Source organism: Bos javanicus, chromosome 8 (genome assembly GCF_032452875.1).
Source record: "Bos javanicus breed banteng chromosome 8, ARS-OSU_banteng_1.0, whole genome shotgun sequence".
Classification (NCBI taxonomy): domain Eukaryota; kingdom Metazoa; phylum Chordata; class Mammalia; order Artiodactyla; family Bovidae; genus Bos; species Bos javanicus.
Genome location: NC_083875.1, coordinates 30,167,799 through 30,739,912, shown reverse-complemented (window position 1 = coordinate 30,739,912; position 572,114 = coordinate 30,167,799). Strand labels below are relative to the sequence as shown.

The 572,114-nt window shown below is 39.8% G+C and overlaps 1 protein-coding gene, 2 long non-coding RNA genes, 2 other non-coding genes and 1 pseudogene across 14 annotated transcripts; 3 read left to right on the top strand and 3 right to left on the bottom strand.

The window, feature by feature from the left end:
• Positions 1-105,565: 105,565 nt before the first annotated feature.
• NFIB (nuclear factor I B) lies at positions 105,566-363,086 on the bottom strand. Of its 10 annotated transcripts, none has more exons than XM_061425270.1 (12): positions 361,987-363,086; positions 355,417-355,948; positions 220,083-220,136; positions 178,682-178,750; positions 172,291-172,411; positions 169,364-169,482; positions 146,329-146,463; positions 143,321-143,505; positions 138,958-139,096; positions 135,827-135,909; positions 125,542-125,630; positions 105,566-112,165 (listed from the first exon to the last, which is right to left on the bottom strand). In XM_061425270.1, exons 1-12 carry the CDS (start codon positions 362,014-362,016, stop codon positions 112,036-112,038), a joined length of 1,686 nt encoding a protein of 561 aa, XP_061281254.1. In that variant the 5' UTR covers positions 362,017-363,086; the 3' UTR covers positions 105,566-112,035. The 10 variants fall into 10 exon arrangements, with proteins under 10 accessions (XP_061281254.1, XP_061281253.1, XP_061281255.1 ...); XM_061425269.1 differs by having other exon boundaries at positions 138,931-139,096; positions 361,987-363,085; XM_061425271.1 differs by lacking the exon at positions 361,987-363,086 and adding an exon at positions 356,342-356,444 and having other exon boundaries at positions 138,931-139,096.
• On the bottom strand, positions 316,751-316,823 carry TRNAE-UUC (transfer RNA glutamic acid (anticodon UUC)). Its single transcript has one exon. It is a non-coding gene; the product is annotated as a tRNA-Glu (tRNA).
• A 38,804-nt stretch (positions 363,087-401,890) lies between the features above and the next one.
• LOC133252588 (alpha-2-macroglobulin receptor-associated protein-like) lies at positions 401,891-428,831 on the top strand (annotated as a pseudogene).
• A 56,471-nt stretch (positions 428,832-485,302) lies between these two features.
• On the bottom strand, positions 485,303-485,374 carry TRNAH-GUG (transfer RNA histidin (anticodon GUG)). The gene has a single exon. It is a non-coding gene; the product is annotated as a tRNA-His (tRNA).
• A 13,676-nt stretch (positions 485,375-499,050) lies between these two features.
• Positions 499,051-510,848, top strand: LOC133252585 (uncharacterized). Its single transcript, XR_009737987.1, has 2 exons — positions 499,051-499,329; positions 509,595-510,848. It is a non-coding gene; the product is annotated as an uncharacterized LOC133252585 (long non-coding RNA).
• Positions 510,849-523,265: 12,417 nt separating this feature from the next.
• LOC133252584 (uncharacterized) lies at positions 523,266-527,995 on the top strand. The gene is made up of 4 exons (XR_009737986.1): positions 523,266-523,554; positions 523,747-523,930; positions 524,205-524,337; positions 526,730-527,995. It is a non-coding gene; the product is annotated as an uncharacterized LOC133252584 (long non-coding RNA).
• The last annotated feature ends 44,119 nt before the right edge of the window (positions 527,996-572,114 follow it).

The following is a 572,114-nucleotide window of genomic DNA, read 5'->3' as shown; positions in this document are numbered from 1 at the left end:
ACTTTTCCACTTACACAGATCAAACAGACCACCCAAAAATTCAATAAAACCTTAGGCTAGCAAAGGAACAGAGAAAGAACTGGCAACCCACTCCAGTGTTCTTGCCTGGAGAATCCCAGGGACGGGGAGCCTGGTGGGCTGCCGTCTATGGGGTCGCACAGAGTCGGACATGATTGAGGCGACAGCAGCAGTAGCAGCAGCAAAGGAACAACTTTTTAAAAAGGGATCAATAAGTTAGTAGAACTTTTGTCATACTCCAGTTTAATATTAAAAATAGAAGCAGCCCCTCTGTTCCTTCTGTTACATGTTTCTGTGAACATAAAACTGTTGTAAAATATAGTTTTTAAAGAAATAGGAAAAAGAACCAGATGAGTCTAGACATATTTCACAAGGAAACTGTAACTTCAAATTTGCCTTAAATAGTTTTTAATTTTGCAACAAGTTCAAACATGATATAAATGCACTTAACAATAAATAGTATCCTTGAAAATACTATGCATATTGGAAAAGCACTTGCACACTTACTGTTTAACTTTATCCTCATGACAATCTTGTAAAACAAATGAGGAGAGCTTATCATGCCCCAATCTTCACACAGCTGGGAGTCGGGAAGGTTAATAATAAGACCCAGGTAACAGCAAATTATTAGAAGTTTCAAAATTCTCATCCAAATCTTCTTACTCCAGCAATATCACTTGTTGCCTTTCACACAAAAGGAATACAACACAAGAATTCCATGTTGGAAGGGTTGGAGAAGCAATATCGGCGAGAAGCAACACGAGTAGATGGTGATGACTATTCTTGTGGTTAGCGTTATTGGAAAGAGAAAAGAAGAATGGGGCTGGAAGAGAGGACGAGACGTTCTTAGAGTCTGGTGTGAGGTCTTGGTGCCAATTCACCATCCAAATACATGGTTTCTAAAGGAAACCCAATATTCATGCCTCGTGACATGTAACCCAGACTCTTTATTGATTTTTGCCTTAGAATAAAAATACAGAAAAAGAAAAAAAATATTTTAAAACACAGTAACAGAGCAACAGAGGATATACAAGATTTAAAGGCGTTCCTGAGGGGAAAAAATCATCCATGGCTCTCTCCCCTCCCTGGTACTGCAATCCTATTTGCTCCCCCGAGGGGTTGGTGGCAGACCCCCATTCAGGAGGAGGACTAGTGCCCACCAAAGCACTTTGGGAAGATGGGGCTCTCTGGATGTACCACATTTCAGGATCTCCCTGACCTAGGAATAATGCAGTATGGGAGGCCTGAATGAACTTGCTGCTGCTGCTGCTGCTAAGTCGCTTCAGTCGTGTCTGACTCTGTGTGACCTCATAGACGGCAGCCCACGAGGCTCCCCCGTCCCTGGGATTCTCCAGGCAAGAACACTGGAGTGGGTTGCCATTTCCTTCTCCAATGCATGAAAGGAAAAGTGAAAGTGAAGTCGCTCAGTCATGTCTGACTCTTAGCGGCCCCATGGACTACAGCCTACCAGGCTCCTTTGTCCATGGGATTTCCCAGGCGAGAGTACTGGAATGGGTTGCCATGAATGATCTTAGTGAACCATATAACTCAAATACAAACATTCCTGGCATGTTAACCATATTTTCAAGCACAACCTGAAATTTTGAAAAATGTAGCCATAATGTTGAATAACTGGGGTTTTGAACAATTATAATTGACATTTACTGAGCTTGTGAAAGTCACTCAGTCATGCCTGACTTTTTGCAACCCCATGGAATTCTCTAGGCCAAAATACTGGAATGGATAGCCTTTCCCTTCTCCAGCGGATCTTCCCAACCCAGGGATCAAACCCAGGTCTTCCACATTGCAGGCAGATTCTTTACCTGCTGAACCACAAGGGAAGCCCAAGAATACTGGAGTGGGTAGCCTATCCCTTCGACAGCAGATCTTCTCAACCCAGGAATCGAACCGAGGTCTCCTGCATTGCAGGCAGATTCTTTCCCAACTGAGCTATCAGGGAAGTCCTTATTAAGCTTACTATTTGTCAAACACTTTACTACGTGATTTTCTGGATCATTTCACTGAGTTCTCACCAAAGCTATAGTTACTTTTCCTGTTTTAAAGATGAGGAAATTGAGGCTAAGAAGTTAAATGTCTTACCCAAGGTCACACAACAAACGCATGGAGCTGTGATATGAACCCAGGCTGTTTAATTCTAGAAACACATTTATAATCAATGCTGATTTTTTCTATGCCACTGAGAGCCTGACATTTTTCTTCACTTTCTGTTCTAAATCCCTCAGTTCTCCTGGACATATGAAAGACCTGCTATTGTTTGGTCAAGGGTATAAAAAGTCAGAAAGGATATAAGCCACAATTTGCTTCCTGATTATATTATGCTCATAGACATCCTGTCAATTATAATTCTTTACACCAAACAGCAAGTAGCGCTTTTTTGGCACACAGTATAGTTTTTCCCAAAAGTACATGGTATACAGCTGATGTGATTGGCTTGTATAGCAACTACCATTTCATATATTTTGTCTTGTTTTGCTGTTGGTTTTTATTTCTCCTGGAAGAACCCAGTCCAAAACCATCATTACACTGCTGGCCTAGAAGTCTGAGTTAGGGAATTATGAATACCAATTACAAAGGTGCCTGGTGCCAACTCAGGACTTTACAAAAAGGCAATAATAAAAAACTAGAAAAAAGTAAGATAAGATATGATGATGAAATTCCAAGGTTTGATTGACTTCAACCAGCTTTACATGGGTTTGTTTTGTTTTTGCTTTCCTCTCTCAATGTATGTTTGTTTCTATGGTATACTTAAAAAGAAAATCCATTTCCTATTCTTCTGTTATTACAAAAGGATTCTTCACACCAACCCAAGGTCACTACCATGCAATTAATACTGTATTCTGCCAGTAAATTTGTTAATTATAATTTATTATATTCTCCAGGCATAGATGATGGGCATAAATTTGGAGACAGTCTCTCAGGAAATAAAAGATAAATGTAGTAATGGGAACATGCCATCCTCCATTGGATAAAGGACATTTGCCAAAACAAGATAAATAAGCTAACCAGAATTTCAACATCTTCTTGGTGTCAGGGATTTTCACCTTTATTACTCATGTGCAAGTCCCGCTCTCACTTCCTAAACACTTGCCGGCACTGAGACCTACGCTGCAGCAACTGGGAAGCTACCATCCTGTTCTCAAAAGATAATCACCCTCCACACAGTTAAGTGTTTGGCACAGCCATGGATTCAGGAGTACAAAAATGGCTTTGAAAACATAATATTTTAATCATTGCTTTTTTAAACATATGCTTAAACTGCATTTTCCAGCTAAGGAGTGGTCTCAGCTATCATGCACATCTCCCTCACAAAGGAAAAGTTCTCAGGCCAACTTGGCAGCTTCGAGCAATTCGGTTGATCTGGAACTCTTTCAGCTCCCCAGTTAGTGTTCTTCATGTCCAAATCCAGGTGCCAAAACTTTTACTGAGCAATAGAACTACTGCTTAACTGCCTCTCTCACCTGCTACTGTCATTGAGAGAGAACTACTACTATGTTTAGAGCTGCTTCAAGAGAAAACTGTTGCAACGTGACTTCTTCAGTTTCCTTAGCTCTTTCAGTTAGTCCCACTGTGCAATTTCTCACCCGGCAGCAACTTTAAGCCCATTACAGGGCTCAGTTGAACCAGGAACTGAGCTCAAGAGGAACAGCACATTGGGGTAATTTATACACCTAGAGTGATCACACATTTAATTTGAGACGGTCCTGCTTTTTACTGACTGTCAACATACCATTCTCAACAGAGTCCATTTCCACTCAGAACTGTACCAGTTTGGACAACTATATGGTTGCCCTGATTACACCTGTAAAAGACCAAAGGCTGTCAACAGATACAGATATAAAGGATGTTATCTTAAGCCGGGACATCCATACTGGTAAGTTTCATCATTCCCCTCCCCTCCCTCTTGGCAGTTGCCAGCAATTTCACCATTAAAGCTTCAGACCATAACCTCTTATATTTCTAGCATTTATCCCAGAGTCTGACACAAAAGGGAGTAACCTTATGATTCTGTGATTTATCCCAGAGTCTGTCAAATCACAGGGCATATTGTTCATTCATACCATCCAAACTTATTTATTATATCACTACTATTTGTATGAACTATGCTAGGCAATAGGGGTCTACAATGAAGCAGGTAAACAGTTGTCCTCAGGGGGATTGGAATCTCATGGAAAAGATGGAACTAAGATAATTTTAGTGATATAAATGGTAAAAATATCATGTACAATAGAAGGGTGCAGAAGGGCTAACTGACCCGGTCTTGAGAAATGTAGGGAGACTTCTTAAAAATTGTGACAGATAGAGGTACCATTTCACGCCAGTCAGAATGGCTGCTATCTAAAAGTCTACAAGCAATAAATGCTGGAGAGGGTGTGGAGGAAAGGGAACCCTCTTACAGTGTTGGTGGGAATGCAAACTAGTATAGCCACTATGAAGAACAGTGTGGAGATTCCTTAAAAAACTGGAAATAGAACTGCCTTATGATCCAGCAATCCCACTGCTGGGCATACACACTGAGGAAATCAGAAGAGACACATGTACCCCAGTGTTCATCACAGCACTGTTTATAATAGCCAGGACATGGAAGCAACCTAGATGTCCATCAGCAGATGAATGGATAAAGAAAGCAGTGGTACATATACACAATGGAGTATTACTCAGCCATTAAAAAGAGTACATTTGAATCAGTTCTAATGAGGTGGATGAAACTGGAGCCTATTATACAAAGTGAAGTAAGCCAGAAAGAAAAACACCAATACAGTATACTAATGCATATATACGGAATTTAGAAAGGTGGTAAAAATAACCCTGTGTATGAGACAGCAAAAGAGACACAGATGTATAGAACAGTCTTTTGGACTCTGTGGGAGAGGGAGAGGGTGGGACAATTTGGGGGAATGGCACTGAAACATGTATAATATCATATAAGAAATGAACCGCCAGTTCACGTTCAATGCATGATACAGGATGCTTGGGGTTGGTGCACTGGGATGGCCTGGAGGGATGGTACGGGGAGGGAGGTGGGAGGGGGTTCAGGATGGGGCACATGCGTACGCCTGTGGCAAATTCATGTTGATATGTAGCAGAACCAATACAATACTGTAAAGTAAAAAAAAAATTGTTTAATTGTGACAGATAATAAAAGGAAAGGAAAGGAAAGGAGATGGGAGAAGATTCTTTTCTACATATTACAGAAAGAGGCACATTACAAGAACTGAAAGTTGGCCCCATGACCAAAGTAAAGATGGGAAGATGAGTAAACAGGCTGGCAGTAGGGGTGTAGAAGGACAATGAAGGCCATGTATGTCGTTAAGAAGACTGGATTTTATACCAGGGTGATGGAGAATAAGAACCAGCCTTTTACAGAAGAGTGACTTGATCAGACTCAATTTTAGATTGACCATTCTGGTTACAATATTATGACTATGAAATCATGAAATGTTTTTTTGTTCTTAGGGAGAGGAGGGGACATTATTTGTGTGTGTGTGTGTGTGTGTACACGTGTGTGCATGTGTGTGTGTGTGTGTTTTGAATGTATTGAATCAAATCATCGATGAAGAACAGTCTCCTTGATAAAGTCAACCGTGACTCAACACTGAGGCACGCTGGGTTTAGTTGCTCATTCCAGAGCATAACTTTCTGGTGTCCTTGGCCAAACTACACTGTACTTACTTGGACCTCAATTTCCTTGTCTATAATATACGAACTGCTGTATTCACCTTTTACACAGGGTGATGTGAGGAACTGCTAATGAAATGCAGCCAATTTAGGGGGGAAAAGTGTTACAGAAATGCTTAATAAGTCCAAATAATAGCCAAGAAAGATTAAATGTGTGTGTCAACTGTTTAAGAGTGCAGTGGAAGGGTTTCAGTTATAAGATTTAATGATCTGGAGGCTCCTTCTCACTAGCGCTCTGTCCTGGATAGATTTAAGACTAGGGTAGCAGTCCTGCTCATCAATTAAGAGATGATTATCTCAAATCACCTCGGCTCAAAGGCATGTCTTTGTACCTGGACTGGGGCTGACTTTCTCAAGAAGCCTTCCCTGAATCTGCTGAGTCCAAGTCACAACTTGGGAAATCATATTCTGAGACTTAGGTGTGGAGGAGCATCATTTGCTACTTAAATGATATTTAAAAATAAAATAATTGGGTGTGAAATAGTAAGGTCAATGAACCTCTCCAATACATTTCAGGTATTGCAAAAGACAAAATTATTAGATTCAAATGGAAGAGTTATTGATACAAATAATTATCATTCAATGACAGCTACCTATATGCCAGGTGTTATTCTAAGTATTTGGGCAAACATTAGATCATTAGTTCCTCTCACTGGACAGTTATACCCTATTATATCTTATTTCTCAACACTTGAGTCTGGAGAAGTTACATCCTGCCCATCTGTAAAATGACCGAGCTTGAATCACAACCCAGACTGGCACAAATATCAGTTCATACTCAATGTGTTGGCAGTGCTCTGCAAAAAAAAAAAAAAATTAAAAGGTCTGTCATAGCTATCCCATTGCTGGGCTATGACTTTCTCATCCTGACCCAACCCTGCTGCTCATACCATCAAAGGCATGTGAAGTTTCTCTTTCCAAAATGTGAGTCAGTTGAGATAGGAAGGTTAATTTATTTTTGTGGATACATGTCAGTGACACTATTTTTAAAAAGTACATTATGATAACTTGCACATCACACAAAATCCCTTCATGGGGTCATGCCAATATGACCCTAAACAGGAGGAGGGATCTGTCCCATTGGAAATGTTCCATCAAGAGCTTTGATGGTTCACATCAACATATTCAACAACGTGAGAAAAACCTGGGTACTTTTCTGAGAAATAGATTCTAAGAACAGAGAATAGAAATATTGAGATAAGACCCTCTGGAGTATAGATCCATAAGCCCTGTAGTACCCCTACAACACACACCAAAAAATTGATTATGATGGTTGTACCAAGTAGTACCTTTTTATATCCACAAGAGACTGAGTTTTAAAACAAAGCTTCAAGTTTTGTTGAATTGCACACCACGCAACTGCAGCAATTGTCCTTGAGAAATTCTGCAAAAAAATAACTTAAATTCATTAAAAATATATACTTCTTAAATTAAAAGATAGTTTTAAATCATAGGCAGATATTCATTTATATTCATACGCACATGTGTACACACACACATCTAGGCTGAACTCCAGACTTAGGTACCCAACTGCCTGTGCATGCTTGTGTGCGTGCATGCTCGGTCACTCAGTTGTGCCCAACTCTTATGACCCCATGGACTACAGCCAACCAGTCTCCTCCATCCATGCGATTTCCCAGGCAAGAATATTGGAGTGCATTGCCAATCCTTTCTCCATGGGATCTTCCCTTGAATCCAACTGCGCATTTGACATCAAACTTTACTATAATGTGTACAAAATCAAACTCCTGATCTTTCCCATCCTGCACTTAAACTTGTTCCGTCTGCAGTCTTCTTGGCATTCATCAGGGGCAAACTATTCTTCCAGTGGTTTATCATCTTTTCTGACTCATCCCTTTGCTCACATCTCACATCCAAATCCACCATCACATGACCACTATCCTTCACCTCTACCACTTTTGTCCTGTACAAGTTCTCGGCATCTCTCACTTGGTCTTACAATAGCTTCCTAATTGGTCCTCTTCAACTATCTTTCTCTGTTATAGTCTATTCTCAGCCCAGTAGCAGGCAGAGTAATCCTTTTAAAAGGATCCTTTTATTTGGAGAAAAGCCCACATCCCTTCAATGACTGGCTTCCCTGGTGGCTCAAATAGTAAAGAATCTGCCTGAAATGTGGGAGACATGGTTTCAATCCCTGGGTCAAGAAGACCCCTGGAGAAGGAAATGGCAATCCACTCCAGTATGCTTGCCTGGAGAATTTTATGGACAGATAAGCCTGGCAGGCTACAGTCCATGGGATGGCAAAGAGTCAGACGTGACCAAGCTTCTAACAGTTTGATGACCTGCAGGAGTTTACCTACTCCCACCCCCTAAACTTGCTGAATTCATCTTCCACGACTCTCCCCACTCGTCACTCTACTCCAGTCACACAGATCTCCTTGCTTTTGTTCTAACACTTATGGCAGCCTGCTGTCTCAGGGTCTTTGCACTTTGGTTTTCTCTATTTGTTTTTCTGCAGAGACCAGGTCTCTCTCTCACTGGATTTAGGTCATTGCTCAGTAAGGACTTCCCTAGCCACACCCATTTAAAATTACACACTCTCACCTCAGTCCTAGAATTCTGCATTTTTGTTTTCTGTATTCTTCTCCACATCATTTATCTCTACCTGATAAACTGTATATCTAGTATCTACCTGTTCATTGTCTATCTCCTTAACCAGAATGCAAGCTCCATGAGACAGGGGCACATGGAGCCCTTCTCTTGTTCTACTGGACTAATCCCTGGGATAGTATGTGATACATACCAAGATTTAACCTGCCTGCCAATACAGGAGATATAAGAGACGTGGGTTCAATTCGTGGATTGGGAAAATGTCCTGGAGGAGGGCATAACAACCTACTCCAGTATTCTTGCCTGGAGATCCCCATGGATAGAGGAGCCTGGCAGGCTGCTGTCCATAGGATCACATAGAGTCAGACAGAACTGAACCAACTTAGCATGCATAGCATTTAATAAACATTTGTGGAAGGAAGGTATGAATGAAAACAGAATGAAGAGGTAGTGCAACAGCAGCAGGAACCTGACCATGTGACTATTGCCGTGGGGTGGTCAGAAAAGATTCTTTGAGGAAACAGCCCTTGAACCTGAATGCTGAAAAGAGTCCATCTATACAATGATCAGGAAACAAAACTTTCCATGAGTATAGACTTTAAATAAGACTTTTAAGTTTGACAAATTTAAAAAGTAAAAAGGACTATGTAGGTGGATTTATGGCACACACACACACACAAAAAGTAGATCAAGCCTGAACAATTACTGTCAATTGCTAAGGTTTCCACTACGGATGCTAGGAAAAAGTGTCCTCATATTTTCTGTCTGCCTGATTGTGGCAGTCAAGACTGAATAGAGTAATCGAAGAGAAAACCATAGTTCAGCTCAGTGGCTCACTGGGGTCCGACTCTGCGACGCCATGAACTGCAGTAGGCCAGGCCTCCCTGTCCATCACCAACTCCCAGACTCCACCCAAACCCATGTCCATCGAGTCAGTGATGCCATCCAGCCATCTCATCCTCTGCTGTCCCCTTCTCCTCCTGCCTTCAATCCTTCCCAGCATCAGGGTCTTTTCAAATGAGTCAGCTCCTAGCATCAGGTGGCCAAAGTATTAGAGTTTCAGCTTCAACATCAGTCCTTCCAATGAACACCCAGGACTGATCTCCTTTAGGATGGACTGGTTGGATCCCCTTGCAGTACAAGGCACTCTCAAGAGTCTTCTCCAATACCACAGTTCAAAAGCATCAATTCTTCAGCACTCAGCTTTCTTTATAGTCTAGCTCTCACATCCATAAATGACTACTAGATAAACCATAGCCTTGACTACATGGACCTTTGTTGGCAAAGTAATGTCTCTGCTTTTGAACATGCTGTCTAGGTTGGTCATAACTTTCCTTCCAAGGAGTAAGTGTCTTTTAATTTCATGGCTGCAGCCACCATCTGCAGTGATTTGGGAGCCCAGAAAAATAAAGTCAGCCACTGTTTCCACTGTTTCCCCATCTATTTGCATTGAAGTGATGGGACCGGATGCCATGATCTTTGTTTTCTGAATGTTGAACTTTAAGCCAACTTTTTCACTCTCCTCTTTCACTTTCATCAAGAGGCTCTTTAGTTCTTCCTCACTTTCTGCCATAAGGGTGGTGTCATCTGCATATCTGAGGTTATTGATACTTCTCCTGGCAGTCTTGATTCCAGCTTGTGCTTCTTCCAGCCCAGCATTTCTCATGATGTACTCTGCATATAAGTCAAATAAGCAGGGTGACAATATACAGCCTTGATGTTCTCCTTTTCTGATTTGGAACCAGTCTGTTGTTCCATGTCCAGTTCTAACTGTTGCTTCCTGACCTGCATACAGGTTTCTCAAGAGGCAGTTCAGGTGGTCTGGTATGCCCATCTCTTGAAGAATTTTCTGGTTTATTGTGATCCACACAGTCAAAGGCTTTGGCATAGTCAATAAAGCAGAAATAGATGTTTTTCTGCAACTCCCTTGCTTTCTCGATGATCCAGCAGATGTTGGCAATTTGATCTCTGGTTCCTCTGCCTTTCCTAAAACCAGCTTGAACATCTGGAATTTTACGGTTCATGTATTGCTGAAGCCTGGCTTGGAGAATTTTGAGCATTACTTTACTAGCGTGTGAGATGAGTGCAATTGTGTGGTAGTTTGAGCATTCTTTGGCATTGCCTTTCTTTGGAATTGGAATGAAAACTGACCTTTTCCAGTCCTGTGGCCACTGCTGAGCTTTCCAAATGTGCTGGCATATTGAGTGCAGCACTTTCATAGTATCGTCTTTCAGGATTTGAAATAGCTCAACTGGAATTCCTTCACCTCCACTAGCTTTGTTCATATTGATGCTTGACTTCACATCCCAGGATGCCTGGCTCTAAGTGAGTGATCACACCATCATGATTATCTGGGTCATGAAGATCTTTTCTGTACAGTTCTTCTGTGTATTCTTGCCACCTCTTCTTAATATCTTCTTCTGTCAGGTCCCTCCCATTTCTGTGCATTATTGAGCCCATCTTTGCATGAAATATTCCCTTGGTATCTCTAATTTTCTTCAAGAGATCTCTAGTCTTTCCCATTCTATTGTTTTCTTCTATGTCTTTGCACTGATCACTGAGGAAGGCTTTCTTATCTCTCCTTGCTTTTCTTTGGAACTCTGCATTCAAATGGGTATATCTTTCCTTTTTCCTTTGCTTTTCGCTTCCCTTCTTTTCACATCTATTTATAAGGCCTTCTCAGACAGCCATTTTGCTTTTTTGCATTTCTTTTTCTTGGGGATGGTCTTGATTCCTGTCTCCTGTACAATGTCATGAACCTCCATCCATAGTTCATCAGACACTGTATCAGATCTAGTCCCTTAAATCTATTTCTCACTTCCACTGTATAATTATAAGGGATTTGATTTAGGTTATATCTGAATGGTCTAGTAGTTTTCTCCACTTTCTTCAATTTCAGTCTGAATTTGGCAATAAGGAGTTCATGATCTGAGCCACAGCCAGCTCCCAGTCTTGTTTTTGCTGACTGTATAGAGCTTTTCCATCTTTGGCTGCAAAGAATATACATTGTATTCTATGTATATTACATAATATACATAATACATAATACAAGAATACATAATATTCATAGTATATTCATGCAAAAAACCCGTAGTAATACAGGTAAAACATGGAGACAGAATTTTACATCTCATATATAAACTTGTTAATACTAAAGATCTTTTATGCCAAAAACCAATAATCTAAAAAAGTCAATCACTTTCATATGTACCAGTAATGAACAAGTGGAATTTGAATTTAAAAGTGCAATTATTATTTTCACTAGCACCAAATATATATGAATATGCATGTAAAAATATAACCAAAAATGTATGAAATTTGTATCAGGAAAACTTAAAATCTTTGATAAAACTCTGATCTAAACTCTGAACAAAATCAAACAGGAAGAAATTACAGGGAGAGATGCTATGTGTTCATGGATTGGCAGACTCGATATTGTCAATAAGTCAGTTCTTTCCAACTTCATCTATAGATTCAATGTAATCCCAATCAAAATCCCAGCATTATTTTGTGGATTTCAACAAAATAATTCCAAAGTTCATATGGAAAGGCAAAAGACACAGAGAGTCAGCTAATACTGAAGAATGAAGTTGGAGGACTGACATTACCCAACCTAAAGATTTGCTCTAAAGCTACAGTAATCAGCACACTGTGGGACTGGTAACAGAACAGACTCATAGATCAATAGAAAGAATAGAAAACCCAGAAATGTACACACATAATTACAGTCAACTGATCTTTGACAAAGGATCAAGGGCCATACAATGGACCTAAGATAGTCTTTTCAACAAATGGTGCTGGACACCACTGGAAATCCTCATGTTAAAAAAAAGAAGAAGAAGAAATGATCTAGACATAGATCTTATACTGTTTACAAACATTAACCCAAATGGATCATAGACATAAATATAAAACACAAAACTATAAAACTCCTAGAAGATAACACAGGAGAAACTCTAGATGACCTTGGATTTAGCAGTGATTTTAAATACAACACCAAAAGCACATTCCAAGAAACAAAAAAATTGAGGTTAGACTTCATTGAAATTTAAAATGTCTGCCTTGCTTCACTGTCAAGAGGATAAGAAGACAAATCATAGACTAGGAGACAATATTTGTGAAAGACAAATCCAATAAAAGACTATTACATAAAAAAACACAACTCTTCAGCTCAGTTCAGTCGCTCAGTCGTGTCCAACTCTTTGTGACCCCATGAACTGCAGCACACCAGGCCTCCCTGTTCATTACCAACTCCTGGAGTTCACTCAGACTCATGTCCATCGAGTCAGTGATGCCATCCAGCCATCTCAACCTCTGTTGTCCCCTTCGCCTCCTGCCCCCAGCCCTCCCAACATCAGGGTCTTTTCCAATGAGTCAACTCTTCGCATGAGGTGGCCAAAGTACTGGAATTTCAGCTTTAGCATCATTCCTTCCAAAGAACACGCAGGACTGATCTCCTTTAGAATGGACTTGTTGGCTCTCCTTGCAGTCCAAGGAACTCTCAAGAGTCTTCTCCAACACCATAGTTCAAAAGCATCAATTCTTTGGTGCTCAGCTTTCTTCAAAGAACTCTTAGATAACAACAATAAGAAAATTGAAAAACCAAAATACTTTACAATATTGTATTGGTTTTGCCGTACATCAACATGAATCCACCATGGGTGTACACGTGTTCCACATCCTGAACCCCCCACCCTCCTCCCTCCCCATACCATCCCTCTGGGTGGTCCCAGTGCACCAGCCCCAAGCATCCTGTATCATGCATCAAACCTGGACTGGCGATTCATTTCATATATGATATTATACATGTTTCAATGCCATTCTCCCAAATCATCCCACCCTCTTCCTCTCCCACAGAGTCCAAAAGACTGTTCTATACATCTGTGTCTCTTTTGCTGTCTCACACACAGGGTTATTGTTACCGTCTTTCTAAATTCCATATATATGCGTTAGTATACTGTATTGGTGTTTTTCTTTCTGGCTTACTTCACTCTGTATAATAGGCTCCAGTTTCATTCACCTCATTAGAACTGATTCAAATGTATTCTTTTTAATGGCTGAGTAATACTCCATTATTGTAAAGTAATTAACCTTCAATTAAAATAAATTTATATTAAAAAATAAATAAATAAAAAATGGGCCAAATACCTTAATGAATACATCATCAAAGAAGATACACATATGACAAATAAACTTATGAAAAGATGCTCCACATCAGCATCACCAGGGAAATACAAATTAAAATACTGAGATATCACTACTATTAGGTATCACTACTATTAGATATCACACCTATTAGGAAGGCCAAAATCCAGAACACTGACAATAGCAAATGCTAATGAGACTATAGAACCGTGGGAGCTCTCATTCATTTCTGATGGGAATGCAAAATGGTACAGTCACTTTGTAAGACAGCTTGGAGGGTTCTTACAAATCTAAGTATATTTTTACCATAAAATCCAATAATGTTCCTCTTTGGTATACCCAAAGAAGCTGAAACTTATATCCACACAAAAAACCTGCACACAAATACTTGTGGTAGCTTTATTCATTATTGCAAAAACTTAGACTCAGCCAAGGCATCCCTCAGTAGTGGTAACTGAACTGTGGTATATGCAAACAGCAGAGTATTATTCAGTACTAAAAAGAAATGATCTATCAAGTCATGAAAAGACATGGAAGAACCATAAATGCATATTTCTAAGGGAAAGAAGCCAATCTGAAAAGACTACATACTCTTTGATTCCAACTATATGAAATTTTAGAAAAGGCAAAGCTGCAGAGACAATAAAAAGATAAGTGGTTGTCTGGGATTAGTAGAGATGACGAGATGAACAGTGAGAGCAAGGAGGAATTTTAGGGAAACAAAACTACTCTGTATGATTACATTATGGTGGAATCGTGTTATGGTAGATATATGTGTTAGTTGCTAGCTGCTGCTACTGCTGCTAAGTTGCTTCAGTCATGTCCAACTCTGTGTGACCCCATGACGGCAGCCCATCAGGCTCCACCGTCCCTGGGATTCTCCAGGCAAGAACACTGGAGTGGGTTGCCATTTCCTTCTCCAATGCATGAAAGTGGAAAGTGAAAGTGAAGTCGCTCAGTCGTGTCTGACTCTTAGCGACCCCATGGACTGGAGCCCACCAGGCTCCTCTGTCCGTGGGATTTTCCAGGCAAGAGTACTGGAATGGGGTGCCATTGCCTTCTCCATATGGTGGATATATGTCATTCTAAATTTATCAAACACCATAGAATGTACACAGTTCAATGAACCCTAATGGAATCTATGGGCTCTGGTTGGTAATGATGCATCAATGCAAGTTTATCAATGGTAATAAATGTACCACTCTATGGAGGACACAGGGCTTCCCAGGCGGTGCTATTGGTAAAGAATTTGCCTGCCAAAGCAGGAGATGCAAGAGATGTGACTTTGAAATCGGGGTTTGGAAGATCCCTTGGAGTAGGAAATGGCAACCCACTCTTACCCACCCAAGTATTCTTGCTTGGAAAATTCCATGGACACAGGAGCATCACAGGCTATAGTCTGTGGGGCCACAAAGACTTGGACATGACTGAGTAACTGAGCACATGGAAAGCACAGGGCATATATGGAAGCATTTGCAACTTCTGCCCAATTCTCCTATGAACCTAAAACTTTTACAAAAAATGAAGTCTATCCTTTAAAATGAGGGACAAAGAGAAAGTAAGGATGATGCAGATTTTTGGCCGAAGCAACTGGGACAATGGTGGTGACGGTACTGTGCTGGGGACACTGGAGGAGAGGAGGGTATTTGTGGCTCAGGCAAGAGTTCCACTTTGTAAATTACTCTACAAATACCAACCCTTTAAAGACCAAGAACCCATGTCATAAACATGTGATACCAAATTTACTACTTTCATGTGTCCAGACTTGTAAATAATATTTCTCCTTCTATTTCTGTGCATATACTTGAGCTGCTTTAAACTTTTCTATATATCTACTCACACAGATAAATTTGGATAGAGATTGCTTAACTGCCCAAGGTGGGCTCACATTAAGAAAGAAACCCAGAAAGAAAAAAAGTCAGACAGAAGTGAGGTTTTGAGTTTCATGCTAGTGAGGGTGGCCATGATCCCTGCACCAAACCTCAGGCTAAATCTTGAAAGATGATATGCCCATAGAAGTTTCCAGATAGATAAAAGGGCCTAAAAGCAGAGGACACTTGCTCTCCCTTTTCTGATTGGGACCCAGAGAGTTGAAGGTCTCAGTTGTCTCAAGTACCCAGCAGGGGCAGAACCAGGAAAGTAAGCCACAAATAACCTAGCAGAAGGGCATGGAAGCGTCCCCATCATTTATCATCATCCTGAAGCGGTTGGTTGAACAAAATGTTTCCCATGTGCCAGAGAAGGGCAAAGGGGGAGGGGGGCAGGGAGAAAGGAGAGAGAAGGGAATGAGAACTGAGTCTGGAGAGACCAGTCAGGACTAGAAGCAGGTGACCTGGGAGAGAAACTAGCCATGGGTCAGATAAGGATGCTCAGATCTCAGAGGAAATCAGCATGAATGAGTGACAATGGAGGACTCGAGGTCCCTCTCCCTACCCTGCTGCTGCTAAGTCGCTTCAGTCGTGTCCGACTCTGTGCGACCCCATAGACGGCAGCCCACCAGGCTCCCCGTCCCTGGGATTCTCCAGGCAAGAACACTGGAGTGGGTTGCCATTTCCTTCTCCAATGCATGAAAGTGAAAAGCGAAAGTGAAGTCACTCAGTCGTGTCTGACTCCTAGAGACCCCATGGACTGCAGCCTACCAGGCTCCTCCGTCCATGGGATTTTCCAGGCAAGAGTACTGGGGTGGGGTGCCATTGCCTTCTACCCTGCTTGGGCACTATATAAATACCCAGGAGATAGAGCTACAATTTCATGAAGGGGAGATAAGACCCTGAATTACCTGCAACTTATACCAAGCCTCCTGGACTAATAGGAGGTGTGAAATAACAAAGTCCAGTTAGAGAAAAACAAAGTTACATTTTAACACCCCTGATTATAGGGAAGGCCTCAGATATGTTATATATAAACACTAGCATCGCTGACTCAATGGACATGAATTTGAGCAAACTACAGGAGACAGTGAAGGATGGGGAAATTTGGTGTGCTACAGTCCATGGGGGTTGCAAAGAGTCGGACATGAAAACTTAGTGACTGAACAACAACAACAAACATTTTCAGTGTTCATCAGAAGACTTGGGTCTATTTGACTAACAAGGGGTGTGAGCAGTTCCTCTGGTCAAATTATTCAAGATTCAAATTCAAAGCAAAATGTTTCTATTGCTCTTTTTCAGGCTTTTACCTCAGTTTATTTAAGGCATATCTTGAGAATTGTAAGGTAAATTTTTTTTTAAGTTATAATCTGAACCAAGTATGTTCTTGTGTGAATTAAGATTTCCTTGATACACTGCAATCAAAATAAAATGTAGCTATTAGCTGGATGCCAAAGTGTGTATAAGACTGGCACTGTCATCTAACTGCAGCTGAAGTATTTACGTTCATTAAAGCAAGTTCATACTTTTCATCAACTGACTTTCTAATAATCCATATGTACTTCAGCTTTAAAGTGCTTTTAATATTATTTATGTATTTTATAAATTTGAATGGTTTGAAAATGTCATTTCCAAAAAAGCACTATTGCTGAAAATATTTACAGGCTACTATTCTATATCATGGCCTTCCCAGGTGGCTCAGTGGTAAAGAATCAGCCTGCCGATGCAGGAGATGCAAGAGACTCGGGTTCAACCCCTGGGTTGGGAAGATCCCCTGGAGGAGGAACCAGTACCCAACTCTTGCCTAGAGAATCCCAAGGACAGAACAACTTGGCGGGCACCAGTCCATAGGATTACAAAGATTTAGACATGAATGAGCAAGTGAGTGATTCTATATGATAAAAAATTGTTCATTTTAAGCATAATAATTTGGCAATATAAACTGTGTGTGTATATATATGTATCTTATCATCAATATATACTAGCTTAATACTAATAATAATAACTATTTCCTTTTATATTCTGAAAGAACTCTTAACATGACATCTACCCTCCTAGTAATTTTTTTTAATTTTTAATTATTTTATTTTATTTTTTAACTTTACAATATAGGTATGATGTTATAAAGTAGATCTCTAGAATTTATTCATCTTACATAACTAAAACCTATGCCTACTGATGAATAATCCACTATTTCCCCCTTCCCCTAGGCCTTGGCAACCACCATCTCAGTCTATTATTTTTTTAATTTGACTTTTAGGTATCTCATTACAGTAGAATTATCAGTACTTGTCTTTCTTTGTCTTGTTTCTTTTACTTGCAATTATGTCCTCAAGGTCCACCCATGTTCTCAGATGGTAAAGAATTTGCTTCATTTCAAAGGCTGAGCAATATTCCATTGTGTGTATACCACATTGTCCTTTTCCATTCATCAGTAATGGACATTTAGGTTGTCTCCACATCTTTGGTATTGCAATGAGCATGTAATTACCAATATCTCTTTGAGATCCTGAATTTAATTCTTTTCGATAAATACCCAGAAGTGGAATTGATGGATCACATTGTACTTCTATTTTTAATTTTTTTGTGGGACCTCCATAATGAATAACCATTTTTTTGATTGCTGCTCTGTGTGACAAAGTGTTAAGAATTTACATTTATTATATCTTTTGATCTTTCAACTCTTTGAAGCAGATGCCATTGTTACCTCCATTATAACTTTGGAGAAACTGAGACTAAAGTAACATGCCCCAAGTCAGACAGGTAAGAATTGGTGGAGATACCTGATTTCAAAGCCTGAAACTTTAACCACTAGTGAGATTTTTTCATTGGTTTCTAAAAACCCAGTAAGTCAACAACATAGAAATCTAAATCCCTTGTGATATTGAGCCACTTTAGAAAATACTGGAACTTTATTGACAGCTGTGAGTTACATTTTAAGAACACAGTTTCTTGCTCTCTAGTCTCCTGGCAGCAGTGATCTGACAGAGCTTGCCGTAGGACAAAATATTCCCACACCTGGACGTCAGGCAGAATTAACTTTTTCTTTCTTTTTTTTTGTATTTTTTTTCTTTTTTAGTTTTTTTTTTTATTTATTTTTAAATTTTATTTTATTTTTTAACTTTACAATATTGTATTGGTTTTGTCATATATCAAAATGAATCCGCCACAGGTATACACGTGTTCCCCATCCTGAATCCTCCACCCTCCTCCCTCCCCATACCATCCCTCTGGGTCGTCCCAGTGCACCAGCCCCAAGCATCCAGTATCGTGCATCGAACCTGGATTGGCGACTCGTTTCATATATGATATTATACATGTTTCAATGCCATTCTCCCAAATCATCCCACCCTCTCCCTCTCCCACAGAGTCCAAAAGACTGTTCTATACATCAGTGTCTCTTTTGCTGTCTCGTACACAGGGTTATTGTTACCATCTTTCTAAATTCCATATATATGCATTAGTATACTGTATTCGGAGAAGGCAATGGCAATCTACTTCAGTACTCTTGCCTGGAAAATCCCATGGACGGAGGGGCCTGGTGGGCTGCAGTCCATGGGGTCTCTAGGAGTCGGATACGACTGAGCGACTTCACTTTCACTTTTCACTTTCATGCATTGGAGAAGGAAATGGCAACCCACTCCAGTGTTCTTGCCTGGAGAATCCCAGGGACGGGGGAGCCTGGTGGGCTGCTGTCTATGGGGTTGCACAGAGTCGGATACGACTGAAGTGACTTAGCAGCAGCAGCAGCAGCATACTGTATTGGTGTTTTTCTTTCTGGCTTACTTCACTCTGTATAATAGGCTCCAGTTTCATCCACCTCATTAGAACTGATTCAAATGTATTCTTTTTAATGGCTGAGTAATACTCCATTGTGTATATGTACGAATGAAAATCGTTTTCATTCTATGGAATGAAAATTCTTTATCACTCACTGGCATGCTAAGGGATTTTGAGATATCAGAAATAAACTGAGACTCCACCTTTATGTGGAGAAGGCAATGGCACCCCACTCCAGTACTCTTGCCTGGAAAATCCCATGGACGGAGGAGCCTGGTAGGCTGCAGTCCATGGGGTCGCTAAGAGTAGGGCACAACTGAGCGACTTCACTTTCACTTTTCACTTTCATGCATTGGCGAAGGAAATGGCAACCCACTCCAGTGTTCTTGTCTGGAGAATCCCAGGGACAGAGGAGCCTAGTGGGCTGCTGTCTATGGGGTCCCACAGAGTCGGACACGACTGAAGCAACTTAGCAGCAGCAGCCACCTTTATGACACTAAGGAGGTCAATAGAGCACAGTTGGAAGAGAAAAACAGGATGTTACCAGAAACAGGCCAGCTCAGGGGAATCACTTGTGTGTCAAATTCCACATTCCTCATGTGGAGCCATCGACCTAGTAGGGCCTACAGACCTTGGAGGCCTCAAATCCATGGTATGGCTCTGTCAGTACCCTCGTCCACAACTGTGTGTCTCCAAGTATAACCCACGGGTCTCAGATTCCTTATGACAAGCAGCCTTGAACAAATCCTGGCACATGGAGGCTGTGTGGCAAGTAAAGGAATACCAGGTAATGCTATGGGCAATGGTGGGCTTTGGATTCAGATAATTCAGAGCAAGTTACTCTGAGCTCTTCTTTCATCTAATAGCTGAACATAGCATCGCCTATTACTGTCAATACAATTCTATTCTTAGACTGCATGCGTAAGTCCAATTTGTTTGTAATTCCAGGAAAGTTAGTCTAGGTAACCAATCAACACAATTGGCTATATACCACTGCTTTCATGCTTACTTCTAGATATCCTGGGCTTGAAATCAAGATACTGTATTTCTGTACTCTAAACAGTACTGTACAGAAAGTACATAAAACAACCACTTGTTGAGGATCCACATGCATGATAATGTACCCCAGAAACATGAACTAACTTACGTGATTGGACATGTGAATGCATGTTCACATGTCTGAAAGTTCACTACTCAAAGATTCATATGTAGGAGACTTACTGTATTAAATAGGATGTAATATGCAATTTCGGAGCAGGCAATGGCACCCCAATCCAGTACTCTTGCCTGGAAAATCCCATGGACAGAGGAGCCTGGTGCGCTGCAGTACGGGGTCGCGAAGAGTCGGACACGACTGAGCGACTTCTTTTTCAGTTTTCACTTTCATGCATTGGAGAAGGAAATGGCAACCCACTCCAGTGTTCTTGCCTGGAGAATCCCAGGGATGGGGGAGCCTGGTGGGCTGCCATCTGTGGGGTCACACAGAGTCGGACACAACTGAAGTGACCTAGCAGCAGTAGCAGCAGCAATATGCAATTTGCTTTTCCTTGAGTCTCTCTCCCTCCCTCTGTTTCCCTCACACTCTTCCTCTCAATACCAGATTCATATATCTATCTTCCTACTTGATAAACCACTTAGCTAAGAGACATCACAAGGGCAACATGATTATAAGAGAACTTCTAGTCTTCTCCCCAAATTACACAGTCTTCATGAACTTCACGGTATATCCATCAATGGTAACCCATAGCAAAAATCCTGGAATAGTCCCTACCTCTTCTTTACTCTGACAGTCAATGCCATAACCCCCAAGAAAATTCTGTCCACTTCATGAGCAAACTCTATCCAGAATATGCCCACTGCTACCTGCAGGCCACCATCACCTCTCTCCTAGGTATACTAAAGACAACAGCCTGCTAATAGGTTTCCCTGCTCTGCCCTTTCCAACTTCAGTCTATTTCAACACAGTGTTCATAGAGTCACACTCTGAAAACCTAGGTCAGAGCACATCCGTCCTTTACTAAAACCTTGCAATGCTTCCCACCTGATGCTCTGAAGGACCTGCAAGGCCCTATGGTATCTGCATTGCCCTCCCTGCTCATTTGCTCCACTCCAGGCAGACCGGAGGTCCCCAGGCACACCCCACCCTAGGGCCTCTGCTCTACCTACAGACCCTATCTTGAAATTTCTTCCCAAGCTATCACTAGGCCAACTTCCATCACCTGTAAGTCTTCAAATCACCTTCTCCGTGGGCCCCACCCTCAACCATCCTACCTCATCTGCTAATTCTACCCCTGGACTCCTAGTATATTACTTTGTCTACATTTTGTTTTCCGCACTTGCCACCCTTTAATGATGCATTTATCCTATTTTCCTTATTGGCTTATGCTGCTGCTAGAATTGAGAGAGTCAATTCTTAGGTAGGCTGATAAGAATTCTGGGGTTCCCCAGGAGGAGAGAGGGGTCTGGAGTTCTCAAGGAGGAGAAAAGAGGCTCTCTGCTGGATTTTGTCTCAACTCCCTAGACATTCCTTTTGTGGAATCTGTGGAAATGAACTGGAAGGATTGGCCCTAATAGCTTGAGGACAAAAATCACTTTTTCCTCACTGGTCGACCCTCCACCACCTCTTTTGCTATCATGTATACTGGCGTGGTGACACTCAGAAGGGACAGCTTGGTTGTTGGTCACCTCTTTATAACTCACCAAGTCTATTTTAGTCAGATCAGTACTCAGAAATGTGCACAGGCTCATGGACAATGGATGCTTCCCCTAATAGTCCTAGCCTGGGAAACACTCCAGAAAACTACTCTGCTCCACCCCAGGTGGCATCAGAGGAAAAGGACAAGTCAAACAAAGGTGGTGGTATGGAACCAGAAGTCAACTTGGGATGCCATCAGGTCTACCCTGGTGCATCTCCACCCCACCTCGGGGTAGAACCAGGAGGGATGAGTAAGGTGCCTGCACTGGTAAGGGATAAACTAAGTCCAACCAGGGAAGGAAAGCTTGGGTGGAAAGTCTGTCTACATCCCTATCTAGAGCAGGGAGGGACACCTCTAGCAGAAAGAAGCCATGGCTGTGGATGCCGCTTTTTCCTCTCTTACAGATGGGAACTAGCAGTTCCAGAACCACTCCTTTAAAATGTATTTTAAAAACTGGGGCAAGTGTGATCCCCCGAGTTTAAAAAAAGACACACCTGATCTTCTTCTGTGATACTGAATGGCCATGCTATCCTTTGGAAGATGGCAGACAATGGCTGGTTGAAGGGTCTCTTAATTTACTGTTTTACAACTAGACCGGTTCTGTAGAAAACAAGGGAAATGGGTAGAAGTGCCATATGTGTTGCTCTTTAGCTCTCTGTGAGACATGCCAGACTTGTGTCCTAAGGGTACAGATTTGGGTGTGAAACCTTCAGCTCCCTCCGATCCTCTTACTTTGCCCCTGTATCTGGGGCTCCCAACTGAACAGGCTGAGAATCAGAGCACCTTTCCAGAAGAGGCTGCCTCTGTCTCAGCAGAATTTCAAACAGTTCCAATTGTGGCCGAGACTATCTAGAGGATTCAGAAAAGTACCTAGAAGCTTTTATGTGACTAACTTTATTTTATGACCTTACTTAGAGAGATGTAATAATGTATATCTTGGGATGGATGCTGACCCCTGACTCAGAAACTTGAGTTTTAGAGAAGCTCCTTCTTTTGGAGATGAATACTTTGAACATGAGACAAAGGGAAAGAGGGAACATGAAATAGCTCTCCTTCCTCCTGGGAGCCAAGCTGCTGCTGCTGCTAAGTCGCTTCAGTCGTGTCCGACTCTGTGCGACCCCATAGACGGCAGCCCACCAGGCTCCCCCATCCCTGGGATTCTCCAGGCAAGAATACTGGAGTGGGTTGCCATTTCCTTCTCCAATGCATGAAAGTGAAAAGTGAAAGTGAAGTAGTGTCCAACTCTTCACGACCCCATGGACTGCAGCCTACCAGGCTCCTCTGCCCAAGGGATTTTCCAGGCAAGAGTACTGGAGTGGGTTGCCATTGCCTTCTCCATGGGAGCCAAGCAATTCTCATAACAAAGCCACTTTGCCAGATGTATTCTTGAAGGACTCAAGCGAGCGCATGCTAAGACTTTAGTCTATGCTAAGTTGGCTGACATAGAACAGATATAAAAGGAAACTCCTAGAAAGACTATGAGAGACTCTGCAAAATTTAATGATGTTGATCCCAAAAGTGCAGAGGGAGAAATGACCTTAAAAGATAGATTTCTCACTCAATCAGCTCCAGATACCTGCCGTAAGTTACGAAAACAGGCATTTGGACCTAATCAGTCTTTAAAAAACTGTTACAGCTGGCACAAATGGTATATTATGGTAGAGAACATGAGGAGGAAAAGAAGAGGCAAAAAAAAAAAAAAAAAAAGAGCCATGGTGGGTTTCTCTGCTTCAAAGAAAGATCTTTCTTCAACTCTGCAAATACCGTCAGCAACCACAATCATATGCGATGCCGCTTCTTGATCTGATGACATCTAACAATCCTAAGATGGCCTGATGTAACTATGTATATAATATGACTTTCAATTTTGATTATGTCTTGACTTGGTTTAGTGACTACTTTGCCTTATATCTGTAACTGTAAAATGGGGTTTGTTTCTAACCATCTGAAAGCTTTTAGGTTACAAATGGTTGTTCAAGCTCCTACCAGTGCCACAACCTCCTCCAACTATTACTTGGGGCCCCAGGATCAGAGACCTTCAATATGAGGGTTAGGAGAATATGCTGCCTCAACAATTTAGGGATGATGCCCCTCAAGAGTAGGATGTAGTTACGGAATAAAAATGATGACCCTTTCCCTTGGCAGCCATATTCTCCTAAAAGAAAAGGGGAAATGAATGAGTCAATTCTTAGGTAGCTGATAAGAAGTCCAGAGTCCCCGAGGAAGAGAAGGGGTCTGGAGTTCTCAAGAAGAAGAAATGCACAAACTTATTTTTTTCTTTAAGCCCACAGCTGATGATTACACAACAAAACAACTCAGCTTAAATTCTGTACTAAGGATTATATCACAATAATGTATCCTACTTGAGGACATGGTTCTCCTTCTGAGAACCTTCTGACTAATCCTGTTATCTTAAAATGTATATTGTAGGAGTGGGTCTGGTAAGACCTTTACAATATTGAGACATTCTTTTGATTTACTGTAATAACCAACTGAAAAATTATATAGCTCCCTTGCTAAGACTAGTGAATAGAGTGCTTTCCATCCCTCTTCTGATGTCTATGTCAGAAGCTTTCTCTGTTTCTTTTTCACTTTAATAAAAGTCTGCTACATAAAAGCTCTTGAGTGATCAAGCCTGGTCCCTAGTCCAAAAGCTAAATCTTCCTTGGAGATCACAAATCTGACAGTGTTCATCATAAGCTATCAGAATCGCAGCTCCTAGTGGTCAGGAGTCGAGGTCTACATTGTTTCTGATGCAGTGCAAGCCTCCAGACAGAGCACAGGGTAGGCATTCAGTAAATATAGTTGAATGAATATGATGACACAATTCTGTGATTGTGTCCTTAGTTTCTTCGGTTGTGTACAACTCTGTGCGACCCTTTGGACTGTAGCCTGCCAGGTTCCTCTGTCCATGGGATTTTTCAGGCAAGAATACTGGAGTTGGTTGCTATTTTCTCCTCCAGGGGATCTTCCCAACCCAGGGATCAAACCTGCATCTCCTGCGTCTCCTGCATCCCAGACACTTTCCTGCTGAGCCATCTGGGAATCCTGATGACAGCTTAACACTCATTAAATCTTAACTCCCTTCTCCCTTCAATGTGTCATGAAGACTGGGTCGTTTGCCAAAAAGAGCACTGAATAATTCTTAAATCTCTTGGAATGGCTGAGAGAGGATAATCTGGAAGTCTCTGGACTCCTGAACAAGCAAAACCTTGAGACAAATCAGAGAGCGCCAATATCTTTAAAAAACATTCCATAGTTTCTGGTCTTAGGTTGAGATCTTTAATCCATTTTGAGTTTATTTTTGTGTATGGTGTTAGAAAGTGTTCTAGTTTCATTCTTTTACAAGTGGTTGACCAGATTTCCCAGCACCACTTGTTAAAGAGATTGTCTTTAATCCATTGTATATTCTTGCCTCCTTTGTCAAAGATAAGGTGTCCATATGTGTGTGGATTTATCTCTGGGCTTTCTATTTTGTTCCATTGATCTATATTTCTGTCTTTGTGCCAGTACCATACTGTCTTAACTATAAAACTCCTAGAGGAGAACATAGGCAAAACACTCTCTGACATACATCACAGCAGGATCCTCTATGACCCACCTCCCAGAATATTGGAAATAAAAGCAAAAATAAACAAATGGGACCTAATTAACCTTAAAAGCTTCTGCACATCAAAGGAAACTATTAGCAAGGTGAAAAGACAGCCTTCAGAATGGGAGAAAATAATAGCAAATGAAGCAACTGACAAACAACTAATCTCAAAAATATACAAGCAACTCCTACAGCTCAACTCCAGAAAAATAAATGACCCAATCAAAAAATGGGCCAAAGAACTAAATAGACATTTCTCCAAAGAAGACATACACACATGGCTAACAAACACATGAAAAGATGCTCAACATCACTCATTATCAGAGAAATGCAAATCAAAACCACTATGAGGTACTATTTCACGCCAGTCAGAATGGCTGCGATCCAAAAGTCTACAAGCAATAAATGCTGGAGAGGGTGTGGAGAAAAGGGAACCCTCTTACACTGTTGGTGGGAATGCAAACTAGTACAGCCACTATGGAGAACAGTGTGGAGATTCCTTAAGAAACTGGAAATAGAACTGCCTTATGATCCAGCAATCCCACTGCTGGGCATACACACTGAGGAAACCAGAAGGGAAAGAGACACGTGTACCCCATTGTTCATCGCAGCACTGTTTATAATAGCCAGAACATGGAAGCAACCTAGATGTCCACCAGCAGATGAATGGATAAGAAAGCTGTGGTACATATACACAATGGAGTATTACTCAGCCATTAAAAAGAATACATTTGAATCAGTTCTAAAGAGGTGGATGAAATTGGAGCCTATTATACAGAGTGAAGTAAGCCAGAAGGAAAAACACCAATACAGTATACTAATGCATATATATGGAATTTAGAAAGATGGTAACAATAATCCTGTGTACGAGACAGCAAAAGAGACATTGATGTATAGATCAGTCTTATGGACTCTGTGGGAGAGGGAGAGGGTGGGAAGATTTGGGAGAATGGCATTGAAACATGTAAAATATCATGTATGAAACGAGATGCCAGTCCAGGTTCGATGCACGATACTGGATGCTTGGGGGTAGAGCACTGGGATGACCCAGAGGGAGGTTATGGGGAGGGAGGAGGGAGGAGGGTTCAGGATGGGGAACACATGTATACCTGTGGCAGATTCATTTTGATATTTGGCAAAACTAATACAATTATGTAAAGTTTAAAAATAAAATAAAATTGAAAAAAAAAGGGAAAAAATTAAAAAATAAAAATGCAAAAAAAATAAAAAAATAAAAAACATTTCATGTTTTAATGAACAATATATTTTACAAGTGGTTGGGGGAACCAAGTACTCTCATACATTTTTTGCTAGCCCATAATAATTAGTTCAGTGTCTTTAGATGGCTATTTCTAATGCCTATTAAAAGGCTGTTAATATATATATATATACATATATACCCTTTGACCTAGCTATTATATATTCAGATATATCTCCTGCAGATATTTGCATATATGTATAAAGAAGCTTGTATGAGAATATTCTCTTCAACACTTTTTTAACAGCCAAAGATTAGATTGGTAGGAGACTATTCAATAAGTTATGGGGTGCTTGCAATGGAATATTCTGCAGCCAAAGAGAATAAGACAGATCGATATGAACAGACGTGGGACTATATCCCAGTTGAAAAAAAATGGAGCACAAAACACTGCACTACAAGCTACCATTTGTATATAAAAGACAGATACAAAGAAATTTGTGAAGAAATAAATTAAAATACTGATAACAACTGTTACCCTAGAGGAGGAAACTGGGCTCTGGGAGGAAGTACGCTGTGGAGATCTTTGCTCTTTGTACTTTCCTATACTGCTTGCATCTTTTATCAAAGGGAAGTGCTACTTCTTTGAATTAATAACTTTAAAAAACCATATCCCTCTTGAATACAAATTATTTTGGAGAGTCACTAATCCCTGAAAGAGTCTTTAGCTCAATATTTGTTTTTTCAAATTTCCCCTTTCAGTTTCTGTAAAACTAGTCCTTTTATAGTTCATTTCTATTACCATGAATGACATGTTATTAGAATGGAAGTAATTTGCTGTTTTCACCTTCACTATTTTTAGGGTGCAAATGTGATGACTGTCCCAAATGTTTCTGATACTATTAATAAATCTGATGCTCACGGTCTAGTCTACAACAGGCTGGACAGGTCAGGAGTCCCTAAGGGGCAGCAACGCCAACTCCTTTTCTACCTATTCTTCCTAGCTTTGTGGGTGAAAAAAACACACACACAAAAATCAAAACACAAGCATGTCAAGACAGCATGCTTCAGAGGCCTGGAAACTGCTTTGGGAGTTGTCGTGTCATGGATTCTAATCTTTATATCCGGGCCTCTGATGATCTCACCTCAAACTCTCCTGACTCTGCCTGGGCCTCTGCTTTCCTGTTTGCAAAGTAAAAAAAAAAGTTTACACCTCCTAAACTCACACAAACCCTGTAAGGTAATGAGCATAAATGCCAAATATAATACACACTACTGTTTCCCAATCTCAACAATAAATGTGCCAAAACAGTGGCAGGAAACCACATGTCTTAGAAAACAAAACTAAAAAAATACCCTTAAAGGTCAAGAATTACAGTATTGATTCCCACTCACTTTAGCCTTTGCTTTCCCAGTGAATGATGTCAGTGAAACACTGTGGACTTTGGAATCTGACAAGTCCAAGCTCGGACTGCCAAGCCAAGAGTCCCTTTAAACCAGGAATCGGGCATCATCTTCAGTTTGTGCTCAGGGCCTCCAGCAGCACCCACATTACTCAGGCAGTTCTCCTCCGGCCACTTTATCCATGCCAGGGGCTTTCATAACCACCTCTGCCTAGAGCCTCATAATTTTATTTCTGCAGACAGACCTCTCATTTACCTCCAGGCATATTTATCCAAATTAGCATTTCATTTTAGATGTCTAAAATATATCTGTGGTCATGCTCAAACTCTCAGTCATGTCTGATTCTTTGCAACCTCATGGACTGTAGCCTGCCAGGCTCCTCTGTCCATGAAATTCTCCAGGCAAGAATACTGGAGTGGGTTGCCATTTCTTTCTCTAGGTGATCTTTCCCACCCAGGGATCAAACCTGGGTCTTCTACATTGCAGGCAGATTCTTTACCAACTGAGCCACCAGGGGAGCCAAAATACATCTTAAAATACATCCAAATCCAATGATAAATGTCTACTTAAATCTGATCATCTTTCACAGTTCCCAGTATAATAATGGCCCTCCTATCAAGCAAGTTTTATGGGCAAAACTTCTAGAGTTATCTGTGTCACCTTCCTCTTCGTCACCCCAACATCCAATCCATCAAGTTCTTTCAGTTGAACCACCTAAATAGTTTTCTAGCCTAGCCTCTTTACTCCATCCTATGCCCACCACCATTTCTGCCCTAGGCCAGCTGCTATCTCTGTGGCCAGGACTTTTACAACAGTCTGTGGCCTGCCTTACTCTCACCTAGTCTTGTCCCTCTCCTGTCTGCTCTCCACAATGAGACCACAGTGATCTTGTCTTTCACATGCTGAAAAGTCTCCATTAAATTCAGTGTGTTTAGGACAAACATAAAAATAAACAAAGGGGAGTTCCCTGGAGGCCCAGTGGTAAAGACTTTGCCTTACAACGCAGGGGGTGCAGGTTTGATTCCTGGGCAGCGAGCTAAGATCCCACATGTCTCATGGACAAAAAAAAAAAAAACAAACTAAAACATGAAAAGAAAAAAATACAGAAACAATATTGTTATAAATTCAATAAAGACTTCAAAAAAACTTAAAAAAATAGAAAGGCTTATATCTCCAGCTACACACACACACACACACACACACACACACACACACACCCACACATTCCAGCCACTCTGAAATCCTCCAGTCTTCCTGACTTGCCATGCTCCTTTCATGTCACACACTGGGTATGTTTCTTCTTGGTTAACTCTTACCCTATACCTCCAGTTCAAGTATTTCAACAAGAATGTATTTTTCCTTCCTTCCCAGAGAAGAATAAACATTGTATGATATACTCTTTTAATAACATGGATATCTCCATCTTGGCATTTAAGATAACTGCAGTTTTACATTTATTTAGGACATTGTGTTTTCCACATGAAGCTTTCCATTCAGGGATGTTCCATGAAAATAAAGGTTGGGTAGATTTTTAGTCATCTTTGCATCTCTGCTGCTTAAATCATGAAGGTACTTAATGAACATCTGTTTCATGAGTGTTTCAATGAATACATTTTTGTGGGGAAGAAAAAGATAACCAAGTTTTGATACATTCTCTGCATGATCCTAAGCAAACAACTCAAAATTTCTAAGTGAAATGTCTTTATCTGTAAATGTATGTAATTGATTCACCAGGTTTGGGGGAAGATTAAATAGAGTTGTATCCTGAAACTTTAGCCATGTACCTAATAGAATCTTTTTTTTTTAATTCAAATCTAATTTATGGGTTTTCTAATTGAAGTATAGCTGATCTACAGTATTGTGTTAGTTTCAGGTGTAGAGCAAAGTGATCAAGTTTATATATATATATATATATATATATATATATACATATATAAATATATATGTATATTCTCTTAAATTCTTTTCTATTACAGTTTATTACAAGGTATTGGGTTTAGTTCTCTGTGGTACACAGTAATCCTAGTGGTTTATCCATTTTGTATATAGTAGTGTGCATCTGTTAATCCCATATTCCCAACTTATCCTGCTCCCATCTCTTCCCCTTTGGTAACCATAAGTTTTTTTCTATGTCTGTAAGTCTGTTTCTTTTTTGTAAATAAGTTCATTTGTAAAATTTTTTAGAGTTCACATATAAGTGACATCATATTTTTGTCATTGTCTTATTATGATAATCTCTAGCTCCATCCATGTTGCTACAAATGGCATTATTTCATTTTTATGGTTTAGTAATATTCCATTGTGTGTGTGTGTGTGTGTGTAACATCTTTATCTGTTAATGGACACTTAGGTTGCTTCCACGTCTTAGCTATTTTATATAGTGCAGTTATGAACATTGGGGTGTATGTTTCTTTTTGAGTTATAACTTACATCTTTTCCAGCTGGATCATATAGTAACTCTATTTTTTTTAAGGAACTTTCATACTGTTTTCCATAATGGCTGTAACAATTTACACTCCCACATACAGTATAGGAATTCCCTTTTCTCCATATCTTCTCCAGCATTCTAATAAATGATATTTTAATACAGTTCAGTTCTTTCCTCCTTGACACCACATCTGATACTTTAAACAATGAAAGTGATCTCTTACTAAATAAACAAGTGATTTAATAAAGACATATGATTTGCTCAGAAAAATTCAGTGTTTCAAATAGCTGGAGGGACAAAAATAGGAAAGACAAGTTCCAGGGCTCTAGGTCGTAAGTTCCAGATTAGAAGGCAGTAGAAAACACAAAGTAGAGACAAAACAATAATCTACAACAATCTCATCCAACAAAACAAGTTTTTTTCACAGACCCACACAGGAGTCACTGTCAACGGAGCTAGAAGTGCTGTGAGTTAAGCAAAGAGGAAGATTTTCAAGTTGGAGGCAGGTAAGACTCAGGTGGGGCCTTTTAGGGTGGGTAAAAGAGGGCTCTTCTGGTGGCTCAGTGGTAAAGAATCCACCTGCCAGTATAGGACAAGTGGCAAGTGAAGAGTTGGGAATGTGTGTGAGTGGATGTGAGGTGGTCAGCGCTGGAAAGATGTAAGAAAGAAACAAAGGGAGCATGATTGTTCCAAGAACAATGAGGAGATCAGTTGCCTGGACCAGGGGAGTCAGAGTAGATAAGGCTGGGTGCCTGGTTAATAACCAGGTGTATAAAGTTTTGAATGCTAAGGTAGGGAATTTGGACAGTTCTCTGAACAAAATTATTGAAACTCTAAACTCTTACAAATGTAGATGTATCCCAACCACTTCAAATCCTAATAAACTACAACACAGCTTCCTTAACTTGGTTTCTAAATTTCTCCAAGATCACACTTCAGAGGAAGAAAGGAGGGGAGGAAGCAAAGAAGGAAGGGAGTGAGGAAGGGAGGAAGGAAGGAAAGGAAGCGGACAAATTGACATCTGGCAAACAGCTTATGCCTCATAAAGCTTCACATTGCATATAAATACGTGGTTGAAGCCTCCGTGACTCCCCAAAGCATGTAGGTAAAGAGCGTGTTGGCTTTTAGTTTGTTGGAGAGATGTCATCTCTGCTCCAGTGTATGCCTTTGACACTTTATCCACAGGCCCCCCCATATCAAAAGTTATTGGCCAGGCCCACACACAGAGCAAAGGAGCATGGAACCCCAGCTGGGTGTTCATGTGCTTGACTACAGGCCATGAAAGCTTTTGTGAATTACCCTAAGGATTTTGATTCATGGGATGGTTCTGGGTGGCCTGTTCTGCCACCTCTGCTACTTTCCTCCATCATCCTCACCACCCTCCATTTCCCCTATTTCTCAGAAATCCTAGGAATATATGAAACAAAGGCCAATTAGTCTTCTACAAGGTAAAAGGGAGAAGTTCAATACAAAGCAAATGATATATATGTGTGTGTGCATGTATGTACATATTTATACAGATGTACGTGTATCACAAAAGCAGACTTCTTCATATAGACATGAGGAACTTTAATGCACCTGGAAAATGAAATCTATGAGTTTCAGCAGCAGCCTTCAATGCTCTATTGCTTTTCTGACTTAGCAGGCAAGAATACCAGCTATACCCCTTTCTAAATTCAGTCACTTGGCTTTTCTGAGATTCTACCACACGAGCAAAACTGAGTACTGTCTCATGATGAAACCAAGCTCCGCCATTCCTCTTCTCCCTGGTGGAAGGGGAGTTCCCTTCACCCTTTACCTTCTGTGAACAACAGGAATACCTATGGGTGTCTAGTAGCCGCCTGACTACACGAATGCTTTCAGATTGATCTAAATCCTTCCCTGCAAGTCCATGTCAAACTGCCAAGCACCACCCACTAATCCCAGACTAGCTCAGGCCCACCTGAACTATATTTACAAAGCCAGATTTTTTTCCCATAGTGTTCATCACAGTTCTCAACTGCATATTTTGAGTGTTGTATTTATAACATTTACCTCCTCAATGGACTATAGCTCCATAGGGGCAGAAGAAGAGTGGGTTCTGCTCCTACTTATATTCTCAGTGTCTAATGCAGTACCAAAAATATAAGTGATAACCTGTGAATATTTAAGGAAGGAAGCAAAAAGGGAAAGAAGGAAGGAAGGAAACAAAGAGGGAGGAAGGGAAGGATGGAGGAAAGGGTTGGCAGGGGACTTTCTTCCCATCTAAGTCTTTTAATGTCTCTGCCCACTTTTTCTTCTTAATTTATGAAATCCCATAAGGACAACTACTGACTATAAAGAGACGATAGACTCTCAGGAACTCTCAGACATAAAGGGAGAGACAGAGGAAAGGAAAGGAGGATTAAAGCCTAATATTTACCTAAATGGGACATTGTAAAACTATCAAAAGACTACATTTTAAGGTTTTCTTTTGTGGGTTGCTCATGGATTAGTAAGAACCAGGAACAGTTAGACTCAAAATAACATATGATAATTATAAAAGAAGTAGACACAAATTGCTGTGAGATTATGGTATTGAAAAGGTAGTGATCCCACCTCAGGGAGTAAGGTAAAGTGTGCTACACGAGCTCTTTATAGAAGTGACATTTGACCTGGACTCTCAGGAGTGAGCTGATGATTGTGACATAGAGAAAGAAGCAAAGTCACTGCAGCAAAGGGAAGAACACAGTGAAGTCCCAGAAAGATGAACGGGCCTGATAATTCAGATGTTGAGGAAAGGTTTGGGAAAGTTAGGAAAAAACATATAAATTGAAAGCTGTGGGAGCCCGAGCTAGAGAAATTTTCTTCTACATATTTCCCTTTAGAACTGAAGCAGAGAAGGAAGGGGGCAGAACCTGGACAAATTTAGGGAGGAAATGTGATAGAGGAAAATGCAACAGAGAGTTTTGGGGCCCAAAGGACAGAACTGAAACACCAACTGTTCCATAGTCTAAATTTGCCCCATTGAACAACCCTTATTTAAACTCACTAAGCCTCACTTTCATCACTTGGAAAAATTAATATAATACCTGCCTCAAAGTCCCAGCACAGAGCTGGGCTTTTAAAAATGTGCATTTCCTCTCCTTTCTCCCAAAGTGCCTTGTGTGGGGTAGGGGAGTGGGGAGGAAGGTGGGAAAATAAAATGTTTAATATTTGCTTTCTTTTCTTTCTGGAGAAGGAAATGGCAATCCACTCCAGAACTATTGCCTGGAAAATCCCATGGACAGAGGAGCCTGGTCAGCTACAGTCGATGGGTCCTAAAGAGTCGGACACGAGTGAGCAACTTCACTTTCACTTCTTTTCTTTATGAGTTTCATTTCACTTCCTTTAACCATCCTTGATCTCTCTTTATCACTACCTCCCTCAAGCCTACCTCCCCCAAGCTATGAGTATTGGCTTTGATAGATCATAATTTCTTCAGATGGCTCCTTTTTATTCATTGTTTGGTTCCACTGTCATGCCAGATCTTGGCGTCCCTATATGTTCCTATCCCTCAAACAGAAGCATTATCAGAAGGTTCCGGTTTTCTGTTTGTAATTGCTAGGTTGAATACCAGGGGTCTTTTCACCTCCTGCCCAACCCACATCCTCCCTAACTCCCACCAGGGCTAACCATTCACGCTTCCACAGGCAGATGGAAAAGGAGTGCTGAGGCTCCTGGGAAGCCTAGCTATTGTTCGGGAGAACCGGAAGCCACCGTGCTCAGAGTCCGTCCTCCCTTCTCACCGCACACCCTGTTTCCTGTCAATCATCCTGGAACACCAAGTGCTGGGCCGACAGTTTTGTCCACAGGATGTTTGTTTGCAGGCACTGCCTTCCAAGTCTCAAAGCTCAAGACTTCCGCTGACAATCCAAACACTAAAATGAAAAAAGGGGGGAAAACCCTTGGGCAGTTCTTTTAAAGCCTAATAAAGTCTATTTATATTTGAAAATAGCAACAGGTTATCTCAGCTTGCAGAGGTTGAAGAGGCTAGGAAGCCTGATCTTTAAAATCCTGAGCTCCTGGGAAGTGGAAATACAGGTTTCCTAGAGGAGACACTAAAAACATGTCCTTAAAACACCTTCGGCGTATTTCCATGGCCAATTTCCATAATGATCAACTCCTGTTTTTATGGGTACACTGGACTGCTCCAAGGGTAAATACCTTGCAATTAAGCCACGAAGTAAGAGAATTTGCTAAATATACGTGAATAGAAATTTAAGATTCTCAACCAAGTCTGTAGGATAAATTCAAGAACTTGAGGTCACTGGGAATTTCTACAATACAAATGTTTGAAAGACTAATGGTTACATGTGAATCTCATTGATTGTTTGAAAAACGATTTTAAAACAATATATGTTCTTCAGAGAGCAGGTAACAGAGTTTTCCTATATGTTAATAGTTAAACAATCCCCTGGTTGGCTTCCTGAGTCACTCAATAGTTTACTCGAGATCCCTTGGCCTGTCTATTCCTATAGATTCTATATAATTAATACATAGGACTTTTGAACGTTTTTGTATTCTACTGCTTTAATCTTTATATCTCTGGGGAATTGATGTAAGCTTTCTGAGATTATTTTGCCTGTGAAAATGGATCATTATATAAACTTCATTCGATGGTATTGAAACTTAAATGAGATCAAGTGTGAAAAGTGCCTGGCATGCAATATGTGCTCAATAGATAGTACCTTAGAAAATAAAAAAGGAAAATTTCCCTTGAGAGGCATCCCAAGACTGGATTTAAAGTTACTGCGACTACAACTTTCACTCTCACAACCAAATATTAATGACATCCCAACAATAATTCTTGTACATTAAAGAAAGTCACAGAGATCTTCAATAAGAACAGTTTTGAGATAAGACATGGAAAGATGACCCCAAATACATTATCTAAAGCAGCTGAAGTCCAAGAACTTGTCAAACGGGATACAAGTTCATAGTAGAATCAAGAAAAAAAAGAAAGCCGTTATGCTCCAGTTCATTTTTGGAAGATTAACACACATCTATCAAGGAATGCTACCACCAAAGCAGGGCTTTCAGAGTTCTTGCAGAAGACCAGTTCTCACTGGATATACCTGGGATAGATCCGTTAGTTACACTGACTTAGGAGCTTTAGGAAACACTTATTCAAGTTCTGGCCAGGCTTCCTTACAGTACTCAACTGCTCTAAGAGAAAACTAATTCTCAGGTTATTATTATATGTATAGTCTGAGAGTTTTCAGAAAAATCTCTGATATACCAAATGTGGATTTGGGGAAAGCTTACTAAACCAAGTCACTAAAAGCTTGAAATTTGTGGACTATATACAAGAGAAAATTAAATGTTGTTTTAATAATTAAAGTAATGCTGATTAAAATTAATTGCATCATTTGGTATGCATTGAACTGGCAAAGATGTAAGGAAACAACCATTAAGAGGCAGGATCAAGATGCAAAAGTAGGAAGATTCTCAACTCACCTTCTACTATGGACACAACAAACCAACTAAATGTAGAAAAATCCTCTCTGAAAATGACCTGAAGATTAACTGAACAGCATGTCTAAAACTAATGGTAATTTTTTAAAAAAACACTGAGACAGGTAGTTAGGGGCAAGAAAGTCCAGTCAGGATCTACAACTCAATGCAGTGACCCTCAAGTGGGAGGGGATATCACAAACACATAAGTCCTCCCTAAGGAGTGAGGGGTTTGAATCTCTCACTGAGCACCCTAGTCCTAGGTAACTGCACCAAGAAGCTATGCCCCTACAGCCTTGATGTTTGGCTTTGAATACCAGTGGGGGCTTACATCCAAGAGAGCCAAAGGGCTGTGGGAAACCAAAATTCCTCTCTTAAAGAGCAGGTGCACAAACCCACTCACTCTGAGTCTCAGTTCAGAGGCAGCAATTTGAAAAGCTCCTGGGCCATATGTGAAGAAGATCCACTGCCTAGTTTTATGGTGAGCGCTGAGGGGCAGGGATTTGTGGGAACTGTCTCTAGAAACTTACATTTTGATAAGTTCCTTTAAAAAAATTTTTTTCCCCTTTCCTGGGTGGTCTGATACTGCTAGACATCTCCCTTGCTAGCACCACTCACTCTGTCTAAGCAATCCCCTAAGGATCCATTCCACCCACCATGTCTTCCCCTGCCAGCACCCCTCCCAAAGAGATTGCACCCACCACAGCCAGCAGCAGCCTCAGCTAGTATCAGTGGCTCCTCAAAGCAACTTCAGTCCTGGAGCGCCTACCCTGCCCACCATTGCACCCAGAATTGTTGGCCTGGGCACCACAGGCAGTTGATGGGTCTAGCCCACCCACTATCACACCCACAGCAACTACAGTATCCCCACAATAGGAGGGTACATGAAACCCACACAGGAGACACCCCTGAAGCATCTGACTCTGGGAATCTGGAGGATTGTTCTTCTGAACCCCATAGGAAACCATCTTCACAAAATCACTTCTTCACGAAGGGGAGAGGCAAAGCTGATCTACCTGGTACATAGAAACAAAGAGTTATATAGAAAGAGGAGACAAAGGAATATGTTCCAAACAAAGGAACAGGACTAAGCTTCAGAAAACATCTAAGTGAAATGGAGATAAGAAATCTACTTGATGAAGAGTTCAAAGTAACAGTAATAAAGATGCTCAGTGAACTCAGGAGAAGAACAGATGAACATAGTGAGAACTTTAATAAAGAGAAAATAGAAAAAGAACCAATCAGAGATGAAGAATACAGTAACTGAAATGAAAAATATATAGGTGGAATCAACAAAAGATTAGATGATGCAGAAAAATCGGTCAGAAATTTGGAAGACAGCATAATGGAAATCACAAAAAATTTAAAAAAAAAATTAATGAATATATGGGAACTCCCTGGCAGTCAAGTGGCTAGGACTCAGTGCTTTTCATTGCCCAGTTTCAATCCCTGGTCAAGGAACCAAGACCCCCACAAGATAAGTGGCCCCCACAAGATAAGTGGCGTGGACAAAAAAAAGGGGGGGGGCTAGTTTATGGTATGTCTGGGACAATATCAAGCATATTAACATTTACATTAAAGAGATCTCAGAAGGTGAAGATAGAGAAAAAGTGTCAGAAAACTTATTTGAAGAAATTATGGCTGAAAATTTTCTTAAGCTGGCAAAAGATACAGACTTTCAATGAAAGCCCATAGAGTTTCAGACAAAATGAAACAAAGAGAGAACCACACTACAGTATAGTATAATTAAAGTGTCAAAAGTTGATAAGGAGAGCACTTCCTTGGTGGTACAGTGGATGAGAACCCACGTGCCAATACAGGGAACATGAGTTCAATCCCGGATCTGGGAAGACCCACATGGGCCCAATAACTAAGCCTGTGTGAGACAACTAATGCACCCTTGCTCTAGGGCCAGTGGGCCACGCCTGCTGAGCCTGTGTGCTGCAACTACGGAAGCCTGCACACCTAGAGCCCGTTCTCCGCAAGAGAAGCCACCACAGTGAGAAGCCCCAACACTGCAGTGAAGAGTAGACCCCACTCTCTGCAGCAAGGGAAAGCCCACACACAGCAACAAAGACCCAGTGCAGTCACAAATAAATAAAATAAAATAATAACAATAAGATAAAGAGAGAATCTTAAAGGTAACAAGAGAAAAAACTGGTTATGTATAAGAGAATATACATAGACTATCAGTTGATTTTTCAGCAGAAAACGGAGTGACATGATATATTAAAAGTTTTGAAAGAAACAAACTTACACGCAAGAAAACTCTACCTGGCAAGTTTATCAATCAGAACTGAAAGAGAGATTGTGAGTTTCCAAGACAAGCAAAATTAGAGGAGGTCACCACTGCCAGCCATACAAAAAATGTTAAAGGGACTTCTTTAAATGGAAAAGGCCATAACTAGAAATAGGAAATTATATTAGAGAAATATCACTGGTAAAAGCAAACATATATTAAAGGTAGTGGATCAATAACTTAAAAAGCTAGTATGGAAAGTAGTAAAATCAACTATCAGTTCAGTTCAGTTGCTCAGTTGTATCCGATTCTTTGGTACCCAAGAATCGCAGCACGCCAGGCCTCCCTGTCCATCACCAACTCCCAGAATTCACCCAAACTCATGTCCATCGAGTCGGTGATGCCATCCAGCCATCTCATCCTCTGTCGTCCCCTTCTCTGCCGGCCCCTAATCCCTCCCAGCATCAGAGTCTTTTCCAATGAGTCAACTCTTCGCATGAGGTTGCCAAAGTATTGGAGTTTCAGCTTTAGCATCATTACTTCCAATGAACACCCAGGACTGATCTCCTTTAGAATGCACTAGTTGGATCTTCTTGCAGTACAAGGGACTCTCAAGAGTCTTCTCCAACACCACAGTTCAAAAGCATCAATTCTTCTGCACTCAGCTTTCTTCACAGTCCAACTCTCACATCCATACATGACCACTGGAAAAACCATAGCCTTGACTAGACGGACCTTTGTTGGCAAACTAATGTCTCTGCTTTTCAATATGCTATCTAGGTTGGTCATAACTTTCCTTCAAAGGAGTAAGCATCTTTTAATTTCATGGCTGCAGTCACCATCTGCAGTGATTTTGGAGCCCAGAAAAATAAAGTCTGACACTGTTTCCACTGTTTCCCCATCTATTTCCCATGAAGTGATGGGACCAGATGCCATGATCTTCGTTTTCTGAATGTTGAGCTTTAAGCCAACTTTTTCACTCTCCACTTTCACTTTCATCAAGAGGCTTTTGAGTTCCTCTTCACTTTCTGCCATCAGGGTGGTGTCATCTGCATATCTGAGGTTACTGATATTTCTCCAGGCAATCTTGATTGCAGGTTGTGCTTCTTCCAGCCCAATGTTTCTCATGATGTACTCTACATATGAGTTAAATAAGCAAGGTGACAATATACAGCCTTGGTGTACTCCTTTTCCTATTTGGAACCAGTCTGTTGTTCCATGTCCAGTTCTAACTGTTGCTTCCTGACCTGCATACAGGTTTCTCAAGAGGCAGGTCAGGTGGTCTGGTATTCCCATCTCTTTCAGAATTTTCCACAGTTTATTGTGATCCACACAGTCAAAGGCTTTGGCATAGTCAATAAAGCAGAAATAGATGTTTTTCTGGAACTCTCTTGCTTTTTCAATGATCCAGCAGATGTTGGCAATTTGATCTATGGTTCCTCTGCATTTTCTAAAACCAGCTTGAACATGTGGAAGTTCATGGTTCACGTATTGCTGAAGCCTGGCTTGGAGAATTTTGAGCATTACTTTACTAGCGTGTTAGATGAGTGGAATTGTGCAACAGTTTGAGCATTCTTTGGCATTTCCTTTCTTTGGGATTGGAATGAAAACTGACCTTTCCCAGTCCTGTGGCCACTGCTGAGTTTTCCAAATTTGCTGGCATATTGAGTGTAGCACTTTCACGGCATCATCTTTTGGGATTTGAAATAACTATAGTAATTAAGGGATATACAAAAAAAAATGTAAAACGTGATGTCAAAAAAGTAAAACGGGTGAGTGGAGAGAGTTAAAATGTAGTATTTTAGGATGTATTCAAACTCAAGAGATCATAAACTGAAAACAGACTGCTATATACATTGGTTGTCACACATGAACCTCATGGTAACCACATATCAAAAAACTATAATAGAAACCCAATAACTTAAGAGAAAGGAGCCCAAACATAACACTAAAGAAACTCATCAAATCACCAAGGAGGAAAGCAGAGAGAGCAAGAGAAGAAAGGAACACAGAAGAACACAAAGAAAAATGGAAAAAGAAAACAGTTAGCGAAATAAGTATACACCTCTCAATAATTACTTTAAATGTAAATGAACTAAATGCTCCAATCAAAAGATAGAGTAGCTGAAAGATTTAAAAAAAAACAAAAACACACAAGACCTATATGTATGCTGTCTACAGCAAACTCACTTCAGATCTAAGGACACACACAGACTGAAAGCGGAGGGATGGAAAATGATATTCTATCCACATAGAAGCAAAAACAAAGTTGGAGTAGAAGTATTTGTACCACAAAAAGTAATTCAAACCAAAGGCTGCAAAAAGAGACAAAGATGGGAATGTCATGATAAAGGTGTCAATTCAATAAGAGGGTATAACACTTGTAAATATTTTGCATCCAACATAATAGCACCTAAATATATAAAGCAAATATTGACAGACGTAAAAATACAAATTGACGGTAATACAATGGGAGTAAGGGACTGTAATATCCCACTTACAGCAATGGATAGATTGTCTAGAGAGAAATACAGCTTAAACACACACACACACACACAATGGCCTTAAACGACATATCAGATTAGATGGACTTAAACATGTATACATAACATTCTATCCAAAAACACAGAATATACATTCTAGGTATCAGCAAACTGAAATGGACTGGAATGGGTGAATTTAACTCAGATGACCATTATATCTACTACTGCGGGCAGGAATCCCTCAGAAGAAATGGAGTAGCCATCATGGTCAACAAAAGAGTCCGAAATGCAGTACTTGGATGCAATCTCAAAAATGACAGAATGATCTCTGCTCGTTTCCAAGGCAAACCATTCAATATCACAGTAATCCAAGTCTATGCCCCAACCAGTAATGCTGAAGAAGCTGAACGGTTCGATGAAGACCTACAAGACCTTTTAGAACTAAAACCCAAAAAAGATGTCCTTTTCATTATAGGGGACTGGAATGCAAAAGTAGGAAGTCAAGAAATACCTGGAGTAACAGGCAAATTTGGCCTTGGAATACGGAATGAAGCAGGGCAAAGACTAATAGAGTTTTGCCAAGAAAATGCACTGGTCATAATAAACACCCTCTTCCAAAAACACAAGAGGAGACTCTATACATGGACATCACCAGATGGTCAACACCGAAATCAGATTGATTATATTCTTTGCAGCCAAAGATGGAGAAGCCCTATACAGTCAGCAAAAACAAGACCAGGAGCTGACTGTGGCTCAGATCATGAACTCCTTATTGCCAAATACAGACTTAAATTGAAGAAAGTAGGGAAAACCACTAGACCATTCAGGTATGACCTAAATCAAATCCCTTATGATTATACAGTGGAAGTGAGAAATAGATTTAAGGGCCTAGATCTGATAGATAGAGTGCCTGATGAGCTATGGAATGAGGTTCATGACATAGTACAGGAGACAGGGATCAAGACCATCCCCATGGAAAAGAAATGCAAAAAAGCAAAATGGATGTCTGGGGAGGCCTTACAAATAGCTGTGAAAAGAAGAGAAGTGAAAAGCAAAGGAGAAAAGGAAAGATATAAGCATCTGAATGCAGAGTTCCAAAGAATAGCAAGAAGAGATAAGAAAGCCTTCCTCAGCGATCAATGCAAAGAAATAGAGGAAAACAACAGAATGGGAAAGACTAGAGATCTCTTCAAGAAAATCAGAGATTCCAAAGGAACATTTCATGCAAAGATGGGCTCGATAAAGGACAGAAATGGTATGGACCTAACAGAAGCAGAAGATATTAAGAAGACATGGCAAGAATACACAGAAGAACTTTACAAAAAAGATCTTCACGACCCTGATAATCATGATGGAGTGATCACTGACCTAGAGCCAGACATCCTGGAATGTGAAGTCAAGTAGGCCTTAGAAAGCATCACTATGAACAAAGCTAGTGGAGGTGATAGAATTCCAGTTGAGCCATTCCAAATCCTGAAAGATGATGCTGTGAAAGTGCTGCACTCACTATGCCAGCACATTTGGAAAACTCAGCAGTGGCCACAGGACTGGAAAAGGTCAGTTTTCAATCCAATCCCAAAGAAAGGCAATGCCAAAGAATGCTCAAACTACCGCACAATTGCACTCATCTCACATGCTAGTAAAGTTATGCTCAAAATTCTCCAAGCCAGGCTTCAGCAATATGTGAACCGTGAACTTCCTGATGTTCAAGCTGGTTTTAGAAAACGCAGAGGCACTAGAGATCAAATTGCCAACATCCGCTGGATCATGGAAAAAGCAAGAAATTTCCAGAAAAACATCTATTTCTGCTTTATTGACTATGTCAAAGCCTTTGACTGTGTGGGTCACAATAAACTGTGGAAAATTCTGAAAGAGATGGGAATACCAGACCACCTGATCTGCCTCTTGAGAAATTTGTATGCAGGTCAGGAAACAACAGTTAGAACTGGACATTGAACAACAGACTGGTTCCAAATAGGAAAAGGAGTACATCAAGGCTGTATATTGTCACCCTGCTTATATAACTTCTATGCAGAGTACATCATGAGAAACGCTGAACTGGAAGAAACACAAGCTGCAATCAAGATTGCCGGGAGAAATATCAATAACCTCAGATATGCAGATGACACCACCCTGATGGCAGAAAGTGAAGAGGAACTCAAAAGCCTCTTGATGAAAGTGAAAGTGGAGAGTGAAAAAGTTGGCTTAAAGCTCAACATTCAGAAAACGAAGATCATGGCATCTGGTCCCATCACATCATGGGAAATAGATGGGCAAACAGTGGAAACAGTGTCAGACTTTATTTTTCTGGGCTCCAAAATCACTGCAGATGGTGACTGCAGCCATGAAATTAAAAGAGGCTTACTCCTTTGAAGGAAAGTTATGACCAACCTAGATAGCATGTTGAAAAGCAGAGACATTACTTTGCCAACAAAGGTCCATCTAGTCAAGGCTATGGTTTTTCCAGTGGTCATGTATGGATGTGAGAATTGGACTGTGAAGAAGGCTGAGCGCCAAAGAATTGATGCTTTTGAACTGTGGTGTTGGAGAAGACTCTTGAGAGTCCCTTGGACTGCAAGGAGACCCATCTAGTCCATTCTAAAGGAGATCAGCCCTGGGATTTCTTTGGAGGGAATGATGCTAAAGCTGAAACTCCAATACTGTGGCCACCTCATGCGAAGAGTTGACTCATTGGAAAAGACTCTGATGCTGGGAGGGATTGGGGCCAAGAGGAGAAGGGGACGACAGAGGATGAGATGGCTGGATGGCAACATCGACTCGATGGACATGAGTCTGAGTGAACTCCGGGAGTTGGTGATGGACAGGGAGTTCTGGCATGCTGCGATTCACGGGGTTGTAAAGAGTCAGACATGACTGAGCGACTGATCTGATCTGATCTGATCTAATACATTCTTTTTGAGTGCACATAGAACATTCTCCCGGAGAAGGCAATGGCACCCCATTCCAGTACTCTTGTCTGGAAAATCCCATGGACGGAGGAGCCTGGTAGGCTACAGTCCATGAGGTTGCTACAAGTTGGGCACAACTGAGTGACTTCACTTTCACTTTTCACTTTCATGCATTGGAAAAGGAACTGGTAACCCACTCCAGTACTCCTGCCTGGAGAATCCCAGGGACGAGGGAGCCTAGTGGGCTGCCATCTCTGGGGTCACACAGAGTCAGACACGACTGATGCGACTTAGCAGCAGCAGCAGCAGAACATTCTCCAGGAGAGGTCTTTAAGCCACAAAACAAGTTTCAATAAAGTTAATAAGATTATAATCATATCAAGCATCTTTTTTATATCAAAGGTATAAAACTAGAATGAAGTACAAGAAGAAAATTGAAAAAAAAAACACAAATACAAAAAGATTAAATAACATGCTACTAAACAATGGGTCAAAAAAGAAGTCAAAGATGAAATTTAAAAATTTCTAAGAAAAATGAAAATGGAAGTATAACCTTCCAAAATCTATGAAACACAGCAAAAGCAGTTTTAAGAGGGAAGTTGATAGCAAAACAGGCCTACCTCAAAAATCCAGAAAACTCTCAAATAAACAATACAATTATACACCTAACAGAACTAAAAAGAGAAAAACAAACAAAGCCCAAAGTTAGTAGAGGGAAGGAAATAATAAAGATCAAGTGAAAATAAGTAACAGAGACAAAAAAGAAAATAGAAAACATCATGAGACTAAAAGCTGGTTCTTTGAAAAGTAAACAAAATTGATAAAGCTTTAGCTAGACTCATCAAAAAAAAAAAAAAAAGGCCCAAATAAAATCATAAATGAAAAAGGAGAAATTACAATTGATTCCCTAGAAATGCAAAGGATCATAAAAACAACTGTGAACAATTATATGCCAACAAATTGGAAAACCTAGAAGAAATGGCTAAATTCCTAGAAATGTATAATCTTCCAAAACTAAATCAGAAAGAAATAAAATATCTAAATGCATCAATTACTGGCAACAATTTAATTAATAATCAAAAACTCTCAACAAAGAAAAGGCCAGCACCAGACAGCTTCGTAAGTGAATTCTACCAAATATTTTAAAAATAAATAAGTAATATTTAATACTTAGACTTTTGGAACTATTCCAAGAAATTGAAAAGGAAGGAAAGCTTCTAAACTCATTGTATGTGGCTAGCATTATCTTGATACCAAAGCCAGACAAGGACACTACAGAAAGAAAATTACAGCCAAATATCCCTGTTGAATATAGATGTAAAAATCAACACAATGGTAGCAAGCCAAATTCAACACAACATTAGAAGAATCATATATAGCGATCAAGTGGGATCTATTCCAGGGATGCATAGATGATTTAACATTCACAAACCAATACACTACCCTAACAAAATACAGAGTGAAAATCATTTGATCACCTCAATGACTGCAGAAAATGCATTTAACAAAATTAAATGCACACTTACGATAAAAACTCTGAACGAAGAGGCCACAGAGAGAATGTATCTCAACATAATGAAGTTCATATATGAGAAGCCTACAACTAATATCATACTCAATGGTGAAAGCTGAAAGCTTTCCAAGATCTCAAACAAGACAAAGATACCTGCTCTTCCACTTTTATTCAACATGGTATTGGAAGTCTTAACCATAGCAATTAAACAAGAAAAAGAAATAAAAGTCATCCAAACTGTAAAGGAAGAAGTAAAACTGTTACTATTTGCAAATGATATGATATTATATAAACAAAACCCTGAAGATTTCACTGAAAAACCTATTAGAGCTAACAAATGAATTCAGTAATGTTGCAGGATACAAAATTAGCATAGAGAAATCTGTGTTACAATACACCAATCAGGAACTGTCAGAAGGAGAAATTAAGAAAACAGTCCCATTTACAACTGCTTCAAAGAGAATAAAATATCTAGAAATAAATTTAGCCTAGTAAACAAAACACCTGTACTCTGAAAACTATAAGATACTAATAAAAAAAAAAATAAAGATGCCACAAATAAATGAAAAGATATACATACTCTTAGATTGGAGGAAACAATATTGTTAAAATGCCAATATTATTCAAAGTAATACATATATAGTCAATGCAGTTCCTATCAACTGCATTTTTATTTGCATTTCCTTCATGATTTTTTCTCAGAACCAGAACATATAATTTCAAAATTTGTATGAAACAAAAAAAGATTCTGAATAGCCAAAACAACACTAAGAAAAACAAAACTGGAGGTATCAAGGTTCCTGATTTCAAACTATACTACAAAGCTTTGCCAATCAAAACAATATGGTACTGGCATAAAAATAGACACATAAATAATGGAATGAAATAGAGAATCCAGAAATAAACCCACTCACATATGATCAGTTAATCTACAATAAAGGAAGTAAGAACAGACAGTGGGAAAACATCTCTTCAATAAATGATGTTAGGATAACTGGATCAGATCAGATCAGTTGCTCAGTCGTGTCTGACTCTTTGTGACCCCATAAATCACAGCACGCCAGGCCTCCCTGTCCATCACCAACTCCCGGAGTTCACTGAGACTCACATCCATCGAGTCAGTGATGCCATCCAAGCCATCTCATCCTCTGTCGTCCCCTTCTCCGCCTGCCCCCAATCTCTCCCAGCATCAGAGACTTTTCCAATGAGTCAACTCTTCGCATGAGGTAGCCAAAGTACTGGAGTTTCAGCTTTAGCATCATTCCTTCCAAAGAAATCCCAGGGCTGATCTCCTTCAGAATGGACTGGTTGGATCTCCTTGCAGTCCAAGGGATTCTCAAGAGTCTTCTCCAACAGCACACTTCAAAAGCATCAATTCTTTGGTGCTCAGCCTTCTTCACAGTCCAACTCTCACATCCATACATGACCACAGGAAATACCATAGCCTTGACTAGACGAAACTTTGTTGGCAAAGTAATGTCTCTGCTTTTGAATATGCTATCTAGGTTGGTCATAACTTTCCTTCCAAGGAGTAAGCGTCTTTTAATTTCATGGCTGCAGTCACCATCTGCAGTGATTTTGGAGCCCAAAAAAATAAAGTCTGACACTGATTCCACTGTTTGCCCATCTATTTCCCATGAAGTAGTGGGACCGGATGCCATGATCTTTGTTTTCTGAATGTTGAGCTTTAAGCCAACTTTTTCACTCTCCACTTTCACTTTCATCAAGAGGCTTTTGAGGTCCTCTTCACTTTCTGCCATAAGGGTGGTGTCATCTGCGTATCTGAGGTTATTGATATTTCTCCCGGCAATCTTGATTGCAGCTTGTGTTTCTTCCAGTTCAGCATTTCTCATGATGTACTCTGCATAGAAGTTAAATAAGGAGGGTGACAATATACAGCCTTGATGTACTCCTTTTCCTATTTGGAACCAGTCTGTTGTTCAATGTCCAGTTCTAACTGTTGCTTCCTGACCTGCATACAAATTTCTCAAGAGGCAGGTCAGGTGGTCTGGCATTCCCATCTCTTTCAGAATTTTCCACAGTTTATTGTGATCCACACAGTCAAAGGCTTTGGCATAGTCAATAAAGCAGAAATAGATGTTTTTCTGGAACTCTCTTGCTTTTTCTATGATCCAGCAGATGTTGGCAATTTGATCTCTGTAATCATATGTAAAAGAATAAACCTGGACAACTATCTTATACCAAATATAAAATTAAATTCAAATGGATTAAAGACTTGACTGTAACACCTGAAACCACAAAACTCCTAGAAGGAACCATAGACTGTCAGCTCTTTGACATTATTCTTAGCAACATTTTTTTGGATCTATCTCCTTAGGCAAGGGCATGAAAAGCATAACAAATAAGGGGACTACATCAAATTAAAAGGTTTTGAACAGTGAAGAACACAAGCAACAGCACAAAAAGGGAGAAGATAATTGCAAATTATATATTTGATAGAATTAATATTCAGTATATATAGAACTCAGACATCTTAATATTTTTAACGTCTAAAATAGACATTTTTTTTCAAAGACATACAGATGGCTAACAGATACATGAAACAATGCTAACCATTACTAATCGTGAAGGATATGCAAATCAAAACCACAATGATACACTACTTTACTCCTGTAAAAATGGCTATTATCAAAAAAGGCAACAAATAACTTGTAAAGACAAGAATGCGGAAGAAAAAGAATACTTGTTCACTTTGAGAGGAAATATAGATTGGTACAGCCACTGTGGAAAATAGTATGGAAGTTCTTTAAAATTAAAAATAGAACTACCATTGGATCTAAAAATTCTACTTCTGGGTATTTTCTTAAAGAAAATGCTAAATTAAGAACATATAAGCACCCTGCACTCCTATGTTCACTGCAGCATTGTTTATAACAGTCAAGACATGGAAACAATCCAAATGCCCATGGCTAGGTAAATGGATAAAGAAGATGTGATATACATATACATATATATATATATACACACACATATATACACATACACACAGAATATATAGGTATATAAAAAATATATATACATAAAAATGTGTGTAATATATATATATATAGGAATATTGTACAACCATAAAAAGAGTGAAATTTTGCCACTTTAACAACATAGGTGGACCTAGAAGGCATTCTTAGTAAAATTAGAGAAAGACAAATACCAAATGATTTTACTTAGATATGGAATATAAAAGAAAAGTCAAATAGAACAAAAATAGTTTCATAGATACAGAGGAGGATCATAGGGAGATGAGCAAAACAGCCGAAGGGGATTAAGAAGCACAAATTTCCAATTGCAAAAATAGAAATGTCATGAGGATATAATATACAGAATAGAGAACAGAGTCAATAATATGATCATTTTAAACCATGAAAGATGGTAAACAGACTTATGGTGATCATCTTGTAGTAAATATAAATGTCTATCACTATATAGTACACCTGAAACCAATAGAACATCATGTCAATTATACTTCAGTTAAAAAAATAGCCATCAGAGTACTGAAGAATGTAAGGATGAGGCTGACACAAACTCACCTTCATATGATGTCAGTAAAGCACAGTGTATGAAACCAATATGAAAATATGTAACAAGGTTATAAAATACATTAATAATTTTTGATCTGTAACGCCAGTTGTGTAATACCTACCCTAAATGGAAATATGGTCAAAGCTCCATGTGCAGATTTATTTATGACATTGTTATTTAAAATAACATTTTCATTAAAAATGGAGATACTCTAAATGTCCCATAACAAGGAAAGAGCTAAGTATGTCATGATAATATAAAAAATTATGAAGCCTTTAGGAATTGTGCTTTCAAAGAATGTATAATGATACTGAAGAGTAATAATGATGTAAGGTAACTTAGGAAACCAAGTGAGGGGTTGCACAGTGTCTTAAATGCACCCTCTGTATTGTTTAAATTTTCTCCAGTGACCATAGCTTTCTTTTATGGTCAGAAAATAAGCAATGCATATTTCACCAACAAAAAAGTCTCCAGCATTCATAAATGGGCTATTTAAAAAACCTGCAGCAATACCCCAATTAACAGTATTTTAGAAAGCCAATCATACTGTGCTTTACATTGCTGTTAATTCAAATATCCACTTAGAAACCCAAAAGATTTTGATCTGAAGGAAAAACGGTTGCTATTTCATTTTTCTTGGTCCATATTGCTTTATCTAAGCAAACTGCAAAGTGTCCTAAAAGCCATATGGGAGATGTACTTCCTCACAGCTGCAAAGGAAACATTTGCAGAACAGAAAACACCAGAACTCACAATATATTCTTAGTTAGAGTAGAATGGAAAGCACATGAAATATTTAAAACATGGAGCTGAGATCTCATTTTAAAATACTTTAATTGCCAGTACAGAGCTCTTCCTTTTTTATTTCAGGACTTAGTACATTAGCGACAACAGACGAGGGGAGGAGCAGGGTGGAAGAATAAAGGAGCAAAGAGCAACAGTCACTTGGAGTGAAAACAATCCCTAACAAACCACAAAGAGAAACTAAGGGTTTTGTTTTGTTTTGTTTTTTCCCTAACAGAATCGTGTTTTGTTTCTTCCACAAGTTTTGGTGCTGTAAAATGTGGCACGTTTTATTCTGGTCATTCCCTCAGAACAGCCAAACAGAAACCAGCCCTCATGGTTTCGAGAGCAAACCTCCCCTCTCTCATGTTTCAACGACAGTCTCCACTTGGGCCGGGGAGCGTATCATATATCATAAATCACTCTCTGATAGATATTTGGCAGGCACTCAGCACCCCAGGCTATGCAACCACGTACAGTATGGAAAAATTTTAAGGTGGAATCTTGATTTTGTAACTTAAAGACTTAATAGCACCTCAAAACATTTTACTACTTCCTGGTACACACACACACACAAAGCCAAGAAAGCAGAATTCTCCATATGGTTTTCGACTTTATAGGATATATACACAATAAGCCATACAACTGTAAACCTGGAGGCATTCTCTTGCTGTTGTTAATTCAACTCCAGTGAAAATGGAAAAAAAAGCAAACAAAAAAAACCAAACTTGGAGAGTTTGCTCACAGCCTACCCCTGAAAGAGTCAAGTCCCTAGGAAATTCTAGAATCTGCTTTTTAACTCTCCAATCCCCCACATTAACTATTATACACTTTCTTAGAAACTGGGGGAGCAGAAGGACTAGGGGGTGAGGGGCAGATTTTATGGTAAGATAATAACTTGCTGTCAAAGGTACTGTCAAAGATTTCAACAGGAAGGCTTAGGCAGTTAACGAGAGTCATAGAAACCCCAGCAGAGTCTGTCTCCTGATTCTGGGCCCAAATCTGACATTTCGAGGGCCTCTGAGTGTGCACTCCCACCTTCTCAGATGTTGCAAACTGTTTCAGACTTACATATTCTTCCTCATGAGGCTCTTTCAACAAATCAAGTGGTTTTGGAAATTGCAAACTGCTTTTAACCCCTATATCACATCCCCTCAGCCGGCACCGGGGATCTCTGGGAGACTTTGCTCCCAGCAAAGCCACTGCTGTGAACTCAAGAGAACCTTCCTGTGCACAAAGGGGTTAACTCCATGGTATTCAGACTTGCCCGAATGTTCTCAGTGTTCTGGGGCTGAGTAATTCTTAGAGGGCTAAATAGAAACGGGAAATGCAGTCTGGGCAATAGGGCATTGAGCTCTTCACAAAAACATAATGCATGGAAAGAGGCAATAAATTCAAATTTTCAAGCTTAAAAAATCAACATTTCTTTTCTGCTGTTGTTGATTTTCAAAACTTAGCCATAGTTGGGATAGGCTAAATAGAAAACCTTCAGTGCAGTTGAATTAGAGTTTTTCTGTCCAGTTTGAGAAGAAAGTTGAAGTGAAATAGAAACAAAATGGGGGCAGGTGGGGGGTGTTAAGTGGTTATATGTGTGTGCTAATTCACTTAAACTATGGCTTACAAGTGAATGTGTGCTAAGTCGCTTCAGTCACGTCCCACTCTTTGATACCCCATGAACTGTAGCCAGCCAGGCTCCTCTGTCCATGGGGATTCTCCAGGCAAGAATATGGAGTGGGTTTCCATGCCCTCCTCCAGGGGATCATAAGTAATTCACAAAATAACTTATACTCTAATCAAATTACCTCATTTCCACTCCCCAACCCTGTTGTCACCAATTTATCTTGAGATGCTGCTACTTCCCATCAGTGAACATCTCAGGCTTGGTATTGATAAACTCCAAGGCTCACTGCTCCCCTCACAGTCATTTGAGAACCCACTTATAGTTGCCCTTCAAGTATAAGACTAACCTCCTAACCACTTTTAGAAGAAAAAATATAAGGTTTTTTTCAGGAAGCCCTGAGCAATGTCCTGTCCAAGCTGGACACATCTAACAGCCTTTCGGTCCTCTCCAATCCTCTGCCTCTTAAATCTGTGGTTCTCAGCCTAGGATGCAAGTCATGATCCCTTGGGTAGCTTTTAAAAATTTCCAAAGCCCAGGCTACATCCCAGATGAATTATATCAGAGTCTCTGTGGGTGGAACTGAGTTATCAGTATTTTTCAGCCCCCAGGCAATTCTATGTGCAACCAGGGTAGAAAGCACCATCCTGACTGTTGTTTCTGTATCTAGTCTTGCTCTCCTTCAATTCCATTAACATTAGGAATGAGGTTTCAAAAGTAATACATAGGGTCATGTTTTCTCCCCATTTCACAGTTAAAAGGGCTCCTTAATGCCTGCAAGAAAATATTCAAATATATTAGCATGACAATCACATATTCCTGCACTCCAGTTCCTTCTCCAGCTGTACGTCCTGCTAATCTCTGCCTCCACACTAGCAACCCAGCCTGCAGAGAACTACCCAAACCCCCATGTACACACATCCTAGTCTTGGAACAACTTTCTGGCCAGAAAATTCTCTCTCCCCCCTGCCTAATACCGTCTCATATCTATCTTTCCTTCATTCACCTTTGGATTCAAGTCTACTGTTTCTCCTTGGGAAGTCCTTCCTGTCCAACAGTCCCAGGCTGGGGTAGCGTTTATCACCACTAGTGTAGCCCCTAAACCCTAGACATATCTGAAACCCAGGCAGAGAAGATGCCCATCAGCACCAGCATTATCCCGGTATCCTGGCATTCCCTCTAGTATAACTGGAAAGACTGTCCACTTATTTGTTTTCTCTCCAGCTAGACTGAGCCACTGGGAACAAAGATCTTGTCTGCCATTACCCTTGGAGCCCAGTTCAGCATCTGGCCCATGGTGGAGACACAGAATGAATGACAGGGCTGAGTAATCCAAGCTCTACCTAGGAAACTTCACTTTCAAATTCAGTCTTACATTGTTCCTGGTGGGGAATACCTCTCACATTCTCTGAATCCTCTCAGTGAAATCCACCCCACTTTTCCTATGGTACCTACAAATGGTCAGCATTCTAGAGCTTCCATGAGATGCTACTGAGAGGTACCTGTGAGGAGACAGCAGTTAGATTTCATGTTAAGGGTCGAAAGGCCTTGAGGGTTATGTTCTCAGAAGGGAACAACCTCTGCTATATGTCAAGAATCAAATAATTTTTGTGGCTTCCAAGACATTGACTAACATCCCAGTTGATTCTCATTGAGAAAAAGACAGGAAACACCACCAGACATAGGTCAGCATGGGAAGAGATTTAGACCACCAAGCTGTACTTTGCAGTTGTGATAGCCTGGGCTTCAGCACCAATGGGATGAGGGTAAAGAGAAAGACCTTGATATCATTGCTTCTAGAAATCCTTCTGGCCACAGCCATGCTGCCTGCCCCAGGAGCTGAGGAGCAAGGGTTAGTCAAGAAGACAGAATGTCCCATGGTGACCTCCTGAAAGCATAAATCTAAGCTAGTGGAGATGGCAGTGTATGGCAGGAAGAAACGGAGAGGCAGAGAAGGGGAAAAAGAAAGAACAAGGAAAAAGACAAGGGAAGGAGAGAGATTTTAAAGGTAAGATGAAGAAAGCACAGGAGAGGGTTGAGGAGGTAGCCAGCAGGTATAGAATCTTCTGCCTGTGTGCTGTGCTAAGTCGCTTCAGTCATGTGCGACCCTATGGAGTGTAACCCACCAGGCACCTCTGTCCATGGGATTCTCCAGGCAAGAATACTGGAGTGAGTAGTCATGCCTTCCTCCAGGGGGTCTTCCTGACGTCTTTTAGGTCTTTTACATGAACCCACGTCTTTTACGTCTCCCGCATTGGCAGATGGGTGGTTCTTTACTACTAGCACCACCAACCCTCTACAAAGTGAAGAGTCTATTTTCATTTCACAGATGAGGACAATGCAACAGAAAGCAGTTAACTGAGTCAACGTTAGGCCTCTACTAAATAACAGAAATAAAAAGAGGAAAGAAAAGGAGTAAGACTCTGAACAGCATATATGTGTAAGAAAAGGAACATGTGGGAAGCAGGAAAAGGAAGAAGAACAGGGAGAAACGGCTAAGAATGTAATTTAGAAGCAAAGAAGGCAGTGTTTATGTGTCCCAGACATGCAGCATGAAGCCCACGTTGCCTGGGACCACACCAGTCTCGCCCTGCTCTGAGTATATGGACCTTACTTGGGCCCAGGCCCAGGCCCTGCTGCCTGACCAGGTTGTATTCTGACTCTGGAATTTCAGAAACAACTTCAGGGAAAAAGTCTGCTTCAAGCGTTTCTGGCTAAGCCTTTGGTAGACTGTGGAGAGTGTGGAAGAAGACAGAACATGTACCAGACCTAAGAATCTGTGTTTCTGCTTGTGCCTGGGACCCCAACCTGGTTGGGCTAACATCTCCAGGCCCATTGACTGCAACAAGAGGCCTCTCCAGCCCCACACTCACACCCCAGATACATCCTGCTTGGAAATTGCATCCTGGGTCTCTGGAAATCACAGGCCAACTGAAATGAGCTTTGTTCTTATTATTGCTTTGCATTTTTTAGGGGAATGTTTGTCAATTTTAGATGTTAACTGGAGTTTCTAAGTTGGAGGAACCCTCTTTCTTTCCTTCTTTTCTTATGTGTTGACACATAAGAGTCACAGCTTCAGAGTCTCACCAGCTGGGTGGGAATCATAAATCCAGGATGGAGGTGAGCAGCCCCCAAATTGCTTGCATTCCTTTTTTCAGTTATCAGCCATCGTTTTTCAACAGGTTCATATAACATGCCAGCCTGAACCCACAGAGCTCCAAAACTATAGCTATTTGCTATGGGAATGTTACTAAAACAACAAAAACAAGTTGTAACCAAGTACCCAGTTGTATCAGGCACTATGAGGCTAATAATATCACCATAACATAATAACACATTTTATAGAGCACTCAACATTTCACAGATGGTTTTCACACATATTATTTCATTTCATTGACATTAGCAATCCTAAGTAGTAGGTGGGGCAAATATTTTGCCCTCTGCCTGGATAAACAACATGAGGTTCAGACAGGTTAAGACATTAGTGCAAGTTCATATGCTTCCTAAGAGGATGTGAAATTGAAACTTCTCACCCTGATTTTGGCGCCCTCTCCACTGTATCATAGATTTTGATATGTTTATCTTCTAAGAAAAAAATCTCACTATAATTCACACTGGTGGTATTATTTCTGATCTGGAGAATCTTAAAAGAAAGTTTCATGTTTGTTTGCTTTTGTTTTGCTTTTTAAGAAGAACTGGAATGGGCTATTATCTTACTTAAAAGCCATCTCTTCTTCAAGGTAAATAACACCATTTCCTTCAAGCCGGAAGATCTGAAGAGATGAAGAAACAGAGGTGTGGAGAAAAAGCCCGAAGACATTCCCTTCCTGGGAGGGCTCAGCACAGAGTGCTTCTGACTTTCTGGGGAGCAAGCCCATCCAGGGGTATCTGAACTAAAGGTCTGGATTTTTTTTTAAGAACTTAAGCACATTATCTGAGGCATGAATGCTGAAAGGAAAATATCATCATGCACTAAGTATGCTTCCAAATTATTAAAATGAACTGACCTTTTTAAACAACCCTAAGATTACTTATTAGCCCTGGTCCTTTCAAACCATGGAGGAAGATGAGTCGAGTTTTTTTTTTTAAACTTTTTTTGTTGTTCTTACTCTCATCGTTGAATATTTGGTGACCACATGTGCTTGGCTTATTTTTTTAAATTGTGTTTATAATTCTTGAAAAAGCCCATCTCCCAGGAATGCATTGCCTGCTACAGCATGCGGTTTTCATGCATGCACGTTTTGTTCATGCATAACGTATTTTCACTGTAATCATTGCGGTTGAGGTCCCGCTTAAGTATAGCATTTCTTTGTTGTGAAGAACTAGCTGACTTTCCTCCTCAAAACTAGAAAAGGGTGAATAGGCAAGGGACCAAAGTACACGTGCTCATGAATTACGATTAGCACACAAACTTCCAGGGTGTGGCACCATTGTGTTGATTCCTTGTGGGCAAGAACTGTGCTTTATCCATGTCAAGGAGGTTCCCTGCCTCCAAGCCTGCCTGTCACTTACTCAGTTTGATCTTGGTGATGCTACTGGGCCTCTCTGCACCTCAGTTTGCTCATCTGCAATACCACCTTTGAAGAGGGACTGTGAAGGTTGAGTAAAATAATGAATATTAAAAATCTGGCACAAAGTACTCAAGAAATATTAGCTCCCTGCCACATTATTCACCTTAGTATCCCCACAAGGAAAGCACTTGATTATTTGTTTGCTAATGCTTTAAGTATGCCAAATTCTTGCTTTAATTCTTTTTTTCTCTAAATTAATAATCAAAGAAGATATAAAAATAAGGCCAGAGGATGCCAGATACAATAAAAGCATGTAGGAGGGTGAACTGGAGGAGTAGCACAGAGTGCAAGCCTGCTCAACTTCAAGCTCATCTTAAAGTTCTAGGTGTAAGGAGTGGATCATAAAACATTAAGTGAATGACGTCAGCTGACTTCAAGACTTACAGCTCTTCACAGCCTGACAGTATTCTCTTTCAGACAGATTCATTATATAATTAGCAGCAAATATTCAAGATAGAGTGTTTCAAATTGTTTTTGTCACAGCTTGTTTAAAGTAGTGAAAAATTAAAAACAATATAAATGTATAATAATAGGGGCATGACTAAATTGTAATGACTCATACAACAGAATACCATGTGGCCAATGTAAGACAGATCTGTATTTACTGATGTGGAAAACTGTTTACAATGGTAAGTGAAAAATGCAGGTTACATATACCCATCCATATCTATAAAATGGACAATTTTTTCTGGTATATTTGTGGGCAAATCTGAAAAAAATTTCTGGCAGATTATACAGCAAATCATTTTCCTCTGGGTGATGGATTTGGAGTACATTAACTTATTATCTTGTTTTGCACCTCTTAGTATTTTCTACTTTGCCACTACTATCCATTGCTTCTGTGAATAAAAAACAGGAAGGATGAGCATGAAATTATTTTCAAGTAATTAAATATTTGTCTATAGCTTCTCATTCCTGATAGTCACTGCTTTGAGATAAGGCAGCTTAAAGTGGGTGATCTGAAAGCCCTGATTTTGGTCAGCAACATTTCAGTCTCTGTCTTAAACATACATTGTAAAATATATGTATTAGGTATTATAAGAGGAAAAATAAAGAGTTCCTGCCAAACATAAAATGTAATCAAAAGTCTGAGTTTTGAATTGTACTTTTTTGCAGTGAATCTGCTTTTTGTGACATGACTGATGGGGGAAGTGCCAAGGTCATCGTGTGCTATTTGCCAAGATATGCTAACTAGTGAAGCAATGAAAGCAACAAATCTTAAGAAGCGTTTACATACAAAACATAAAAAAGCTTAAAACCAAGCAAATATCTTTAAATAAAGCAGCTAAAAATGTAACCATAAACACTGAAGAAATAAAAACTGTCTTTAAAATTACAGTTAGCTCAGGCAAAGTAATGGGTAAGGTCTATCTAACTTTCAAAGGACAGATAATTCTTATATATGATAAATGTTCTCAGATCATAGAAGAAGATGGAAAGCTTCTCAGCTCAATACAAAAAGCTAGTACAAATATTATATTAAATGTGTGAGGACATTTAGGGAAACGTATAAAGACTTGAGAGGGTACACTTCAACTAGAGGTCAATCTCACTCAGGTACATAGAGGAAAAAAATCTTAAAGAATAAGAAAATTTAATCCATTATTGTATGAAAACAAAATGAAATAGAATTTTCTCAGAAATGCAAGGATAGTTCAACATCAGGAAATCCATTATATATTCACAAAATTGATAGATTACAGTAAAATTTTTTAAATTACCTAAGTAAATAGATAAAATATTTAATTTAGAAAAATATTTTTCCAAGTATCAAGAGAAAAAGACACATAATTAAAATGGCATTATAATGCAAGACTGTACAATTAGATCAGTGAAATAGAATAGAGAGTTCTGCTGATGGATCCAGGTCTATTTCCATGTATCAGTGTAAATTAATATTAACAATGCTATATTCCAAAATGATAGAAAAAAACTAAGTCATTAAAGAAAATCATGCTGAAATAATTTTGTATTTATTGGCCATTTATGGGGAAATTAATGAATACTCCTAATTCCTATTGTTATTGTTTAGTCGCTAAGTTGTGTCTGACTCTTTGCAACCCCATGGACTGTAGCCCACCAAACACCGCTGTCCATGGGGTTTTCCAGGCAAGAATACTGGAATGGGTTGCAATTTCCTTTTCCAAATTCCTATTGTACCCCCAAATAAATTCCAGATTGTCAAAAAAGCTTAATACAAAATTAAAAGCATTAGAAAAGCACATGAGAGAAGATTTTCTAGATATTTTAAAAAACAAAAATAATGAATAATTAAAGCTTGTAATGGAAAGTAATATCTTTAATAAATTAAAATATTGTAGCAGATTGGAAAAATATCTGTAGCATATATAAAGGACAAGGGATGAAGATCCAGAACATATAGATGATACAAATCCATGAGACAAATAAACCAATAGAAAATGGATGAAGGCTATAAGGAGACAATTCACAGAAGAAATGCAAGGATATATTCAAGGCATATATAAAAATATACTCCACCTCATTACTAACCAATGGGTTATTTTCCCACCTATCAGTTCAGTCGCTCAGTCATATCCAATTCTTTGCAACCCCATGAACTGTAGCATTCCAGGCCCCCGGGTCCATCACCAACTCCCAGAGTCTACCCAAACTCATGTCCATGGAGTCGGTGATACCATCCAACCATCTCATCCTCTGTCTTCCCCTTCTTCTCCTGCCCTCAATCTTTCCCAGCATCACAGTCTTTTCAAATGAGTCAGCTCTTCACATCACGTGGCCAAAGTATTGGAGTTTCAGCTTCAACATCAGTCCTTCCAATGAACACCCAGGACTGATCTCCTTTAGGATGGACTGGTTGGATCTCCTTGCAGTCCAAGGGACTCTCAAGAGTCTTCTCCAACACCACAGTTCAAAAGCATCAATTCTTCTGTGCTCTGCTTTCTTTAGAGTCCACCTCTCATGTCCATACATGATCATTGGAAAAACCAGTGGTTTTTGACCACTTGACCAGACGGACCTTTGTTGACAAAGTAATGCTTCTGCTTTTCAATATGCTTGTCTAGGTTGGTCATAACCTTCCTTCACTCCGTGGTCCATGGGATTTTCCAGGCAAGAATACTGGAGTGGGCTGCATTTCCTTCTCCAGGGGATCTTCCCAACCCAGGGATTGAACTCCGGTCTCCTGCTTTGCAGACAGACACTTTACCATCTGAACCACTAGGGAAGCCCTCCAAGGAGTAAGCGTCTTTTAATTTCATGGCTGCAATCACCATCTGCAGTGATTTTGGAGCCCCCAAAAGCCAAAATTTAAATATTGATAATATGCAATGCTGATGAGGGTGTGACGGCAGGAGGGGGGAAGCATTTCATGTTTTGTTGATGGGAGTGCAATCTGTAAAACTTAAACTCCGCCTTTGAAAGGTAATTTGGCAAATATTTACCAAATTACCTGTAGTAATACTTGCTTGAGCAGTTGCATTCTTAGAAATCTCTCCTACACAAATGCTCCCACTTAATTATGCAGAACCTAAAGCAATTTAACTGTCAATTAATTGAAGTATCTTTAATAATATTAATGGCATTTTTATTCTACAGAATATACAATTGAAAATAATAAAGTAAGCTTTTATTTTCTGCTCTTTAATGATCTGCAAGACATGTGGCTTTTGAAAAAAAAAAAAAAGCAAATTGTGGAGCACCAAGAGCAATATAATATTGGAGGGGAGCCCCAAATGCTTGAGGAGGAAAATGAACAAATATTTGCTCTAAACTCTTTTCAAAGATGACGATATTGGAGGCAAAAGAGTAAAGGCACCTTTAACCATCATCTTGACTTGTCATATCTCATTGTCAGAATCAAGATACTGAAACAGTCATTGATGAACAAAAATCATTATTTGTTCTTGCCTCTAGTTAACTGTTATTTGCTCAAATCACATTTGTAGACTTGATTAGAGTTTACTTACAAAAAACTTCAATTATAATAATACTTTTTGTCCATAAAATGCTTTACAGTTTATATCAGATCAGATCAGATCAGATCAGTCACTCAGTCATGTCCGACTCTTTGTGACCTCATGAATCGCAGCATGCCAGGCCTCCCTGTCCAACACCAACTCCCGGAGTTCACTCAGACTCACGTCCATCGAGTCAGTGATGCCATCCAGCCATCTCATCCTCTGTCGTCCCCTTCTCCTCCTGCCCCCAATCCCTCCCAGCATCAGAGTCTTTTCCAATGAGTCAACTCTTCGCATGAGGTGGCCAAAGTACATAGTACTTTCTAATTCACTATCATTCTTGGTCTGGAAAGCAAATATTATTACCCCCACTTTCCAGGTGAGGCAAAATCAAATGAATTGTCTAAAATTACAGAGCTAGGAGAGTATTAAATCTGTGCTTTCCTATCCTATTTCCATTGCTTACGATATGACATCAGAGTCAAGGTCACTGAATGAAAATATTGCTATTAATAGACTTTTAGATACTAAAAGATGACTCAATCGGAGACCAACTAAAGGAACTTAGTTACTGAAGAACAAAATTCTCCATTGAGCATTTCTACATGTAACATTGTGTCAAAGCATGAAGACAGCAGTAGCGTCCACTCCAGTTTTACATAACAGCCTAAGAACTTATGTGACTTTCCTGAACACGTGGCTAATTAACAGCAGAGTCAGGTCTAGAACCTCCTTCCTCTGAGTCTAATCCACTGATCTCTTCACCACTGCACTTTAATATTTGTATCATATTCCTCCCACACAGTTCATCTTGGTATTGAAGATGCAAAATAAATGATCAGAGTGGAATATGTACAAATTAAGGTTTCCTGGTCCTTCTTACTAACTACATTCATACTGCTTTGAAAATATGAGAGACTGTGATAAACCTTAGCCCCATGTTATAGGTACAGAGTCAATTTAAAAGACCCTAGTACTAAAAAAGTCTAGAAGAAAATTGATTTCAGCAGATTTCTTTTCAGATGAAGGAATGAATGGAAGTCTAACGAGGTAAAGTGACTTTTTCCATGTGAGTTCAGCAAGTGTCATAGACAGCTGCAAATGCTGTTCTCCTCTCATTTCCCTGTCCTGTCTCACAGATTAGAAGATTTCACCTAGCATAGGAAATCCCAGAGAGACCAAAGAGATGAGAAGGTATTCTCTTGAAAATTAGAAACAAAAGGAAATTCAAGTTTGAAAACCTACATTAAAAAGAATTAAAAAAGCAGAACCAATGACATGAAATTGGTGTTTTTATATGTAGTCTCACAATTTTATTTTTAGAATTGAGTCCATTCATTTAGGGTTTGAATCTGTCATCTAACTTCTTTATTTTTTTTCTTACCTATTGTATTCTTCTTCATTCCTTCTTGCCTTCATTTGGATTAATTAAATATTTTATTATTCCATTTCCCTCTTTCTTAACTTTCTGGTTAAATATTCTTTTATCCTTTTAAAAAATGATTTTCTGACAGATTTCATTCTGTGCCCTAGATGTATGGCAATCTAGAATTAGTAATCTTATTCCATTCTAAGCAATGGGTCTTTAGATACTTTAATCATATTTACCCATTCTTTTCTGTATATTCAAGTATTTTTATTCTTCTCATATTTTAAATCCCAAAGATATTTTTATTTATTTTAAATGTTACATATTTTTAAAAAGTCTGCTCAACTATTTATTCTTTCTGTTGCTCTCCTTTATTTTCTGTATTCCACTTTCTATATGTCTTCTCTCTTAAGGTGTTTATTTCAGCATGGGACTACCAGCAAGAGTTTTTGAACATTTCTGTCAGTTTGTCTTTACTTTCCCTTCTCTCTTAAAGGAAACTTTTGCTAGATGTAGAATTCTAGGTAGAGGGTTTTCTTCCTTCAGCTTAAGATTTATTACATTTTGGCTTCCATCTTTGCTGTTGAAATGTCACACTTATTGCTGTTGCTTCTAGGCAGATAATTTATCTTTTTATTGGTTGACATCAAGATTTTTCCCTTTGGTTTTCATCAGTTTTTCTAGATTGTATCTAATGCATTTTTCTTTGCATTGATCCTGCTTAAGGCATAAAATGCTTCTTGAATCTAAGGTTTGCTATCTTTCCATCAGTTTGGAAAAATTCTCAGACATTATCTCTTCAGATGTCTTATATATGTCTGTATCCATCATTATTTTTCTTCCTAGTGCTTAAGTTTTTGTACATTTTAATAAAGAGAAGCTGTGTCCAACCTCTTGTTAATATCTTCTGACTTTTCATGTGTCTGAGGTTTCGCTTCTGGAACTTCCACTTGATTTCCTTTATAAATTTCACTGTTTAAATGATACACACTGTCTTCTATTTTTCTGAATATATTAGTCATAGTTATTTTAAACTCTGTCTGCTTGCTCGAAAATTAGGCTCATCTGTGGGCCCATTTTTATTGGCTGTTTTTACTCTTAGCTTCATTTGGTTTTGTTTTATGGCATATCTGTTTATTTTTGTTCAAATGTCAAACATTAAATATTAAAAGTTGTAAAGAATCTGGATGCATCTGTAACTTCTGTCAAGCAGGCAGAATAGGGCACATTACCTTTGTCTGATCAAAAGAGTTAATTCAAGACTGGATTTCAGTGTTTCAGTCTTGGCTTATTTCCAATTTGACCTTTCTGCTAAAGGAACAGTATCCTGACTGAAAGCTCAGGATATTCAACAGTGACCTCTCTCCCTTGGCAGAACCTGAAGTCAAATTTTGTCTCTACATCACCTTGAGACTAGTAAAAACTCCATTTGCTTCCTTGGTACTTCTGTTTTCTGAATGGCTTGAAACCTTAATTGCTGGCTACCTTCATAACTTTGAATGTCCAATTTTGTCTTCCAGATTCTGCGAGAAGACTGAATACTTCAATCAACATCTCTGACTCTTAAGAGATGTTCTGTATTTAGCTTCTTTGGCTCTCAACTCGTTATTTTATGTCAACGAGGAAAATTTGCCTAAAATACCAACCCTATTTCAATCTCTTTTCCTTGCCTACTTCAGTTATATTTAAGAAGGAAGTAGACAAAGCCTGAGGCTGGGGCATGCTCAGTTGTGTCTGACTGTTTGCAACTCTATGGACTGCAGCCTGTCATGCTCCTGTGTCCATGGGATTTTCAAGGCAATAACATTTCCTCTTCTAGGGGATCTTCCCCCACTGAGGGATTGAACCTACATCTCCTGCATCCTCTCCATTGATAGGTGGATTATTTACCACTTGCACCATCAGGGGAGTCCTGTACAGGATCATGGACCTTTAAATCCTGGCTGTTTTGGTAGGATTTTTTTTTTTTTTTATGTTTAAAAAGTATGTATTTTAAATTTCACATAACTTCTCCAGTTGTTCTCACTTGAAAGTTAGAACTGGTATGAGATATTTAATTATTGGAAATAGAACTCTTATAGAAGATGTGATGTGAGGGAAATAATATATTCGTTTTTGCATAAGCCTCAATTAAAAATTTGGTTAATTTTTTGATTAAAAAATACAGCCACTATGGAAGACAGTATGGAGATTCCTTAAAAACATAGGGATAAAACCCCATATGACCCAGCAATCCCACTGGTATGCATATACCCTGAGGAAACCAAAATGGAAAAAGATACATGTACCCCAACATTCATTGCAGCACTATTAACAGTAGCTAGAATGCGGAAGCAACCTAGATGTCCATCTACAGATGAATGGATAAAGAAGCTGTGGTTCATATATACAGTGGAATATTACTCAGCCATAAAAGGAATGCATTTGAGTCAGTTCTAATGATGTGGATGAACCTAGAGCCTATTATACAGAGTGAAGTAAGTTAGAAAGAGAAAAACAAATATTGTATACCAACACATATAAATGGAATCTAGAAAGATGGTACTGATGAAATTATTTGCAGGGCAGCAATGGAGACAGAGACATAGAGAACGGACTTATGGAAAAGGGGCGGGGGAGAAGCGGGAGGAAGGACAGGGCGGGATATATGCAGAGAGAAACATGGACACTTGAATTCCCATATGTAAAACAAACAGCCGATGGGAATGTTCTATATGACTCAGGGAACTGAACTGGGGCTCTGTAACAACCTAGAGGGGTGGAATGGGGAGGAAGATGGGAGGGAGATTCAAGAGGAAGGGAACATATGTATTAGTTCAGTTCAGGTCAGTTCAGTCGCTCAGTCATGTCCAACTCTTTGCGACCCCATGAATCACAGCACGCCAGGCCTCCCTGTCCATCACCAACGCCCAGAGTTCACTCAGATTCATGTCCATTGAATCGGTAATGCCATCCAGCCATCTCATCCTCTGTCGTCCCCTTCTCCTCTCGCCCCCAATCCCTCCCAGCATCAGAGTCTTTTCCAATGAGTCAACTCTTCGCTTGAGGTGGCCAGAGTACTGGAGTTTCAGCTTTGCCATCAGTCCTTCCAAAGAACACCCAGGACTGGTCTCCTTTAGGATGGACTGGTTGGATCTTTGCAGTCCAAGGGACTCTCAAGAGTCTTCTCCAACACCACAGTTCAAAAGGATCAATTCTTCGGCACTCAGCTTTCTTCACAGTCCAACACTCACATCCATACATGACCACTGGAAAAACCATAGCCTTGACTAGATGGACTTTTGTTGGCAAAGTAATGTCTCTGCTTTTGAATACGCTATCTCGGTTGGTTATAACTTTCCTTCCAAGGAGTAAACGTCTTTTAATTTCATGGCTGCAATCACCATCTGTGTTGATTTTGGAGCCCCCCAAAAATAAAATCTGACACTGTTTCCACTGTTTGCCCATCTATTTCCCATGAAGTGATGGGACCAGATGCCATGATCTTCGTTTTCTGAATGTTGAGCTTTAAGCCAACTTTTTCACTCTCCACTTTCACTTTCATCAAGAGGCTTTTTATTCCTCTTCACTTTCTGCCATAAGGGTGGTGTCATCTGCATATCTGAGGTTATTGATATTTCTTCCGGCAATCTTGATTCCAGCTTGTGCTTTTTCCAGCCCAGCGTTTCTCATGATGTACTCTGCATAGAGGTTACATAAGCAGGGTGACAATATACAGCCTTGACGTACTCCTTTTCCTATTTGGAACCAGTCTGTTGTTCCATGTCCAGTTCTAACTGTTGCTTCCTGACCTGCATACAGGTTTCTCAAGAGGCAGGTCAGGTGGTCTGGTATTCCCATCTCTTTCAGAATTTTCCACAGTTTATTGTGATCCACACAGTCAAAGGCTTTGGCATAGTCAATAAAACAGATATTTTTCTGGAACTCTCTTGCTTTTTCAATGATCCAGCAGATGTTGGCAATTTGATATCTGTTTCCTCTGCGTTTTCTAAAACCAGCTTGAACATCAGGAAGTTCACGGTTCACGTATTGCTGAAACCTGGCTTGGAGAATTTGAGCATTTCTTTACTAGCGTAAGAGATGAGTGCAATTGTGCAGTAGTTTGAGCATTCTTTGGCATTGCCTTTCTTGGGGATTAGAATAAAAACTGACCTTTTCTTGTCCTGTGGCCACTGCTGAGTTTTCCAAATATGCTGGCATAGTGAGTGCAGCAACAGCATCATCTTTTAGGGTTTGAAATAGCTCAACTGGAATTCCATCACCTCCACTAGCTTTGTTCGTAGTGATGCTTTCTAAGGCCCACTTGACTTTACATTCCAGGATGTCTGGCTCTAGGTCAGTGATCACACCAGCGTCATTATCTTGGGCATGAAGATCTTTTTTGTACAGTTCTTCTGTGTATTCTTGCCACCTCTTCTTAATATCTTCTGCTTCTGTTAGGTCCATACCATTTCTGCCCTTTATCGAGCCCATCTTTGCATGAAATGTTCCCTTGGTATCTCTAATTTTCTTGAAGAGATCTCTAGTCTTTACCATTCTGTTGTTTTCCTCTATTTCTTTGCATTGATCGCTGAGGAAGGCTTTCTTATCTCTTCTTGCTATTCTTTGGAACTCTGCATTCAGATGCTTATATCTTTCCTTTTCTCCTTTGCTTTTTGCTTCTCTTCTTGTCACAGCTATTTGTAAGGCCTCCCCAGACAGCCATTTTGCTTTTTGCATTTCTTTTCCATGAGGATGGTCTTGATCCTTGTCTCCTGTACAATGTCATGAACCTCCGTCCATAGTTCATCAGGCACTCCTCTATCTATCAGATCTAGTCTCTTAAATCTATTTCTCACTCCCAATGTATAATCATAAGGAATTTGATTTAGGTCATAAATGAATGGTCTAGTGGTTTTCCCTACTTTCTTCAATTTAAGTCTGAATTTGGCAATAAGGAGTTCATGATCTGAGCCACAGTGAGCGCCTGGTCTTGTTTTTGCTGACTGTATAGAGCTTCTCCATCTTTGGCTGCAAAGAATATAATCAATCTGATTTTGGTGTTGACCATCTGGTGATGTCCATGTGTAGAGTCTTCTCTTGTGTTGTTGGAAGAGGGTGTTTGCTATGACCAGTGAGTTTCTTGGCAAAACTCTATTAGCCTTTGCCCTGCTTCATATACCTATGGCTTATTCATGTTGATGTTTGGCAGAAACCAACACAATTCTGTAAAGCAATTATCCTTCAATTTAAAAAACTAATTAATTAAAAAAATACATTTTCATGACACTACACATATACTTACCTCAAACACAAATAAATCCATATATAGCTAGTGAAGTCCACATATGGTCTGTAGATTGGACTAATATCAGTCTTCTGGTTTTGACATTGTATTGTAGTTATACAAGACGCCAACTTTGTGGAAGGCAGGGTGAAGTGTCATTCACCCAAGTTACAAAGCTAGTAAAGCAAAAAATTTAGTAGAGAATTCTTTTTAGTAAAGAATTATTTTTTTGATAATAAGAGCAATATTTGCTTTTCATAATAAAATTAGAGTAATGCAAAAATGTGTAATATAGGATGTTAAATTCACTCTAGTACCATCACAGAGGAAACTACTGTTTACCGTATGATGCTTCTTTATTAAACTTTATGTGAACAGGCATTGTGATTTATTGGATAATTTTAAAGTGTCTTCCTGTGCTCAGTCATGTCCAACTCTTTGTGACTCCATGGACTGTAGCCCGGGCTTCCCTGGTAGCTCAGTCGGTAAAAAACCTGCTGCAATGCAAGAGGCACTGGTTCAATTCCTGGGTCAGAAAGTTCCCCTGAAGAAGGGATAGGCTACCCACTCCAATATTCCCAGTCTTCCCTGGTGGCTCAGATGGTAAAGAATCTGCCTGCCATGCAGGAGACCTGGGTAAAATCCCTGGGTTGGGAAGATCCCCTGGAGGAGGACATGGCAACCCACTCTAGAATTCTTGTCTGGAGAATCCGCATGGACAGAGGAGCCTGGCAGGCTACAGTCCATGGGGTTGCAAAGAGTCAGACATGACTGAGCAACTAAGCACAGCACAGGACTGTAGCATGCCAGATTCCTCTGTTCATGGGATTTCCCAGACAAGAATACTGCAGTGGGTTGCCATTTCCTACTGCAGGGGATATGTCCAACCCAGGAATGGAACCCTATCTCTTGAGTCTCCTGCATTGACAGGCAGATTTTTACCACTATCACCACCCTGGAAAGCCCAATTTTAAAGTAACAGTTCCTAATTATTCTTATAACTTTTAAATGATAGCTTTTTCCTCCATTTCTTCATAATAGACTCAAGATGTATTTTAAATTCTCAGGGACATAACTCTGTTTTACACATTTTCTTTCTGACATTTTTAAATTCCCAAGTACTCACATTATTCCTTATTGATTTTATTAATTTTCCTTTATTCTTTTTTTATATTTTAAAATTCATTACCTGTGTATACTCATTATTACAAGAAAAGTGAAATTTGCTGTATTCTTAAGGTACAGTAAAATTTTGCTATCAAATTAGATATCAAAGCATGATTTTGGACTAACAGGCATGGAAAACAAACCTGTGGTTGCAAGGGAGGGGGTGGTGCAGGGGAAGGATGGAGTGGAAGTTTGGGGTTAACAGATGCAACCTATTATATACGGAATGGATTAACAACAAAGTCCTACTGTATAGCACAGAGAACTGTATTCAATAGCCTGGGGTAAAGCATAAGGAAAAAGAACATTAAAATAATATATAACTGCATCACTCTGATATACTGCAGAAACAAACACAGTGTAAACTAACTATACTTAAATAAAAATATATTTTCAAAATGCATGGTTTTATTATGCAAGGACACGCACTGTGCTGAAAGAATCCAATGCATGTTGATATTCTTAGACAAGCACTCATCACGGAAAAGCACTGGTCAGAAAATTTTTTAATTAAAATGGAGTATCTTCTGTGGCAAAATTTTTTTACAAAAATAAAAAATGAAAACAAGTCTGTAACCCAACTAAGTTTTCAAGGAGTTCATTTGTTATCCAAGCAAGGAAAACTGTTGACCAATGGTGAGTTACTCAAATAGTATTTGATCAAGAATTTGTTCTTAAGATAGTTTTCAGTTATTGGGTGTAGTGTTTTGATACTATCACTTGTATTTTTCATTTAACACAATCAAATGCATATCACTGTTGCATTTTTATGCTCCCTATTCTTGTGTGTATGTATGCCTTCTCTTTTGTTAGGTTCACTATAAACATGCCAGACAATCTATGGGAAACTCATGTGACAAATTTGTGTTTCCCTGAACAATTCTCAGCAACTTTCAGTAAACAGACACTTATTTTAAAATTTAAAAATACATTTTCTAAAAATTATTGAAACTTTATCTTTGAGAACTGCCACAGTTTTGGCCAAAATATACCCTTTGTCACATTACAGGATAAACTTTTAAACAACTCACCTAAAAGACATTCACTTTATGACATTTAAGTTACTCTCCATCTCAACTTCAGGAAGAAGTAATTTTCTTTTGCCACATAAACATGTGAAGTTATGCCAATGGGGAAAGTACACTCTGGGCTCTTTAAACTATATTTTTAAAAGAAATTAGACTATGTGAAGTCCACTGATTTCACAGATTGGTTGTTTGCAAGCATGCCAATTCAATTGGAGCAATTTCCTTTAGCCCATTAGAGAAAAGTTATAGAGAAGCCCAGTGTAATCTTCTGAATTTATGGTATCATCTGAGAAGGGATATTCTGTGACTATGAAAAGTTATAGTAGTTTGAGGCTAAAAGGAGTGGGGGCAAATGGTATGATTACGCTTTCCTTCATGAATCAATTCCAGATGTTGCCATTAGATTCTCTGAGTGTTGAAGGATAAAAAATATTGGTGCTGGAGAGACCTTAGAGATAATCTAGTGGAAACTTCTCCTTTTACAGAGGAGGAAACTGAGGCCTGGAAAGACTGTGTGTGCAAGTCATCCAGTCAGGTAGGAACAGAGATGAGTTTAGAACCCAGATCTCTTGTCTAACTCAGTAATAGTCCAGTGATTTGGTTCCCATAGATAAGAGTAATTAGAAAGTACCCAGACAGCTTTGAGATAAATATCTCTTTTTATCCCTCTACAACCAGCACATAATATTAATCTTTCTTTTTTTAAGCCTGTATTATATAGATGCATGAATAACAGAAAGTGTGGGAGGCACATTAGTACGATAACTGGAAAAGATCTAAAGTCTTTGATGAGTACATAACCAGAAATATACTGCTGAATTATACTATAATTTGTTTCTTCTTAAATATAAGATACCCTCCAAATTTTCACTTGTAATGAATGTCTCTAATCAAAGAAAGAGTATCAAGTACATGTGACATAGACCTGCTACTCACTGAAATTGTTTCAAAAATATCACCTAAACCACTGTACCATTCTTAATATTTCAGATTAAATGATTTTTCCTTCTCTCTTCTAGAATTGTTGCTGTTGTTTAGTCACTCAGTCGTGTCCAACTCTTTGTGATGCCACGGACTTGCAGTACACCAGGCTCCCTTGTCCTTCACCATCTCCTGGAGTTTGCTCAAACTCATGTCCATGGAGTCGGTGATGCCGTGCAACTGACTCTTCTAGAATACTAATATGATATCTTGATTCAATGTTTATTTGGGGAATTTGCACTGGCTCTCCATTCCGGTAGGAGGAACACACGTGAGGGCTGGGGACCATGGAGGAGAGAAGAGACGAGGCAAAAATCTCAACACACAGAGCTGCAATTCATTTCCATTCAGTTACTAATTACCAGTGGATCCTAATAGAGAAGTTCTAAACTGCATGTTCAATTTGAAAAATTCTATTCTCAAGTTCTTTCTTACATCCAAAGAAGTAACTTATTAAAGTATTAATTCAAAAGGCAAATATAGGGACAGCTCAATCTAAAGGCATATTTTATGATCTAGTTTGCCAAAGGGAAAGTGTTTCTAAACTCCAAGCTTCAATTTCCTTATCTATTAAGTGCTGAAAGTAATAATCTAGATCGTTTTAGCTCGCACTCAGTCAAAATAATGTATGTAAAAAAGCTATTGGACAACAAGTGAATTGTTATGGGTCTGTCATGTTGTTGTTAACGGTAGTCTCTCACATGTAATCACAAAGTACCTGCTTCAAAACAACGGTGCTCAGAAGCATTTCCTTAGTAATGTTGATAGTTAGACTCTTCATTTCTGAACATAACACAGCAGAGACACAACATAAGGCAAGTGCCATAAGCATTTAATATAACAAGTGATACACATACACATATTTTTAAGTGTTCAGAATGCCCAAGAAGAAATCTATGAATATTTGAATATCGGTCTTTTAAAAAGTGCAGGAAACTAATAGTTCATAAATTAGTATTAATCTAGAATGATCCTATTACTTCAAAGAAACCAAATCTTTGAAGCTGACGTGACATCAAGCACAAGGGGGTTTAGTAATAATACGTAAGTGCATGTACCTCTAAGGAATGTTGAATGGTATTACACAGGAAGTACCATGGGGATTAACTGAATGAAAATGCGTGTTTACAGCAGGATTTCTAAAACAGGACTGCCTCATTTTGAACAAGTTTCTTATTAATCTGTCCCACACCCATGTACCTGAATTGAAAGTAAATATGACTGAAAGAAAACAGTATCCCTAGATAGAGCCCAGACAAAGAACTCTTAGATCAGAGAGATAATTTTAGTGAACAAGTAAAATGGTCACCATTTTGCAGAGTGTGTTAGAGAGAAGCTGTATCAGTCAGGACAAGCAAGGTTGTTCTGTGGTAACAAACAGCCCACAAAAATTTCAATGTCTTGAGTCAAAGGTTTATTTCTTATTTTTTGCAGAGTTTTCTACAGATCTGGAGGTCTCTCCTGGTCAGCCAAGCTCCATTTGTTAGCTCAGGATCCCACTCCACTTCAATCTTTTGGCTCCCCCAATCAACACATGCCCTCATGGTTGCTGTAACAAAACAGCAAGCTGACAGATGTACAGACACAATCCAGGTGGTGCAGTAGTAAAACAATCTGCCTGCTAATGCAGGAGACATGAGAGACATGGGTTTGATTCCTGAGTCAGGAAGATCCCCTGAAGAAGGAAACGACAACCCACTTCACTATTCTTACCTGGAAAATTCCATGGACAGAGGACCCTGGCAGGCTACAGTCCATGGGGTCGCAAAGAGTTGAACACAACTGAACACACAGTCCTTGGTCCTTGGCATTTCATTAACACATGGGTTTTCCACTGACTCCTAACTGGCTAGAATTAGTCACATTGCCCCATGTAAATACAAGGGGTGAGCAGGGAAGCACACTTTCCCCATGTACTACTGCATATCACTAAGTCTTTGGCAAAGAGGCTCGCTTTCTGTAGAAAATTATTGAAAATGACTATACATAAAATGTATACCTAAAATGTAAGTCTTGAGCAAATACAGAAATTAAAATTACAACTTTTTAATAAGGGCCAGAACATTCCAACACGGACAATATGGACAGGACATCAAGGGACGCACAGATGTTAAAGTAATCATTCAAACTAGAGACAGTACTGGAGACGATCTGTAGAATCAGCTGTATATCTTGTTTATTTGGTGGTACTAGAACATACTCAACAACTTTTACCTGAGGGACATTGCAGAGCACAGATTCTATCTTCTCTAAATGTATCCTTTTATTGGCTTAATAAACTGCAAATTTAAAAGACTATCTAGATGGCTGGACTGTTGTAATAACCAAGGTGTTAGTATCAAGAAACAGCAAGATAGAATACAGACAGCCCTTACAGCATAGTACCTATTTCATGCCATCAAATTCAGCCCTTAAAATTTCAAAATGAATCATACCTGAGTGGGAAACGTGTCACCAGATACATTTGTAAGCAATGGCCAAGGGGAAGTTTTGTCTGATAAATTTTCTTTCCTTTAGGATGCCCTCTGAAATAGGCGGCACTGTCATCTGTATCCTGAATACTATGGAGACTTTCCCTTCCTGAGTCTCTATCCCGAGGCCACACACCAGCAAAAGCTTAAGGCAGGTCAAGTCTATGACGCATCTTCCGAATGAATAAAGCACCAATGGGTCTTTTTTATTTTTTATTTTATTTTTAAACTTTACAATATTGTATTAGTTTTGCCAAATATCAAAATGAATCCGCCACAGGTATACCTGTGTTCCCCATCCTGAACCCTTCTCCCTCCTCCCTCCCCATAAGAAGGCAATGGCAGCCCATGATTGAAGCGACTTAGCAGCAGCAGCAGCAACTTAGCAGGGTCTTTAGCTGTTAGGAAGAAGTGGTGCCAAGTTGTACAATAGTCAAAGGCCACCTAGATCTCATGCCCATATGCAGTCATTTTAGGACCTAGTAATGCCACTGTCATTTACTCTTGCTACTTTTTTCTGATAATCAAAAACGGTTTTACTCAAACTAAGTTAATCAGGACTCAAACAGTATAGTTTTGGGAAACATGGTACCAGGATCTCTAATCTAGGGAAAGAAACTACCAAAGCCCCTTTGAATAAAGGGCCTCTGGAGGGAGAGTTTACTGGGAAAGCATGTCTTTCCTTTCCTTTTTTTATACATAGTACAAATTTATGAGAATACCCAAAATCAGACTCGAACAAATTAAATCAAACAGGAATGTATGCTTCAGGTAGAGTGGAGGGATGGTGCACGGAAACATGCTATGTTCTGCTGGAAAGATCTCAGAAAGGGAAGCACAGACTCAGCAATTTTTTTTTTCTACAGAAAGAGCATTGTCTTTATTGTCCAAATTTTAAAACTTCCCTTGCATTCTGCTGCTAAGTCGCTTCAGTCGTGTCCGACTCTGTGCAACCCCATAGATGACAGCCCACCAGGCTCCCCCGTCCCTGGGATTCTCTAGGCAAGAACACTGGAGTGGGTTGCCATTTCCTTCTCCAATGCATGAAAGTGAAAAGTGAAAGTGAAGTGACTCAGTCCTGTCTGACTCTTTGCAACCCCATGGACTGCAGCCTACCAGGCTCCTCCATCCATGGGGTTTTCCAGGCAAGAGTACTGGAGTAGGATGCCATCGCCTTGTCTGTGCATTCTAGAGTAATGTATTTATGTAAATATGTGCCCTTTTGCACTCAGCTTTGTTACTTCTAAGAAAAATGTAACATTAACATTATTTTGGGAAAAGGCATTAAGGTATTTTCAGAGGTCTCACAGACAGTTGGTGAAATGTGCTCAGTGACTTATGTAAAAAGGATCAGCAGCACAATTTATAGATTAAATTCCTCTTTGTATCCTAGGATTATACTGGACTTCATTAGTTATTGTTTAAGGGCCTCCCTAGTGGTTCAGATGGTAAAGAACCCACCTGTAGTTCAGGAGACCTGGGTTTGATCCCTGGGTTGGGAAGATGCCCTGGAGAAGAGAATGGCAACCCACTCCAGTATTCTTGCCTGGAGAATCCCCATGGGCAGAGGAGCCTGGCAGGCTACAGTCCATGGGGTTGCAAAGAGTCGGACATGACTGAGTGACTAAGCACAGCATAGCACAAAAAAGAATTGTCCAGAAATCAGCAGGCAGGATGTAGTTGAGCATTTGCTGATTCTTCTGTAACTAAATGTTTGTTTGAGGTAGTTGACCGATGTGAATTGGAGTTGGATTAATCTCTGACCTGAATGTTCCTCTCAGCAGACAGGGGCCTGGAGTATTCTTAAATGTCCTCATGCACGAAATAGTGGTTCTCAATAGGAGTGTGATTGGACCATCTGCTAACATTATTCCAAATACACAGAGCAAAATAAAAATCAAAGGAACTGCAGACCACCAGATTAAATATTTCTTCACCACAAAAGATATTAATTGCTAAGAGTCCTCTAAGATAAACAGGAGAGATCATTGAAACCATTAAGAAGTTGGGACCTTTTTATACAGCAATGTATCCACATTTTGCCTGCATGCATTTGCTAAGTCACTTCAGTGGTGTCCAATTCTTTGCAACCCCACAGACTATAGCCTGCCAGTCTCCTCTGTCCATGGGATTCTCTGGCCAAGAATACTGGAGTGGGTTGCCATGCCCTCCTCCAGAGGATTTTCTCAATCCAGGGGTTGAACCAGCATTTCTTACGTATCCTGCATTGGCCAGCAGGTTCTTTACCACTGGCGTCACCTTTAGGCAATATCAATTAATTCTGCTTTAAAACCTGAAGTGATTTTCATCATTTTTTACTTCCTCTCATTTCCCATACTTCTACTGTCCAATTTCTGTTGCTTTTCTTCATTTTCTAGGTTACTGTTTATGACTTTCTTATTCCTTTTTGCAACTGCTGTTCTCTTGGTTGTCTCATCTTAGTTTCATATTTAAATGAATGCAGTGTTTATCACCAGTTTTTACTACAGTCTGTCTATTCCTAAATTCTTTATTTTGACTCAACTTGTTTGGAGTAATTTCTCATCAGTTTCTTTTTTCAGGGAAGACTTATGGGTGCCATGTCTGTTGCGTTTGTTCCTATTTCAGGATGTCTGGATTAATCTTTATATCTGAACAACAGTGTCTAGTTTGTTAAGATTCTTTCCCTTTGAATTTGATGGACATCTATCCATTGTTTTTAAAGTACCTTTTACATATAACATCAAATTTCTCTTGATGAACGTTATGCTCTTTTGAGGAAATTTTCTTTTATTACATTTATAAATACTTTTCCTTTTCCATTTCTCAACTTTAGAAATAGAGAGAGTCCTTTTGCTGAATCATTTAAGATATCTTTATATCTTCATCTTTGCTTTGTCTTAATCTCCATATCTTTTTCCTCTTTGAATTCTCTGAAAATACCTCAAGCCTTCTTCTAGAAGCAGTCAATTTAATTTCTTGTTCGGATGCTTCTTAACAACACACGATGGATTATTTTAACTTATTATTTCATAAAAGCAATAGAAAGGATTAATTGATAAGGGTTGATGCTTAAGTATAAACCATATCTGGTTAATTAATATAAATGAAAGTCTCATTATATAAGGTTAATTTACAGTACAAAATTCACTTAAAGTGAATATATTTAAAACAAGGACTTGACTGAAATTTAAAACTATGAAGGCAAGTTTGTCTCAGTTTAGGTTATAATCTGTTAATTTTTAAAACAAAGAAAAGGATCAAGTGTTAGAATTTAAGGCCATCATTTTTTTGACACAATTGTATCACTGGTCATTATAATATCTCCTTCCCTTCACACGTGTCTTTAATGAAATGATCATAAAGAGAGTCATTTCTCAGAGCTTCCTTAACCTTTTGACACGTAAGTCATTGTCTTCCAACATACCTGGCATATGACCTTCCTTGGTGATTTTCTATTCTTCAAATGTTAACTGATCTAAAACGACAAGATGTGCAAATGCTGTGCTTAAAGTGATTTTCCAACAGCATTTCTATGAAATCTCATACCATTTACAAAGTTTTAAATTTAACCTTGTAATCAGGTTATATTGTATTTTGCATTTTACTGCTGGATGCTGTAAGAGACTGACCAATTCAGACATCAACATGAAGTATTCTATCGTCAAATAGCATTTGGATGGAGGCAATTTTTACATGTGTTGAGTTCTGTTAATGTTTCCATTTCCATTTTCCTGCCTACTTTACAATTCCAAATACTTGTAATTAATAAATTTGTGTATTAATAAGTAATAAATGTATTACTCAGACCCTAATAGTAATGAAGACTATTCAAAAGGTACTACTTCAATCGGGGTTTTACAGTAGAGAGACATGGAGCTTAATGCACAACAAGGACAAATGGAGATTTATAGCCAAGGATCAGGGTGGGGTCAATGGATGACAGATTATTAAGAGGCTAAGGGGGTTATTGCAAGACCAGCTCAGAAGGATACTTGCTGAAGGCAGGTCAGGATGATCAGATAACAAGTGTGGAAGATTTTTGAACAACTGGCTCAGTAGGAGTCTTACTAAATAAAACTGGACTAAGCAGATCAAGGACAGAGCCCCAGGTCAAGTCAAAAGAAGACTCAGAGGAACCTGACTCAAGTTTGGTCAAGAACGGTTTGTCCCAGTACTGTTTGAGCCTCTCTCCTCCTTTTCATCTTATTAGATGGGCTTTGCCCTTGAGTGCCTTTGTCTGTGTCAGTGTCTCATACTGGATTCATCCTTTCGTAAAATAAGGGCTATTAACCAATTTCAAATTTCTCAGCCTCTTCAATGATAACTTCTGTGGCTTCCTCTATTTGCTAGCTTACAAATCTACATGGCTCTGGATCCTCCAAAGATATCACTTCTTCCAGGGTAAAGGCATTCTTAGTTCTCTCCGCAAAAAGATCTCTTTCCTCATTCTGCTGTGGACTTTGGAGTTTTACAAGCCTCTCTGGATTTAGGTGGGAAAAGATAACTTTCAGGCTGATGGCAACCAGGAAGACACCCCAGTTCCTGAGAATTCTTTTCCCTGTAGTTGTTTCCTGACTGCCTCCCTCTATCAGATATCCCCCGGAAGCAGCTGGACTCAACTCTCCTCTGCTTACCGCCTCAAGCAGGATTTCCTTTTTAACTCTTTCTTGTCTAAATATGTGTGGTTGGCTCCAGACTACCTGTAATGGGCTAAAATTGTGAGAGCGCATAAATCTAACTTACAAATAATTCCACTATCTGCAAATGGAAGCAAAATAGGCCTATTATAAATGACTTCTCTATACAGAAAGTGTATATATCATGGCCAGGATACTGTAGCACAAGTTGCTCTTTCAATCTATTATTTCCACGTTCAGAGCATATTCAGTTGTTGTATGTGTATGATTGAGATAGACAGATATATAAATCCCAAGGAATAAGATGATAATAGATAGATGAAGTCTTTATATACATTAACACATGGATTCAAACTTGAGTTTTCTCACTTGCTACCTTTGTGAATATGTGAAAAGGTTATTTGACTTGTTTGTGCCTCAATTACCATATCTCCCCATTAGGGTGATAATGCCTCCTTTACAACACCTCTGGGAGGATCAGGGAGCATAGATATAAAGGGCTTAGCATGGACCTTGGCAATGAGTAGACTCCTGATAACTGGTAATTATTCTGAAGATTAACTTATAATGTTACCAAACAAAAACCATTTCCTATAAAGGTAAAAGCCTTAAAAATATGACTTGAATTCCTGTAATCCAAGAGTACAAAGGGATCCTCAGCCTCTGTTCCAGGTTGGGCTGTTTTGAAGACAGGCTGCAGAGCACTGTAGTAACATCTCACCTAACCTCTACCCAATGGTGACAAAGTCCAACAACCTGAAGCAACGATGGCTCCCTGAACCTTGGATCTTTGGGGACTTCAGGTTTCCCCCCCCAATCTACTCCTTCCCTTTGGCCTATAAGCAAATACTTAAAAGAGATGAACATCTCACCTTAAGAGCCTTATGACAACCAGCTAACAAATAACCCAATGAATCTTCAATCAGCACCCAGCACCCCCTCCGACTTGAAAAATGTGCGAACAGAAAACAGAAAAAGGATTTTCCCCCCAAGAATTTCTGTTTGATATACTACCTTGACCTGCACCCAGCAGTTCAAATCACGAAAATAAGAATCTTTTATGGTTACTGGGAAAACTCATAGTTTATCATATTTTGTCGGCTGGAGAGGAAGAAAAGACTTGGCCAGGTTCCTGAGGGAGAGACAGCCTGTCATATTTGCTGAGATTTATTTATGAAAAAGCACTCAGGATGATCCTTTGAGCAACATGCCCCCTCCCGCTTGGAGCACCATTCGTGCAAGGCGAGGAGGAGAGCCTTCCAAACCGTCCGGAGCTGAAGGTAAAGAAAGGAGAGGACCAAAATAAACAGGGGAACACTCTCAACTGCCATCATTTAATCCTCTTGATTATTTAAACTTCTGCAGAATAGTGATTGCATATTTGAAAGTAATACATCTGTTCCTTTCCCTCCCCACCCCCATGAGGTTTTCTAATCCCGAGGTAATTACGTTTTGACAAAAATTTATTGGGACATCTGTTTTTTCCCTTAGATCTGCAGGTCACTGTGCGACTCTAACAGCAGCCCAGCAGAGAGCTGTGCTGGGGAAACTGAACACAATGGCTGGGGGGATCCAGGGCGCGTGCTGGGCACCGCGTTTCAGTTACAGACAGAAAGGGCAGCCTCCTGGTGTCACCAGCCCATGCTTTGCTGCGTGCCCCCTTGCCTGGTACTCAGCACAGGATTCTGGCCTGGGAGGTTGAGGCTATCAATGGGGAGGGAAAGGAGGAGGGCTGGCTGGTAGCAGGCTGGCAGTGTGCATGAAGATTCATGCATTTGCTAGGTTGGCATCCAATATAAAAATAATTCATGGAGGGAAGAGGATGGGATGCAATGCACAGGCCATATGTTTGGAACCCCTGCCCATAATGGCTGGCTGTGGTAACCAGCGTCTGGTGCCACCAACTAGATTAAATTATGGTACCCTGTGGAGGCACAGAAATCAGAAAGATTTCACAAACTTTCGGCGTTTGCTAAAACATGGAGTATCCTAGGAACTTTACCCATACATAAAACTTTTTATAATTTTTTAACAACTTCACTTTGGTTTACTCTTTTCAGTGGATAAACCACCAAAATATGCTAACTCCTATTTTTTTCACAAATCTCAGCTCCTAAAGGAAATCCTTATATCAGAGTTCCACGGGGAACGCCTTTTCTCTGTGTTTTTATGCCTTGGAGCCTTCATAAGGAAGTTTATTTTCCTGGTGTCCAACCCAATATCTTGACCTAATGTTTGAAAAAGAGTCTGAGTGCCTCAGTGCCAAATGAAACCATGGAACATTCTGAGGTGTTTCTGCCATTAAGAACTTAATTAGGAATTTTAATAACTAAAGTCCCATTTCCCTTTCCTCTGGTCTATTGATAAAAAAATGGATTTATAACCAAGATATTTCTCTTTCAGATAGACTCCAAACTACAATCCACACCTTTCTTTTCCCTGAAAAGTATCAAACTAGCTTTATGATTCCATATAAATATCCACTTTCCCAAACCAAATTTTAAAAAACTAAAATGCCTCTGGGTACAATAGAGCATCTCTTTCATGAATGGATGAAAGGCATGCTATTTCCTAAATTTTTGTATGAAGGAAAAGGGGGAACAAATCCCCAGTTTTTGGATGAAAATATTGAGAGGTAGAGACAAGGGACTAAAGGTCATTCAAAAATATTTTGATACCAAGCTAGATGTGGAGTTCCAAGTTCTGGACCTCAGTTTTAGGCTCCATTCTTTGGATTATCAAAGTACCCAAAGATAAAAAAAAACCATCTAGTGGCTTCATCAGAATCCTGGTATCCCATGAGATACATCTGTGGGGAGAAAAAAAAAATGTTTCTCTAGAATGAGTTTAGAAGTACCAGCTTAAAGAAGTTTAAGCCGGCCATTTAAGGCTGGGAGTCTTCAATTTTTTATGGAATTATGGAGCTACTCTTGCCTGGAGAATCCTATGGACGGAGGAGCCTGGTATGCTGCAGTCCATCGGGTCGAGAAGAGTCAGACACGACTGAGTGACTTCACTTTCACTTTTCACTTTCATGAATTGGAGAAGGAAATGGCAACCCACTCCAGTGTTCTTGCCTGGAGAAACCCAGGGACGGGGGAGCCTGGTGGGCTGCCATCTATGTGGTCACACGGAGTCAGACATGACTGAAGTGACTTAGCAGCAGCAGCAGCAAGAGAATGAAAAACCATGGAGTATATCTTAACTCAGACTGCTGTAACAAAATACTATAGAATGAGTGGTTTAAACAACAGAAATTTCCTTTTCCTAGCTCTGGATACTGCAAGTCTGAGATCAGGGTATCAGACTAGTTAGGTTCAGAGGAGGGCTCTCTTTCTGGCTTGAAGATGGTTGCCGTGTCCTCACATGGGGAAGGGAAGGCTCTGGTGTCTATTTCAATTCTTGTAAAAGTACTAATCCCATCATGGGGGTGAGGTTTCAGGGGGTACCTCCTTATGACCTCATTTCATTGTACTTCATTACCTCCTAATAACATCTCACCAGGTTTAGGGCTTCAACAAATGGATTTTGGGGGGCCAAAAACCTTCAGCCCACAACACGTTGCTGTTCAAACATTTTGGCTGCAAAATTATGAGTTTTACTTGGACTGACCTTCAGTTTTAAACTTGATGCAGTAGGAATGTCGTAATTGTCCCATGGCACACAACACACAGAAAGTACTCAGTTATTTTAGAGAGGAATTCATTCACTCACTTTTTTCATACTCTGTTTTTGTGCCAGTATCTAGAACATGAATATTGGTGGCAATATAAACCACAGTTGAAAATTTATGGAGGACAAGTGTGTGTATGCATGGGGGTGGAGAGAAGTGATGGTGAGTGTGTTCACTATAGTTAAGGGAAAGGCAATCGACATACTGAGGGCTGTTGAGAAACAAACCTTGAAGCACACCAGTGAGCTGCTGCTGCTGCTAAGTCACTTCAGTCGTGTCCGACTGTGCGACCCCATAGACAGCAGCCCACCAGACTCCCCCATCCCTGGGATTCTCCAGGCAAGAACACTGGAGTGGGTTGCCATTTCCTTCTCCAATGCATGAGGGTGAAAAGTGAAAGTGAAGTCGCTCAGTTGTGTTCGACTCTTTGTTACCCCATGGACGGCAGCCTACCAGGGTCCTCCGTCCATGGGATTTTCCAGGCAAGAGTGCTGGAGTGGGGTGCCATTGCCTTCTCCGACACCAGTGAGCACACACTCTAATTCGGGAACTAGGACTGTTACATGTAGTTCATTCAGGTGCTACTGTGGGTTGTGTATGCGTGTGGGACACAGGTGAGATTGCAGAAGGGGACACAATTTTCTGTTCTTTATTTGAACAAAAGCCGTTAAGATTTCAGGATTAAACTCCCTAGAAACCACTGTTCTACTTTCTTCTTATTTCACTGCCCCCATCTCATCTGATTTTTTTAAATGTACTTTCTTTCCCTCATCCTAATTTTCTCCCTTATTTGTAATTGTTTTCTTGTGTTACTGCATTGGAATTGCATAGTTTGTCCATCAGTATGCACACGAAGCCTATTTTGCTGTAACTTCGTGTTTGTTCTGCGGTTTTCTTGCTTTGTTTCTCCTCCAAAGCCTAGAAATGAAGTTCAATATACAGAACAAGAAGAAATTTCCAGGATAACAAATCTCCACTTCTTTGGGCTAGAGTTTATAGAAATACTTAAGAAAGAGAATGGACTAGGACTTCTGGTAAGATGACAAACGTCTATTAATGCTGGTCTCCAGAACCCATGATATTCCTCATGCTCCCAGCGTGAAATGCTCCCCACTCTCTGGCTCTTCCCATCAGAATCCTAACCATTCTCTAAGAAACAACTTCAGTACCTCTCCACTAAGTCCTCCCCAGGACCTCATTGGGAACCAGCCTCTCCCTCTTTAGCTCTCACACAAATTTTATCTACCTCTCTGTGCCTCAGCTTCAGCTTCCATAAGATGAGAAGAAGAAGAGGACCACTGCATGTGATACAACTTTTACATGACAAGCCCATGCTGGAGCTGTACTTCCTGGGTCCTCAAAACACAGAATGTTATCAGGAGTGTGGTAGGTATTTCATAAATGACCATTGAACCGACTTAATAGAACCTAACCAGAGGATTTCAGTGACCAGACAGGCCTCCTGTTGGAAGCGACAAGGAGGGCTGTTTTATCTGCGTCTCAGAAGCAGCATGGAGGCCAGCAGAGCATCTGGCTAGGAATTAGGGAAACAAGTTCTATCCCCAGCTCGAGCTAGCTACTCGACACTGGGAAACTCACTCTGCCTCTCTGGACCTCAAAGGCCTCCTTCTGGAGATGAAGCAGTTGGGCTGAGTGAGCTCCATGCTTGGTGCGCCAGGACACTACAGAACAGCCCAATGACCCAAACACACCAATGGTTCCTTCATGGGTGACAGTCAGTCCTGCATCAGAAAACAGCCAGCAGCCTGTCTGGCTGCAAGGGAGGGAGTATTTGGGGTACAGGTCCCACATTCAGAGTTAGGTAAATTACACATGAAACTCTCTCGCTCCCAGATGAAGATAATTTGGTACTTCTTGAGCCTATTTTCCCTTCACCGATGTATTTACAATTGCTGTCTCAGTTTTCCTCTCTTGGACATCATGGGGGCACTTTTTTAACAAATAAGATCTGCACCCAAACCCACCAGTCTGCTTGGTAGGACACAGATGTGCTCATTAGAGTGCCGGGTATGTGTGCGTGTGCGTGTGTGTGTGTGTGTGAGAGAGAGAGAGAGAGAGTTCCCCCTGCACACAAAGAGTGGCAGCTGGATGGATGGCCTGCTGAGGGGTGAGCAGAGGGCCCTCTGCCAAATGCTGTTCCTTTAATTCACCTAAATGCTGACCTTGAAAAATTGCCCTTTATGGGATGTGATGAGGTGTGAATTCAATCTCCATCTTCACTTGGGTCCTGTCATTTTCTGCGCCGTGATTGCCAGTTGTGCCAGACAACATCAACTGGCCTGGCAGAGGGTGGGTGAGATTGACAAGGTCCTCTGGGGAAGACTGACATCAAAAGACCCTGCACACTCATTTCAGTCCTGCGCCTCCCTCTCACCATCCTTTTTCTTTTTCTGGCTGCAATCAAACCCACAAAACTTGGTACTGGTTCAGTGACATCACCCATATGGTTTAACTGCACCCTCCTTGATTCTTGGTAAACAAGGTGGGCTCACCTGAGATGAGGTCTTGGAAAGTGCTTTCTTCATTCTCTTTGCTTCTTAAATGTTTTGGGATCCTAACCCAGAGCAACTCACTGCACACTTATTCTGTAATTTTTCTTGTGCTCAAGGAATCAAATGCAGTCCATTTAACTTCATCAAATCACTGACAACAGGCGCTGATACAGAGGGTGGAAAATATGCAAGGCCAGAGAACAGCCAAAATCCGACAGCTTCTATCAGTATTAAAGCCAGATGTTCCACTGACTGTTCAAATTTGATAAAAACCCTCCAATGACAAAGGCTTCTCCATGGGATAAGTGGGTCCCAGGGTCCACTCATCAGTATGGGGTTTGTGTGGCTGTGTTCTAGGCCACTGGGTGGCATTAACTGCGGCACCAGGGCCTCTGTGAAGGCGAAACCGGTCCTCCTTTGTCTGCGGGCTTCTATAGGTTGTTGTGGCTTGAACAAATCTGTTTACGCTACATTTGCTATGGCAACGTTTATCTGATAGGGACAAAAGACATTTTGATTCTTGAATTAATAACACTTGAGTCAAGCCGATGATTCAACAAGATGTATTCAAACAGTTTAAGTGAAGGCAATGTTTTCGCAGAAGCTAATTAATACAGGCACAGACCTTTGGCTGAAGTGATCTAAATGTGCAACAAGCCAGTGTTACCGTGTTCTGTAAGCCATCACACTAGCCCTGCCATGAGTGAATGGAGAGGAAAAAGAGTAAATGCACATCCTGTTCGCATGAGCCTCAGATCAGAGCCTAGGCAATTGCACATTTTAAGGAGGACCTGCAGAAGTGGCTTTTGCTCAGCCTGACAATGCTTTTGATTGCACTGTGAAGGATGAGAGGGCCCTGAACACAGGACAGACTGTGACTTCACCTTCCAAACTTCCTCTTTGGCTCCGTGATGACTGTAGGCTATAGCTGGCCCAGTCCTCCTCCTACCTGCCCCTGAGCTGTCACCCTCACAAGGCTCAAAGGACTCGATTTCACGGCAGACCTTTTCTGGAAAACAGATGGAGCCCCAGGGGCTCAGGTAAATGGCTTTCCCTCCTTCCCCCACTACAACTCCCCAAAAGAGGTTTCCTTTTCTTCCCTCCATTGAAAAATTGCCAAAACCCATTCTGTACAGTACAGCTAACCCCTCAACAGGCAATGGAGAATGATGTTAATTTAAACTTCTGCCTTATTAAGTAACAAAACCCAGAAATAATGTGATCAAAGCCAAAAGACACAAACTTCTGCCATCTTTCTTGAGATAAAAGGAGTAAAACACCCATTAAATGAAGGAGGCTTGGACACTTAATAAAAATAGCTAATTAAGTGTTGGAGTAATTTAGCATTTTGCCTCACGAGCCCTGCAATACTCAAGACTAGCCTGTATCCCCTCCAATCTCACTCTTTCCTGCTGTGACTCAGGACATCACATAATTCTTTCTTCATTCCCTTCATTGTGTGCCAAGGACCGTTGTGTGCACTGGGAGTATGGAAGTGAGCAGCAGAGCAGATTCTGATTCTCAAGTAACTAGCACTAGTGGTAGTAGGGGTGGAGAGCAGGACAGGACACGCAGGTGTTAAGTGTTTGGATGAAAATAAATCAGCAGAAGAGGAATGAATGGAGGTGGGACAGGACAGGGGCTGCTAGTTGGCCAGCTAATCTGAATCCTGAAGTGCTCATGAGAATTTGTCCCATGGAACAGAACCCTTCTCTTCTTACTTGTGCTGGTAGACAGACTGTTCTTCACCAGTGGGAGTGAATTCTGTGCTTAACTCCAGATAAATTTCCTCTTCTCTTTTTTTCTTACTGTTAATCTGCAAATCCAACCAGTCCATTCTGAAGGAGATCAGCCCTGGGATTTCTTTGGAAGGAATGATGCTGAAGCTGAAACTCCAGCACTTTGGCCACCTCATGGGAAGAGTTGACTCATTGGAAAATACTCTGATGCTGGGAGGGATTGGGGGCAGGAGGAGAAGGGGATGACAGAGGATGAGATGGCTGGATGGCATCACTGACTTGATGGACGTGAGTCTGAGTGAACTCTGGGAGTTGGTGATGGACAGGGAGGCCTGGCGTGCTGTGATTCATGGGGTCGCAAAGAGTCGGACACGACTGAGTGACTGAACTGAACTGAATCTGCAAATACTTTTTAACCCCTACCACAGACCAAATAAACAAACAAACAACAACAACAACAGAAATGAAAAAGGCTCAGTGCCCATTCCACTAGGGCCTACCATCTAGTTAGGAAGATAGGCCATGAATGTCCCTACCTCCAGTAGGTCTAATGCTGTGGTTCTCTACCATTCCTGGGCCACAAGAGTAATCTGAGCAGAGAATTAAAATGCATACACCTGGGATCCACCCCAGATCTGCCAAGTGAAGATCTCTGGAGCAGGAAGGAGACCAGAGCATTTGCATTTTAATCACCCCCTCCCATAGATTAATGTAAAGCAAAGAGTGAGTGCAACTATTATCAAGGAAACAACACTGAAGAAATGAACACTAGTCACTAAAGCTCCTTGGGGCACATCCAAGGCCTTACCTAGTTTGAGATTTTGACCTTTTAATATAGGATTAGCTGGGACTCCATCAGTGAAAATGTTAAGGACAGAAGGTAAGAGTTCAAATCCAGTACAAGTTTGGTCCAGTTTCCTGGATGAAGGAGGAAATAATATCTCTTATGATAAATGTCATGTAATTTAAATGAAAGAAAATATGGAAGAACAATGATTGCTGTTCTTTTCAGGGAATAGATACTTTGAAATGGTCAGTTTCACGGGTGTTGGTTTCCTTCTATAGAACTCAATGAGATAAATGTTTGAATGTGATTTAAAGTCCACCACGACATTCCTTCAGCTATTTCCCTATGAGCAGGAAAATATTTAAGAGAAAAGCATTCTTACTTCCAGGTTTTCTTTCTAGTCCATATTAATGATTTGATTGCTTTAACAACCAACCATTTTGGTGAGAAAAGAACAGATCAGACTTGATACTAGAAGCTGGCCCATTGGTCACCAGGAAATTATAGGAACATGCAGCTAGGAGGGCTCTTTAAGATCAGCTAATCCAACCTCCCTGTCTTTTATTTCAAAAACGAAGGACCCAGAGAAGGAAAGGAATTGGCCCAAGGTCACAGACCCAGCCAATAGCAGAATGGAGACAAGACTCTAGAGAAACAGAGGTTTTTAAAAAAATTTTTCTCTGGAGACCTTGTTATTCCATGCCAAGAGCCCTAGGGTCAAGAAGGAGAGAGAAATAGTGGGGATACTTGACTCATGCTTCAACTAGAGGAAGACTGCTTTTTATCTTTTTTAATAAAGCTAAACAACAAGACTGCTGGGAGAAATAGCAACAACCTCAGATATGCAGATGATACCACCCTAATGGCAGAAAGTGAGAGGAACTAGAGTCTCTAGACTATGGTAAAAGAGGAGATTGAAAAAGCTGGCTTAAATTAACTCAGCATTCAAAAAACTAAGATCATTGCATCCAGTCCCATCAGTTCAGTTCAGTTCAGTTGCTCAGTCATATTCGACTCTTTGCGACCCCATGAATCGCAGCACGCCAGGCCTCCCTGTCTATCACCAACTCCTGGAGTTCACTCAGACTCACATCCATCGAGTCAGTGATGCCATCCAGCCATCTCATCCTCTGTCGTCCCCTTCTCCTCCTGCCCCCAATCCCTCCCAGCATCACAGTCTTTTCCAATGAGTCAACTCTTCGCATGAGGTGACCAAAGTACTGGAGTTTCAGCTTTAGCATCATTCATTCCAAAGAACACCCAGGACTGATCTCCTTTAGAATGGACTGGTTGGATCTCCTTGCAGTCCAAGGGACTCTCAAGAGTCTTCTCCAACACCACAGTTCAAAAGCATCAATTCTTCGACGCTCAGGTTTCTTCACAGTCCAACTTTCACATCCATACATGACCACTGGAAAAACCATAGCCTTGACTAGATGGACCTGTGTTGGCAAAGTAATGTCTCTGCTTTTGAATATGCTACCTAGGTTGGTCATAACTTTCCTTTCAAGGAGTAAGTGTCTTTTAATTTCATGGCAAATAGATAGGGAAAGAATGGAAACAGAGACAGACTATTTTCTTGGGCTTCAAAGTCATGTGGATGGTGACTGCAGCCATGAAATTAAAAGATGCTTGCTCTTAGGAAGAAAAGCTATGACCAACCTAGACAGCATATTAAAAAGCAGAGACATTACTTTTCTGACAAAGGTCTGTATAGTCAAAACTACGGTTTTTCCAGTAGTCATATATGGATATGAGAGTTGGACCATAAAGAAGGCTGAGTGCCAAAGAATTAATGCTTTCAAAATGTGGTTTGGAGAAGACTCTTGAGAGTCCCTTGGACTGTAAGGAGATCAAACCAGTCAATCCTAAAGGAAATCAACCCTGAATATTCACTGGAAGGATTGATGCTGAAGCTGAAGCTCCAATATTCTGGCCACCTGATGCAAGGAGCCAACTCACCGGAAAAGACTCTGACGCTGGGTAAGATTGAGGGTAGGAGGAGAAGGGAGTGACAGAAGATGGCATCACCAACTCAATGGATATGATTTCCAGCAAACTCTGGGTGATAGTAAAGGAGAGGGAAGCCTGGCACGCTGCAGTCCATGGGGTTGCAAAGAGTTGAACATGACTTAGCGACTGAACAACAGGACATTTTCAGTTTGCTTTTGAAAGAAGTGAAAGTGTTAGTTGCTCAGTCGTCTCATGGACTGTAGCCAGGCTCCTCTGTCCATGGAATACTCCAGGCAAGAGGACTGGAGTGGGTTGCCATACTCTTATCCAGGGGATCTTCCCAACCCAGGTAATGAACCCAGGTCTCCCTCTTTGCAGGCAGATTCTTTACCGACTGAGCCACCATGGTTTTATATGAAGAAATAATCTCACTATTAAAGATAACAAAGCTACTGCTGGGCATATATCTGAAGAAAATCATAATTCAAAAAGATACACGCCCCTCAACGTTCATTGCAGCACTGTTCACAATAGAAAGGACATGGAAGAAACCTAGATGTCCATCAACAAAGGAATAAAGAAGATGTGATACATATATACAATGGAATATTATTCACCCATTAAAAAGAATGTAGTAATGCCATTTATAGCAAAATGGATGGACCTGGAGGTTATCATGCTAAGTGAAGTCAAACAGAGAAAAAGAAACAGCATATGATATCACTTACATGTGGAATCTTTTAATAAATGATACAAAGAACTTATTTACAGAACAAATAGACTCACAGACTTCGAAAGCAAACTTGTTACCAAAGTGGAAGCATGGTGGGGGGGATAAATTAGGAGTTGTGGATTAAAAAATATACACTCTTATATATAACACAGATAATTAACAAATACCTACTGTATAGCACATACTCAATATTCTGTAACAACCAATATGAGAAAAGAATCTGAAAAATAATTGATATACGTATAACTGAACCACTTCGCTTTATACCTGAAACTAAATGTAACATTGTAAATCAATTATACTCTAATATAAAACAAAATTTAAAAAGAGTAAGTGGACTACAAGGATATATCATAAAATATTAAAAATAAAAAATAAAGATAATAGAAAAGCACTGTATTATACTTTTCTGTAGTTCTCAAAAGTGTTCTTATTTACTTCCTTCCTACCAGCTAATTTAGTGCCATCATCACCAGAAAACAAGAAACCGATCTTAGAAAATGTCCTTGGAACTAGGTGTTTACATAATGTCTTCTCACCCAAATGTCCTTCTTCATTATAACAAGATAAATGTATCACGAAACTTCCACTGAACAATTGCAAGAGAACAGTGAATACAAGGAGACCCCTTAAGTTTAAGATTACAAGTAGAAACCAAAGAAAGTCCAATACAAGTCTTCTCAAATGTACTGTTATAGGCTGGAGTATTTAATTAGCTCTTCACTATAAAAACCACTTATATCTCTTTGTAGTTAGAAAATTAACTTTTCCATTTTTCCCTTATGATTTTCAACCAAGAATAAGTAAAAATTCTAGTTATGATTGAAGGTAGATGTATCAGAGACTGTTACTTGCCTGCCAAATAACCATTCTCTCCTTATGAACAAACACTAGTTGTATTAAAGGAGGAAATAGGCCCATTTGAATATGTAATCAAACTCTCTTGCAGCCTAAGAATGTCAGGTGAAAGAATTATGACTGTTGGGATGTGAGTGCAAGTGACAGGGAGGGACTTCCAGAAAACTCTCTTCAGGCATGACTTCACATACTTATTTTGCCCTTTTCTCATTCAGTTTTCCCTATATGAGCATCGGCACGATGGCTGGCATTCCAGCAGTCATCCTGACAGTATGAAGTTAAGAGGTGCCCCTGTGGCTACTGGAGCACAAACCTAGAAGGGCCCTCAGTCTTTGACAGCAGCAGGGAGCTGCCATATCACCCCAGTACCAATCCCCCAATATATTTTATGTGAGAGAAAAATAAAACCCTAAACGTCCTCAAGTCACTTTTGTTGTTGTTGTCTCATTTTTTCATTTCTGTTACTAGGAACCAAAGAGAATTCACAGCTTAAATAGCAGGCCAGCCAAAGTACTATAAATGAAGCTAAGTTTAAGAGTATTTCCTATGTAACAGGAAGCATTATTTGCCAGAAAGCTGCCCAAGAAAGCTTGTTCAAGTGAGATTTCCTGACTTTTTTATGTTTTTCCAGATCTGAAACTTTTGGAAAGCGTATATGAACAGTAAAGTACATGGGCAGTTATCCAAAGAGAATTGCTTTATGTTTGCCCAGTGCGGAACAATGAAGAGTGTTGGATATGAGTTGTCAACGATTCTATGTTTCTAAGAGTCAACTCAATAAAAGAAAGTTAAATTTCAAGCCATTTTCGAGGAGCTTATTTTATATGAACAGGCCATTTAGGGCACACTGCTAACTCTGAAATCATTTTCAGACTTGCCATATGACTGTAACATTAAATGACATCCATACCTACCACCTCTTTGTTTGGCCTTTGTATCGATTCTTTCAGGCAATAGAGACTAAAAAGCATGAAACCACTGAGCCTCCATTAGGGCTCCCCAAAGCCATGCCCAAGCATAGGAAATGTGCACTGAACACATTTGTGTATGTGTCAGGTATAGAAAACAGCAAACTGAAACAGAGTGCGGCGTTTGAAGTCTTGAAGTTGACTGATGAGCTGGGTGGGAAATGGCACTGAGAGTGTTTCTCTCCAGCTTTTGCAAGACAGAGGCAAGCAGTCAGGCTCAGGAAATCCTCTCAGCCAGACACTGGGCAAAAAGGAGGGGATCAATGCGGGTCTTGAAGGCATTCAGACAAAGCCATCAGCAGATACAGGGGCAAGCTGGAGTCCAGAGTGTGACCATCAAACCCTGGCAGCAGATGATCCTCAATGAGGACCCCAAATAGGAACAATTTTGCCCAGTGATGTTGATGGACACACAAAAGGTGGTAATTTACCTGGCAGCATTCATCATTTCCACAGGCAGGCCATACTCTCTACTTACATAATGAGATTAAGATGTAAAGTCTATCCTAGTAGTTAACCAAGGAGAGTGAGGCTTCAAAAGATGAATAAGTTGGCACCCATCACATAGACCAGAAGAAGTCACAGAGCCAATGCTCACAATCAAAACTATCTGCTTCTAAAACCTATGTTTGAAATTCCTGAACCATGTAAGCTCTCTGAAAGGAAAACCTTCCCAAAGTTGGTGGCCAAATGTCTTTACTGCAGAGTCATAACTGAAGCAAAGGTCCTGCAGCTTTGATGAGAAGGTTGGTTTTAACCCTGTAAGGCAGTGTTTAATTTCCTTGAGCTTTTTGGAAAATTGAAAATAGTTCATGGATTCTCCCCTCACCTGCCACCATCAATCTTCATGAAATTACAAAGAATCAGATCAGATCAGATCAGTCGCTCAGTCGTGTCAGACTCTTCGCGACCCCATGAATCACAGCACGCCAGGCCTCCCTGTCCATCACCAACTCCTGGAGTTCACTGAGACTCACGTCCATCGAGTCAGTGATGCCATCCAGCCATCTCATCCTCTGTCGTCCCCTTCTCCTCTTATATTAAGATTCTAATCTGGAAAACAATGAACCTGGAGAAATTCACAAGGGATATGGGGGTGGGGGGTGGCAAGGGGGCAGAGTAGGGCAGGGGGAGCCACTGTCACAGGGACAGTCACGCGCTGGTGATACACTGTACCAAATCACACCTCTGCTCTCCTAATTACGGCTTCCATTATTCTCCAAAATCTGTGCTTTTCCCAATATCCTAAGGCATAAAGTCCAAATTTTAGTGTATAGCCACAACCGCCCTAAGAAAGCAATAAAATATATTTAATACAATGCTTGGAGTCTAAAACTCACAGGACATCTTCCAGCCATGTCCACACATATCCACTGAAGAAGTCACCTGAAAATGCAGTCTTCCCAAAATACAAGGACACTGCTACACTTCACTGCTCTGCATCACCTCCTACTACTACCTAAAATGCCCTTCCCCTGTTCCCCCACACAGCATAATATAACCTGTCCTTTAAGTCCAACTCAAATATCAACTCCTTCAAGATGTTTTCGTTGGGCCATATGCCTTTACTTTACCACTTCATTGCTCACATTGAATTGGCCTAAGAGAATCGATTGCCATCTGCACATTAACTAGGTCTCTGTTAGGCCCCATGGTGTTGTTTATTCATTTTGTTTAAGTGTGTCTGTGAGCCAGATACTATAACATTTATATATGAATCTCCAGAATTTTACAAGTACCTGATATATATTGGGGCTTCCCATATGGTGCTAGTGGTAAAGAACCCTCCTGCCAAAGCCATGGGTTCGATCCCTGGGTCAGGACGGCATGGCAACCCACTCCAGCCTTCCTTTGGCAGCCACTCCACTCCCATTCTTGCTGGGAGAATCCCATGGACAGAAGAGCCTAGTGGGCTGCAGTCAATGGGGTCACAGAGTCAGACACAACTTAGCGTGTGTGATACATAGTGGACAGTCAATCGAGGCAAAGAGCATGGACAGATGGTTGTGATGATTTCCATTAAGTAAATAAAGCAGATCTTAGCTTATTATTATTTGAATGTTTTCCTGGATTTACAAAATAAAATATTTTGCAAAAATTCAATGACAGAATACTAACATAAGTCAAAAGGCCATACTACATGCTAACAAAAGTTGCATTCACTTTCTTCAGTAGTTTCATTCTTTCTTTAGTAGCTCTCTCTAAATGTCTACCAAACCTGTGAAGTTTAGGGTCTTGGTTTATGAGAAACCTTCATTAGCCATCATGAATCATCAGTTCATTACGTCTAAGACAGGAAAGTTCCTAAGCAAAAATCTGAACAAATTTTTCAATTCTGGTCACACTCTAACCCCTCTAATAATTAACAATTACTGAACAAATATATTGTGTTGACATTTTTCTAAGAACTTTCCACGTATTGATTTACTTCAACATCTAAGAGCTTGGATCTTCCGAGGTCCAAGTAAGCATTACACACAGTGAAGAGAAAGTCTACCAGGTAGACTTAGCCACGATTTTCAGCTCCAAGGCCCTCAAAGATTTATCTATAATAGTAAGATTATCTGAACCATTTACTTATTATATTTGTCACTTATAAATAGATCTATAAATACTGAAATATTTACTGATCATAATATGATAGCTAATATTTCTGACAAAATAATCCAGTTGCCAGAGGATATAGAAATAGAGAATACCATCAAACATGAGCAGTCATTAATGGAAACTGTTTACAGCTGAGTTTAATTTTGCATATATTTGAAAATTACATTATAGTCTTTTTTTTAAAACAAGAACTCACTTGAACCATAATCTTAGCAACAATCCAATTAATAGCAACTGGCGGCTCTTAGGTTGGTGCCTCACACTGACCATCTGTCTCTGCACCTTCTATTTCTCTTACAGCACTCTTCACAAGGTGTAGTTAGCTTTTGTACTTGATTTTAGTCTGTCTCTCACTGAGTTTTAAGTTCAGAAAGAAACAGGTCTGATTTATTGCTGAAACTTCAGCAGCTAGTACAGGGCCTGTGCTGAATGGGAACTAAGTTAGTATTTCAGAAGGAAGGCAAGAAGAAAGAAAACTATATTAGCACCACAGAAGACATTTAACAACTCATTTAGCATCTTGTTGTTTAGTCACCAACTCTTTAGAAACCCATGGACTGCAGCCCACCAGGCTCCTCTGTCCATGTGATTTCCCAGACAAGAATACTGGACTGGGTTGCCATTTCCTCTTCCAGGGGATCTCCCTGACCCACGGATCGAACCCACATCTCTTGTATCTCCCACATTGGCGGGCAGATTCTTTACCACTGAGCCACCAGGGAAGCCCTAACATATTATTTCATTTAATTACAACCACCCATGAGAAAAAGGCCATGAGAAAACATACATACATGCCTTGCTCTAGGTCATCAGCTGAGAGGCAGGAGGGCCAGAATTTGGAGGTGACCTGGATCTGCTAGGCAGGACTGAGAACCCAGGTATGCACTACCCCCAGCACCCCAACATACCTGGTTAGTGCAGAGACAATTTCTGCTCACAGAGGGTAAGAATGGAACCTCGACTCAACAGCTAATATAAAGCAGACCTGACATACTGAAATCAGACCTATGTTAGTCTTCCTATTATTGAGTCTCTCATTTAATGAACTCACTTGGAAAATACATCTCATGGATGGCCCCTGCATGGTATACCATATCTCCTGTTGCTGCTACTGCTAAGTTGCTTCAGTCGTGTCCGACTCTGTGCAACCCCACAGATGGCAGCCCACCAGGCTCCCCCATTCCTGGGATTCTCCAGGCAAGAATACTGGAGTGGGTTGCCATTTCCTTCTCCAATGCATATCTACTAGCACATCTAAAAAATCTGCCTGCCATCCAGACCAAATACTGGGTAGATCACTGCCCCAAATATATACTGAATATAGATTTGAATTTATGCTGATGAGTTTTTGAAGATACTATACAAATGTTACATAAAGAACAAATATAAAAAAAAAAAATAGGAGCAAAGCAGAAACACTACAATTAGGATAGGGTTATAGTAAATTAGGGTCAGGTAGACCTCGATTTAAATGTTGCTGTGAAGCTCTGGGACAAAGATTTACCTTCCTTGAGTCTGTTTCCTGAGCGTATTGATATGGATAACAGTGGCTTAAACACCTTACAATGAAAGCTCCTTCCTCTAAAATTCTCATAAGCGTGTAAAAAACTTTGAGAAGCAGATTGAATTTATCCTCTTACCTTCTTCCTCCTGCGTTGGTTTCAGCGTATGGAGCCCTTCTGTCTGGCCAGCTGAAAGTCTTTGGTGTAACTAATAACCCAGCTACTCAGCCATGCACCAGCCTGGGCTACAAGGACCTGTCCTGTCTCAGCTTGGCTGGCCTGGAACCCAGCCGGCACCCAGGTGGTGATTCCACAGCCCAAGCTTGGGAGGCCAGCCCATCTCTGGCCTGAGATTTGGACTCCAGAAGGTGTGGGCAGCTGAGAGGTGGCCTCCCCCTGCCAGAGGAGCCTCCAGAGCCAAGTTTGAAGCGCCTTCCCAAATGTATTCCCCACTGGACCTTCATTAGATCTGTTAAATTAAAAAAAAAAAAAAAAAGTACTCACCACACTGACCTTCAGGTGTTTGAACAAGACACTCTGGTGCGCGGCTCAGTCAACATGGAGGACAAAAGTGTCTCCATCATACTTAGTACTTATGTGTCTCTTTCAAACTTCTCACCCTCAGTCCTAATTATGCTCATCTGAACCTAACATGAGTGGTCACATCACTCTTCCACAAAACCAAACATCAATATTTGACAGTGGGGAGACCCAGAGCTTCCCAGTAATCCTTCCAGATAAAACAGCAGTGCCATCAGCCTCAGTTTTCCCTGACACTTACTACGCCAACACTAAGTTTCATAGTGGCTCTTTAGAATAAAATATATTTTCCTAGAAGTCTAGGGATGTAACAGCTACATCTTGGCAATGAGAGTAGAAACCTGGTCAACCGCTAGTATGCTGGTTTCCCATCACATGTGTGTTAATTGCAGAGTTTGCCTTTTCAAAAAAAAAGTTTGGATGATGGAGGAGGACTCCTAGGAGATGAGGTATCCATCAATACATGTGAGGCTTCCTGTTTAATCAACCAGTTTAGAGAAAAGAAGGAGTCACCCTAGAAGGTTCCCTCGACTCACCCTTAAGCTTAATGACCCCTAAGTGACTCAATGTTACTCCAGAAATAAGCCGCAGTAATGATTCTCCCTTCCTTCCTTGCATTTTTTTCTTTTTAATTGGAAGGCTGGGATCTATTTGCTTAAGCAAGATAACTATACCAAATTAGATGGTGCTTGTTGGAATAAGGAATGTATAAAGTTTAAAGTAAATAAATGATTTTAAAGCATGACACAAATTAAGCAACATGAATAATTACCATCAACCTTTTCTGATCATTTGGGATCCATCTGGGGAGAATACTCTACCAAAAGAAATTCCCTCCACAGAAGAACACTTGACAGGCTCAGCCTGGGTCTGAAACAGTGATTCTCAGCTCTGATAACAGTGGATTCACCTGAGGTACTTTTAAAGCTAGTCAGGCCCACTCCCACACGAGGTTCGAACAGGCAGCTAGGCTGGAAAATCACTGGCCTCAAAAGAAAATGGTGGCCTGTGAAAGCTGAGGTCACCAGGGCACTTAGGAACCCCTCAGAGACAGGGTAACCAGTCTCAGCAGAGTGTACCTAATACTGCCTATTATCCAAGAGGCTTGGTTCCCCGAGCTTCTTGTCTCCTCGGGTGAACGAAACCCTGGCGACTTTGGTGACCAAGCTTGTCACCACTTGTCATGTACTCCAGGCAGGGCAACATCGTTATATCTGCTTGTTTCTCTCTCATCCTTCTTTGGCTTCTCAATTTCCTCAGAGTCAGCCGTGGGACACAACACTAACAGGAAGATAGAGGTAATCATGCCTCCCCACCATAATAGACCTCTTTCACAGTCATCCCTCATCTAGGATTCAGCTCAGGTGTAGATGGTGCAGCCTGATAACCACAATCACCCTGAAGATTTATGAAGTATCTGCGAGGTGGCATAGAGCTAGAAACTTTCCACTAGTCATTTCTGAAAAAAAGATTCTGTCTTCTGTTGTTGGGAATACTGACGCTCAGAATGATTAGGCAACTTGATCAAAACATGCATGGCTGAGGCCCAAATCTACCTGGCTCTGTAAAAATCTACATGGCTCTCTACCCAAATCTAACCCTGTCTTTAAATCTTGACCCTTACAGAGTTTCTGATCCCCATCCTGAAATTCCATGAAGTCTGATCCATGAGAAAACGCAAACGTATTGGAAAAGCGGGGAGCGTGGGGCAGTCAGTCATTCCTGCCTTCGTACCTGTGGGTTTGCTAACTGGCCAACTCCTGACAGTGAGAAGGGAAGGAGGAAGGGACAGGACCAGGGCAGAGGGAGGGATGAGCTGACACACGTGAGAGAATCAGAAGCTGCGGAGCACAAACCGCCCTGGAAGGAAGGAGACAGAAAGAGAGAGGGCAAGCCCCAGGAGGCCAGATGAGGCCAAGGTATGGTCACATGCACAAACTTCACTTTGTTCTCTCCCCTTAGGACCTGCTCCTTCTTTGGCTGCCGCCAAACAAAACTCATTTGACTCTTATCAGATTTAACCCAACCTTGGGAAGGCCAGTAAGTCAAAAGCAGTGAAATGATTTCTGCTTTCAGAATGTCCATGTCAGAAACCTGGTCAGGACATGGTGAGAGAAATGGATAGGGAGGAGTGGGGGAGTGTGTTTTGGGGCCAATAGTGTTATAAGTAAAGGGAGAAAAATAAACAGAAGTTAAATTTTACTCAGTGCTGACCTAGAGTCCACTCTTCAATGACCCCAGCTGGAGAAAACCCTTTGTCCCATGGCAGCCAAGTGTAGGGTCAGTGCTACCGTTCAAATTAAGCCAAACAGTGAAAATGAAATTTTTGGTTTCTGCACGTGACATTGGCTTCTGAGACTGCATTGATCCTTCCCTGCTCTCCACTTCTCTCCTCCAGGAAAGGGGAGGTGTGTGTCCATACTGACTCAGACCTCCCTGGAGACCCAGGCTGCATGCTGGTTCTCAGGCCCCTCCATTGGCTTAATCAAAAGCCACCTGCGGGAAGCTGCTGGTCAGATGGACTTTCCCACAATCCCCAGTTAGCACAACATCAAGTCAGAAGGCTGCTCTGGAAGCCAATACAAACAGAGCCAGACATGTTTTCCCCAGGGGGCCCTGATGTCCAGATGGGTTTCTCAGCTTGGCTGCTGCCCACACATCCATGCTGGTGAGCCAAGGCTGGGGGTTGGTTTTCTAATCTTCCCACAGGTAGACAAGCTGGTTCCCTCAGCAGAGACTCAGAGCGAGGGTAACTTTGGGAATCAGGAAAGGGGAAACCCCTTCCTTGCCACCCTCCTTGTCCCTGTTAGACAAAAAGAAGGAAAAGAATACATTGTAAGGTGAAAATGGGGCTGAGAACGGAGCACTGGGGAAATAAATGTTAGAATATGGTGCTAATCAGGCAAGAATATGAGATTTTTAAGTAACCGAAGTCTACTTCATGTCCTTTGAAATACCACCTGACAAGCCTTCTGGGGCACTGAATATGGCCTCATTCGACAAGGTCATCCATAAATGTAGCTGTAGAAAGACTGAGAGAAACAAGATATCCAAAACTGATAACAACAATGGCTAGCACCCTTTCTGGTCCATCTTATTTAATCCCCACAACAATCATTTAAATCTCTCCTGGTGGCTCAGACAGTAAAGAATCTGCCTGCAAAGGAGGAGACCCAGGTTCCATCCCTGGGTCGGGAAGATGCGCTGGAAAAGAGAATGGCAACCCACTCCAGTATTCTTGTCTGGAGAATCTCGTGGACAGAGAAGCCCAGTGGGCGACAGTCCATGGGGTCACAAAGAGTCAGACATGACTGAGCGACTAATACTACTAATTCCTACTGTTCCCATTTTACAGATGAGGATACTGAGGCTTCAAGAGTTTTATCCGCCCACAAAGTTTGTCTCTTTGCCAGGTACTTGTCATACCTTACCGTGTTTATTTCTATCACACTGGAGTTGCTCTTATATTCTAGTTGAAGGGTAACAGACGTCCTGCTCTACCCAAGCAGAGAAAGTATAGGAAGGAATAAGCCAGTTCTGCTTCCTCTTGTGTCCCTAGTGCAAATCACGGTGCTGGCACCTGGTTATTACCAGTAAAGTTTTTTGAGACAATGAAAATAGTCATATTGGCCTCAGCTTAATGGTGAATTTTATTCCACAACTTGGAAACCAAGAAACCCGCAAAACTAATGCCCAAGGATCAAAAACATATGTATAGTGCCAGGTTATATGAGATTAATAAGTGTTTCATAATTTAAAAGATGAATAAATGAATGATTGCTCTCTTATGAGTGTTACAGGGCAAGACTGGGCTATATTCCTATGCCTCTTCCTACCTGATTTTCCATGTCTGTATTTTTCCACGTATGTATTTCCATGTCTGTGTGCCCCTTTGCTTAGAAGCTTTTGGCTTAGAAAAATCAGGCCTGAAGCACAGCTTAGCTGTGTGAAATTAAGCCTCTTAATAATTCCTTATTGAAAATCACAATAATGAGTTTCTTTAAAACTCCCATGACATATTTTATCCTCTTATCTGTGTTTATTTCTTCCAGTAAACAAGAAAATTTAAACAAATCCAAGAAATATTCTAAGTTCTTTTTCCCCTTTTGCAGGAAAGACAGTTCTTTAGACATAATTTCTTTAAAAATAAAGTGCATATAATTTTCCACATTCAAGACTTCTCTATTTGTGGAAGATTCTGAAAATAGAAGCATCTGCCATAATATCAGGGGCTTTGGAGCTGAAGCGTCTGTCCAAACTCACAGACGGGTATTTCAAAATATTGAGGTAGTCTCCGGCATAGCCGTGATGAATTTTGTCAGGAGAAGGGGGCCATTTTCAATCTTGGACCCCCACCTGGTTTTGCCTCACTGTTGACTCACATACCTGCCTACAGCAATACACACTGGTTTTGGCCTGTGCTGGGCCACGCACCATCAATGGAGTCCATTGTTTTCCAGCAAGGCACCTGCACAACAGGCTCAAACAATGAGGCCATACCTCAAGCCCCTCCTTTCTCCTCAGGGCACCCAAGGTGAAAGAAAACTTGTTGAGGCCCGGAAGCCCACTTGCATCATAATTAGACTGCCTGGCCAAATGAAAACCACCACCGTCTCTAGGAACAATTTCCAAGTTTGGGGTACTCGCAAAGCTCTGGGCCAAGGCAGCGTTAGCAGGACCTGCGCTCTCTTCTTGCCTCTGAATGAATTTAAGGAGTGAAGACTGAGAACTGCCAGGTGCTGCAACTCTGCCCCTGACTTTGGTTTGGTTTTTACAAGCAAACACGCACACATAGGCTATCCTCAGACCTGTGAGCTCATCATGAGTGGAGCTCCATAACCTACCTGCACCAGGGCTGAGCCAGAGCCACCGAACACTGAATTCCACACTATGGAATGTCTTGTCTCAGGAAGTGACAGTGCTACTACAATAACAAAGATGGCTCAATTTAAAAATGCTTATTTATGACAATAAAAATTATTCAATTTATTACAGTCTATGGGGTCGCTCGATGGACATTGAGTTTGGGTGAACTCCGGGAGTTGGTGATGGACAGGGAGGCCTGGCGTGCCGTGATTCGTGGGGTCGCAAAGAGTCAGACACGACTGAGCGACTGAACTGAACTGATGGGGTCACAAGAGTCAGACATGACCGAGCGACTAAGCGCGCATGCGCACACACACACACACACACACACACACACACACACACACACACATATATAAAATAGATAACCATGGGAATTTGCTGTATGACTCAGGGAACTCAAACTGGGGCTCTGTAACAACCGAGAGGGGTGGGAACATATGTATACCTGTGGCTGATTCATGCTAATATATGGCAGAGGCCAGCACAGTATTGTGAAGCAAGTTTTCTTCAATTAAATAATTTGGGGAAAAATTATCAATTTGTAAAGGTTTTACTCTTTCACTATCTTATCTATCTGTTGGTTCATTTGAATGTAAAAGACACAACATAAAGGTAATGATTATGGCTTTTGCAGTCAGGCATACATGGGTTCTACGCTTGGGCCCACCACATCAAGGATGCATGACTCTGGAGTAAATTGCTTAATCTCTGAATTCCTCTTTTTTTCATCTGAAAAATGGGGATATTGACAGCTAGAATATTACTGAGAATTAAATTAAATTATTGTATGTAAAATATTTAGTACAGACCCTGAACCACAGTTACAGATTCTTAATAAATGATCACTATTACTCTATTGTTTTTTTTATAAGCTCAGTGATACATTAATAAAGACTATGGTGGTAGAATAACATCTTGAATGAAATATTGAGTTTCAAATGTCCACCTTCACCAAAACTTAAAGAGGCTTACAATTTTGAAATTAAAATTGATTAATTAATTAATTAACCAAACCATTCTCACATAAATCCTGGAAAACAGAGATGGGCAATTTTAATCCAATTAAAGTTGTTTTAGTTTTGATTTGAGGTTAAGAGAATTCTACAACCTTCAAGTTCTATACCATTTAAAAGAAGATAACTAAATGATTTCATTGGACCAAATTGTAAGACACATGTTAAGCAATTAAAGTCTGCTCATTGAATGATATTTAAATCTATCATTTCCACTATTTATTCGAATAAGTCACCTCACCTCTGGGCCTCAGTTTATTCATCAGTAAAATAGGAATATGATTAGTACTTACCTTTCATGAGCCTTAAAAGGATTAAATAAGATAATAGAAGCAAAATCCTTAGCCCAGGGCCTGACTCAATTATCATTCAATGAATGTTAACTGTGCCCACTCTTGTGTTAATGCCAACAAAACTGTTCCCCTCTTAAGTTCCCTGCCCTCTGTAATCCTCTGTTATGTACCTTTGTCACTGGGGGAAATCTTGATATTGGTGGCTCCGTGGTCATTTCTAACATGTGCTATTGATTTATTTCTCCACACAAAACTCCTTTAAACTGGATGGAGAATGCGCCCTGAGAGTTCTCACTGGAGGGGTAGCCAGTGGGAACAGAGCTCCAGAACCAGGAAATCGGAAGTGGAAACCACTGAACCTGGAGCAACCCATGTGGATTTCATTAGCACCAGGTAACACACTCACAGTTTAGTAAGTGCTCCCAGTAAGAACACATAAGCTGGAGCAGAACCCAGTTTTGATTTCAAGCTATCTAGGAAAGAGGCCAAGGAGAAAAATTAATAGTCTCTACCAAATCCAATGTGTTTCTGTTCTCATGAAGGGAAGATCACGCCAGTGTTACACCTTTTGTCCCAAGCCTGACAATAAGTCTGGGTCTTTCCTGCTTCAGGAATTTATTTATATGCAAAGCTTTTCAAGGAGATAAAAGTTAAATGTAGCTATATGTTATAGCTGATTAATCAAAATAGGAGTAGATAAACAAATCAGAGTACGAATAGATAAAATCAAAGTAAAAAAATAAAAAGAATAGATAAAATCAGAACTTCTCTAAAAACTGAAAGTACATATATGTTGTATTTGTGAGGAACTTACAAATGTATCAGAAAAACTGGAGAACATTTAAGAATGCTTACTTTATCTTTACTATATGCCACTGCTCTAGTTAATTAGTTAAAGGCTAGCTATAACCAGGACTATCATGAAGCTAGATCTAAAATGGAATATGTATAAGAAAATTTTCTGTGATCCTCTTTTATGACCTATAAGGATATTTACATCTATTTTTCTGGTTTATGGTTTTACTTTTTCCTTAATCTGATTCTTGCTTTTCCTAGGATGTGCCTCATACATTAAAATGTTTGTATTCATTGAAAGTCATTAATTATACTCTAGTTTGGGTATGGACTTTCTTCCAAATGAAGGATGCAAAGCAGACCATAATTTTCTTTCCTCTGCCTATGTCAGCTATAAGGTGAAGAAAAATTAATTAGGCTCAACCCTTGACTTAGTATGTTTTTTTTAATTTTTGCAATGGAAAAGAATGTTTATGTGTACAAACAGGCAGGATTATCTATGTTATTATCATCTAATTTGAACATTACTTTGGAACTGATTATTTTGCTAGATTATGACACAACTCCAACGTTTCACAAAAGTCCGCAGTTAAATTAATATGGAAGTTACATGTATGCTCATACACTCTCACTTCTGCACATCCCTCAAATTCCAGGTTACATTTAGCTTTGTATGGAATATTCTTTAATAGGAATCAACTCTTTCTGGTACAGAACAACTAATTATTCATGATTCAACCAGTGTTGCTGATTTAATAAGTCAAGTGAGAATGATAAGGCAATGAAGAAATGGGGATATTTAAGTATTCTGGATAATTTGGTTTAGTATGGCAAACACTAGGTTATTCATGTATTTGTGTTTTTACAAATTAGCCAAGGAACTGTAGTAAAAATGGATTTGGGGCTGAAACTTATATTACAATATCTCAATTTGAATTTGTAATCATGATAAAATTCCATCAGTGTCACTTCTCTTTTATGTTCCTCGGATAAGTGTAAAAACCACTTACTTTTTGTACTAACAAAGAGAATTTGGATTCTGGAGGAGTAAAAATGTGAGAAAGAGTAATTGGAAGAAACAGATATGATCAGGGCAGGGTGGATCTGACTCACCTTCTAAGTCTCTCTTTCTGAGAAAAGTCTCTTTTCACTCTGTACCTTGAAGGGTACTGGGCTGCTGGTGGAGGTGACAGGCATGGATCCAGTGTAGCCCTGGGCTCGTTTACTTCTGTGGTCACCCTATTTGGGGTGGGGAAGACGGTGAAGGTGGTTTTAGGGGACAGAACAATCCCCAGCTGTTCTTATTAAATGTGGGCAACCCCCTTCAGGTCATCAATCCCACCATCCCCATTTGTTATCTCTGCCTCTTGACACAGTTATGCTACCTGCCCTGCCCTCCCCCAACCACCCCACCCCCCGCCGTCAAGAACTGTGACCATCTGCACTTTTGACCCTCACAGCAAAATACTGCATACTGCAAAGACTTCTTCAGACAACCCAACCAAAGAGAATAATCTGTTAAAAATAACAGTGGTGAAAACTTGGAAAATGCAAGTTTCCACCTCTATTTTGCCCTCAATCTCTCCTTTAGGCCCTTAACATGGACTACTTTGGTCCCATTAAAATCCAACACCCCATGGTACTCCAGAGAGGGGCATTTTGTTGACATGGAGGAAAAGACCATTTTGGTGTAAGAGACACCATGAGCATCACCAGTTTCCAACCTTGGACAGAAAGAGCAATTTTGGACCACCTGAGGATGATATGGGGATATTTGGGATTGGGTGAACAGGGAGTGAGGGGAAAACCAAGAAGGGGGAATTCTACAGTGGGGAGTGGAAGGAAAGACAGAACATTTGCTTCCTGTCTCATGGGAGCAGCTACTGTGTCCTGTAAAGACTTTGAGGGATCCTCCGTATGAAGTCTGGAAAGCTGCATATCTCAGGCTTATGCAGTTTCTCCCAGTCCACTGCAGATCTCACCACCTTATCCAGTCCCCACCTTGAGAGGAAAGAATGGAGTGTCATGTGGTGGAGCACAGATGCCAGCTGTCAGCTTGTCCGAGGCGGGAGGAGAGTCAGACGCTGCACTCTCGCCTGGGGTTTCCTCTGCTCTCAACGTCTCTCCGTTCAGTTCTCACGACTTTTCTCTATTTGAGAAAACTTCTATTTCTTGCAAATTCTTGTGTGTCCTATAAAATAAAGCTATTTAGAAAATTAACAGACTTAAGAAATCAATGCTTTTCTTCGTTCACAAAGAAAGCAAATTGGCATCACCTGAAGGGAACTTCTAGAAACTAAGATTGGGTCATGTACAGGTATGCAGTTTCCATTCAAGCAATGGTCTCTTGGAAGGACTCTGTTGAATAATCTCAGTACAGACTTACTGGCTGCCACAGAATTAAAACTAAAAGGGAAAGGAAGTGATGCTCTCCAACCAGTAGCGATTCAATTATTTTCAAGTCACAACACACACACACACCAAAAGCCAGTGAAAATAATTAATGGCCTTACATCTTCAACTCTAAAAGAAACAAACTAATCCATTTACTTCTGACTAATGGGTCATAAAGCCTTATGGTGATAACAATAATAATAATAATAGTAATAAGAACTTACGTACTGTAAGAACTGTATATGCACAATCTCATTTATCCTCTCAATAGCTTAATGAGACAGGTACTCTTACTAGTATCTAATTTTACAGATAATGGAACTGAGGTGAAGAAAGTTTATATAACTTGCTATACAGCTGACCATTTCTAGCATTTGAAACAGGCAGTATAACTCTAGAGCAGGGTCTTGAAATAATTGTGTATTCTTCCTCACAGTTCACTGAAGAATTGATGCTTTCTAATTGTGGTGCTGGAGAAGATTATTGAGAGTCCCTTGGACAGCAGCGAGATCAAACCAGTCAGTCCTAAAGGAAATCAAACCTGAATATTCACTGGAAGGAACAATGCCAAAGCTGAAGCTCCAATACTTTGGTCACCTGAGTGCAAATGGCCAACTCATTGGAAAAGACTCTGATGTTGTGAAAGACTGATGGCAGGGGGAGAAGCAGGCAACAGAGGATGAGATGGTTGGGTAACACCATTGACTCAATGGACATGAGTTTGAGCAAACTCTGGGAGACAGTGAAGGACAGGGAAGCCTGGCATTCTGCAGTTCAGAGGGTCGCAAAGTCAGTCATGACTGAGCAACTGAACAACTTCCTCACTACCATCTCTCTTCTATCCCCAAATCTTGATTGATGCCAACAAAGTCAAACATGTTCATAAGAGTAAAAAGTCTCTCAACAGGTAAAAATTTTACTTCAAGTATAATATTCTTAAACTATTTCCTAAGACATTTCTTAATCTTCTAAAATATGTAATCACCATCTCATGATGGAGCCTTCCAGAATTCTCCTTTTGTTTTTTCAATAGATTGTGGTCAACTGATTTCCCTGCAACTCCACCCACAGCAGTATAAACCACTATATCAGGGTGATTTGGGGAGATTAAAGAGACCTGAGCCATAAATTAGAGGTGGTGGGATCAGGCCACTGGATTTGTCTCAACAAGTCTTCAATTGGGAGGGTCAAATTCCAGGCATTTTTATTTCTTTTCAATCAAGCTTGCATTAGTTTTGATTCATTCGTGCACATTACTCAGATGGATCCCAAAACCATTTAAGCTGGTTCCTTTTCAATTAGCTGTTACTGAACTGCAGCTGACTCCATTCAGAAATGTTGTATTCAAGGAGCTTGGATCTGGGATACCGTCCTCAATTTCAGCTCGTGTCCCACCTCCCTGTGAATAAGGAACATTAACCCCCCCTTACAATGAAAAGTAGCTCTGCTCCTTGGAAATCTTAGATGCTGCTCCTTTTCAGGCACGGGGAGAAAGGAATTCTTCTTCTCCAGTAGTCACAAAACCACCAAACCCACAGCCACAGGGTGGCCCCAGGACTTACCTCCTCCTGTTGAATGTGTGTGTTTGCGGCCCTGTGGTTTTTCAGTGGAGCAGACCACAGTCCAGTCATCCTGAGCACACATTACATCTTCACCTCACTGCTGAAAGGCCTTTCCTGGTGAGTAGGGGCTGAAATTCTAGAACTGCACTTGCATTTTTACTGCCATTGTTTAGAGAGCTTGTGAAGAGTATACGTATTAGGAATTGCAAGAAGGGTTTACACAGATACACCCATGCCCAGTGCAAAACTGCAAGTACCGAACTGGAAGAGTCACCATCCCAGACGCTAAGAAATTAAACCCATGCTACAAAATTCCCAAATGGAAGGACCAAGATGCACTTCTAAAATACTACTGACCCCAAGACTGGTGCAGGAATAGTGGTGGGACAAGACGGAGGAGGAAAATAAAACATGAGGCCAGAGTCTGTAGCATAGCTCATTTTATTGTTTAAACAGTTTTTGCATAGGAAATATATCTGCTTCCAGTAATTGACTGCAGTATGAGCAGCTGCTAGCAGTATAGGCTGGATATAACAGTAACAATCACATTAAGTCAAGCTTGATTTACACCAGTTTAAAACTTGTGGCAATTGAGTTCATTTGCAACCCACAAAAAGTACCCAAAGAACGTTATCCTCCAACCGGGCATAATAAAACCTTCGCTAACATTCTGGCCCCTTCTGAGGCTGATCCCAGCGGTCTGAATGCCAGAAATTAAGTAACTGTCATATAATACATCCTACTGCTAAAGGTTTGTTACACGGAGATTGTGCATGTGCCTCTTTTTTGAAAAATTTAATTAAAACACAAGGTTCTGTAATTATGGCCCATGAGGACAAAATGCCAAAAGTTTTAAAATGGATCAACCCTGGTGTGTAGCTAGCAAGCAATAACTGACTACTCGTCACCTACAGTTGTACTAAATGTATCTAAAGAAACACACAGTCCTACAAAAGTTGTTCTCAGAGAAATATCATTGAGGTGGGGGCACCTCTTCCCAGGATGCTAAAAGTTCTATATGATATAAGCACAAATTAACAGCTTGATGAAGACATAATCTACTGCAGCTTTGAGAAGCCTATTCCTGGGATGGAGTTACCCCTCACATTCTACAATGTTGTAGAGATATTTTTTTTTTCCAAGAAAATGTCATTTGAAACATATTTACAACTGAACTCAACAGAGACTGTGAAACTGAACAGGCACTGCTCATTTGTTTGAGTTTTTTGGTAAACATTTTGCTGGTTTTTTTTTTGTTTTGTTTTGTTTGTTTCTTTCTCGTTTTGCATCAACTTTTTTCAGTCCATGCAACTTCAATGCCCTCGATGAAGAATGCATAATAAGCCATACTTCTTGAAAAAAAAAAAAAAAGACTTCCTTCTGCATAAAAAGATATATTTGCCACATCAGTCCCTGTAGCACAGTTTTCAAAACCATTCTGTCAAAAATACAGTAATACAAGACCGGCTTTAGTGTCACCAGCTCACACTGTCTTCTGTGTACATAGGCCACCATTTATTACCGGTACTGATCATGCAATAAAAGTTATCAGAGGCTGGGGCTGGCGTGCTGGTAGGCTAGTGCCACTGAAGCCTTTTCACAATCTCAACATACATTTGAATTGCAACACACAGATATTTCTAAAGAGTCTTAACTAGTGAACCCTTTTATTATTTAAAAAAAAAAAAACAAACTACTTACAACCATTGAAGAAAGAATTGCAACAACAACAACAACAAAAAGTAAAAATTGACCGTCTCCAACTTGTCCCCTTTGACTATATGAACAATGTCACCAACAGATCTGTGGCACGGACACAGTACAAAGAGTTGTCATGGCAATGAGTTTGGCTGATGCAAAGGTCATTGTGCAGGGTCAAAGGGCAAAAATCAGTGGTCCATGTTACCCCCCAACTGCAGTGCTCCACCCCACCCACACAATTTCATAAGGAATTAGAAAAAAATAGGGGAACTACCAGAAAGTGCAAAAAATGAAGAAGGCAGCTTTCAGCTCCTTCAGCATGGAGTAGAACATTCAATTTTAAGCTTTTACTATTGAACTTGAATAGCCTGCACATTAAAAAAAAAAAAAAAAGTTTTCTATAGAAACCCAATTTTTTAAAGTCCAGGAAGCATGCAGCTGGTTAATGTTAACCAAAGACCTTGACAGGAACATGTAAACTATATTGAATGTCATGCTTGGGGCCTATCTGCCAGCAATATTGTAGTTGTTTCGTTAAAAATGAATACTGTACACTGAATATGGGATAACTTTCTGCAGCCTTCATCGTTTCACACGATACATAGAGTTTGAATCTAGGTAAAGAACATATGTCCTGGTGTCACTCTGCTGAAATGTCCCTGTGCAATCTCTTTTGTTGAGTCCTTATGAAGCTACAAGTCACAAATCCAAGATTCTGCTCCCTGAGGACACGTTATGTGAGACATAGCACTGTTTTGTCATTTTCTGCCTATCCTGAATGCTCTGTGAAACAACCTTAAATACCATCACGTAACAATCACAAAAACTTTTGCTAAAGGCCGTTTATACTAATAAAAAGACAGTGGTGCTTCCGACATTCTGAAATGCTCTGAAAACCAACTTTTCCAATACTAAATACAACAAAATAACCTTCATAAAATATAACTTTTCTCCATTTACACTTTTTAAAGGATTAGTATCCTATGCTTTTCAAGCACAGGAATCTGTGAAATAACTCCTAACATGGACAGATTTTTTTTCTTTTTTAATACATAACTTAAGAGCCTGGAGAGTTTTAACTCAAGTCCAGTCTCCAAACAAGGAATATTCTTGTTTACTTTAAAAATGGAAACAACATATAGTTCCATTATAATTGTTAAAAAGTTAGCTTTACAAACATGGGAATTTTAATTTAAAAAAAAATTCTTAACAAAACTATACAGTGTACAAATTACTGTCTACAAGGTAGGCGGTTTGTGAAGAAGACCTTTCGCTCTTCTTGCTACTCGCAGCTTCACAGATTCATTCACATATTTTTTTTTAAATGGAGCTGCCCACCCGAACATTACCCCATAACTATATTGCTATAATTACGATTTTTGCCATGTCTTTATGTACAGTCTCCTTCACTGCCTTATTCTTTTCTTCTCCTTAGACAAGCCCTCAAACGCTCATGTTACTCCAGAGGAAACACTTCAGAGGCACTGTGAGGGGTGGGCTGCAAAGCAACGCAAGGAAAGTTGAACAGTGCCATGGAGCCAGGGGCTGGAGACGCCACCCCCTACTGATGCCCTTGGGTGACCTTCACCATCCTGTAGCTCTGCAATTCTGGGGAGGGGAGGGGCGTGCAAGACCTGCAAGAGGGGGGCCCTTAGTCACAAGATACTTCCTGGTAAAAAGAGAAGGAGGCCAAAATGGATTTGAGATTATATAGAGAGTAGGATCTTTTTAAAGAGTTTTATCTCAAAGGGAAGGGAGAAAAAAAATGATTTTAAAAAAAGCAACACTTGAACTAGGCTTTTGTATTCAAGAGGCAGGCAGGAATACCCACAGTGTGTAACTTATGCAGCTAGAGCTGCTCATTCACTGGCAAAAATTTTAAAAAAGAGAGCAAGTCTGCTCTTAAAAAAATACTGTGTGTCCTGTGAGGTGAATTTGTTCACCTATTAGGTTGGAGACCTGAAGAGCTTGGCTGAGATGATCTGTTTTCTACCAGGGCAAGTCATCACAAAAATGACTGAACTTACTTTTGAACTTGCACTGCCATGATCCTGCTGTGCTTTTCAGCATTGGGGCTATCAAACTGAATGGGCTAATCAAATACAATTCTCAGGCCCGTAAGCATTGTTCTAAAGTCTTCATCATTAAATGATATGCTGTGAGAACAATAGACAGTTTATTTTATTAGGCCATGGCCTGGGGGAAGGGGGTCAGGGGGCTCCTCATGGCAGCCCACCATGTGTCACTAATTCTAAAAGAGTTTCCTTCTAGTAATGAATTCCCTCAATGGAACTGGGGGGCAGTTGGGAGAAGTAAAGTAGAACCAGCCTCCATTCACCCTCTAGCCCTCCCGGGAAATCAAATCCAATATATATTTGAGGTACCATCCCTTAAAAAAAAAAAATCCCATCAGCCTCTAATGGGCTTAATTCATCCACAGGAAAATTCATTTCTTAAAATTCACTATTTCCCTTCTGCTCGGGTTCTCAGTTTAAAAGGGCAGGTAAAATGAAAACATAACAAGATTTATTTATTTATTTTTGTTGTTCTTTAAAAATTGAACTTTGATTTTAATCAAAGTTAGAAGTCCGAATACATTTAATAATAGCAACCCTCTGTTCAATCTTCTGGATATTTAAATAATATATCTTTTTTTCCAAGCGTACTACCATCCACTTGAAGTAGTGAGACACAGGTAAATCACAGACTACTGTTCACAAAATGAAATGGGGAAGAGAAGTGGTGGGGAAAGGATATGGGAGCACCCCCTCCAGCAGGATGGCAGATTTTAGAGGAGAAAGTAGACTCAGGTGTTACACCCCTAAAGTCGAAACATCTGCTAAATGTACTTCTCAACAACTATCTTTGCCAAATATGAGACAGGCTCATTCTCCACTGTGGATCCGAAACTTTCAAGAAAAACGACCACCCCCAACAACAACAACAGAAAGATAAGACCATTTGTTTTAAGCCAAGTCTGCCTCCAGGAGAACTGGTTGTGTTCACTTGTTCTTACTCGTTTGTTGTTATGAAAACCAGAAATGAGTTCAGCTTGCACCCCAGGTGGGGAGTTCGAGAGGGGGAAACCTGTGTTTAAGTTGAAGTTTGTCACAGTAGGCAGAACAGTCGCTTTGCAGCCCAGGCCCATCTCAGGGTGCACTGCTTCACAGCTACACTGTAAAGTGTTAAAAATCCTCCCACCCACCCCAGAATATATATATATGTATATTAAAAAAAATCCCCTGTCCATCTCTCAGTACACAAAAGGACCTCATCACACTGCAAAAATAGCAGTACCCACTTTGGTCAATTAAAACAAACAAACAAACAAAAAAAGCATACATTATTTTTTTTTTTAAATCTGTGTACTTACCTATATAACCAATACAGCTAAAAGCACTACCTACATAGGCAAAACTTGGTATTGCATAATTCGTATAAATTTGAAACCCCTCCCCCCAAATATTAATTGGAAGATGAAAAACATGAAAGGTTAATAGAAAAAACACCAAAATACTGAAAATATTGCTGGTCGATTACAATTTTTAAGCGGCAACTATACACAGCCATGATATGCTTTATAAATGTGAGATAAAGGTATAACTGTCTAAAAAATCCATGATGTCACACATTTTTCTTCGTCTGGAGTACAAAATATTTTGTCATAAAAATGGTAAAGATTTAAAATGATAATAAATGCAGCAAAACAAGTGTAGTGATGTCACTTTTTTGTGTTTTTTTTGTAGTTTTTTTTTTTTGTTTTTTGTTTTTTAGATTTCAAGGCAAGGCACGTAATGTGGACATTATATCTTCGTGCAAATTAGGATTACTGGAAAGAGTATTTTTAATTAAAATTTTAAGAGACATAGAGGCAAAAATGTGTCTGCCCATGCACACTACAGATCTGTCAATACAAGAAGTTTGTTGAACAAGGCTAATGTCTGAAAGCACCATGCAAGTATTCAGCACCCTGATTACATCTGTTTTCTCAAGAGTGCGTTTTTACATCCTACACCCTGGCATTCCCAGTTTGTAAACCGTAAGCTTTACCCTTGTGACATGGATTTGCCTGCCTCTTTGTCTCTAGAATGCAGATTTTACAGAACCTTTTGTACACCCTATGGGTTCTTGATGCAACCAGTAATTTTAAATAAATAAATTCTACCTCCAAGGAGGCTGCAGCTAAACCAACATAAGTGCTGTGTTTTCATTAAATTTTTTTTTTCCCTCAAGCACATGATTTGTCTTGATTTAATGCCTTTTTACTGCCCTCAAAAACTGAGGGGAAAATAAATTCGTTCAAAATTCTCTTAAATTCTTTTTAATCCCCTCAATTTAGAGTCCAAGGGCTGAAGGACTTATAATCATGATTCCCCTTTAGATATAAATTTATAAATTGCACTTGCCTCTGTTAAGTGTTTCTTTTGTGGGGAAAATATTATATTAATTTTTACTGTTGCATGCAGAGATAACACTTCACCTACAAAGAGGCATTTCTTCCATAGAGCCTTTTGTGTTCAAACTGTTTTTTTTTTTTCTTTTTTCTTTTTTCCTTTTTTTTTTCTTTTTTTCCTCTTTTTTTCTTTTTTTTTTTTTTAAGATTTCAAACTGGGTTACACACTGGAAAAGGCTGGGTTAAGGGCCAAAATTTAATAAATCTGTACTGATAACTAAAGGCTACAGAGATTTCATATATATTTCTTTTAACTTTTAGAAATCAGAGTGCTTATAAAATGGCTGGCTCATGGCTCTGTCACGCCCAGCACCTCTGATGCCGCCTCCTAGCCTTCGTTGGTGAGATAACCAGGAATAGTGATTCCATGCGTAAACAACAAGATACTAAACCAATAAAACTAGCTTATCATGCAAATATTAAGGCATCTAGAAAGTCAGTTAAAATATATTGTCATAGAGACAGAACATCTATTTCCCAGCGGACTTCATGTAACAAAGGCTACTTTGCAGGGGCTGCGAACTACCATCAGTGAAATACCATCGACCCTTTTTATGTCATTACAGTTTCAACCTTAAGGGAATTAGTGATTGTAAGTGCTGCGATTGCTGGTCTATTATCTTCTTTCTTCAGTTTCCTTCCTTTCTCCCTTTTTGTTTTGTTTGTTTTGTCCAGTCTTCCTCTTTTCCTTTTTTTAAAAAAAAATTCTTAAACTAGTGTTGTATTTCATTTTTTCCCCTCAGTTGCTTGTTTCTGCTTGAAGGAAAGGTTCTCCGATTATGTTCAAACCGTAATTTTGGACATTTGCCGGTAGGATGGGTGTCCTATTTGATACTTGGAAAGGAACCAAGCTAGCCCAGGTACCAGGACTGTCGGCAGGAAGGGGGCAGAAGAGGGGCAGGAGGGAGGGAAGAGAAAAAGAAAAAAATACGTTAAAATCTATAACAATATTAGAGACATAAATTCCATAGGCATCAAATTACTACTATAACTTTTCCAAATTAGAGTCTAATATGAGATACATGTGCTTATAAATTATACATATTATGCATATATAAACTACATGGTCTATTTCTCTTACAGATGCTAAGACTATTGTGAGGCAGAAAATATCTCAAGTAAGACTCATCCACAGGTAAACTCTAATTGACTGAGAGAGCATATTCTTCCTAAAATATTTGGTCCGTTTTGATGTAAATATAGTATGATTTTCTGTCAAGAAGAAAAGAGCAAATCTACAACAGTATCGATATACTTTGCAAGTTATATTCTGATCTTGTTTTAATTCACAACAGTTGTGATGTATTTCAGTCTTTTTACCTGCCTATATTTACCAGCCATATTGAAAATGATTCCTTTTCCCTCAAAATAAGAGAAAGTATATTTTCCAGGAAGGCTGGTGCATAATACTTAGTTTGAAGCTGACACCAGAAACCTTTTCCTCCCCGTCAGTCATGTTTCCACACCCCAGCTGCTCTGAGTTTGGGAGTTGGGAGAGGGGTGTGGGTAGAGCTCCCCAGGGAGTAAGCAGAGCAGAGTCCTGCCCGTCTCCAACTGACTCTAATTTCACCTATGCTGTATTTGGGGTTATTTAAAACAAAAAAATTTGAAAAACAGTTGTCTAATTGCTACTGGCATTAGTTCAGTTCAGTTCAGTTGCTCAATCGTGTCTGACTCTTTGCGACCCCATGACTGCAACACACCAGGCTTCCCTGTCCATCACCAGTTCCCGGAGTGTGCTACTGGCATAATCCCTCATTAAACAAATATCACATAGAGGAAAATAACACAAGACCTACATATCATAGACAACCCCATACCATACATTTCGAGTATACCTAACCAGACGCATTGTTAGTTTCAATATTCAACTTGGAGTGAATGTCAGTTAAGTAACAGCTGCACAAATAATCATGAACCAAGAAAACACCCAACTGACAATTCCATACCCAGTTTTATCATGATCTGGCATGGAAACACAACTTCAGTGTTTTAAATTTAATTGATCCTCTAAATTTAATTTACATTCTTTTCTTTATTTTTGGAAGCAAGAAGTGAGATGGATTCTACTACTGTAGCTATCAAGCTAGACATCCTCATTTTTTTCATGTTTGAATTCCAAAGGTACAAAAACCTTTATGGAATATTAACTTGAAGAAACAATTTCCCTACCCACCCACCCCCACAAAGAAAAAGCTTGGATTAAAACAAAAGAACTTGGTATGTAACTTTTTTTAATCTCATGATACTTTTAAAGAAATAATTAGGCTTATTATTACATGTCTAGGTACATACTTCTGAGTTAATATTTTAATAGGAAAAACTTCACAGTAACCTTTTATGCTCAAAGGATTTTGTGATTAGACTATGAGCTCCATAAAAACAAAGTTCATTTCTCTTTTTGTTCTCCATCTAACACAGTACTTAGTACATTATAGGTGCTCAATACTTTTTGGATAAACAAGCAAATCAATTAAATATTCCAAATCACACCCAACTATTTATTTTCTAAAAGTGTTGCTCATAATCACATAGTTTCATGAGTACATTGCAATTTGGCCCCCTATGATAAGAAAACTGGCATCTCTGGACTTAGAATGAGAGATGTTGCATATTAACAAAAATTAACTATGCAGGAGTAACCAAATAATACTTGAAACCAAAAACTGACACTAAAAAGATATGTCATCATCAGATGAAAAATCATAATTCTACAGAATAAAAAGTTGTTATTGAAACTTTTTCTAAGAGACTTAATTGTTTTCACATATTTCTTTCTTCCCACACACATCTTCAACAAGTATTTCTGCACTTTGCATCACTGATTGGGAAGAGTGTTACATGACACATTATTAAATATTTTTCCTCTACTGTCCTTCTACTGTACTTAGTTATATAGTACTACAATAGCTCTACCTCGTATCATAATTATCTGTACCTATGATTATCTTACTGACTGAAAGGTAAGATCTGTAAAGAAAATGACCTTATCAATCCTCATTACTGGCCATAGCTGATGCTAATCATTTCTTAACAAATAAATGACAAAAATGGATCTCCTTATTTTTTAACCTAAAGCATGAAGCATGTATGAAAAACAAAAAGACTAGCTCAAATGGATAATCCTTGACAGTAAAAGACAATGTCAACAACAAGTGAATCACTTTGCAAAATTAATGAGTCCCAAATTAAATGGGCTCTAGGAAGTCATTTAGAAACTACATACTTTAGGAAAATAAAGTGTATTTTAATGCTTGAAAATAGATGTGGCTCTTAAATGGAGAAGTTTACCAATTAATGGCCGAAAAGATAAAAATTCAGGGTTTAATTTGCAATAGCTTTCTTACTCAGTTCTTTAGAAAAGACATGTATTGTTACCTTTGGAAAATCCTCAATAAAAATAAATAGATGCTAGTGACTAAAAGGACTCTTGCTGCAGAGTATCTAACAAATTCAATTTAGATGTTTATTTAAACCTTTCAAACCTCCCATCCTACGTTATGACCATGTCAAAATTGCAGTGTGTGATATATTTGTCAATACTGTTTATGAGTCTTTGGGGAGAAATAAATCTCAGACATTAACACTGTGCAGACCCCATATATGAGTTTATAAGTCTCTTATTGCCAATTTGGAGGTTAAACTCAAAATTATAAGCACAGATATTTTTAGAACTTTTTGGTAGTACCATTGAAAAAAATCTGGTAAAACTAATTCAAAGATTATAATAAAGGAAAATGTTTAATCAAACAAAATAACCTAGATCATTTAATTTCAAAAAACAATGCCTCAAATTGTACAGTATTTTGGGTAAAAAGGTAACAGTGCTTTTTAAATATCAACTCTCTCTACATAAGTCAATGCCGATAATCACCAGAATGTATAAAATAAACACACTTTCATATTTATGTACATATACCAACTAGTTATATGTAAAATGCTTACTGATTTTAATTCCTAATAGAATGAAAATTATATGGAATTTAATTTTCAATCCAATAATCTGTGTCTCTATTAAGAGATAAGAATATAATTGAAAGATTTCAAAATATTCAAAGTCAAATTAAGCCTTTCAGCAGTATATCTTCAAGCACGCACATACTTGGACTTCATTAAATTTTCCATTGCCAAATCACCTTTTTTTTTAAAAGGCAAACAGAAGATGAGCATGACTGAAAGCACATCTTTAAAATATATATATACCTGCCATATTAGTAAAAGAAAAAAAAAATAATACAAGCACTTCGTGCAAAAATCAGGCACCAAAAAAAAAAAGGCCCCAAAGATTTTGACAATACCATAACACACAGCAGAATTCATGCTAATGACTCCTACTCTATATATGCTCTCAGTATGTATTGAGATATTTCGTTAAAAATGAATTAAAAGTTAAATAAAAATTCTTAAAAACAATTCAATACATCTGACCTCACGGGTAATATTTTCATATGCTTCTGGTTAAATATACGATGTGGTTGGTCCCCAGAGGGAAGAAGCAAACAAACAAATTACATTAATGGTAAGTGATGGTATGGCTTCATTTTATTCTGATCAGACTATCTCGGAAGCATTGTGTTTCTTCCCGGTATCACTCTTCAGGAGAAACAAACTGTACGGCATTACTTCGGTGAAAAAATACACCAAATTATATCATTTGAAAACAGGTAAAGGGAGACAGGCAAGACATGATAGTTGAGTTGAAAAGAAATATAGATATCTTCCACATGGTTCCAGTAGACAGAAGTAGCATAGAGGGAGAAACTTCCAGAAGATAATCATGCTGATGGCCTTCTATAAATAAGATATCATCATCTTGGGTGTTTCACACATCCTATGTCACTTAATCTTCTTAGTGAATTATCGACATTGCCATCATTATCCCCTTTTCACAGATGAGAAAGTTGAGGCTTAAACTCACCCAAAGTTACCCACCAACATCTCAGATGTGAATTAGTTCTATCTGATTCCCATGGCCGTTTAACTATTACATTGCTTCCCTGGGAAGTTAGACATTAACCAAACATTCAAAAGAACTTTTGAACACAGTTTTCTAAAGGCAAAACATATTCGCTTCAAGACACTGCTGGATTATAACCTGGCTAGTATTGCAGCGGACTTGTGCACAGAACATGTGGTTGGTCTAGGTGATCAAACAGCTCTGAAATTTGATATATCTATCTCCTTTGAAAACAAATCTAGTTGAAGTTCTATTAGAGTGAACTTATGGTGAGGATTAAGGAGGAAGAAGATACCCACTTCTTTTTAAAAATGATACACTTTTTATATATTTAAAATCCAGGACAAACTGGATAAAATTGTTAGTCTTTGCATCCAAAAGGAGTAAAGAGACAAAGAATTAAAGTGAGAACACTCCTTTGGGCAAGTCAAAAGTTGATGGTTGTGCTTTTTAAAAGTTATGCATTCTGTGACTGTGTATTCTAGGCCAAAAAGGATTAGGTTCTTAGCTTTTAACTTGGTAACAACCCAAGAACCATGGGTACAAAAAAAAAAAAAACATATATGGAATCTAAGTTGAGTAAAGAACCAAAGACACAGGCTTCCTTCAATTATTCAAATTGAAGAACGGCAAATTTCAATACGCATCTGATAATGGGCTAGGCAACCCACGTGTCAAACATGTTATAAAATACCAAAGTATCCAGTGTTCTAATACTTTTGAGGGGACTAATCATACCGCCCATTCAGATTTTGCATACTGATTTAATCCTAAAACTACCACATCTGCTTTAGAGATTGTACTCTTTCAAGAAGCTTAAAAAATATATTACAGGAATGAAGCACCGAGAACTGTATATACTCACACAGACCTAAACTGTACCAGTAGCCACATTACTTATAGATAGCAATAAAAATAAGCAATGGCCCAGAAAGCAGGAGATAATAAGTAAAATAAATACTTTCATTTAAAAGCAAGATTTGCCCTTAGTTCCACTGTTCCTGTTTTAAATACCCCCAAGAAGGAAAGTTTATTATTTCCTTGGCTAAACGTTCCTAATTTTGTTTCCATAACATCAACACATAAGTATTAGTATCTCTCCCCAAATGCACAATAAACACTTTTCCTATTAACAGCTAAAATCTGCTGGAAAAACCAATCAAGAGCAGTATAATTAAGTATCAAGTCAGAAACCATGCTGTCCTGGATGTGTGCATTTGGACTGGCAGTTTATTTCGATATAATAGAAATGCTACAGACTATGTCTTGTGAAAAAAACCCACTTAGGCCAGGGGAAGGAATATAGGAGTGGTATTTAAGTACCCATATACTTACAGATTATTAAATTATTACATAAAAATAATATATCTAAGAATTCATTCATGTATTAGAGCAAAGAAAGCAGTATTTATTAAATATACCAGTTACTAGCATTTACAGAGTGTGTCCTATTTGCCAGGCATTGATCTACGTGCTAGAGCTAATTTAAAAGTTTTCAAATCTCATTATACATCTATAAGAAAAGTATGATTATTATTCTAACTTTACAGATGAGGAAACTGAAGCTGGAAAATTGTGTCTTGCCCAACTCCTGCTGTTAGGTTGTAGAAGCCAGAATTTGAAAGCTAGCAGTGCCGTCCAACATTCTTCCCCATTACACTTCACCTCATCTCCCTCTTTTGTGAAACGTATTATTTATATTACTAAGCAAGAATTCATAATTTCCCTGAATTACACAAGAGATTTCTATTAATTAAGGTCCATATCATTTAGGCACAATGGAATTCCCTAAAAAGTATAACTTTTCAACACACAAAAAAGTGAATTTTATTTATCTAATTCAAGATGCTTTTCATCTGAGGACAACACTTGCATTTGTTGATGTATATACAGATGGTGCTGCATGTCTGTAAACTACTTGCTTGCATTCCACTTCTGATGCATAAAACCAGAAGTAAAACATACAAAGTGCTTTACACAGGTCTTGGGTTTCTTCGATTTATTTCCCCATTTTTTAAGGATCATTATTACCATTGGAATGATCCTATTTGCATGCAAGATGATTTCTAATGATTGTTACTATTTGTAATAATCTGTATTGGAAAGCTCCCTGGCTGGCTCTTACCTGAACTGCAAAGTACTCTTGTGGGCTCTCTGGGAAACACCAAATATCATAAACTGCAGGTGGCTCATGGAATTATTCTAACTGCAAGCAATAGCACTTCATAGTAATGAAAGAGAAATGTATTTGTTTCTTAACTAAGTAGGTAAATAGCTTGCTTTATTGCTACTCTTTGGGGACCAACGATTTTGGAACATAACATATCAAATCGGTAGGCCATCAAAGCTCATTAATTTATATTCAGTTGTTTCAGATGTGTTTTGTTATCACGGCATGCTGGATGACATGTTAAATTTACCATGTGTGAGTACTAGCATTTTCTAAGTGAAATAATGGTATATGCTAGTGAAATATGTTATTTAATGAACAGCACAGGGCACGAAGAGTCCTTATGTATGCAGCCACTGCAGCTAAAGGTCTAATGTGCTCATTCTAATGTCTGTACCGTTAGTAAACAGCTCTTACAAAATCCTAGACCTTTCAACAAGGTAATCAATATACTTGAGAGTAATAAAAACTTATTTCATTAAAATGTTTAGCCATAAGTAAGAAAAACACTCTTCCCCTAAACCGGCCAAATTTAAAAAACAAAACTATGTTAGATACTTTCCGTGTTTTAGAACTGAAAATGGTAGAGGATCATTATTGTAAATAAATTACAGTATACAGATGCACATGTATATAACAATTTATGTAGCTGTGGGAGGTTTCAGCCAATTAAAAATATAGAATTATCAGGCTCAAAGTAGTTATTTGATCTCCTCCCATAGAGAATCCTGTGTGTGGATTTCCCTCCTCTTTCTCTAGTCTGTATTCCTCTCTGTCCCCGGCTCCTTTTCAGGGCTATTGTTACCAGTGCTACAGCCCCCTTATTAGCATATGTGAGTCTTCAACAGCAGACAAAATTCTCTACAAAAATAGTGCCTCCAAACAGTGTCTTTCACTAGAGAAAATCACCCTAGGCATACTAAATTAAATAGAAATGTAAGTTTTACACAAAAGCAAAATGTGATCCTTTTCCAGATGCTTTTCCTTTAAAAGCAAAACTCAGTGTTATTTGCACCATTTCACCTCTAAAAGAGAATCATTTTTTTTTTGATATCAGAATTCTGAAGCATAAAATCACAAACAATTAAGGAATTGAACATGTTTTTATGTTATGCCTGCTGCTCTGTTCACATGTACAAAAAAACCTGTCATAAAACAAAAATTAACAAAGGAGAGAATAACTGTAAATTTCTACAATTTCTGAATATTCAAAATTTGTCTTCTTCAATGTCTTGAATTTTTGCCTTTTTCTCCTTTTGTAGTTTCTTATTACATTTATTACCCTGTTTACTCAATTCATACACTTTGTCATCTAAGTAAATATGACTAAAAACACACTGTATACCTCCTAATAACACTAGCAAACATGAGGATGAAAAAGGGAAGTTATTAAATGGTGCATTGGCCAGTGACAGAGCTTAATTTCTTGGGGAATTAATATATATGTAAATACGGCACTTTCCATTAAACATCTTCAAATAAAGTAGGTGTTTAATGTACTTCTTTCATCGCAAAGGGTTAATCAGCAAGGTTGACATTTGGGAATTTTCTGCATCATGCTCCTCCCTCTCCCCTAGTGCAGCCAAAAATCATCTGACAGGAAACGTAAGATTAAGTTTGTCCTACCTAAGCGAACAAAGAGTGCTCTGAACAGGCCACTCGTTTACTGCAGAGCGGGAACTTTTCTAATCCTGCTGGAATCTGCAGTGCTGCTCAGAAAATATCGTGGAAAAAGTTGTTTTCTTTCCTCTGACATCTTGTCTCTGGTCATCCCATTTCAGTCACACTGCAGATCCTGCTGCTTCTCCCATGAAGGTTAACGTAAAGCTCCAAACATAATCATGTGGAAAATGGACATTATTGATTCCTACGGTCCATTGTTCCCCTATCCTAAGTCCCTGAAGTTCAAGTTCAATCTGGAATTACATCATGTCTGGTTTCTCCTGGTTACCAGACGGCTTGAGACGTGACCACAGCTACAGAAAAAACAAACAGCCTTCTTCACGCTTCGGCTCCCCTATCGATTCAAACGTAAACTTTTTTTCTTTCTCTCAAGTATGCTTCAAGTATGGAGCATGGTTAATTTAGAGATTAAGTTCCAAATTAGATTATCTAATGGCATCTTAATGGATTGCTGACCCATTTCCTGTGGGATGGCAGCATGCAAGTCTGGCTGGAATACAATTAATTTCTTAGGAAGTCTTCTGAAGAGTTTCCTAGATAAAAAGGAAACGTTGTGTTGTGCAAATCTTTCTTTACAAATGGAGAAAGTTAGGCAAAACTGCAACAAATCCCCAATGTATTTTTCAACAGCCAGATTACAGATAACTGTGTGTGTATAAACACCAGATCAAGATTATTTTTAAGAATGCTCACACTTTAATTTTTGGGTTCCTAATAGGTGCAAATAATTTTCATGAAAACGTAGTAGTAATTCTTTTAAATAGAATATCCAAATACAAAGAGCAACAGTAGTTAGCAGCTCTAGCTCCCAAACAATGGTCATGTGCGATTTTGGCTTTTGCAAATTCCCCTCCTTGAACCGGATTCTCCCATTCAGCCACCTCCTTATCAGCATTTCTATCATAGTCCCAGAGTGGTGCTAGGGACCCAGAATGGTGTGTAAAAAGTTGAACATTTTGAATACACGTTAGAGCTGACAGCTGAAAAGGAAATTCAGCACTCTGAGAATAAAGCTCCCCCCCAGGAACTCCAGGAACAACCCAGCTGTTGTACTGTAGTTATGTGTCAAGATAACAAACTGAAAGCAGGAAATGCTAAGCTGGTGAATTTGTAGGGATGGTCTACAGCTAATGTGGAAATACAAGTTAACTCTTAACATTACCTAAAGCCAGGACAGGGGTTTGGGGGAGAATGGATACATGTATATGTATCCTTAAGTCCCCTCACTGTTTACCTGAAACTGTTCACAAGATTGTTAATCAGCTATATCCCAATACACTAAAATGTTTTTGGTGTTAAAGCCAGTACACACACCACCAGCATCACACACATGTCATATGTTTGTACATGACACATGTATACACACACACCCATGCATACATGTGCATGTACATGCACACCATTCATGCATACATGTTATATGCATATGTATATTTTACATACAAACATAATTTGCAACACAATAGTGAAAATTATTTTGTTTAAATATTCATTCTTGGGTCATTGAGGACATATTTTACAAAGAAATGTTTAAAGGATGAAGCAATGAAAATGGTACACGTTTGAGGAGAGGGTTTTGCAAATAGACTTAAATGTATGAAATGAATGCTATTATTCCTTCCTTTTTGCCCTCCTTCTCCTGACCAATCAGATCCAAATAATCTTTACTGGCTGCTAAATTTCTCCTGGGAAATCAAGCAACTCTCTAGAATTGCAGTAATAAACGACAATTTCTTACAAAAACATGTGTAAAGTCACCACAGAATGAAGTATTCAACTCATAGAAAGGAACTGCTAACACGTGTAACATGGAAAATAGCTGATAAAAGTCTCTTCGGTGCCATTCAATTATGGCATCAGCAGAAACACAAAAATCCCACCAATTATTTCAGTAAAATCTTCATTTATTCATTATTTCAGAGGCTGAGCAAATGGTTTGTGTAAACATATCCTTCAGTAACACGCACATGTTTATTTTAGCCATCTGAAGGCTGCTGCTATGTTTATAGAAGCCATCAGACACATACAGCCACTCACTTGTGGCTTTGCCTTTTCTTGAAAGAGGTGAAGGGGGAAAAGAGGGACTGAAACAATAAATCCAGTTTCTCTTTTGCATAAAGTACTCCCTCCAATGTTTTAAAATAACTTTTGTTTATATTATTCTTGGATTGTCCTGTGGCTTTCTTGTTCATTCAAATATATTGCTCTTTCATATTTGATAGTACAAGCTATGTTCTGGCTATAGCTTCAAGAAAGCAAGCCAGTTAGGGAGTTAACTGCTGTATTTGTTTATACCCACATAACTCACAGATGTAACAGTGTAATTTGTCCACATCAGAGGACAAAGCATAGACACAACAGTACTCTCATGAACAGCATAAGCAACTCATCACCTATTACCCTGCTAAGAGCTGAGCCCCTCCGGACTCATGCAGAAGTGAGCACTCTGCCAACGGATTTCACTCTGGGTTAACTGCAGTACCTGACCTTTGAGTTAGGGGGGAAAAAAATCACATTTTCAAGATGCAAGCAACACACACACACACACACACACACAGCTCTCAAAATTCTAATGTCAAAACAACAAAACACCTTCAGGGTTGCAACTTAATAAGTCTGTGAAAACTTTCCAAAGGCGTCAGCTTCAGTTCTGAAGGGAATGTTTATACACTGGGATTGGGGGATGCATGGAGAGAGAAGAGGATGGAGGAAATCTTCCAGCTTTGATTTATGCTCGCATAGCTCCCTGGGCACTTACATTTTCAGTCTCGAGGAAGAAATTGCCTTTGACATGGAAACACATCTACAGAAGGACGGGCACATGGACGGGCACAAGGAGGTGACCATGGACAGTGATTATACCAAGAAGATAATGGCAGCAAACAGCAATCAAAATAAAACCAAACACTTTCTTTGCCTCGTCCTCTGCTACTGCAAAGTCTCCAGGGATCCACAACAAAAATAACCTGATATTTTCTTTCTTCCATTAGGACAGAGGCAAATGATTTAATTTATTCAGATCCTTCGAAAGTTGTAGGAATGGCCTGAAGATTTTAGATGTCTGTTATCTACTTTAAAAGTAACAGCATTACAGACATTTCTGATTTTTTTTGATATCTTTTTTCAGAAAAAAAAAACTATTATGCTTCATAAATAACTGCAAGACGCATATTATAAACCATGCATAAATTATGCATATGCTGTGCCACAGACATGGCCTATGTGTATGATCAAATACAGACTCTACTTGTGCCTATTTTGGATAAGTATAATAAAGCAAAGCAAGCTGCTGTCTCCTTTGAGTTCATTTATTCTGAACTGTAGGGTACTTATTTTAAGAATGGCGAGGGTGTGTATCAGTCATGTAGTGTCTGGGACTGCCCACCACAGCATTTCAATAAATACCTGTTGAATGTATGAACGTTTCGCCTGCTATAATCAATTATGCATCCTCTGAATCATGATAAAAAGGGAAGAAACAAACCAACTACACTTGTCAAGCTTTTTGAAGCATTAAGGCCATTCTACATATCATTATCTACTAATCCCCAAAAATTATTTTGGAGAGAAAAAATAAAATCTTAAATGACTTGGTTTTTTTCCTGAGTGATTATGACCTGAAGCTGATGACCACACCAACTTTTCACCAAGAAGGTGATGTGTAAGATGAATAAAGCTCTCTTAAGAAATGAGTTTGGTCATCATACTAATTCACTCCAGTCCCTGTGTTCTGCGATGATTCATTGTCCACTCACCTTTTCTTTTTGGGAACATCAGTTTTTGAGTTGAAACATTACTAGGACCCAGGTGCAGTTACATTTTAAGTCTCCAGCAATTTATACCCTCATTTCACTTTAATGTACTTTAGCAATACTACCCAGTTTTAGATAAGTAAATGTCAGTCAGTAACCCACAGATTTGGAAACTCACACAGCTACATCCACATTAAAAAAACACAGGCACTTGCCATCTAACTTGCAACTTTTTCTAAATACAGTAAGGTTTATATGTAGAAATGGGCCATTTAGCCAACCAACAGAACATGGAATGTAAGGATAAATAAAATTATATCCAAACACTGTGTTACCAAGTCAAATCAACTTCTAAAATACTAACAAAGACTATTTAAATAAATAAATAGTTTATCTTCTTTCACTGAGTGTATCTTTTCTAAGTATACATTGTATTTTTCCCCAAATGGACGAATAATATAAGCTTCATGAAAAAAATATCAAAAAGGTAAAAATGTATACATTTTAAAGTGGATGTTAAGCTAGTTTCTAAAAAGAGGAAAAGTCATATGGCATTCATTTCAGACAGTGAATTAAAAAAAGTCAACAAGCTTTTAAAACAGAATCTAACTAATTTTCTTAATTTTTACCTGAGTAAAAAGTAGAAATTTTATTAATTTCATTCTTTGAAACTCTACTCTTTTTTTCCTATCAAGCATATGAAGATGCTTTTACAACCAATACTAGAGAATGTACTTTTAACATAGGGATGCTCAGTAAAGAGAAGATGACAATCAGAGAGGAGATGGAAAATTATGTTGGCTCTACTTTTGTTGAACTCCTTATGGGATTACCTCAGTCTTCTATAAATTTTTATCTCATTACATATGATTATATCATGAATTTTAATCATTTAATTTGTCAATTTAACACAATTTGTTCTTTACTGAAATAATTCATAAGAAGTTGAATTAGCACGACCTACTTTCTAAAACCAATGAATGAGACACTATCAAAACTACTTTCAAAAATGAAATTTTAGAGTGATCTTCTCAGCCAACCACATCAATTCTCAGTGATTCACATCAAGGTACAAACAGAAGTTAAATTTTTTTTAAACCAAATTCCTTCTCTAGCTGTTGATTCCAACAATCCCCACCTCCCCCCACACCCACACCGAAATTCATGAGTGTTGCTAATAAAGTTAAATTGACTAATCTGAACATTATTTTATCTTTCCTCCTTTGAGAAGGGAGTAAATGAGTCTAAAACGATTTAAAGTTAACAGTAAAGAAAAAGAGCTGAAATAAGAAAAATCTATAATGGGAAAAGCCAATATTTTACCCTCAGATAGCTGAAAAGTCTTCCCTAAAACTATGATTTCAATTTTCAGGTCCTAAATCTAAATGTCAAATAACCTCCTCCCCCTCCCCACCCCACCCTCACCAATATTATAAACTGTTGACAACATCTGACAGTGCTCAGAAATTCCAATCATTAATTACTATTTGCTCTAGTCTCCTATTAATTTGAAGTTATATCTCAATAAGAAATAAGGAGGAAGAGGGTAGGGAAAGAGGAATGGTATAGCTAAAACAACTAAAATTTTAATATATACTTTCCATAAAGCTAGTTAGAAACAAACACTGTAGCTCATGTAATTTTTAGGTGTAAGTGTAGGGTTGGAAATAATTAAAATGTTACCTTTGCCAAGTAATTCCCAATGTATCCTCACTGGTACTGGGGTATAAATGCCTGCCGTTTTGATTCATGGTCCAGTCACAAATCCTCAGCTGTCAATTGAAACCTAGCAGTCAGATATGGATCGAGCAGTACTACAGTTTTTAGTATTTAAATGAACACATGCAAACTAGTACTGTACATGGCATTAACCTTATTTTCCCAAGAGGCAACTTAAAAAAAAAAAAAAAAAAGGCAAAGAAAACCTTACTCTGAAAAGCAAAATTCCTAGAATATATTTCAGAAAAAGCTATTGCAATATGCTTCTCTATTAATTAAAGCATACAAGAGAAATAAGTGCTTAGAACATAACAATTAGACATTAATTAGATTACAAAATGAGCTGAAATAAAAGCAAATGTTAATGTTCAATAGAGAGAGATATATCTTAGAAAAAAATTTTTAAGCTTTTAAAAATATATAACATACCAAATCATCTGCACTGAGTAAAATAATCAATAACTTTAAGCATGCAGTTTGCAAAACACAGAAGACATGCAGTTTAGAGGAGAAAGGCCCCACTTTATAAACATTTCCCCTAAGTTATGTTTAGAAGCATCAAGGGATTCAGTTTTAGATATTTACTAATTTTACTCAAACTGGCAATTTTTTTTTTCCATAAAGAGTTGATACTTTATTTAGTTTCTACTTTATTTTAAACTCAGAGTAATGGCATTGGAAATCCTTTACCACATTTGAATAGAGTGAGGAATGCACTGAATACTAGCTGAAACAAATTCTTCCCAGCTCTCCAAATCATCAGCTCTGCCCTTCAGAGGTTGTTCCAGTAACCCTATCCAGCTCTGTTTGGTTAACAGCTGCCCTACAGTGCTAGCAGATTTATTGAAAAGATATATTGCTTATTTTTATGCTTAAGAAAGTAAACTTATCTGGCTTTGGGGGGAACAAAAACACTGGAAAATCATGGTTTTTAATCTGTAGATAGCTATGCTGTAAATTAACTGAATCTCGCACTGAAAAGAGGACTTATTCACAGCAATCCACTAAACCTGGCGTGCTGCTTTTCAGTAAGAATTTCTAGAAGATGATGATTGGAGCCAAAGTCCCTTTAAACTTATGATAAGTTACTTTAATCCTTTCTGATAACAGTATGGCAAAAAAAAAAAAAATGGCTATTAAGAACCTTTCCCTTTAAGACTAGTTTCTACATACTATAATAGTGATTCTACAGTTTGAGAATATTTGGTTTTGCTTATTTTTCTACAGCTCTCTGAGGCTCAAAAATACCATCTAAAATTCCCCAAACATGCATTTTAATTATATCGAGATTTCAGGTAAAAGTAATTATATACATTAAAGAACTTTAATTAATCACATAAATAATTAATTAGTTAAAAAGCTGAAATAGTTCACTTAATGTAGACAGTTAAAAGATATGTAAAATTTGCTTAGGATATACTTCATAATAAGCCATACATCAGGAAAGAAATTAAATTATAATGAAAAATATTCTTAAAATGGATCTTAATGCCTGCATAAAGGAGAAAATGTTTACTTGATTCATTTTAAATCAAACAGAACAAAATTTTATGATGTTTTAAAAGTTCTCAACATGGAGCATTTAATCAGAAATGCAATGTAATTAGGCAATTTGAAAAAAATTTTTTTTCAGTAAGAGTCACTTGCCTCCTTCAAAGTGCATTCTTTTCAAGCAATACTAGGAAAACAATCTAAAAACAGTTGAAGGTGTTTGGCTTTGTATAACAATTATCTTAAGGACCACTCATAGATTATTCTGCTGCTGCTAGGTCACTTCAGTCATGTCCGACTCTGTGTGACCCCATAGACGGCAGCCCACCAGGCTCCCCTGTCCCTGGGATTCTCCAGGCAAGAATACTGGAGTGGGTTGCCATTTTCTCCTCCAAGAAAAGTGAAAGCAAAGTTGCTCAGTCGTGTCCGACTCTTCACGACCCCATGGACTGCAGCCTACCAGGCTCCTCCGTCCATGGGATTTTCCAGGCAAGAGTACTGGAGTGGGGTGCCTTCTCCACTCATAGATTCTGCTCTAGTCCTAATTTTGAGTCGGTTAGATATTCTGAAGAACGGAGGGGTATATTTAGAATTACATAATCCTGCTAATAATTAATTTCAGGTTAGTTTCTATGAGCCTCTCAGATTACACTGGAAAAATTTTCAGAAAGAGAAGCTAGCTTCACCAAGCCAAGTGAACCTAAGCATCACTCACTGGTTGGCTTGTTCTCAGCCAACTGGGAACACTACTGTCTCCTTGGAAGAATGCACATGTAAATCAGTTTTTTTGATGTTCATGTTGCTAGTTTTTTGCTTGTTTCTGTTTATTATTCCTACAAAATGTCCACTAGGCTATCTTTGACCACCTGTTGAACACTTAAAATCAACATAGTGTATACCTGAAATTTAAAAATGTTAAAAATTATTAAAAAAAATAAAAATAAATATGAAAATATAAAACTTGAACAACAACAACAAAAAATCAACATAGTCTTAGGTGTTTCTTTCCCAGCAGTAGCCTCAAAAGGATTAAACCTCGCTACAGCTCGTCACTTTCAACCAGATTTAAGGTACATGAGAACAAAATATCTTCTTCCAAACAGACAATTATGCTTAAATAAACAAAAAACAACCACTGAACATATTTAATAATAACCTAAATGACAAAGAAATGTGTAGGATATTAATTAGTGTTGACTTCCCTTCAGTTACTGAAAATATAAAATACAACTTTAACTTATTTAGCTATTTAGATTGTGGGCTGGCATTATCAACATTTCCAAAAATTTCTGAGGAGAAATATTTATACCTGTTTATATGTTATAACCTACTTAAGCCAGGTAACTTAATGAAGAGCCTTTCTCTTCATTTTTTTCTTTTATTAACTTCCTTTTGCATAAAGCATCCTTCAATTAATACTTAATAAACTTCATGATTGAACAAAATAATTAAAATAGAAACTGCATATTCACTGAAAATTTCCATGATGCTAATTCCTAACAAAATCAGTTTCTAAGAATCTTGTTTGAATATGATAGTTCTGACTCAGCAAATTTTGAACAGATTCTCAGCTGATGAAAAGTTAATATTAAGTGTATTTAAGCTTCTTTTTGGAACAAGTTAAATATTGTTGGTGTTAGTATGATTCAGAATTCCTAACCAAAATGGATTTTATATTAGGCTTTAAATGTTTAAAATGATAGGTAATAATCTTATTTGAATTTAGGGTTCTGAATCCTCAATTTCTGTTCTGTGAGAGAGTTGGTGTTATGTAATTTAGCTATCAATTACCTTTTAATTAAAATTTTTAAGTGGTACTTAAATATATGCCTTTCATTAACATAAATTTTTTCTGCAAGGTTTCAATAATACCCTAGTGATTTTTCCAATAATTTTTCCTTAAAAAATAGGAGGATACTTCCCCCCACCCCCTGCCCCTGATAGTAACCAAATTTAAAACAGCAGGAGCAAAGTAGTTTAGAAATTTAGTTGAAGTTGTATGTTTGTAGCAACTCTTACATTTGTAACAATATAGACCCTTTGACAGATTTGATTGTATGCATATTCTTACATAAATACACAGATAAAATTTAAATTCTTCAATTTATATGTACCCACAAACATGAAATTAAATTGTTTAGAAAATTAAGGAAAATTTTATATTAAAATAATTATGCCCAGATTTCCAAAAGAAAACAGAAGGTAAGGTAAAGAAGTTAATATTCTCCTTTAAAAAAGCTATGGCTGAAGAGATGGGGCTGAAGAAGTCCAAACAACTTAAAAAGAAGGCAAGGTCAAGTTTTCACTGCAGATGTTCTTAGGATGACGTTCCCTAAAGGCTCTGGAATGAGAACCTCATTCTAAGTCTAACTCAAATGAGTTCCAGAAAAATAAGGATGGAGACCATCTAGCTTCCTTCAGAAAAATCTGCCTAAGGGGAAACACCTAAGATCTGGATCTTGTCCTAGCCTACAGAGCACTCAGATATTCACGTAGGTAGAATCAGCATTGCCTGTGATTTCAGAATAAGAGTCTGTTTATTCACATGAAGGCGCTCCATTGTTATTAACAGGAGCTTTTGTAAATGCCTGGCAATTAGCTTTGGGAACAAAAGAAAGAAGGTTAAGAAAACGTTCTACTTTGCTGGACTCAGCAAATAGGCCCATGTACTAACAGTCTCTTATGATGACAACAGCTCTCAGTTGAACCAGTAAACCATTAAACTGTAAACAGAATAATCAACACAGGCAAATTTATCTTTTCACTTTTTATTTTCCAACCTTACAGGGACCCTCAAGACAGAATCTTGAAAGGTGTATTTTATGTTTTTTTAGGTTTCTTCATTTTTCCGGATAGCCCCGGAAAAAGAAAAAGAAATAGATTTTTGGTGTGTGGAGGTGCTTTTGGGGTGGGGTGCTTAAAAATATTAATCCTTGAAAATTCATACTTTCCACTTTCCATACTTTCTAAACTCTTAGATTGATTTTTATTTTATTAATTATCTCCCAGAGAGTAGATAAAATGACTCTGAAGGAAAAGGGTATAGTCTCAGTGAACAAGCAAAATGGTCAAGATAAAATTATGATATAGGTGGAACTTATAAACATATAAAAATGAAAAAGATATTCCAGGTCATCCTGGTACCTTAAAGTCACATCTAATATTACTTCCTGAAGCTTGTGCTTCTTGAATATTTAATAAACATGGTAGAGTTAAGTTAAATGGGTATGCCTAGTTCATGAGCTAAATAAACACTACTGATAAATTGTAAGAACTAGAAAATGAAAGTTTTTTTTATGTTTAAGTGGAGGCTACTTTCACCTGCAAAATTTAAGGTTTCAAGGGAACTTGGAGATCCTATAGTTCAACCTCTTCATTTTCTCTTTCCAAGATAAGAACGCAGGACAGAAGGTTTCAAGGCTTGTCCAAGCCTAGACATGTCCTGCCATGTCAACACTAAAACCACACCTCCTGACTTCTAATCCCTTTCCCACCCACCATACCAGTTTGCTCGTCATTGTTCTTTTCCTACCCTATTTTTCATGTACAGCTCAAAAATTTTTAAGGCTAAAATGTCCATAATTATAAATTTTTATAATTTCCTATTTCCCCCTGATTCTACTTAAAGGTTCTAAAGTTAAAATTTTCAGAAAAGACAATTTTCCCTTTGTGATTGTGTTGACTGAAATTTAAGATTACAGTAAACATAATTTTATTTTTATGCTATCTAGAATAATTTATCTGGATATTAACATTTCATAACCAGTAAGTGAATGAATCAATGAATGATAAAAGCAGACTTTGGAAGGTTTCTTTTTTTTTTTTTTTTAAGAACTAGCCAAAAAGCTAAACATTTGCATAGTCATTATTTTGAGTGAAACTTCCTCTAAATGTGTTTCCTTTCCAGCTAGCATATGTGAAAAGTGACCTCTTATCCATTTACATACCTACCCAGAAGTCATGTGATAGGGTTTTACGTCAAGCTGTCAATTATGATAACAGACACAATAAGAACAGCCCAAGTGTTGATAGCCTGCTTCCTGACTTTATTGAAAAGTTTGTTGATAGTCCACTCATGGCCTTTCAATTGCTTGCCTTTAATAAAAGACTACCTTGCCAGAAGTTTTCATATACCTAGCTTTGGCTATGCCATTTGTCAGGACAAATATTATAAAGAGATTTCAATGAATATCTTAGATAAAAAAAAAAAAAATCCTATAGAGGCATTGTCTTAAAAAGGCCATAAGATAGAACAGAAATTTTCAGCGTAACAAGAAGTCCTTTCAAATTCTAGTTTCACAATTAGATCAAGAAAAGTGTTGAAAATATTTTCATAGAAACTAGCCCAGTGATTGAAACTGAAATAAGAGCATGATACAGCCATGCAAGAGATGTAACGTGCGGAAGCCAGGGCACCAAAAAAATCCATGCAACTGAGAAGTAATGGAAGGACTTGAGCTGATTAGGCCACTGACTCATTAATAAGTAGCATTATTAATAAGCTCTAATAATAAGCATATATAATGAGATTATAATTTTGAGATATGAAAATAAGCCTTGTATGCTATAAACTAGAGATCACTTGAGTTCGTTGTTTCAGGGAAGGTAAAAGTGACCTTCCATTTGCTCCATCTCAAATCTATATCAAAACTCTTAGTAGCTGGTTCCAACAGTAAACCTTTGTTTCCAAACAAGAAGCTTCTTAGCTACAAACTTTTATTTCTAACCTGCAATAAGGGTTTTTTAAATATGTTGTATTGATGTATGACAGTAAGGATTTAAACTTTTATAATTACCTCACACTCAAGTATAATAGTGACCACCAAATTAACTGATTCTTTTACATTACCAAACTTTCCAGGATAACAAAGAAAAAAGACCTGCAATATAGCAAGCTCATTATGAGGCTGATCAGATTAGAAAGCGGTGCTAATTCAAGGAAGCAGTCTCATACTCACTGTTTATACTAAAATTGTTAGTCTAGATTTATACAAAAATACAATAATTTCTGTATTTTCTAAGCAATACCCAACACTCTGCTATATAATTACCATTTTCCTAGGGAGATGAAACTTGGGAAATGTAGTTTCTTCATTGCCTATCATAATGAATGTGCACAGTGTATTTAGGAAGTATAAGGCAGAAAGGAAACACCACATTTTACTAAACTTCTATGAAGTTAAGCCAGAGAAGAGGTCCCTGACACTTCTGAAAAGGTAAAAAGATATTTTTCAGCAAAGACTAAAGAGTTCAATTTGCCAGAGACCCATGAGTTCTTCAAGCCATGACACCATCTTCCAACAGAAAAGTTAAAGAAAAATGAAGTTCCAATTGAAGTTCTGATTTTAAGATTTCCCCCATGCCAATAGTGAATGCATTAAATAAATCAATCATTCCAAAGAGAATCTGGTTCCAGACCTTGAACAACACTCAAGATTGAGTTAAGAGATAGAGGAAAATTTCAAAGTTCTGATCAGCCTGCATGAGCTAATGATTATAACTAACTAGAGGGCTGTTTTTAATTGAAAATACTCAATTGGTTTAAAGAAATATTTTTGAAATATTCTTTATGACTGTGTGATTTTATTTTTCAGATTCAAATGAGATAACACATTTATAACAGCAGTGAAATTCCTATGTCAGAAGAAACTACTATTTCAAGGCAGTTAGCAACCAGTATTGATCAGTAATAATCATTATAAAAAGGAGCACAGAGATGTATAATTACTAATAACAACTGCATGTTTACCAAGTTAATGGTTATAAAAGCATATGCTTTTAGTATTCAGATCTGCCAAAATGAACATATTACTCTTACCAGTGGAGTACAGGGTTAATTTTAATATTTTCATTCAATTTAAGAAGCCAGTGTCCTTGTACGTTAGAAATAACTACACTGAAAGCTCTGCTTTAGTGTCCTGTGTGGAAAGATTATTTAAAAGATAGTCAAAATTATTCAACAATTTTAAATTTATTGTTAACTCTAATTTATATAGGCTATATTAAAGTTCTTTTCTAAGAAAAAAATAGCACTCAACAATGCACATCAATACTTTTCATAACCTAAAAGGATAAATCTTTATAAAACAGTCGCCAATAAACTGAAGAATGTACCTGGTGACAATATTTATTCTTAAGGGGTCATGTATATTAAAAGCTAAGGGGTATGTTTAAAAGAACTCTCTCAGACTAAAACCATTGCCTTTCTAATTTTGAATTTCTCCTAGCTAATATAAAATGATTGATTACCTTTATTTCATGTACCCCTTGATTTTTCTTTTCATTCATCACTGAGTACTTTAAACCGAATGCATTTAAAACCTGCTGCTAGAAGAGTGGTCTCTTTTAAATCTTTGGAGAGTAATGAAAGGACACAGTAAATCAATCTCATTTCTGCTGTAGGAAAGAGTAACCTTTACTCTGCTGAAGTCATTCAAACCATTTCTGTCCCTCTGTTCCTATACAGTAAACATGAAATTTCATCTCTAGGATTCTTTTAAAATTTGAAAGGATTAAACTAAATGAAATCCTTTAACTAGAGCCTTAGTTTAGTAATATACATGTACAGTAAGATATGCATATATATTCATTTTCTGCTTGTCTTAAATTGTAGCTTATTATGAATTAGCATATCATGCTCTTTCAAATCAAAAAAGTAGCACCAATTCTTTCATTATACAAAGGACAAATTATCTGTTTGTATGGTATTTAAGTTGAACACTGTTTTTCATTATGAAACAAATAATTTTTCTTCTAAAGATCAACACACATTATATATTCTATAAATATATATTGCATTTGACCAATCAAATCATATTTATATTGTAAGAGGTCTTCACTTGACATTGTCTACTTAAATAACAAGTGGTGGCCTTTGATGAAAAAAGTTTGTAGTTCTGGAACTCATATATATATTTCAATCTATGTGCTCAGAACTCTATCTACATTCACTAATATTCTCCTGATGCTTATAAAATTTTCTTGATTTATCCTTGGACATGTGAAAGGAGAAGTAACTTTTATATAATCAATTGTTGTGATCATAATTACAAGAGGCTCTAATGATAGTCACAAGTGATAAATTAAAAAATTAAAGCTGCCTTAGGCTAGGACAGGAGGATGGGACGATTTCTTCTAAATACATGAAAGTGGTTATCATATTCTAAATGTGTTTGGGGCTAAAGGTTTAAATAATAGAGGCATGATTCTATGAATTAAAAGTTAACTGAAAACTAGAGATGTGTCATAAAGAATACAAATCCCATGATAAGAATATCTCTGAAAATATGTGGAATGATTTGTAAAAGAATAAGTTTCTAAACCTATAAATCCTGCATAGTTTTTTAAAAAACACAAGGAACATATACATTTTTCAAACAGAACCATATTCTAGTAATTATAGCACATTTCATATTATAGCAATTTTAGAGGTGAAAAAAAGCAACATTTCAGAAAATTATGTTGAAAAGCCAATAGCTGGCAAAACCACTAATTATTATTTGGTATTTTCATAACTGTGTACAGATGTTTTTAGTTAGTTCTCACTCTTTTGTTTTGTTTTGATTTTTTTAAACCTGGCAAAATGTAAAGTATCTTGAATAAGCTATCATCTTTATGATTTTCTCTGAACTCTGCATGTGGTGACCTTTAATATAAGCAGTCTGCCACCTTCGCCTGCAACTGGGCAGGATTTGAAAATTCCACGCGAGGCACAGATATGCATGATTAAACTAGGTGGACAGGTCTAGAACAAAAGAAGCTGACATGAGTACCTGTACAGGCTTGTTACATCTGTAAAAATTCAGATGCACATACAATGTATATTATAAATTAAGAGTAAACTCTTTCTGATTCATTATAGACTATTTTTCCATATGTAATATTTTGCACACTGTTAATTTCAAACTGCTCTGCTATCAAAACTTGAGAGCAGCAAACATATGCATCATAAAATACATTTAAATTTGGAAGTGTTTAGAATTATTTCCGTCATCCTATAACTGGAATCATGGGATGTTTTTATTTGTATGGTCCATGCTTTTGACTATGGCTAATTTGTTTATAAGCTACCATTAATCCTGGCTGTATATTTTCACAGTTTGGATAAACACTTCATTTGCATTAAATTTACAGCATTAATGAGATGTGAAATTTAAAATGCTACTTGAAACATAAATGATGTACGAAAGCAGAACCAAAAAAAGTGTTTTATCACATCTGAAATCAGTAAACTAATTTAAACCTATTAAAATAGGAATGATGCGTTGCCTGAGATTTCAGTTTCATAATTCATCTTCTTGAACCAAAAAAAAACAAAACGAGGAGTAGAACAACTAGAAACATGGAAGTGTTCAAAAACAGGAAAATAAAACACAAACTGTGCATTGTGTTGTATTTCTTCTACTCTAATGGCCTTTTAAATAGTTGGCAATTTTCATCTTGGAAAGCTATAGGCTGTTGGTAAGTTCTCAATAGCCAATAAGATTGAGAAAAATATTCTAGCTGAAACAACTGTTTTCATGGATGTTATGGATATATGCTACAGAGAGGGAAAAGGTCTTGAGCCAATTTGAGAAACCCTGCTTAGAGAGACAGGAAACAAAAGATAAATGAGAAAATAGTTTGGAAAATGAAATGATCAGTTTCTTTCTCAGAAGTCCTGTGAGCCCCATTCTGAGTCCAGATCTGAGAGACAGCATGGAGAAAGCACCAATGCGAAAGCGTGGCTACACCATCACACCTGGTGAAACTTGCCCACCTGTTGCTGATGTAGGAAGGATGGGTCTCTTGGGCTTAGTCCCACATATCGATTGGCTTGAGATGTGCCTGAGGCTGTGTAGGCTGATTAAGGAAGAACAAAAACAAAGATAAAAATTGTGAACTATCAAATGAACACCTTGTCCACGTAAAAGAAACCCAGAGAAGTGGGACTTGTAACCAAAAAAAAAAAAAAAAGTGTATCTCTATTTCTCTTCTCTTTTGTGTGAGTGAATACCAAGTGACAGATGATAGTTGACCTCAAGTCTGGTTTATCCTTCTCCACCAAATCTATCCAGGAACCATATCCTATCCTTTGCTGTGGGCATCTCATACAAACTCTAGTTACAGTCTTGCAGGAGTACCAAAGACTGGCTAAGCAGTAGAGTCTTTTCTAGATGTAACTTTTTACTAGATATTGGGTGTCTAGCAACAGAATAATCAATGATGGTCTGTGGTTCTAAATGTAAAATCAGACTGAAAGTCTGTTAGGAAAAAGTGAAAGCTTTAAATGATGGCATTTAAGCAGATGTACTTGATGATGCAGGATGAAAAATGTCTTACTAAAAAGAAAAGTTAATATTATTAACATGAAGGAGAACTTTTATTATATTTGATAGTACATGTTTCTGGGAAAAAAAAATGATTTCTTTTCCAGAAGTACAAAAAGTCAATCTTTTGTGATTGATCCAGGGAGGGAGTTGACAGCCCCTTTTAAACACTTGGCCACCAGGTAGTAAGTGGGTAAGGTGAATACTCCTTAAATTATTATGGTCTCACCTTGCACGTACTTTTCATTGAGGTACTTTTTGATGCAGAGTGAATTTTGCAAAGAAAATGTCTCCCTAGTCCTAAAGACTTGGGCTTCTTTTCACAAGGAAAGGACTGATGCATCTTTCAAGCACTAAGCAACCCCATTGTTCCACGTCAGAATAAACAGGAAAACTAAATTGTCATCATTTATGTTACATTTCTAGGTCTGAAGAAAGCTAAAATATTTGGTTCAAAACCTCCAGATTGATGAGGAATCCAGACAATAATTTTTAAAAGACTTTTTAAAAACCAATATGTTAATTCTGCCATGTTCATTTGATCCAGTGAAGCTTTTTTAAGTCAGCTTTTTAAAACAGTGAAGATGCTCACAATTCACCTTTTATTTATTCCTGAATGAAGTACTCACGCAATGGCAGCCATAAACAGCCAGTGGCCCCCATTCAATCTCCAGATCTCTGGAATTCAATGCACAGCACTAAAGAGCCTCACCTTCACAGAGTGGGCACCAAGTGTGTGTTATTCTTTCTTTTCAACCATGAAAAAGAGGTTTCCTTGGCCTCTGTATTTTCTTTAATTTTATTGACTTATGAATTCAACGGCTAATTTTTCATTATCAGTGGTGCCTGCGGAGTTGCAGCTACAATTTTGTTTATAGGAAAGAAAAACAGCTCACTATATCACTTTTATGAAGGATGGAAAATGGACTGATGAAGCTATCTTTATATAACCAAGATACTCCTTTTGACTATTTTATGATTTTGTAAATCAAATCCGATCCCTTTTTGATCAACCTGTATGTGAGTATAAGAAAGAGTTCATTAACAAACAGGCTGACAGTATTCCCATAAGTGAGCTGTGATCATTTCAGTTTGATTTTTCCTTGAATCTTATCTATGAATGGCAATATAAAAGTAGGTACCAGAAGTTTCTGGAAATTTTAGCTACTTAAATAAAAAATCTTTGTTTTCTACTTGCTTTTATTTAAACTTCTGACTTCGTTTGCTTAAAGATGCCAAGGCATCCACTTTTGAAATTTGGATGTAGTATTTTAGCGACTGTAATGTACATGGCTAACCTGTAGCACTAAAGGATCCTAATCTTCCTTGACTCTCATCCATTTCTGGGAAGTATTCACTAGTGTAGGTCCCTCTATCAACAAACCAGTTACTAAGCATTAATGATTATTAATGGGGATTACAAGCTTATCTGGTTTTTATTAGTCTATGGGGCCTCATGAATTTTGAGAAAGAAATGCTGAATTCACTGTACACACCAAGTATTGTCCACTTTTCTTGTAAGGTTCTTGCCAAGTCTTTCAGGGGCCACACACACAAAAAAAGAGCATCTTTCCAATGGCCAATAAAGAAAGAGCCAGTGGCTCTGAATCTCTATAATTTCACACAGAATTTTCAGAACATCGGGATTTTCCTGCTCTAACAATGCAAATAGAAGCTCTGGATTTAAGAAATAAGAATAATCAAAGAGAAGCAAGCTAATTCCTCCTGACTAGAACTTTATCCATTCCACTTTATTACCAGTCTGTGCACATCAACTCCAGTTTTAGAAAGCTGGCAGCTTGGATGATGAAGCCAATTAAAAAGCTTTGCAATAATTTCTTGTGTACTTCTGAGCACTCTGTACAAAGAAGCAAAGGAATTGCTTGGGTTACTGGTATGAGCTACTGCCAATTTAGCTACGGCTAAATCTCTGACATTTCAGATGTTCTGGCCATGCTAAAAAGCATAACGCCCGATGCACCATGATAGAGTAAATAATCAAAAAAAAAAAAAAACAGTTGCAGACAATGAAACTGCAGGTAGTTGACATGTGCCTAAAACTAAGCTTTGAAATGCTTTCTACACTGAATATCGTGTGACTGTTTCTCACAATGACATAACCTACAGTGATGTAAACATGCAATTACCTTACAGAGGCACTGATTCAGTCTGCCTTGTGAAGGGGCTTGATTTCTATAGGAACGCTCCAATAACTAACATTTATCAAATCTCTCTTTGGGTGATATAAAAACCTTGTACACTGTTATGTCATTTAGTGCATTTTCAATGTATATCTTGAACAAGCAGGCGTGACTTACTATTTTTGTTATAGCTATTTACTCAAACAAATAAGCTTCTCCCTTTTCAAATACGGAGTGAAATTTGATAAGAGAGAGCATATGAGAGCCAGGCTACATCATGCCTGCTAGTTCCACATAAATGAGAAATCTCCATCTGGTTGAGTAGCTGGAAAAGTTGCCGTGTTTTCCACCTTGGATCAGATATCCAGTGGTGCCTTCGATGGACATTTCTCATTTCCTACAGAAATACTTACTGGTCGCTGTAGGTGAAGCTGCCTCACCTTCAGTGGATGTAGTGATGGGTTTAGTATCTGTCATGGTCAGGGTCACAGGTCGCACTGCACTGGGATGGGGAGAGGGTGCCAAGACAGGAGTGAAATGGCCAGGCACTTTCCCTACCACTTGACCACTGCTGTTAGGCTACAAAACAAAAACAGAATGCCGGGTGAAGCAATCCAAAAGGCAGTTACCTCGTCCAACAACTCCACCCAGCACACTCGACTGAGTGGACCCTGCGCGCTGTGTGAAACCACCACACAAGCCCTCTCAGATCTGAGTTGAGAGGCTCATCAATGGTTAGTCCTAAGAAGTAGCAGCAGCATTTAAAAGAAAGTCTTCAGCTACAAGGCACTTTATATAGGTTTAGTCATTTCTACAACACCCTGAGAACCAGGCAGAACTGAGCCTTCCATAGAGTAGGACAGAAAACTCAAGTGGAGACTTTGATGCTGAGCCTGAGGCTAAAACAGAAGTCCTTAGTGATTTCCTGGAGGAGGAAATGGCAACCCACTTCAGTATTCTTGGCTGGAAAATTTCACTGACAGAGCAATCTGCCAGGACGCAGTCCATGGGGTCCTCAAGAGTCAGACATGACTTGGTGGCTACACCACCAAGCTATATGCTAGCTTGGGCTCATCACTGAGCTAGTAAGAATTAGAAGCAGCGTTTCTCCTTCTTTCCTGCTCTTCATGTGCTACAATGAGTCAATTTTGGCTCTCAGAACACAGTGTTTACCACCGTAATGATATCATTGAGACAACAAAGACAAGAATTTCTAGGAGACCAAACACACTGAACGTAACGATTATCATCATTTATAGTCAAGGCCCATTCTTCAGCACACAAAAATTTTAACCCTTGCTCACACACAGGTGCTCTCATCCACACACATCAAGCAACTTTGATTCTAGGGTCTCCACTCAACTTGGGATGGTTTACTTATATAAACAGGTAGAAAGATAGTTAAAACCTTTAAAATTTCAGGGTCTATATAATGATATAAAGAGCTGAACTAGGTCTGACCATACACGTATAAATAAAAGATTTCCAATGTAAATTAAAATGTGCTGAAGTGAAGCAGAGGGCAGTCAAATATACTCTGATCTTTGAATTCTTACTCTTCCATTGCCAGACCTAGAGAGTTGCATAAAACATTGATTGTTGACATTTGTGCGAGTTAACTGAGAAAATCCCTGGGCAATGATAGAAAAGATATTATTATCTGCGTTTTAGCCCCAGTACAAAAATAGTGTCCATTCTAAGGGCACACTGTTTGAAAGAAATACTGGAATGTATTTTTCTAGACAGAATGCTAGTCTTAATTGCATTCATGTTGGAATTCTCCTCTACATAATGTACATAACAACTTGCTATGAGGGTATTCTCCACAAATATTTAGTTTTCATAATCTGTACCACTTTTAAAGGCAAAGAAAGCAATAAAGCAGAATATTTATCTAAACGCCTGCATATAAATTACAAGTCAATGATTCTTTAAAGAAAAAGATGAACAGCTGAGAACACTTAACTATCAGAACTTAGAGATATGAACTAAATCTTGGTTGGGTGCCTCAGAGGCCACAGGACTTACTCTATAAAGAATGAACTTTTGAATATCCTGACTATTCCTCATGAATAAATTAAGTATTTAACTGAAGTCAGGAAAACTGACCCGATTTTCCCCTCTGTGAAAACCTAGGAAAGAATTATATATTTAGACTAATTTTATTTAAAATATTCCATTAAATAGCATGGCTGTCTCACTCTACCCAGTGCAGCAGCAATGCAATTAATCTCCAAATTGCCGCGGGGAGGACAAGGCTTCTGAGTTGCTCGACTTAACAAGCAAAATCAGGGCAGCCTTGGAGGATACTGGGAAGGAACAGTCAACTGGCAACTTGTTGACTACAGGTCAGCAAGTACTCATTTCCTGCCTGCCCCCCATTTTTAGAGCCAAAAGGGTGAATATCAAGAGTCCTATTTGGAAGTGCAAATGAACTGGTTTTGAGTTGGAGTTAAACATCAAAGCAAGTATAATGTTGCTGCAAAAACAACTCCACCATTTATAATAAAAGGCCTACTTTTTTTCCTTTCAAAGTGAAAAAGTAATTTGTTTCTAGAGCAGGTCATCAACTTCTGGTTATGTGATCATTGCCAAAAACTGCTTTGTATATCTCCCCCAAGAAAGAAGAGTGATCTTGCTGTATCATTGGTGGTACATTCGATGGTAAAAAGCCTTTCTCTATATTATCTTCACCAAAACAGTTTGACAGTACCTACCTGAGAGCACAGAACAGAAAAATGACAAAAATTGCTAAGAAAATGCTGCCACCATATATGATATTACTTTTCCCACCCTGCATGCTTCGTCTACTGGAATTGAACTGACATAAACCAACAAACAGATGTTTCTTTCATTTGAAAAAAAGTAAAAGTGACAAAGAAAGAATTTCCAAGCCAAAGCAGACAACTTTTCTGAAACTCAGGGTCAGAAGAATGGAAGGGTTATTTCTTTTTCAGTTTTCTACTGGTTCAAACAGATGAAGCCACATTATCAAGCTTCTCTTTTAAGGTTGTTAATAGATGAACTTTTATATTGTAGATATGAAAAGAGAGACAACTTATCTGCAGATGAACAGCATTAGGAAAGGATTATCCTACTTAGTACATTGCTCCTATTATACAAAATTCTGAGAGGGATTTTTTTTTTTCAATTGAGATGAGAGTAAGATGCTTCTCAGAAGCTGGGTCTTTACCTTGAAAATATGAAGAAAAACTGAGAACAATATAGGCCGATTATCACCTAATATGCCCCCTTAACTTATAAAGAAAGTGAAATATACGTAAAACAAGCAATGAATAATTAAAGAAATGCAGAACACTAAAGGCCTGATTTTAATTTGCATAATTTTTCCCCTAACAGTGCCTAATTAAGACATCAGTTAAAAAAAATCCAATGGAACTCTAAGATTTTCCACACTGAATTAACGTTAAGGACTTTTAATGGATGTCTTAATTAGACTTTGTTATTCATGGAAATTCTACACAAATTAAAATCAGACCTTGTGTGCACTGTTCCCAGCTGAATCTAGCAAAATGCGCTATGGAACTGAGACTTCTGCATCTATGCTCTGACAGCAAATTTTATTTCTAAATTGATATACCAAGATCCTGTTTTACTTAATAATAATTATTATAGCCATTAAAAGTGCTATACCATTTGAACATTTTCTTCTGAAACACAAATCATTTAACTTTAAATTCAAAATTCAAGAATGGTATACTTAGTATTACTAGTCAATGGAGGAACAAGTACAAGAAATTTAATTTTAACTAACCAAAACAGTGCTGAATATGCTATTAAAAAAAAATTCAGAAGGGACCATTTTGCTCCACTTTAACAATTAACACCAAAGGGATTTTTTTTTCAGATCTTTCTTTTTTAAGTCCCAATTAATATGCACATGCTATTTGCTGGCATTTTAGTAAATGAAAAGCATTAATGACAGAACACTTACGAAAATCCCTCAGAGCATTAAAAATGGTGGTTGGAAGTAGATAGGAGTCTTGGAGGTAAAATAGCAAAGCCAAATACCAAACCCTAAGATTGAAATTACATTACAGACTTTGGATATGATGATGATTGATAGGCCAGGTTTGGTACACTGTCTACTTGATAACGAAAAATCCTCTTGTACCAAATCCCCATGATGCGACCTCTCCATAGGAGAAATCATATATTGAGGAAGTGAAGAAGGCACAGAGCTATGCCATTTATACAAAGAATCCTTAAAGCCACTGCACACTGTTTACCATTAAAAAAAAATAAAAGACACTTCTGGTAATGTCACTCATTATGAAACACAGTCATGTCTGTGCAAAGAATATTCAGGTAGTCATCAAACACTGAAAATGTTTACATTACCAAAGCTTATTTTAATACCTAATAGTTGGTCTATAAATACAACTGTAAGGTCTTTTGCCTGTGTTTATTTTAGCTCATACTTCGCTCCTGCCTGAAATGAGCACTCTGTGTCAAACCAGGTATTTCAGAGGTGTGAACTCCAGCTCAGGACATTTTTGTCAATGGACTTACGGCCTTAATTTTCTCTTTATCCAATGGAAATCCTAAAACATCAGACCAAGAACATCTTCACAAATGTTCCCCTTTGGGGCAACAAACTTCCTACCTGTCATTCAGCCACCTTTCAATAAAAACCTAGTGAGTCACCAAGAAACTTTCTGACGATGGATTTCAAAAGCTTGCTGTTCTGCCAGACACACTGTCTGAGTAAGCTTCGTGGCCTAGGGTTAGACCTGTGCCATCGCCCTTAGGCTCTACTAATACGTTCTCTCTCATTTTTACCTGGCTGGTTTGCGGACTGGATGGATCATAAGAAGGTACATAGTTCTTCAGAGTATCCTGAGGATTCAGGTGGGGAGGATATCTGATTGTTGGATGAGAGAAGTAGCTCGATGGGGCTGGCGGAAGAATAGCTTGTGTTGGAAATGGCAGCGGTGAGGGCGGAGGTGGAGTCCGAGTTGAGATGACTGTAAGAGACAGAAAAGGTGAGAGTAACTCGTCAGCTATTGTCCTTACAGCTCCAACTCGACCTGCAGAACCCCAGGAAACTAAACAACCAACTGCTCCTCATTTTTTTTTTCTGATTTGACCAAACTCTCTTAAAATAAGCTAGTCTTTTATTTGTATTCTCCATGCCTGGACTGCTAAGTACACACAGACATAACGTCCAGTCTAGGAAATGAACAATCTCACTTTCTAGATCCATGAATGGTTTTAAAAAAAGAAGTTTCTCTTTTATGAAAGTGAAAGTGTTAGTCTCTCAGTCGCGTCTGACTCTTTCAGACCCCACTGACTGTAGCCTGCCAGGCTCCTCTGTCCATGGAATTCTCCAGGCAAGATTCTCTTTTATAGGTTAAACTAATACTTCATAAAACATTTCTCTAAGCAAAGTTATCTCCCACCAGAACACATTTTTTGATTAAAAAGTCTTTGCGTTCTAAGTCGAGATTAAGTCATAGCAGTAATTAGAGGTCATGAGACCCACACATTTTCTACCAAAATTTAAAACAGAAGTGTGCTTCAATTTTAAATAAATATTTTCCACCATTTAGAAAGGAAGCCAATAATTAGTAAATAATAATGTCCCAAACAGTTACCCGATCATTGTATAAATGCTTATGAATATTTGAATGGAAACCTGGAAACTCTTTTTTTTTTTTTTTATGAAAATGTTCCTTTTAAAACCAAAAGAGTTCTAGTTTCTTACTCTCAGAAATGCAAACTTTCATATAGGCATATTAACTTACCCATAAATCACATATTTTATGAAGAGAAATTATGTACAAAACATATGTAATGTGGATAATGTTTAATATTACTATAATTTTTCAACATTAGATCATAATTTATTATTCAGTTTTCGAAATATAATTGTTAAGTTTAAAAATGGGTAAAGAATGTAACTGCATAATCATTATCTCCTCAATGCTGAATTTGTACTTTATATATAAGTACATTTGAAGAGTATCAATCAGTATATGCACAGAGTTGGACACGTCTGAAGCAACTCGGCATGCATGCATGCACTGGAGATGGAAATGGCAACCCACTCCAGTATTCTTGCCTGGAGAATCTCAGGGACAGAGGAGCCTGGTGGGCTGCCATCTATGGGGTCGTGCAGAGCCAGACATGACTGGAGCGACTTAGCGGCAGCAGCAAGTGCTTTAAGACCTAGTTTGGTCCCACTTCCCTGGCCTCATCTCTCCCTGTGCAGAGCACATTTTGGTATTGTGTATTCCTCAATATACAGCAGTTCCTTGCTGCAATGACCTCCAATTTGTTGATACTCGCTGTCTGCTCTGCCTGAAATGTCCGTCTCCCTAGCTTGTTCCCTTTTGTTGTGAACCTACCTCTTCCAGGCATCTATCCTCCATGTATTCAATCCTGTTTGTGTTCAATGCCTAGCTCATGTTGTGGTCTCTCTCTCTCCCCACTATACCATTACTCGTTAAGGAGAGGAAATGTTGCTCCGGACAAGGGTGCTACATGTCCTAATACATTACATACTGAACATACCATACATAGGGTAAAAGACAAAGGTGGAGGGCTTGTCTGGATCTTCCAGGGTTTATTATGTAAAAATGTACTGTTGAATTTTTTCCAAATGTTAGAAATATAAATACTTTAATCAGACATCATAAGGGGTGATCTGACTTTGAAGTTCATTTTGCCCCACTCAACATTACAAATGTATGAAATAGTTACTGCTTTTTTCACTTATCTTAGCAGTCCAATAAATAAATGTAAAAAAAAATTATATACCAATTTGACTTGTATAGTCTTCTCTTAATTTTATAATTGTCTTAATGATAGCACTGAAGGCTATGCATTTAAGTACAGTGACAACACCTATCAATATATATTTATAGACCAAACTTAAGAATTTTATTATAAACAGTTGTTATATCCCTTGAATAAAGGTTTAAAACCTAGATTCATTTCTTTGAAGAATAAGGAGTTGCCACCCTGGTGGCTAAGACGGTAAAGCGTCTGTCTACAGTCTATCTACAGTACGAGAGACCCGGGTTCAAGCCCTGGGTTGGGAAGATCCCCTGGAGAAGGAAATGGCAATCCACACCAGGACTATTGCCTGGAAAATCCCATGGACAGAGGAGCCTGGCAGACTACAGTCCATGGGGTCACAAAGAGTCAGACACGCCTGAGAGACTTCACTTCACTATATATTTAAAGAAATAAGAGTATCACTATAAACATATTATTTTGTATATAAAAAAATTTTCTTCATCTTAAAGTCAGCCTACTCCTCTCTTGGGTTTAAGAGCAATAGGAAGAAAGTATGCAATATCGCTTATGAATTATATCTCATTTTTAATTTTGAAAGAGCATTTGATGTGAATCATTCTTCAAAGTATAAATGTGAAATACTGGATTCTTCTTCCTATTTAAATTATGATATTAAACATAATATCAAGTGTACTAGCCCACAGGAAGGATTTATATATATAAAGTAATCGTCAAAATGTTTCTTATTTTCTGATTAATTTTGCTCCCAAACAAGTAGTTAAAATATTGATTTCTATAGACAAAATAACATCTATGGAAATAGAATCTATACATCAATGCTGCTAGAAATATTTTAGACTCAGCTGTATCCTTGAAATTCCATCTTTCTCTTAGTAAAATATATAGAATTAGGACCAATGTGGAAGCTACTGTTAAGATAACTATATATTTGCTTATTTCTTATGATTATAGTCTTGATCCATCCCCAAGACTTTGGACTCTGCAAACAGGAGGGAGGTTTCTCGTCTACGCTTGAAACTCCTCACCACTGTGTGCAACTCCAGGTATTCCGGGATGGTGGTGCTGGGGGAAAGTGCTCAGTCTTGGGGAGGAATCTTGTGGAGATGTAGAGCTGAACAATGGCTTTTCGGGCTTCTTCATAGTAGTCGGAGAAGACATATCTGCAGAGAAAGAGAGGAAAGTCCAAGCTTTATGACATTCTCAAGCTACAAGTTTCATGCCAACCTAGTAAGAGATCTCATTTGCCAATGTCTTGTGATTTTTGTATGTCTGGCTCTTTTACAAAATACATTCTGAGTCAAAGACCCAGCTACGTTGGAGTTTTAAAATATCTGTCAGAAACAATCTCCACTGAAGCTAACACAAAGCTTCATTAAAAGTATCATCAGAATTATTCCAACTACTAAATGAATCTTGAACTTAGCATCCCCTGGTCCTTTGGTTCATATCTAGGTCTTTTCTAACCTCAGCATTTCATTTATAAGTGTATTCAATTCAGGGGTTTGTCTTTTGATTGACTGACTGTGTAGGGAAGAAAATAGAAGAAAACCTGGTGCAAAAGTGAAAAATAACCTTTGTGTATGCTGTTAAGTGTATCAGTAATTTAAAAATTTTTATGAAAAACTAAATCAACCCTGAATATTCACTGGAAGGACTGATGCTGGGGTAAGAGGAGAAGGGGGCGACAGAAGATGAGATGGTTAGATGTCATCACAATGAACATGAGTTTGAGCAAATTCAGGTAAGTAGTGAAGGACAGGGAGCCTGGCGTGCCGAAGTTCAGGAGGTTGCAAAGAGTTGAACACGACTTAGCAACTAAAGAACAATAACATTTTATTTGTTTAGCAAAAAAGACATTCCCTAATTTTCTCATTCTGGAGATATTTACAGAGTTCTTCTATGTGCTAGCTGAAGGGAAGATGTTACAAAAAATTAAAAAGCAATGGCTGCTGTAGGGATATTTACTCTTAGTGAAGAGAAAAATGATAAGAAGAAAATGCTTGCCAACATCAAGAAGGAGGAAGTACGCTGACAGCAGAGGTACTGTGGTGTCGGATGCTACTTCTCCAGCCTCACTATACAGAGGCATTGATCACCTCAGCTTCCTCAGGTTAAGGAAGTGGTGCCGTGTTTAAAACATGGATGCGGGCGACATTTCCAGAAGAGGAAATGTTCTAAAGATGGGAGGCATAACATATGTAAGTAGTACATGTAGTCTGTACTTCAACAAGTACAAAGATGAGGGAGAAAGCGGACAGCTGGCAGGACCTGCACAGTGAGTGGTCACGGACTTCACGTGTAAATGTCTAAACATTTACTCTGATAAGAAAACACTGCTGATGAGCAAAATAGGACCGCATTTGCTGTGTAGAGCAATCCCCCTAGGAACTCCAGGGAAGGTGAATTAGTCGAAATAAAAGGCAGCCATCCTGGATATTACTTGAGAGGGTTAATTAACATAGTCATTCCATAGATATTTACTGAAGGTCTAATACAGGCCAACACTGTGCTAGTTGCTGGGGACATGATGTGACCTAGACTTGGCTTCAGCCTCTGTAAAACTTGATACCTAGAGAGGGAATATAGACAAGTTAAGAAGGAATCATAAAACAATGTAAAAAGCGCTGTGACAGAAGTCAGGGCTTTATTCATTCATTCATCCCACAAACATTGTATACTGCCAAAATATTGAGACTTGGAAGAACAGTACAGACAGAGCTAATGTAATAAGAGATACTTCAACAGAACTGACCCAATTTAATGAATAACTAGTTTAGAAGGTCATTGTCTTGGGTGACTGTGAGGTTGTACCATGCAGCTAGTTTGAATGGGGGATTCAGGAGGAAACCCCAGTTGGCAAGGATATGTACCCCTTTTCTCAACATCTTAAGTAATGTTGATTTTTATAGAGGTTTATAAATGTAGAGTGAAATATTCCAAACATCATATGAGCTAGTAAGTTTAGATTTCCATTATCAAAAACTTTAAATATATATGAGGTAGACAGAATAGTAATTCTCTGGTACTCATCACCCAACTTCTTTGACTATTCAATTATTTCATTTTTATCCCATCTATACTCGCTCCCCCTGTCTTACTTTGAAGCAAATCTCAGGCATCATATAATTCCACCTATAAATATTTCAGTTTGTATCTCTAAAAAATGAGAAAATTTTGTTTTAAAAAACCCAAGACTTTATCACACATAAAATATATTTACATGTTGCATTTTTAATTAGTAACTTTTTGACATGAGAAAAAAATTCATGGTGCTACTGATACAAGAAACTAGTTATCATTGTTTCACCATTTAAAAAATTACCTAAATTCTGGGAAAGGCATCTGATAAAATTAAATATATGCTTTCAGTTCACTGGCATGTAAAGAATAGATATGCTACTGTAACCATAGCAGATATCACAGTCTATGAAAAAATGACAGGAGTATTTGTAGCCTTAAGCTACAATTTGTGACTAACTGGTTGTCACTAATCTATGAGAACTTTGATGAGTCAGTGTACCATTTCCTTACACTATCTCTCTCAAAAAGGAAAGACACATTTTACTAATGAAACCACAAAATTAATACTATTACCAAAAAGAGATAAATTTTAAAACTATTTAAAAAATAGACAAAGGAAGTTCATTTCAGCTAAGTTACCTTGAAAAATGCCAAAAATAATAGTAGATTTCACTTAAGAGTTATGTGATTTTGAAAGGCAACACCACAAATATACGTTTTGGCCTGCTGTAAGTTAATCACAAACATACAGATTATTATAGGTAGAAAGAACTGCTTTTTCCATCCCTCACTTGATAGGTGATGTAATAAGTTTCCATTCCAAATTTTTAATTTAAAATTAACTCTTAGAAAAAGAAACGTAAGTTTCTGTTGACAGTTTACATTGTGCTTCAATATAAATTTTGAATAAAATTAACCTGAGTAAATGAGTTTCTAAAGACTCCATACTACAAGCAATAAACCATGTACTGTACATCATTTAAAAGCAGTTAAATATGACCATAGTTTGGGAAGCAGAATAGAGTGTCATTCTGGTTATGTCATTTCCGGAGAAGATCAACCAAGGCTATTGCAACTACTGTAACTATTTCGGGATTTTCATTAAACACATGTGAATTTATGTGCGCCTCTTTTCATAAAGGGCCCATAAATCAGAGGTGTTTGTACAGAGAAGTTCAACAATATAGGTGATTATGTAATTTTTGAGAAATGAAGCCTTTGCAATTTCTTAGTCAAAATGATACACTTGCTTTACTGGGTAATTATTATAGATCCATTTATTTTACTAGTTTTCTTTAGGCATATACTGAATAATGATACCTTCATGTTCAAAACACACAGAGGAATTATAGAGGCCAGCACTACAGAAATAATAAAATTCGCTCTTCAAATTGTAAAAGGGACCACAAACTGCCATCTTTTTTAAACAACAAAATTACCTTAAGGAAAAACAAGAATGTGAAGGTCCACTGTCTCTACTGAAACAATTTTTTTTTAGAAACAGATAAAGACTGGTAGTATTAGAAAATAGCCTTAACTGCCTTTGTTTTGCCACTATGAGATCAATTGGGCTCATTAATCATCTCACACGCTAGTAAAGTAATGCTCAAAATTCTCTAAGCCAGGCTTCAGCAATACGTGAACCATGAACTTCCAGATGTTCAAGCTGGTTTTAGAAAAGGCAGAGGAACCAGAGATGAAACTGCCAACATCTGCTGGATCACTGAAAAAGCAAAAGAGTTTCAGAAAAACATCTATTTCTGCTTTATTGACTATGCCAAAGCCTCTGACTGTGTGGATCACAGTAAACTGTGGAAAATTCTGAAAGAGATGGGAATCCCAGACCACCTGACCTGCCTCTTGAGAAACCTATATGCAGATCAGGAAACAACAGTTAGAACTGGACATGGAACAATAGACTGGTTCCAAATAGGAAAAGGAGTACGCCAAGGCTGTATATTGTCACCCTGCTTGTTTAACTTATATGTAGAGTACATCATGAGAAATGCTGGGCTGGAAGAAGCACAAGATGGAATCAAGATTGCCAGGAGGAATATCAATAACCTCAGATGCAGATGACACCACCCTTATAGCAGAAAGTGAAGAGGAACTAAAAAGCCTCTTGATGAAAGTGAAAGTGGAGAGTGAAAAAGTTGGCTTAAAGCTCAACATTCAGAAAACTAAGATCATGGCATCTGGTCATGGCATCATCACTTCATGGGAAATAGATGGGGAAACAGTGGAAACAGTGTCAGACTTTATTTTTTGGGGGCTCCAAAGTCACTGCAGATGGTGACTGTAGCCATGAAATTAAAAGACGCTTACTCCTTGGAAGGAAAGTTATGACCAACCTAGATAGCATATGAAAAAGCAGAGACATTACTTTGCCAACAAAGGTCCGTCTAGTCAAGGCTATGGTTTTTCCAGGGGTCATGTATGGATGTGAGAGTTGGACTGTGAAGAAAGCTGAGCACCGAAGAATTGATGGTTTTGAACTCTGGTGTTGGAGAAGACTCTTGAGGGTCCCTTGGACTGCAAGGAGATCCAACCAGTCCATCCTAAAGGAGACCAGTCCTGGGTATTCATTGGAAGGACTGATGAAACTCCAGTACTTTGGCCACCTCATGCGAAGAGTTGACTCATTGGAAAAGACTCTGATGCTGGGAAGGATTGGGGGCAGGAGGAGAAGGGGACGACAGAGGATGAGATGGCTGGATGGCATCACCGACTTGATGGACATGAGTTTGAGTGAACTCCGGGAGTTGGTGATGGACAGCAAGGCCTGGTGTGCCACAATTTATGGGGTCACAAAGAGTCGGACACAACTGAGCGACTTAACTGAACTGAACTGAGTCAATAAAAATATATTGGTGTACAGCATGTAGAATGCACTATACTTAAGGTGACATAAAATGAGCCCCCCCTATTTTACAAAGGAGAAAAAAACCTCTCTGGCCTGAAGAGAGAATAAAAATAAAGGTCAATTATCTGGGAGAAGTAGAGTCACTAGCTATTACATTTTAAGCATGAATCAAACTCAGATTATTTTAATTTTATTTTAATGTCTGCAGTCCGACAGACCTCATGCCAAACTGAAAAATGCTATCATTTCCATGTTTAGTGCTCTCATATTCTACAGAAAAAAAAATGTTTGAGGAATAGATACATAGGAAAGATGTTCTTAAGTGACCTTTCTGTGGAGAAAAACAAATGTCAAGCTTTTCACAATCTAATGTCCCTCAAGCAGGAAGAATCATACATAAAAAGATTATGTTGAAAATAAACTGAATAATAATAAAACTGAATAATATGTAAATATGTAATAAGTTGAATAACAATACATACATATTAATGCATATGTTGAATAATACATGAAATAAAGAAGTTGAAGAGAGAGCAAGATGATAAAAAAGTTTATCGGTTTTTCTTCTGGTGAGAAGGAGGCTGGAGCTGCTGGTAGCAGATGCAAGGGAAGCAAAGGACTATGAAGGCTTGAAACCAGACAAAGAAATTTAAATGTGATCTGGAAAGCAGCACTATAGAAATGAATTGATTTCAGAAGGGAAATCTTTCCAAAACTCTTATTTTTTTCTCTTCCACAATTTGGCCCATTTGATTGGTATTGGGTTAAACAAGAATTTCCTTTCTATACTCATTCTTAAATATTCCTCATTGTGGTTCTTTATAAAAAGAGTAGTTGGAATCATCTTCTTCAAATGGTATCTTCTTCATTTTAAGATCTAGCATGGTACCACATTTTTACATAAATATTTCCTTATCATTCTATTAAACTTTAGCTAGGCTACTTTGTTTATGGTGTCTTGGAAGTGAAAAAGGCCACAGGGGATGTATTTCTAACTCAGCGCCTTTCCTAGCATATGATAGTCCCTCAGGCTAGGAAATTAGGTCGTTCTGTCTTCTTATGCCATTTACAGAACAATATTTTATCCACTGAACCAACTTGACTTATTTTCTTTTTAAGTAATCCCTCCTAAAGAACTTTGGAGGTCTAGATTTCCTAATGATCTTTTGATTGTTTCTTATATTACTTGATCATTATTTCATTATTATTTTGTTATTGTTATTATATTATTATTTTGTACTTGTTACATCCATAGCATGCATCTGTATGCATCTCTGTGTGTGTATATATATACACACACAAACACACACACACGTTCATTTTGTAAAAAGTTGACTAATGTCTTACTACCTATAGAAGATGATTTATCAAGGGCACAAAAAACGTGGAGGATAGATCATGCTACTCAAAAGAAGGAAGAAGAGATAGAGCAGACATTGTGTCTAGGCAGTTTATTTTACAATCTCTTGCATGTGAAAGAAGCTATCTGGTCAAATGATAACCAGTAGTGTAGGATGAGTGAAATAACCACAGTCGGTCTTAAAATGTATCATGAGGGGATAGACACCACCAGATGAGAAAGAACTGAATGTAAAGTGAACAGAAAGAACCAAATCAGTCACTGAGCTTCTAAGAAGTGTAAGAAAAGTGCAAGGCATAAAGTTCAAGATGTTAAGACCACTTGTTCCTTGTGCTGGTGACACAGTTCAGCACAGAAGACAGACATCAACTATAGAAATCTATTAAATAATTCCAAGTGTGATAATATTGGGCTATAGAAAGGATTCTTCTAAATGGCAAAAAGCTAGGAGTCTGTTGCTTTTTAAAGGAGGCTCACATTGACGGTGTTCATCTTCAGTGTCCACATCCACGTTTACATTTATAATTGGACAATTAGCTATGGCTTTAGAAACCAATTGTGTAGTTAAATGCATAATAAAAGGTTACCATGTAAGAAAAGGTTCATGGCGAATACTTCTGTAAGTTGGTTCATTTAGACTTAAGCATACCTTTAAATAAATATTTTGCAAAAGCATGTTATCACATAAATTTTACTAGCCATACTATAATATTGCTGGCACTCTGACATACATACATCCTAAACCCTGATGTGTCATTCATTTCACAGTATCACTTCAAAGAGATAAAGGTATAAGCAAATAAAGTGGCTAGATCAACTCATCTCACAAGGTAATTTCATCTACAAAGGAAGAGCGTTGCTGTGAAACACAGCGTATGTACTTGACTCGTCGGCAGCTTGCACAAATGGCGCCCCAGATGTATATCTGTTCAAGTCAGCCCAAGGCAACAATTTTGATCAATTCTAATGTGATAAAATGCTGCAGGGAAAGTGTGCAGAAACGTGTTTACGTCAGCCCTTAATTAAACTGTTGTTCACTTCCAAAGAACCTTAGGAAACACTAATGAGACATGAGTTTTGGCAATTTCTTCATCAAAGCAAAGACCCCTTCCTCAGTCTGTAGCAGCCTGTCATCCAAGTCGCTCCCAGGATAAATGTCACATGACACTCCAATCAGTTAGCCACCTGTTAGCAGAACTTCACTGAAGTCAACTAGTGATCTAGGGCAAGCTCAAACAGCCACCTTAACACACGCCTGTCTGGGACACCTGCTCCTTCTTCACATACAGGAGAGCAATATGTTATCTTTTCCCATATGCTTCAGTAGGTGAATGTTACAAATCTAATTTCTATCACCTACAAGAAACCGTGTCATTTTCTTTTTTAAAAAAAATCGTATTCTTCTTCTCTGTATGACACGGTTTACAGGTTTACAACTATTTGAAGTCAATTATGTAAGATCACACACGAATTCTTGAGTGCCTATGAAGCTGTTCTTTTCAAGCATAGCATAACACTAAATTAAAATATATTAACTGTGCCATTGCTATGATTTAGAAAAACATATTTTATTTAGTTAACAAAGAAGTAAATTGCCTCAAAATCTATTAAAATTCCAATCCTTTTATATCTTAGTAAGTTGTCTTTCTCATTTATCTGCTACACTTGTAAACAAGTCTAAAAGAATCCTCTAGATACAAATCACCTTTTGCTAACATCTGTTATTTTCCAGTATTTAATATTAAGGTATATTTTATTACTAGGTGCTTAAATAGCTATAATCATTGTTTAAAATGTCTCTATTTTACACATTATCAAGCTTCTGAGCAGATGTTACAGGATTCTTTTTTTTTTTTTTTTCTTTTGCAGAGGAAAGCTCAAGGTGCAATGAAACTTTGCCCCTTTGGAATAAGCATGACACAGATCAAAGAAGAAAAGTGCATTTGTGGGAAAACTTAGCTTAGGGAGTCCAGTGACTGGGATTTGATAAAATTGTATTATCTTGACAAGTCTTCCTAACTTAATACCTCTCATAGTTTCCCAGGTTCCTTTATTTTTTTTACAGGTTTTAGACTTTCTAGAGTTTTAAGAAGCTTTAAAAATTTACACAAACTCTAGATATAGAAAATCTCTTCAGAGACCAAACTCCTTGTTGGAAGAAGGCAGAGGTGGTCAACACGTTCAACACTGAGGGTCTGTCTAACAACACAAAATGGAGTGAAATACGAATGTGAGCTAAACTGGGGAATTCCTGCTTCCCATTAAAATGGTGGGGGGAAAGCTGGGTGACAACATGAAAAAGAAATGACCCATCTGTATAAAATAATAACGCTATTTATAATACATGAGATAATAAATGAGAGGCCACTAAGTCTGGTGTGTGGGACGGGTTCAGGAGCTGGAAATCTGATACTTTTACTTCAGGCCATAAATCTAGAGTCAGTCCCAAGACAAGGAAACAGCCTGGGCCCTGTGCCCAGAGGACGGGGAGAAGGTAGGAAAGATGCCTCTGCCAACTAAGCTCTAAAGAGACCAGGGTTTCTCTTTCTCCGTTTCTGCCTGGGGGTAAATCATGGGGAAGAGAGGAAAGCTTAGAGGAGAAGTTACTTATAACTGAAAAAGCGTTATGTAAAACACTGAAATTACCAAGCCCAGAGCTCTGATGTATTTATTTCTATTATTTCCCTGGGGGAAGCATACTGACCCTTACTTTCCTGTTTTACCTGTAGATCATGTAAAGATGTGGGGAAGTACCCAGAGGGAGCGTGTCTGGAGGACAAGGAGAGGGAATACGTAGGTGTCTTTACTCGAAGGTTGTGCACATTCCACTAGGTACCCTCTACATTTCCCTGTTTCCTCCACAAAGAAATGGGGTGGGGGCTCTCCTGGGTCCCAGGAAGCAAAGATATAATTGGATGCCCAATGGCTTAAAAGGAAGATAAATGAGAAAAAAAAAAAAGAGGTGCATGAGTAGACTCATAAGGCATTGATTCACTGTTCTTTAAATACATGTCAGAGGACATGCTCCAAAATTGCTCATAGAGCCCTGTGCTCTGTCTAAATAGTATGGATATGACAGTGGAGTTAAACAAACTACTCAGGCACTGCTAGTGAGAATGTAAATTGATAAGATCTTTCCAGACTCTGTGCCAGTATTTATCAAAAGCCTTAGAAATGGACATAATATTTAACTCAGGAATTCTACAGTAAGAGTACATTTCATTGAGCATCTATCTATTATATTTGGTGACTTAATGCCAGGGAGTGTACTAGGTACAGGGCCACTGAAGAGAGCCAGACAGAAACAAAATGATGAGACTTAAGTACAAAGATTTGTATGCAATGATTTTTACTGTATCTTTATTAATTATATAGAAAGTTGGAAACTCTCTAAATATTCATGAGCAAAATAGACCTTTAAAACTGAATAGTATAGCCAAAGGGTAACATACGCTGTGGTCATTATGCAGTGGAAACTGAATGACATGGCGTGAGTGCATGCTCAGTCGCTTCAGTCATGTTTGACTTTTTGTGACCCTATGGACTGTAGCCCTCCAGGCTCCTCAGTCCATGGGATTCTCCAGGCAAGAATACTGGAGTGGGTTGCCATGCCCTTCTCCAGGGGATCTTCCCAACCCGGACTGAACCAAGGTCTCCTGAGTCTCCTGCATTGCAACTGGATTCTTTAGTGCTGAGCCACTGGGGAAGCCTGAATGACATGGTAACAAGCTATTATATTACAAATAAAAGACCAAAAAAAAAAAAAAAAGAAAGAAAACAATTTATAAAACAGCATATACAAGCCTAATTTAGTGCAAAAAATTTACTTGAAATAGAATATATAGGATATCCATAAAAAATATATATATATAGAAAACAGACTGGCATATGTCCAAATATTTTTTTTTATGTCCAAATATTAACATGAGTTATCTATACATGATAGAATTATAGGTGATTTTTATTTTCTTTTTTATAATTGACAGTTTGTTTTTCAAATCTTCCACAAATAATTTTTACTTTTATAACAAAAATGGTAAAATACATATTTGGAGAAAAATACTGCCTGTAGCTCCATAGAATATTTTAAATAGTTCTCAAGGATGGGTGGACAATATCGGATATTGATAGTGTGCCAAACACTACACTGTAAGAAGGAAATGCCTCATTGGTCTTAGGTATTAGATGTTGCAAAAATGCAAAATGAAATGCTTCAATATAACATTTGTAATCTACTTGACTAAAGGTGAAATAATGAATTTTGAGAATGCAAGTGAAAAGAAATATCTGAATATCTGTTTCTAAGGACTCTTCTAAATGTAAAATTTTGTGATTTGGTGGCAAATATGAATAAGTCCTTCCCACACAATCCAAGTTAACAAAAGCTCTGAATGTTATGACAAAACCTAGGGACTTAATCTCCCTGCAGTAGTTTGATGATGATGCCAGATGATTCAAAAAACAATTAGCTGCCATGTTAATTATCTCATATATATATATATGTATATATTTGCCATACTCTAAAATAACTTTGGAAAATCAGCAAGCTACAGTAAGAGGAGATAAGATATCATCTTCAATTAGATTTGTCAATCCTTTTTTTTTTTAAGAAATAAGTTCTTTTTCAAAGGAGAAAACAGAAAATATGGTAATCTTCATGTTAAATATATGAAAATTCTTACTTTATAATATTTGAGTTATATAATCTTAACTACACTTGTGTATAATACTGTATCCTTGAGCAGTCTGAAAACTTTTGTGATAATTTAAGTCTCTCTATATAGTATATTCCAACCCAAGCCTGTAAGCAGCATGTTTCTACAAGTCTCTGTTTATCACAACTCTATTAAAAAAAAAAGTCTCCAAGCTTCACCAACACCCAATGCCAAGTTAAAGCTCAAACCCCTTTGAAGCTCACAAACACCTTCCTGATACATAAAGAAAAAAAAGTGTTGAATAATGAGGAACAATGCTACAAGAGTGCATACTGAATAAGTGAAAACTTCATTTTTAAAAGTACTTAAAAATACTTTTGTCCATTAAGCAATTTCATTTTAACAGACAGACAAGGATAAAGTGTCTTGAGTAATGCCAGAAAATCTAATTTTCAAGGAGGAAAAACACCAAACAATTATGCAAGATTTTGAGTATATTTTAGATGCTTATTAAATATTGGCATAGGTAAATAGCTGTTATTCGCCATGCCTCTGGGGAGAACTGCTTGGCTATAGAGGCTTATTAGTGTTAAGCATCTGAGAGCCATGGACTATAAAATAAAATCAATACCGTAACCTTAACTGTAAAAGTCAGAGAGATACTGGAAGAGTTCTAATTTAACAAGATTACAGATGACTTTTTAGCGAACATTTGGGGAAAAGCCATGCATTTAGAAACATTTATGCTGTAAGACATCTCAAGGTTGAGGTTGTTACTGATGGTGTTATTATACACGCTGGTAATAGTTAGGGTTGATTTTACTGATGTGTTACTTTAGTGGATTTACAGGAAAGTCCTAGAAATGATTTGGAACTTATTTCAAATAAAATCATTAACCTGAGGTAGTAAACTAATTGCTTAGGAACAACTGTGATTTGATGTGGTTTAGTATAGCAGACAAAAAAATATCATGAAAATTATAAAGTCGTCACTTTGGCAGTTCAATGTAAATATGATTACTCTGCAAAATATTCCATTTCTCTTAATGGAAAAGTAGTCAAAACTGTTATAAATTGTAGTGTTTAAGTTCAATCTAAATCTATATTTTTCCTTTAACAAATGTAAATGAAGAAAAAAAAGAACATCCTGTCAATGAAATTACTATGATGGCAAATTTATTATCCTAATGGTTTTAGAAAGCACGAGAAATTGATCAGTAACAAAACCTCTATTTAGTAATGGACCAATTACATTTGTGAGATAATGTCAATGAAACAGAATATTGTCACAGGATAATGGTCTCCTATTGCTACATCCCTAGTCATTTAGAGAAAATAAATGTTGCCGTCTGGCTGAGTCATTTATTTTCAAAGTAGGAGACACTGATCCCATAACAAGGTTCTGTTATAATAGCTCAGTCTCTCTCAATCATTTGTTGTACCAGAATGGTGCAGGACAAGGCATGTATTTGTAAGAACTGCACATTCCTCAGGTATAAGGCAAAACATATGATGCCTCCAAGCACCTACAGAGCCAATTATCATGTTATTCAATAAGAATATTTAAAACAAACATCTAAAAAATAATTTAGGAAATTGAAAACCTTCAGAGTTTTCAAAAAGATTCAGGATAATGAAAGCTTAAAGACTCAAATATTAAAGATCTATAAAATCTCTGACTTCAATTAATTTAAAATCCAGAACATTAGAACACAGTGTTACCTTAGTATCCAACTTTGGCATCTCATAGATGAAAAAACTCAGTTTACTGACATTCAGTGATTTGTCTAAGGCCATACCACTGTTTACAATTTCCTGGTCAATTAAATGTAATTCTTAAATTTTGATACACCTAGCTCATTTCAAACTGAATGCATATCACACACCTCTACTAAAGACATTCTAGACTTTAGGATTATTTATTAACAACATCTTATTATCAGAAGGAAAAGAGACGCTTAAGCTGAGTTCAGCCCAAGGACTGTATTCATGAATCCCTGAAGTTTGTACATTCTTCTGTCGTTATGTCTGTTTTGTAATGAAATCTCATTTGTGTAAGGAAAAGAAAAACTGTCACATAGGTTTGGTAACCAATCTGCAAAACCATGAACATTCCTGACTGACTTCTTTGGAAGGCAGTATATATAGTAATAATGAGTATGGATTCAGTAACTGAAGAGACAAGGGCTCCGTTCTACCTCTGCTATTTATGATCTGTGTTTCTATGTCAGATTTCTTAACCACTGTATTAGTGGGCTTAACAAGCTGTGGAAAAAAAATGTTTGTTTCTAAAGAGGGTTGAAAAGAAAAATATATCTAAAGCCTTAGCTCAATCCTGAAAGGGAGTAAATGCTCAATAAATGGTAGTCACAAATGGCAGAAGGGTCTGGTTTTCCTCATTTGTATGTGATTTTTGAACAGAAAAATTAAATTTATGTGGTTTCTTCAATAAATAAATGATATATAAAAGGGAATAAATACAAAAATAGTTAATACAACAATTATAGGTTAAAGACTGTTTGAAACTACAAGTATGGTACATGGACTGTTTTGGATCGTCATTTAAACAAACAGCCTATAAGATATTCTGGGGAATTCACACATGAGTAATACAGTACATATTAAGGAATTATTGTTGTATTTGTTAAGTTAATAATGATATGGGGGTTGTATTAAAAACAAAATTAATTGTCTATTAGAAACTTAAGTATTCACAAGTAAAATGACACAAAGTCTGGGATTGACTTTAAGATACTAAAAAAAAACCTGGGAGATACTAAATGAAACAAGATGGGCAAAATATTGATGACAGTTAAAGCTGAAAATGGTACATGGAAGCTCACTTTAAGATTCTTTCTGCTTTTGACATTCTCTATAACAAAACGTTTTTTTTTAACTTTAAATAGCACACTTAAGTATTCAAGCCAGCTCTCCTCCACATTTATCCATTGAAAGCACTCAAATCTCCTTTTTTTTCCCTAGTTCAGAAACTTTATCATGGCACAAAGTGTAAGGGTAAGAGGTTTTTTAAAAAAGAAGATATAAATTTTACCACCTCAAAATTGTTTTGACAATTCTTCTAGAATCTAAAAACTCATAAATTCACCTCTACTTTTATTCTAGTTCTATAAGGTTTAACAGAACCTTCCGTGAAGCTCCCTACGAGAACTGTCCAACTGCCAACACATGTTAAGCAGTGTTCAGATTCTCCTAGTCCATTTCTCCCTACATAGGTTAAGTTATATCGATTCCTTGGTGGGTGGCAGGATAACAGAAAAATTTTTTAAAAAATAGCCTTTGAAAAAGAAGACTAAGGCTCTGGTCTTAATATCTAGACACTCTAGAAGAGACAGCCTCTCATACTTAAATGGGGTGTGTGTGCTCAGTGACTACTGCTGCTGCTGCGTCACTTTAGTCGTGTCTGACTCTGTGTGACCCCAGAGACGGCAGCGCACCAGGCTTCTCTGTCCCTGGGACTCTCCAGGCAAGAACACTGGAGTAGGTTGCCATTTCCTTCTCCAATGCATGAGCTGTCTCTGATTCTTTGTGACCCCAGTAGCCCACCAGGCTCCTCTGTCCATGGGATTCCCCAGGTAAGAATACTGGTGTGGGTTACCATTTCCTTCTCTAAGGAATCTTCCTGATCCAGGGATCAAACCCGTGTCTCCTGCATTGGCAGGCGGATTGTTTACCACTGAGCCACCCAGGAAGCCTGGGTTGCTTACCTGTAAATAAGGAGTTTCAAGGTAAAGAAGCATCCTGCAATGTGGGAGATCTGGGTTCGATCCATGGGTTTGGAAGATCCCCTGGAGAAGGGAAAGCCTACCCACTCCAGTATTCTGGTCTGGAGAATTCCATAGACTATTTAGGAGAAAAGGAAAGATATACCCATTTGAATGCAGAGTTTCTAAGAACAGCAAGGAGAGACAAGAAAGCCTTCCTCAGTAATCAATGCAAAGAAATAGAGAAAAACAATAGAATTGAAAGACTAGAGACCTCTTCAAGAAAATCAGAGATACCAAGGGAACATTTCACACAAAGATGGGCTCAATAAAGGACAGAAATGATATGGACCTAATGGAAGTAGAAAATATTAAGAAGAGGTGGCAAGAATACACAGAAGAACTGTACAAAAAAGATCTTACTGCCCCAGATAACCACAATGGTGTGATCACTCACCTAGAGTCAGACATCTTGGAATGCAAAGTCAAGTGGGCCTTAGGAAGCATCACTATGAACAAAGCTAGTGGAAGTCATGGAATTCCAGTTGAGCTATTTCAAATCCTAAAAGATGATGCTATGAAACTGCTACACTCAATATGCCAGCAAATTTGGAAAACTCAGCAGTGGCCACAGGACTGGAAAAGGTCAGTTTTCATTCCAATCCCAAAGAAAGGCAATGCCAAAGAATGAGCCAACAGCTGCCCACTTGCACTCATCTCACACGCTAGCAAAGAAATGCTCAAAATTCTCCAAGCCAGGCTTCAACAATACATGAACCATGAACTTCCAGATGTTCAAGCAGGATTTACAAAAGGCAGAGGAATCAGAGATCAAATTGCCAACATTCATTGAATCATTGAAAAAGCAAGAGAGTTCCAGAAAAATATCTACTTCTGCTTTATTGACTATGCCAAAGCCTCTGACTGTGTGCATCACAACAAACTGTGGAAAATTCTGAAAGAGATGGGAATACAGGACCACCTGACTTGCCTCCTGAGAAATCTGTATGCAGGTCAGGAAGCAACAGTTAGAACTGGACATGGAACAACAGACTGGTTCCAAATCGGGAAAGGAGTACGTCAAGGCTGTATATTGTCACCCTGCTTATTTAACTTATGTGCAGAGCACATCATGAGAAATGCCGGGCTTGCTGAATCACAAGCTGGAATCAAGATTGCCAGGAGAAATATCAATAACCTCAGATATGCAGATGACACCACCCTTATGGCAGAAAGTGAAGAAGAACTAAAAAGCTTCTTGATGAAAGTGAAAGAGGAGAGTGAAAACGTTGGATTAAAGCTCAACATTCAGAAAACGAAGATCATGGCATCTGGTCCCATCACTTCATGGCAAATAGGTAGGCAAACAATAGAAACAGTGTCAGACTCTATTTTTGCTCCAAAATCACTGCAGATGGTGACTGAAGCCATGAAATTAAAAGACGCTTGCTCCTGGGAAGAAAATTATGACCAACCTAGACAGCATATTAAAAAGCAGAGACATTACTTTGCCAACAAAGGTCCATCTAGTCAAAGCTATGGTTTTTCCAGTAGTTACGTATGGATGTGAGAGTTGGACTATAAAGAAAGCTGAGCGACAAAGAATTGATGCTTTTGAACTGTGGTGCTGTAGAAGACTCTTGAGAGTCTCTTGGACTAAAGGAGATCAAACCAGTCAATCCTAAAGGAAATGAGTCCTGAATACTCATTGGAAGGACTGATGCTGAAGCTGGAACTCCGATACTTTGGCCATCTGATGCAAAGTACTGACTCATTTGAAAAGACCCTGATGCTGGGATTGAAGGCAGGAGGAGAAGGGGACGACAGAAGATGAGATGGTTGGATGGCATCACTGACTCAATGGATATGAGTTTGAGTAAGCTCCGGGAGTTGGTGATGGACAGAGAGGCCTAGAGTGCTGCAGTCCATGGGGTCGCAAATAGGTGGACACAACTGAGTGACTGAACTGAACTGAACTGATACAGTCTATGGAGTCACAAAGAGTTGGACAGGACTGAGTGACTTTCACTAAGGCTTCTAATAATCCATGTTCTTATGTCTGAAAAATCAACTTCCTATTGTATATGATATTGGTATCATAATAACAAAAGAAACGGGGTTTCCAAGCTACTTCAAAATAAACTTAAATAGGAAATCAGTGCATAATGGATTTGAAATAAAACCTTTTTCCATTTCAAGAAACTTTTTAGGGCACTCTATGAACATGAAGCACACTGTATCCCATGGGTTTTCCACACCCCTAATTTAGGCTGTGTTCCCCCAATCTAGAGGCGCAGCATCACACACAGCAAGTTATTTTTTTCAAACCAATTATCCATGGTGGCTTTTCTGCAAAATGCTGTATTTTCAAATTATTAAGGCTCCAGGGAACAGAAGTTGAGTATCACTTCCCACTTATAAGTAGTATTGTCTCTTCTAACATGTACACAGGTTGTGCTCCATCCAAAACACGTCAAAAGAGCACACACATCTGTCAAGTAGTAGTCAGTATAAGGATTCTGATGAAAGCCTCACCAACAACGTACTGTTTTCCTTTCTGTTTGAAAGATATTCATAATGAGATTTTTCTTTTTTCTTTTTTTACTTTAGTTCTCTAAAGAGGATCTTTATTATCAGTATATTAATCAATTGTGTAATTATATGACAATTTATAATTAGATTTCTTTTTTTATTTTTTTTTAGATTTTATTTTTAAACTTTACAATATTGTACTGGTTTTGTGGTTGAAGAAGATGAAAAAGACTGTGATGAAGGCATCGCCAGGGTTTGCCTTCTAATAACATGATGATATATGGAGATTCACTGCAAGTTCTATAAGAACTATAAGTTCTTGATTTTCAGTATTTTTTTTAATAATAAGCTGAACAACAACAATGAAAAAAACGCTTTAAAATTGTGCTTAAACAACATGTATCCCTCAAGATCACTTGTATCTTTGATTTTAATTCAAAATCTGATATTTGAACATTTCATATTTAATCCTTGTGATACAAACTCTAGGGATGTAAGGAATTGTTGCTGTTCTATCTGGCCCCCAAAGCAAACTTAAACATTCAGGAGACTATTAAGCTGTTTCCTTGCATTTTTCTAGGACATCACTAAATGTTAGTAGTTATTCAACTATTTGTGAAAGCTGCTCATTCACCTACTTCTACTGTTAGAAACTTGAGAGTTTATCATTTGTCAGACTGTAGTTTGGGCTAGAGCACTGTTTTTTAAAGTTTTGAATGTATGATGGATTCTCCCTATAGATTCTTAGATGGTGAGAAAAAGGGTTCTAAGGTCACAAACTTAATAAACATATTCTGTCAATATCCACTCAGAGATATTCATATTCACAGCAGACAGTAGCATATTAAATACTCTACAAAATGATTTATGAATAAGAAAGTTTAAAGTTTTGTATAAATAAAATTTTCCAATCTTAGTTGAATGTTCTTATATCTAGGAGATATATTAACATTCTTTAAACTTGAATTAAGAAAGGCTAGTCTCTGATTCTGGTTCTATCGGTGTCACCACATTCTACTGACTGTTATTTATTTCCTGTACTTGATTAAATGCATGATACTAAGCTGGCATTATTACTCTTTAGCCCTGAGTGTTCCCTTGAGGCCGTTGGCTTAATTCATTGGATATTTAATACATATCCTTATAGAACTCTATAAAATGCAAATTGAAATTGAGCACAACATATAAGACTCTATTACTAAACAGAACCTTTGCAAATTTATCACAAATAAATCTCTAGGGTTTGGAAACATATTACAACTTCAAAAAACCTAGCTGAAGAGACTTATTTGTATGACAGAACTGTAACTTTTTTAAGCAGTGTTTTTTTCTAGTACCTACAACAAGTAGACCACTACGCCTGAAGACTGACTGTTTGAGAGTCCAGTATAAATTTTTAAACTGCTCTTAAAATTGTGATTACATACCAATATACCTCTAAGTAGTGCTAGTTTTTGCCAATATACCAATTTATTGATTTTTGTGTAAGATTTATTTCTCATAATGCTCAAAAGTAAGATGGTCATGCAGACCGCTTCTTCATAATCTGATTTACATTATTCTCTGTGAAGCATATTTTTCATAAATAATAAAAATAAATAATTATAAATAATAAAAAATTATTTATCTGCTTCTGCAATTCTAATAAACCGCTGATTCATCTAAGCCTGAATATAAAACTCCTAAAACACTACTTAATAGACATTTAGTGATATAGTAAAAGTATTTGTAATATATAGCTGGGCTTTATAAATGGAAAATTTAACAGCTTCTCAGTCTGATAAGTATTTGAACAACTAGTAATCTTAGGTAAAATTTTTAGTCTGTTAAATTTCTGGCCTTGAAAATACTACAAGCTTGAGTCCCAAGAAAGCAACTTAAATTAGAGGAAAAACTCAGACCTGTCTCTATTTTTCCTATTACATCATAAGTTACAAAGGACTAGTTTAATGATTTCAAGGGAATTATATCAACAAGGAATTTAGTCTATGAGTTGGCTCAGGTGGAAGAAATTTCAGGTACACAAGTTCTCGGATGGAATATTTTGTGAGGTTAACTATTAGAATAATAAAAGAAACTTTCAACAAGCAAATTGATACACTGACCCAGTTCAATTAATTTAACTATTAAAATCTAAAATGATGAAAAGCAGTATTCAAGAAACTAACTTGTCAATAGCGGTAAAAGCAGTCACGCAGTTTAAGACTAGGAAATTCAAAACAGAAACCAAGCAAGAAAAAAATATTCTAGAATATAGGAAAACAGTGTAAGAGCAGCTGTACATCCCTTTGTTACTGCCCCAGTTTTCTTTTTTCTTCCTTTATATATAAAAGAATACAAAGCTAAAACATAAATATTCTCTAATATAGATGCTGCTGCTGCTGCTAAGTCGCTTCAGTCGTGTCTGACTCTTTGTGACCCCACAGACGGCAGCCCATCAGGCTCCCCGTCCCTGGGATTCTCCAGGCAAGAACACTGGAGTGGGTTGCCATTTCCTTCTCCAATGCATGAAAGGGAAAAGTGAAAGTGAAGTCACTCAGTTGTGTCCGACTCTTAGCGACCCCATGGACTGCAGCCTACCAGGCTCCTCCATTCATGGGATTTTCCAGGCAAGAGTACTGGAGTGGGTTGCCATTGCCTTCTCTGAATATAGATGCTAGCAAATTTAATTTCTGCACTGTTTATCAGAAGAAAATAAAGCAAATTATAAAGTTTCCTACAAAATGTTTAACACTATTAAGCACTGTTCAGTTTTAAAATGTTCTATATTCTACAAAACTAAAAATTACAATGATTTTATGAAATGTAACTTTTTTGCATTCTGGAAGACAAAAAATATAACTTTGTAATATGCTAAAATAAAAACACTTTTCATTAACTTGTTAAAATTACAAGACCATTTCTCATTGCATGAATTTAGATCTTATAAAGTTCTGCCTAATTCTGAAATGAGGATAATCATTTAGTTACACTATATCCTTTATTTTTATCTACCTGGAATAAATCTCAAAGGTTTAGGTTTGTGGTTCAGATTATAAGGAAAGGTGGAATGACACATACTGTCCATAATTTTACTATCTTTGATTCACATAGTTCACTCACTTTTGTTAAGGACTATGGCAAGTGTAGATTTTAGTGCAAAATTGAACAGAATGAGGCAGATGCAGGAAATAATTAACAGTAAATTTTAAACATTTCTGCCAATTATAAACACAAGTATATTTTAAGCGACCAGTAAGTAGTCACTGAATACTAATTAGTACAGGGTTTTTAGACATGTACTAAAGCCATTACAATTTCAAGTGGTACTCAATATGCCCTTTAGAATACTCCCTGCAAGACGACAGGCAAGTGTGACTAAAGAACATGTGAAGATGGACAAGAACAACCATGAGGCATTTTATTTTGCAAATCTGAAGAAAGCAATTTTCACCGAACAAAAGGACTGCATTTGGTTTAGGAAATTTATAAAGATAGTACTATCCTGCCCTCGTGTTTTCATTACAGTTGATGTCTTCTTCCCACAGTGGCTTATTGTGCACATTACAAAATCTTCAGGGTCTCAGAATTAAAGTGACACACATTTTTTTGAAGCATGTGTGAAAATGAATCATTCTTCCTTACTCTTAATATAATATGCCTTTACAGACTTCTCCAATAATTCTAGTCATCTTGACAAAAGAAAATCACCAAGACAATACAATGATTTTACAAAGAGAAAGAATGACAGTTTCCCTTTTACTTTTCAAAAATGTTTTACAATATGATTTGAAATTGGCTTTATTCAACAGGCTGAAAGAGGAAGCAACTCTTACAGAGTGACACTGTCTGTAATAAAGAACACCTACACTTCTGCACAACACATTCATTGCCACACATTCACAATGTTATTGTTATTACCATTAGAATCTTTTCCAGAACAATTTTCTGATGAGGAAAACATGGCTTTGTTTAGAAAAAGCTGACAATGTCAGCAAAACAAGTAATAAAATATAAAGGGTTGAGGGTTTTGCTTTTATTCTTACTTCTGCAAGTCTGATGAAGGCCCTGTTATTTCTGGCCTTTGCTAATGAGACTGGTGTTTCGCCTATCGGTGGTCCACGTAGCCAACAAACATCTATTTGCCTCTGCTGAGCCCCAAGTGTTGCACAGGGTTCCTAGGCTCTGAATACACAGTAGCCAAAACAGATAAAGTCTCTGTCCTCACAATGCAGACAGATTCAGACAATTAATCCCATAAGCAAATACGGAACAACATACTACGAGTACAGTGAGGGAACAATACTAGGTTTCAAACTGAAATTCCTCAATTTAGGCTGGGACATGAAAAATGACCAAGAATTTGCCAGATGAAGAGTCAGAAGAGGAGCGTTCCAGAGGGCATGGCTTATATGAAGGTCTTGGGTGTTACACTTCCAAATCTAAACAAAGCAGCAGGCTCGAGTGCGAGAAGGAAGCAGACAGCCCCCGCTGAGACTGGAGCAGTGGTCAGAGGCCAGAGGACCAAGAAGATCTGTGAATCGTGTGAGGGAATCCTGCTTCTCTCCTAAGAGAAGCAGGACGTAACTGCAGCAGGGGAGTGATATGACGTTATGTTTTAAAAGATGGTTCTGTCTACAGAATAGACTGGGGAGGTGGGGTAGGATCTCTGAGCCCAAACTCTTCAGCTGATTTTCAAATCCTTCCTTAAAATGACGGCCCATTATTTCCATTCACACAAACAGCCTCCAGCCACAGGGCACACACACGGCCATTCGGCAACTCACTTCCCCACCTCAGTGCTTGCCTGGGCTTTTGTCTTCATCCACCCTGCCCCCTGCTTTTTTAGTTAAAATCTCAGCATGCTAAAGGAGACCCACCCGGCTCCACCTGACTCAATGTCAATTCCTCTGTGAAGACTATTTCACCATTCTTTAAATCCTATGGCACTCAGTAGAAAAACATGGAGCAGCAGAAAGGGAATCCTGAATTTTGGCTTTAACTGCTAAGCTTCAGGGCTATTTGGTTTCCTGAGATTACTGGACATGCAACTCCTCAATCCTCAGATACACTCGCCCAAGTTATGGACTGAAAACCACTTTTTTTTTTTACATTTTTAATTAAATGGAGAATTTTAAAGACAATTTTCAAATACACTTTGTTCTGCTCTATAAGTCATTTTTGCACACATACCAACAAAGACTGTTACCTAATCTTTGTTTCCATGTTTAATAATCTCCCTCTAACCGTGGCAAAAAGGCATGAGTATACCTGATGAAATATATTTAACCCAGTAGACTTTAAGAAAGAAAAAGAGCAAAGTATGAATGTAGAGAGTCAAAGAATACCTATTTCTGATATTTATATTTTTTCCTAGAGCTGCCCTAGAGTTAGGTTATAGTTTCATCTAGAAGAAATAACTAGATTGACTCAGACACCAAGTGTCTAACATCACACTTATATTTATTGTTCACGTTGTACCTACTTCCAAAAGAAAGCATGGTTTCCTTTAAACGAGAACTTTCAGTAACTGGCACCTGAGAACCGCTTAAAGTTTGGCTCCACCTTAAAATACCCCATATTAAGAGGAACAAACTGATCTGACTGAATTAGAATTTATGTCTGCTATAATCCAACCAACTAATATGGCCACACCATCATCAGTCACACACATACTGAGGTTTCTAAAAGATTATTCTAAAAAAAAAAGAAAAAAGTTCAATTTCAAGAAACAAATAAATATATGGGAATTTTGTAACTTCAATAACATTTGATCAGTACATGACCTTAAAAATAATTGTACTGCAATCATTTCATGAAGAAATATAACCCATATTGATTCAATTATGAAATTTTGACTAAATGAAACTTATGGAAGGAGCTGACATTTTCCTCCACCGTCCCTAGAGGCAACTCCTTTTTACTCACCTTGATCTCTTTCGTGCCATGTTCGACTTCCAGCAGCTGGTGAATTCGGAGAGGGATAAAAGTCTCCTGTAGGACTTGGTTCCATATTTTCATCTATGGATATGGTTTTGGGTCTTTTGCTGTTAAAATATGACAACAGTTAATGGGAATTCTAGGAAGATGTGTAGCACCTGAAAGTTTATAATCTAAGAATATTCTTACTGGAGAAATTTCCACAAACACAAGTAATAATATCCCAGAAATAATGGTGAGTATTCAAGACATCAACAGGAGTAGCAAACATTTTCAGTTTTATGTATCATTTATTATAACAGAGTAGAACTGTATTTGTGTAATGAATAGGATGTTTCTTATATTTACCTTTTGAAATATATTTCCAGTAGTAAAATACTATTTTTGGTAGTTAAAAAGTGAATTCTTAATGTGATATGTTTACTAACTTAAAAACTGTTATTAAGATTGCACCTAACTCATAATTATTATCAATATTAATAACATTCATTTGTACGGCACTTGCCATTAACAATGTAATCCTTTCATATGAATTCACAGATAAGTAAGGTCCATAACCTTTCTAAGCTCAATTTAATTATCTGTAAAATGGAAACAATAAAACATTGCTCAAAGGGGAATTGTAGGGAGGATTAAATGAGTTATTAAATATAAAGCTCATACATTTAGTGGCTGGCACTTATTAAATAGTAATTATTAGTAGTAACCCTATAATTAATAATATTAAATATTTATAGTACTTGTCTGATTATAAACTGTTTCATATATTCTAATTTACCTTTTCCTTAAAAAATACAGTTGTTGATCCTTTACTCTTAAGGTCAACCATGAAAATCATCATCGCCAAATTCAAACCCAATGGTATACTTCCAAAATAATATATTTTAATAAACAAAACATGGTTTTATCACAATAACTAAGAAAAATGAATATTTAGAGCCATGATTAAAAATCTATTCTATGCCACATGCCATATTGCTTAATACATGCCTTCATATATCTCCACCAATATTGTATTAAACAATTAGTTATGAATATGAAAATGGATATTGTTTCCTTAAATTAAAAAAAAAAAATCCTTATTCACACCCATGCAGGTAAAAACTAAAAAAAGGAAATCTTCTGAATAAACTTGAGGTTGTGATAAAAAACCTAATGTCGTAGCATTTCAGAGTTGTACCTGACTTTAGAAGCCACATACATAATCCAATCCTCCATTTTATTACAAGTAGGGAGACAAATTTGAAGAGAATCAATTGTCCTGAGTATGTTAATTGTAGCAGCCTGACTTCCTAGACTGTACTCTTTCAAAATCCTGGAAACATGTGCATGTCTGGGTATACTCATAGATACATTTGTGATTAAGATTTGACTCACAACTCCCAAACTATTAACATTATGTAGAAGATGGCAATTTCTATTAGTGCTAAATCACAGTGAGAATAAATAGTAGATATTTAGTTTCTTTCTAGGGTATCTAAAATTAGAATGCATTTTTTAACCCCTCCTTCAATCTAATTCTTTCATCTGTGAATCAACAGTAAATACAGGAAAACTTGAAATGAGGGAGAAAAGATTTTCATAAGGAAATAAAAGATAAATGTTTTTTAAAACTTTTTTATTCTAAATGACATAGTATTGTATTTAATACTGAATAATCATGAGGAAAGAGCCAGGTGGATGATACCGATCCATCATATAAAATAAAAATATTACTATTCACATTTTAAATTTAGAAAAATCAAAGCATTCTAAACAAATTACCATATCACAGACAATTTTAATAATAAACCTAAATACTTGCTATGAAATCTTACTATAGGAAAACAGTTTGACCATAAACGACACACAATTAAATTAGCTAATAAATGTACAGATGTGCACAGCCCCATAATCAATCCAAATGCAATTAATTTTTGTTACTGAGACTAGCATAGGAAAATGGTTATCCAGATTTTTTTATTTTTTAAAAATTGATATTATAAAATACATGTTTTGCTCTGAAATTCATGTAGGATCTTTTATCTGATCATGGGTATTTTTAATGCTCTGAAAGTGAGATTGGTCTTTCTGTATTGAAGATTCAACCTCCAGAAAACCCAATAAAGCTACAATATCTGCTTATCTTGCCTTCTCGTTCACTCAGCCCTCTTCTATCATTCTATAGTAAAGGAACATATCATGAAATTCTAATGTACAATAACTTTCCAAGCTAATTTTCCCTCATTTAAATAGAAGATTTCCTTTTAAACTCCTGAAGGTTACAATTAGAAGGTCGAGAGAGAAAAATGAGAATGTCAGCAGAGAACCAAAAGACAAAGTCACCTCACTGTAGCTCTTTCCCAACTGGTTCAGCCAAATCTCAGAGCAGGTAATACTTTCACTGGTAACTAAAAGTTAACTAAATTATTCAAAGAGCATCAATTGAAGAACTTGGCAAACCTGTGGCCTAGAATAAGGCCTTTTAAAGTTAAATAAATGACACATTTTATTTTTCACTTCATTATCCCCAGTTTGGACATGGTATTAGGATAAAAGTTGGGTGGATCAGTCCTAAACCAGGGCAACATCATTTTTAAGGTCACCAAAATTTTAAGGTCACCAAGAATTACATGACTTGTGAAATTACAATACTTCATAGAAGATAAAAATCATATTAATACATTTTCATAGTTCCCTTGTCCCCCCACCCCCAAAATGATTGTTTAAAATGCTCTGAACAACAATTACACTTAACTTTCAAATTTCAAAATAAGTTCAACCAAGAAAGAGTAAAACTCTGTCAAAAATCAGCAAAGAATGTTGAGCTTTTTGTTTTATTTCCACACTGTTTACCGACAAACCTATGTGCACGTCTCCCTATCTACCTATTTGCATACCAGACTGAGAAGAAAAGCAGTTCCTCTTTGAGTTACCTGCTTGGTGGAGAAGACAAAGACCTCTGAAGATTGACCCCCGAGTTCATGTCATGATAGTATGGTTGGCTTGGGATTTCTCCAATTGGAAAGTTGACTCCAGTTCCCTGGGTTATGGGCGCTGAGGAATAAAACAACAAAAAGAGCATTGGGAGTGGCATTTACTATTGTCATCTCTATTCAGTTATAATAATCTCATATTTTCCATGCCTCTGGGCAAGGATGAGAGGAATTCTCTTTACCTTAAGACTCTAGTATCAACCGTCCATTGGTTAAGACTTGCAAACATCCTCACTATGCCAGTGTTCACGTGTGGAAACTCAAGGCACTAAGACGGCCATCACTGGTTACCCCTTCCTCTGCTCGCACTGCCCAAGCTTCTTCATTCAGTCCTTACTGTTAGCCGTCACTACATCTGCCATCCCACTGGTCTATGGATGCTCCACAGGGCACAACACATGCTGATTATTGCTCAGGACAAAGCAAGGCCCTTTGTACTAACTCAGCTCTTAAAAATCAAATTATTGTTAAATAAAAATTAAAATTAAATTAAATCAAATTAAAATAGTTCCATAAAAAGATTGTTTTATAATAATATTAACATTAATATTAAAGTACATTAGAGATCATATTTCTAATATTTGATATAAAAATAATTATTGTATTAGGACAAGTATATAAGTAAAATTGACAAATATGAAATAAAAGTCAAGATTTCTTTTTCCAAAATACATATTCGGTTTCATATATGAATAGGAAGTACAGTTTTACTTTATGTCTTGTTTTTTAAAAAGTTGATATGCTCAACTTCATAAGTCATTTAAAATATACTCATGGAGTTTTATACTTTAAGGTATAAATCAAAAAGTCTTTTTGAGTTTGCTGATATATTGTGAACTAAGATTTTTGATGTAAGTATTGGTTGTCATACCATGGGTTACAGCTTTCTAAATTTTTAAAATTGGTTTCTAAACTTCTTGAATAAATCTTTCAGGCAGCATGTTGTGTTAGAATGAGGAGAGTACTGGGAAATAGACAGACAACATTTTAACTCCTTCTGCCATTTATGTGCTATAAACCTCAGTTTCCTGAACTATAAAATGAGAATTATAATAAGCTATCACATATGACTATTTTGAGGATGAAATGAGGTAAGGAGTGATAAAAGTCTATCATGATGCCTAGTGGATAACAGATACTCAACAAGTATGAGTTCCCTTTTCTTGCTTTCTCCCCCAAAACTCTTCCCTGGCAACCTACAGTGGTTAGCAAAGATGAAACGGTCCAAAAACCTATGAAAAGCAGTAAATAGGTACAAATGAATGGTACAAACGAATCTATCCACTGAAGGTCTGTGCAATCAACAAGTTACTGTATCCATTACTGACAGGTGCTGAAAGGGACACAAACCAGTCTAAGATACAAGATAGTTCCTGTCCTTAATAAGACACATGGGGCAACAAGCTGGGTAAACAGAACACTCATGAAAAGCACAGAAATACAAGCATCATGCAGATTATAGTGAAACTTCCACAAGAACGACATGATCAACAAACGCTATAGGATTTCAAGGGAAGAAGAATCCGATATAAGCTTGAATGGTCCAAGAAATCTGCAGAAAGCCACAGCTGGCCCAGAGCTCTAGAGGATGAGGCGGGTACTCAAAGGAAGTTACTCTAAATAGCAGTTGCTAAAAGAGCAAGGTCATGGGCAGAGATGACATGCAAGGTGGAGACCAGCCAGGTTGGTGTCAAAGGACAATGATTAAGAATAAATTCTATTTCTTCACCTGTTTTCACCAGGCCTTCAAGATCATCAATGAGGGAAAGTGTATCCTAGCCCATGGCAACAAAACTCTAGAGCCTCTGAGATTCACACTACAACAGAGAGTCCACTTAATCTTCCCCTTTCTCCAAACTAACCTCATGTTGAGTATAAAATTCCAAAGGGACCGTTGATTTTCAAGGGATTTTCCTTACCTAGAATTTTCAATAGACATCTGAAATGTGTTCACTATCAGTTGAATTGTATTTCAGTATCAGGCAGGCCAAGACTAACAACGTATTTTTTAAGAAAATGTGATTAGAGGGTACACGCTTTATTGCAGAGAAATAATCAAGGAATATACAATGGATAGCTCTATTAAAAATTAAGTCAAAATAAATTAATACATACAAGATTAGTCTCAGCTCTAAAGATCTGCAGTTTCTGCCCGCTGTTAGGTTGTTCATATTACATAATATGATTTAGCCTCATTTTATATAAAAAATACTAGTTTTCAATGTATAACTATGCCTATTGGCTTCAGTTCTTTGGACAGTTAAAATGTAGTTGCTTGTTGTGGCTTGAGGTACACCAGAGGTTAAAAAAATGCAAGGTAAGAAATCCCACAATAACCACATGCTTTAAAGTTTATTATTAGAATCATGTTCTACGTGACATTGGAAAGCAGAGTAGTGCTGGAAGGAGGCATTTGAGGGGTTCAGTGAAAGTAAAACAATCTGTTTGGCTTTCGATGGTAATAATGGATACAATTCAAAGAACTGAGTTACCAACAGGAAACTTACATGTTATATCTTATATCAATTAGCTGCAATTTATTAAGCTCATGCAATATTTAGACAAAGATTTGTAGTTCCTATTTAATAAACATATGGCATGACAGTCAACACAGATTGCTTGACCATAAGCATACTAGGTATAATTTATAGGAAAATGACAATTACAGATCTTTGGAAATATTATTTTTTTTTCTAAATTTTGTACCAGAAGGATTATTTCAAAATATCAAGGAAGCAACACAAATAATTTATTTACAAATATTGTATGATCTCACTTATACATGGAATCTAAACAAACAAAAAACAAGCTCATAGAAAAGTTTACTAGAGGTGGGTATTAGTGGGGAGGGAGAATTGGAGGAAGTTAGCACAAAATGTACAAACTTCTAGTTATAAAATAAATAGATACTGGGGATGTAATGTACAAAACAATGACTATAGCTAATGTAGCATATATATATATATATATATATATATATATATATATAAAGCAGTTAAGAGAGTAGATCCTAAGAGTTCTCATCACAAGGAAATAACATTTTCTCTTTTTCTCTTTTTTAACAGCTGCATGACTGCATGAGATGATAGACATTAACTAAACTTACTACGGTATTTCACAGTATATGTCAGTCAAGCAATTATGCTATATACCTTAAAATTATACAGTGCTACATGTCAACTAAGTCTCATTAAAACTGGGGCAGGGGTGTGTGGACAAGATGGAAAGTAAAGCTTTAGTCATGGCTTAAGAAAAACAAAACAAAAGCATTTTGTCTACAGATTTACACACAAGCAATGTAAAATTTAGTGTAGATTTTGACACTAAACGGGAGATTACAGAAATTAAAGTAGATTAATAATGAACACGGCCAAATTCTAAAACAGCACATGCACAAAATTTATCTAATGACAAAGTGTGTAAGAACTGCAAGTCCCAGCAGATATGCCTATTTAAAAGCCTCGGGAAAAACTTATATCAGATGCAAAGATCATTGTTAGCACCTCTCCCAGAGAGCAGCAAGGGGCCTTAAGGCTGCAAATCATGTTTAAGAGGCTGCCAATACCCTCTTAGAAACCAAGCTCAGAAGAACCTCAGATTCTAAGGGTTAGAGGGCAACCCTTAATCTCTCTTATTGTTCTCCTCACTCCAAAAGCTGATCCTAAATCAACTTTTAAGATGGAGATAATATCGTTCACCAGAAAGATCACTATCCTAAAATTGAACAACTTCATTAGCTAAAGTCAACATTCACATTAGAGGGTCATACCAGAGTAAAACCCCAGAGGACAGAAACCATTAACATATCGTAAACCCTCAAGAAGTCAGAATTCGTGATGTACAGCAAAAGGGTTGTGCTGAAGTTGATGTTTACTTAGCAAAACCTATTTCATAAACAATGAAGTTCAATTGTATAAATAAGGTTATAATGTGGATATATTAAACACTTAGGAGAATAACTTCTCAAGCATTTCAGAGACACCTATTTACATATGGGATAGAAAATGTTTGCTGAATTAATTAGCTAATGAATGAATATAGATAATTAACATACTAATTACAAATCAGTAATGTTTGTTATAACAGATAACTTAAAAATCTCTAAGAGATGAGAGTGTGATTTAAGAAAGAATGAATGATGTATGTTAAATTTACCTCACTTCTGAACTGTTATAGAAATACATTTTTTAAGTTTCAAATTCAGATTTCTCACAGTATCAATCTTCTCACAGTATCAATCTGGGTTTTTATAAGTTCTCATATGGCTCTCCCATAGCGTCTAACATAATGTTACCTCTGCTGCTGCTGCTGTTAAGTCACTTCAGTCGTGTCCAACTCTGTGTGATCCCATAGACGGCAGCCCACCAGGCTCCCCCATCCCTGGGATTCTCCAGGCAAGAACACTGGAGTGGGTTGCCATTTCCTTCTCCAATGCTACCTCTGCTAAGTCGCCTCAGTCGTGTCCGACTCTGTGCGACCCCATAGACGGCAGCCCACCAGGTTCCCCCATCCCTGGGATTCTCCAGGCAAGAACACTGAAGTGGGTTGCCATTTCCTTCTCCAATGCATGAAAGTGAAAAGTGAAAGTGAAGTCGCTCAATCATGTCTGACTCCTAGGGACCCCACGGACTGCAGCCCACCAGGCTCCTCCATCCATGGGATTTGCCAGGCAAGAGTACTGGAGTGGGGTGTCATTGCCTTCTCCAATGTTACCTCTAATGAGGAACTAATAATATTTTCTGACAGATAACGCTATTATCCTTTTAAGAAGGATAGAAGTATAAAACTGAGAAAATTACAAATTTAAACAAATAATTTCATAAAGTCTCATAACTGTAGCAGCATAGCCTCTCTGCTAAAGAGCAACACACACACACACAAACACAACTACCCACCTTCAAATACTCCCTTCCTTACACAATGCCATTAAGTGGTAGTAAGTCACTCAGGCACGTTCCTTTCCAAATTAAAAATAAACATAAAAAGTTCAAATATTGCAGTCTTAGCACAACACGTATTGATCAGGAAAAACACAGACGTCTCATGGCCTTGGTCAATGAAGTAGACCACCAAAATCCTCTTGCCTAGCAAACATGAATCCAAAAGATACAGGGACACAGGATATGAAGTTTTGGTCACTTACACTACTCCTTAGTCAACAGATGAAGGCAGAAGTATTTGGGGCATAATATTTATCCACTGCAGAATTATGTCAGAAAGGATGCTACTAAAGTCTTAAATGTTTATTCACAGAACTCTCTGAAACACAGGCTAGGTGCACTAGTCTCTTCAGAAGTCTGTATTTGAGAAACTACAGTTCCAAAGACAAAGTCACCTATGGCACTGGAGACTACTTCACTGAATGCCAGGTGAAGTACTACCTACACTTAGCCTCAGTAACTCATTTTTTTTTATTCTTTTTGGATCATCATAATTCTTGTTCATGACCTCTGAATTTGACCCAAGTGAAAAACACAGCTTAAACAGGGACCAGAGTGGCCCTACATCATCTGAATAAACCATTTCAAACTGTGACACTCCCTATCAAAACGTCAGGTGAAAATACAGCCATCAAAGGTACATAAATAAGCTAAATCAAAGAAGAGAGCAAGTAGAAATGAGTCACTCCCTTCAGCATAATCAATGAGATAAGAACAGCCTCTTACATATATCTGCAGACACCGTAATAACAACTAAAAGAGGTGATCAAGAAAACTTCCTCCTTGCTTAGTTAGCTGACCAGGTACACTTACTTGAGAAAATTCTCCTCCAGGCTGCCAAGAATGGTGTCTCAGGTGAGGTGGCCAGTGAAAACAATTTGACATTGTTTTCGATAACAATGCTTTCTATCTATATCCAACTACAATCTGCAAAGTTAATTTCTGCATCCCTCTACACTCTGCCTGTTAGCGTGTATATCCTGTACATCTCCAAGCCCCCACCAAAATGTTAGCAAAATGAAAAAGCACTTATCTACAGGAAACTTATGTGGGTTATCATAACAACACTGAGTACATTTAATTAATCACACTTCCTTTGATATAAATGACCATCTATGGTCACAGAGTGAACAGTGAATTAAATGAATACCAACAACACAGCAAGCAGAACAAACCCCAAATTATTTTTGTACTACAAAAAGTACGGATTTAAATGCAAATATTTCAGAAAGCCAGACAAATTAACTTCATTTGTGAAATCAAAAAGTTAGAGATTTTAAAGCTCAAATTACCCTAATACACAGTTCTTTTCATACTGTATTTCATTTTCAAAATACAAAATATTTTAAGTCATACTGTATAATTAAATAATAAGCAAAGAGTTTACTTACTTCTAGATACCCTCACAAGTTCTGATACATTGAAGACTCCAGATTTTACAAAACTATCCTCAAGGTATCCTGAAAATAAACATCAAGAAGAAAGAGATCAACATAAGCAGGAAGCAAATAAATGATTTAACACTAGAATTCACTCAAGTGTTTCAAAACAAAGGTTAGACTAAAAACCAAGTATGCTTACAACAAAGACACATAAAAACAAAATGCTTATGAAATGCAAACTGAGTCTTTTAAAACAAAAGTTTACAGTTTAGAAGCTAAATAATCTCTCAGAAAGAAATTTTAACTTTCCAAGTGTACAAGGCAATTGGTATGGTTTTATTTGCCATGGCTCATGCATAGGGAATGAAGGTTTAGGGGCCCTTGGCCAGTAGCACCTGGTAGACTAAAGTCCAATCATTTAAAAAAAAAGAAAGAAAGAAAAAGGAAAACCACAACCACAATTAGCACCTTGTTGGAATTACTTCAAAGATCTCTGGAAACCACTGTTCTTTAACAAATCCTTCCCTGAGTAAAGAAAAGTGAGTTGCTGTTACCAGCCGTCCCACCTTTGTTCCTGTCCTGAATCACACAAAAGCAGAACTGGTACACAGAGCAAATACTTCACACGGACCTATTTCCGTGCACCTTTAATATACCTCACACAATTTCACTGCTTTCTCACCCTGCTGCCACTCCCTGGTACTCCATTTCAAAAACAGGATCCTTTTTTCTGGCAAACAGTGGTGAGGCCAGACCTCCAGGAATGCCTCCTGACCCTTCAGGGACCTCCACTGGTCAGGAGCCAGAGTCAAACGGATTCCTGGCTGGCCTAGCTCTGCCCAGGACTGGAAATGGAACTCTCAGCGACTGCCGTGTCCCCAGGTTCTAGCCAATGAGAAGGAAGTTTAATGGTGGTGAGGAGGGGATGAACAGCTCAGGTAGATGGAATACGGCTTCTCATTCCATCTACCTGCTGCCCCAGGGAGAGAATAAGTGTGAAAATCCTCAGTATTCAAATGCTTCCAGGAAAAAACTCTAAATTCCAAGAAATGGCAATTTGATCCAATGCTGCAGAACACTTTGGGGCTGACTGAGAGGTTGATTTAGTTTAGGAAAGACAGGCATGAGTGGTTTAGCAACATGGTCCACTCACGTCGAAGAACTGGGCTTTGACTCCTGACTACACTGTGCCACCATGGCATCCTGGAATAATTAATCATGATAATAATGAACTTATAGAAATTTATAATAATAATTGTCCTGGAACATTAGACTCTTTGTGCCTCAGAGTTTCCATTCATATATTAAAGATAATATCAATAAAATTAGCTACCTTACAGAGTTATGCATAAGTGAGATAAAACTATAAAATGCAGAGTAGGCACAGATTAAACATCACCAATAAATTAGGACTGGCTCATGGAGGCAACAATCATGCACACACTGAAATATTCACACTGAATTCCAGTCTCAAGATAACTATAAATAATCATTTAGAAACTTTACCAGAATGAGAGTCACCACCCTACTTTTTAACCATACATAGCATGAAAAGACAGAAAATCATTTACTTAGTACATATACATCACTGTTGGGAATAAACAGAGGAGCTGTGTATGTCTGAAGGCTGTTTGAACACTGTTTTATATCCATCCATTCACCTTCTTTAGAAAAAGAATAAAAGAATGAGAAGAAATTATGAGATCTCAGCTGGTGATAAAACTCAGGTCTCATATTAAATCATTACTTTAAAAAAGATATACATTTTTAAGAGGATATAAGAACTAAATGTCCCCACTTAATGCAGCTCTATTTTAAGAAACGCCTACTTCTTGAGCAATTAATTTTCTGTCAGGGTGAATTCATTTCAGTGATTATTGAGAAACTTTCAGATAGATACCATTGTACAAAGTGCTAAAAGCCATTGAGACACAAAAGGACATCAACTCCCGGTCTGTGGTTGGAGACAAAGACAGTTTTAATTTCTGACAGGTTATTATTATTGTTTTTGTTGCTCTAAAGTATAATAGCTTACACTGTACTTTATGTATAGTAAACATTTTACTTATGACAAGTACATTAAATATAGAGACTTTACTTATCATGATGACAGCCCATGTGCTTAACCAATCAGACAAGGTTATTCGCTCTGTAAAGGCCCACCCTCATGTCATTCTCACATAGCTGCCTCTGATCAGAAGGCCCTCTATCCACACTCAACTCTCAGCCTTCCGTGTCCAGCTCAGCCACTGCCTGCTCCATAAACTGCTTCTCCACCCTCCTCTCCCAACCCCTATGCCAACTAAAATTGATCTCTTTTTCTATATTCACATAGCACCTGGTTTGTACTTACTTTACATCACTTTGTACATTCAAGTTTTCCAAGATAACTGTTTTCAAGTCTTGTGTTTTTTCTTATTTGGGGGAGTGACTGGGTTTTGTCCATCTGCTTCTCCCCTAACAACTAAGTCAGAGCCCACATATAAGGCAATGGCACCCCACTCCAGTACTCTTGCCTGGAAAATCTCATGGGTGGAGAAGCCTGGTAGGCTGCAGTCCATGGGGTCGCTAAGAGTTGGACACGACTGAGCGACTTCACTTTGACTTTTCACTCTCATGCATTGGAGAAGGAAATGGCAACCCACTCCAGTGTTGTTGCCTGGAGAATCCCAGGGACGGGGGAGCCTGGTGGGCCGCTGTCTGTGGGGTTGCACAGAGTCGGACACGACTGAAGTGACTTAGCAGCAGCAGCATACACTAACCAGTAAACGCTTGCAGAAAAAAACTGTAAAATTCAACTTTTTGAAACATGGTCACAAATGCATACCTTAATAATTTTATAACAATGAAGATAAAGATAGCTTAAGACTGAAGGATAATTTTACTGATTCTTGTTATTCCCTGGAATTTGTTTGCCTAGGAGTTTATTTAAGTTATTGGGCAGGATGGGAAAGTGTAATGATTACAGGCAGATTATATCTCTAACTTTGTTGTGTAACTAATGTACAACTTTAGGCATTTAGTATAAAATAACTACCAAGGCACTAGGAGTGTTCAAACAGCTCACAGATATTTGCAAATTGACGAAAGAGTAAATAAATGGTAAATATTTCAATTTATATAAATTATTCCATGTGTACCTGAATGCTGGGAAAGATTGAGGGCAGGAGAAGAACAGAGTGACAGATTACGAGATGGTTGGATGGCATCACTGACTCAAGGGACATGAATCTAAGCAAACTCTGGGAGATAGTGAAGGACAGGGAAGCCCAGGGTGCTGCAATCTATGCGGTCACAAAGAGGCAGATACAACTTAGTGACTGAACAATACAGGCTAACATTTCAATATATAGATATTATCTGAAGTTCATTTCCTTATTACTCCAGAGTAGTCAGGACTCTATTTGCTTCTTAGTTATGCTCTGCTGCTGCTGCTAAGTCGCTTCAGTCGTGTCTGACTCTGTGCGACCCCAAAGACGGCAGCCCACCAGGCTCCGCCATCCCTGGGATTCTCCAGGCAAGAACACTGGAGTGGGTTGCCATTTCCTTCTCCAATGCATGAAAGTGAAAAGTGAAAGTGAAGCCGCTGCAGTCATATTCATTAAGATGGAGTGATGTGTGGTCCATTAGGAACCAAATCCTAAAGGCAGCAGATAGCCACCTCAAGGTAATCCTACCAGGAGGAAGACAGTAAGACAGTCATACACAGACAGACATGATGACTATCACATGGAAAAGGGAAGGCAAATCAGAATGTTGCAGGATGCTTCTCCACTCCCTACCCCCAATTCCCCGAGTTCCAAGGAATTTGGATCTACAAGGAAAACTGAAAGAGCTATTTTACTAAAACAGTGAAAGGCATTAGAAGTATGTCCAAACTGCTTTGGCACCCACAAGCAAAAATGCAACATCATAGGTCCCACTGGGCTCCACTCCTGCATGGAGCATAGCAAGATAACAATGACCTTATGTGGGGCAGGGAGGGGGGTTGGTGGGAATCAGCCAACTGGAAGCCTAGGAGAGACACCTGAAGCAGACAGCTGCCCCCTTCATGCATCTCTGCATGCAGCACAGCCTTGACAGTGGACAGGCATTACCCAAGATGAGGCAGCCTAAAGAAAAGAAACAGTGGATGATATGGTACTTGGACAGCTAATTGTGCTTGCTCACAAGCATATAAGAGATAGTACTTAAGGACTCTGGCAAAATAACTGGAGAGGATCACGCAGCGGGTCATGAGCCCTGCTATACAGTATAGAAGGTAAGACTCACCAAAACGCAGGTTCTTGCTGTTAACACAACCCCATCTGTAACCTCCAGGCTGTAGGGGCCTTCTAAAAACATGGTTTGCATGTGTAACATAGACCACTGTGAATCTAGAATAGCTGCCAGAAAGGCCAAAGATCTTAAAGCAATTTGGAGACATTCATTTAGCAAACTCCCTTTATCTACCAAAGGAAATATGAGCATCTCTGAGACAGAGCAGCTGCTTAATGGTTACAGAGCAATATTACACAACAGCTTATGCCAGGAAGCAAAGAACAACTTAGCATTTATGTGATGCTGTATTTACACTACATGTATGCTTTTTAAAAAATAAAATTGAGTAGGAAATAAAGACCTTTGCAAACTGAAAATTCTCAAAGGCAATATCAAATTATATTATTTTACACTTTTTATTTTTCTCTAACAAAAGCAACAATAAATCACTACTCAGAAGTTAATATAGTGTTTAACCTCCTTTACAAACAATAACAGACTGACACAATGGCATATCTAACTGCTAATATCTCAAATTATAATCAGCACCATTTAAATGTTAAACAACATTCACACAGAAAATCCAAAGGAAGACTGATAATGGCTCATTTTTATGGTCTACTGTGTTCTATTCTTGAAATTAAAAAAAAAAAAACACAGAAAGCAGTTATTAAATTCATGAAAGCTGTCTTCGAGTATTTGAAGGACTGTTAATGTAGATGGTGGATTAGACTTATTCTGCATAGTCCAGGAACTGTTTTTTTGGCTCAGTAAACAGATTTGTCACCCAATAAGAAAAGTCCTAGAAAGGAATGTGAAACCTTGCAAAGGTAATAATAACCAAGACACGCCAAGCTACAAAAATCTTAGAAAGCGTGAGTCCATGCCAAGTTCGCAGTTATCCTCAAGTTATTACCATTTTACAGATGAGGAAACTAGTACCTAAACATAGGGGGTTTCCCAGTGGCTATCAAGATCCCGCCCCTGCTACTGCATTTAAGAATTCTCATTATGGATAGGAAACTGGATAGGAGTGTCTCAAACCCACTGAAACACTTAGATTCCACTTTTTCTTACATGGCTGTTTTCCTGTTAGTTTCCTTGCGTTGTTCATTTGGAAAAAGAAGAGGACACTGGATATCTCACAGGCATGCTCCAGCTGTGGGATTCCAATTGTTCACTTCCTTCAACTGAGTGTAAAGATGCCTAAATCCTTTTGCTAATGGATGCAAAGGGCAAGAACACTAGATTATTTCTTACTAACTCTTTGCTGATCTTCCTAAAACTTCAGCTATGAAACCTAACAGACTGGTCATTTTCTAAGACAGGGCTCTCTTCAGTTTCCTAACTGGTCTGAACCGTCCGTGGTTAAGGATGGAAACTATGATTATAAAATAGATACACTAATTATTGCAAAGACAATGATTCTCTGCACAGAGACTGAACCTCAGCCTACAGCTAAGGATAACATTTTAGTACTAATTTAGAATGAAGTTTGTGCTTCAATATGAAATGTAAATCCCTGATGGTTATTTACATGATCTGGCAGAGAGCTTTACTGACTTTAACACACTCTGATAGTACTACATTAATATATTTTTTTATGTTTGTTTAGTTTTTCCTTCCAGTCCATTAAAATTTTCCTTCATATATAATATATAAACATGTATTTTTATAAAATTGATATCAAATTTAAATAAATGCATATTCTGACTTTTTCTAATTAACATTATATCTTTTCCTTTAGATTAAACAGCATGATTTCAATGCCTGTATCCTATTATACTGCATGGCTGTATCATACTTTATTTGACCACTCTCCCATTGTTTGGCATTTTAGGTTATTTCCCATTTAAAAAAATATTATAAACAGCACTGCCATTAACATCCTTGTACACAAATCTTTGTCAGCAATTCTTGTGATTTTCTTAGGCTGGAGTTCCCAGAAGTGGAATTACTGGGTCAAAGGACATAAACTCTTTTAAAGCTCTTGGTAAAAACTGTCAAGCTACTTTCCATAAAGGTTTTTGCCAATTTATATTCCCTCGGGCAGATCATGAGTGTTTCATGTCACCTCCCTGTTGCCAGAATTACATATTAGTCATATTAATGGGATTTGTTTTTAATTGTGGATAGTTGATAGAGAAATTAATCTATAATTTTCATTAATGCTATAATTTTCACTATTATAATAAGGTAGGATTTTTTCAGAGACATACTCATTTCTTTGAAGAGAACATTCAAATACATGTAAATAATAAGAGTGCTACCAGGAATATTTACTCATAATATTAACAAGAATACTTTTAGAGTTTGACAGTTAATAATAATTTGGCTATTCATTGATGATTGATTCCTTTCTCAGCATTTGACATATTCACTTATTTCTAGTTTTCTCAGAGTTTTTTAAACTTTTCTGATCAGAATAGTTATTATTATTAAATGCCTTTTTGGTCTTGTAGAGATTATCCTTTTTATCCCTTACAGCATTTCTTATTGTTACATATTACTGAATTCTTATATTATCTTTGTTGGTTCATGGTACATACCTCTTTTAATTTACTGTTGAACTGGTTTATTGACAGTTTCTTCCAAATTCCCTGTATTTTGGTGGGATACTTCTGTGGGAATTTTTGTATTTTATTTTCTAAGCTTTTATATCAGGGTTATATGTGTGCTTCATAAAACGGATTGGATGAGTCACTATCATTTATGAAAATAAAATACAAAAAGTTGAAAGTCTAGAAAATCTCACTGGTAAAAAATCACCTTCCCAGAATCTGTTTCAGCGAAGATTCTTAGACAACTATTAGTCTTTCAAGAAATTTATTCCTATTGTCTGGCCTTGAAACAGTATTATTACAAATTATTAAAGAAAATCAATTTTTGCAGGTTTTAAAATTTCTTAGCACATATACTTTATGGTTAACTAAGTGGACTATGTTTATTTTTACTGTATTGACATTATAGTAAAATAAATATTACATATTGTTATAATATACTATAATTAATATAATTATATTAAATTACATTAAACTATACTAATAAATTAACTCTGTCACTTACTATGTAAACTTAAGGAAAGCTAAGCAATTGTTCTATGCTCCCTGTTTCTCTTCTTTAAAATACAGAAGTACCACTACATAAGTCAATATGTATTATTTTAAGTCAGGCTGTATTATTATTTTCAAATAATAACAAAGGAGGTATTTAATTCTAAGAGTAGGGAAAGGGAAGGTAGAATTGTACAGTGAGGAAACAAAATGTAATAGGAGCTAATCAAGACAGCCAAAATAAGGATATAAGATGTGAAAATAAATGATTAGTATAAAGTAAAATAGGAAGAATAAAATCAGGTATATCAATCATTACAACAAGATTGAACTGAATTATCCAACAGAGAGCATTAGATTAACTAAAGCAAACAAAATCTAGCTATTTTTAAGGAACATACTTAAAATGAGAATAAGAACAAAACGTTGAAAATAAAATAGTAGGCAGAGAATTTTGCCAAATTAAAAAAAAAAAATCAGTGTCAATTAGCAATGGTTAAGATGCAATTTAAGGTGAATTACAATAAACAGGATAAATAACATTATTAATGAAGTACATAATTAATGAGTAAGATAAATCACATATCTCACATTCACCAAAAATATTCTGGAAAATGAATAAAATGAAAGCCAATAAAATACAAGAAACTTGATAAAAATATAGTGAGAATTCAGAATACATCTCTCTTAGATGTGAACACGACTGTTAGATAAAGACTCACTTTCTATCATTCAAATACAACTTATACTTTTTTGGTATATCCACAGACATTTTATAAAAATTGATCATGTCCTTTACCAAAAAGAAAACATTAACAAATTCTTAAAAGCAGAGAATTTTTTCTGGCCATCAGGCCATTATGTCTCATCTTTGGTAAATACAAGTAAAAGCGAAAAAAAAAGTGACCATATCTTCTAACCACATGAAAATTAAGAAAATAAGTAATGAATCAAACAGAAAATCAAAAGAAAAACTGTCAACTATCTAGGAAGCAATGAAGAAAGAAAGACAAAAAAAAAAAAAAGGAAAATTATTCACCATAGAAAAACAACAGAACAATCCAAGAAAAATTAAAAAGGGAATTAAAGACAAAAGCTGAAATTAATAATATGGAAAAAAGAGGAATATTTAAAGCAAAAAAGGAAATAAGATTCTCTAAAAAGTCAAGCAAAACAAAAAAATTATTTACAAGCTTCAAGTACAAGAATAGAAGGGAGACATAACCATAGAAACCAAATTCATTAAAAGAATTATGAGAGATTAAAATGTAACTTATTGACTTTGAAACTTAAATGGGCAATTATTTACGAAACTAGAAGTAACCAAAATTCAGCAAAGTGGAACCTGAACAAAACAATTTGTACAGTGGTTCCCAAAATTCGCTGATCATTTGAAGCCCATAGGGTTCTTGAAAAACAATTTATGCTGGTTTCCACTCCCAGCTATTCTGATTTAATTGGTATGGATGTGTCCCAGACATGCAGATGTTCTAAAAGTTCCCCAGGTGATTTCAATGTGCAACAAAATTTAGGGACCACCATGCTAGTCTCTTGTTATTCAAATTGTGATTCCAGAACCAAATGCATTGGCATAACCTGAGAGCTTATTAGAAATGCAGAAGCTCAGGTTCCACTGAGATGCTTAGAATCTTAATGAGCTCACGTGCACTCTAAAATGTGAAGATCCTAGGACAACATAAATAAGTATTTTAAAAACCACCTTTAAAAATGGCATCAGGTACAGACGGGTGCACAGCTAGATTTGAGCTATCCTTTACCTTGCCTTCAAATCTCAATGCTATTTACCCTCTCCCAGGCTGTAGAGACTGAGAAGGCAATGGCACCCCAGTCCAGTACTCTTGCCTGGAAAATCCCATGGACGGAGGAGCCTTGTGGGCTGCAGTCCATGGGGTTGCTAAGAGTCGGACACGACTGAGCGACTTCACTTTCACTTTTCACTTTCATGCATTGGAGAAGGAAATGGCAACCCACTCCAGTGTTCTTGCCTGGAGAATCCCAGGGATGGGGGAGCCTGGTGGGCTGCCAGCTATGGGGTCGCACAGAGCCGGACATGACTGAAGCGACTTAGCAGCAGCAGCAGGCTGTAGAGAATGATGACAAGCTACCTTATGAAGAAGGCTCTCTCATAACCCTTCATTAGGACAGCAAAGTTTAAATAACTAAACTTTCAATGTCCCTTATCAAAACAAAGCAAGCAAACAACCAACCAAAAATCATGCAAACATAAATGCCTGTTATGCATTTATGCAAACATAAGTTGCAGCTAAATGCAACTTTGAGAATCCTAGATAAAACTGAATGCATTCAATTCATATATTTAAATTGAATATAATACTGTTATCAAAAGAATGATACACTATATTATCATTAGAGTTTATTTCAGAAATGAGGGTAGTTCACTGTCAGGAAATTTATCCATATAATAGAGAAAAAAATTAAAAAACAAGCAAACAACAACAAAGAACAACACATGATTATGTCAATTGAGGCTGAGAATGTATTTGACTCCACGAAGAGAAGAAAGCTTCCCTGATAACAAATCTAAGCAGAAAAAGAGATGAAAGCAAACAATAGAGACTCTTCAGCAAAAGCCAAAATAAATTATCCTGAAAGGACAAAATCAGTCTGCCATTCTTAGTTATCCAACCTCTTCAAATTTCTTCCTCTTTTCAGTCCTTAAAAATGTAGTCTGTAATAAACCAGTAACAAAAAGGCAAATATTGTATGATTTCACTTAGGTGAGGTGTCTAGAGCAGAAAAACTCCTAGAAACAAAGAAGAATGGGGGAAGAGAGAAGAGAGAGTTGTTATTTAATGGGTACAGAGCTTCAGTTTTGCAAGATGAAGAAGTTCTAGGGACCGGCTGTCCAACAAAATGAATAAACTTTACACTACTGAAATTTACCTTTAAAATGGTAATTTTTATGTTATATGTATTTTATAACAATTAAAAAATAAACATGATCTGCAATTTGAGACCCAGATAATTGTTATTGTTATTGACATTCAAGAACTGCATTTTACATAGGAAATTATGTCTATAATCTTATTTACAATACTTGGCTTGCATGCTAAGTTGCTTCAGTCGTGTCCAACTCTTTGCAACCCTATAGACTGTAGCCTGCCAGGCTCCTCTGTCCATTACTTAGACATAAATTTCTATTTATTATTTTCATTATTAGTCTATTGGGCTTCCCTGGTGGCTCAGATGGTAAAGAATCCACCTGCGATTCTTGAGTTACAGGAGTTACAGGATATTTATAACTATCAGTATATATCTATGGATTTTCTCTTACTAATTCTTTTTTCTTTTTTGGTGCATCACTTTGTCAACTGCAACAAGTTTTCAAGCAAAATTTTTACAAAGAAAATGAGGGACTATTTTTTGAGACAACAAATAATAAAGACTATATTTATATCACCTTTGACTAGAAATAAAACTCCTCAAACATTAAAAGAAATTCAGGTAACTGTTTTTCTCTAATCTCTACAAGATTCTCCTTTTCACTTATGAAATACAAAAACTGCAACAGCATAATATTTAGATATTATTACTATTGGCTGGGAATATCAGCCCCCTTAATTGGCATATTTAGATCATTTTTAGCTCATAAAAGTTCTCTTCATTCGTCCTTGATTCTATTTCTTTCCTAAAATTTCTGATTTCTTAACAAGAAAGCCTAAATTAATGTTTGATTTTCTATTCTTTCATTATAAACCTTTTTTCCCAATTTTAACCTCTCTGCTCTTTTCCTTTGCTTTTGGAACAAACATCTCAAGTTTGTCCTCTGTATCAGTGATTATTTACACAATATCAGCTAGCTTTTTTATTTTTCCAATCCAGATTTTAACTGTATGAAACCAGTTTTAGTTTTCCTGCTAATTTTTCTTAACTCACATGATGTTCTGTTCATTGAAGCTCTTCTTTCATCTGTTTTTCTTTCCTCTTACATTTTATGTAAGCCCCTTTTCTAAGAAAATAAGATGTTTCTCTGAAATTTTCTTCTAGTTCTTCATTTTTAAAGATATGTTCTTCTGGATCTTAATGACAGACCCTTTCCCTTGTTCTTCAGTATTTGCTCCAAGGACATAGTTGTTTACTTTTTACTTACAGGGTACTCAAATTTAGGGTCGTGCTTCAAAAAAAGCATTCAGTTTTTAGATTGAGATGGAGGGCTGTAGCATTAACATAACTGGATGTGGATTCTTTTGTTATCATTTACTAGCTGGATAAATTTGATTAAATTACTTAATATAAATAAGGAATAATAATGATAATAATAATGATAATAATACAACAGTGGCTACCATTTATTGTTATTTGCCAGGCCCTGGCACTTTATTTTTATTTATTTATTTATTTTTTTGAGTACTTATGACCTTTATTTTTATTTTTATTTTTTTAAATTTTATTTTATTTTTAAACTTTACAATATTGTATTAGTTTTGCCAAATATCGAAATGAATCCGCCACAGGTATACCTGTGTTCCCCATCCTGAACCCTCCTCCCTCCTCCCTCCCCATACCCTCCCTCTGGGTCGTCCCAGTGCACCAGCCCCAAGCATCCAGTATCGTGCATCGAACCTGGACTGGCGACTCATTTCATACATGATATTATACATGTTTCAATGCCATTCTCTCAAATTTAAGTATTTATTTGGAGTCATTAATAAAAATAAAAAAAAAAAGTGCCAGGCCCTGGCACTTTAAACTCTATTTCAGTTCAATTTTCAGGCTTTTTTTTTTTTTTAATTAATGACTCTGAATAAATACTTAAATTCTCTACTCCCCACCCCCCCACCTCCAGTTCTCATTTGTGAAATGGGAATAATGATAGTAATGCTGAACTCAGAGATTTGAAGTGACTATTAAATAAGAAAGTATATATGAAGTGTTTAATGTTTAATACCGGAGAAGGCAATGGCAACCCACTCCCATACTCTTGCTTGGAAAATCCCATGGATGGAGGGGCCTAGTAGGCTGCAATCCATGGGGTCGCTAGGAGTCGGACACGACACGACTGAGCAACTTCACTTTCACGCATTGGAGAAGGAAATGGCAACCCACTCCAGTATTCTTTCCTAGAGAATCCCAGGAACGGGGAGCCTGGTGGGCTGCCGTCTAAGGGGTCGCACAGAGTCGGATACGACTGAAGCAACTTAGCAGCAGCAGCAGCAGGGTTTAATACACAATTATTTGTAATGGCAGTAGTAGTATGAGAAACCGTAGAATTTCCACATCTAATCAATTTCTAGTGACTGCTGGTCCTTCATCTAATGAACCTTTACTATAAAGCAGAGGGCCGTTCTCACCCCACTCTAGATATGGAAGATCCTACCCAGTAGTACATGAAAACCCTCACTTTCTCTAATGCATGGTTCTGGAAGGACAGATGGGAAGAAGTTTACAAAGGGCCTTCTCTGTTGTATTAAGGAGTTAGACTCTAGCACAGAGTGGATAATTTTTGAAGGATTCCTGTTAGGAAAAGTAATCAGACTGCGAGATGCTTCCTATACTCTTCACTCCCTTTCTATACCTCATTTCTTAACCCTGTTGTTCTCTGGGTTTATAGTCTTTTAAGTTGATATAGAAAAAATGCTCTGAACCTATGGGATGGTAATGCAATAGAATCAAACTTAAATGTCTGCAATTTCTCAAGGAATCAAACTTCTATCTTTCATGAATTAAAAGATATGAAAAACTTCACTTTTTAGGTTCACTCAAACTACGCTAGTCATGTAGTTATAGGATAAGCCTCTAACCTTCTGTCCTTCAGCCTCAGTTTTTGTGTGCTTAGAAAAAACTGTTCAAGGCTTTATATATCCTCATGGAAGTTTTAGTGAATTGTGGGATAATCTGAATGAGAAATTAAGCCAGAAAGGTAGACTTTATGTTGGATAGCTAATGATCATTATTTTGCTATATGCCTATAAAGACCTAGCGTGAAGTTTCACTGCTGCTGCTGCTAAGTCACTTCAGTCTTGTCCGACTCTGTGCGACCCCATAGATGGCAGCCCACCAGGCTCCCCCATCCCCAGGATTCTCCAGGCAAGAATACTGGAGTGGGTTGCCATTTCCTTCTCCAATGCATGAAAGTGAAAAGTGAAAGTGAAGTCGCTCAGTCGTCCGACCCCATGGACTGCAGCCCACCACTACTCTCAGTCAAAATTCTAGCAGGCTTTTTTTTTATTGTTTGAATTTGATAAGTTGATTCTGTTTACATGAAAATTTAGAGGCTGCTGCTGCTAAGTCGCTTCAGTCGTGTCCAACTCTGTGCAACCCCATAGGCAGAGGCCCACCAGGCTTCCCCGTCCCTGGGATTCTCCAGGCAAGAACACTGGAGTGGGTTGCCATTCCCTTCTCCAATGCATGAAAGTGAAAAGTGAAAGGGAAATCGCTCAGTTATGTCTGACTCTTAGCGACCCCATGGACTGCAGCCTACCAGGCTCCTCCATCCATGGGGTTTTCCAGGCAAAAGTACTGGAGTGTGGTGCCACTGCCTTCTCCGGAGGACATAAAGATAATTTTAAAATCTTATTATAAATTTACAGAAATCAAGAAAACATTTGGTATTGGCAAAAGATAGACAAACCAATGAGATAGAGCAGAAACACACACATAAATACATGGCTTTGTATATTTGATAAGTATTTATTCTCTTCATTTTTATATACATAGATATATATTTATATAATAGGTAGATATGCAATTTATTATATGTGAATTATACCTTCAGATCAGATCAGGTCAGTCACTTAGTCCTGTCTGACTCTTTGTGACCCCATGAATCGCAGCAAGCCAGGCCTCCCTGTCCATCACCAACTCCTGGAGTTCACTCAGACTCACATCCATCAAGTTGGTGATGCCATCCACCCATCTCACCCTCTGTCGTCCCCTTCTCCTCCTGCCCCCAATCCCTCCCAGCATCAGGGTCTTTTCCAATGAGTCAACTCTTTGCATCAGGTGGCCAAAGTACTGGAGTTTCAGCTTTAGCATCATTCCTTCCAAAGAAATCCCAGGGCTGATCTCCTTCAGAATGGACTGGTTGGATCTCCTTGCAGTCCAAGGGACTCTCAAGAGTTTTCTCCAACACCACACTTCAAAAGCATCAATTCTTCGGCGCTCAGACTTCTTCACAGTCCAACTCTCACATCTATACATGACCACAGGAAAAACCATAGCCTTGACTAGACGAACCTTTGTTGGCAAAATAATGTCTCTGCTTTTGAATATGCTATCTAGGTTGGTCATAACTTTCCTTCCAAGGAGTAAGCGTCTTTTAATTTCATGGCTGCAGTCACCATCTGCAGTGATTTTGGAGCCCAGAAAAATAAAGTCTGACACAGTTTCCACTGTTTCCCCATCTATTTCCCATGAAGTGGTGGGACCAGATGCCATGATCTTCGTTTTCTGAATGTTGAGCTTTAAGCCAACTTTTTCACTCTCCACTTTCACTTTCATCAAGAGGCTTTTTAGTTCCTCTTCACTTTCTGCCATAAGGATGGTGTCATCTGCATATCTGAGGTTATTGATATTTCTCCTGGCAAATAAATTACCTCTTTAATCTACAAACAATGGGGTTGAAATTTTTAGAAAGTAATATTTCCAAAAGAATCACAAATGAATAAGGAATAGTCAATGTAGTCAGGAAAATTTTTGAAGATAATGACTCCCATTAGTCCTGCAATTTTCACAATTTCTAGAAAGCTACCTTACCTGCTTACACATTCATGATCATATAAACTCTAGGAACATTTTGATATTTATACCAAACAAAAGCATGAAATAGCAAATAGACCTTCTCTACAGTTCATCAGTTTGGGAGAAGAGAAAAACTGGATCTGAGACTGGTATCCTGAATCAGTAATGATATTAGAGCACTACAATTCTCTGTCTGATACATCCCTACGAAATTTACCACCAGACATGCTACACAAGTTAGGAGTTCAGGACATCTGTCAGTCAGTCAGTCATATCTAGCACGTAGCTTACCTCCAGGGCAGAAGAAGCTCACCATGACTGTCTCTATGAAACACTCTGCTTTTCCTGACTTAGGTCAGATTCTGGGGAATGTAACCTCAAGAACAGGTTAAAATGCATTTAACCTATCGTGGGCCTAAGCCTCTATTGCATAAATCTTGAACACTGCTGAACACTGTCTCTGGCCAGGCACTGCCTTAGATGCTGGGTTGACAAATACAAATACAGTCTTCACTTGAAGGTGTTCAGAATCTACTAAGTGAAAAAGACAAGGACACTGTGATGAAGGTGTCATTACTGTACACTGTACTGCAGAGAGTGTCTGGAGAAGTTTCACTGTGAAGCACCAAGGGAGTACAGGCAGAAAAACACTACGAAGACAAAGGAGAGGCACATGGTGAATGCAAAGACTGGGCACAAGGTCGACGTGGGCAATGGAAGGGCGAGCAGAGGACGCACCATCATGGGCTGCATTCGATGCCGTGGAAAGATTAGGTTTAGCCTGGAGTGGGAACCTTTAACACAGACAGGGGAGGAGAAGGAAATAATCAGATGCTCACATTCTGCAGAACACCAGGGCTCATTACAGAATGTATCACAGGGACTAAGACCCAAGGCAAAAATACCAGTCACAGAGATTAAGAAAATTATTTTTAAAATCTAGGTGCTCTAGTTAAAAGGACAGAGTGTCAATATTTTCTAAAATAACACATTAAGATTCAGAACTTATAAAAATATTTTGCCTTCCGCATCTGTTATAAGAGTAACCCCATCAATGATCTTTCCTCGTCTCTCTGCTTCTCTTTCTACATGCTCTCTCAAAAATTGATGGATAGTCCACTGTTCACCAGTCAACATTAGGTAAAGCAATGGGTTATTTCCAGATGTCGACTAGGGACATATTAAATATAAAATAGCAGAATGCTATCTGCTAATATGTCAGCAAATTTGGAAAACTCAGCAGTGGCCACAGGACTGGTAAAGGTCAATCCTCACCTCAATTTCCAAGAAGGGCAATACTAAAGAATGTTCAAACCACCAGACGACTGCACTTGTCTCCCATGCTGGTAAGGATATGCTCAAAATCCTGCATGCTAGGCTTCAGCATTACATGAACTGAGAACTTACAGATGTCCAAGCTGGGTTTAGAAAAGGCAGAGGAACCAGAGATCAAATTACCAACATTTGCTGGATCACAGAGAAAGCAAGGGAATTCCAGAAAAACATCTACCGTTGTTTCACTATGCTAAAGCCTTTGACTATGCGGATCATAACAAACTGTGGAAAACTCTTAAAGAGATGGAAATACCAGGCCATCTTACCTGTTTCCTATGAAATTTGTATGCAGGTCAAGAAGCAACAGTTAGAAGTTTGTATGGAACCATTGACTGCTTCAGGATTGAGAAAGGAGCATGACAAGGCTGTTTATCATCACCCTGTTTATTTAACTTCCATGCCGAGTATATCATGAGAATTGCTGGGCTGGATGAATTACAAGCTGAAATCAAGACTGCCAGGAGAAACAGCAACAACCTCAGATATACAAATGATACTGCTCTAATGGCAGAAAGCAAAAAGGAAGTAAAGAACCTCTTGATGAGGGTGAAGGAGGGGAGTGAAAAAGTCGGCTCAAAACTCAATATTAAAAAAACTAACATCATGGCACCTGGCCCCATCACTTCATGGCAAATAGAAGGGGAAATGGTAGAAGCAGTGACAGATTTCCTCTTCTTGGGCTCTAAACTCACTGTGGATGGTGACTGCAGTCATGAAACCAGAAGACGTTGGCAGGAAAGCTATGACAAACTTAGTGTGTTTAAAAAAAACAAAGACATCACTTTGCCGACAAAGGTCCATGTAGTCAAGCCTATGATCTTTTTAGTATTCACATACAGTTGTGAGAGCTGGACCATAAAGAAGGCAGAGTGCTGAAGAATTGATGCTTTCGAACTATGGTGCTGGAGAAAACTCTTGAGAGTTCCTTTGACAGCAAGGAAATCAAACAAGTCAATCTTAAGGGAAATCAACCCTGAATACTCATTGGAAGGACTGATGCAGAAGCTGAAGCTCCAATACTTTGGTCACCTGATGCAAACAACTGACTCATTGGAAAAGACCCTGATGCTGGAAGAGATTGAAGGCTGAAGGAAAAGTAACAGAGGATGAGATGGTTCAATGGCATCACTGATGCAATGGACATGAACTTGGGCAAACTCCAGGAGACGGTGAGGGACAGGGAAGCCTAGCATGCTGCAGTCCTTGGGGTCGTAAAGAGCTAGACACAACTTGGCGAGTGACCAATAACGAGCAGCATACTTTATTATGTTCTAATAAAAAGGATCATTTATTCCTTGCTTATTTATTTAGCAAACATTGTTCAGTTTGAAAGAATTCAATTCAGAAAATGACTGCAATCCAAAACACTAAACTTTGAAACTAAAAATCTGCTATACCTACAAAAGTGCCACAAAATAAACAATGGAGCCAGTACATCATGTCACTCATCACTGGCACGTGCCCATGACCTCTGTACCTCACCAGAGTAAGGGCTCTACTGAGACAGAATGAAGCTCAGAGAAATGCACATCTCATACCATTTGCCATGTGACTTCCTTGTACCAGACTTCCCTGGGGCCTCTCTTCCTGGATTTCCTGAGATCCCTAACCCGCAGATTACAACACACCCCTCTACCCAAGTCTCTATCACAGCTTTGAGTTCCAGACCTTTTTCTCCTAATGGCTCATAAATACTTTAAAAAGACATAAAAATTGCAGCTTTACTGAGATATGATTCACATACCATTTTAAAGTATACAATTTAGTAGTTTGCAAGTATATTCAGAGTATATCTATCTAATTCCAAGTCATTTTCATCACCCTAAAAGGAAACACGATACCCATTATCAGTTATGTGACCTCTAAACCCCTGCCTTTATGGATTTGTCTATTCCAGACAGGTCATATCTGTGGAACCTATGATGTATATATTTTAAAATATATATCATATCATTGCTTATTTCATGTCATTAACAAGTGTATGTGATGATTTTAATGATGATAAAATCAAATTTGAAAGTCAAGTAGTTTTTCTGTGTTCTTCCTCCTGAATGCATTGGGGACATGCATGTGCTCAGGTAAGAAGTAGGGGTGAGGAAGGGCTGCATCTATTAGAATCAAGAGTTGGAAATATCTCAGTGCAAACAGGAATGTGTCCCTAATTCTACATAAAAGGAAATGAAAGAGTGCAAGGTCCCTGAAGACCAGCACACAAGTCAAAAGACCCCAAAAGATTAATAACAGCTTTGAAAAACAAAACCTAATTTTTTTGTTAAATTTGTCAACCACTAATGATATTATGTATTGGGTTGGCCAAAAAGTTTGCTCAAGTTTTTCTGTGACACTGTATGGAAAAGCCCGAATGAATTTTTTGGACAACCCAATAAAAGCCAATAAGAGTCAAATTACCACACAAAAGTATTTGCTTAAGTTACTTGATACCTTGATACTTTTTGATAGTCACAGAAAACGGAATGAGGTTTTAGTTGATTTGCCTAATAACTTGAAAACACATTCTTCAATCTTATGAGGTAGAAACATTAAAATCTAGGGGGGTGACTGTGTGTATATACATACATATATACGTATATACATATATACCTATACACATATACACTCACACACACTTAGTATTTTATTCTGCTTGCAATATACAGAACTGATCCCTTTTCTAAGCACGATGCTCTCATATGCAAGTTGGGGTCCCCTGGGTGCCTTTGTATAGGACGATCCATGCAGCGAGCTTAGCTTCTGCAGAGTTCAGTGATTTTCACTAGCCTGGAGCAAGTCCACTCTCTCTGTGATACTGAACAATTTCAACTTTCCAGCTGTGAGGAGGAAAATGCTTTGCATTATTAAATTGTAACCATATGCTGTAAAAGCCGACCTTGTAAATACAGAGAGGGAAAAGAATTTAAATTGAGAGGAAACTTCAGATGCAGGCAGTCACTGTATAATAAAAGCAACCTGAGATACCTGAGTGAAAGGTCCATCACCAAACTGCTAGGGGCAGAAGGCTGAGCCACAGCGTAACCTAGGTGAGTCATGAGGGAGACCGCTTTTCACACAGGGACTCTAGCCCTGCCTGTGGGGAACCTAGACACTGGGCAAAGAAAGTGAAACATGATTTCCAAAATTTGACAAACTGCAACTGATTTAGGTGCAAGGCCTCTTCAAAGTTTTCTGGAAACAGACGCAGTATAAAGTAAGTGCATGCACGCAAGCTAAGTCACTTTAGTCGTGCCCAACTCTTTGCAACCCTATGGACCATAGCCCACCAGGTTCCTCTGTCCATGGGATTCTCCAGGCAAGAATTCTACAGTGGGTTGCCATGTCCTCCTCCAACAGATCTTCCCAACCCAGGAACTGAACCTGCATCTCTTATGGTCTCCTGCACTGGCAGCCAGGTTCTTTACCACGAATGCCACTCAGGAAGTACATAAATGAAGTGCCTACATCAATATATTTTCACTTGGACTCTATGTCACCTTATGATGATATTGTTTCATATACCACAAGGTCATTCTATGCAATTATAACGTGAGGAGCTGGGAAAAAACAAAAGCTTGAATAATTAACCAAAGCCCAAGAACTAGTGCTTTCTGTCACAGTTTTGTGAAAGGAAAGTAGTTTTTAGGTTTAAATTACAGTTGTGACTGCGTACCAAGTGGGTCTCCGACCTATACAAACAAAGGTAAAGCACATGAACTTCAAAAGAGGGAAGGGAAAACACAACGGAGGCGCTGAGGTCCAGCAGCTGTACTAACCTGGCAATGAAGCCTCCTCCTTCACCAATGCTCTGATCCCACACCTCAGAAACTCAGCTGACATCTCTCCCCAAGCTCATCACTGAGGCACGGCTTACTCAAGAGTTCCCCCCATTATTTCCTTACCACCTGCCCACTGCCCTTTGGCATGGCAGCTACGGCTGTTGAAACTGCCACCAGGGACTCAAGTGTGGTTCTCTCTGTGAATGCCAGGGGACCCAGACTGTCCTGCCAAGTCATCTCAATACAAAGATTTTTCCTTTCTTTCTCTTCATGGCATACTCACCAATACTTTGACCAAGCCTAGTCAAGGCCAAACTGTTCTCATCATTCACAAAGCAATGGACCACAATAAACTGTATTATCCGTCGGGGGTAAGGAAAGAGAGGCAAGGACAAAGGTGCCAATAAGGCAGTGGAATTACTACTGATTTAAGCTCTTGACCCATGAAAAGAATGAGTTAATTTAATTTGCCAATAACTAACTGGGACCTTGGGCAAATCACTTAACCTCTCCACACTGTTTTTACACATAGAGAATTGGACTAGCCATGGATAAGCACCAACAACCTGTTTTTTGGAGTCATGTTTCCAAGCATGTGTTGAACAAATAAATATTCTGAATTATAGTACTAAATTACTCATTTTAAAATGTTAGCAGTTTTAGGGGGGTATAAACAAATTTAGATAAAACATAAAGCAACAATCATAATACAGGTAGAGCAGCCCCACTCTGCCTGGGACAATCCAAGAAGACATATGGAATGGTGCGGACATAAAGGATGAACAAGAATTCCTAGGGTGGATATGGCAGTCCTGGAAGAGAAAGGGCAAACCACGTGGATGAAAGGGAAAGGAAAGGAATCTGATATACTTGCATTTACAGCATTTAAAGTCATGACCTGGAATATGAGTATATAAGGAGCAAATGGATACAGAGAGGATGAGAAAGGATCCTGAGAGAGAACTTAGGGATGAGTCTAGCCAAGGGTGTCTGTGGAGATTCCAGTGGCTCTTGCGGAGATAAAATCTGGCAGAAAAGAAAAGGAATTGAACTTTGGAGCTGTTACCCAGGGGACACAGGGTCCAAAATGTGCAACAAGAAGTTGGGCACTTAAAACATTAGGAGAGAGACCTGTTCCAAAGGCATGTATCTAAGAATAATGAAAGGTGAGGGAACTTAAAAGTCACAGGGGGGATCGAAAACATAGAGAACTAAAGACAGAAATCTGTTAATCAGTAACTAAAAGAAAACATTATGGTTCCTGGATTACCAGGAAAAGGCCCTGTTTTCAAGAGCACAGGCAACAAAAGCAAAAATAAACAAACGAGACTGTATCAAACTAAAAGACTTCTGCACAGCAAAGGAAACAATAGCGAAAAGGCAGCCTACAGAATGAGAGAAAACAATTACAAACCATAGCTCTGACAAAGGGTTAATCTCCAAAATATATAAGGAACTCCTACAGTATAATAGCAAAACAGAACAAAGACTAGGGCTTCCCTGATGGCTCAGACAGTAAAGAATCTGTCTGCAATGAAGGAGACCTGGGCTCAATCCCTGGGTAGGGAAGATCCCCAGAAGGGAATGGCTATGAACTCCAGTATTCTTAACTGAAGAATCCCATCAACAGGTACGGCAGGTATAGTCCACAGCGTCGCAAAAGTGTCAGACACAACTGAGCAACTAACTCATACACAGCATAATAGCAAAACAAACAAAAAAAGACAACTAATAACCTGATTTAAAATGGGCTAAGGACTTGAATAGCCTTTTATTCAAAGAAGATATACAAATGCCCAACAGGCATATGAAAAAAGGCTCAATATCACTAACTGTTGTGAGTTCCAAATCCAAATCAAAATAAGATCTCACTTCACATTCATCAGGATGGTGGCTCAGATGGTAAAGAATCTGTCTGCAGTGCAGGAGACCTGGGTTCAATCCCTGGGTTGGGAAGATCCCCTGGAGGAAGGCATGACAACCCCCTTCCAGTATTCTTGCCTGGAGAATCCCATGGACAGAGGAGCCTGGCGGGCTACATTCCATGGGGTTGCAAAGAGTGGGACATGACTGAGCAACTAACCACACACATTGTCAAAAAATAAAAAAATAAAATGATGATAAGTGCAGTGAGAATGTGGAGAAACTGGAATCCTTGCACACTGGTGAATGCGAGTGTGAATGCAAAACGGTACAGCCATTATGAAACACAATATGAGTACTCCTCAAAAAATTCAAAGCAGAATTACCGTATAATCTAGCAATCTTCAAAGAGATACCCACACTCTCACGTTTATAATGGCCAGGATGTGGGAACAACTTAAATGCCCATCAACAGATGAATGGACAAAAATATATGGTATATGCATGGTTAGTCGCTCAGTCATGTCTGACTCTTGAGACCTCATAGACTGTAGACTGCCAGGCTCCTCTGTCCATGGGATTCTCCAGGCAAGAGTCCTGGAATGGGTTGCCATTTCCCTCTCCAAGGGATCTTCCCAATCCAGGAATCAAACCCAGGTCTCCTGCATTGCAGGCAGACTTTTTACCAACTTAGCTATAAGGGAAGTCCATAAGTTATATACATACAGCAAATACTGTTTAACCTTTTTTAAAAAAAGGAAATTTTGCAGTATGCAACAACATGAATGAACGTTGAAGACGTGATGCTAAGTAAAATAAACTAGTCATAGGAAAACACCTACGTGAGGAATCTACAATAGTCAGTGTCACAGAATCAGAGTGGAACGGCGGTTGCTAGGGGCTGGGGCAAAGAGGAAACAGGGAATTACTAATCAACAGGCAAAAAGTTTCAGCTAAGATGAACACACTCTAGAAATGTGTTTTACAATACTGTTTCTAGAACCACTTAAAAATTTCTTAAGAGGGCAGACCGCATGTTAAGTGTTCTTAGTGAACTAAAAGTTTTTAAAAAATTAAACCAAGGGAAAAATTTTTCAGTAGCACTAAGCTAAGTTGCTTCAGTCGTGTCCAACTCTGTGTGACCCCAGACACGGCAGCCCACTGGGCTCCTCTGTCCCTGGGATTCTCCAGGCAAGAACACTGGAATGGGTTGCCATTTCCTTCTCCAACGCATGAAAGTGAAAAGTGAAAGGGAAGTCACTCAGTCGTGTCCAACTCTTCGCAACCCCATGGACTGCAGCCTACCAGGCTCCTCTGTCCATGGGATTTTCCAGGCAAGAGTACTGGAGTGGGGTGCCATCGCCTTCTCTGTTCAGTAGCATATCATCAATTAAATCAAATGTTCAATAATACAGAAACAGGAATAGAATGGAAAGGAACCACACCGGATTCAGGTCATAAAAAGTGAATTTAATGAGAATCATTTCAAGTAGGGACAGAAGTCCAATTGTAGAAGGTAAGTAGAAATTTTAATCTTTTATATTATGTCATGAAAAAGAAGAGCAAGATGGGTCACTTGGTTGAAAGGGGTTGTCTGAATGAGGGCCAAAAGATCTAATTTTTTTTAAGTAAGAAATAAGTTTCCAGAAAGGAGTTAACAGAATAAGGGAGTTATCCTGAGAGGAGCAGGAAGAGTAAGGGATAGAGAAAATCTTCAATGGAGAGAGCTTGTAGCTTGTATGTAAAGCCAAGTAGGAAAATATTTATACAAGTGAATATAAGCTACAAAGTGTTGCCAGTGGGAGAGTAATCTCAAAAGATACATTTGTACCCTTTCTCACCTCACTATGAAGAACTATGTAACAAAATTTCATTCCACATTTCTTGTCATGCCAAAAGGCTTAAGGAAAAAACTGACTACCATAAAACCATACTTCTATTCTGCCTTGAGACTTGAAAATATGTTTCTCTTGTCTCTTTGATATAATCTCTAATATTCTATTATCTGAAGTCTTTAGGGGAGTACAGTGTAACAATTTAACACATTTTTATTGGGATTCACATCAAATGATACTTCCTGCAGAAAGTTCTTGATAAACCCAGCTGGAGAGAAAGTAGAATGAAAAAGTCCTCCCTTTTACCTTTCACCAAGCACCTGCTACTTGCCAGATAAGCTCTCCCATTTAATGCTTACAACTGGCATGAGTGTGATTGACTGTGCTGAGTTACAGAGAAGGGGGCTGATCTGGTCATGCTCCTCATGGCCCTTGTGATCACTGGAAAACTTGGAGCCTTGATCCAGGGGAAATTTGTAATTCCATTAATTGTTATTTCCACTTCAGAAAAGTGTCTGACTGCAACTGCATGGACTGTAGCCTGCCAAGCTCCTCTGTGACCCCATGGACTACAGTCTGCCAGGCTCCTTTGACCATGGAATTTGCCTTGAGACAAGAATACTTGAGGTAGCCATTCTGTTCTCCAGGGGATCTTTCCAACCCAGGGATCTGACACGGGTCTCCTGTATTACAGTTGGATTCTTTAACAGCTGACCCACCAGGGAATACACTCCTTACAATGGCTGGAAATAGTAACTCACAACTTCAAACTCCATAACACATGAGTTGTAGCACTAAGTAATACTAGGTTTTCACAATATGTGTAAAATATTGTATGTACTTATGGACAGAAACTTTTGAGACAGCAAGGTTCATATGTAAATCACTTCTGAATCTTCCACAGCATCTAGTCTAGTGCCTTGTAAAAAACAGATGTCCATTAACTACCTGAGGCTAAAAATCTACCTATAGACAGCTCTTTCAAGGCTGTTTATTGTTCTTGGTGTGGAATGGTGCAGCACAAATGGCTGTCTCTACTCATATAGAGCTTAATCCATCCACACCCTGTCTCCTGGAATGTAATAATTAAATCTTAAATCAGCAACCAGGTGGCACTCAAGTAGTAGTATCTGTAGCCTACCAGGGCAGATGATTGGGACGATACAGATAAATCTGATTTCATGTCCTCATAAAATATTTCTATATTGTCTTTTTCCTCCAAAATTAATATTACAAGTAATCAGACCGGACCTATTGCAGAGGCTAGGCATGGAGCCAACTGCTATGTGGATCAACTTTTGAGGAGTGGGTTATACAAGAGTACCCATAATGCTTGGCCTTCCCAGGTGGCCCCAGAGGTAAAGAACCCACCTGCCAATGTAGGAGACTTAAGAGACATGGGTTCGAACCCTGGGTGTGAAAGATCCCCTGGAGGAGGGCATGGCAACCCACCCCAGTATTCTTGCCTGGAGAATCCCATGGATAGCAGATCCTGGTAGGCTACATTCCATAGGGCTGCACAGAGTCAGACATGACTGAAGTGACTGAGCATGCACACACCCATAATGCAAACTGTCAAAATCAGTAGCTAAGGACTATGTGCCCTTCCAGACCTTTTAAAATTAATCTGTTAACAAAACACATTTCCCATCCACCCCTCCTCTGCTCTTGAGTTCTGTCCTAAGTTTGAACATTTAAGAAATTTACTGAATGTGAAGCCTTCAAAAAGTTAAAGGATAAAGAAGAAAAATTCCTTTGAAACAAAACCAGTTAGGAAAAAATCCTTTGATTTTTGCACTGACTCCCATATACCTCATTCTCAAATTACTTAAAAGCTGGTTTACCTATAATGTGAGGTCTTAACTACAGTTAACCAACCCTTTTACTGTCTTTCTACTTATACTTTTATGAATAGAAAGGCTGTTTATAGTCTACTGCATATTGTTAAGAGCTGAAGTTTGGAAGTACTTCTATGCTACCCCACGTCCAAGGTCAGGGGAGGTGGCTGAGAGGAGCTACCCCACACCCGAGGTCAGGGGAGGCAGCTGGGAGGAGCAACCCCAAATCCAAGGAGCGGCGGCTGCACCAGAGCAGGAGGGCCAAGAGGAGCTACTCCATGTTCAGGATCAGGAGGGGCGGCCATGACGGGATACCCGTCGTCCAAGGTAAGGAGCAGTGGCTGCGCTTTGCTGGAGCAGCCATGAAGAGCTACCTCACGTCCAAGGTAAGAGAAACCCAAGTAAGACGGTAGGTGTTGCAAGAGGGCATCAGAGGGCAGACACACTGAAACCATAATTACAGAAATCTACCCAATCTGATAACATGGACCACAGCCTTGTCTAACTCAATGAAACTAAGCCATGCTGTCCGGGGCCAACCAAGATGGACGGGTCATGGTGGAGAGGTCTGACAGGATGTAGTCCACTGGAGAAGGGATTGGCAAACCACTTCAGTATTCTTGCCTTGAGAACTCCATGAACAGTATGAACAGGCAAAATGATAGGATACTGAAAGAGGAACTACCAAGGTCGGTAGGTGCCCAGTATGCTACTGGAGATTAGTGGAGAAATAACTCCAGAAAGAATGAAGGGATGGATCCAAAGCAAAAACAAACCCAGTTGTGGATGTGACTGGTGATAGAAGAAAGGTCCGATGCTGTAAAGAGCAATATGGCATAGGAACCTGTAATGTTAGGTCCATGAATCAAGGCAAATTGGAAGTGGTCAAACAGGAGATGGCAAGAGTGAACGTCGACATTCTAGAAATCAGTGAACTAAAATGGACTGGAATGGGTGAATTTAACTCAGATGACCATTATATCTACTACTGTGGGCAGGAATCCCTTAGAAGAAATGGAGTAGCCATCATGGTCAACAAAAGAGTCCGAAATGCAGTACTTGGATGCAATCTCAAAAATGACAGAATGATCTCTGTTCATTTCCAAGGCAAACCATTCCATATCACACTAATCCAAGTCTATGCCCCAACCAGTAATGCTGAAGAAGTTGAAGCCAACCGATTCTATGACGACCTACAAGACGTTTTAGAACTAACACCCCAAAAAGATGTCCTTTTCATTTTAGGGGACTGGAATGCAAAAGAAGGAAGTTAGGAAACACCTGGAGTAACAGGCAAATTTGGACTTGGAGCACGGAATGAAGCAGGGCAAAGTCTAATAATAGAGTTTTACTAAACGAATGCACTGGTCATAGCAAACACCCTCTTCCAACAACACAAGAGAAGACTCTAGACATGGTCAACTCCGAAATCAGATTGATTATATCCTTTGCAGCCAAAGATGGAGAAGCTCTATACAGTCAGCAAAAACAAGACTGGGAGCTCACTGTGGCTCAGATCATGAACTCCTATTGCCAAATTCAGACTTAAATTGAAGAAAGTAGGGAAAACCACTAGACCATTCAGGTATGACCTAAATGAAATCCCTTGTGACTATAGAGTGGAAGTGAGAAATAGATTTAGGGACTAGATCTGATAGACAGAGTGCCTGATGAATATGGATGGAGGTTCATGACATTGTACAGAACACAGGGATCAAGACCATCCCCATGGAAAAGAAATGCAAACAAGCAAAATGGCTATTGGAGGGGGCCTTACAAATAGCTGTGAAAAGAAGAGACACGAAAGGCAAAGGAGAAAAGAAAGATATTCCCATTTGAATGCAGAGTTCCAAAGAATAGCAAGGAGAGATACGAAAGCCTTCCTCAGCAATCAATGCAAAGTAATAGAGGAAAACATACCAAGGGAATATTTCATACAAAGATGGGCTCAAAAAAGGACAGAAATGATATGGACCTAATGGAAGGAGAAGATATTAAGAAGAGGTGGCAAGAATACACAGAAGAACTGTACAAAAAAGATCTTCACGACCCAGATAATCACAATGGTGTGATCACTCACCTAGAGCCAGACATCCCGGAATGTGAAGTCAAGTAGGCCTTAGAAAGCATCACTACGAACAAAGCTAGTGGAGGTGATGGAATTCCAGTTGAGCTATTTCAAATCCTGAAAGATGACGCTGTGAAAGTGCTGCACTCAATATGCCAGCAAATTTGGAAAACTCAGCAGTGGCCACAGGACTGGAAAAGGTCCGTTATCATTCCAATCCCAAAGAAAGGCAATGCCAAAGAATGCTGAAACTATCGCACAATTGCACTCATCTCACACACCAGTAAAGTAATGTTCAAAATTCTCCAAGCCAGGCTTCAGCAGTACATGAAGTGTAAAATTCCAGATGTTCAAGGTGGTTTTAGAAAAGGCAGTATAACCAGAGTTCAAATTGCCAACATCCTCTGGATCATCAGAAAAGCAAGAAAATTCCAGAAAAACATCTATTTCTGCTTTATTGACTATGCCAAAGCCTTTGACTGTGTGGATCACAATAAACTGTGGAAAATTCTGAAAGAGATGGGAATACCAGACCATCTGACCTGCCTCTTGAGAAACCTGTATGCAGGTCAGGAAGCAACAGTTAGAACTGGACGTGGAACAAAGGACTGGTTCCAAATCTGGAAAGGAGTACATCAAGGCTGTATATTGTCACCCTGCTTATATAACTTATATGCAGAGTACATTATGAGAAATGCTGGGCTGGAAGAAGCACAAGCTGGAATCAAGATGGCTGGGAGAAATATCAGTAACCTCAGATATGCAGATGACACCACCCTTATGGCACGAACATAAAGAGGAACTAAAAAGCCTCTTGATGAATGTCAAAAAGGAGACTGAAAAAGTTGGCTTAAAGCTCAACATTCAGAAAACTAATATCATGGCATCTGGTCACATCACTTTATGGGAAATAGATGGGGAAACAGTGGAAACAGTGTCACACTTTATTTTGGGGGGCTCCAAAGTCACTGAGGATAGTGACTGCAGCCATAAAATTAAAAGACACTTACTCCTTGGAAGAAAAGTTATGACCAACCTAGATAGCATATTCAAAAGCAGAGACATTACTTTGCCAACAAAGGTCCATCTAGTCAAGGCTATGGTTTTTCCTGTGGTCATGTATGGATGTGAGAGTTGGACTGTGAAGAAAGCTGAGCGCTGAAGAATTGATGCTTCTGAACTGTGGTGTTGGGGAAGACTCTTGAGAGTTGACTGCAAGGAGGTCCAACCAGTCCATTCTAAAGGAGATCAATCCTGGGTGTTTATTGGAAGGACTGATGCTAAAGCTGAAACTCCAGTACTTTGGCCACCTCATGAGAAGAGTTGACTCACTGGAAAAGACCCTGATGCTGGGAGAGATTGGGGGCAGAAGGAAAAGGGGACGACAGAGGATGAGATGGCTGGATGGCATCACTGACTCGATGGACATGAGTTTGAGTAAACTCCGGGAGTTGTTGATGGGCAGGGAGGCCTGGTGTGCTGAGATTTATGGGGTCACAAAGAGTCAGACACAAGTGAGGGACTGAACTGAACTGAACTGAACTGATTCTTGCCTAGCAAATCCCATGGATGGAAGAGCCTGGTAGACTGCAGTCCATGGGGTCTCAAAGAGTCAGACACAACTGAGTGACTTCACTTTCACTTTTCACTTCCATGCACTGGAGAAGGAATGGCAACCCACTTCAGTGTTCTTGCCTGGAGAATCCCAGGGACAGGGGAGCCTGGTGGGCTGCCGTCTATGGGTCGCACAGAGTTGGACATGACTAAAGTGAATTAGCACCAGCAGCAGCTATGTATCATGAAATAGTTCATTTCCCATCCCCATTAAAAAAAAACAACAGCAACTTGATTCTGGTGGATATGATAAATGAGGATATAAGAATGAGTGGGTACGAACTTATAAACTGAGAAGTGAATGGACTATTATTAAAAAAATCAGAGTAAATATTTCCCTTTCTTTGATCTTAAACATGAATGATATTCTAAAATAAAACATGCTCTGAGGTTATTTAGGACCTATGGTCTGCCATCATACCTAAACAGCAAAGAAAAACGTGGCATTATTTCTGTAACTATTAAGAGAATATTGTTTGCTCCAAATGCTAAATTTTGACAAAAACATTGTGAGAAGTCAAATATAGGTTCTAGGGATCCCTGTAGATGATAACTACAACTGCAGATGCTAGTTTTCTTCACAATTATTTGGTTGGTTTCGTTAGTTTCATGACAACCCTTTGGCAACTTCAATCTCAATATCAATAAAGTCAAGTAGGGGAGAGATGAACCTCAAAAACTGTTTGATTTAAAAAATTTTTAATGCAAAGCTAGCATATTATTATAGTCAATAGATACTACTGTGGACCAAAGGAAAAACCACACAAGAAAAATACCTTGAGACAAATGAAACACACCAAACTTTATGGGCTGCAACAAAAGCCATTCTAAGAGGAAAGTTATTGTGACAAATGTCTAACTCAAGAAATAAGGAAAATCTAAAATAAACAACCTAAATACATACCTCAAGGAACTAGAAAAAACAAATGAAGCCCAAAGTTAGTAGAAGGAGAAAAAAAACAAAGACTAGAACAGGTATAAATGAAATAGAAAATAAAATGACAATAGAAAATACCAATGAAATTAAGAGCTAGTTCTTTAAAAGATCACCAAAATTGACAAACCTTTATCTAGAATCACCAAGAAAAAAAAGATACATGCCTTAAATAAATAAAGTCAGAAATGAAAGAAGAGATATTACAACTGATACCACACAAATGCAAAGTATCACAGGAGATTACAATGAACAATTATACTCTATGGAATGAATAACTTAGAAGAAATGGATAAATTCCTGGAAACATACAAGCTACCAAGAGTGAATCATGATGAAATAGAAATTCTGAGCAGACCAATTACTAGTAAGGATATTTAATCAGTAATCCAAAACCTCTCAAAAAATAAAAATTCAGGACTAGACCACTTCAGTGAAATTTTTTTGGATATGTATTTTATTGTTTAGAAATTTCCAACAGAGCAATCATTAAGTACCTTTGTCAGGAGATGTCTACAAGAATCTAGATTGGATAATAAGGACAGGCAGAACTGTCAGCTCCCCCTGCAAATCCACACTACATTGGAACAAATGGCCAGCGTTAAGGAACAAGGTGATGAGGTGCAAGACACAAGGTCCACCTAGCATTCGCCATGTGCGTGCAGACCTAGATGAACAGTAGAAAACTTTACAGATGTAGATTTCAAGCGCAACCCCAAATCACAAATGACTTTCTTTGGCAGTGCCCAACCAAGACACCAGAATAGAATCTGTAGAAAACCAAATCTATCATGATCAGCTATTCCCACCTGAATACACTTAACCTATCAAGAATTCAAAAAAGAATCAATACAATCCTTCTCCAACTCTACCCAAAAATCAAAAGTATGTACACACTCATGAGGTTAGTAATACCATGGTTCCAAAAGTATAAGAAGATGCCATTACAACAATAAAAATTCATACACCAATATCCCTAATGTACACAGATTTTAAAAATCCTCAACAAAATATTAGCAAAACAAACTCAGTACCACATTAAAATTATATACCATGATCAAGTAGGATTAATTCAGGTGATACAAGGATCACTCAATAACCACAAGTCAGTCCATGTGATACACCACATCACAAAAGGAAGGATAAAAATTATTCTGTCATCTCTATAGATGCAAAAAAAGTATCTGACAAAATTCAACATCGATTCATGATAAAAATTCTCAACAAAGTGTATACACAGAAAATGTACCTCAACATAATAAAGGCCATATATGATAATCCTGCAGCTAATATCACACTCAGTGGAAAAGCTGAAATTTTTTCCTCTAAGATTATGAACTAGACAAGGATCCCCACTGGCTCCAGTTTTATTCATCATAGTATGGGAAGTCCTTGCCAGAGCAATTAGAAAAAGAAGAAAAAGAAAAAAGAAATAAAAGGCAACTAAATTGGAAAGGAAGAAGCAAAACTGGTACTATTTACAGATAGCATAATATTTTATACTGAAAACCCTAAAACTCCATCAGAAAACTATTAGAATTAATAAATGGATTCAGTAAAGTTACAGTACATAAAATTAATACTCAAAAAATTGCTGCATTTATCTATATATTAATAATGACCAGAAAAAGAAACTAAGAAATAAGAAAACAATCACATTTATAAATACATCAAAAAGAATAAAATACCTAGGAATAGATTTAACAGAAGAATTGAAAGAACTCTATATTTAAAACTAAAAAACATTAATTAAACTGAAGAAGACACACATTAATGGCAAGATGCTCTGTGCTCAGAGATTATAATAATTAATGTAGTTAAAATGCCCACACCACCCAAAGCAATATATAGATTCAATGCCATCCCTATCAAAATTTCAATGGCATTTTTCACAAAAATAGAACCAGCAGTTATAAAATTTCAATGGAAGAAAAAGAAATCCCAAATACTCAAAGCAGTCTAGAGAAAGAAGAACAAACCAAGAGGCATCTTACCATGATTTCAAACTGTATTGCAAAGCTATAGTAATTAAAAGAGTGTGGTATTGGCATAATACAGACCTATAGATCAGTGGAACAGAATAAAGAGCCCAGAAATAGACCTAAACATATATGATCAATTAATTTTTAACAGTATGAAAGGCAAAAAGACAGGACACTGAAAGATGAATTCCCTAGGTTGCAAAATGCCCAATATGCTACTGGAGATCAGTGGAGAAATAACTCCAGAAAGAATGAAGAGACGGAGTCAAAGCAACAACAACACCCAGTTGTGGATGTGACTGATGATGGAAGTAAAGCCAAGGCTGTCAAGAACAATATTGCATAGGAACCTGGAACGATTGGAAGCAGTCAAACAGGAGATGGCAAGAGTGAACGTCGACATTCTAGGAATCAGCAAACTAAAATGGACTGGAATGGGTGAATTTAACTCAGATGACCATTATATCTACTTCTGTTGGCAAGAATCCCTTAGAAGAAATGGAGTAGCCATCATAGTCAACAAAAGTAGTCCAAAATCCAGTACTTGGATGCAATCTCAAAAACGACAGAATGATCTCTTTTCGTTTCTAAGGAAAACCATTCCGTATCACGGTAATCCAAGTCTATGCCCCAACCAGTAATGCTGAAGAAGCTGAAATTGAATGATTCTATGAAACTACAAGACCTTTTAGAACTAACACCCAAAAAAGATATCCTTTTCATTATAGGGGACTAGAATGCAAAAGTAGGAAGTCAAAAAATACCTGGAGTAACAGGAAAATTTGGCCTTGGAATACAGAATGAAGCAGGGCAAAGGCTAATAGAGTTTTGCCAAATGAATGCACTGGTCATAGCAAACACCCTCTTCCAACAACACAAGAGAAGACTCTACACATGGACATCACCAGATGGTCAACACCGAAATCAGACTGATTATATTCTTTACAGTAAAGATGGAGAAGCTCTATACAGTCAGCAAAAACAAGACCAGGAACTGATTGTGGCTCAGATCATGAACTCCTCAGTGACAAATTCAGACTGAAATGGAAGAAAGCAGGGAAAACCACTAGACCATTCACATATGACCTAAATCAAATCCCTTATGATTATAGAGTGGAAGTGACAAATAGATTCAAGGGATTAGATCTGGTAGACAGAGTGCCTGAAGAAATGTGGACAGAAGAGGTTCATGACAATGTACAGGAGGTACGGATCAAGACCACCCCCATGGAAAAGAAATGCAAACAAGCAAAATGGCTGTCTGGGGAGGCCTTGCAAATAGCTGTGAAAAGAAGAGAAGCAAAAAGCAAAGGAGAAAAGGAAAGATATAAGGATCTGAATGCAGAGTTCCAAAGAATAGCAAGGAGAGATAAGAAAGCCTTCCTCAGCGATCAATGCAAAGAAATAGAGGAAAACAACAGAATGGGAAAGAATAGAGATCTCTTCAAGAAAATTAGAGATACCAAGGGAACATTTCATACAAAGATGGGCTCGATAAAGAACAGAAATGGTATGGACCTAACTGAAGCAGAAGATATTAAGAAGCGGTGGCAAGAATACACAGAACTGTACAAAAAAGAGCTTCATGACCAAGATAACCACAATGGTGTGATCACTCACCTAGAGCCAGACATCCTGGGATGTGAAGTCAAGTGGGCCTTAGAAAGCATCACTACGAACAAAGCTAGTGGAGGTGATGGAATTCCAGCTGAGCTATTTCAAATCCTGAAAGATGATCCTGTGAAAGTGCTGCATTCAATATGCCAGCAAATTTGGAAAACTCAGCAGTGGCCACAGGACTGGAAAACGTCAGCTTTCATTCTAATCCCAAAGAAAGTCAATGTCAAAGAATGTTCATCTACCGTACAATTGCACTCATCTCACATGCTACCAAAGAAAGGCTCAAAATTCTCCAAGCCAGGCTTCAAGAGTACATGAACTGAGAACTTCCAGATGTTCAAGCTGGATTTAGAAAAGGCAGTAGAACCAGAGTTCAAACTGCCAACATTTATTAGATCATCGAAAATGCGAGAGAGATCCAGAAAAATAGCTACTTCTGCTTTATTGACTACGCCAAAGCCTTTGATTGTATGGATCACAACAAACTGTGGAAAATTCTGAAAGAGATGGGAATACCGGACCACCTGACTTGTCTCCTGAGAAATCTGTATGCAGATCAGGAAGCAACAGTTAGAACTGGACATGGAACAAAGGACTGGTTCCAAATAGGAAAAGGAGTACATCAAGGCTGTATATTGTCACCCTGCTTATTTAACTTATATGCAGAGTACATCATGAGAAATGCTGGGCTGGATGAAGCACAAGTTGGAATCAAGATTGCCAGGAGAAATATCAATAATCTCAGATAAGCAGATGACACCACCCTTATGGCAGAAAGGTAAAAAGAACTATAGAGCCTCTTGACGAAAGTGAAAGAGAGTGAAAAATTTGGATTAATACTCAACATTCAGAAAACCGTAAGATCATGGCATCCAGTCCCATCAGTTCAGTCCAGTTCAGTTGCTCAGTCGTGTCTGACTCCTTGCGACCACATGAATCACTGCAAGCCATGCCTCCCTGTCCATCACCAACTCCCAGAGTTTACTCTAACTCATTTCCATCAAGTCGGTGATGCCATCCAGCCATCTTATCGTCTGTCGTCCCCTTCTCCTCCTGCCCCCAATCCCTCCCAGCATCAGGGTCTTTTCCAATGAGTCAACTCTCGCATGAGGTGGCCAAAGTATTGGAGTTTCAGCTTCAGCATCAGTCCTTCCAATGAACACCCAGAACTGATCTCCTTTAGAATGGACTGGTTGGACCCCCTTGCAATCCAAGGGTCTCTCAAGAGTCTTCTCCGACACCAAAGTTCAAAAGCATCAATTCTTCGGTGCTCAGCTTTCTTCACAGTCCAACTCTCACATCCACACATGACTTCTGGGAAAACCATAGCCTTGACTAGACGGACCTTTGTTGGCAAAGTAACATTCTCTGCTTTTCAATATCCTATCTAGGTTGGTCATTACTTTCCTTCCAAGGAGTAAGCATCTGGTCCCATCACTTCATAGCAAATAGATGGGGAAGCAATGGAAACAGTGACAGATTTTATTTTGTGGGGCTCCAAAATCACTGCAGATGGTGACTGCAGCCATGAAATTAAAAGATGTTTGCTTCCTGGAAGAAAAGTTATGACCAACCTAGACAGCATATTAAAAAGCAGAGACATTACTTTGCCAACAAAGGTCCATCTAGTCAAAGCTATGGTTTCTCCAGTAGTCACGTATGGATATGAGAGTTGGACCATAAAGAAAGCTGAGCACTGAAGAACTGATGCTTTTGAACTGTGGTGTTGGAAAAGACTCTTGAGAGTCTTGGACTAAAGGAGATCAAACCAGTCAATCCTAAAGGAAATAAGTCTTGAATATTCATTGGAAGGACTGATGCTGAAGCTCAAACTCCAATACTTTGGCCATCTGATGCAAAGAACTGACTCATCTGAAAAGACTCTAATGCTCGGAAAGATTGAAGGCGGGAGAAGGGGATGAAAGAGGATGAGATGGTTAGATGGTATCACCAACTCAATGGACATGAGTTTGAGCAAACTCTGGGAGCTCATGATGGACAGAGAGGCCTGGCATCCTGCAGTCCATGGGGTCACAAAGAGTCGGACGACTGAGCTACTGAACTGAACTGAACTGAATTTTTAACAGATGAGCCAAGATATACAATGGGTAAAGGACAGTCTCTTTAATAAATAGTACTGGAAAATTTGGACAGCCAGATGCTAAAGAATGAAACTAGACCACTATCTGATTGTACTTAAAAACTTAAGTCAATGGATTAATGTTCTGAATGTAAAACCTGAAACCATAAGACTTCTAGAATAAACACAGTAAACTGCTTGATGTTGGCCCTGGTAGTGATTTTATTTTATCTTATTTTTTTTTTTTGGTAGTGATTTTAAAATCTGACACCAAGAGCAACAACAAAAGAAGAATAAACGAGTGGGACAACATCAAACTAAAAAGCTCTGCAAAACAAAGGAAACCATCAACAGAATGAAAAGCAACCTACTGAATGGGGAAACTATTTATAAATAATATATCAGATAAGGGTATAATATCCAAAATATATAAAGACATCACGCAACTCAATAGCAAAAGAATCAAAGAAGCTGATTTAAAAGTGGGCAAAAATCCTAAATAGATGTTTTCCAAAGGAGATATACACAGATACCTAAAAATATGCTCTATATCATTAGTCACCAGGGAAATGCAAATCAAAACCACAATGAGATATCACCTTGAACTTGTTAGAATGGCTATTATCAAAAAGAGAAGACAAGTGTTGGAGAGGCTATGGAGAAAAGGGTGGGAATGTAAATTGGGGCAGCCACTAAGGAAAAGAGAATGGAAATCACTTAAAAAATTATAAATAGAACTATGATATGATCCACTGATTCTATGCCTGAGAAAATGAAAACACAAATTCAAGAAATACACACTCCCAAGTTCATTGCAGCATTATTTACAGTAGCCAAGATACAAAAACAACCTAAGTGTCCATTGGTGGGTAAATGAATAAAGAAATTGTGATATGTATGTGGTACACATATAGAATAGCATATCATCCAGCCATAAAAAGAACAAAGTTCTGCCATTTGGGACAACATGGATGGACTTGAGGGCATTATGCTAAAATGAAATACGTTAGAGAAAGGCAAATACTGTATGATCTCTCAAAGATGGTATTTATATAAACATAAAATACTGTCTTAAATGAAAGATAAGCATATTGCTAGTTAATAGATACACTTTATTTAACTTATTCAATCATTTATTTAGTTCCATTTTTATTCCAGAAAGGATACAAAATGACAAACTATTTGACATTTACCCAATATATGATCTTAATAGTTGCCAGAGGTTTTGCCAAAGTACACACAAAAGCACCTCACAAAACAATACAAGCATCTGACAAATTTTGCAAAAAAGAAAAGTAGGATAAGTCCATGTCATTTCTAGGTAAGAAAGCTCTGGTTAGTGATACTTAGAATGCTTCATAAGCTCTCAGTATAGAATTTGCAAAAAGTGTCCTAGGATTCAATGTTTCCTTGTTATATTTCCAAGAGACAACTCCCCACAAACCTATACTCTTCCTGCACTCCAAAATGAGGCATCCACTTCTAGCTGACTGAGGGGCAAAGTCCAACTTTTAGATTGTCTTGTTTTCCTTGGAAAGCAACTACCCCAGGACTGGGCAAGAGACTGGGATTGGGAACTCTAAAAGTTCAGAGCCCAAGGAATATAGAGACACAAAGTAATATAGCACATCAAAGTTCATTTCAAAAGAATGTAATCCAATCACACACCTTCTAAAAGTGAAAGTGGAGGTTTTAATCATTCAAAATAAAATTAGGTCTGTGTCTAAGTTCCTTAATTAATGCTTTATTCTCTTTTGGCCCACAACAGTCGTTTGCTATAGTTGAGACCGGACTCTTGCAGTTCTATTGCTTAGAAGGGATTAATTTACTGTTCAAAAAGAAACATCTAGATATAAACATATAACTTTTGACTCCAAAATAAATAAGAAAAATGTGAATCATACAAAAAATGAAGTAGTTTACTGTTTCTTAACCAAAATGATCCTGTCATATCCTTGGATGAAGTCAGACTTTTGGGGCACCTTATCCCAGAAAAGATTATAGTGCCCACCCCCACTATGTAACAAAGAATAAACACAAAACATTAAATCACAAAATAGTAAGAGTATAAGGAAATACTACTAAGACTATTTAACTTATTCAAGTATTTCTTTAGTTCCATTTTTTTCCAGAAAGGATATAAGGTGACAAATTATTTGACATAAATAATGTTAAAAAATACATTATTTGTACTTTTAAATAATAAAAAATATTATTTTATTATTTAAAAAGAAACAGAAAGATAAAACATCTCTATTTTTTCTTGATAAAAAAACTATTTAAATGCATTTAAAAATAGTAAGTATCAAATATTCTTCCTCCCCCAAAATGTATAGCTTTTGTTCAAATACCTGTGACTAGTTTGCTTACTAAATACAAATCTCAAGAAGGCAACACTAAACACTAGTTTCAGTTTAAAAAACTAAAAGCCTATCTATAGACTCCATACTACAGTATGACGAGCTTCAAGGTCACGTTTCAGAAGTTCTTCTGAATCAGCAAGGAAGTGTCTCCATGTCAGACAGTCATGTCTGATGCTGGAGAAAATCCAAGCCAGAGGGATGGCACATTTGTGGGAGACCCATGCACCTGTACTTATAGGAGGATTGGACGTGGTCTCTACCTTCATGTCAACAGAGGGAAACAGATTTCAAAGAGACTTTGCCTTGAAAAGATCTTGAATGTTTGTCTCTTCCCAAGTTGTTATGCAATAAACACAGAAGAAGGTGGCAATGTCCAGAGGTTGCTCATCTCCCAGTGGAAAACTAGCAGCGACAAGACAGTGCTCCCACTCAAGGCAATCTTTTTCAAAAGTTTACTTTCTCTTTGCTACAACAATACAAACAGCAAAGCAATATGACTGTTTCATTGCATATGGTAGTAAATTGAATTTGTCCATAAAGATATGGACCCTTCTTCTTATACTAAATTTGAACTTCGGAGATTTCACACTTCAGCCAAAGCCAGAAAGCAGTTGAACAGAGGCTCCTAGAGATAAATTATGCTCTAAAAATACCAAACAGGCTTATATTTATGAAAAGAGCTTATAATAATAAGTATAATTTATCCCTATTGATTGCGAAACAAAAATCTTAATAAGTTATGATTTTTGCACATTTCCAATTAGAAACTATTTAATATTCCTAGCGACTTGATTTATTTCAAGGTATTACAGAACAAACTCTTACTTTTATCAAACAGAATTCCTTCATAATCTGTACTATTAGACAAAATATAATGATACACAAAGCAAGTTAAAATGACGGAATGCTTTTGAATCATCAAAGAAAATTCTCATTTTATTCCACTTAATTTTGATATTTTATATGTTTTATTATATTCTCTTTCTGAAAAAACTGGTAACCAATGTACAATTTACATGTACACAGTATTCAACTAATCATAGTATGCATTTACCTACAATATTCCAGTCTTAAGACATAGTTCTCAAAAGGTTGATTTCTAAGGAAAATTTAATAGGAAAAAAAAATAGAGATGTTTCATCTTGATTGTTTCTGTTAGTCACAGTCTATGGAAACAGATACATTAATAACTGCTACATTGACTGTAGTAAAGGAAAAATTTAAGCAAGCTTCTCAACAAATACTGAAAAATCAAATTCTGTCATTGCATAACTATTCTGAGATTATTCATTCAGCTCAAGCACAGAACATTTTTAAGTGAGCATGATTCTCTCTGTACATGTTCAGAAATGCATTTCAAACAATAACAGCTTTATTAATTTCAAACCAAGCTGTCATTCAAATGCAAAGAACATATCCTTTGTTTAGTCTGACTTACAATACTTATCAACTCTTTTTCTAGAAAAGGTTTCCCTCCTTCCCAGTTCTTTGTAAAATGAGTAACGAAGCTTTTAAAAAATGTTTGGATACAATTCACTTTTGGTTATCATGCTACACAGAGAAAATGTTAGTCAACTAAAAAGAAGAAATTTTAGTAAAGTTGATAAGTTTTCTCAACTTTAGAAAATTTCTAACAAAATTTAGTATATTCTAAATAATTCACCTTTGTGGTTTCATCCACACAAAAAATAAAATCATCAATTTAACTGGAAATTACGTTTAAATTCTTTCAGTTTTTGAATGTTTTGTTAGCAATTTGTAGTCATATTAAGTGATTTTGATGAAAGTAAAGAAAAATCAACTTAGTATACATTTTAATCTATAGAGATTTTTTTATCTTTGAAGGATATACTACTTTTGTCATATAATATGATCATGTACAATATAGAAGAAGTTAATATGTTGGTGAAAAAATTTTTCTTAAGATAAAAATAAAGAACAAAATGTAGGCAAGGAAGAATCCTGCCTTCAGTCTTTCAGGAAGAAAAACTGTATTGACTTTGCATCTTTACTTATGTATTTACTTGCTATATCTTTCTAATATCATTTTAAAGCAAGACTGTTCTGACGTATTTTCTTGTAGTTTTGAGGATTTTTCCGGTATTTCAATTTCAGATTAGCAAAGTATTATGATAGGAAGATCAAGAAATTAAGGACGTAAAAGTAGGTCGACCGGTGAAAACTTTTATCATTACCTTTTATAAACCTGGGGTTTATTTTCAATGAAAAGATACATGAGATCCTTTTGGGACGTGGAGGGTATATGTGATTGATTTGAATTTTTTTTTTTGTTTGTTTTCGTTACGTTATTCTTAGAGCATTCTTTTACTAAAGTCAGAGGTACAATTAAAAATCTTATCAGATTAAAATTTTAGAAATTCTTCTTTGCACTAGTTTTTACTGCATGAGAAAAGATACTACTCTTAAATCAACATCAAAATTCTATGTCTTCAAACTTAGGAAAAACAAAATCATAAAGACAGTATGATTTCTTATAAAAGTCATTTTTAGATCCGAAACAACTTCTGAAAACCAAGAGAGTATTGGGCATACATTACACGAAAGGAAAAGCCTGATTTTCATTATTTCCTGATTCTGAGAATTCTATTAAGAACCTTATGGAATAAAAACTCATTTGCAAAAACTCCTCATGAAGACACAGTCAACCACCACCAGAGCCCACCTTTTACAGTAATGAGATTTGATAAATTATAATGAACATGAAAATTTTTACTTTCTCTTGTGCATTTTTAAAGAAAGAAGGCTTTTTGGCTTTTCAAACAGCAGTGCCTTTTAGCACCTGAAGGATACACAACTATAAAATACATGCATATTCATTTTCAAAAAAACACCAACCAAAAGTAAAACATTAGTGATTAGGTACATAGTGATGACGGCAATGTGGAGGCATTTGCCACTGTGAAGGGTCTGAATAGAATCACATCTTGTCCCGATCATACCTGCCCTCCAGAACAAAATAGGCAGCTGACCAATTAAGGGGTGTTTATCTATACAGTGGTACCTTTGTTCTCCAACAATGTCAGATTGCAAACGTCCTGGAACACATATTTACCTGGAGGATTCTTGGCAGGATCATTGTGGCTTGGACTTCCTGATTGTCCAGAATCTGTAAAGAAATCACAGAAAATGTTTTCTTTTTAATTTGTTTTGAAAGAATTTCACAATCCGCAGAAGGACTTAAAAAAAATTTTTAAGGTAGAACAATGAAGTCAAGTGTTTAAATAAAGCATACTTTCCTAAGCCTTTCAGCAGCAATATTTTATTAAACTACATGAACATCTGTAGATACGTGTGTGTGTGTATATATATATTTCTTTGTCGAGAGAAAAAAAATGTAGAGATCTGTAATATTGATGGGGTAGGGAAAGGCTTTTTTAAAACAAAAGGTCTGGAGAAAATGCCACTGAAGGTGACTTGAAGGCTGGGCCTGTCAGGAGCAATATGAAACAAATCAGACATATTCCCTAAAAATGCAATTTGAGTGCAGTGAAACATGCTTTTTTAAAAAACCTGAAAGGGTTTTTATCCAATGAGTAAAAATACACAGAAACTAGAGTCCATTTTTCCAGGATTTCACGTGCATACATACATATCCACTCCAATAATCCCCCAACCTACTGGATCCAGGCCCAGATTTGACTGCATCCCATAATAGCAATCGATTTACAAACACCAAGAAAAGCATAAATTACTAGGTAGAAACCAACATGGCTTTGTGGAGAGTAAATTGTTGGATCAATTTAATTTCCATCTGTGATAGACAGACTCGGCAGATAAGGAGAAAGAGATCAATGCGGAACATCTGAATTTCCTATCCCACGTTACTCCTCATCAATGATACAGAAAGGGCCATAGAAGCTACAGTACTGTTAGGCAACATGCCTCCCTAACTAATCTGACACTGTTGTGTTTGGCTCACTCCTCTTTCCTCTATGTCCCCTCTGCATTTATCTGTGTCATTTGTGCCATATTATTATACACTTACTTGTAAGTTGCTTTGTAATCTTCTTTTATTGGTTCTAGTGTTTAGTTTTGTCTCCCCAACTAAATTGCATGCTCCTAAGCAGAGGCAGAGATTCTGTCTACTTCTTTTGTGTCTTCCTCAATGTGCTGTTCACGGCTGTGAATGCACTGGGCTGGATGGCTCAGATTCAGCAAGCTTTCTTTGCTTGCCTAGGAAAGGCAATTTTGAACTTGATAGTGAATTTCAACAAATGTGACAGGTGGCCACAGACAAAAGTCTCTTTCCCCAAACCTGGCCATTACACCTAAGACAGGGATCCAGTCTAATTTAAGCAGAAACATGCTGGTGTTTTTCAGCAGGGCTACTCTGCTCTTCCATTGAAGTTATTAACATACTGCAACTGCTGCTTCTAATATTAAATGCAAGGACACCCTTTTGACTTCCTTTTGTATAAAACTTGGTTATTTATTTCTGTCCTTCGCCTCATGCCTGCTAACTAGATTTAATGCTGAAATTAGAACTGTTTCCCTTCTTCCCATATCCTTACCTTTTTTCTTTTTCTTCTCCCTCCCCCCCGCTTTTTTTTTGGCCCTAGAACACTTTTCATAAAATCTTAGTAAATATATTTAATGATTCCCACATTATCCTCCAATTTATTTCTAATTTTCCCAAATGGAAAAGAAACCACTTAAAGACTACTCCTGCAGTCTGAGTTCTGGCTAGAGTCGACTCCAGATAGTCAAAGAGAATAAGATTCTCTTCAAAAGGTTTGTCTCATCTCCCATGAATTCTATTAGTTTTTCTGGTTTTGAGGCAAGACTCAGTGACTTCTAACTTAGGAGATCAATCTTTTTCTTTCTGCCCATAAAAGATGGTACAATATGGGCTACTTTCCAGGCATGGAGTATGATAGCTACATTAAAAAAAAAAAAGAAAGATAAATTACACGATTTTGGTATAGCCTCAGCTATTTCTGCCTCGAGTTCCTCTGACAAATGTCCCTCAGAATTGATACTACATTCCAGCTTAAATTCTCAAGTGACTCTAACATTTTGAGAAGTTTCCACTTACATGGTGTACCCACTGACCAGGGCATCCCCATGTTTTATGTTTAATAAAGCTACTTCACATTTATGGAAGTCTACTTCATAGAGTAGAACTCTTTACATTTATGAAAGTCTAGGTCTTCATCCCTCCAAGAGGTTAATGCCATCTTCATGACAACACAACAGGAGGCAGATTAAGGCTGTCCATCTGCAGGGCACAGGAGCTGTATGCTCCCGGTGAGCCTCAGCAGGTTTAGTTAAACCAGTTTCAGAACAGAACACAAAATTCTTTCCCAACATCTTGTTGCTGAAGTTTGGACCAGTAAAGAATTAAGGTCTCTTCCATTCCTAAGAAAGTATTTCGTTAGAACAATGACACACCCTGTTACCACAATAGCCCATTTGGAAAACTTTCTTTCTGCTGCAAATTACCCTTTTCCCCCATTTGCAACAACTGTAGACAACAGCTTCTTCAACTGAAAAAAAAAGAAATTTCTGGAAAAAAAAAAAAAAAAACCCACAAACATTTGAGGGAAAGCTGAAGGAGACCCTAAATTTGAATCGTATACTTGGCTTTTAACAATGCCACTTTCTAAAATAATCTGGCATTTACCGACACACAATGACAGGTTTTTCCCTCATAGTCCAATGTCTGTGCCTTCTCGTGAAGTAAAATAGCATAAGTGGGATCCCCAAAACACAGAAGAGGCCCCCTCAAGGAGTGAGCAGGAGAACACTTACTTCTCCAACAGTAAATTCTAACTCTAATCTATTCTTAACTCTTATGTCACCTCATATCGGTGGTCACTTAATTCCAACTGCTGGAAAAGGAAGTAACCAGGGAGTTGCAGTTGGCAGAGAAACCACAAATGAACTGTTATTGTGGTTAACTTCAGAGAAAGAATTACTCAGACCACATCTAAACCCTTCCAATCCACCACCTAGGTCAAATTACTCTATACCCAAAGGTTTTCTTTAACTGCTTCCACCGTTTGTTCAAGTTGTGTGTGCGAATGTGTGTGTACCCACACTTCACGTATTATAGTGAATCCCAGCTCTGTCCCTCAGTAGCAGTGTGATCTTATTACTTAACTCTTAGGGTCTTCATCTTTAACTATAATACTACCTAATTTACAGAATCACTGCAAAGCTTTTATTATGTAAGCATTAAGTACTGGTCAGATACCTCTTACACAATTAATTACATAAAAGATATTATTAAACATAAAAAGGACACATTCAAAAAATGACTAATATTTTTAATGGACTTTCAGGAAGAAAGGGAGAAAAGGGATATGACTAAGTCTGTCCATCCCAGTGTAAGCATCTAAAATTGTCTGTGTTGAGTTAACTGAAGATGGGCAAGTGTGTGCCTCTTGAATTTCTCTGTAAATACCTTGGTCCCACTCTCCCAAAAAGGGAGGAAGGCACTGCTGCCATTTCGAGGCTCTCAGGGAGCCGTCATGCTCAAAAGTCAGGAGTGAAAATTACCTTCTGGAAGACTGAAGTCTCTGAAGAAGGAGGGTGGTCAGAATGGGGACTGTGAACTGACCAGCACACTGAGTCTTGAGACACTGATGCCGCGAAGAAAAAGAGGGAAAAGGGCTCTTGAAGGCAGCAGACTCAAACCAGCCCTATCTCTCCTTTCACATTGTTTTCTCTTCCTTGATCTCAATCTGTATCTTTTACTCTTCTTTGTCTCTTTCCGACTTGACAGAACGTAGGACTGAAATATATTTTGTATTACATATAAAACTCCTACTATTCAATCTTTGTCTTAGAAGTGTAATTAAACACAATATATTTCTTCTAGGAAAAAGAACAGTTAATGAAGCCATTTCTAAATTAATGCTTTTTAAGCAATCAATTTCTCTTCCCCCAAATTGAAGATTTCAGGACTAAGAAAGGTTCTCATCTACACATGACACTTACAACTCTCCTTCAATCCTCGTATCCACTCCTTTTTAAAAAGCAGCCAATCTTTCATGTTCTTCTACTACCTAAGCCCCACCTAAGAAGTAACCAAGTTTCTCTAGTGATTCAATTTTGTGGAAAATCCTGGGATACTTAAGTGATCTAAGTGACTTGTCCAAAGTTACATGGCAACTATTAAAACATAAGTTCTCTACATGGGCCACCCATTAAGACACCCTGCCTCTTGAGTGGTTATGAAGCAATCTCATAATCAGGCAAAGCCAAATGACATTTCACTCAATTAAAGATTTCTGAGAACTTTACATTCCCCTAATCTCCCTCCTCCCCCATCATTTACCAATATATTCACAACCTTCTTCAGAAATTTAAAAGTCCTTAAAACCCCTACACATTTTTTCTAACTGAAATTGTAAATAATTATTACTCTCACTGATGTCCATACACTAACTGATGCTCTAGAAAGAGGCCAGCTTTAAATATATTTAGCTTGGATTCTCATTGCTAAACAAAGGAAATTCTAGTGTTCTACTGATAATCTGGTGGAAGTCCAATAAAATGTTTGTTAAATATACAAGATAAATAAATAATGACCTGTTAAATGTTTGTTACTGAGTACTAACTTTCTTGGGGGGGGGCAGTGGGCAGAGGTGGAAGGGGATGAACTCAGTTATCTGATGTGCTCAGATCATCTCAACTGTGAAAGATATTTTTGAAGGTCATTCACGTAAGCATCAATTAAATGAGAATCAATAAGGTTTATGGAGTACCTTCTGTATTCCAGTTACTAATGTTTGGAACATAATGAGTTCTCCATAATATGTATTAAATTTCCATTTAATTTTCATTACTGACCCTTAAAATATTGTTTCAAAAAGAAGATTATACAATCTACACATTCTAGAAGTTCAGAGGTTGCTAAGACAGAAATGCACAAGTTTTTTTTAATGCACACTATGATAAAGAGCTATGTGCTGTGCTGTGCTCAGCTGCTCAGTCGTGTCTGACTCTTTGTAACCCGACAGGCTCCTCTGTCCATGGGGATTCTCCAGGCAAGAACACTAGAGTGGGTTGCCATGCCCCCCTCCAGGATAGGAGCTATAAGTGAGTGTATATCAAGAGGAAATAATTGGTTCTTCCTATGACGGACAGGTAAGGACATGTCATAAAATATATCAAAGGCAGGTGACCTCAGGAACAGGGTCTTGAAAAATGAACAGATCTCACATCTTCCTAATACATACTCCTCTTTACTACCAAGGTAATCTCTTTAAAACCTAAAACTGCTTAAGCTTCTTCCCTGCTAAAATTTTACATGTATTCGCAATACATAAGAGAAAGAAACTTCAAAAACTTTGGGATGCCACTCAAGGCACTTTGATCCGGCCCCTATGGACGCCTGGGTCACACGTTAGCCTTCCAGTCCCACGAGTGTCACACCTCTGTCTGATGCCCCCGAGTCTCCGCACAGGGTGCCTGTCTTTTTCCCCCTAAGTACCTCCATGCTGAGGTCATTCCTTTCAGATTCTGAACTATATGAAGGCAGGGCTACTGCCCTGCTTAGCTTCATGGCCCTAAACTTTGCTACAGTGTCTCACAGATGTGTTTGTCAAATGAGCAGAAAATAATTTGTCTATAAACCACAGAGGTGCACAGAGAAGAAAGACTAGAATAAAAGAAAGACTAGGCCTGCGTCCTCAATGCAGAAACATCTAAAAATACATGTCATAAATGAAATTATTTACAAAACAGAAATAGACTCACAGACACAGAAAACAAACTTACAATTAAGGGATAAAGAGTAGGGGAGAGATACATTAGGAGTTGGAATTAACAAATATACACTTCTATATATAAAATACATAACCAACAAGGACCTACTATATACCACAGAGAACTATATTCAACATAGTATAATAATCTACAATGGAAAAGAATCTGAGAAGGAATACGTATATGTATAACTGAATCACTGTTCTGTATACCTGAAAGGTTGTAAATCAATTATACTTCAATTTAGAATAAATAAAGTCTTTAGAAATTATTCACAATAAAAAAAAAAAAGAGAAGAATCAAGCAGACAAACCTTTTGTAACAAGAAAAGGGGAGAGAGACACAATTCCCAGGGTGGGTCTCCCAGGCTATTGTAAGTCTCAGTTCTCCCTTTAATTTTTGAAGAAATATTTGGAAATGGGAGGAGATAGATAAGAGGAAGTATTTTGAGATAGAAATTCATGTTTGGCTTTCTCCTACAAAAAGGAGGAGATATCTGTGGGGGGTTCCAGGAAGCAAGAAGGAAGCCAAGAAGCTTTTGATGACCTTTCTATACAGGCTGTCTTTCTACCCCAAGGTGACGCTTGTTTTAGGAATTCATTTTATTCTCTGACACCATGACTTGAGTATCAACAGAAAACCACATTTGAGAAGCATTCATTTTATAAATAATCATTCTGGTGCAAAGAAGCGATTGTACAAGGTACCCTGTCAGGTCCCTTCTGGCTCTAAAATTCTGTGACTAACAATATAGCTTTTATATCAAGGGATATCAGAAGAGTAAATGAAATCCACACTGTAACCTGTTAACCTACAGATAGCCTCCTGCTAGAACTAAAATTAGTCATCATGTGATAAAGGGCCCCTTTGTCATATTCCTCTGCTTTAAGCAGGTAAAGAAACAGCTCATTGTCAACTAAAGAATACCACGAGAGTTTTCTAAAGGCTTAGTATAGTCCCCTTCTTTTTCTCCAAAACATTAACTACCAACATACTAAAATAGAATATTTTTATAAATTGCATATATAGTATGCCAGGAAGAACTTAAGAAAGAGAAAAGCCAATGTAAGAAACAAACAAAAACCTGAGGGGAAGGGATACAAATCCACGTACTTTATAACAAGAAAACACAAAGTAAGACAAAAACCATCCATCTTTTACAGGGACAGAGGAGAAAACTATTCTTCTCCTACAAACCTCCCTATCCCTTTGTAAACTGTCCTGCCTCCTCCTTGGGAGTTTACTTTCTATGAGCACTGATTTCCCTGGCATTTGTTGTTAGCTTGTGTAATCACAATTCTAAGTACATAATTTGCTGTATTTTTTTCACCAGCACAGTAAAAAAATCTATATAGCTTCAGTTTTCATGGAGGGCTCTTTCATCAACTGGGATGACACAAAACTAGAGTTTTGCAATATTTCCTTTTTCTGCTCTTAAATGGTTATTAGAATAACATAAAGAACCTGTGAAAACTAAGTGCTTCCTTATCTCTCAAAAGCACGGAAACATGCGGCAAAACGCTCATACTCTCCCTCGGTGCTTCAGTCTGTCCATTCTCAATAGGACATTCCATGATACGGCATCAAGTTCCCTGCAAAACCCGGGTAACCAGCCGTCCACGGGAAGTGGTCGTTAACTCCGTCACTTTCTTAATGGAGCCATCCACATATTTTTGCTGAGTCTGTATCCATTCCCCTAAACTCAGTACTGAGCAGGCAGAGAAACAAGATCTCTCCCAACACTTTTGGCAGATGCAATATAATTCTTGGAATACAAGGCTTTTTACATATTTTCAATTATGCATTTTCATCTATATTATTTTCCATCTGAGGTCCCATACCTTCAGATCTCATTTTGTATTGGTTAACATGGATTTTAAAATGTATCTTCAACGTAGCAAAACAGAGATTTAAAAAAGGTTGCTATTAAAAAAAATTGCTATGCTGAGGCTCCTTACAGGTAAAGTAACTTATTTAACCAAAGAAAAATATACAAGAGAGTAGATAGGTACTATCCCCTCTATTTCTTATCCTACACATTCCACTAGTTCTATTATTAAACTTTCTTTTAAAGAGTTACTTTCTCTTTCTGCTTAACAGGAGGATTAGGTTCAAAGCATCATATCTCAAGGATTAAAATAAGGATCTGTTTGAGCTCAAGACCAAAATTTGTTCACAAGTGATTAGCCAGGAAATATAGGGCACTGAAATTCAAGGTGGGAAAAAAATCACCTACCCATTTGAGAGGATATCTATTCATGCCAGGAGACTATTCACCAATGCAGATGGGACAACCCCTGCACAAGAAGTATGAGACCTGCCAACACGTCAGACCAGAGGTTTGCACTGCTTCATTAACCAGCACCAAAATCTCCCAAATGAAAGCAGGGATAATTGTATCTGACCTTTCTGGCCTAAGATTAAGTTCAGTGACTCTCTACTGATCCAGGGATTGAGTGAACCAAAGGTCACAACCAGGATCATCTAAACTTCTTGATTGCAAAGACTTTAGTTTATAGAAGGTAAAGATACTATACTGGTCATTGTCAAGATTACTAACTTTCTACAGTGTGTTTTCAATTAAGTAAATAAAATGCGGTAATTAAATCAAGATTGTGTAATATGTTTTTGATTTGTAATCTCATTTAAATTAATTAACTGACTCAATCCTTGTTTCGGTTTTAAACCATCCTAGTTAGGGAAAGAGTCCCTGGGAGAAATCCAGTTTTCTATCTTTAAAAACAAGGAAAAGCAATCTGGCATACTTTAAAACTGGAAAAAAAAAAATAGATGCACCAGCAAAATATAAATACAGAGGCAAGGGTGTTAGTGTAGAAGAAGGAGGAGTTTTATGGCATGGTTTTGACTAAAAAAAATAGATCTCACACTAGAGAGAAATAAACCAAAACATTATTTATTCAAAACATTTCTTTTCCAATTTTATGAAGATTGCATGTTTGTTGGAAGCAAAACATTTCCAGCTGTATTTTAAGTTTCTGAGGAGAGTTGTAAGATTTATAATCTTTCATAAATGCTGCCCATATCTTATAATATTAGAAGAACACGCCACTGCGTACTTTAGAAAACAATTTGCCAATGCACTCTGCCACATGAAAACAATGAAGCCCTTTCCAAAACCCCACCAGATCCAGGAGGAAAAGATGAGATGAATGTTCTGTCTTTCCCATCTGGGAAACATTGTGGATTTCAGCTATACTATGTAATATCCTTTTTTTTTTGGAAACCACGAAACCTGCATTTTATAGCAAGGTATGTAGTGCAAAGAGAATGCTGGTGAAATATGAATCTGAAAATGAAAACCAGAATGTCATCAGACTCAAGAGCATAATTGTGGAGGCAAATTGAAAAATCAATGCAGAATTTCAACATAAACCAAATGCAACATTTGTGATCCTATTGGTCTGATATGTTCTCTTAAAAGGAAACCAGGACGAAAAACAAATGCTCTTACCATCAATGTCCTGAACAGCACTGGTTACTCTGCCTGGCACAGTAATTCATTATATGCTTTATTTTTTCTGGGATCTTTATGCATTATTCTAAGTCCTACACATAGCACACTCTGGGTACATGTGGCCCATCCGTACTATATCATTTCCTGTTGTTCTTGTTGTCTAGTTGCTAAGTCGTGTCCGACTCTTTGCAACCCCATGGACTGTAGCCTGCCAGGCTCCTCTGTCTGTAGGATTTCCCAGGCAAGAACACTGTATTGGGTTGCCATTTCTTCCTCCGGGGGATCTTCCCCACCCAGGGATCAAATTCCCCTCTCCTGCGTCTCCTGCACTGGCAGGGGGATTCTCTACTACTGAGCCACCTGGGAAGCCCTATATCATTTCTTGTATTTCCCCCAAACTTAATACAGTATTGTTTATCTAGATTAAAACCAGACAGAAGACTTTCTAATATTTTGCTGGCAATCTTTCTTCTCAGGGAACAGGACATGTTTTCTCACAACTGTTTGGAGAGTCAGACTCCTGGGTTCTACTCAGTAACCACCAATACCTGTGCTTTGACCCTAAGCAAACCACTTCATGCCTGAATCACTTTGCATCTTGCCCAATCACTTAAAACTGAATTTAAAAAAGGTAAGAGCTTTTTAGCCTTAGTCATTTTCAACAGGAATGAGGGAAAAAATTAACTTTATACAACACTGACAATATGCATAAATATTTGTGCAGAAATGCCTTTTTTTTAATATACTTTAAAGTTTAATTTAAAATAGCACCTAGCTAGTTGTCCTCTGTTTTCACTCTATACTTCCCCTTGAAAACACTAACAACACAGGTAAAGTTCTGTGTTAGTGTTCAGGTCTCCTGCTGGAGTGTAAAATCATGGGGTCAAGATCCACATTAGCCTTATTCACTGCCTGGCATACAGTAGATGTCCAATCAGTATGTGATGAAAAAAGGACCACTCTTCACAGTGAACCAGACCTTGATGGCTGACAGCTCTTAAAATACTTTTCACCTTTCTCAAATTATAATTGGCAGTCGTCAGTCATAATTTTTACTTGTTTGGTTATTATCTACATATAGTGTATTTTTTAGTGTCTGCAAACTCTCCACAAATACAAGCAAATGATGTAATGACCAAAGAGTCATATTCTTATTTTTTCCCGTGCTCATTTTATCACTGGCATATGTTCTTAAAAAGAAATGTTTCACTTCAACAGATTTCTCCATCGTTGAAGGTAAAATATAATTTGCCCAATCATTAAAATGTTTATACTCATTACACAAGTTTAGAGAAAAGAAATTAGTGGGTTTTTTTAACATACCCTACTAGTTGTATGTCATCAATAAGTCATCCTTGCTTTATTATTAAATCATGGCTCTTAACTCTATGATGATGTAAAAATAAACTTATATGTTTAATCAAAGGTGCATAATAATTAGCAGAGTAATGGAGTAAGACAAAGATGATATACTTTCTACCAAGGTACAGTAGATTTGTACATCAGACGTTCATACTACTTTTGTTTATAAAATAACTTTATCATAATATTGGAGGAAGAAAAATCAGAGAAGTCACTTGATGAAACAGGAAGCTTGCTGATGTGGCAGATAATAGTATTAAATGTCCTAACAGTTCCTTGATAAGTGGTTCAAAGAACTTACTTTTCAGACAAAAGTTAATTTACCAGGAATAAAACTGCTGGAATAATACCATCATGTGAACTAACATTTTTCTTAAAGGATAAAATGAGGAAACAGATGAGGAGTACTTCCTCCTGCAAATGAAAACTGTGCATGAAAGGAAAGCAACTAAATTTTTTTGATAAAATAAAAGCCAAAAAATGCTCAATGAATATGATTTTCCTTCTTTTTTTCAAGACAAGGTCAGAACCATTCTAATAAGTGGAATAATATGTTTGAAAGAACTCTGAAAAGTTTATAACCCAACAGAAATATAATTTGTTATAATTTTATGGGGCAATATTACTTCAAATGATCTTTTTAAGAGGAAAGCTAAAAATGCAGGTAAATTTAAGCAAGAATAATAAAAAGTCTATTACAGCAGCCTACCATGGAATCCACTATTCATTATTACGGTTACTTAGAAAATGAGAAAAAATGATGAGCATGCCCCGTGCTTAATCAATTTAAAGAAGGGAATCGGGAGGATAAGGACACAGAGCTGTTGACCATGTGCTCAAAATTCCTTCCATTTGGTCATTTTACTCAGTTTATCTTTAATGGAGATTCAAATGGACTCCTTATGATTCAAAAATCTCTAAGCTAAAGAATATGGAAAAGAACAAGTTTCTGCATAATGTCCCCTCCATATGTCTTAGGCCTATATGGTATCAAACCTATGTAATTTTATACATCAAATGCCTTCCAGATGTGACAAAATTTTAGCACAGACCAACATCTAGTTTTTCACTGCAGCCTCATCTCCCATGCTCACAAAGATTACTTTCACTGCACATAACACATGGCTAATGTTCAATTTTCCAAATTGATTATTATGCTGCCATTTCAAAACTGACATTGCCATCCAATCAAAAAACAAATTACAAACTCTGCCACATACCCAAACCTCCAAGAAGCAAAAATCACAAAAGAACCAAGAAACCACATCATTATCTTCAAGTTGTAGACACTGCTTGATTCCAGGAAGAGTTGAACTTTTCCTAGTCCATCCTTAATATCTTTAAAAGATGGAAAGGGAGAAGGTGCCTATAATTTTTTGTGAGAGCTACTAACTGGCAGGGGAACAATTGAGCCTGTCACCTGTTGTTTTGGGTTTTAAAGACTGGCTCTAATTAGAAAAGATCAAATACTTCCTGACATTTACAGTATGTTAACATTTGAAAATTAACCAACAAGATCATTTGTAGAGAATTTTCAAAAGCATCTAACAATAACACTATGATGAAAAGATACAAGCTAAATTTTCCAGTAGGATAAAAAAAAATTTAGTTAACTCAATGCCAGTAAGAAAACCTAGTATGATAAGGCTTTGGATAATATCCTGCAAACTTAATCCCTCTCACAAGATCAATGCTTTGAACTCACCTCAATTCCATCCCCCGACCCCACCTCCAAAATCAGAATTGCCATGTAATGGTAATGCTTCCTTGGAGACATCCCTCCCTCTGTTCCTGCAAATTACATTTCCCAGCTCTGTTAGCAACTGGCTTCAAGTTAGAGGCACTGGTGGGAGCTGGGAAATGCAGAGTGGGAAGAAAGGAGAAGGGGAGGTATCTCTTTCCTTCTGTCTGTTTTAACAAGTAACTCCAAGCAATGGCTGTCTCATTTGTTTTCTAGCTTTCACAGTGTGGGTCGCTCTCTCTGTGGTCTCTAAGGACTCTGGCAATACCACATCTTCCCTTTATCCCTCCAGCCTTAGTTGCAGTAGGGGGCTCCTACAGATGCGAATGTCTGGGTTGCCTCTGCCATCTGGCTTTTCACCTATTCTAACATCATTATGGGAGAAGGCAATGGCACCCCACTCCAGTACTCTTGCCTGGAAAATCCCATGGATGGAGGATCCTGGTAGGCTTCAGTCCATGGGGTCACTAGGAGTCAGACGAGCGACTTCACTTTCACTTTTCACTTTCATGCATTGGAGAAGGAAACAGCAACCCACTCCAGTGTTCTTGCCTGGAGAATCCCAGGGACGGGGGAGCCTGGTGGGCTGCTGTCTATGGAGTCACACAGAGTCGGACACAACTGAAGTGACTTAGCAGTAACATCATTATAACTGGTCTCCCCTATCTTATTCTTTCTAGTGGACTCTAGTTGGAGCTGTATTATTCTGGATCCTGACAGATACATGTGTTTTTTGACATATTCATTACTTTAAAATAGATGTCAGGTAATGGAGTCATCAGTATTGGATTAAATATAATATCATTTAGAATATTAATACATTTCAGGTATTTGTTAGGATTCTCATTTTTAAAAGTGACAAAGTACCGTCACTTTTCAGCACTACGTCATTCAGTACTATGTACGAAATGCTACACTCCAGTCTTTGATAATGCACGATATTAACACATAAAGATAATCAACATTAAAAAAGATTAATTTAACTAATTAGACTTTCAATGCCAAGCTCTAAATCCATCTCTTCCAGGAGATCTGATATTCCCACCCACCTATCCAGGTTCCATCCAGGTATACCATCTCAGAGTTAGTCTTTCTCTTACCATCTCAGAGTTAGTCTTTCTAACTTTTAACAAATAACAAGATAACTGAGTTTTTCCTTGTGTATGTGACTTTCCTATAAACCTGACTGTCTGTTCCTTGACTAGATCATCTTATGAGCCTGATTATTTTTATAGAACATTGTACATTTATTTCTGTCTCATGACACAACTCTGACTTGCTTATCAATTATCTGAATAGCAAAGAGTATCAGGTGGAGATAATGAAAGAGTTGCCTTAACTACAGACTAACATATATTAACATAAGAAATATATACTTGAATGGTGGCTCAGAAGGTAAAGAATCCACCTGCAATGCAGGAGACCAAAGTTCGATCCCTGGGTTGGGAAGATCCCCTGGAGAAGGAAATGGCAACCCCCTCCAGTATTCTTGCCTGGAGAATTCCATGGGCAGAGGAGGAGCCTGATGGGCTACAGTTCAGGGGGTTGCAAAGAGTTGAACATGACTGAGCAACTAACACTTTCACTCTCATGCTTAAAAGGAGAAATAATCGCAACATGACTTTCTCCCTCACTTGACATCCAGCATTTTCACATCAGTCATAAAATAAGAACATGCACAACTACTTTCTTCTATCAGGACTGCATAATCTATGAGGCTTTACTGGAACACTCCGCAAATAGGAGAACACAAAAACGGTTACGCTTGTACGCACAGGGAAGTACGTGCATGCTTCTCACAATATCAAAATATCAAACTCACAGTATCAAAACGTTGCAATCATAAAGGCAAACATACGAATACGCTTGACATGTTACAGTGTGTTACAAACACCCCACTAGAGGGACATTATTATAGAAAGCATTAATCCACATGAATGTTGTTGCTGACTTATGACCCACGTTGCCCACTTCTGATGCAACTATGAACAGGATGACAGGGGTACCTGGTGGGCACGCTCAGCTGCCAGCACTGCACTGTAATACCATGTCCTTCTATTTCCTCTCAACCACTCTGAACGCTCCCACTCCTCCCCACCAAAATTTGACTTTCATGTTTCTCTTGTTTTAATTAATTCTTTTGTTTAATTAATTGGAATACAGTTGCTTTACAATGTTACGTTAGTTCCTGCTGTACAGCAAAGGGAGTCAGCCCTACGAATCCATATACCCCTGTTTTTTGGATTTCCTTTCCATTGAGGTCACCACAGAGCACTGAGCAGAGTTACCTGCGCTATATACAGTACGCGCTCATTTATTTTCCTGTTTCTTAAACATTATTGTCCTGGTTTGTGATAGTTACCACCAAACATCATATGGAGAGTTCATCCGCTGAAAATCATTGTTTACTACATAAACCTAAGCCTGAAATCTATTTAGTCAATCTTTGTCATTTGAGGCGAAATTTGTAAATTTAATTCAATTAATTTTATTGAAAAAAAGAAAATGAGTTATAGTCTAAATAGGCATAAAATGAGCATGAAATAAGCTGGATAATAAATTCTACTTTTTCATTTTCCTATCCCTTCCCTTTATTTCAAATGAGAAAATTCTAGTACAATGAATAAGCCAAAAGACAACCTCCATAACATGACAGTAGACATACTGCACAGACATTGAAAACTACAAGAATAATGTTGAGACCACGAGCTAGAAACAGTCCTTGAAATTCTCTGGAAACATGGATGAGGGGCAGGAAGCCTAATGCTGCCTAATGCCAAATATAAATGAATCTAAATATCCTGGAATGTGAAGTCAAGTGGGCCTTAGAAAGCATCACTACAAACAAAGCTAGTGGAGGTGATGGAATTCCAGTTGAGCTATTTCAAATCCTGAAGGATGATGCTGTTAAAGTGCTGCACTCAATATGCCAGCACATTTGGAAAACTCAGCAGTGGCCACAGGACTGGAAAAGGTCAGTTTTCATTTCAATCCCAAAGAAAGGCAATGCCAAAGAATGCTCAAACTACTGCACAATTGCACTCATCTCACATTCTGGTAAAGTAATGCTCAAAATTCTCCAAGCCAGGCTTCAGCAATACATGAACCGTAAACTTTCTGATGTTCAAGCTGGTTTTAGAAAAGGCAGAGGAACCAGAGATCAAATTGCCAACATCCGCTGGACCATGGAAAAAGCAAGAGAGTTCCAGAAAAACATCTATTTCTGCTTTATTGACTATGCCAAAGTCTTTGACTGTGTGGATCACAAGAAACTGTGGAAAATTCTGAAAGAGATGGGAATACCAGACCACCTGATCTGCCTCTTGAGAAATCTGTATGCAGGTCAGGAAGCAACAGTTAGAACTGGACATGGAACAACAGACTGGTTCCAAATAGGAAAAGGAGTACGTCAAGGCTATATATTGTCACCCTGCTTATTTAACTTATATGCAGAATACATCATGAGAAACGCTGGACTGGAAGAAACACAAGCTGGAATCAAGATTGCCAGGAGAAATATCAATAACCTCGGATATGCAGATGACACCATCCTTATGGCAGAAAGTAAAGAGGAACTATAAAAAGCCTCTTGATGAAAGTGAAAGTGGAGAGTGAAAAAGTTGGCTTAAAGTTCAACATTCAGAAAACAAAGATCATGGCATCTGGTCCCATCACTTCATGGGAAATAGATGGGGAAACAGTAGAAACAGTGTCAGACTTTATTTTTTGGGGCTCCAAAATCACTGCAGATGGTGACTGCAGCCATGAAATTAAAAGACACTTACTCCTTGTAAGGAAAGTTATGACCAACCTAGATAGCATATTCAAAAGCAGAGACATTACTTTGCCAACAAAGGTCCGTCTAGTCAAGGCTATGGTTTTTCCAGTGGTCATGTATGGATGTGAGAGTTGGACTGTGAAGAAGGCTGAGCGCCAAAGAATTGATGCTTTTGAACTGTGGTGTTGGAGAAGACTCTTGAGAGTCCCTTGGACTGCAAGGAGATCCAACCAGTCCATTCTGAAGGAGATCAGCCCTGGGATTTCTTTGGAGGGAATGATGCAGAAGCTGAAACTCCAATACTTTGGCCACCTCATGCGAAGAGTTGACTCACTGGAAAAGACCCTGATGTTGGGAGGGCTGGGGGCAGGAGGCGAAGAGGACAACAGAGGATGAGATGGCTGGATGGCATCACTGACTCGATGGATGTGAGTCTCAGTGAACTCCCGGAGTTGGTGATGGACAGGGAGGCCTGGCATGCTGCGATTCATGGGATTGCAGAGTCGGACACAACCGAGCAACTGAACTGAACTGAAATGTTAAACAGTTTTTTAAAATTAATTTATTTTTTATTGAAGGATAATTGCTTTACAGAATCTTACTGTTTTCCATCAAACCTCAACATGACTCAGCCATAGGTGTGTGTGTGTGTATATATATATCCCCTTCCTTTTGGAATTCCCTCCCATCTCCCTCCCCATCTCATCCCTCTAGGTTGATACAGAGCCCCTGTTTGAGTTTCCTGAGCCATACGGCAAATTTCCATTGGCTATCTATTTTACATATGGTAATGTAAGTTTCCATGTTACTGTTTCCATACATCTCATCCTCTCCTCCCCTCTCCCCATGTCTATAAGTCTTTTCTCTATGCCTGTTTCTCCATTGTTGCCCTATAAGTAAATTTTTCTTTTTTTTTTTTTACTACATAGTATTCTATAGTTAAACTTTCACTGTAAGTTGCAATCCAAAAAAAGAAAAAATTATCCCCAATTTTTCCAATATACTCTATACATGGATTCTGGGATTTAAGAATCATCACATAGGAATCTATAACTCAGAGCCAAGATAAAACAAATGAAATTGAACTGACCATATTATGCCAAGCAGATAACTGAAATTATGACAGATGTACTAATAATTGTACAGATGTCAAGAGGTGCCCTCCTACCAATGGGCTGGTAGAGCAAGGAGAACTGATCTCCACCTTCAAACAATGTATCTGAAGATCTGATTGGAAGCCAATAAACAGAAAATCTCCATCCACTTACAAATGTCACAGCAGATATAATGGAACAAAATAACATGGAAATAGTTTATAAGGAAACAATTTTTTAATACTGGAAGAGGGCTGTGTCACCTCAGTCCAGCATGTGTGTGTTCTTTCTCTCTCATGGAAAGAGTAAATCTCTTAGTGTGACATTCTCTAAGTTCCTTTATAATGTGCTACACCTGACCCTGGAGAAGGCGATGGCACCCCACTCCAGTACCCTTGCCTGGAAAATCCCATGGACGGAGGAGCCTGGTGGGCTGCAGTCCATGGGGTTGCTAAGAGCTGGACACAACTGAGCGACTTCACTTTTCACTTTCACGCATTGGAGAAGGAAATGGCACCCCACTCCAGTGTTCTTGCCTGGAGAATCCCAGGGACAGGGGAGCCTGGTGGGCTGCCGTCTCTGGGGTCGCACAGAGCCGGACACGACTGAAGCGACTTAGCAGCAGCAGCAGCAACACCTGACCCGGATGGAAATCTTCAGCCTTGGCATGTCAGTTGGGAATGCTACTGCAGGAACCAGAGTGCTAACTGTGGTGTCTCTCTACCCAAGACTTGAATGGAAACTACTGATTTACTTTATTGGACCATTCAACTCCCAGAAGAAGAGGACTTTTGCTACAACTAACCTAAGCAAAACTAAAACCAACTAACAAAGACAGACAGCAAGGTTGAAACCAACTTACCAAGACAAGACAGCAAAGCTCTGTTGTCTGCCTGAGAGGAGCACAGCCCCTCTCCCTCCCGTGACACCGGTAAAGAAAGAAAGAAAGAGGGCTTAAAAGAAAATGATGCCTGTCATTTTACGTCTTGTTGACAAAATATCCAATTTCTTACCAAACTGTATATTTAAGGAATACTTTAATAAAGTAAAAATGGGATTTAAAAGAAGTCTAGCTAATTTTGCAAGGATGTGAAATAGAAAAATAATTTCTAAGAAAATGATAATTTCTGGACTTTGCTTGACAATGTAAACTATAAAAATGAGAAGACTTTCATTGGGCTGCTGCCTCATTGGTTGAACTTTATTTTCTATTCCCCTGTTCACATGGATTCATTTTCAGCTTAACATTCATTAAGCATTAAGACACAACAAGAAGTGTAATGATAAAAAAAAAAAAAAAAACAAAAGAAGTGTAATGATGATGAGATAGTCTCAAAGCCATTACTCTTCCCATGAGATGCACAGGGAGGATCTACGATAAAGAAGAGATGACTTCATTTATGTGGGTTAGAGGGAAGAACTCGGAACTTACTCTAGAACTTTGAAAATCAAAGAGAGAGCTTCAAAACATCACATATTTGTATTATGCCTAACTTCTCATTTTTCCCATTAGAAGGCAAGGTCTCATAACTGGGGGATGTTTCTGAGTTTTCAGCTCCTGGTTGGGAAAAGAAAATCCTGTTCACAGGAGGATATCCTACCACTCCTGACCCTCCCCAATACCAGTACAGAGGACACTTATAAAGCTACATCAAAATATGCCACTTTAATCACTAGGCAAACAATAATAATTAAGAACATCACATTAATTGTGTCTCTTTCCCAGAGGGTGTGTCCTCCAAGGCTCTTTGAAATCAGATAGAAAGATGAGTAGCAATTTGAAATTAGATTAGAAGATGAGTAGCAATTTTACGGAGAAGGCAATGGCACCCCACTCCAGTACTCTTGCCTGGAAAATCCCCTAAGATGGAGGGGCCTGGTGGGCTGCCATCTATTGCATCGCACAGAGTCAGACACGACTAAAGCGACTTAGCAGCAGCAGCAGCAGCAATTTTACTCCCAAATCTCCAATTCCCATTAAAAAATAGGGCTGAAATTCCTTAGACCCACCCTCAGGGCTATAGAATCTATGAGTAAAAACTCTAAGCAAAGTCGGAACGCTCAGATGAGCTCTTCGTTAGGTGGTTTATCCAACCATAGCAATTTTGATCATTGGCCTCTTAACTGATTCAAAGTTTGCTATCGATCCCACGGAACTTAGGCAGTTTAAGAATCTGTAACGAGCTATAAAATGTTTAAGTGCATTATTTAATTCAGAATTATAGATGTAAGTTTTCATTAGTCTTTCACTGATGATGGAGATGAATGATAATTTGGGCCCGGTCAACCAAGAATTTGTAAAAACCCACATCACATGAGTTGGAACAGCTAGCTATTGACAGTGAGGCTCTTTCTTACCTTCCACTTCTACTAAGTGATAAAGATAGCAACAATGCCTTACAATTTTCAAAGCACTTTCACCTACATTGTTATGCAATCTGAAAAGAGGTTTTCTTTATTCTCAATCTTTCCAATGGCCAGGAAAGAATGTAGCTTGATAACTTGCAGAGTAACAGGAAACCTGAATTCTTCTTTGCATGCCCTACTGACTTTTTTTGTGACCTCTGGGATGTTACTTACCCTCTCTTTGCCTCAATCACCTATTTCAAACAAACTATAATAAAACTTTTTTATCCTAGTCCACTGGGTATTACAACAATGAATTTGATAGGATGTCTCCAAAGTACTTTGATCTCTATGGGGAAAGCTGCCACAAAAATAAAGACATTGTTGTGATTATTCTAATTGAGTTATTTGCAAATGGAGCTTCTTGATGGAGCCCAGCCTTCAGATATAGAAAAGAAAATTCTACCAGTCCTCTGGGGTGCAATTGCCTCTTGGCAATTATACCCAGAACCACATTTCCTTATTACTGTCATAAAAGACTATGGTTTAAGGGGAAGCAAAGGGGAAGTTTAAGAAAAAACATGCTGTTTCTTTTCAATGGAAGATGCTGAAGTTGCAAATTTGGAATCCAAGGCTATCGGCAAACTCTCACAGAACATGTGTTCCACATTACCGGAGTGATTGTCAGTCATGTCAGAAAAGCAGAGGTGTCCCTGAGGCTACAGCTTTTCAGCAAATTTTGGAAACAGTTTAGGGGGAAGAAAAAGGCAAAATTACAAAGGTAACCTGGGCATAACTCTAGGAATGCTACAAAAAAAATGACCAAAAAAAAAAGGTTCAAGGCTATCCTTACCAAAATTGATAGCATATCAGAAGATACAGGAAAATTAAACAGAGCTTACTTAGTAAGGAAATGCTATGGACAATTTCACATGAAAAGCCAAAAGAGAATACTGGGGTTACATTGAACTTCCCTTGGATCTACAGGCAGAATACTTGGTGTTCCCTTGATTAAATGACAACAGCCGTGAGAATCACTGGGTACCTCAGTTTTAGGCACTGTAAGAGCTCCATATTCCCCCTATAGAATCTTTTCAAATTAAAGAAAACCACTCAGAATTTTGAAATGTTAGCAACATGAACTTTCTTTCAATGAGAGGTGTTTCTAGGCTCATCACACTATAACTCTGTAGAACATCACAGGTAGGCTACAGGTGGTAAGATAGCTAGGGTTGTTCTATATGCAACCTGTGGCAGCCCTGTGTGTCATGAGAAAAAACTTTAAAAACCTTAAAATTGAGGGTTCAAACAAGAGATATTTATTTAGATAAAATTTCTTATTAAAAATTTTGCATTTGTTGTTGTTGGTTTGCATACAATCTGAAGATTCAAATTAAGATCTAGGTCTTCCGAAAGATCAACTGAAGGAAACACTTGGGACAATTTGCTGTTTGGTGACAATAAATGCTACCTGCCTTATCTTCATTTCACAATCAGTGACACCTTCAGTCCACAAGTTAGTGAGCATCAGAATCATTAGTGATGCTTGTTAAAAATTCAGATTCCCAGACCTCACTCCCAATGGCTGTGATTCATACAGCAGTGCTGGGGCCAAGAAAGTGGCACTTTCAACAGGCACCCCAGGTAAACTCTCTTGTGCACTGTTCTCAGACTGCTTACCAGTATGTTTCCTTGCAAACTGGAAAGCAAAAGTACCCTGTGACTATATAAGTCCTAAAAACACAAACAAAATTGCAGCCTTCAAGCCAAGACCAATTTCCATTTTACTCGCTCTCTCCCTGCCACGAGATACACCAGGAGACAGCTACAGCCAAAACTCACATGTGTACAGTGAATCCTAAAAAGCAAACTACATCCAAATCCACACTGAACCATTCTGAACTCTATCACACTTCACAGAGCTTTAAATAGAATTCTACCAGAAACATCATACCCTGACCAGCCAAGGGATTCTTTGGGTTCTGTTGCTTTATCCAAGTGATCCAAAGTGACCCCAGGTTCCACTCTCTGCATGTTCGGTTGTACACTCTTCTCCAAGTTGAGCACCGAAACAGAAGGATTTAAAAGAAAACACAAATATTGGCATAGGTGACTTGAGGTTGCTTGACCTTTCCGAAGGAAGATTTTTGGCAATGGTGTCTTGGCAGCTCCCTGGAAGACAAGGCCAGGACACAAAGAGGAAGACAGGAAGCCGGGAACTGGCCATGTGTCCTTGGCAGGCAGCAGTGCAGCAGGGTGAACCACCTCATCCCTGCCAAACCAGAAACAGTGGGGAAAGCCCAGCTAATTGGCAAGTCACAGCCGGCCACAGTGTACATCCTTCACTTTAAACGCCTGATAAAATTAAATGGTATGCCAGACCCTAATCTACTTAAACAGGATCCAACTTTACTTTCGGAAACTTAATTTGCTCCTGCTTGTGCTTCCTCGAGGAAGTGGTGAAGCAGTGTCTTAGGATGGTTAAAGGGCTGGAGAGATAAAACCAAGTAAAAATGTACTGGAGTCTGGTACATTTGGCTTTTGGAAAGGGCCATATATATTTGTGCTTTCAATTTTAACTAACAAGCATTCTACTTGCTCATTTATTTTTATTCAGAGGCAACTGTGAAGTCGACATTGCATGTTGAAGATGGACCTCAACACATGTGAAGGCAACAGGTATTTTAAAAAAGGACTTAACAAAACCTGCTAAGATATCCCAGGAGGCCGCAGAGCTGCACCCAACTTGCAGCAGGCTATTGTTTTAACTTACATATTAGTTGGCACAAACATATTTTCTAATATAATCTGTATGTTCTAGCATAATATCACCATTTTCTGAGTCTATTACTGCTCAACTGGGGAGTCACACAGAGAGAACAGGCACAGAGGGGACTGTACAAATAAACGTCACTACTGTAGTTAACAGGGTGAATTCTGGGACCTGGAGCTAGATGCGTAATTTTCCCCCAAGGGAATGTCTGAAGGCTTCGTAAGAGCAATTAAAGGGTTATGCTCAGAGGTTGGGCACCTTTCATTTTCTGTGAAACTGTTCATAACTTCTCCAAAATCCACACAAAACTTTCAAAGTAGCTTCTACTTCTTTCAGTACAAGTAGCCAGTGGTGAAGTGAGATGGAGAAAAAAAAAAAAACCTATTTCCAACAGAATTAGGAGAGGAGAGATTACAAATAAACATAATCCATTGTTTTCTACCAGATATTTCTTAAGGCCTACAGAAAATTCATCCCTTAAGCAACCCAGGACCACAGTCTGACAATCTGTTTCACCAAAGTTACATGCTGAGGGGTAAAAGGCAAGGGCAAAACTTAACACTGCCTGACCACTGTTTAAATTAGGCAAATAATAATCTTTATACATAATACCAAGCTCTCAGAATCAATAAGTACAGATGTGTCCTAACTCTAAAATCACTGTTTCTATAAATCACAACTTGCCTTGACCTTCTCAAACTCTACCTAATTGACTGTGGACACTAAGTATCCGCAACTTCTAAAAATTCTCCTTCCCTTTTTCTCCAGGGAACTGACCCTTCCTGGTTCTAAGCCTGTCTTTCGGGGGTGTCTTTTCAATCGCTATGGTCACCTCCTCATTTGTAGGGTCCTTGCATGTTGACGATCTGTAAGACAACCAAGCAAGTGGCCTTCCATCTTATCTTTATTGGTTCCCCCTGAACAAACTCAACAAGCTCCATGTTTACAAATATTACCCATTTGTGAGAGATTCTAAATCTGTATTTCTAAGCCTAACCTCTCTATTCAACTGCAAAATCCCCCTTATGTTGCCTAGTGCAAGACTCATGCACACTCTCAGCAACCCCTCTTCCATACCTCAATTAACAGCGTCCATATCCACTCCGTGGTCCAAGCTGAAAACTCAGACATCTGGAAACCCCATCTCCCTAAAGCCTTACATTCAATCGTTGGGCTAGACTCTATCTCTTAAGTCTACCCCGTTGTCTCCTTTGGAAACGTTGCTAAAATCTCATTGAGCCTTCATGTCTCATCTGACAATAGCCTCAGCCTCCTCAGACCATTAGGATTTATTATTCACAATGAAAGCAGACTCCATCCTCTGCACTGCCAACCAGGAGTCACAACACTTCAAACTTTAAAACATTTGAATGATTCCTTATTACCTTGAACAATCAATAATGATCTGCTCTTCATCACCTGGCCCCAACCTAGTCTCATCGCCCACTGCAATCAAAGGACAACCTTCTTTCACCCCTTTTCCCATCGTTGCCCAATTTCCCAATATGTCAACTCCAGCACACTCTGGAAATTCCTAGAATATGTTGTGCAATTTCAGGTCTCTATGCTTCTGCCCACATGGTTTCTCTTTCTGAAGTATCCCTTCTTCAAAGCTATTAACTCCTAATTCATTCTTCAAAGCCCTTGAATTCTATCTTTTCTTAAACTTACTGTCTCCCTGCTAAGATGGCCACCCCCAAGGCCCACCACTCCTTGTGCTTATTTCTAATACATGACTTGAATACTGCTTTATAGCTGGTGGCACATATGCTGCTTCGCTGCAGAAGACTGACCTCTTTGACTGTGACAAGATTCCCATGCATCAACCCTTGAGCTCAATCTACAATAGAGACCAAAACACCATTTGTTCCTCTCTTCAAGCAGCTTATAATCTAATCCACATTGTGCTGACTTCACCCCTTACTGACAGATAAAAAGAGTTCTTTTTGAAATTGATAAACAGTATCCCCAATTATTATACTCTGAAAATAAAATTGGCATAATACACATATATATTTCACTGTGACACGTTTTTTTTTGTTTGATTTCTGTTTTTAATGAATAAAACACCGGACAGAATACGAGCCATTGTAAATGCCTTGTGTAGCTGCGATAAGCAGAATGCACCAAGGTGATGTGATAACGAAACAGCTGTGGAAGCATGAAACAAAACTACAAAATAATGATACCACAGCTCTATAATTCTCTGACTTCCACCGCCTCTCAGAATAGCTGAAAGGGATCTGTTGAGCTCTGGAAGCCAAACAGTCAAACACGACTTCAGACTGAAAATTACTTTATGGTCACACCCATAGACTGGATGGTGATGGACCCTGATTACATGAGGGATTCAAAAGGAGTCCTGAGGTGAAAACATTACAAGAATGGTTTTCTATTAAGAAAATCCATCATTAAGAGGAAAAGCGAATTTTTAAAAACCATAACCAAGGAAAAGTTTCTAAGTGGTAAGACATGAAAATACAACTTGAAATTCTTTTGTCTTAAAAAAACAAAAAAACTATTCATATGTATGGCATTTATATGGTGCTCTCTAATCTATTTGAGAAGCATATGAGCAAATCTATGCAAAGAGATATCCTGAAATGTGATGTCATATTCCTTATGAAAAAAAAAAAAATACCTTCCTTTTTCACAATGTCAATTAAAAACAAATTTAGCTTTAAAACTCCATGACCTCTACCATTTTTTTAGGTTAGCTGAAAAGGATCTATTGACTAGCTTTGTGAGCTGAACAGTTGAATGCTACTTTAGATAGAAAATTATTTCTTTCACTCTATAAGAATAATTATCACAGCGATTACACAATTATTATAATTATATCTGTAAGAACTGTTATTGGGAATTTATCTCTTGAAACAGTCTCATGCCTTGCAGGGGACATTTATCTTTTTTAATGATCACCAACACAAGTGTCTTTTCTTGTAGCTATATAAGTCATTTTACCTCTTTCTATTAATATCCTCTCGCAGGCTTTAGAAGCCAAAGGAGACAGCCCCCACATTTTTCTCCTTAAAGACATTGTTTCAGTTAAGCCAGGCCTGTGGCAGTTTTTGAGACAGAAAGCTTACACTTCCCCTTCATGGCAACACAACCTTCACCATGTGCTTTCCTAAATGGATGGAAAACCCCCCAAAAAAGCCCCTCCAATCTGTGTTTCATAAACTGTACTCCAAGAGAAGTAGCAATAAAGTTTATTACAGACCTAAAGTATCTGCATAAACCCGGTTAATTGAAAAGTGGGTGGAGAAGGCTGCCAAATTAAATGTTTACATTAGCACAGCTGTATTGTAAAAACATTCTGCCCCCTGTGCTTTGTAATTATAAGATATTTCTGGACTGTGTATCTCTACAAAGTTTATCTCCACTGCCAAGAGTGTCTTGGCACGGAGCGGCTGCAGCTCTTGGCAGCCAGGAGCCCTGCGCGCGGGCAGGATCTAAAATGGCTGCCAAGCGGCCTCCTGAAATGTCGCCGGCCTGGCCCGCCTCACCAAGGGCAGAGGGCAGCCGGCGGCCGGGCAGACCCACGACGGCCTTGCAGGAAGCCAAGACGCACATTTCCCACAGAAAGATGGCCTGCTATCACAACTTTTTTTTTTTTTTTAAGTTGCTTGAAAAACTATAAAGCAATATTGCAATGTTCCAAGTTATAAAGTGGAGACAGGGGTCTTTTCTGAATCCCTCTCAGCTCCACATGTCAGTGACGCCTATGCCCACAACGTTTGCTACTCATGAGAGGAACTCATGTAATTTTCTGGGGAAAAAAGTAAAGTCAGAACTCCCCACTACAGGGAAATACACTACAGAAAAGCTTGAGCAAAGACCACATTTTCCCATTTGCAATGCACGATTCTGACCAGATTTAGAGTCTGTGGCAAAGCACGTGTATATGCAAAATGAAAACCAAAAAACTAATCTGCTTCCTTCTCTTTCGTTAAGGAGCAATGCTTCTTTTACATTGTTAAAGTAACGAATTTGAAGGGGGAAAAAGTTTTCTATGGCAAATATCCATAGCACAAAACCCACTTAATTGTAAAAATTGAGACCAAATCCATAGTGACTGCAAGTTCCAAGAGCTGACCAGAAGGAGGGAGGGCTGGGGAGAGAGGGACTGCATGGAACTCCAGCCATCCAGTTTACTCCTGGGTGTGTGTGTGTGTGTGTGTGTGTGTGTGTGTGTGTGTGTCCAGTTTACTCATGTGTGTGTGTGTGTGTGTGTGTGTGTGTGTGTTTAGTCATATCTGACTCTTTGTGACCCCATCCAGTTTACTCCTGGTGTGTGTGTGTGTTTGTGTTTTCAATCATATCTGACTTAGTGACCCCATAGACTGTAGCCTTCCAGGCTCCGCTGTCCATTGAATTTTTTCAGGCAAGAATACTGGAATGTGTTGCCATTTCCTCTTCCAAGGGATCTTGCTGACCCAAGGATCAAACTCACATCTCCTGGGTCTCCTGCATTGGCAGGTGGATTCTTTACCACTCAGCCACCTGGGAAGCCCTTACTCCTGATAGGAATGTACAAAACACTTGAATTATAAAAGTATAGCTAGATCTTGCAAGATGTGTACTGTCTCTGTCTTACCTTTTCTCTCTTAGACTTAAGTCCCAGCTAAAATGCTATGTTCACAGCTGCCAAATACTGCATAATAAGGTCACTAGATTTTTCTCTTTTAGGGTGTTCCTCAATTTTAAGCCCAGGTTGAGAGACACAGTAGGCCTGGTATACTATCCTATAATCATTATTGGCAGTGATTAGGTTTCCGTAATTCTAAGCTTCAACTGAATCCAACATTGCCTCTGCCGAGAGATAATTCAGAGGTGAAAGATGAATTCTATGATGCTGACACAGACCGGTGCACTCATTATACGCACAGTGCTTATTCCCTAAATGCCCAGGCTTTCTAGCTTTAATTATAAGTCCACACACTCAGCACAGCCACACCAATAATTCCTATTTTATTTTTTAAAATCCCCATAATAGAAGAAACTCTAATGTCTCTTTAATGGTGTATTCTGAATACTGTTCTTTCTCCCGTACTCATCTGAAATATATATAAAGGTGCCTATGTACACATACTTCTTAAGCCTTTTTAAGGCAGAAAATTTTCTCACGATTATTATAATCCTGCACAAAAACACATATGGGAATTTTTAGCCATTGTTTAATTAGTTATCAAGAGAGTCAGTCACATAGCTGTACAATAACAGGCTGGTGAACCAAAGTTGGTGTGTTCAGAAAATATTCACTATTAACTTACTAATACTTTTAAAACTTGAGCTTCATTTTTTTTTTCACTTTCAAGTAAGTTTATGGTTTGATACCATTAACTTCTTTTCTCCCTTGAGAGTTCCCAAATTCTAAAATGACAAACTATTCGATAAGCAGAGGAATTTAACAAATGTTGATCTATCACCTACTACAGGTAAAGACTCTGCTATAACATACAGAAAGAGGAGATTAAGACATGTTTTACACAAAACACTAAAAAATAGTTTCAGATTTTTTTCTTATGTGAGTCATTTCAGGTACATATTGCCAAGCAGATATATTCTGTATCCCCAACTAAAGTACAAATGTCTAAAAACCATACACGTTATGTCTCACTGAGTACACACGACAGTGAAATACATATAAAATAGATCCCCCCACTGGGAAGGATCCTAGTGCGGATAAATGCAATTAGTTACATAAAGCACCAGTGCCTCTTATGTTGTATGTGTTTAAATGTTCTATACCCTACCCTCTCCTTCATCAGCAGATACCTTCTGGAAAAAGAGCAATAAAATGATGGTAAGGCTAATAGTCAGTGGGCATTTCTTTACTTGTCCAAGAGTGTTCTCAGTACTCTAGGTGGATTTCTTCCTTGCAATAAACACTGTGTGATAGGTATTATTATTATTAGCCCCATTTTCAGGTAAGAAAACTTGCCTCAGGCTATTCCACAAACAACTAAAACAGCCAGGAATTAAACTCAATCAAATCTGACTGCAGAGTCCCATATAAATCTGCTAGTTTCTCAAATTAGAAGTGTCACCATCAGACTGAGAGAGGCCACGTAGAGGTTACTCCTCTACAATTACAAGGTTTTTTGGGCAACCTTCCTAATTTTTGACACATAATGTCCCAATTTTCCTGGCGGAAGCCTCACTTGAATGAAGGCTGCTGACTGTAGTGAGTTTATATTGTGGTTTGGTAATGTGCACAGGCTGGGAGAAGGATGAGACCAGAAAACCCTTTTTGCCCGTGGCAGGCCACAAATTGAGGACTAAGTTGCTGCATGCAGTTGAATGGCAAAGGGCCAGTTCAGCATGAGCAGCTCAGTGCTGTGATAACACGTGACCAACAGACACCCTTTTCAAAGTCACTGCCCTCTTCACTCCCCACAAACCACCTAATCGCCCACCAAAGTTCCAAGACTTCACCACAGGCTCAAGTAATTCCCCCTCTAAGCCACATCTTGCAAATGACAGTCTGATTTCTCCCCCTGTGCCACTTTTCCCTTGAATGTTACTGCAGGCTTAGTTGTACTTAACCAGGGTTTGGGGTCTGATCTATTTGTCTACTGATAAAACATGGCTGCAGGGAAGAGCCAGCTTCCATTGCCACCTGAAAGAGATCCACCAACCCCACTCTCACCACATCCTTCTTCTCCTCGGATGAATGAGATTCAGAGAAAAAGTACAAGGGCAAAATGCTTCTTTGCTTCAGTTTAGGTGGTTAGTTTCAATACAGAGCACAGAATCATCAAACTTACAAGGTCAAGCAACACAGGACGATGTCTCCACTTGAAAATACAGCCAGCCACACCCAGGATTCAAACTCTAAGATGAAAGATTATTTCCCACCCCCCAAATAGTTTTATTTCCCCCCCAAAGTCACTTTGAATCATCTTTCACATTTTATTCTCTTATTTGTAATCTTATTTTAATAACCTCAAGACAGATTATTTTTAGAACTCAAGGCCAAGTTCTGGCTCATCTTTAAGAGAATAAACAACTAGGTGTTAAATTCAATGGCTGTTTGAATTTTCATTGCAGTTGGCACCCATTCTAACATCAAGGTTAAACTGTCAAAGAGACATAAATTAAGCATATTTCTAAATTTGTTAATTCAAGAAAACTGAATTACTCTCACTTCCACTCCAAACAAAACCACAGATGAATTTATGTCTCAGAAACTTTAGTATGAATTAAGATCAGACTTACTCATACTAACTTACTCAAATCCATAAAAACAAACATGGCCTAAACTTATTCTACGGCCTTGCAAGGGTAATATACTAACACTCTCTGGGTAGTTTTACTCACCAAAGATTTTTTTAAATAACTGTTCGGAACTACTTTTTATAAAATAGTATAAAATTTACCCATATTCCCCATATTATGGTCACTCCAATGACCATAATATAAAAATCATTTTGCCAAAAAAATTTCCTGGAAATTTTCCACATTTGAGGTGCCTGTGATTACTTTCACAAACTGAAAAAGACCACTCAACATTCTTTGAAGGTGCACAGTATTTTATTTAGGGGAGAAAGTACATATTTCAAAACACACAAAAATATTCATCATTTTTCAAATAGCTGCAGTATGAAATTTACCTAGACCTGATTCAGTCTATTTTTATATTAATTTTCAATATGATATGATTTCTGCCCTCATTCCCTACTTGAAACACTCTACCTTTAGAGTGGTAGGGAGAAAATGTCAAAAGTGGAAGAAGAATGAAAATGTATGAAAATAAAAATGCTTTCTGATTAAAAAAAATAAGTTTTCTGATAACTTACATGTCAGAACAGACAGGAAAGAAACATTTAATGCTGCTTACTCATAGATTTCTTTCCCACATAATCTGCACAAAACTAGGTTATCTCTGCCTTTTGAAGAATTAGTAGATCATAGACTAATATTTTTTTACATAAATAATGAGAAAATGCTGCAGATTATGCTTCAGGCTGTTTTTCACCAAGTTTGTTTTTTTTTTTTTTAAATAGTCATTCTTACCACTTACTTAAGAATGTTCCTTTCATCATTAAATAATTGTTCATCTCAAATACTAAGCTGGTATTTCTTTAAACAAAGGCCATGTTATTACACTGCTGATAACTTTAGGTTTAGAAGAAAAAAAGAATCAAAATTGATCAGCAAATGCAACGACGAGTCCTGACAAAGACTCAACATTTATTAGAAGGCAATTGCTAGAGAACGTGGCCTTAATTGTGCATACATATTTTTACTCATTAAGATGAATAACCAATAAAATCCCACACTATGGTGTCCCAGCCTTATAACACATTAATAAAGTTTCTTAAAGGTTCTGGCAGGGGGCCAGCACAGTCCATTAACTCTTTGCAAGTTGTAAAAAGAAGGAAAGTCATTTCAGTCTGTTTTGTGGTTATGAATGAAACAGCAGGCAGCCTGTATGGAAACGTCACTTTGGATATGGTATTGGTAATGGATGCTTTGCTGCTCAATCAGAATAGTGTGGGGAGAAGTTAATGCACCCCACACAACCCAAGCCCTGATGCACTGCAAAACTAATCTAGTTAAAGGTGGAGGGAAATGAGCAGAGGACTTCAGGTTCAGAAGATCTGTTTATTCCGCTAGTACACTGTCACACTGCATCTGGATAATCGTGCCCACTGTGAAACACAAAATTACAGAATGCATTTGAAGTGATGAGGACTGCTTTTCCCTGATTATTCTTTTTCCTAACAAAACATGCCTTCTGGGGCATCCACTTAGTCAAGTCTGGACTGTAAATTAGTAAAACATCTTTAAGTTAATGTAAGAGGCAAAATTCTACCTTGTAACTCTCTGTTTGGCACACTTGAATTAAGTCATACAAATCACTGCAATGATTGGTAGCTTGTCTTTTGTCTCTGACTTTGCCTAACAATTTGAATTGGAGAGCGATATTCTCCCCAAAGCTTTGCAGGGCCATCTGTTCTCATTTTTCGTGACACTACAAACATTTTCCTTTGGAAAATGGATTCAGTATTTTGCTTCCTTTTCAGAATGAAGAGTGGAAAACTTGAATGAAACTAAATATATAAAAAGGCATCCAAGTTGTACAACTAAAGTTGTAAATGTGGAGGGCATTTAAAACATTTTTCTTCCGGTTAAGATCTCTACCCTTTCTTCTGCTCCAGGATCAGAAGTAAAGTTCCTAATTTTTCTTAAAAAATGTTTTTACAAAAAATAATTTGAAGTATTTACAAGATCGGGAAAAAAAAAAACCCTAAGAAAAGATTAACAACCTTGAGTTTGAGAACACCAAAAATTTAGAACAGCTTTACAAACTTTTTTTGGCATTTCAATGGTGAAGGAAATACTAAAATATAAGCATACACAAACACACACACACAGAGTCTTCTTAAATTCCCAACCCAATATGAATAGCATCATTAGTCAGTTACTTCTGATTGTTAAAACCACAAATTGGCTGTAATGATCTGTCACTTCATATGAGGCCAAAATATAAATTTTCAAGCAGAAGAGGTAATACAATAAGTACAATAGAAAACATTTTCATTATTTTAATTTTGTTCTGTTTAAAATTTTGCTAGGAAAAAGAAGAAAGAATATTTTGAACTTTCACAGGTAAATGTTCTTGAATGAGTCCTAAAAACTTCCCATTTCAAATTTCATTTATTCAGAGTCAGTTTTAATATGTATCAAGATAGCTGTATCTCTTGTACACTGCAGATTTTCCAGGAAGTTATTATGTAATGTATTTCTGACTCAGTAAAACTAAAGGAAATCCTAGTTAACAGGTTGAAATTGTACTGAAATCATATATCTGCATGTATATGATTATTTTGTCTCTGTTTAGACTAAAAGCCAAATACTTAATAATCATTCCCTAAAGCTTAGAATATTTATAGCATACATATATGTCTACCATGTTAGGAATCACTCCAACTTGGGAAAAACCCAAGATAAAAATGCAATTTTTCATTTAAAAAAATATTGCCCTTAACTTCATGTCCATGATACTGTATTTTTAAAATATGCATTGTCTTTGTTTAATAGCAATATTACCTGTGTTAATTTTTTCAATCTGGAATTAGAATTAATTTTAAAAACTGCATTCGAAAAACAACCTGAATTCAGGTATTAATGGATCTGGGAGATTTCTTAAAAGGAATACACTTCATTCCCTAGAATACTAGTATGGAACTAAATAGAAATGTACAGAAACAGAATATATGGGTTATAAAGATTTATTTACACTAGTTAATTTAGAAAGTAAAATAAAATAATCTTAGTCACTTTAAAATGACATTACTATAAAAAGTAGTGCAAATGGAAAAAAGCTTTGACCACTCCACTGTCTACTTCTAAAAATATTAGGATAATTCCTTAAGGCAAGGAACCAACAAACGGTAATTCAACAGAAGACGCAGAGTCCAGAGGCAGGACCAAAGTAAGGTAAAGGGAGTAGGTGATGAGGGTGAGGTCAGAGGTTTGTTCGTTTATCACAGAAATGCTACCCACCCAGCACAGCCGTACTGATCATCTCTCTACCTCTCATACCTCCCCAGTTGGGGGGCACCCTTCAGGTCAGGCCTCTCCTGTACCCTACAGTGAAGTGTGAGTTGAACCATATGGTGGCATGTTATTAAAATGACTAACTTTTTTTATGATAATGATATTGCCCTTAAAGGAAAGGAAGTGTGTACTTTGGAAAGATCTTCAACATCAAATAATGAACAAAACATTAAAATATTTAAAGAACTGTCTCTCAGTTCCCATCAAAGGAATACATCCCTGGGCTTCATAGATAACTGCATTTTAGCTGGTATTAATTAACACTACCGCCTAGTGTAAATGCAAAGAAAGTGCCACTTTTTAAAGAAGCGCCACCTCTACAGGTAGGTGTGTGTGTGTGCGCCCAGTTGTGTCCGACTATTTGAGACCCCATGGACTGTAGCCTGCCGCACTCCTCTGTCCATGGAATTTTCCAAAAATACTGGAATGGGTTGCCATTTCCTACTCTAAGGGACCCAGGGATCGAACCCTCATCTCTTGCCTCTCCTACATTGGCAGATGGATTATTGACTACTAATGCCACCTGGGAAGCCCAGAGGTAGGTAGGTGGGCATTCCTAAAAAATGAACTGTTTCCATGCTGCTGCTGCTGCTGCTAAGTCGCTTTAGTCGTGTCCAACTCTGTGCAACCCCATAGACGGCAGCCCACCAGGCTCCTCCATCCCTGGGATTCTCCAGGCAAGAACACTGGAGTGGGTGCTTCCAAGCTAAAGAGACATAAGTATATAAAATTTCAGAGAGATCCTAGCATACCTCTACGAAGAACTTCTAGAACCTGCTTAAATGAACAAATCAAAAGACTCATATTAATAACCACTATACTTCTATTTAATTGATGAAAGCAAAACTACTCCCAATTCATTTTAAGGTGTGATGAGTCACATAAACCACTCATTGACTTAAATTACTCACACGCTTCTGCTGCTGTTCTGTAAGGTTATATAAATAATTATACCCTCATTTAATTTTTAAGCTGAATCACCTCTTAAAGGACAAAATTAAAAATATTAAACTAGAGTACACCTCACAATGTGTTGGTTAAATATCTCTAGAAAATAAGAATTAAGAAAAAGTCAGAAGGAAACTAACAACTTAAGGTAAGAGTCAATACAAAACATAGGATTTGAAGTTTCAAAGCAAAAATTTCCTTATTAAAACTAAGTGGGTTTCCGACTGATTAATTATGTGAATAATTTAGGAAATCACCTTAAAATATTGTAATTCTTCCAAACAAAAACACATTTCTAAAAAGTCTATTCTTATAATATGGCCTATAACACATGTTTAATAAACATTTGCTAGATAAATGGACTTAAACTATGCAATAAAAACAATATCACTCACATTTATAAAGCTTTACGACCTACAAAACACTTTCACATAAGCTACCTTATCCTAACAGCAGTGTTGGTAGTTATTATTAACCCCATTTCATAGATAAGGAAATTAAGGCTCAAAGAGATTGAATGTTTTACCCAAGGTCACAGACCTAATAAATTCACTGCTTAGAGAATAATTAGCTTAAGTTTAGAGAAGTCACTTCCTTCTTCCCGATTCTATTTGGAGACACATAAACATAACATTCATTGCATGTGAAACACAAGCAAATATTATATATCAGTCACTGCATACTTAAATCATGTGCCTATTTTCACTTATACTTTTGTAGACACTCTTTTGAAAAGGTAATATAACATAATTATATCTTCCTTTCAAAAATTCTCTGATAATCCTCTCATTGCTTAGGATGTTTACACAGCCTAAAGACAGAGCAGAGTCAGGAGACTCATGTCTTAATTATCAACCACCAGTAAGTTCATCTTTGATAAGTTACCTATTCACCCCAGCTCTCAGGTTCATCATAAGTCAAATAAGGGATTTATAATAAACACCTTCTAAATTCTTTCTGTCATCCATGCTCCACAGCAGTGGTTCTCAAGCTTTCCTGCTGCTGCTACTGCTAAGGCACTTCAGTCGTGTCCGACTCTGTGCGACCCCAGAGACGGCAGCCCACCAGGCTCCCCCGTCCCTGGGATTCTCCAGACAAGAACACTGGAGTGGGTTGCCATTTCCTTCTCCAATGCATGAAAGTGAAAAGTAAAAGTGAAGTCACTCAGTCGTGTCTGACTCTTCGCGACCCCATCGACGGCAGCCTACCAGGCTCCTCCGTCCATGGGATTTTTCAGGCAAGAGTACTGGAGTGGGGTGCCATTGCCTTCTCAAGCTTTAACATGCCTACAAATCACCTGAAGAGTATATTCTAACCCAGTTTCAGGCTTATCTTCAGAGATCTGATTATTAAATCAGAATGGGGCCCATGACTCTGCCCTGCTAAGAAGCCCATGACAGATTGGATGCTGCTAGTTTGGGAACCACACTTTATAAACTATAAATTTGTATTCTTTTTCACATTTTGATTCTCCATCTCTATTTTCTTGGCCCTACTTGTGTTTACACATTTGAAATGTATTCTTACTGTACTGAATATAAAAGTCCCGCTGAGACCTGCTTATTCAGAAGTGCAGTGAGCATAGAAGGAGGCATGCACTGTAGAGATGGTCATCATCCTGGATAATTTGAACTTGAAAAGATGCTATTACTTAAAAAATGTACATACACTGCGCCTATGCTTATATGTCCATTAAGAAAATCTGGAAAGAGAAGAAATTTAGGAATGAGTGAAGCATTAAGAGAGAAACAAGGGGAAGAAGGACATTTGCTTTTCATTTTTACCTATATGTGTATATAATGATTTTCTGTAAATGTATTACTTATTAATTTTTTAAGTAAATAGGTGTGTAAAAATAACTCATGTCAAGCTCATTAATGGGGTTCTTAGTAAAGCAAGAAAAGAAAAATAATGGCTGGCACAATTTTTATTTAATCTCCAAAGACACCAACTAGAACATAAGTTTCTATAGACTCTGTAGTATATTTGTAACTGAAAAAATAAAAAAAACAGGAAGTAAAACAAGGAGCTTAAAAAATTTTGTTTCTGGTGTACATTTAATGCTGGTCAATGAAAAATAGAAGTGATAGCTCTGAACATGTGCAAATACTAGTTGAAGGCCATTTTATGAATAAATGATTGTTAAAAGTTAACTAACAAGGAAAGATTTGGGTATTTGAGAACGAAAAAATGTCAGAAAACAAATGTGTGAAAAGTTATACTGAAGTGAGAATTTTTCCTATTCTAAATTTATAATGCATTCAGATTCAATTGTAAATAAAGTAAAAAGTACATCAACAAAAAGTCATAAGAAAAAGAATTACAAACTGTTACTCTAAAAACTATCAGATAAACTTCAAGGATTACTTTCAAGAGTCAGATAAAGATGGACCATTTGTTAATGGAGGTTTTCTCTGAATGATGAACTGAGATGGAGTCTAACTTCCTACCTTATACACTTCTACAATATGGCAATATTAGTACAAAAGCAATTATTACTCTTGTTATCTAAGCAAAATTTAATAAAGAATTCTCAACCTGCTTGTCCACTTATTTGCATTATAACTTGGATGAATGGCCCAATATCTCAGAGCTCCTTTAATCAATTTGTAAAAGATAAAAAAGTAATCTCTTCCAAGCAGGCCTGTAGTGAGAATTGAGACACTGCATGTAAATTCCCAACACAGTGCCTTGTTCGTGGTGAGTGTGCAATAAATAATAGGTATTATCATTGCTCTTAGTAATGACGATAAAGCTGGTACATTTCCAATTCTATCTGACACAGCAGAATTTCAAGTTAGTCACATATAATATTCAATATGAAGAAAAACACAGATGCTTCCCTGGTGGCTCAGAAGGTAAAGAATCCGTCTGTAATGCGGGAGACCTGGGTTTGATCCCTGGGCTGGGAAGATCCCCTGGAGGAGGGCATGGCCACCCACTCCAGTTTTCTTGCCTGGAGAATCCCCAAGAACAGAGGAGCCTGCCAGGCTCCAGTCCATGGGGTCACAACGAGTTGAACATGACTAAGCAACTAAACACAGGGTGCCGAAGGTGAGCTAAGAAGCTAATGGTCAGTGGTCAAGAATTTTTGTTTTCTCATTTTTCTAAAATGAATTTAAATAAAAAATAAAACACCTAAATCATTTTAAACTAATGGTCATCTGCAAAAAATAAAATATATATATATATATATAAATTGACAAGCAAGCTGGAGTAATGCCACAGGGAAGGTCTGCATTAACAGGGAGGCATCTATTAGTTTATCCACTCTGCTGACCCCTCAAAAAGTCCTGTGAATATGGGGCAGACACAAAAGAAGTTCAGGTATGAGAAAGGCCAGAAGCAGGACTCAGGTGGGTGCCACCAAGGTTTACCTGTATCCATTGGTAGGAATGAAGATTCTGTGCATGTGTGTGTAGAAAGTTGAAGAGGAGATAAAATTCCACAAACATAAGTGAATCCCAGAAGAAAGATACTGTATGCTCCAAAGGGTTTACATTACCCTTGCTACAACACCAAGGTCAAGGCCACATTAACAGTCACTTCAATTCCATCACACTCACGTGACACTACGAACTATGCTGTATTTGCCAAAATTGCTTTTAGAGTCATGCTAAAGAAAGGAAAATAAGTATACTTTCCAGTAAAAAATCTGCATCCGGCAGCCCAGCAACTAAAAGTCATTTATTTCACAAGGAATACTCTGGCCTGTTTGTATAGGACATGATGCTTTACACTGCAAACTAAAATAGCTATCCCCATCCATCTTCTAAAATATCGCCATAGCAGCATAAGTAAGTTATGAATAATTTTTGGAAAGTGCTGTTGGGCAGAACTCAATAAAATTAAGTGGAAAATATGTGAAATGATTTAATATCTGAATTCTTAAGTATGCTATACTCAAAAGTCATATTCCATGTACTGAGCTGACCATTTTGATCAACTGCCTTATGATGCCCAAAGGAAAAATAGTATGAATAGTAATTTCCAAACCTTCTGGGCAATAACTTGGCACAGGTTACATCTTTTACATATATTATATGCAACCCACACTAATCCCTATTTAAAGCAGATAGAATCTAAATTAGATTGCCTTACAAATTATTTCTGGAGTGTGCATGAACAACCAAAAGATTAAGATATAAATTATCTAATTATTTAATAATGTTGAGAGATAGAAGAAAAAGATACAAACTAAGCAAACTCTAAATTTACATTATTTTGGAAGACTCATAAAATCCTGCTCTGAGTGCTCATATTGCTAATTATTTTATTTGAGATAGATAAACAGGAGGGTCACTCTGAGGGAAGAGAAAATCAGAGTAAGAAAATAAAATATTTATAGGCAGTGAGGGGTGCAACAGTGTAAGTCATTAGATCCTGCTGTGAGTGAGTGAGTGAGTGAGTCCAAGTCGCTCAGTCGTGGCTGACACTTTGAGACTACTTTGCCAATAAACTGTATTTTCTTTTTCTTTTTTAATTTTTGGGCCGCACCAGGATGTATGCAGGATCTTAATTCCTGGACCAGGGATTGAACCCATGCCTTGCGAATGAGAAGCGTGGAGCCTTAATCACTGGATCACCAGGGAAGTTCCCTAAACTGTACTTTCTGAAGCAGACTTAGTCTCCTCTGTGATTGCTGAGAGTTCTTCTATTACTCTGTGCCACTAACAGCATTTTTAAGAAGAAAACAAAGATTACTGAACCTAACAAGGGAATAAAAATAATGAGGTGTGAACGACAAGGCAGCATTTGGGAAGGAATACATTTTCCCGAAGGAAAAATACCGAAGGAATAGGCCAGTTGTCCAGGAAATACAGACAAACATGATCACCATATTCAAGCCAAATATAAAATGAAATATTTTTAAAAATTTACAATTGTTTTGTTTCCATGATACATTCAAGAATCTGATTCCAAATTACAAACTCCAAACTGTGTTTCTGATTTCACTGCTTTTCTTAAACTACCATAAATGTTTTTCCTCAAGCAGCACCTGATAAAACCCAGATCCTACCCACTGGCATTTTATTCAAGCCAACAGATCTTCGAAAAGGCTCCTGAAAAAGATTTTTCATACATTAATCTGAGACTGAAGGTCCTGGGCAAGCACAAGTGAAGTATTATAGAACTCTGAGTTGGACTCCTGGCCACCAGAGAGATCAATGACTATTCACGTCACTCAGCTAGTCCACAGAGATCCCTTCATTTCTATATTTGATTTTGGTATTTAGTTTATTAGCGATTTTACCAAAGGCCACAAGAGGCTATTACTACTGCCCAGGGTTGGTCAAGTGTTTGGCATCTGAAATGCATGGTCCCTTTTTCCCCATGAGTCCGAAGTAGAAAAGTATTTCTTTCAATACACTGATCTTATCATAGCTGATGACATATTTCTATTAGCCCGTAGTCTCATAAGTTCAGGCACTTTCAGTTATTGATCTACCAGCCATTGCCATCATCAAAAGACACTTATTAAGTACTTGTTTGTTTACATTGCTCTTGGAGGCACGACACTGAGTGATTGTTTTTTAAAGAAACACTTGCTATCCTCTAGGGAACCTAAAACCATTCCTCTCTTAGTCTATTACTAGCTCTAACTGGAGACCATTAAATTACCGCCTCAGTCTCCAACTACAAAAACATTTCTTAAGTGCTCAGTTCAGTTCAGTCACTCAGTTGTGTCCGACTCTCTGCAACCCCATGAACTGCAGCACGCCAGGCCTCCCTGTCCATCACCAACTCCCGGAGTCCACCCAAACCCATGTCCATCGAGTCGATGATGCCATCCAACCATCTCATCCTCTGTCGTCCCCTTCTCCTCCTGCCTTCAATCTTTCCCAGCATCAGGGTCTTTTCCAATGAGTCAGCTTTTCACATCAGGTGGCCAAAGTACTGGAGTTTCAGCTTCAACATCAGTCCTTCCAATGAACACCAAGGACTGATCTCATTTAGGATGGACTGGTTAGATCTCCTTGCAGGCCAAGGGACTCTCAAGAGTCTTCTCCAACACCACGGTTCAAGAGCATCAATTCTTTGGCACTCAGCTTTCTTTATCGTCCAACTCTCACATCGATACATGACCACTGGAAAAACCATAGCATCTTAAGTGCTAGTTCTTCATTAAAAGGTAGCTAATGAAAGAGGAGAGTGAAAAAGTTGGCTTAAAGCTCAACATTCAGAAAACTAAGATCATGGCATCTGGTCCCATCACTTCATGGGAAATAGATGGGGAAACAGTGGAAACAGTGTCAGACTTTATTTTGGGGGGCTCCAAAATCACTGCAGATGGTGACTGCAGCCATGAAATTAAAAGACACTTACTCCTTGGAAGGAAAGTTATGACCAACCTAGATAGCATATTCAAAAGCAGAGACATTACTTTGCCAACAAAGGTACATCTAGTCAAGGCTATGGTTTTTCCAGTAGTCACGTATCGATGTGAGAGGTGGACTGTGAAGAAAGCTGAGTGCCAAAGAATTGATGCTTTGGAACTGTGGTGTTGGAGAAGATTCTTGAGAGTCCCTTGGACTGCAAGGAGATCCAACCAGTCCACTCTAAAGATCAGTCCTGGGTATTGTTTGGAAGGAATGATGCTAAAGCTGAAACTCCAGTACTTTGGCCACCTCATGCGAAGAGTTGACTCACTGGAAAAGACTCTGATGCTGGGAGGGATTGGGAGCAGGAGGAGAAGGGGATGACAGAGGATGAGATGGCTGGATGGCATTATGACTCGGTGGATGTTGAGTCTGAGTGAACTCCGGGAGTTGGTGATGGACAGGGAGGCCTGGTGTGCTGCAATTCATGGGGTCACAAAGAGTCAGACACGACTGAGTGACTGAACTGAACTGAACTGAATAAAACTCATGTAGATAAGCCAGTTTGGAAGAAATTTTGATTTTTAGCCTTTTTTCATCCTTAAGATATGGCATCTGATGGAGTTTTTTTACAACTTATATCTCCTCTCTGCCACATTTAAAGGCTTTTCCATTTTTAAAACGTGGTATGTTTAGGATTACCAATATTTTCAATAAGAATAGCAAATCTAAGGTGCAAATAATGATATCATTTATCATCTTGATATAAACATTACTATTTATTATCTATATATAAATTTAGGTTGTTGGATAGATGGGCAGAGCTATATTGTGTCCTGAGAAATTTTAATATAGAGTCATCTTGTGGCACTAAGTTAAAGAAAAGTTTGAGTTGAAAAGATTTTTCCAAATAGGATGTAATTTAGGGTTACAATGTCAAAACTATAAACCTCAAATTAAGCTTACTAACTGTTTTGGTTTGCAGACTCATTTACTCAAAATCACAGACAACTCTACATTTGTTGCAAGAGAATGAACTCAAGGCAGGATCTTATTCATTCACATGTTATTCCTGTTTTATGTCTTATGGAGGAGGCATGCTTGCTGGGGTTTGTTTTGTTTTGTTTCTTTTACTAAATGGTGAGTAATGTTACAGAGATAAATGTAACTGCCTACCAACACTCCAGGGCAGAATTCAGGAAGAAAGCTTGAGTAAATAACACTACATTTGACAACATTTAAATGGCAACGCACTCCAGTATTATTGCCTGGAGAACTCCATGGACAGAGGAGCTGGTGGGCTTCAGTCCATGGAGTCACAAAGGGTGGGACACGACTGAGTGACTTTCACTCTTTGATGAGATTTAAGAAATTCAGGGTTCTTCAGATGACAAGAAAATGGCACATTCTTCTTTATATGGTGGAATTAAAGCTATGGTGAATAAAACAACACATCAAACATTCTCCTAGAAGCCAATATTTTGACTTGCTATGTCAGCATCTACCCTGTGACTCCAAAGGCCAAGCTTCCATGCCTGGGAACTGGAGCAACTTCCCCATGAGAGGATGGATCTGCACATCAGCTACTTCATCTCCAGCCCTGAGAGAGCATCAGAGCAGCCGCCCTCGTCTGTGGTAAACACTAATGTCAGCGTGCCATGCCTTCTTCACAGTGAGCCCAGGAATACCCCCCTCGCCCCCAGCAGGCTGGGGTCTGCTGGGCTCATGAGCCTCCTTTCCAGGTGGCGAGAAGGCAGAGTCAGGGAACAAGATCCCCTGACATCTCTCCACCCAGGATTACCAAACACATGTTCTAAATTTTTCTCATTAATTATTACTGATAATAATGACCATGTAGGTCCACTGCAAAGTCTTACATCACAAAGAGAACACCGTCCTTTCTAATTAGTACATGCATTATAAACAAGGTTAATGCACCTCTCTGAAGCTGTCGTAAAGCCCTTGTTGTGGTTCTCAGGCTCAGAGAGAGATGCTTTGATTCTGTTTCATGGATTGGAGTAGTGGAAAGACTTAGCATTCCCAAGTACTAAGAACGTATGGCGGGGGGACAATTAAGAGGCAGATTATTCTGCACAAGGGGTCTTCCTTCCTACCAAACCTAGAGTTCTAGGGAAATCAGAAGCCCTGCTTCCGGGAGCCTTGCTTTCTTCTTGGTGTCACTCAGGATGCTAGGCTCAGAGTGTCCTGGCCAGTGGACCACAGCCGACAGATCTCACATCTCAGTGTGCCCGTTACCCCCACACCCTCAACACTGACAAATCTCAGCCCTCCCCTTACTTCCTCCTCTTCTTCTGGCCCCTCTCCCAGCTCTTCACTCTTCCCTAAGAAACCCTCATTTCCTTTCCAGAAAACTTCCTTCATCAAAGTGTCACTTCCTCGTTTTTGCCCCATCTCATTATTAAAACTCAGGCAGGTCCAGACGATTTTCCACCACTCAGAGCTTCTGCTCTTCATCCAGTGAGACCTAGCTCTGCTCTTTCCCTCATCTCCCCAACACAAACACACATCCCATCCCTGTCTTCCTTCCTGGCCCTCTCTGCCCCTCCCAGGGACAGTTTTCTGCTCTGAACTAGATTTTATCCTGCCTACAGCCTATCTAGCTTCCTCCCAAGTCTATGAGCTTTTCTATGACCATAATTCACAGCAAGTTGCCAAACTTTGTGTGCCCAGGTCCAGTCAAATATTGACACAATCAGAAATCCTTCTGCCCTCCTGATTCAAGCTTCTGATTGATATCCTCACATTTCACTTGAAATCCAGAATCTTCTCCCTTGTAACCTGGCTACTATCCTATATCTCAAAGTGAAAGGCTTCTCTTGGCTTCAAAGGTTAACCCCTCCACCTAAATCCCAAAGTTTGAAATCTCCTATTCCTTGAATAATATTTCAAACAAGTGTTATACACTCAGTACTGATCATATGCTAAAGTGTGTTAGTTGCTCAGTCGTGTCCGACTCTTTGTGATCCCATGGACTGTATCCCGCCAGGCTCCTCTGTCCATGGAGTTCACCAGGCTAGAATACTGGAGTGGATAGCCATTTCCTTCTCTAGGGGATCTTCCCAACCCAGGGATCGAACTTGAGTGCCCTGCATTGACAGCAGATTCTTCAGCATCTGAGCCAGGAGGAAGCCCAATTGTAAGCTAGGTACTATGTAAAGATGCATTATCATACCCAGGCCTCACAATAACCCTATCAGATATTAATAGATTAGACTGAAACATTTAAGATTTCAGATATCAAACTGGTTTTCACCTATAGAACTGTTATTAGGCATTTATATATGCAAAATTATTGGCCTCATTTCACAGTAGGAAAAACTGAGGCTCAAGGAGACAAAATAATTTCCCCAATGTCACACAACTAAGACCTCAGAGCTCAGGTCTCACTCCACACTGTCTCTGGAGCATGTCTCACACCCAACTTCGCAGACCTGGCCTTATCTGCAGATCTTTTCTTAGGCAAAGCTGATTTTTCCCTCCATTAGTTCCTTTAACAGCCAGACTAAGACCCATGTCCTTCCTTGAAGTTTTCCTAACAAATCTGGAACCAAGCTAATCCCAGTCTTCCTTGAATCCATGAGACAGTATCATGAACTCACCCATTTACGCCCTCTACCCCCCTCCTCATTCTTTACCAATGGGTTGCTAAACAACACAGTTGACAAGGACAAGAAACCCTAAAAGGGATGCCCCTTCCCCTCCTGTGCCACTATCTGCTCATGCATACAGTGAAGGTGTTAGGAAGGACTAGCAGTCCTCAAATTGGCTTCTAGATGAAACAGTGAAAATGAAAAAATTGAATTTAACTTAAAAGTGAAGTGCCACTATATAAAATAGATCAAGGTGAGCCTGATTTAGAGGGGGAGGCATAAAAAGACCACCTACTTAGCATCACCCACTATCTTTTCCTCCATAAACACAAATGACTACAAGCTCGGCTTGAAACTGGAGGTAGCAAGTTGTCAAGTCTCTCTGACCTTTGGGTCCCTCTTTCCAATACTCTGAAGAAGTCCTTCTCGAGCTGACCCGTACTAAGTCAGTACAAAACAGGGCACGTATGCGTGCTCAGCGTCCAAGCCATATCCTATTCTTTTTGTGACCCCCTGGACTGTCGCTTGCTGGGCTCCTTTGTCCATGGGATTTTCCAGGCAAGAACACTGGGAGTGCATCACCATTTCCTTCTCCAGGGATCTTCCCAACCTAGGGATCAAACCTGTATCTTCTGCATTGGCAGGCAGGTTCTTTACCACTGAGTCACCAGAGAAGCCCAAATAGGACATAAGCAGTAATAAAGCCCTTTTGCTATTAAAAAGACTTCCTCCCATGTCAACTGCTTCCAGTCTCTCATTTTTCCCAAACATTTTCTACATTCCACTATGGATGTGAGAGTTGGACTGTGAGGAAGGCTGAGTGCCGAAGAATTGATGCTTTGGAACTGTGGTGTTGGAGAAGACTCTTGAGAGTCCCTTGGACTGCAAGGAGATACAACCAGTCCATTCTGAAGGAGATCAGCCCTGGGATTTCTTTGGAGGGAATGATGCTCAAGTTGAAACTCCAGTACTTTGGCCACCTCATGCGAAGAGTTGACTCATTGGAAAAGACTCTGATGCTGGGAGGGATTGGGGGCAGGAGGAGAAGGGGATGACAGAGGATGAGATGGCTGGATGGCATCACTGACTCGATGGACGTGAGTCTCAGTGAACTCCAGGAGTTGGTGATGGACAGGGAGGCCTGGCGTGCTGTGATTCATGGGGTCGCAAAGAGTCGGACACGACTGAGCGACTGATCTGATCTGATCTGATTGTTAACTTTCTAGAACACTGCTTGGAGCCCATAACTCTCTTGTTCAGACAACTGCAGTAGATCCCTATTACCTGCCATGGAAGGCAGAATTCCAAGTCGGTCCCTTATATGTCCTGCCTCTTGGTCTACACACTCTGCGTAGTCTCAGGACTGTGAATGTGAGAGATTTAAATTCCCAGATTAGGTTATGTTACATGACACAACTGACCTTAAATTAGGGAAGTAATTCAGGTGAACCTGATCTAGTTACATGAGCTCTTTCAAAGTAGAACATTTTATCTAGTTTGTCTCAGAAGGTAAAATCAGAGAGATTTGAAGCACAAGACAGCATTAATGTGCCACTGGTGGCTTAAAAATGGCGACAGCCACATGGTAAGGACAGGGGACAGACCCCTGAGAGCCCACAAAGAAATTCAGCCCTCAATCCTCCACCCATAAGCAGCTCAATTCTGCCAATCATAAGAATGAACTTGAAAACAGATTTTTCCTCAGAACCTCCAGAGCAGACCTCACCCCAGTGGACTCCTTGACTTCAGTCTTACAATAAACAGCATAGAGAATGTAGCCACACTGCACTGCACTTCTGACCAACAAAAGTGCATACTAATCCACGGGTGTTGCTGTAAATTGGTAGTAATCTGTTACACAGCACAAGAAAATACACCTACTAAATAAAGTCACTTCACGCAGTGTTCAGGGTCCTCAATGGCCAGTTCCTAAATTCTAGGTTCAGCTCCTCTGACACAAAGTCATACACTTCAAGACCCAGGTAGCTGAACCACTGTGCTTTTGCCCACGCTACTCCTCCAAGTCTGTCTTTCTCTTTATCCACAGCACTTAGGAACCAGTATGCCATGCAGACCAGATCAAATGCCATTTTTGTCCTAGAACTTTTCCTAGTCTTTGGACTCAGCATTAATCCTGAATTTCTGCTGCTCCCTCAGAATATTACCTATAGCTCTATTTGTCAGTTACACAGCTATCCAGAGGCTCAGAGGATTATTAACTCTCAGAGGAGTTAGGCACTATGCCTGGATCATAGAGCATAGAGTAGGGACTTGACGACAAAATTCTTCTCTTCCTAACAGAAGCCAGGCTGCACTTTGGGTACTCTGAGCAGCAGAGTGGATCTCGGAGCTAACTACTTTAACTGGGCCTGCCACTTTCTAATAAGTGACTACACTAGATGCCAGTTCAAACTTGTGATACTAATTAATTTTTATGTTGCATTACTTTTCTGAATGGCAATCTATTTGCAATAATTCTAGAATGCATAATTCCCACCCACGGTTCCCAGAAGAAACACATTTAAATACGAACACTGTTAAAAATTAGCGTTGCAGAATTTTTTTTTATTTTAGGACATTTATTTACAAAAATGTAACCATTCATTATTTAATAATTACACTGGCATCTTTTGTACTTTGAGTACTTTCCCTGTTGTACAATTCCATGGGAGAAAGAAATCAAAAAGGAAAATTTTGAAAAATTATGTTGGACCTCACTGTTTAAAGAAAAGAAAAAAATGAGGAAGCTGTTAAAGGTATAGGTTAGAGTCAATCTAATTTCAGTGAAATGGAAAAACAGAGAAACTTTCCTATCAGTTCTAGCTCAATTCCTCTACACCTCGGCCTGATAAGGAGATGGCAGTGCCTATGATTGATAGGGGCTTCCCTGGTGGCTAAGAGGGCAACTGAAGCAGTAGGAACCCACCTGGTCCCACAGGCTCTAGCTGTGGCTTCGTTCCCAGGCACCCTGCATTCTATCAGCCCCTCAACTACACTCCAGTTTGCCAAGAAGCCACCAATGAGTGTTCTGTATATCTTCTAGGATTTTGTCCTTCTAGTAAATAGGCTTCTACCTAACCCATCAACAATTTAAAAAATACTCAAAGACATGAGCTCATAATAAAATGAAACAAAAAAATTCCCTCGTTAAATCCAACCTCATCCCTTATAAACAACTTATTGAGTAGATCTTTCTGACATACTCAGAAGGCCATATTCAAAAAGCATAAAGTGGAAAACAAGCTATAAAAACTACACCACACTGAACAATTATATGCCAACGAACTGGACAACCTAGAGAAAATGGATAATTATTAGAAACATACAGCTTACCAAGACTAAATCAGGAAGAAGGAGAAAATCTGAACAGACCAAGGAGATTGAATCAGCAAAGAATCTCCCAGTGAAGAAAGGACCAGGACCAGACGGCTTCCTTGGTGAATTTTACCAAACACTTAAAGAAGAATGAACAACAATTATTCTCAAACTCTTCCAAAAAACTGAAGAGGCAAGAACACTCTTAAACTTCTTTTATGAGGTCAGCATTATCCCAATACTAAAATCAGTAACTATAGGCCACTATTCCTGATGAATATAGATGCAAAAATTCTAAATAAACTAGCAAACCAAATACAGCAGCATGTTAAAAGCATCATTCACCATGTGCAAGTGAGATATATTCTTGGAATGCAAGGATGATTCAATATATGCAAATAAATCAATGTGATACATCACATTAATAAAATGAAAGAAGCATATGATCATCTCAATAGACGCAGAAAAAGTATTTCACAAATTTCAACATCCATTTATGTGAAAAGCTCTTAATAAATTAGGTATAGCAGGAACAAGTCTCAACATAAAAAAGGCCATACACGACAGTCTTGAAGCTAATATCATACTCTTTGAGGAAAGATAGAAAGTTTTTCCTCCAAGATCCGGAGCAAGACAAGGAGGCCCACTCTCACCACACATATTCAACATATTAATAACACTAGAAATCCTAGCTAATCAGGCAAGAAAAAAAAAAAGGTATCAAAATTGCAAAGAAAGAAGTAAAACTGTCTCTATTTGCAGATGACATGATTTTATATTAACACAGAGAAAATCCTAAAAAGTCAATAAACAAACAAAAAGCTGTTAGATCTAACCAGTGAATTCAACAGAGTTGCAAGATACAAAATTGGTAGCATTTCTATAAACTAATAATGAATTTTCTAAAAAAGAAATAAAGAAATCAATACCATTTACAATACCATCAAAAATAATAAAATACTTATGAAAAAATGTAACTAAGGAATTGAAAGATTTCTACTCCAAAAACTATAAGACACTGATGAAATGAATCGTAGTAGACAAAAATACATGGAAAGGTATCTCATGTTCATGGACAGGAAAAACTAATATTGTTAGGATGTCAATACCACCAAAATCATCTAGAGGATTAATGCAATCCTCATCAAGCTTCCAAAGGTTTTTTTTTTGTTGTTTTTTTTTTACAGAAGTAGCAAAAACACCAGTAAAATTTATAAGGAACCACAAAAGACCCTGAACAGCAAAAGAATCCTGAGAAAGAAGATCCAAGCACGAAGCATCACACATCCTGATTTCAAGCTATACTATAAAACTGTAGTCATCAAAACAGGAAGTTACTGGCATAAAAAAGAGACAAATAGATCAGTGGAAGAAAATCGAGAACCCAGAAATAACCCCAAGCATATGCAGTTAACTAATATTTGACAAGAAGGCCAAGAACACTCAATAGAAAAAAAAGACAGTCTTTTCAATAAGTTGGTGCTAAGGGGTAGTAGGGGAGGAAAGGCTTGGGAGATTGGGGTTAGCAGATACCAATATTATATAGAGAATGAATAAACAAGGTCCTACTGCATAGCAGAGAGAACTATATTCAATATCTTATGAGAAACTATAATGGAAAAGCATATAAAAAAGGGTGCACGCATATATATACCCGAATCATTTTCCTGTACAGCAGAAACTAACACAACATTGTAAATCAACTGTACATCAATAAAAAATGTTTAAAAGTTAAGTGGTACTGAGATAATTAGCTCTTCACATGTAAAAAATATGAAACTGGCCCCATATTGTATACTACTCCCCAAAATCAACTTGAATTAAAGACTTAAACGTAAGGCCTGACACCATGAAACTCCTAGAAGAAAACATAGAAACAAAGCTCCCTGACACGGCTCTTGGTAATGATTTTTGGATATGATATTTAAAACACAAACAACAAAATCAAAAATAAACAAATGGGACTACATCAAACTAAAAAGTTGCATAACAAAAGAAATCATCAACAAAGTAAAAATTATATATGTGATAAGGGGTTAATATCTAAAACATATAAAGAACTCAGGGTTTTATATTAATATACAATTCAGCAGCAAAAACAAAAAACAATTTAAAAATGGACAAAGGAACTGAATAGATATTTCTTCAAAGAAGATGCATGAAAGGCCAACAGGTATATAAAAATTTACTTAGCATCACTAGCTGTTAGGAAAATGAAAATTAAAACCACAGTGAAGTATCAATCACCTCATCACTGTAAAAATGACCATCATCAAAAAGACAAGAAATAACAAATGCTGGTGTGGAAGTGGAAAAAGGGGATACATCCAAAGGAAACAAAAACACTACATAGAGAAGAACAAGCATTGTATGAGCTCCCTTGTATGTAGGACCTAAACAAACAAACTTACAGAAAAAGAAATCACACTTGTGGTTACCAGAGGCCGAAGGTCCAGAGTGGGAGAACTGGAGACGGGTGGGCAAAAGATACAAACTTCCAGCTACAAGGTGAGTAAGTACCAGGGATGTGAAGTACAACAGTGTGACTACAGCTACCACAGCTGTATGATATACAGGGACGTTGTTAGGAGAGTACATCCGAAGAGTTCTTAATCACAAGGAAAATATTTCTTTCCTTTTTTCTTTAACTATATAAGAAGACGGGTGTTAGCTGAAACTATTGTGGTAACCATTTCACAATATACATCAAACCATCATGCCGTATGCCTTAAATGTATACAGTGATGTATGTCCATTATTTTTCAAAACTGGGGTTGGGGGGAAAAAGCCACACTAGCATTTTCTGAGACCTCTGTTCCACTGACACCACAGTTGTTTTCTGGTCTCCACATCATACCTCCATATGGAGACCCTATTTCCCTAATCATGGAACACTATGACCTCACCACTAAAAATACACAGCTAAGAACCAAGGAAACGAACTGGAACTGAAAGCGTCCTGAACAAAAATCAAGCTTTATATGATCTCAGTTTAATCATCTGCCCTGTCTTGCTCTTTTCCAGAATTATATATTTTCCATTATCATATTTTCTTTACCACTAATGTAGGTATATAGTTTCTTCCCTTCAAGGATATTAAGTGGTTTTTTAATTGTATAAATTCTCCTCTAAGAGCACTTTTTATATATGACCTGTAGGGTTTGTTTATTTGAATGCATTTGATTTGGATATTAAGAATTCAAATCCTAAGGAATTCTATAAGAAAATAAATAAATATAAATTCTGTTCTCAAGAGGCCAGAGATTCTTTGGTACTGGATTCACCATTATACTATATTCTTCCTCAAGTAAAGGGCACTTTATATGACGTATTTGAAAGCAATAAACCAAACTTGGGATGGAACAAAATGATGGATTGTGTCTGGGGTTTTTGTGGTTTAATGGCTTTGGGTTTATGAGGAAATTTTGTTTTATGAAAACAACATGAAAAGGCTGTCATTGTTTATGATATTAAAGTCTAATGTAAAAAGAAAAAGTAATGTTTTCCAGCTTAATAAGCAGGCATTATGCTCAGAAGCAGATCTGGCTCTATCGAATTCTCAGACTTCAGTCCCAAAGTTGCTGTAATCCTCTATGAAAAGATCCAAAAGGTATTCAGAAACACAGAACAAAATATTTAAAGGTCCAAGACAATACATTTGTTTCTACTGAGTTTTTCTTTTATATTGGTTGTACATAACATTTGGTCATTTTGATGAAAGACATGCTATTTCCTTTTGAATGGAACTAATTTTAACAAAATTGATTAAAATATGAGTTAAATATTGATTGGGTAAAATTTTAACACTAGTTCATAAGATTCAATTATTGTAATCTTAAATTGGCTCTCATTGTTCAATAAACATTAACAAAATAATTAATTGAGAAGGTATAGACTCCACATTTTAAAGAACCGGTTTTATTTTTCTAAAATCATTTAATGATGACAATTTGACTTTGTAACAAGAGCTGAAAACATAATTCATTGACAGATGAATCATCCCTCTTCCAGTAAGCCAATAAGAAATATTTTAAGAACATTTTTCATCAAAATCCATTCAGTAAAACCACCTTTAAAAAAAGCAATGAATATAAAACCTATGAGTCTCAAAGAACAGAAAACAAAAAAAGTTTATATAACTTTTGTTAATTGAAGCATATGTTTTAAAAATTATTCCAGATAATTGCTGCTGCTGCTGCTGCTGCTACTAAGTCACTTCAGTCGTGTCCGACTCTGTGCGACCCCATAGACGGCAGCTCACCAGGCTCCCCCATCCCTGGGATTCTCCAGGCAAGAAAACTGGACTGGGTTGCCATTTCCTTCTCCAATGCATGAAAATGAAAAGTGAAAGTAAAGTCACTCAGTCGTGTCCGACTCTTAGCGACCCCATGGACTGCAGCCTACCAGGCTCCTCCGTCCATGGGATCTTCCAGGCAGAGTATTGGAGTGGGGTGCCATTGCCTTCTCCAAGACAATTGCTAATCACATTTTAAAAATAAACATTAGATTAAGACACCCAAGCACACCTTAAAAATGAACATTCATCCAATTTTATCTTTGCCATGGACTAAAAATTAAAATGGACTTTTTGGTTAACATTTTAAATGGCTTTCTAACATCATAAACTCAAGGTGTGTGTGTGCATTCCTAAAGATGCTCAAAAAACTACTATAATTTTAAAAGATTATTTATCCATTCAAAGCTTTCTGCCACTTACCATTGACTAATGAATTACCATTCCTTAGTAAAATTTTATTGCTAGACTGTGACATCCCTGTGGAAAGAGCCTATGCTTTTTATTCCTGCTGCTGCTAAGTCGCTTCAGTCATGTCCGGCTCTGTGCGACCCCATAGACAGCAGCCCACCAGGCTCCGCCATCCCTGGGATTCTCCAGGCAAGAACACTGGAGTGGGTTGCCATTTCCTTCTCCAATGCATGCAAGTGAAAAGTGAAAGTGAAGTCGCTCAGTCATGTCTGACTCTTAGCAACCCCATGGACTGCAGCCTACCAGGCTCCTCCATCCATGGGATTTTCCAGGCAAGAGTACTGGAGTGGGGTGCTATTGCCTCGGCTTTTTATTCCTATAGGTTATTATAAAACATAGAATATCACTAGGTACTCAGAAACTGTTTATTGAATGAATGAAAAACTGATGAATTTTTTAAATCAATGAACATTGTTCTGAAATGTCCCTCTTTATTTTTTTTTAAGTCTTTATTGAATTTGTTACAGTATTTCTTCTACTTTCTGTTTTTGGGTTTTGGCCATAGGATCTTAGCTCCCTGACTGGGGATTGAACCTGCACCCCCTGCATTGGAAGGCAAAATCTTAACCACTGGACCACCAGGGAAGTCCCTGAAATGTCCCTCTTTAAACTTGAAGTGTATTATATCATGTATTATAGGAAAAAAAAAAAGCAGAGATCCTTTGGATTTTCATGAATTGGATTTTCATGGATTTTCATGAACTTAAGTAACAGGAGTAGTATCATGAGAAGAGCATGATAATTTAACAACATACCATGCCTTCAGCTTCCCTGGTGGCTCAGATGGTAAAGTGTCTGCCTGCAATACAGGAGACCCAGGTTCGATCCCTGGGTTGGGAAGATCTCCTGGAGAAGGAAATGGCAACCCACTCCAGTATTCCTGCCTAGAGAATCCCAGGGACGGAGGAGCCTGGTAGGCTACAGTCCATGGGGTCGAAAAGTTGGACACGACTGAGCGACTTCACTTCATGACTTACTAGTAGTCATTTCTTAGAAATATCTTTCCTCTATTGCTACATAATGGTTGCTGGGAAGAGCCACCATGTGAGACATCTTGGACAAGCAGGCATTTGATAATAAGCCTCACAAAAGTTGGTTTTAATTCTCAATACAAACTGTCAAGGTAGATACTATTATTACTAGCCCTACCTTAAAGATAAACCTTAAAGAGAGGCCTCAAGAGGTTAAGTAATTTGCCCAAGTTAATGCTGCTGTTGAACTGCAGAGAAGAGTCTCCTAGGTTTTCAAGTCTGTGTTTCATCCACTGAACTACAGGGTCTCTCAGCACTTAGGAATAATCCATATCTATGAATTTAATTTTACATAATTTATTTTTCCAAGTTTACTTTAACGCTGGGCTGGAGGAAGCACAAGCTGGAATCAAGATAGCTGGGAGAAATATCATTAACCTCAGATATGCAGATGACACCACCCTTATGGCAGAAAGTGAAGAGGAACTAAAATACCTCTTGATGAAAGTGAAAGAGGAGAGTGAAAAAGTTGGCTTAAAGCTCAACATTCAGAAAACGAAGATCATGACATCAGGTCCTATCATTTCATGGGAAACAGATGGGGAAACAGTGGAAACAGTGTCAGACTTTATTTTTGGGGGCTCCAAAAATCACTGCAGATGGTGATTGCAGCCATGAAATGAAAAGACACTTACTCCTTGGAAGGAAAGTTATGACCGACCTAGACAGCATATTCAAAAGCAGAGACATTACTTTGCCAACAAAGGTCTGTCTAGTCAAGGCTATGGTTTTTCTAGTGGTCATGTATGAATGTAAGAGTTGGACTGTGAAGAAAGCTGAGCGCCAAAGAATTGATGCTTTTGAACTGTGGTGTTGGAGAAGACTCTTGAGAGTCTCTTGGACTGCAAGGAGGTCCAACCAGTCCATCCTAAAGGAGATCAGTCCTGGGTGTTCATTGGAAGAACTGATGTTGAAGCTGAAACTCCAATACTTTGGCCACCTCATGCGAAGAGTTGACTCACTGGAAAAGACCCTGATGCGGGGAGGGATTGGGGGCAGGAGGAGAAGGGGACGACAGAGGATGAGATGGCTGGATGGCATCACCGACTCGATGGACATGAGTTTGGGTGAACTCCGGGAGTTGATGATGGACAGGGAGGCCTGGTGTGCTGCGATTCATGGGGTCACAAAGAGTCAGACACGACTGAGCAACTGAACGGAATACTTTTTAAAGAAAAATTATATCCTAATTCATTCTGAATCACTCATCTACTCTTCCTTTAATCAGGTTTCTTATCCAACTTTTTGTTTCCATGTATCTTTTAAAAATAGATATAAAAACAGTAGAAGCAACTATAAATACACTGTGTTGAAGCTGACTTAAAAATAAGTATATAGGAATAGAAACATATACATCAAAGACATTAGACTCTTGATATGACCCTTATTTTTACTAATAGTAATTCCCACATCTTAACCAAGTAATCTACTTGGGCCCAGGTACGAAAGCCTACTTATTCTCACTACCCACTCAAATTTAGTAGTCAAAATAGCAAACATTTCATTCTTTAATATTTTTGAGATATGTCAATTACATACAAATTCAAACTGCTTGTAAATTGGGGTCATGCTTAGTTTTGGAACTATTCCAGTGAAAATTATTCCTTTCTGGACAGGGTTTACCATTATAAGAAAGGACCTCACAGTTTGCCTCTCTCAGTCTGGATGGGGTCTCCCTTGTGACTGTGTTTTAATTTTATTAAGAGTTCATCACTAATGTGGTTTCTCTTCCACTTGAACTCAAACGCAAACCAGTTTAATGTCATGTTCCTAGTGATTCAATATGAAACAGGGGCATATCAAAAGATCTTATATTTGTGGGATCTTAGAAATTATTTTTTCCTTTGACTTTTTTAAAATCTTTCTAGGTGATAACTTTTATTACTATCTTTATTAGGTATACTGTGTACTGAGTTGCTCAGTCATGTCTGACTCTTTATGACCTCATGGACTATAGCCCTCCAGGCTTCTTTGTCCATGGGATTTCCCAGGCAAGAATACTGGAGTAGGTTGCCATTTCCTCCTCCAGGGGATTTTTCCTAACCCAGGGATTGAACCCGCGCCTGCTGCGTCTCCTGCATCGGCAGGCAGATTCTTTACCACTGAGCCACCTGGCAAGCCCGTTAGGTATACTATCTACTTACAAAAAGGCTTTAGGGAGATTTGTGGGGAAAAAAAAACAGGAAAAGACAGAATCACTTAAACTCAATTAGAAAGGAAGCGTCCTAAATAGTACAAGGAAACAGAACAGATGAGATTTAATTTCATATCATTTCTGCATTCACATATAGATAATCCCTAACTTACTAAGGAACAGAGCTCCAAAAGCTCATAGGTGAGTCAGTGGTCTGGAACCCACACTAAAATCTCCTATCAAAACAGTATCATACAAAGTGACTAGGTTTCCATACCAGTCTACAAAGCCCAATTCAACCCTGAATGCATTTCAACTGTGATACCAATAAGAAATCTGAGTCGAGGGAAGCTGGCCTGAAGACTCATGCCAAAATGGAAAACATGTTTTTATACAATAAAGTCATTCATTCATAAGACATTAATTGAGAACCAAGAAGCTACAGAGTGTCAGTTTTACATGTTCTAATTCTGGAATTAAAGAGACCTACTTTTTAGATATAAACAGGAGATAAACTAATGCCTTAAAAGGAATAACATATGGAAAGTCCTTGGCACATAAAAGATTAACTAATTTTAGTCCCCTTCCTTTGTTTCCCACGGGACAAAAAAGAAAAGGGGGGACTTAGCTTTCTCTCTTTAAATTCCTGAAAAAAACCCAAGTTTAACTTCTAAACCCTCTTCTCTTTCTGTGGGCACTCCCATCACCCAGACATCCATCCAGGTCCTGCGCCCCATGCCCTTCAACTTCGACTTCTCACTGTGCCAAACATTAAAAGTATCACCTCTCAACCCAAACTTGTCCCCATTCCTGCAGCCAGTAATGTCCGCCAGGTGCTAAAAGAAGAGCAGATGATATCAATTAAAGCAACTGCTTTCAGTAATTGACATTTAATTTTTAGGAAAAAGTCTATCAATCCCAATAAATTTCTAATTAGTGTAACGTTTCAGAAAGTAGAAGAATGATGTAAAAGAATTCAGAAAGATGTTTGGGAACAGACAGATAAAGGAATAAAGCCATTCCTTTATTCCTTCAGTGTGAGGAAATAAAATGAAGAATCATAGAGTTCTATGGAAGTGCAGCCTAAAGTGGGCCTGCATGGATTGGAATGTCCAAGAAGACTTCTTTGTGGAAAGCTTCTCCTAGGATATAAGCCCAATCAGAGTAGGATTGTCATCTGTTCAAATTAACCCTGAATCTCAAGGACCTAGAATAACTTCTGGCACATCACTGGCCCTGAATTGAAGAAAATGTGTAAAAATGAAAGGATATTGGCTTAAATATAGATCTGAGAATGAGTCGAAATTAGCTGGGAGACATGGAATTAGCAGAAGTGATGGCCTTGGGTAGAAAGGAGCAGGGGTCTTTGGCCAACTTAGAAAGGAGATTATCAAAATGATGAGCCAGAAGCTCAGGGACAAAAGTGAGAAATGAATTTGGAGAGGTGGGCAAAGGCCAGATATGTCTGGGCCTTTCAGGATGTTTAAGAATTTGATCTAACTGTCTCATCTCAAAGCCCCAACTTGGACTGAACATTCCACAACCAGAACAGCTCTGACAGGGGGCAGGGGGCAGGCAGACCCTGGGGTGGGAGGCACGGAGGAAGAGTGGCAGCAGCCTCTATCTGTCGGGTAGATGAGTCCCGGAAGTGTACCTTCAGAGCTACCATATCTGCATTAGGACTCACCACAGATGAATAAACACACCAGGGATACTTGAGTCCTTCGCCTGAGGTGCTTTCACGAAGGAAATCATACTTGGAGTCATTGTTTAGAAGTTCAGACAGTTAGCTAAGCATGCCGGGATCATTCACTGAAAGAAGGACATGAAAAATGAAAACATTTTGCTCCTGAATCTGTGTGTGTGTATGTGAGAGAGAGAGAGGGAGAGAGGGGAAATTCTGTCAGGGGACTGACTTTAAAAGAATGGAGGATTACACACTTCACTGTTCAAGGGTGACAGAGAGAAAACGAGGCTGGCACCAAGCAGGAAGCCCAATCCTGTGTGAATAAAACACTGCACGTTTAATGCAATCCCTCGTACCCGATCTTTTATCACAAACTATTTTGATTGCAAAGAGAGAGAAGTGCTAAGTAAAAATTATTTACTCTGGGTCTATTATGAAAAGAAAAGATTAACTCTCTAACACTTCGTTTTGAAGGTGTATTTTCTATCTTCCCGGTATGATTTATATTAATGAGAGGTTTAAAACAGGTTTTAACTTAAGAATGATTGCTGATGGTGAAGTGAGTAATTATACACCTTCTGACAGGACACGTGAATGGCTCATACAAGGGAACTGCATAACATGCCAGGCTAATCCTCCCTGCATAAAAAGGGAGAATGCTTTGCAAGCTGGCCGATTTTAAGCTCCAGTTAACAAAAACCCTTTTTGTTGGAGCCTAAAACAAGAATGGGTTAACAAAAGCAAGGAGGGAAAAAAATCTTATTTTTTTCCCTTCTTCACAAAATATAGTATTACAGGACTTAAAGGTTTTGAAAGGCCACGATGCAGCTGAAAGACTTGAGAAAGGGGCGAGGTCTGCGCCAGCAACAACAAACTGAAAAGATCCCAAGGAAAAGCAGAACCTCTTATCAGTAGGGAACGTTATGATGTGATTCCAGTTTATGGCTGTTTTGGTTTCGTTTTTTTTTAACGAGTTAAAGGTGTAGAGACCAGGAAGGTGCCAATGTTCCCTGTCTAGGTAGACGAAACCTAGGGTTCATGGATGTTAAAAAAGAAAAACCATAAGCCACGGTGGGCGAGTCAATAGCGTGTGTGCCGTTTCTGCATGGCTGCATTTTCTCATACAAGAGCCACTTCTGGACAATAACAAGACCCCGGAAAGCATCTGCTTAGGGATTACGACCCGGCTACACTGAGAAATGTTCCGTTAACATAGAGCAACCATGGGCTTAACTCTGTGCATGCCTGGCCTGCCCACTGGCACACACACAATGCACACGGTGGTCCTAGATGCTTTCTGAAGAAGACACTCAGCTGTGGGCACCACTCACCTGCTCAAGGGAAGGAAAGGAAGAAATGAAAGCCGCCACATTTATTCCACCTGATGAGCATTAAGAAATGGAAGACCAAGGTTGGCAGGTGCCAAGAAGGAAGCCCAGAGAAGCAGATCATGTCTCAGAGGATGAGGGAGCAAGCCCCAGTATTGAATTATTTCCTTAGATGGACACCACCTGAGAAAATCTCAAATTAGAAATTTAAGGAACAGAATCCTTACATTCATCTTCTACGTCTCTTAAATTATTCAGAGCATCCTAAATTTTGATGTTTCTAACATGATTTGAACTATTGGTCTTACTTTAGATATTTATATGGATTCACTGGCCTGCATGGTCAATTCTGCCCCTACAGTGGGCTATGATCACAGAAGTTGGGAATGCCCTCACCTACTTGCAGGGTCCCCTGATGCAGTGCCCAGGACGGCTAGGTCTCATAGAGCAAATCAACACACCCAGTGGGACAGGTCAAGAGGGCAGGCCTGCCTCCGGCTCCTTCCTTCTGCTGACACACTGCCTTTGCTCTTGACAGGATGGAGCACAAAGTCTTCACTTTTTAAGAAGGCCAAGACAAAGAACAGGAAGCTGAAGCCGTGGCATTTCCTAAGCTAACTGTATTACTACTGCTCTTCAAAAGATCCTTTACAGACATGTACTTGAGCCCTAAAGATAATAAATTATGCTGCAAGTGTGATATCCACACAAATGTACTTTTAAAATACTCTCTTTCCAACTGCAAACAATAGATAAACCATTTCTGTTCCTTCATGGGTATCTGGAAGCTAGAATTTCTAGGTGTGGAAAAATTTCTTTGAAAGTGATCCCAAAAATTTTCAAGAAAAATATCTAACAATTTATCATAAAGAGGGTTTTAAAGTTTAAGGTTCAGCATTTGGTTCTTTTGCAGTTATTCTTTAATATCTGTTTGCAAAACTGCATATATTGCAAAATAAGCCTATATTCAAGGCAGAATAAATTAACTAGTACTATAAACTTAAATATCTGTTTCATTCAAGTCTATATCTGTTTCATTCAAGTCTATCAATTTTGAGCTGAAATGATGACCAGAGGACACTTTTGTCATCATTAGCACTCTTCCCACATACTCAAAAGGAAAACTGTTCTGAAATTTATGTATCATCTAACATATATAAAGCATCTATCAATTATAATTACCAAGACAAGAATCAAAAGCAATGCTTTATTATTTTATTACTTGTCAAGGAAAGATACCTTAAGAATTTCTCTGACTCTTGGAAACGTAAGTTTGGAGCCTAGAGACCTCTGTCTCACTGAAATATCAAACGTAGGAGAAATTATCCCACAGAAAATGTCAGAGGATTCCTCCCTAGATAGGATAGCAAAGAGATTCAAGTTCTTAGCATCAAACACATTACAAAATGCACATGCAAGGAAAGTCCTGGCAACAAGAACCCAATACACTCACACTTATAAGGAATAAGATGGGGAGAAGAGACATGCAGGGATTTTATTAATCTAATTTCAAATTTTTATTTCTTTATTCACACATTCATTTAAACTTTTAATTATTTTAAATTTTATTCAAATAAATTTAAACAAAATTTTAAACTGGCTGATGCATGCATGAGTTTGTAGAAATATTTGAATTTTTGTATGTCTTAAATATTTCAAAATACATTTTTAAGAAACTGAACCAAGGGAATTAGGACAGGAATAATGAGGTGAAATCACCAGATCAAAGAATTATAAGGGAAAAAACAGCTTCAAGGATGTACACTTAGTCTCTTTGAACAGACCAAAACAACCTAATCTTTTCAAATTTAAATCCTTTACTATAATCAGGGTTCAAATGTGGCAGTCTTACTACACAGGCCTTCACAACTGATAGGTACTTGATAGGTGTTGATGATAATGATAATTTTACTCAAACAGGACATTACAGAGAATCTCAGATGATTGAAAAACAATATAAACACTATGCCAGAGAAAAATCTCTCATGCAGTTTAAGAACCTCCAATGGAAACTTAGAAGACTGTCAGACTGATTCGTTTGTGGGATTCCTAAAACCACCTTTACTAACCATTTCCAATTCTGAGCTCACTGAGGCTTCACACATGCTGTTCCATCTTCCTGGAACACCACCACTTCCCCTCCCCTGCTTAACTTTCATTCCGGCTGCCTTCACCGATCTGGTACATGGGTCTGTCTCATTTTTGTCCCCATAAGAGTCTATATTTCAATATCATAACTTCTACCATATTTCCATCAAACTTGGTTGGCTATCTCCCTATCCATCAGATCAGATCAGATCAGTCGCTCAGTCGTGTCCGACTCTTTGCGACCCCATGAATCACAGCACACCAGGCCTCCCTGTCCATCACCAACTCCCGCAGCTCACTCAGACTCATGTCCATCGAGTCAGTAATGCCATCGACTCAGTAATGCCATCCAGCCATCTCATCCTCTGTCGTCCCCTTCTCCTCCTGCCCCCAATCCCTCCCAGCATCAGAGTCTTTTCCAATGAGTCAACTCTTTGCATAAGGTGGCCAAAGTACTGGAGTTTCAGCTTCTGCATCATTCCCTCCAAAGAAATCCCAGGGCTGATCTCCTTCAGAATGGACTGATTGGATCTCCTTGCAGTCCAAGGGACTCTCAAGAGTCTTCTCCAACACCACAGTTCAAAAGCATCAATTCTTCGGTACTCAGCCTTCTTCATATCCAACTCTCACATCCATACATGATCACTAGAAAAACCATAGCCTTGACTAGACGGACCTTTGTTGGCAAAGTAATGTCTCTGCTTTTGAATATGCTATCTAGGTTGGTCATAACTTTCCTTCCAAGGAGTAAGCGTCTTTTAATTTCATGGCTGCAGTCATCATCTGCAGTGATTTTGGAGCCCCCAAAAATAAAAGTCTGACACTGTTTCCACTGTTTCCCCATCTATTTCCCATGAAGTGATGGGACCGGATGCCATGATCTTTGTTTTCTGAATGTTGAGCTTTAAGCTAACTTTTTCACTCTCCACTTTCACTTTCATCAAGAGACTTTTGAGTTCCTCTTCACTTTCTGCCATAAGGGTGGTGGCATCTGCATATCTGAGGTGATTGATATTTCTCCCAGCAACCTTGATTCCAGCTTGTGTTCCTTCCAGTCCAGCGTTTCTCATGATGTACTCTGCATATGAGTTAAATAAACAGTATCCACACCTTACAGTTACGTTGCTGTTGTTGTTCAGTTGCTCAGTCGTGTCCGACTCTTTGCAACCACACGGACTGCAGCACACCAGGCTTCCCTGTCCATCACCATCTCCCAGAGCTTGCTCAAATTCATGCCCATTGAGTCAGGAAAACCAGCCAAACATCTCATCCTCTGTTGTCCCCTTCTCCTCCTGCCCTCAGTTTTTCCCAGCATCAGGGTCTTTTCTAATGAATCAAGTCTTCCCATCAAGTGGCCAAAGTATTGGAGTTTCAGCTTCAGCATCAGTCCTTCCAATGAATATTCAGAGTTGATTTCCTTTAGGATTGACTGATTTGATTGCCTTGCAGTCCAAGGGACAGCTACTTGAGGTTTACTAATACCCATAAAGTCAAGAACAGAATCCGTTTTTTTTATCTTCGCATTCCCACTATCCATACATCTACTGTGTTAGTCGCTCAGTCATGTCTGACTCTTTGCCACCCCATGGACTGTAGCCCCACCAGCTCCTCTGTCCAGGAAATTCTCCAGGTACGAATCCTGCAGTCAATTGCTATTCCCTTCTCAAGGGGATCTTCCCAACCCAGGGACTGAATCCAGATCTCCTGCGCTGTAGACAGATTCTTTACCATGTGAGCCACCAGGGAAGCCCATACTTCTAATGAACTCTATGACTATTCTAAAATCTTTCCACTTTCTTCTTCAATTTAAAACACACACAGAATATTCCCACATATATCCATTCTCTTACATCCAGGAAGATATAGGTATGTAAATCTATGTACATATCAAATATATGCGGTTGTCAGATGAAAAAGTGACACAGAACAAATAGCATTCTTATACAGCTTGACAATATATACTAAGGTATGTGTTGAATGTTGAAAGCAGCTGCCGACACTAGATTTTTAGGAAATAATCACTAACTTTCTACATTTTATTCCTTTGAATTCAAGCTCAGGAAACTTAAAGAAAAAGATCTGGGAGGCAGCCTGGTGGAGTAGAATAAGTTCTGTATTTAGGAATTCAGTTCTTCGAGACTGCTTCCTCCCTAGCCTAGGTGAGACGTTTAGCTGTAAAGGCCTCAGTTTCCTTATCTATAAATGATTAGATTAGATAACAAGGGCAACAACCAATATTTATAGAGCTTTCAGTTGACGACTTTGACACAGGCTTTCTTATCCTAAAAGACCCCTTTGGGTTTTCATGTGCTGTGTTGTTAGTTTTACTCAAAATTATTATTTGGTTACATACCGTTTACCTAAGTAAATCCAAGAAGTAAATTTGTACAGATAATTAATTTCTTATTAAAAAAAGAAAGCACTGTTGTCCTGCAGTATCTAGAATGACTGGAAATGTAATCCTGAATAACAATAAGTTGCTAAATTGCCTTCAAAGAACCCACTACCTTTTGTTCTGCTGTTCCCAGAAGCATCACTGGGACCTGCCTGTTAGTAAAGATCAGGGGCTGGCTTTACTTGTCCAGAGACAAAAAAAGTCACTTCTGCAGGAAAAGAGCCATCAGAAAGAATGCCTCTTCCTACTGCCGCGGCTGCTAAGTCGCTTCAGCCGTGTCCGACTCTGTGCAACCCCACAGACGGCAGCCCACTAGGTTGCCCCGTCCCTGAGATTCTCCAGGCAAGAACACTGGAGTGGGTTGCCATTTCCTTCTCCAGTGCATGAAAGTGAAAAGTGAAAGTGAAGTCACTCAGTCGTGTCCAACTCTTCGAGACCCCATGGACCGCAGCCCACCAGGCTCCTCCGCCCATGGGATTTTCCAGGCAAGAGTAATGGAGTGGGTTGCCATTGTCCTCTCCCTCTTCCTACTAGATCACACCATTTCTCCCCAAGGCTTAAACCTGAACTACTTAACTCTACAATACTCATAAGATTTTTAATGTGATTACTACTGAAGTTCAGTTCAGTTCATTTGCTCAGTCATGTCCAATTCTTTGCGACCCCGTGGACTGCAGCACACCAGGCTTCCCTGTCCATCACCAACTCTCAGAGTTTATTCAAACTCACGTCCATTGAGTTGGTGATGCCATCCAACCATCTCATCCTCTGTCGTCCCCTTCTCCTCCCGCCTTCAATTTTTCCTAGCATTAGGGTCTTTTCCAGTGAGTCAGTTCTTCACATTGGGTGGCCCAAGTATTGAAGTTTCAGCTTCAGCATCAGTCCTTCCAATGAATATTCGGGACTGATTTCCTTTAGAATGGACTGGCTGGATCTCCTTGCAGTCCAAGGGACTCTCAAGAGTCTTCTCCAACACCACAATTTCAAAAGCATTAATTCTTCAGCGCTCAGCTTTCTTTATAGTCCAACTCTCACATCCATACATGACTACTGGAAAAACTGAAAGCTCAATGCATTTATTCAAACTCACATTTAAGAGCAAATGACTAATATTTTATGATTTCCTAAAAGCAGGTTTTGATAGAAGATAGGAGTCAGCTCCAGGGGTATCTGGGCTCTAGTATGAAGAGTACACTGGGTACTTTCAAATGCAAATTTAAACCATAAAAATAATACCACAGTAATCAGTCTATCTCATCTAACATTTCTATAGCAAAGCTTCTTCACAAAGATACACATATACAGTACAGATAATGACTGAATATGGGACTGCTCGCTAACAGCTAAAGTAAACTGATATACTTATGAACATAAGGTTCTCTGTACTGTTGATTATAGCTGCTGCTTTTGAATTTATTTTCCAAAGTTGAATGACCACAAAATAAAAGCATCTCTTTACAACTTCTCTTTCTCCTTATGTTTGCCATCTCCCAAAGAAGACGCTTTAATTTCATCCTGAGAACTTCCTTGTCAGTAATTGTCAGTGATGGAGATAGAAATTAAAATTATTTGAATTCTACAAGCTGCTTATGCTCGTAACTGTCATAAAACAATGTTATACCCCAAATGCTCTAGTCCTCTGGGAATGTGGGTGAGGGGTTCACATGAAATAATCCACTTACGTCTCTCCAGGCTCAGGCCAACGCATGGAGAGCTGTATGGGAACTCAGAAACATATCCTTTCATGCTGGACGAACCAAGGCAGGAAGTCACTATCCTCTCTTAGTAGACCAAACAATTCTCACTTCATTGCTAGAATTAAATTCCAGAGAATTTTTTGGATTCTATTTAATGAATGAGGATATATTTTTCATGTGGTGTCATTGTTTTACTACTTCCCATGTTTATTTGGACAGATTCATAGCACTGGGTAGGAAATGTATTGGTTGGCAACTTCAGTTTTGGAAGAGAAAGTAAACACATGCTGATTAGCAAACAGTAAACTCTACTGTGTTTAATTTTGGCTTCTCTTTAAAACACACACACACACACACACACACACAAAAACCACTATTTGGTGTTGTGTTCCAAGTAGGAGCATTTGTCCCTAAGTTCCTTCCTAACCCCTTACTGGAGGGCTTCCAGAATTACTCTCATTTTTTTTCCCTTCTCCCCCAACACCAGTGGCAAACGCCAACATTATTTAAGAAAATACTTGTGCATATGGTATCCTCCTAGCACAGATTTGCCATCCAGTTGAACAGTAGGGCCACTAACCCACACAAACTAAACTGCAAAATTCTGAACTGCATAAACATAAACAATTGTTTTCGGCTCTGATACATTCAAGGTAAAATCACACTTCAGAAAATCCCAGAAAGGTTATTGACTGGAAACTATCATGTCTGAGAACGGAAGGTGGTAAATATGACAACAAGCTAGAATTTCAAATCCTCTCTTTAGAGCCAACTTCTTTCACCATCCTCATCTGCTTGCTATACTATGGCCCCCAAATTATCTTTCAATTTTAAGTTTATACTTAAGCTTATCCTTAGCTTTCTCCTCATCCATCCTTAGAGGCTTATCACAAGCATTATCACCAAAAAAGTGTCCAGGAACAGCACATACATACACAGAAAATCCTGAGCATCTTAGATCCTGACCACCTTCCCATCTGGCACAGACCCTTACATTATTTCAGTGCTCCATTTCATAAAAACTCTGTTTGAGCTTTCATTCTTCATGACTAAAGCTCACTTGCCATCCCATGAAACTTTCTGAGGTGCACAAAATGTAGTCCCTGCTCATCAAATGGGAAAGCCAGGGCATCCAGAAGTACAGAACTTGCCAAATGCCCAACAGCAGAGGTGAGCACCATCTCTGGCAGGTCTGCATTGCCTATTCCACAGACGTCATTATGAATCCGCCAGGTTCTGTATTGTGGTAGGTACTATACCTATGATGTAGTATGTTCTAGGCCCAGGCAGAAAGGTGCTAAATGATCAATGTTCCAACCCACAAGAGGTTCACAGTCTACTGGAGGTGAGAAGCAGTACACCAGGAAACACGTGAATATAAAATATGTCAGGGAGCCAAATGGGAAACAGTTGAATGGAGTAAGGGCAAAGGGGCTTGCAGGGGGTAGAAAAGGGTGGAGTAGTGGGAGAAGGCCTTTCTGAGCCCACCTCCGGATGATAATGGCAACCCACTCCAGTATTCTTGCCTGGAGATTTCCATGGACAGAGGAGCCCGGTGGGCTACAGTCCATGGAGTCACCAAGTGTCAGACACAACTGAGTGACTAACTTTAACTGTCTGGATGACAGGAGGGGACAAGTCCTGCAAGGACCTGGGAAGAAAGGCTTCTCAGCAGCAAGAACAGCAAGAGCAAGTGCCTGAGGCTCAGCTCTGCTGGAGGAGTGGTGAGACGGCCAGCGCTGTGGGTGCTAACAGAGCAGGTGGAGTGTGACCTGGACAGGAGAGGGAGGCAGGGGCCAGGGTTTATAGCCCTCGGAAGTCACCATGAGATGGGAAGACAGCAAACACAAATGAGACCAAGCTAGAGAGAGGGAAACCAGCGTGATGTGCTTGATGTACAAGCTTACAGTGAAAAAGCCCTGCATAAAAAGGAGGAGGTGCCATCGGGGAGAGGCTACATGGGCACAAACACACAGAAGGACCCCGTTCTGAATTTTCTACACACTAGGAAAACATTTTCACACTGGCTGACCCTATCAAATATAAAGAAGTGGCTCAACAGCACCCAGTACCTAAGAGAGACCACAAGCATTTCCTTCTGTAAAGCTCTGCAGCTGAGGGCTTACATCCGCCTGGTCCAATCAGTTCATTTCCAAACAAAGGTAGGAAATGGCTGCATCCTAGGATTTCATTGTGGGCTCATGAGTCAGTGCTTTGGAACTTGGTATCTTTGGAAGTGAGTGTCTATTCTTCACGTCTCTTGCCACAGGGGGAAAATGGTACAGATAAACAGTAATACAACTTCACCCTACTGAGATATGAATCTGTGGGCTTTTCCACCCCTTCTCAAAAATAAAAGAATGAATGACCGAAATTCAGGTCCCACTAATTTTTTTTTCTTTCCCTCTCTCTTTTTTTGCCTAATTCCCAGTCTCCCATGTGTTTCCTAAACAACATAAAGTCAATTCATGGTGAAAGTGTGCTACAAGATAATTATTCAAAGGCTGTTATGTTATACTATGTAGTTTATAAGAAATTTGTATTCTATAAACGTGCCCAATAATGTATACCATAACATAGAGATCTAAGAAATGAAAATTAAGAAGTTTGTTGTAGAGAACAAAATGATTCCCCATAAGGTAACTCAAAAGATCTGTGGAATTTTATTTTCAAAATGTTTGAACAGTAATTTAACTTTGAAAACTATTTTTATAAAATAGTCACAATGACAGTGATATATAAATTGCAATTATAATTTTGTAAGGTGTTCCCATCATTTCTGCATGCACAGTGTACAGTGAGCAAAAGAGAACAGAGCGTGTGTGTGCCTATAGATGTGTGTATGTATATATAATCATACACACACACACATTTAAATATACACACACATATACTCAGTATACATGTTTTCTGCTTTATTTTACTAACTCTACCATGTACCTGTGTGTGTGAGCGATTGAAAGCCTGTGAGCTATTGAAAGCCTATGGGCGAAGCGTGTGTACGGAACTTTGCTTTCTCGGTCAGCTTTTCCTGGTCTCTGACCATTCTGTAACTGCCTGGCACTTAGAATTATTAAATTACTAAATTATTAAATTACTATTAAGTTAGAACTACTAATTATTACTATTAAATTAGAACTACTAACCTAATCTGTCAGATTATACTTTTGAGGAATTTGGGATCCATGCCTTTAATGTGTTCTTTGGGCTTCCCTGGTGACTCAGAGGGTAAAGAAACTGCCTGCAGTCCCAGAGACCTGAGTTCAATCCCTGGGTTAGGAAGATCCCTTGGAGGAGGAAATGGCAACCCACTCCAGTATTCTTGCCTGGAGAATCCCATGGACAGAGAAACCTGGTGGGCTACAGTCCGTGCGGTCACAAAGCCTGGGGAGGTAGAGAAAATGGGGTCACAAAGAGTTGGACATGACTGAGCAACTAACTAACTAACTATATATATATATTCTAGGAATATTATCCTAAATAAAAAATGCTTCAGAGATATACTTAACCTACAGGATATTTTCTTCAGGAAAAAGTATAGTAACACCTGGATTGACACAGCACTCTCATGTCCAATGAAAGTTACAGAAGAAATTATGTATTATATCTGAACTAATATTAGAATCTTATTATCATATTATTATCTATGATGGAAAAGGGAAAGAAAATAAGGTAGACAGGTTTAAATGAGAATGAGAAAGGGGTCCCTGGCATAACATAAATATACATAAATATATCAATCCAAACATCAACCAAATTAATTGATAACAATATTCTTTGTGAGCACTGTGGCATAACCACAAGAAACTTACATGGTTATAGTGAAAAACTTCAGAAGCAGGATATTTCCATTTAAGCAAAGTAAAAAGTATTTTCAGAATACTGGAGAAATATGGTGTTTTTTACCCAGGCAGAATGGATTATGAAAACAGTAAGAAGAATCTCCAGAGAGACAGAGTGAGTTTATGCGCTAAGGAGAATATTACACTTCATTTTTCCAATGTAGAAATAAACTGAGAAAAATTGAGGGGCAAAGCAAGAATGGAGAAAAATAAAATCACCCCCAAAATGATTTAAAATGTAATAATAAAACAGGGCTATAGTTTTAGCTTATATTAGTTTTTGTCCTTCCATTAAAAATACCTTAAAGTGCATTCCTCTTGGCTATATTGTCAATTTCTCAAATAATACACTGGTAAATTTCCAAAATCTCATTAGACATATAAATTGCATGTATAAAGGTTCTTGTATAGCCTGTGGAAACATTTTAAACTTCTTCTGTAATATTTTCTTCAGCAAAAGTGGGCCTAAACTTTGGAAAAATTCCTAGAGAGTGAACCATCTCCTTCCTTCTTTCTTTCTCCCTCCCTACCTCCCTCCCTCTCTCTCTCTCCCTGCCCCCATCTCTCTCTCTGGATAGTATTACCCTACAACTTACCCAGCCATATATCTTTACACTCCAATTTCCTACCTATTCCCCTATCCATACATGTATAATGCTTCCATTTTGAAGCATATGGCTGGGGAGCCAAAAGAATTTAAATTGCCTTCAAAATGTGCATCGCATTATAAATGGTGTGAAAAAAGATCTCACTATTCAGCTCTCAACTTGGAGCAGAAAGCAAAGAGGAAGCAACACAAGACTGCTTCAAACTTTATCCAAAAACTCAACAGCTTCACTTGTTTATAGAGGTACAAAAAGTATGCGACACAGTTTATAAAACAAGAACGGCGTACTGTATGCAAAAGTAAAGTTAAAAGCAAAGTATAGTAACAGCCCTATCTCGTTACAAACACTTGGCAGAGTGTCTAAAGTACCATGGTCAAAAACACGATACTGTCTGAGCTGAACTTCTGCCAGAAAGCACTCCCTAAGTCCAAGTCTCTTTAGCCATCATCACCACCTCATTTGGCAATCTCTCCCACGCCTCAGTTCATCTCCTCAAAACGACTCCACAGAAACACTGAAAGTAGACAATCTCCCTAGCTACACAGACTGCAAGTATCACAAAGTGGTAGCCCTGGCAGGTTGCAGTGTAAGAAGCAGTTCTAAGGTTAGAAAGCCGGGACCAACTGCACATCCTTAAAGCTAATTTGCATATCAAGTTGGGCAGGGCTGTCTTCGTTTTTGGTAATCCAGGGCTTCTTCCCTACTCTCACAGTAATTCCAAAGGGTCTTTCTGAATCAGCAGCAGCTGAGAAAGAAGGCACATAGTAAGAATATAGTCAGGCACCAAATATAATACATTTTAGGCAAATGAGGGGCAAATGTATTCAGAAATAACCTGCCATTTAACTGCTTTAGGCAGAGCCTTTGAATAATTCCAGATCATCAAAAGACCGCACCCCTAGCTAGATATGCATGGCATACTAGGCAATACCAAGGCTAGAGAAACATCGAGACTTAGGTAGTGAGTAGATAAACAGAATATGTCAATGTGGACATCTATATCTACATTTGGCACTTACAACGAAAAAAATGGCAATGTGTAAGACAAAAGTACAAACATGGCAATGAAAAGATAAGTGATGGGAGAGAAAGAGCTGCATGAATTATTAATATTCTTTGGGCATGGAAGAACTGGCTTCCAAATTTTTCTTTAATTCACTTTTCTCTTAGCATATTACCTAATTCAAAAACACAGATAGTCTGATCTTAAGTTTACAGCTTGCCATATTTTCTAGAAAATAAACAATAATTAACAAATCTCATAGTTGTCCACCCCCACTTCTCTTCAAGAAACTTTATACTTTGATATGTAGATACATAAGCTACTTTTGGATCGGGGCCCACAAACATATGTTTCCAAAGGAATAATATGTACAGGTTAATCTGGTGTGTACCAGATGTAAGAAAAAGCAAATTCAAAACCAGAAATATCAGTATTCAACAGAAAAAGAAATTTCTAATTAAATCCCATTCTTCATCTCCTTATAGATAAAGGATCTAGGAAAATTAATCACAGGTATAACTTTTTTAACTTTCATCTGAAAAAGAAAAATTCAATTTGACCATGAATCTCAGTTTCTTCTATACATACGGTTGCAAAAATAAGATGATCATTTATAAATGGGCTTCTCTGAGTGGACTTCCTACCATATACTGATATTAACAAAAAGCATTTGAATGAAATAAGACCAGAAAACCGCAAACACAGAACTTAACAAGGTAAACTAGGCAGAAAAAAGGCTGCAAAGCCCAGGCCTCCATCAGACCTTTAACATATTAAGCTTCAATGACAAAAACTTTAGCCTTCTCAGTAAGCGCAGTAGTGAGCCTTCATTTATCAAACCATTCTGAATGCAAAGTGTGCACGCTACCTGCACACTGGAATAACTTATGCATTCTTTCCTTAGATATGAGAACATGCGTGAGAGTATTAAAAACCAACAACAAATCCCCCCTGTCTCTAGAAGTCTGAAGAGTCTAAAGTTAGGTTTGCATTTATTTTTTTCCTGTGCAAGCCTACAAGGATTTGGTCAGACTTATGAAAGTTATTAGCAAAAGTTCTGCAGGAAGAACTAGATCAAGGATTCATATCACCCATGTCTAACCTTTTCGGGGCACCATGATCTCGCCCCTTGTTCTATACATCAGAGATGTCACTGTAGTGAAAGCCAAGTTTTAATTTAGAATTTAATAAAAATTGATTAAGCATCATGGAACACAAACAAAGCTGCTCCATAAATCTTTCAGGCCTTTTTGTGCTAGGAAGAAAGCAAGCACTGTCTGCTGAAGCAGATGACAGATGCTGGCTTAAAGATAAGTATTATTTATACTTCTGTACCAGATTTCTTCTTACGCATATCTTATCATGCATGGGTATATGATCAACAAAGCAATTTTGTATCAGTCCAAGACATTCGAATGTACCCTGGCTCCATGGGAATGCGTTAAAAAGTTCAGGTCTAGGGTTCAATTAAACCAAGATGGAGAGAGAAGAAAGCTTTGAAAGGAAAACAAAAATCAAGATGGTTGTTATTTGAATGTTCTTTCACACACAGGCTAATGAATATATATGCACTGAAAATAACTTTGTTCTGAACATATGCCTATGCATTTTAAATAAAAGATGCATGTCGGAAAGATAAGAGGGTTTACCAAATCTAACCACATCAAGATATCTCTATATTAAACTGCAGTTATTTGCACAGTATGTCGGTAAGAAGACAGCACCTTGAAAGAAATCCAATACTTATGTAAAGAGATCATGGATTTCACCAAGTCTGCGAATATTTTAGTCATCTTCAGTTTAAAAACTTCGATCTCATTCTCTCCCTCTTTATAGACACAGAAACTATGAAAACCAATCACTTGATGAAAATTCCAAGAGGTTTTCTGACTTCTAACACGGTGGGGACAGCCTTGATTGGAAGACGTAGAAGCAAATTTATATTACTGTTTCAAAAAGGATCATATTCTGCATCACAAGGCGTTTGAAGGTGGAGGACCTGGCATGTGACTCCAAAACAAACATTAACTCAGAAAGAGAAGCTACCAGGTGGATAAGAAACAGCAAGCATACCAATCTTGACCCCCCGCCCCCATCTCAACCCCAATTCCTCATCCCTTCCAGGATCCAGAATAAGGGCAGACTTCCAGTTTTTGCTTTTGGGGGTTCTTTGTTTTGTTCGAAGGAAGATAAACTGGGCATAAATGAGTCTTCAAGTCCAGCCTGAACACCAATCTGTGGTTAGATTCACCTAATTAAAGTTCAAAAACCAAATGAACAAATTTGTGTTCATCCATTTCTCTATACAGTATCATGTTTTCCTTCGCTTCCCTTACTGTTTTCCTTATAACAGTTCTTCCTGAGAAATCTCAATCGCATCTCAGATGGTCTGAAAGCTGGAGATATGCACCACTCAAAACATAGGAAACCACAGTGGTGAGGCTGGGATAAGAGTATACTGTCTGGGTGAGCCCAGACCATGATCCTTGCTACTCAAAGGTGTCCTGCAAAGGATGAGACGGAGCCACAGCTACAGCTGCAAATATATGCCAATGCTTTAACCTGACACCAGTAGCAAAATTAAACTGTCTGGCTTCTTAGAAATTACTGTATTGCTATCTCTTGAGAATTAGCAATGCACTAAAATAGGATACACAAATCCGTAGTTTTATGTGGTAATACTATCTATCATATGCAATAATTTTTCTTTCCTGAATTATATATGAAAATACATCCATAAGAGTGCAGCAATTATGAGCCAATATTTTCAGGAATTGCTATTGTGTGTGTGTCTTAAGTATACAACTCTACATAAAAGCACTACACCACATAATTGCTAAAAATATATACAGGTTCCTCTTTCCAATTAAATGATGCCCTTTATTATATTAAAAGCCAGGCTGTAGAGGAAATGACAAATAAGGGCTATTTTTAAATGAACTTATAATAGAAAACAAAGTTAGGGACTTCCCTGGTGGTCCAGTAGCTAAGATTCTGTACTCCCAATGCAGGAGGGCCAGGGTTCGATCCCTAGTCAGGGAATCGGATCCCACAAGAAACAACAAAGAATTCACACAATGCATCAAAGATAGAAGAACCCCTGTGCTGCAACTAAGATCCAGCACAGCCAAATAAATAAGAAAACAAAGTTAAAATAAATACCACATATATATAACTGAATATACACCTGAAACTGATATAACATTTAAATCAACTATACTCCAAAAAACGTGTATATATACACATTTATGCAACTGGATGGATATATTTTCAATCAGCTGATTTAACATGAGAAGTTCAAAAAATGTTACTAATTAACTTACCCTCTTACCCAAGAAAGAAAGAATTACATCTCTTTTGACTTAACGAGAATGACTCAAGTAAGTTTTTCAGATAACTTTCATCTCCATACTATCTGCAGACTTGCTTCCACCAAAAAGTAAAATAAAATTAACTGCTTAGCATGTTTTGCAATATTTCTAAGTTTGCAAAGCATGCCCAGCTCCAGTACTTAGCTGTTTGACCTCAGATAAATTATCCGACCTATCAGTTTGGTTTTCCAAGTCTACTTAAGGATAACAGGCATAAGGTGTGAATTAAATAAGATGCAGGAAAAGCATTTAGCAAGATGCCTGGAATACAGCAAGTACTGAGGAGACGATGAGTACTATTACTTTTAATTCTTGCTGCTACTGCTTTTCTTACTATTAAAGGATTCATGATAAAAATCACTGGCCAGAGACAGGTCTAGCTTTTGCCCCATTTCTCATCTCTTTAACTCTATGACACTGAGCTGTCCTGATTCTCCTCCTACTTCTGGGACTTCTCGCTTCCATTCTCCTTTGTTAATCCCAAAGTTTCTTCCATTTCCTTAAAAGTCAACATTCTGCAAAGCTACATTCTTGGCCCACTTTCTCACTCTCTGCAATCACAATCAAACCCTTGGCTTCAAAGGTCTGAGATAACGACCAAGCTAAATTCAGACCTGTATTTTCATTTGTCTACCAGACATCACCATTTAGAATGTTCCTAAGTAACAAAAAGAAAAAACCAAACTCATTCTGTCACCTCCAAACTTTTTTCATGCTCCTTAATCCCACGGACAGAAGAGCCTGGAGGGTTACAGTCCATAGCGTCTCAAAGAGTCAGACACTACTGAAGCGACTCAGCACACACATCTCTGTTGGGACTGACATCTACCCAGATGACCAAGTTAGAAACATCCAGAATCATCCCCAGCTCGTCTTCTGACACCCTTAGTATGTCTCTGCTTCCTCTTCCTAACAATGCAGCCTTTTTCATTTTCTTGCTACTCTCCTGATTTTCCCAGCAGCCTTAGTGCAGCTTTGTCGTGTTCAACATATATGATGTTGAACACAGTCAAGCACATCTACGATGTACCAAGCACTGTCCACTCTGAATGCAAAACAAAACAAATACAAGTCCTTCTCTCAAGGTCCTTCATCTCAAGAAGTGGGAGAGATTTGTAAACACATAATTATATAATATTATGTGTTATACAAGCCTGTATAATAGGCCCACATAACCTATAGGAGAAGGACACAGGACAGAGAGATTATTCTGTTTGGACAGGTCAGGAACACCTTTACTGTGGACACTGCTCCAGAACAATGTTTTGAAGGCAAATGGTAGTTTGGTGGGAACACCAACGGTAGGAAAGGCATTTTACACAGCAGAAATAGCACATGCTAGACCTCCAACTGTAGCCTCTAAATCAAGCTATATATTTTCAAAATATGCCTGGCCAAAGGTAAGGTCTAACTATAATACTTCCCCTTTTCCATAAGACCTTCCACAGCTTTCCATTGTTTCTAAAATAAAATCCAGATGAGCAAGCAGTTTTTGAAGGACTCCAAATTCTGACTCAATTAGCTGGGAGACAGCATCCACTGGTCTCCACACACTATTCCTTGGGTTCAGCAGGTTTTGTCATACAGGACTGTGTCCCAGCCAGCAGATAGCCTCTCTGCCCTACACCCTTTGAAATCCCATTTATCCTGTGATACCAAGATTCACTTTTCTGAAGCCCCCCCATACCTACCAGGGACCCTGGATTATTTTCAACTCTGAGTTTTCAGACCCTTTGTTAACACTTCTATTTTATACATCGCACATCTGGATTTGTAGAGTGAATGCCCACATGTTTGTCATTTTCTAAAACCTGTTACTCTAACTAGGAGTGTGAATGAGTAATTTTTAAATCCCTTTACCCAAAAGAAGCAAGTATTAGGGAACACAAAGTCTAGGTAGTACAGTGGTGAAAAATCCTCCTGCCAGTGCAGGAGACACTGGTTCAATCCCGGGTCAGGAAGATTCCCTGGAAAAAGAAATGGCTACTCACTCTGGTATTCTTGCCTGGGAAATTCCACAAACAGAGGAAACTGGTGGGCTACAATCCATGGGCTTACAAAAGAGTCAAACACATCTGAGCACATGTGTGCGTGCACACACATTAGGTAACACTCTAGGGAATTCTCTGGCAGTCCAGTGGTTGAGACTTCATGCTTCTCCTGCAGGAGGCCCTGCATGCCATGCGGCGCAGCCAAAAAAAAAGGAAATACCCTATACCAAGCCCTCTCATTCAGTGCCATTAATAGACATAGAGGGTTAGAGGGAAACAGCAATGCAGACGTGTGGTTCATACAAAACCACTAATATCTAATTTCCTACTGACTGAATGGATCCCCCCAAAATGCATACACTGAAACCCTAAACTCCAAAGTGACTGTATACGAAGACAGGGCCTTTATGGAGGTGAAGTGAAAGTCGCTCAGTCATGTCTGACTCTTGGCGACCTCACGCACTAGACAGCCCATGGAACTCTCCAGGCCAGAATACTGGAGTGGGTAGCTGTTCCCTTCTCCAGGAAATTTATGGAGGTATTGGAGGTTAAATGTGGTCACGGGGTGGGGCCCTTATATGATAGGATTAGCGTTCTCATAAGAAGAGACCCCAGGGAGCTGCTTCTCATTCTCACTGACACATGAGGACATAGCAAGAAGGTGGCCTCCTGCAAGCCAGGCAGAGAGCTTGCACCATGTGGGCACTATGATTTCTGATTTCCAGCCCCGTAAACGGTGAGAAAATAAATGTCTGTTGTTGAAGGCACTCAGACTCTAGTATTTTGTTACGGCAGTAGGAGCTTACCCTAGCCAAAATAACTTGAGCAGTCCAGGATTGAGTGTTGAGACCGATTTTTCAAATCTCTGATGTGACACTCAGTACATGTCATTTTGCAGACCAATTAATTTCCCAACACTGTAGGAGTTCTGTCACCGATTTACAGAGAAAACTGAGAATGTGAGGCCTTCCATGAGTCATCCAGGGATAGGCGGTGCCCATACCTGCAACACAATTCTAAAGTCCCGGCTTTCAAAACCTTGTCCTAGAAAAGAGTATTCTACATCCACAGGAAAATATGCCAGTCATCTAAGCATGACTGGCACGGCTCTGTGCTGCCTTGGGCCTGAAGGGCTACTTGGCGTGGCCTGGGCACCACTGCAGGGCAACAAGAAGATCAGAGATCTTATGCCTCTGAAACATGGGCTTTGAAGTAGGAAGCTGGGGGCTAACGCCTACATCTACCACTGACTACCTATTCAGCTTTGAACCAGTTACACAAGTTCACTGGATGTCAGTTTCCTCATCTATTGAAGGAGGATTTTAACACTTACCTTATAGGGTTATTGTGAATATCAGAAGTAAGATACAGAAGGGTACAGCCTGCTGCCTGGCATACAGTCAAGACTTAGCAGGTACTAAGCCTGGATGTCATCTCATCAACAATTCCACCCCCACCTGCATCAAAAGCAGGAATGTGAAAAGCGAAAGTGAAAGTTGTTCAGTCATGTCTGACTCTTTGTGACCCCGTGAACTGTAGCCCACCAGGCTCCTCTGTCCATGGAATTCTCCAGGAAAGAATACTGGAGTGGGTTGCCATTTCCTTCTCCAGGGGATCTTCCAGACCCAGGGACTGAACCTAGGTCTCCTGCATTGGAGGTAGCTTCTTTACTGTCAGAGTCACCAGGGAAGCTCCAAAAGTAGGAATAAGGGTGGTTTAAACTTTCTTTTTATCTGTAAGTGGATTTCTGCTTCTGTTTGTTTGATCTGGGTGTTTTCTGTACATTTACTACTTCCTGGCAGTAATATCACTAATCTTCCTCTGGAAGCCATTCTACCCCACTCTCTGAGATCATAGTCCTCGGATGTCCTGCCTTCATCCACTAGCCCCAACAACAGGCAGGCGAGTTGGGCTTTGCTGATAACAACACGGTGCAAATTCAGTGACTGGCATGGGGATCCAATGAGAGCCAGCCCAGGAACTTTTGCTGGAACTACTGAGAAGGGACCACTTTCCTCCCCAGTGAAGACGCTCAGCTAATGGAAGGTAAACCTGCAGCTAAGCCACTGTGAAGGGGAACCCTGCCCAAGATGGAAAGTAACCAAGGGGAGAGCGGAGGAAGGCAGAGAACCTTCCTTGTTACATCATCAGAGCACCTGAATCAAGCTACACCTGAGGATGCTGAACTTTGCAATTTTATCAGTCAATAACTTCCCTTTCTCTGTTCGGTCTGCATGATTTAGTTCCTCACACTTGCAATTAATATACAGTCTGAATGCCAGCAAGAATTTGACACTTTTCAATGACCAAAAGGATCCCTGGAAGTAAACAGAAAGAAAAGTTAGGAAAGAGAGACAAAAGTACGGGCAGCATTTTTCAGGGAATATCCCTGAAAATGTCAACGGGTTATTACACACCTCAAAAGCATTAGCTACCTTAGTGAATGAAACCATGGCAATGTCCATATTAGTGTGAAGACAGCTGGAGACACTGGTTAACTTCTTGTAACATTTCAGTAGACAGGCTGTGGGAACGATGGGGATGCACTAAACTAGGCTGTCAACGGTATTTTAATGACAGGGAAAAATAAACCCACAGGGTATCTTTAATTTAGTTCATTGAACTACAGCATTAATAATAACAGATAATTTTGTTAAATTCTGTGTCAACAAACTGATTCAAAAGTAGTATTTCCAACCACATATAAACTCTGGGGAGTGGATATTATTATCCTCATTTTACTGATATAAAGTTAGGACTGAAAGAGCTTAAGTCCATTGATCAAGTTGAAATAGTAAATTGTGGAGCTGAGATCCAACCTCAGATCTGACTTCCTGATCTTCTTGATTTTCTTAAGTATTACCAAGAAATGGTCTTACCCAGAAGTTTCCCTGGTATACAGGAAGATCCCCTTGCTTTATGTTTCCTGGTGTCATCTGCCTCTTCATCAAACTACTGACTATAATTCTGCATTCTGTGTTTATTTTTATGATCATTTGATTAGAGGCGTCTTTGTCTCCCCTGAGACCAGGAACTCCCTGAGTGCTAGGCTAGCACTGTTTCTGCTCATCACCGTGTACTGCCTGGTGAAAGCAGATGCTCCAGTAAGCAATGCTGAGAAAACAAAGGAGAGGAAGAAGGGATGGAGGAGGGGACAGAATGGAGGGAGAAGGAAGGAGGCAAGAAGAAAGCGAGAGAAACAAGGAAGGAGGGAGGGTAACTCACGTCTCTTGGATCGTGCCGTCACCACTCCCAAGTCCACTCTTGGATAAAAGAAGTCCTGGCGACAGTGGTGACTCTGCCCCATACAAAGCGCTAGACAGACGCATCCCTGAACCACGCAGGCACAGCATCAGGAATGCCAAAGTCTTATACGTATTTTCACTGGTTGGTCCCCCAAGCCACACCTGGTAGAAACAAACAGCCTCAGGAGTTTCACCTATTTGTCAATTCAAAACCCCTGAATCACTTGCATCTTCTCTTGGTAATTCTTAGGGTGACGAGCCAAATGAAAAACTCCTAAAAATGTTCCTTGAACCTGACAGGTTGTCACTCTTAGCGTTTAGCTGTGCTGTGGGGGAATGTTTCTTTTGAACTGATGGCCTGTGGAGCATTCCTGGGCTGGGAGAAGGGAGACAGCAAGTGCTGGGACCAGAAAGAGCTCATTAAACAATATCTGCACCTATGTTATCTTTCTGCTCCCTTCCTATAAATTCTCTTGTGGACAATAATGTCCCCAGGTTGCTAATGTCACAAATCTCTTAAACATGAGAAAGGCATTGTACTATTCCTCAAACATGGCTGTTTGGGAGAAAAGATCAGAGAGGAGTCAGAATGAAAGACTTGACCCAAAAGGAAGAAAGAAGTCCAGGACGTCAGTTTTTGCCACTAAAGCTCCCGCTGTGGACCAAGATACACAACACGTCACCGGAACTGCACCCCCCCCGGCAGCACCCCCACAAATGCCATCTGATTGTTTAAAGGTGTGGTGAAGGCCAGAATTGTGGTGGCCAACTGAGACTGTCACGGCTACTCGTGGAAAACAGAGTGCCTCTTAGGAAAAATTACCAGCATGAAGCAAGATTGTTTAGTCCCTAAGTTGTGTCCAACTCTGTTGCAACCCCACGGACTGCAATCCACCAGGGTCCTCTGACCATGGGATTTCCCAGGCAAGAATTCTGGAGTGGGTCACCATTTCCTTCTCCAGGGTATCTTCCCAACACAGGGATCAAACCCATGTCTTCTGCATTGGCAGGTGGATTCTTTACCACTGAGCCACCAGGGAGGCCCAAAGCAAGATTAAACACACCAAACTCATCACCAGGAGCACAGCATGTAGAATTATTTGATCAAACTGTGTAACGCTACCAACTGTATTTTAATTTAACAGGAATAAAAGATACTAAGGCATCACCTTTTCCAGAGAAAGATGAGCAGATAAGTACCTTGAGAAGTCAGGTTTATCCCCCAAAATGGGTCTCTCTGGCCTAGGACACGCTGAGTGCAAATAGTTCCTTTCTTCTGGAAAACTCTGAATTATCAAGTTTTATTAGAAAGAATATGTATGGATATATCAATCGTAATAAATAAATATATTAAATGTTCATAGTTTTTCAAAGGCTTCTCTTAGGTAATATCCATTCCCAAGGGATGGTTGGCATGCAAATCTGACTTTTTGCATAATTAAAAATGATAGTATTTTGTTTGAAAAATAAACCAGACTAGAAACTTCAAGGAAAACTCATCCACTTGGCATTCCTTTGGAACATACACATAAAGGGCTTTACAGTAGTTCTCCGTGCCTGTGGGTATTTGTTGTGTAAGACAGGAATTCCGTGTGTGAGAACTGAATGAGGAATTGAAATTTCCCTCTAAAATTGTACCTCACTGCATGCCATGATATATGGACAGTAGCTAAAGAGTTAATCTTTAGCAACTCTGCTCAAAAATCCTAATGGCAGACTGCCCATCATTCTTTTAGACAGAGCTTGTCAGGAAAACTAGGGCAGCTTGTCCAGCTCAGCAGTCAACTGATTACTAGTGAACTCAATGGGGCTCCCAGCCAACCCCTGAGATCGCTGCCAGCCCCTTGGGTATTCAAAGGCCAAGTTCCAATGTGGTTTACTTTGCCAGAATCACATGATGTCAGTGCTATTTTCTTCTGACCAGACTAACCAGTCATTCAGGTTCCTGCGAATGGTATCAGTGAGCTAGGCCGGCACTTTACTGGTAGAGGTCATAGAGACACGGAGGTGCTGGGCCTGTCACCAGGGCCCAGGGGCCTCTGCAGTCTCTTGTGCAAAAGCAGCTGATTCCAGTCTGTGAGCCCCAGCGACCCAGATCCTGCACTCTGTCCCATGCCCTAGAGTCCACTCCATGACCAGGAATGACTCAGGCTCCCTGCACGGGGACACTTAGAGCCTAAAACCGACAGGTCCAACTTTTATAAATAACCAGCTGGGTAGGAAAACAACAAAAAACAGGCCTTGGCTTTCACTCCTATGACATTATTTGAGGTTTAATAGGCAAGCCGCACACATTCTGTGGGATTTAGTCAGCTTTATCCACATGTGCCCGCACTCCCTTTACGGTGCTGTGCTGTGTTTAGTCGCTCAGTCATGTCCAACTCTGTGAACCCTGGGCTGTAGCCCACCAGGCTCCTCTGTCCATGGGGATTCTCCAGGGAAGAATACTGGAGCGGATTGTCATGCCCTCTTCCAGGGGATCTTTCCAACCTAGGGATCAAACCCAGGTCACCTACACTGCAGGCAGATTCTGTACCATCTGAGCCATCATGCATGCGTGCTAAGTTGCTTCAGTTGTGTCCGACTCTGTACAACCCCATGGACTGTAGCCTGCCAGGCTCCTCTGTCCATGGGATTCTTCAGGCAAGAAAAGCAGAATGGGTTGCCATTTCCTTCTCCAGAGGAACTTCCCAACACAGGAATCAAACCAGGGTCTCCTGCATTGTAGGCAGATTCTTTATCAGCTGAGCTATCAGGAAAGCCCTCCCTGCATGGCAGTAAGACATTAATTCGTTTTTACATCTACCTGGAGGTTTTTCAGTTGTTGCAAGATTTGCAAGAGTGCCTCCACCTAAGGGGCAGCCAGTTTTAAAAACTGTGGCAACCCTTAGCTCTCAGTAAGAGACCATTTCACTTCCCAAAACACAAGGTAGAAAATTAAAAATGAGACCCACTTTTTAACCTTTCCTTTCTTCAGGAGAAAGTATCAGTGTCAGGAAGGGCAAGTGTAGCCTATGGACTGCACTTTCAAATTCTGGAACTTATTTCCCAATGCTTTAAGTACCTTAAATTATTTCTAATTTTCCTCTTTATGATTTCCTTCTTAGGGTAACATGAGACCTATTTATGATTGAATTCACTTTAAAAACTTATTTTTAAAGAGGTTAAGTCTTAAAAAATATTTTAAAGGCTAAAAATATTATACATAGAATTTCTACATTATCATAATATTTAGCTTTTTCCATTCTTACTTTTCCCTGCTGATAAATAAAGTCATAAAACTGCTAAGAAAAAATATGCACTAATTAAGAATTATGGCCAGTTTTAAACATTTACAATTTTAAAAGACAACAGAAACTTGTTTGGTTTTAACATGCAAAAGAAAAAGATAATTCTACTAACTGTACGATAAGCATAAAAGACAATACATGTTTGATATATGAATGAATATTATTCACTGCTGGGTACATTCTTACTAAGTATTACCTTGGGGAAGCGTCTGAGCAAAGTGACTGAGAAGACAATTATGAGGACAAGGTATCTTAAGGTTTACTAATGGAGTTTTCCGGTTTTCCTTTCTGCCACAGCTTGTTGAGGGGCTGGATGGCCTTTCCTTTGCCCTGCAGCAAAAGACTGCACCCATAACAATCATCCGTATTAAATCCAGATAAACTTTTACAATCAGAAGTCAATCTGCCAAGGAAGTTGCTCGATAAGAAAAGACTGGAGAGGAAGGGAGGATGGGAGACTGGAAGGAAAAGGAAAGTTGATTCTTAAGACAGAAAGAAGAAAAATAGACCCCCCACAAAAAAATTTTTTTACATCAATGCTTCATAATTTTCATTCATTCCATCCGTGAAAAAGTTTAAGCAGACTGGAAACAACTTCAAAGCCAATGTGATCACCAGTTATTCAATCAAAATCAGGTGCTATAGTTAGCTTTCCCTGATGGTTACAGCTCATCTTTGACTATTCAACTTGTCTTTTGTCCTGGTCTTTTCTTTCTTTCTCAGATGCATCATCATAGCATACCTCTAAAATAACATCTTTAATGAATGAACAAATGTTTGAAAAAGAGAATCTTGCTAGATACAAGTTCTTTGGTGCAAAGGGACTAAGCAGTCACCACCAATTAGATTATAGCTGGATAATTTGACAGTTCTCAAGATGACTGTTTCAAGGAAGGCTGGAAATGTACAAAGAGAGAACAGCCCGTTTGTGTGTCATGTGTGCTGTTCTCCGCTAGGACAATAAAACCAAAAAATCCCAGAAGGAAAAAAGAAAGAGAAATTCTGATCCTTTTAACAGTGAAGAAATAACACACAAATAAGAGGTTTTAAGTCAAGTTGGTTGAAATTCTCTTTTGAGAATAAGCAGTATCCTGGGGGCTGCCTCCAGATATTTTTGAGGAATTAGTACAGTAAGTACATATTGCTCAGGCCAAAGTTCAAGGCTCCCCAGGAGGGAACCACACTGCATTTTTCCCATATGGCTCCTGCTGCACCATGCATGGGTTCTGTATTCTAGCCGCACTACAAAAACTGCTCCTGCATTTTCCTGCCCGTTGACTTTTGTTTATGCACAAAAGGTGACTTTGGTTCACCTGGTCCAAATGCCTCCCACACATTTGACAAAATCGATGTCTTGCTGCTGCTGCTAAGTCACTTCAGTCGTGTCCGACTCTGTGTGACCCCATAGACGCCAGCCCACCATCCCCCATCCCTGGGATTCTCCAGGCAAGAACACTGGAGTGAGTTGCCATTTCCTGCTCCAATACATGAAAGTGAAAAGTGAAAGTGAAGTCGCTCAGTCGTGTCCATGTCTTGAGATCAATTAAAAACACCAGCCCTCTGGGTGTAGAGACAAGAGAATCTTCCTACACTGTTGGTGGGAATGTAAATCTGTGCAGCCACTTCCTTAAGTACAGAAGATCCTCTAAAAACTAAAAATAGAGCTACCATATGATCCAGCATTCCCACGCTGGAGCATATATCTGGAGAAAACTCTAATTCAAAAAGATACATGCACCCCAATGCTCATAGCAGCATTACTTACAACAGCCAAGACACAGAAGCAACTTAACCGCCCATCAACAGATGTATGGATAAAGAAGATGTGGTGTGTGTACACACACACACACACACACATACATACAAACATACAAACAGTGGAATACTACTCAGCCATAAAAAAGAATGAAATAATGCCATCTGAAGCTACATGGATGGATCTAGAGATTATCATAAAGTCAGAGAAAGATAAGTATCATATGGTATCACTTACTGTGCAATCTAAAAAGTGACAGAGATGAATTTATTTACAAAACAGAAACAGACTCATAGACATAGAAAACAAACCTATGGTTACCAAAGGGGAAAGGGGCAAGGGAAGGATAAATTGGGGGTTTGGGACTAGCACTACAAACTGCTATATATAAAGGAGATAAACAGCAAGGACCTACAATACAACACAGGGAACTAGATTCAATATCCTGTAAAACTATAATCAAAAAGAAACAAAAAACACAACCTCTCCATAAGATGCTTCCTCCTCCCCAACCACCAGCTGAGCCCCTCCTCCACATCTCAGTAGCTCCACATCTATTTACCAACATGATGGGTGCTCACATACTTGCCAATCTATCTCCTCCACCCAACATAAACCTATAAGAATGAAGACTTGACCTTCAGGGACTTGCACACTAATGACTGTCTGCTGATTGGAAGCAAACAGATGAGGTCCATTGATTTTACTGGGCTCCAGTGCATGGGTTTTCTAATAGCCACACAAAGGCTTTTCATTCATCCAAAAGCTTAGCTGCTGAAATGCCAGTGTTCATAATAACACACAGGTATCTGAGCTAAACAACTGAATTATCACAGTGTCTGTGATTATTAAACACAGATTAATATTATCACATTATGAGGTAAGATTATTAATGTCTTACCAAGAATAGAATGATCTCTTTACTGGAATAAGGTTTGTTTTGCCTTTTTTTTTTTTAAATGTTGTTTGGTTGGCATTCTATGTACATGTGTGTGTAAATATGTATATGTGTTTTAACAGGCAGGGACTAGAGGAATAAGTGATAACAATGACCTTTACCCCTCTTCAGTGAACTTCAGACAAAACTATTAAGTTATAACCCTCAAAATATTAGCATATGAAAGGACCAATCTTGTTCCCAAATTTGAATATGAAATAAACTTGGCTGAACCAGGAGGGGTTAACTCTCGGGTATTTTTTGTTCTGCAGCTGCACAAGTCTTACCTAATGTGGTGACCATTCTGCCCCTAACATATAAAGGGTATATCCTTAGTGCAAAACCACATGCAGACTAAATCTCAATGATATTACTTATCAAGGATTTTGAGCAACTAACTGCCTTGTTTTATTTACTCTTCCCACTAAATGAGCATGTACTCAGTGACTGGGGGTGGGGAGTGATAACCTCCATGTTAACCAAGCATGATTTAGAAGTGTAGGTCATACTAATGACCAGGTAGGAGTGCTAAGAATTGGATCTAATATAATTAAGGTAGACAGAAATGTGCTTCAATTTCTATAAAATATTTCAAGGGTAGAAACAGATTAGCCCTCCTAACATCCTTTAAAAGGTAACAAAAATTAGGATTCACTTTTATTGATGAAACAGCGGAGCATAGAGAAGTTATACAGGGTCATTAAAAGTTAACTTTAAACAATTTGGTCCATTGATGAGTCTTGGTGTGCTTTATAGAGCACTTAACCGACCATAAGGATGTCACACATGAGAAATGATCAAATGATGCTCTGATTGCCATTCCAAAACTTCAGACTCAACTCTACCTGTTCAAGATATCGCTAGATTCCCTTAGTCTCTGCCCCCCAGTTATGCTAATACAGAAGTGGTGAACTACACAGATTCTGAAATCAAAGCACCTCATCTAAACCCACCACTCATTAGCTGTGTGATTTTGAAAAGTTCCTTGATGTCTCTCTCATACGTAAAATGAAGCTAATGGTACCTGCTGCCATATGGCTGTTTTGAGAATTAAAAAGAAAGCATACTCTGTAGCTTCTGTTTTACCAAAAGCCGTCATTTTGACCTACACTTTCCAGAAGCCTCAAACCAACAAAAGTACCGATTAAACTCTAGAGAGGTTGAATTTGAGGGTAACAGAGTTCTTACTGAATTTCTTGTCTTAACAATCTAGGTTTTCATCTTTCATCTCACACCAAAACATAGTTACAGAGGGAAACACTGTGGCCAAGAAAAAAAAATGTATTAACCATATACTCATTTTGCATTGTTGTTCAGTCGCTAAGTCACGTCAAACTCTTTTGGATCCCATGAACTGGAGCATGCCAGGCTTTCCCATCCTTCACTATCTCCTGGAATTTGCTCAAACTCATGTGCATGGAGTCAGTGATGCCATCCAACCATCTCATCTTCCATGGCCCCCTTCTTTTCTGTGTATTTAGAAATAAATCCATTTCCTTAAAATTTTTAACTAGACAAGTCCCTCTCCTTAAGAAAGAAAATTTTCCCTTTAATCCACACTCCCAATTTCATTGCTATAAATCAAGAAGAAAATATATCAGAAGAATGGGATAGAAAAAAGAAAGCGAAAGACTCATAGAAAGATACAGAGAAAGATAGGAAAGAAGGAAGGGAATGAAATATAATATTCATATTCCTTCCTTGACTTCACTGACTTCCAAAAAGAAAGAGAATATGCCATACCATTAACACAGTTTAGAAACACTAGCCTGCTTGGCAGCCGCAGTTACAGAACTACAAGCATCAAGGTTACTTAATCGTCATGAGCTCATAAATTGGACCAAGGTGACAAGACCAGTTGGGCGAAAGGGATCAGAGTTGGGGGTGACTTGCTCCAACACTTTATGGACTACAGAGGCCCTCTTCAAAACCTAAAGAGACAGATAGCACTCTCAGGCTAACTTCCAGACTTGCCTTCTAAACAGAACCAGGAACTAAGTAAGTCCCCACAGCTTGGTTTGACCAGGCTTCACCTCTACCCCAGTTTTGAGGAGATTCTGCCTCTTCAGAACTGAGCAGATCTGAAAGAACCCCGAGAGGAAGAGCCCAATTCCTAACAAAACCTCAGTCACTCATAGAGATCAAGAAGTTTTGCCTAACAGCTTAGCAACAAGGGCTCTAAAGCCAGACTGCCCTGCTTCTACCTGACTGGGACAACTCCTGGTTGTTTGGCCTTGAGCAAGTCATTCCACACAGAGCCTTGGGTTCCTCACCTAAACATGTGTGCATGCTTAGTTGCTCAGTCATGTCTGACTCTCTGCGACCCCATGGACTGTAGCCCACCAGGCTCCTCTGTCCATAGGCTTTCCCAGGCAAGAATACTGGAGTGGCTTGCCATTTCCTTCTCCAGGGGATCTTCCTGACACAGGGATCAAACCTGAGTCTCCTGTGTCTCTTGCAATGCTGGCAGATTCTTTTACCCACTGAGCCATTGGGCAAGCTCCCCTCAATGGGAATTAAAGCGAGATTACTGTGAATATTAAATGAGATGATACACATGTATAACAGGCCAGTCTCAAGTTGTTGTGGATACAAGGTGCTAATTTATTCCAGCTTCTGCACAGCTAAAGAACCCACCTGCCAATACAGGAGAGGTTTGATCCCTGGGTTAGGAAGATCCCTCGGAGGAGGGCACAGCAACCCACTCCAGTATTCTTGCCTGGACAATCTCATGGACAGAGGAGCCTGGTGGGCAATGGTCCATAGGGTCACAAAGAGTTGGACATGACTGAAGGGACTTAGCACAACACAGCTGCAAAGCCTGTGAAACACTGGAGGTGGCTCTCTCGTGAGCTGGATGTTAGAGTGAATGCCCCAGGCAGGGCCAGCAAAAACCAGCATCCCTGGTGCTTCACTCAGCATTAAATGAACAAGGATTAAAACCTCAAAAATCCTTGAGTCAAAAAGAGATAATTCCAGAGATGACACCTACAGTGCACCTTCTATGGTGTCTTTGTCTGAATTTATCAATACATGTAGGCAGAATTATTGGTTGTACTGCTAGAGGAAGATAAGATTTTTTTAAAGGGACAATGGTTTTTTTAGAGCCTTATATCACTTTACATCTCCTATGATTAGGTTTTATTTAATGCAATCCAGTAAACTGAAAAGTGTGGGCTTTTTTTCCCCTCCATTTACATTTTCAGTGGTGGTGGCTGCTGCTGCCATCAAGCATCCTGAGTGCTCTTCTATGGACGTGCGTGCTGAGTCACTTCAGTCATGCCCGATTCTTTGCGATACTATGAACCATAGCTCACCAGGCTCCTGTGTCCACGGGATTCTCCAGGCAAGAATACTGGAGTGGGCTGCCATGTCCCCCTCCCTTTTAAGGACATAGAAAGCTGTAAAAGAGCGTCTTGGATGACTCATGTTAGAATATAAACTCAATGGAGACAAAGGTACCGCTTATAATGACTGAGAACTTTCATTCAGATCTTTTCCTTTTATAACTGCTGTGATCTAACAGGGCAATTGATTTCAACATACAATTTAAACAACAGGCAGGTTAACCTTGTCTGCTTATTAGTAAAGAAAAAATGCTTTCAGAATTATGCTGAATAATGTGGCCCTTCAGGTCAAAGAGCTTTGCAGGTAGGTGAGAACAGGATGGTTTTAAGTACCTGAAGACATTCTACCTACCTGTGCTGCCCTTCCAGATCTGCTCTCTTTGCCAGGGCCCTCTTCTGCCACAGAGCAGGTAGCAGGCATAAACTAGCCCGTACTTCCTGTATGAACCCTGATGAGGTCTCACTACTACCTGCCTTACGAAGCCTCTTCCTGCTGCAGCTACCAGCAAAATATTTTTGTGTTTGCTCCTAGATGTCTTATAGAGGAAACCATGCCAAATGAGTTTGCTGATCATTGATGTGAACCAGGAAACTACTTTGAGCAACAGTCCCACTACCCAGCAGTTTACTTTTCGATAACACCCTCATTTTGTAAATACTCTTTTTAGACAGTTTTACACAGTGGCTTCATATATCAGGTTAGTAAGGATGTCATTCCATTTTAAAGCACATTACATGGAAACATTAAAACAATAATATACACACATGAATCTGTCTACATTCACATCACACACACACTTGCTAAACTTGAAACTGAACCCCAGGACTAACAACAAACACATTATCCCTGGTTCTTTTTATGATACCTTCTTTCTAGGGTCTGCTTTCATTCAGGAGCTCCTACAAAATACCAGTGTTTCCCCAGACCATGTTCTAAAGTACATGAACTATTAATAAAAGTTCCTTTAAGGAGAGAAATTCTACAATCAAATTTGTCATTTTTCTGAGGACAAATCTGATCCACAGGCATGCAAGACTGAAGAGAATCACTTGGGTATTGTATGAACCCGGCCAACTATTCAACAGTCACATCTCGGAGCGATTTTGTTGTTCTCTCTCTATTCATTGTTACATAGAAAGCTCATGAAGTGATAACACTGTTCCTTTGTTTAAAAAATAAAGGCTACTGAAAGAAAAGCCAATTACTTGTGATGGTGACAGAAGTTAAGTGAAAGTGAAAAGGCGTATGGAAGTGGTGCTTCTTGTCCAAATACAGACACCTGGGGAAGAAACTATAGTCCACAGGGCTGCCTGTAAATTTAGAAATTCATGATCATCCTTGAAATATCCCTTAGAAGTGTCAAGGGTCCACTATACATCGCTTTAAGTGCTTAGGCCCCATGGAAATAAACTGGACATAACTGTAGATCTCTCCCGAACAAGATCCTATCTTACATTTGATGGAGGAGAAATTTCTCACACAAGTGGCTTATGAGGCTCTAGAAAAAGGGGCCCAGGAGTACTGTCACATATTATGATTGGAAAGGTCTTCTGACCGAATGTTATTTATGGATCCCAGGTATTTTAATCAACTGGGGTTGAATTTGAGAACTAGACTCCAATATCACCTCCAGATAGGATCACACTGGTTCATGTTTAGCTTTTGTAGAAGAGCTTCTCATGGCAATTTGAAGTGGGAGGCTCCAAGGAAGCACTCTCAGGGACAGGTGCAAGATTGAATTGCTGGATCCTGAAAGGACCCACAAGACACTGGTAGGAACAGGTAGGAAGAAGTCAAAGTACACAAGGGTTAAGTGAGCACTCATGGACTTCAGAGGCATGGATCTAGTTACTCCCAGACAGTGAAAGCTAAAGGCAATGGAGCCTCCAAGAGAACCTGGCCTCCTACTGAACAGCTCCCTTGGGCAGCTCAGCATCCCAGTGACTGCACCCAGGGCCCGACTGAGGACCCCACACATTAAGGAATGTGTCCAAAGTCTTCCAAACACAAAACGCTTCCTTTTAAAAATCACATAACTTTCCTTTTAATTCGTGTTCTTATTTAATTTATGGAGCTTTTGTAAAACTTCCTGGTTGTTCTCTAAAATTTTTTTTTATTAATCTTGCAGAAGGATAGTCTAACTTTTCTCCAAATCTCCCTAAATCTCATGGCGCTTCAAATACTAGGGACTTTTCCCCTCTCCTCTAGAGTTTTGATTTCCCATGAAAGACAGCCGTTCAGGAAAGACACTAAGGAAATCAACCTGAATATTCATTGGAAGGACTGATGTTAAAGCTGAAGCGCCAATTATTTGGCCACATGATGCCAAGAGCCAATTCACTGGAAAAGAGGCTGATGCTAGGAAAGACTGAGGGCAAGAGAAGAGGGAGCAACAGAGGATGAGATACCGACTCAACGGACATGAGTTTGAGCAAACTCTGGGAGCTGATGAAAGACAGGGAAGCCTGGTGTGCTGCAGGCCGTGGGGTCACCACAAGTCAGACACGACCTAGTGACTGAACAAGAACCAGCAGGCAGACACGTGTTGTCAAACTTTTCTGGCTACACAGCTAAGGCAACATGTAGGTATGTGAGTAGAAAACATCTAGTACCAAGACTACTGCTGATTGCCAAGTAGGGTGAACAGCAAAACGCAGACTCTTACAAGAGAGCTCAGACCCTGTCATCGGAAGACCAATCTCAGTTGGTTAGTTTCACACAGAGGCATACACTTATCGGCGGGTACATAGTATGGCCCCATGGGACCTGATCTTTCTAAACTTGCGTATAATCAGTCAGAGAGCTACTCAGATGGTAACAAGAGGGAGCCTGCATCACTGATTCCTGTTTCTCCATCACAATCCATTTTGCCCTTTCAATGGCAAGGCACGTGGGTATACTAGACTGATGAATCAAGGAGAGGAAAGATTTTTTTTTAAAAAAAGCCAAGACAGCAGAACTTAAGACTAAAAAGAAAACTTGATGAAGGGGAAGAAAGAAGGAACCACATCTCAAGTTTTTGTTTGAAAGTGACTACAGAACATTCACATCACATGTCAGCCCTTAACGAGGTGGTTCAGTTGAGTATATCACATTTGTCATTTTTCCTCTATCTATTCAGTTCATCTCGAAGAATTGTATCCACCTTCCAGGACTCCTCCTTCTTGTCACCCTCCCCACCTCGGCCTCCTAAACAGAGGCCACCAACTTGATGGTATATTTCAACTCTGGCTTTGATGAAGAGGGTCAGCTTGGCACACAGGTAATTTCCCTGTAGATTAAGAACATTTACTTTCTTCCTGCTGGGTCCCTCCCAGAGATACCATCAAACGTCTACCTACGCAATTAGTTTTCACAGGTGGCTGTTTTGCCTCCAGTAAAACTACTTTCTTTCCCCTTCTGCAAGTCAAAGCAGAGCGAATGCACATGAAAACATTTCAGATATGAAATAAACACTTTCATAAAGGCAGCTATGATGCAATGCACTGTTCCTGACTGACCCAAGTCATGGAATGAACTCCACACACCAGGATCAAAGTTGAAAGGAATTATTTTTGGGAGAAGAGGTAAAGGAAGATTTGGAAGGGAGAGAGGGAAGGAAATAAGGAGAGGAAGAGAAGCTATAATTTCAGTTGGTTCATAATCCAAAGGGGTTTTCCAAAAGTCTTCTCTGCTTTAGCAAACTTCTTGTTGCAAGTCTGTGATCACCTACACAGAACTGAAAGTGGGGGCTACAAAAATGTCCATACACATGAACAGTAGTGGCTGATGAGGTGGTTTGTACCTATTTGTTCTGTTTCTGTTGCACCGGGACACATGCAACATGAAACTACGAAGTTGTGAGATGTCCTTGTTTCTCTGGTCCTTTTTCTAAGAAAAAGCTCCAGTTTTAGAGGCAGCCATTTCCAAAGGGGAAAAAAATTTCAATGTCGACATAAATCCCTTGAACTAAACATCTGTTTAAACTGTTTCTAGGTCAGGGGTCTAAAACTGTGAAACACTAGGGGTGCAGACATGATTTCTTTCCCAAGGCCTCCAAGAGCTGCAGTCTGCACACCGCTTGCAATATTGTTTAAACATCTGGCCCTCTTCCCCTAAAAGGAAAGGCGTGATAGGGTAGATTGCCGTGGCTTTTTGTTTTAACCTATAACATGATTTTGTTATTTGCGCAGCCTCTAAATAAACTACCGTTAAACAAGGTAGGCTTTTCCTTTAAAATACTATTTAAGTGTTTTGATGTTTCGATGGCATTCTGTATGGCATGAGGAGATTTGTTTCACAAAAGCTGCAGACTCAAGGATGAGCATGAAGAAATGGTTGCCATCAGTTCTTCCCTGTGCAGAAAATCTCTTCCAGGATAGATTTTTTTCTCTCAGCATTCTCCTTCACTACTCTGACAAAAAAGAGCAGATACCCTGATTTTTAAGTCAAGTTCAACACTTAAATTTGACTATGGATAAAAAACTGTGTTTAAAATATTAAAACATAAACTCATTCCAAAAAGATGGGGGTGGGGGCAGGGGGAGAGAAGAGGGACACAGCTTCCCATGTGGCCTGGCTGAAACCTCAGAAATACATATATATGAAATTCAGCACTGGTGACAATAAAGGGCACTGAGGGCCATACACAGGTTTGTCACCCAGATCCCTCCTATTTACAGCTCCGGTCACCCAAAGGATCTGTTATGTATTCATTATGGAGAACAATTATGGATCTCAGTGGTGGAAGAGCTTAGGGAGAGCAAAAGGGAAAGTGAGTCTTAGACAAACGGAGCAGCCCATTCCGTGAAAAGTGAAAGCGAACAGTGCAAGCTATGAGCTCAAGTATCAGTGTCTACACTCAAGTACTCACCCCCCAGAAACTAGTATTGCTCCTGTGTCACGTCTCTGCCCCTAAAACAGGCAGGAGGTAAAGAGGCAACCCTAAAAAGCTCCCAATTCAAGTGCGAAAGAGTGATTTTGCTGATGCAGTACAGAACAATAGTCCATGGCTGTCAAGTATCATAAAGGGATTAGAGTTTTGTTTTGATTTATTTTAATGTACAAAGGAAGAAAGGAGACACACTTCAAAGGGTTTGCCTCTGGCCCAGACTTCCGGCCTTAGGGAAACAAATTTCCCAGCAAACATTATAGAAATATAGAAATGCCCATTTTAAATTGACCAAAAAAAAAAAAAAAACAACAACAAATCTTTCTACTAAGACTAGATAGATGTTGTATACAAAAAGTCAAATGCTTTTTTTCCTCTGATACTAGGAGACATGACCCATCACATACCCCGGACTTATTCCATCCGCCCAGTCAACAGCCATTCTTATATCCAGAGAAGGTTATTTCTATACTTAAGTGACTTTTCAAAACTCAAAAGTGTATGCCCAATAATAACGTTATTAAGAATAAAGAAAGTAACTACAAGAGGTTAAATAATTATCAAAATAGAGAAACCAAAGGAACTGCTAATGTCTTTGTACATAGGAGCATTTAGGTGAGAATAAAAGACACATTATCGGTTTCTTCAGAAAAATAAAAATGATCAGCAATGAGTTTTTATGTGTCTCAGTATTATCCATTATAGAATAAGACAAGTATTTTCATTAATTATTCAAAGATTCTGTTATGTCTTCTGCTACAACTCTATAGAGATACTCTTTCCTGACTATGCCTTATTTTCAACAGACAGTATTTCTAGGAGATGGAGAGGACAAGAATTTCAAATAGTTCTGAAAAATAAGAATTTTTAAATTCCAACCAGAGGATGTGAAAGCCAGTAAGAAACTTAAAAGGAAATCTGGGCTATCCCCACACCTAAGGCAAAGCCACACCTAGAGCAACCTAAGCAGATAATCATCTAATTTTAAAATAAATCAGGCTCCATAAATTCCCTCCCTAAATTCCTGAGCCTAACACCCTTTTACTCATGAAATTCCTTTCAAGCTACAGTCTAAGCACATTCAGTCATCACCAAGTGAATAAAAAGACAGATATAGTGGATATCATGAGCAACTCTGCAGGATCAGTCATAAAAATTACTGGATCAGAACTGCTTTACTGTGACTAGGTATATATGTGGGCTGTCCCAGCAACGTCCTTTGGATCAGAATTCAGAGCAAAGGTACATACTTTCCACTATGGATCCGATGTTATACTTTCAACTAGGAATATCTACTTATCTATCTATCTATGTACAAACTACAAATAGTACCCAGCATGAGGGAGGTATTATGGACTTAAAACTTGTGTGCATGCCCAAAATTCATATATTGAAGTCCCGGCCCCACCCTTGTGGCCTTGATCCAATAAGATTGTGTGTGTGTGTGTGTGTTAGTCACTCAGTCCTGTCTGCCTCTTTGAGACCCCTCGGACTGTAGCCTGCCAGGCTTCTCTGTCCATGGAATTGTCCAGGCAAGAATACAGGAGTGGATTGCCATTCCCTTCTCCAGAGGAACTTCCCAACCCAGGAATCACACTCTGGTCTCCTGCTTCGCAGGCAGATTCTTTACCATTTGAGCTACAGGGAAGTCTATTAAGATCCAATAAGATTAGTGTCTTTATAAAAAGAGACACCAGAGATCTTGCTTGTTCTGTCTGCCACATGAGGACACCATGAGAAGGCAGTCACCTACAAACCGTGAAAAGAGGCATCAGAATGAAAACTAACTTGCTGACACCTTGATCTTAGACTTCTGGGCTTCTAGAACTGTGGGAAATAATGGCTAAGCTGCCCAGTCTATAGTATTTGATGATGGCAGCTAAGGTGACTGAGACAGGAGGCATATCATCACCCTTATGTTGACTATGTGTCCTTCTCTTTAGATGCTCATCTGTCTTCCCTGACATCTCTGAGACAGCATTCCTCTCATGTTTAGGATGACTCTGCTAGTTTATTTATTTACCCCTCAAATGTGTATTGAGCATCAGCTATGCAGCAGGCATTCAGCTACATGCAAGATATCTCGGAGAGTTTACAGGGCAGTGGGGAGAAAAAGAACGAACTGAGCAATTCTGATAATATGTGGTAAGTCCTACTGCTGACAAGTACTAAGTACTGCAAGAGCCCAAAGGAGAAGCCACCATCTCAGACAAGGGGGATCAATGTATTGCAATGTCTCCGATGGGCCTTGAAGGATGAACAAGAACTAGTCAGAGGAAAGATGGAGGATAAAATATGTCATCTTAGTGGGATGACAGTGTACACACATGCAGAGGGTGGGGGATGTGAGTGCCTCTCCCTTAGACACTCCTGTAGACCTCCCTCAGGGGTCCATTCACAGCCCTCAGACCTTCTCTAGAAACAATCCCTCCCTTAATAGCCCCATTTACTTCCAAGCTTTCAATTACACTCGAATCTGTATTCCTAACCAGAACCCTCCTTTTCTACTCTAGCACTCTCTTTAATAGTTCATTTCAGCAGGGCATATGACCACCAGTTTGATTAAAATCCGAGTCTTTATCCCTTCCTCAGATTTGCTCTTGCTCTTGGATTGCCTGTGTTTGTAAGCTGCCCCAGGCTTCTCCCCACGGTATAGCCATCTCCTCCTCCTCCCCTCCTTAACCCTTCATGACCATCTATCATCACACTCCCTTTCATCAATACCTCCAGAATCCGGTCATTCCTGCTGGTTCTGTACTCAGATCCCAAGCATCAAATCTGAAGATAAATCTTTATTGTTATTACAAATAATGACATGACACTTCGCTTAACAGAAAACTGTGAAAATTCATGTATGAAAACACAAAATCCAAGAGATAGAGGCAGACAGGAAATGGAAATTGCTATCACAGACTCCAAACAGAGACGAACAGACAAACAAACACAAATTTTGAGCTCTGAGCCGTCGGTCAGACTGGGAAAAGACGACGATAAGACTGACTACACAAGTCTCATCATAGCATCCTATGCTATGAGGCGTGCCAACAAATCTGTTGCCTGGAAGGGATTTCTCAGAAGCACAGAATACTAGGGCGTTGAACGAGAGGCAACGAACAATAAAACAGGAAAATGCAGTTTTTATAAAGTAAGCAAGGTCTTCTATATACGGGTCTTTACATATAAAATATTTCTTAAATATTTTGTTTACAGTGAAGACCACCTAAAGTTAAATGAGGATTCTGCAAATGGAAGTCTATCCAGGAATACCATGACGTGCTTCTTATAGAGAGCTCTCTACCAATCGTGAAAGCATCACCTGTCCCTGAGACCATCTCTGGAAGTGCCAAAGCCAGAAAGGGACTTTTAACCAGAGTTAAATTGATAACGGAGGTCACAAACTAGTATCAAACGTACTAGGATACTACTGTACTCCTCATCCTTTCCTATTCCATTTCCTCAACAAGGCTTTCCCATAGGACCTTAGCTGACAGATAGTCCCCCATAATCATCTCCAGTTTAATCTGTATACTGGTATCATCACATTCTCTTTGTTTCATCACAATCTGAAATGACTTATTATTTTGTTGATTTGACTTCATCATTCTTTCCCAACAGAAGGCAAGCTCCCTGAGGGCAGAGCTCATGTCTGTCTTGTTCATGATTATACCCACAGCCCTTAGAAATATCACTGGTTTATAGCAGGTGCTCAATAAAAATTGTTCAAGTTATTGAATATGCAGTCTACATTTTCTGTTTTAAATCTTTATATGCAATATACAAAATACAGGGACAAGACAAATATTTTACATGAAAATTTTAAAGCGTGGCCTAAAATGTCCCTTTCCTAATTCCATTTTCTCCTTTCTCCAATACATCTTTCATTTTATTGTCGAAATTGTCATATATAAGACAATCTAATTATAACTTTTAAGAGATGTGTGAAGAGGTACCCACTGGAAACTATTCACTGTGGCAACTGAAACCGTCAGCAACCCCACTCTTTGAGCCTAGCCCCTTATGAGACTCTCCATTCCTACACAAGCTAAAATCTACTCACCGCCTCCATGGCTGTTCATGACCCACAACCACCAATGTGCCCGTACCTGTTCCCAATACTCACCTTCCCTTGTGCTAATTCCAACATCCAGGAGCCCCGCCCCCTCACATTTCTGTCTGAGAAAACTGCACTCATCTTTCTAGCTCATTTCTAGAAGTCACAAGAGCCTTCTCTGTTACTTGTTTTACGGTTTTGGGCCCCGCCATGTGCAGCTTGTGGGATCTTAGTTCCCTAACCAGGGATTGAACCTGGGCCTTCAGCAGGGAAAGTGCAGAGTCCTAACCACTGAACCACCAGGGAATTACTCCAAGAGCTTTCTTTGGATTCTCATAAATTACTAACTCCCTCCTCTCCACTCCAACAGTACTTTTTAATCTATCTATATGCCATTGTCTACCATCTGTTTTATACAATTTAAGTGGTTACTTTTATGTTTCTATTTCCATTACTAGATCAGATTATAAACTCCCCGAGAACAAGGATCAATACTTCATTGGTCTTTATAGTTCCCTAATATTTAGCACACTAGCATTTTGCTAGGAATACATTATGTTCATTGAACTTAACAAAGGTTCCTTGAACTTCTTATTTGCATAATTAGAACAATGAAAGAGGCACTGATAATGTCTGCTCTGGATTCAGTTTTACATAGTCGAAGGCCTGGGTACAGCACCACCATTTACTAGATAAGAGACAGAATTAACATCCACTTTACCCACTAATGGATTTCAATTTTATACAGTTAAAGGCCTGGATACAGAGAAACCCTTTACTAGATTAGAAGTATTTGAAGAAGTTTTAGAATTCTTAAGTACAAGGTTCAGAATCAAAAGTGTGCTACTTCTTTGCTTTCAGTATTGCTCCCCAACCAAGATCCAGTTTGCCAAATCACAACATCATTTCCAAAAGTATGAACAATCAACAGAATGAATGAATTCAGCCATGTGCATCTATCAGGCTATTGAGCAATGAAGCACAGAGGCATAAAAAATGGTGTTGAGACATATGTGTTCTTATTATCTGCACACAATGCAGCTATGCGTTTCACATATAGACGCATCTGAACCCCAATTTTACATATGAAGAAGAAAAGCATTCATGCCAACTCTCAGCACAACACACATCACATCAGTTTCACAACTGGTGGCTTTACATCACTTTATGTTCCATATGCCTGCATGTCCAAAATATTTTTCCTTGTGACAAATGATTGCAACGTAGAATCAGGTACCGTTTTTAATGACAGAGGCTACTGGCTTTAACTGTACGCTAACAAAATCTCAGTTGTACTGAAACAGGGTATTCGGGAACAGCTTTGTTTGCCTTCTCAGGACTCATTAATTTTTACTTTAATCATACTTCAGAAAACTAAAGAAAGGAAAGGAAGCTGAACTGAATTTTTTTTAAAAAGTGGCAAGTTATGTATATTAATTTTACATTACATATTTTGGAAGGGTAAATTCATTATTTATACAGGTGCTACCTGACCTCTGTCCAGGGAGTTATTCATTTTAACCTATTAATAAGCATACTATAAACAACAATGAAAGTTACGTGACCTTACACAGCTGTCTCCAGCCACTGTACTTCCATCGTTAAGGAAACTGTTAGATGACCCTGTTGTCAGAACACACTAAATCTGTCTGAATAGGGAAAACAGGACTTTTTCTCCAAGGGATAAAGCAAAAATCCTGGGCAGAGCTGCTGTTCCCACTGTACAGTCACCCTTGTTATTTATCATTTATTATTTACCTATGTTTTTGGTATAAGCATTACAGGAAGCTTTTATGCTGGTTGTAGCATATAATCAGTTGCTTATTGCCAAGGGAAAGACTTTTCCCCCAGAAAGACAATCTGTGCACACACTAATTTGAAAGACAGGGTAGGAGCTGCAAGTGTTTTAATAGCCCATTATCAAAAATTATCCCTTGGCTATAAAATCCCCAGACCACTGGCTTGAGATCAGCTCAAAGAAAAATGAGATTACAGAATTTAATCTAGTGAAGGGGAGTGAGAGAGGAGTTTTAAAAAGCCTTAGATCACAAAAAAAAAAAAACAAAGAAAGAAAGAAAAAAAGACAGCAGACAGAAACAAGATCAGCTTAGATTAAACCTGCCACATGTTTACCTCATACAAATCTGACACATTCCAAGATTGATTTTAATTTTTTAAAGTATGCTGCTACTTCACAATATTTTAATAAAGAGTGGGGAAGGCCCAGAAAAAAAAATTATATGGTGAGGTGACAGGAAACAAAACAGTATTTTGTCTTAAATTTGCACAACCTAATTTATAGCAATAAAGCAGAACCTATGAGTTCTGGTAAATGTCAGGGCCGTCATGTCCATTACATATGTGGGTAGGTATGAAGCAGAGTCTCCGTAGGCCCTTCAAAAATTGCACACAGCCGCCCTAATGCAAACCAGAAGTCTCAGCCCTCTGGATGAACACAAGGATTCATTCCCATGTGGATATTTACAGAGGGTCCCCTCCAACCCCACCCCATCCTCATTTATGTACATTTCAAGAGGCCAACAGGAGGCCATCACCATGGAGGTGGCTCATGAGAAGATGACGCCCACCCCAACAAAATCTGGCCCAACCCCTGCAAAGCAAGCAAGAGTCCTGTAGAACCTCCCTTTCCCCCCACCCCACAACCTCTGCTCTCTTACATCTCCTCCCCCTTCTCCTCCCCCTACCCCTCCCCGCGAGCATCTGCCTTGCCCAATCTCGCCTGGGCCAGCTCCAATAACAACATCTGCTTGGCAGCTTTTCAAGCCCACGGATAGTTATCTAACTGAGGCTTTTGTGCCGTACTGTTTATTCTATGTGAAGAAATGCCTCCTTAGTTGAAAGAGTACTTTAGAAAAACTGTGCAGCTATTAGCAAGTGAAGCACAAGGCTAATAACCCCCACCTGCTCATCAAATTAATTATGACATCTGAGTCATTATAACTCAGAAAGAAAACATGACTGCAGATTTGTCACATGTAGGAATAAACATGTATTAGGACCAGGAAAAAAAACCAGACCAAGAGACTCAGCTGGACAAAACACATGCTTCCACCTTGCAGAGACTGGAAATATGGATCCTATCTTCTCAAGTGAATGGATGAAAGAGAAGGAGTGGTTGGCCAGACAGCCACACTAACGTTAAATGGTGCAAAATGAGATGAAGTCAGGGAATATGGAACCTCAAGAAGAACACTTAAGGAGTCAATAATAATTTCTTTAAACAAAGCAAAACACAATACAAAGCCATCCCACCAAGAAAACTATGCTGTTCAAAATTAATGCAACCCCCTCCACTTGGGCCATCTTAGATACACTTGCAAGAACCCAGGAGACAGAATATCTCCCCTAGGTACAGAAGGATATTTTAGCAATGCTAATAATAGTCTAGGAAGAAAATATATTCAAGATGAAAATAAAAACCTGTCATGAAGTTACTTAGCATTTCCTAGTTTTATGAAAGCATGAAACTATCATTGTTAAAATTAGGCAAATTCTGTTCAGTAGTCATAAAAATATTAAAATTTAAAGTCAGACATTTAACATTATATTTCACAGTCAGTAGTGTTTTGCTAATATTTCACAGTATTGAAAGTAGCAAGTTTTCAGTGTTGTTTTTCAATAAACTTAAAATAACCAGCAATCTCTTGCTCATCCTATATATTTCTGGCATTTGCAATGACAAGATATCTTTTAAAATATCTTATCCCCAAATTCTGAACACCTTCATTATGATTTAGAAATATGTACAAGTATATTTTAACAAAAGTAAAAACTGTTTTAGAGTATGAATTAATTGATGAACCATCCAATATAGCCAGACATATTCTTTGCCATTATTTTAAAAGAAATAAAATTCTGGAAAGACATTTGCATGAATCACAATAAAAAGTACTCCCATTAAATACTGGCAACCATAAATTTAAAACATCTTTACCTTTCTGCAGTATCTTTATTACTGAAAGAACTTTTTAAATTTTTTGGAGTCCTTGTGCTGCCCATAAGAAAACACGAATCCTTCCTTAAAAACATATTGATATTTTTGCTAAATGATATCAGCTTACTATATTTTACATTCTACCTCTAGAAAAGTCATCCCATTGTAGCAAAAGCTATATAACCAGCTGTAGCAAATAAACTTCTTTTCATTCTCTTTTATAAGAGGCAAAACCCACAGAAGAGTTCATTTTAACACAGAACATGTTAAATTGATAAATCCTTTGAGGTTTAATATAAAATGAAAGCAAATCTCAGGAAGCAATACAATTCATTTTTTCTCTCTCTCTCTCTCAGTAAAACAATTCTGTATCAGAATCTAGTGCTGAGTTGATTTATGTAAATACGTTACTTAACCTCAACTTAAGATATAAATCCAGAGCAAACATAACAACGGCAATCCGGACACTCTACTCTGCCAAATCAGAAGATTTAGTCAGCCTAGACTAAAAATGAATTAAGATTATAAGAAGAGTGTCAGTCCTAAGTCAGGAAAACATGCCTGGCCAGAGCAGGCCAGGGAGATCACTTATTAACTAGGCAACGATGCCACAGAACTATTTGCTACACGTCTGGGAAAACACGTCCCCAGTTTTAAACTCCACAGCAAATCAAGGCACCCTTTTTAAATGGGTGCATTTTCTGTTTTTTTTCCCCCACATTGTCAATCTTGAAAAGAAGTTTGGCTCTCTGTTTATTATCTGCATAACTGTCCACATGTTGAGCCAGAAAAGGCCAGTGTCCTTAAAGGTAACGTGGGCCAGTGCCCGAAACGGAGAGATTGACTCAGGGCTAGGAGGAGTTAACACCTCCTTCCTGAAAATAATCTCCAAGTTGCTTTTGAACAACTGTTTCCCACAATTATTAAATTCCTTTACCATGATAGGTAACAGTTACGTATCCCAAAGAAGTATGACGGTGGGTTCTAAGGCAACAGATATCCGTCCGTCTCCTGAGACAAGCACAGACACACAATTTACGGCCATGCTGGTCAGGCAAGCTGTACAGAAGTCTGTCTGGCCGGGCCTGAAAAGTCAACACACTATTCTGCAAAAAGTATCCTTAACAAGTATCAGTGTTTGTTGTCAGCAGAACTTCGCAAATTCTAAAGGCATGCCAGAAAGAGGGCTACAGAAACCCTAGCGGTTCCCAGATCCTGCACAGCACAGGGATTCTCGTAGCCACTTAATCTCAGCACGCATCTCCACCCCTACTTCCTTCCCAATGGTATGTGGTCTTGAAAACACAAATGTTCAGGTTTCCTGAAGCTAAGCTGCAAAGGAAAAGTCCCCTCCCAAGAGACAGAGCTGCAGGCCCTTGGTACCCCTGAAACTGTCCGCCACAGTACAACATGATGTGATACTCACTGCAACCAGACACGGGGAAACAGTCTTTTTTTCACCTCTGATGTCATGTAACAGATAAGACCATGATTTGAGATTATATCAGTGAGTCATGTTATCTACAAAGTATTTTAGGAAGAGTTTGTTAAGAGGGCCACAGTATCGCAAGGCTAATAACCTCAAGTGTCTAAATGGCTGGGGTTCTTCTGAAAATCATCTTGAGATACTCTACTGGATGAAGAGTAGAAAATGACAGATGCAAAAGATTTTTCAGAAATGGGACACTTTTACTGGTAGTTCCTCATTCTACCTAATCCTTCTCTCTCATTCTCTCTCCCATCCCTGGCTGGCATTTTTCTTCCCTGTGCATACACACACACACACACACACACACACACACACACACACGGGAAGACATCCATTAATATTAAGAACAGTCTTCTGTAATGTTTTACAGAATTTCTCAGGGGCTTAGGAGGGCTGCAGCCATGCCAAAATTACAAGCTTTCCTCTAGTCAGAAGGGATGTCTTTTCAAAGCCCAGCCCTCATTTTTCAGTCTGATGTAAGTAAATTTACCTCTGTGTGCTGAGCTGGGCAGCTTTTCTTTGTTGTTTTTGTTTTTCTAATAGCTGCTGCTCTAGCGGAGCTATTCATTTCAAAGGAAAGTTAGAAGCATTCTTCACTCTTCCCCTTTTAGATTATTTGCAGTTACTGACTCTTCTGAAATCTTAGATTGGAACAGAAACCTAAAGCACAGCGCCGTCTGAACAGCACATCACCAGCGCTCCTGGGATCACATTTCTCTAGAACAAATGTTCAATATGAGGCATAAGAATTAAGTCTAAATAGAATAAAATTCACCAAAAAGAGGGAGTGAGCAGTATCTTTTTGTTAAAATAAAAAATGGACCTCCTCCATTCTGACTGAAGGATAATCATCTTTTGAAAACACCGTTTAAGCACCACACAAGAGGTGGCAGAGTTATGTGTGTTTTTTTAGTGAAATTAACTGATTTCTTGAGAAAACCAAATCAACTGAATTTAGGCAGTTAGTTAACTTTTGGAAACATTGTTTAGGCAAGCAATGAAGGAGATGTTTTTAGTTGATTTGTTTCAAGAAAAAGTCAAAGTAACTGTCCAGACCACCAACATGATAAAATCCAGCAGATGAACCAATGGCTTAAAGTTCTTAGCCTGTCCCCACCTCAGTCTATCCAATGGACCTTAGTGCAGCATGGTAGATGGCACTGATGGTAATTTGTGATCAGAGTTTACATGGCTTGGGCCAGGACTGCCTCCCAGCATGCACTCAGGTCTGCAAGTTCTCCATTTGTGTCACATATTTAAATGAGTGACCCAGACTTCATCACCTTTCTTGTGATCTCATGTCAGCTTCTTCTTTATCAATCAACATTCACCTCCTCTAAAGGAACACACTTGAATTCACAAGTTTGGGGGTCTTGGTAATTGTCAATCTCAAAATCAGAGTAAGAGAATTAATAAAGGGATATAAATGCATCTGGAATAAATAGTGAGAGCAAAGTACATGGAGCCATGGCAGCGAAACCCTGCCAGTCCAGAAAGATTCTCAAGGCTACCTCCTGAGTCAACCCAACCACCAGCATTATCTTGAGGGATAATGAACATGTATGTAAGTGAAAACCCAATTACACATTCGAGCTTAAGACTTTAGCCTTTTAATTTCATCACAAATACTTACTGAAAGGTCATGAGTATGATACTCTCATCCCTGGACACTAAGAAACTGATACAAAATTAAGCTTGCAGGAAGGACACTACCTTTCTGTGAAATTTTTCAAATGGTGTTGCAAATAGATAAACAGAACAGTGACAACTAACTCCTTCTCCCCATCTAACTCTTTTCCCCATCTCCCCTCCCCATTTTTTTTGTTTTTTACATTTGTGTGAATTCAGTCACCGTAATCTATCTAATCCTATTATGCCTAATGAAACCAAAAGACTAAAAGTTGTTATGGTCAAACCCCTACCAGAATACCACAAACTTCCTTGAAACTAGGAAGGAAAAAAAAGGAACTCAATCATAACCAAAATGTGTTTGAACATATACATAGCTCAACCAATTACCAATTTGCACCTGTAATGTGAAAAGGTGCTTACAAAGAATTACATGGTCAGGTACTGTGGGTTTCTTTTTTTTGTTTGTTTTGTTTTGTTTTTTAATTAAGCCCCAAAGTTCTAGGTTTACCATGCTTAACTTTTGAATATGAGATACAGAGCCTACCATTGATTTTCTATGGATTTGAGCCATTTAAAATGCAACAGAAAAAAACAGTTGAGGAAGGATCCCATACTTAAGCTCATCTCTTGACTACCTGTTGGGTGAGGATTTAATGGTTCTCAGTTGTAAAATGGGGACAATATCTATCTCATCCAACTGAGATAAATATTAAATAAGACAGTGTAAATAAAAGACAAAAGTGAATAAGGAAATACATTAAAATACTCCACATGCAATTACCTTCATAGCAGCATGGCTTGCAATTCAAAGGGATGGATCTGAGAAGGCTGAGAGGTAGAGTGTCCAGGGAATAATATGTAGAGTCAGGCAGGCTTCAGAGTGACCCTGCCTTTGCTACCTCCTTGCTGTGTGACTTTGGGCAGCTTATTTTAAACTCTTTGAGCTCTGATTTCCTCTTCCTTAAATGAGGAATCGGCCTCCCAGGTGGCCCACTGGTAAAGAATATGCCTGCCAACTCAGGAGACAGGAGATGTGGGTTCTATCCCTGGGTCGGGAAGGTCCTCTGGAGAAGGAAATAGCTACTCACTCCATATTCTTGCCTGGAGAATCCCATGAACATAAGAGCTTGGAGGCTACAGTCCATAGGGTCACAAAGAGTCAGATACGACTTAGTGACTAAACAGCAACAAGTAAGGAATAATAATGTCTAAGAGAAGCTGAAGTGTTTAAATAAAATGCTACACATAAAAGCCCTTGACTTTAAAAAATAATATTCACGCAAGGGGAAGTAGACCACACCAGAAACTTCTTATGGACCATTTGTCTTCCACATCTGTCTTGTTAATATAACTTCATGTAGTTACTTTCTAAATATCTTCAAGTATTCTGGATTAAATTCAGATTATGTGCTTTTAAAAAGTGTATCCTTTCTACATCAAGCAGAAACCTGGCAAAGGAACAATACTTTGGTAAAAGAATAATTTATCAATGTAAGAAATTTATTCATGGTGCTATGAAGATTTCTTTTCTTATAATGAGTTACTACTTGTGACCCATTTGTAAAAAACAAAACCTCAAAATACATTTTAAAAACAAATTGGATATTTTAACCTTCCTTAAGGATAAACTTCTTTATATGTTGTGCTTTGGGAAGCATTTTTAAGTAATAAGTTTGCACTTATCCTGAAAGTAAAAGAGCAAGTAACTGCCCAATAATCAGCTTTATTTTTTGCTTTCTATAATTCAGAATTTTGAAAGAAAACCCTCAACTCGCCCCCGCTCCTGAAACAAGCATAATACACATGGTTTGCTGGCAGAACTTACTTGAAGCATCTCAGCAATATGAATATATGTGCACTTGCATGCACACACACAGACACACTCTAAAATTTTTGAATCAATAAGTCATTTGGAAGACTCTCTAGAAGTGTGCCGAGGCATGTTTTTGGTGTTTTGCCAAATTATGTGCTTCTGTTTGTGGCTTTCAAATATGGATTAGACAGACGCACAAGCATGTACTGCTTGGCAAGTAGCGACAATGGTCTAGTCTGAATTTAGTAATTTAAGCTTTTCATTAGTCCTCTTAGGTGAAAGAAAGAATTAACAACAACTTGTTTGAGCTCTATCTTTATATCCCTTTGTCATCCATTCTTGTTCACTTGCCATAGATCAGAAGCCAAAGGAATTTCAGATGTCCTCTGCAGATAGACCCAAAATAAGGGCTTCAAACAAGTTCAAATGTCAAGTATACTTAAACTTGAACCTGAACTTTTGTTCACTGTTATCACAAAGCTGTAACTCTGCTTTTCTAAATTCCCCACTGTACTTGAACATCCAGTGTACCCTCTTTTTTTTTCTGACATCCAGTGTACCCTCTTTTTTTTTCTGACAAAGAAACAAAAGATAGAAATTACCTAATGAGGTAAAAGATCACTTGAGATTGTTATTTCTCATGTCTTCAGATTATCCTACACAAAAGTAGACTTCTACAGGACAAACAGCTCACAAAGAAGTGTCTGTCTCTATGAGTATATCTGGAAGAAGCCCCTTGCTGCCCTGTTTATGCCATAGTCATTCTAAACTTCAGAGGTTTAGCACTCAAGACCAGACTCTGGTGCTAAAGTTCAAAAACAACTCCAAAGCAAAGTGATCCATAAATTCTGTCACAATCATCCTCATGATCAGTATGTTTCTAATTAGGACCAATAAAATGATCATTATAATTGTCAGCCCTTCTCCAGGTCACCGTAGAGAACACCAAGGGACATTCAATTGATTTGTACATTTTGACATTTTCTTCTGTTTGTGGGTAAGAATAATCCTGATACATAATAGAAAAGTTCACAAGAGCCAAGAGGTAGAAAGGATTAAATGCTGACAGTGGTCCATTGTTAATTGAGTCCCCTGTGTGAAGCTATAGAAAGATGAGTTTATACAGCTGCTGCTATTTGTCATAACACTGCTAACGAGACACATATGTTCAATCGAAGTCTTTCTTTGGACCTCCAAACCTGGACAGTTCAATGGTCTGAAACACCCATAGAAATCAACAAACAACCGTATGGCAAAGGAAGGCCAGTGTGTCTCCTCCAGTTGTCTCAGACATCAAGGAGAGAAAATACGTAAAGCTATGAGCAAGCACAGCCTAGAACATTCAGACGTGGAGGTTAGAAAACAAAACATGAAAACCAAAGGTGAGCCGGGGAATGGGGCAGGACCCTGTAAGAAGCGTTACTAAGGTGTAACGTTTGGACCGTACAGAGGGAATTCAGACCTTTACCCTCAGCATGACTCATAAGTGGTGGCTTTCTCTGGAGAAAGTGAAAAACTAGGACTGTGAGAAAGCATCACCAGTCACGGCCTGAGGCTACAACCTTGTCCTGTGTCCCTTACATTTCCCAGCAGTCCAAGTCTGCTCCGTCTATCAACTATAGGCACACTGAGTAAAAAAAAATGTATGGATTAACTCTAGATTTTCAGTAAGCTATCTAAGAGAGGCTAAAAATCCAAAATAGACTCAATACAAAAACATTACCAGTACTACATATGAAGCAAGGTGTCAAGAATAAGTCAAAGTTCATAGTCTCAGGCATTTTTCATTAGTGCAGGGAGAGAAAGTAAACAAAAAGATGTCTGTATATCTGGACGGACGGCTTCCCTGGTGGCACAGACGGTAAAGAATTTGCCTGCAACGCAGGAGACACGGGTTCAATCCCTGGATTGGGAAGAGCCCCTGGAGAAGGAAATGGCAACCCACTCCAGTATTCTTGCCTGGAAAGTCCCATAGACAGAGGAGCCTGGCGGGCTACAGTTCATGCAGTCACAGGAGTTGAGCACAACTTAGAGACTCAACCACCACCTATATACACACACACATATACATGAGGAGGAGCACCCAATTACAGTTCACAAAGCCCTTCCATGCACATTATCAAAATTATCCTCTGGAATAACTGCCAATACTAACACCATTTTACAGATGGTGAAAGTGAAGCTTAAGTATCAGTGACTGGTAATGGAAATAAAAGTGGTAGCCAGGTCTCCTAGCATAGCCCTTAAAAGTGAAAGTGAAAGTGTTAGTCACGCAGTTGTGTCTGACTCTCTGAGACCCCATGGACAGTAGCCTGCCAGGCTCTTCTATCCATGGAATTCTCCAGGCAAGAATATTGGAGCGGGTTGCCACTTCCTTCTCCAGGGGATCTTCCCCACCAAGGGATTGAACCTGGGCATCCTGCATTGCAGGCATATTCTTTACCATCTGAGCCACCAGGGAAGCACCTTCTTCTACACTATGTAACAACAGGAGAATATTATGTCTATGGATCTCCATGAATGAAAGAAGTCTATCAGGCCTGAAAGCTGTGCATCCTGTTTTCATTATTAATAAATATATTCTCAAAGTTATATCCCCTTTCCATTACCTTTCACACAAACATTTTACCTAAGACTGCTAAGCTTGAGAGCTTATGGAAAACCCAAATAGGGAAGCTGAGGCTAACAGTCATCAGACTGTCTCCATAGAGATGGCAAGTGGAAGAGCCCTAAGGACACTATAAGGAAAAGGTTATGAGGCAGGAGGAATGAAATAACATACTTCAGGAAACAAAGTACAAATCTAGTTGGATGTAAGTTGCTCATCTACAACTCAATGCACCTAAGACATTTTCCTGGATGAACATTTATAGGCCTTACCATGTGCTGCTTCTAGTTTGAATTTGCTCCTTCTATACACTCCTTCCTCACTCTTTCTCTCCAGTTATCCTATTAGGAGGTGGCTGAAGAGCATATCTTGAGCCTCAGTGGAAGGTTCAATTACCGTAAAGCTCCCAAGCTCCCAACAATGGTCTTATAAAAATCATGCAAACTCAAGAGGTGAGAATTGGTGTTAGATTCCTCTTGCATATTCTTCGTCTAAAATAATCCTCCTTCCCCCACATCTTGTGTGCATTTGACTAAAGCACCAAAATACACTTTCAACATAAGTAGCAGGATTGCTTTACAAGCAGCTGAAGTGCCCATTCCAACCTATTAACTTGATCCAAGATGGTACTTCAAAACAACACACTCTGGAAATGACAGGTAGAATCCAGTATTTTATTTCCAAGGAAGAGAAATTAATCTTGAGCTCTGTATATCTAGTTTAGTACAAAGTCTGCTAAAGAGGTTATTCCTATCCTGGATTAGCTTCACTAAGCCAGCTTAAGATCTGATCTAAAATAATAGATTAACAAAATTGCCTATGTCCAAATCCTAATTCCACCACTTACTAGTTCTGTGACCTTGGACAGATGACTTAACCTTTTTGTTCCTTGGTTTCTTCAAATACATACAAAAAAAAAAAAAAGGGATAATAACAGAGCTTGCCTCACAGGGCTGATGTAAGAAATAGTTGGATACGTGCATGTGCATACACACATAAACACATAAACTCACAATCACAAACTCAAGAGTTTAAAAAGAATGCTATTATTTATCCACCAGCATCAAATCTTTACTCAGGAAGATCTATCCCCACCAGTTCTAACACTTCAATCTTTCCTATCCTGGCAATCTCATTCTATTGATTTTAAAACTAGATGTATTTCCTATAAGATCAATGCTCCTATGTTTAGTATTCGATTTATGAAAGTGAAAGTGTTAGTGACTCAGTTGTGTCCAACTCTTTGTGACCCCATGGACTGCAGCCCGCCAGGCTCCTCTGTCCATGAGATTCTCTAGGCAAGAACACTGGAGTGGGTAGCCATTCCCTTCTCCGGGAGATCTTCCAACATGTCTCTAAAAATGAGGCATCTCATTGGCTAGTCTCCTCCTATAGCAACCAGTTCACAAAGAATTTCATTCTTGCACCAGACAGTGTCAAGAAAGGGGGAACCTAGAAGATAGCTCAGGATGGAAACCTGGGTAAGATCTGTGGCTCCTCGGAGGATGCATCTCTTTTGTGACCAACAGGAACACTCTCCTCTACATACAGCAAAACAAGAACAAAGTAACTCCTGAGATATAGGAGAAAGCCCCGAAGGTTGCAGATCCAATTGGTAACAGTGGTTTCCCTGGACCAGAAGCAGAAATTGGTTGGAGGAATTTTAGCTGTATTTACTTCAGCTCTGACAATGAGAAACTATTTGAGTGTCACCATACAACTAAAAGGCTCCCCTCATGGCTTAGCAGTAAAGAATCTGTCTACCAATGCAGGAGACGCATGTTCGATCCCTGGGTTAGGAAGATCCCCTGGAGAAGGAAAAGGCAACTCACTCCAGTACTCTTGCTGGGGAAATCCCACAGACAGCAAAGACTGGCAGGGGACAGTCCATGGGATCTCAAAGAGTCAAACACAACTTAGCAACTAAACAACAACAACAAAGTACAATTAAAAATAACATTTAAAAGCCTGGATATAGTGCTATCCAAAGTTCTACTCTGAAATTTGTGACATAAAAGCCTTACATTTCTTAGTACACATTCTAGTAAGAGTGAGTTTCAGTCAACATAAGGAAAATACAGAGACTAATCAAACATAGCATCAAGCCCCTGTAAGTCTTTATGGCTTTCACATAAAGTCTTTAGGATTTATTTGTAAGTATTCATTTATTCGTTCTAACTTTTCCACTATGCATCTGTTTTCTCTATCCAATACCAAAATACATGCACACAGACTCCCAAAACTGTATAATGTTAGGCCAGATATCTTAAATACCTACAGGGTACTAAAAGAAAAGCAAACATTTTACTGTTCCACAAGCATGCTGACATGCACTTAAAGTGAAATAGACAAAAAAAATTAGGGGTGCGTGAGAGTTATTTATGTTTGAATAGAACTTTCTGCTATGTTAATTCTGAAGTTCATTTCATATCATATAAGACCCATATGAAGTGAACAAACGCAAGTAAACAAATTATTTTCTATATAATTCATCTCCAGTTCTATGATTCAATACCAAATATTCTTCAAATTTATGAAGGTTCCCTTTTAATTACTGCTTCCAAACTACGGACTCAACTCAGTACTGTTTCCAAAATAAAGATTCTCCTTTGTATTTCATATCATTGAGGTCATTCAAAATATAAGATGGTTTCTTGTAGTAATTTTTCTGGAGATTTACTAGACTGCAATATCTCACATGCAAAATAAATTAGTGATCCACAAACTGCATTGCTTCTTCTTTGCTGCAATATGTAAGGTGAGCCAAAATGGGAAATTACATATATTTTTCCAGATAATCCTTTTAACACCCTCAAATAATCATGAGAACAGCAACAAAAACAAAACAAAAAGCCCAAACAAAAATCTGCATTGCAGTTGCTAACTTGAACCATGCCAATGAACATTCAAAAGATTAATCAAAGGCTTGACAGTTGTTAACAGTTCAACATGGTTCCCACAATTATCCAATTAAACATAAAATGCAAATAGGAGAAGTCTTATGGGTTCCATAGAGCATGAATATCAGGCTGCTTCAGAAAACTATTAACTGTAATGTACTGTTTGCTGAGTCAGAAGAAAGTGAAAGGACAGCCAGTCCATTTATAGAGGAAGGCAAGCAGCAGAAAAATAGAGTGGAGAGACACATAACTCAACTACTCTTTATGTGGTCATATAAACACAACAGACAGTGGTAAAATCCCGAAAACAAAATTTAAGTAACAATTATTGTAAAACCAAAAGAATGCAAAGCAATGACTTTACCCTATAATTCCTACTGGCTGCACTATACCCACAGCATACTTCAACCACACTTCTCTAGCTTGCTGCTAAGTTAGAAACATGGATGTAATTATAGTTGTTGGCTTTTGACTCTGTCTATAAACCATGCAGAGATAAACTGCTATTAGTGAACATACCAACTCCATATAATTGTGTTTTGACATTATAGGTAAAAACAGTGAGAAGAAAAACTAACCACAGCAATTATAAACAGCATGTTCAAGGGCACGGCAGGTCACTTATGACCTTCACTAAATTGCTGTAATCCCTAAGCTGCATTTTCACACATTCAGATGCACACACCCACACACACACACAAACAGGTGCATGTTCCACACCTGTCTTTCGTAAGGAAACAAATTAAGTGAACATAAAAACTACTAAATTATGTGTTCATAAATACCCAAAGGAATACAAAATATGCACTGCATGGGTCAAATATCTGTACTTTTTAAAAAACAGTATTATATTTTAAGAAGCTAAATTAAATTTTAGAAGAAACATTTTGTGGTAAGTATTCCCTCTAAAAATATTCTGTTTTGCAGCTCTGTCTACTCGGGAAAAGAAGGATTGAGGCAATCTGATTCAGTATCAAAACTTCTGCTACTGTATAAGCGGGGTTTAGGTTGCCTTTTTTGGAGAGTAATTTTTAAATGCTAAATCTATCTACTCATGCTGATAACATTTTTGTAACAATGATCCAACTATTTACCTCATTTCATTGGCTACAAGCAGAACTATTACAACCATTTCTTTTGTTTTTATAATTGTCAGTCTTCCCTCCACCAGCAAAGTGTATTAATGGGCACAAGAGGACAATTAACATTCAATTGTTGTTGTTTAGTCACTCCTGTCATGTCTGACTCTGTGATCCCACGGACTGTAGCCCACCATGCTCCTCTGTCCATGGGATTTCCCAGGCAAGAATACTGAAGTGGGCTGCCATTTCCCTCTCCAGGAGATCTTCTCGACCCAGCTATCAAACCCACGTCTCTTGCATTGGAGGTGGATTCTTTCCCACTGAACCACCTGGGAAACCCTGAACATTCAATCAATATGTAAGGGTGGTACTCTGGAATAAAATACAGAATTGTCTTCAATGACCCTCACCCTCAAGCATAATATGGTTTACCATCAGCAACAGCATAAATGCAAAAATCACAATAGCGTTACATCGACGGCCCATTGCAGAGCTCCTGTTTATAAGTGAGGTGATCTATTTTCTGAGATTATTCATAGAATTGGCACTATAGAAACATAATCTTTAGAAGGTGTTGATGCCATTAAAATCATCTCATCTATTTGCATATTTCTTAAAAAGTGTACAGGGATTTGTTGTTGTTTTTTTTTTACATATGCTAATTTGGTCTCCTTAATAAGCTGAAATACAAGAGTACATTTTTTTTCCACAGATCAGGAAACAAGTTCCTGAAGGTGGGCTTATTTGCCCCAAACCACAGAACAAACGAGGAGCCAGGCAGCCAGATGAACAGGGCTCCCAAGTCCAAATACCCAGGTTCAAAGCCCTGTGTTTTCTCTTACCCACTATTGTACAAATTCGGGTCATAGCTGAATCTCTGTCCACCTGATTATTTTTATTTCTAACAGGAAGATGATGATGCTAAGAGTGATGGCTTCCACATCAGATACTAGTGAGGATTAAATGAGATACAGTAAGCAGAGCCCTTAAACACATTGCCAGGAATATAGTAAAAGCTTAATAAAGATAGATGTTGTGACTTTGTTATGGTTACTGCCATCTTAGAGCTGGCTAAAACAACTTTGACAGGGTTAAAAGATTAAATAAATAACCGCATAAATATCAAATCCAGAGATTAAAGTCTGGCACACATTCTAAAAGAAAACTAACTGACATGACTAAATATCCCTGTAATTCTTGACTGGGGTCGGGGGTGGGGGTGGGCAGGTCTTGGGGGATGAACTGCATTGGCTGTCCTTAATGTTTCCTAACAAAATACTCATTGATTTGTGCCATCCCACCATTCACTAGATACAGGTTTAATGAACTTAGATTAAAGTGAGAAAAAAACTATACAAATTAAAGCTGTGGTGAAATGGCCACAGTGCGCTAGTGTCTGTATCCACTTTATCTTGAAGATCAAAGTTCCCTTCCTTAACTGCCACATTCCAGCCCAGACAGAATAGTTTCTGTGTAACTAACTGGCAAGTCTAGCATCTTGACTGAGAGTTCACAGTTAAGGGCTTCAACATAATGTCTTGGAGCACAATGAACTCCTCATTCGGGGCAAGAGAGATCCTGATGGTGTTGAGGGCTGCACGAACTCGAGCGGATTCAGCCTGGGCCTTCCCTGGTCTTTATATAAGGCATCTCTGAAAGGAAACCAAAGGAACAGAAAGAGAGAAGAACCTACACTCATGTTTGGGGACAAATATATAAAGCCAACATTTTTAAACATTTTCCGCCAACATCCAGGCACACTGGAAAGTTTTCTGTCACTTGCTGCTCACTGAGGGACAGAACAGCAGTGTCTGGGGGACAAACCAGTGTACATCCAGGCAGCTAAAAAAGAAATATTTACACAGGACAGAAAAAATAAATATAATTATTTCTTACTGTAGATGGAAGAACCACATTGAGATTTGGTGACAGTTCTTTAACTAATAGGCATATATGATCATAAAATGCAACCAACATCCCTTGAAAGTGAAGAATTCTTTTAAAAAATAACTGCTCTGCTTGGAGATGGTTGAAGGACAAGCTTTGTAAATGGTGAGGTAGGAGTAGTGAAGTTGGAATATGAGATGGGATGGAGGTAGTCATGGGTTCAAATCTTAGCTCTGTCACTGACTTGCTGTTTGACTGGAGAGTTAATCAATGGATTCAACCCCAACTTCTTCATCTGTTAAAGGATGCACCTACTTCTTTGGATAACTATAATGTTTACAGTAAATAATTAATAATAATGAGTTCATGAATAATTCATTCAATACTTTGACCACCTGATACAAACAGACAACTTACTGGAAAAGACCCTGATGCTAGAAAAGACTGAGGGCAAAAGGAGAAGAGGGCGGCAGAGAATGAGATGGTTGGATGACATCACCAATTCAATAAACTTGGGTGAACTCCAGGAAATGGTGAGGGACAGGGAGGCATGGTGTGCTGCAGTCCATTGGGTCACAAAGAGTCGGACACAACTTAGCGACTGAACAACAAGTCATTCATGGGACACACAGGACATTCTCAACACTCTGCAATTATTTTTGTTATTGCTGCTATCAATACTAATTATTACTACCATAATAAAGCAGCAATAATAAGATGGATCCCTGTCTTTTCTGAAAAGAAAGAACAGCCATGTCTGCATCTTCTCATCAATTATCCTTCTAAGTCTCACTCTCTTATCAAAAAAGGAAGTCAATCTACTAAACCGAAAGGTCAATGAAACAGAGAATTCGGGGATGAAGGAGTGTCGCTCTGCGAACTCTAGGATGATTTATAAATCTCATGATCTCTGACCTAAATAATCCATAACGCAGGCACTTAAAATTCAAAAATAGTTTGTTTAGAAAAACTGAACAAAGAAATTATTATGGAAACCAAAATACCTGTCCTTCATTCAAGTGCTTGTTTCCTTCCAAAAGCTCTCATTGCAGAACGATGCCAGAGTACATTTACTGAAAAGTAAGCAGATGTCAATAAACCTGAGAAAAATGCCCCAGCTCTTCTAACAAATAAGAAGAACAGAAGAAGAAAAACTGTTCTGAGACTTGCCAGGAAAACCATTCATTTAGCATGGTGTGAGTGAAACAGGGAAGGTTTTTTTATCATAAACCAATCATAAAGCCCATGATGCCTATTCTTGAAGAGCTGGATTACCATGTATGGCTCTTGACTTGCTTAATCCTCTCTTTAAGGCTGTTTTATCTTCCCTATGGATTCTTTGTGGTCTACACAATAAACACATCCAATTTCAGGGTCTCATATGAAAGCGCACTAGAACAAGGGGAAGCAACAAAATGAGAATGACTGCATCGTTTAGGAGAAAAGATTAGCTTGGCAATCACTACAACTTTTACTTTCTGTATCAGAATTACTCAAAATTGAAAGAAATAACCTGCAAGTCAAAGGTAAAACAAATGATGATGTCAACCCTTTTAAAAATGTGTGTGACTAAGTCAAAATAAGCTTATCTTTTTCACTTAGATTATCCCTCACTCGGTAACATTTTGTTCCTTCTGCCCTGCTGTGGATGGAGTAACTTCATCATCTACAAGTAGGATTAAGAAGGAACTCCATGGAATTCTCCAGGCTAGAATGCTGGAGTGGTAGCCCTTCCCTTCTCCAGGGGATCTTCCCAACTGAGGGATCGAACCCAGGTATCCCACATTGCAGGCGGATTCTTTATCATCTGAGCCACCAGGGAAGCCCTAGAGACAAACTACGTGGGTTCAAATTTGGGCTCAGTCACTAAACTAAGCCACGGAGTTCTCATTTGTGAAAGGACAGTAAAGTATCGACCTCACATGATTAAGAAGGAATCAACAAGTCACACGGATAAAACTCTCCAAAAGATGCCTCATAACACAGTAAATGCTCACAAAATGTTAGCTGAACAACTATACACCAAAAAGCAGAGTAGAACATTGCCACAGCTGAGAAAATCCTAATCTTTTCTGCTAAACTATGTAGTCATTCTCATTTGTTGTTTCCTCTTATCCTAGTGTGCTTTCGTACGAGACCCTCTACTCACTAGGCAAGGCCTTTTCAAGTCATTAATTCATGTAGCCCTACTCAGAGCATTTAACACTATTATTATCCCCACTTTACACAGAAGAAATGGAGCATCGGGAATTTTAAAACTCGCTGACAGTCATACAGTAAAAAATGATCAAAACAGAGTTTTAGACTCAGTATTCCTGATTCTAAATCCATGACACTGCTTTCATGGCTCCTTCCAGCAAGTTCCCACCCCCTGTGCCCTAGACATCCATCAGACTGACACATTAGCTTCAAAATCTACAACAGATCTGCTGACATCCAAGGAACTCTACTGAGTCTACCTCCAATGCCACACGTCTATTCTGTTTCTTCTATTAATTACCATCATCAGCTCAGAGCCCAGCATGTACTCACTCTTCCCTCAAGCTTCACTGAGGTTCCTGATTTTCTCACCTCTGAATGGTATGGTGCTAATGCCACTCAGAGTCCAGTGTGATGGCTCCAGTTAGGAGCAAGGCCAGAGTTCAGAAAGGCATCCTGACATGTTTCCAGTTTCCTGCAAGAAAAGCTACACGCTACTAGATGTCCGAGAACATGCTCATATTACCATGCGTGTGTGTGCTTAGTCACTGAAGTTGTGTCCAACTCTTTGTGACCCTATGGATTATAACCCACCAGGCTCCTCTGTCCATGGAATTTCCCAGGCAAGAATACTGCAGTGGGTTGCCATGCCCTTCTCCAAGGGATCTTCCCAACCCAGGGATCAAACCCGAGTCCCCTGCATTGCAGGAGGATTCTTTTACCCACTGAACCACCTGGAAATTACCATGTGCACCCATCAAAACTATTATTTTTCATATGGATGAAAAATTGTTCTTTGAAATTATCTGTTCTCACCATCTCACTTTTTTCTCAGAAATTGTCACAAGCTTTCCTAAGTCATTTCCTTCAGACGATACTCACTAACATTACTCTTTCCATACTCACTAACATTACTCTTTCCACAAAGTGTTTATCAAGAAGCTAATAGTAACATTTCTCAGTTAAGAAAAAATAGTTCTAAATACTGGATAATTCCTCTTAAATTGTCATTCCCTACTAAAAAGTTAGCACAATGTCCGTTTTCTCTATATTGAAATCCCAGTGCTCAGCACAGTGCCTGATACACAAGCCAGTACTCAGTGAATATTTGCTGAATGACTAAGCAACTTGTTTGTAGATAGACTGGCTTTAAAATGCCATCGTAAAATGGAAAATTGAGACATTTCCTAATTTCACTGTATCTGCATATCATAATCAACATTCAGCTTTACAATCAGCACAGTGTAAATATGTGTGTGTGTGTGTGTGTGTGTGTGTGTATGCTGATGAATAGGGGAAGAGAAGCATGAAAAAAGAGAAAACTTGATCACTGCCCTTTAAGAACTTATGTTCACATCATATTTGTCTGAGGAAGTAGAGGAACAGAGATTTCACACACTGGATTCAATTCTTTCTTCGGGTGTTAAGCCTGCTAACCTTTAAGGCTTGAAAGCTAATCTAAAGAAGTTACCTATGTTATAGCTAAGGCCAAAGGATTACCAAGGTTTTCATTTATATTTTTTCTCTGATTTTCTATATGGAAACATTATGTTCTAGAATAGGTATCATTTACAGAAAGCAAAATATATTAGAAAAGTTCAATATGTAAAGCTGGTGGTTATTTTATTGTTGGGTGTGTCACTGTACAGGTCTATTGCTCTTACTGAAAAAAGAAAGTATAAATTTGCTTCAAATCAGAAATTCAGCCTGACTATAAAATTCAGCCTGACATCTCATCACACTGAAACAATTCTTTTTTTCTAGTGAATTGGAGAGCCTCACTTGATTTTTAAAATAATAATAGTGATATAAATTGGACATGAAACTAAATTCAGCTATCTTTAGAGTATATTTTAAATAAAATATTTCTGCAGCATGTTCTCTGGTTTCCAGATTTTTTAACTGCCTATAGAATTATTGTCCCAACTTTAAAATGTCTAAAACAAATTATTAGATATATGACACTTAACAAATACGTATTCACATTTTCCATTCAGAATTATAATTATAAACAATAAAAAATACTAAACTAAATTAAAAAGATATTAAAACATTTTAAAATCATGTATACAGGATTACACTGAATTCTAAGAGCTAGGCTGCATATAAGAATAATGTTGTTTAGAATAACTATAATATTATTACCTAGTCTAAAAAACAGATTAATCAATTCAAGCCTTTTAATATTGAGTATTTTGGCATCTGGGTTACAGCTTACTACTAGATTTTTCCTTTATTAACAAATTATTAAAAACACCAAATCTGTTACCAAAATAATAAAATATATAATTCTCATATAATATATATCATTGCCAAATAGAAATCATTTACATAAGAGGTAGATTCTTGGTTCCCTGTCTCATTTTGTTTTGTTTTTGTGATATGACCCCTGAGAAAACTCTGCTTGAGATTCACCTCCTCTCTGTGACCTTTCCAGGGCAGTCCCACAGGGTATCCGCCCAGAGAGCTCAGTAAATCCAACTACGTATAGTAGCTGGTGAGACCTTAGTTGGCTGTATACTTATTCCACTGTCTTTTTCTTTCTCACTGTAAGTGACCATTATCTTCTTTTCTACTTATAAATTATTTGGGAAAGATCACCTATATTTTCACCATTCTTTCCTAACTCCTTAAAATGCTTAAATGCTTAGTACAGAGTTCCCACTCAATAAATGCATTTCTCAACCACTTTTCACCTGTATACCAGGTGTTTTCTATTTTCTTTGAAAGATACATTTTAATAAATCCATACATGCCCACTTATTTGACTATATGATATATGTGGAATCATATAAATCATATACCAAATAAAAAGAATTAATGTTCCATATATATGCCTATATACACACTTGGGCTTCCCTGGTGGGCTTCCCTGGGCTCAGTCGGTAAAGAATCTGCCTGCAATGCAGGTGACCTGGGTTTGATCCCTGGGTTGGAAAGATCCCCTAGAGGAGGGCATGGCAATCCACTCCAGTAGTCTTGCCTGGAGAATCCCCACGGACAGAGAGCCCAGTGGGCTGCAATCCATGGGGTTGCAAAGAGTCGGACATGACTGAGCGACTAAGCGGAGCACACAGCATGCATACACACAGGCACTCTCTTCAGGAAAACCTAATAATGACTGATAAATGAATAGTAATTGGATAAAGATTATTACCCAGTGACTACTGAGGAAAAGTTGCCAACACCAAAATTTTTTAGACACTTAAATTATATCATTAGTGAAATGGTTTTAAAAATATGTAATGCATTTTTAATGAGTAAGACAAAACAGTCAAAATTATTCTTCAGAAAATAATCTTACCTAAAAGACTAAAAATCTCTCATCTAAACTTTTGTGGGACTATAATTCAGTGCTATCAGAGACAAAAAGGAGAAAAAGTATATTTACCATTCAAGCCCATGAAAAGATTTGGGATTTTAAAGTCTTGGTTTCCTGCACAAAATCGCAATGCCTCAGGTAGTCTCAGCTAGGCAACAGTTACAGATACGTTGTTTTTTTCTTTCTGATTATGTTTGTGTCTAAGTCTTTCTTATACCCCAAATAAAAGCCTTATGAAAAATGGATAGTGTAAAGTATACTGGATTCTAAGCAGCAATTGCTCCTGGGAAAAGGTGTTTTCTTTCAGTCACCTACAGATACTGAAATGAGCATGGTGATTCGTACATGGTTCTATATCATTCATTTCTTTATAGATCAATTTTGAGACATAACATAGCAACTAAAATAGTTTCATTTTTGCTTTATTAATATGTTTCTTCCTTCTTTTAATAGAATACTATCCCTAATTTAATGCCCTGTCCCACAAAAGAGAGACCAAGTCTTTCAGATTCCTTAGAATAGGTGGTAAGCATTCATTCATCGACCAAATAAGTACTTCATACATACTATGAGCAGGCACCGTACTGGTTGCTGACGACAAGTCACAGCAATAACTGCAAACATCTTACTGAGAGCCTACAATGTGATAGGCACGGTGTTAAGCATCGCACAAGCATTTTCTCATTTCACCCTTGCCACCCACTGCAGAGCTCAAAAAACTGAATATCGGGAAATATAACTAATTTGCCCAACCACATAGCGAATAAGAGCAAAACAAACATTTCAACACAGCTTGATCCTAGAATATGTTCTATTGCTAATACAGACACTACATTTAATATGGTTTTATTCTAATCATTCCTGAAACTGAAAGCACAAATAAGGTGCAGATAATACTTTTTATACAGTCACCAATCACCAGTGGAAATAGAACACAATTCTCAGGAAAAATCAGATCTCTCCAGTTTCAGCAACTTCCCTTAAATTACAACTCCAACAGTTCTCTGATTTGCCCCTAATACTTATATAGTTTTAAGTAATTTATTTTCATTCATTCCACAAATACTTATTATCAATTTTATAATGTGCTCCCATGCCATTTCCAATGCTTTTGATGTCATGCACTTACATAACATCCATCATCTATTCATCTATTTTTCTGTCTATAATCGTGCCTTTAAGACATTCTTTCAAGCTTTCCTCATAAACTCTCAACCTAAAAGCTACTAAAAGTAGCTGATATGAAACTTTTTCTAACATTGCTAATATCTCTTCTCTAAAAGTTATCATCTCTGCTACATTCAGAGGTGACTTGATATACATAAGCATATTACAGGGCACTCATATAACACAATTGACAGATAAATCTTTCATGTCATAAAAGAATTCTCACCTTAGCAAAAGGATTCACTGAAAGTTTCCTTTTAAAGTTGAATTCCCCTTGTGAATTTATTTTGGTTTCTAAAATTAAACTAAGAAAAAATTCTTAGAAACATCTCTTAAATAAGGCATGTGGATGTTTGCTTTAAACTGGAGAAAAGCAGTTTTTTTAAACTAAGATGAGAGACATATACCACACAAAGGAAAATGGAGACGTAGTAATTATCAAGCTAATCTGAAAATTGTAGACATCCAGGAAGCAGAACTTAAACCAGTTCCTCATAACCAGCTCCCAAGTTTTCTTCCAATACCTGACTTTCAAAAAAAGTTTTTCTTACAACCAGGCTCAAACATGACCTTTAATGGTTACTGGAAATCTGGCAGTACATTTTTAATGGATCCTTTCTGTTTTCTAACTACACTCAAACCCATATTAGTTGACCATAACTTAAATAGCTTTTCTTCACCCACTGAAAAGATAAATACAGTAATTCTCATGAAAACCCCAGCTACAGAGTGACTTCAATAGAATATATCCTATGAAAAGTTATAAAACACCCAAACTCTTGAATCAATTGATTTAAATAAATTACAAATGATAACATATGTCTTTCGATCACAAATTTTCTCTTTGAACCTAAAAAAAAAAATTGCTAAGTTCACAAAATAACACTTTTCTTTATTTATGCTTATTTATGCTCTTATAACAGTAAAACTAACACAAACAACCAAAGTGGCTTTGAGTCTCTCTCAGACTCAGTACCCGCAGCTGTAAAGTGAGACGGTCTCTAGGGATCCTTCCAGCTCTAAAAATCTATGAGTTAAAGACCTCTTTCTTTAAAAAGCAAGCTTTTTATCTAGATTGAACCAAATGATTTGACTATTGGACTTTGAATTGAGCAACATGAAAGTGTTACTCAAGAGTCAAGTTATACGTTTTCTATTTCTCTTTAATAAATAAAGTGTATTAAAATCCTAGATTTAACGAGAGTGTGCTAAACTTCATTAAATATTGCTTAATGTGAAGGGGATCTTCCCCTGCCAGGGTAACCAGAAGTCAAATTCCTCAGATGCCGGTGCTAAGAGGGACAGTGAAAACCTTCTGGCCAACTCTCTCACCTGATGGACAGAGAAACCGAGTCAAGGAGGTGCCAGATCCCCCAGCTACTTGCAGGAAGGAGGGCTACCCATTTTCTTCTCTTTGGCTTCAGTGTCTGCTTCAATCACTAAGTAGCACAGAGTGAAACTCTACATCAGTACACAAAGCACCAGAAGAAGGTAATTTCATTACCAGGTCACTAAATAATTTAGAGCCTAATTTTTTTTTTTAATGCAAAGACCGTATGTTCAGAAACCTACAGTTCAAAGTGCATTAAGTAAAACCAAGTACATATGCAGATATGTCTTCTCCCATATGCATCTTAAGAAAATACCAAAGAAAAAAATAATTTATCATCAGCCCCTAGGAAAAGAAATCTGAAATTAAAGAATGGAGTAAATCTAAATTGTATATTTTCAGTCCTTCTAAAAGGATTAAATAACAGAATTCTAAATGGTTTGTTTGTACTTTCCATGCAATATGTAGATTAAGCATGAAATTCTGTTTGGGACACTTTGACATCTGTTTTCAGTGCATTACAATGAAATCTGGGGACTTGATACATACATTTGCTGTAATAAAACTGTCACTAATCAGTGTTTTCCAAAATATTGCCCATAACTATTACTATTCAGTAGTCTCATTTGCATGATCTAATATTGTTGCTACATCATGTTTTTCCCTGACAATGTGTTAGCTGGTCCCAGGCACATGGTCTGAAATGGCTACAAACCACTCAATAATTCCAGCACTTCCATAGTACTCTGTACACACGCCTGCAATCTGCCCCAGAATTGAACTAATACTGCATCCTTCATGAAATCTTTTCCCAGTAACTGCAACACCCAAGGCTGAATTCACATCCCTGGGTGTGAAAGACTCCATAACAAAAAGAGAACCCACATCGAGGAGGAAATTATACCTCCTGAGACCTCCACAACAGAAGATGTAAACACAATCCTAATTCATAAGTCCTTTAGCCAATCCGTAATAATGCTGTTTGAATACTAAGTACAGAGTCTGTCCTTGACTTAAACCATTTCTATGAAACACAGAACAAGATTGGACCAGACTTTAAAATCGAGTCTGCTTCACTTTCTCCAGAGTTAATAAACAGCTGTATCAATGCAGAGACCAAGCAAGACACACCAACTCACAAAGAGTTAACATATCTCCTGGATATTAGGTTGAACAAATGCTTCCATTTCATGTTGTACATATCTGGTGTGTCATGTACAAAGCTTGGAACTCAGAGGGAAAGTGATTCTGAGAGCCCAAAAAAGGTCTTCACCAAAAAAAACAAAAAATTAATCTATGCTAACTTGAAATGAATTCCATATTTTATCAGTACTTAGAATCATATTCATCTTCCTTCACAGTTCAATATAATTTCATTTTGCCCTCCTATGAACTCATTTTAAAGTCAAAATATATTTCTCTATACACATGTTTTGTATTATACAAATGTTGGATACAAAAAGCAGATTAATTGTAGGCCCTAATACTGTGTTGTTAGTACTAAGAAGTCATTCCAAATGTTCTAAAAGGGATTAATGTAGTCTAACAAGTCTATTTAATTATTGTAAGACCAGTGATCCCCATATTATTATAAGCAGCTTTTCCTTTACTTGGACACTGTAAATAGAACAGACACTGTTACATGATAACTATACATCTAACCAAAAAAACTAATGCTTTACCATCAGGAAATTTAAAGAAACATGTTAGCATCTCCAGGAGGCTAAAAAAAGGCAACCAATATTTAAGAATCATATATATGCATTCCCATTTCAGGTCCATATCAAACTTTAAATCCTAAGTGCAAACAAAGCTTTTCAAAGTAGAAAGACAAAACACCAAATCCCTTGGCCATCAGCAGCAATCCAGTTTACATATGACAAAAAATTGGGGTTGTACCTTTGTCATGTACTAAAATACACGCTTCTTGATTTTGAACAGAAGAGCAACTGAATACCAGGTAAGTTCTCAAAAAGAAAAGGCAGGACACAGATTATTAAAAATGATGTGCCAGGATCTAAGCCAGCTGATAATCAATGTTCTGATTCTACTTTCTGCACACCCCAGTTACTATTTAACAGACGAACAAACAAAGAGGGAAGTTCTCCTATTAACTCCTGGTCAGAACTCCTAAGTATTATTATAAAATGCTTCAGAGAAGAATATGAATCTGTTTTTGCACTGCGTCAGTGTGACATGTGATTTAACGTATTTCCCTGGTAGAGACTACAGGTAAGGGCAAACTGTCCACTTTCCAAACCTGCTGTACAAAGTAACTGAGGGAAGCAAACCACACTCCATGGAGAAGAAGCACCATGACTGGTTCCCCAAGAAAAATCTGGCCCATCAAAGAGATTTCAGGACCACCCAGGTCCAACCAACCAGAACCACAACACTCAAAGGCTAATCCCAAACCTGAGAAGAAGAGAATGTTTCAACCACTTCCCATGTGGCTTTCAGATGTTCTTAGAAAAAGCGACATCATTTTAAGTAAGAAATATTACCTTTTTTTCCCCTTAAGATTATTTAATTAATGTTCTTAACACCCTAAAAAGGACGAGTGAGAAAGACTGACTTAAGGAGGAAGATTTTCAGTGGCAATAAAGTCAAAACAATTCATATAACTAATGAAGCATTGTGAATTTTGACCCAACTAGATATCATTTCTAAATAAGACAGTCTCAGACCTAAGAGTCTAAAAACCAGCAGCTTCTTCCCCAAGAACAATCCAGTCCATATCATCACCACTTCTGTCCCACCAAATGTAAAACACAAATGGAGTTCTCCCAGCTGGTGGCCATTTCATTTTATATATATATATATATATATAAGTCTTAGGTTTTCACTGGAGTGCAATGAATTATCAATACAAGAACTTCCTAGGATACCCTTCATTTGACACAAAGTTATTTACTCAAAAAGCCACTAATAAAATTACTCTTTCCTTTCAATGACTCCTAGATTGATCAAGAAATTAACTGTCTGGTAAGTCTGACATAAAAGCTTGCTCAAACTATACACTAATTCTAATTTAACTAATCTAAAAACCACACACAACTAGTTAACCTCATGCACCTACTAACAAATATCTATACACACCACTGTACTCAGGACTTTCATTTTCTCCTTGGAATGTCTTATCACCTGAGATACACCCAAACTAACTGACAACCCCTTGCAGCAACACCTCATTACCCATTCTCTTCACTACTGGGTATTTTCTCTAGATTGTCTACATTATGCCATGTTGCTTTATATAGAGCAATCATCACTCTTACTAACACTGTAGCTTTTAATTATGTGAATTACTTCATGTAATTCTAAAACAGTCCTATGAAGTAGGCATCCTAACCCCATTTTACAAAACAGAACACCAAGGCACATGGAGCTTGAGTGACTTAGCCAAGGTCACAAAAGCTGATGAAGAGTAGAACCAAAACCAGGATGAAATGTCTAATTAATGCACTTATTTTCCTGTGCTCTATGAAAACTAAAAGCCAGGAAGACGGGAGATATGCTCAACTGTGAAGGAATCCAAAATCTAAAGCTAACAGAATATTTTAAATGGTATGTTATTTACCCTTCAACCTATGAATGAACCATCCTTCTTAAGTAATTCCTGCAAGATCTGAGCCGTACTTTTTTTTCCTCTGCATTCACTTCAACTCTGCGAGACACAAACACACACACACACATCAATTACCCAAGATCCAGGAACTTCCGCTCTTTAGCTCAGCAGCTGAGATCTGTTATAAATCATTTCAGTGGAGGAACTGAGGCAGATTTCTGGAAGAAATCGCAGACATTTTTTAAACCCTTGGGGGCTGGTCCGCTGTTCTTGTACCACAGTCCCACTGCATGTGACCAATTAGCCCACTAACCACATCCCAACTCGATTCTATGTTGGCTCTACCGCTGAGAACACCACTGAATGAGCAGAAAGGTCTGAGAGGTGCTTTTAAGTCTAGATTAGATTTTATGGGACAGGAGAGAGAAACTGAGGCTATTGACTAAAACCAGATTGTTTCGTTCACCCTCCTTCCTTGGGTCCCAGGATGCTGGATTAGCAACACAATGTTGAAAATCATTTAAATTCCTTGATTCTGTGAACACTCCTGAGGGGAAAAAATCATTTAAAACAGCAAGAATCAAGAAAAAGAAAAACCTTCTCACCTGCCATTTCAGATATTTTAAAAATGGGAGTAGAAAAATCCCATGCCTTTTTCCAAGGTTCTAGTGCCTGGGCCACATTGCCTCTCATCTGTCAGTGTATCCACACACATGGATAAACAGTATGGGACACACAAGTAAGGAAATGCACATTCTAACTTAAACTTCCTCTTTTCCTCTAATAATTTAAAAATAAAATGTAACAGCTTGGATTTTAAATATTTAATCTGGCAAATATAGGGAAAAAAATCATGACTACAATGTCATATTTGGCAAAGAAAAATTTGGTAGGATAAAAATATCTGTGTTTTAACATTTTAGAAGGCATTTCCAATATTTTAAAAATAAAATTATTTCACTGCTTTGGAAGAGAACAGAGGTAAAATTCTCTATTTTTGCATAGAAGGGTTTCATAAAGAAGGGGAAAAAATTTTTTAATATTCGTTAAAATAAACATTGAATTTCACATGCTGGCAAATGTCCCCAAAGAAAGAAAAACTTCAAATTCACTAATGGCTCACTAATGTTTTGAAATATAGCCATCTAAATCATAAGAATAGGTTTCCCCTAAAACTATAAGATGGAATATATAAAGTTACAACATGACTCTCAGTTCTTAAAAATTTGTTCTAATCCTACATGTTTAGCATACAGCTTTTTCCAATGCCAGACAAGTTTAAGAGGTGAAGTTTCAAAGTCAGTCATTTTAGGACCTACACTAACCCAAAGCATGACTAAGTTTACCAGTTTTACCCTATATAGTGACAATAAAGTATTGTCACTTTTATTGTAACAGCTGAAAATGTTGAAAAGTAATTATTAAGAAAATCATAAATATAAAAAGCTGAAAAGCCAACCTCGGAAGAGAGGGGGAAGGGAAATGGTGATATGAATAATCATAAAACATGAAAACTGAACATCTAAGCAGAAGGAATTCAAATTTCTCTAAATGCCCGAAGATCCCCCACTTCCTGGAGCAATGAGGGCTGCAAATTTGTTCCCATCACTGTCAGCAAACAAAAGAAAGTCACTTCTACAGCTAGACCATGTCAAACAGAAGACGTGGCCGCTGCGGAGGGACGCCTGGAATCCACTGGGGTGTAAGGCAGGGCTGGGGCTTTTTGTCAGCTATTACCATAAAAGAATAAGAGGAAACAGTGACATTACTACACAATAGAAAGGTCAAACAGCTTGCAGCCATTTCATGACCCAGACTAGTCAAGGTCAAAGGATTCAGGTAGCAACTTAGCCAGGGCATAAGTTACAGCACAAATGAATTGTTTTAACACATCAGCTTTGGTCAATTAAACCTAACAAGGCAAGTTGCATCACGTAGCAGGGTTCCTGACACCAAGGCCAGAAGCTGAGACCGACCTCATAAAACAAGGCTTTTAACATAGCATAGCAAATTTAAGGTAATCCATCCAGAAACTGCAGATGTCAGAATAATAAAATACAAGTTGTCCTAAGCAGGAACATTTTTCACACTTTAGAATTCACTAATAGAGGGGTATAGACTTCATATTGACATACTCGTGTTATTAACATGGACATAAATGTAATCCCCTACTCACATGAATTACAGAATACACCCTATTTCAAATAACCATCCTAACATCTGTGCTCATGATCAGATTTTTGTCCTAAGCTCTACCATTCCCTGTTAACAACAGTAACTTTCTCCATGTTCTTTTTTACAATATGAGTTTTGAAAAACTGAAGCCTTAAAAAAAAAAGTCTTCAGCTTCATGCTGCATCAGTATAGTAGTGTCACAATATGAACTGATGCTTATTAAATGCTTTTGTGCAGTTTTGTTGGAGACACATGTATTATATAATTCAACTCAATACTATTTACTGAATTTTTTACTTTGAGGCATGGAGTTGAAGCCAACCTGAATTTTTAAAATTGCAATATATTTAAGGAATTTTTTCTCAAAGGCAATTCTTATTTTCCTTTTTTGTGCTTGTTTAAACAAATCCCATTTTCAACTGATTTGTTCTTCATCCATAACTTACTACATGCTCTGAACTGCCTTAAAATGGGATTCTGAAAATAAACAACCTCCAGGCAACTCTCAGCTAGTAAAATTACTTCATCCATCACCCCATATTTTCAATTATATAGTCTTTATTCAGAGTTCTTTAATTCATCTGTGATTCATCAATGCTATCCTGTTTAAACTATCATCATAAACAGTGAGAATATGTGTATCTAACTGTTTTATTATATACAATATATTTATGTGCAAGAATAATTTGCATTCCACTCTTAGAACATTGCTTGATATAAATTTTTGAAGATTTTTTTTTCTTGTTTGTGTGGCCTTCAATTCAGCCTCAAGGTCTTTTCACCTCATTGGTTAACTGGTGGTCATTTTTTCCAATTTTCTGAATAATATAACAACCAAAATGCCCAAGCATTCAAGTCCCATTAGGCTCACATCCTGTAACATCCAGTCTAACACAAACTAATCCCACAGACTCCTTCCTCCAAGACACGCACTTAACATTCACAAGTTCTCTGCAGTGCGGTGATTTATTCTCTATGCTAAATCCCAACAACAGAATTCAGTGAAATTAACCACATCACATCATTAGAGTTCAAGGACCCAAGAATATATTTTAAAACGAGATGACACACCACATTGCCAGAGAAAAGTGAGCTTGAAGAGGAAGCTCCCCTCTGGCTCTGCTTGGCGTAGAGGACTGCTACTGTAACAACGCCCGTTTCCCATCGCATAACCACTAGTTCTCTGAGATTTCTAAAATTATTCCTCTGACACAAGGATGGAAGGAAGAAAGGCTGGAAAACTTTGCTTTGAACACATCAACTGATCATTTTCTCTGTCACAGCACACGGACTAACAGACTCCTCAAGTGTCGCAAGTCAAACTTTCCTCAACTTCAAACTAGAAAATCCACTCTTTCATCAACTGAAGAGACACTTCCACCCAAAGTCAGTTTCAGACCCAGGGATCACCCTTGCATTTGCCCATCTTTTTCAGGTATGTAGTAATTCCCTATTTTAAGGAGCATCTCATAGGCCATTTCCACTCTCTAAAAACCTTAACCTTCCAACAAAGTAGTAACGAGCCCTTAGATTATAAAGTCAGTTACCATGTAAGCCACTGAGATGACAGAAAACTTATCTCAACTTTTAACAGCTCCAGATGATTCTGGCTCAGCTTCTCATTGGGTCCTTCCCTCTTCAGGGGCTGAAATTCCAACTGGTCGGCAGGGATGGCAAGAGTAAGAGTGTCATAAAACAGTTTCTTAAGCCCACTGGTCTAGTTTTTCAGTTCAGTCGAGCAGAATGAAAGTTCATGAGGAGATAGACATTACTAGTTAGATATCTTGGATTGTTGTTCCAAATTATAGTGCCAAACTTAAGAGGAAAAAGTTAATGGTGGATTAAAACTTTCATTTCCTCTTGGCAGTTTCCTCGTAAATTCCAAATTTAGGGAAGAACGAGAAAGTAAATAAAAAATCCTATGAAATCTATAGTACAGCTATGGGCAGACAGACCACTCAGGCATCACTTAAAAAACAGAAACTTTCAAGAATTGAAGCCTGAAGCCATGGCGACAGATTTCCTTCAGTGGCTCCTGCCCAGCTGGGCCCACAGGAACACACTCTTTATCTGTTAGGGAGCACCCTCTGGAAGACCTAACCATCATCCCCTGTTATTCCACCGTTTCCCCAAATAACCAGTATTCCTGAAAAATGAACATCATTTTGGTTCCTTTGCATATGGAGTTATTTTCCCACCCAAGAAGTAGAGTGCACTAAATCTAAAAATCTAAACACATAATCTAGTTGAATTTTTTTTATTACAAGATATGCAGTGCTGTGTATATGGTTAGAAGGAATAAGGTGGGGAGAGACACCTATTGCTGTCAGCAGAGTATTTTATTGACCTTTGCTGCCTCCAGAAACTGGATGGTTATGTACTTTTTAAATTCCTGAAAATCATAATTGATACAACAAATATCATACCTCTCTCTCCCTCCACTCCTTCTATTTCTTTCTCTATTTCTCTCCCCTTTCCCTTTGAAAAGTGAGATCATATGAAGAGCAATGCAAGAGCTTAGTTTGCCACATCAGAACACAGATGCCAATCTTTCCCAGCTGGCGACTGGGGCCTCAGAGTTTAACTCTTGAACTGTCCAGCAAAACTATCTTAGGGCGGGAACTATCATGGCCGAGAGGGCGAACTTCTGGCCTCTCAGATTGTGTTTTCTCCTTATCAGCGAGAAAATTGCTAAGTATCTTATCTTACAATATGTGTTCCCACAAAGGTCTCATTAAGCCTAGGAGCAAGACACGCCAGTAAGAGCCCTTCTTTATCTGGCGAATTGTGCGAGAGCCAGAATGCAAACAAATGTGCACAGAGTTCATGAGTTCAGTCAAGGACAGGATGCTAGATGGGAAAACTTAACAGGGTTCCCCTAAATCAAACATGCATACAAATGTCATGCTTTCTGAGCATTTCACAATGTAAGCACACCAAATCATCCTGGAGAGCAGCCTCATGTTAACAAATTATGAAAGCTTCATTTTCCCTATAATGGGAAATATCTGCAAATGAAGCGAAATTTATTAAAATGGTAAAATATGCTGTCAACTTGCAAACAATTATCTACTTAAGCTTTTCATGAAAAAAATAATAATTGTTACCCCAAAGAATTCTAAAAGTCAGTAACTGAGGAAGACAATTGTTAGCATTAGCTTCCTCTCTAATAATATGTGACAACCCGGAAGGATTCTATTTCAAACACAATAATAATGATTACAACTCCCCCTGTAAACAAGTCACATTTTTTCACAACTTCAAAATGTACGTTGATTATCATATCATTTACCAATAAAACAACAGAAGTTGCCATCCACAATTTTAAGGATTCCACCAGGCTAAAACGGAAACTCTTCTCTCATGAGAGCCATAAGGTTCTGGGCCTCTCTCTAGCACTCCAAAACATGTTTAACAGGAGTGCAAAGTACAGTTCAAAAATCAGTCAGGCTGAGTTGAAACTCGAATCTGGTAAATTCATGACAACAGTTACTCTCTCTTGAGATCTGGAAACTTCTTAGTGTGTTATGACCTCTCTCTTTCTCCAAAGCTCTTCCCTCAGAGAAAGCCCAGCCCACCTAGCTCACCCCACCCTGCCTTTTTCCCCTTCAGACAGGACACAGACTGGCCACTCAAGGCTTGCACAGGCCAGACTTCCTTCTGTGCAGCCTGCTAATCCTTCTTATTAATTAATGAGATAACAATGGTTAACTGGAAACCAATGTTCATGCAAACTATCCAGGAAACTTCAACCAAAATAATTTCGGCCTTTTTTTTGGTCTTCCTGGTGTCATGTTTCCTCATGAAGGTTCTCTATTTTTTTTTTTTTTTTTTTGGTAGCATTTACACTGTTACACATTACTAACTAGGAAAAAAAAAAAAAAAACGTCCTCTCAATGGCTTACTATACAATTTGGAAGTGTAGAAACTGAAGGAGCTAGAAATTGCCTAAGAAATAAGCAGTGATGTGACTGAAAGCCTCAGTCAGTCCTGGCAAGTGCATTCCATGTCACTGCAGCCAGCTAGCCCTCCACACCCTTCCCAGAGCACACCAGGCACCCTACAGCACACTTCTGTCCCGAGAAGGTGTCCTGTGCAAGGCCTGCCTGGTTCTTTTTTCCTTTTTGCTTTGCTTTCAAGAAGGCAATAACAAAGACAATATGGGGAATAGGTACCACCTGCCCAAGAATCATTGGACATCTTTAATATCTCGGGAAAAATAGAGGGCACTTTAGAGCTGTTTTTTTCCTTTCATCTGCCATCATCTTAAAAAGAAAAAAAGGAAACCTAAAAAAATAAAAATAAAAGGAAGGGTTTTCTATCAGCTAAGGTTTGCTGCAGCAAACAAGCAAGCAGCTTTCATTCAGGGATTGTCAAAAACTTTCCAGTGTGCCCACTGCAATGCGGATGCCAACCAACGAATCAAAGGCATTCAGCAACTAGACAAAGAGGGTCTGATGCCAACCTCGGTGCCACTGGCAACCGTTATTGGCATCCAGCACAGTGTCTGCCTTTTTTTTCCCCCTCGCCTGGCACTTCACAAACAAAATGGCGGTTCTTGTAGCAACGAAACAGCCGAAGCGCAGCCCTCTGAATCAATACCGTCAAATGATTTTATGGATTTAAATGCAGGGACTCCCACATGATGTGTGTATTTTAGGTAAAGTGAGGGTAGCATCATTTAATAAATGACTATATTGAATATGACTCTTTCCTAAACATAGAGGAATAGAAAAATGGACTAAATTGCGGTCAACCAGACTCTAGGCACAGGAGAGGCTGAATAACAAAGAGATTTCGCTCTAAAGGAAATCCTGCCTTGCGGCCATGGGATGCAAAAGTCTAATGAACTATATATCAGAAATGATTTCAAAATGCATACATTCTCCCCAAAATTGTATCAGATGCAGATGTAGCACTATAGCTTGTGTCAAAGCTCTAGTAACTCTTTCCACATTTCAAAAAAAAAAGATGAGGCTGAAGCTGCTGGGCATGAAAAAAAAAATAAATAAAAGTGTGGGTTGAACCAAAAGAGAAAGAGGGAAAAAGCATAGGAAGTTGGTCAACAATGAACTTTATTATTTGCTGGTCTTTATTTCATTCTCCAGAAGATATGCAGTTTGTGATCTTGTATAAATAACCAAGAGGACTATTGACATTTCTAGATCTGGAAATTGTCAATATATTGTAACATCACTCCACACTGCAATGCGGATGCCAACTAACAAATCACAGGCATCCTGAGCTAAACAAAGAGGGTCCGATGCCAATCCTGGTGCCAGTGGCAACCATCTTTGGCATTCCCTCTGTTCTTTCTCATGTTTTCCTCCCAGTCGTTTAGAAGTGGGGAAAGAAAGAAAAAAGGGGGGAAAGGTAATTCTGTTGCTCGTTCTTTTGCAAACATTACATTTTTCTTTCCTGAATCTTCTCTTGCGTTTTTCTTTATACTTCTTTACCTGATTAATAAAATAGACTTAAGTGGGTTTTCATGCACTTAGAGGAGAAGTAAAAAGTCACAATGGGAGATATGCAGCTCTCTGATTGACTACAGATTAGTCTTTTAAAATGCCCTCTTCAACCAACTGCACTGCAAAAATACGTAATTAACCTACATTTGACCAAAGAAAAAATTTTGAAAAAGGGAAAACACAAAAGCATCTTGATGTGACTTTTTCAAAGAAAGCGCCATCAGATATTAAAGATATGATGCATTCACAAGTAACAGAAGATATAAATTAGGTGCTCAGTGTAAGATAATGAAAGGTTTTTCAAAACGAGACTCAAAACAACAAGAAAATGAATTTTTTATCTGAAAATGTGGTCTCCAAGAGTTGCTTAAAACTTTATGACTATCATGACCGATGGTGCAATGTAGAAGGCATTTATGCATTTTTCTTTCTTCAATCTATCTTCCCAAATCCAAAGGATATGTTCTTTATTGTCAGTTCATCAACTAAGACAGTTGGCTGCCTGCCCCAGGAGTGAATGTACATGTGTGCACACCTCAAGGAATAGCCTTCAAGCAAGTTAAAATGCAAGCAGCAGTGAAGTGCTTGCAAATCTTCTCTCCCTGCACTAAAAAGTTACATAACCCACTTTCTAAAACTTTACTTCCAGTCTTGACTTTCATGACAGAGTTACAACACATTTACAGTCAATCCAACACATATATACGGCCCACCTTATAATGTCACCTCCTAGACAGCTGTCAATCAAATTAAGTGTCATGTGCTAATGAGTTTTTATTTTAGGACACACAGGGAAAAAATACATTTTTCCCCAAACCGTCATTACTTCAACTTTAACTTTTAAACATATAGAAATAGTATATGCAATCTTTTATTTAAAAAAAGAATATTTCCAAATGTATGATCTCAAGCACCATTATTTAAAATCAAGCTAGAAATGTTTAGATAACTTTTAAGCATATCTCTAAAACTCTGCCAAGGAAATGTAAAGAAAAAAAAAAACACATGGTAATACCTAGATTTCTTAGTCAAAAGAGTAATTCTGATATTTTATATTTCGGGATGATGAAGTTCATACCATTGACTATATCCCACACTTACATAACAAACATCAGATAACCATCTGCCACCTGGCTATCTGCAGGCCACTTTCCCTACCATCTGGCCAAGTTAAGAAATGACCCACCAACTACGGTAGATTAAACTACAGTCCACTTTCAGCAGGTTTTTTTTTTTTAATATTTTACTATGGACTGTTGCTAATACAAGCACATCAATACATATCGATAAATTTATTTAAAGTAAAGAAATTCTCACCTCCTTAAAGAAAATATATTAAGAAAAATAAAAATAATAAACATATTTCATGAATCCAGAAAACACTCAGCAAAAAACATCACCTATTTTTAAATTATTCAGGCAACATTCACCCCACTCTCTTTATCAAGGATTTTTTTTTAAATAGGTATGGTATGCGGTTTCTGCATTCTTTTTGAGATTTATTTTAAACCAGCGTAACCAGTCTACTTTCTGTTTTTGTTCTCTAAGGAGAGCTGCGACTTCTCTCCTTGGTAAGTTTCATGAATTTACATTCAAGTAAACGGACAGTATTAAGTGTTCCCAAATCACTCTGGGAGAATATGAGAACATAAATTATTTAAACAAGACCTATAATCCGTTTAATCTACAGCGAATATTACACAATCAAAAGTAGGTGTTGATAGAAATATTTAAATTAAATAAATCTAAGTCTACGTAAGATATACTTTCTGATACTGGCTATCTTAAGCATTCTGTAATAGGAAATGTTCATTCTACTTTTCAGTGCAGTAGCACTGGATTCGTGAACAAAGTTCATCTACCTCGTTAATTAGGAAGCTAATACAAAGACTGTTAAAGAACAGTTTGACTATTCACAAATCAAGCTACATTTTCAAACTGGCAAAAGATGACTAGACGCAAAGAATGTAGCCGAGGACAAAGAGCGAAGTGTAATCAACTGTAGTTTTCAGATTAGTCTGTGTTTTTGAAAAAGTGTATTATTTCAAAGACATTTGAAAACGCATCTCTTTGTGGTCTTTAAATATCCATGCCTATCCAGGTAGGAAAGTTCCATGTGTATTTCCATGGCTTACACATGGCAGAGGACAAGCGAGTGGAGAACAGGGGCATGCCACTCTCCCCAGATCAGGTGAACAAGAGACCTAGGGGCCTCCAGGACCATCTAACCCAAGCCAGGTGCTCTGCGCGTGGGGTCTGCGGGCAATGTGTGCCGGGCTAGAAGAAAGAACAATCTGCTCCTACCTTGCTCCTGCACGTAGTATGCCAAAAACAAATCAAGCTCCTTAACTGATACTGTGATATGATGTGGCTGGACACAAAGTGCTGGGTTTGTGCAATGTGGGGATTTCATGAGCCGCTCTCCATCGGTACTTTCCAAGGGGATGCCTTTGAACAGGATCACCATGACTAGATCCAGACGCCAGACTTTGTCTGCCTGTCGCAGGCAGTCGATTCTCCTAATCTTACCCTTCTGGTCAGGATTGGATAAGACACAGCACGGGTGCTTCTTGCCAGTCACGGTGAGCACAAAGTCCTCTCGGTACTCCTGGCGGATATCTTTGCGCAGTTTGGCCAGGAGCCTGGATGCCCACTTCTGTTTGATTTCAGGCTTTTCGCTGAGAAGCTCATCTTTGACTGCTCTTTCTTCATCCTTTGACATTCGCTTCTCGTGCTTTTTAAAGTACTTGCGTTTCCGAGCCTGCAGGTTGAACCAAGTATAGGCGATTGCACGGACGTGTGGAAGTAGTGCCTCGATGAATGGGTGAAATTCATCCTGTGGAAGATGAGGGGGGAAAACAAGACATACACGGTCAGTTTAGTTTGTTAAAGGCTCCAAACCATCAGACCACAACCCATTCCCAATTCAGTACCAAAAGTTACACATAAAAATAACATTCTTTTCTTATTTAAAATTATCAAAATAGCAGGACCAGAAGAAAATAAAGTATGCCAAGCTGCCCCTTTTCCACCAAGACTCACAGGTTGATTCTCCCTCCTAAAAAAAAAAAAAAAAAAGAATAAAGATTCATGTTTGTATTTCCACTCTGGCCCCATCCCCCTCATTCCCACCATGCATCCTATATTCTTTAAAATGTAAGCAACCAAGGTGCTTGGCACCTAATTCAATATTTAAATATTCACTTGACCAACTAACACTAAGCAGTACCATTTTACAAAGAACACAGTGAGTTTTTTTTTTTTAATCGGAGCAGAGCTGTTCAGAAGGCAGGAGCGATGGCACAGTTCATTTCTCTTCTCTGTGGCACAGAAACACAAAGCATATAGATGCTCAGTGTAATGCCACACAGTTCCCGCTTTTGGAGCATGCTCTCAGCAAGAGGCTGCTGGTGGCACAAAGAGCATGCGCCATTAAACTTGATCCATTTTCTTATCAAACGTCCAACATTCCAACACTGAAACAGCACCATTCCAGGAGTGGTAACTAGAGAAACTGGTATACGGTGAGGGAAAGTGGGCAAGGACACAGCTTGTCGTATCGGTGTCCTGAACAGAAGGTTTCCATACTTGGAGCAGCACATTCCCTCCCTCCACCAGCAACACTAGCCCCCAACACACACACACCCATACACACACACACATAAAAATACACGCATGCACGCTCTTACTCTCTCACAGATCCACAGACACACTCTTGCATTTTTAAATAAAAGTTTCTAAAGTTGAAAACAGAATTGACTCGGATGTTCTTCCAGCAGCTCTTCCTATAGAATCTGAAGCCCCACTGAGTCAGTTAATTTGTTAACCGATCACATGAGTATGGCAATTATTCTAAAACCCTTAAAAATCAATCTGAGGTGAACAATGAAAAATGGCAACTTGGCACCAACTTTACATTCTTTGTGTCTCTGCATGCGGTGGCAGGGTGACACCAGGAGTGCACCGCTGGTCACTCCCTGCCTTTGTGGAATCAATACAATTCATTTGCTACACATCTGAATTCCCGGACAGGGCTGTGGGTGCACATTTGCATGGGCTTGTGAATCTGCACGTGGAGAGATCCGTTCTAGTGAATAAAGTGGTTTACCTTAGGCTCCTGCGTCTTTCCTGCCTGTTTCATCTAAGCCTTTTATAAGGCAGAGAGGCAGCTAGGAGTGGCAGATAATCTGCACCTACAGTTATTTCAAGCTACTTCCCAAAGCAGTCAGTGTTTCATTACTTCCTGCCATAGGTAAAACCTGTCTCCTAAGCTCAGGCCTATTACTGTTCCGAGAAAGAGCTTAACATCCAGGGCGTGCACACTGTAAGTGGGCAGTGAGGCCAGATCTGAAACAAATGAGAACTTCCACTACGGCCACTTTTCTGGTCACTGTATCGTCACCTCAACCGCAAAATAACTTTATCTAACTACTTATATCCCAAGTTAGAATTGACAGCCTAGTACTGGTCACCTTGAACTATATGGAATAAATTCTATCTAATCAGCAGTCTGATGAATTCCATCAGGTAAAAATGATGAAAGTACCATGAATGACTCTCTAACAAAGAAGATGCCCCCAAACTCCCATAGAGTTACGAATTCATTTTCAAGATCATATTCAGTTTCAGTGTTAAAGATTGCGGCACGTCCACAGTCTATCGTTCGGATCCGGAAGAGTTATACATCCCATCCGATCGATAATGCAATTTTCAAGTGTTTTAACGTATTGCCGTGAAATGTTCCGAGAGCAGGATCAGCCTAAATCAAAATTTTATAACAATACAGAATGTGGATGATTACATCACAGCATGAGGCATAACCAAATGCCATAGAGGAAATCATTAAACCGATCAGTAGTTTCCAGCAGAGACTTGAACAATTCAGTTACTATGCGAGCACATTAAACTAGGCCATGGAAAGAGTTAAACCACAATCTGTTCTTTGTGTGGGAAGGCAGCCCTGCTCACAGCAACCACAGCCCATGATAAGACCTCCCTATCTCCATACACTTTCTGATGCCATGCTTTCAGCGTTCACTGTAACTACAAAAACTTTGTTTATCTCCCTTAGAAATATATGCAAGAGGAAACCCTGCTCGAGGAAATGTGGACTCATGCTTTGGGAACTCACTTCCTATAATCTAACTTCTCCTATGATTTATTAATATGACTTAAAAACCTACATATATATACTCACAAACTAAACCTTGAAATTGTAAAGAGTACATGCGGGTGGGAAGAGCTTTGTCTCACTCACTTTACCCTTGCAGTATTATTTTATTTAAAAATGCAGTATTATTTTAACAAATATTAAGCAATGTGGTAACTCTCAAGTACTTTTATCCTTAAGTACTATGTTCAGTAACATTTCATTCTCTTATAAAGACTTCAAATATAACTTTGATTACATTTGTTTGAGTTTCTAATCATCTATCATGTAATAGATTTCAAAATTTTAACAACTTATTTTAAACAATCAAAATGCAACACCGAGGGCTTAAATTTGGAATTTCTTAGCTGATGCGCACAAAACAAAACACTACTTTGTTTAAGGTTGCCTTTAGCTTGTTGCCAATGCTGCCAAGTAATGTTTTAAAACATAGTTTTTTTCTTTTGATAAATAGAAGCAGCAAACTTTCTGAGTCCACATTCGCCTTACAAATATCTTTCAGGGCTTTACTATTATGCAAATTCCTTTTAAATAAAACACTTACTTCTGACATGAAGATATCCTCAAAAAATGGTAAGTAGAGTTTTTCAATAAGTCACATGTATTTTTGTATTAACATGACTAAAGTACCATCTCCCAAGTATGACTGTTTTCTAATGCTGAGTTGTAATACATCTGTAGTGATTTTGAATGGCATCTATATGAAGCATAGTAACTTATCTTCATCAAAAAAATGATTAAAGTATTCAAATGTCCTAATTAATAGGTTATCACAATAACACTATAAACAACTATGAAAATTATTTTTTTAAGAAAGCAAAGCATTTAAGTAAGCTAACATCTAATGTCTATGCTAAGGTAATAGGCCACCTTACTCTTACAGAATTTTTATTAAAACACATTGGCATTCAGCAATTCTTTCTCTTTTCAAACTTCCTTTATTAAACTAAACTGATAAAATAAACAACCTAGTTACAAATTTCAAATATAAAAGTAAATAGTCCTAATTCCACTGGAAATATTTATTTTTCTTCACAGAACAGTGGTCTCCATGAAAGGGATGGAAAATTAGACCAATATAGAGGTAGAAGAGTAAATACTAGATGTTCTTGGAGCACTGCTATTTAACAATAAACCATTTTTATAAATGTACCTTCAGAACCTGAAAAATAGTGAAAGAAAAAAAATTCAATACAATCATTCCAAGTGAAAGTTACATTATTAAGGGTTTACATTATTTTTAGCAAAAGCAAATACAAAATCCTATTGATGCTTAATTTTCTTTTTACATCTGATTTATACTGATGTAAAAATACAGATTTATATCCATGTACTGATAATTTTGAATAACACTTTGATAAATATCAACTATAGCCTCTTTTGAAACTTCTTTCTAAAGCCTAGATATCTTATTGCAACAACGGAAGCACTTTGCAAAGTTTTCAATCAAATAAGAATGTTTCTCTATTTTGTATTTACATAATCCTAAAAAATGTTTTGCTACAGCTATTAAGTTCCTGTAATACAAAACTAAACTATTGGTCTGATATCAAAGTAGCATTGTTAATATTACTTCTGCAACACCTTACACTATAAAGTCACACAGATATTAAAGGGAGAATTCTAAAGCTAAAATTTTTTCTTCTAGTCTAGGCCTTAAATCCCCAAAACAGTTTCAATATGTCAACCTAGATTTACATTATTAAAACAGTAGAGAATATCAGTCAACATGAATTAGTGTTGCTAAGTATGTATCCTTGAATACTAATGGGACAGTTGAATGACTATACTGTACATGCTCCTAATATTCCATATGTCACCATGCTACAATATTATTTTTAACTTACACAAATTTAGATAAAGCTAGTGACTTTTCGATTCATATCTAGAGGAAACCAAAAATGCAATGTAATTGCTAGCAATGTTTCTGAAAAGTCGATGCTGGAAATATGAACCAATATAGAAAAACAATCATTTACAGGTGAGAGCAAGTAGTGCAGCACTTTGCACGTGAAAAGCTTACCTCAATTTGTTTTATTTGAACTATGCTTCAATAATGTAAAAATAGTATCAAATGGATGTGGTTTACCAGAAAAAGGAAAAAATCCTGCTGATGGGTAATATGAAAGGTAACTTTTGCAACTGAAGTCAATTCGTTATACCTGAAACAGTTTCATCACCATATTTATTGGCCATTACTCACAGCCTTAAAAATACAAATAGGTCAGCAACTCATTTTTTCCAGTTTTGTTAAATTAAAGTGCACGTTTACTTGCTGAAAATAGCCATATCTAAGTTAATCACACTCAGATGCCAAACAAAATATAAACAATAAAAAATGTGTCAGCCAAAAAGCTACAGGACTGTATCCAATCACTGAATAAGCCTTATCATTGTTTTCATCTTCATTCACAATTTATGAATGCCTCAGTCCTTTTGAATCACAATGGCTTCTAATTGTCATACAATTGAAATCTTAATCATTTGTCCATTACAAAAATGCATCATCATGATACTGGATTTTTTAAAACTTGTAACACACCTAAGACTAGGGGACACTTCTTAAACTGTTTATAGTTTTTAAGCCAATGTCAAAGAAAATGGTTATCAATTACTAATCGTGACATAGCCTCCTAAAAGCTGCAGTCAACTCTCCCACACCTTTAGAGGTTTAAAACACTGCTTCAAATAACAACTCTAGGCTAAGATAGTTAGTTAGTTCGTCAGTTGCTTAGTTAGCCGGGTAGCGATGAAAGCCGCCCCCAGGTATGTCTGTTCGGTCTCTCCACTTTTCCATTTGACCAACCGATTTAAAATTATATAAATTGTGTTCTTGTAAAAGTATAAAGCCAGTATTTTATTTCATAACACTGTACCTGAAATCTTAGGACAATTTTCAAAGTGAATTTTTGAAAACGACCTTACTTTTCCAGCATTACTTTCTAACCTACGCCCCAATATCGTCAAATGAACAGGTCTCCACAAAATGAACATGTTTTAAAAGTCCTTTAACTTTCATCCCAGCCAACTAACTCGAGTCCACGTCTAGATCGCCTTTGTGGCATGGTCACTGGAAACCTCAAAGTGCGGATCGCGATGGACTAGAGTTTCAGATCCCCAAATTAAGCAAAGGAATGGTCCCCGGACCACAATCTTCGACTCGCTTCGTCTCCCGCCCACTGCCTGCAGCGGAGTCCAGAGGCACCCACAAGGACTCCTACTGGAGTTCCTTCGCCCAAGTTCACTGCTTGTTTATTAAGGCTCAGTCCCCCCCCTCCGCCCCCCAAAGCTTCTCTAAAGCCGGAGTCCACCTCAGCGCGCAAGCAACCAAAAGAGGCAGCAGGCACCCTGGGCAGGGGCGCAGCAAGCACTCCAGGGGCCGCACGCGGGCTAGCTCTCGCGGGCCCGGGCCCTGCCCATCCCTGGCGGCCTCGCCCGGCCCAGCCGCCCTGGCAGCACGCGGGCACCCGCTCTCCGTGCCCAGGGTGCCGGGCTGGACGCACATGGTGATTGTGAGCTAGGGGCCGCTCGCCGGCTCTGGTGCCGCCCTGCAAACCCCGCCGCAACTCCGGACCACTTCTTCTGCTGGGTTACCGGGGTGTGCGGAGGTTAACTAAAACCAATAGTTGTCCGCGGACGAGAGCAACAAAACAAAGGCATTTCGGGCTAGAGAGAAAGCTCGAGAGAGCGACTGAGACATGTACCTGAGTGAGACAGATGGGAGAATACATCATGACTTCGCCTTAAAACGCACTTTCCCGGAGATGCCCAAGAAAATCTTCGAGAAGCAAGAATTTCATCTATTCATTTTACAGTCATCTGAGCCCCGCGATGCGATCAATCAGGACAGGGCTCTGCGCTGGATCACCGCAACTTCACAACAAACCCAGTCCTCCTTAAATAGCCAAAGATTCAAGTTCACTCGGCGTGCTAGATTTCCCGGGGTGAAATCCAATCTACACTTTTAACCCTCCTGCAGTCCGAGCGCGCTGGCCGTGCTCGCCGAGGCCGCCGCCGCCGCCGCCGGTGCTGGCTGCTTTTCGCCTGGGTTTGGGGATTTGTTTTCTGTTTGCAGTTGTTGTTGTTGTTGTTGTTGTTGGGGGCTAGGGGGTGAGCGAAGGTTCGGTGTGGGTCGGATTGGGGTGGTGGTTGGTGGTGAAATGCTTTTTTAAAAAAGGCGGGGAGGGGGGCGCAGGAGAGAGGGCGGGAGGGAGAGCGAGGAGAATGTGTCACCGCGCTGGGAAAGTTCAAGGTTACAGCCCCAAGCACTGCGGCAGGATCCCGGAGTGGCGATCGCAGGCGAAACTTTGCCGCGAGCCGACCATGTGTGTGCGCGAGGGGGGAGCGTGAGCGAGTGCGCGCGGGTGGCGGGGCGCGCGCGGGAGAGGGCCGGGGTGGGGGCGGGGTGGGTGGGGGAGCCGGCAGAGGCCGGGGTGAGGGAGGGGGCGCGAGCGCAGGTCTCCCGGGCGGAAGAGGTTCGCGGCGCGCGGTCCCCGGCTGCAGCCGCCGCCGCCCGCGCCGACTCCTCCACGCCCGGCTGCCCGCCCGCCGCCCGCCTCGCCCCGCGTCTGACCCGGCCGAGCGAGGAGGCTGCTGCTGCTGCCGCGGCTGCCCAGAGCCCGGGGGTATCGGAACGCGCTCCTGAAAAATCCCAAACGATAAATCCCGCTCTCCCGCTCGGCTCCGAACTCCTCTCTTTCTGCTCTGGGCTCTTTTTTTCCCCTCCCTCTCTCGCTTTCTTTCGTTGCAAAACTTGGAAGTTGAAAAATTCACCGGTTCCACCCTCTGGACCCCGCTCGAGCTCTCTCCAAATCAGACTTAAGGATTGTTTTATTATTTAATTACACAATCATCGCTTTACTCCTCCTCCTGCAAACGCGCATTCCTTTTGCACCAGCCTCTCCACACCCCCCGCCCCCCACCTTCCTCCTCCTCCTCTTGCTTCTCTCCCTCTCTCTCTCTCACTCATTTGTTAAAGCTCTCATACCACTGCAATAGAACCACAACTTTTTTTTTTTAATTTTAAATAAATGATCATTCCGCCCTTTGGGCAAGTCCCGCGCCCTTCCCCCAACACGTACACACCCCGAAAACCCGCCCTGGAAAAAGGTATTTCGGTGCTCGCTGCGGACTCTTTAAGCCGCGGGAACCTCCGAGTGAGAGAAGCCCTGAGCCGAACTGGGCCCGAGAAAGGAACGAATGGAAAATTCCCTCACACCCAGGCCGCCCCGGGGCCCAGACTGGGGCGCCGACTCTCGCACCCGGGGCGGGCGCGGTCCGCCGATTCCGCCGGCTGAAAGGAGGAGGGGGAGACGGAGGGGGTATGGCTGAACGAACTTGGACTTAAATAGTTGGGGCACGCCGGCGCGGGTGGGAACGGGGCCCAGCCGGGTTTTCCCAAGCACGGGCCCGCATCCCGGGGCAGCTCCGCACAAGCGGCGCGCCTCGCCGCGGTTTGCCGCCCTCCCTTGGGGGTGCCTGGTGCACGTGGCCTCGCTCGGAGCGGGAGGATCGGGCAGCGCCGCCGCCTTCTGCACCCTCCTCCTCCTCCCGCGACTCCTCTGGCTCGCTCCCAATCCCCACCCCTCCCCGGGGCCCGGGGCGCCGGCGGAAAGCGGCTCCCGCGCCGCCGGGGTGCAGGCAGGGCGGGGCCGCAACGCGCCTGGGGCTGCGGGGCGGGCGGGCGCGCGCGCGAGCTGGGTGCGTGTGTCTCTGGAGTCCTGCAGAGGCCGCCGCTCCCGCCTCGCTCCCGCGCGAGGCCCCGCCCTCACCCCGCCGCGAGCCGCGGGCCCCGAGTGAATGAACTTGATTTCGGAGATGTGGAGGCCGGCGCTTTGCCTCGCACTCTTTCTGCGCGCGCGCACACACACACACACATATGCACACACACACACACATATACAAACACACACACACACACACACACACATACAAACACACACACACCCCGCCCCCCAAATTCCGGTTTTCGGCCAGGGGTGGGTGGGGAAGAGGTGGAAGCAAAGACTGTGCAGACAATGGGGAGAGGAAAAGTGAGTGCCAGGGGCTACGCGTCTACCTAGCTCGGGGCCCCCGGAGGGGACTCGAAGGCCCCAGCCCGGGGGCGGGGCCGCCCCCACTTCCAGCTGTGCTCTGGAGCCGTTTGGAGGTTCTCCTCTGATTCCCCTTTCCTCTTTTTCTCGCTTGCCTCCTCTCGATTTTTTCCCCTCAACTTTCTCCTATCTCGTTCTCTCCGCTCTTCCCACCCCTTCCTTACGCCCCCCCCTCCCCGCCCCCCCGGCCACCACCACCAGAGGACTTGAAGGAACTAGTGACTTTTTCCTTCACCGAGTGGGAGTTATCCACATCAAGCATTTCACAACGACACATCAAGAAAAGTAGGCAGGTTCAAGTCAACCATGAAATGGTCACTTTTTAACCCCGTCCTGTCCTCATTAGGGAAATGCTCAAACACAGTCCGTTTTCAAAGAGCGCTCTTAATGAGGCGAGCCTGCCAAGTCCACCAGCTGCAGCCCCCGTAAAGCAAGAGCCTAAAGAAGAAAGGCGGTGGGGAAGGAGGGGGAGTCGAGGAGGCCAGGGGTGGAGGGGGGAGCTTTGGTTCTGGGAAGACAGGTAAAGTCGGGGAAATTTAGAAAATCCCCCAAAGTTAACCCTTTAGGGCACACCCCACTGGGAGCGGAATCCTCTAGTCCGGGTTCTGACAACGTTAATTTCCTTTGTGTGGGTCATTTCTTCTTTTTGAAAAGCCAGAATAAAGTTGACAGTCTTTATAGATGAAAGAAATGAAGTGAGAGTACGGGTTAATCCGAATAAATACTAATTTCTCTCAGAAATGTTTAGGCAATCTCATCCTAGATTTAAAAAAAGAAAAAAGCCCGAAACATCACTTTGTGTTGCACATTCTGCTGCATCCCTTTTCTCACCCTCTTACCAGGTCTGGGGGTTGGGGGGGTGGGTGTGTGGAAACGCTACTGATAACACCAGCTTTAACTACTGGAGTTTCCCTTTGAACAAATATTCAATTTGACCGGGGTTAATTTACCATAAAAGACATTCCCGTTGGCACGAATGCCCTCCTGTCCTTGAACACACCTCTTTGAATGCCTGGACTCTTACAGAAGCCATTATTTCGGGGTCTCTTTAAAAATCAAGCGCCCATCTCTCTTTCTCTCCCTCCCTCCCTTCTTCCCTCCCTCCTCACCACGCCACCCCCAGTGAAATCTTGGCACCCTGCAAGTGCTCCGTTTCAGCCAGAGATCCCAGAACCAGCCGCTGTCCCCTGGCAGAAGAGGCCCAGTGCTGAGCCCTGGGCAAGTGTCTGCAGACATCGCCACCCCTCCTCCCTTACTAGTTTTCCTTACCAACAGAAACCCTTTCCTTTTGCCACCCAAACTAGGTCGCCTCCAAAAGTTTCTCACGAGCTTAGAAAAGAAGAATGAAAGACAACTCTTAACACAGAAGAGCCCACAAAAGCTACAGCAGCGCCAGAGGTGATGAAGCAGCAACAGACCCAGGTAAGATCCCCCGAGACCTAAAGATGTCTGGGGCCTCCCAGGCCTATCACTAAGGGGTTCAAACCTCTCCCTGTCTGTAGGGCACTTATGGATGAGCATGGAGGATACTTGGTGGTGGGGGTTTTGATTTGTTTCCAAGAAAAGGGAAAACAAGAAAGGAGGGGGAAACTCAAAGGGAGGAAAAAATGAGCAACAGAGACATGGGGTGCTCAGTATGGGGTGCTTAGTGGATTTGGCTTTGACTGTCTTCTTAGGCCTTGGAACCATGGGTGAAATGGCTGACATCCCCCCAACCTCACCCCACCCAGAACTCTGCTTCTTGTGCAGCCAATACCAGGGTCACTGCAAGTCTTCTCGAGATGAACTCTAAGAGAACCTTTTGTAAAGAGGGACTGGGGTGGGGGGACAGGTAGAGCATGACTTCTCTCAGCAGGACACTTCACTGTCTGTGGTTTCAGAAACGCCTTTCTTTCAAACTCCAGGCAGAGAAAAAAAAAGAGGAAGTGAGTAGGTACATATAGTATTTTAGCCACTTTCCCTTTTACCCAGCATTTCTGTGGCATGGCATTAAGAGTGGTTTGAAAGTATCTCTGAAAAGCATCTGATGCTATCAAAGTGGGCGAAACACTTTTTAGACTGGTACTTACCTCTCCTAAACTTCTTCTCTCTCTCATACTCACTGAAAGAGTTAAACTAATTTCATTCACCCCAAAACCTGGCTGGAAGAAAGAAGTGAAAACCTTCTGTAGCAACAGGAAAATCTGATATTTCAGAATCCCTAAAGACCTCCTCCCTAGATCACCTATTCCCTGCCATCTTATAGAGAAGAAGAGTTCTTTTTTCTGACAGTTTAATTTCAAGAAGTGCTGGAGCGTCTGTTCTTCAGGTGACTGGATTTTTCAAAACTCAGTTGTATATTTGAAAAAGTAAGCAGTATTACCCAATTGGAGCCTTTCACTGACCTCCAGAGAGGAGCATAACATCTCAAGGGTCTTCCAATACTGATTTCCTTTTAATCTTCTCCTTTCTAAAGAAATTCAGTGACAGGGTGTGAATCTTGAGTAGTTTAGGGAAAAGTTCTTGGAGCTTAACAAAGCTGTCATTTTCAATACACTGGATGACTCTTTTTTTTTTTTTTTTAGCTCTTGCATGTGACTAGAGGGGTGGCTCAACAATTCCACACACCCTGGCTGCATGGCCAATATCAATATTTTAAAACTAAATACAAAAGAGACAGATGACCTCCTGACCCCAGGAAACAGGCCTGCAAGACTGCAAGTATCCACTACACCATGCCCAGGGACCTTTTCTTCTTCCAAATGAACCACAAAAATCATACATGTGTAGCCTGGAAAACACGATTTTATATCCACAAGCAAGAACATCAAAAATCCACTCAACAACACATGTATAAACAACCAACAAGTACTGAAATTGCCTGCACTTGATGGGAATTGCAAAATCATGCCCAGCTCTATCAGCCCTTAAAGTACCACTGTCAAATTAGGGTAGCAATTTTTCCCTACTACAAAATCCACAACCGGTTAGCTTCCCCACCCCCTATTGCCAGCGCTTTGCCTTTCACTGAAATGAATAAATAACTGTGGACTTTTTTCCCATCCTCGGGGAGCTGTTCGGTGTCCCCTAAGGACAAAACTAAATGAGAAAAATGACGCTGTTAATAATGTCACTGCTGAAATGCCTGTACTCGACTGTTTTAAAAAAAATATTGTCCCGCTAAGTGTGCCTACGTTTCGGCACATTTTCAAACCACCACTGAATCTGTAGGTAGACTGGCCAGCATTAAGTTTAGCTGGTTTTCACTTCTGTACAGAAATGAGGCTAGTTCATCAATGGAGATTCCGAACTTCTGAAGACATTGCTTTCTGGGAATACAAAGTCAGCAGTTGCCCTGTAATTTTTGTATGATTTATTTTAAACTTTGAAAATCACAGTAATAATTGTCTTGGTTCACTCAAAATACTTCAAAACTTACAGGCACCTTCACACACAGACTTCTTTGCTGAGCCTGTGAGAGTTGTAGCTATTGTCCTTTTTCAAAATAGCTGACACTTACAGTAAAACTATACCATCATTTTATTTCTACATGTAAGTTGGTTTTTGTTTCCTATCTACATGTGCCTTTGTGACATGAAAAAAAAATTGACTTTAATGAGCTGTTTAGAAAGCTTTTATGCAAAATGGCTAAGTTGTCTTTATATTGTTCATGAAGAAATGTAGAAAGTGCACTGCAAACTAATGTAAACTTTCTGCATCCCTTTCTGTAATTCTTTTCTTGAAAACTGCCTTTCTGTTTCAAAACCAAAACAATCATAATAACAAGACTGTTCATTTTAACTTTCAAAATAAAATTTAGCCAACAATTGCATAATTACAATGATAGAAAACAAACCACTGGGCCTATACAAAATACATATTAATATTTTAAGTAAACTTTGTCTCTGAAATACATCTGAAAAAATTTTACAACACACAGTAAGTTAATAACTTCCAAAGCAATAATATTGTCAAATTGTGTGATGTCACAAGCTCCAAAAGCAAAGTTACAGATGTTCATGACATCACATTCACTCATAATTATGTTGCTGCTGTCTGACCATCTTAAATGGATGACTCTGTCTACTAAAGAATAAAAAGAATTTATTTTGGACATCAAACAATGAAACTGTCACCATTTATTGTATGAAATACTCAGCTAATCAATTTCCTATTAAAACAGCTTTCAACAATACTCAGCTTTAAAATTCATCAGGGCCAGTAAAAACCTTTTCCCAGTGCACAAGAATGCAGTCCCAACCACGTACAATAATTGCCCTTCTAATACTTTTATTGCCCAAGCGCTTTTTCTTGTGCTCCCCATCAGTGAGGCAGGAATCTGCAGTATATTGTATCAGTGAATTGGAGTGCTTGACCTCTGCCCACATATGATTTAATAGGGACTTTTCAGCACTGGCGCTTTCTCCATCTCTCATACCATTAAATGAAAACATCAAACCTCAAATGTAAAACTGGAAACCACAACGTTTTGTGTTTCACAACTCTTTGCAGTTTTTACTTAGATTGCTTAAAGGTCAGCTTCTTCGCCTCACCGTGCTCTGCCCCATAGAGTAAATGTACTCAAAAGTCACACTCATTCTGATTTTGATTAAATCTTGAACTCCCCACATACACACATGCACCCTGCTTATTTACATGTGCATTCTTTCCTAACCACATAAGCATGCGTGTATGACTTTCTGGATTTATTCCATTTTAGGGCTGATTTAAATGTCTGTTCAAGTATGGGTTCACAAGTTAACTTTTTCCCACCCGATGGAAAGTTAAAATTACAAAGGATGGTGTTATAGGATCCTGTCAAAGAAAGGTAGAGTTAATCTTGTGTATTTTGGCGCCTTTTCCCTGCCAGCTACTGTACTGGGGGGGGGGGGGGGGGAGATGGGGGTTGGAGATCTTGTCTGTCCTGTCTCAAGTTCAGTGGCAGTTCTTCTAACCAGAGGAGAAGATGGCCATGTTCACAGCACTAATAATAATTCCAATCACGCCACTTCGGCATCTTGTGTCAAAGTCGAAACGGGCTTCCCCGCCCCCTCTTCAACCTGAAAGCTGCCAAGTCCTCACACACTCCGCATTCAACCACAACTTAATGGATGGGATATCGTGCATTAAAATATGTCCCAGACATACTGGCAAAGAGAAGACAAGGGAAGAGGGAGACAGACAGACACATACACGCACACGCAAACGCACACACACTTTGTTAGGCAGAGGGGGAAAAAATACTAGAGTAAAAACAGCAGGGCAGAAAAAAAAATAACAGGAGCGGGAAGAAATACATCATAAGCGTTTTCTTTTTTTTAAGTAGAGGGAAGAGTGGGAGAGGGCTAACAATTCTATCCTGCCACTTCAGGAACAAGGGGGTGGGGGTAACTACACTTTGGAATGAAGAATGATTTTAAAAACACCAATACACCAATCAGAGCTAAATAAATACACTTTTAAGTGAAAATATGTAACAAATCTGTGCAGGGAAGGAAAAAAATGCTCCGAAAAGAATGGACTACAAGATACAACTAAAGTATCATTTGTACAGTAATTTTTTCCATCATGGGGAAGGGGTTAAGGGAGATGAAGCAGAAAAAAAATGCTACATTTCACACTGTTTTGGACTTACAATGTTATCCACGGATCCCCATCATAAAAGTGTGGCATGTACACTAAAGTTGACAAAGATTTTTTATTTTTTTTTTTTTAAAGCATCAGGGCTGAAAATCCAACATATGGCTCAACCTGTAAAGCAGAAATGACATTTAGGTTCTCTTTACAGTGTACAAAGAGGAAAAAAATCTGTGTATGGCAATAGAAGGGGATGCAAGAGACAAATAAGACAAGCAAATAAAATCCTTCATTTCAAAGCTACATACCACTGCTTATTGCAATGAAGAGATGTTGAGTGTATAACAGAACCCTGGCCCGCTGACTTCACGTATCTCAGGTACAGATTTGTGGATTTTTGAGTTGTTTTAGTGTCGCTTTTGTATTTTTTTTAAGAGCGCAATCCAGGAGTAGGCTCTTACTTTTGTTTTTAATGATAATTTCTGCAATGCCACAATTCCTGGCCCGAAGAAGAAAAGGCGGTAAAAGTCTAAAAACAGGCAACCCCTCAGCCTGTCTGGATTTCCAGTTTGCTTCCTCTCACTTGGAGAAGACGTGAGCTTGACTTGAAAGCCGTCCAGAGTGCCGGGTGTGTGTTTGTGTGTGTGTACGTGCGTGCGCGAGTGTGCTTGGTGGGTTTTATTGTTGTTTTAGCAGGGCTGCCCCGGGGGTAAGAGCTGCCTCCCTGCCCGGGCTCGGAGCGCGCTAAGGCTGATGCACCCGGCGCGGCCGGGAGATCGCGCGCTCGCCCCTTCCTCGCCCTGGAATCCTCAGGGCCGCGGCGGCGCTACCCCGGAACCGCCGGCCATCCGCGCAACCTTTCCGCGCGCGGCCCGGCCCGCGCTCTGCGGCCGCCGCCTCCCCGGCTTTCTCTTTCTCCGAACCAGCCGCCCGGCCCCGCCCCACCCAGGCCGGCTCGGCGCGCGGGAAGCGTAGCTCTTCGCTTCCGCCTGGCGGCGGGAAGGAAACCGAAAGGAGGAGCCGGGGGCGGGCGCGCTGTGATGCATATTCATCAGGGCGCCCGCGGCAGCGGAGGCGGGAGCGGGCCCGAGTGGGTGTGGCGGGCTGCGCTGCGCGGGGGCCCCTCACGAGTGGCGGCTCGGCTCTTTGTGCCGCCGGGCGGGGCCGAAGCGCAGCGAGGGCGGACGAGGAGGGCGGCGCCGCTAGTCTGCGGGGCCGCCAGGCTCCGCGCGCCTTTGTGCTCCCGCGCTCTGGGGCCTCCCCGCGGGCGTGCGCGAAAGCCGAGCCCGGCCGAGCGACCGCGGGAGACGCGTCACCAAATAATAATGAGACGGGATTGGTGCTCTTTCCTACTTGACGCCGGGTTGCTGGGTCCCGTTTGCCAGGCGACATTTGTTTCGTTGTAAAAGGAATTCTGAAATGTTCCTCGCTGCGTAGCCTTATCATTAAAGCAAAACAACCAGAACACTACTATTTATAGGCATGCAGGTAAATATCAGTAATTCAGGGGTAGGTTGAAGAAATAATTTGGAGAAGGGAAGGGCTGCCCACTCCAGTATTCTGGCCTAGAGAATTCCATGGACTGTGTAGTTCATGGGGTCGCAGAGTCGGACACGACTGAGCGACTTTCACACTGTTCACTGAAGAAATAAATCAACCCCAAAGAAATATGCAACCCAAAAGTAAACACTCGAGGTGAGATGTGCTGGCGTGTTCATGTTCATAAAGCTGTTTTGATGAGTGTTTTTTAAACTTTATGTAATTGTTGCTTAATTTTCAAGTAATCCAGTTATTTTGCATTTTAAGCATCTGTAGTGTGGTATAACAATGTTTAACTGTTAAATCAAGTTGTTCTATAATTCTGATCTAAAACTGAAGTATTGAAAGTAAAAACATAACACCCGCCCTAAATTTACTTAATACTAACCCACCTGTGTTGAGAAGGATTTTATTACGGAGATCCTGACTAATTATGTAAGCACAACAGACAGCAATAGCTTCAAATATCCTCTAAAAACCGTACTCAATTATGTGATTACTAGTGGGACCGGAATAGCTCCCAATGAATTGTTCTTATCTTTCTACTAAATATGAGTACGTCAGTGTTTTAATCCCAATTATATTTATCCTCAAAGTCCAAGAGAACTTAAACAATATTGTTCAGGTTCTTTGTTCCTACAATACACATTATAAAACAGAGACATTTTGGCCTCATTATCCAAAAAAAATTTTTCTTTTTTTCTCCCTGTTCCAGCACGGTCATACATACATATATACATGCATATATTACATACATATAGTATGTACATATTACATATATGTTAGTGAATAATGTACATGTTTAATTTCAATAAGTACAAAACTAAACCAGATTGACCCAGGTGAACTTTGGAAAATGCCAAACTTTAAAGTGGGTTATTACTATTTCCCCCTTTTCCTTCAGAAAAAAAGCAACACAGTGTATATCTATACAGCTTTGGGAGAGAGGTGAGGGAAACACACATGTATGTAACTCCCCATTTAGCTATAACTTCCCAAGGAAAATTAATTTTTAACATCTATCTTGTTCCAAGTTAGGTAATTTTAACCACTTGGGTAGTAGAGCTAAAATTCAGCCTACCTAGGCACAAGCAGATCTGTTTCCATCCTAGGATTTCCTAATAGTAGTTTCATGCTTCATAAAATCACATTAAGCAATAAGGAATCAAACATAAAATATGAAAATTTAGTGCAGCTTAATTAAAATATATTATTTAGGGTGGTGGAAGGAGTGTTTAAATGAGCAGTGCTATCAAATTATAAGACTTTTATATGTGCCTGAGAAAGCTTCTCCATTGTAATTATTTGAAGTCCATACCAGAATTACCAAAACTTCCCCACGTCTATTTCATGCAAAGAAGAAAAGATGTTACAGAGAGAATCCAGTTTTCTTTAAGAAATATCCTAACACAAAATGGGAAAAGGAACAGGAAAGGGGAAAGGGAAGGATTTCCTCTGCTCCTAGTGATGACTTGAATGAATCTAGATTTAGTGTCACCTGTCAGAGAATTTCTTCCTAAGCATATTATTTAGTAATAGAATGTATCATTGCATGTCATGTTCAGGATTATAGATTTTCTCTTTCTATTTGCATGTCCTTTGTTTCTTTTGACGTGTGAAACTCAGGAGAGTACTTACTCCTGTACCAATCACTCTTCTGTCTGTCAAATATGTACATATAATTAAATGATATCTAAGGTTTATAAACTAAGGAGATTAATTTTCAATCATGTCCTATAGAAATTGATCTCACTAATTTGTAGTCACTTCAGCAGGTTGTTCCTCCTAAATCTTTCAATGGCCTAATGACTGTGGTCTTCTAATCTTCAGCACTGATCTTCCAGTTTTCACACTTTCTGATATAAATAAATATGTAGAAATTGGAGTGTTTGAACATAGATGCTTCTTCTTAAATTAAAACTACCTTGCTTAGAAGTCTTTCCTAATATACTTAAGGTCCAATTCTTTTTATATTTAACTTTTTATAAGTCATAATTAATTATTCATTAAAAAATCAGGAGTATCTAACATTACTTAGGTGTTTTAGCCTTCTGACACATCTAACTGAAGTGATTCCAGTAGAAAAGCTTTTTGTTTTTTCCCTGCCTTTCGTTAGAGGCTTGGTTCATTCCTTAGAACTTAATAGAAGAGTCTCCACTACACTGAAACTTTAGATTTTCTATTTTTTCCTAAAGCCAATTAACTGGTAAAGCAATTTCTGTATTTTTTTCAAATTAAGAATTTTTTTAGTATACAAGCAACATCTGTGTGTGTTTATCTGAGAATAATCACTATATAATTATTTCTAAAAGGCATGCATTATTATAATGCTTTATGTCATAATTGAAGTAATTCCTCTACCCCATCTAAACCAGTAATTTTCAGTCATTACTCCAAAGGTGTTTATTTTATCTTACTTCCCTATTTCTAAAAAATGTAGGAAGTGTGTTTTTATTTCTATTATTTTTATTATTAAAGGGTACACACTAATTATTAGATTATTATATTTAGTCTATTATTATACTAGCAAATGTGCAAATTTAATGTATATAATATAGTGGAATATTTATAATTCAATACTAAATAAAACATAATACCATCTTTTAAAAGAATTGAATGATTACATTTTAGAATTAACAATGCAAAAGGTATAAACCTGTGTAAACATTCATATTTCATATTACCCCCAGGAAATAGTTTCAATTACTTCTTAATTATTTTAAACATAGTAGAGAGTCTTAAATTAGGACATTTATAAAGGGCCAACTTCTGGCATTTTGGGGGGTTCCATAGCTGAGAGCTACTCCTGCAACTTTTATTGAGTAGAGAAGAATGGATATCTAATATATTATTGTATAAGAAGGATCCCCAAGTATAAATAACCACCTCTGGTGACACTTTTTATTTTTCAGTAATTATAGCAGTCCTCAGCTATACTCCGTTATGCCTCGTTTTTAGACATTGACTGGGAAAATAAACAGTGTCTTTGCCACAGACACAGTTGCTCATCATACAGAACTATATCCGTGGAAAAGACTTCAAGAGATTATCAGATAAGAGCTTGCAATGGAGTCAAAACACCACACTGCCCAGGACAGGCACACCAGGTCACTTTCTAACTACTGAGAGTATGGGTACAAAAATAAATATACACATGCGGTGTTTCTTCTTTCACTAGCTGCATGCTGCACCTGTGCACACATATATCTGATGACATCTGCGAACATAATAAATCTCAAGTGGTTTGTGGTGTCATCAAAAATCTGAGATGGTGGTGTGGCTCACAGCCTCACCAAACCCAGGCTCTGGTCTTGTTAAATTTCACAGGCTAAATAGAGACAGACTCAGACTCGTTCTGTACATGAACCAGAGGTTTTCAAGAGTGGGTTAAGGTGGTTTACCAAAAGGAAAAAAAAAAAATCCTCTAATTATGACTCAGTGTGTGAAAAAGCTGCTCTCTGATTCAATGGGGATAAATCAAGGCTATCTTCCAGCTTCAAAAAAATCATTTTTATCTCAGTTGTTAAGAATTCTCAATTTCAAGTTTAAATTCTCAACCTCTCTTAGCTGACTTATGGTTTTAAGACTTACTTTTTAAAAAATGAGTAATTAAATCTTCACAACTTGCTTACTCACACTTTTATGTAACTTTAGAATTTCAACCATCAAAATGTCCATGAAAAGAAAACAATAAATTTGAATGAATTTGGGCTTCAGCAATGATTACATTAAGCAAAGAAAAAGCAAATGTTTTCTCAAAAAATTTTCAGGATATTTTGTGCCATATGTAAGGTTTCTGAAACAACAGAATCCCTAAGGTATTTTTTTAAACCATTTTCAAAAAACAGAAGCATCTGGCAATCCAGAAATCAGTGAGGCAACAGGATGCAAGAAAGCGCTAGACAGTCTACTGGTCCTTCTCTACAATGCTGGCAGAGGACCATCCTGCTTTTTGCTCAGTGGACCATTTTCAATGAGAAAGTGAAAGTCAAGTTCCTTGCATCCACATCCTGGGGCTGATTGTCCTCAGTGTCAAAAGATACTTCTTGATATATCTAGAACATGGTGGGATTATTTTCACTTTCCCACTACTAAAGAAGATCAATAACCACATTTTTGTGGATTTATTCCCCAGCTAAGAAAGTCTAGACTCAGTCCAGGGAGTAAAGGAAAAATGCAATCTTTCTATAGACAAGCATTGCATATTTAGTATGGGGTTGGATACTACCCTGCAAAGATGGACAGATTTTTGAGAACTTTTGCATTTGTGATAAAAAGACCTTCTATTCCTTTGTGCTAATATTCTCCTCTAAATTTGTTTATAAGAAAGTAACTTTCCCCCAGGGTATCTTGAAATCCTTCAAATAAACACATTAAATAACAACCTTTGGTTTTCTGCTCAGTTTATGGGTAGTTGATGTGGATTTATAGAATGAAAACAGTGTTGATAGAAAGCAAAGGAAAATGTAATTAGGGACAATAAATTACCCTTTCTATCCTACCACCCAGTAAAAGCAACACACACACACACACACACACACACAAAACCTTGTATATTATATTCAGAAGCCAAGCTAATAATGTTGCGAAACTTTTGATACCACTCTACTTCATGACGTGGGAAGTATTTTTATAAATAACCAGGTTGGGGGGATGGGAAGAAGAATAGTACTAATTAGGTGGGAAATTTCAGGCACATGGAGTTTACCTACATGCAACTAAACACTGTCTGCTTTTAACACATTATTGATAAAGAATGGTTGACAAGCAAATACAGAGATCAGGACAGAAATATAAGTTTTAAGAACATAATTTAACATCAATCACTCTCCCTTTTTCTCCTTTGTCTGGTACCATTCTGATCCACTCTTAATATTTCTTTTAATATGTTTTTCTTTTTTGTTGTACAAGCAAAAAAAGAGCAGAGATATTTTAGCAAATACAAATGACATCCCCCTACAGTCTCATCACCTATAAATTTGTTTCATTTGTACATATTCCAATCCAGTATTTGCTTTGCTTCCATGCACATATGCTATGTGCATGGTTATAATATTAAGGTGGATAGAATTTTGTCTTTTAACTTTTCCACTTATCTATATTATTGACATTAGTGAAACACAAAACTTAAAATATTGATACTAGAAGACACTTTGGGGGCTTCCAGATGAGAGACAGAGAAATGAAACCAGCAACATCCTGCATATTGCCCTCTCATATTTTTAATGTTGGATGTCACTGTCAATATTTTAAAGTTGGGATGTCTTACTTGAAACTCCAAATATCCTCCTACCCTTGAAAAAGTGGGAAGGAGAAGAGACAGTCTGGGGAGGAGTGTTGCACACAGGTTGGAGCAGAGCAGCCGCTGCCCCCTCACCACTCCCATCCCTGTTAGATGGCACGTGGTCTCCAGAGCCCCCACCACTCCCTGTCCCCTTATGCTAGTTACCAACTCGCCTCTTCCTCCCCCTCTTCTACACCTTTGATTTCAGACAAATGCTCTTCTTACAGTTGAAAACTGGAAAAGGAGTTTCAGAGAGGTAAAAGTGACTTGCTCAGGGTTACAAAGCTAATGAGTAGCATTGCTCACATTGTAAAAGAGACCTCCTGACTCTAAAAGAAGCACCCTGTGTATTCACACTCATTCCCAAGCATGTGAGGAAGTGGGATTCTGGGTGCCAGTCTGAAAACCTCACCAGAACTTCCTTGACCACAACCTCCTTTACAGACTGAAATGTCCCAGGTCAGCTACCTGCCACCTGTTTGCTCCAAGTCACAATTAACATTTGATGTGCACAGGCCAGACATCTGCACCTCCATAAGTCCTGGCCCTGCTCACAGGGACTCCTGTTCTTTCTCTTATTAAAAATAAAATATCAGAATGCAAGCACAGGAAGCTGATCACTTACAGAGGTAACATTCAATCTGCTGCTAATACTGTTAATAAAAGTATTACCTAATTAAAAAGTAAAAACTTTATGATATTCTTGTCAGACCTATCTCATAGAGGTGTGATGAAGTACCAATACCCTAGCAAACAACCACTTCCTAGAAAATATAAAACTCCTGTATCTGTACAAAGACTATTTTTAGACTGTTAAACCAGGACACATGGTTCAACCAAGAACCTCTGTGTGTGTGTGTGTGAATTTAAGATTTTGGAAAGTTTTATAAATGTTTTAGAAAATCATTGTTAGCTGTGGTTTAATAAATGGGCTTTATGAAAAATAATAAAAATGTAGACCATTTAAGAATGCCTAGTGTCTATATCTGTGTGGACAGTTCTTAGAAATTTGCCTAGAAAGAGGGACTTGAAAAACTAACTGCTGCGTTTTCACTGCCTTTAAGTGTCCCATGCAGTTTGCACTTGCTTGCACTGCTTTGACCTCCAGACAGAACATCTACTCTCTAGGTTTTGCTCCCAATGGGAGAAGGACCTAAGAACACACAGAAAACGTCATGGAGTCACATGTAAATAGTAAATAATTGAGAAGCTCATGTATTATGTACTTACTGAGTCTACAATTACTTTCTGGCAGACACGAAAGTGATCTATATTCAATCAGGCTCTAGGCTCATTCACAGAAATGGTCTTTTTTGAAAATTTTTATTTTATATTGAAGTATAGTTTTTTTTTTTTTTATAACGTTGTGTTAGCTTCAGGTATACAGCAAAGTGATTCAGGTATACATATATACCTATTCTTTTCCAGATTCTTTTCCCATATAGGTTACTACAGAGTACTGAGTAGAGTTCCTTATGCTATACAATAGTTCCTTACTGATTATTTTTTTATGGTAGTGTGTATATGTTAATCCTAACCTCTTAATTTATACCAGAGGGAAAAGGTGGGGGAAGGAGGGATAAATCAGAAGCAGTATTAATGGCTCTTATTCTGGCCAAAGCAGCATCTTAGTTGAACATCAATAAGGAGCCCAGACTCTCTGGGCCCATTTTCCCTTTCCCTGAGGACCAGATAGGCACTATTCTTCTGTAGTGTTTTAAATAAGTATCTGCAAACTGAATCCTCTCCTTTGCTGTGACCAACCGCAGCACCTCAATTAAGTGAGGTCTCCCCTAGGGCGATAGTTTTTCCCGTTAGGTTAAAATGAGAGTCATGACAAGTGATAATAATTACCACTTACTGAAGCCTAACTATGGCTGTGCTCTCTGCTCAGAATGTCATATATATTATTTCAGCCCTTTTAAGGAAGCGGAACCTGAGGCAAGGAGAGGTTAAGTCACCAATGGAAGGTCAGGGTGTTCCTAATCTCAGGGTTTCTAATTCCAAAGCCTGTGGCTGTAGCAGACCAGTACTTGCAGAAAGAACAAGGGCTAGACTGTAGCCACCTAGGTGAGCGTGGCTGCCTCACAGGAGTGTGCCTTGGGACGTTGTACAAGTATTCCTTAATGCGTTTTTATCACTCTTCTTTTGAAATTGCCTTTAGGACCCCAGGCACATTCTTCTTAAAATATTATCAATGGGATAGATCTTCCTCCTTTGAATGTGGATTTGAGTTTTGGATATGACCATGATTCATTCAATACCCTGTAGTGATAAAAGAACTTATCAAGCTGGGTAAACCAGTTTGGGTTGAAAATAAGGCGAGATGGAATGTAACAAGATGATTTTCATTCTCCAGCACGTTCTGAAAGTAATGGGATAGAGGCTTTACACTTGGACTTAGAGGCACTGAGGTTTGGGGTTCAAATCCTGACTTAGTCACCTAAAAGCTATGTGATTCTGGGCAAGGCATGTAATAATTCTTAGCCAAAGTTTCCTCACCTTCAAAAAATGCGTAAGAAAATAATTCCCACATCAGGATTACTGTTTGAGAAAAGAATATCTAAAAATACTCTGCGTCAGAATAGGTAGGAAGGTGTCTGAAATTTAGTCCTCTCTCAGTAAGTATTTTCTGAATCTATCAGATTATTATTTGTCTCTGTCCTTGTTCTTCCAACGTGGTGAGAGATGATAAACAAAAGTTAACAAAGTTTATGATAATGACGGGACTTCAGAGCCCCCTCTGAGTGCCTCTGGGCCTGGTATATAGCATTTATTTGCAATTAGACTTGAAGAATCAAGAATGATGCTTCTAGCTCTCTGATGGTAAGGGAGATGGATTGAAAGGAGGCTATAATGTGAGTTGAAGTTTCTGGGAGGCAGTTTCTATCTCAAGTTTACTCCTAGGCAATCTCTAGAAAGGTACGAAACATAACAACCTATTAATCAAATGCTCTTTCCGACACAAAGTGCCCTTTCCAGCTCAAGGTGAAACAAGGGGAACTGCTCTTGTGGTCAGGAACAGTTTCCAAACAACTGGCTTGGTGGCAGGCATAGAATGATGCTACCCAAATGGGAAGCACTGAAAACACCCCAGAACCCATCCATTTCCTTGGTGTCACTAATCAACTGAATGAGATGATGTAACTTTTAGGCAACAAAAGAGCACCTGCTATTTCCAGAAGACAGGATATGAATAAACCAAACAATTTTCCAGCATAGAGGAAAGAGACTTGGAATGGGGAAAGGAGCAAACAGAGATAGAGAGTTTGTGTGGTGGTATTCCAAATTCATATACATGCTAGGCTTCCCTGTGAGGTCAAAGGTTGGGGGGGGGTCTGAGAATTCTGGAAACCTTGAAGGAAGATGTTTATTGAAAGAAGGAAAGAGAAGTCTGCAAACCTTTTTACTACATACAATCAGGGGCATCTAGCAAGGAGTGGCATAGAAGGCAATGGCACCCCACTCCAGTACTCTTGCCTGGAAAATCCCATGGATGGAGGAACCTGGTAGGCTGCAGTCTATGGAGTCGCTAAGGGTTGGACACGACTGAGCGACTTCACTTTCACTTTTCACTTTCATGCATTGGAGAAGGAAATGGCAACCCACTCCAGTGTTCTTGCCTGGAGAATCCCAGGGACGGCGGAACCTGGTGAGCTGCCGTCTATGGGGTCACACAGAGTCAGACAGGACTGAAGCGACTTAGCAGCAGCAGCAGCAAAGAGTGGAGACAGGAGCAGCCTCTGAGGGCTGTAGAGCTCTGGCAACTGATTTAGAATCACTCCGGGTTCTCCTTTGCAGCATCCTGCAAGTCTGAATACCTAGGGCCACGTTTTTCATTTCAAGGTGACATGTTCATTTGCACACTGTAACCCTTAATTAACCATCTTATCTCATTTAATGTTGTCATGTTGTTTTGTCGCCAAGTCATGTCCGACCCTTTGTGACCCCATGGACTGTAGCCCACCAGGCTCCTCTGTCCATGGGATTTCCCAGGCAAGAACACTGGAGTGGGTAGCCATTTCCTTCTCCAGGGGATCTTCCCTACCGAGGGAGTGAACCTGCATCACCTGCATTACAGGTGGATTCTTTACTGTCTGAGCCATTGCTGCTGCTGCTGCTGCTAAATCGCTTCAGTTGTGTCCAACTCTGTGCAACCCCATAGGCAGCAGCCACCAGGCTCCCCCATCCCTGGGATTCTCCAGGCAAGAACACTGGAGTGGGTTGCCATTTCCTTCTCCAGTGCATGAAAGTGAAAAGTGAAAGTGAAGTCACTCAGTCTTGTCTGACTGCTAGCAACACCATGGACTGCAGCCCACCAGGCTCCCCCATCCCTGGGATTTTCCAGGCAAGAGTACTGGAGTGGGGTGCCATTACCTTCTCCAGTCTGAGCCTCTAGGGAATCCTTAATCTTCTTACCCATCCTATAAGAACAGGTACAATACTGTTTCCATTTTACAGATGAGAAAATTAAGGTACAGAGAAACAAACTTACCTAACCAAGGTCAATAGCTTCCAAGTTTCAAAGCTAGGTTTTGAACTTAGGCAGTCTGTGCCAGGCCCTTGGCTCTTCACCACCAATTTCATGCAAACGTTTTCCTCTCCCCTGCACACCGTTCCCCACAATACAGTGACTTTTTGCCCAACTGTAAAATCCCTCCTCTTTACCTGTAGGGCTCATTCTAGGCCCCACAGCTCCCTAACAGGAAGCCATAAGTGTGGATACAACTTAGCACAAGTACAGAGTGACACTAAAGGCCCAAGAAGACTTAGTCACTAAGGAGAACAGACTCTTCAGCATCTCTGTCTTCATTCTTTGGATCTCTAAAGGGGGAGACCTAAGTGACTACCTCCCTCTCTCTTCTCAGCTTTTAAAAAATAAACAATCATCCAATCATTCAGTGGAATATTATATAGCACAGAAAAGAACACACTTCTCTACAACAGGCATGTAGAAAAGTGCACATCATAAGTGTATATTAATAGTTAGGTGGATAACCCATACCACCACTGTTCATTTTAAGAAATAGAAAATTACTGGCAATTAAAAAAACTGCATCCCATTCTCTGCCAGTTACTACTCCCACCATCCTTCCCAAAGACAGCACTATTCTCATCTCTAACAATACAAAGTTGTATTGTCTGTTTTTGAACTTTACATAAAAAAGGAAGCATATGATATTTACTCTTTTATGTTTGAACAATTTTGTTCAACATTTCACGTGAGAGCTCTTCCTGCTGTTGCAAAAAACAAAGTTGTTTTGTTTTTCCACATTGCAGTATGGAATTCTACTGTATGCACGCAACACCATTTATCTGTTGTATACTTGACCACCACTGGGTTTTTTCCAGTTTGGAGCCAATACAAATAAAAGGAATAGAAGCATTCTTCTACATGCTTTCCAGTATATATATATATGTATGCATTCTCTTAGGTGTACACCTAGGAGAATTTCTGGGTTATGAAGTAGCCTATGAAAATTTTTAGTAGATAATGACAAAAAATTTCCAACTTGATTGTATTAATTTACACTTCTACCAGGTATAAGAGAGATTTGGTCGTTTCACATTTTCACCAACACTTGTATCAGTTCCTTTTTATTTCTGGAGAATAGAAGTACCTGAATGTGGTTTTAAAAAAAATTTTTTTTAAACTTTAAAATTATTTATTGGTTTGTGGCTGTGCTGGGTCTTCATTGCTGTGGGGCTTTCTCTAGTTACAGTGAGTGGGGGCCGTTCTCTAGCCGTGGTGCATGGGCTGCCCGCTTTGCTGGCTTCTCGTGCTGCCGAGCACGGGCTGTAGCTGCTCAGGCATCAGTGGTTGCGGCATGTGGGCTCAGCAGTTGTGACTCACAGGCTCTAGAGTACCCTGTGGCATGTGGAACCTTCCCTAACCAGGAATCAGACCTGTGTCCCCTACATTGGCAGGTGGATTCTTCACCACTAGAAGTCCCTCTCAAGGTGGTTTCAACTTGTACTTTGCAGTTGATTCATGAGATTAAGCTGCTTTTCACCTGCTTACTGACTGTTTGGATAGTCTCTTTTGTGAAATGTCTGTTCAAATATTTTATCCATTTTTAGCTGGGCTCTCCTTTTTTCTTTTCTAATTTGGAGTTCTTTACACATTCTAGACATGAGACCTCTGTCAGTTCTGTCTGTTGAAAATTATCTTTCCACTTGCAATTTTGCTCATTCAACATTATAATATTTTTGTGAGTTTAAAAAATATGTATATTAAGGATTAATTTCCATATAATAAACTGAAACATATTTGAAGTGTACAATTTGATGAGTTTTAACATAGTTGTAAATTCCTGAAATTATACCACATACAAGATAGGAATAATTTTATTCACCTCCAAAAGGTTTTCTATGCCTCATGATAATTCCTCTCTGTTGCTCCCCATGTCTTGAAAGGATTGATCTGCTTCTGTCATTATAGCCTGATTTGTATTGTCTAGACTTTTATGCAAATAAGATCACTCAGCTTGTACTCTTTCTCACCTGACTTCTTTCATTCAGTTACTTTGACATTTACTCATATTGTTACGTGTATCAACAGTCCATCTCTTTTTATTACTGAGTGGTGTTCTCTTGTGCGTTATACCACAACTTATCCATTACCTGTTGATGGGCAATTAGAATGCTTCCAGTTTGGGGCTATTACAAGTAGTGCTACAATGTACGTTTGTATACTAGTCTTTGTATGGACATAGACTTCTATTTCTCTCAGGTAAATACCTAGGAAGGAAATTTGAGGGCATGTAGTAGGTATCTCTTTAAAGGGTCAACTTTTTAAGGAACTGTCAAACTGTCACCCATAGTGGCTGTACCATTTACAATTCCATCAGCAATGTGTGAGAGTTCAGTTTCTCCTTGTCCTCACCAATTTAGTATGATCAGCTCTTTTCTCCTTAACCATTCTAACAGGTATGCAGCGTGGTCCATTGTCATTTGAACATTTGTTTCTCTAATGGCAAATTGTGTTGAACATCTTTCCACGTGCATATTAGCCATTCTTAAATCTTCTTTCGGAAAGTGTTTGTTCAAAATCTTTTGCCCATTTTAAAAGCTGAGCTGCTTGTGATTGCTGAGTGATTAAAGTTTTTTTCTGTATATTATGGATACAAGTCCTTTATCAGATATTTGATTTACAATATTTCCTCCCAGACTGTCGCCTTTCTTTTCAGCCTCTTAACTGTGTTCTTTGAAGAGTAGAATGTTAAAATTGTGAGGAGGTCAAAATTACGGATCCTGCTTTTGGTTTCATATCTTAGATATTTTGCTGAATCCAAAATCACAAAGATTTTTCTCTTCATTTCTTTTGGAATTTGTGGTTTTATGCTTTACAAGGAGGTCCACTTTGAGGTAAATTATGTATATTGTGTAAGGTATGGGTTGAAGTTCATTTTTTCCTGTATGGATACACAGCTGTGTCATATCATTTATTGAAAAGACTATTTTTGTCTCCACTGCTAACTGCTAAGTCGCTTCAGTCGTGTCCGACTCTGTGTGACCCCAGAGACGGCAGCCCACTAGGCTCCCCTGTCCCTGGGATTCTCCAGGCAATAACACTGGAATGGGTTGCCATTTCCTTCTCCAATGCATGAAAGTGAAAAGTGAAGTCGCTCAGTCGTGTCTGACCCTCAGCGACCCCATGGACTGCAGCCTTCCAGGCTCCTCCGTCTATGGGATTTTCCAGGCAAGAGTACTGGAGTGGGGTGCCATTACCTTCTCCACTGAATTGCCTTTATACTTTTATTGACAGTCAATTGTCCATATATGTATGGGTCTGTTTTCTAGACTTCCTGTTCTATTTCACTGATCCATTTTTCTCTCTGGAGGCCAATAACACACTGTCTTAATTACTATAGCATTATAATAACACTTGAAATCAAGTAGTGTTAGTTCTCTAAATTTGTTCTCTGTAATATTATCTTTGGATGAACTCTTCTGTTGGTTTTTGATGTACTCTCCTAGTGTTTTATCTGTTTGTTAACAAGTTTTCTCTTAGAAACCTTGAATACACTCAGACAGATATTCTTCTTACTTAGAGCTGGAGATAACACATGTGCATTTTAATTCTTTCAGTCCTTTGGGCTTAAATGTCATCTTAATTCAAAGATCTTTGATAAAAATGCATGAACCCCAAAGCATGTGCAGTTGTTGTAGTATTAAGCCAAACCATCATCTGCTATAATGGCAACTGACAGCCAGCTCAGAACCTGAACTTTTTTGGAAACAAACTGTATAGACTGACCTCTTAGGGGCGGGAAAGCCCAGATGAAAGGTTAGTGGGAAGGTTGCCTCGATTCATAGTAATTCCTACAAGTTATCAGTCATTGGACCAGCTTTTTGCATATAGCATCTTATTTTATCTAAGATCTTTGTAATTTCCCATCTAGGAATACACTCTGGAGCAGAATCAGAAAGCCTTCTTTGTAAAGAACCAAATGTTTTAGGGGGGGTCAATTTCCCAGTCTTGGGTCAAGGTATTTGCATAGTACCCCACACTTAGAAGGGCTTCCCTGGTGGCTTAGATGGTAAAGAATCTGCCTGTAACTCAGGAGACCCCGGTTCAATCTCTGGCTCAGGAATATCCACTGAAGAAAGGGAGTGGCAACCCATTCCAGTATTCTTGCCTGGAGAATTCCATGAACAGGGGAGCCTGGTGGGCTACAGCCCATGGGGTTGCAAAGAGTCAGATATGACTGAATACCTAAATCTTCCTTCTTACATACTTGGAAAAGTTCTGTGCTTGGTTGCAAACTCTGCTGTCCCCATGTTGAAACTACTGAAAGCTTTCTTCCTTAAGTGAGCTTCCGAATTTTCATTTTAAATGAAATATTCTGCAGTCCATCCAAATTGTAGGCTTTGCAGGTCGTATAAGTCTCTGATGCACCTACTTGCCTCTGTCCACATTAGAGGAAAGCAGCCATAGATGACATGTAATAAGTGAGCCCAACTGTGCTTCAATTAAACGGTATTTAAGAACACTGAATTGGAATACAGTGTTTATTTTTATGTATCATGAGATGTTTTTCTTCTTTTATTCCTCTCATTCACTTGAAAACATGAACACCTTTCTTAGCTCCCAGACCATAGAAAATAAGAAGTGTGTTCCCCTCGGCCTGTGGACCGTAGGTTTCTGGCCCCTCCTTGGGGAAAGTCCTGCACATGTGCAGCAGGTGATGTGGACAACAGGTTCACGGTAGAACAGTCTGTGAACGCTGCAAAGCAGAAACAAACCAAAAGTCCCCACAAAGACAGAATGGCTAAATACACCGCTGCATATTTATATACAACATATGATGGAAAGAAAAGAAGCAAGTCATAAAACAGTGCATGCAGTGTGATTTTATTTATATGAAGTTCAAAAATAGGCCCGCATAAGCACTAAAACTAAAGTATAAAAACAAAAGCAAAGCAACAATCATAGGAAAAATAGGACCATGATTCCCTCTCAGGAGGGGGAGATGATGGAGAGGCAGAGACTTCTGAGGTTCAGGCAACACTGTCTTTCTTGACTTGGGTCATGCTTACCTTGTTGTTTATATTTATTCTTCGAACTATACCTTTTATACAGCTGCTCTGAAATGTACATCTCATCATTTTTAAAAGTTCAGTCCCTGGCACTAACCCTAAATTGGCATTTGGACCCCCATTCCATCGTGAGGGAGGTGGGAGGCCCGGGGTGGGGAGCAGCCGCATGCCTAGGCCACATGTTTCCAACTTCCTGAAGCTCCTCTGATATCATTTTGAAGACCTTTGGCATCCATCTGGCCCTGGGCTTCCACATTCGCCAAGAAGACTCTTGGCTTGTATAGCATTCAAATGTTTTTCTTTTCAGTTTGCTTTCGTCTCAGACACTAATGCTCTCTGCCAAATTCCCTCAAGGTCAAATCTACATTATTATGGGTTCCATTGTCTTGAAGCCTTTCTTGTTTGCAAATTCCATTTTTCCTAATTTCAAAATATAATTATAAATAATTCAATCAGATTGAATTGGGCAGTGGATGTGTGTGCTGGCTACTTTCCCTTTATCCCCCTGCTCCTCAGTGTTTATTCTCTTCTTAATATTTCTACCTTCTGGCTTTCTATGTGTGCCTGTATGCTGTCACGAACTGGACAGGGCGAAATTGAAAAAAAGAAAACATGTATTCAAGGTTGGAAAGGACATGAATTTAGGAGTAAACCAACTGGAGTGTGAACCTCACTCAACCTAGCAGCTGTGTGTTCGAAGCCAGTGACTCAGCCTCTCTGAGTCTTTTCTTTCATTAACAGAAGTGAGGGCTGAAAACTACGAGAGAAAATCATCACGAGAATGAGATGTGTGACGGTTAAACAGAAAGTCTGTGAAATGTACCTAGCTCTACCCCTTCTGCTACTGCAGGACTTGTGGAGGAGGGCAATACATTTCGGTTTTCTTTCTCTCTCCCTCCTTTCTAGTCTTCCTCCCTTCCATTCTTTCCTTTTGCATGATTTTTCTGCCTACTGCATTAACCTCATTAATCCAGCAATTCTCTAATAAATAAAAAGATGGTAGAGAAATGTTGGGGACAGGAAAAATTAAGGGTGGGAGATTTTTCTCTGAAGCCTGGGGAAAGAGCAGGGGACACACTCTGATGATCCATTTCTGTCCTTTTCCCTTTCGCCTCATAGGTCTATTCACACCTAGAAGTCCACGAGCCATAGCAAGACTGCAGTCAGAATCTTTAGAGAGCTTAAGATAGTGCATCATGATTTGAGGGATTAAAAACTGTATTAATAAATCACTTAGAACCTTACCTGGCATACTCTCAGCACTCAATAAATGTTGAATATTATTCTTGTTATTATTTTCCTGATGATTATTATTGCTGTTCAAGACAAGCACCCCAGTACAGGCAACCAAAGTCATAAGGCCATTAGCTGCCTTGTTTTCCAAATGCCTACCCAAGTTACAAATACAGCAATAGTTGTTTCTTTCAGCATTTCCCAGCCTCCTGTGTCATTTCCCCTGCTAAAGGTTTCATTCTGCCTTTTCCAGAACAAACATCATTATAATCACTTCTTGTTCACATCTCTGATATCCCCATGGCTCTTGTTGCTCTCACTGGTAGTAGCAACACCTCTGAATTTACCACCATCTGCAAATATCATTAGCTATTGTTTATTCCCTCTCCCACACTATTAATGAAGATGTTAATTAAGACCAGAACTAACACTGACCCCAGCAGCAATCCACAAGACATTTATCCAACTGGATAAACTTCTGTTAGTCATTACCCACTGCTCCTAGACATTACCACCACTCCATTCCCTTCATCTGCTAATTTGTAAGAGAGCAGGGGAGAGAATTATGGGAGCCCAGTATTATTTAAAAATTAACACTCTGATACTTAGGCTTTTGTAAAGAGATTTGGTGGAACATCAGAAGGGCGGTTGTAAGCATTATGTATGAGTGAAAGGAGCCAGACTCCAAAAGAATTTGGTAACTGCCTGGCTCAGCTTATGGGTGTCAGAGAATTTAGCAACACTCTGTAAGGCTGGAGGACACCAGCACAAATATTAGACTGCTTTTCAGCTGCTTTCTTTTACAGATGATCAGACTGAGACCCAAAGAGGCAAAGAGACTTGTCCAAGGTCACTTCCCTAGCTCATGCTAGAACCTGAATTGGAACTGGGAGTTCTAACTTCCTGTCTCATGATCTTTGCAGGAGCCAAGCTGATCATGCTTCCTAGCGGTTCTGTTCAGACACCTATGTTGTTAGCATTTGCCCACTAAATCCTAGATGCACAGAGCCATGTCCATCAACTTCATCTCTTTGTCCCCAGAAAACCATCTCCTTTAGTAGGAGTTCTCTGCACATTTATTAAAGGAATGAGTATTATTCACCACGATGCACTGTGCTCTCAACCTATAAATTAGTAGTTCTCAACCTTGGCTAAACATTACAATCACCCAAGGGAGCTTTTAAAAAATGCCAATGCCCACACCACACCCCTTGAGATTTGAATTTAATTGGATTGAGGAAAGACCAGGCACTGGTAATTTTTTAAATCTCCCTAGGTGATTCTAATGCAGACAGGGTTGCGAGCCACCTCCCAGGACAAAGTCTTTTTCCAAAGATTCCAAAATTGAGAAGTTTCTTATTCTATAGAAAGGGATCAGTACAGAACCACTGTAACTTAGCAATTAGGAGCAAACCTTTCTTTTAAACAGGAAACTGACTTGCTCTTCAAACCTTTTCCATGTGAAGAATGCAAATTACATTGCCCACTCAGAATAATGTAGTTTGGAATCTATTAATCTGATGCTGGTATTTACATGGGGCAATTTTTCCAAACTTAGCTTTAACCATGTGGGCAGTAGTACCAACTTAAAGCTCTCAGGTAGCCCGAAGGGACTGACTCATTTACTACAAAAGCTGGCCCACTAGAAGCAAAGTTAAGCACAGGACAGGGGACTCACCAGTGTTTAGGGGTTTGCTTATTTAGACATCAATACCCATTGTACCCTCTGCAGTAACAATGCCTTGCTGCCACTGGTATGGCAATGAGGCCTTAGTAGAAGAAGAATGTAGGTCAAAAACAAAATAGTGAGACATCATCTCAGGCTTCTTCCTGGACAGGAGCCCAAGAAGAATAGAAGACAAGGCTTTGGAAGGTCTCAGAGGCTGCTAGCCTCCTGGAGTCACACTTGATGGTCTTTTCCATTTTCAGGGAACATCCCTAAATGACTAAGTGCCCAACAACACTCTTACCTGTCAAAGAGGGAAATTCAGAGTGCTCATGTATGGTGGCACAGGTTGTCCACTGTCCAGGGGAACTTGGTGTAAGGGGGTGGAAATCTGAAGTGAGAAAAAGTGTTTTCAGGAAGCCAGAGGGTTCTATTTGTAGTTCACAGAAAGGCCTCACCTGGAAACACGGGGGCCTGAAGAGGGAGAGAGACAAAGACGCAACCGTACCCTCGTTATAGGTAGCAGAGACCTGGTGATGAAGGCAGAGAAGAAGAGAGGAGAAATGATGGAAAGTGTTGGGAGAGGTTATGAGGAGCTCTCCACCCTCACAGAATATGCTCCAATATCAGTGCCTCTCCATGGTTGTGAAGGTGGAGATAAAACAGGAAAATGTACAGGAAGCCAGAGAAACATGGAAATGGAGTATCTGTAGAAAAGACAGTAAGATACACAGAGAAAGGAAGTCCAAGGTGGGAACGTTTTTCACATATTCACTCTCTCACCAGTTGAAGTTAAGGCCCCTGCCACGCATGGCTCATGGGCTTGCCTGCTGCTGTCACAAGCTGGTTCAGCTTTGGGGAAAGAGAAAGGAAGAGAAGGCGTCCTGGCAACAGTCCCCGATGGAGGGTCAGGACAGACGCCTTAACCAGTGAATGCTTCCAGATGCACTGAAGTGTCCTCCCAAAACACTGCCCAAGAAACAGCTTAACCAGAGAGTGACTCCTCTAGAGGGGGAAAAAAATCAGTCATGTTGACAAGGTCAAAATACCAAGAAAACAGCCTTCCCAAGTGAGCAATTCTGGGTCAGGATCACAGTTCATTAGAACATACTCTTTTCTGCTTCTCCCTTCTTAGACCTCTCGGTTAGGGTGTGATTTTTAATATATGCACCCACACAGAGGGTCTCAGGGTACACAGTGTCTAATAAAACATGTAAAAGATTGGATCTGGGGAAACGATTCTCACCCTGCTAACTGTTGAAAAGAAAGACTCTAAGGGAGGTGCTACAGTAGTAGCCAAATACTGAGGACAAATTAGCCCAGGTAGTATTTGGACATAGAAGGAGTAAGTTATGGTGTGGTCTGCCCTGTTCCAATATTGGGACTCAGCGAGCACTCAAATTTCCCTCAGGGTCTGGAAACTGAGGCAGTTTGGACGGTTTCCCCTTTGGTTGCACCATAGAAAGCTCAGGGAGAAAGCCAGTGGAGTGAGAGAGAAGGAAATAAGGAAGGGAGGAAAGGGAGGATGGAGGGAGGAAGGAACACAGATAGGGAGGACTCACTTATTGAGCACAGACTGCTTGCCAGACATTGCTTTTGGCTTTTTCATTCATGCAATTCCGCAGACATTTTAGAACACCACTGTGAGGTTGGTATAGTTGCCCAGCTAATGAGTGGCCAGGTTATATTCAAGTCAGGTTTGTCTGATTTCCACTTTCCTCTCTTTTCCATGGACTAAATCTACATGCATATACACCTATGTATGTGTTTGTGCATATGTGTTTTATCACATCAGTGTTTCTTAATACTGCCCTTGTCACCAAGCAACCAAACAGTGCGGATAAATTTCCTGTTACATTTCTGTTTTTTATCATGTCCTCAAGCTAATTGGTTTTCCTCTCTTCAGAGTGGCCTCCAATGTTGTCGGCATCAGACTTTGCCTGTATATTATTGAGGAAAGGGGGAAAAGAGGAAGGGTTGAAGCCAAGGGAGATCATTTGTCCTGGTTCTGTTGCCTACTGGGCAGGATTTGTTTTCTTTTTTTGTGGAAGGGGTGAGTGCCACTGTTTTGCTGCCCTGCACCACTAACTGGGAATTCTCAGATCTCCTTTAGATAAACAGCTCAGCCCTCTTCAGTCCACAACCTGATAGTTGGAATCTTCCCTTTGCCTTGGAGAAGCTTGGAGAAGCCTTGGAGAAGCTTCTTTTCAAGCAGTCATCCCATACTTCTCTTAAAGAGGTACCTCCGAAACAGGCATTGAAGACCTTGCCCCTATTGCCAACAACCTCTGTGTTGTTTTCCTGAGAGGAAGGGGAGAGGGGCTGGGTTGGGGGCTACATAGTCATGAGGCTCTACCTCCCTCCCCAGCTGAGGAGAGCTGACCAGGTTCTCCCCCACCCCCATTCCGTGTCTCCCTGGAGCACACACAGATGCTTCAGGAGGAGATACTATCACAAAAGGGTTTATTAGGGAGAGAAAAGTGTGAAAAGGATGGAGCTGTTGGCAGGGACGCCTGCTCCATGGTTCAGCCTCTGCTGTCTGCAGGCTCCGTTGATTGATCCTTCCCTTTTTTTCTCCACTCCCTACTTTCCAAGGGTTTATATTCACTTTACAAAGAAAAGCCATCGCCAGGCAAAGATGTTTATAGCATTGTATTAAAGTTTGGTGGAGAGGAGGGGAAAGGAAGGAAAAGGCTGGATTGGGGGGTGTGGGGGGGAAGACAGTGAGAGAAAGCAAAGGCAGGCATGCATGAGAGGCCGGAGCAGCAGCCAAGAAGAGGAAAAAGGACTGCCGGGGACAGGCAGACAAAATGTGCCTGGAGCCTTTATAGAAAAAGCGCAAAGACCTGAACAGGAGAAGCAGTTAAACACCCAAGTGCAAATGGACTTTGGGATTCTCCTGGCAGAAAGGGCTGCCAACAAAATACAAAATAGGCCACCTTGACGACCCAGAGAAACAAGTTCTGAGAAGGCCGTTAGGAGATGCCCAGAAAAGGGCCAGCAAGTAAATATATAAAGGGCAGAGTATGCTAATATGCTGTGAGCCTTTAAACTGGAGGCGGGGGTGTGAAAGAGGGGGACAGGGAGAGAGAATATGAAGGTCTGAGACAGAGCAACATCAAGTGAAAACAAAAGCAGCACAGAGACAGGCAGGGACAACACACACACACACACACACACACACACACACACACACAGCCAGACCCCAAGAGAAGGACACACAGAGAGAGTCACACACAGAGAAAGACAGGAAAGGGCTGAGGAAGGGGGGTGACGAGTGGGAGTGGGGTGAGAGAGAAAGTCTCCAGCCAAATGCAGGAGACTTGGCAGTGGGACAGCAGCGGGCGGGCGGGCAGTAACTGCACTTGCTGTGTCTCGTCTATTGTTGTCTCCGAGGGGGGGATAGGGGGAGTTGTTTGTTTGTTTTGTTGTTTGGCCTCTTTGTCTCTTTTGTTTCAAGTACTGAGTTTGCTTCTTTCCCAGACTCTGGGCTGATGGAAGAGCTTTATGGATTTTTCTTAAAGAGACAGGATTAGCTAGTGTCCTAGTATTAGCAATTTCTCAGTCCTAACCAGTTCCTGCCTAAGTGACTGTTTTACTAATTTTTTTAAAGGATTATATTAAGAATGGAGAGTCGATGTGTATGCTGCTTTTTGTGGTAGTAAGAATGAACTGGTCAATTTCACCCTCCCCACTAAAGCTCTTCCTATGGGACTGCCAATACTACAGGAGGCAAGAAAGAAAAGACAAAAAGGAGAAGAAAATCCTACAAACAACAGTAATAGGGAACATACAAAATTAATTTCAAACACATTGGTAAATGTTCTACTTAAAAAAAACAACAACAACTAAGCCTCAAGATTTGAAATATAAACTTGAAGTTGTAAATAATCAGGAGAGGGGCTTTGAAGGAAGAAGGATGGCTCCTCATCCTTCCGGTGACACTGCCAACACGCTGCCCCATCTCTTGGTGTTACACCAGGGCTTTCCCCAGGCTCCATCCCAGAAGATAAATGGCACCGCCATCAGGCTCTGGGTCACTCCCTACCCCCTCCTTGGCCTTCCTGAAAGGAAATGACCATCCACATGCTGGGGCAGCTAGGTGTCACAACGCTGAGCAGAAAGTTGCTTTCTATTCACTTGAGAAGAGGCAGGGGAAAGGGGTGTCCCTCAAGCCTTTCACTTCTTTGTTTCCAGAGAGACTTGTAGTTTCCTTTTCCAGTAATGGAACTAGGTTTTGGTCTACAGAAGACAGCTTCTGAAGGAAATGAAATTTTAAAACACTCCCAAATTCATCTAAGTTGGGTTTTCAATACCTCTCTAGTCCTCAGCCAGCCCTTTTCTTAATCTTATCTTCCTTTTCTCCTCTCCTGCCTTAAAATCTCCGAGTGAAATCTCGGGTGCCAGAGATGAAAAATAAATAAATACAGCCCTAGGACTATGGAAGGGTAGGTGGGGGTGGGGATGGCAAAGGGAAGTCGGGGTTCTTTTGTGCACGGATCCTTTATACTCAAAGTAAACACCGACCGGCTTCAGTGGATTCTCCTGCCCCCAAGCCAAGTGTGGCTGGGTACCGCTGGCTCTGGGGGTTTAGGTGCCTCTCCTCCGCCGGCCCTTGAGAAGTTTGGGACTTAACAGCTTTGTCAACTGCTCAAACTCGGGGGTGGTAGGAGGAGGAGTTAAGAATCAGGGCAGCTTACACCCACAACTTTATCCACTGCCTTCCTCCTCTACCTTAATTTTTCTCCTTTCGCCTCCCTCTTTATCCCCACTCACCACGCCTTTTAAAAAGCCGCCACAGGCATCTCACCCGCCGATGAAGCGGTTTTACTGTTACTGCTGGGCTGCCATTTGAATGGGCCGGGAAACCTCCCGCCTTCCCAGGCCACACTCCGCTGGGTTTTCTCCCACATACGCTTGGTGACAACGTGGGCCTGAGCAGGCAGGGACCAGCCCGGGGGTGGGTTCGGGGAGCGGGGTGGGGGGGGGCCGGCGAAGGGGCGAGGAGGTGGGACCTCGGTCCCAGGCAACCGAGTCCTAGCGGGGCCTGTGTGAGGAGCGCCCTGAAGGAACCCCGAATGAGTTGGGCATGCAGGGCAGGTGTTCCCCAGCGCAGGGAAGTCAAAGGAAGGAGGTGGGCAGCTGCTCCCTCCGGTAGCCGTTTGTGGGCACCTTTGTTTTGGGTAGATTTTCACGTCCGTGGTCACATGAGGTAACAGGCAGCCTAACCTTGAGCGCCTGGCAAACTCGAGTCTGATGCTGGGGACGCTAAGGCGGCCGGGCTGAACCCATTAGCCCCTAGGGATGCCCGTGGGGCAGGCGTCGTCTGCAAACGACAACAGGAACTCACCCAGCACGTGGAAGGATCGAGGCAAAGTGCTGGCCCCAACCCTGGGGTGGGGGCGGGGGAGAGGGGTTAGTCCGATCCCCACACCAATCCAGTGGGATTCAGAAATGACCCCAGGACCAAGAGTCTGCCCCGCGCGGTGCGCAGAGGATTACGTTTCTCTGCCCCGCACCCGGCCGGGCGGCGCACCCGGGGATCCAGTTTCCTTCGGAATGTTCCCGTTGACTTGGTTTGAAAGTTGAAGCCCCGGGGTAGTAAGGCTGGCTGCAAAAATCTCCAACCACACTAATCCTAGACAAAATAAAAACACAATAGGCCGCAAACCAACCAACTCAGGGCATTTCTGTGGGGGTCTCCCGGCGGGGCGCGCGTCGCTGCAGAACCTGGAGGGACGCAACCTTTCTACCTCGAATTTTCCGTGTGTAGGAAGACCTCAGGAAGGTGTTAGAATAGGGTCTCCCCTCTACTGCCTACTTCGTTTCCTAAACTGGTATAAAAACATCCCTGGAACCAACTGCAGCCGCAGCTCTGGCGGGAGTAGGGGGCGGGGTGGGGCGGGGTGGTGGCCCAGGAGGATTGCCTTCAGGCTGAACTCCGCCACGAATTTGCCCCACGCCAGGATGGAGGGTCTCTTAGGGAGACGAAACCCAGCTGGAAAAATCGCGGCCTGGGAGTCCCTGGCCCCACTCGCAAGACAACCCGCCCGGCGCGAAGGATGCGTCTCCCGAACCCCGCGCAGGGAAACTGGAAGGCAGGCAGACTCTTGAGCTCCAACGGAGTGTAATCTCAAAGAAGAAAAAAAAAAATCTTTAAAAATGAAAAGGGGGGATAAAAAACTAAATTTGAACAAAACTAAATTACAAGCCCACAGGTCCCTGCGCCGCAAACGAGGTGGGGGAGGAGGGGGCGGAACGGCCGAGGCACTGAGAGTGGGGGATGCAGCATGAAATCCGTCCCCTGCAGAGTCGGTGCCTTCGGGGGCTCCACCGCCGCACGCTCCGACTTGCAAGGTTTGGACACACAGGGGAGGCCGAAGGTGGGAGGGAGAGGCGAGAAAGAGAGGTGGAGGGAGGGTGTGTGTGTGTGGGGGGGGGTCTTTTTCTCCTTTCGCCAGCTCCAGCCGAGGCGAACTGGAGGTGGCAAAGCGGTAGAAAACTTTGGAAAGTTTGGGTAGCGTGGTTAGCGGTGGAGACGCAGGGCAAACAAGCCATTCTGGGGAAGGCGTGGGGGAGCGGGCTGGGTGTTATTGGGACGCCAGGTCCTCAGGCGGTTAAAGATCCAAGTCTCTCGGGTCAGCTTCGCCTATGGCCCCAGAGGCTTCTAGGGGCCAGTACCCCGGGAAAGTTTGAGAACGTTTCTCTAGGAGACTGACGAGGCAGAGCCGGAGTTCCGCGATTTGTGTCGGTGCGGAAAGCATTACCCCATGACAGCTCAGAGCTTGTCTGCCAAAGCGGGATTAGATCCGCTGGCTCAAGGGCTCGGTCCCCCACCTTCCCTCACCCGGCGAGGGCCTTGCGCGCGCCTGGGATCTTTGGGGTGATATGCGCGGGTTTGAGTCGCGCCACGGATATCCATGTACCACGTGCGTCCACGGACTCCGGCGGGCACCTTTGGGAGAGTGCCCCCGAAGGGGAGGGGGCCACGCAGCCGGGATCGTGCTGCTGCGACATTCCAGCTGGTGCACATCCTTGCTGGAGGCAGGACACAGTGGCCCAACCCAACTTCTCTCCGCGCCTTGGGAAGGAAGTGTGGTGCGCTCGTTGGAGCGCGAGGCTGCCGCCGCCCATTCCACATACTGCCTGGCATCCTGCTTTTCCTCACTGCACACCAGGGAAAGGCATAATTCAATTATATCATCCAAGTGCAACACAGCCTTTTCCTCTTTTGCCCTGGAGCCTACGACGTTTCGAAGGCGAATCTCCCAATTCTCAAATAAATACCTATCGCTCCAAAGCCGAGCTGGGTTCTCTAGTAACTACTGAGGGGAAAAAAGAATTCAAATCGGATATGAGTTTACAGCCTGAAGCGGCTTATTTAGGCTCATTGAGTGCCATTCCAAATGGCACAGCTCGCGCTATTTCGAGAGAAGTTGGAGATTGGAGAGAAAACGGGGTTATTTAAAGTGACTCCCAGAAAGCAACTTTTCTTCTCCTGGCTCCCTCGGTGACCGTGTCTGTGCTCCAGTTTAATGCAGCCCGTGCGACCCAACCTTTGATATTTAAGCCTTGCCAGCTCCTGGGTGAAACTACCTGTTGGGAGATTCCGCAGCCTAGACATTCGGCCCTCACTTCCCCGGTGCAATCCTGGCAGCGATGGGATGTTTCTGGGGTTGGCACGAGAAGGGAGAAGAGCGGAGAGCCGGGAGCAGCGGACAAAGTCAGCTGCGCCTGGCAGTGCCCAGTGAGCTGCGCCCGCGCTTCTGCTCGCTCTTGGAAAACTGGAAATAGTACGCTGAGCGGGGCCCCTGGCTTCAAGGATGGGCCCAAACTCAGCTCGATTCTCTAAATTAGGAAACCACGTAGCGGTGCCGTTTGTACTGGCACCTCGGTACAAGTCTAACTTTAAAAAACAAAAAGCCTCCAGGCGGCTTCCTCGGCGCCCACCCCAACCCGGCACTCGCAGACCCCGCACTTTCTCCGGCACCAAAATTCCCTTTACTACTTCTGGAAATTCGGAAAACTCCTCAGACGCTTGGACGCGCTGCAACCCAGAGGCTGCTTAAAGCTCTTGCAGGAGTTGCTTGAGGGAAATCACTCTGTTCTTACGAGCAAACAGAATCTCTGTATTTTAAAACAACCTAACTGGATGAGGGAGTGGAGCTAGGAAGGACAATTTGAGCAGTCTTTGCAGCCTGTTGGAGGAAATTTCGGAAGTTGCGGACAGGGGCTTGTCTCTCACAGGAACCTGTGGCAAGGACAGTTCGGGCCGGGCCCTGGGTCTAGAAGTCTCGCTTGGGAAGCACACAACCAGGGTCTGGCTCACGCGGTTTAATAACATTCTTTCCGGCAAACTCTCCGGCACATTCTGTCCTGACATTAAACTGGGGTGGCCGTTTAAACGCAGGCTGGGCTAAACCGGAAAAATTTCCCCCAGACGCGGAAGGCATGCCGGGTTGTATCTCCGATGCGGGTTTCTGCTTTTTGATAACGAACCCCACTCTGTTTTGGGAGCAGTGGAATTGGGAGAGGCCTTACGGAGGGGCCAATTTGGGGGTTGGAGGGGGTGGAAAGTCTCTGTAGCTAAGGGTACAGTGGAGCTTTATTTCTCGGCGCACGCGCTTCCATCCCCGTGGTCACAAAGCACTCGGCTGAAAACGAAATGGGGAGAAATATTAGGCAACTGCAGGGAAGAAGGGGGGTAATCCTCGTCTTGTTTAGGATGCTCGTTTTGACAGCAGAGACTGAGGGGCTATGTAGAAGAAAGAGAATTTATTCGTGAGAATTAATTGCACGGGGATGAGTATTGAGACTTCGGACCTAAAAGATAGCTCAGAACCTTTCCCGCGTCACAGTCTCTTTTTGTGATCCTGGCAATATTAGACTGTTTGGCCCTTAAGTCACACCCCTAGTCCCAGACCTTAGTGGCATTTCCCATCCCCATGTGCCTCCTTCCTGTGGACTCATCTCGGCATCCTTGCCCAGTACCTAAGGGAGTCTGGAACAACTCCTGCAAGCTTGCCCTTCGCAGGGCGCACACACATGGGTGGGCTTTCCCCACGCGGCTGTCTCCTCTGCCCCAGAGACCCCTCAGGGGCCTGGGAAACCCGAAGTATTTTCCAGCGCTCAAACTCGGCACTCCTGTTCTATTTCAGTTCAGTCCCAGGGGCACGGACCCAAGGATAATAAACAATGCTGCTTATTAGAGATACAAACGGGCACAGAAAAGAACCACACAGAAAAGCAAACGCAGAAAGCATTTTAACAAGTGGCCAGACATTCAGAATTGCCATTGAAATTGACTTGTAATGTACAACAGAAGGGATTTCTCTGAAAGACACTGAAGTTCGAGGAATATAGGTTTGTCAAAGCGTGATGATTGATGGAGCAGTTTGTATTTACTTAGTTTTTCTCTGGAAATCAGGCAGAGCTGCTGCTACCTGCGGATGCCTCTCTACAGGAACCTCCTTCTTCCTCCCTCTCCCCCCACCCCTTCCCCTCTCTTAGATCGCTAGCTTCATAAAAAAAAGGGAGGGGTCTTTCAGGTGTCCCTATACTTTGGTACCGTTATTTCAGATCCCACAAGAACAGAAAAGACTACCTTCTCTTTAGGCAGTGACAACACAGGCTTTGGGAGGAGATGTCATTGTTTAACAGGCATGGTCAGATAATTCAGAGATACCAAAAAAAAAAAAAAAATCCACTTTTTCTCCTTTTTTAAAAAACAGAAATGTAGATACCTTTTGAGTCTGACCTTCAGAGTTGGGGGTTGGGGGAAGGCTGAAGATTCCTCCTGGGGAGCGGGTGAAACCAATTTTTACCCTGCAATGGCCTCAGGAAAGGGCCTCCCATATGCTCTGAACACCCCCCCTTACAATGTCAGAAAAATATTCCTGCCTCCAATATTGGCAAGAGGCTACTGTGACAGGCGGTGCTGCTTTAAATAGGAAGAAGTCCACAGGGTGAAAGGAGTCTCAACCTTTCTACCCATCAGACTACCTGCCATCCTGTCCCCAAAGGCCCAGCACTGGCAAAGCAGACTATAAGGAAAAATTTGATTTTGAGCAGGGTGGGAAATGAATCCATGCATGTTCCAGAAACAAGCCACCATTGGATTCTCAGGAGCTGGGTTACCCCAGAATAGGTCTCCCCAATCCAGCTGCTGAAGTGTTATTGTCTGAGCATCTCTGCCTTCTATGACTCAGTCTTTTGTTGACCCTTTTCTATGACCCATAGACTTTTGTTGTGGTGGTGATAGTGGTGGTGGTTCAGGTAATGTTGGAAGAAACCTCAGAGGTGTTTTCATCCAATTCTCCTGGGCAGCTCTCCTTATGGTTGTGTTAAGGGGAGGGTCTAGTCTCTCCAGGGCCAGCCCTGCACCCACATAAAACTCTCAGCCTAGGAGACTGGACTGGGGCTAACCCTGGCTGGGCCTTGAATTTCATCCCCTGTGCCAACCAATGACAACTCTTTTTGTCAGGAAATCATCATGGTGCCAACTGCACCCAAAGAAGAGCCTAAACTATCTTTTCCCACCTCCCCCCACCCACCCCCTTAAGCTGATGGCCTTCCCAGAGTGTTGATGTATTTTTGTTTCCTAATTTAATTCCTGTATTATTTTAGAACTTTTTCAGCTGTGTCTGGCCCTTTCCACCTACCCTTTAGTTGACAACTTTTAGCAAGGGTCTCTGATGAACTCAAGCTTAAGAGACCTCCTTTGCAAAGTGTGTAGCTGAGTTTTAAAAGGTGCCTCGGTCACTTTGGAGGGGGAGGTGAGCCCTGCTCTGTCCTCCCCATAGTTTTCCAAATCAACTGGCCTGTACCTTATAATTTTACAGATGAGGAAACAAAGGCTCAGAGAAGGTAGTTGACTTCCTAAGAGCACACAGTGAGCTGAGAGCAGAGTCTGCATTATACTCCAAGATTCTTGATTTTGAAGTCCGTTTGCTCAGTTTTGAGGGTTTGTGATCGCTAAAGTAAACTACTGTTCAGGAAGCATCAACTTCGTGCCAGACCACGTGCATGTCAGACACTTTATGTAAGTCATCACTACAGCAGTTCTGAAGAGCATCATTAGCCCCAATAAAAATTTTAAAATCAAATTATGAAAGTAATAATATGCATAAATCAAAATACAAAGGGACATAAAATGAAAGTAAAAGTCTCCCACTCTATTCTTCCCTCCTGCCCAGAATACCACTGACCTTTTTTGTCCTTTAGTGACTCTCTTCCATATCGGGCAGACCTTATCATTACTTTATGAAGAAGAAGCCAGCTCACATTAGGTGGACTGGCTGGGGCTACCTGTCCCCAGGCTCAGCACTTCCATTCTTCTGCATTAGCTCAGGTGAGTGGGGAGAAAATGGAAGTGAAGAAAGCCAGAGATAAAAAGAAAGGTCAGATTAGAGTTAATATCACCCCTTCCTTTCCTCTCTTCCTGCCCCATCTAGGCACTTACTCACGCTACAGTTTTTCAGGAGACCAAACCATGGCTCTCTCGGTGCAGATATCCTGAGGTTCATCTGTGACAGCAATTGGACCCGCAGCTCTCCTCAGGCCCCGGTCACCTGAGTACTGCCTCCAAAGTGCTGCCCCTACCCTGTACTAGCTCCAGGACTGGAGCAGATGTCCTGGGCTTGAGACTTTCCTGAACAACTCTGAGAGTTGTTCTGAGGCTAAAATGAGAGGCAGGGAAAAGACTCTGTAAACTTGAAATCTTTCCATGTAAATAGAGCAGCTGCCTTTCAAAGACCTGGATAGGAACCCTGCGCCCTACTCCTGTAGAACAGTGGATTTTTAGGGATCTAAGGGTTTGCATTTTGTCTGTGTTCTGTCTGTATGTAGGGGCAGGGCTACAAGTGTGTTTTAAAGTAGAAACGGCTGTTTTTTTATCCCTGAAAGATGACAACACTGAGTCTTTGGTATCTGGGTGGATTTCTTTCTACTGGAGAATAGATACAGCCAAGCTGTTGAGGGTAGGAGGAGGCAGTTGCCTTGCTTGGGGTGCACAGTGGAGTGGTAAGAGGTGTGGCTGAAAGGATGCTTCAGCTGGTCCCCGTGAGTAGGTGTCTTCCTGCAAAGGCTGACCTGAGATTGTTCAGGGGCAGGAAGGGTGGTGAAGCTGAACACTGCCGGGTGCGGGGTCGGGGGGAGGGGACGCGGGGTGGGGGTCATTTCATTTGTTTGTTATTATTTCTTGAGAGGAAGGGGAGGGCTATTAGAGAATGAATTTAATAATTCTTGCAGGAAGCTAGTCTTGTCTTTGAGGCTCCTTCATTCTGGAAGAATCTTTAGAAACATCCTCAACTGAGGGGCCTCCAAGTGACAGCAAATGATAAGCTAGGGCCCCGGTCTCCTAAGCTTTGCAGAGGAAGAGCAGCTGGGGTTGGGCTGGTGCCTCTGAAAAGCCCTTTTAGAAACTTGCCCAGAGTCCAGTAACATGCACAGATCTGAGATGAGATGGAGGGAGACTGTGAGCATCAGGGAAGAAGAAACGGTTTTAAAATGAATGAAGCGGGCCGGGGAGTGGGCTGGTTCCAGAGAGAAACCATGAAAGGAGTGAAAGTCAGATTTTCGGGGAGGCCCAGCCAGCTGCATAGCCTGCTTTCAATGCCTGTGTCAGGACAAAGGATGCTGCGCCCCCTGGTGGCAGACTGGCGGTCGGCGCCCGCGCGCTGCGGCGGAGACCGGCGACCAGACCCAAGGACCAGCTGAAAAAGTCGGCGGGTCAGATGCCTTTTCTTCTGTTTGCTAAGGGAGTTGAAGTTGAAATAGCCTTTGCTTTCTCAACTCTGCAGTCTAAATAGAGACGTTGGTGTAAAGTGAGCGGGTTTTGTAATTCTGGCATGCAATTTAGGCCGACAGGACAATGCCTGTTTAGAAGTAACCTAGTGGGGTGGGAATTGCCCTGGCTGGGAGAAAAGATCGGCATTTAAGCGCAGAGCTGGTCTGAGGAGAGTCTTTAAAAATTTAAGAACCTCCCTTTCTCAGTTTTAACACAAAAGGGGCTACAGTAAGATGTTTTAAAATTCTTTTGCTGGGATTTATGAGATAATCGTTACTCTTTTGCCAGAGCCTTGCACATTTGACATTTTTATTATTGTTTTCTATTTATATGCAGGTGCAAATGTTAGGTTTCAGCATCCTGAGTTCCCTGATTCTGATCAAAGATTTGTGTGACTCCTTTCCTTTAAAAATGTAAAGAAAACCCTCCCTTCATCGCAGAAGCCATCGTCTCCACCTTTTGTGGAGCCTCCTGCAAAAAGCCGCAGTGAGTGCAGGTCTTTAGTCTCTGCTCTGTTTCTTTTAAAAATAAAGTATGAAAGTGTTGTGCTGGAAATTATGCTGCTAAGTGTTACATGTGGTAGGTGTGAATGTATGTTTCAATAGTTCCAGGCACAAGACCAAAAACTTCCCCAGAATTAGCAGAATTTTCAGCTATAATCTGGCTAACATTTCAGCGAATAGGTACAAAGGCCTGTTTGGGAGCACGCCACCTCCAAGGAGCTGTAGAGTTGAGTTTCCACTGACATATTGAGCCGTCCCTTGTATGGTCAGGTGATGTTCAGTGGGATCAGCCCCAGGAAGAGTTTTGTGGCTGCGAGTTCCCTCTCCTAAAACCTGCAGATCGAGTCTCTGCGTAGTCAGTTGTACCCCCAGGGCAATTCTTCTTGCTCTGCACTTGAAGTCTTATCACAACAGAATGGGTACATTTTTTTGTTTTTGAGTTTAAGAAACTGATTATAGTGCTTTCAAGGATCAGTTGAGTAGCGACCTTAGTAGGCAGAGCTTCAGGGAGTATGTAGTCAGCGTGGATAGTGTCCCTAGGCCATATGCTTCCCGGGAGGAGCAGGGCTGCCTCTCTGAGAGGAAATGGGACGAAGAACAGAGCCCACACAACACGGTGGATGGCGGCTGCTGAGCACAGGGCTGGTGCTTTGACCTGGAGCACTGTGCCTTCAGTTCTCTAAAGTGAAAGCGTGAAAATGAAAGTGTTAGTCACTCAGTTGTGTCTGACTCTTTGCAACCCTGTGGACTGTAGCCTGCCAGGCTCCTCTGTCCAGGGGATTCTCCAGAATACTGGAGTGGGTAGGCATTCCCTCTTCCAGAGATCGTCTCAATCCAGGGATCGAACCTGGATCTCCTGCATTGTAGGTGGAGTCTTTACTATCTGAGCCACCAAGGAAGCCCGAACAACTGTATCCTGGACTGAACTGTGTTGGGTCCGCTCCACAATTTTATATGTGGAAGCTCTAACCCCCAGGGCCTCAGAATCTGACTGTATTTGGAAATAGAACCTTTAAAAATTGTTATTCAATTAAAAGGTCAGTATGGTGGGCTCCCATCCAAGGTGACTGGTGTCTGTATAAGCAGAGGAGATCAGGATGCAGGCAAGTACAGAGGGAAGACCCTGTGAAGATATAGGGAGAGGGTGCTCATCATTGAGAAGGAAACGTCAAGACTGAGGCCTTAGAAGAGCCATCCTGCTGACACCTTGATCTCAGCTGCATAGCCTTGAGAATTGTGAGAAGATAAACTTCTGTCATTGAAGTCACTCAGTCTGTGGACTTTGTCACAGTAGCCCTAGCGAACTAACGCAAGCGGCTTCGCAGCACCGGCCAGTTCTGTGTTCCATTTGGGGAAGAAAACCTAGAGCATCAAATTTTTCTAGTTTTTGAGAGAGGTTAAGAGTCTTTTGCTCTTTAAATGTTGGCAGCAGGGCTGATGGCTTCACAGACAAGCAATCTGTGTAGTCCCATGAGACTGGTACTCAGAAGGGCCTCGGTGCTTGGTGTCACGTGAAATTATTCAACGTTGAACAAGGGGTTTGCATTTTCACATTGCACCAGACCCCACAAACTATGGAACCAGTCCAAACATGAAGTTTAAATAAAATTGAAGCATGGTTAATTAAGAGTGTAGGGGCTGAAACAAAATATGTCTGAGGCTGGATGCAGCGTGGGACACAAGTTTAAACTTTTTGTTGCTAAATAGATTATGACTTCCCATTCCCCCAAGCCCCTGGGAAGGAATTTGTGGAGCCCAGAGGTTTCTGGGGGTGGGAAGAACAGTACACATAACTCCCCAGGTGTGATTCCCTGAGATTCTAAATACATGAGCTGCTGCTGCTGCTAAGTCACTTCAGTCATGTCCGACTCTGTGCGACCCCAGAGACGGCAGCCCACCAGGCTCCCCGGTCCCTGGGATTCTCCAGGCAAGAACACTGGAGTGGGTTGCCATTTCCTTCTCCAATGCATGAAAGTGAAAAGTGAAAGTGAAGTTGCTTAGTCGTGTCTGACTCCTAGCGACCCCATGGACTGCAGCCTACCTGGCTCCTCCGCCCATGGGATTTTCCAGGCAAGAGTACTGGAGTGGGGTGCCATTGCCTTCTCCAGAATACATGAGCTAGTGTGACTCTAACAACATCAATAACAACAACACAACTTTTTTTTTTCAGGGATGGTTTATCAGAACCTCAAAATAAGAATATGTTGAGAAGAGGTCCAAGAGGAGGAATTAAGTGTTTGGTTTAGGGTGAAGAGCCAGGCTGGCCCTGTGTATGCCTGATGCTGGAAGCTCTCCCAGAGCCTTGCCCCCGGGCACCTAGTTGGGCTCTGGGAAACTGGAACTGAGTATGTGCCCCACTGTGACCTCCATGACTCTGAGGGGCAGTCCAGCTCCCTGGACAAGCAACGTGGAGACACGACAGTGACAGGAGGAGAGGGACTGGCTAGACCACAGTTTTCTGCCCACAGTTGGGGAGCAGGACTCTTTCTCCTTCGGGCTGAGCCAGTCTCAAGGTTCCTGAGAGGTTTCCAGTTGGGTTAGGAGGGCTGAGCTGCGAGGCAATCTGGGCTGCCTGTTTCAAGGTGGGCCTAAGCCCGCGACTTGTGATTCCTGAGGGTCGTGGTGCACGCCATGCCGGTTGACTCTCATTCGGAAGGGAAAATTTTGCCCCTGTGGAAATGAACATCAGTCATCAGGGAGCAGAGTCCCGGGGATATTATGGAGAGATCCTGTTTTTAAGGCTCTGCACTGATTTACAGAAGCTCACTGAAAATATTATAGTGGAATGTTCAGTCAGGAGGTCTGCTTTTCTGGTTCTATTTCTGCCCAGTACTGGCTAACTGGAGAGTGTAAATTTTAAAAGAAATAACTTCATATGCACATTTATGCAAACTCCCTCAGGGGAATGAGTGAAAGACTGTTTGAGACACTCTGAATTTTTTGGAAGAAAGCTGCTGTATAAATTAATATGGAGTTTTGTTTTTTTCTTCCCCCATCCCAGGTCTGCAAGACAGAACTGGAAAGAACTCCTCCCATCACTCATGGGAGAAAATGAAGCTCTTTACTGGCCTCTATCAGAGAAGCTAAAAATTTCCCTTTTTCCTGCAAGTGTCCCAAACCCCATGACTCTTATTTCCAGGTCAGAGACTAAGATTTTATTTTTATTATTCTTTATACTTGGCTTATGGAGAGTGCCCAAATGGCATTGTGATGGACTAATGATTATAAGCCTTCTCTGGGCAAGGCCAGGCCTTGGGTGTGAGAGGAAATTCTATCAAACCTACTCGGTGATTTGCCCAAAGTCACCTGCTACATTCTTCTGACAAACAGCACCCTCCTCCATCCTGGAGTTGGCAAGCAGAGTCCTCCTCTGGACTGAACCCATCCCAGGATTCTTAAGGGGTTGAGGTAGTGATCCAAAATCTAAGAGAACTGGAATTCGGTATGTGGCATTTCTGATTTCATTCCTAAATGGTAGTTCCCTTCAGCGTGTGGAATATAAGAAACCTCACTAAAATTTTTAACTTAAAAGGCCACTGGGTTAAGACAGATGAAAATTATGTCCATATGAAAACTTGTCCACAAATGTTCACAGCAGCGTTATTCATAATAGGCAAAAAGGAGAAACAGTTCAGACAGCCACCAACTAAATAAATGGATAAACAACTTGTGGTTTATCCTTACAATGGAATACCATTTGGCAATAAAAAGGAATGAAATATTGACACATATTAAAACATGGATGAGCCTTTAAAACATTATGTTAATTGAAAAAGCCAGTCACAAAGGAACAATTAGTACATGATTCTATTCATATGAAATTCTTAGACTAGGCAAATCTAGAGAGAAGAAAATAACTAGTGGTCACCAAGGGGAATAGGTCAGAGTGCAGGCACTGGAAGATGACAGTTGAGTGGTTCAGAGTTTTTGTTGGGGGAGTGATGGAAATGTTCTAAAATTAATTGTGGTGAAGGTTGAACAACTCTGTGAATATACCAAAAAACAGTGAATTTTGCACTTTAAATGGGTAAATTGCATGATGTATAAATTGTGTCTCAATAAAGGTTTTAACCTTTTTTTTTTTTAAAGATACTCTAAAAAAGACCATTGGTTTATGTCTTTTTCTGAAGTTTATTGCCTTGAGATAGATATGAAAGTGTTAGTTGCTCAGTCATGTCTGACTATTTGCCACACCATGGACTGTAGCCCACCAGGCTTCTCTGTCCATGGGATTCTCCAGGCAAGAATACTGGAGTGGGTATAAAATCCAGGGGATCTTCCCAACCCATGGATTGAACCCAGGTCTTCTGCATTGCAGGTGGATTCTTTACCATCTGAGCCAGCAGGGAAGCCTTGGGATAGATATGTCTAGGGTTAAAAACAGATTGTATGAACCAAGAAAAGTGAGAATGTGAAAACTGATTTTTATCTTAGGTAGAGATACTGATTTGAAGAACTACACATAGCCACAATACCTGTAACAGTTTCAAACTGCTAAATTTTTTTTTCTAAGCCTGAAATCATTAATATGTCTGTAAACAATGATGGGAAGTGGCTTTGTCTTTTTTGTCTTTTCCCTATTATTTTCTCCTTCTTAACTAATAGCACCCCAGCGTTCTCTTGAGGAACCACCCACCTCATTTGCAGTCCGGGTGGTTTGCATGTTGCCGACCCTATGTTTTAGGCTTTATGACTCTGACCTGATCAGGTAGCAGATTCTACCCAGTGTATTGGTGCTGAATCACATCAGCTCTTCTGAATCCACCGGTAAATTTTCAGGAATTTTGTGAGCCAGTTGTTAAATATCATCACTATTAAAAATTAAAGTATATGAATATATAATTAAATAAATTATATTTAAAACAAAGTGAATAGGTCCTCAAAACTCACCACTTTCTAATTATTTCAATTTCTTACTCTATTATCTATGCTCTTAAGGCTTTTTACATCTCTTGGATCTGGATGGTGGAAGTACTATAGAGTGCTCTGCTATTGTGCATCTTCTCCCAATGCCAAGTTCAGTTACTTCCAGTTGACGGCTTGAAAGTGGACATGGTGGCAATATTTACACCACAGAGGTAGGCAAATACTGTATATAAGGGTTTTTCCTTTTTTGTCAAGGAGATTGTTAAACGGTTACTAGCTCGAGTGGGTTGAATGGTGTCCTGGCAACAGTTGTCTACATCTTAGTCCCAGGAACTTGTGAATATGATCTTATTTGGAGTAGGACTCTACAGGTGAAATTAAGGTTCTTGACATGAGATCATCCTGGATGATCCCAGAAGGCCCTAAATATAATCACGTGTGTTCTTACTTGGAGGGAGATGAACACAAAAGCACAGAGGAGAGACGCAGATCTGAGGAGGAGGCAAGATGGTCATTGAAGCAGAGATCTGAGTAAAGCTGCTACAAGCCAAGGAAACCTGGAGCTACCAGAAGCTGGAAGAGATAAGAAACAGAATCTCTACCAGAATCTCTGAAGGGAGAACAGACCTGGTGACATCTTGATTTTGGATTACTGACCTCCAGAAATGAGAAAGTAAATTCCTCTTTTTGTAAGCCACCCAGTCTGTGGTGGTTGCTTCTGGCTGCCACAGGAAGCTAAGGGCCCATCCAACCACCGCAGCACTACCGCATGGCCCGGTGATGGGCATGTGAGCCACGCTGAGACAACGGGAGGTCAGCTCCTATTGCAAAAGAAATATACCCCTTCTACGAGAGGTTGCTAAGTGGTTCAGTCTTTGCCAGAATATTTGCCAAAGAAGGAGAATAGCACAGAAAGTGGTAAAATTGGGATGCAGAAACAGAAAGAAGAGAGAGAGTCAGAACCCAGATAATGTTATTTGAGAAGCTGAATCTATTCTACTACTGAATTTTTAAAATTCTATGAACAAATTACTTTCTTTTCTTTCTAAACCAAGTTCTTAACCAGTTGTTGTTCAGTCACTCAGTTGTGTCCAATTCTTTGTGACCCCATGGACCGCAGCATGCCAGGCTCCCCTGTTCCTCACTGTCTCCCAGAGCTTGGTCAAACTCATGTCCATTGAGTCAATGACGTCATCCAACCATCTCATCCTCTGCCGCCGCCTTCTCCTCCTGCCCTCAATCTTTCCCAGCATCAGGATCTTTTCTAATGAGTTGGCTTGACCAATATAGACATGTTAATTTTCACAGCACAGATAGGATTGTAAATACATAAAATTACTATCATTTCATTAGTTACTATTGAAATCAAGCATAACTATATGTCAAACAGTGAACAATCTGAGATCTATCTGAACAAAGCATGCTTATTTGTTCCACTGATAATTACTGAGCCAAACATGTCTCATTCTACTCAGGACAGATATCCATCTATGTAAGAGCTAACAATTTATTTGCCTGTAAGGAGTTCAGTGTAACCCACATTAATGAGATTACCAGCAGGATTAACTTTCCATTTTATAGTTCATATTTTTCCAGACAGTACTAAATTCATGTAATTTCATTATTCTTCCTAAAGAGAATTTGTTTAATGCACAGCTAAAATATTTTAACTTGTTTATGAGATTACATTTAAGTACATTCACAGATCATAAAAAACTCTTTTGGAGTTTTTAGGTTGGGAAAATGTTCTTATAGTTATTTCCAAATGATGTTGTACCTTTGGTAATTTTGTACATTTCAGCAATTTTCACTTTCCATTATCCTTAGTAATTTTTTAATGTGGGCAAGCACATTTCTGAAAGGAGCATGCCAGAGAAAATCCTAGGGACAGATATACCATACTGAACTATTTTTAAAGTAAAACCTTTTTATCTTCAGCTTTTCTATCACTAAACCACTTTTCCAGTTCAAGAGTTTTAAAATTAATTCCCCACCCCCCATAATCCTATCTCTTACCTCTACTTTCAAATACCTTTGTCTTTTGATGAGCGCATTTTGGATGAATTCCCAGTCAACTTTCAAAATTTAATTAAACTCAGCTAAGTTTAACTCAGCTTTAACAGATAGTTTTTTAATAGCTGATTAACTGGGAGCCCATCTTTAGGAATTCTAAGAAAAAAAGGTTGGTGAATGTTGCATCTTGATAAAAGTTCTAATACTGATGTTACTAGCATCAATAAACAAATGCCTGCTTGTGTTGATTTAAAAAGACAATAAACTTTCAAGTGCAAGTATCCAACTAATACGTTATTCCGAGTATTTTATATTTGCTAGTAGCATTACTTATCAAAAAGAGACTTTGAGTATTTTCAAGTCAAAAACCCCACAAAAACCAACAACCACATAGGGAATAAGAGATTGTACTGAGGACATATACATTAATCAGTCATTAACAATTCAAGCCTACTCTTCTAGGATAATTCTTCTGTACAAAAATGTAGCCACTACTGGGGAGAGATGGATTGGGATTTGGGGGTTAGTAGACACAAACTGTTATTTATAGAATGGATAAACAAGATCCTGTTGTATACTCGGGGAACTGTATTCAATACTCTGTGAAAAACCATAATGGACAAGAATATGAACAAGAATGCGTGGAGGGATGTGTGTGTATCTGAATCACCTTGCTGTACAGCAGAAATTAACACAACAGTGTGAAATCAACTATACTTCCATAAAATAAATTTTTTTAAAAATAGCGACCAAAATTTTGGAGGTGATTAGGTTCACTATCAACTTAGAATTACAAGGAACCATGGGGAAATTAAAACTACAGCTTTCAGAGTCCCCATTTTTATAGCCCCCTAGAAGCCTAAAATAAAAATTGGAAACACATCAAATTGAGCAAAAACAGAAGTAAACAGTCTCAAAATAAGTGTTTAGAAAGCTACTAAATAATTAAATATTACTCATTCTTGATAACCCTGGCTATGGAGAATTCAAACAAGTTTGCTTTTTTCCTAAAGCTAAAAAGAAACTCACCGCCAAAGTTGAAATACAAGGAACCGGAAAAAATCAGTGATTTGTTCCCTGATGGCAACTTTATGCCAGAGATACGAGAGTTTCTTTACACGGAATTGTTTTCTTCCTGTGGAAAACATCGATAGGAATCTAGGTGAATGGATATAATTAAGTAGTTGTGTGGCTCTAAAATGCTTCCCCCCCACATCAAATGCCCCAGCGTTTTCCCAGGAACCAGAAGAGAGGAACAGCCTTCAGAAGAGTTAGGCCCTCGAGATATTTCCAAACTGCCTGGGGGAAGGCTTGGACCAACTACAATAGGGAACCATCCTGCCTTGGACACGAGTCTAAATTGATGACCTAATACGTCTTTTCCAACTCTGACTGCCACAGTTTTATGAGCATCAAGAACTGGGCATCTGCCATAGTCAACAAACAGAGCTTCCCAAGAGCTTATACATCCCCAGAAACTCAAATACACCAAAAACCTGGGAGCACAGTCTCCCAAGGCTCGGGGTGCCACCTCTAGCTTTCCAGGTATGAAATGGAAATACTTCTCTGGTAGGATGATTCTTAAAGGAAAGGAAGTATGTATCACTCTCCATGTTACCATGGTTTAAAAGCTCTAAGCCAGAGCAGACCCAATTGCTGAGAAACATGAAGAATAGCTTAAGGGTCCCTCTTTCTCAGGTGGTGGTGATTCAGTCGCTAAGTTGTGTCCAATTCCTACACAGTTGTGTAGCCCGCCAGGCTCCTCTGGCCATGGAATTTTCCAGGCAGGGATACCGAAATGGATTGCCATTTCCTCCTCTAGGGGATCTTCCTGCTCCAGGGTCTTAAACCTGGGTCACCTGCACTGGGGGTGGATCCTTTACCAACTGAGCCACCGGGGAAACCCTCTTTCTCAGGGGCTCCCCCTCCAAAGCCCTGTACTTATTTTGTATTTGTAATTTTGCGTTCTTTTGGTGGAGTCCCCTTAATTAATAAGCTGTAGACCCTTCCCCGTCCTTACAAATGGCATCGAATCTTCACTTGATATGAGTGTGAAAATTAAACACAAAGTCCTCTTCATCTTTTATGGCTATTCTTTACCCCTGGCAAGTCACTATTGACCATGAGGCCTCTTGGTTTGAGTCTCTGGTCCTCAGTTGTCCTCTCAGCCACAACAGTGGTTCAAAATCCGACTGCTATTTAAGCTTATTCTCTTTAGCTCCTTTATGAAATAACCCTCCATTGTGGGCTAATTATTGCAATGGCTTACAGACTCTAAAGGCCAGAAGGTTTTCCATGCATGGTCCTCCTTTCGGTTAAGCTGCATCACTGTTCCAACATCAGCTAAGTTTTGTTTTCTGTTCAAGTTGAAGGATGTGGACTAGGCTTCCACACTTTTCAACAGGCTCTCTTGGCTCAAGAGACCAAGCCACAGAAACATTTACTTTTTTTTTCTGATTACAAAAGTAACAGCATGTATATAATATACATCCATAAATAACTTGAAACGTTGTAATATATAGCACAGAAAGTGAAAATCTTTCCTAATCCCACACAGCTGAGAAAACCAGTTAACATTTTTTTTTCAAGGCATATATTAACATTTTATTTATTATTTTACAAAACTGGGATTGTATTCTCAACTTTGAAGCTTGCTATTTTCCACCTAGCAATATGTCTTAGACATATTTCCCTGCCAGTCTGTAAAGAGTGATCTTCCTTTTAATCTTCTTTTTAATGGCTCCATGGTATTGTATTGTGTGGCTGAACCAAACTTTGCTGAACCAATTGCCTGTTAATGCACATTTGGGCCCTTTCCAGTTTTCCCTGTAACACAGATTCTTGCAAGCATCATTTTACACTTACATCTTTGAGCAGTTGTAGGAGTATTTCTCTATGATGAATTCCCAGAGGGTGAATTATTATCAGGTCAAAGGGTATGAGCACTTCATTTTTAATAGCTATTGCCAAATTGCCCTCCAATAATTTTATACCAATTTACACCCCAAACTACACTGTAAGGAGGAGCCTGCTCCCCCCACCCCTTAGCAACACTAAAATCGGGCAATTTAGAGATGTCTGATGTGAGTTAGGAGTTAAGAGATTCAGCCTGTGGAGTTTTCTCCCTTTGTGAACCGCTAACAAAGACATCAAAAGTCTCCCCCTTTCCTTGATGAGCCCTCTGCTCTCTGAGCCAATACCCAGACAGACATCTAGCTAAGATGAGAAGCAAAAATTCTAACACCTGATCCTTGTGCCTAGCTGGATTAGAGATGATTCACAGTGAATGTATAAGCAAATGTGTTAGTTCTATAATGCTTAATAACTTAATCATGAAAGAAATATAAAGAGCGATCTTGACTTGGGCAGTACTGTTTTAATGTAAACAGCACATTTAATCTTACAGTATCAGAAAACTTACCTCTGCACAATTCCTGGAATTCACCCCTGTGTTTAGTGGAGCAAAGTCATTTGAAGAATCTGTTCTTTAAAGGTATGTGATAAGTGACTCTGAGTCAGGCCATTTAAGAAGAGCTCCATTTGCCAACACCCAGTCTAAAGGAGCTCATTTTGAGGATTACTATGGTTTATGTGTCCAGAATTAGGGCCACTGGGCACTAGACTGGGAAGAAACTTCAGGATTTATCCAGTCAACAGATTTTGAAACTCTAGCTCTACAAAGCCTTGATGTTTCTTCTTGGAGACACAAGTTGACAGAGGAGTAAGGTGGAAGGTCTTAAAGGTTCATGGGATTCTAACCCTAATTCCACAGGAGCCCCACTTCCATCTGCTTCATATGGTGGGCTACACAGCATGTTATCTGGAGCAAGCCAATCCCTTCCTTTCCTCATCGATAAAATAGACTTGAGAGCAGAGCATGTTAAGAGTGGTGAAGATGAAATTAAATAATACTATGCATGTAACAGGCTTCCCTGGTGGCTTAGACAGTAAAGAATTTGCCTGCAATGCAGGAGACTTGGTTTGATCCCTGGGTTAGCCCAGTGCCCTGCACATCCCAAGAACTCAATAAATGTTTACTAATTTATTATGTATGATTTTCCTTTGAAAATGGATTCTGCTACTAAAACATACACTTTGAAACCACCCATTTATTTGTTAGTCTTTCAAACAAGGTGACTCTTTCAGATGGAGTAGTGTTAAATTTAATTTCCAAGTTCTAATCCAGTGATCCTACTCTAAGACCCCGGTCCACTTTCATGGAGACTGCTGGAGGCGCTGAGAATGATCAGCCTCCCACATACCAGGTGGTTCCACTCACGAACCAACCAGCTAAGATGACAGCTCCTCAATCTGCATTCCTATTGATTCATAGAAGAAATACCAATGTACGGAAAAAATGGTTTTCCTTGCCTTGTGGGAGAAGGTCCCTGCAGGTTCACCATGAGAAATGATCATGAAGGTTGCAAAATGTTAAAAATATTACCAAGTTGCCATCTCTTTCATGACTGTGAGGACAATGGAAAGGAGTTCTGAAAGGGACACTTAAACCTTCTAAGTTTGGCTGAAGTTTCCCTTCTTGGCCAGATGTTTTTCAAAGGAAGAACTCAGTCAACAAATGTACAGTCTTATCAAGCATTTTCTTAGGAAAGCTTGTCTTTGTGTAGGGGAAGCTTTCCTAATGAATCACAGACGTGAGGCTGGAGGGGGAGAACATTTTCCTCTTTGAATGGTCCAACACAAGACCAAAACCCAGGGAGTAAGGAGCAAAACCTTCCAAACTGTGTATCTTTTCTACCCAAGAACGCCTTCCATGCCCCTCACTGCTGCTGTGGGAGAGCCAGACGTGGGTTTGGGAGGGGCTTCTCTGTGTCAGGGCCATTGGGGGTCTGTGCTAGACTTAGAAACAAGCAGACATAAAAGCTGTAGAATTAAGGGTTGAAAACAGCATGTAATGAAACCCCTCCCTCCAGACGCTCTTGATCAAAGTCTCTCCTAAGACAGCCGATCTACAGTTGCATACATAACACTTTGGCAGCACTCTGTCCTCATGGTTTTCAACAGAGGTTTTTAGACCTCTGAAACTGGGCATCGTCCCAGAATTGAGATCCAGCTGCATTACGCATACCAGAAGACACACCAGCACAGCCGAAGCCTGTGCAACCACTTTCTTTTAACCTCGCGTCTGTGAAAAATTACTTTCCAAAAAAATAAGTGAAACCCGATGTCTTCTCCGGGTGGTTATTTTTGCGCCTATGAAGTCAATAAAACTCTCCAGATTTATTAGACAGCCCTGCTGCGGGAGACAAGACCACTTCCTATTCCCCAGCAGAAATGTGTGCCATTCCTTTCTGTAACCTTCTGACCACAGATTTTCGTTTTATTCATTTCTTTTATTTTTTCCCAGAAAATTTGTCAAAACCTTCTAAGATAAGTGGCTTGGCCTGCACTAAAATCCCAAATTCTGGCATCCAAAAGTGACAAAATGAACACATTTCAGGCTCCTCTAGCTTTTCTTCTTTCCTTCCTATTTTAGAGAGACCCCCGTTTCTTTTCGTCAGAAACAGCAAGGGGTTTGGCTGTCTTTCCTTCAACCTCTCTAAACACGGAATGTAACACCTACCAAGTTACACTCCTGTGGGCACCATGGTCCCACAGTCCATGATCACCATGGAATGATGACCATGATAATGACAACTGGAATCGGTTCTATTTACTGAGCCCCTACTGTATATGCTGGGGTTCTCCTGTATGGAGATTCAAAAATGTAGAGGATGATATACCTTCTTCCCAGAGCTTAGCATTTACTTGGAGAAATAAACATGTAAACAAGTATAAGTCATTTAGTGGGACAGATTTCTTAATAAACATTATGGGATATAAAGACTAGAACATGGAAAGGTAATGATGGGTTTCTCAGAGGAGATGACTCTTGAGCTGTGTGTTTAAAGATGAGTTGGAGTTTATCAGATAAACTTAGGGTAAGGCACGTCATACAGAGAGGCTACCAACTGCTGAGGACCAGAGCTGTGAAATAGCATGCTACATGTGCGACCTAAGATGTTCTGTGCAATGGGAATGAAGGTCAAAATGTTGTAAACAACCCGTGTTCATGCATGAATGTGGGTAGGCTTTTTAGGAGAAGAGGAACTACTGAACAGGATAAAGATTTGGAGCAATTGTGATAGATGTTCCGCAGAGAGAGCACAAGGGGTTGAGTGCTATCCAGGAGCAAAATGAAGAGAGCCTGAACCAAGCCAGTGTGATGGTAATGAGGATGAAGATTTAAGAGTGATAGCAAAATGGAAGACGTTAAAAGGTCGTAGAATGAAGATTCCCACTCCAGGATGACTATTAAGCAGTTGTATTTCATTATTTAACAGTGAAAATTACTTCCAAAATACTTTTAATATTAAATTATTGACTCACTACATTTCTTTCTCCATCTACTTCCAAAAATGATTTGCAGTAGGAAAGAGATTGTAGCAGCAGCCAGGACCACCATGTGTGACTATGTAACCTTGGCCATCTACAAACTGATGAAGAGCATTTGTAGGGAATCATCTTTAGTTCAGTTATTCTGAATATCATTTAAAGAAATTCATACCAGCACTATCTTGACTAGTTTGAATTTTGATTATCCTCCTGTTAATATGAAACATTTATCTCAACTTAATTGGTACTTCCTTGGATGATAACTTCTAGTTCACTTACTCATATTTTCAGGGAACTGAGAGAGAAGGTGGGGCTTCCCAGGTGGCTTAGTGGTAAAGAAACTGCCTGCCAATGCAGGAGACAAGAGATATGAGTGTGGTCCCTGGGTTGGAAAGACCCTTTTGGAGAAGGAAATGTCAACCCACTCCAGTATTCTTGCCTGGAGAATCCCATGGATAGAGGAGCCTGGCGGGCTACAGTACATGGGGTCACAAAGAGCTGGACATGGCTAAGTGTGCATGCGTGCACACAAACACATGTGAGAGAGAGATAGAGAAGGTGTTCTTGGCTACACCTACTCATTTGGTTTTGGCAAAGGAAAGAAGCTGAAGTGCAGCATTTGGGGAATCAGATGACTCTTAATTTGTTCCCGATGAAACTAAGACACACCTAAGCTCAGTTTTCCCAACTGTATAATGGACCAGCATTAATGTCTATCTCATAGTTTTGATGTAAAAATTAAATGAGCCAATGAATAGCAAGTACTTGGCACATAGTAAGGTGACAGGTCTTAGTACTCTCTATGCTGTGCTGGTGGAGAAGGCAATGACACCCCATTCCAGTACTCTTGCCTGGAAATCCCATAGACGGAGGAGCCTGGTAGGCTGCAGTCCATGGGGTTGCTAGAAATCGGACACGACTGAGCGACTTCACTTTCACTTTTCACTTTCATGCATTGGAGAAGGAAATGGCAACCCACTCCAGTGTTCTTGCCTGGAGAATCCCAGGGACGGGGAGCCTGGTGGACTGCCATCTATGGGGTCGCACAGAGTCGGACACGACTGAAGTGACTTAGCAGCAGCAGCAGCAGAGTGGGTTGCGGTTTCCTCCTCCAATAGATCTTCCCAACCCAGGAATGGAACTCATGTGTCCTCCTTTGGCAGGCAGATTCTTTACCATTAAGCCACCTGGGAAGCCTGCTTGAAATATACTCCTTATAATTTTCTTGTTTTATAGAAAAGGAAACTTAAGCTCTTTGAGGGCGTTCATTTATCTTTGTATTTCCAGTCCATAGAGTAGCATCCGCCTCAAAACACCCAAGTGTCTTGCTAACAGGGATTGCATAATAACTTGTCCAAAGTCAAACATCTAGTAAAGAGCATGATTAGTATTCAGACCTATGTCTGCATAATTCCAAGGCTGGTGCTCTTTTAATAATTTCCCAGTTTTATGGTATAAAAAAGGACATGGAAGCTGACTGAAGTGCTGCTTTATACCTTTGTTTACTACTAGTTTTCAAATTATTTAATTGTCATCCTTTAGGGTTCTCAGTATGTGCTGGGCTGGCCAAAAAATTCATTCAGGTTTTTCCATAAGATGTTACAGAAAAACCCAAATGAACTTTTTAGCTAACCCAATAGTTTCCATTCATATCATTTAAAGGTTATTTCCAGAGCATTTCTACATGGGTCAAGATCATGGTTTGTATTTTTTGCTTGAGTCCTATTTCCAGTTTTTAATGCTCTCCAGGTAAGTTTCACCTACTAGAATCTACAAGAGACACTTCAGCCTTAATATCTCCAAGCCAAAGCTCACTTACCAGCCGCCCCTCTTCCTTCTCCAAAGTTTACCCTCCAGAAACCCTGCTTTCCCTTTTGTTTTGGTAGATGACATGTTCTTCCACCCAGGCACTCCAGTTAAGATTTTAGATTCAATCTTTACCCCTCCTATTTTCCTTACTCAGCTGGTCACCAAGTTCTATTGTTTCTACCTCAAAAAAGATATTTTCAGATCTGGCTTTCCCTTTTCATCTCAGCTGCTACTGTCTAATTCAGTACAGTGGTCCCTCCATACCTGTAGGGGATTGGTTGCAGCCCCTGGCCCCTGCCAGAATACTAAGCTCCAAGGATGCTCAAGACCTTTACATAAATGACATAGTATTTGCATATAACCTACACAGATCCTCACATATACTTTAGATCTAGATTGTGAAGTGAAGTCACTCAGTTGTGTCCAACTCTTTGTGACCCCATGAACTGTATATCAGGCTCCTCTGTCCATGGGATTTTCCAGGCAAGAGTGCTGGAGTGGATTGCCATTTCCTTCTCCAGGGGATCTTCCTGACACAGGAATTGAACCCGGGTCTTCCACATTGCAGGCAGACGCTTACCGTCTGAGCCACCAGGGAAGCCCGTCTCTAATTTACTTATACCTATACAATGTAAATGTTATGTAAATAGTTGTAAATATAAAGTAAAGCTGTGTAAATTGTTGCTGGCAAATTCAAGATTTGCATTTTGAAACTTTATGGAATTTCATATTTCAAATATAATCTATGGATACAGAGGGCTGACTGTATTTCACCATCTTTTGCCTGAAGAGTTTGGACAGCTTCCAAATTGACTTTCTTACCCTCAGTACTTTCACTCACCAGCCTTTTGAAGGCAAGATGATCTTTCTCTAACTTGGAACAGATCGGACACTCTCCATCTCTAAAAGCTTGGGCAGTGGCCCTCACCTTCAGTTTAAGAGGTTATACTCACTCCTGTGTAATTATTTTATTTAAAACTGAGCCCAGTCAGATTTTCCTGCCACTCTGCTCATGTGTCCTTGGCTTTAGCTCTCCTGAACCGCTTGCTCTTCCATAAATGCTGAACGCACTGTGGGACTGCCTTTCTTCCAACTGCTTCCTCTGCCCAGAATGACCTTCTCCCTTTTGGCCCTGAAAACTCCTGCTCATTCCTTAAGACTCAACCCAATATCACATCCAGGGTGAGGCTCTTTTCACATCTCCCAGCTGACTCGAGGAAAATTAATTTTCCTTTGCATTCAACAAAACACTTCCAACATTTTTATTAAAATTAGTTCTTTATGTATTAATGATCCATGGAAACTCAAGGGCAAGGACTACTTAATTCATTGATGTAAGCTTTATCCCAACATAAGCCTAGTTAAGGTTTTATTTATTTTTTTCTGTTTAAGGAAAAAGACCACATTGTTTGCTTGTTTTAATAAATGATTAATAGTGTAATTGGACTTCCCTGGGGGCTCAGCCAGTAAAGAATTGACCTGCAATGCAGAAAATGTGCAGGAGACACAGGTTTGATCTGTGGGTTGGGAAGATCCTTTGGAGAAGGAAATGGCAACCCATTCCAATATTCTTGCCTGGGAAATCCCATGGACAGAGGAGCCTGGTGGGCTACAGTCCATGGGGTCACAAAGAGTCAGACATGACTGAGCGACTAACACACACACATCCATGAACAAATCTACTTTATAAATACATAACCTCCCTCCAGGCACAACTTTGCTTAATAACAGAGGTAAAGAACAGCTATGACTAGGACAGATTGGCCTCAGGATCATATGAAATAGAAATCCATTAAAGCCAGATCACTCCTAATAGTGAGGTTTCTTTCGACTTGAAGGCTTTCCTACCCTGCTATGGGCCACCCTCAACATAGGAGGTTTTAAATGTTTTATAACTTTTCTTAGAGTTCTATCCATCTCTTTGTTTAAAACAAATTTTCCTCAGTCCTTTCCAATCCACCAGAGGACCAACATTTTCTTGAAGTTATAGATTGCCTATAATCACTGAAACCTTTATCTTTTCCTCCTCTGTATGTCAACTTTGTAAATGAGTTTTTCTTTTCTGTTGTAGGAGAAAACACTAGTGTAAAGAACCATATACTAAAAATATCAAAGTTCCTGCTTCTTAGGGTATATAGTCTATAAATTCCTCTTGAAAGGTATTTAGTGGTGTATAGGATTGTTGAAATGAAAGTCAGATCTCACTGGATAAGGAGTCAGAGACTCTAGGTTCTAGTTCTAGCCTACTTGAGTCACTTGAGTGATAGTTGGGCAAGTCACTTAAAACACCAGGTTGCAAATTTGGAGCACCTAGGCCAGGCTTGGACCACAGAAGTGTGTTGCTTAACCCTTATAGTGCTTGAATGAGGTGACATTTAATTGGGAGATTCCACATAAGAATGTAGGTTTATATTTTCTCTCGAGAAATCAGATCTGGCCACAGGGGTCCAAGATTTCTACTCATTTTGTACTAGCAGAGCCCCTGAGCCCTTTAACATGGCATGGGCTCTCCAGGGCCCCCGTGACTTCATCATTTTCTACTGGCCTTTAGTCTGCTCTACACAGAGGCAAATACTGATTTCTGTTTGTCCGTGCACTTGTACTCAGGGTGATATCAAAAACATTTCACTACTAAGGCATGGGGCTCACCCATCAGAATGGATTACCTTTGTGCTAGGTACAACATCCCAGGGATGCCCTGCTCTCCCTAGCTGCTTGATTGTTGGGGGAGGTTCAAGAGCTCCTAGGGCAAGGGCAAGGGTGGCATCACTGAGTGGGCTGAGAGGCTGAGAGCAGTCTCCAGATGCCAAATAGTATAAGGACTTTGCTGACCTCAGGAGCACATCTCCTGAATTTAAGCTCTGCTTCATCTGTTGTTTTCTCAGATAGATATATTCCTGTACCCATGTCTCTTATTGAAAGCAAGTAAATGAAAGAAAACTAGATTTTTTTAAAAAGGCAGAATGGTTTTTCTTGCCCTTGACTGACTTGTTCATTTACCAACTGGCCGCTACAGCATATGAGTTTGATTTCCTGGTACTAACCAATCTACAAACTCTTTTCCAGCCTAAGCATAAGGAACCTCTAATTTTATCCATTTTATAAATGGAGTGAAAATTTTGCAAAACATCTTGAAGAATTTTGCAAATCATTGTACAGAGTTTATATAAGGTCTAAAACACTATTTGAAATAACAAATCACCAATAAATTATCTCCATTTTCTTATTGGGCTTTTCAATTTTAAAAGTACTCTGATGTTCTTTCTTTTTTCTTTTTTTAATTTAGCCGTGGCTATTTTTCAAATGGAATTAATGACCAAAAGCTAGCCTCATTCTCTAATTACAGTAAGAGACACTAGACAGGAGTCGTTCCAGACACTGACCCATCTTGGCTCAGGGAGAGGCTCTGGGCAGTTTTACTATGTGCTGGCTTAGTACCTGGGGCCAGGAAACATCTGTTAGAACATGCGGTCCAGCGGGTGCTCTGCTTAATTATAAAATGGCATTTCAGAGTCCCTTTGAGTTGGCTGGCCTTAGCTTCTAATGCTATACGATCAAGCAAAATGCAATTCTTGACGTTCTATTAACAGAATATCCAAACTGAGTATTGCAATGCTTTAAGAAGAGTAAAAAAGTTAAACTTTTGCCCTTGGGGAAAAGGTATGGGGAAAAACAAAAAAGAAGTGATTTCTAAAAGCAATTGAGAAGCTTAGATCTGAATGGGTATTCCTTCGATAGGCAATGGGGGAGCTGAGGTAGGAATGACTCACGCTTCTAGAATGAACTGTTTATATAGTGCTTCCTCCTCTTCATTCCCTGTTTGGAAGGTCAAGGACAATGACAACTGAGAAGAAAAGAGAGAACTGGAGAAGAGTGAGTGAATGCTGGGAGCATCCAGAGTCCTTCACCTTGACTGAGACGACACACTTCTGAACTGAGTTTATCAATCAGTTATGGCCCAGGACTTAGGGTTAAAATTTGGAACACATACCCTTGGGAATTCTTCCTAATGACATGAAACTCTTATTAGTCCTTATGAGAACTTACCTTCCCAAATCCTCTTATACAGTGATGATAGAACAGAGCCTATTGTCAGCAATGTCTGCTGGAGTACCTTTTGTCTCATAGCTTGTTGTAATCACTTCCAGACCAGGGTATATTTATGATTTACATAATGTTATAGAAGAAGAGGTCTTAAGGGTTTTTTTCCTCCAAACCTTTCTGAATTATTATTTTAGACTCATTGCCAGGTTTTTTTTTTTTTTTTTTAAAGGAGGAAGTTGATGAACTTTTAAACATGTCATTACATGCTCTGAAATAGCAACTCTTTGTTCTTGTAGAGTTTCTTGTGGAAATTTTAGGACTGTGTGAATGAGTGAGTGTGTGTGTGTGTGTGTGTGTGTGTGTGTTTAGAAACAGGTAGAAAAGGAAATGGGTGAAAAGGAATACTTGAGGTTCACTGATAAAATTAAACACATATTGTGTGTTTCTGTTAGAATAAAAGTTGGCAGATTTGGGAGAATCTTACAGAACATTTGGAGTAGGTTTTGGAAGGGCAGCTCTATGCTCGCTTTTCATCATGTTTCAGTAATTAGGGGTGGGAGCTGAAGGGTTAAGCCCTAAAGCAAGAAAATATCTCTAGTTCAGAAAACAAAGGGAAACTTGCATATTTCTTAAGATGACATCGGATCAGCCTGTGGATTTCAAGCAATTATGCGATATTATGATCCCCACTGAGCATGCATTAGTTGGAATACTGTTCTTTCTATTTCTCCATATCCCGGGGTTGTACACTGAAAGAGCCCTGTTCAACTTTGCATGTCAGAATTTTGAAGGAAAAATTATAGTAAAATATGTTTAAAACAGTGGGGCCTTATGTGAGTGAACACAACATTTTCCAAGGCTTTCAAAAATCCTTCTGTTAAAAATATGGTTTTTATTTTGTTTCTTTCTTATACATTTTTTTTTTCTTTTCAGTCAAGCTTTTACCTCCCCTCCTTCCTGGAGAAAATCAGAGAGAAGTTTCCAAGGATATCCATAACAGCCTACATTTAGGGCCTGGGGATGTACAATGGATTTGTTTTAAATGAGACACCCCACGTGGAAAATAAACAAGTGAGAAAAGTTCATCTGTGGATATAACTCTAGTTCCAACAACTGTGGTGACAGTCACACTGTCTGAGTAAATGTCCCCCAGAGTCATCTTGAGAGCAAAATGATTATTAATTGAGGTTTCTGTGAGTTGAAAGATGGGTTGTTCATAAAGGGGAGGAGCTTTTCTAGACCTCGAGAAACTGAAGACTCAGCTCCTGGGCTGTTCTAAAAGGTGAAGTGTCTTTTAAAAATGGAATTAATTAAAAACAAAATAAAACAAAAAGCAGGCACGGCATAGTATACAGATTAGGAATGATGGTGAATGAATTTGATATCTATTTTATTCCATGACATTCTTTCTCCGAAAGGAGAGAAGTAATTTGTTTGATCAGTTAGGGAAAGCATTTCGCTGTTAATGATGAGATCCTGCCGCTGGATTGCTGGGGCTCGTAGGGTGATTTCTTAAAGTCACCAGGGACCCAGGCTCTTTCTAGCTCTCTGCCCTTTCATCCTGCGGCTAAGGTGTCCCTCTAGTCATTGTATGTTCTCTCCAAGCATGAAAGAGGAAAGGGTAGAGAAAGGTAGGGTAGAGAAAGGTAGGGTAGGAAAGGCTCTCGAAGAAAGCCACGAGAACGCCATCGGGCCAGTGGACCTGAGTGGCGTGCAGGCGGAGGCGCTGGCGAGCAGGCATGCAGAGCTGAAGGACCGGCTGCAGAGCATCGGCCAGGGCTTCGACCGGCTGCGCGCGCAGGGTCAGCCACCAGAGCTACGGCGCCGAGACTGAGTTCACGGAGCCCCGGGTGCTGGACCTCTGGGACATGGCCAAGTCAGCCAACTTCACCGAGAAGGAGCTGGAGTCCTTCCGGGAGGAGCTCAAGCACTCTGAAGTTAAAATTGAAAAGCACAACCATTACCAGAAGCAGCTAGAAATTTCTCACCGGAAGCTGAAGCACGTGGAGAGCTTTGGGGACCAGGAGCACGTCACCCGCAACAAGGAGCGCTACGCCATGCTGGAGGAGAAGACCAAGGAGCTGGGCTACAAGGTGAAGAAGCACATGCAGGACCTGTCCAGCCGCATCTCCAGGGCCCGCCACAACGAGCTCTGAGGCCACAGCGAGCTCCGAGGCCCCGCAGCGCAGCCAGCCGCACGGAGGAGGCGGCGGCAGCCTGGGGTTCCCGAAGAGGGCCCCAGGCCCTCAGGGCTCACTTGTCTGCCAGCAGAACCTCAGGGAAGGCGTGGAGGGGACCGGCCAGGAGGGGCCGTAGCCGGAAGGGCGGACAGACTGCCGCGGGTGCCCCGGGGCCGGGAGGAGGAGCTCCACGAGCCCGCGCCCCCTGCCTGACAGCCAGGTGCCCCCATGTCAGCTGCTCATGGAGTGCTGGCCGCCATGCTACAAGGCCACGGTTTGCGTTGAAATCCTATGACTGCCACTGGAAATGCCATGTACAGAAGTCCTTACACATACGTGACAGTATTTAATTAAACCTCGAGGTCACAGCTGTAAAAAAAAAAAAAGAAAAGAAAAGAAAGAGGAAAGGGTAAGGCAAAAAGGAAAGCCCTCCTACCCTGATTAATTCCCTTTAAGGAGCTTCCACAGAAGCACATCGGAACATTTCCACTTACAATTCAGTGGCCAAACCTTTGTCACAAGGCTGTACCTAGGTTCAAGGGAACCTAGGAGATGTGGTCTTTTAGGAAGAAACATTACTCTCCTAAATGAAATCAGGATTCTATTACGGTAATAAGGGACGAGCAGGTATTAGATGTGAAACTTGAGGTTTCTATCATACTCATATAAAGTATCCTTAATGCCAGTATAATCTAAGAATTACTGATGCTTCTGTTTGAATTATATGGTGCTTAAGGCATTAGCTTAACAACCCAATGTTGCATTGAATTGTCTCAGTGCACATGGCCAAATTGAATTCTTTTATACATCTCTGATCTGTTTCTCCACTATTAGTGAAGTTTAAGCTACATAAGCTTGGGGGTACATAGCTAAGGAGCAGAAAATTCCATTACTCTTGAGCCTTCAAATTTAGCAAATAGTTTCTTGTCTAGAAATTATATTGAGAAATGATTGCATCTTCTGCAATCTTTTTCTTCCCCATACTACTGAAGCTTAAATTTCCTACATTATAAAAAGGTGAACATTTTAGAAAATTTGTGGGTTCGTAATTGGAGAAAAAGAAGAAAATAGGAAGACTGGCACCAACTTGACACTATTTCCTGCATGGTTGATTATTCTGTGAATTTCTTCACTCCCCTCTTAAAATTCTACCAATTAAAGATTCACTTTGGTTCCCAGGCATCCCTTTCTAAAAATATCGGTTTATAAAAAGAGATAAAGTTATTAGTCATTCAAAAATCAGTGCCAATTACTTTAATCAGATTGCTTTCTTATTGGCTATGATACAATTTCACTTAATGGGAGGTATTTATTTATCTAGTTTATTTATCTTGAAAAATAATATGCACTGGTGGCAAAAAATTCAATCTGAACAAATAAATATACTGTGTAAACAAGTCTCCCTTTCACCCCAGATTCCAGGATTCATTTCCTTGGTGATGGAACAATTACTAAACATTTCTTGTGAGCATCATCTAGAGACATATTCTGCATGGAGAAGCATACCTAGGTATAAACACACATATACATATGCATATATATGCAATGCAAATATATAAAAATCCTTTTGTTTTACCCAAATGATCAAATATCTGTGTATATTATTTTGTAACTTTAAATTAAAAAAAACATTATTGAAGAATATTTTTTTTAATCAGCATATATACCTAGTACATTAGAAAAACTCTGCTAAAATAGGAGTTTTTAGGAAGGGAAGTAATTCTGTATTTATGGAGCATGGAGCATTTGACTTTAATATTTTATTGTGAAATAACTGTGTCCTGGGGTCTATGAAGGAAAAAGTTAAAAGAAAGGAGAAGAATGGACTGGCCTGGAATCTTAATTCCCGTGTGTGACATTGTTCCGACAGAAAATAATGTTCCAAGTTCTTAATAATTAAGTTGAATACTCATCTAATTTCCCTGGAATGGTCGCCATTTATGCTTGTTGTCCTGGCATACTGTTTGACCACTTTCATTTTCAAAATGGTCCCATTTTGGATGACAATTATGTAATCACTGTTGTAATAACAAATGGACAAATTAAGTATTTAGAATCAGCTGCAAAGATTAAAAAGGCACCTGATGGTGGGGATTTGTCTACTTGGGACCCTGCTCGGCTCCTTACGAGCATTATGATCTGGGTCAGTTGTTTCACTGCTCTTTGCCTCAGCTCCCTCAGCTTTCTAAAGGGAATAGTGACTGCCTCAGAGTGGAGTTATAAATGCTCGATGCATGCCTGAGAGGGGCTCGTCACAACGTCTGCTCCACATCTGCATGTGCTCCTGCTCAGTTGTACCTGATTTTTGCGACCCTGTGGACTGTACGTAGCCCACGAGGTTCCTCTGTCCATGGGATTTCCCAGGCAAGTGGGTTGCCATGTCCTACTCCAGGGTATATTCCTGACCCAGGTATCAAACCCACGCCTCCTGCATTGGCAGGTGGATTCTTTTACCACTGACCACCTGGGAAGCCCCACTTCATATGTAGGGTTCAATAAATATTACTTATTATTTTCACAATTTTCCTCCCTTTGCCTGCTAGACCACTTCATTCTTACATTGTATAAAACTATGAACTGAGATTCATTTAAAGGAGCAGTCATCATCTTCTAATGATGGGCTGTGGTAAAGACATTTAAGAAGAAAAAAATAGACAAATACAAGACAGTGACCGTTGATTGGAGGGACCCATCACTCCCACCCATCCACAGCCCTACAGAAGAGGGACATCAGAGTGTGGTTTGAAGGTAGAGCAGCACTTTGAACTTCAGACTTGATTTGATTTTGGCTTTGATATTAAATGTTTTTCATTTTAATAGCATTAGAAAAGGATGTGTGCATTTTCTCTAGCAAAGAGGAGATATATTTGAAATGAAGGGGAGACACTATTGTAGCCACTTGTACTTCACAAGCAGAGCTGTATTTTCTGTTGAAGGAACTACTTCAGAAAGAGGGCTCAGGAGAACTTATAATCAGTCATACAAGGTGGTACATCTTAACATCATGTGTAACTTTCCATATATTTACTATTTCCCCCCAATGCATCCCTTAATGGATCTCCTTCTGGCAGAAGCTACATATCAAGCAATGAATGCTGACTATTTTTCAGACAACCTGGAAACCCCTGAGGACTTTTCAGTTCAGTTCAGTTCAGGTGCTCAGATGTGTCTGACTCTTTGCGACCCCATGGACTGCAGCATGCCAGGCCTCCCTGTCCATCACCAATTCTCGGAGCCTATTCAAACTCATGTCCATTGAGTCAGTGATGCCATCCAACCATCTTATCCTCTGTCATTCCCTTCTCCTCCTGCCTTCAATATTTCCCAGCATTAGGGTCTTTTCTAAGAGTCAGTTCTTCGCATCAGATGGCCAAAGTATTGGAGTTTCAGCTTCAACATCAGTCCTTCCAATGAATATTCAGGACTGATTTCCTTTGGGATGGACTGGTTGGATCTCCTTGCTGTCCAAGGGACTCTCAAGAGTCTTCTACAACATGACAGTTCAAAAGCATCAATTCTTTGGCACTCAGGTTATAGTCCAGCTCTCACATCCATACATGACTACCAGAAAAACCACAGCCTTGACTAAACAGATCTTTGTTGGCAAAGTAATGTCTCTGCTTTTGAATATGCTGTCTAGGTTGGTCATAACTTTTCTTCCAAGGAGTAAGCGTCTTTTAATTTCATGGCTGCAATCACCATCTGCAGTGATTTTGGAGCCCCCCAAAATAAAGTCTTCCACTGTTTCCACTATTTCCCCATCTATTTCCCATGAAGTGATGGGACCTGATGCCATGATCTTCATTTTCTGAATGTTGAGCTTTAAGCCAACTTTTTCACTCCCCTCTTTCACTTTCATCAAGAGGCTCTTTAGTTCTTCAATTTCTGCCATAAGGGTAGTGTCATCTGCATATCTGAGGTTATTGATATTTCTCCCAGCAATCTTGATTCCAGTTTGTGCTTCATCCAATCCAGCATTTCTTATGATGTACTCTGCATAGAAGTTAAATGAGCAGGGTGATGGTATACAGCCTTGACATACTCCTTTTCCTATTTGGAACTAGTCTGTTGTTCCATGTCCAGTTCTAACTATTGCTTCCTGACAGGCATACAGATTTCTCAAGAGGCCAGTCAGGTGGTCTGGTATTCCCATCTCTTTCAGAATTTTCCAGTTTGTTGTTATCCACACAGTCAAAGGCTTTGGCATAGTCAATAAAGCAGAAATAGATGTTTTTCTGAAACTCTTTTGCTTTTTTGATGATCCAATGGATGTTGGCATTTTGATCTCTGGTTCCACTGCCTTTTCTATAACCAGCTTGAACATCTGGAAGTTCATGGTTCACGCATTGTTGAAGCCTGGCTTGGAGAATTTTGAGCATTACTTTACTAGCATGTGAGATGAGTGCAATTGTGTGGTAGTCTGAGCATTCTTTGGCATTGCCCTTCTTTGGGAAAAAGGCCTTTTGGGGAAGGTCCCTGGTGGCTCAGAGTGTAAAGTATTTGCCTGAAAAGCAGGAGACCTGGGCTCAGTCCCTGGGTTGGGAAAATCCCCTGGAGAAGGTGAAGGAGGAAACAGACAGAACAGGCTCTATCTTGAAAGCAGGACTCCATCTTGGGCTGGACTGTGGGCTTTGAGCTACATGCCCAGTATCTATGGAAACGACATATCAACTGGAAAACCAGACCCCCTGGATGGAAGAGCCCCAGGGCTCATACCTAGACTCTGTTGCCTAAAAGAATACCCTAATTATCTGTGTAACCGAATAGAATCATAAATTCTATTATCCTTATTGGGGTATGACCACAGGCCTATTGATAATTGTCCACTGTTAACTACCTAGGCTTAAAGCATATGAATCACGGGTTGACTTTGATTGTATCTTTCTTTTCCTTTGTTCAGACTAGTTTTAGGGGATTTGGTGAGGTGGGTTTGGGCACGTACACTTAGGGTATATAAGGTTTTCAGAAAAACTGGTCAGGGTCTTTGGCTAAGAGGAGACTGCCTTGGGCCCGCCGGTGTAATAAACTGCACTCCACTATCTGCACTGTCCTTCTGAGTGAGTTTGTTTCCCAGAACGCATGGCTACAACAAAGGAAATGGCAACCCACTCCAGTATTCTCAGTACAGAGAATCACATGAACAGCGGAGCCTCGTGGGCTACAGTCCATAGGGTCACAGAGAGTTGGACACTACTGAGTGACTAACGCTTTTGAAGGAACTTTGACTCAGAGTGGGAGTGGGAGTAGGAGGCGGGAGCTATTCAAGGAGCAGGAACAGGTATTTTCCCTTCATATTCATTTTCTTAAAATTGAATTAGATTTCTATGAAAAGCCGTTTTGTAGAATAACAACCTCCTTATGGTTTTACCAGCTGAGACATAAAAGGCTATTTGTGGTGAACTGTTAAGTTCTGAATGCAGGTGGAAATCCCCTACTTGCTAGTTATTTGAATGATAATGAGAATAATATTTTACATGAACCTGACCCTTTTAACCAGGGATCTTAAATTCCGTAGGTCATTGTGGTATATCATCATTTTGACTCTGGGTGAGAAGGTTGCCTGAGAGCTTGGTTAAATTTCAAATTACAAAATTTCCTTCTCTTCCTTCTAAAGTAATTTATTTTAATTAAGGTAAAAAAACACCATTTGATCCTTTGAGGACAGAATATAGGAATATTTCTGGCTTCTGCCATTACTTCTTATCCAAATAAGGTACAATTTTCTGGATATTTTTGCAAAACAAAATGAACTCAATTCAGTAACAGACTCACCTCTGAGCTACAGGTTAATGGAAAATTTTAAATAAGCTCTTAACACCACAATAAAGAAACAAACAAATGAAACAAACTTCCTTTCACCTAGATCAAGAATGCATCTGGGTCTTTAAACAAGGGGAAACCTGGAAGAAGCAGCCGAGGAAATCCAGTGTAACCATACTCCTTACAGTGGTACAGGGGTTACAAAACGTGAATTGAGAGCTTGAGGGCTAAAGACAATGAGCCAAAAACAAACCAGGGACCAGTTGTACTTGCATCAGATTTTGACCAAATGAGCTGGTGATATAAAAAGAAAAGTCTACTGGGCAGGTCAGAATGAAAGGGAAATGGCTTCACTCACTTGAGCTGATCCTTAACTCATCTGTCTCGAAAAGAATACAGAAGACGAACCCTCCCGGAGTCCAGGCTTTTTCTCTCTCACTGTACAAGGGAGATGGTAAGAGGGAGTTCTACCTGAGAAATGCCATTGCACCCAGACAACCCCTGCCTGGAACCTCATGCCAGATCACTGACAAGATCATTGACAAGAGCAGTGGTAGAAGTGGTACCATCGCAGGGGCTCTCTGCAGGGCTTGGTGTTTTTCATCATAGCATCTGATCCGCATACCTATGCTGCAGAGAAGGCTTTTCCATCCCTGCTTCTCCAAGCAGGAATCTGAGTAATGCACACAAAGCCACACAGCCAGGAAGGGGCAGAGCAGGAACTCACACCCAGGTAGGGGCAAGCTAAGTGTTGCCACCAGCCCTCCTCGCCTGTCCCCGCATCACCCAGATCTCAGCCTCACTGGGGCCCAGGTTCTTTGACCCTGGATTTTGCTCACTGTGGCCGCCTGATTTCCTGGGCAATAGGTCATCAAAGCATCTGCAGAGTGAATCCCTTCTCAGCAGCTTTGGGTACAAACTGCAGTGGCTGGTTTAATGCCCCCAACAGGGCAAGTCTCACTGTGCTTGTGGTTTGTGGCCACTTCTGACTGGCCCACAACTTCCAGTTTATTTCAATTTGTTCCTGTTCCTTTTTTTGGCTGAGAAACAGGGTTTCACATCTTGGCCCTTTGTCCTCTTCCCCCCTGTGAAGAGCCAACTGATTGTAAAAGACTCTGACGCTGGAAAAGATTGAGGGCGAGAAGAGAAGGGGGCAACAAAAGATGAGATGGTTGGATGGCATCATCGACTCCATAGACATAGTTTGAGCAAACTCTGGGAGATAGTGAAGGACAGGGAAGGCACGCATGCTGCAGTCCATGGGATTGCAAAGAATTGGACATGACTTAGAGACTGAAAATCAACAACAACCCTCTCTTTTATTCCCGATCTGTAGCTTATCCTCATTTAAAAAACAAAACAAAACCCATGGACCTCAGTGCTTGATCCCAACGTTTATTTATGACTAAAACCCACTTATGAGCAGGTGGTTGTCACAGCAGCACTGATGGCCATGTGGAGATTGCTGTAACTAACATCATCCAACAGAACCTTCCGGATGGAAATAATTATAATCTGCACTGTCTCACACAGTAGTCACTTGAAATGAGGCTAGTGTGACAAAGGAATTGGATTTTTGGTTGAGTTTTAATTTTAATTTCCTTTGTCCATGGAATTCTCCAGGCAAGAATACCAGAGTGTGTAGCCATTCCCTTCTCCAGGGGATCTTCCTGACCCTGGGACCAGACCTGGGTCTCCTGTATTGCAGGCAAATTCTTTACCGTCTGAGACTCCAGGGAAGCCTCTTAATTTAAGTAACTAGTGGCTACTACAGTGAATAGTATGCACAGGATGGGCATCCAAGGAATGTGGAAAGATGGCTACATTTCTGGATATCTCAGGATCTTAGGTCATGCCTGGGGCTTACATCTTACTTCTGGGAAACCCAAGGAAGGACTCTACTTCATTAGTAGGAAGTCCCCAAGGATCCAGAGTCATGTTTAAAAATAAAGACCTAGGTTGGCTTTGAAATGGACATGGGAATGGTAGAAGAAGCAGGTCTGGTCTAGTTGGGACTAGAACAGTCTGTGGGATAGGAGATTAGGTCAAATTATAGAAGAAACCTGCAGGACAAAACTTTGACCTTTTTACTTACTGGCTGTGTGATCTTGGGCAAGTTACCTACCTTCTCTGAGCCTTGAAATTCTCATCTGAAATGGAGAATAATCTAATAATGACATAAAAATGCCTGTTTGTGGATCTTCTAAATTTGATGTGAGTAAGTACACCATTGTGGATGCAAAAAGCGTTTTCTAAACTGTTGCTACATACCAAGTTGCTTCAGTCATGACCAACTCGTTGCAACCCTATGGATGGTAGCCTGTCAGGATCCTCTGTCATGGGATTTTCCAGGCAAGAGACCTCTCTTTAAATAGTAATTATCATTATTTTGGGCCAATGTCTGGAAGATCTAGGGAAGCTGTACGCACACAAGGTGTATATCCTTGTGTAGGATACATCCAGGTAGCCAGTGGAGCTTTGTAACTGACAGCAAGTGAAAACACTACGGGAAAGGGGATGTAGTATAAGTGCAGGGGCGGGGAACTCTGTCCCAGGCTCAGGGAAGGTCAGTGATGTACTTGGGGTTCAGTGTGGTTAAGGTGCCACATCAGGCAAGGAAACAGGCAGTGAGAAAGCCCCTGGAAGTGTGGGCCCGTAAGAATGGAAGCTTCCAAAGATGATGACAGCAAAATAGCGGCTTACATGTAGCAACCGCTCAACAAATATTTGGTGAATGCATGAATAGACAAGTAAGTGTCGAGTGTCTTAAGTCCTCCCAACTCAATCCACTTGCAGAGGGGAATGAAATAGCGGTGCCACGATGTTTGGCACAAAGCACCAGCCTTGCATGTCTGTTTCAGCTGGAAAAGGGCAAAAAACCTGAGCATTTGCTGTGGTTTTTTCCAAGGGCATTTCAACTAGGCTCTTGTTTATTTCTAACTGTGAGTTTGTCTCCCTTACTATAATCTACAGTGTCTGAGGGGAGGGACAAAGTCACCTGGCTCCTAAGAGTTACCGAGGAAGTGTTTGAATTATTTTTCTGAAAGAGTTATAATCTAGGAGACACTTCTCAGATGACAATCCTTTTCAGTGCCAAGAAGAGGCCTCCAGACGAGCAGATGAATGACCACACCACTTCAGAGAACACAACAGAGAAGCTGGAGCTTCCGTCCAATCGCTGACCATACCAGGCAGACAAGGAGCGATCCCAGAGAGAGAGGAGATAGACCCCCCTCCATTCTGGTTCTGGTTTATCAGGATGGTGACTTGACAGAACCACTCTTCCCACTAGAGCATAAGTGAGCCCTGTGAGGCGAGGGATAGGACTGTGTTTTGCTGGCTACAGGGCCATCAAAGAGCTGGGCACACAGGAGCCCTTTAATAGGCAGTTGCTTAACACAACCTATTTGGAATATAGTTTGGTATTACGGAGTAAGACAGGCATATCCAGGGGAGAGCAATACCACTCCTAGGACTAAATCTTTAAGAAAGTCTTGCCTAAGTGTATCGGGTTACATGTGCAAGAAAGTTCAAAGCGGCACTGTTTGTGAGAACCCCCAGATGGAGACAACCTAAGTGTCTTTTGATGGGATAAAAAAAAAACTGTGATATATTCCCTTAGTGAAATATTGCACCACAACAAGAATAATTGCCATAGATGAACTACAGTCGCAAGACTGGAGATATGCATTGAAAAGACAATGAAAGTCCAGAAAAGAAAAAGCAAGCAAGAGATAGAAGAGAGAATAGAAGTTTCTACAGACAGGGCAACCCTGTGATATTCGATGTTTTACTTACTGAGTTTCTTGGGCTGGGTATCTGGAAGCCTCCCAACAGTGTACAAGTTGGAAAGAAGCAATGAAGAGATATCAGTTTAGCCTCAGGCTCAATAAAGCAATGTGTAACTCTTAAAAAGAGGATTATTAGGCAAGAGGAAGATGACAAAAATTGAAAACAAAAGGTAACAGGCTTATTCCATTCCTGAAACACTTCCTAACAGCTTAATGAAAAAGAGCTTGGGAGCAAATTTACTTAGAAATGTCTGTTATCTGTCACCTATGTGAAGTTTAACTGCTTAGTTAATCTGTGAACAGTTTTATTCATAAAATGGATACTGAATTACTCTCAAGTAAATCTTTTATTAAGGATCCAATACTGAAATAGAAGTGGATCCTAATATACCATTGATTACTCTTCTGATGCCCAAAATGGGTGGATCTGTTTGCCTTCTAGGTTGAGAGGAAGGAGGTATCCCAGAATTAATAATTCAAATAGGGCTGTTACACCAGGAGGAGAGAAAAAGAGTGTCAAGGCAGTGTTAAGAATCTGGGAAGGCTGCCAGCAGAGTTTGCATGATTAGGGTGGATAAAAACATAAAGAGAAATATGGTCCAGCGAGTATTGATCTGTTTCCTTTTCATTTTTAAAGGGTGGTTTACTTTTAAACAAAATTGTGTGATTTTCTAGTTACTATAAGAACATAGATGATTCACAGATGTCTTTTAAAATTAAGAGTTTCTGTAAGCAGCATGCTAACAATCAGAGAATTTGATCCTTATGCCTTTTTTTTAAAAAAGCATCTTTTATGATGGCAGAGAGCGCAGTCTGAAGATTTCCACGGGACCTTCTCCTCTATGGCCACCTTGCAGAGCGTCACCTACATTGCCATATCTAAAGCCCATTAAAATTTACAAATTAAAAGCCAGTGGGAAAGAACATAATCTTGGCAACTGCCTCTTGGGAAATTTTACAATTGCAAGAGTGCCATGGAAGAGTGCTTTAAATACCATCGTGGTTCATCCAATCTCCTCACAATTGTATAGGAGGGCATGTGGCCAAGGCCTTGCAGGGAAGAGACCAGGGTGCCCGAGCTCGTGATTGGCTGGGGGCGCGTGATGCTAAGCGAGTCACTTAGCCCACTCTTGCTTCATGAGGAGCACGCCACATGCTTCTTTGCACATTCTTTTAAATCCTCGTGTGGCTGGCATTTGGAAAAATATCGACTGCAACCAGACGTGGCAATCCTGATGACAGCTCTTGAAATCCCATCTTTCTCACAGCAACATCTACTGTCAGCTCCCCACCCCTGTCACCAGAGAGCCTTCCCCACCCAAGTTGTGCTCCAAATAGAAAGAATTTCAGATGTACTTGTTTGGCTGCCTCCTCTAAAGGCCTTGACAAATACTCAGGTGGTAAATAGCCAGAGAGAAATGCTGCTGATAAAATTAGTTCAAATATTTCACAGAAAACAAACCTGACACCATCAGGACACTTGATAGCTCGGCACTTCCGAACCTTTCCAAGCCCTCTTGCCTTCAAAGCCCAAATGTCTTGTTTTAAATTGCGTTTATTATTTTCCCTTCCCAAAGCCCATCCTTGCCACCTCCTTCCTTCAAAAAATAAAATAAAAAAGAACCAGATGGTTATAAGGATTTTCCACCCCAGAATTTCAGATTACACATAGCTGTGTTGAAGGTTAATATCCAAGGTCAGGTGTTATTAATATCTATTTGAATTTTGTTCTTCTGGTCTATGATATCATCTGAGTCACCTAATTGATTTATAACATGGTAATCCCAGACCATCATTCATATTCCTGAAATTCTATTCAGGGCTCGATATCAAACCTTCTCTTTAATACCCTATTTGGTTTTGTCTGATCAGTAACCTTACAGCCCTTCCTCTTATCTCCTCCCGACAGGTAACACTATACCTGATGTCCAAGATCATTTGATTGATTTTTTTACCCTGCCATCTCCTTTTCCTACATTTTATTGCAGAAAAAGATTTAACCCCTTTCTTTCTTTCTTTTTTTTTTTTTGAGAAGTATTTCCATGAGATTTCTCTCCCCAAAGCCTGTTCTCCACTTCGATTTTCTGGTACATTGCCTCTTGAAGTTACACAGGGCTGCTAACTTGTCTGTATCCCATATGAGGCATTTATTTCTTCTATGTAGCTGAAAGTCTTGGGCTTGAACTGCCAGCAGGAGCTGACAATCCTCAGGACTTACTATGCACATGCCACATTAAGGGCTACGATTCTCACCTAATCTTCACAATAATCCTATGGGGTAGCTGCCATTATTTTCCTCATTCAGCCGATGAGAAAATCGAGGTTCAGGGAGGTTTCAGAGACTTACCCAAGGTCATCCAGTAATAAGTACCAAACTTGGGAACTAAGATTTCAGTCTTCTATTTCTGAAGCCTGTGCCTATTATTACTTTTTAGCTACTTTCCACTAATTATGAGGACTATAACTGACGGGCACTTTACAGGATACAATTATTATACACAAGTGGGCTTGGTGGTCTTTGCAAAAAACATATTAACATTAAAATTATATCAGCATCTGGTATACTTAAAAAAATTTTTTGGTACATCTAAAAATAAAATTTATTTTTTTTAACCATTTGAAGAGTAGCATGTGGTGATACAGAAAGTTCTTAATTAGAAGGAAGGAAAAACCATCAATATTCTTAGCAACTCAAAGACCACTATAGTTAACACCTTAATGTATATTTCTTGCCATTTTTTTCTATGCATAATTTATATATTTGTGATCTTCTGTATACATAAATTTGAATCCTATATTTCTTCATCAGTATAATAATCACTTCCCCAGAAGTACTTCCTAACTTTTTGGTTGCCATAGGCCCCTAACTGCAGTCAGAGACATAGTAAGATCCTGATAACACATGCTGAATCATAAGATAAAATCTAGTCGTTCATTATTTTTAAGTCTTTATTGAATTTGTTACATTATTCCTTCTCTTTTATGTTTGATTTTTTGGCCATGAGGCATGTGGGATCTTAGCTTCATGACCAGGAATCAAACCCACACCTCCTACATTGGTAGGCAAAGTCTTAACCACTGGACCCCTAAGGAAATCCCTAATCATTCATTATTAGTTTCATCAAATTATTGAACTGATAATACATATGCTTATTCAAAATTTCAAATGTAGAAAAAGATAAATAGTAAAAGTCTGCCTGTCATTCTTGACTTACAAGGATACCTTCTGATACAGAGTTTGAAAGTACAAGCTCCCAATTTTCTTACTACCCACTTCTTGGACACATACATCTGGATAATTCAGTTCCTTAAATTCTGGACTCAAGAAATCAAAGTCCAAAGAGATATGTATCCTCTAGCAAAGGTCCATCTTCTGAGCTTCTGTCTTTTGTCCTGGAATTTTAGGTCTTCAGGTAAGTGACAGACCCTTCCAAAGAGCCATACCTGCAGAACTCAGTAAATAATCATAATCCCATACACACAATAATTCACATTTTAAAGAGATGCACATATAAGGGACAAGGAAAGAGTTTCACTCTCATAGAGTAAAACACAAGATTCCACTAGGAAACAAAAGGAGCCTTCAAATTTCTCTTTGCTACAGATCAGTGCGTGGCGCTCAGTACAACCGATGTTGGTGTTTCCGTATTCATGCATCCACTGTACTGTTCAGGCAAAGCACCAGCACGGGGAAGGCAAGCCTGGAGATCTGAGATGAACGCTTCCTCGTGTAGAGATTTGCAAAGTCTGTTCTATAGGATAATAGGATCGTGGGATGTTATCAGATGTTCCACAGAAAAGGGAGACTCCACAGATGAATAAGTATAGATATTTTTAAAAGAAGGAAATGAAGGGTGAAATTGACCAAATAATACTTTCTAAAGAGTAGGACCCCAGAGGGCACACTTTGGGAAAGGATGTGGCATTCTGGCAGCTTTGGCACTAAACAGGTATGTTTTGGGACTAGGTGACTAAATTATCACTGTTTGGCTCAGCTTACTTAGGTAACCATTGAATTATTATGAGAAAATATGTTTTTACAACCATTTTGCCAATAACTATTAGAAACAGATCTTGAAGACTTCTGTAACCTTGGGTTCAGACCTGTGTTCTTTTCAATATGGCTACACTGTTTGGAGTGGTGAGCATGGTGACAACACTCCTCTGGTATTCTCGCCTGGGAAATCCAATGGACAGAGGAGTCTGGGAGGCTACAGTCCACGGGGTTGCAAAGGGTCAGACACAACTGGGCAGGCACACACCACTGAAATACTATTACTAGGTAAAATGAGGCTCAAGTGTTTTCATTGGAAATATAAACTAGAAAACAAAAAACTTTTAATGAAGAATAATCCTAAAAATAAAAGGTAAGCTATGGCTTGCAAATACATATAACCAACACAATATTAATATCCAGAAAACAGACAATCATTGCAAATCCGTACGAAGAAACAATTCATTGGAAAAATGAGCAAAGGACAGAAACAGCCAATTCACAAACCACAAACATATGCCAATAAACATATGAAAGGACTGCCTGCTTTATCAAGAAAATGCAAATTAAAACAAGATATCATTTCATGTCTACGAGACTGGCAAAAAAATTTCAAATCTTGCAACACGGGCATGTACAATTATTCTGGAGAATAATTTTGTAATAATTATTGACTAAAATGTGCTGACTCTAAAACACAGGACTTTGACATCTAGGTACATGTCACATTTCACATTTTAGGGGGCAGTGTTTTCCAACCCCGTTTCCATCATGGCAAGTTAGAGAATGATGATATTCATATAACACACTGCAGGTAATCTGATGGGGGGTTGCTCACAGCAGGAGGTGACCCTTCCAGGGGTCTGTGCTCCCCTTAGGTCCCACTTGGCTTCCCTGAGGGCTCAGGGACCCCAGATCTCCTACTCAACTGTGAAGCACCGCTGCACCATTGGCTGGTAAGCTCTGCCCTAGAGTATACTCAAAGAGATATGCACAAAAATGTCTACCATAGAGTTTTTAATATACCCAAACCAAAACAAAACAAAGTGGCTACAACAGCTTAAAAGCTCATCAGTAGGGAAATGAACACATAAATTATGTTATACAAGGGAATACCTTATAGCAGGTAAAATTCACGAATTTGACTATAGGGATAAGTTGCAAAACTGTAATGTTGAGTAAGGAAAGCAAAATGCAAAAGGATCCACATACTATGTATCAAAATATATGCATGGAAAACTGTAAGACAGTCAAAACTGTACATACTCACATATTTGTTAGGTAAAGATATGAAAATATGCACAGTCAGGGTATTACCACCTCCAGGGTAGCAAATGCCCTTGGGAAGAAGAGATGGCAATGGGATTTGAAAGTGAGTGAAGGACTCAAAGGATATGTGTGTCATCCTCTACCTTAAGAAACAAAAGCAAATGAAGCAAATGTGGCTACAAGTTATATGCTTCCCTGGTAGCTCAGCTGGGAAAGAATCTGTCCGCAATGTAGGAGACCCTGGTTCGATTCCGGGTTGGAAAGATCCCCTGGAGAAGGACATGGCAACCCACTTCCTTCAGGATTCTTGCCTGGAGAATCCCCAGGACAGAAGAGCCTGGTGGGCTATCATCCATGGGGTTGCTAAGAGTCAACACGACTGGAGGACTAAGCACAGAGAGACTCAAAGGATATGTGTGCCATCCTGTATCTTAAGAAACAAAAGCAAATGAAGCAAATGTGGCTAAAAGTCATGTGTTAAATCTAAATAGTAAATACATAGCCTTCTAATAATCTTTCACTGTATTTTTTGTGCATTTGAAATATCCCCAAATTTTTTTTAAAAAAGCTAGATCAATGGTTCCAAACCTGGAAGCATGTTAAAATTACTGAGGAGTTTAAAAAATTTCCCGTGCTAGGACTACATCACAGATCTACTAAGTCAGAAACTTAAGATGTGGAGACTGGGCATCAGTATTATTGAAAACTTCCCCAGTTATTCCAATGTGCAGCCCAGAGTTTAGAATCACTGAATTAGATGATCTCAAAAGTTTCTTTCAAATAATATTCTCTAAGTATTTTAATTGTACTGTTTTTTCATATGGTTTCAAGTGAAAACAACTGAGTGAAAAACCAGGCTCTGTTAACATTCACCGAGACTTTCCCTTCTATCATAACCAGTTATCTTTTATGGCTGCTTATGCCTCTTTTGTTTTCAAGAACCACATGTTACTCCTCTCCCATTTAGTCTGTTCATCTCTCCCCCTTTCTCCTACCACCTTTCTGAGGCCATCCCAACAGGCAATTGATCCAAGCACCACAAACTTAGGCTTTGAGTCATTCATATGCATTGCTTTTGAACATATTAAATAGATCCATATGCTTATCTACAGTAAGATAGAGGTTTTTCTTTCAGAAAATAGAATACAAAAAAATCATTCCAATGTGTACACTTAAAAAAATTTTAAATAGGCTTCTAAAATGAAGCAGAAATTAAAAGTAACTTGGGCCAGAATTTTGAACATTAAAACATTACAGCAAATTGGTAAAACATACACCAAATATATATATCTACTTTATATCCAAAAAAGTTACTCTTTCCCTGCCACATACACAGAGAGAGCTCTCATAATGGCTCCACTTCAATCAGAGTTGGATCACGAGTAGAACAGTAACGAAAGTGGCCTTTTCCAACATTTCTACCCCTAAAGACTCTTTATTATCCTCTCCAACTTCAGAAATTCCTATGAAGTCATCATCAGCCAATCAGTTTCAAATGGTTTGAAATAACTCATGTAGTCAGCCACACTGAGCTGATACAGAATCAAAGAAATGTGACATTCTCCTTAGCCTGGGCAGTTGTGTCATGGTTAAATGTATGATTTCCATTAGATTTCCCAAAATGTGGAAAAATCGCTTTCAGACCCTCAACACTACCTCCAGGGATACTTATTTTAGATTAGAACCCTAACTAAAGGGTCATTGTCTTGAATAAGCCCTACCAAAATCTGATCTCAGGGACAGTAAGAAAGGGAATGCTGAAATAGAATATATGTCAACAGACCAGGAGAACTTCCAACACTACTTAAGTTTCACTGGAAAGCAGACTGATATCCCAAGGGGAGCGGGGCAGGGGCAAAGAAAGAAGTCATGTCATAGCTCCAAGATTAGACAGACCCAATTTGGAATTTAGGTTCTACAATTTTCAAAGGCATGACCTTGGGAAGGTTACTCCATCCCTCTAAACCTCAGTTTCCTCATGTATAAAGTATAGAAAATGAAAAGTTACTTCTATAACCAAAACCCAGATCTTGGTTTCTAATGGTGGTGGCTTTAGTTGCTAAGTTGTATCTATTTGTGACCCTTATCAACTGTAGCCCACCAGTCTTCTCTGTCCATGGGATTTTTCCAGGCAAGAATACTGGAGTGGGTTGCCATTTCCTTCTCCAAGGGATCTTCCTGACCCAGGGATAGAACCCAGGTCTCCTACATTGCAGGTGGATTCTTTACTGACTGAGCTACCAGGGAAGCCTGGTTTCTAGCACTATTCTCCAATAGGAGGAAACAGGACTCCTCAGAGAAATGGCTAATTTCAAGGGTGGGGCAAGGACTATCGAATTATGAGCCTGGAGCACCTTGCAGTGTCAGAAAGTAAGAAAATGCTCCAAAAAAACCAAACAAGGTTGAGGGAATGCCAAAGGGATGTAAGAGCCGACTGAAAGAGTTCCCAATGGCCAAAACTGAGATCATTTAATCAACAGAATAAACAATGTGGTATTGGATTATAACCAAAAGTATAAAATAAATATCCTTGAGTCCATACTGATATAAATAAATGATTGAATAAATAAATGGGAAAGAACAGGCAAATCACTCACATGGAAAAATTCCAAACAATTCATGTAGCTACTGCCCCCTCAGACATGGGCTATGCACAGAGATTTTCTTCTAGGATATACTATTGTGGCAAGAAGGTAGGGGGTGGGAGAAAACCACCTTTTTTCAGTGGAGAAAACCTGACAAACACTACTTCAGCCAGGAGTTCACGCAGTTTAACATTATCAGTGATAAATCATCTTGAGAGCAGGCACTTTTTTTTTCTCTCACATTGCACAGTTTGTGGAACTTCCCCGACAAGGGATTGACCCTGTGGCCACTGCAGTGGAAGCCCAGAGTCTCAACCACGAGACCAGCAGGCACTGTTGGTACAATGTGACAAGAATGGCACTTTACCTCTATGGTCTTCCTCCCAAGGATCTAATACTCAATAAAATTATGAGAGAAATCAAAACTGAGAGACATTCTACCAAAGAAACTTGACAAGGGCGCTCCAAAATTGTCAGGGTGACCAAAAACAAGAAAAGTCTGAGAAACTGTTACAGCCAAGGGAACCTAAGAAGATAGAATGACTAAATGTGTTATGAGATTGTAGGACAGAAAAAGGACCTTAGGTAAAACCTAAGGAAATATAAATAAAGTATGGACCGTGGTTAATAATTATGTATCAATATCAGTTGATTAATTAGTAATTGTACCTTACTAATGTAAGGTAATATGGGAAACTAGGTGGAGGAGTGTTTAGGAAGCCTCTGTACCACCTTTCCAGCCCTTCTGTGGGTCTAAAACTATTCTAAGATCAAAGGGTGAGTGTGAGAAATAGTTGCCTCATGGGGTGGGGATGAGGGTTAAATTAAATAACACATTTAAAGCACTTAGCACAGTGCCTGGCACATAGTACAAGCTAATACCTGGGAATTATTGCTATTTAGCAGTTTTAAGCAGAGTTATTTTGTGAACAGTCTTACCAATCCATTCCAGAAGCATAATACTCATATTACTTGGGGAACATTAAGAAAGAACTACCAAATTCCACCACCTTAAGTATTTGTTTGTGTTTATAAGCATCAATAATCCTGAGAATCTATGATTTTTATCTTTGCCGGGCAAGTCTATTTCATTCATTGCTTTAGTTTTCTAACATTATTCTGCAGGTCAGGATAGAGCTCTGAGTAATGAATTGGACAACGCTTCTGAATTATTAAACTTGCTCTACACAGAGCTGGGCAACGTTCCTTCTAATAAGTTTCCTCCAACTCTGCCTCTTTATCCAACGAATTTCACTTTAGTTATTTTATGAGAAACGTGCTGCATACACCTCCAGCATATTGGACCATCTCTGCACTGCTATAACCCTGCATATGACCTGAAGAGTGCATTTCACCATCTGGTGTTTGCTCCCCCTCAAAAAAAAATCTCTGGCTCCTACTTATACATGCATCCCTGCTACTTTGTCCATTAAGCCTCTGTGACCCTGCTTTCAACTCAAACTGGAAGTTGCAGTAACCTTCTCTGAGTGTTTGATTTAGATTTGCTTTTTAGCGCTGGAGCCCAGTGTCATACTGAAGGTATCCACAGGCATTCTGCAAGATTTCTCCCAGGATGTCAACTCCCTCTGGGCTAAGGCCAGCTTCAGCTCCACCTGGTAACCTTTTCCACATTTAGCACCAAGCTGGGCACATCCAGTGCTCCAGTAAACATTTATTAAAGTGATACTAATTTGGATGCTATCCAAAAAGTAACTGAAGTACTCAAAGGTAGTGATTCTTCTCCCTTCACAGAGGTTCCAGAGAGGGCTTTCCTGAGTTGTCTAGGGACTATTCCAAAGAACCTATGATAAATTAAAAGGCTCCAGTGATTGCCTGCTTTTCCTAAGTAGTTTTTTTTTTTTTTTTCTCATAGTATAATTCTCCCTCTTCATTTATCAGAATCAGTGTTCTTTTCGTTTCTTATTAACATCAGTTACTGTATTCTTGGCTAACTAGTGTATATAGAAATGGTTAAACCCAATATGTTCCATTTTTTCAACACCAAGGAAGAGAGTTTTGATACTGAATTGCTGATTGCTAAATTATACAAACAGCAAAAATAAGACTCTTATCATCTATCCATCCATCCACTTTCAATAGCATTTACTGATTGATATATGCCAGGTGTTGTTCTGGGTACTGGAGATTTAGGGATGAATAAGAAAGTCCTTGTCTTCAAAGATCTCCCAATGCAATGGCGGGGGAACAGATTAATAAATACAAAGGCAACATGACAGGTGTCATCATAAGAATAACGTGGACACTGGTTGGTGGAACATACTTGTAATGATGATGCTTGGCCCCTAAAAAAACATTATTTCATGGATTTCTTCAAATAGCTCCCTTGTCTTGCTGAGGATGTAGAAGGCTGAGAATGAAACCTCGCCTCTGGCATTTCCTAGCTTTGACCATCAGCAAGTCATTGAACCATCCAGTCTTAGCTTCCTTCTCTGGACAACAGTATCATTACAATTAATGCCTAAAAGTATCTAAAGTTACTGGGAAGATCAAATGAGAGATCTCTGCAAACTCTAAAGGGCTGTAAGAATGTGAATAACTATTACTGCATTTAATATAAGACAAAGGAGAACATTTTCACCTTACAACCTCCTCTAACGGCACTCGACCCCTTCAAGAATTGATAATTTTGTATGATCTAGTTAATCAAGCTTTACTTTTCTGCTTTGACTAGCCTGATATTGGGTGGCTTCCTCAGATCTCTGCTGCCCAGGTTTCAACGCATTCTGTGAGAGAGTCACTGCCTGGCCAATTTTAGGCATCATTAGAGGCTCCACCAGAGAAGGCAATGGCACCCCACTCCAGTACTCTTGCCTGGAGAATCCCATGGACGGAGGAGCCCGGTGGGCTGCCATCTATGGGGTCACACAGAGTCGGACACGACTGAAGTGACTTAGCAGAGGCTCCACCCCTATGGCCACCCAGCCTCCCGGTTAGCACTTTGGAAGATCCGGTCGTCTTCGAGACCCCTGTTTTTCAGTCTAGTTAGAGATTAATTCATATTTTATAGCAAAAAAATAAAAATTAAAAAAATCAAGAGATGCTACATCTTCAAAAAGTAAGCTTGGATCTTGTTTGCAAAAGGTAGTAGCGATTGAGAAGGCTAGTGAAGGTGAGAGCTGGAAAGTGTGTCGGAATACCCTTTCCCAGTGGCTGGCATGGGCTTGGGCGTCCTGGAAGGATCCAAAGCAAACAGGCCGACAGGACATGGAGACGCATGCTTTTCTTGTGAGCCCAACAAATGTAAAGCTCCCTTAATCCACACCAAAATAAAACTGAAATGTAAGCCGACAGGAGCCCAGACCCAGCGTGACCTCTGCCACGGCGTCCCAGTATCCATCCTCCCACTTATTGAGGTCCCTGGCCGTGCAGAGATTTCACCTAAAAAAGTGCTCCCTTGTCCCGCCCTTCCCCGCTCCCCGCCCCACCCCCCCATATTCTTTTGACATTTTTTGCCACCCAAACAGCATCCCCAAATGCCTCCTTGGGTGACATCACAGATAGCCATGGGTTGCTTCTGGTATCCCATCTGTTTCGGCAGGCCTGGCCTCCGCGAGGGCGAGATGCGACGGGAGTGTTGAGTGGAGGCTGGGTGGGGGCGGGGTGGGGATCGGGCCTTTGAAGCTGTTTTCTTCTATCGGGCGCTGCAGCTGTCGGCGTTGGCTGCGGAAGCCCGTGATTGTCCTTGCAGCTCCCGTTGCCGGCGGTGCACTGTGCTTTGGGATATTAATTGGGCTTTCATTATGCAAACGTACCCAGAGGCTTTTGCAGTTGATTCCTATATCTATATTGATTCATAAAAAAATGCCAATAAATAACAGCTCTCTCAAAGCAGCTTTGCATGTTTTGGATAATGAGTTGGTTTATGTCCCTCTCTGCCCAGCCCCCCCCCCACCCCCTTTTTCTTTTTTTTCTTTTTACCCATTACCGCATAATAGATCACAGAATCTTTAGGACAATGGACAAGCGCATTGGCTAAATCACCTTATTACAGTTCCATATAGTTGAAAAGAGGCTTAATGCTAAATTATCAGATCCCAGCTATTGTGGAAACCAAGGAAGAATAATGCTTCCAAATAACCTGGTGGTGCCTCTGTGCGCTCATTGTCCAGGGAGCTATTGGCACGCCTGCCACCGGAGCGCTCCATTGAGTCAGCAATCCCCTGAAATGAACAGGGGGGGCCCAAATTCAGGCTGGGAGTGAGTCTCTTTTACTTTTTGGTATATTCAAGGTTATAGGATATTTTAGTGCCTGAGCTTTTAAAAATGTATTACATTTGTGGGTAACTGTGGGCAAAATTGTTATTAGATTTGAAACGCCCCAAATTAGGCATGTCGCAGACGACTTCGGCACGCAGAATTACCGTATATTATCCCACATAAAGTGGAGATGAAAGCAGAAATTGCACATCCGTTTCATTTCACTGAAACTTTTCAAAGGAAGGAAGGATGTTCATTAAAAGTTAACAGTGACACAGCTGTGCAGAACTCTCAGAGAAAATGTCATTGTCACGGGAGCCTGACTGTGACCAAGTATCATTCTCCATAGCAGAATGTGAGGTTCCTGTGGTCTGTTGAGCTGTTGATGGCATTGACAAAGAACAGCAGTGGCCCCAGGAGTGTGGGGATGCAGATGGGTTTTGGAAGACCATTGTTCTAGCTTGCGTGCCATAACTTTAACAGGAAGTAAATTTGATTTTGTTTCGGAAAACTAGGTAGAATCAGAGATCCTAAGGACACTCTTCCTCTTCATTTCTGGGAAGAGGGGTGGATAGCCTTTCTTTATGATAAGCTATCTATGCCCCATTCTTTGTTTTTGTCTCTCTTTTTCTCCCTTCCTCTTTAAATAAAAGGACTACGGATATTAGATGGGCAACAGTGGAAATACTAAACAAACAAAAGAAACAAACAAAAAAACCCACTGCCTACTAAAACTGAAGCTTAATAAAATTGCTGTTGCCCTGCTCCACTGCATATTGTTTCTGTGGTATTATATTTGGTTGTCTCTCATACAATCTTTGAAAAAAACAAAAAAGAAACAATGTCAACAACAGAGGCTTAGATAAATATGCAAAGATAACTGAATATTCCTGCTATTAGATAAATTCCTCTTGAAGAGCTTTATGATGATTCAGTGATGGCAATGGAAATTTGGGTAGTAAAAACAATAAGTGCTAATTTTGGAGAAAACAATTCATATTTCTCATTTCCAAGAGATTTAAAAATATCCATGTGATATTTCTCTTTATAATTTGAAAAATGGGTTAGAGAAGGAACATTTTTTCAAGATTTGAGAAATTAATCACAAATCTCTATTTGACCCAAGACTAAGAAGAAACTCAGAACCAATTTAAGAAAACCATGAAATTCCTCTTCTAAGACCATATGAAGTAATGATTATACCTTGGAACCGATATTCTGTTTCAGTTTAATCAGGAAATAACAAGATAGCCAGCAAAATTATGCAAAACCTTTATCCAACTGAGGTGTTCTGCTGAAGTTGCTATACAAATGCACCTCTATTAATTAAGGTATATTAGTAAGGATGAAAATAAGATTCCATTCAGAAGGGCACAAAGAAGATGTAATGGGCACTCACTGCCTCTCAGGGCACGCAAGATAAAACAGACAAATGGCAGATATTCAAGGGATGATGCCTTTCTGTCATTCTTACAGTTTTCTCATGTTGCTCAAATCATTCATCACTAGTATATTTTTTTGTAATGGCCTTCATTTATTTAGTACTCACTATGTCCCAGGTTCCATGCAATATACTTATTTGATATAACATGAATGTTTCTCCCGCTATTATTAGAAACATCAAACATCAGTGGCTCCTTATTTATTCTTGATAAGGACTTTGGAGTGGGGTATAATAGCAGAGGTATGAAAAGGACAAAGGTATTTATTCACATTTTGTAAAACCATCTCCAGTTTTCAGCTTAATTTCTTCTTAACTAAACGCACAATTCAAGGCTTGTGGTAAGGGGATAAACTTCAGAATATTTGTGCTATTTCTTCTCCGTGAAATATTTAGTTTATCTCCCGGACTTTTCTATTCTTTCCCTATACCATTTCCACACAATCCTGTGCCAGCTCTGTGAAAGCCTGGAAAACCAGCCCTGCAACTGGAGGAACACTTGCCAGAGTGGCCATATTTTCTGAACCTCAAATTGAGACATGTTGCCTAAAAAACAGGGGCATGTGAAAGAGAAACTGACTAAACTTTGTGAAATTTAGACCCTCCCAGAAAAACCTAGGCATGGAGTTGAGTTTCTTTTAGGAATTCCTGGGTTACAATTCAGGACCGCACGCCAGACAACCCAAAAGTCAGTAGAAACTGGAATTCTTGCCACATCCTGAGTGAATCTCTGACTAGATTCTTGTAGGCTCTGCTTCTTTCAGTTGGGCCATTTGAGAACATTTGCTCCAGGTCACCCTCTCCTGAGTGACTATATCAACTTCACAGGCATGAACAAACAGAGGGTCCCACAGTTTAAGGGCTGCTGATATATCCTTACAGAGCAAAGCAAGCTGTGAGAAATGAGACAGAACAGGAGTTCCTGTACATGCAAAGTCTCTGCTCCACTCAGAATCGAGCTCTTAGATCAGAATCAACTCAACAGTAACATTCTAGAAAAGTCATTCAGCCAATGTGTTTGAGAGGTGGGGATTTGATAATTTAGCCACTTGCCACATGTGGCTACTGAGGACTTGAAATGAGGCTGGTGTGAATTCAGATGTGCACGAAGTGAAAATACCTGTAGGATTTCAAAGATTTAGGACACAGGGAAAAAAATGTAAAATATTTCATGTATAATATTTAAATATTGATTACATGTTGAAATAATATTTTGGAAATACATTACTGGAACTGATTTCATCTATTTCTTTTTTCTTTTTTAAAAGGGGCTATTAGAAAAAAAAATTAATGATGTGTGGCTTATGCGTAAATTCACATTTAAGGCTTGTATTATACATTTCCACTGAATGGCATTGGTCCAGATAGTTGAACGGAGAAATAGAACACAATTTCATAGGCCAACACAACACATTTTTAGAAATTACCTTTGCTTTGCTCTTAAGTTTGCAGTTGACAATAATATGAAACTGCTGCACACACAATGAGAAAATATTTTACAGGCACACTTTTGTATGGATACATTTTTGATTAGCACTGAGTCACTTTTTTCAATTAAAAAATAGGCAAAGGATTTTTAGACAATTAAAATATCAGCTTGAAATACGGGCTTACAGATACATACTCTTTAGTTTTTAACTTTTACTTAGTGTTCTCAGAATCATAAAAAATGATTTTTTTCTTCCAGCCCTCAAAAGATTAGTAAAATAAGTTTACTTGGATTAGATTTTTAAATTCTTTAAATGCAGAAGTTATGTTCAAGTAAAAAAAAAGTCAGTGTTACACATTTGGGGAATCCAGTCCCTACTCTGCAAAGAAATAAAATATTCAGCTGGAGATGTTTAAAGGTTGCATATATATTCTAGGTTTTATTGTTAGTCGTAATTCAAGAAAGTTCTTGCCTTTTTAAATTAAGCAACTCGGTAAATAAATATTTAACATTTAATTTAAGCAACAGAGTATTGCCCAAATGTACTCTGTGACCAGCCAGCACGCAGGCTTTAGATTCTTTCACCCGCGTGTTGAAATCGTCTTATATGACAATTTTACCTTGGTGTGTATAACAGCTAATCGGCTATAACAAACAAGTACTAGATCAAAGGCAAGAACACACATTTTTCTTCACTAGCAAGTCCTAGGATTTAAAATTTCAGTATCACCTCCGAGGCATGCTTTCATAATAAATAGTATCACGCAAATAGCAGAATGGATTATAAACAGTAGCTTTATATTTTGTTTACTTAAAATCATTTCAATTTATACTTATAATAAATACTTAATCTTTAGACATAAAATACTTTCACAGAAGGACAGGATTCTTGCTTGATAAGTGGACAGGGATGCTATTATTTCTTACTCAGAAAACTTAAAAATACGTGCATTCAGAAATGTTTTGCCATAGTACCTGCAAACCTACGTTTCTTCATGCTAAAAGAGGTCAGTCCAAGGCTGATACCAAAGGGATGGTTTTGCAGGAAAAAAGCTCCATTTTTTTTTACTTTGGAATTTTTTGTTGTTGTTTTGGCCCAACTTTGGATTGTTGGGGCATCAGGTGAGAATCTGTAAAATCACCCATCCTTTACATGCTGGGTGATACAGAGCACAGCTGTAACTTAAGTTAAGCCATCGGCGAAGAATAAAAGCACGAGAAAGCAAACAAACCAAAACCTAAAGAAAACAACATGCTTATCGCATAATAACTATTGAATAATGCAAATATTAACAGAGCAAACCAAGCAGGGGGCCTCCATCTCAGGAAGAAGAAAAGCCAGCAAGGAGAAGGCAGTGATTGGGAAATCAGATCGGCTCTTCCTCCTCGGTAGAAAAAGTGGATCAGGACTGACATCTGCTGGCCTCCCTAATGGGATGTACCCATTGAAACAGGGTCTTGGAGAACAAAACATTCTGGTGGGGTGATATTGCATCACTGGGGTAGGGAGGAGGCAATGGCTTGGCAAAGCCTTTCTATTGAGCCACCTGCAGAGTGGCCAATCAGCGGTCTTTCCTCAGTCAGGACTAGCCTTGGTTTTTTCCTCTCTGGTATTTCACCTTCATTTGGATCCATGAATGTCTTTTTATATCGCCCCAAGAGGAGACAAAACAGTTTACACAAGTTTCAAGAAGTAGTGGTCAATTAAATAGTCAACAGAGATGACAATTTTGAGTCTTTCTCCAAAGGCTCATTGGAAGTTAAATTATTTTAAAAGGCTAAATGTTTACCCATGGCATGATAAGATTGGTGGCTTTTAGCAGTACTAAGCTAGTGTATCACCCTCTCAAGGCTTCATCAAGTCGTTGTCCCAACTCTGACCTTTGTCATCCCCTCTTCCACTCTCATCATTACTCCCCTGGAATCTATCTGACTGGGAGATTTTGTCCTCATGAGGCCTTGCTTCCAGTCTCTGGAGTCTTAGATTTCTAAGCACCGTGTTATCTATCACTGGGAAATGCAAGTTTCCATTGGCTTGGAAGGCATGAGAAGCCTGGGACAGGGTCTATCTTACTCAAGTCATCTTCTGTGTACCTAACATTGTTCCTACTACATCGTAGTCACTCAACAAATATTGATTGCCTTACTATAAAAGTTGAGTATTCTATGTGCCCTCTTGTTGCTTTTAGGAATGCAATTTCTTTTTGATGGATCTGAACAGAACTAAATAGTCAAATGTTTAATTAGATATGGGGCTTCCCTGGTGTCTCTGATGATAAAGAATCTGCCTGTAAGGCAGGAGACCCGGTTTCATCCCTGGGTTGGGAAGACCTCCAGGAGAAGGGAATGGCTACCCACTCCAGTATTCTTGCCTAGTTTTGATTGGAAATAAGCCACGATGCTGAGCACTCTGAGTCTTTCACCAGTGCTCACTTCCTTATTATTTCAGGCTCATCTCTTACCGGAGGCACAGTCCTACTGCTTTTAATAGTAAAGTTAGCTCATGGGTTATAGAAATTCTTGCCCGGAAAAATCCTTAACATGCTTTAACTCAATGATAAAAATGGGACTGCTGGGTCCAAAATCTTTCCTCCTCTACTCTTCTGTGACATCTAAAGTGTGTTGAAAGTGTATGTGACCGCTAGCATATACATGTGTATGCCTTCTGGTGTATGTCTGCATAAGTCTCTGGACATAAACAGCTTACTTTAAATTTTTTTATAAAGCATATAGAAAAAAATGAAACCTGGAAAACTTTCCCAGAGACAGAAGGTGGATAAAGACTGAAACCTTGACTACCAGGGAGTTTCAGAGGCATAGTAATGACACACCATTTTTAAAAACACTAGCAAAAACCATTTAGCCTAGGACAAAGCTGAATCAAATTACCACCTAAAAGTGCATTTTGGAAGATGGAGGCAAAATAGTGCATGCAAAGCATTAGCTTTCAGATGAAAATTATTAGCTTCTGCCAAATGTACACAAATCCCATTTTCTCTTTTCACTTTCAGTTTCTGTACTTTGTTCCCAGTTAATGCAAAAGAAGAACAAAATAGTTTCACTCTTCTTAAATATAGTTGGAGTAAAAGTTTCTCTTTTTTTTAAGATAAAAACTCCAAGTGGGTAATTCCGAGTGTTTATTCCAGTGGTTAACACTGTTATGGATTTCATAATTTATATAAATATATACATATCTATCTAAAATCCTCTAAACCCCAGTCTTATTCTCAGATTTAAAATAATAGATCTTAAAGAAAATAAAGGGCTTAAATTATTGGGTCATATCATCTCAATATTTATAACTCCAATTTCAACAGTTTTATTGAAAATATGTTAATTTATATTTTGAAAAAAATCAAAGGGGGAAATAAAAATCATCTTGCTCAGAACCTTTGCAAAGCATTCTGCTTTTTATATACCATGGTAACCTAATAAAGACACTGTCACTTGGCAGATGGCGTGGCATGTTAGCCTCAAAATAAAATACTAGATGCCAAAATTATTAACTCCAGCATGTTCAGAAATTTTTAAAAAATCAAAAATTAATTTTTAAAAACATTTTTCTCTTTCCTCATGTCATCCTGGAACAAAAAGTACTTAGCTTGTTAAAAAAACACCAAAACTCTCAGTACCTATTCAAAGGCTAGTTGCAAATATGCAAATACCAAGAAGCATTTGAAATATGGAACCTGGAAAAGATCACCTGAGCTAGCGTTCTCAGTCCTATTTGAGACAATTTTGTCCAACACAGAGACTCTCCACTTTCACATTGTTTGAGCAGAACATCTCTTTTGGCTTGTTCTCACAGCTTTATCCCTGCCCGCCTCCCAGTATATTGTCAGTGGGATAAAGACTTCCCTCAGCTCTGTACTCATGAAATCTAAGCCTCTTGGCTATGAAATGGTGTGTATGGGTATGGTTGGCTCTCCAGGCCATGATGAGCCCTGCTCAAAGTAAAGTTTGTTTCTTTAGGAAATAATAGGGTTTTAGAGGAGGCTTCAGCACATTCACACTAGGTGGCAATGTGCCTATATCCCTGTTTTAGGGTGTAAAAGAAGATGTGTGGTACCATTTGCACTAAAATTTCTCATGCAGTCATGGAGGCTAACCTTGTTATATTGTAATTTTTTAGAATCGTCATTCAAAATTTAAATGATGTGAGTTCTTTCCACTCTCTTCCTTTTTTTCTCATCTTTCTAACAATCTCATTCAGTCCATCACTTTTTAACCTTGTCTGCATCAGTACAAGGGCTTCCCTTGTGTCTCAGATGGTAAAGAGCCTGCCTGCAATATGGGAGACCTGGGTTTGATCCCTGGGTTGGGAAGATCCCCTGGAGGAGGGCGTGGCAACCCACTCCAGTATTCTGGAAAAATCCCATGGCGGGTCACAGTCCATGTGGTAGCAGAGTTGAACACAACTAAGTGACTAAGCACCACACATCAGGACAAAAGAAAGTGAGAGAGAAGTGCTTGTCAGCTTTCCTTGCTAAGTAATACAGAAACAAAGAAGCCTGTTTTATCTGGAGAGGGAAGGATTACATGTTTTTGCCCCATGTTGGCTGACTATTTTTCAAAATATTGTCATGTAATTTCAGTGCCACCCAAAATGTCTACAAATGCAAACCTTTTTCTGCCCAAGAGATGGCATAACTCAGGTTCCCAGAAAGGAATTCTATGCTCCCGTGAGATAGACTCCCGGGAGATAGAGATTCCCTTGAGATAGACTCAAAGCCACTATCCTACTAAGCAGAAACCTCAAGGAGAACTTTCCAAATAAATGTGCCAATGATATGAATCTCCTCGGATATATATTTTTTTAATTTCCAGATTTAAAATCCAGTATGTCCTTTCCAAAATAGGAAACTTAGAAAATCTTAAAAATAATCTGGCAATATTTACTGGTCTTTCCTTCCACCACTGGCATTCACTTTCCTTTCTATCATGTAAATAGATGAAAGCCTCTATCAGAAATCAGGCAGACACTTGTGAACTGTGAGTTTGCTATGTAATACTGAAGCTCTATTACTCTTTTTGATGTCTTTATACGTTTCACCAGTCCCTACTGGCCATCGGAAGAGCCAGGAACAGATGCACTTACAATAAGCACACTTACTGGGCCAGGGATTCTTTTAGTCAGCAAACATTTGTTGAGTGACTACCAAGTACCAGACATTATTCTAGACATCGGGATATAGTGGTGAACAAGAAAGGTCCAGATGAAGGCAACCTCAAAATTCTCGATGGCTAGGAATAAAGATGATATATGTATCATATATATTTATGGCCTACTTTATTCTGTATGTATGCATTTGTGTGTATATACATACATATATCAATATATGTGTATATACTTGTGTATATATACATACCTACAGAATAAAGTAAGTCATTTCCTAAATTTTAAAATACTCTCTCCTGCCAGCTTGCCATTTTTGGCTGAAATTTCCATCATGGAATTGATTTCTTTGATCGAATTGATTCTCTGTATTTAAAGAATATCTCATCCTAGGAGCTATAATTGGGGGCAGGATCTGTTGTTCACTCTATGATGTAAAAATGGAGAGTTGTTTTCCTTGTCTTTTTTTTTTTTTTTGTAATAAGAGAGTTGCTACATGATCTAAGCTCAACCTCTAAGCTAACCTCTGATGTGTTTGCTCTGGCTTTGATTTGGGAGCTAGTGAGTTAAATTAACTAGGACCACACAGACCCCATTCTGGGTGTGGAAGGTGTAAAAAGAGCAGCAACATTATCCTTTTACGGGCATCCATGTACTAATGACAGCTTCCTACTTTGATGCTGGAGGCATCGGTGGTAAAGCTTCAATGTCCAGCTTTAGCAGCAATAGCTAAGGCACCCTCGCTTGTCTTCTGTTTGCCATGATTTTGGCAGTGGTTCTAGTGTACAGGAGAGACTCCTTGCAGTATTTTATCCTTTATCCATTCCTCCTCAGCATACAGCTGGACTCCATCTTTCAGTCTCCTTTCTGAGGTAGGTGTAACCTTATTACTAAGTTTTGGCTCATAGTTAAAGTGAAAGTTGCTCAGTCATGTCCAACTCTTTGCGACAGCATGGACTGTCCAGGCCAGAATACTGGAGTGGGTATCTGCTCCCTTTCTGCAGGGGATTTTCCCAATCCAGGGATCAAATAAAAGGTTGCTGTCAAAAGAAAGATGCTACTTCCGAGGTGAATCCATGAAACCTCCCACCAGATCCTTTATAATCTCTCTGCTTCCATCTGTTAACTGACTGACAATGCCCAGAATAACCTCGGCATAACCAGAATAACCAGATTATCACATGTTGAATATGGCACAGCCTCCATCAGCCTGGGTCCCCAGATGACTGCAGGGAGTAGATTTTAGCAAATATGAAGCTTTTATTATATTATGCCATTATGATAGTAGGATTTATCTTTATAGCAACTAAATTTTCCTAACTAATGTACACATTTGTACCAGAGTGTAGTGTTTCCATAACAAAAATCTAAATTCATGATTTGGGGTAAGCAATGAGGATGTGAGTGGCAAGGAAACTCACTTTGGAGGCTGGAAAGATAAAGATCTATGTTATACAGTAGAAAAAGCTTTGATAAAACTGTTTCTTGATATAAGTCAGAAGACAAGTCATGTGTATGCTGATTCTTTAGCTCTAGGGGAAAGGGTTGGAAAGCAGAATGTTAGTAGCAATTTGCAAAAGAGTGGATGAACTCAGGCAAGAATTGGCTTGCTTTCAAACGAAAATGAAACTGAATGTCAGAAACTAGAGGTGTTGAAAAGTTGGAAAAATTGACTGCTTCCAAAATTCAAACAGTAAGAAATCAGACTGAATAAGACTCAGCCCTGCAGCTAAGATCCAATCAAGGGTGTGGTCTTCCTATCTAAGCTTGATGGCCTCAGGTGGTAGATGGAAAGAGTCATAGGCACTGGGAAGCAAAACCATAAATCAGGCTTGAGAATTATGACCAGGAAAGAACTTTGGGTACAGTTACTCACACATGAAACTGATTGGAAGCAAACAGATTAGAAGTCTACTAGGTTTTTGATGGAATTATACTGCCAAAGAAACCATGAACTTGGACTAAAATAAGCCTTTGAGTATCAAAATAAATTTTGCACCTCTAAATTTATTAGCAATGTATGAGCTTTGAAAGCTACGTAGCCTCCAAGGAGGATATACTGTCTTCCAAATTCATCAGAAGTGGCCAAAGAGGGAGAGAACAGAGAAGAAACTTACCGATGGTGGAGCAAGGAGTCATGAAGAACAATGGATGAGAGCGTTTCTCTCAGGAAGCAGATCTAGAGTTTATTCTAGAAGCTTTCCTTACTCATTCCTGGGGGTAGGGTTTTCAGGAAGTCTGCCCATTAGCATTCAACATCTTTATGTACCAGTGATCACTGACTATCTTCTCTTTTCCACAAGGGTGGGTTTGCTACAGTTATTTTTGTTCTTGTTCTATCATTGTATATCAGATGCTTTGGTAGGAGGCAGTAGGCAATTTGTTCTTCTAGGAAGAGGAAGCTGAACCATGATGAGCCATGAGCCTGAACCTGATGGAAAATACTAAGCATCCTTAGAGAATCTGAGCTTTGAGCAAATTCAGTGACAGTTCATGGCAAATAGATGGGGAAACAATGGAGACAGTGACAAACTTTATTTTTTTGGGCTCCAAAATCACTATGGACAGTAATCAAGCCATGAAATTAAAAGATACTTGCTCCTTGGAAGAAAAGCTATGACAAACCTAGACAGTGTATTAAAAAGCAGAGACATCATTTTTCTGACAAAGGTCTGTATAGTTAAAGCTATGGTTTTTCCAGTGGTCAGGTATGGATGTGAGAGTTGGACCATAAAGAAGGCTGAGCACCAAAGAACTGATGCTTTTGAACTGTGGTGTTGGAGAAGACTCTTGAAAGTCCCTTGGATTGCAAGGAGATCCGATCAGTCTATCCTAAAGAAAATCAGTCCTCAATATTCATCGGAAGGACTAATACTGAAACTGAAGCTCCAATACTTTGGCCACCTGATGTGAAGAGCCAACTCTTTGGAAAAAAACCTCATGCTGGGAAAGATTGAGAGCAGGAGGAGAAGGAGGCAACAGAGGATGAGATGGTTGGTTGGATGACATCACTGACTCAATGGACATGAGTTTGAGCAAACGCCAAGAGATCGTGAAGGACAGGGAAGCCTGGTGTGCTGCATTCCAGGGGGTCACAAAGAGTTGGACACAGCTGAGCAACTGAACAAAAACAACAGCGACAGTATTTGAAGTTACCTTTCTCAGGGAGGAGAGGATTGTATTCTCTTTGTGGGAAGAAGCATGGCATATATATTTGGTGATAAGAAGATGGGCTGGAACAGAGATCGACTAGCTGTTCCTCTTTCTCCCTGGGCCCCAGCTGGACTATATTCCCTGACCTCTCTTACTGTTAAGGGGGCTTCCCAGGTGGCTCAGTGGTAAAGAATCCACTTGCCAATGCAGAAGTCACAGGAGATGCCAGTTGGATCCCAGGATCAGGAAGATACCCTGAAGGAGGAAATGGCAACGCACTCCAATATTCATGCCTGGAGAATCCCATGAACAGAGAAGCCTGGCGGGCTACAGTTCATGGGGTTGCAGAATCAGACATGACTAAGCTCACACACACTTACAGTTAAGTTTGGTCATGTGACTGAGTTCTGACCACTAATATGAGAGCAAAAGTGATGGATGCTGCTTCCAGTCTTGGCCTATAAAAACTTCACACATGGATCTCCATTCCTTCTTTTCTCCCATTTGCTGGCAAAATGTTGAAGCTCAAGGTGATCTTGAGAGTCAGGTGTGGAAATTATTAGGGCTCTCATCAACTCAAATTCCTTAGTGATCACATGGAGCGAGGCCTCATCTTCTTTCCTTCAAACATCAACTGAAATTTGCATGAGAAATATAGCATCTTGTCTTAAACCATTGAAATTTTACAGTTTATCTATTAATAATGATAGTCTGTCAGTATTGTAACTGATATACCAGTTGCTGCCTTATCGTTTTTCCTACACATTTTCTAAGCCTGGTGTGGTCTTGGCCATCCTGTGAGCCTCTGAATATCCTTCCAATTTATTTTTTATTTGTCACTCAGAATTGATTTTTCTTGTTTGCAACTAAAATCTTTGATTGGTAGATTAGTGAAAAGTTAAATAGTGGCCTTTGCAAAATGGCTGACACCTAACCATTTGACAAATGTTAAATTTCCCTTTGGTTTAACTGGAAAGATCAGTTTAAAGCTTCTATTTTGTGAGTCAATATTAGAACCTATAACAGAGTCAGATAACATCTCAATGAAATAAAATTGTCTCTGATCCACTGACCAGCTGTTTAGCAATGCTTTGAGGAAAATGTTATATGTTATTGGTAAATTGTGATGAGATGGGGAGAGGAAGTCTCCAGTGTTGCTGGGTTGGGGAAGACCTGATGACTTTAATCAGGAGCATGCCCCTGCTCAACTCAGGGGCTGAACTCAGGTTGGAAAGAACATGAAAAGGAATCAGACAAAAAGCAACTTTGTCCACTTAGTTTTTCCCAAGAGGATCATTAATTATAAATAACATATAAAATCCAGATAGTGCATAATAAAAATTCAGAGCCTTCTCAAGGTGGGAAGTGACAAGTGTTACCTGAAAATGAAACTTGATACCCAGAAACCACACTAGGATGTAGAACATTTACAAAGGAAAAGAAAAAGCCCTCAGTTCCTATGGTGTAAGTTTGTCTGCACAGGAAAATTTTAATAAGAAAAATACGCCTGAAGGTAGGTAGAATTATACATTTATGGTTATATTTCAGACCATATGGTTTAGTTAGTTTCACTCCTGGTTGCAAGGAATAGCCAATTACATTAGTTCAAGTAATTAAGGCTTATTATAAAGATTCACATGATAATTAGGGATATGGAATTTTCCAGAAATCCAAGAATAAGAGCCACAGAAGCTAAATTTCATAGATCTAGAACTATGAGATCATTCAGAATCTTAGTTTATCTCTAAAGACCTCTGAAACCTGATTCTGTATATCTTTCTAATTCTAAACCATGAACATATTTCAGCTACTTTTTATATCTTCCTTGCCATCAACTATGACTGATTTATTCCATATTTCTTTGTCCTCTCCCTAGGGTATAGTTTTCTTCTTCAGGGCTCAATATCATGGCTTGAGTTCCAGCCATCACATCCAAGATTCAGAGATCAGGATAGAAGAGGAAATAAAAAAGAAAAAGGCAAAAAGATGTTCCAACCATCATTGTAAATTCCTGGAAGCTACTATATAATACTTTTGTTTATATTGTCTTCATCAGATTTATTTATGGGAGGTTGACAAGTCTAATATTAATATTAGATGATCATGAATCCAACAAAAATCAGATTTTTTATTCATGTAGGAAAAGAACATAATTGATTTTAAGAGGTGAGGAAACAAATGAGAATCGAAGAGGGAATAACAGCCCTTAGAATTGTAGTTTATTTTATTTAACAAACACTGAAGTAGTACGAAGAGTTGACTCATTGGAAAAGACTCTGATGCTGGGAGGGATTGGGGGCAGGAGGAGAAGGGGACAACAGAAGATGAGATGGCTGGATGGCATCACCGACTCGATGGACGTGAGTTTGAGTGAACTCTGGGAGTTGGTGATGGACAGGGAGGCCTGGCATGCTGCGATTCATGGGGTCGCAGAGTCGGACACGACTGAGCGACTGAACTGAACTGAACTGAAGTAGTACTTATTAGGTTTCAGGCACTCTTCCAAAATGCTTTACAAATATCAACTCTTTCAATCCTCATGGCAACCCTATGAAGTAGATGCTGTATTATCTCTGCTTTACAGATGATGAGACTAAGACACAAAGAAGTTAAATAACATGCCCAAGTCACCTGTTAGATAGCAAAACCTGGCTTTAAACCAAGTCAGTCTGACTCAAGTACTTCCACAAACTTGGGATTAATAGAAGGATGCTACTAGCAATATGCTGGTAAATATTTAACAACTGGTTCTCTGATGGGGAAAAATCCCTGATTTATAGTGTTGGCTGTTATCCATGGTGCAAATACTCTCATCATAGATAAACAACCTCAAGAACATAGATAATAGCAAAATGTAGCCAAATAATTAGGAAGTGGTGAGCTTTGGTATTTATTAATGTTTTCTTTTTAATGTAATTGATTTAATTGTAAGCTTTATCACTTAATTTTTTAACACTGGCTATGTTTAATCATAGGTTCACAAATTTTGTGAAAATCTAACAATTGGCTCTTATGAGCAAGTGCAAGTCACCTTCAGCACAGTTTTGCACTGAAGATTGTAGTGATAGAAAGTCAGGAGTCAGAGCAAACAAAGAGGATAACAAAGAGAAAAAAAAAAGAGAGGGTGTGGATATTCCTGAGTCCTCAGGTAGATGCTGCTCTTGCCCTACTAGAGGCATCCATCCATCCCGATGCAGCCATTTGGACGCAGAGCGGCTTCCACTTTCTTGAATGCAAGATCTCTTCTCTGCTCTGTGGCCTCGAATACTTAGTTCATCCTGATTCAGACTTAGAGCACAGATGCACACAGAAAATTACAAATCTAAAGTCGAGTCTCATTAATTTTCTTATCTTTTCTGTTGGTATAGGGAGTATCAGTTTTAAAGGTAACCCAGTCTTTGGGACTAGTCTTTTGTTAGAGTTCTGTTATCTTGGACACTTTGCAAATGTCAGCAGTTTTTACCAGACCTCTGATCCTGAAAAAATGTTGATTAGTGATAAGTAAAAAGTAATGTACTATGATTCTTGGAGATGTCTGTTTCCATTTTGACAGTTTATAAAAATGAGCAAAAATTTTAAGATGCTATTCATTTAGAAATGTAAACATCCCTGACCTTCTATTACTTATCACAAAGTCACTGTTAAATGAAGACAAAAATAGGTTTTAGTGAACACATATTACTGGATATTAGCAATTTTCAAAGATAGTTATGAGTACTGGTTCTTAGACTCTCTTGGTCTCAACAATATCCATATTTATGATCTACCTGTTGTTGTTGTCAAGTCACTAAGTCATGTCCAACTCTTTGTGACCCCATGGACTGCAAGATGCTAGGCTTCCCTGCCCTTCACTATCTTCCAGAGCTTGCTCAAATTCATGTCCATTGAGTTGGTGATGCTATCCAACAATTTAATCCTCTGTCACCTCCTTCTCCTCCTGCCTTCAATCTTTCCTTGCATCAGGGTCTTTTCCAATGAGTCAGTTCTTCACATCAGGGAGCCAAAGTATTGGAGCTTCAACTTTAGCATCAGTCCTTCCAATGAATATTCAGGGTTGATTTCCTTTAGGATTGACTGGTTTGATCTCCTTGTAGTCCAAGGGTCTCTCAAGAGTCTTCTCCAACACCACAGTTCGAAAGCATCAATTCTTCGGTGCTCAGCCTTCTTTATTGTCCAACTCTCACATCGTACAGGACTACTGGGAAAATCATAGCTTTGACTATCGGGACCTTTGTCAGCAAAGTGATGCCTCTGCTTTTTAATACTCTGTCTGGGTTTCTAATAGCCTTCTTTCCAAGGAATGATAGAAGGATTAGTTCAGTTCAGTTGCTCAGTCGTGTCCGACTCTTTGCAACCCCATGGACTGCAGCAGGCCAGGCTTCCCTGTCCATCACCAACTCCCAGAGCTTGCTCAAACTCTTGTTCATTGAGTCAGTGATGCCATCCAACCATCTCATCCTCTGTCATCCCCTTCTCCTCCTGCCCTCCATCCTTCCCGGTATCAGGGTCTTTTCCAATGAGTCAATTCTTTGCATGAGGGGGAGTTTCAGCTTCAGCATCAGTCCTTCCAATGAATATTGAGGACTGATTTCCTTTAGGATTGACTAGTTTGATCTCCTTGCAATCCAAGGGACTCTCAAGAGTCTTCTCCAACACTACAGTTCAAAAACATCAATTCATCGGTGCTCAGTTTTCTTTATAGTCCAACTCTCACTTCCATACATGACCACTGGAAAAACCATAGCTTTGACTAGATGTACTTTTGTACTGGGTCTCAAATTTTATCCCTCCTTGTGATCTTGGTTTCTGTTGGTGGCCTTTCCCAAAGCTCCTAGACTGCTGTGGTGGTCAGCCTCCATAATGTCCCCCCAAAAACCCCTCCTGGTACTTATGGTTTGTATAATTCCCTCTTACATTGTGTCAGAGTTGATCTGTGACCAGTAGAATATAGCAGAAGTGATGGTAAGACATTTTCTGCTGTTAGGTTATAAAAATACTCTAGCTCCTGGTTCTCCCTCAGATCACTGATTCTGGGGGAGGATGGCAGCCTGAGGAAGAGGCCCACATGTGAGGAATTGATGCCAACAGCCCTGTGAGTGAGCTTTCTTGGGAGAGGATCCTTCAGCCCCAGTCAAGCCCTCAGATGAGTTCTGCACTGGCTGACATCTTAACAGCAATCTCATTATCATGTCTGAGCCTAAATTACCCAGCTAAGCCACTCCTTCATTTTTTTACTCTCAGAATCTATATGAAATAATAAATATTTGCTATTTTAAGTTGTCAGGTTTGGGGTGATTTGTTATGTAGCAGTAAATAAGTAATGTAGGGGCTTAGGTTATCTTTCCCTGCATATGTGTGTGTGTGTGTGTGTGTGTGTGTGTGTGTGTGTTAGTCACTTAGTCATGTCTGACTCTTTGTGATGCTATGGCTGTAGCCCACCAGCCCCCTCTGTCCATGGGATTCTCCAGGCAAAAATACTGGAGTGGGTTGCCATTCCTTTTTCCAAGGGATCCTCTCGACCCAGGGATCAAGCCTGGTCTCCTGCACTTAAGGAAGATTCTTTATGGTCTCAGCCACCAGAGAAGCCCATCTTTCCTTATGGTCCCAGATAATTTATTACCAAGATTGCAACCACTCATTCATGGGTCTGACTCCTCCCTGAACCTTTTCTGCTTTGAGGAAAGGAATTTGGTTGACTAATGAATCTCTATACCTGGAATAGTGCTTCACACAGTAGGTCTCAATAAATGTCATGGAAGAAATGAACAATATGAAATGAGATAATGGACATGGTTTCAGACCACACCAGGATTACTGCTAGCTAAAGAGTGAGTCAGCACAGGGCAAGTTGGGTTATTCTCTTGAAGTGTGCAAAATTCACGCTGCACATTCATTTCCTTTCTTCTGTTTTCACTGGCCTCCCTACCATCCTCCCATACAACTCACAAGTCAAGTTCTATCTTTTGTCACCAGTCAGAGATCTTGGAGTGGTAATCTGGGGTCTAAGGAAGGAGCAGGATTCAGGAGAAAATTACTGCCATAGTGGGTTTCTCCCAACTCTAAGTGAGAAGGAAGAGTGTCTGCAATTCTCCAGACTTGGTAGACTCTACCTGGAGGCGACTGCTCAGGATATGGGATATAGCATGAAACTAGACCCAGGGACAAGACAGAAGTAAGGGTGGGACATGCAGCTTTTAGATTTTATTTTTAATTTAGGAACTTTTAAAATCGCTTGTTAAGAAGAGGCGTAAAGTTCAGTTGCTGCTCCAAGTGGTGTGGTGTCTGGTTACAAATGTTCTAGGACTGGCACTTCTATTTCAAGACCCAGCGCTGCTCACTCTAGGACAGCCATGCCACAGACCACCCCTCCCCTTTCCCTTAGACCATACCTCTCTAACTGGCAGAGTACACGTGGCGGGAGGTTCTCAAAGAGCCCCTGAATGGCTCTGAACAGCCGACTATCATCAAGGCAGTACTTCTCAGAATCTGTCGATAAAGTCTCAAGGAAACATTATGAAAATTCCAAAAAGCCTTTATTTCGAAAGGACTAAATCTCCGGTGGAGTGTGTGATAACAGAGATCCCATGTTAAGGCGGGTGGAACCTTCTCGGTTTGCTGAAAAACCACATCATCTGGGGAAAACACAATCAGGCACATTTAAATACCTTCTACTTTATCTTTTCACATACTCAAGAATGTGGGGGAAAAGATCCATTTTGTTATCATTTCCCATGTAGAACTTTTTTGGGGAGAAATATAAAGCATTCAGCTTGGTATTGTGTGCAGAGTCCTGAGCATGGAGCTGGATGGTTTGATTTAAAATCTTTCATCTGTTATTTCTAATTGTTTAACCACAGGCAGTTAGCTTTTCTGAATCTCAGTTTTTTTAACCTGCAAAGTGAAAACACTAGTAATTACCCCCAGCACTCACTAAAAACATGTTAGCTGAATCTGAATAGGTTTCTCAAGGCCAAAAGAAATAAAAAAAACTGCAAGTGGAACTTGGAAATGCTTGATTAAATCTAAGGCCTGGAGAAAAAAGTAAATCATAGGATGCCTACCCACTTAGGATGTTGTACAGCTATTTCCAAAGGTAATTTATTATCATTGCAGGACGCATAAAAACAGCATGACCCACGAGAGCCACAAAATGGTACTTCTATTGACCATGTCAAGCTCAGTCTTTTGTTTCTACAATTTCAAAAGAATATTAATAAAATTGAGAATATGTTGGTAAAAGCCACTAAAATAGAGACAGCATTGCAAATGTCTTGCCAGAGTTAATAGGCCTAAAATCCTATTTGGTCCAAGAGTCTGAGCGTCTACTGTTTCCAATCTTACAGAAGTACTGTTCACTTCTGTCTACTTGGCAACTACTATTATCATTAGGAAAAATACCTCTATGTCAAATGCACACAGGCCCTCTCAGAAGTCTAAAAAGGCCCATGCCATGTCCAGGTTTCAAAATGGCTAGACATCATTCTAAAAATGAAGATACGTGGAAGCCTAATTGGATATCACCTGGCAAAAATAATTGTTTGCCTTCTGGGCCCCCTGTCCTTTTTATTTTTCTCAAATAAAGAGGTGACTTGATAATTTTACTGCTGGGTGCCTCTGTTTCCTCATCTGTAAAATGGGGTTTTCATCTTCTAGGACAGTTAAGAGAGTTAAATGAATTGATTTATATAAACACTCAAAGTGGGACTGCTATATATATATATATATGCATATATATAGTTCATGCTACATAAATGAGAGCTGTTATTCTAATGATCACTATTAATTTGTAACAGAAATGGCTTTTATGCAAATATTAGGGATGATTTTAAACACCTTCTCATCCACTAAACTCCAAAATATTTACAAGGATATAAATACTATGTCCCCTTTGATCCTGGCCCCCCAACGCTAAATGTTTCTCTGGAGGCCTTCTCTTATCAGCCTTGTATAGCTCTCCCTACACACTGCCAGGTAAGTAAAATCAGGTGGTCTTTCCATTCATTATCTATGGCTGAGTAATAAGTTACCATGAAGTTACTGGCTTGAAAGAATACTTATTATCCCACAGTTCATGTGGGCAGGACTCTGAGCACAGCTTGCATTGATCCTCTGCTTAGGGTCCCCCCAGGCTGCAATCAAGTCTCACGGGAAGGCTTGACCAGGGAAGAATCTGCTTCCAAGCTCATTTAGGTTGTTGACAGAATTCACTTTCCCAAATTGTAGGACTGAGGGCCCTAGTTTCTTGCTGACTGTTGCCTGGAGACTGCCCTCAAGTCCTCAAGGGCACCCATGTTTTTTTTCAACATGGACTTCACTCAACGAGCAAGATGAGTCTCTGGGCCCATGATCACTAGGCAGCTGGGGTCTCATAAGACATGACGTGGTCATGTGAATGACATCCCACCAGCTTAACTGTATTCTGTTGGTGAGAAGACAGTCACAGGCCCTGCCTGTACTCAAAGGGAGTTGATTATACACCGCGTGGACGTGAGGAGGCCACCTCAGAGGTTTTCCATCACTGCCACAGAGAAGAAAGGCTGTGCCCAACTTCCATTTAGATTCTCCAGTTCGTTTTCTGTTCCGACCACAGAGGTCAGGCAAGGTTTTATAGTCTGTTAATTAGAGGGATGAAACATAGGGAAGGCGAGGGAAAGTAGAAAGAATTGAGTTTAAGAAAAGGTCAAAGAAGAGACAGTTACTCTCTCCATGTAAACTGTGGAAGCGATGATGACAATGTCCAAAAACAACTCCTTAAATTCCCAGAGTCCCTCCAAGATGGCTTTGGGGAAGACAGTCTGAGCAGGCGGGTACCTGAAGTATTCGAAGTCCAGGCCTAATTTAGCCATCCTTGGACCTACAGATTGGAATCATAAGAATGGAAATTGGCCCATGACCATGAACAAAACTATTTGCCATGTGGATTAATGAGAAAATACCTTTGACTTTCTTTAAATCCTTAAAGGATTATTTTCAAGATGGTGTGTGTGTGTGTGTGTGTGTGTGTGTGTGTGTGTGTGTGTGTGTGTGTGTGCGTGTGCGTGTTAAGTTGCTTCAGTTGTGTTGGACTCTTTGTGACGATATGGACCTTAGCCTGCCAGGTTCCTCTGTCCATGGGATTCCCTAGGTAAGAATACTGGAGTCGGTTGCCATGTCCCTCTTCAGGGGATCTTCCCAACCCAGGAATCAAACCCGAATCTCTTACGTCTCCTGCATTGGTAGGAGGTTTTACCACTAGTGCCAACTGGGAAGCCCTATTATCAAGATACCACCCAATTATTCTCTATATTTTCTGAGAAGGGAATAGGGAGAAATGGGCTCAAATTTCAGCAAGAAATTTGTGTAGATCTAAGGGAAAAGGTCTTAACAGTAATGATGATTAATCACTGAAAACAGGCTATAAAAAATGCTATAAAATATCTGTCCTCTGAGTTGAAAAAAATAGGCTAGACACCTATCTAGATGGTGGTCCAAATTCAGTGAAGGAGATGGTCCAGACCTTTCCTTATGCACATAGTAACACCTCAAAAATAAACACTTCGTAATGCCTTAGTCATTACAGGATGCTATAAACTAGACTGAGTGGCTTATAAAGAACAGAAATTTATTTCTCAGTTTTGAAGGCTTGGAAGTCCAAGACCAAGGTGTTGGCAGATTCGGTGTCTGGTTAGAGCTTGATTCTTAGCTCACAGTGGCTGCCTTCTCCTTGTGTCCTCACAGGGCTAAGGGGCAAGAGAGCTTCTGGAGTCTCTTTTTTAAGGGCACTAATCTCCCTCAAGTGGGCTCCACCTTCACGACCTAATCATCTCCCAGTGGCCATACCTCCTAACACCATCACATCGGAGGTTAGGTTTCAACATGTGAATTTACAGGGAAACATTTAGTCTACAGCAATTAAATATAATGAAAATGGTTTGTTGTTGGTGATGATCAATCCACTAGCAGTATTTTTAAAACTGAGATCCTTGGACAACCTGTGTCAATTTCACCTGAAGTATTGTTTAAAAAGCCAATTCCCAGGTTCATCTGTGGATGTAATGGATTAAAAATCTCTTGAGGTGGAGCCTGGGCATTGGCTTTTTTGACAAGTACCCCAGGAAGTGTTCATACAAATTGAAGCTTGTGAACCGGTGTAAATGAAATACAATTCATATCTGAACTTGAATTCCTTCATTCCAATCTTCCAATCTCATCCTTATACCACCACCCCCAACCCTAAATTTCAAATGCACAAATATTGTCTCCTTTGAGCAGTCAGAAAGCACCCTGGATCCCCCTGACTTCCATCCCAGATACGGTCAAGCAACCAGACTACATGGATATATTCAATGCTGCTGCCATGCTGGTTCCCCAGGGAAATTACATAATAGGTTTCTGGCACATATCACAGTTACTAGAGTTACAAATGAACCTCCATCCCATCTCTCTAGGAGACCTACGTTCTGAGCAAAACCACAACAATATGCCTGCTGCCTAGACCTCAGGGTGGGGAGTAGGGGCATGCTTGGAAAAGTGTGTGTGGTTTGCTGCGTGGAAAGAGGGTACACCGTCCTACCCACTGCAGAGCTGTGGTCTGAAGTGTGTCTCTACAGACTCTACTTGAATTTTTGCAGGACCCTATTAGGGTCCCCAGGAGAGTGCTCATATGAAGTCCAAGAAATCTGAGGAAAATGTGGAGCTTACATGATGGACTAATTTCATTTCAATAAAATTCCCATATTACATTCAATGCGCCTGGCTTTATTAAGTTTTGTCATAAACGCTGGGAACACTTCCAAATTTAGGCTTGCACAATTATTTTTATTGGTGCGTTAACTAAAAATGGTATATGCATAAGTCAGAGTGTACATTTGACTTCATCTGGGGAGCTGAAATGAGCTTTAGTTTGATTTATAGTTATTTTACCCCTGTAAATGAGATACAGGAAATCGGGGTTAGAGTTTCTGATCACAGCATTCCTAAACCCTCTGCCGGTTCCATCCACAGCTCTGCTATGTATCTAATGAATTTAAATTCCAAATGTCTATCGGCAACCCACAAAGTCACCAAACAAAGAGGCTGGCTTGTTTTCAGACCCAGAGCCATCCAAACTGGTCCAAAAAAATAGAGGTTTGTTGCACTAAAGTGAGACTGGGGAGCTCTCGGTGCTTTGAAAGTTTTTAATTGCTATGGAAAAAATCCTTTCAAAGATTTTTCCCTTAACTTGGGCCCCTTGGAAACTTTTCATAGGGGAACTGTAAAATATTTATACAGCTAGCAGCACTGTTGAAAAAAAAAAAAAAGCAAGCAAGAAAGAAACAGTGCTGAATGAGCAGCAGACTTGAAGTGAGCCCTGCAGATTCAGGGCGTCCAGGGAGGGGAGGTTCCTGGGATTTCAACCCCCTGGGAAATAGAATTAATCCCTTCCAGTTAGGCCCACAGACAGGGTCGACAGGAGAAGGCCCTCTGTTTAGTTTAAAGCTCTGCCAGTGCCATTTTGAAACGTTTTGTCTTGAAACAAGGAGCCCCACATTCTCATTTTGCACCCAGTCCTGCACATGTCCGGGCTGGTCCGGCTCACGGAACTCCCCCAGGACTTCTGTTTTCAGGCATGTCAGTATGGTTGTCCCTTCTCTTTTCTGTTGGCTTCTCTCTTGCTTTTCCTTTTCTGCAGGAATCTGTGATTCGGACCCGCCCCCACGCCCGTCCTCAGTGGCATCAGCCCCACTTCCCATTGGTTCGTCAGGCTGGCATACATTCTGCCTGCGCCTCTTTGTGACCCCAGGGCATAGGAGGTGAACCATCCATATTGAGAGTTTCTAAAAAACATGGCATGGTCTTTGTGACTAGACCAAAAACTGGAGAACTTTAGAGTTGAAAGCAACTGTGGTGATCTCATTTTATAGAGTAAATTTAGTCCTGGAGAGAGGAAGGAAATTAGCCAAGGCTACTTTGTTTGTGAATATCAGGTTAGGGACATGGCTAGCTCATTCTACAACATCTGTAAAAAGGGGTTAGCATGGACAGAGTCTCCAAACAGCCCCCAAACTCCTGACAACTTCTGCTTCAGTATTTTCTCAACACTTTAATCAACAATGACATGATTAAAGAGAAGGCTGAAGAGATAATCACTTTCTTCACATCAACCTCTCAAATAATTTTACTTCCTCCCCCACACACTTTATTTATCTCTTACTGGTGAGGATATTTCATAGTTTAAAAAAAAAAAAAAAGCCAACAGATGTAAATTGCATGACCTTTTCATGGCTCCAACCTACCCATCAGTGCTGACAACCAAGTAACCAATGGAAAAGGAACAGAAGAATCCAAGAGCTCAAAAAAATCCACAAAGTATACAATTAACATGAGAGAAATCAAGATTTGGCTACATTACAGTAGCTAAAGTACTAAGGGGCAAGATGAGCTATGGTCCTGAAAGTTTCTAACAGAGGAGAATGGGTTACAGAATTACCACAATCTCGTCCATCAGAAGGAACTCTCTTGTCTCAAGGCTGACTTAATTGCCATAATTCAATTAACATACTTCCACTAATTATATATAAGCTTTTAAATGACAGTTCAACAGTAGCACCACTGAGAGTAAGCCATTTTTTTTTTCATTTTTAACTTAATCTTAAATTAATTATAAGTAAATTGCATTGATTTCTTTTTCACATCCTGCCTTTAACTGTTTTGTTGCAGAACTAGCACATAATTTAAAACCTCTGGGTCTTACGTAAGAGGCATTTAATACCATGTGAAATGATTCTGGTATTCATAAATATAGAGAGGCAAGCTTTTCCTTCCTTCCTTTCTCCCTCCCTCCCTTCCTTTTTCTCTATAGATGACAGTTCTAACCAAATGCTAAATGAGATAATAACAATCACACCAATGGAAAGAGCATTTACTTAGCAAATTCTTGACCTAGAAACAGTATTTTATACATGTCAAGAAATATTTGTTAAATTAATATCAATTACTTTGGCCACCTCATGCGAAGAGTTGACTCATTGGAAAAGACTCTGATGCTGGGAGGGATTGGGGGCAGGAGGAGAAGGGGACAACAGAGGATGAGATGGCTGGATGGCATCACTGACTCGATGGATGTGAGTCTGGGTGAACTCCAGGAGTTGGTGATGGATAGGGAGGCCTGGTGTGCTGCGATTCATGGGGTTGCAAAGAGTCCGACATGACTGAGCAACTAATCTGATCTGATCTGATCTGATTGGATAAGATGCTTTGGGCATGATAGAAAAAAGCTGAAAAGGCATCAAATCCCTAGTTCCTGATCTCAAAAGCATAAACATTCTTTCAGGGAAAAATATGTAAGTATATGAACATGACAGGTCACTCAAAACCTAGTTGAAAATTCATACACTAAAGGAGTCCATAGCATATAGTATATAATAAAAATATAAAAGGAATGCATTGGATGCTAAGAGGAATACCTAGTATACAATATAAAAATGGTAAATCAGATGATCTTTTCCACTGAGGAAGATAAGAAGATGGGTTATCAATATGAGTTATCATATCTACATACAAATGAGAGATGACAAATGCAAATTACTTGCTAGAAATCAGTGGACAGTGGATGTATCACAGCTAGAGACATTTTAGCAAAGCAAAGAATGCCATACTAGGATTGCTGCCGCTGCTGCTGCTGCTAAGTCGCTTCAGTCGTGTCTGACTCTGTGCGACCCCATGGACGGCAGCCCAACAGGCTCCCGTACCCCTGGGATTCTCCAGGCAAGAACACTGGAGTGGGCTCATTTCCTTCTCCAATGCATGATAGTGAAAAGTGAAAGTGAAGTCGCTCAGTCGTGTCCGACTCTTCGCGACCCCATGGACTGCAGCCCACCAGGCTCCTCCATCCATGGGATTTACTGGAGTGGGGTGCCATCGCCTTCTCCAATACTAGGATTGAGCAGGTGCTAATTTGAGCAGAAGCACAGATTCATTCCTTAAAAATAATTTTTATCAGAGTTTAGTTGCCTCACAATGTTGTATTAGTTTTTACTGCACAAAAGAGTGAATTAGCTATACGTATACATATATTCCCTCTTTAGATTCACTTTTTAAAAAAATATTTTTTATTGAAGTATAATTTGATTTACAATGCTGTGTTAGTTTCAGGCTTACAGTAAAGTGATTCAGTTATATATATGTGTGTGTGCATGTGTGTGTATATATATACATATATATGTATACCTTATATATAGTTTTGGGCTTCCTTGATGGCTCAGGCAATAAAGAATCCACCTTCAGTGCGGGAGACCTGGGTTTGATCCCTGGATTGGGAAGATCCTCTGGAGAAGGGAATAGCAACCCACTCCAGTATTCTTGCTCGGCGAATCCCATGAACAGAAGAGCTTGGTGGGCTACAATCCATAGTGTTGCAAACAGTCAGATATAACTGAGTGACTAACACTAGATATAGTTCTAGCACAGATTCCTTGTGAGATACCTTTAGAGTTGACTTCCAACAAAAGTATATATTCTTTACACCAAACTATACTCTGTTTTGTATATTTTCATGATTTTTGATTGAATAAAAAATATAGATATGTCAGAATTTTTAGATATTTAAGACTTCAAAGACAATTAATTACAGAAGAATTCAAAGAAATATTTTTTTCTTAAAGGTTATTTGTTCCACTTTTCTATCTACCATTTTATTTTATTCAGATCAAAATTTTCTCTTGTGCATTTTCAACTTAATAATGTTACAAGAAGTATGGAAAGTACAGGAAAACTCACATACCCAGTAATGAGATCAGATAAACTGGCTGATGTCAGCTCAGTAGGTTGAAAAAACAAGAGACATTCTTAAACTGAGGTAGCTACCATGTTATGCAAGGTTTTAATAGCAAAGGAAACGTTGGTCCAAGAGGATGAGCCTAACCCCTGTCAGGTCAGACTAACCATCACTTCCTTGTGGAAACTGCCACCTCTTCCCCATTCAGACATGAGGTCTCTTTTCCTTACAGGACACCAAGCACTTGAACTTGATTAATTATTAGCAATCATTGACTGCTAGCTCTTCCCAATGGAGAAGGCAATGGCACCCCACTCCAGTACTCTTGCCTGGAAAATTCCATGGACAGAGGAGCCTAGAAGGCTGTAGTCCATGGGGTCGCTGAGGGTCGGACACGACTGAGCGACTTCACTTTCACTTTTCACTTTCCTGCATTGGAGAAGGAAATGGCAACCCACTCCAGTGTTCTTGCCTGGAGAATCCCAGGGACGGGGGACCCTGGTGGGCTGCCGTCTATGGGGTCGCACAGAGTCGGACATGACTGAAGTGGCTTAGCAGCAGCAGCAGCTCTTCCCAGTAGGCCACCATCTCCCTGACAGTCAGAAGAGCTTACGTTTGCTCACCACCATATTTCCAGTCTGGCACATGGAATGTCTTCTGTAAATATTCTTAGCGGGTAAGAAAAAGAAAGTAAAGGTTTCTTGCTCTGCTAAGGTCTCTGTATTAGTTGGACATCTTTCAATTTCACCTGATAAACATCCTTTTAAACTTTAAAAGGCGATAAGGCTTAAAGGCCAATAGGTTCATAAAACCAAACCTTGGAAAGGCTGACCTAGAGATAACATTGCCTCACCTTCATTTCTAGACATTCCAAGGAGGGATTCCAGCTGACTCAGCACAGATCGTGTGCCTAGACCTTGGCTAGAAGGACATCGTCCTTAACTGGCCCAATCTGGTCCAGTGACCACCTCTGTGGGCAAGAGAGAGTGCAGAGTGCAGTTCCCATCTCCCACCGGCTGTGCTGTGAGGGGAGGAGGACATTAAGAAACAGAGGGGAAGCTGATACGTACATTAAGCAGTGATGTTCACTGCTTCCAGACCAGGCCAGCAGAGGCGGTGTCTCCATAGTTTTGGTTTCTCAACAAAACAGTAGTCTTGGTATGGATGGCTTTTATTTTACTTATTTAACAGCCATAGGGATTCATGACAGCTCAAATTACCATTCTTATTTCTATCAACTCTTTCTTGAGGAACAAGTATGTCCACAGGCCAACAGCAATTTTACTGTACAAATTAACTCAAAGAATGCTACCAATATAACTACTTCTGATCGAATGACTTAGAAAATAAAGCCTATATCATGTTTTGTCTTAAGGAAGACTGAGGGAGCAGGAAGTGGCAATAGGGCTAGGGGGCAAAAACCTTCTACTTCATTCTTAAGGATACTTTACTGCCCCTATCCATGAAAGCACAGAATGACCAGTAATATCTGACTCTTCTGGGGTTCTGGAACTCCCAACTGTTTTCCTGTGTGCTCACAAGTGTTTTCTCACGCTGAAGCTACTCATGTAAATCAATCCCACTTGCACAGAGATATATATGATGCAAGGATTTTTTTCTTTGTGAGTTATACTTTCAGCCCACATGTGGCTGCATATGAAATATCAATTTTTGCCCCACTTTTACCTTGCATGGCGAGTCAGGCCTCTTCTCTGTTTACACAAGGACAGAAGAAAAGTTTGAGGAAGGTAAAAGGGTCGCTGGGCCCATTATCCCGGCCGTCTACGGTTTTCTCTTGCCATTTCCTCTCATCCATCATTGTCCTCCCTAGAATCTCATCTATATCCCTTGAGATTTGGTTGTTTTTCCTAGGTAATGCTCCTTTTAAGGAACCTATTTTAAGATCATTATGTTCTCTGCAAAGCACTTTTGCCAGAACTTTCCTGTTGATACCACTTTTCTCTCTACTCAGGTTCTGTTTTCATTATTGAGGCCGTGCAGGGAATATTTGCATTCCTTCTGATTGTGGGGAATGGTGCAGTAATCTTACACCATATATATTTTTATATTGAAAGTCATAAGATCTTTATTTTGCATTCCCTAACCATGAGCCATCATACACTTCCCATCCTTCAAAGGGGCAACTCAGGAAGGCCTGTATCTCCACTAGACAATTCCCAGAGAAGACCAAGAATTGGGTTTTTTTACTTCTCATTTTGGCATAAGGGGATTATTCTTGTTTACTTTGGATTGTTGTTATTCTTTATTGCTAAATCGTGTCAGACGCTTTGAGACCCATGAAGTATAGTTCCTCTGTCCTTGGGACTTCCCAGGCAAGAATACTCGAGTGGGTTACCATTTCCTTCTCCAGGGTATCTTCCCCACCCAGGGATCAAACTCATGTCTCCTTAAAATTTCTAGCATCTCCAAGTATCTAATTCCCAGGTATTTTGTGCTTACAACACTGATGTCAAAGCTGTTGTCATTAAAAACAAGTACAGGACTTAGAGCGAGTAGAGGGCCCAGTTAGGAAACAAATAAGATATAGAGATATGGGGCTTCCCTGGTGGTCCAGTGGTTAAGAATTCGCCTGCCAGTGCAGGGGACATGGGTTCTGTCCCTGGTCCAGGAAGATCCCACATGCCATGGGGCAACTAAGCCCTGTGTCACAACTTCTGAGCCCATGTGTTGAAACTACTGAAGCTTGTGTACCTTGAGCCTGTGCTCCACAACAAGAGCTGTTGCAATGAGAAGTCCAAGCATTACCACTAGAGAAAGCCCATGCACAGCAATGAAGACCCAGCATAGCTGAAAAAGGATAAAAAATGTATGGATACTGTTGCCTTAACACTTTGCTTTGCTGACTTAATGAAGGTAAGATGGAGGAATAGAGGTTTCACTGATTCTGGGGACAAAAGATTTCAGCATCTTTCATCCCTATATTCTTCAGGACACTGTTTCCAGAAGATGTGAAAAACAGTGTTCTGTGGTCAAATAGTTTTGGAAAACAGTGTTGCAGAATTCCCAGAACACATTAGTGCATTAAAGGCTCTGATGGTTTCCCGTTAAACAAACCTATTTAAGTTTATCTCAGTATTCCCTAAACTTACTTGAGCTTGAAACACTCAGCACGGTTTACCCAGAAACCACCTGCAGAATGGCATTCCTTGGACCACCAATTAGAAGACAAGGAAATACAATTCTATTATCTTAAAACTGATAATGCTCTTTGTAGATATTGAAGACATGAAGAATTTAATTGCCTTCTTAAAATCATTGCATCACTACCTCTCTCAGAGACTTCAGCCCAAGGGCTTACTGACTCAGAGGCAGACCTCTGAGGATAGGATCTTGGCATCTTCAGCAAGATAATAGGTGGGAGAGACAGGTGTTACAAAGAAGGAGAGGATTTTTAAAAGTTTTCTTTACCTCCAGGTTGACCCTGTCTGGGGTTAGGTCTGATGGACTAGGTAGAATTTTACCTAAGGGACATCTAGGCAGGAAGAGGAAGTAGAGAAGGGAAGTCCATTTTTCTAGGGATGGGAGCATTTGGGGGCCAATTAGAGAAAGATGAAGGGTGAACTGATCAGATCTGTCCCAATTTCCCCTCCTGAGCCTTCGGACTAGAGAAGGGGGAGGAGACTGAGTAAATATGGAGTGCTCAAGTCCCCAGTACTTCTTAGGGGAGGTGGGGCTTATCCTGTGGCAGGATCAGTGGAGTATTTAGAATGAGTTGTACTCTCTGTTCTGAGTTTCTGAATGCCATGGATGATCCACCAGTTCCTACTGCACCCAGATGAACAGTGAGTCTTCCATGGGGCCAGATAGGTCACGTGGCAGGGCTTTAAAAGTATCCTCAGCATCCAAGAGAGCCAAGATGAGGCCAAGTCAGCCAGGAAGGGCCGTGAAACCCCAACCAAGATGAGAGGAGTCAGAGTATAAGGTTCACCACAGTCACCTTCAGCACGTGTCCCAGCAGGAGCAGAGGGCAAAAGAGGGACACTATGTGGTCATCCCCCTCCTTCTACCTTAACAAGATCATCTGAGCCCTGCTCCCTGCCCCAGCTGTGTACCTGAGGCCACTTTGTAGAGAATTGGGAAGAAAAGGGCAGAAGAAAAATGAAAACTAAACCACTGCTCGGCAAGGCTGAGCTTTACCTATAGGGAATATTTACCTTTGGGGACTGGACTAAAATTTAAGCTGAGTTAGACAATTATTTCCTGCCTTTCCACCCATAGGGTGGGGCTTACAAGAAAGGTCAGATTATAACAGCAATATAAAGAGATTACATTTTCTCTGTACATCTGGATTTTAGTGGGATTGAAATTTCAGATATTGCTGTATCCTTTTTTGTGCATATATTCACAAAAGCTTATCTCAGGCCACCTAATTCCTAGTTTTATTTTACCTCAAACTGAAGGATTGCCATAGTACATCAAAAGTTTATTGTATGAAACTAATATTAGTCTGCTTGGCTGTCTGTCTTATTGGCAATGAGCTACTTCACTGCAAAAGCATGATCTCATTCATTCCCCACCCTGCAACACACACACAGAATAACACCTTAGTAGATACTCAATGTTAGTTGAAATGCATGAATGAGTGAAAGAATGAAAGAAATATGATCAGCCTCTGCATCTCAGTTGATTCTCTACAAAGGGATCTCTCCTGGGTATTCTTTTTTGTTGTTAGTTGAAGCATAGTTGATTTACAATGCTGTGTTAATTTCTGCTATACCGCAAAGTGATTCACTATACATATTATATATATATACACACACACACACATCTTTATATTATCTTCCATTATGGTTTATCACAGGATAGTGAACATAGTTCCCTGTGCTGTACATCAGCCCTACACTCAGAGCAGCACTACTCACAATAGCCAGGACATGGAAACACCTAAATGCCCATCAACAGATGAATGGATAAAGAAGATGTGATACATATACACAATGGAACACTACTCATGTATTGAAAAGAATGAAATAATGCCATTTGCGGCAACATGGATGGACTGTAGTGAAGTAAGTCAGATAGAGAAGACAAATTCCATATGAGTCACTGATGTGTGGAATCTAAAGTATGGCATGAGTCACCTATCTGTGAAATAGGTTCACAGACATAGAGGACAGACTTGCAGCTGCTGGGGGGCAGGGTGGGGAGGGATGGAGTGGACTTTGGGGTTATCAGATGCAAACCGTTATGTACAGAATAGATAAACCTTGGTGTTCTTTACGATTGCAAGAAGAAAAATGAGGCTTCCTTGGAGAGCCTGGTGGCAGCCATTTTTCTTTATAGCCACAATGTCCTTTCTTCTATCTCCTTCATCTGTTTTCAATGGCTTACTTTCTTTTCCCTTTGCCTTTATTTCCTGGGAACTCTTTGGAAATGAAGGTGACACTGGCCTGGAGAATGGAGAAGTTGTCTTGTCTGGGAGTATTCCCAAATCCTCCTGAACTATGACTCAGGAAGTCTTAAATTTGTATGACAATTTTTGGCTTAAAGGAAAAAGAGAGTCTTCTATTCACAGTCTGATAACTTGATAATCTCTACATAAATTTTCTGCCTCTGCCTTCATCTTGTACCTCCTCTCCTTTTATCATTGTAATCTCTGTAGGTCAGATGCTGGCTGCATGTCTTGTCTGAATGACTTCTGCACCTCCTCTGTGTTCCCATGAGGCTTTTTGATGATACATCCTGATGGACTGCAATTGAATCTATGCCTATTTTCTCCTTTAGATTGCAAGCTCACTGAGAGCTTTCTTTTTCTTCATTATTGCATCTCCAGGTTTTATAGCATGGGCACTTAACATATGCTTGCTAAAAGATTAAACCAGATATTTTGAATCTTTAAAAGCAGGGGGAAAAAAAAAACAACTTACTTTCCATTGCATATAGGACTTTATATTTCTAGCTGCTTCATCAAGCCTACCAGATGTCAGAGAATGTCCCCCCTCATCCACACTACTTCTCTAGTTGAAGAGATGCCTGGATATTTCAGGGAGTGCCCAGGAAGACAATCAGAAATAAGCCCATTTTCATCTTCTCACTCTGACTGCTTTTATATGTGCCTTGTTCTTGGAGCCTCCTAGAGTTCCTAAAGATCCAGAACCCCAAGTTGCTCAATTGGGCTGGGCTCCCTTCAAGACTCACTGCATTGGAGCTACGCCAAAAACCCAAGAAAGACAGGAACAAGGTTCCCACCTTTCTGCTTATGCCCTTCCCACAAGAGCTGGAAGATATGTGTGTGGGTAGCTATCTCTGAAAGTCAATCCTTGACCCCTTTTGGGTCTCAGTGCCAAAGGGAACCTTTCTCTAGACTCCCCACTGGGGACTAAAGATCTGTGTGTACTGGTGTCAGACCTGTGGTGTTCCTTTACATCATCCTATCATGCTGCATGGCCAAATACAGGTTGACTTAATTGTTTCTTCTATTACCTGAAAGCTTCATGGAGACAAAGATACAGTCTATTTGTATACTCTTACCATCTTGTTGGGCTTCCCTCATAGCTCAGTTGGTAAAGAATCCGCCTGCAATGCAGGAGACCCCGGTTCAATTCCTGGGTCAGGAAGATCCCCCGGGGAAGGGATAGGCTACCCACTCCAGTATTCTTGGGCTTCCCTTGTGGCTCAGCTGGTAAAGAATCCACCTGCAATGCGGGAGACCTGGGTTCCATCCCTGGGTTGAGAAGACCCCCTGGAGTAGGAAATGGCAACCCACTCCAGCATTCTTGCCTGGAAAACTCCCATGGACAGTGAAGCCTGGCAGGCTACAGTCCATGGGGCTGCAAAGAATCAGACAGGACTGAGCACACAGCACACACAGAGGCACAGAGAAGCTTACTAACTTGCCCAGGGCCATCTTGAAAGTAACGAGTAGAAGTGGAATTTCAACACAGGAATCTGACTCTACTGCTCATGTGCTTCACCATTAGAGACGACACTCCACAACCCTAACTAGAGAACACAGTACTACAGTCTACATTGTTACCCAGGCGACAGGCTCACTTGTGAAAGCAGATACAGTCAGACTGGCCTAAGGACACCACTTTCAGGGGGCTGAGGGGACTCCCAGCATGTAAGAGTTTATGAAAGAGATAGGGAGTCCGAACAGGATGTCGTCGGAGTAGAGAAGAATATAAAAGAGTGAATGGTTTAAGAATATAAATAAAAGTAAGGAAGGAAAGTAAGGGGTACAGTTAGAGGTTGATATAAGTGGGTGAAATATGAAGGATACAGAGATATGTCTAAAGGAGATTTTTTAACAAATGTCTATGTGAAGCTATCTTTAGAATTCCCCCACCACCTCTTCTAGAAAAGGACCTTCGTTATTTTTTAAATTTGGCTTTCTTTAAGTAAGATCCCTTACTGAAGCTGGGAGTCTTACTACATGGAGTTCCAGAATTGACTTAATTTTATAAGCAGTCTGAGTTATGTGAGTTAACTGTTACGGCCTCAACCCTGTCTCTGCATCTCTTGGGGGAAGAATGAGGAGAAATGGTGATGGTTAGAGCTTAAAAGTGGCTGTACTTAGGATATCCGATCAAATTCCCTCTTGTTTTGGAATTTGGGATATGTGCATTCAAGAGACTTCGAAAGGGAAAGAGGGAAGGAAAGGAAAAGATGTGCCAAAATAAGAATAAGAGAAAGTGAGAGAGGATGTAGAAAAACCCGCTTCTTTGATTTGTATGGTGTGATTTCTGAAACTGCTCCAGCCTCTACATAAATCTATAGGATTTATGTGGCTTCATTAATCACACTTTCTTTGAAATGGAATTTTCTGCCTCGGAGCCTTTGAACGTTGACATCCAAATACAATATATTTTTTTAAAATCACCTCTGGATAAAGGCAACACTGTTGAGGTAATTCCCCCAGATTGTAGGTGGAGTCTGTTTGGTCCTCAGATCTTGATGATAATATGTTGAAAATAGAACCTCCCTTCAGAGTACAGAAGAGTTCTGGCATGATTAGGATCCCAGTTGCAGACAGGCTGGGCCAGGACTCCATGGAGAGGAAAAAAAAGAAAGAAAAAGAGTTCCTTGTCTTTGATGAATAACGACAAGCAGCGCCATCTAGTGACAACTCATGTTTATACTGGAGTCTCTTGACGGTGACCTCTCTGCCAATCTCTGCTCATTATCAAACAGGCTGGAAAACAAAGAGTTCATCTTTCTGATGGCAATGTGACTTGAAATTAAAAGCCAGGGCTTAGATGAAGACATGAGTGTGTTAAAACTTCTCACAATCAGAGTTCGCATCCAAGGCATGTTTTTCAGTTTGCTTTGCGGGGCTGACTTTTGAATGCTGTTAAGTTCAAAAAACCAACAAAGAACAAAAAATGCATTCCTGGGAAGGGATGGAAGGAAACACTGTCATCATCACCAGGAGTCACACAGATATGCATTGCCTTCTCTGCCTCCTCATATTCCCCCTGTTCTGCTAATCAACTGAAGCACAGAGAGATCAGGTGCAAAGTCAAACTGTCAGAGCAGCAGCAGTAGGATTTGAATCCCCACCTGCCTAGAAAAACTTTGATTCAGCTTTTGTGGGAATTTTCTTTCACAAGTCAGCTCCTAGGAAGGCTAGCATTTCCAGGCCTGGCCACAGATCTTCAGCTTTTCAGGGTGACATGATTGAGATAAATCACAATACCTTAGGACAGGTAGGGGCACTGGAAAGGTGTCTCACTCATACTTCCTACTGACTGAGCTATAGAGACTGGAAACAGCCCGCACGTCAACTCTCTGTGTCTGGATCCCATGGATGAAGTTGCAGCAGCCGGTGGTGGATAATCTCTTTCTACAAGTCACCACCAGCTGCCACTCCTGGGGACACTGATGCTCCAATGAGTTGGGCCTTAAGACCTCCTGGCCCCACAGAGAAGATGGCAGTCACATCCTAGCTCTGCAAGGCTCCCTGAAAGTGAATTCCATCTATTTCGATTTGGTTCTAAGAAATCATTTTCTATAAGTTAGTGTATTTTTATTGCACAAAACAAACTACCTTCTTTATAATCAGGGACTAGATAGAGGTCGAGCCCATTTATTGGAGACTGTTCAATTAATGACTTGATCAGAAAATGCGAATTTGTTTTATTTATGGACACTCACTAAAGTATGGAATCAAAAAGACTGGAATATAAACTCTCTTCAATTCAACAGGTTAGTGGTAGAGATCAAGAAGATAGGGTCTGAACAAAAAAAGATTGATCTGGCTTACTATATTTTAGAGAGCAATAAGGAGGCATTCAGCTAAAGCCATAAGCTTATGGTAATAAAGCAAGCATATGGAGTTTTGAATTTTTAGTTACTCAACTGCAGTCACACAGGTAAAATATTTTATTTGAACAAATTCCAAGGGCCCACTATAGAGATACACCAACATGCTGCTGCTGCTAAGTCACTTCAGTCGTGTCCAACTCTGCGACCCCATAGACGGCAGCCCACCAGGGTCCCCCGTCCCTGGGATTCTCCAGGCAAGAACACTGGAGTGGGTTGCCATTTCCTTCTCCAATGCATGAAAGTGAAAAGTGAAAGTGAAGTCGCTCAGTCGTGTCCGACTCTTAGGGACCCCATGGACTGCAGCCTACCAGGCTCCTCCATCCGTGGGATTTTCCAGGCAAGAGTCCTGGAGTGGGGTGCCATCGCCGTCTCCACACCAACATGAGGGACATAGATAACTTATACAGAGAATTAACGCTTCCTCTTGCTATTATAGTTGATGTCCAAGAAAAGAAGTACGAGGAATTTTCCTGACTTTTCAGTGAGAAAAATCATTTCACAATTTGAATAAAAGCTATCGTTTTTTTCAGTAGTCATGTACAGATGTGACCGTTGATCCATAAAGAAAGCTGAGTGCCAAAGATTTGATGCTTTTAAATTGTGGTCCTGGAGAAGACTCTTGAGAGTCCCTTGGACAGCAAGGAGATCAAACCAGTCAGTCCTAAAGGAAATCAACCCTGAATATTCATTGGAAGGACTGCTGCTGAAGCTGAAGTTCCAATACTTTGGCCACCTGATGGGAAGAGCCGACTCATTGGAAAAGACCGTGATTCTGGGAAAGACTGAGGGCAAAAGGAGAAGGGAGCAGCAGGACATGAGATGGTTGGATAGCATCACCGACTCAATGGATGAATTTGAGCAAACTCAGGAGATAATAAAGGACAGGAAAGCCTGGCATGCTATAGTCCATGGGGTCACAAAGAGAGGGAGATGACTTAGGGACTGAACAACAACAAGGCAATAACACTGTCATTGATTGGTGAAAACTACAGCTGCCAAAACCATGTGATCCAAACCAGGATTCTTTTAGAGTACAATATTTCATCCATAAAGTTAAAAAGTTGTCAGGGACTCTAGTTTGTTGAATGGCTTACCTTTGCCCTGTAATCGTTTATAGCTGACTATTTTTAGTTAATTTTTTTTTTAATTGGAGGCTAATTACTTTACAATATCGTGCTGGTTTCTGTCATACATTGATATGAATCAGCCATGGGTACACATGTGTCTCCCCATCCTGAAACCCCCCTCCCTCCTCTATCCCCACCCTGTCTCTCTGGGTTGTCCCAGAGCACCAGCTTTGAGTGCCTTGCTTCATGCCTGGAACTTGCACTGGTCATATAGTTGACATTTTTGAGAGAGATTTTTTGAAAGATTAGATCAGAGTCACTCTATATCAGCAGGTATGCCTGCCTGCTAAGTTGCTTCAGTTGTGTCCGACTCTTTAAAATCCTATGGACTATTGCCCACCAGGCTCCTCTATCCAAGGGATTCTCCAGGCAAGCATACTGGAGTGGGTTGCCGTGCCCTCCTCCAGTAGGTGTGGGCTTTGGTATAAAATGCAAACAATGTGAGCATGGAAGCAACAATGGGGTCTCTTGAGATATTTGTAAAACGCTTTTTAAAAAACTAAAAGCAGATATTGTCTTGAAGTTAATATAATTAAAACTTAGAATTTCTTCTGATCACTCAGGCTTTAACATTTCTGAAAACCAATTTGATATGGGTTTTGAATTAGAATTCAGTTTATTTTAACATGAGCAAGAAAGCAAGATAGGAAACCCAGTGTCAGCAAACTCTCTGTTGATGAAAACAAGTCCTGATTTCTATGATCTGCAATCATGGTAACGTGAAGAGGAGTGAACCAGGATGGTAAACTTGAATAAAGATCTTGTCACTTAGTGGATTCTGACTTGTGCTACCCCTGGTTCAGAGTCTATATTATCACTTTTTAAAATTTCTGAAACCATGGCAAGGATCTTGTTTCCTAATGGAAATCTCACTCTAGAGTTTCTACCAATGGAGGTTGATGGAGGAGGAGAGCACCGGGCACCTTGAATGAATAAGAATAACTATTGTTACAACCCTACTACACGCCAGTGTTGAATTTGTATTACAAGCCTCAGTACTATGTTTTTTATTTGTTTGTACATTATTCTTTTAATTCCTGCATGAACTGCCTCCTCTTCATTCATTTATTTTACTCTGAAGTACTTAGGTAACTTGCCCAAGTTCAAGGGGACTTTTGTCAGAAGACTCAGAAGACTTCAGCTCTCATCTGGCCAAGGTGGGAAAGTAGTCAACTGGGGCAAGAAGGCCCTGTTTGGTGGACACAGAGGAGAGAGAACATAAAATGCTCTCTTATTCAAGCTGTTCCTCCAACTATGTCCCTAAGATCCAGAGTGAGTCCAGAAAGTCTGATACCCTCCACTCCCCACTCCCCAACTGCTTTTCTTTCTTCACAAGTCACTAGAGATATTAAGAGTTTGGGAACTGAACTCATGAGTTTGTTGGATTAGACAGCCACCACATGGTGAATCAAGTAATGCAAAGGGAAAATAGTAAGGTGGCTCCAGAGCTGGCAATTTCCTCACTTTGGGACTGGCCTCAAGACCAAGGGAAGGGCACGTTTTGTGCTATATCACTCTATCCCTGTGGACGTAGCTGATTGGTCCAGTAATGGACACCTGACCCAAACTAAGCCAATCAGATCTTTCCCCAGGACTTTTGTGTACTGGCACTCAGGGGCTCTCCTGCAGACAGCAATGCTGTCAGTATAAAGATTAGGTTTTGCTGTCACCTGCCACACTTTCTGCCATATAGAAGTTAGTTTGAGAGAATAAAGATGACATGTTGAAACAGATATGGGATGAGATGGAGAGAGTGTGTCTTGATCATCTTTAATAGCCTGGTTCCTATTGGTTCTGAAGCCCCATTGTTCCCGCACCTAGATCCATGCCTTTCTTTAAATCAGTACATGTTGTTTCTGTCACTTGTAACCATTGAATCCTGGCTGATACAATCTCCTTCCTCAAATGATTAATTCATTGCATTTTCAGTCTCCTAGCAGAACACAAATAACCTTGGCTTGGGCTTATTTTTTATTTTTTTAAAGTGTTTTAAATTAAACAATAATTGCAATAGTCTTCTTAGAAGCATTATTAGTTCAAGCCAGCTGAGAAGGTCACTCAGACTTGAAGCAGAGGCCAGGCTCGACCCTTTGGAGATGGGGAGGCAGAATTCCTGAGAAATACAGGCCTGAAGGGTGGGGTGGGGTGGGGCAAGAGAATAAACCACAGGAGGAAGAGATTCAGAGTATAAAATGGTTTTGAAAGTTAGTCTGGGAGGAAACAATAAACACATTTTTTAGAACATTACATTCTGAGGGTTAGCAACCTATGTGTGTGTGCTAAGCCACTTCACTTGTATCTGACTGTTTACCACCTCATGCGCTGTAGCCTGCCAGGCTCCTCTGTCCATGGGATTCTCCAGGTAAGAATACTGGAGTGGGTTGCTATGCCCTCCCCCAGGGGATCTTCCTGACCCAGGGATCAAACCCTCATCTCTTATGTCTCCTTCATTAGCAGGTGGGTTCCTTACCACTCTCACCACCTGGGAAGCCCTGGTCAATCTAGGTCCAAAGTCAAATAGAAACTGTTCTTTTTGTTTGTTTGTTTGGAAGAGATGGGCAGTATTTATTGCAATTTTTCTAGAATATTATTTCTAAGAATTCACTGATTCTGAAAGAACTAAATAGAATCTGTGCCTACCCTGAGCATATATTTTTATTTGAAATCCTTTTTAGTGTTACATAAATAACAAACAAGAGTTTTTGATAGGCCATCCATGAAACAGGCCAAAGGCTTTAAAAAATACCTTCTAGTGAGCAGTAAACTTCATTATTACATACTTATATTTGACATTTTCAGGCTGTATTGTTCATGTTTTTAAATCCTGGAGAAAGACTCATTAAAGTTGTGTTACTCACATTAATTCAACATTTAGCCATTTATAATACAAACCCCAGTCTTTTGGAAAATGTCATTAAAAAAGTTTCACCATATATGGACATTATTTATTGCTTGAGCCCCATTGTCTACTTAGAATATGCCCTTTATCAGACCCAAATGCCCACTTCAGAGAATCTCATTTTGAGCAACAACTGGCTCCTTACATTATCCAATGAGGCAGGAAAGTTAAATTACAGCCAGTTCATATCATAGAAACAAAATGTTTCCTGCAATTACTGATAAGGGACAGTTCATTTTCTCTCTGTCATCCTGAAAAAAAAAAAAAAAAAGAAAGAAACCTCCTAACAACAATTCATGCCTGGTTAAACAGGATTTCCACATCTACCGCTGATATCTTTCCAAATAATTCAGGGTTGTTATTACTGTACAGCCCTGGCAAGGCTCAAAAGCAAGCAGACTTGACGAGTCTGCTCAAAGCAGAGCTTAAGTAGTTGTAATTAATAATAATTACATGCCCACTACACTCCAGTCTTATCATATTATCCGTCAAGGCAAATAAAAAAACCCACACACAACACACTTGCACCAGGGTTAGTGCATTAATAAAGACACTCTGCATATGTCATCTTTCTAAAGTTTAAAATCTTTGCAGTGGTTTCTGTTTGATTGATTTTTATTATTTATTCTATGTCTGGTTGCAAAATTTTATTGGATGGACTTCAGCTTGGGATCTGTGCTATTCTCTTTCAAAAGTTCTCTCCCCTCCTGCCGTGACTCGGATTCGAACCGAGGTTGCTGCGGCCACAACGCAGAGTACTAACCACTATACGATCACGGCAAGCTACAGGGGAGCTGAGCACCAGGATGCCTTTAAGAGCCATTGCAATATTAAAATTTGTGGAAACACTGCCATCTATTGCCTAAATACATACATTTTCTTAACACCGGCGAAGAGGTTGCAGTAATCTCCAATTATTGAAAGGAACAATAATGAAGTGATTGAACATGAAATGAATATTGTCTCCTTGGCTCATGGGCGAAATTGTATTATATAAGACTCACTGGACTCACTGTCAAGAAATGATAATCAAAGTAACCAGACTTCAAGATCCCAGCCTGTTGACTCATGCTTCCTACTTTTAACCAATTATGAATACAGATTTCCCACCCTCAACCGCCACCACCAATTACATTGCATTAAATGACATATGAATCTGAGCCTCTTTTGTGGTTTCTCCACCACGAGCCTTCTTTCCATATGCTTAGGCAGCAGAGATATAAAAAAAATATGGCAAGAACAGAATGGACTGAGGACCTGAGTGAGTCAGGAAGGCTTGCTCTTCCTATTAGCCAGGGTGAGCACGCTCTGATAAAGAAAGGAAAGGCCTTCTTTCAAACCCATTGATCCCTAAAGCTTTTTTTTTTTTTTTTCTGGGATATTTAGGTCTTGAAGTCACAATAATGCAAAAAAAAAAAAAAAAGCTTCCTAATAACATTAGTTTCCTAATTTCTTCCACCCAAAGAAACTGGAGAGCTCCATGCTAAGGAAGATTCAAGGAGGCATTTTTAAGAAATTTCTTTGTTTTAAAAATTAAAGTAGTCTGGACAAGATATTCCCCAAAGGTTGAAAACCATAAGAGAAAACACATCAAAACCCTCTTTCTAATCACTGGAGTGTTAAGCCTTCTGAATGGAGAGGCCCGGAGCGGCTGGGGTAGCTGGCACTGTATATAGGGTGGCAAGGACTGAATTCATCTGTTGAGTGGGTGCCAAGAAATCCAGTGCTTCTGAAAAAAGGGGTATTTCTGCAGATAAAAGCTTCAGACACAAACGGTCACCCCCCCGCCCCTCCCCCATCGCCTATAGCACCTTCTGCACATGTGCATGCTAGTCTTTTCAGTTGTGTCCCACTCTGCAACGTTATGGACCCGCCAGGCTCCTCTGTCCATGGGATTCTCCAGGTAAGAATACTGGAGTGGGTTGCTCCCCTCTTCCAGGGGATCTTCCCAACCCAGGGATCGAAGCTGAGTCTCTTATGTCTCCTGAATTAGCAGGTGGGCTCTTTACTGCTAGCACCACCTGGGAAGCCCATAGTCCCTTCTATCTTCCTTCAAGCTCTCACAAGTCCATTATCCTTCCATGGCAATGGAAGTGCTGCCCTGAGTCCCTGAGCCTGCTCTCTGGCCTGACCAGGAATACAGGTGGGTGAATCTGGTCAAAGGTCACTTTTTGGCAGGGTGCAGAGCATGTCTTCTTGCAGGCCAAAAGGAGGTTTCTGAAACACTATCTTTCGTGTTACACCCTCATACTCTTTGCTATGGGCACATACCAACAGAACAAAAGGGATATCTCTGTTTTTGTTTTTGTTTTAATTTAAATCAACTCTCAGAGTACAAATTGTGGAAACAGATTTTCTGAAGTCTGTATGCAGGTCAAGAAGCAACAGTTAGAACTGGACATGGAACAATGGACTGGTTCCAAATTGGGAAAGGAGTACATCAAGGTTGTATACTGTCACCCTGCTTATTTAACTTATATGCAGAGTACATCAAGGCAAATGCCAGGCTGGATGAAGCACAAGCTGGAATCAAGATTGCCGGGAGAAATACCAATAACCTCAGATATGCAGATGACACCACATTTATGGCAAAAAGTGAGGAGAAACTAAAGAGCCTCTTGATGAAGGTGAAAGAGGAGAGTGAAAAAGCTGACTTAAAACTCAACATTCAGAAAACTAAGATCATGGCATCTGGTCCCATCACTTCATGGCAAATAGATGGGGAAACAATGGAAACAGTGACAGATTTTATTTTCTTTTGCTCCAAAATCACTGCAGATGGTGACTGAAGCCATGAAATCAAAAGATGCTTGCTCCTTGGAAGAACAGCTATGACAAACTTAGACAGCATATTAAAAAGCAGAGACATTACTTTGCTGACAAAGGTCCATCTAGTCAAAGCTATGGTTTTCCAGTAGTCATGTATGGAAGTGAGAGTTGGACTGTGAAGAAGGCTGAGCGTCGAAGAATTGATGCTTTTGAACTGTGGTGTTAGAGAAGACTCTTGAGAGTCCCTTGGACAACGAAGAGATCAAATCAGTCAATTCTGAAGGAAATCAGTCCTGAATATTCATTGGAAGGACTGATGCTGAAGCTGAAACTCCAATACTTTGGCCACCTGATGCAAAGAACTGACTCATTGGAAAAGACCCTGATGCTGGGAAAGACTGAAGGCAAGAAGAGAAGGGGATGACAGAGGATGAGATGGTTGGATGGCATCACTGACTTGATGGACATGAGTTTGAGCAAGCTCCAGGAGTTGGTGATGGACAGGGAAGCCTGGTGTGCTGTAGTCCATGGGGTGGCAAAGAGACGGACCCGACTGAGCCCCTGAACTGAACTGTGGCTCTGCCACTTATTAAATGGGGGAACTTGGACTGCTCCTTAACCCTTATGCCTCAGTTTTTTCATCTGCAAAGTGGAGATATTATGGTACCTACTTCATAAAATTCTTCCAAGGATGGAATAGGTAATGACATGCCCCAAACTTCAAGTAGGCCTGTCACATAGTAAACACTGTAGAGATGGTAGTTCTTTTATTTTGTTTAAATATATTTTCAAAGGAAATTTTGTAACATTCCATAAATTAAAAAAAAAAAAAAACAGGATCATGTTCCTCAGAGATCATTATAAAATAATCTATGAAAACAAAATAGAATTAAATTCTGGCCAAACATTCTGAGCCCAAGCTCAGCTCTCCGTTAAAAAGGAAGGTGGGCAAAGTAGGAGAGCTGTTAAAAGAAAATAGCCTCTAATCCAATCTTCTCCTCAGCTCATCTGAATAGCTGGGAGGAATGTGAAAAGGGAATAACTTTCCCTTCAAAGGATGCAATACGATGGTGTCACGGTCATTACCACCCCTCAGATTACCTCACACATTATGTCTGTCAGGCTAGGTTATGCTATGGTAACAAAACCCAAATCTTAGTGGCTTAGAATAAAGAAGGCTTTTCTGTTGCTGGCGTTCCATGTTCACTGCTCTGTGTCTCCTGACTCCAAGACTCATGCTAAAGGAAGAACTTCTTCCAGGAACACTCCTCGCTGTTTTACAAATGGAAAGAGCTCTGCAGTGTCTGAAACCAGCAACTAAAAGCTCTTCTCAAAGCTCAATGGCTAGAACTGGTCACGTAACCCTGCCCTGCTACAAAAGTACCAGGAAGAGCGCTGGGCCAGATGCCTGCAAGTCTGAGTTGAAAGTCTTGGGTGAACAGGATTCTTGACTTCCAGCCATGGTACTAGTGGAAAAGCGGCTTGGGGAAGTCTGGGAGGATGCAGACCTCAAGACAGACACGATTACAGAGCAACATTTCTGAACACAGGAGCGAGGTCCAGCCTCTGAACGGGGTTCACCACATAGAGCCTCTCTTGGGTGTGTATATGAGCTTCCTCTTAGTTAGCAATGTCAGTCGTCTCGTGGTAGACTCCGAAACGTTCCCACCTGTTAAAGTGGAGTGGGCTTTTGTACAACTACCAGGCTTTCCTCCTGACCAGCACTGCCTTGTTAGACATATACATTCAGATTTCTTCTATAAACACCAATATGTACAACCCCCCTCAAAGCAGTAAATTGATGAAATCAAAACATGGCTTCTGATTGCCTTTTCAACTCCTTTGTAATTTATTGATGACTTTATTGTGTCAGCTTTCATGTTATTATCACCCTCCCACTAACACATCTCCCACAAACTATGGTTGGGGACCAGCTATAGTGCAGTCATTTTTCTGAATCTTAAAGATTCAAGAAAGAATAGGAGAGACATGTATCACTATTTTAAACAGTTCTGTTTAGTGAGACAGATACAGGTGAATGACGGTTAAATAACAAGATAGAATATGTAAGGTGATGTCATGAAAAGGAACACACACACACACACATGTATACTGCTTAAAGTTAGCTAAAATTAGACTGAAGCAGAGAAAGCCAGGGAAGGCATGGTACTTGGTGGAGAACCAGAGTGAAAGAGTGAGAGCGAGAGGGCCTGCTTTCCATGTCCTTTCTCCAGTCCTTCTACCTGCGTAATCTTGGGCTAGTCACCAGACCTCTCTGGATCTCTGTTTCCTCATCAGTAAGGTGAGGGGAATTGGTCTAGAGGAGCTGTCAGATTGTTCATACTTCCAATGCGAACATATATTTAATTTAGAGAAATACATTCACAAACAATCTGTGCTTAGTCACTAAGTCATGTCCGACTATTTATGACCTCATGGACTACAGCCTGCCAGGCTCCTCTGTCCATGGGATTTTCCAGGCAAGAATAATGGAGTGGGATGCCATTTCCCACTTCAGAGAAACTTCCCAACCTAGGGACTGAACCCGCATCTCCTGCATTGACAAGCTGATTCTCTACCATTAAGCCATCTGGGAAGCCCTCACAAAGAGTACCCAAGTGTAAAGATTTTGAAGGGAAGAAATCAATCAAAATAGATGAGTCCTTATAACTATACTGTTTTCCTTAAGTTCACAGAAGCTGTCCTTTTTGTCAACTTCTAAATGTCACGAACCTCATTTCCCTGCCCATGGCAACATATTTTAAATACAAAGGGGTTGGTCTTTTGATTTAAGTTGTGTGTAAAGAAGAATTTCTTGCTGGTGAGGAGCATTTAGCTACGGGTTTCATTCCCAAAGAAGAAGACTGCAGCCTTCCCTTTGCAGGAAGTTCTTAAAAATAAGACTTTTAGGTAAGAAAATAAGATTTTAACCAGCGTTGTCTCAATGTTAGAAGGGATGGAGCAACAGCCTTCCTGCCTTTCCTCTCGCTGCCTGAACACAAGATGCTCTTTCTGATGGAGTCGTTACTTTCTCTGATTTTTCATAATGAATTCTAACAGGGGAGCGGGGACTGACAAGAGGCCCTGGGACTGGGGGAGGCCTCCACCTCCCCAGCTGAGTCCTTCCTCCAGTGTCGCCCCTCCTACCTTTTTCCCAGACTCGGCTCTGTTTTTCTCCTCCTCATCCCGCTTCGTAGCTTGCCTACTCCCTCACTGGGGGTAGGGAAATGACAGTCAGATCCATCACTGGGCTGGAGGCCAGGCAATCCGCTGGGTTGGGACTGGCCTAGTGCCCAGTTTTCAGACAAAGACAGGTTGGGAACCCCCTGCAAAGAAGTCCCCTCCCCTCCCAAGCCCCGTTTCCAGTCAGGCCCCAACCAGCCATGACCTTATAGGGACCTTAAAAACCACTCTTTTCTTGGGTTCTTTCTGTAACTTCAGCCCCATACCAGGGAACAGGGTTTGTGTGTATGTGTATGTGTGTGTGTGTGTGTGAGAGAGAGAGAGAGAGAGAGAGAGAGAGAGAGAGAGAGGAGGGCGGGGAGGAAGGGAGGGAAAAATGGAGGGAGGAGAAAGCTGAAAACTGGGTACACATACACAGGGGCATTCGGTATCTGTGAGAGAAACAAAGATGGCTCGTACACAACACTGAGAATATTTTCAGGGGGGAAAAACAGTGGCTGACAGCAGAGGAAAACCAGGTAAATTGCAGCTGCCGATTTTAAACTTTCAAGCATTTCACATGCTGAAAGTGAAATGACCTTACATGTGACCATCTCCATAGTGTTCCCGGCATGTATGAGAAAATCTTTGATTATGAGATACCACAAAACACGAGAGAAAACGCGTTCTTTTTCATAGTGCTTGTAACCGCAAAATGTTTTAACAGTTTACGTTTTGAAGGGTAAACTGCCTGGAGTGCTTTTCCCCCTTGCTTATTAATGAATTTGATTTAACCAAGGCAGAAATCTTGCTGTGGGGAAAGCAGGAATTGGGGGGTGGGGAGGAGTGGAGGGAGGGGTTGTTGGTTTAATTTTAATTTTTTTTTTTTTTGCCTGAAGGCACCATTAGAAAACTCCAGATGCAAAGCTTTCTAATAGAATTCCTCATCTGACACAGCCCTCTGGAATACGTGGGCCTAACCTTTACGATCTGGTGGGCCAGACCCCTGTTTGAAAACCTTTTGAGCGGGGCTGAGCCACTAGTGATCATATGAACAGCTGAAGGCCTGGGGCAGCAGAAAATTAGGGAAAGCGGTGGCAACAGGCGCCCCTGAGGAAGGGGGAGGGTGGAGAATGGGATTGCCTAAAAGTAGACAGCCGGGGCACACCCACAATCAGATTTTCTTTTCCCGTCATATTAGGAACTTGAGGTTTTAAGGAAAAGAAGTGTTGGCAGAATGGGGACCATTTAGCATTCTGGATTTATGGCCATGAGGGTTCTAATCAATCACTGTGGAGCTATTTTTCTTAAAGAAACTTCAACATAGGCTGCTGAAGTTTCCGGGGCTGACAGCTTTGGAAATGATTTAATCTCTCTGTGCTGAAGTTTCCTTCATTAAAAGTGGATGGTGATAATAATGGGCTGTGCTTAGTCACTCATGTCCAACTCTTTGCAACCCCATGGACAGTAGCCCACCAGGCTCCTCTGTCCATGGGGATTCTCCAGGCAAGAATACTGGAGCAGGTTGCCATGCCCTCCTCCAGGGGATCTTCCTAACCCAGGGACTGAATAATAATAATAATAAATAATAATAATATCTACTTTATAGGTTTATTGTGAGGATTAAATAAACCTGCATTGTGCTTTGAAAAAGCACTGGGTATATAGTCAGTGCTTAATAATGATTAGCTATGTTTGAGTCAGACCAGACATGGGAAGGAGCCACTCTGAGCTTCAGATCAGGATGAGGGAGTGTCAGAGGAGTGGCGGTATGCCAGGACCCAGAGGTGGCCAAGGTTTATCAACTGGACTCTGATTCTGAGGATAAGTGGCTTGTCAGATACCAGAAGGAAGAATGCCTGAGGGTCTGGTGGAACGGGCAGTTCCAACCCCAGAGATGGGGACACACAGCGCCCAAGACACAGTGAGAATGAGAGAGGCATAAACACAGCATCAGAACCAAGAAGACCCACAGAGTGGAGACTGCCTGCCCCGGTTTCAGGCTGTCACGTCGTACCTTCTGCCCAAAGAAGCCAATATTGGGACCAATTTAGTGAGGAGGTAAGTGCGGGGATGGAAGGAAAAGAGCTCTTGGGGTGGAAGTTGGAGGAAGAAGGAATAGTTTAGACAAGTAGGAGCCAAGAGTCATTCCTCAAAACCCCTCCACAGAGGAAGCTCAGGGCCCTGGCTCACCAGCTGGGCCTCTTTCTCTAGATCTGTTCCTTAGAGTGGGAGAAGGCAATGGCACCCCACTCCAGTACTCTTGCCTGGAAAATCCTATGGGTGGAGGAGCCTGGTAGGCTGTAGTCTATGAGGTCGTGAAGAGTCGGACATGACTGAGCTACTTCACTTGCATTTCTCACTTTCATGCATTGGAGAAGGAAGTGGCAACCCACTCCAGAGCTCTTGCCTGGAGAATCCCAGGAATGGGGGAGCCTGGTGAGCTGCCGTCTATGGGGTCACACAGAGTCGGACACTACTGAAGCGACTTAGCAGCAGCATTCCTTAGAGTGGCAATGATAAGTTGCTCTTTTTTTTTTTTTCTTGTAATAACTTTTAATGGAGTCTAATCTACGGAATGAAGCAGGGCAAAGGCTAATAGAGTTTTGCCAAGAGAACGCACTGGTCATAGCAAACACCCTCTTCCAACAACACAAGAGAAGACTCTACACATGGACATCACCAGATGGTCAACACCGAAATCAGATTGATTATATTCTTTGCAGCTAAAGATGGAAAAGCTCTATACAGTCAGCAAAAACAAGACCAGGAGCTGACTGTGGCTCAGATCATGAACTCCTTATTGCCAAATTCAGACTTAAATTGAAGAAAGTAGGGAAAACCACTAGACCATTCAGGTATGACCTAAATCAAATCCCTTATGATTATACAGTGGAAGTGAGAAATAGATTTAAGGGACTAGATCTGATAGATAGAGTGCCTGATGAACTATGGACTGAGGTTTGTGACATGGTCCTGTCACGAAGAGATCTGTCCTGTCTCTTTGATCACAGGAGACAGGGATCAAGACCATCCCATGGAAAAGAAATGCAAAAAAACAAAATGGCTGTCTGGGGAGGCCTTACAAATAGCTGTGAAAAGCAGAGAAGTGAAAAGCAAAGGAGAAAAGGAAAGATATAAGCATCTGAATGCAGAGTTCCAAAGAATAGCAAGAAGAGATAAGAAAGCTGTCCTCAGTGATCAATGCAAAGAAATAGAGGAAAACAACAGAATGGGAAAGACTAAAGATCTCTTCAACAAAATTAGGGATACCAAGGGAACATTTCATGCAAAGATGGGCTCAATAAAGGACAGAAATTGTATGGACCTAACAGAAGCAGAAGATATTAAGAACAGGTGGCAAGAATACACAGAAGAACTGTACAAAAAACATCTTCATGACCAAGATAATCACGATGGTGTGATCACTCACCTAGAGCCAGATATCCTGGAACGTGAAGTCAAGTGGGCCTTAGGAAGCATCACTACAAGCAAAGCTAGTGGAGGTGATGGAATTCCAGTTGAGCTCTTTCAAATCCTGAAAGATGACGCTGTGAAAGTGCTGCACTCAATATGCCAGCAAATTTGGAAAACTCAGCAGTGGCCACAGGACTGGAAAAGGTCAGTTTTCATTCCAATCCCAAAGAAAGGCAATGCCAAAGAATGCTCAAAATACAACACAATTGCACTCATCTCACATGCTAGTAAAGTAATGTTCAAAATTCTCAAAGCCAGGCTTCAGCAATATGTGAACCGTGAACTTCCAGATGTTCAAACTGGTTTTAGAAAAGGCAGAGGAACCAGAGATCAAATTGCCAACATCTGCTGAATCATCAAAAAAGCAAGAGAATTCCAGAAAAGCATCTATTTCTGCTTTATTGACTATGCCAAAGCCTTTGACTGTGTGGATCACAATAAACTGTGGAAAATTCTGAAACAGATGGGAATACCAGACCACCTGACCTGCTTCTTGAGAAACCTATATGCAGGTCAGGAAGCAATGGTTAGAACTGGACATGGAACAACAGACTAGTTCCAAACAGGAAAAGGAGTATGTCAAGGCTGTATATTGTCACCCTGCTTATTTAAATTATATGCAGAGTACATCATGAGAAATGCTGGGCTGGATGAAGCACAAGCTGGAATCAAGATTGCCAGGAGAAATATCAATAACCTCAGATATGCAGATGACACCACCCTTATGGCAGAAAGTGAAGAGGAACTAAAAAGCCTCTTGATGAAAGTGAAAGAGGAGAGTGAAAAAGTTGGCTTAAAGCTCAACATTCAGAAAACTTAAGATCATGGCATCTGGTCCCATCACTTCATGGGAAATAGACGGGGAAACAGTGGAAACAGTGTCAGGCTTTATATTTTGGGGCTCCAAAATCACTGCAGATGGTGACTGCAGCCATGAAATTAAGACGCTTACTCCCTGGAAGGAAAGTTATGACCAACCTAGATAGCATGTTCAAAAGCAGAGACATTACTTTGCCAACAAAGGTCCGTCTAGTCGAGGCTATGGTTTTTCCAGTGGTCATGTATGAATGTGAGAGTGGGACTGTGGAGAAAGCTGAGCACCGAAGAATTGATGCTTTTGAACTGTGGTGTTGGAGAAGACTCTTGAGAGTCCCTTGGACTGCAAGGAGATCCAACCAGTCCATCCTAAAGGAGATCAGTCCTGGGTGTTCTTTGGAAGGAATGATGCTAAAGCTGAAACTCCAGTACTTTGGCCACCTCATGCGAAGAGTTGACTCATTGGAAAAGACTCTGATGCTGGGAGGGATTGGGGGCAGGAGGAAAAGGGGACGACAGAGGATGAGATGGCTGGATGGCATCACTGACTCGATGGACATGAGTTTGAGTGAACTCCAGGAGATGGTGATGGACAGGGAGGCCTGGCATGCTGCAATTCATGGGGTCACAAAGAGTCAGACATGACTGAGTGACTGAACTGAACTGAATCTGTAAAAATACTGAATCACTATGTTATACACACAAAGTTAATCTAATAATGCAAATCAATTGTACTTTAATTAAAAATAAAAACAAAACAGTATTTACTACTTACTGTTGTTTGGATTAAATTGTATGTACTGACCTAAATTGTTATGTATGTTAAGTGAGATAATGTAGTAAAATATTTGCATAGATCCTGAACCATGTTAAATACACAGAAAATTATCACATTAAGGCGTCAATATTATTACAAGATAGCCCTACTCTAAAAATTTTTTACATAACAATATTTGCTCTTATACTGACTGAGCTCTCATACATACAAGATGTTGGCCCCAGTCAGTGTGGGATTGGGGCAAATCCTTGACACATCTCTGCCAAGGTGTGGCCTATATGTTACTTATCTCTCTCTCTCCCCCACACTTAACCATAGTGCCTAGGACAGAGCATAGGCTGACTAGATTAAAAAATTAGTTGGCTTGGGTGTGGATTAGAACTCTAAAGTTTGGTCTCCCTTTAGAGCTGCAGAATGAGGTACTAAATATTTAAGGCCTTTTAAATTGGCCTCTTTTCCTTAAGTTTAGGTGTTTTGCTATCAAGGAGCTTAAGTTTGCCTTTCCTGAAATAAATTTCACAAGTACACTTATGTTGAATGGCATATGGATCTTTGTCCAACTCTGACCTCCTCTGTGAATGTCAACAATTTGGGGGGCCATAATCTCCCTGAAGTGGGGCTATGAAATAAATAAGCACCACTACAGATCAGGAAGGGACTGCCTACCCAACAGATCAGACGTCAATAATATGGAGATTAGAAATATAGGAAAATACCATTAGCATCCCCTGATCTCAATTCTTCGATCACAAGAAAGACAGACAGACAGACCAGGGAACTGGACAGCTTGATGGATTAACACTACATTACCTGTTCATGCTTTTTTCTGCTTTATTCATGATGAAGTTTCTAATCTGAGAATATTCATGTAACCTCCTCTGCCTCATTGACTTTAAAAGGAATAATAAATCTGCTCCTTGTCTACTACACAAAAATATTAAGAGAAAAATGTGAAACGTTGACAGTGATTTGAAAGATGCTACACAGAGCATACAACTGCAATTATTTTTACTATTATAATCATTATGGTAGCCACTGCTGATGTGGAAGACGGATATTAAGTTTACAAGATGAAATCAGATTTCTACCCTAGGTAACCCTAGAACCATAAGAAATTTTGGATGAAAAACCTGGCCTCCTGACAGCTTTCCCTTAATTATCATCAATTCTTTGAGTGGGCTGAAACAAACAAAAAAAAGAGACAGAAAGAAAAAAAGGAGGGAAAACCAGCCTAATTGAATGTAGGATAAACTATTCATTAGCAAGCTAAATAGCTACGACATTTAATAACCTATAGTGCCTCATGAAAAACCAAAACATTGCCAAAAGTAATTGAAGTTTGTGATTCTCTAAACTGTTATTTAAAGCAGGGTTTGGCAAGGCTCTGTGGGTCTGCACCACTTTTAATTGCATTTTTAAAATTCAGAATGGTGACTGAGATCCTGTACTCGTCATTTGTGTGGTGAAATCCTTCATAGTAAACTTGTTTATAGTGAAGCCTTATGCAATGATTTTAAAGTTCAAAGCATGTGGGATCCATCTATATCAAAAACTGAGCTTTACTTTCTGACCCTTTAACTGACTGATTCCCAGCTGCATATAACTTCCAATCCTTTCCCTCTCTGTCCTGACTGATTTCTAATGTGATGGCCTGAATCCTTATTCCTACCAGCAAATCCTTATTCCTTCCAGCAAAACATTGCTGGAAGGTTACGATGGACTTGACCCAGAGAGAGAAAATCTCCCATTGATGACTGAATGGGCCCTGGGGCAGAATCACCACCTAGCTGATTTGTCTGTGGAATAAGGAGCAGTTGACATGAATCCTAGAGACCATTAAATATACACAATACATTTAGTACAGATCTTTCGCACAGTACATTTATGAGAGGCATCTATGAATGCATGACCCTCATTATTACTGAAGGGCTTCTTCACGCCCTGCAATTTCCCATGAATAATTATTTTAAAATAGCTACAATTTGTTGAGCACCTATTAATATAGCTGCTGTTAAGTCGCTTCAGTCGTGTCTGACTCTGTGCGACCCCATAGACGGAAGCCCACCAGGCTCCCCTGTCCCTGGGATTCTCCAGGCAAGAACACTGGAGTGGGTTGCCATTTCCTTCTCCAATGCATGAAAGTGAAAAGTGAAAGTGAAGTCGCTCAGTCGTATCCGACTCTTAGCGACCCCATGGACTGCAGCCTACCAGCTTCCTCCGTCCATGAGATTTTCCAGGCAAGAGTACTGGAGTGGGGTGCCATCGCCTTCTCCATATTAATATAGCAGGTACCGCATGAAACATTTCACGGGAATTAGCTCATTTTATCCTCATGGGAACCTTAGGTATTACTTTGAGTTGCATGCCTGTTCAGTCATGTCCAACCCTTTGTGACCTCATGGACTGTAGCCCACCAGGCTCCTCTGTCCATGGGATTTGCCAAGCAAGAACTGGAGTAGGTTGCCATTTCTTTCTCCAAGGGATCTTCCCAATCCAGGTTCCAAACCCACATCTCCCCCATTGGTGGGTGGATTCTTTACCACTGAGCTACCTGGGTAGCTCAGTAAAGGCCTTACTTTAAATGTTATTATTTTCTCTTGGTACCAAGGTGCAGAGTTGGTTAATGACCTTACTCAGGACCACACAGCCTCAGCCACCAGAGCTGGGAGTCAAACCTACAGTGTGCTTTAGCAACATACTCCACTATTTATTGGGTTGGCCAAAAAGTTTGTTGGGATTTTCCCAGAAGATGTTCTGGAAAAACCCAAAAGAACTTTTTGACCAACTCAATACCATTCACATAATGCTGTGCCCATGGGTAAAATGTCCTGACTTTCCATTAAAATTCTTATGCTTCTTTCCATTAAACAGATTTAGTTTCCTCTCCCAGAAAGGAAATCACTAATAATGGCTTCCATAGGAGACTGCAAGGATTCAAAGAGAATAAGCAAAAAAAGCATTTGATAAAAAATCGAGCAGTACACAACCATGTGTTGGCTTTCTGGGGCTTCTATGACAAAGTAGCACAAGCTGGGTGGCTTCAACAACAGAAGTATGTTGTCTCACAGTTGTGGAGTTCTGGAAGGAGTCCGCAGGGCTGGTTCCTTCTGAGGCTGTGAAGGGAGCCTGTCCCATGCCTTTCGTCTAGCTGCTGGTATTTGCTGGCAAGCCTTGGCTTTCCTTGGCTTGCAGACATATCACCCTAATTGCTCCCTTCAACTCCATTTTCCATGAGTGCATATCTGTCTCTATGTCCGAATTTCTTTCTTTTCAAATGCGGCAAGTAATATTGAATTAGGATCTATCCTAGTGACTTCATGTTAACTTGATTTTTCAATAAAGACCCAATCTTCAAATAAGGTCCCATCATGAAGTACTTTAGGAATTATGACTCCAACATATCTACTGGAGCAGGATATAACTCAACCCCCCAAAACCAAGGGCTGTTATTTTTATTTGTAATAATGGTATTAATAATGGTCCTAACAACAAACATGTAACTTTTATCCAGTACAGTGTTTGCAACCTGCCAGGGAGCGCGGCCCCCTGTGCTTACAGGGAGGGAGTGTTTGTGATTCAACCAATTCCGGGTGGGGTGGCAGGCAAAGTTTTCAGAAGGCTTTAAACCAACTCGACTATCCTGTGACTCTTCTGTTTACATGTAGTTTGGGCTCTCTCCATCCCAGAAGAGGTAACGAGACAGTAGGAGGCAGAGTCACAGAAACTGGGGAAGGTAAGTCAAGGCTACATAGCTAGTTGCGGCAACACTGGGATTAACTGGCTTGCCAGTGCCGCATTTTTTCTTGCATGTGATGTGAGTTATCACTTTCTTGCTCCTCCTTGGCAATCTCACACCACCCACTTCCACCCATCATGCTCAGCTTACTTCCTATAGATAGAATCCCAAACCAATACCTCCATCTTCAGTTTCTTTCCTACGACACAATCCCACGTGTGTAATTAGCTATTCAACCTCCTTACCAGAAGTCCCAGAGTCATCTCAGGTTCAGGGTCCAAGACAGGTGTCCCCAGCCACCCACCTTTCCTCTTTCGCTATATCACCTTTCACAGGTAAAAGCACTCCGTTCCCTCAATATCCCAAGCCAGAAGACAACTTGCTGCCATCCTCATCCCTTTGCCTAGCCATGCTTCTCATTCCGTTTGTTCTAACTTGACACCAATTCCAATGCATTCTACTTCCTAACACTCTCAAGAATCTTGGATGACTCTGGGTTACACAGTTGGCACTGTAACTCTCAGTGCCAAGCATGGTGTCTAGTGCTTACCAGGTCATCAATTACTATTTATTGCATGAACTGACAGAAAATAAAAATCCCTCTGTGACTCCCCATTATCCACAAAGTCCAAACTCTTTAGCAAAACTCTTAAGTATTATATGTCCCCAAACTATCATCCTAATTACATTTTTTTACTTTAAAAGAAATTATTGAAGTATAGTTGACTTATAATGTGTTAATTTCTGTTGTACAACAAAGTGATTCAGTTATACATATATACATACTTTTTTTCGTATTCTTTTCCATTATGATTGACCATAAGATATTGAATATACAATATTCAATAGGACTATACAATAGGACTTTGTTGTTTATCCATTACATATATAATAGTTTGCATCTCTAATCCCAAATTCCCAATCCATTCTTCCCCCCCCATTCCTCCCCAACCCCATAATATACTTTTAAATATGAAATTTATTGCATTTATATAGAATGCCATGAATATTGTTTTCATCATTATTTTTTGAATTTTTGTTAGCCAGGTGGGATAAAAAAGTGAAAGTCATTAGTTGTTTGCCAGTGTTGAATATGTGTTTATATTTTCTTACTTTGGACTCCTATTTCCAAAATCCTTTCCTGAACTAGTTACATTTTCTATATCCCCATCCAATTCCCCACACTAAGACCAGCAAAACAAAACTATTTGCCACTTTCCAAGCCTTGCTTATGATTTTCACGCCTCTAGTTATGAAAATTTGCATATTCAATATGCTGGCTTGTGATATCAGTGAAACAGCCAGATTGAGATATCAAGTAGTCAACTGAATACATGAGCCTAGAACTCAGAAAAGAGACTTCAGGTTGAAATAAGATGTATGAGAGACATTGGGTGTATATAAGTGGTATAAAAACCAAGGCAATGAATGAATTCACCTAGAGAGACTATACTAAGAATGTTCACAAACTCAACACAAGTTCTCAAACCAGACCTGTAATTTTAAGCGACAGTAGATCATTTAAGTAGCAATACTAGAAGGCAATGTCCCAAAGGAACTGACACATGGGTGGTTGTTGTTTAGTCACTAAGTCATGTCTGACTCTTTGCAACCCCCTGGACTGTAGCCTACCAGGCTCTTCTGTCCATAGAACTTCCAAGGCAAGACTACTAGAGTGGGTCACCATTTCTTTCCCCAGGGTATTTTCCTGTTTCAGGGATCGAACCCACCTTTCCTGCATTGGCAGGTGGGTTCTTTACCATTGAGCCACCAGGGAAGCCCTACAACACATGTTACAGGAAGCAATGAAAACAAAAGATTTGGATGTAAACATCATAATGGTAATTGCTAAAGCTCTGGCCAAATAAGAGTAGATTATTTCTGAAGATATTACCAACTTCATGCCAGACAGCAAGATTTGTTTTCATGATCAAGTGCTGGAAAACTCAGAAATGTAACCAGAAAAACAAAATAAAAACAAAATGTAGATGAAACAGCCACCATGTCCTTATACAGACATTTGACATTGATGTTTCCTCCTTATCCCCATTCCCTCTTTGACTTCTAAAAAAAATGAAATATTTCCTATGAACATTTTTACTAATGAAAAACTAGAAATAAGGTCAACCAACTCAAAAAAATAACACTGCTGGGACCACCTAAGTCCTTATTGTACATCCTCTGCCTCCTCGCGGGGATAATCAATACCCTCATTTTTGTGATAACCTTTTCCTTGTTTTTCTTTATTGTGTTACCACCTATGTGTGTATTCCTCAGCCATAAGCTGTTTAACTCTTCCTGGCTTTGAACTTTCTATAAATGGGACAGTACAGCATGCATTCCTGTGCAGCTTGTTGCCTGTACTCACTGTTGCATTTGTGAGCTTCAGCCTCGCGGCCGTGTGTAGCTGCAGACTATTCGTTTGCAGTAGTGTGTATATAGTGCTCTTTTGTACTCACAATTTTTGGCTGGTATTTAGGAATGTAGATTTTCTATATTGATTTTTGTCTAGCAACCTTGCCAAACATCTCATTAATTCTAATAATTAATCTGTACATTTAGGGGTGAGTTTATATGTCCATAAGCATATGTATCAGTTGCAAATTATGATCATTTTGATAATTTCTATTTCTTTTCCTTGTCTTATTGTGTTAGCCTATGTATACAGTACAAGTTTGAATAAAAGGGGTGATAACAGACATTCTTGGCTTTTCCGTGATCTTAAAGAAAACTTTAACATATATTACTAAATAAGATATTTATTGTTAGTTTTTGTAGATATCTTTTACCAGGTTAAAGAAGTTAACTTCTATTGCTAGTTTGCCTAAGAAATTTTTTTTTTTTTGTAGAATTTAGATCATGAAATGAATATTCGATTTTAGCAAATACATTTTGGTATCTACTGAGATGATCATACACCCTTTCTTTTAGTCAGTCAGTTTGTATGCTAATTTTTCAAATGTGAAACCAAACTTGCTTTCCTGAAATAAACCCAACTTGGTCCTTATGTGTTTTACTTTGAAGGCACTACTGGTTTGGTTTTCCAAGGTTTTCTATAGGATTTATGCTATGTTCTTGAGTGAGATTGGCTTGACATTATTCACTGTTTTAGCAGCCGATACTTATTTCTATTTCCTTACATATTTACCACTTTCTGTATTCTTCCTTCCTTCTTGCATCTCAGATGTTTTCAGTTCAGTTCAGTTGTTCAGTCATGTCCGACTCTTTGCGACCCTATGGACTGCAGCACGCCAGGCCTCCCTGTCCATTGCCAACTCCTGGAGTTTAGTCAAACTCATGTCCATTGAGTCGATGATGCCATCCAACCATCTCATCCTCTGTTTTATTTGAGAGCATTTTCTCAATGCTCCAAGAATATCTTTTAGTATTGCCATTGGAGAGTCTGCTGTTCTGTGTGCCTGAAAAATGTCTTGATTTAATCTTCATTTCGGAAGTATATTTTTACTAGGCATAAAATTCCAGATGTCAGTCTTTTTCTCTCAGTTACTGGGCTGAGTTCGTTCCTTTCTGAAAGTTTGTTGATAGATTTAAGATGGTAATATATTTTAGACAAGAATTTTGATTATATACAGAAGAAACGATTTAGGTACCTACTTTGGAAATGGAAGTTCTCCATTCATTCTTAAGCTGTACTGATCTGTGTTTCTGACCAGTAAAGTCAGAGCAAACTTAACCAAAAGTCAAATAAGTACACAACTTGTGGTTTGATCATGTAAATGGGATTGAGAAAAAAACCTAGTTCTTTGCAAACATATAGTATTTGAGTATATGGAAATGTAAAGGCCAATGAACTGAAATAATGTCTTAGAAGCTAAGTTCATGAGACTTATAATCAATCCCTTGCAGTACATATACTTTAGCGATGTCTTACAATTCCGTCTTTCATCCTCAACTAAACTAATTCTTCCAGGAAAATTTGTCATCCATTTACATATCTCTTAGTACCTACTATGGTAGGGAAAAATACTGGCTGAATTAAGGAGCTAAATTATTGTGGCAATTTTTTTTTAAATTTAAAACCTAAACTAATTTAACTGTTTATGTATTCTAAGGAGTTGGGAAAGTGAAAGTCGCTCAGTCATGTCTGACTCTGCGACCCCATGGACTATATACAGTCCATGGAATTCTCCAGGCCGGAATACTACTTCTCACTAGGCTCCTCGGTCCATGGGGATTCTCCAGGCAAGAATACTGGAGTGGGTAGCCTTTCCCTTCTCCCGGGTATCTTTCCAATCCAGGGATTGAACCCAGGTTTCCTGCATTACAGGCAGATTCTTTACCAGCTGAGCTACAAGGGAAGCCCTTGTGGTTTAAGGAGTTGGGAAGGGACTATCGTAATTCCACTGAGAGTGATAGTAAGATTTCCCTAGCACTTTGTTTTCCTTAAAGGATTTTGGATGGGGGTGGGGGGAGGTACTGCCTGGAAAAGATGTTTCCTTGTTTATCAGAAGACAGTAAGGAGTCCTTGGATATACAAAGGGAATTCCAAAGCTGAGAATGGGGACTAGGCTAGAAATAACTAGAATGCTCTGCATAAGACAATGGTAAGGATTTTTATTTTGCCTTGAGAGAAGAGCAAAGAATAAGGAGAGTGGGAGAAAAAAGGTAGGTGGGGTGGTAACCGTACTGGATGCAAAGTGCAAAATGACTTCTCAGACCATCCATATCTGATATTCCATATTAAGCTTTTCATGTTTCTGCAATGAAAAACCTCTTCTGTCTTTCCAGTTTCCAGGGATGTCAGCTATACTTACAGGAGTTTTATATGAGCATGTATGTGGAGTGGGGAGGTGCTGGGATGGTGGGGTACAGGTGCAAATCAAAGAAATGGAGTGATTCCCTGTTTGGGTTAATACTAGAGTAGAATATCAGAGAAGGCAATGGCAACCCACTCCAGTGTTCTTGCCTGGAGAATCCCAGGGACAGGGGAGCCTGGTGGGCTGCTGTCTATGGGGTTGCACAGATTCGGACATGACTGAAGCGACTTAGCAGCAGCAGCAGCAGCAGCAGCAGCAGAATAGAATATAGGAAGGCCACTATGATAACACAGTAAAGAAAAGGAAGTTGGTGGAATGGATACTCAAAGAGGAAGATTGCCATGAACTTTAAGTCCCTGAGAAATTTGATGCAATTTGAAGTCATATTTTAAAAGGCAGAATGTATGTCCACAGCACCTCTGTCATTATTAATATTTATACTAAAGTCTAAGAACATGAGAGGGATTCCCTTGTAGCTCAGAAAGTGAAAGTCAAAGTCAAAGAAAGTGAAGTGAAAGTCAAAGATAGAGAAAGTGAAAGAAAGCTCAGACTCTGCCTGCAATGCAAGGGACCTGGATTTGATTCCTGGGTTGGGAAGATCCCCTGGAGAAGGAAATGACAACCCACTCCAGTATTCTTGCCTGGAGAATCCCATGGACAGAGGAGCCTGGCAGGCTACAGTCCATGGGCTCACAAGAGTCAGACACAACTTAGTGACTAAACCACCACCACAACCAAGGGCATCAGAGTGATGCTCCAACCTTCATTGGTCTGTAGTCAGTGTCAGAGTCTAGTAAGAGTCTTATAATTCCCCGGCCAAGGTTTTATTTCTCCAGCTAGGTGGCAAGCATTCTTTCTCAACCTTAGATGTTCATTGGAATCACTGGGGGAGTTTAGGTTTACTAATGCCCAGACTGCACTCCAGATATTCTGATTTAATTGGCCTGAGATGGACCTGGGCTTTGGGACTTTCAAAATATCCCCAGATGATCCTAATGTGCAGGCAGGGTTAAGGACCACTGGCATTAAGCTACAAGAGTATTTTAAGGACAATCAGAAACATTCAAACGAGGGACAAAAAGCAATAGAAAATGTATGAGTTGCAAGTATGAGCATAAAGGAAGTTATTATTTTTTTAATGCATTATTACATCATATAATCCCTGCATCTGTTAGGGCCCCAAAAATAAAACTGCAAATGACAAAAAATATTTCTTAGAGCCTCTATATACATAACCAAGAGCAAAGATCACCTATACCTATTCAGTCTACCGTTTACATTAACACAAGTTACTATTGGACAGCCTTAATCTAACTTTACTTTTTTAGGAAACTCTGGCCCAGAAAGCTGAAGTAGCAGGTAATGTTGTTGTTCACTTCAAGAACTTCCCTCAAATCCATTTATTCTTTCTCCATTCATCACCCCTTTCTCAGGGCAATTTGTTGCTGTCAGTCATGTCTGACACTTTGCAACCCCATGGTCTGCAGCCTGCCACGGATGGGATTTCCCAGGCAAGAATACTGGAGTGGGTTGCCATTTTCCTCTCTATCTCAGGCAATAAATATCTTCAAAAGATGATTTACTCCTTAAGACTCCTTTTGAAATCTTCCCAAATCTGTGTATACCCATATTGAAGCATAACATAATAAATGTTGCCCAATTCATATTAAGTGCTCCCTTATACTGCATTGAAAAATCTACCTTAACTCAGAGTCCCCAGACTCATAAATAACCTAACTTTGGCCTCCCTGCTCCTGGGTGCTACTAAAACTTTTTCAAAGTGATAATCTCTTTTCCTTTGATTAGTAGCAAACTGGACTTTTTTTTATCAGCTAGGCATAAATTATTTATTTACTGCTTATTCAGGGATGCTCATATATTTCAGTTGAGAAATGTCCAAATGTCTTCTTTCAAAACATCAAATATAATAGCTACTATTTGGCCAGTGCCAACTATGTGACTCATAGACATTGACTGTAATCCTTCAAGGTTAGTATTACTAAACATAATTTTTATATATGAGGAAATGGGAGTCAGAAAGTTTGGAACCTGACGGAAGTTCACACAACTATAGTTAGAGCAGGGATTTTGATCCAGGGGTTTTGGATTCTCAGGCCTGAGTTAGCTCCAGGGCAGGTACCGCATTGCCTTAAGGCCAATCAGATCTACTCTATCTAGCTGGAGTAATCATCTGAAGTCTAACCAATTTCTAATGAGTCAACACTAGCTAATACCCTTCCAATGAGACACCACAAATACATCCAGATAATTGAAGTAAAAGAGTTGATTTATAATTTTTTCAACTACTTTTCTATGTTTTAATTCTTCAGCTGGACAGTGTTTACCAGATTATACTTTATTACATCTTTGTGTACCTGATACACTTTATAACATTCTTTCTTTTAAAATGTTATTATGAAACATTTTTAAGATAAAATAGCAGAATAGTATCCTAAACATTTAATGTGTTTATCATCCAGCTTCAATGTTGATCAACCCTTGGCCAATCATGTTTTATTTATATTCCCATACACTTCTCCTCTCTATATTACTGTGAAGTAAATCAAAGCTGAAACATATTTTTATGAATATTTTACTATGTACCTATAAAATATTAGGATTTCTCTAGTATGTATCTCTGAAAGATAAATATTTAAAAAAAAAAAAAAAAACCACAATACTCTCCTGGAGAAGGAAATGGCGACTCACCCCTGTATTCTTGCCTGGAGAATTCCATGGACAGAGGAGCCTGGTGGGCTACCATCTATGGGATCGCAAAGAGTCGGACATGACTGAGCAACTAACCCTTTCACTTTCTTTTCATCTATCTATCTAACTCTCTATCAAAAAGAAAAAAAAGAAAAAAGAAACCCCAAAACTACAATACCATTTCAGGATTTCAGGTCTAAAGTAAGTTTGTTAATGTCCAAACACCCAATTGCCTTATAACTTTAATATTTTAGAATTTGTTGGTATAATTTAATTAACTTCTAGTGACTCAAGATTTCTTTCATCTTCCATTTAAGTTTGAGCATGAAAACTCATCCTAGTGGGGATATTTTTCTTATAAGGCATCTTCTATTGCCCACCCTCAGTCCCACCATAGTTTCAGTTCTCAGTGTTTTAATTTGAATTTTCACGAAGCATAGTTTTTTCAGGCATGGCCTTATTTCTTTCAAGTTCTGAACTTATGTTCCTATTTTAATTTGCATGTCTGGGCCAGATAATATCTTTATGGGACTCAAAGCTCCTTGAGGATGGGAGAGGATGCAGTTAAGAGGTATTATCAATACAAATTAATCTGGGAGGTCTGCTCCAATTTTTCATGTTTAAGTCAATTAGTACTTGGACATATAAATCTGACATTTTTTCTGTAGCAATTTACATTACTGTTCTTAGAAAGCATTTCTTTCTTATTCCTTCATGGTTATCTGTGCTTCTAATGAGCAATAAAAGATCTGTCAACAGCTGATGTGAACCAAGAAGGGAAAACTGAGGGTTTAAGTAGTTAAAGACACGAGCTCCTAAAGTTCCCCAAGCAATTTTAATCAAAGCTCACTTTTACTCGTTTGTTGCCTCTATAGTATTTTTACATTAAAAAATTACAAAAAGAAAGAAAAAGAGAAGGCTAGGAGGAAAGGAAGGAGAGAGGAAGGAAAAGAAGGAAGGAGGAAATTAGATGATGTTAAAGTAAGTTGCTGCTGCTGCTAAGTCACTTCAGTAGATGATGATAAATTCATCTCGCCTTTCTCCTGGAGTGATAAAGTTAGGAGCCTTACAGGTCCCCTGGTGGTGGTAGGTTAGTTGCTCAGTCGTGTTCAACTCTTACGACCCCGTGGACTGTAGCCTGCCAGGATCCTCTGTCCATGAGATTTCCCAGGCAAGAATACTGGAGTGGGTTGCCATTTCCTTCTCCAGGGGTATCTTCCTGACCCAGGGATAGAACTCAGGTCTCCTGCATTGCAGGCAGATTCTTCACTGCTGAGCCACCAGGGAAGCCCTATAGGTCACCTGCAGGACCTAATAAGGAACTCTCAGTCCTGTGTCTTTACAGTCTATTCTGCCCTATTCTCTTTTTGAAATGTCTATTCCTGATGAGGAGTCCTAACTTGGTAGTAGCTCTATAAGCTAAACAAATTTCTGCCAAAACATGAGGCAGATGGTTATCAAATGATTTTGCCTTTCCCAATACAAAGATCACTGTGCCCTGCTGATGACAGGATTACATCAGCACTAAAACAAATTAATAGGAAGAGGGGGAGAATCCCACTTGGACCATACGTGTGGTTAAATAAGAGCAGGAACAATCAGAGCACTGGGTTTTCTTTAGATCTGTATGTGCTTTCTCAAAGGGATTGAAAGTGTTTGCCATTTGATTTGTCCTTTTCTACTCACACTGACTGCTCTGTACCATGGCGCTTGTTAGGAAACCTCATGGGTGCAGAACCCCACTACAGTGTGGCAATGACTTTAGAAGTCTCATTAAAGTGGGTTCCCGCTCTGACCTCCAGATCTTGTTCAGGGTGTTTTTTGCATGAAAAGCTACTTGGTCCTCTCTGACTACCTCTGCTCAGAGACAATATCTCTGAAGCTACTCTTAGCAGGGGATAAAAGCAGACACCATCCAGGCTGTGTAATATATAGCGAACACTTGGCAGATTTCTTGTTCTGTGCTTAACTTTGACATGAAGCTAATCAGTTATGTTTGAAGATCAAATGAGGTTCCTGCCCACCACTACTAGATAGGGAGGATTTATCTCCAACCATACTATGATGTTCCCTTAATACCTTTCAAAAACACAAGTGCTTACATCCTAATAGGTTTTTAGCTTAAGATCTAATCATCCACTCTTGAATTAAGATGCTTGAATGAAGCCAACTCATTTGGAACTAAGCACTTTAATGTCAACAGAGACATATGGTATGGAGACGGAATTACAAAGGCTCTCTTCTTAGGCATCCATTAGGAAAGCAAGACTTAGACTCCAGCGTCTTTATTAGTTTACTCATTTATTTCTCAGTAAATAATTGAGAGTAATATCATCTTCTGAAAGCGGAAATGTTTGAATAATTACATGTTAGAGATAGGGTATATTCCCATTCAAAATGATTAAACCATTCCCTTGCTCTATAATTACTAAGTTTTTTTGTGAATGGCGTTACATTTTTAGACTGAAGAAAGTACAACATATATTGCACATATTGTGTAAATATACAGGTAGCCACGTGTGGAATAGTACATCTCAGTCTAATTACAAGCTGTCACTGAGGGTCCCTCAAAACCAATGAAAATGTCAACATAATGTAATAATAAAGTTATATCTGACTTGTCACATGGGGAAAACATTTTAATAAGGAATTGCAGAATACTGAGACTTTGAGAAGATTATCTTATTGAATTTAGATATGGAAAATCTCTGCAAAGTACAAGTATTAATATGTGAATTTTGTTTATCTTGGTTTTGAACTGTGGTGTTGGAGAAGACTCTTGAGAGTCCCCTGGACTGCAAGGAGATCCAACCAGTCCATTCTGAAGGAGATCAGCCCTGGGCTTTCGTTGGAAGGAATGATGCTAAAGCTGAAACTCCAGTACTTTGGCCACCTCATGAGAAGAGTTGACTCACTGGAAAAGACTCTGATGCTGGGAGGGATTGGGGGCAGGAGGAGAAAGGGACGACAGAGGATGAGATGGCTGGATGGCATCACCGACTCAATGGACATGAGTTTGAGTGAACTCCGGGAGTTGGTGATGGACAGGGAGGCCTGGCGTTCTGCGATTCATGGGGTCGCAAAGAGTCAGACATGACTGAGCGACTGAACTGAACTGGTCAAATTAGTATGTTCAAGAGTCTTGAATGACTTTAAGTTATTCGAAGCGTTTGACCAGGAGGCAACCTTTTCTCCTGCCTATTAACTTATATTAACTCTGAAATATCCCTTGGTGATAGTAGGAAGGGGGTCTTTTAAACCACCCAGACTATGTTGGCTAATGCATTTTGATATCCTCTCCTCTTTTGGAGCATTTGTCACAATGATATTACTATTTGGTTAAAGTCCAAATTTCTTGCTGTAAGAAATAAGCTTTATAAGCTCTCTGAGATTAGTACTATTCCTATCTCTTTCACTATTTTTAGTGAAGTGCAGTACATTTTACTACCCATTAAGAATGTTAAATGTCTTTCACTAAAGAGCACCTTCCTCCCAGAATAGTCTATTTCCAGTCCTGTTGATCTCAATCTTAGTTACATGTCATGTTTTGGCCAATAAAATATGAGTAGAATTGACACGTGCCACTTCTAAGGAGAGGCTTTAAGAGTTTTCACAGTTTCATCATCGCTCTTTCCCTTTGCCATTCTCTAGGCCAGAATACTGGAGTGGGTAGCCTTTCCCTTCTCCATGGGATCTTACCAACCCAGGAATTGAACCCAGGTCTCCAGCATTGTGGGCAGATTATTTACCAGCTGAGCCACAAGGGAAGCCCAAGAATACTGGAGTGGGTAGCCTATCCCTTCTCCAGGGTGTCTTCCTGACCCAGGAATAGAACCAAGGTCTCCTGCATTGCAGGTGGATTCTTTACAAACTGAGCTATCAGGGAAGCCCACCACAAGACCAATGTAGCCCAAATAGGACAGCTCCTTTAACCTGAGTCCTAAAATAAAAATTTGGAGTAGAATCACAGCTGAGTGGGGAAGAACCTGTAACAAACGCAAAAAAATAAACTTTTTTCATTATAAACCACCATGATCAGGGGGTATCTGTTATTGCTGCTTTACTTGCTTAATGTGATACAAATATCCAGGACTATCAGAATGTCTGGCACATGGTGGGCATGCAGAACATATTTGTTGACAGATTGAGTGAATTGGTAGAGATTATATGATCTAGACACACAAGAAGTTCAAGCATATGCAGGTCTAAAGTAATAAAAATCTGGGTGTACATATTATTTCAACCACAGAGGTTTAGCTTTAATGTAAATGTAATTCAGTGTTTAATTATCTGCCTTTGAAACCTAAGCCACTTGGGTTAAATATATGTGTGTAAAAAGAGTCATGCATAATTGAGTGCCAACTGGTGAGGGGACAGTGGGGTGTCACCAGTAGCCAAGAAAGGTTTCACTTGAAGATGTGAACTGGATGAACAAGTGGATTTATCAGGGCTTTTAGTTAGTGAAGGGGTGAGAAGAGGACATGGCAGATTTCTGAAGGGAAAATGCATGAAAACAAGAAAAGGGCTGGATTAGAGAAACTCAGGGATGGGATTTAATGAAGATGGTGCTTGAGGCAGATTAGTCAGGTGGCAGAGTGCAGATGGCCTGGATTACAGAACTAAGAGACTGGAAACCCTTAAGAAGCTAGTTCAAAAAACGTTAACATCATAAAAGTGGCAATTCACTCTCAACTTATAAATGCAAAGTCATCTTAATAAAAATACAAACAAGATTAAGTTTTTTTTTTTAAGGAACTAGAGTAGAAAATTCTAAATTCACATGGAGAAATACATGACAGGAAAATTCTGAAAAAGAATAATAAGGAATATTAAAACATATAAAATCTACATAATTAAAAGAGCAATTTGAGCAGGCAGCTCCATGCGAGTTTTAGTATTAGAAACATGTATAACTTCAATTGTAAAATTAGTATACAAGAGATGGAGTTAAAAAAAATCAATAGGAATATGGCAGAAACCAACACAATATTGTAAAACAATTATCTTCTAATTAAAATAAATAATTAAAAAAATAAATACATTTTTAAAAAAATCAGTGGGAAAAGATGATTTAACTAGTTACATGGTATCTGCAAAAAAAAAAAAAAAAAATTAAGTTGAACTTGATCTCACATCTTGCACCAGAATAAATTCCACACGGTTCAAAGAACTGAACACACTAGATTGAACCATATGACCATCTCTTGAAGGTACAAATAGTCAAACATTGATTTCCTATTTTTTACTTCACAAAAACTGAAGTCGTGGTGGTACTCAAAAAAAACCACATATTTTTTTGAATCTTGAGATGGGAAAGACTTTTTGAACTGTTACACAAAATTCAAAGGCCTATAAAACAATAGATGGCTACATTCAACTACTTAACAATAAACTTTTTCTGCATGGCAAAAATCACCATTAACAAAGTCGAAACATTAAAGGTGAACTTGGAACCATATTTTCAATTCTTATCATGAATATGGGAGTAAATTATCTTCAGATAAAGAACTTTTATGAGTATGCAGAAGGCCAATAACCCAATGGTAAAATGAGAATGGGATATGAATAGATACTTCAAAGGACAAAAAGATCAGGTGTCTCTTATTCACATAAGAAGAGGCTCAGCCTACTCATTATATGCAAATGCAAATCAAAATTAAAGTAGGATAGCATTTTTTTTTACCTTATCAGATTCCAGAGATCTAAGAGTTTTATAACACAATGTATTGGCAAACTCAAACCTTTCTAGTGGAGTCTAAATTGATATAAATTCCTATGGAGAGAAATTTGACCTCAGCAGTCAAAATTACTTTGTACACTTCAGCATCTGACCCAGTCATTCCATTTTTTGGGAAATTACACTAGCGTTGCACCTGCGCATGTGTGAAATGACAATGGTGACATCACTAACTGCAGCACTTCTACAAAAGCAAAGGATTGGAAACAGCCTGAGTGCCCGTTACTGGAAGACGGCTAAATAAGTTACTGCACAGGTTCATGACCCAACACTATGCAGTCACAACAAGCCATGAGAAAACTAAATCCTGACCTAAAATCAAATCCAAGGCCTGTTACATGATGAAGGAAAGCAAATGCTACAAATGGTAGCATTGAGCACTACCATTCATTTTGAAAAGGTTATATAACAATATATAAACACATATATCTTATAAAGAACACCTGAACACATATAGTTTTCATAAATATAAAATTTCTAGATAAGACTATACAAGATACTAACAGCATTCTTACTGTGGGAAGGGGAAACGGATAGCCAGGAACAGGAGGAAGTTACACTTTTCTTGTCTGTCTTCTGCACTTTTTGAATTTTGAACTATTTTCACATATTATCTTTCACAGAATTAAGTGAAAATTGATTGATCAGTTAAAACTGATGCCAACCTCTTATGAAAGAGCTGTTTCTACTGTAGATGAATTAATATCTGACTTGTGAAAAGCAAAACAAAACCAATCAGAAAACCCAAGCCCAACATAACAAATAACCATAATATTCTATGTGTGGATCAAATATGCAATTATAATAATTACATTTTAAGTAAATGAGTGTGTAGATAATTCATTTCCCACATTGTAGTTAGAGTGAACTGTCGAAAACATAAATTTGATCATATCATTCCCTTGCTTAAAAGTCCTCCCATGGGTCCCACTGACCTGAGCATAATAACATCCGAATTCCTCAGTACAACAATCAGGAACTCTGTTGTTCTGGACTGTGCTCTCACTACTCCAGCTGCATTTCTCAGTCTCCTCTCTACTTTTATTCTGAATTTGCTCTTGTCTTTAGGAACCAAACTCCACACTAGACCACAGCACATATCTCAGCTGTTAACGTGCTCTTCTGCCACTTTCCCTTGTTCATGCCTGAGAAAGGCCTCACTCTCCCCCATACCTTGTTTTTCAGTAATTAAATGTCAAGTGTCCCCGACCCCCTAAACTAGCTAAGTCCAGTCTTCTCAACAGTCTCTTAACACCCCACATGGTTCACTATGCTTGGTCTTCATCCCATTATAGGAGTCCCCCTTTACCCATGGTGTATTGTTCCAAGACCCTAGTGGATGCCTGAAACTGAGTCTAGTACAAAACCCACACAGACTGTTTTTTCCTATACTGATGAGTCGGGGGGGATATACAGCAGGAATAAGCTGGACGAAAGGATAATTCACCACCTGGGCAGACAGTGCAGGAGGATGCAAGATTTCATCACTCAGAGAAGTATGCAATTTAAAACATGAATTGTTTATTTTCAGAATTTTCCATTTCATATTTTTGAACTGCAGATTGACCAGGGGTAACTGAAATTGCAGGTCAGGGTAGGGAGATCACTAATATTGGTAGCTGATACATTTGTCTCCTTCAGTAGATTGTGAGTGCTTTGAGGGACCCCTATGCTTGCTCTAGAAATCAGCAGAGCTTACTCGTGCTAAATGTTTCTTGAGTAAGACTATGGATAAACCAGTCTGTTGAAGGAATCCAACCATGAGGTGGCAACGGGGATGGAGTAACACAGGTGATGGGGAAAAATCACCCAAAGGCAAGTAGAAAGGACTTGGCCACAGATGTGCCAGAGTCAATGAATCGACTTTGTCAAATTCCACCATAGTGGATATTCTCTACCAGGCCCAATCTTACAGATCAGTAGCAAGCAGGAGTCCTTCTGATTCAATGGTCTTTCTTTCTCCATAGAAAAAACAGGCAATAATGTTTGTGCTCCCCTCCACATGCTATCCGGAGAAGGCAATGGCACCCCACTCCAGTACCCTTGCCTGGAAAATCCCATGGACAGAGGAGCCTGGTGGGCTGCAGTCCAGGGGGTCGAGAAGAGTCGGACATGACTGAGTGACTTCACTTTCACTTTTCACTTTCATGCATTGGAGAAGGAAATGGCAACCCACTCCAGTGTTCTTGCCTTGAGAATCCCAGGGACAGGGGAGCCTGGTGGGCTGCCATCTATGGGGTCGCACAGAGTTGGACACGACTGAAGCAACTTAGCAGCAGCAGCTGCAGCAGCCACATGCTATCAGTCAGTTCACCCCGATCTAAGGTACTGACACGACACACAGATGCCGAAGGCCGTGCCCTGTGATCTAGCTCTGTACTTTGTTCTCAGTTAGCTGTGGAAACTTTGGCTGTGGCAGTCATTCTATCAGGTTTTAAGCAGGTGCTCTAAGGCCACCGGCACCAAATGGTACAAAGGTGTACAGAAAGCATCAAAGGATCTTTCAGAAGAGTCCAATAAACGACCAAGGGACGGCAAAGCAGAGAGAGTACTGGGCTTGGATGTCATGCATGTACATTCTTGCTGACACTTCCTCCCAAGAAATCCAGGCATTTGCCCCACAGAGCACCAAAAATAGAGGGGACTGGCTGAGGACTTCTGAGAAACCTGGGCAGTGTGCCCAGGTACTTGGAAACATTTGTTATTGTTTCGTCACTAAGTTGTGTCCGACTCTTTTGCAACACCATGGACTGTAGCCCCTCAGGATCCTCTGTTCTTGGGATTTCCCAGGCAGGAATACTGCATTGGGTTGCCATTTCCTTCCTCAGGCGATCTTCTTGACCCAGGGATTGAACCTGTGTCTCCTGCATTGGCAGGAGGATTCTTTTTATAAAAAATTAATCAATTTATTTTAATTGGAGGCTAATTACTTTACAATATTGTGGTGGCTTTTGCCATACATCGATATGAATCAGCCACAGGTGTACATGTGTGGCAGGTGGATTCTTAACCATTGAGCCACCTGAGGTGCCCTGGTACCTCAAAAAATACCTACCTGCAATTTTGCATTCTAGTTCATAAGATATCTGATTATCTTAATAGAAATAGGTTTTAAATTATTTGCAAACTACATTATTCAAAAATATCGATGTGCAATCAGTGTTACAGGTTGATATACAAAACACATCACTGATTTCTACATCCCAGTCCAGTATACTCTGTGGCACACAACTGGATTCTATCAAAATGTGCAGAATCAGTAAGAAAAGTGTAGGCCTATTGGATCCTTTCCCTCGGTTTTTAGACTTTTCAAAAGGATTTTCATCTGGGAGAATTCTCTCTCCCCGAAAATGAGGCTTTCTTGTCCACCAGATCTGTGGGGCCAGCATCCTGATAGAAAGTTCTGGGGCTTTAAGCACAGAGTCAGAGCCCATCCGTTTGCGGTATTCATTTTTCATTGAGCTATAGTCATTAAAAATCATGCAGTGCTGCCCAAAGGCAAGAGAGCACGCTGCGTTCATTTGTTGCCAAGGCTGACCACAGTGGTTCCAGTGTGGAGAGCATGTGCGCGACAAATATTAGAAAGTTAACGTTCAGACAGTGGAGCAGTTTTTACAAAACACAAGGATGCGAAACTTGTGATCATAACTTATATAAAATACAACTTATGGCCATAGCACGAAAAATTGCAACTACCTAGGAATGAATCTAACAGAATATATAGAAGTCTTTATGGGCATAAGCACCAAAGGATATAAAATAAGATTTGAATAGAGAGCTAAACCATGTTCTTAGACAGAGAGATTCAATATGTAAAGATCCTATCTCTTTCTGAATCAGTCAATACAATTCGAGGGAAAATCCCAATGGGAATATTCCCCTTTGCATTTAATAAATACCCTAGAAAAACAGTCACTCTCTTCAGCTAGTCAGGATGGTGATGCTGTTAAAAAAGAAGATCTATAAACCCGTTTCCCGTGGTAAGTGGCATAATTAAGCAGATTTTCCTCACATTTTACTAAGATGTGTATTTTGGGGGATTACAGGGCCATTCTGATAGTTTATATCACTGAAGTCATTTGGTTTTATTCCCTTCTTTTCTAAAAATACAACCCATGGTGACATCTGATGCTGCCGATCACATATTGCGTTTCTGCAACTAAAGTCCTGGAAAACAGGAAAGAAAAAAACAACCCACTTTCTCTCCAGCTCGTCACTAATGACCTACTTCATACACAATCAAACAAAATTGGTGGGATTAGGGAGAGAAAATAAAATGTAAGTAATAAAAATGGAAAAAGAAAGATCAGGGTGATAGTCTAACAACACCATATAGGTGATAATCTAATAAAGTCTTACAAAGAGTTTTCATTTGCATGATCTCATTTATGTATTGCAACAATCCTGTGAAGTGGATTGGGTATTTTAATTTAGTCTACCCAGTTTGTTTTGCAGATAAGGAAGAAAGCACAGAAGAACTCGCATTGTACAACTAGTGAATGGCAGAGATAGGTTATTTTTTCTCTCTAAGGCAAAGCAGTCTGTGGACAGAGCCAGAATTTCAGATTCAGGCAGGCTTGCATCCAAACCTAGAGAGTGTGTATTCTCAAAATGGAAAAGATAAGGAAAGTCTTCGTGGTGGTGGTGGTAGTGGGAACTGGGCTTTGAAGCAAAAACAAAATTTGAAATGTTAGAAGGAAGAAGGAAGGCGTTTCTGGTGAGGAAAAGGAGCATGCCAACCAGAAGTTAAGAAAGAACCAAGGCCCGGCCAGGAAATGATCTCAGAAACAGAGGGCTTATGAAGAGAGGATCACACGCAGGGAGGCTGGATGCAAGGGGTTGAGAGCTTGGCGGAGACCCTGCGGGCCAGCTCCGAGAGCTATTCTGATTGACCAGAGCCCTGAACATTTCAACAGGAGTGATAGCTTGCTTTGGGCTCTGCCACACCTTGATTCTTGTCCTGATCGCTTACTATCTGGCTCAGTGATCTTGTGAATTTATGCATCTTCTTATGTTCCCAGTTCCTCATCTGTAAGAGGCAGTAACATTAACTCATATGACTGTTATGAGGATTGGATGAGTTAATGAATGTGACATAGTACCTGCCGTGTGGGATTTACTCAATAAATATTGGGTTGGCCAAAAAGTTCATTTGGGTTTTTCTGTATCATCTTACAGATGATAAGCCTGAATGAACCTTTTGGCCAAGCCAATATGATTATGGTGACTATGAGCATGAGAGTGACCTGAGGACAGGTTACTAGATAAACGAGAAAGGTCAGTGAGATGTTCAATAATCCATCAAAAATATTGCTTGTTCCCTTTTCTTCACCCCCTATCCAATAGACAATTATATTAAATACAAAAGAGCAGCTAAAGGCAAAAACAAAAACAATATCACTTGGCTGGGGAACCAATCCATCACAGATAAGACATGTTTTACAAACTCTTCACTGCAGCTACGCTGGAGAGGACTGCAAGGTTTGCGCTTCTTAGAGTTCATGTGGTCAGAACTGGAATCTTCCATTGCCTTCTACCCTCTACCCTCACCCCTTCAAAACTATAAGTGGAAGTATTATCCACAAACTGCCCATTCTTGCTGCTTCTAATATCCTTTTTCCAAAAGAAGGACTAGGAAACAGGAGGGAAAGTCTTAGAGATTTCATTTAGGGAAGAAAACAAACAAGAAGAAAGCCCATGAATTCACACTCAAGTGCTCCTCTAAATGTGAAGAACATATTTCAAAAAAATAAACACTGACTAATCACAAGGAAATCTGCTGTCAACTCAAAGGCCTCGGCGTAGATATTAACAACATGGCGAGAAGAAAATGGCTCATTAATGATTCATGAAAATTGCTGTCACCATCAAGCAAAGCATATTTTGCAATGGATAAAATGACTTGTTTAAAATGCACACACACGCTCGCTCGCTCGCTCTCTCTCTTGCTATCCAAACCCCCTGCTGCTTTTGTGCCTTTCTCCCTGCCTGTCATAGTGTAAGTCACCACTCGAGGGAGCCCAAGTTTCTCCCGTCCTGGGCTCACTCCAGGCACCAGGCACACTGAACCACAATGGGGGGAGGGGGACACGTAATTCTGTTTCTCTACTGCAGGTGTACATTCTGGGTGAGATGATGCTTTCTGGTGGATGCTTAGCAGCAGCATCCCTGGCCTCTACCCACTAAATGCCAGCATCATCAGCAACGCTCTCCCAGGCATGACACTCAAGTATCTCCTGACAGCGCCAAATGTCTCCCAGGGTGGGGGCATATGAAGCTGTCCCACTGCCCCCGGTTTAAGCACTTCTCTGATGGAGCTCATGGGTCTCCTCCAGACTTTGGTCTCTGATGGAAAAGTGTTGCAGAACCGGGAGAAAGTCGAGACACCAGCTCTATTTGTCTCGCTCTCCTGCCAGCAGCCTGGGGAGAAACAGAGCCTGGCAGGGGAGGAGTGGTCCCCTGGTGGCCTCGAGCTGTTATCAGAGCCCCAGTATTTCAGGCAAGTTTTATTAGAAGAGGAAACACTGTCAAGGCCTGTCTGGGTGGTGTGAGCTGAGGCGCTGCTATTCTCTTCAGGCCTTTGGTAGCATCTCAAATGATTTGTTAATTATTCATTACTATTTGTCATAAAATCCTGAAGGACTGCCAAGTGGTAGCGTGTGGGCAAGATGAAGGCAGGGGACATGTCTTTTCTTATTTTCCAGTGACTGTTGGATGTGGAGGGGCTGGGCTGCCTGGAAAATACACACAGGAATCGTGGGCGCTTGCCCTGGAGCATGCAGATGGGGGGGCTGGCCCACGCTCTATCCAGCACCATTTTCTGGGCCCCGTCACACTCCCTGCTCCATTTGCAGTGGAGATCATAAGGCCAGGGGGAAAATGTGATGGACGCAGGGGCTTCCTGCCCAAACACAAAATCTGAGACACTGAGACCCTCCGTTTCAGAACTTTCCCTCCTCTTCCCCTCAGGGGTGGACACAGGCTGCCAGCGAGGTTCCTTTCTTTGCTTTCTCTTCTCCCCCATCCTCCTCTGCTTGCACCCATGGCCCCTTCTGAGACGTCCCCTCCCTCTTTATTCTCCTTCATGGCTGCATTTGATATTCATTTTAATCACATAAAGATATGTGCTTTATGGCAGGGTCACTGGGGCCGAGGTGACAGGAGACACAGTATAATTTGCCCCAGATCTTGAAAACACCCAAGGAAGGATGGCTTTGCTTTCTTTCAGCCCTAGTGAAAGAAATTGGGAAGCTGAACCCTACCTTGCTTTTTCAAGGAGCCAAGGCTCTGGAATTCAGCAAATTTTAGTGAACTCAGAAAGCTAAATTCCAGAGTTATAGACTCCCCACCCCAGGAGCTGGAACCAAAGCTTTGATGTTCTGATGTGTAGGAAGGAGCTGCAGGACCCTGGGGTGTCAGGCAGAAGAGGCAGGCAAACAGCAAAAGCCCATCCTCACTAATGGTTCAAGAGGTTGGGGGAAGTAGTGTCTGCTTTCTTGATAATTTCAATAGAGTACATTACTTGGCAAGGTCACCCCAGCCCTGGGTCAGCAAGGACACCATGGGCTGTCCCGATGGAAGAAAAGGTGACAAGCTGTCTTCATTCCAACACAGCCTGTGCACAGTAGGCCACCGTCTCACACTTGGATCCAAGCACATCATCACTGCATGAAGAGGCCTTTAATATTTGCGGGTGACTCAGTGGGAAAACCACTGCACAGAGCAGCCTGAGAAATAACAGGAGAGGATGGAACTGGCCTCAGGGCTTCCAAAGGACCTGTGGCCACTGGTGCCATTAACAACCCTTCCTGAGTGTCTGGAGGTGCTTGTCTGTCTTCTGGCACAATAGAATTTTGTAAACTGTTTATTCATGTGGTATTTATTATTTATTTATCCAATAGTCATTCCTTTGTATAACATATATTCATTCATTCATACTTACTTATTCATTCAATAATATTTACTCATTCACTGAGTATCACTGATTCAATATTCATTCAGTAAACACCTACTGGGCACCTCCTATGGGTCAGGTACTGTTTTTGTCTCTTGGGATACAGCAGTTAAAAAAAACCAAAGATATGAGTTTGTGGAACCCTTGCAGGATACCAAGTAACTTCTCTTTGATTTAATCCTCACAGTAAATGTTTATGGGAGGCATTCTTGTTCTCATTTTACAGATGAAGAAACTGAAGCTTAGTGAGATCAAATAACAATGTTGGTATTAAATGGTAGAAATGATAATCAAGTCAGGTCTGTGGGACGCCAAGTCTGACAGTCATCCTCTGGAAATGTCACTTTGCCCAAGGAAAATTAGTTAACTTTGCAGTAGGAATTCAATAGTTTCCCCAGATCTTCTGTATGGAAATTAATCTCAGAGAGGGACAAACCAACTTACACACCAATTGCCAAATGCAGAAAACCAACCAACTTAGCCAACGCACTCATACTGACCAAGAGAGGATGGATGTGTGCTATGAAGCACTAAGTTACCAGATCTTAGTTGCAGAACAAGTATTTAGCAAGACTGTAAGTGAATGAATAAGGAGCTTTCAATTTCAAGAAGGACTTGTTAAACTTACAGCAAAAGGTAACCAATGCAGGGCTTCCCAGGTGGCACTAGTGGTTAAGAATCCACCTGCCAATGCAGGAGACATAAGAGATGAGGGTTCGATCCCTGAGACAGGGAGACCCCTTTGAGGGGGGGAATGGCAACCCACTCCAGTATTCTTGCCAAGAGAATCCCATGGACAGAGGAGCCTGGTGGGCTATAATCCATGGGGTTGCAGAGTTGAACACGACTGAGCATCTGAGCAAAAAAAAAAGAAAACAGTGCAGATAAAATTCTTATATTTGACCTCCTTATGGGAGAGAAGAAAAAGCTAATTAAAATAAACATCTTTTCCAGTAAGAAAATGAGAAGATATGGTCTAAGGCATTCAGGGGCAGTGAACATTTCCAACATCTAGCATAATTTAGACACAAGAAATACATACTGATCTGTGAACGGAGGTTCTTTGCTGACTGGGACCCTGGTGAAGTAGAGGGGTTTCCCATTTGGTTCGGAGAACTTTAAATTTGTTGTATGTTTCTGAGTGTGTGAGCCACTGCCCATAGGGCCTCTCACTTTGCTCCTTTACCTCTGCTTCTCTCAGGAAGGATTTGGAACTTGAGACATAATCCAGTTGAGTAATATGCTGGCAAGGACTGGACAGAAGTCAGGGTGAAGATAGGGTATAAATGAGGAAGGAGCTGACATTCATGACAAAATTGCACATGTTAGGTTTTTACATATATATTTCATTAAATTTCAAGACAACTTCAAGAGGTAGATATGATCTCACTCACAAACCAGAGAATGATGACTCTAACATGTCAATTGCCCCAGACCTCACAGCTGGAAAGATATAGAACCAAATCCTCCTCCTTCATTGTCTTCCCAAAGAAATCACAGGTCCTTTTTCATTTTAAGAATGTTATTGCTAATCACCATGATGAAATAGGCAGGGAGGAGCTCCTATAATAAGTGTGAGGAGTTACCAAGTTTAGCCTCAAACTCTCTGAAGATAGAAGTGAAGGAGGAGCTACCAATGGAACAATAATAACTCCAGGGATACTGGTAGCTTCTCTCCTCTCAATCTCTGTCCCATGCCCTTCCTCCTCTCTCTCCATAACTCTGATCACATCCCACCCGAACGCAGAAGGATGGACGTGCGCCATGAAGCACTAAGTTGTCCGATCTTAGTTTCACACAGGAAAACACACACGACAATCTCCACTTCTTGTTCTGCTCATTCTAGGTTGAATCCCCACTGGCCTGTGTCTACTTTCCTTGGCAGTCTCTTTTCCATTCCAGACTATTTTGTGAGTCCAGTTTTTTTCTAAGTTGGCAGGTATGCAAACACTGGGAAATAGAGGGGCAAATTGAATTTGGCAGCTCCTTGTTCAGCTGAATTCACTGAATTCAGCTCCTTTAGCAGTGGGTTGACTCCTAGCCCTCCTATTAGAGGGCCCACCTTAAGCCTTCCTACCCAGTGGGCACACACACGGTTTTGACCAATCACACACTCTCAGCCAAAGGGTACAAGGTTTCAGTTAAAATGAGGGCCTCTTGAGTCATCTGGACTCTGTCGCCTTCCAACTGCATAGCTTCAGCGGATTTCTAGGGCTCAGTCTCCTCATCTGGCAAAGAGATAGAGCAGCACACTGTCAGCCTGAAAGCATCAGCATGAAGATGACACAGGACAGTCATCACTGGTGTGGTGCTCCACAGACTTCTCTGATGACCAGAATCCCCCAGGCACTTGTGGATGGAAAGGTTTCCAGGGCTCTCCAGGAAGTGTGGATTTGGTGGGATCAGGTTGGGGCTTATGTTTTTACCAGTTTATTGATCAATAGATTGATTGACTGATAAAAAGCTCAAATTATATTCTAATACTCAGAATGAGAAAAGTTCAGTGAACATGATTAGTGATTGATAGATATTCATTTATTGATGTTATTCTCTTTACTTCTGACCTTGACTAACTGCCCAAATCCCAGGTATTTAAATTCTGTAGCCCTTCCAGTTTGCTGTATTTCAAAACTCTTGAGAGGGCTGTTTCCTCAGGACCACCACTTTGGTTGGGGGCCTCTTAAGGTTCCCAGCTTCTCACTGATATGCTTTAGGAACTGAGTCAGTGAGGTTACCTTTGCCCAAGGTCACACTCTACAATGACTCCTCAATTCCAAGTTTCATCTGACATTCTTGTGCATTTCACTGGTTTCTTTGTTTAACACTTCTGCTCCTAAATCACTCAGTAGGTGCCTAAGGCTAATTTGTTAGAAGCTGCGTATGTGGGCTCTTTGTTTAACTCTGTTTCCACTTCCCCTCCTCTTTTTATACCTGTTTTTTATTCCCCTTTAGGTATGAGAGTAAAAGAACCTGATTTACAGCCCACAGTCCTCAGGAAGGCCTCCCCCATCTGTGTTACTGGTTGCCCACCTTGGTTCTGCCTGGTAAGGTTTCCAACTCTAGCCTGTAAAAGACTGACAGATGAAGACTATTAGGACTGGAAATACATAATGAATTATGCTTTTTGGAGTTGAGTCTTCGTCATAGGTTGAATATTTGAAGTCAAATATTTTCCAAGCATTCTAATTTTTTGTCATGGTTAAATAAGTATGCTTTCAATTGCTTTTTTTGGAAAGGACTCTATCAGGGATTACCACATGGAATACAACAGACGGGCAGGTACTACAGCAGAGAAGTGAACGGCATGACCCTCAGCAAGTTCATTAACCTCTCTGTGCCCCAGTGTATATGTCTGCAAATAGAGATAACACTAATATGCACCTCCTGAGTTGCTGTGATGGTTAACGCGAGGTCATGGAGGTGAGATGTTAAGCACAGTGCCCAGAATGGTGCTGGTGGTAGCTGTTACTGTCATTACAGTAGTCCACGTTGCAGAATTTGTGTGCAGCTCTGTCTGTTGGCTCTGTTTTCTCCTTTCTTTACTTGCTGGCTCTTCTGCTTGCTTTGGGTTCCTGCTCTCTCTTGACTCTGAATTGCATATGGTTTTTGTTTGCTGCAGTTGTGCTCTTTCAACTTATTCTGACTTCAAATTCATGATCCCATTTCCAAAAGGTAATCTTTCTCTCTTCCCCAGGTTCATCGCCCTGAAGAGAGAATGTCCCTCTGATCATCCTGCCTCACCTCTAGCCCCTGCGATGGATGAACTCTGTCGGGCAGGATGGTCGTCCCCAGACTGATGAGCATTAACAGGGTTAGAGGAGTCACAGGTACAAAATCTGGCTGCTAAGACAGCAGGGTTTGGGGTGGGTGATTTCATTTAGCAAGGCTATGAGCAAGCAGGCAGGCAACGATTAGCATCTTGTAACATAAATTCAAGACCATATGTCCACAGCAATTATATTCAGAGTTTCTTTTACAAACTCTGATTTCTGTAAAAACCAGGAGGTAATGTCCAAAAGAACATGGGATAACAAACGGGGAATAGAACCCAGACTCTCTCCATAAGCTGTTGTAAGACCTTTAGTAACTCATTTGATCCCCCATGGGCCTCAGTTCCCTCATCTGTGAAGAGAATGGAATGGGGTAGATGAACTCTAAGTGTCTTTCCACCTTCAAGATGACAAAGAAGTGGAAATGAAAAGAGGCATGATGCCTAAAATCTGATCTTGGACCAGAAATGGTTAGATAATTGAGGCTGATGCCTAGTTTAAAGCATTAATTATATGAAAAATTCCATATGCATTGATATTCTTGGAGACAATTATCTATCCGGTAAGCATATGTTGAATTAGCATAAGGTTGCTATTAAAAAATACTGTGGAAATTAAATATAAACTTCTCTAATCATAGGAAGCAACAAACTCAAAATCACTTTCACTTAAACAGGTTTGATGACTAAAGCTCCAACTTCCTTCCTCATGGCACTGACATAGCACAATTAGGATGAGAAGTCTGCACGAAAGCTCAGCTGCCTCTAAGTAGACTGGCCTCCTCCCTGAGGTCAGGTGTCGGTTGGTCTTTAATCACTGCTGTCCTGTAGCCAGGTTTATTTATAAACAAGTTGGACAGTAAAATGTAAACCACATGTGGAATGTCCCCCGGAAGTGTTGCCAAGGTTTGGGACAAGCATAGGAAGAGAAATGTGTAGTCAATGACACCGGGAAAATGAAGATGAAGTTCTTTTTGATCACCAAGTTAGCAGAAGACTGTAAAGCTACTAAAATGATAGCCACTATTTAGGAAGAACACTAAATCTGTTCATCTTTGGACATTGTGTGCCTCAGACAGTGGTTCTCGTCTATGGTTGAACTCTCTAGAGAGTGCTTAGTCTTATCAGATTCTTTTCAACCCCACGGATGATAGGCTGCCCACAAGTTTTCTTGGTCCATGGACTTTTCCAGCCAAGAATGCTGGAGTGGGTTGCCATTTCCTCCTCCAGGGAATCTTCCCGACCCAGGAATCAAACCCACATCTCCTGTGTCCCCTGCATTGTCAGGGCAGATTCTTTACCACTGTGCCACCTGCTTGAAAGTAGAATTTAATGCTTTTCTGGTTCCACCTTTTGTTTCTTAAAAAGTAGAGAACACCTACTCTCTGCCCTCTTTTGCCTGTCAGAGGGCCTTTGAACTCATCCAGGAAGTTTGGTCTGCCACTCGATCAAACCAAATAGTAATTTTCTGTCTCAAAGTGACCTGATACACACCATAGTTCTGTCCAGTCTGAGCTGCCTCTCCTCTAGGAAAATAGGCTTTGTTACTCGAGGTTCCTGAAGTGACTCATCCACCGTGTTTGTCAGACCGCATCATCAAGGTCTTCTTGCCACTGTGTGCTAAGTCACTTCAGTCATGTCTGACTCATTATGACCCCATGGGCTGTAGCCTGTCAGGCTCCTCTGCCCATGGGTATTCTCCAGGCAAGAATACTCAAGTGGGTTACTATATATCCTTCTCCAGGGGATCTTCCCAACCCAGGGATCGAACCTGTGTCTCTTATATCTCCTGCACTGGCGACCGGATTTTTTACCACTAGCACCACCTCCTGCCCCTTGTTATTTGCAAACCTATTCTCTGCCTTCATCCCAGACCCAAAAGTTACATTTTTTTCCCCTCAGTAAGTTCTCCTGCCCTACAGACTGTCCTCACAGCTCCTGAAACAGGAATTTTCACACTGAAAAAGTGATGATGGGTCTTCAACAATTTGCCTCCATCAATGGATTACTTATGGATCTTTGAATTGACTGAAATCTTGAAGTAGTTTTTGTGTCCTTCATGATAGACTACTTTCCAACAAGGTGTCTTTTTGACGATATATTCATGTACATGAGCTCTAAGTATGCACATGTTGTTGTGTGTTCTGAAACGGTCTCAAACGGGGTCCAAAGCATCGGTGAAATTTTTTATTCTCAGTACTCTCTAGTCTGGTGCTACTCAAAGTGGGAGTCCATAGACTAATGTCCATCTGCAAGCTTTCTATCCCAGGTTCACTGGGGGTAAGTACAGAAATTGAGAGTAGAAAGGGTTTGGAAATGTCATGGCCATTTTACAAAGTGACTTTTATGTATTCTGAACTCAATAATTAAAATTTGGATCTCATATTTATATGACTTAAAATTCCATTGTCTAAGAGTTCATTTTCATTACAATTTATGGTCTCTAATAGATTTGATACTAAAGGATATCAACCCTGAATATTCATTGGAAGGACTGATGCTGAAACTGAAGCTCCAATACCTTGGCTACCTGATGCGAACAGCTGACTCTGGAAAAGACCCTCATGCTAGGAAAGATTGAGTGCAGGAGGAAAGATTGAGGGGTGGGAGAGGATGAGATCCTTGGATGGCATCACCGATTGAGTGGACATGAGTTTGAGCAAGCTCCCGGATATGGTGAAGGACAGGACAGCCAGGTGTGCTGCAGTCCATGGCACTGCAAAGAGTCGGACACAACATAGGGACTGAACAACAACAACAGATTTAATTTAAATCAACCAACTAAACCAAAACTAGCTTTCCCCCAGATAATTCTAGAGCAATGCTTCTCAAACTATTTCAGGTTTTTTCCCCTAGCTTTCAGGAACCATAAGTTTCTCAATATTAAGGCTTTAAAAAGAGAACCCAATATTCAGCACCTCATGGTCGTGGTCTTTCCCTTACCCTACATACCACTCGAGAGCAGGGGATTTTCATAGTCTGGAAGTGGTGGGATAAACATTTCTCAGCTCTCAGAGGCCTCAAGTGTTAAAGAATCCCCACTCAACACTACTGGGGAAATACTGAATGATAAGGCTCTGTCTCAGTTGGGATCCCTGGGAATATCCAGTTTTGTAATAAATATTACACACATCATCTGTCACTAAGGGATATAGTTTTTGACCTAATGGTGGTAGAAAATCAATGCTCATCTGACACATGGCCAAGATTTTAAGACTATAATTAAAGGCATTCTTTTGGATTCTGTCATTTAGTAAGTTGTAGAGAAGAAAACCTTGATGTGTTCCAGTTCAGTAGAGGAGTCAATCCAAGAGGGGTAGGGTAGGGGATAGGGGAGAGAGACTCAAGAGGGAGGGTATATATGTATACTTACTGTTGATTCACACTGTTGTACAGAAGGAACCAACACAAAATTGTAAAGCAGTTATACTCAAAATAAAAATTTTTAAATGGCTGTTGCCGATTTTGGTACTTCTCTTCACCCTTCCACCCAAACGACACGTCTCATCTTCTTGTCTCCTCCAAGTCCCTCACAAGAGCATATGTTTCAAACATCTACCAACCAAACTACCAAGTTGCCTCAAAAGAGTGTGAATCTGAGACTTTCAAAGACCTCCTCCCATTCTACTTCAGCAAAAGGGTCAAATTTCTCAGCTCTTCCATCTCCATGCGTAGATAATAGAAGTAGCAAGCCCCTTTTCTTCAACCATAAGGACCATCAGGATGTAAAACGGCATCATAAATCCAAACTCAGAAAACACATTTCTTGACTTTTCAGTACAATTAGGAGTCGGAGACATGAGTCAATAGGAAGCTAAATGCAAATTTCAAACAAAATAAAATCAATATGCCTAATATGAGACTACTGACCCTACTTTCTAAACCAAATTTTAAAAGTGTGAAAAGAAAAAGATTGTATATGTTCTGATTGATTAATAAATGATAAGGATAAGGTAATATTCTGGAATTTTTATAAATGGTTTTCACCCAGGAAAATCTATTGGGAAAACACCCCCAAATTTAGTTGGTGAAAAGGAACAATAAATACATTTAACCAAGGAAATGAAAGACTTGTATACTGTAAACTATAAGACATTAATAAAAGAAATTAACAAAGACACTAACAATTGGAAAGGCATTCCACATTCATGGATTGGAAAAATTAATTTTGTTAAAATGTTTATTTCTACCCAAAGCAATATACAGATTCAATGCAATTCTATCAACTACCCAAAGCAATATACAGATTCAATGCAATTCTATCAAAATTCTAATGGTATTTTTTCACAGAAATAGAGCAAATGGTCCATATAAACAAAAATTTATATGGAATCACAAAAGACCATAAATAGTCAAAGTTGTCCTGAGAAAGAAGTACAAAGCTAAAGTCATTGGTCATTGATTTCCAACTACATTACAAAGCTATAGTAATTAAAATACTATGGTATTGACATAAAAACAGACAGATCAATGGAACAGAATGGAGAGACCACAAATAAATCCACATATATATATGGTCAATTAATTTATGCAAAAGGATGAAACCAGACCACTGTCTTATACCACAAACCAACTCAAAATAGACTAAAGAGTTGAACATAAGATCTGAAACCATAAAACTCTTCAAAGAATATATAGACAATAAGCTCCTTGACGTAGGTTTTGCTGATAATTTTTTAAATTTGACACCAAAAGCAGAAGTAACAAAAGCAAAAACAAACAATTGTGACTGCTTCAAACTAAAAAGCTGCTGCACAGCAAAGGAAAGAGAATGAAAAGGTAGCCTACTGAATGGGAGAAAATATTTGCAAGTCATATATCTGATAAGGGACCAATATCCAAAATATATAAATAACTCATATAACTTGATAGCATTTTGGCATTGTTATGTTTTACAAAGTGGAATTATGTGATATAAATTGTTCTGTCATCAGCATGAGAGAGAAAAAAAGTATCATGGATAGCATATCATGTCATTTAAGTCAATTTGTGTGTAGTATATAACAAAGGTCTATCTAGTTAAAGCTATGGTCTTTCCAGTAGTCATCTATGGATGTAAGAATTGGACCATAAAGAAGGGAGCACTGAGGAATTGATGCTTTTGAACTGTGGTGATGGAGAAGACTCTTGAGCGTCCCTTGGACTGCAAGGAGATCAAACCCATCAATCCTAAAGGAAATTAGTCCTGAATATTCATTGGAAGGACTGATGTTGATGCTGAAACTCCAATACTTTGGCTGCCTGATGAGAACTGACTCATTGGAAAAGACCCTGATGCTGGGAAAGATTGAAGGCAGGAGGAGAAGGGGATGCAGAGGATGAGATGGTTGGATGGCATCACCAACTCAGTGGGCATGAGCTTGAGTAGGCTCCGGGAGTTGGTGATGGACAGGGAAGCCTGGTGTGCTACAGTCCATGGGGTCACAAGGAGTCGGACATGACTGAGTGACTAAACTCTATTAACACATATTTAGGTTTCCCTTCAACTTTTCACTATCTTAATGAGGCAATGAACATTCTTGTATGTGAGACTTTCACAACTCTATGAGTGGATTGCTGTAGAAGGGTCCTAGAAAAGCCCTAGAAATGGAATTATAGGTTAAGAGATGAGCATGTTTAAAATTTTGATAGACTCTCTCAAACTGTTCAGAAAGTAGCATGTGTATTTATTCCTTCCAACAGGGTGCATGTAGATAAGGGGTGTTTTAAAAGTCTTTTATAATAATTTGAAACAGTTGCTGGCACATTACATCATCCTTGAAGATGCTAAGTGGTTAGTTTTTAGACCAGAAATGATTCCTGAACACTGACACCTTGGACCCACTGTCAATCTACATAATAGGTGAAAAAATTATAAGAAATAAAACTGAATAGGGATCCAAAAAATCCTTGTCTAATGAAAGAAAAGAAAACCTAGGTGTGGTTTAGTTTGAGTGGGTTGCTAATCTTGGAGACACTGACAGTAAATTTTGGAAGAAAGGGGCGAACAAGCACCCCATAGCATGATTATAAGAAGCTCAAGACTTGCGGGCCAGTGCTTCAGCGAGTAGCGGTAAAACTGTCCTTTTCTCCTCCTTTTTATGGAAAACGCCATAAGGTAATGAAACCCATTCTAGCAAATTTCAGAAATGAAGCCACAAGTGAGAAAGAGCCATGGAAGTGACAGCAAATCTATAGGCATCAGGATGCTGAGCCTTTGGCCACATTCCTTCCGACAGGCTACACATCCTGCTGAGACTTACCCCTGGGAGCTGTACGCTGCTTCACTCATGGGACAGTGCTTTGTACATGTTGGTAAAGTCTCAGGTGAAGCATTACCGCTGAGTACTATTTTGGAATAGAAACAGGAGATCTGATACCTGCTTCAGATGTTGTCCCTCAGTGATGCTTTGTCCTTAGGTCACCTCTAAGTGTCTCACTTTCTTCATCTGTAAAATGGGCTCTGTGATGCTTCATGTACCTTCCAGCTAAAGACCACATGAAATCATAGATATGAATACAGTTTTTAGCATAAATTGGATTTCAAATGTGAAGTTTTGGTAGTAAATGAGGTTCTCCTATCACTCTTTATAAACACTATGGCAAAACAAAGAAAACTCATGGTCAATAAGTCAAAAGAAAAGATTCTGGACTTAGGTAGCACTCATGGTGGTTTCACAATCCTGAGAATATAGAAACCACGGATTGCGGGGGAAAGAGAAAGAAAGAAAGAGTGGGAGGGAGGGAGTGAAGGAAGGAAAGAAGAATGCAAAAAAGAAAAAAAGACGCTTTCTAAAATGGAAAGACAACAAAAGATGAAGGAAAATCATTTCTTTGGTGTGTATTTTATATGTCACACTGTTTTGGTTCTTTAGATATGGTGTCTTAATTTCATCTTCCCAGTAGCCTGAGGTATAGAAATTATTATCCGTATTTTGTTAGAAAAATGAGAGAGATTTTCAATATACCTTGCCCAGCATCACAAGGTAATTCATTACCTTGCCCAGGATTTGAATCTAATTCTTCTCAGCTCCTAAACTTGAGCCCTCTCAATTGCACCATGTTCTTTCTAGACCTCGTCAGAAGCTCATAGAAAGAATCACATCAGATCCAATTTTTCAGTGTCCTTTAGAAAGATTCTACCTGGAGGAATCTGAGGGCTCTCTTTAATGTCAGCCCTCAAAAGTGAAGTGAAGTATCCCTGCCTGAGAAGGACGGTCTATTCTGTGTCTGGTGTTTATACATTCATTGTAATCTTTCTGGGTCTATTTGCATTTTCAATCCCAAACCCTGTTTTGGGTTAATGAGCCCCACAAGTTCCCCAGCCAAACGTACTGGCTTTCAGCTTAGCATAAGCTTGTATCTAATCAGTGTAGACGTTGAAACAAGTTCCATGCTGGCAAATTCCCAAAAGCAAAAGGAGGTAAATGAGAACAACATGAATGAGTCAAACAAGGGAACCACCATGGGGAAAGAGTTTAATCAACACTTAGAGAAACATGGCTGCCTCCTGCTGAGATGGAAATACATCTGTTTTGTAGATGTCTTGGTGCCCTTAACCATACCCTCTTCCCCAAGTACGAAGTCTTTCTGCCTTTCACACCATTCCTACTGGAGATTATTTTATAGCGAGAGGAGTTGAGAGACCTCAGATCCAGGTTTTTGATGAAGCTATTTGCAGAGCACCAAAGGAGACACAGACGTTGAGAACAGACTTACGGGAGGGCTGTGAGGGGAGGAGAGGGCGGGAGATATGGAGAGAGTAACACGGAAACACACACTGCTGCTGCTGCTGCTGCTAAGTCGCTTCAGTCCGGCAGCCCACCAAGCTCCCCCGTCCCTGGGATTCTCCAGGCAAGAACACTGGAGTGGGTGGCCATTCCTTCTCCAGGAAACATACACTACCATATGTAAAAGAGATAGCCAATGGGAACTTGCTGTGTGACTCAGGGAACACAAACCAGGGCTTGATAACAACCTAGAGGGGTGGGATGGGGAGGGAGGTGGGAGGGATGGATGTCCTAGTGGGAGGGGACATGGGTAAACCTATGGCTGATTCATGTCGACGTTTGGTAGAAACCAACACAAAACTATAAAGCACTCACCCTTCAAGTAAAAATAAATAAATTTTAAAAAAAGAAAAGAAAAGTTGGTAGCAGACACTGTCATTGCCTTACTCATGTCTCCATGGATGCTCACTGTGAACACTGTAAAGTGGTAAAATCCCTGAGGATTTTGTCTGAGTAGAGTATGATAGACCCAAGTTCGAGGCAAGTAGGGACTATTACAGAGCTAATACAATTTTTGGGCTCCAAGATCACTGCAGATGGTGACTGCAGCCATGAAATTAAAAGACGCTTACTCCGTGGAAGGAAAGTAACCAACCTAGATAGCATGTTGAAAAGCAGAGACATTACTTTGCCAACAAAGGTCCATCTAGTCAAGCCTATGGTTGTTCCAGTGGTCACGTATGGATGTGACAGTTGGACTGTGAAGAAAGCTGAGCGCCAAAGAATTAATGCTTTTGAACTGTGGTGTTGGAGGAGAGTCCGTTGGACTGCAAGGAGATCCAACCAGTCCATTCTAAAGGAGATCAGCCCTGGGTGTTCTTTGGAAGGACTGATGCTAAAGCTGAAACTCCAGTACTTTGGCCACCTCATGCGAAGAGTTGACTCATTGGAAAAGACTCTGATGCTGGGAGGGATTGGGGGCAGGAGGAAAAGGGGACAGAGGATGAGATGGCTGGATGGTATCACCGACTCAATGGACATGAGTTTGAGTGAACTCTGGGAGTTGGTGATGGACAGGGAGGCCTGGCATGCTGTGATACATGGGGTCGCAAAGAGTCGGACACGACTGAGTGACTGAACTGACCTGAACTGAACTGAATATAATGACTGCCCTCATACAGTGACTGAGCTGATGGGTAACTAGTTTGATGGACAAATAGCCAAAGACTAGGTTGATATATACCAATAATCATATCAGCATCTAACCCCATGGTTGGGATAACTCAGGCATGCTCTGTCATCCAGGGTTCTCAAGCTCTGGGCAACTGTTGTGATACAGCACCTCTGTTGGCATCCTCCTCTTTCCACTCTCACCTCCTCAGTCCTCTCCTGCTGTTTCCTGGGATTATCTCACAAAAAGTCTACTTGCATTAGAATCTTTGTCTCAGAGTCTCCTTTAGGAAAAAGCCTACACTAGACAAGAGTGACTCATAAACACTGAATAGTCATTAAGAAAATAAGCTTTCACAGGGAACTATATTCAGTATTTTATAATAACCTATAGTGGAAGAGAATCTGAAAAAGAATATATGTATGTATATACATTTATCCATTCTAAAGGAGATCAGTCCTGGGTGTTCTTTGGAAGGACTGATGCTAAAGCTGAAAGTCCAATACTTAGGCCACCTCATGAGAAGAGTTGACTCATTGGAAAAGACTCTGATGCTGGGAAGGATTGAGGGCAGGAGGAGAAAGGGACTTCAGAGGATGAGATGGCTGGATGGCATCACCGACTCGATGGATGTGAGTGAGTGAACTCCGAGAGTTGGTGATGGACAGGGAGGCCTGGCGTGCTGCGATTCATGGGGTTGCAAAGAGTCGGACACGACTGAGCCACTGAACTGAACTGAACTGATACACATTTATAACTGAATGATTTTGCTGTACACTTGAACTAACATAACATTGTAAATATACTTATATATCAATAAAAAATAAAAGAAAATAAGCTGTTGACCTTTCTCTTTATTCCTCCTGTTGGTTTTGGATTTCTTTCATCCATTCATTACTTTTCCTCCATTGACTTATCTCCTTAAGAGCCTAGAGTTTGGCTTGCTATCTGTAAATTGAGTGGTCTCCCCTCTTCCACTCATGGCCATTTCTTCAGATAAATGTCAGCAGTCAGGAGGTCTCTCTCTACTTGAAAAGTTAAACATGGCAACACATAGAATGTTAGGCTTGGGCAGCCAAGAAGCTGAGACCTATAAGGCCGTGACGTCTCCCAAAGAGACGCACCAATACTGCTGGGCAGGGTTCCTTCCCCTGCCTCACTGTTCTTCCTCTTCACCCCACTTCCCTGCATGGGGGCCATGTGTACCTTTAGTTCCTAACCAGGTAACAGTCTGGCTAGTTACTCCTGAACCCGTTCACAGTTCTCCATCCCCAATGAGCCCACCTCCATCTTCTAACCTCTACCTTTTAACTAAGAGTTAGAATACTGAAAGTGAAAGTGAAAAGTGAAAGTGAAGTCACTCAGTCATGTCCGACTCTTTGAGACCCCATGGACTGTAGCCTATCATGCTCCTCAGTCCATGGGATTTTCCAGGCAAGAATACTGGAGTGGATTGCCATTTCCTTCTCCAGGGGATCTTCCCAACCCAGGGATCGAACCCGGGTCTCCCGCATTGTAGGCAGACGCTTTACCATCTGAGCTACCAGGGAAGCACACTAGACTACTGGGACAACCCTAAAAGAAATGACCACCAGATTTCCAGAAACACCATGCTTTAGGAGATGACTCATTTCTCCCACAAGTAAGACTTTTTTTGGTCACTGAACTGAATAAATTCTTAGTTCATATATCTTATTTTTGCTGAATTTCTTTACCTGTATTAGAAATAGCGCCTGTTTCTTCATTTCAGACAAATCCCTGCCAATACAGTGCCATGGCAAAAGGCATAGTAAGCAGGAAGTCATCATACCTTTGCCCCATTCTGAAGGCAGTGGGGCAGGAGGGTGGATGCTCACCCCTCTGCCCCTCAGCCCCGTGCCCTGCCTCTGGGGTAGTGTCAGCTTCCTTCACTAGTTTACATGTGCAGGAACCCGCCCATAGGCAATTCACAGTTCTTGGGAAGGTGAATTGGGAATGGCCAGTTTGGACATTATCTGAGTTGTTTTTTGACTGTATGGAAGAACACAAAACAAGGAACGCTTGGGAAGAGTGCTATAATGCATTACTCAAGCCTGGCAAAGTCTTAAGGGCCTGCGTTGTTTACCGCAACTGTTACGGCCACCTCCTAGTTACTACAGGGAATGCTGTTCACATCCATATTCAAATATGCTATTTCCCCCAAATGAACCACAACAGCCTCTTTTAAAGTTATTTTATTTTGATGAACAGATATTTGGACAATTTAAACCACACTTGCTATACAAATGACTCCAATAATGCCTCAGTTTAGCATGTAAATACATATTTAACCAATTTAAAAACACATTGACTACATAATTTGTATTTGTTACTGCTCAAAAAGAAAGGACTTTTTACTTAGTGTGCCAAATAATGTGAATTTGGGTGCTTTCTGAAAAAGGATGCATTATTCATGTGCAAGGGAAACAAAATCAATAAGTGAAAATTCAAATAAAAATAAAACACATTGTGATACTGCAATCAGGCAGTGACCATCTTGTGCATTATTTACTCAAGGAAAAGACACAGGAAATGGCCCTTTTGTAACTGGGCTATGGACTGAGTCATATTTAACTTCTGCTGAGGCTGTTTGAAAAGAAACAAAATTGTATGTTTCTAAAATGCTCTTCAGTTGCTTTTTGTTTGTGACTATAAACTGATTTAAAAATTCAACAACAAAACACATTTGGGAGAGTTTTAAGATGATATTATTTTTGTTATTGTTCCTATTGTTATCACATGACTTATTTCATTGCTACAGGGTATATACAATACTTTAATGTTCTGAATAGGGTTCTAAGGAAAGCCAAATCTCTGCTCATAGAAAGTACTGGCCAAGCGTATTTAGATAGTTGGGAATAAAAGGAAGGGCATCCAACCTGGCACATCCCAGAAGCTTCCTTAATTTTCACATAGGCATCAATAGTGGTCAAGAGGTCAGATTATCTCCTGGTCAAATCTTGCTCTGATACCACCACTTATTCTGTAATTTTTCTCAGCTTCTCCAAGCCTTGGTTTGTCCCCCGTGAAATGGGGGTTTAGTGACAGGCCCTACCTCATAAGGTTGTCAGGTGGATTCAGGGACACTCTTAGCCTAGTACCTGGTACAGGGAAGTTACCTGAACAATGTTAGCAAGAAGAATATCTAAGAGTGACACTGCCTGTCCTTACAGACAGTTGACTGGCCGAGCACATGACTCTCCTTTATCAGCAACAATGAGCACATGCACTTCTGTTTCTTGCTGAAGAACATTAGTTTAGACTCTCTGCTGCCCTCTTTCTTATCAAATACTACAAAAGAATGTCCCATAACTTTCATGGGACATTGCCTGAAAATAGCCTACATTTTAACCTTAGCTCAAGACAGATCTCGGAGAAGGCAATGGCACCCCACTCCAGTACTCTTGCCTGGAAAATCCCATGGATGGAGGAGCCTGGTAGGCTGCAGTCCATGGGGTCGCTGAGAGTCGGACATGACTGAGCGACTTCACTTTCACTTTTCACTTTTCATGCACTGGAGAAGGAAATGGCAACCCACTCCAGTGTTCTTGCCTGGAGAATCCCAGGGACGGGGGAGCCTGGTGGGCTGCCAGACGTCTATGGGGTCGAACAGAGTCGGACACGACTGAGGCGACTTAGCAGCAGCAGCAGCAGCAGCAAGACAGATCTAAAAGCTTCACGATAGAATTTATAGAACTGATAGTATCAAATTTACTTTGTTGCATCACATTTCATGCCTTAGATCACACTAAAGTGTGACAAGAAAACAGCTCTAGGGAATTAATTATTTATTTATCAAGGGGATGTCTACTTTGTTACATGATTTCCCCCTTTTTTGGAGATTCTTCAGTGTCTAAGACTAGGAAAATATGTTTCTGATTAATTCATTCCAGAACTGTATCTTGTGTGCTAGTTTTCATTGGGCACTGTGGGTACAAAAACTACAATAAGTGAACAGAAGAGACAAAATGCACTGCCCAGCGTAATGGAATTTACATTCTAACTCCTTAGCAACTGCTTTATTTTTATCTTACAGATGCTACAAAACTTACAACTGGCTTGACTCAGCTACTTGTTTTGGCTTTTAGAAAGTTCATAGCAAAATGATGCAGATCCTTGGACCATGCAACCGTGTGTGCAAACTTTTTATTCCAGTTTTCTCATCTATTTCTTTATTATTCAGCTACAAAATTGTGTAGGTTCCATAAACAACCTCAAGGCCTTCTGAGAGAAACAAAGCTAAGAATTTACTAATTCATCAAAGAATGAATAAACAAGCACAAGAATGCAAACATAGGTCTGTATGGATTCAAATAACTGTGAATCAACTTCACCTACATCCTGAGTGACCATCTAGTTTTACTTCCCTTTACCTCCCATCTTCAGCCTCAGGGCAATAATGTATTGAACTTCATTCATTAATTTAACAGATAACCATTGACCACCTGCAATATGCTGAACTCTATTCAAAGTGGAGGGATGCTCTCTGAGCCTGTATCTGTATGGAGGTCTCAGAAAGACTTGTCCAACATTTGAAGACCTCTAAGGAGAGGATACAACAAGTTCATTTGGTGATTGCTTCTTGCATTGAAAGTCCATCTCTATTTAATATTTTTATTTGATCTAAGCCCTCAAGTTGCAGTTAAGGCAAATTTACCTTATTCTGTCCTTGGAGGAGATTCAAATTTTTAGTCATGTCTACTATATTGCTATGGATTGAATGTTGGTGTTCCCTTCAAATTTCCATGTTGAAACACTTATCCCCAATGTGATTGAGTTTGGAGGTGGTGCCTTTGGGAGGTAATTAAGGTTAGATGAGATGATGAGGGTGAGGTCTTCTTGATGGACCAATGCCCTTAAGCAGAGAAGAAGAGACCAAACAGGGATGATCACTCTCTCTCCCTTTGTTTCTATTTCCCTGTGAGTCTCTCTGTCACATTGTCTGTATCACCAAGTTAGGCTACTTGAGGACATAACTAGGAGGAAGGCCTTACCAATAACCAACCATGCTGAAACCCTGATCTCAGACTTCCAGCCTCCAGAACTGTGAGAAATTTCATTTCTGTTGTTTAAACCATCTAGTCTGTGATATTTTATTACAGCAGCCCAGATGAACTGAGACATGTATGATAGAAGAATTCAACTGACGGAGGATCTTGTACCCGACTTCACTGACTAAACTGCACAGTACACCACAAAAGATGGGGTTAATGCTAATAGTTGTGTTAGCATCTCTGTTTTCAATAATATTGTGAGACTTCTAAGTCTCAGACACTGCCAGGAGCTAGGGATGCAGCAGTGACTAGTAAATGTGATCTCTGGCCTTAAATTTTAGTACGACATACTGACAAACAAGTATGTGTATGCCAGTGTGTATAAGTGTGCCAGTGCAGGATACACAAAGAGACCCAGGTTTGATCCCGGGTTGGGAAGATCCCCTGGAGAAGGGAATGGCAACGCACTCCAGTATTCTTGCCTGGAGAATCCCATGGACAGAAGAGCCTGGCCATCTACAGTCCATGGGGTCGCAAAGAGTCGGACACAACTGAAGTGACTTAGCATGCACACATGCATGCACTGACAAATAAATATGTAACTAAGAAATAGAGTTGTAAGCACTGGGGCAAGGGGAAGGATACAGAGCTAGGGGCACAGAAGAAACACACTGACTTGAGGAGTCAGTGAAGACTTTCCAACACGGAATTGTCAAGATAAATCACAGTAACCCAGGTGAAGCATGTATATGGAGGGAATGTGTTCCAGAGCTGAGTATCCGTGTGTTTGCTCAGTCACTCAGTCTTGTCTGACTCTTTGCAACCCCATGGACGGCTGCCCACCGAGTTCCTCTGTCCATGGAATTTTCCAGTCTAAAATACTGGAGCGAGTTGCCATTTCCTATTCCAGTGAATCTTCCTGACCCAGGGATAGAACCAATTTCTTCTGCATCTCCTGCACTGGCAGCCAGATTCTTTACCACTAGTGCCACCTGGGAAGCCCACACAGCTCCTTGATGTGTGATGTGAAGTCACTCAGTCATGTCCGACTCTTTGCGACCCCATGGACTGTAGCCTACCACACTCCTTTGTCCATGGGATTTTCCATGCAAGAGTACTGGAGTGGGTTGCCATTTCCTTCTCCATAGGATCTTCCCAACCCAGGGAATGAACCTGGGTCTCCCACATTGTAGGCAGACGCTTTACCATCTGAACCACACAGCTCCTTCAGTTCAGTTCAGTTCAGTCACTCAGTCGTGTCCAACTCTTTGCGACCCCATGAATTGCAGCACACCAGGTCTCCTTGTCCATCATCAACTCCTGGAGTTCACCCAAACTCATGTGCATCTAGTCGGTGATGCCATCCAGCCATCTCATCCTCTGCCGTCCCCTTCTCCTCCTGCCCTCAATCCCTCCCAGCATCAGAGTCATTTCCAATGAGTCAACTCTTCACATGAGGTGGCCAAGTATTAGAGTTTCAGCCTCAGCATCAGTTCTTCCAATGAACACCCAGGACTGGTCTCCTTTAGGATGGACTGGTGGATCTCCTTGCAGTCCAGGGACTCTCAAGAGTCTTCTGCAACACCACAGTTCAAAAGCATCAATTCTTCGGTGCTCAGCTTTCTTCACAGTCCAACTCTCACATACATATATGACCACTGGAAAAACCATAGCCTTGACTAGATGGACCTTTGTTGGCAAAGTAATGTCTCTGCTTTTCAATATGCTATCTAGGTTGGTCATAACTTTCCTTCCAAGGAGGAAGCGTCTTTTAATTTCATGGCTGCAATCACCATCTGCAGTGATTTTGGAGCCCAGAAAAATAAAGTCTGACACTGTTTCCACTGTTTCGCCATCTATTTCCCATGACGTGATGGGACCAGATGCCATGATCTTCATTTTCTGAATGTTGAGTTTTAAGGCAACTTTTTCACTCTCCTCTTTCACTTTCATCAAGAGGCTTTTTAGTTCCTCTTCACTTTCTGCCATAAGGGTGGTATCATCTGCATATCTGAGGTTATTGATATTTCTCTTGGCAATCTTAATTTCAGCTTGTGCTTCTTCCAGCCCAGCGTTTCTCATGATGTACTCTGCATATAAGTTAAATAAGCAGGGTGACAATATACAGCCTTGACGTACTCCTTTTCCTATTTAGAACCAGGCTGTTGTTCCATAACCAGTTCTAACTGTTGCTTCCTGACCTGCATATAGGTTTCTCAAGAGGCAGGTCAGGTATTCCCATCTCTTTTAGAATTGTCCACAGTTTATTGTGATCCACACAGTCAAAGGCTTTGGCATAATCAGTAAAGCAGAAATAGGTGTTTTTCTGGAACTCTCTTGCTTTTTTGATGATCCAGTGGATGTTGGCAATTTGATCTCTGGTTCCTCTGCCTTTCCTAAAACCAGCTTGAAATCTGGAAGTTCACGGTTCAGGTATTGCTGAAGCCTGGCTTGGAGAATTTTGAGCTTTACTTTACTAGCATGTGAGACGAGTGCAGTTGTGTGGTAGTTTGAGCATTCTTTGGCATTGCCTTTCTTTGGGATTGGACACGGCTCCTTAGGAAAAGCAAATGTCCAATATGTATGAATAGCGAGCAGGGAGGAGATCCTAGGACAGAACTTTCAGGAGCCGCAACTTTCACAAATAGGGGAGAACAGTCAGTGCCATCAGCACTGAGTGGCCCAGAGGGAGCAGGAAGCCCAGGAGGGTCCATTGCCAAGAAAGTCAAGGCTAGAGACTGTTCCAAAAGGGGAGAGTGGTGGCCTGCCTCAAAAGCTGAGAGTAAGGAGGAAACGGTGCTCAGAGATGAAGCACAAAGGTAAAGGAAGTGGCTGGAAAATGTGAGGAGGGCAGTTTCAATGAAGTGGAGGGATGAGGCATCATTTCTCCTGCTTCCATCTACCTTATTGACCCTAATGAAAGGATATTTGTTTAGACATCAGGCCCACCCAGCTGAGTCCTTCTTTGCACAACTCTAGCAGGTATGGAATATGTGTGCATATAGGTATACACACACACACATCCTTTTAAACATAGTTCACATGTCTTCTGGATGTTGAACTCCTATTATTTTTTTTTGAACTCCTATTATTTTTCTATCATGAAAACCATGAAGTTAATTTTCAAAAACTGATGTACACAGGGGATTCATGATGCTTTATCTCTGATCTACCACTTAAATGCAGCTCTATTTGTGTTAGTTTTTCCAAATGCATTTTTTTTTCCTGCCTTTCTTTTTACCCCTCTCTAAGATGCGAGGTTTCATATGCTTAGATACCAGGGTAAGTTTTGTCTGAATCAGACAAACTGGCTTTAGGAGGCTGAAAAATGTATTCCATTAGATTGAAAATGTGCCCTGGATTCAGGCAAGCTTTGAGCACATACCCAAAACTGCCTTTTCATCACCTTCCTTTCCCTTATAAGCATGGCGGAAATTTTAAAACTGAAATTGTTAAGGTAACATTTGCCTCGCTGAGATTCAGCCAAAATTGATAAAAGGGCAGAAAACTCAAAATGATCTGTTTGCGTTACAGTTACCTTTTTTTGCAATTAGAATATTTAAAGAAAGTAAATTTCTGGCAGAGAAAAGCACCTTTCAGATCTAATCGAAAGAAATAGGCTGTTTAAATTTAAGATCTTTGGGGAAATAAACTGGTAACTCTCAGATCACAGAAGACAGGACCCTGCTGACTTAAGTAGTCTCAGTATCTGATGCCTGGCAGTCCCCCTCCCACAACTCCTTAGCAAACTCTCAGAAGGATGACAACTAGGTGATTCTAACTGGAAAACAGAAAATCAAAGAACTAAAAACCCTTGCTGGAACCCATCAGATGCGTGATTAAAAAGGAAACCAGAATGCTTCCTTCCTTCCTTCTGCACCCCACACACCTCCCACGGCTAACTCAGCATCAGTACCATGGTTTCCTGAGCTCATCATTAAACCCTCCGCCAAGCAAGTACCTTTAGACTGGATTAACAAATTTGTTCAGCTTTCCAATTTGATTATTTTTTGTCTCCTTCAATCACAATGTAAACAATGTTTATGAATATTTTAAAGGACACAAAGAAAAGCAGGTTATCTATTTCTGTGCCCTGTGATTCACAACATTTATATAAGACGGTCACTGCCCCATGGTAAACTGTGAGCGGTGTTTCATCAGTGAGACGCTATTCAGAAGCCCAAAATAATTAACAATAACTGAGAGCTTACAGGTGTTTCAGAAAGAGTAATAAAGAGTTTGTGCAAAAATGCTGTGTGTGCCACACAGATGGCCACATCCTGGCAGGAGACACTCATTTCTCCAGCTTCTAGGAATGTTGTCCTTGGTGAGAGGGAGCTGCCCCACCCACCCAAGGTGATGCCCCCATTCCCAGAGACAGCCTGTTTCCAATGGCTGGCCTGTGCTGCTACATGGACATTCAAATGCCTTGCCTCGAATTGGGATAATTCAGAAGAGCTATTCCAGTTCAAGAGTTCCCCTGGGGATTGGCTGAGGTCTTTGTTGAAACTTTGATGGACATCATAGTTCATCTTTTTCCTCTGCCCGATCCTGGTTCCCTTACTCCCCCATAGGTACTCTCCCAAGAGCATTCCCAGTAAAATTCCTGAAAGCCAATATCCATTGAAGACTGTTTCCTAAAAGATTCAACTTATAATCGCATGGCAGACTGTTTGCAAACATATGGCTTTCCCTCTCTGTGGGAATCTTACAACTCCATACCTGTTGACGTCAGGCTGAGCCATGTCATTTACGTTATCACTGAAATGTGAGCATAAGTGAGAAATGCCACTTGTGAGCAGAAGATTTTAAGAGTCATCAGGTGATTCTATCACTTTTCTTTTCCTTCTGTGTTTCATGATAGGAGCATATAGAACTGGAACTTTAGCATGAGTCCAGCAATAAAAGGTCTATACAGCTGATGAGAAGTGGCCCACCACTGACATGTAACGTGAGTGAAAAATAAGGTTACTATAAGACACTGAGATTTGGGGATTATTTAACACTGCCACATAGCTGACTAAGCAAGGTGAGATAATAACCTCACCAAATTATAACCTAAAATGATACTTTTAAAAGTACCCCTTATTGAAAGATGTATATTATCATATGTGAAATAGATCGCCAGTCCAGGTTCAATGCATGAGACAGGATGCTCAGGGCTGGTGCACTGGGATGACCCTGAGGGATGCGGAGGGAGGTGGGAGAGGGGTTCAGGATGGGGAACACATGTACACCCATGGCTGATTCATGTCAATGTATGGCAGAAACCACTACAATATTGTAAAGAAATTAGCCTCCAATTAAAATAAATAATTTTTTACAAAAGAAAAAAAAAAAGTACCCCTTTCCCATTCTTTTAATTCTCAATATCTCTAACATTTAGACTTGTCCTTGAAAGTGAAAAGTGAAAGTAGCTCAGTCGTATTCGACTCTTAGCAACCCCATGGACTATACAGTCCATAGAATTCTCCAGGCAAGAATACTGGAGTGGGTCCCTCCTCCAGGGGATCTTCCCAACCCAGGGATTGAACTCAGGTCTCCTGCATTACAGAAGAATTCTTTACCAGCTGAGCCACCAGGATGCCCCAGGAATACTGGGCCTATCCCTTCTCCAGAGGATCTTCCCGACCCACGAATCCTAGGAACATCTTTTTCTGCAGCTGAATTTCAACTGCCTACCAAAATGTAACTTCATCTCTCTTGATCCTCTTCCTGAACAAAACAAGGTCAAAAAATGAGTAAGAAACCTCTGAGTCTCCTTGGATGTTACAGTGGATGGGGGAAGCAGAGGGCCAAGAAAAGAAAGAGGCATCACACCAAAAGAGAGAATTTCCTTAGCAGATTGTGGCAGAAGGAAGAAAGGAATGGAAATTTACCATCTTTGCACTTACCCTTGCTCAATAATATGAGGATGGGGGACACTACGCTAAGAAATATGGCAGGATGACCAAGACCCAAAGGTTGGCAGTATTTGAGTGGAGAAATTATGGGAAGTTTTCTTCTATTTAGTTCTCTGTGATTGCAAAGCCATTTCTTTTTTTATTTTTTTTTCAAAATCACAAATATAATTTATTTATATAATTTTCTTGACTTCTAATGACCTACAGATTATAACACAGACTTTTATCCCATCATATCAAAAGTACTCTGTAGATCTGCCTTTTCTGTACTATGGCATCTTGGTCCCCAAGCCATAGTGTATCTGGACTGTTCTCATGACCAAAGCAACAATGGCCTTGGGATAACCTCTATTTTGCACATATTTTTCTCTCTGTTTAGAGCTGCAGAACTCCTTCTCCTTCTTCAAGAAGTAGCAAAGATATTTCTAATGAACGCATTCTTCTGTGGCTAAAAGAAACCAAATAGTTTCCAAAAAACAAATATCCATGGTCAGGCAACTGCTACTGTCTCAATCCATGTGCCCATGTTACCTGATGGGTATCTGGAGGCTAGCTTAGGTGATGGGGAACAGAGCTGGAGGGAGATATTCTCAATCCAGGAATAAAAGCATGCATCAAAACCAGGAAGAGGGACAAAGGCATGCAAGTGTCAGGCAGTGTGGAAGAACACAGTATGCCGGGACAGCAATAGCCTTACTGGGGTGCAGGATAGGAGCAAAAGGAAGAATGATGGGAGACAAGGCCAAGACAAAGTCAGGGCCTGGTGTGAAGGACTCAAGGTGATGAGGGGGGCCTCTCACTGTCTACTGTCTGTCAATTGCCCTGTGGCATTCTCAAGACCCAACTTGCTGTATTAATTGTTACAGCCACTGTGTAAAGCAGTATGGAATTTCCTTAAAAAACTAAAAATAGAGCTACCCTATGATCCTGCAATCCTCCTCCTGGGCATATATCCAGAGGAAAATGTAATTTGAAGAGATACATGCACTCCAATGTTCACTGCAGCACTATTTGCAATAGCCAGGGCATGGAAGCAACATAAATACCCATCGACAGAGGAATAGATAAAGATGTGGTCCATACACACACACACACACATACAATGGAATATTACTCAGCCATAAAAAGAATGAAATAATGCCATTTGCAGCAACACAGACGGACCCAGAAAATATCATATCAGGTGAAGTAAGCCAGGCAGGAAAAGACAAGTATCACATGTTATCACTTATATGTAGAAACTAAAAAAAAAAAAAAAAAAAACTAACTTATTTCACAGAAATAGATCCATAGACACAGAAAATACGCTTATGGTCACCAAAGGGGAATTAAGGTGGGAAGGGATAAATTAGGAGATCAGGATTAACATATACACACTGCTGCTGCTGCTAAGTCGCTTCAGTCGTGTTCAACTCTGTGCAACCCCATAGACAGCAGCCCACCAGGCTCCACTGTCTCTGGGATTTTCCAGGCAAGAACACTGGAGTGGGTTGCCATTTCCTTCTCCAATGCATGAAAGTGAAAAGTGAAAGTGAAGTCGCTCAGTTGTGTCTGACTCTTCGCGACCTCATGGACTGCAGCCTACCAGGTTCCTCCATCCATGGGATTTTCCAGGCAAGAGTACTGGAGTGGGGTGCCATGTACTAAATATAAAATAGATAGCCAACAAGAACTTACTATACAGCATAGGGAACTATGCTCAATATTTTGTAACAACCTATAAGGAAAGAATCTGAAAAGACATATATATATATATCTGAATCACTGAATCACTTAATATCTGAATCACTTTGCTATATACCTGAAACTGGATGTGAGAGTTGGACCATAAAGAAAGCTGAGCACCAAGAATAGATGCTTTTGAACTGTGGTGTTGGAGAAGACTCTTGAGAGTCCCTTAGACAGAAGGGAGATCAAACCCATCAATCCTAAAGGAAATCAGTCCTGAATATTCATTGGAAGGACTGATACTGAAGCTGAAGAACCAATACTTTGGCCACCTGATGCGAAGAAATGACTTATTGGAAAAGACCCTGATGCTGGAAAAGACTGAAGGCAGGAGGAGAAAGGGGAGCTTGTTGGATGGCATCACTGATTCGATGCGCATGGGTTTGAGCAAGCTCTGGGAGTTGGTAATGGACAGGGAAGCCTGATGTGCTGCAGTCCATGGGGGTCACAAAGAGTCAGACACAATTTGAGTGACTGAACTGACTAATACCCAAAACTAACCCAATATTGTAAATCAACTATATTTCAATAAGAAAAGTTAAAAAACACACACAAAGGAACAAAATCCTGGTGGGATGATCTAGAAATTTCTCCTATCCTAGGAAAATTGCTCTTTAAGTATTTTTATGTTTCCCTGACACAGTCAGAAGATTATTAAATCAAAGGCCCAAGATTTTTTAAAATTCCAAGATAATAATGAGATGTGACTTCTATTTGCCCTACAAAATCTGCATCCATTTTTTTCATAAAGGAGACTCAAAATATCAAAATCATAATGATAAAGAGTTAAGTTAGTGGTGATTTTGTTCCTGAGTCCATGTTTTATGAATTCATAAATATTCATCCCATTTGATAGTGTCTCAGAATCTCATGTCTTATGGTGGAACTTCATAGCTTACAAGGCTTCTGCAAGTTTATGACCACATTAAAATTACTCTTCTGAACAGTGTTGTGAGAGAGGCCTTGCTGGGTCCATTTTACAGCTAAAGGGACTGAGAGCTGTAACATGAAAATGGTTTGTCCTCCCTGGAAATGCTTTGAATCTGGTCAATTCTGACTTTAAATTGAGACCCTGCTACTTATCAACTGGGTAGACTACTTAATCTCTTTGAACCTCATATTCTTAATGTTTGACAAGGGATGATGAATACGCCTCACAGGGTTTTATAAACATTTCAGTGAGGTTTCAGCCCATGATAGCAGGGTTATGGCAGTAGTGACTATTCTTACGGCTCAAGGGGCAGAGCTCAGGTTTGAACACACTTAATTAAACTAAGGCAGGGCTCTTTCTCCTTTGTTACAACACAGACATGTCCACAAGGAGGGGGTGGAGGGCAGGCAGGACCTCATTTGTCAAGCCTCTAAGAGATTTCGCCTGACTCCTATTCTTCAGACTTATGTTGTTCTACCATGTTTCAGGAGACACAGCCACTACTCCAATAGAAAGTGGACTCTGTGGGAGAGGGAGGGGGTGGGAAGATTTGGGAGAATGGCATTGAAACACGTAAAATATCATGTATGAAACGAGTTGCCAGTCCAGGTTCAATGCACGATACTGGATGCTTGGGGCTAGTGCACTGGGACGACCCAGAGGGATGGTATGGGGAGGGAGGAGGGAGGAGGGTTCAGGATGGGGAACACATGTATACCTGTGGCGGATTCATTTCGATATTTGGCAAAACTAATACAATTATGTAAAGTTTAAAAATAAAATAAAATTGTAGTTGGAAAAAAAATAAATAAATAAATAAAAAGAAAAAAAAAAGAACAAAGGAAAAAAAAAAAGTGTCTCATCCCATTATATGAGGGGATAGGGTTATAGATTTTGTTGTAGATTTTGGATTACCAGGAATAAGCCCTGATAATTGAGGCAGAAGTATTTTTGGCTTGCTAAATGTGATTTCACAGATTTTGAGAAACATGTTTCCATGTAAGTCAATCATTAGGTCTTTCAAAAGAGGAAAGTCTCTGAATGTACTTCATTGTTAAATTCTCCCACAAGAGTATAACCTTAATGCTGAAATCAAGAATGTGTTGATTATGAAACAAACATTGTGGGGGTAAGGATGTTGTAACTCCTTTATCTGTTCAACACTAGAACAGAACACTTTGGGCTCCTACGCAACTCAAAGTAGATGTCCGTTCATTTTTCTTGGATGAATATTGAATCTCGAAAAAAAGATGGCTGAATGGACCTTTTGCAGAACAAGGATGAGTGTGTCTGGCACAAAGTGAAAAATATGAAAGACTTTCTTTCATCTCCACGTGAGGCTCTTTTTCTTCTTCCCTCTGTACTCTTCCTTTATAGGTAAAGCTTATTTCATAACATGGGGAAGATCTTTTGAGGCTAAAGGATTATTATTTATTTCTCATTAATTAAAGTGGCAGAAACCCTTTGAAGTAAATCAGTTCTTTTAAGTTAGATCAGATTTCACATCACTTAAAGCCACCATCACTGAGCAGACCCATGGAAGTTCACCTCTCCTTTAAAAATGTTTGAGGGTTTGGCTGGTACATGAGTGATTTTCTTAGGAGAGGGGTTTTCCTGGTTTGTCTTAAGAATTCCTGGTGGGATGTTGCAGTGGAATTCACATTTTCAGTCCTCCACTCATCAGATAAATACTATTTCTCCACATTTAAATTCAGCAAAAGCCAAAAATTATAAAAACAACAGCAATCCCTTTCCTCATGTAAGGATTCTGTATTCAGGATAATAAGGACCCCTGTTATGTTTGATTCAACACTTTCAAAATTCTTATTAGGAAACACTGAACACTCTTGGATTAGTTGTCAGATTTCTTGTTTTCATTTTTGACTCTTTTTATCATATTACATGTCCAAGCATAAACATCACATTCTAATTCCCGCCAGCATCATGGAATCATGAAGGGGGTCTTTCATTTATTGTCGTTGGCAGAGGTCCTTCTGAACCTGGACTGGCTTCTTCCATCAGAGGATTAGACTCTTCCCATGTTAAGAAAGTTGCTAAGATGCAGTGCTACAACAGATGAAGCAGTGGTTGTTAGAGTATAGTTGCATGGTTTTGACTCCTTCTTTTGTGGCTAAGAAGATGTCTGCTTTTATTTCTGAGAGAGATACTCAGCATACCCACTCTTCGCTATTCAATGATCTCACCTTGGGTGTGCATACTCAGTCATGTCTGACTCTTTGTGACCCCATGGACTGCGGCCCACTAGGTTCATCTGTCCATGCGATTTCCAAGGCAAGAATGCTGGAGTGGGTTGCTATTTCCTACTCCAGAGGATCTTCCCAACCCAGGGATAAACCTGAGTCTCCTGCATTGGCTGGTGTATTCTTTACCACTGAGCCAGCGGGAAGCCCTTCAGCAAAAGTTTATGGACCTGAAAACTACTTGGGTCCTTTCCTCTAGGCATGAACCATATTATAGAAAGACTGGTTATTCCCTTGCTTCTTGAGTGCTCAGTCTTTTGAGGCCCTTCAGACCTGGCCATTCCCAGTTGCCCATTTTCTGCTCTGCCTAAGGAAAGATCCCCTGGAGGCCTTTCCCACCACGATACTCAAAGTCCTCCAACAGCAGTACTGTGTTGCTTTATTTTCTGCTTTCAAACTATGCCTGTGGCTCTTAAATTTTTGAAAAGGCACTTACTGATTCCAAACACATTCTCCTTAAATCTTCAATGAGGCAAAATGTTTAAAATCTTCAAATCACATTGATGCAATCTTTTAAGTGTGTTTGTGATACAGACAATATGATCTGCTACCTGGTCTTCTCTCTGTACAGCAGTCCTGTTAACATCCATCTTCCACTTTCCAGTGAAATCAAACAACGGGGAGAAAGTTCCGTCCAAGGAAGGTTACTATTGCAAGTAGACTGTATCCACAACTTGTGGGAAACAAAGCAAATGATGCCATGTTCATGGTTCTGAGAGATTGCAGGGGAGGCAAGCTGAGGCCAAGGGGAAGGAAAAGTCAAGTTCATCTCATACATCCCAAACATACATACAAGGATTCCAGGATCAGCAGAGTTCCTCAGTGTTTTTGCCAACATCACAGCAGCAACAGATTGAAGAGAAGTGAACTTTATGTCTAAGGAGGGAACTTAGGGACAGAGAACCAGAGAACTCTGGACTCTTTGAATGGGTCCAATGCGTAATTTCCTGAATTCTTCACTAAAGACTGCTTGTATTTTGAGGGCAAAGTAAGACATTCCAAGCCCTGACTGGGAGCTAACATGAATCTGTACATTCTTTCAGGTTTCCAGGTACAGTATAATTATAAATAAGGACTGGCTGAACCAAGGTGACCCTAATTATCTTTATTAAAAACACAGATGTAGAGACAATAGAAGCTAGTGTATAAGAAAAGCTGATTCTTAGACCAGAACTATGTTTAAAGATAAACTGCTAAGTCACTTCAGTCATGTCTGACTCTGTGCGACCCCATAGATGGCAGCCCACCAGGCTCCCCCGTCCCTGGGATTCTCCAGGCAAGAACACTGGAGTGGGTTGCCATTTCCTTCTCCAATGCATGAAAGTGAAAAGTGAAAGTGAAGTCGCTCAGTCGTGTCCGACTCTTCTCGACCCCATGGACTGCAGCCTACCAGGCTCCTCCGTCCATGGGATTTTCCAGGCAAGAGTACTGGAGTGGGCTGCCATTGCCTTCTCTTAAAGATAAACTAAGGGCTTAGAAAATTCCAGTTTTGGTATACTGTCCTGTATTTAATTTTTTACAGATTATCTTAAATTTCTCCTGCTCTAATTCAGAAATTATTACAGTGTAGTGATTAAGGCTGTACTACCAAATATAGTTTGCATTCCATGTTCTCCACTTACTAATTGTGGAATATTGGGCAAGTTATCAAAACTTTCCAAGCCTCAATCTCTTCACTTGTACAATGGGAACAATAAAAATCTGCCTGGTGAGAGAGAGGGCTGTTATGAGAATTCAAAAAGACAAAGCATCTGAAGTACTCAGCTCAGACAAGCAGCAGACACTCTCCATTGTTGCTATCTTTTAATTTGGACGATTTGACTTTGCTGATTTCAGCAGAAGTGAATCCACAAGAATGGCTTCACCTTGAGAACCTGTTAGCTTCCATTTTTCCTTTCCACCACCTCAGTTCCCTCTTGTCGTGACATAGAGAAACTTGGCACATTGTGTGTGTTTCACAGCCCATCCAAGTCATTTCCATATCTCTGAATAAAGGAGGTGCCAACACACTCCCAATGCATTTACTGTTTCCCAGCAAAGACAATGCCCAATTAGGAATATTGAAGAGTCTATGTCCATACCACCCTGAACGTGCCCGATCTCATCTGATCTTGGAGGCTAAGCAGGGTCGGGCCTGATTAGTACTTGAATGGGAGAAATATTGAAGACTCTCCCTCTCAGAGCCAGATTCCTCTCCGGTGATCTTCTCAGCCAATAATGGATTCAGGGAGTTTTTAGGCATCTTGGGAAATAAAGCATCCACCATTACGTTTTACTTTGTCTTCTAAGAACATAAAATGATCCACACTTACTGCTTGGTTTGTGACACTTATAGTGGGCACTTTGTATGTTCTTTTCCACAAATTGAAGTATCCACAAAGGTCTACAAAGCTTAGGTCATTGTTGTCTTTCAAGACCAAGCTATACAATGTTCCGCACACTCAGAAGTACTATATAATCATTCTACAAGTCACGAGATGCCCACAAAGTCATGAGAATCTACACAAGGGTTGACCTTGCCCAACGTGCATGACTTGAATGGAATGTCGAATTTCACAGAAACATACTTTAAGAATGGAGTCTTAAGTAATATGCCAGTTATCCAAGTCTCTGGATGCTTTTTGGCTACATTGCAGGACTTGTGGAGATCTTAGATCTACCAGGGATTGAACCCGGGCCCATGGCAGTGAAAGCGCCGAGTCCTAAACACTGGACCACCAAGCAGTCCCGAGGTTTCTAGTTTGTATCTTGTTACTAGGAAGGAACCCTGCCAAATGTCAATTTGGGATTATTTCATTCTATAGGCTGTCAGTGTCATGCCATTGGTGTGGGGGGAATCCCCAATGACCTGAACGTGGAGCAGGTGCTAAGTGACACACATGTGTAAGTACAGGTACTTTCAAGCAGTGTCTTGAACATTAGTGCAAGTCATTTTGGCCAAGGTGGTGCTGCTGATTCCTCCTGAGAGAGTTCATCAGGGTCTGAGAGGTTGTGTCCTAGAGAATCACTCAGTCTCAGTATAGAGTTTGGGATCTCTGAGATTCTTTTATCCTCAAAAGGAGGCAGGTAAAGGGAGGAAATGAACTAAAGCCTATTGAACCCCATTGTGTCAGACACTGTTTTAGAGACTTTTCAGATGCCATCTTGTAACACATGAGGCACTTTATATGCCTCACAAGAACTCCCTTTGAGAGAATTCTGTAACATATTTGTATTCATCTTCCAGCATCCATTCCATGGAGTCACCATCCCTCATACATACACTTATGCCTTTAACCCTAGTGAGTTGTCAATTACCACGCCTTAAGTTCTCAGATATAGAGGTGGTTATTTGGGACAGGCTAGACAGAGAAGAACTGGAGAAGGCAATGGCACCCCACTCCAGTACTCTTGCCTGGAAAATCCCACGGACGGAGGAGCCTGGTGGGCTACAGTCCACAGGGTCGCTAAGAGTTGGACACGAATGAGCAACTTCACTTTCACTTTCCACTTTCATGCACTGGAGAAGGAAATGGCAACCCACTCCAGTGTTCTTGCCTGGAGAATCCCAGGGACGGGGGAGCCTGGAGGGCTGCCATCTATGGGGTCGCACAGAGTCAAACACGACTGACGTGACTTAGCAGCAGCAGCAGCAGCAGACAGAGCAGATATCCTCTGTGAGTTACACCTGCTAGAAGAGCAGAGGTCTCTTTCTTTTCATTGACTGAATAATGGACATTTCCCCTGATATTGTTGATAGGCATCCTCAGGATGACATAACAAAAAGAGAGAAGTAAAACTGAGTGATTGAGAAAGTACCATAACCTTACTATATCATTCGTATTATTTGAGCTCGTGGTTCTAACTTTGCCTGAAACTGAACAGACTGCTGTGGATTCCCACTTTTTGCCCCTGAATCCAGTTTGTTTATGTCACTGGTAACTTAAAGGGTCCTAGACAAACAAAAGAGCTATTATATTCATTTGATGAGTGAGCAAACCAAGATCAGAGAGAGAATAAAGTTTTCTTGTCCCCAAAGTGGCAGGGCTGAGATTGAATCCAGATATTTTATCTCCAAAGTTTGTGTTCTTTCTATCCTGGTGCCTTCCTGGAAGGTCAAGAGGAGTTGTAGAACTCTTTCCAGATGTCTGAATTCCCCAAGAGTTGAATTATGTCTGCAAAACAGACCAAGGGTAGTCAGTGATTTTCACATTTGGTGTGAGCCAAAATGGGCCCGATCAGGAAAGCTCACTAACAGAAGACTCTGGAATGGAACCAACCAGCTTGCTCTGCATTATTCCAACTTCCTACTGGGCAGCGCGGGTGAGCAGGGAGGCCACAGACTAGCAGAACACTAAATCCCAGCTGAAAGACAAGCAGATACATTCCCAAGGACAACTTCACATGACGAGAAATAACTTAGGCCATCCCAGATGCAGAACAGGGATGGACAGAGGAGTGGGGCATGGACTTCAGGGGAAATCAGGGTGTCCAGTAGTTTGAAATCAGAGGAAGTATGATGTGGATCTTTGTAGTGGGAAGTATTAACTACAGGAGCTGGTCTAAGAATTGTCTGCAAACATGCACAGCGATGGAAACACTCAAGATCATATTGGTCAATTCAGTCACTTGCCCACTCATTCATTCATTCATTCACTTTTCCAGCAAATACTTATTAAGCATCTACTATGTATCAGGCTTTACACTAAGAACTGGGAACTCAATGATTGAGATGGGGTTCCTGCTTCAGGGTTTTATATTTGGAAGCCATGTATGCCAATCATCCATGAATGTGTATGCATGAGTGGGGTGTGTGTGTGAAGGAGAGAAAGCGGCAGAGAGAGAGAGAGATGGAGAGAGATCTGGACTGTTGATATTGATGATTTCAGAAAAACAATTCATGCCAGTAGAGATATTTCCTTCTAAAGAGTCATGTTCATGATGATACCTTTAGATGGAGGAAAGCCTTATTTAACCCATCTTTGTGAGTAGAAATTCTGATGGCTGGCAGAATGCCTTGGGGATGAGGACAAGGATAGTAGAGGTGGAAGGAGGAAGATACAGCCCAAGGAGAAAAAGAACTTCTGAAATGGGACCTGTGAAGGTTGCCAAAGACAGCCATGCCCACTCCTCTGCTGAGTCCTCACTTGAACGAGGCGTTCATCTTGGACCCAGGACAATTACTAGAACTATACTACATCAGACAGAAGTCAGCTCTCTATGGGTAACTGATTGTAACACTGTATGGAGCTTCGTAGACTGTAAAAAATGGTTTTCATGTGTCAGTACATCATCTCACCTGATCTTTATAGCAACTTGGGGGCAGGGCAGATTTGACTAATTCACTTTTAAGATGTGGAAAATGAGGATCATGGAAAGGAACTGATTTACCTAAGCTCACACAGCAGGAAAGGTGGCAGGCTGGGACCTGAGTTCCAATCATTTGTGTACAAAGCTCATGACTTCCAATTAACTGGACACCTAACTTCTGCTTCATCCCAGGAGTCTCTGGACATCAGAACTGACTGACCAAAGAGGCTAATTGACAATCAGAGGGCTATTCAAGGTAGTACAGTTCCTTTTTGAGGAAGAATCCTAGCCTGAGGGTAGTATATCCTATCAGCCTTTTGGGACTGGAAAAGGTCAGTTTTCATTCCAATCCCAAAGAAAGGCAATGCCAAAGAATGCTCAAACTACCGCACAATTGCACTCATCTCACACGCTAGTAAAGTAATGCTCAAAATTCTCCAAGCCAGGCTTCAGCAATATGTGAACTGTGAACTTCCTGATGTTCAAGCTGGTTTTAGAAAAGGCAGAGGAAACTGAGATCAAATTGCCAACATCCGCTGGATCATCAAAAAAGCAAGAGAATTCCAGAAAAACATCTATTTCTGCTTTATTGACTATGCCAAAGCCTTTGACTGTGTGGATCACAATAAACTGTGGAAAATTCTGGAAGAGATGGGAATACCAGACCACCTGATCTGCCTCTTGAGAAATTTGTATGCAGGTCAGGAAGCAACAGTTAGAATTGGACATGGAACAACAGACTGGTTCCAAATAGGAAAAGGAGTACGTCAAGGCTGTATATTGTCACCCTGTTCATTTAACTTCTATGCAGAGTACATCATGAGAAATGCTGGACTGGAAGAAACACAAGCTGGAATCAAGATTGTCGGGAGAAATATCAATAACCTCAGATATACAGATGACACCACCCTTATGGCAGAAAGTGAAGAGGAACTATAAAAAGCCTCTTGATGAAAGTGAAAGTGGAGAGTGAAAAAGTTGGCTTAAAGCTCAACATTCAGAAAACAAAGATTATGGCATCCAGTCCCACCATTTCATGGGAAATAGATGGGGAAACAGTGGAAACAGTGTCAGACTTTATTTTTCTGGGCTCCAAAATCACTGCAGAGGGTGACTGCAGCCATGAAATTAAAAGATGCTTACTCCTTGGAAGGAAAGTTATGACCAACCTAGATAGCATGTTCAAAAGCAGAGACATTACTTTGCCAACAAAGGTTTGTCTAGTCAAGGCTATGGTTTTTCCTGTGGTCATGTATGGATGTGAGAGTTGGACTATGAAGAAGGCTGAGTGCTGAAGAATTGATGCTTTTGAACTGTGGTGTTGGAGAAGACTCTTGAGAGTCCCTTGGACTGCAAGGAGATCCAACCAGTCCATTCTGAAGGAGATCAGCCCTGGGATTTCTCTGGAAGGAATGATGCTAAAGCTGAAACTCCAGTACTTTGGCCACCTCATGTGAAGAGTTGACTCATTGGAAAAGACCCTGATGCTGGGAGGGATTGGGGGCAGGAGGAGAAGGGGACGACAGAGGATGAGATGGCTGGATGGCATCACTGACTCGATGGACGTGAGTCTGAGTGAACTGCGGGAGTTGGTGATGGACAGGGAGGCCTGGCGTGCTGCAATTCATGGGGTCAAAAGAGTCAGACACGACTGAGCAACTGATCTGATCTGATTTGACTCAAGAATTTGGTTAACAAGCATTTCCTTGAAGAGAAGGGACTGAAGTGAGATAATGTAGAAAGTTCCCAGCACAGAGCCAGTCACATAGTAGGTACCCAATTATTGCTACACTCAAGATCTATACCCTGTCTCTCCAGCCATATTTCCCACCATTTTTCCAGCAGTCACACTGATGTACTTTAAATTCCTCCAGCACATGTAGTTATTACAGTGATCTCAGTATGAAAGTTGAGTCAACAGAGACACAGAGAGGTTATGTAACTTGCCTAAGATCACACAGAAAGTCAGCAAGGTGGTGAAGAGTCAAACTTAGGAAATCCGGCTTGAGAGCATACACTTCACTCCCATGCCTTTTCCAAGGCACTGAGTAGATGTATAGAAAAGAAGAAAATTCATCAAGAGGCAAGAACATGCTTACCTCACAATGTTGTCATAAGACATTCATGAATTTATTCACAAAAGCAACTAGAAGGGACTCCCTCAGCAGTCCAGTGGTTAAGACCTCACCTTCCAATGAAAGGGTTGCAGGTTTGATCCCTGCTCAGGGAACTGAGATCCCACATGCCTCAGGGCCAAAAAACCAAAACATAAAACAGAAGCAATACTGTAACAAATTCAATAAAGACTTTTTAAAATGGTTCACATTAAAAAAAAAAAATCTTTAAAAAGCAATTCGAGTATGGCTGGCTCAATTAATGTTAGCCATTGTTTCACTCATCACAGGGTTCACATCAAGAACGTTTCTCAGGGAAACTCCTCAGTGCCTGCTATCTGATCAGTTCCCCTTATTACACCCTCCTATAAAAAGTCAGAGTATCCTATGGGGCACTTATCTTTGTCTGTAATTATACATGCATTTTTGATTTGTTTCTTTCATTTTCTTCTGTAACCCAATGCCCAACCTTTACAAAAACAAACAAACCAAAAAAACCTCCAACAAATCCCAACATAATAAGTATTTCTTGAATGAATGGATGAGTGAATGAAACATTCCTTGCCGCCCTAGAGTCCTACATTTTTCTCCTCTGGGTGGGAGGAGAATATTCTTCTTTGTTTCCCTTCATGCCATCTCAGACTCTCACGCATTTCCCATAGCTCATCTACATGGTGTTTACAGGTGCCTTCTGAAAACCGCCTACTCCCTGGTTTCTAAACTCAGCTAAGCTATGTCTCTGAAATGTCAGCCTCTCCCGTGAAATCTCCTTCTCAAAAGCAGCAAGAAATTTAGACAAGGAAAGTTTTCAGTGCCTCTCCACATTGTGCCAATTGTATAATGACTCTGTGGGATTCAGTTTATTTCCAAATCTAGACCCACTCTGAACAAAATGGAGGCTTCTAAACTCATCCCAGTGGATCTCAAACCCACTTCTGACTTTTAAAGATTACAGATTTTTCTGGTTTTGATGAGTGCCAAGAGGGAACAGAAAGTTCCAGAAAATACCGTGGTGTCGTTTCTGTCCATCGTGTCCTTTTCTTTTCTCATCGTGATGTGGTCTTTTCTTTAGAAACTGTATTCTCTTTCTGCTCCATGATTGTACTCTTTACAAATACCTGCCTTTCCTTTCAAAGAAGCTGTTTTGTTTCTGGTTGCACATAAAATGAAAAGGCACAGATTTCTTCAAACACACGTTTTTGGCTTCCTTATTACAGAGATTTTCTCAATATCTGTTCTTTGCTTGTGTTCTCTGCTCCCTTAATCTTAGTTTAAAAATTTTCTTTCTTCTGAAATCACCCTACTCACCAGCATGAATATATGAGTTTTAAACCCCACTTTGCTATGTTATTTTAACTTTTTCATTTGTAAAATTGACTATACTTACACTACAGGTTAATTGTGATCCTTGAAAATGAGATAATGTAGAATGGCCATCATCAAAAATATACTAGATAACAAGTGTTGGAGAGGATTTGGAGAAAAAGGAACACTTGAGCACAGTTGGTGGGAATGTAAATTGGTATAGCCAGTATAGAAAACAATATGAAGATTTTTTTTTTAATTAATAAGAATAAAACTACCTGGAGAATTACCATATGATCCAACAATTCCATTTCTGGATGTGTATTTGAAGAACATGAAAACATTTAATTCAAAAAGTTAAGCATCTCCATGGGCATTGCAGCATTATTTACAAAAGCCAAGATATCAAAACAACCTTAGCATTCATTGATACACAAGTAGAAAAAGAATATGTGGAGTATGTGTATGTGTGTGTGTGTGTGTGTGTTCTCAGTCACTAAGTCATGTCTTACTCTTTGTAACCCCATGGACTGTAGTCTGCAAGGCTCCTCTGTCCATGGGATTATCCTGCAAGAATACTAGAGTGGGTTGCCGTTTCCTCCTCCATGGTATATATGTGTGTGTGTATGTATATATACACAATGAAATATTATTCAGTCATAAGAAAGATTGAAATCTTGCCATTTGGGACAGGACCGATGGACCTTGAGTGCATTATGCTAAGGAAAATACGTCAGAGAGAGAAAAACCAATACTGTATGGTCTTACACTTATATATGGACTCTGAAAAAACAAAAACAATAAAACAAGCTCATAGATACAGAGAATAGATTGCCAGAGGTGAGGGTGGGGGTAAGAGAAATGAGTGAAGGGGATCAAAAAGTACCAAAAAAAAAGAGAGAGAGAGATAGTGAATGTGTAGCAGTTATAAACAGGGCATTTCCTTGCTTCTGTTGAAGCTCCAAAGCCAAGAATGATAGGTGGCAAGGACCCTCTCTTTCTAAATAGATATGTTGGACCATCTAAGCAGGATTTCCCCCCAACTTTTCTGTGTCCTAAGCCTACTTCCCCCTGTAGGGGTGCCTTAAGAAGCATCCAAGGGGAGGATTGTCTCAGAAGAACCACAGAGGAAAGAGCCACTGCTGCTGCTGCTGCTGCTAAGTCACTTCAGTCGTGTCTGACTCTGTGCGACCCCATAGATGGCAGCCCACCAGGCTCCCCCGTCCCTGGGATTCTCCAGGCAAGAACGATGGAGTGGGTTGCCATTTCCTTCTCCAACGCATGAAAGGGAAAAGTGAAAGTGAAGTCGCTCAGTCGTGTCCGACTCTTCGAGACCCCATGGTCTGCAGCCTCCCAGGCTCCTCCGTCCATGGGATTTTCCAGGCAGTACTGGAGTGGGGTGCCATTGCCTTCTCCAGGAAAGAACCATAGTGGGCACCAAACCTGGATAACAGAAGCGGCAGGGAAGCTAAGGTCCTTCCTCCTTTCCCTGTACGTTGGAGGGGACAGAGGCTGTGGGTGAGTAGGAAGCATGCAAAGACAAATAAGATGGAAGAATAACTATGACCCAGGCAGCGTCATTTCTGCTCTCACTGCTGCACTACAGAATTCACATGTCAGGCACATGCTGCCCAGGGAAAGCGGCTTTGAATGGGACGAGACATTGACATTTGGTATTAGAACAGTCTGACAATTCAGGTATAGGTTTCTGTACTACTCTCTTATCTAAAAGCTTTGGGGCCGTATAGGTTTCAGAATTCAGAACTCTTCTTGATTTTTAGAAAGGATGAAAGAAAGTGAAAGTCAATCAGTCCTGTCTGACTCTTGGTCGACCCTATTAATTGTAGCCCACCAGGCTCCTCTGTCCAGGGGGTTCTCCAGGCAAGAATACTGGAGTGGGTTGCCATTTCCTTCTCCAGGGGATCTTCCCAACCCAGGGATCAAACCCAGGTCTCCCACATTTCAGGCAGACCCTTTACCAACTGAGCCACCAGGGAAGATACAATTTACTTTTTGGTGTGCTGCGTGGCATGTGAGATCTTAGTTCTTCAACCAGGAATCAAACTCACGCCCCCTGCATTTGAAGTGCAGAGTCTTAACCTCTCGACCACCAGGGAAGTCAAGAATCTATTTTTTAGAAAGGATATATATTATTTATCCTGTCATCAGTATGTGTAGGGCTGCTGCATAATCGAACACATCAATACTTTTGCTGTAAAATATACTGCTATCCACAAGAGGGGGCAGTACATAATACACCCCCATCCGTGCACGTCACAGTTTTTCACCAAATGACTTTGTAACAAACTTCCAAAAAGTTCTGATTTTTAGAGATTTGGAGATTTAAAACTGTTGATAAAGAATAATTTCACCAAAGTGAAAATTTTTATGGATGCTTGAAAGTGACCTGAGAAGCCAAAGTGCCTGGCTAAAATACCCTCCAGGGGCAGGCCATCTCACAGTGGGGGTTGCAAAAAGAGTGATGTGGCAACTTTTCTGCTCGAACCATCAAATTCCACTCATTCAGGTAATCAGTTCCTTCTGTAAGTAAGTGTGTGTTTTGTTTGTGCTTTTTTCACACCACAGGTGATTAATAAATTTAACTCTTTCTCCTTCACTTCTTCATAAATACTGTCAGATTGTCCAGATCCCTCCCCAGATGGGAAGCTTAATGGAGCTTAAGCTTTAGCATCCCACTCTGCAGGGATCTGAGGATGTAGGGAGGAGGTTGGAACTGGAGCACCACCATTGTCTCGGAATGTGAAGCAAATAACTAGTGGGAACTATTTTTGGAGAAACTGTAAAGGTAATAAATACGTGCTTTTTGTTATTTTTGAGTTAAATATGTAGATTAGGTTTATTCTAAATAGTCTCATCCTCTACTTTTTCCTCATGTCCCTTCCTCACTTCTCTTCTAAAATGATAAAGGTTTCCTCCCGAAGCAGAGATTTTTTTCATCGAGTTTTGCTGTAACTTGGCGAGAATTTGGGTGGGGGTGCTGGACTGAAAGAGAAGTGTTTTCTGGAAAGGTGGGTGTTGGGAGGGTAGTTGCTGACAGGAGGGAAAAAAAAAATGGGTTTGTTGGGTCTTTGAGGAAAAAGAGAGAGAAAGACATTTAAAAGTTACTTTTTGATTGGATGGTAGAAAGAGAGGAAAGGGGGCCATGGAAACAGGTGAGGGCCTTGGTCTCAATAGACAAGCACCCCATGGAGAGGAATTGCCAGCACCGTGTGGCTTCTGAGGGTCAGCCTCCATCACACAGGCTACTTGCAGAGGAAATGGACAGGTGACAAAACTCTTTCTTTGTGACACAAGTTAGGCACAGGAATCCAAACAGTTTGACATATAAGGCTCACAGAGTAAAGCAGTGATCAATCCCATGGATGGGGCAGCAGATGGGCAGAGTGGGCATGGATGGAATTTTCATCCCAGAACCCCTCACTCATTTCCCCTGGACACTTCCCATGCCTCTTCCATAAATCTCCTTTGGGAAATGTCATTGTCTTACATCACTTCATCCTTCTGAAAATTGTTGATTAGTCTAGGAGTGAGGATCTATGCCGACCCAATCCAATCAAAGCCTTCCTAGCAGCTTCAATAAAATCTAGAACTGACATTGACAGATTCTCTCAGATGATGAGAGTCGTATGACACAAAGTACAGGAAGGGCCAGGCCCTGGGTCTCATCTCATGGAGTAAGTCTCCCTGTAGCCAGTGGGAATGAAGGAAACACTTACTGTAGCTGGGATGTGAGCCTGAATGAGAAGCAGGTGGTATCTGGCCTCTGGTTCCAGTATGCACCAGCTCTATGCCTCTGCTTCCTGCACTTTGGTTCATCCACATTTCCTAGGACTCCATAAGCCAGAAAGTCCCCCCTTTTACCTATACTAGTTCAAGCTGAGTTGAGTTACTTAGTACCAAAGGAATCCTAATGTACAACTTAATTAAAACCTTTGATTAACTGGGCATTGGAAACATTTTACTTCAATCCTGTTCATAAACTAAAACTTATTAGTTTGGTCTCCCAGCATCTTTCATTAAAAAAAATGAAAGATATGGAATGTAATGACTCTTTAATGATTTAGTATCTCCTTAGGGTTATCAGTTATTTAGAGCAGCAAGGATGAAGGTATAAGAAACATAGACACACTGACCTCAGGAAATAGAAGAGATATTACTTAAATGTTTGAAGGGAGTTGTTTTCTTGAAATGAGTTGTTTCATTCAGTAGGCAGTTTTCAAGGGCTTAATCTTTGCTGGGCACTGTTCTTAGCACTAGGGATGTTTGTTAGTTAGCATTAGTTATTCAGATGTGTCCAACTCTTTGCGACTCCATGGACTGTAGCCCGCCATGCTCTTCTGTTCATGGAATTCTCTAGGCAAGAATACTGGAGTGGGCTGTAGCCATTTCCTTCTCCAGGGGATCTTCCTGACCCAAGGATTGAACCCGGATCTCCTGCATTACAAGCAGATTCTTAATTATCTGAGCCACCAGGGATGCCCACTACGGATGTTATCAATCACCAAAGTGGACTAAAATCCATACACTGGCAAAGTTTCTATCCTAGCCTCCTTCACCCACTGGAGTAAATCAGAAACCTTCTGGATAATTTAGAATGCCAGTTAGTTGTGTGCTAATTAATTTGGAAGCCTAGGTACCTTTGTCAATGGCCAACCACACATGTTTTGCAGAAGGTGGATGATCAAGAGCCCACTCCACCCAAGATAATATGGCAAAAATTAGTTCCTTACCTTCCATCAAGGAGGAACATACCATTGCACCATTTCTTGCTTCTGCTAAATCAAGTTCCATTTCATCAAATAATTGAATGATAACAACCTATTAATTCCCACCTCCTTTTAGCTCTGGTATTTTCTGAAGCATATTTTTATCTGTGTCACTAACACTGCTGTCACAGGCCAGTGAAAGTCTACCTGGCAAGTGGCGAGTATAACCTGCACCAGGTAGGGAGTAAGCGCATCAGCAGGACTCTCGGTGCAATTCCTTTCCTTGGTTTCAATCTGGAAGTCATTCTGTTTGTCAGAAGGCCAGGGGGTGATGAAACAACACCCCCCCCCATCACTGTAGCACCAGGGAAACACATAGAGGGAAAGAAAAGACTGGGAGACGGAGCCACAGGACCAGCCCATGTCGAAGACGGCCCTTCCTGGTTAAAAACTAGCAGGTGCAGGCAGTTTTCTGAGCCTTTTTTTGGAGGAAGCAGCTTTTCTTCACCGTGGAGTTAGAAGGACTCATTTTAAATCTGAGATGTGATTGGTTAGAGGTTAAGCCTTTGAATTATCTGCAATCAGCCATGAAAGCCCTGAGAGAAGAAAGCAACATCTTTGTGCAGACAGACTTGCACTGGGACAAAAATCCACAGGGGAAAGAGAAAGGAGAAGGAAGAAGGCGTCCGATGGAGACCTTAGGGTCCAAGGAGACCAGAAAGCCAGCCGGTGCTAGACCAGACATCATTTTCTTTGACACTGTTGACTCAAGAGTATGCTTACGTTTGAAGCAAAAGTTTCATTTATTTCAAACCAGCGTGTTGGAAAAGAAATTGGATATTAATATCGGAACCACATATGTAGTATCTGTAGCTTTTGTGCATATAGAATGTATCATAATCGCAGGGGAAACTGTATGGATTCATTCCACAGAGGACATTCAACTAATCTCTCTTTTGTCTCTTTGTATCAGTTTGAACGTCTTTTTCCAGTGGAAAGACAAATACATTTCTATTGTTTTCTATTGTATAAAATTGCAGAATTCATGAAAGCACAACACAAGAAAAATCACATTTTAAGAAAGCAACGAGCCTTATCCCATCGTGGAGGAATAACCACTATTAAATAGTCGATGTGTAGCCTTTCAGCTCTTGTTTCTACATGTGTTTGTTTCTTCTTAGGGATCGTATTGCAATATTGAATTGTAACCTTTCGTTTTCCCTCCTTGGTACTGCGTAATGAAGATTTTCCCCATAGCATTAATATTTCAGATGATTCCAGCTTTAACAAAGCTGCTTCAGTTCCCTGTAACTAAATTCGTGTCCCATATCTGGGCTAATTTCCTCAGTGAATTGCTAAGTCAAAAGATGTGCCAGTTTTAAAGATTTTTTTTTTTAAATAAAAAAACTATCTGTCTTCCAAAGAGTTTGTGTTGTGCCTACCAATTTGCAACCTAAGCAGCAGTGTTCTAAAGTGACTCTTTGTCCTTCCAATACTAGGAATAATCCTTTTTTTTTTTTTAACCAGTTACTTTGGAGGAAAATGTTGTTCACTAGTTAAATTTAACCTAGAGATTGTCATATTGAGTGGAATACGTCAGACAAACACAAATATCACATGATATTGCTTATATGTGGAATCTAAAAAAAGACTGCAAATGAACATATCTACAAAACAGAATAGTGTTAGAGATGTGAAAAAGTAATGGTTACGGGGGGAATTGAGAGGAGGAATAAGTTAGAAGACTGGGATTGACACATACACAGTACTATATATAAAATAGATAACTAATAAGGACCTACGGTATAGCACAGGGAACTCTACTCAACACTCTGTAAAGTCCTATATGGGAAAAGAATCTAAAAAAGAGTGGATATATGTACAACAGACTCACTTTACCATACACCTGAAACATTGTATTGGGTTAGCCAGAAAGTTCATTCCGGATTTTTCATACGCCCAATTTAGCCCAATAAATCAACCACACCTCAATTTAAGAAAGACATTTCTTTGAATACTAGTGAAGATTTGCTTATGTATTCATAGTCCTTTGGTATTTCTTTTTTATGTATTACTGCTGAACTTTTTTCATAATATTCTCAAATTATCTTGTATAGTAATCTTACACTTTTCATCACATAAACTGTCCATTCACTTAATTTATATATAAATTATAAATTAATATACATTTATTATATGTTAAGGAAGAAACACAAGCTGGAATCAAGATTGCCCGGAGAAATATCAATAACCTCAGATATGAAGATGACACCACCCTTACAGCAGAAAGTGAAGAGGAACTAAAAAGCCTCTTGATGAAAGTGAAAGAGGAGAGTGAAAAAGTAGGCTTAAAGCTCAACATTCAGAAAACGAAGATCATAGCATCTGGTCCCATCACTTCCTGGGAAATAGATGGCGAAACAGTGGAAACAGTGTCAGACTTTATTTTTCTGGGCTCCAAAATCACTGCAGATGGTGACTGCAGCCATGAAATTAAAAGACGCTTACTCTTTGGAAGGAAAGTTATGACCAACCTAAACAGCATATTGAAAAGCAGAGACATTACTTTGCCAACAAAGGTCCGTCTAGTCAAGGCTATGGTTTTTCCTGTGGTCATGTATGGATGTGAGAGTTGGACTGTGAAGAAGGCTGAGCGCTGAAGAATTGATGCTTTTGAACTGTGGTGTTGGAGAAGACTCTTGAGAGTCCCTTGGACTGCAAGGAGATCCAACCAGTCCATTCTGAAGGAGATCAGTCCTGGGATTTCTTTGGAGGGAATGATGCTAAAGCTGAAACTCCAGTACTTTGGCCACCTCATGTGAAGAGTTGACTCATTGGAAAAGACTCTGATGCTGGGAGGGATTGGGGGCAGGAGGAGAAGGGGACGACAGAGGATGAGATGGCTGGATGGCATCACGGACTCGATGGACTTGAGTCTGAGTGAACTGCGGGAGTTGATGATAGACAGGGAGGCCTGGCATGCTGCTATTCATGGGGTTGCAGAGAGTCGGACACGACTGAGCGACTGAACTGAACTGAAGGTATTTTTATAGTATATTTATATTTATATATAATTACATATATAGTATTTTAACATGATAAACTTTATTGACTTTTTCCATTATGAATTTTGCTTTTATGACACAAATATTTATTTTTTCCTTAATTGTTCTGTAGTTTCCTTTACATTTTTTTCTTTTTCTTTACTTTTTGCATTTTGCTCTTGAAACATTGATGTTTTATTTTAGTGTATAGCACAACTCTTTGAATGCAACTAATGATCTTTTTTCTAAATAGTTTTTTTCTAAAGAGTTCTAAATAGTTTCTAAATATTCTTTTTAAATAGTTGCCCAACTTCTTTCCCCACTGATCTAAAAGGCGCTCTTGTCACATAATAATAACAGTTATACAGTAATTATTGTATAATACTAATGGCAAATACTTATTGAGTGATTATTATGCACCTATTTCAGGGTATTTTATAATCATTATTTCATCACTTCATGTTAAATCTATGAAATAAGTGCTTTGAATACTTTAGAAGTAGATTATTCCTACTTTTATACATAAGGAAACAGATGCTCAGAAATGTTAAATGACTTATCCAAGCTCACACAGCCAATAAGAGGCAGAGTTGAAATTAGAATTCACTGAGTACACCTGCTAAAGACTGCATAGACCCTGTGCTCCACTGCTTCAGACACACTGTGAACATTTTATGTACTTTGGTTTTAATTCTGAGGGTTTTTTAACTCTATTATTTGATCTGTATGATTTCTTAGCCCAGAGTAAGAATTGTTTCAATTACTATAAATTTATAATCTATTTTGATAAGATTATTTTCCTATTTTTTCTTTGCAACTTCTTGACAATTCATCTTACCATACAAAATTTCTAATTATTTTTTCAAGTTAGGAAAAAAGCCCTCTTTGATTGAATATATTTAATTTATAAATTTATTTTGGAACACTGATAGTTTTTACAAAATTAACTTGTTTTATCTAAGAATAAAGAATGAGATTCTCCACGATCAAGTTCTTAAAGAGTTTCTCAGTAAAATCAGTACTTTCTTCATCTATACCCTATGCATTACTTGTGAAGTTTACTCCTAATTTTGTCACATTTGTTACTATTGTGAGTGAAATTTTTTCCCATCATGTTTTCTAATTCAGTATTTCTCAAGATGTCCCCAGGGGAGCGGTAGTCCTAAGAAATTATCCTGAAGAGTTTTCATGATCTGAATGGTTGAGGAAACACTTCTCAAACCCTATGTATATGTGGCTGGTGAAACTTTGAGAGGCGGCTAGAGTGTGAAATGTTTCCTGAATGTATTTGGTATAGTGTATAGTGTATAGTGAAGTCGCTCAGTCGTGTCCGACTCTTTGCAACCCCGTGGACTGTAGCCTACCAGGCTTCTCTGTCCATGGGATTCTCCAGGCAAGAATACTGGAGTGGGTTACCATTTCCTTCTCCAGGGGATCTTCCCGACCTGGGGATCTTCCTGACCCAGTGATCGAACCCGGGTCTCCCTCATTGGAGGCAGCTTTAACCTCTGAGCCACCAGGGAAGTGGTGGTGCATTTGGTATAGAAACTTAATTTTGAGGAGCATTTTTTTATTACAGAGGATAGCAATTGTAATAACACACTCTAGGAAATTTTGCTCAACAGTGTCATTATGTATTATTTTTGAAGATTATTAATATTTTGAGCCAGATATTGATAATATTAAAAAAGTATCTTTATATTTTTAGGTAGACCTTGGTTGGCATATATCTAGATGACCATATGGTTTTTTCCCCCGCTTTCAAACTACTGATGTTATGGATTAAACAATAGAAATCTTAACATTGAACTAAATCAAATCCCTGTAGGGAAAAAACCCTTTTTGATTTTTTGATTCACCAATTTATCATGCTTTTAATATAGTGCTGAATTCAACATACTAATATTTACATAGCTTCTTGCATCTCTATTTATGTTAAATTGGATAAGTTGTCTTCTATATTCCCTTCTGTTTTCCTTTCCTTCCATCTTCCTCCCCTCTTCCTCCATTCTTCTCTTTTTTCCTTTTCTTTCTCTGTCATGTTTTAGAGGGTTAAGCTAGCTTTATAAAATGAATAACTTTTCATATTTTTTAGCTCCCAGTATGGAAATTCTTAGAAACTGTAAAAGAATTTTCCTATAAATTCAAATGTAAAGTGTTTATTTTTAAATAAAAAATCTACATTAATTTTCAAAGGGGGTTTCCTGGTGATATGATGGCTTGGGGTTTATACTTCCTGACCAAATTTTTGTAGTTGATACATTCCTTACAAAATATCTCTTCCTTCAAATATGCCCACACAGAAATATATAGAATACTCTTTTTATTATTAAAAATACCTCTAAACCCTATCTTTACACATTTATGATTTTTTTTCTCCCCAAAGGACCAATTCTTTATTTTTCATTCTATCATTTTTCTCCTTTTAAAATAATTATTTTATTCTTTAAGAAAAAATTTTTTCCCACTCTTTGAATTTATTTTGTTGTTTCACCCCATCTCCTTATGTCAAGACTTAATCTATTTATTTTAATTTTAAATAAAAATAGAAATGCAAAAGAATGAAAAGCTACAACTTTTGTTTGATTATGATTTGACCAAGCCCTGTAAGTTTTGATACTAAATCAGAATACAGGTGGCAAATGCAAATTATGCAGATTGTTTTATCTCAAATCCATCTTCGACATTCTCTGTGTGGCCTTTAGAAAGTTACTTGGCCTCTCTGTGCCTCAGTTTATCTACATGTAAAAGGAAAATAATAATATTCACTTCAGAATTTTTGAGAGAATTATGAGATAATATATGCAAAATAATTGCATTAGTGACTGACACACGTAAGTGTTGAGTAAATATTTATTACATTTTCTTTTTATTTTCTATGCAACTTGTACTTTTACTCTGAATTTCATTTACCTCAGTTACTAGGTCTCTAATGATTTCTATTAATTGCTAGTTTTCTTTCCCTACAGCTAGAGAATTTGACCTATAAAATTTATGGCAATGTAGTTTTGAGGGAGATGGATGAAGGAGGGGAATTATGTGTATTGAACATTGTTAGACATTGTGTTGATGTGAGTGGTTGCTTTCAGAGCTCTAAAACAGGAATGCAGGAATCTGATTCATGTTGGTCTTTTCTCTAATCCTGCAATTCCTCCACTATGATACTATACTTAAGTTGCATATTATGTGTTGCTTTGGAGCCAAAATGCACACCACCTTCCTGGGTTTGCACACCTGCTTGGCTCTATTCCAAAAACTAGTTTACTGAAAACAGGAGAAAGACATTGTGGAATTATTTAGGTGCTGAAAAGATATTCCTAATATTCCCAGATTCATTTATGAAAGAGGAAATGGCTTTCTCACAGGGCTTTTAAGCTGCTTAACAAAGATGAGGACCTTGCCTCTAAAGCCGACTCTAGGATAGATTTCTCATGAAAAAACTAAAAAAAAAAAAAAAATGAGATGAAGAAGAACTGAATGAAATGTGGTAAACACTTAGCACTCATTTCACTGAAAAGCTGGCCAAAGTGGTCAGATCTGATGTGTGCTGAAAGGTCTTTCTGAGCCAAAATAGCCTTTTTATTGGCCTCTTTGATTCCTTTCCTGAAGGTGTTCTCAGTCTTGGCTGCTCATTTTTAACCACTTGTGCGTGTGTGTGTTAGTCACTCAGTCATGTCTGACTGTTTGTGAACCCAAAGATGTAGCCCTCCAGGATGCTCAGTCCATGGAATTCTCCAGGCAAGAGTACTGGAGTGAGTAGCCATTCCCTTCTCCAGGGGATCTTCCCGACCCAGGGATGAAACCCAGGTCTCCTGCACTGCAGGCAGGTTCCTTACCATCTGAGCCATCAAACATACTACGTTTATTATATTTCACCACTTGGGGAATTTTAAAAAATATATATGGAGGCTGGGTCTCAGACAGGTGAATCAGAATCTCAGTGGAGCAGGGGCCTCGGGCATTTGTAAAATAATTTTCAGAGGAGTCTAGTGTGCAGCCTTGGTTGAGAACCACCAGGTAAAGACATTCTCCCCGAAGTCCAAAATGAAAGTGGAAGATGACATGCTGAGCCATCTTCCAGTATGGCAGAGAACAGAAGAGGCCATGGGACAACTACACTTCCAAAGAAAACCTGGAGTTATGAGACTTAGCCAGAAAGAGAAAACTAGACCAATGTGTAAGAGACATTGGGCAGTGACCCCTAAAGTGGGAACTTGTGGAACCTGGGGAAGGACACGGGGGTGGGAAAATATAAAGGGTCAGACAGAGGAAGGGGGCTTCCTGGGTGGTGCTGGTGGTAAAGAAAGTGAAGGTCGCTTAGTTGTGTCCACTCTGCAACCCCACAGACTATACAATCCATGGAATTCTCTAGGCCAGAATACTGGAGTGGGTAGCCTTTCTCTTCTCCAGGGAATCTTCCCAACCCAGGGATCGAACCCAGGTCTCCCGCTTTGCAGGGAGATTCTCTACCAGCTGAGCCACAAGGGAAGCCCAAGTATGCTGGGATGGGTAGCCTATCCTTTCTCCAGGGCATCTTCCCAACCCAGGGTCTCCTGCATTGCAGGCAGATTCTTTACCAACTGAGCTATAAGGGAAGCACATGCCTGCTAATACAGGAGACGTAAGAGACATGGGTTCAATCCCTATGTGGGGAAGATCCCCTGGAGTAGGAAAAGGCAACCCACTCCAGTATTTTGCTTGGAAAATTCCCTGGACAGAGGAGCCTGTCAGGCTACAGTCTGGGGATCGAAAAGAGTTGGACATGACTCAAGCGACTTATCACATGGGCACAGATGAAGGAAGGGAATTGCAAAGCAGAGAAGAGAGGAAAGGTAGGCAGCATCTCTGAAGGACCCGGAGTGCACAGGATGCTGTGCTGAAACAGTTTGCCTCCTGAGTTCACCCACTTCTCAAAACCACTCTCTAAAACATGAGCTATTTCCCCCAAGTTAAAAATGAGGAAACAGAGACTTAGTTATTAAACAACTTTTCACTAATGCAGTGGGCAAGGAGGCTTTGAATCCGTGCATTCCTCTACTCAAGTTTCTCTAATATGGTGACAGGGCCCCTACCTTCCTCAGACCTCCTGAAACTGAATCTTGAGCCTGGGAATGGGAATTGTAACAAGTTCTCAGGTGTGATCATTATGCCCCTAATTGTTAGAGGCCTGATGTCTCACACTCCAGCTCTTTAGAAATGTCAGTGACTCTCTCAGGGATCATGTGAAAAGGTAGACTGACTCAGTGACTAGGGGGAGGCCTGAGATTCTGCATTTCCAACAAGCTTTGGGGCAATGCTAAAGCTACTGGTGTGCAGACCACACTTGGAGTAAGGAGAGCTCTACCCCCTGCCCAGTACCGCATCCCCACACTCAGGCTTCTGCAAGCAGCCAGGCTGGCTGGGATGTTCACAGGCGTGTCTGCTGATGGCTGCTCAGCTGGCTTCTCACCAGGGGAGAGGGCTCACCTCGCTCATCTGTCAGAGGGAGCAGCCAAAGCCACTGGCAAGCACCTGCTCCCAGCCCTCAGGAAGCCAGCGTTGAATTTAGCCCCATAGCAGCCGAGCTGCGGAGAGACAGGATTTACAGGCAATTGCCTGCAACCACAGTCTGCACCAGCCCCAGCACACCGCCTGTAACCAATTCTGTTTCTGCCAAATAGCTGGACCTGGGAAATTGCAAGGAAAAGAGCTTAACCCCAGGAAGCCGGGGTTTGGGATCTTTTTAGTGTTATTTTTTCTTAATCAGTACATTTGGGATCTATTACCCCATGACTTTTAGTTTTTCCCAGTGTGTGGGCTTTATGGGATTTCACCTTCATTGGGGAGTATTTCAGACTTAGGAGTTTAATTCTGTTATCTTTTTTTTGCTTGATCATAAAAACAAAGGCACTGACCAAGAACTTGTTACTTTATGAGGGAAAGAAATCCTATTTCTCTGCTATCTCCCCCAAAAGGCTTGGCTCTTTCTGAAAAATTAATCACCCTATCTTTTACACATTTAAGCTCCTTGGCATTGCATGAGAAATTATCTGTTCCGCACTTGAATCAAGCAAAAGCAACTCCATACGCTTGTCCTTAATCTCTCTTAGTTTTCTTCCAATTAGATGCAATCTTTTTTTCCAATACTCTAATTAATACTTCCACATTAAATATTAGGCCTTGTAAAAGAAAAATCAGCTGTAATATAGTCGCATCAAGCCAAACAGGATTTTCAAGCCCTTGCCCTTAATCTTTCTTTCAATTTTCTGCCATTTAGAAACAATTTTTTTCCCCCCAACACGCTAATGAATGCAAATGATATTCGTGATTAGTTAGTATTATGCTAATCTGAGCCTGGAATTTACCTAAATCTGCATGGTGTTGTCTGAGCACCAGATTGCTTTGGGTTTCTGAGGAAAATTACATTAGCCTGCCAGATGTACAAAACATGATAGAGTAGAAATCTGAGCAAATAATCAAGATTACATTAGTTTTGTTTCTTAATGAACAACTGTTGGCATTAGGGATTACAGACAAATTATGGTTTTCCTCTCTGAGCTCAAGCAGCTAAGCAGCTGTTGTGAAGGTCCCCTTTTCCTGACTACCCCTAAATAGATTGGGAGCCACTAGGGCAGGGGGAAAGCATCTAAAATTTCACATAA

Excerpts from the sequence above, each read along its gene's own strand:
- NFIB (XM_061425269.1), bottom strand. The coding sequence starts at position 362,016 with ATGATGTATTCTCCCATCTGTCTCACTCAG. Across the intron at positions 355,949-361,986 it reads CTCCCATCTGTCTCACTCAG|GATGAATTTCACCCATTCAT; the intron begins GTACATGTCTCA and ends CATCTTCCACAG. Across the intron at positions 169,483-172,290 it reads TTGTCTTCTCCACCAAGCAG|CAAAAGACCCAAAACCATAT; the intron begins GTAACTCAAAGA and ends ATATTTTAACAG.